We start from the raw sequence: 518,122 nt of genomic DNA on the forward strand, positions 1-518,122 counted from the left end.
ACCCATTTTCAGCCGATTAACCAAACTGCAGCAGGTCAGTGCTCCTGAACACATCAAGAAGGCGGCTCACCACCACCACCTTCTCCGGGGCAACTAGGGATGGGCAATAAATGCCGGCCTCGCCAGCGACGCCCACATCCCATCGACGAATTTTAAAAAAATCAAGGAGTAGCTTTTAATGCAATGAGAAAGTTGAAGAAACGATGGCGTTCTGTTGCGCTGGCCGATTGCGCTGGTTCAGCGATGATTTTACGTTTGCGATTTGAAAGAAAAAAAGAAACACCTACATTTCTATAGCGCCTTTCACGACCACCGGACGTCTCAAAGCGCTTTACAGCCAATGAAGTACTTTCTGAAGTGTAGTCACTGTTGTAATGTGGGAAACACGGCAGCCAATTTGCGCACAGCAAGCTCCCACAAACAGCAATGTGATAATGACATGTTTTGTTGGTTTGAGGGATAAATAGTAGCCCAGAACATCCCTGCTCTTCTTCGAAATAGTGCCGTGGGATCCACCTGAGAGGGGCAGACGGGGCCTCGGTTTAACGTCTCGTCCAAAAGACGGCACCTCCGGCAGTGCGGCGCTCCCTCAGCACTGCACTGGAGTGTCAGCCTAGCTTTATCTGCTCAAGTCTCTGGATTATGTGCTCAAGGCTCTTGGTGTGGGACTACGAACCCACGACCTTCTTAGATCAGAGAGAGTGAGAGTGCTGCCCACTGAGCCACGACTCACACAATCAACTTTTAGTGGAGTCCACTGTGAACCACAACCTTCTGACTCAGAGGCGAGTGTGCTGCCCACTGAGCCACGGCTGGCACTTCAAGTGTAACCGACCCAGCGTCATTACAACTTCCCGATCGCGCCCAAAGCGGAAACTCTGCCCCAGCACATTTAACATGTTATAGATTTTGCTAAATTCTTTAATGCCGCCGATTCACCAGGGGAGGGGAGCGGGGGTGGTGGGGGGGAAGGGGAAGGGAAAAGGAGACGTGAATTTTCTCTCTCTTTCCTTTCTAACATTGTGTATCGAGAGGGTTAAACAATCGTGCAACATCAATAAATCATGAAACTTATGAGTGTCTGCAGTACGATAGACTTTCCACTTTACGCGGCTTCATGCATCGGGAAACATCAGAGAGTGTTCCGGGAAATGTGATTGTGGTGCTCAGTCGCTCATTCCGTGTGTTTAATGGACGCTAACAGAAAGCTGTTAGCACGTGAAATACAATTGAAGTGACAGCACGGAGACAGGCCATTCGGCCCAACCAGCCCCTGCTCACCCTCCGCGCGAGACAATAGTTCTAATCACCTGTACCCCGCCCTGTTCCTGTATCCCCCTCATCTCTCCCGGCCCATTTAGGGTCAGGAACCTTGGTGCTAGACTCTGTGCTTCACAGTGGACTCTACTAAAAGTTGATTGTGTGAGTCGTGGCTCAGTGGGCAGCAATCTCGCTCTCTCTGATCTAAGAAAGTCGTGGGTTCGTAGTCCCACACCAAGAGCCTTGAGCACATAATCCAGGCTGACACTTCCAGTGCCGTACTGAGGGAGTGCTGCACAGTCGGAGGTGCCGACTTTCAGATAAGACATTAAACCGAGTGATAATCTTCCCTCTTGTAGTTCCCATTTGAAGAAGAGTAGGGGAGTTCTCCCCGGTGTCCTGGACAATATTAACCCCTCAACCAACAGCACTAAAAAACAGATGATCCGGTCATTATCACATGGATTTACAAAAGGTATCGTGCTTGACTAATCTACTGGAATTTTTTGAGGATGTAACTGGTAAAATAGATAAGGGAGAACCAGTGGATGTGGTGTATTTGGACTTTCAGAAGGCTTTCGATAAGGTCCCACATAAGAGATTAGCGTGCAAAATTAAGGCACATGGGATTGGGGGCCAGGTATTGACTTGGATAGAGAACTGGTTGGTGGACAGAAAGCAAAGAGTTGGAATAAACGGGTCGTTTTCCGAGTGGCAGGCAGTGACTAGTGGGGTACCGCAAGGCTCGTTCCTAGGACCCCAGCTGTTCACAATATATATTAATGATCTGGACGAGGGAATTGGATGTAATATCTCCAAATTTGCAGACGACACAAAGCTGGGTGGGAAGGTAAGCTGTGAGGAGGATGTCATGAAACTCCAGTACGATTTGGACAGATTGGGTGATTGGGCAGAAACATGGCAAATGCACTATAATGTGGATAAATGTGAGGTTATCCACTTTGGTGGCAAAAACAGGAAGGCAGATTATTATTTGAATGGCAATAGATTGGGAGAAGGGGAAGTGCAAAGAGACCTGGGTGTTCTTGTGCACCAGTCACTGAAGGTAAGCATGCAGGTGCAGCAGGCGGTTAAGAAGGCAAATGGTATGTTGGCCTTCGTAGCAAGAGGGTTCGAGTACAGGAACAAGGATGTCTTGCTGCAGTTGTACAGGGCCTTGGTGAGACCGCACCTTGAGTATTGTGTGCAGTTTTGGTCGCCTTACCTGAGGAAGGACGTTCTTGCCATGGAAGGAGTGCAGCGAAGATTCACCAGGCTGATACCTGGGATGGCAGGAATGACGTATGAGGAGAGATTGTGTCGATTGGGATTATACTCACTGGAGTTTAGAAGATTGAGAGGGGATCTCATCGAAACCTATAACATTCTGTCAGGCCTGGACAGACTAGATGCAGGAAGGATGTTTATGATGGCGGGGGAGTCCAGAACCAGGGGTCATAGTCTAAGGATAAGGGGTAAGCCATTTAGGACTGAAATGAGGAGGAATTTCTTCACCCAGAGAATGGTGAACCTGTGGAATTCTCTGACACAGAGGGCGGTGGAGGCCAGTTCATTAAATATATTCAAAAAAGAGTTGGATATATTTCTTAAGGCTAAAGGGATCAAGGGATATGGGGAGAAGGCAGGGACAGGGTACTGAATTTGGATGATCAGCCATGATCTCATTGAATGGCGGAGCAGGCTCGAAGGGCCGAATGGCCTACTCCTGCTCCTATCTTCTATGTTTCTATGTTTGCTGTTTGTGGGATCTTGCTGTGTGCAAATTGGCTGCCATGTTTCCCACATTACAACACTGACTACACTTCATTGGCTGTAAAGCGCTTTGAGAGGTCCTGGGGTCATGAAAGGCGCTATAGAAATGCAAAACACTCCTTTATTTGTTTTCTTTTTTTTTACTGTGCTTTCTCTGACCTCATCCCCCCCCTCCAGCGCCCCCCCACCCCAATTCCAGCCTCTCCCAATACTTGGATCAGATGGTCTTTCTGGAGTGGCGTTGTTTCTAGTGGGGGAGGGACAGGGATTTCCACCCCCTACCCTGACCCCGTTGTCAATCCCACCCGTTCTCCTGGCTTGAGCCTAATTCAGGATGCAGGGCCCGGCTTCAGGGGCAAACCCCACCACAGAGAGGGAGCCCGTCACCGCCAGCCAGTAACATGTGGCAGGAGCAGGGGCGAAGACAGGAGGATTCCAAGCACAGTTTTAACCAAAGGCCCTATGCATGAGCCTTTTCAATGGGTATGGGAGCGGGGGGCAGAAGAGAGGGGAGAGGTGGCCCATGTCAGGCCCTCTCCCTCCATCAGGGCCATCAACAGGGCTCCCCTGCCCCTGTCCCCCAACAAATACCGCACCTCCCCCCCCTCCCCCCGCCCATCCTCTGGGGCTCCCATGGGAAGGCGGGGAAATCGGCCTGTTTCCCACAGCCCACCCATCCCTCCCACCATCATTTCAAAGCAGTGGGTAATCAAGGATTGGATAACCTAGATCTCTGCTTCATGGAGTGGCGGGGGGGGGGGCGGGGGTGAGAGGGAGGAAAATTAGCAGCACTAGTTTCAATGGGAGGGGATCAGCAGTGCAAGGAATTACATCAAATATACAGCAGAGAAACAGGCCATTCGGCCCAGCTGGCCCGTGCTGGTGTTTATGCTCCACACGAGCCTCCTCCCACCCCTCTTCATCTCACCCTATCAGCATATCCTTCTATTCCTTTCTCCCTCATGTGTTTATCTAGCTTGCTCTTAAATGTATCTATATTAGCCGCCTCAACCACTCCCTGTGGTAGCGAGTTCCACATTCTCACCACTCTCTGGCTGAAGAAGTGTCTCCTGAATTCCCTGTTGGATTTATTAGGGACGATCTTGTATTACGGTCCTGCGCTCTGGATTCAGCAAGCCCTGCCACCTCTACTTCCTCTCCCCGCCTGCTTCTAAACCACCCCCGATTTCAGGCAATAAAACGGAGAAAAGTAAAGCCTTTGGTCTCACTCACTATTAAAGAAAAAAGTTAGTAATTTGTTAGAATCTGAAGTGACGGATTTTAGAAATTTTAGGATTTTTGGACTCTCGGGGAATCGAGGGATATGGGGATCAGGCGGGAAGGTGGAGTTGAGGTTGAAGATCGGCCATGATCTTAGTGAATGGCGGAGCAGGTTCAAGGGGCCGAATGGCCGACTCCTGCTCCTATTTCTTATGTTATGTCTCTAGTACTGTGCCTTTTGAAAAAAGCTCATTTTCAATTTATGCAACTGTTTGTAGAAAGCTCCCTTAAGCCTCCTTTAAAGATTCATTTTAATGCCAGTTACTGCGAGCTATATTTAAATACCCCCAAAGAGATGGAAAGTGGGTCTGTGAGGGGAGTCCCCTAGGACGATGGTCTTCGATAATTTAATGTGCCACGTGGGGCAGTGGGTTTAATTTATCGGAGAAAAGCCATCATTCCAGCTTGGTTTCATATAAGTAAAACCATTCTGAAAGTCTTGACTAAATAGGTTACATCAGCCTCTCCTGATGCACTCGGGGCGCGATTATCCCTTGCAGCTCTCCACTTACTGTTAATGGAAAACAGCATTTTTCTAAATTAGTTTTTTGCACTTTATACGTGCTCCTCAAAAGTGTGTATTCCTGATGGGAAAATAGGAACAGGAGGTGGCCATTTGGCCCCTCGAACCTGTACTGCCATTCAATGAGATCATGGATGATCTGTATCTTAACTCCATCCACCCGCCTTGGTTCCATAACCCTTAACACCCTTGCCTAACAAAAATCTATTAATCTCAGTTTTGAAATTTTCAATTGACCCCCAGCCACAACAGCTTTTTGGTGGGGGGAGTTCCAGATTTCCACCACCCTTTGTGTGAAGGAGTGCTTCCTGACATCGCCCCTGAACGGCCTGGCTCTAATTTTAAGGTTATGCCCCCTTGTTCTGGACTCCCCCCACCAGAGGAAATAGCTTCTCTCTCTCTACCCGATCAACTCCTTTAATCATCTTAAACACCTCAATTAGATCACCCCTTAATCCTCTATACTCAAAGGGAATACAAGCCCAGTCTGTGCAACCTGTCCTCAGAATTTAACCCTTTTAGCCCCGGTATCATTCTGGTCAATCTGCGCTGCTCCCCCCCCCCAAGGCCAGTGTATCCTTCCTGAGGTGCGGAGCCCAGAACTGAACGCAGTTCTTTTTATTGAAGGAAAAAAAGTTAAGAATTTGTTGGAGTCTGAAGTGACGGATTTTCGGGGGGGTTTTTTGTAAATGAAATCATTTTCTGTTTCTAATTCCTGTTCCCAAAGACACACAGCACTCTTCACACTCCTGAATTTGTGTTGAAATGTAAGAATAGCATTACATGTACTGACTGACATTAGAGAGAGCTGAGAGAACATTCAGTCCCGCACTACTTAATTATGTTACGCATGTCATCTCCAATCTTCTCTGTTCAAATGATCAGGGAACTGTACAGAGGATCCTCAGGAGAATCGCGTTAACAAACCTGAAACCATTCCATTTATTTTACCGCGCACCTCCTCCCCCTTGAATCAAGACGGAGGCTACCTGCAGCAATTCGGTTCCCATAAAAGAATGAAAGACTTGCATTTCTATAGCGCCTTTCACGACCACCGGACGTCCCAAAGCACTTTACAGCCAATGAAGTACTTTTTGGAGTGTAGTCACTGTTGCAATATAGGAAATGCAGCAGCCAATTTGTGCACAGCAAGCGCCCACAAACAGCAATGTGATAATGACCAGATAATATGTTCTTAGTGATGTTGGTTGAGGGACAAATATTGGCCCCAGGACACCGGGGAGAACTCCCCTGCTCTTCTTCAAAATAGTGCCGTGGGATCTTTAACGTCCACCTGAGAGAGCAGACGGGGCCTCAGTTTAGCGTCTCATTCAAAAGACGGCACCTCAGACAGTGCAGCGCTCCCTCAGCTCTACACTGGGATGTCAGCCGAGAGCTTTGTGCTCAAGTCCCCTGGAGTGAAATTTGAACCCAAAACCATTCTGAGTGTGCTCCCCACTGAGCCACGGTTGACACATGGGAATGGTTTAGCACACACCAAGTCTTTTTGGTGGTAACAACTTTTTTCTTTCATTCATTAGCAAGGCCGGCATTTATTGCCAAATCCTTAGATCACTCAAGCATGAACCACGCTGGAGTCAGACTCAGTAAGGACGGCAGGTTTCCTTCCCTGAAGGGCATCAGTTGAGTTTTTACAATCTGATAGCTTTACGGTCACTTTGACTGATACCAGATTTCTTTGCTTTAAAATTGATTTAAAATTCTCAGACTTTTTTTGATATATATAGATGACCTGGATATTGGAATACAGATTAAAATTTCTAAATTTGCCAATGACACCAAACTTGAGGGTGTGGCAAACAGTGAGGATGATACCAATCGACTGCAACAGGACATAGAAAGGCTAGCAGAATGGGCAGACAAGTGGCAGATGAAATTTAATACAGAGAAGTGTGAGGTGATGCATTTTGGCAGAAGGATCAGGGAGAGGCAATATACACTTAATGGCACAGTTTTAAAGAGTGTGCAGGGACAGAGGGACCTGGGAATTAATGTGCATCGGTCCCTGAAGGTGGCAGGACATATTGAGAGAGCGGTTAGCAAAGCATATGGGATCTTGGGCTTCATAAATAGAGGTATTGAGTACAAAAGGAGAGAAGTTATGCTGAACCTTTATAAAGCGCTGGTTAGGCCACAACTGGAGTATTGCATCCAGTTCTGGTCACCACACTTTAGGAAGGACGTGAAGGCACTTGAGAGGGTGCAGAGGAGATTTACCAGAATGGTTCCGGGGATGGGGCATCTTAGTTACAAGGACAGGTTGGAGAAGCTGGATTTGTTTTCATTAGAGCAATGGAGGTTGAGTTTGATAGAGGTGTACAAGATTATGATGGGTTAGAAACATAGAAACATAGAAGTAGGAGTAGGCCATTCGGCCATTCAATATGATCATGGCTGATCCTCTCTCTCAATACCATATTCCCGCTCTCTCCCCATACCCCTTGATGCCTTTTGTGTCTAGAAATCTATCGGTCTCCTTCTTAAATATATTCAATGACTTGGCCTCCACAGCCTTCTGTGGTAGAAAATTCTATAGGTTCACCACCCTCTGAGTGAAGAAATTTCTCCTCATCTCAGTCCTAAATGTCCTACCCCGTATCCTGAGACTGTGACCCCTCGTTCTAGACCCCCCCAGCCAAGGGAAAACATCCTCTCTGCATCCAGTCTGTCTAGCCCTGTCAGGATTTTATATGTTTCAATGAGATTCCCTCTCATTCTTCTAAACTCTAGTGAATACAGGCCTAGTCGACCCAATCTCTCCTCATACGACAGTCCTGCCATCCCAGGAATCAGTCTGGTGAACCTTCGCTGCACTCCCTCTATGGCAAGTATATCCTTTCTTAGGTAAGGAGACCAAAACTGCACGCAGGACTCCGAGTATACTTTAAAATAATCTGCATTAGAAAATGTTGATCAGTTTGGCTCATTTCGCAAACTCTGCTTCATCGCCTCCCCTCCGTTAAGATATATTTTTAGCAGGCATTATATAAAAGAGAGTTTTCAGATTCCAACGGTTTACTTCTCTGAAAAGATTTTCATGAGCCTCCACAGGCAGGAGAAAGCCCCAATTACATAAGAGAAGGTTTAAAACACCCTCTGCACCTCCAATGATGAATCTCAGAAAGTTAACTTGCAGGTACAGCGAGCAATTAGGAAAGCGAATGGCATGTTGGCCTTTATTACAAGCGGGGTGGAGTGTAAGAGTAAGGAAGTCTTGCTGCAATTATACAGGGCCCTGGTGAGACCACACCTGGAGTATTGTGCCCAGTTTTGGTCTCCTTACCTAAGGAAGGATATACTTGCCATAGAGGGAGTGTAACGAAGGCTCACCAGATTGATTCTTAGGATGAGAAGGCTGTCTTATGAGGAGAGATTGAGTAGGTTGGGCCTATGTTCTCTTCTGTTTAGAAGAATGAGAAGTGATCTCATTGAAATGTATTAAACTCTTAGAGGGCTTGACAGGTAGATGCTGAGAGGATGTTTCCCCTGGCTGGCGAGTCTAGAACTAGGAGTCATAGGGCTGGATTTTGTCAATGGAGGCGACTTGGAGGTGGGACTGCTGCTTGTCGTGTCAATGTCCCACCTCCAAGTCGCCTCCATTGACAAAATCCAGCCCTATGACTCCTCGCCTGAACAATCAGAGGGATTTCCCCTGATTGAGCTTGTTAAGCCCGCCCTGCGGGCTCAGCGGGCCAATTAGGGAGGAAATCGCTGACAGATCACGTCAACGTCTGACATGCTATCTGTCAAGACTTCTTGAAAGAAGAAATGACAGCGTTTGACAGCTCTGTGAAGCTCTGTGAAGCTGTCAAACACTGACATTCTCTTTAGTTTGATTAGTTTTTGTGGTGAGGGCTGAAAAAACATTGTAAAAAAGTAAATTTCAGATGTCTGATGGATCGGAGGGTCCATCAGCCATTACCTGAAATTGACAAGCAGGATGTCGGCTCTCCCGATCCAGCACGGCTAAAGCTATAGAAGTAAAAAAAAGGTAAGTGAACACCTTTTTAAACTTATCACTCACCTTGCATACTTACCACTCCACACTTGCACCCATCACTCACCTCTACACCTCACTTCCAGGTGCCTCCGACCGCTGCAGACCTCCTCCACGTCTCCTCCAACCCGGCGGGGTTCTCCGAGGTCGGGAAGCCTTCACCTGTGAAGGTAAAATGGCACTCATCCCTTTTTCTGCCTGTTAACTACCTGTTAATACAGGCAGTTAAAAGGATTAAATCCCTTTCCCGCCTCCAGGAGACGGGACCCGAAGCTGCACATCTTCCCGCCTCCTGGCAAAAGGGCACGGAGGCGGGATGGGGGCGGGTTTGCCATCCGATCCCAATTTCTCCGATTTTACGTGCTGTCCCGCCTCCATGCCCGCCTCCTCGGGGCTTGGAAAATCGAGCCCATAGTCTCAAGAAAAGGGGTCACAGTCTCAGAATAAAGGGGTCGGCCATTTAGGACTGAGATGAGGAGGAACTTCTTCACTCAGAGGGTGGTAAATCTTTGGAATTCTCTACCCCAGAGGTCTGTGGATGCTGAGTCATTGAGAATATTCAAGACAGATCGATAGATTTTTGAATATTAAGGGAATCAAAGGATATGGGGATCGGGCAGGAAGGTGGAGTTGAGGTCGATGATCAGCCATGATCTTATTGAATGGCGGAGCGGGCTCGAGGGGCCGAATGGCTGACTCCTGCTCCTAGTTCTTATGTTCTTATTCCACTTTAGTTTTAATTTTATTTTTGCTTGAGTTCATGTTGCCCAGAGTTATTTCTTTGCTCAGTCAGGTGTCACTGACGGGGTCGCCAACCCTCCCGGATTGTCCTGGAGTCTTCCGGAATTAAAGGTTAATCTCCCGGATGCTGCTGTGAGCAACACCCGGGAGAAAGATTGTGGGGACAGTTTCTTCCCGCGTTTTAGCTTCTGCTCGGACTGACAACAAAAAGCGGGGCCCAGAATGCAGTGCAGGATGGATAGAGTGGTTTGTGGCGCGCAGAGGATTATGGGTACTGTCACCGCCATTATTGACTGATTGATGCAAGGATTGGCGTGTCGGGGACCAATGGTGGGGGGCGGGGCGGTTGGAAGCGGGAGGCCATGTGATGAAATTTTCCGGAATACGGTCCAACCATAGAAACATAGAAACATAGAAGATAGGAGCAGGAGTCGGCCATTCGGCCCCTCGAGCCCGCTCCGCCATTCAATGCGATCATGGCTGATCATTCAAACTCAGTACCCTGTCCCTGCCTTCTCCCCATATCCCTTGATCCCTTTAGCCTTAAGAAATATATCCAACTCCTTCTTGAATATATTTAATGAATTGGCCTCTACTGCCTTCTGTGGTAGAGAATTCCACAGGTTCACCACTCTCTGGGTGAAGAAATTCCTCCTCATTTCTGTCCTAAATGGTTTACCCCTTATCCTTAGACTGTGACCCCTGGTTCTGGACTCCTGGGCCATCGGGAACATCCTTCCTGCATCCAGTCTGTCCAGTCCTGTAAGAATTTTATAAGTTTCAATGAGATCCCCTCTCATTCTTCTAAACTCCAGTGAGTACAAGCCCAATCGACCCAATCTCTCCTCATACGTCATTCCTGCCATCCCAGGTATCAGTCTGGTGAATCTTCGCTGCACTCCCTCCATGGCAAGAACATCCTTCCTCAGATAAGGCGACCAAAACATGCACACAATACTCAAGGTGTGGTCTCACCCTAGCCACTGGTCCTGAGGGGTACGCACGCACCTGAATCTAGGGCTGCATCCTGGTGCCCTCGAGTTGATCACTAGGAAGTGTGCGGGAGCAGTCCAAATGAAGACCGCTACGCCAGTTTCCAAACTCTACCGCATCTAAAGTTTGAGAACTATCTCCTTTCTATAATTTTTCTGTGTGCTCATAATTAGGGGATGAGCTAGATGTGGCTCAGTGGGCAGCACCCTCACCTCTGAGTCATCAAAGGTTGTGGGTTCAAGTCCCACTCCAGAGACTTGAGCACATAAAGCTAGGCTGACACTCCAGTGGAGTGCTGCACTGTCGGAGGTGCCGCCTTTGGAATGAGATGTTAAACCGAGGCCCCGTCTGCTCTCTCAGGCGGATGTAAAAGATCCCACGGCCACTATTTCAAAGAAGAGCCAGTGGACCTCGGGCCAATATTTATCCCTCGATCCACATCACTGAAAAAAAAGGTTACCCGGTCATTATCACATTGCTGTCTGTGGGATCTTGCTGTGCACAGATTGGCTGCCGTGTTTCCTACATTACAACAGTGACTTCAACAAGGACTTCATTGGCTGTAAAAGCGCTTTGGGGCGCCCTGAGCTTGTGAAAGGCGCCATAGAAATGCAAGTCTTTTTTTTAATTACTCACGCACCAATTTCACAGTCTTTCTCTAATCTTTGTTATCCAGCTACATAAAAGAGGTGGAAATATCTTTCCAACTTATAATTCGGTCCCCTTCCTTCACGAACGTCATTCAATAGCTAAACATTAAGCAGCTTCTATAGATAACTATATATAGAGGAGAGAATGTGACAGGGTTCTTGGCTGTGTATTTATATACGCAGAGCACTCCAAGTGAGGTAATAGCTGATAACTGAGAAATTCTGTTCAGCCACAAGAAATTTCAAATGTCAACACACATTTTGTCCTCTCAGCCCAGTATAAATAATCCCTGCAATTTGGAAACATAAGTAAAAGGTCATTTGCCCTATTCAGTCTGTTCAAGGCACATACCAGATACAAACCATCCGGTTATGGATTCAACCCAAATCTATATAAGATTCTGAGGGGAATAACTAATGGAAAAGAAAGAAAGACTTGCATTGACGTGTAGTCACTGTCATGAAGTAGGAAAGGCAGCAGCCAATTTGCGCACAGCAAGCTCCCACAAACAGCAATGCGATAATGACCAGATAATCTGTTTTCGTGATGTTGGTTGAGGGATAAATATTGTCCAGGACACCGGGGAGAAGTCCCCTGTTCTTCTTAGAAATAGCGCTGCAAGATCTTTTACATCCACCCGAGAGGGCAGACAGGGGCCTCGTTTTGACATCTCAGCCGAAAGACGGCACCTCTGACCATGCAGCACTCCCTCAGCGCTGTACTGGGAGTGTCAGTCTAGATTTTTGTGCTCAAGTCTCTGGGGTGAGTGGGACATGAACCCACGACCTTCTGCCTCAGCAGCACAGATGGTACCCACTGAGCCGCCACTGACACTAATGCGTTGACCCTGTGGAACTGAACTGTATAGACCAGGAAGGTACAGTACCAGGTTTGATCTGTGTTGGTCTCAATCTGGACGGCAATAAGGACAGCACAATTAGCCTTATTGTCCCTGGGCTAGGGAGGTAGGAAAATAAAATCAGACCGGCTTCGCCCCGCTGACCCCAATCCAGTGATGTTTGCTGCGTTTGAGGCCCTCAAGTGAGGATAAGACTGGTACGATAGCAAAATACTGCAGATGTTGGAAATCCTCAATAACAACAGAAAATGCTGGAAAAACTCAGCAGGTCAGGCAACATCCGTGGAGAGAAATTTGAGTTGACGTTTCGGGTCGAACCCTTCTTCAACCCGAAACGTCAACTCAAATTTCTCTCCACGGATGTTGCCTGACCTGCTGAATTTTTCCAGCATTTTCTGTTGTTATTGAGGATAAGACTGGGCTTCGCCGTGATGCACTACGTAGTTGAATAGCCTGCCAATATCTACTGTCTGGGCTCGTGCATGAAGAATGCTCTTCATCAAGGTACTGGAAGGCTGGTGCTGCCATGGGGGTAATGGGGGGGGGGGTGGCAGAAGTGGGGGGGGGTGTTTATACCCCAAACTAGTACCCCAGGAATCATCAATAGCTTGAAGAGGGCAGACAATTGAAGAGAGGCAATGGAGGAAATCAAGACAGAACATTCCATGTAAATTCTTGTTAAGTAAGTAAAATAAACTCACCTGAAGCTGATTTGTAGGATAGAGATTCTCAATAAAGCTATTAAACGCACGGGGCATCTCAACAATAGGTAAAGGCGCAGTGAGGCTGGCTCTCTTGGGCAGATCGACCGGACTCGCCCGCGTTCTCACCGCGGCCAGCAACTCCTCCTGGAAATGAAAATGCTGGAAATTTTCTCGCAGCCCAGTCGACATCTGAAAAGAGAGAAGACAAGTCGCGAGTCCTTGTCAGCTCCAGCTCTGCCTGAAGCATTCACTGGTCTAGCTCTCTGTCCAGGTGCTGACAGGTGTGAGGTGACGGGGCATCATTTTCTGATTCTAATTCCCTCAACGCTATTACCTAAGAGAGAAAGACCGAGGCACGGCTGACGGTTAGCGTGTAAAAGATCCCGCGGCACTATTTCGGAGAAGAGCAGGGGGCCGTTCTCCCCGGAGTCCTGGGGCCAATATTTACACCTCAATCAAGATCACTAAAATAAAGCAGACGATCTGGTCATTGTCACGTTGCTGCCTGTGGGAGTTTGCTGTGCGCATATTGGCTGCTGCCTTATCCTACATTACAACAGTGACTACACTTCAAAAAGTACTTCATTGGCTGTAAAGCGCTTTCGGACGTCCTGAGGTTGTGAAAGGCGTTGTACAAATGCAAATTCTTTCTCTCTTTTCTTCACATGTCTTAGACTGAGATTTTTTGACACTAAGGGACATGGGGATAGGGCTGGAAAGTGGAGTTGATGTGTAAGATCAGCCGTGATCTCATTGAATGGCTCGAGGGGCCCGACTGGCCTCCTCCTGCTCCTAGTTCTTATGTTCTTATGTGCAGTTATTACTATCGGCTGGGGTTCAAAGTGCAAAGAGTTTAGTTTAGGCTGTGGGTCTAAGCCAATGGTCCCAGTGCATAAGGCCACAGCACAGAACTGTACCCTGGGATGTTTTGCTACGTTAAAGGTGCTACATAAATGCAAGTTGTTGTTGTTGTCAAGGGTGAAGCTCCTTGTTGTTGGAGCCGACAGGAGGGAGTTTCCTTCTGCATACAACTCCTGCCGTACCCAGGGGCCCTACAGCTCTGCAACACGTCAAACCCAGGTTCTTAACTAAGCCCAGCCAGGCTCTGCGGTGTGAGAATGTCGTTTCTCCAGCAGGGTGAAGTGCAGGGGTCCAAATACATTTTTTTTTAATGTCCTCTTGCATCTGAACCCTTCCTGTTGTTACACTTATTTCTTGTACTGTCACATTTTCTGTGTCGCAGCCACTCTTCTGTCACACTATTCCTGTCACACTATTCCTGTCACGCTATTTCCATCATGTTTTCTGTTGATTTTCTCTTCAGTGCAGCATTACTTGCTCCCCAACATAGATGGCGCTCTTGCCTTTGAGACCTCCCAGGCGGCGCTGTGGGTCCAGGTTCAGGTCTTTCAAGCCTTCAATCTGTTGCTAACCTCACCCCCGCCCCACACCCCACCCTCCTCCACTGCTGTCCAGCCCTGCTGCTCTCGGCTTCCCCCCATCCTTTCTCAGCTGCTCCCCAGCCTCCTGCTGCCTTGGGGCTCAAGGGTCGGGGGGTGAGGCAAGGAAGAGGGGATCAGGACAGAGGAGCAAGAGGGAGGGGAAGACACAGGAAGTGAGCATTAAAAAAACAACCTGTCAATGCCAGGAAGATGGTTCTGGTGATTGAAGGTCAATCATCTCAGCTCCAGGACATCGCTGCAGGAGTTCCTCAGGGCAGTGTCCTAGGCCCAACCATCTTCAGCTGCTTCATCAATGACCTTCCCTCCATCATAAGGTCAGCAGTGGGGATGTTCGTAGATGACTGCACAGTGTTCAGTTCCATTTGCAACTCCTCAGGTAATGAAACAGCCCATGACCGCATGCAGCAAGACCTGGACAACATTCAGCCTTGGGCTGAAAAGTGGCAGGTAACATTCATGCCACACAAGTGCCAGGCAATGACTATCTCCAAAAAGCGAGCGTCTAACCACCGCCCCTTGACATTCAAAGGCATTACCATCACCAAATCCCTCACCATCAACATCCTGGGGGGGTCACCTTTGACCAGAAACTTAACTGGACCAGCCACATAAATACTGTGGCAACAAGAGCAGGTCAGAGGCTGGGTATTCTGCGGCGAGTGTCTCACCTCCTGACTCCCCAAAGCCATTCCACTATTTACAAGGCACAAGTCAGGAGTGTGATGGAATACTCTCCACTTGCCTGGATGAGTACAGCTCCAACAACACTCAAGAAGCTCGACACCATCCAGGACAAAGCAGCCCACTTGATTGGCACCCCATCCAACACCTTAAACATTCACTCCCTCCACCAACGGTGTACCGTGGCTGCAGTGTGTACCATCTACACGATGCACTGCAGCAACTCGCCAAGGCTCCTTCGGCAGCACCTCCCAAACCCGTGACCTCTATCAGCTAGAAGGACAAGGGCAGCAGGCGCAGGGGAACACCACCACCTCCAAGTTCCCCTCCAAGTCACGCACCATCCTGACTTCAATCTATATCGCCGATCCTTCATCATCGCTGGGTCAAAATCCTGGAACTCCCTCCCTAACAGCACTGTGGGAGTACCTTCACCACACGAACTACAGCGGTTCAAGAAAATGGCTCACCACCACCTTCTGAAGGGCAATTAGGGATGGGCAATAAATGCTGGCCTTGCCAGCAATACCCACTTCCCATGAACTAATAAAAAAAAATGCCAGGAATCCAGATTTTGGATCAGGCTGGTGGGGGGGAAGAGGGATGTGTGGTGTTGGGGAGAGCGGGGGAGTGGCTGTGAGGAGTGGGACAGGAGTGAGCTAGGGTGCAGGTGAACGTAGGCAGCGGAAGAGGGAAGGGGATGGAAGGGTGTGGGGTGTTGGGAAAGGGGAAGGCCAGGCGGTGTGCGTGAGAGGGTGGGGGAGCAGCAGGGACAGAAAAGGGAGTGAAGTGGGACGAGGCAGCAGGGAAATGAAGTGGAGTGGAGGCTACATGGAACGGTGGGAAGGGGAAGGAGAGGCATTGGGAGGAAGGGTAGGGCAGGACGCAGGGTGGGACTGGGCAGGCAGATGGGGCGTAAAGAGGTTAGAGCTTCAGCCATTTCCTGCTAGAGTCCAGTGATGTCCTGTCATCTTTCCCCATTATAAGTTCCTATTATCAGGGAACGAATGTTCTTACTTATAAAATGTATAATTTACAAAATATTACAAAGTGTTTAAAGCACAGAAGCAGGCCATTCGGCCCAACAGGTCCAATGTGGTGTTTCTGCTCCACTTGAACCTCCTCCGACCCCTCCATCTAATTCCCTCAACATTTCCTTCCATTATTGCTCAAGCCGATTATCAAGCCTATGGATTATCAAAATCCATGACAAGGCCTTGGACAACGTGGACCACTTTCCATACCTCAGGAGCCTACTGTCAACAAGGGCAGACGTCGATGACGAAGTCCAACACCGCCTTCAGTGTGCCAGTGCAGCCTTCGGTCGCCTGAGGAAGAGAGTGTTTGAAGACCAGGACCTCAAACCTGGCACCAAGCTCATGGTCTACAAGGGAGCAGTGATACCCGCCCTGCTGTATGCCTCAGAGATATGGACCATGTACAGCAGGCACTTCAAAGCACTGGAGAGGTACCACCAACGCTGCCTCCGCAAGATCCTGCAAATCCATTGGCAGGATAGGCGCACCAATGTCAGTGTTCTCGCTCAGGCCAACATCCCCAGCATCAAAGCTCTGACCACGCTCGATCAGCTCCGATGGACGGGTCACATCGTCCGCATGCCCGATACGAGACTCACAAAACAAGCGCTCTACTCGGAGCTCCGGCATGGCAAGAAAGCCCTAGCTGGGCAGAGGAAACGCTTCAAGGACACCCTGAAAGCCTCCTTGTAAAAGTGTAACATCCCCATCGACACCTGGGAATCCCTGGCCCCAAGACCGCACAAAGTGGAGGAGAAGCATCCGGGAAGGCGCCAAACACCTCGAGTCTCTTCGCCGGGAGCAAGCGGAAGCCTAGCACAGGCAGCGCAAGGAGCGCACGTCAACCCAAGCACCCCACCCACCCGCCCCTTCAACCACCGTCTGCCCCACCTGTGACAGAGACTGTAGGTCCCGCACTGGACTCATCAGTCACCTGAGAACTCATTTCTAATGTGGAAGCAAGTCATCCTCGGTTCCGAGGGACTGCCTAAAAAGAGAAGCAGATAGGGTTCAAAGGCATTTATTGGCTTTCTTGGAAATTAAGCATACAATGACAACTATTATTACCAAGAATCACACATATACTTAGAGTCACACTGACAAGACTTCACCGTGTCACAGGTTTCGAGCTCGAGAGGACCGGCTGGGAAAGGTATGTCGAATTGCGAAGTGTCCATTGAAACCCCCCCATCTTTTTGTACCTTTCTGTTTTAACTCTGCCTTCGTGAGCCACGTTACCTCATGCAATTAGCTGCAATAACTTTGGTTTTAACAAGAATCATTCCCCAAGCCTTCAGCTTGATTGCACAGTCAATCAAGTCACAACTGGAGACGATCACAGGGCACAATGGCCCTCTTCAGGGACGTTACACAGCTGTCCTTGGAGTTTGTGGCCTCTCCTTATCGGCTGCAACACTGACTGGCTGGAATTCCTTTTTGTCTAAACTATCCTTCTAATAGAAGCTTACTTAACAGGTAAAAGCTAAAAGTTAATATTTAAAAACGAACCGTTTCCCGACACTATGTCCACATTGATAATGGAAACTTTCTCTGTAAGCAGCCCCTCCACTGGCGGGTGAGTGTAACTGAAGCGTAATAATTTTACACCTCCGCTCCCAGGTCCCACAATCATGCGTGGCAAATATAAGGCAGTGAGAATAAGCTGAGCAGACAAGCAGACTGCTTGAGGGAGTGCCTGACAACTATAAACCCGAGTAGGTATCCGTGACAAGACCTCATTTTGTAACAGTTGCCCACCCTGTTGGACACAGGGTGTCTTCAGTGCAATGGGCTGAGAGGGCGCAGAATAATTGATACCAAGGATTTGTAAAATGTAATTCAGTCTCCATTTTGATGTCATACATTAGTTTTATATCAGGTGGACGTAAAAGATCCCAAGGCACTATTTCGAAGAAGAGTAGGGGAGTTATCCCTGGTGTCCTGGGGCCAATATTTATCCCTCAATCAACATCACTAAAAGCAGATTATGGCCCAGAAATTCGGGTCGGGGGCTTCCCGCGGGTGCAAGCCCCCGACCTACACTTACATATCGCGCTGACATTTGAAGACTGGGCCTGCGTGGATTTCCGGTCTGTGGCCCGGTTCAGCTCCCGGCGCGCTGTGCGTGCGTGATCCAGCGGCGTACTTAGTGCGATGAGCCGGCTGGGATCACGTGAGCACTGGGCAACCAATGGGAGTTTACAAAAGTCCATTCATTCGTTAGACATAAGACCTGTCAAACGCATGAAAAGTACGGGCGCCCAAAACACGACTTAAACTTTAAATAAAAGTTAAAAAAACATTCCAATAATTAAATTAACTATTAATAACTTTAAAAAACTATTTTAAACAATTATTCAAATTTCTGCCCAAATTATTTTTTCACGAAATCGGGTCCAAAAATACACTTACCTTACTGTAAATTCTTTAAAAATAATAAACCTGTGGGAAAAAAATTCTAACTTTAATTATTAGACCACTTACCTTATAAAACTAAGTCCTTATGTCTGCTTTTTTCATTCGTAAAAAGTGGAGGCCTTCATGCATGGACAAACCTGTCAAAAAAAAACGAAGTTCAACGCGTCCGCGCTGCCTGAAACGTCGCAAGGGAACCGCCTCTTAACCCCTTGGTTCAGAGGAGAGGAAATGCTGGTTTTCCGCGCATGCGCTGTGCATGCTGAAATCCGGCACTTCCAACGGGCCCACGCGTGAGTACCCCGTCCGTACTCACGCGTTGGGACCAGAATTACTGGGCCATTATCTGGTCATTATCACATTGCTGTTTGTGGGAGCTTGCTGTGTACAAATTGGCTGCTGCGTTTCCTACATTACAACAGTGACCACACTTCAAAAAGTACTTAATTGACTGTAAAGCGCTTTGAGATGTCCGGTGGTCATGAAAGGCGCTATATAAATGCAAGTCTTTCTTTATTTCTATATTCCATTATAAATTCCTATCTCCACATTTATAATGGAAACTGCTGAGTAAAGTTTTTTTAATTAGTTCTCGGGATGTGGGCATTGCTGGCAAGGCTGGCATTTATTACCCATCCCTCACTGCCCTCAAGAAGGATGGTGGTGGGCTTTCTCCTTGAGCTACTGCAGTCCATGTGGTCCCACAGTGCCGTTATCAAGGGAGTTCCAGGATCTTGACCCAGCGACGATGAAGGAACGGCCGATGTATTTCCAAGTCAGGATGACGTGTGACTTGGCAAGGAAGCTGGAGCTGATGATGTTCACACAATGTTGCCGCTGTTGTCCTTGTTAGGGGTAAAGGCCACGGGGCGCAAGGTACTGCTGAAGTAATCTTGGTGAGTTGCAGCAGATAGTACGTACTTCAGCCACAGTGCGTTGGTGACATCCATGTGCTCCTCGCGGCAACCTTTCCCCATTATAAATGCCAATGTCCACATTTATATTCCTCATCCCCTCCCTATCTCTCTAACCTCCTCCAGCCCTACAACCGTCTGAGATCTCTGCACTTCTCTAATTCTGGCCTCTTGCGCATTCTGAATTTCCATCACTCCACCACTGGCGGCCGTGCTATCAGCTGCCGAGGCCCTAAGCTCTGGAATTCCCTCCCTAAACCTCTCCGCCTCTCGACCTCGCTTTCCTCCTTTAAGACACCCCTTAAAACCGACCTCTTTGACCAAGCTTTTGGGCACCTGTCCTGATAGCTCATGTGGCTTGGTGTCAAATTTTGTCTGATAATGCTCCTGTGAAGCGTCTTGGGACATTTTAAGAGTGCTATATAAATGTAAGTTGTCCTGTAACAAGGATTAATTAAGAGGGGGAAAATAGAGTATGAGAGTAAACTTGCAGAGAACATAAAAACTGACTATAAAAGCTTCCATAGACATGTAAAGAGAAAAAGATTGGTGAAGTCAAGCGTAGGTCCCTTGCAGTCAGAATCAGGGGAATTTATAATGGGGAACAAAGAAATGGCTGACCAATTAAATACATACTTTGGTTCTGTCTTCACAAAGCAGGGCTCAAATAACCTCCCAGAGATGTCAGGGAACATAGGGTCTAATGAGAGGAAGGAACTAAATGAAATCAGTATTTGTAGGGAAATGGTGTTAGGGAAATTGATGGGATTGAAGGCCTATAAATCCACAGGGCCTGATAATCTACATCCTAGGGTACTTAAGGATGTGGCCCTAGAAATAGTAGATGCATTGCTGGTCATCTTCCAAAATTCTATAGACTCTGGAACAGTTCCCATGGATTGGAGGGTAGCTAATGTAGCCCCACTATTTAAAAAAGGTGGTAGAGAGAAAACGGGAAATTATAGACCAGTAAGCCTGACATCGGTAGTGGGGAAAATGCTAGAGTCCATTATAAAAGATGTAATAGCAGAGCACTTGGAAAACAGTGACAGGATCGGACAAAGTCAACATGGATTTACAAAAGGTAAATCGTGCTTGACTAACCTACTGGAATTTTTTGAGGATGTAACTGGTAGAATAGATAAGGGAGAACCAGTGGATGTGGTGTATTTGGACTTTCAGAAGGCTTTTGATAAGGTCCCGCATAAGAGATTAGCGTGTAAAGTTAAAGCACATGGGATTGGGGGTAAGGTATTGACTTGGATAGAGAACTGGTTGGCAGACAGGAAGCAAAGAGTTGGAATAAATGGGTCTTTTTCCGAGTGGCAGGCAGTGACTAGTGGGGTACCGCAGAGATTGGTGCTAGGACCCCAGCTATTCACAATATATATAAATGATCTATACGAGGGAACTGGATGTAATGGGGCAGAAATTCCTCCCCAAACGCGTGAGTACGGAAGGGGTACTCACGCGTCTGGCCGGAGGAAATGCCGGTTTTCAGCATGCACAGCGCATGCGCTGAAAACCGGCATTTCCTCTCCTCCAACCCAAGAGTTGAAGAGGCTAGCGCATGCGCTGTAGGGGGCAGCGCGTGCGTCTTGGATTTCCTCTGTTTTGGGGGATTTGCGCATGTGTAAAGGCCTCCGGTCTTTACGCTTGTAAAAAGCACACGTAAGTATTTATTTTTACAGGTAAGTGGTGTTTTAGTGTAATTTAGAATTTTTTTTCCCACAGGTTTATTATTTTAAAGAATCTACAATAAGGTAAGTTTAGTTTTAAACCGTTTTTATTAAAAAATTTATTTTTTTCAAAAAAAAGACTTATTGTTTAAATTATTTTTTTAAACTTATTTATACTTAATTTAATGATTGGGATGTTTTTTAAATTTTTATTTAAAGTTTAAATAGTGTTTTGGGCCCCCGTAGTTTTCATGAGTTTGACAGTTCTTACTCTCAAACTCATGAATGAACCTTCCCCTCCCCTGATTGGTTGTACAGTGCTCACCTGATCCTAGCCGGCACATCGCACTAACTACGCCGCTGGATCAGGTAAGCACTGCGCGCTAACATCTGAACCGGGCCTGTGACAGGAAATGCAAGCAGGCCCGGGCTTCAGATGTCAGCGCGCAGGGTGAGTGCAGATCGGGGGCTTGCACACGCGGGAAGCCCCCGACCTGAATTTTTGGCCCAATATCTCCAAGTTTGCAGATGACACAAAGCTGGGAGTGCGTGTGTGCTGTGAGGAGGATGCCGAGAAACTCCAGTATGATTTGGACAGGTTGGGTGATTGGGCAGATGCATGGCAGATGCAGTATAATGTGGATAAATGCAAGGTTATCCACTTTGGTGGCAAAAACAGGATGGCAGATTATTATCTGAATGGCAATAGATTGGGAGAAGGGGAAGTGCAACGAGACCCGGTGTCCTTGTGCACCAGTCACTGAAGGTAAGCATGCAGATGCAGCAGGTGGTTAAGAAGGCAAATGGTATGTTGGCCTTCATAGCAAGAGGATTCGAGTACAGGAGCAAGGATGTCTTGCTGCAGTTGTACAGGGCCTTGGTGAGACCACACCTTGAATATTGTGTGCAGTTTTGGTCACCTTATCTGAGGAAGGATGTTCTTGCCATGGAGGGAGTGCTGCGAAGATTCACCAGACTGATACCTGGGATGGCAGGAATGACGTATGAGGAGAGATTGGGTCGATTGGGCTTATATTTGCTGGAGTTTAGAAGAATGAGAGGGGATCTCATTGAAACATATAACATTTTAACAGGGCTAGACAGACTAGATGCAGGAAGGATGTTCCCGATGGCAGGGGAGTTCAGAACCAGGGGTCACAGTCTAAAGATGAGGGGTAAGCCATTTAGGACAGAGATGAGGAGGAATTTCTTCACCCAGAGAGTGGTGAACCTGTGGCATTCTCTACCACAAAAGGCAGTTGAGGCCAATTCATTAAATATATTCAAGAAGCAGTTAGATATATTTCTTGAGGCTAAAGGGATCAAGGGATATGGGGAGAAAGCAGGGGCAGGGTACTGAATTTGGATGATCAGCCATGATCTTATTAAATGGTGGAGCAGGCTCAAGGGGCCGAATGGCCTACTCCTGCTCCTATCTTCTATGTTTCTATGTTGTTGTTGTAGAGGTCACGGGGAGCGAGGTGCTGTTGACCTTGGTCAGTACCTGCAGATAGCACGCACTTCAGCTGCAGTGTGCTGGCGACGTCCGCGTGCTCCTCGCGGCAACCATTCCCCGTTTGAAATGCCAATGTCCACATTTATAATGGAAACTTGCTATGTAAACTAGTCACGCTGTAATGACAGCCTCTCAACAGTGGTGGTGCTGCAGAGCCTTCACTATGAGGGGAGCGGATCACAATCTGCCAAATTTGGCGGGGGAGGGGGGTTCCCATTATTCAGGTGGACAGAGCAATTTAGAATGGGGAAAAAATGATAGGAAGAGCCCAAGATATTTAATTTGCTAGTAATGAAGGACCTTCAGCAATAGGCTGATCTTGTTAGAACCCAGGTTAAAAATATGACAATTTGTGTTGTACGCATGGATGCACGAGTGGGTTTAATTTTTTTCTTAAAATATTAATCGATAATAGGAGCCGCAGCTATTTAAAAGCTGATTGCAGCCGATTTCTATAATTACTGCTCCTGAGCAAAGCTTCCCTGGGCGAGAGGATGATGGATCTGGGATGGAACCCACCATCAGCGCAGAGGGAAGAGAGTGAGGGTCTGAAAGGGGGAGAGGTCAACCCCCGCAAACCCGCAAACCCGAAGGCAGTCGGAGCAAATATTAGTGATGTGTGTTGGGGCCCCTCTCCTGAGGGGGGCTGCGGGGTGGATTGCCTGGTGGGTCTCCCCCCCTCAAGTCCCTGTTCACCCCCCTCTGGCCCAAGTGGAGAGTGCCGGCTGCTGGTGGATTGCGCTACACTGGCTCCGCTGGCTGGCTTGTTCCACCAGCCCCTCAGCCCCCTTTCCCCAGCCAGTCTGCTGCTCGCCTTTCTCTTATTATATATATATATACATATACAGTATATATCTCTCTCTCTCTTTCTCTCTTTGCCGTTTTTTAACTCCTGAATTTTCTTGCCTCGGTGAGTAATTTTACTGTCTGTGACGTTTTGATTTTTTTTTTAAAAAGACCAAGAACATTCCCTGCTTTTGGTCATTTTGTTAATGCATTTCCTTAACCAAAAAAAATATAGATAGATGGGGAGGGGAAGAAACAGTGTGTGTGTGTGTGTGTATATATAAAATAATAGTTTCTGTCTTGCACTTGTGATGCACCAGATACAAGTATGAATATATCTATACGTGTGTGTGTGTGTGTGAGAGAAAATAATTTTGGGATAATTAATATGCAATGTTAAGGGAAATATCATATTGCACATATTCCAGACCGTGTATGTGCAACTATCCAGATTTTTGATAGTTACACACACACAGCCTTGAATGTGTGCAATATCCCATTTTGATTTTTCCTTTTTTCTCTCTCTAATGTATTTTTAATTAGTTGTGTGTATATATATTCCCCCCCCCCCCCCAACCCTCTACAAATAATAATGTGCCAACTGGATGCAATTGTTTTGAACGACTTTTAACAAAATGCAATTTTATTGCTTAGGATCTTGCGATTTCTTTTTTTTGTGCCTTTTTTTAAACCCCCCCTTCAAAAAAAAAAGTTTGTCACTTTCTTTCTCGGTTGGTTGTGTTTTTGGCAGATGATTTCTCTCTTTTTTTTAAATGGAGTTGCTGTGGCTGACTGAGGGAGCGAGGGGTGTTGTGGAGATGGTGGTTCTATGGAGAGAGAGAGCGAGGGAGGTTTTTTTTTAAATTGTAGCAGTCTTGCTTGTTTTTAGCAATCAGCTGCTATCATATTTTCTACATATAACAAAGGCAACTGTAAAAAAAAAACTCCTGACTGGTACGTAGCATATTATTATTGCATTAAAAAAAAATTAAAATGTGATGCTACACATCTCTTAGATTTAAAAGTGGAAGTGGTGTGTATGAGGTGTCGACGGAGGTGTTCAAATGAATGGACAATAAGATTGCATTTTGCTATAGAGACAGCTTTGAAAGGTCATTCTTTCCTCCCGAGACTTTGAGGACAGTTACTCCCTGTCCCCCACTGAGAGCAGGAAGGCAATTTAAAAATGTTAGAGGAATTTTTAAAGGGGCACTGCTGCCCTTGTGTGGAAATATAAGTGGCAATTTTTTTCATTTTTCTCTTTACAAACACTGGACATATCTTGAAAATTGTACCGAAATGTGTTACTTAGTGCGGATATCAATGTGGCAAAGGTAACTCTTTTTTCCCCCCTCAAAAATACCAGGTTTGGCAGCGATTATCCAATAAGGTCATGTCCAAAGAGCATAGAACCTTTCCCCCAGGATGGGCATTTGGAAAACCATCCCCATAATTGGTTTTTGAAGGTGTATGAATCTCCACATACGGCTCAATGAGTGATGGGGTTGGTTCCTGCGTGTTGCCGTGGTCGTTGCTATGGGTGGGCCTGCTGGTTTGCTGTTGCCACAGGCAACCGGATTTAGGGCTGCATTCACACTACAACGATATGCTCCAGCGTGAAGCAGTTTAGTTTCGTGCGGACACTGCGGTTAGAGTGTGAATTCGAGCCTGTACCCACCCCCCACAGCCTCATCGGGGTCATAGAAACATAGAAACATAGAAGATAGGAGCAGGAGTAGACCATTTGGCCCCTCGATTCAATGCGATCATGGCTGATCATCCAAATTCAGTACCCGGTCCCTGCTTTCTCCCCATATCCCTTGATCCCTTTAGCCTTAAGAAATATATCCAACTCCTTCTTGAATATATTTAATGAATTGGCCTCTACTGCCTTCTGTGGTAGAGAATTCCACAGGTTCACCACTCTCTGGGTGAAGAAATTCCTCCTAATTTCTGTCCTAAATGGCCTACCCCTTATCCTTAGAATGTGACCCCTGGTTCTGGACTCCCCGACCATCGGGAACATCCTTCCTGCATCTAGTCTGTCCAGTCCTGTCAGAATTTTATAAGTTTCAATGAGATCCCCTCTCATTCTTCTAAACTCCAGCGAGTAAAAGCCCAATCGACCCAATCTCTCCTCACCTACCTGACACTGGAACCAACTGATTGAGACTTCCCGGAGAAGGTCGTCTCACTCCACTTCCCTTCGGACTCAGTTCGGGCCTGGGCAACCCCGATCGCGACTCCAGGTTCAGTGTCAGCCCGAAGCAGATTCAGCTTGGCATCGGTGCCGAGATTGTGGAGTGGGCGTGCTCCCGTGGTAACTTTCTCTGGGATGCTCCAAGGCCATTCTAGAGTGGGTAGTGTTGCCATTGCCAACCCTCCAGGATTTCCCCTGGACTCTACAGGAATTAAAGACTAGTCTCCTGGACACAGATGCAAGCTACCTGTCATAAATCTCATCATTCATCAAGAAACTACTCGTGAAATAATGCTGGATGGCCAGCTGGTGGCGCCGTCCAAGGAGTATAAGTACTCGGGCGTGGGCCCAGCTTGCCAGGGACATTTTGTAAGACAAGGAACTAGTGAAGTACAACTAGACCTCCATGTTCTGAAACAAGTTGATTAAAGCCTTATGCTCAAACCAAGTGCGTAGTGCGTTTTATTACGTCACTACCCCCAGGAGAAATAAATCATGGGGCAATTTATTCATTTGGTGTTCATTAATTATACGGGGGTGGGGGTGGAGATAAAAGGACTGTTTTGACTTTATAGTCAAGAGTCATCCAATTGGGTAATGAAGAGTCCATTCACTTTCCGATTGGCTGTGGGAAGGCGGGTCACCACGAGGATGGACATGTCGGGTGACCAATGGCGGGAGTGTGGGGGCGGGGCATTTGGAGGCAGGGGGTCATGTGATAAAACTCCAGGAATGCGGCCAACCAGAGTTGGCAACCCAACTTCCAGGGTTAGTGGTTGAGGCAGAAACTATTCAAGATTTGTTTGGGAGAGGTGGATGAAGGGAAAGGGGCTGAAGGGGTTTGGGAACAGGGTGGGTAGATGTGATTAGAACTATTTGTTTGCATGGAGGGGAAAGGCCGACATGGACAGGTTGGGCCGAATGGCCAGTGTCCATGTTGTAGCTTCTATATAGAAACATAGAAAAACATAGAGAAATAGGAGCAGGAGTCAGCCCTTCGGCCCTTCGGCCCTTCGAGCCTGCTCCACCATTCAATATGATCATGGCTGATCCTCTATCTCAATACCATATTCCCGCTCTCTCTCCCCCAAACCCCTTGATGCCTATATTTCTGTGATTGTGTTACCCGGACAGAGGAACATCTGGTAGGAATGGGTGACACTACCAATCCTGCTAACAATGGCCCCCTGACTAAAAGTTGTTTAATTTGAGAAAGCTAATTGTAGGACGAGACCCTTAACGTGCAGGACGCCATTAAGGTTGAAAGGAGTAGGTGAGAGAGTGAGGTAAATCAAAGAGTGGTGGTTCGGGGACACCAAGGTTAGGTTTTAAAAGCCTTGTAGAAGGAAGATGAGATGGGGGGGGAGGGTAGCAGCTCCCCAATTTGGAGCCTCTAAGAAAGAATGAGCTAGAGAAGAAGACAGTGTAATGAGCCTTTTTTGACTCAGCAGGGTGAAGATGCAGGGAGGAGGAAGACTGTGTAGACTTATAGGGGTCGATTTTCCCGCAGGTGCGGGGAATTGTCGGGTTCCCCGAATGCCGGGGTTCCCACACGAATCTAAATGGGTCTGCCACATCGATGCAATTTTCCCTCAATTGGCCAATTCTTTTCCAGCGTGTGGGAAGCCTTGCTAATTGACTATTTCCAGTCAGAAAGCCCCACAGTATGATGTCATCATTCGTGGTGCTTTCAAGGTCCATAGCAAGCACTGCATCCTCTGAAGGCTTCCAAACGAACCATACAGGATGGCAGAGGAGCCTGCAGCAGCTGTGGCCAGTGCCAGACCCCGAGCTGCCTCCAAATTCGACGAGGCTTCACTGCAGGCATTATTGGATGGGGTTAGGGCCCACAGGGAGGTCCTCTTCTCTAGGTCAGGGAGGAAGAGGCCTCCCACTGAGACCAAGGCTGCATGGATGCAGGTGTCAGCAGATGTCAACTCGCTGGGAGTCATCAGAAGAACCTTGGCATTACATCTCTAACTCCTTCCTTTACTCCCCCACAGTACCATCCAGAGCCCCCGTCCCCACTGTGGAGGAGGAAGAGGCTGTGCAGCCAGACTCCTCAGAGGAAGCTTCAACCTCTGAGAGCGCAGCGTCAGCAGAAGTAAGCGCACCCAGCACCAGCGCAGACATTCACACCTCGGGGGGACCTTCGGGACATAGAGTAGTGTTGTCACCTGGTGTTTCACAGCTCACAAGTGAGCATCAGCAGATTGTGGAGACAGGGACAGTAGTAGAGAGTCCTCGTCGGAGTGCGCAGGACTCTGCCAGCTCAGCTCAGCTGCATGTCGACCCTCTGCCTCTGGGTCCATCCGCAAGAGAAGAGGTAATGGATCTCCATGCACAGATGCAGGAGTCACTGGCAGGTTTTGTCTCCAGGGTCGCTGCGAGTGTGGAGCGAATGGAGGAGTCCATAGTGAAGATGAGCTGAGCCTTTGTGGAGTCATTGGCACATGAACGCATCACCATGGAAAGGATGGCAACCTCCATGGAGGAGATAAGTCGCCAGGGTATGGAAAACATGGTGAGTGTTCATAATAGAATGACATCTCTTGAGGAGCGATGGGCATCCATTGAACAGAGAAACCAGACCTTCATGGAAGTCCTTATGAGTAGGACTGCCAGTGCAGATACGGGTCCCCATGGCCCCCTAAAGCGCAGCAAGGTGCTCTCAAGCCACTTCCAAGCGCTGGCCCCTTCTGGCCTGTGCAGCTTCAGGTGAGTGAGCAGCAGCCTGGTGCTCCTGGTGCTCATCCTGCTGTTCCTGGTTCTGCTGCTGCCGCCTCTGCTGCTGGAGATCCTCTAATGGCATGAAGGGAAGGGAAAAAAGGCGTCCCATACTTCTGGTAGATGCCTCTGTTGAGGAAGCGCTGAGTGAGGGTGCCAAGAGGTGCTTCCCAGGAGCTCACATTGGAGATGTGTGTGAGGCTCCAACCTTCCACAGCTGTGCGTAAGCCTGGAACAAGTTGCCCCAAGCCTGAAATAACAAGGTCCTGCAACCTACAAATGTTGTCTAATTAAATCTCTTCTTTCCTGATTGAGCTGCAGCTGATAGTAAGCAAGCCGATATTGTTCACGCCAGGTTTCATCAGCGGGGTTCCCACCAGGCATGTTTAGCATGGGAAAAGGCTGAAAATAGCAAGGGCCCCTTAAAATGGCATTATAGGTACCAATTATTGGTGATTAGGCTGCCTAAAGACCAGTCCCGCCTGCTGCGGGTGGGACTGATTTGGGTCAGATTGAAACACCGAGGTGAAAGTCGGACGGGGGGGGTCGCGACCCCCTATTTTTGTGATTTCCCCCCCCCCCCCCCACACGCCTGAAAGCCCGCCTGACGGCTCCAGAAAAATCGGCCCCATAGTGTCAGCCTTGACTCAGTGGGCAGCACTCTCGCCTCTGAGTCAGGAGGTCGTGGGGTCAAGCCCCACTCCAGAGACTTGAGCACAAAATGCAGGCTGACACTCCCAGTGCAGTGCTGAGGGAGCGCTGCACTGTCAGAGGTGCCGTTTTTCAGATGAGATGTTAAACCGAGGCCCCGTCTGTCCTGTTAGATGGACACTAAAGATGCCAAGGCACTATTTCGAAGAAGAGCAGGGGAGTTCTCCTTGGTGTTCTGGCCAATATTTATCCTTCAACCAATATCACTAAAAAGCAGATTATCTGGTCATTTATCACATTGCGAATTGTGGGCGGTTGCTGTACGTAAATTGGCTGCCGCGTTTCCTACATTACAACAGTGAACATAAGAACATAAGAAATAGGATCAGGAGTAGGCCATACGTCCCCTTGAGCCTGCTTCGCCATTCAGCAAGAACATGGCTAAACTTCTACATCAACTCCACATTGTTCACTCCTGTTAAATGGGGCAGGCATGATAACTGGCCTGTTGCGGAAGATATGTCCCCATTTCCCACTATCCCACTCAATGCCACTCTGTACTGTCCAAATGGGCAAAACGTACATAAAGGGTAGAGTTAATGGAACGATCTCCTGGAATCCACCAGCAGCACCAACCGGGGAACGCACTTTTGTCAGTCCTTCTGGTGTCAACATAAGTGTGTTCGGGGGGGGCGGGGAATGGAATTCAGCGCCTGGGATGGTTTCTGTATAACTGACCAATCAGCTGATCTTCCCGCCTTGGGACTCCTGCAGTCTTTGGTTTCGAACGTGCCAGTTACAATGGGGCAGTAGAGCAGTATGACTGCCAGTTCTGGGTGGTTCCTTGGGAGCTGGTAACCTCAATTTCCTATTGGAGGTGAAGTTTTCCAGTTTATTAAGCTATCTCCATTTGTACTGATTTAAATGCACTGTAAGCAATGTTCCCTCTCATTTATCTTTCATGCGCGGGCCCTTTAAAGATGCGCGGCCACGAAGCGCGGTATCCGTTCCAGCGGCAGCAGCTGGTGACGGCCTGCGCGGGACCTCCCGATCGCTGCATGGCCGCGCACCTTAGGGGGAACATTGATTGTAAGTCAACTCGGCATCTAATGCAGTGACCCCCTGGAAAGAACTGTTTCTTAATGGCCTCTTTCCTCCATCTCCCGTGTAGCCACATTCCCAAATAGGATGGGTGCCTGGGGATAAATGCATGTTTCTCCAAAACCGAACAATAGTTGTTTTTCTGGTTTACAAAAACACTCAGTCCTTTAAAGGAGTTAACCGAATATTTTCCCTGTAAAGCCCTGATAAGAGTGCTGCTTCTTTAAGAGGCGAGCCCGTTATTACCTGGTGTCTTATTCAGCAGAACCTTACCTTTACTGACCTTTGAGGTTTAATATTCAATATCGGAAATGATGCAATTAGTCAGTCAGATATTAGTTAAAGAGGTGAAAGAATGTGTGCAGGTGCCCTTAAAAAAACAATGCATTTATATAGCGTTTTTAACATCAAAAAACATGCCAAGGGACTTCACAGGAGCATAATCAGACAAAATTTGACACAAAGCCACATATGAAGATATTAGGGCAGGTGACCAAAAGCTTGGTCAAAGAAGTAGGTTTGAAGGAGCGTCTTAAAGGAGGAGAGAGAGAGGTAGAGAGGCAAAGAGGATCAGGGAGGGAATTCTGGAGCTTAGGGCCTAGGCAGCTGAAGGCACAGCCGCCAATGGTGGGGCAACAGAAGTGGTGGATGGCCAAGAGGCCAGAGTTGGAGGAGCGCAGAGATCTCGGAGGGTTGTAGGGCTGCAGGAGGTTACAGAGATAGGGAGGCCATGGAGGGATTTGAACACCAGGATGAATATTTTAAACTTGAGATGTGCGGGGACCGGGAGCCAATGTAGGTCCGCGTGTAGAGGGGTGATGGGTGAAGGAGACTTGGTGCGAGTTAGGATAACGTACAGCAGAGTTTTGGATGAGCTGAAGTTTATGGAGGGCGGTAGGTGGGAGGCCAGCCAGAAGTGCGTTGGAATAGCGGAGGTAACAAAGGCATTTATGAAGATACCAACAGACGGTTGAGGCAGGTGCGGAGACGGGTGATATCTACAATTCACAATTCACAATTCAAATCGCTTTATCGGCATGACAAGTTACATCCTATGTTGCCAAAGCATCAAAATACATTTATGGTTTACCACATAAACGCAGTTCTATTCATACAGTACATAAACAGGTATATCCCTGAGTGTATAAATATACATTCGCATTGTTTATATACACTCTTTTCCTAGTTCACTGGTTGGCTCTCTGTTCATGGCAAGCTGTAACATAGCGTGCCGCCAGTGTTATACAGCTTCTCTCCTCTCCCAGTAGGAATGGGAGTTTTTGGTTGTCATTCAGTTATCTAACTAACAGAAAACAGAGAGTCGGGATAAATAGGTCATTTTCCAGTTGGTAAACGGTAACTAGTGGGGTGCCACAGGGATCAGTGCTGGGGCCTCAACTATTTACAATCTATATTAATGACTTGGATGAAGGGACCGAGTGCACTTTAGCCAAATTTGTGAAGTTGTGAAGAGGACACAAAGACCACACCTGGAGTACTGCGTACCGTTTTGGTCTCCTTATTTAAGGAGGGATATACTTGCATTGGAGGCAGTTCAGAGAAGGTTCATGAGGTTGATTCCTGAGATGAAGGGTTGACTTATGAAGAAAGGTTGAGCAGGTTGGGCCTATACTCATTGGAGTTTAGAAGAATGAGAGGTGATCTTATTGAAACATAAGATACTGAGGGGGCTCGACAAGGTAGATGCAGAGAAGATGTTTCCCCTCGTGGGGGAATCTAGAACTCGGGGGCACAGTTTCAGAATAAGGGGGCACCCTTTTAGAACTGAGATGAGGAGGAATTTCTTCTCTCAGAGGGTCGTAAATCTGTGAAATTCTCTGCCTCATAGAGCTGTGGAGGCTGGGTCATTGAATATATTTGTTGGAGATAGACAGATTTTTGAATGATAAGGGAGTCGAGGGTTACGGGGAGCGGGCAGAGAAGTGGAGCTGAGCCCAAGATCAGGTCAGCCATGATCTTATTGAATGGCGGAGCAGGCTCGAGGGGCTGAATGGCCGACTCCTGCTCCTATTTCTTATGTTCTAATGTTTTTATATCGCAGAGGTGGAAGTAGGCGTTCTTGGAGATGGAGAGGATCTGGAGCCAGAAGCTCAGCTCGGGGTCAAATAGGAATGCCGAGGCTGCATACAATCTGGCTCAGCCTCAGACAGTGGCCAGAGAGGGGGATGGAATCGATGGCTAGGGAATGGAGTTTGTGGCGGGGACTGAAGACAATGGCTTCGGTCGTCCCAATGGAGGATATCACGGCTCATCCGGGTCTGGCTGTCGGGCAAGCAGTCTGACAACAGCAGACTTAAAGGGGCCGCGGTGAAATCCAGATGTCTGAAGAGACTTTCACGGCTCGTCTGGTTTATGCGGTTGCCGTTGACAACCACATAGAAACATAGAAGATAGGAGCAGGAGTAGGCCATTCGGCCCCTCGAGCCTGCTTCGCCATTTAATGAGATCATGGCTGATCATCCAAATTCAGTACCCTGTCCCTGCTTTCTCCCCATATTCCTTAATCCCTTTAGCCTTAAGAAATATATCTAACTCCTTCTTGAATATGTTTAATGAACTGGCCTCCACCGCCCTCTGTGGCAGAGAATTCCACAGGTTCACCACTCTCTGGGTGAAGAAATTCCTCCTCATTTCTGTCCTAAATAGCCTACCCCTTATCCTTAGACTATGACCCCTGGTTCTGGGCTCCCCGGCCATCGGAAACATCCTTCCTGCATCTAGTCTGTCCAGGCCTGACAGAATTTTATAGGTTTCGATGAGATCCCCTCTCAATCTTCTAAACTCCAGTGAGTATAAGCCCAATCGACACAATCTCTCCTCATACGTCATTCCTGCCATCCCAGGTATCAGCCTGGTGAACCGCACCTTTGACGGCAGTGCCGTAAGGTAAATGTGGTTCTGCCGTTGCCAAACCCCAGGGCTGCAAGACCCATCTCAGCAGCACCTGTGTGGGGGGGGCGGGGGTGACTGCCTATTTAAAACATAAATATATTCTCTGGAGTTTAGCAGAATGAGAGGTGATCTGATTGAAACGAATAAAATTCTTAGAGTGCTTGACAGGGTAGATGCTGAGAGGTTGTTTCCCCTGGCTGGAGATTCTAGAACTAGGGGGCACAGTCTCAGGATAAGGGGTCGGCCATTTAGGACTGAGATGAGGAGGAATTTCTTCACTCAGAGGGTTGTGAATCTTTGGAATTCTCTGCCCCAGAGGGCTGTGGAGGCTCAGTCGTTGAGTATATTCAAGACAGAGATCGATAGATTTTTTGACACTAAAGGACTCAAGGGATATGGAGATCGAGCTGGAAAGTGGAGATGAGGTAGAAGATCAGCCATGATCTTATTGAATGGCGGAGCAGGCTCGAGGGGCCGCGTGGCCGACTCCTGCTCCATGTCCGTAAATGCCCGCCTGGAGGTGGCCTGAGCTTTGGCCAGCGATGTGGGTTCCCATTGCTGGCTATCACTGCCATTCCCCTAGCCAACAGGGGATGGTTTGACGGACAGAAATAAAGCTGCGAACGAAGGGTTTGAAAGCAGTGAGCGTGCGCGTGCTTACACATAAACAGTTGTTTGTTGCTGTGGAATCCTCAGTGTGGCATCCACAGCACTAACAGCCTCGGGCTATGTACATAACTGATTCTACTTGAAAGAGGCCTGCAATAATTAATCTCCAGCGTACTTTACTTGTGCCGGGTGCTGCATTCTGCAATGAGAGCTCAGACAAATGTGTTTTGTGGGGAACATATATAGAACAGGGTATTTTTAACTGCTCTCTTGGTTAGCCTTGATGAGAAGCTTAAGTTGCATTGCAACACCTCGATTTTAAACATCGCATCCTTGTTTTCAAATCCCTCCTCGTCCCTCCTCCCTAGCTCTGTAACCTCCTCCAGCCCCACAACCCTCCGAGATCTCTGCACTCCACCAATTTTGGCCTCTTGCACGTCCCTGATTTTCTTCGCCCCCCCATCATCGGCGACCTGGGCCCTGAGCTCTGGAATTCCCTCCCTAAACCACTCTGGCTCTCTATCTCGCTCTCCTCCTTTTAAGACCCTGCTTAAAAACTCCATCTTGTCCTAATACCTCCTCGTTGTCAAATTTTGTTCGATAGCGCTCCTGTGAAGCGCCTAGGGGGTGTTGTTGTTGTAATAATAGTGTCCTTTGATATGCACAAATCTTTATTACATAAGAAATAGGAGCAGGAGTAGGCCATACGGCCCCTCGGGCCTGCTCCGCCATTCAGTAGGATCATGGCTGATCCGAACCTAGACTCACGTCCACTTCCCTGCCCTCTCCCCGTAACCCCTAATTCCCTTATCAGCTAGGAAACTGTCTATCTCCGTTTTAAATTTATTTAATGTCGCAGCTTCCACAGCTCTCTGAGGTAGCAAATTCCATAGATTTACTACCCTCTGAGTGAAGAAGTTTCTCCTCATCTCAGTTTTGAAAGGGCAGCCCCTTATTCTAAGATTATGCCCCCTAGTTCTAGTCTCACCCATCAGTGGAAACATCCTCACCGCATCCACCCGATCAAGCCCCCTCACAATCTTATATGTTTCGATAAGATCGCCTCTCATTCTTCTGAATTCCAATGAGTAGAGGCCCAACCTACTCAACCTTTCCTCATAAGTCGACCCCCTCATCTCCGGAATCAACCGAGTGAACCTTCTCTGAACTGCCTCAAGAGCAAGTATATCTTTTCTTAAATATGGAAACCAAAGCTGTACGCAGTATTCCAGGTGTGGCCTCACCAGTGCCCTGTATAACTGAAGCAAGACTTCCCTGCTTTTATACTCCATCCCCCTTGCAATAAAAGCCAAGATTCCATTGGCCTTCCTGATCACCTGCTGCACCTGCATACTAACCTTCTGTGTTTCATGCCCCAGGACCCCCAGATCCCTTTGTACTGTAGCACTTTGCAGTTTCTCTCCATTTAGATAATAACTTGCTCTTTGATTTTTTCTGCCAAAGTGCATAACCTCACACTTTCCAACATTATATTCCATCTGCCAAACTTTTGCCCACTCACTTAGCCTGTCCATGTCCTTTTGCAGGTTTTTTATGTCCTCCTCACTCATCGCTTTCCCTCCCATCTTTCTTCCCTTTAACAAGATTGGCATTTGCCGCCATTACGCTGGAGTGTATCGAACCCGATTGAACGTATAAATCTGCGGATAAAAAGACGCTGTCGCTGTCTACCAGGGTTTTTTCCACGCTTGTGCGGGAATTTGATCATTTACACATGCAAAAAAATACTAGCGTCATCAATCACAGCCTCCAGCAGCTCATTGAACGACGCAGCTCATTAAACAATTGCTTTAATGATCCACCCTGAGCTGCTTCCTTTTATATTATGACAGACTATGATGGCGAGATGGAGCTGCTCTCCTTCAAGGGCCTGATGCGGGCTGGGCGCAGTTCTATGGGTATTGGGACCAGTAGAATAGTGGTTATGTTACTGGACTAGTAATCCTAAAGGTCTAGACTAATGATCCAAAGATATGAGTTTAAATCCCACCACGGCAGCTGGGGAATTTTAAAATCAGTTAATTAAATAAATCTGGAATAATTTTTTTTTTAAATAAGCTAGTGTCAGTAATGGTGACCATGAAACTATCGGATTGTTGTATAAACCCATCTGGTTCACTGATGCCCTTTAGGGAAGGAAATCTGCTGTCCTTACCCGGTCTGGCCGATATGTGACTCCAGACCCACAGCAATGTGGTTGGCTCTTAACTGCACCTCTGAACTGGCCCAGCGAGACACTCAGTTGTACCAAACCGCTACAAAAAACAGTGGTTCAAGAAACATAGAAACATAGAATAATAGAAGATAGGAGCAGGAGTAGGCCATTCGGCCCTTCGAGCCTGCTCCGCCATTCAACGAGATCATGGCTGATCATCCAAACCCTAGCACCCGGTCCCTACACCGACAGCCATCCCACCCAAGCCCTATCCCCGTAACCCCACGTATTTAATCCCCCCTAACACTAAGGGCCAATTTTTATCATGGCCAATCAACCTAACCCGCACATCTTTGGACTGTGGGAGGAAACCGGAGCACCCGGAGAAAACCCACGCAAACACGGGGAGAATGTGCAAACTCCACACAGACAGTCATCCGAGGCCGGATTTGAACCCGGGTCCCTGGCGCTGTGAGGCAACAGTGCTAACCACTATGCCACCGTGCTGCCCACCACCAGCTTCTCAAGGGCAATTAGGGATGGGCAATAAATGCCGGCCTTGCCGGCGACGCCCACAACCTGTGAACGAATTTTTAAAAAACTGGCTGCCCTCTGACCCTTGGCTACCCTCTGACCCTTGGCTACCTTGCTTAAATGACCATTCTTCATGTGTCACCCTAGCCATTGAGTATTTGGCAAGGAGCATTATAACTAAGGCTGACTCTCCTCTCGCTTGAGATGCACACACATGCACGTTCTGGCCAGGGCTCACTGGATAATGATCAGAAAGAGGAAGCCTGGGTGATTGTTCCCCTTATTCACACTGGGGGCACTGAGGCCAAGTGTCCCCCCCCCCCCCCCGGCTGAGATCACAAGATAGTTATGTAGGAACGGGAGGAGGCCATTCAGCCCCTCAAGCCTCTTCCACCACTCAATTAGATCATGACAGATCTGTGCCTCAACACCATCTACCCGCCTTGGTTCCGTAACCCTTAATACCCTTGCCTAACAAAAACCCACCCCCCCAGCCTCAACAGCTTTTTGGGGGGGAGAGTTCCAGATTTCCACTTACCCTTTGTGTGAAGAAGTGCTTCCTGACATCACCCCTCAACGGCCTGGCTCTAATTTTAAGGTTACGCCCCCTTATTCTGGACTCCCCACTACCAGAGGAAATAGCTTCTCTCCATCTATCCTATAAAATCCTTTAATCATCTTAAACACCTCAATTAGATCACCCTTTAATCTTCTATACTCGAGGGAATACAATTGCAGATGATCACTTAATGTTGGATCCTGTGCCCACTTTATATATACCTAAGTTAATATTTTTTAAAGTTTGTAAATTTGAATTCACCACTGTTTCCAGCTGCAGAGACTCCAAGGCTCCGCTGTCTGTCACATGGGCTGAGGAACAGGTGTAGTTCCTTGTGTTGAATCTGCTCCGTGCACCCTAACCCAGGCTGCAGGCCGTGCAGGATTATTACAAAGAGCGCAGCTCGCTCCTTCCAATCATTTTAAGGCTGGTTATTGCTGGTTAATTGACTGAGGTTGGATCGGATCCAGGTTAATAACCCAGAATCTACTCCAGGAAGGAAGCCTACTCGGCCCTGCCTTTCACCTTTATATAGGACCTCCCCAAAACACCTCACAACCAATGAATTACTTTTGAAGAGTAGTCACCGTTGTTATGTTGGCACATGCACCAGTCAATTCGCCCACAGCAAGGTCCCAGAAACAAAGAGCAATGAGATGAGTAATCTGTTTTAGTTGAGGGATGAATGTTGGCGAGGACAATTTCTTCAAATAGTGCAGTGAGATCTTTGACATCCACCTAAACAGGCCATTCGGCCCATCGTGTCCGTGCCGGCCTACAAAGAGCGATCCAGCCTAACCCCACTTTCCAGCTCTTGGTCCGTAGCCCCGCAGGTTACGGCACTTCAAGTGCATATCCAAGTACTTTTTAAATGTGATGAGGGTTTCTGCCTCTACCATTCTCTCAGGCAGTGAGTTCCAGACCCCCACCACCCTCTGGGTGAAAAAAGTTCTCCTCAACTCCCCTCTAATCCTTCTACTAATTACTTTAAATCTATGCCCCCTGGTTATTGACCTCTCTGCTAAATTCTGGCTTAACCTCTCTGCTCTTATATTCTATGCCTCGGCTAATAAAGGAAAGTATCCCGTATGTCTTCTTAACCACCTTATCTACCTGTCCTGAGACCTTCAGGGATCTGTGGACATGCACTCCAAGGCCCCTCTGTTCCTCTACACTTCTCAGTGTCCTACCATTTATTGTGTATTCCCTTGCCTTATTAGCCCTCCCCAAATGCATTACCTGACACTTCTCTGGGTGGAATTCCATTTGCCACTTTTGTATGCCAGATGAAATTATAAGTCAGCAATTGAATAATGTCAATTAAATTCTCATGCATGCCAATGAATCGACTTTATTGCTGAAAGCTCAGACTGGAATTCATTCTTTGAAGGGCATGAGCACTTATTTCATTCATATCTAAAACGCTGACACGTCCTACTCCATCGCCCATCCATGAAGAGCCTCCCCATGTGAGGAGCAGCCCCACTCATCAGCTGTAAGTTCACTCAGGTTAATGTTGCGAGCTGCCATCAGGGGTCAGGCCGGGTGAGGAGAGTCGGGTCAGGGTTGGATTACACATAGAATTTACAGGCCATTCGGCCCAATAGGTCCATGCCGGTGTTTATGCTCCACACGAGCCTCCTCCCACTCCTCTTCATCTCACCCCATCAACACATCCTTCTATTCGTTTCTCCTTCGTGTACCTGTCTAGCTTCCCATTAAATGGGGGATGGGGATGTGGGGAGGGAGAGGGATGGGGAGGTGGGACTGGGAAGGGGAGGAGGGGAAGGTGGGGGAGGGGAGGAGGGGGAGGGGAGGAGGGATTGGGAACGGGAGGAGGGGAGGTGGGGAGGGGAGGGGAGGAGGGACTGGGAACGGGATGTGTGGGGAGGGGAGGGGGAGCCGGAGGGGAGGAGGGGGAGGGGAGGTGGGATTGGGAACAGGGGGAGGTGGGGGAGGGGGAGGGGAGGTGGGATTGGGAACGGGAGGAGGGGGAGGTAGGGGAGGGGAGGGGAGGAGGGACTGGGAACGGGGTGTGGGGGAGGGGAGGGGGAGCCGGAGGGGAGGAGGGGGAGGGGAGGTGGGATTGGGAACGGGGAGGTGGGGGATGGGGACGGGGAGGGGAAGTGGGATTGGGAACGGGAGGAGGGGGAGGTAGGGGAGGGGAGGAGGGGGAGGTAGGGGAGGGGAGGTGGGGAGGGGAGGGAAGGGGAGGGAAGGTGGGGAGGGGGAGGGGAGGGGAGGTGGGGAGGGGAGGGGAGGTGGGGAGGGGAGGGGAGGTGGGGAGGGGAGGGGGAGGGGAAGGAAGGGGAGGGAAGGTGGGGAGGGGGAGGGGAGGTGGGGAGGGGTGGGGGAGGGGAAGGAAGGGGAGGGATGTGGGGAGGGGGAGGGGAGGTGGGGAGGGGGAGGGGAGGAGGGAGTGGCTAGTTTCCATCCCATTTATGTTACTTCAGAAATTCCGATGGGGTGAGGGGGGTGGGGGGTGGGGGGGAATGAGCTTTTCGCCACCCCCCAATGTCCAACTATGGAATCATGCCCAGGGGGGTCAATTCCTGGGATACCCCGAGTATCCCGATCCGTGGCCCCTCCTCAGGCTCAGCAGTTGGCAGCTTAACCTCTCGAGGAGCGGAGAGTTCTCCCCGGTGTCCTGGGGCCAATATTTACCCTTCAACCAACATCACTTTAAAAACAGATTATCCGCTCATTATCTCATTTCTGTTTGTGGGAGCTTGCTGTGTGCAAATTGGCTGCCACGTTTCCTACATTCCAACAGTGACCCCACTTGGAAAAAGTACTTAATTGGCTGTGAAGTGCTTTGGGACGTCCCGAGGTTGTGAAAGGCGCTATAGAAATGCAAGTTCTTTCTTAAGTTCTTGCCCCCTCCTCTTCTGAAGGCTGGGGACGTGCAAGGAGTGCCAGCTGCCCCTCCAGTATCTCGCCCAGTTGGTCATTGGTCCAGAGGGCAGCCCAACCCTGTCCTCACCCGCCAACCCCACGTATCACAGTTTCTCGCGGGGTGGGTGGGGGTTCACTCGACATTGAACAAGGGAGAGGGAGTCCTTGGATAGTGAGCAGTAAGGAGAGGACTGGCTGCTTATTATTCCCCCTCCTCATGGGTCTGACCTACTGCTGTCCTGGCAATGATCAGCGAACCCATCGCAGACTGGGGCGGAAGGCAGTGCCTGACTGTCAACGATCAATGTCAGTCGGCAATAGGGAAAGAGGCTCCTTCTGATATCACAAAGCAGGTGGCTGCACATAAAATGGTGAGAATCTTCACTGATTCTGAAATTAATTAAATTGCAGGACATAAATAACACGAAGATTGACTATAAAACGTTGCCGCTCGGGGTGTAGATGACATTAAGGGTGCAATGGTGCTAAAAGACTTTAGACATTAAAACACATTTAATCCTCCCACCTCTGCTCACGTGTGATCAATTCCTCATAAAACACCGATTGTTTATTATCATTTTAAATGGACAGAAAATCCATTTTTTTATGATTTAGTTAACAGGGCTCGGAGGCACAGCAAGCTAACGCATTGTATCTTCCCCACTGGCAATTGGAGTTGAATTCAACACATTCTCTCTTACTGCCTGACTGTCTCTGTCTGCCTCTCTTGCTCACTGTCTCTGTCTTTGACTCTCTCTTTATATCTGTGTGTGTATCGTTCCCTGTATATATCCTGTCGCTCTCGCTCATTCTGTCTCTTGCACACTGTCTCTCCCTGTCTCTGCCTCTCTCTTTGACCCTCTCTTTATGTCTGTGTGTGTGTCTTTCTCTCTATATATATATTCTCTGTTGTTCTCGCTCATTCTCTTTCTTGCTCACTCTGTCTCTCTGTCTCTCTCTGTCTCTTTCTGTCTCTTTGACTCTATGTCTGTCTGTGTGTGTGTCTCTCTCTGTCTTCGTCTCTCTGTCTCCTCCTCTTTGATTCTCTCTCACTTTATATCTGTGTGTATATATATATACATATTCTCTCTCACTCTCTCTGTCTCTTTGACTCTCACTTTATATCTGTGTGTGTTTCTCTCTCTCTCTATATATCTATTTGTTAACCTCTCTGTCACAATCTCTCACTTCCTCTCTCGCTCTATCTCTCACTCTCCCACTCCCTCTCTCGCTCACTTTCTCTCTCCCTCTCTCTCTGCTGACTGCTTTATGGCGAGTCCCAACCCAATTCCCAGTGGACCAACGCCTACAGCAGCAACGTTGCTCACAGACTGGTACTAAAAGTGGCAGCCGCCTAGGCAGAGGTCAGGGGTCAGGGGTCAGGGGCCTGGTTTGGGATCATGGAAGTGCCGGTGAGGCGCAGCAGAGAGTTGTTCTCCTGCTGTCGAACCCAAGGCCCATGGCTGGGACCCCCCCTCAGTTTGCTCTGCGCCTGCCCCCATGCTGGGGTACAAGAAGTGCTTCTGTTGTTCAAAGGAAAGGTTCAGACTGAGGTAGGGTCGCCCACTCTGGTTGGACGCGAGGTTTCATCACATGACCTCCCGCCTCGAACCGCCCCCCCCCCCACACACCCGTCATTGGTCCATCCTCCAGGCGCACTGCCTCCGCACGGCCAATTGGAAAGAGAACAGGCTCTTTGGCCCCGATATTTATGGGGAGGGAGTGGGATTGGTGGGTGGAGGAGAGAGAGCCTGTCAGGAGCCGGGAATTCTAGGAACGCTGCCGAATTTAGCGGCAGGACCTCATTATAATTTTTTTTTACTCCGAGAGGCCGACTGGCAGCTGTGCAGGAAAAGCCTGCGGTAGAAGGCCGCAACCAGGGACTGCTGAGGAGAGTCCTGAGCAATTGGAGAAGATCGGGGCTTTGGAGAGGGGGGGCGGGGTAGGTCTCTGAGTACAGCAGCGCGGAGGAAGGGAGAGTTCACGAGGGGAGAGAAGAAGGGGGAGAGAAGGGGGGGAGAGAAGGGGGGAAAGAAGAAGGGGGGAGAGAAGAAGGGGGGAGAGAAGAAGGGGGGGAGAGGAGAAGGGGGAGAGGAGAAGGGGAGAAGAAGGGGGAGAGAAGAAGGGGGGGATAAGAAGGGGGGAGGAGAAGGAGGAGGAGAAGGAGGAGAGAGAAGGGGGGAGAAGAAGAAGGGGGGAGAAGAAGGGGGGAGAGAAGGGGGGAGAAGAAGAAGGGGAGAGAAGAGGGGGGGAGAGAAGGGGGGAGAAGAAGAGGGGGGGAGAAGAAGAGGGGGGGAGAGACCGAGATCATGGGGAGGGTCGGCGAGGGAGAGAGAAGCCTGAAGATGGCGGCAGGAGGTTGGCTTGAGGGGCCGGGGTGGGTGGGGATGCAGTCCTGCTCCTCCTGGCCCACGAGCAGGGCTGGAAAAGCACTTACCCGCTGGATCCGGCAGCCCCCGCCTCCCTTCAGCTGCCAGGTTTCCCGAGCCCTGGGAAAATCGGCCCGCGGTTGTTAAATCCACACGGCTCCCAAAATCTGAGGCACGCAGCCTCATTAACATATTATAATCACTGACCCGCCTCTCCAGAGGGGTCGGATTATTTGTCTGATCCCATGGTTAACCCATGGTTAAACTGCGGGCTGATGGCGGGTTGGAGTCGGGTTTCACACATTTACCGATTTAACCCCCTCACTGTCGGGGGGTGTGGGGTTAAAATTCCCCCCTTGTTACCCAATTAGATTAATCTCAGCTGTTAGTGAAACAGCCTTTATTTCCCATCTCTAATATTTTTATTAACTAATAAATGAAAGTGAAGGAAATGAAGACGCCTCATTTTTAAAGAGCCCTCGATGATTTTTCTCCCCGGGTGTTACTCGCGGCAGCTTCCTGGAGATTAATCTTCAATTCCTGGAGATTCATGGTTCGGCCACAACTGGAGTATTGCGTCCAGTTCTGGTCATCACACTTTAGGAAGGATGTGAAGGCCCTTGAGAGGGTGCAGAGGAGATTTACCAGAATGGTTCCGGGGATGGGGGATCTTAGCTACAAGGACAGGTTGGAGAAGCTGGATTTGTTTTCATTAGAGCAAAGGAGGTTGAGGGGTGATTTAATAGAGGTGTACAAGATTATGACGGGTTTGGATAGGCTAGACGGGGAAAGGCTGTTCCCACTAGTCGATGGTACAGGGACTCGGGGACACAGATTTAAGGTTTTGGGCAAGAGATACAGGGGGGACGTGAGGAAAACTTTTTTACGCAGCGAGTGGTGAGGACCTGGAACTCGCTGCCGACGGAAGTGGTGGAAGCGGAGACACTCAATGTTTTCAAGAGGAGACTGGATAGGCACTTGAGGGAAATAAACTTGCAGGGCTACGGGGATAGAGCGGGGGAATGGGACTGACTGGATTGCTCTACAGAGAGCTGGCACGGACTCGATGGGCCGAATGGCCTCCTTCTGTGCCGTTATGACTCTCTGACTCCAGGCCAATCCTGGAGGGTTGCTGACCCCAGTTTGAGGGCCAGTGCTGTGTGACTGACGTGGCAATGAGAAAGCAGCAGCTGCCTCCTCTCACTCAGGGCCGGCTGACTCCTCACGACTGGGAGAGCGCTGATTACGTTAGACCGGCTGTGGCAGAATTTTGGATGTGAGGCAGGACCAAATATTTCCCCTCGCTCCGACACAAGCAGTTCTGTCCGGCCAACAGGGTGAATCAAGTTAACTTGGCAATATAAATTGTGCAGTTAAAAACTTAGGCGGAGGAATTGCGTTGCGCCCCGTTTGGAGAGGGGGCGATAACTTTTGTGGTAGCGCGAGGGACTCCGATGCAAACTTCCGGTTTAGCGCTCCAGGAAGGAAGCGGAGCGCTAAATCAAGCGCTGTCACTTCCCTTGGAGCGCTAATGCCGGCAAGAGGGGGCGATAGCGGCGCAGCGCTGCCCAATGTCACGGGCGGCGCTGCCGGAACGGAGGCTCCTTCCCTCCCTTAAAGGGAAAGGCCATCGCTGCCAGCTCTGAGTGGAATGGAGGTCCCTCGTCACCAACGGCAGCCGCGACCCGCCACGATACGCCACGATCAGCCCCGAGCACTCCCGCAGAGCGCAGGGCTGATCGATCGCGGCCGAGGAAAACGCTGAAAAATCAAAGTACCGCGTTCAGCAAGTTTTTTTCATCGTCCCCTTTAAATAGCGCTCCCCAAGCGCCCGGCCTCCCCGACAACAACGCCTCCTGCAGCTGTCGCTGTTTTCTCCCGGCGATGCTGCGTGGGGGGGGCGGAACCGGAGTTCGGGTCCGGGGCGCTCCTGGGGGCGATGCGCAGCGCGATGACATCACGGTCTCTGGGCACAGCAGATCGCGGCGCTGGGGGTTACCGCCGCCGCAAACCTCGACGGGAATTTCGCGGGCAGCGGTACTCCGGCCGCGTCCGGTCGCAAAGACCACAGCGCCCCCATTATCGCCACCCGGAGGCGCTAACAGGAGGCGCAAAGGACGCGAATTTCTAACCCTTTAGGATTTTAGGGTCTGGCAGAGGCTTTGCTTTGTGGTTTTTTAGTTCAGTGTGTCTTACTCAGGCGAATATGTTACATTAAGGTTAATTGTAGTCTTTATTGGCTGAGGGGTATCTCGGCCTCATTGAATTCAGACCCTGGCCAATGGGTTTGGAATGAAATACAACCTCTGCTGATTATTTATATAACAATGGAAAGACACCTGAGTGTTACTAGTGTCACGAATCTTGATTCTCCCCTCTTGTCCCAAGAGCAGCCAGATATGCTTTGGCCCCAGCCCAGCCCCCTCCAGCCCAGCCCAGCCCAGCCCCCTCCAGCCCAGCCCAGCCCAGCTCAGCCCAGCTCAGACCAGCCCAGCCCAGCCCAGTCCAGCTCAGTCCAGCATAGCTCAGCCCAGCTCAGTTCAGCCCAGTTCAGCCCAGCATACTTAGACACTTCTTTCTTCTTGGTGTGCTCTTGGTGTAGAGGGATCGAGGAATCTCGGCCGTTTTGGAATGATTTTGTGTCCCTTTTTGTCAGATTTGATATTTAATCTCAGCTGTCACTGGCATTTTGAGATTCATTGTTGATGTAACTTCCTTTTCATTCCCAATTATTGATATCTCACATAAGCATTATTTTATGAAAATCTTTAAATAAAAAAGTTAAAAAAAATATTTGTTAAAATCCCAATTCTTACCTGAAAGCTTATGGCGATCTTTAAGGGAGATTCAGGGCAAGTTTTTCTAATCGCTGCGCCTGGGCAAGTATTGGATTGAATTGACACAGCGCATCAAGAAACATCAGGCCTCGCCCCCCTCCCTATCTCTGTAGCCTCCTCCAGCCCCACAACCCTCCGAGATCTCTGCGCTCCTCCAATTCTGGCCTCTGATCCATCCCTGATTTTCATCGCTGCACCATTGGTGGCCGTGCCTACAGCTGTCTGGACCCTAAGCTCTGGAATTCCCTCCCTAAACCTCTCCGCCTCTCTCTCCTCCTTTAAGACTCTCCTTAAAACCGACCTCTTTGACCAAGCTTTTGGTCACCTGTCCTGCTATCTCCTTATGTGGCTCGGTGTCAAATTTTGTCTGACAAGGCTCTTGTGAAGCGCCTTGGAACGGTTTATTATGTTAAAGGCGCTCTATACATACAAGTTAGAAACATAGAAAAATAGGAGCAGGAGTCGGCCATTCGGCCCTTCGAGCCTGCTCCACCATTCAGTGTGATCATGGCTGATCCTCTATCTCAATACCATATTCCCGCTCTCTCCCCATACCCCTTGATGCCTTTTGTATCTATCTCCTTCTTAAATATATTCAGTGACTTGGCCTCCACAGCCTTCTGTGGTAGAGAATTCCACAGGTTCACCACCCTCTGAGTGAAGAAATTTCTCCTCATCTCAGTCCTAAATGTCCTACCCCGTATCCTGAGACTGTGAACCCTCGTTCTAGACCCCCCCAGTCAGGGGAAAACATCCTCCCTGCATCCAGTCTGTCTAGCCCTGTCAGAATTCTTCTAAACTCTAGTGAATACAGGCCTAGTCGACCCAATCTCTCCTCATACGACAGTCCTGCCATCCCAGGAATCAGTCTGGTGAACCTTTGCTGCACTCCCTCTATGGCAAGTATATCCTTTCTTAGGTAAGGAGACCAAAACTGCACACAGTACTCCAGGTGTGGTCTCACCAAGGCCCTGTACAACTGTAGTAAGACATCCTTGCTCCTGTACTCAAATCCTCTTGCAATGAAGGCCAACATACCATTTGCCCTCCTAACTGCTTGCTGCACCTGCGTGTTTGCTTTCAGTGACTGGTGCACAAGGACACCCGTTGAATGCAGAGACTTCCTAAAGGGAAATGTTTTTCCCGCTTGGAGTCGTTTGCTGTGGTGGTGGATTACTTAATCAGCGCTGTGTTTCAGTCAATGCAGAAAATAACTGCAAAAGCTTCGTGCTCTTGTAAAGGCTCACCTTGACACAACAACGTGTCTCCTTTGATGTGCTGACCCGACGCAGTCTCATCCCTTTACTTACCGGAGCTGTGGATGCTGAAGCAGGGGAGAAGTGTGTCGGGGGTTCAACCCGGCCGTTCTTAATGTTACTGTGAATCATCCTCCTCATCCAGGGCTTTCTCCGTCGTGCTGTGGAGAGAGGCTGTAGAAGCTCAAATCTGCTTTCCGTGGAGTAAAGGTGGGATTGATGAAGGGAGGATGACATGGTGGATTTATTGGTAGTGTTGCCAACAGTGGTTGGAGTTATTCCAGGAGTTATGACCTCACGCCTCCAACTGCCCCACCCCTCCCGAGATGAATCAGTCATTCATGAAAGAAAGACTTATGAAATAATACTGAGCGGTCTACGGGTGGCGCTGTCCAGGGAGAGTATAAATACTCGGGCACGGGCCCAGCTTGCGCAGGACATTCTTAACAGGAACTAGTGAAGGACACAACTAGACCTCCATGTTGTAAAACAGTTGATTAAAGCTTTGTTTAACGCTTAGACCAAGTGCCTAGTAGTTTTCTTATGCCACCCCCACCCTCAAGTCATTGGTTCCCTCCACCCTCTCGGCGCAAGGCCTTCCCTTGCCAATTGGATAGCAAACAGACTCATTGGCCCCGATAATAACAGGGAGGCGGGAGGTCTCATGGCCAGGAAACCCCAGCGGTTTCCCGGAGGTCCTGCCGAATTTAACGGCCGCAGCCAGCCAGATGGAAAGGCTGGATGTCGGGCGGGTAGGCCTGCTGCTCTAGGCCGCAGCCAGGGATCTGTCATCGGCAGAGGAGTGGACAGACTGCGGGGGTGTGGGGGGAAGGGGGGGCTTTACAGGGTGAGCTTGTTGGGCCCGGGGGGAAGCACTCCTGGCCCACAAGCAGTGCTGGAAAGGCACGTACCTGCTGGATCCGGCCCTTCACTCCTCCCCTCAGCTGCCAGGTTTCTATTAATAGGCACTCCATATAAACTAAACGCACGCTCTGGAATTCCCTCCCTAAACCTCTCCGCCTCTCTCTCCTTTAAGGTGCTCCTTAAAACCAACCTCTGTGGCCAAGTCACCTGTCCTAATATCTCCTTATGTGGCTCGGTGTCAAACCTTGTCCGACAGTGCTCCTGGGAATCTCGGCCTCCACGGGTTAATAATGAAAGTTAAGTTAAAATGAAAGCACGCAGCCTCCCTTGAAAGATTGTAAGTCACCGTCCTGCCTCCTGAGAGCGGTTAGTCGCCCTCCCCCGCACCACCTCCGTTAAAACCGGAAGTGGGCTGGCTGGGGTTCAGGTTTGCTGATTCTTTCATTTTTAACCCCCTCTCGCCTCCTCCCCCACCCTCCCTGGGGGGTTAAAATTACCCCCTTTGTTACCTGATTGGATGAATAGAACATAAGAACATAAGAAATAGGAGCAGGAGTCGACCATACGGCCCCTCGAGCCTGCTCCACCATTCATTAAGATCATGGCTGATCTTCTAAGGCGTCAAGGGGTATGGGGAGAGAGAGTGGGAATATGGTATTGAGATAGAGGATCAGCTATGATCATATTGAATGGCGGAGCAGCCTCGAAGGGCTGAATGGCCTACTCTTGCCCCTATTTTTCTATGTTTCTATGTTTCTACCTCAACTCCACTTTCCCGCCCAATGCCCATATCCCTCGATTCCCCTCGAGTCCAAAAATCTATCGATCTCCGCCTTGAATATACTCAAAGACTCAGCATCCACAGCCCTCTGGGGCAGAGAATTCCAAAGATTCACCACCCTCTGAGTGAAGAAATTCCTCCTCATCTCAGTCTTAAATGGCCGACCCCTTATCCTGAGACTGTGTCCCCTGGTTCTAGACTCTCCAGCCAGGGGGAAACAACCTCTCAGCATCTACCCTGTCAGTCCCCCCACTCAGAATCTTGTATGTTTCAATGAGATCACCTCTCATTCTTCTAAACTCCAGAGAGTATCGGCCCATTCTACACAATCTCTGCTCATAGGACAGCCCTCTCATCCCAGGAATCAATCTAGTGAACCTTCGTTGCACCGCCTCCAAGGCAAGTATATCCTTCCTTAGATAAGGAGACCAAAACTGCACAGAATCTAGACTGTTGGTCAAACAGCCTTTTCCCCATCTTATCACTACTGTAATAGACGAAGGTGTTCAAAAAAGAAATGAAAAAGCCTAAGATTTTGTATTGCCCCTGTGATTTCTCTCCCGGTGTTGCTCGGAGTGTCCTGGAAATTAATCTTCAATTCCTGGAGACTCCAGGCCAATCCTGGATGATTGGCGACCCTAATGTATCGGAAGGCAGCTTTCTACCAAACTAGGAAAGGGGACCCAGGAGACAAGATTATAAACTAGGGGAGCTCAGATTTTAAGATAAGTTAAGGGAGCATTTCCTCGCATTTCATTTCCTTCCAGTTACTTCTTGTGTCAATCACTGCGTGCAGTTGCATCCCAGGTCTCCTCCAGGTCCATTTTACAAGCAGTCTCTCGGGCAGCTTTCATGCTGTAGCTAGTTGCACTAATAATTCCAGACAGGCAGAACTCTGTTTGCGTTGCCCAGCTAGAATTGCAGGAGAAAGCTCTGTGCATGTGTGGTTGCACTCATCTGCAGATTTCCTCTCCCAGCTGTTAAAACCTGTAGCCTCCTCCAGTCCTACAAACCTCTCTCTCTCCCCGAACTCGCTGACTCTCGCGCAACTCCCCCTCCCTTCGTCCCACCATTGGCGGCCGTGCTTTCAGCCGCCTAGGCCCCATGCTCTGGAACTCCCTCCCTAAACCTTCCCGCCTCTCCACCTCCCTCTTTAAGACCCTCATTAACATCCGCCTCTTTGACCAACGCCTCGATTTTAAAATTCTCATCCTTGTTTTCAAACCCATCCATGGTCTCGCCCCTCCCTAGCTCTGTAATCTGCAGCCCCACAACCCCCCGAGATCTCTGCGCTGACGCAAGAAAACTACTAGGCACTTGGTCTAAGCGTTAAACAAAGCTTTAAGCAACTGTTTTACAACATGGAGGTCGAGTTGTGTCCTTCCCTAGTTCCTGTTAAGAATGTCCTGCGCAAGGTGGGCCCGTGCCCGAGTATTTATACTCTCCCTGGACAGCGCCACCCGTAGGCCGCTCAGTATCATTTCATAAGTCCTTCTTTCATGAATGACTGATTCATGTCATGTGCTACTCAAATGCTGGCCTCTTGAGCATCCCCCATTATAATCGCTCCACCATTGGTGGCCGTGCCTTCAGCTGCCTAGGCCCAAAGCTCTGGAATTCCCTGCCTAAGCCTCTCCTCCTCTCTACCTCTCTCTCTTCCTTTAAGATGCTCCTTAAAACCCACCTCTTTTCTGCCCTAATATTTCCTTATGTGGCTCGGTGTAAAATTTTGTTTTGATAACGCCCCTGTGAAGCACCTTGGGATGTTTTACTATGTTAAAGGCGCTGTATAAACACGTGTTGTTGTTGAGAGAGTGTGTGTACATGGGTGCGCGGTGTGCGTGCGCACGTGTTGTTATTTATCCCCCTAATCTCTCCTCCTTTGGCTCTGTGTCCATTCCCTCCTGCGGTCTCAGTGAAGGATCTCCAGACTCGCACACTAGAGTTACACTCCATGCCTGTCGAGTGCAAGTACTGTGATACTCAAGCCTCTAGAGATGTTCGCAATGCTTCTCTCAATTGTTAATATTGCTGTGAAGTGGAAATCATTTTGCTCATTGCTAAAGCTACAACACTGAGAGATGTATAAGAAATGGCTTACTGTCTGATAAGTGATCTTTCTCTTACCGCTAGATCCCAACCTCTCTCATTCTCTTCTATCTCTCCAGTGCGAGTCTTATTTACTTTCAAAATATCAACAGAAAATGCTGGAAAAACTCAGCAGGCCAGGTCAGTGTCCTGATGAAGGGTCTTCGACCTGAAACGTTAACTCTGTTTCTCTCTCCGCGGATGTTGCCTGGCCTGCTGAGTTTTTCCAGCATTTTCTGTTGTTATTTCGGATTTCCAGCATCCGCAGTATTTTGCTATCTTATTTTCTTTCTCTGTTTTATTGATTGTGTTATGGTGATTGTTCCTCCAACCCTTTCCCTCTCGCTTGCCCTTCCTAAATTGTAGAGATTCTATCCTCTGCACTCTTTGTTCTCCCAGCTTCCACACACTGCTCAAATCAAGGCTCGTTCCATTGTCTCTCTTATGTAACCAAACTGCGCACAGCAAGGTCCCAAAAAAGAGGAATGAGATCAAAGTTAATCTGTTTTTAGTGATGTTGGTTGAGGGATAAATATTGGCCAGGACACCGGGGATAACACCCCTGCTCTTCTTCGAAATAGAGCCATGGGATGTTTTACATCCACCTGAGAGGGCAGACGGGGCCTCGGTTTAACGTCTTATTTGAAAGACGGCACCTCTGACAGTGCAGCACTCCCTTGGATTTATTAGTGACTATTTTCTCTACGTCTACCCTATCAAACCCTTTTATAATCTTAAAGATCTCTATCAGGTCACCCCTCAGCCTTCTCTTTTCTAGAGAATGTGAGCAAGTGTCTTTCCCTCAGATCTCTCCCTGATGCCCAACCCCGCCCCTCCCTCCGTCCCATGGTCAGCTAAGACAAGACAGGAGCTGTTTCCCAGGCAGTACGTTGAGTGTTCCTCCCACCTCCTCAGACACCACAGCCTCCAGTTGCCATCTTCTGGCTCGGAGAGATGTGGAGAGGGGGAAGGGAGAGGAGGGGGAAGGGTGGAAGCCTCCTCCCGCTCTGTGGCACTGCGAGTTAGTGCTTTGACGCTCGGTACCACCGCAACGAGCCAAACTGTGCCTTTTAATGCCTGTATATTTTGGGCAGTGTACTGGTATTGAGCTTCGGTGCGGTGAGATACCAGTGTGCAAACGGCCCATGTATTTGCCTGAAATTCCTTTCCCCGCTAATTTAGCAGTGACCTGTCTAAAACAAAATGGGTTACCATCTTTTTTTTCTATTCATTCTGGGGATGTGGGCATCTCTGACAAGGCCATCATTTATTGCCCATCGCAAGTTGCCTTCGAAAAAGAAGGTAGTGGGCCTTCTTCTTGAACCGCTGCAGTCCGTGTGGTGACGGTGCTCCCACAGTGCTGTTAGGGAGGGAGTTCCAGGATTTTGACCCAGCGAGCATGAAGGAACAGAGATATATTTCCAAGTCAGGATGGTGTGTGTGACTTGGAGGTCCCGTGTAGGAACATAGGAACAGGAGGAGGCCATTCAGCCCCTCAAGCCTGTTCCGCCATTCAGTGAGATCATGGCTGATCTGTGACCTAACTTCATATACCCGCCTTTGGCCCATATCCCTTAATATCTTTGGTTAACAAAAATCTATCAATCTCCGATTTAAAATTAACAATTGATCCAGCATCAATTGCTGTTTGGGGAAGAGAGTTCCAAACTTCCGTCTCCCTTTGTGTGTAGAAGTGTTTCCTAATCTCACTCCTGAAAGGTCTGGCTCTAATTTTTAGACTATGCCCCCTAGTCCGAGACTCCCCAACCAGCGGAAATAGTTTCTCTCTATCTACCCTATCTGTTCCCTTTAATATCCTGAAAACTTCGATCAGATCACCCCTTAACCTTCTAAATTCCAGGGAATACAACCCTAGTTTGTGTAATCTCTCCTCGTAACTTAACCCTTGAAGTCTGGGTATCATTCTGGTAAAACTACGCTGCACTCCCTCCAAGGCCAATATATCCTTCCTAAGGTGTGGTGCCCAGAACTGCTCACAGTACTCCAGGTGTGGTCTAACCAGGGTTTTGTACAGCTGCAGCATAACTTCTACCCCCTTGTATTCTAGTCCTCTAGATATAAAGGCCAGCATCCCATTAGCCTTTTCGATTATTTTCTGTACCTGTCCCTGACATTTTAATGATCTATGGTGGAAAAATTCGGTTGCTTTGCGCCTCCCGTTAACGCCCTAACCAACTAGCAAACCAACTAGTGCCAGGGCGTGGCACTGCCAACGCCTCCCGCAAAATTCAGCGGGAGATTAGTGGCGGCGGTAACCGTTGGCACCCCGCGGCGCGCATGGTTGGCGATGATGTCATCGCCGTGCGCAGCGCTCCGCTTGCACCCCGGCCGTGGTCTTCAGTAGCACCCCCTGACTTACCGCCGGACGTTATGTCCGACAGGGTCAAGGGGACCTACCTGAGGCTGGGGCAGCGCAAATGAAAGGCGAGGTGCCGGGCGGCCACTTTTGTTGCTGGCTGCCTGCCAGCACCTGCCCCCGTTGCCGTCCCCGGCCTCCACTTCAGCCCCCCCCGCGGTGTGCCGGCTGCGCTCTCTGTGCCCGGCACTTCTCTTGAGCGCCGGGCTCTTTTGCAGCACTCCGATCCCCAGTGGCCCAGCTGGGCCCTGGATCACGCTGCACTAGGCCCCTCCCCAGTACATAGTGCTGCGATATTCCCTCGCAGAGCCCCTAGAGGGAGGCGGGATGCTTCCGGTAGCGCCCTCTTCCCCCTTGGGGCGCTACTAATGAATTTCAGCCACGGGGGTGCTAATTCTTTGGGGGGCTAAAAGTAGCGCCCCGGCGAAGGGGGCGCGACCCAATTTTTCCCCCATTTATGTACCTGGACCCCCAAGTCTCTTTGGACCTCCACTGTTTTTAGTTTTTCACCATTTAGAAAGTACCCTGTTTAATCCTTTTTAGATCCAAAGTGGATGACCTCACATTTGCCTACATTGAAATCCATTTGCCACAATTTTGCCCATTCACTTAATCTGTTGATATCACTGTAATTTTATGCTTCCATCTACACTGCCTACAATGCCGCCTATCTTTGTGTCATCGGCCCCTGTCCCTCTAGGTGGTGGTGGTCGTGGGTTTGACAGCAATCTATGAGCAATGTCAGACAAGTGTCCGTATCCAAGGTCCATCTGCGTGGCCAGGAGTGCCCCTTTAAGGACGGGAATTTGAAAACAGAGATATGTTTTCTCTGATCAAAGGATTTGGCCATCAGTGTATCTTCGACAGGCTTGTTAGCTGTAGAATAGCTGATGTAGCAACTCTACTGCAAACAATCTGCCAAAACAGCCGTCAGACACTTTGACAAATGAGACTCCCTACTGAATATTTTGTGTGTCTGAATTCTCTGCTCATTGAGGTGTAGAGTCGCTAATTGTGGTTGGCCAGGTTCCTGGAGGTGTCATCACATGACCTCCTGCCTCCAACCGCCCCGCCCGGTCAAACAGCCTCTTTTCCCCTGCTCCTCTTCGAATAGTGGCCCTGGGATCTTTTACGTCCACCTGAGTGGGCAGACGGGGGCCTCGGTTTAGCATCTCCTCCGAAAGACGGCACCCCCGACAGCGCGGCGCTCCCTCAGCACTGCACTGCGAGTGTCAGCCGAGATTTTGCTGCTCAAGTCTCCGGAGTGAGACTTGAACCCACGACCTTCTGACTCAGGCGAGCGAGAGAGAGCGAGAGAGAGCGCCACCCACTGAACCACGGCTGACATGTTGGAGGAACAAGGAAGGTGGGTTAACAGGGCAAGCCAACACTGTAGTATTGATGAAATGGAGGAGACAAAGAAGATTGTGACAGAAAGATAGATCGGAGGCTAGAGGTGAGAGAAGTGTTGCCTCTCGGGCAGCAGGCCTTTTCTTATTAGTAATCTGTCTTTAAGTAACGTCACAATTGAACTGACCTGGGCCTGTTGCCGTACTCTTATTGGACATTGAATTTCTGTCTGTTTATGAGATGGATCACCTCATGAAGCTGAACGTGTTGACTTGCTCAGTCTGGAGTCAAGAGCTCTTGTCAATAATGAGCTTTCCAGACATGTGTGGTGTGTACGCGCATGGCAACAGTAACCAAGTGCCGATGGTACTGGACTAGCAATTCCAGATGTCGGGAGTTCAAACCCCACTGTGGGCAAGATGTGAAATTTGAATTTGATAAATCTGGTCATTTTAGAGGCTGGCACTAGGATAATATGAGGGTGAAAAAGCCATCATAAAAAAAACCCTCAACTGGTTCACTAACCTTCTTCAGGGAAGGGAACCTGCCTCCCCCACCTGGTCTGGCCTACAGGTGACTCCAGTCCCAACCTACTTGGTTGAATATTAATAAAAGAAAGATTTGCATTTATATAGTGACTTTCATGATTACAGGACATCCAAAAGCGCTTTACAGCCAATGACGCACTTTTGAAGTGTAGTCACTGTTGTAATGAAGGAAACGCGGCAGCCAATTTGCGCACAGCAAGCTCTTGCAAACGGCAATGTGATAATGACTAGATAATCTGTTTTTAGTGACGTTGACTGAGGGATAAATATTGGCCCAGGACACTGGGGATAACTCACCTGCTCATCTTCGAAATAGTGCCGAGGGATCTTTTACGCCCGCCTGAGAGAGCAGACACGGCCTTGAGTTTAACGTCTCATTCGAAAGACGGCACCTCCGACAGTGCTGTGCTCCCTCAGCACCGCACTGGGAGTGTCGGCCTGGATTTTGTGCTCATGTCTCTGGAGTGGGGCTTGAACCCACGACCTCCTGACTCAGAGGCGAGGGCGCTACACGCTGAGTCATGGCTGACACCAGTTGTTGATTGATGACTCGGCATATTCAACAGGGGTTTGAATATGATAGCAAAATACTGCAGATGCTGGAAATCCGAAATAACAACAGAAAGTGCTGGAAAAACTCAGCAGGCCAGGCAACATCCGTGGAGAGAAATTAGAGTCAACGTTTCGGGTCTAACTCTTTTTCAAACCCTTTTTCTGTTGTTATTAGGGGTTTGAATATCTTGGTCCAATACCCAGGCCTCCTCATGATTCTAGTTTATTAGCCAGACTCTAGTTTATGGTGATGTAAGTAATATCTTCTCAGAGATGTGGGAAGGAATGTAATCCTGCTCTTCCTCTATTTCGTAGCCTGGAGTTATTGCTCAGTGAAGCCATTAGAAAATGGTAGTGTCACAGAGAGCAGGATTCTCAAACGACTGCTCATAACTCACGTCATAGAGTGAGCGTTTGAATCCCGTACAATTCCTTGTATGCTAGCTCGAGGGAGCACAGGGACCAAAGGCTCTCGCATCCTTTGCTGTGTTTCTGTCAGGATGGTGAGAAAGCACCAGATTGTTAGAGACTGGATTGAGTGAGCTGCCCCAGTGGCTCCTGGCTAAATGTGCTGCCCACTGTGCGACTCTGACCTGCAAACCTACAAGGGTCCCAGGCTCCCCCTCGGCTTTGTGCAAAAGTTGCCTCGGATTACGTGGAATTTGCAGCCCAAGGCTACTCAAAACAAAGTGATCGCTGGCATTGCTGATTGGTCGACACATCTTCTCTCATATCCCTCGTTCCCAACATGCGCAAATTGGCTGCCGCGTTTCCTACATTGCAACAGTGGCGACACATCAAAAAATTTGGGACGTCCTGAGGTTGTGAAAGGCACTACATAAATGCAAGTTCTTTCTTTACTGTCGTGCCCTTACCATTCTCAGCGCAGTGCGTAGAGGGATATAGATGAGGGGGATCGCATGCGAGTAGCGGAGTCTTCCCGATTTACCATTCGTTAATTTAAATGGGTGGAAAACTGGCCAGGCTTCCTTCCATAAGAACCTAAGAAATAGGAGCAGGAGTCGGCCATTCGGCCCCTCAAGCCTGCTCCGCTATTCAGTAAGATCATGACTGATCTTCTACCTCATCTCCACTTTCCTGCACTATCCCCCATATCCCTTGATTCCCTTAATATCCAAGATCGGATTCCAGATCCTCCACGCCTGATTTTCTGCTATGAGCATCGCCAGGGAGTCCTATTAGAAACAGGAGTCGGCCATTCGGCCCCTCGGGCCTGCTCTGCTGTTCTGTCAGATCGTGGCTGACCTTCACCTCGACAGCACTTTCCCGCCTTTGCTCCATATCCCTCGATACCTTTACCCAACAAAAATCAACAACAACAACTTGTATTTATATAGCGGCCTTTAACGTAGTAAAACAGCCCAAAGCGCAGCACTGGAGTGTTTTAAGACAAAAAATTTGACACCGATCCACATAAGGAGAAATTAGGGCAGGTGACCAAAAGCTTGGTCAAAGAGGTAGGTTTTAAGGAGCGTCTTAAAGGAGGAAACAGCGGTAGAGAGACGGAGAGGTTTAGGGAGGGAATTCCAGAGCTCAGGGCCTAGGCAACAGAAGGCAACAGAAATCTGTCGATCTCATCTTGGAAAGCTCCAACTGACCCCCAGCATCCACAGCCCCTTTGGGGGAGAGAGTTCCAGATTTTTACCGCCCTTTGTGTGAAAAAGCGCTTCCTGATTTCCCTCCTGAAAGGCCTGGCTCTCATTTTACGATTATCCCTGCTAGTCCTGGATTCACCCATAAGAGGCAATAGTTTATCTGTATCTACCCTATCGAATCCTTTTAACATTTTAAACACCTCGATTAGATCAGCCCTCAATCTTCTGTACCCAAGGGAATACAGGCCAAGTTTATGCCACCTGTACACCCAGACAGAGGAACTGGACAATTTCCCCTCGCTGTCTAAGCTCTCACATGAAGAACGGGCAATTGAACAAATCAAAGGGGGACCATTACCTGTGAAACTGTACCCCACCGGGGGTCAGTGCCTTTAGGAAAGGAAGGGAGGAAATTGGTGCGGGCAAAAAAAAAACACAAGTGAGATAGGAGGTAAGAATTGATATTGGATTGGGTTGGGCAGTGGGTTAGTACATCTATAGGATTTAGGCTTGGAGCCAGGAAATACTGAGTGGATGTAAATCTTTTCTCTTTGCTTACTGTAAGTGATATGGGGAAAGAACAGGGGGGGGGGAAGTGAGACTAACTGGATTGCTCTTCGAAAGAGCCGGCCAGACTCGATGGGCCGAAGGGCCTCCTTCTGTGCCGAGCTATTCTATGATTCTATGAAATGGCAGCTTGGCTCAGTTGCGTAGCAGCCTCGTCTCTGAGTGAGAAGGTCACGGGTTCCGATCCCAGTCCCATGACTCGAGCGCAAAATCTAGGCCAATTCTTCAGAGCAATCGGGAGGGAGGGCGGGAGTTCCACACGTTTTAGACGAGGTGTTGAATCAAGGCCACAGCTGCCTGATCAGGTGGATGTAAAAGATCCCACGGTCACTATTTTGAAAAGAGCAGGGGGAGTTCTCTCGACGTCCTGGCCAATATTTATCCCTCACCCGACATCACTAAAATAGATTAGTGGGTGATTTATCTCCCTGTTGTTTGTGGGAACTCGCTGTTCTTCTTTGAACAGTGACTACAGTTCGAAAGCGATTAATCGGCCGCGAAGCAGTTTGAGATGCCCTGGGGACGTGAAAAGTGCTATATAAATGCAAATTCTTTCTTACATGAAACGGGTTTACGGTAGTTAAAACCCATTCCCCAGAAAGCACAAGTCTGCAAAAGTTGCCTTAATTGGCACTAAATTGGTCTTCTGGTTCAAAGGAGTTGCCTGAAGAAGGGTTATGGTAGGACTGGTTGTGTTTCTGGACCAGTAACCCAGAGGCCTGGACGAGAGATCCAGAGAACATTGAGTTCAGTGTGACAATTTGAATTCAGATTATAAAATCTGGAAATCAAAAGCCGGCCTCAGTAAAAGTGACCGTGAAGCTGTTGGATTGCCGTAAAAAACCCAACTCATTCACTGATGCCCTTTAGGGAAGGAAACCTGCCACCCTGACCCGGCCTGGGCCTGTGGGTGACTCCAGCCCCACACTAACGAAAGAGCCGGCCAGACTCGATGGGCCGAATGGCCTCCTTCTGTGCCGTGCTATTCTATGATTCTATGAAGTGGCAGCTTGTTTCGGTTTGGTAGCAGTCTCGCCTTTGAGTGAGAAGGTCATGGGTTCCAATCTCAGTCCCATGACTCGAGCCCAAAATCTAGGCCGATTCTTCAGAGCAGTCGGGAGGGAGGGAGTTCACAGAATCACAGAAACCCCACAGTGCAGGTAGAGGCCATTTCGGCCCATCGAGCCTGCACCGACACATATCCCACCCGATCCCCGTAACCCCTACACCAACACATATCCCACCCTATCCCCGTAACCCCACGTATTTAATCCCCCTAACACTAAGGTCAATTTATCATAGCCAATCAACCTAACCCGCACATCTTTGGACTGTGGGAGGAAACCGGAGCACCCGGAGAAAACCCACGCAAACACGGGGAGAATGTGCAAACTCCACACAAACAGTCGCCCGAGGCCGGATTCGAACCCGGGTCCCTGGCACTGTGAGGCAACAGTGCTAACCACTATGCCACCGTGCTGCCTCTTGTTCCACATGTTTTAGACGAGGTGTTGAATCAAGGCCATATCCGGCACCAAGCTCAAACCCAGCACCAAGCTCATGGTCTACAGAGCAGTAGTGATACCCGCCCTGCTGTATGCCTCAGAGACATGGACCATGTACAACAGGCACCTCAAAGCACTGGAGAGGTACCACCAATGCTGCCTCCGCAAGATCCCGCAAATCCATTGGCAGGATAGGCGCACCGCGTCAGTGTTCTCACTCAGGCCAACATCCCCAGCATCGAAGCTTTGACCACGCTCTATCAGCTCCGATGGACGGGCCACATCGTCCGCATGCCCGATACGAGACTCCCAAAACCAGCGCTCTACGCGGAGCTCCGACACGGCAAGAGAGCCCCAGGTGGGCAGAGGAAGCACTTCAAGGACACCATCAAAGCCTCCTTCAAAAAGTGTAACATCCCCACTGATACCTGGGAATCACTGGCCCAAGACCACACAAAGTGGAGGAGAAGCATCCGGGAAGGCACCGAACACCTTGAGTCTCTTCGCCGGGAGCAAGTGGAAGCCAAATGCAAACAGCGCAAGGAGCGCACGTCAACCCAAGCACCCCACCCACCCGCCCCTTCAACCACCGTCTGCCCCACCTGTGACAGAGACTGTAGGTCCCGCATTGGACTCATCAGTCACCTGAGAACTCATTTTTAATGTGGAAGCAAGTCCTCCTTGGTTCCGAGGGACTGCCTAAGAAGAAGAAGAGCAATGTTGACTCTTAAGCGCCCTCTGAAGTGGCCCAGTTTGTATCAAACCGCTACCGGTGGTTCAAGAAGGCGGCCCACCACCACTTTCTCAAGGGCAACCAGGGCTGGGCAACAAATGTCGGCCTCGCCAGCGACCACATCCCGAGAATGAATTAAAAAAAAAAAAATTTTCACGGGGTTGCAGTAGGAATCCTCTTCTGAAATTTGTGCTGAAGGCAAATTGTCGGGGTACTGCCGAGGAAGCTTTTAATGTCCCAGTCCATGCAGTACCTGGCCTGGGAATGCTTGATGCTGCTAGCATTGGTGGACAGATTGGAAAAGTGTCCAATCCTTCAGCGCTGACATTCCTTACTTTGACGGGAACAAAGAGTAAGACGGCAGCGATTAATATCACTGCGTACCACCCAGCGATCGGGCTGGGGAGGGGCTCAAGAGTTACAACAAGCCCTGTGCACTTAAAGTATCGATGGGAAGATTTTATATAACTCTGTCTCTTTAATAGGGATATTGTAAATGTAAAATTGTCCTTAAAATTTACAACACCATAAATACGCAATTTCACAGAGAAATGCACACCATGTGCCGGTAAAACACTGGCTGCGAGGCTAGAACACGCACGGGCTCTCGAACCCGCCTATCAGCTGCAAATGAACGCTTGATCAGTTTGCAGTAATGATGTTATAAATTATTAATCCGTCAATTCTAATATTACCATGGATGAATCAGGCAAGCACGGACTGAGAGCTGGGATGGGCCTTGAGAGCAAACCTTGGTCTGAAAAATGCTGAGCCACAGGGGGAAGTATTGGGAGGGGTGATTAACAGCTTGGTCATAGAGGGAGGTTTTAAAAGAAAGAAAGAATTTGCCTTTATATAGCGCCTTTTACATTACATAGAATTACATTACATCGGATATACGGCACAGAAACAGGCCACTCGGCCCAACCAGTCCATGCCGGTGTTTATGCTCCACTCGAGCCTCCTCCCGTCTTTCCTCATCTAAATCTATCAGCGTAACCCTCTATTCCCTTCTCCCTCATCTGCTTGTTCAGCCTCCCCTTAAATGCATCTATACTATTCGCTTCAACCACTCCCTGTGGCAGCGAGTTCCACATTCTCACCACTCTCTGGGTAAAGAAGTTCCTTCTGAATTCCCTATTGGATTTCTTGGTGACTATCTTATATTGATGGCCTCTAGTTATGCTCTTCCCCCACACCTCAGGACGTCCCAAATCACTTTAAATACTAATGAAGTACTTTTGAGGTGTAGTCACTGTTGCAATGTATGAATTGAATACTTGTCAAAGTGTAGATACAGTATGGAGATCAAAGCTGGTGAAATGAAGAGTTACTTGGGATGAGAATAATGATTCTAAAAGTTGGTATAAAATCTCAAAAGCATCCTGTCAGTAAAAACTTTTTTCAGAATTTGACATTCAAATAGATTGTGATCTATCCCCAGTGGGATAATGGAAGCTTAATCCATTGGGAAACTACCTGAGTAAGAGAGAGAGTTCGACATACATGGCTTGGCATTTGGAACCCCCTTCAAATCAACCACACCATTCCCCTCGGGCATCAGCCAGCTGGGTTTTACAACACTGGGGAGAGCGGGAGGGAGATGGGAGAGGGGCGGGAGATGGGGGAGGGGAGGGAGATGGAGAGGGGCGGGAGGGGGAGAGGGGAGGGAGATGGAGAGGGGGGGAGGGGGAGAGGGGAGGGGGATGGAGAGGGGCGGGAGGGGGAGAGGGGAGGGAGATGGAGAGGGGAGGGAGGGGGAGAGGGGAGGGAGGGGGAGAGGGGCGGGAGGGGGAGAGGGGAGGGAGATGGAGAGGGGAGGGGGATGGGAGAGGGGAGGGAGGGGGAGAGGGGAGGGAGGGGGAGAGGGGAGGGAGATGGAGAGGGGAGGGAGATGGAGAGGGGAGGGAGGGGGAGAGGGGAGGGAGGGGGAGAGGGGAGGGCGATGGAGAGGGGAGGGAGGGGGAGAGGGGAGGGAGATGGAGAGGGGAGGGAGGGGGAGAGGGGAGGGAGATGGAGAGGGGAGGGAGATGAGAGGGAGGGAGGGGGAGAGGGAGAGGGGAGGGGAGGAGGGGGAGGGGAGGGAGGGGAGAGGGGAGGGAGATGGAGAGGGGAGGGAGAGGGGAGGGAGGGGGAGAGGGGAGGGAGATGGAGAGGGGAGGGAGGGGGAGAGGGGAGGGAGGGGGAGAGGGGCGGGAGATGGAGAGGGGAGGGAGATGGGGGGTGGGCGGGGAGTTGGAGGGAGATGGGGTGGAGTGAGGAGGGAGATAAAGTGGGTAGGGAGGGGGAGATGGGGATGGAGAGGGGGAGAGGGAGGAGGAACTGGAGGGAGATGGCGATGGAGGGAAGGGGGGAGGAGGTGAAGTGGGGATGAGGGGGCGATGGGGATGGAGGGAGAAGAGAGATGGGGGAATAGAGAGAGAGGGAGTTGGAGGGGAGTAGGTGATGGGGAATGGAGGGGGGAGTTGAAGATGGGAGGGGAGGGAGATGGGGGATGGAGAGAGGGGGAGTTGGAGGGTGATGGTTATGGGGGGGGAGTTGGAGGGAGATGGAGGATGGGAAGGGGGGAGTTGGGGGATGGGGGGATGGGAAGGGGAGAGGAGGGGGCAGTTGGAGGGAGATGGGGTGGGAGGAGTTGGAGGGAGTTGGGGAGGGGGGAGTTGGAGGGAGTTAGGGGGATGGGGAGGGGGATGGGGGGAGGGAGAGGAGGAGGAGTCTAGGTCCATCCCAGAAAGATGCTTCCCATTGGCCCACTTTATAAGGTGGTTGTGAATGGCGCTATATAAATGCAAGTCTTTCTTATCTTTTAAAAAATAAGTTTCAATTGTTTTTGCACCTTGGGGGTTCCAAATTCTGCTTTTAATTCCACTGGAATCGGCGACAAAATGAGACGGATCTAAACTTTGATTTTGTGTCTTGCCACCATTCTCGTCCAAGCGGAACCGTTTCCTCGGAATGACCTTGAGCTGAAGACTGTGCAGTGGAACCGCTTTAGCGAGCAGCAGCCTCTGGGGGACCGGATAGGCTGGAAGAGACAGATTGCCATTAGCTGTGAAGATGATGACCTTTATTTCGAGGGACTGGATGTTGGAACTCATGGCAATTAATGTCACACTGCTGCTATGGGAAGGGTGATGGCAAGTTCACAATCCCCGGCAAAAGACGTATCAAGTGTTTCGAAATCCGCGCATGCTGTTCTTTGCATTGTTTGTGAAAGAGCTGGTGTGGAGCTCCCCCAGTCTTCCAGCACAGGCAGTTCCCATAGGAACATAGGAACAGGAGGAGGCCATTCAGCCCCTCGAGCCTGCTCCGCCATTTAGGGAGATTGTGGCTGACCTGTGACCTAACTCTATATACCCGCCTTTGCCCCATATCCCTTTGGTTAACAGAAAGCTATCAATCTCCGATTTAAAATTAACAATTGACCTAACATCAATTGCTGTTTGTGGAAGAGAGTTCCAAACTTCTACCACCCTTTGTGTGTAGAAGTGTTTCCTGATTTCACTCCTGAAAGGTCTGGCTCTAATTTTTAGACTATGCCCCCTAGTCCTAGAATCCCCAACCAGTGGAACTAGTTTCTCTCTATCTACCCTATCTGTTCCCCTTAATATCTTGAAAACTTCGATCAGATCACCCCTTAACCTTCTAAATTCTAGGGAATACAACCCTAGTTTGTGTAATCGCTCCTCGTAACTTAGCCCCTGGAGTCCGGGTATCATTCTGGTAAACCTACGCTGCACTCCCTCCAAGGCCAATATATCCTTCCTAAGGTGTGGTGCCCAGAACTGCTCCCAGTGCTCCAGGTGTGGTCTAACCAGGGCTTTGTACAGCTGCAGCATAACTTCTACCCCCCTTGTACTCTAGTCCTCTAGATATAAAGGCCAGCATCCCATTAGCCTTTTTGATTATTTTCTGTACCTATTCATGACATTTTAATGATCTATGTACCTGGACCCCCACGTCTCTGTTTTTAGTTTTTCACCATTTAGAAAGTACCCTGTTCTATCCTTTTTAAGTCCAAATTGGATGACCTCACATTAGCCTACATTGAAATCCATTTCCAACAGTTTTGCCCATTCACTTAATCTGTCGATATCCCTTTGTGACTTTATGCTTCCATCTACACAGCCTGCAATTCCACCTATCTTTGTGTTATCGGCAAATTTGGATATATGGCTTTCTACGCCATCATCTAAGTCGTTAAGAAATATTGTGAATAGTTGAGGCCCCAACACAGATCCCTGCGGGACACCACTAGTCACATCCTGCCAATCTGAGTACCTACCCATTATCCCCACTCTCTGTCTCCTGCCGCTCAGCCAATTTCCTAACCAGGTCAATAATTTGCCCTCAATTCCATGAGCTTCAACCTTAGTTAACAGTCTCTTATGTGGGACTTTATCAAATGCCTTCTGGAAGTCCATATAAGTAACATCCATAGACATTCCCCTGTCCACTACTTTAGTCACCTCCTCAAAAAAATTAATCCGGTTTGTCAGGCATGACCTACCTTTCACAAATCCATGCGGACTCTCTCTGATCAGCTGAAAATTTTCAAGGTGTTCAGTCACCCTATCCTTAATTATAGACTCTAGCAATTTCCCGATAACAAATGTTAGGCTAACTGGTCTATAATTCCCTGGTTTCCCTCTCTCCATTATTGAATAGTGGAGTGAAATGTGCAATTTTCCAATCTAAAGGAATGGTTCCTCAATCGAGAGAACTTTGGAAGATTATAGTTCAGGCATCTGCAGTGTACTCACCGACTTCCTTTAAAACCCTGGGATGAAAACTATCTGGTCCTGGGGATTTGTCACTCTTTAGAGCCATTATTTTCTTCATTATTTTACTTACATTAATTTTACTGAGTCTCTGTCCCTGATTTAGTTTCCTTGGGATTTCTGGCATTCTATCCTCTTCCTCTACTGTAAATACTGACGTAAGTTAATTATTCAACATGTTTGCCATTTTCTTATTATCATTGATAATATCACCGCTTTCAGTTTTTAAGGGGCCAACATTGCTCCCGACTACCCTCTTTTTCCTAATATAATTGTAAAAAAAATTTGTGTTGATTTTGATATCCCTTGCACTTTCATACTCCCTTTTGTAGCTCTTACTATCTGTTTTGTGACACTTTGCTGTCCTTTGTATCTTCCCCATTTGCCAGGATCTGTGCTATTTTTTGCTTTTTTATATGCTTTTCCTTTTAGTTTTATGCTTTCCCTTACCTCTTTAGTCGTCCATGGCTGTTTTTTTTTGTCAAGTGGAGCTCTTGCCCCACAGGGGTATAAACTGGTTCTGTATCACCTTAAATTCTTTTTTGAACATCTCCCACTGATCTTCTGTCATTTTACCCATTAACAGATTTGCCCAGTTTACTGTGGACAGTCTCTGTCTCATCCTATCTAGAATCTTAGTCACTGTTTCGCGTTTCTCCCTTTCAAACACTACGTTGAACTCGATCATGTTATGATCGCTATTGGATAAATGTTCACGCACAGTTAGGCTGTTAACTAAATCTGGCTCATTATTCATTATTAAATTTAATATGGCTTGCCCCCTTGTTGCCTCGAGGACATATTGTTGTAGAAAACTATCCCGGACACTAGAAATTCACTACCATTCTGACAGGTGTTAGTCTGCTTATTGCAATCTATATGAAAGTAAAAGTCCCCCATTAAAGCCACGCTGCCTTTACTACACGCTTGTCTAATCTCTGCATTTATACAATCTAGCACTTCACAGCTGCTACAAGGGGGCCTATACACAACTCCCACTACAGTCTTAAATCCTTTCCTATTTCTTAATTCTACCCATAAACACTCCACTGCCTACTTACCTCTCATTATATCCTCTCTTATCATTGAAGTAATTTCATCCTTAATCACTAAGGCTGCCCCTCCCCCTCTGCCATTCTCCCTATCTTTCCTGTAGACCTTATAATCTGCTATATTTAGTTCCCAGTCCTGACCGTCTTCCCTGGTTTGATTCATGGGCTGTGCTGAATCAGGTAACCTCAAGCTGTGTTAGGGACCCGACAACTAGGAAACCTCAGTGTCCTTAGCCTAGGAAGGGGACACAAATTGCCCAGGGTAAACCCCTGATCGCTAGTCAACCATCATCAATAGAACAGCAACAGGTGCTGCTGAAACCCTCGTCCATGCTTTTGTTACCTTCAGGCCCGACTATTCCGACGCTCTCCCGGCCGGCCTCCCGTCTCCCACCCTCCGTTAACCTCAACTCATCCAAAACTCGGCTGCCCGTATCCTAATCACACCGAGTCCTCTTCACCCATCACCCCTGTGCTCACTGACCTACATCGGCTCCCAGTCCAGTAACGCCACAATTTTAAAATTCTCATCCTTGTTTTCAAACCCCTCCATGGCCTCGCCCCTCCCTATCTCTGTAACCTCCTCCAGCCCCACAACCCCTCCCGAGATCTCTGTGCTCCTCCAATTCTGACTTCTTGTGCATCCTAGACACATAGAAGATAGGAGCAGGAGTAGGCCATTTGGCCCCTCGAGCCTGCTCCGCCATTCAATGAGATCATGGCTGATCATCCAAATTCAGTACCCTGTCCCTGCTTTCTCCCCATATCCCTTGATTCCTTTAGCCTTAAGAAATATATCTAACTCCTTCTTTAATGGCCCTGAAATTAGGATCGGGGGCTTGCCGCGGGTGCAAGCCCCCGATCTGCACTCACCCTGCGCGCCGACATCTGAAGCCCGGGCCTGCTTGCATTTCCTGTCACAGGCCCGGTTCAGCTGTCGGCGCGCTGTGCTTACCTGATCCAGCGGCGTAGTTAGTGCGATGTGCCGGCTGGGATCAGGTGAGCACTGTGCAGCCAATCAGGGGAGGGAAACTCATTCATGAGTTTGAGAGTAAGAGCTGTCAAACTCATGAAAAGTATGGGCTGCCAAAACACTACTTTAACTTTAAATAAAATTTTTAAAAACATCCCACTGATTATAATAACTATAAATAAGTTTAAAAAAATGTTTTAAACAATTAATCAATTTTTTGAAAAAAATAAATTAAAAAAAAATAGGGTCTAAAACTAAACTTACCATCCTGTAAATTCTTTAAAAATAACAAACCTGTGGAAAAAAAAATTCTACATTGTACTAAAAGCCCACTTACCTGAAAAACTAAATACTTACGTCTTGTTTTTCCACGCGTAAAGACCGGAGGCCTTTACACGCGCGCAACTCTGAAAAAAAAAAGGAATTTCACTGCGCACGTGCTGCCTGTGCAGTCACGCGCGTTCTGCCTCTTAACCCCTTCGTTCAGAGGACAGGAAATGCTGGTTTTCCCTGCATGCACTGTGCATGCTGAAAACCGGCATTTCCTCCGGCCAGACGCGTGAGTACCCCGACCGTACTCACGTGTTTGGAACGGAATTACTGGGCCAACATATTTAATGAATTGGGCTCAACTGCCTTCTGTGGTAGAGAATTCCACAGGTTCACCACTCTCTGGGTGAAGAAATTCCTCCTCATCTCAGTCCTAAATGGCTTACCCCTTATCTTTAGACTATGACCCCTGGTTCTGGACTCCCCCGCCATCGGGAACATCCTTCCTGCATCTAGTCTGTCTAGTCCTGTTAGAATTTTATAAGTTTCAATGAGATCCCCTCTCATTCTTCTAAACTCCAGCGAGTACAAGCCCAATCGACCCAATCTCTCCTCATACGTCATTCCTGCCATCCCAGGTATCAGTCTGGTGAATCTTCGCTGAACTCCTTCCATGGCAAGAACATCCGTCCTCAGATAAGGCGACCAAAACTGCACACAATACTCAAGATGTGGTCTCACCAAGGCCCTGTACAACTGCAGCAAGACATCCTTGCTCCTGTACTCGAATCCTCCATCCTGATTTCTTTCTTTCAGTGGCGGCCGTGCCTTCAGCTGCCTGGGCCCTAAGCTCTGCAATTCCCTCCCCAAGCCTCTCCACCTCTCTCTCCTCCTTTCAAGACTCTTTAAATTTACCTCTATCTTTGACCAAGCTTTTGGTCACCTGTCCTAATATCTCCTTATGTGGCTCGGTGTCAATTTTTGTTTGCTAATCGCTCCTGTGAAGCATCTTGGGACGTTTTACTACATTAAAGGCACTATATAAATATACAAGTTGTTGTTGGGGCAACAGTCTATGGAGGTAAAAGGTTTGCCCTTGTACCATCATTATTTTGTATCTATCACACAATTATACATTGGCCCAGTAATTCCGGTCCCAATGCGTGAGTACGGACGGGGTACTCACGCGTGGGCCCATTGGAAGTGCCGGATTTCAGCATGCACAGCACATGCGCGGGAAACGGCATTTCCTCCAAGGGGTTCAGAGGTCCAACGCGTGCGCGCAGGACTCTGTGCGCACACGTTGAACTTCCTTCTTTTTGACAGGTTTGCCCGTGTGTAAGGGCCTCAACTTTTTAGAAATGAAAAAAGGAGACGTAAGGACTTGATTCTTTAAGGTAAGTGGTCTATTATTTAAAATTATAACATTTTTTCCACAGCTTTATTGTTTTTAAGGACTTTACAGTAAGGTAAGTTTATTTTTAGACCCGATTTCTTAAAAAATTATTTTTTTCAAAAATTTGATTAATTGTTTAAAATAGTTTTTTAAAGTTATTTATAGTTCATTTAATTAGTGGGATGTTTTTTAAAATGTTATTTAAAGTTTAAGTAGTGTTTTGGGCACCCGTAGTTTTCATGAGTTTGACAGTTCTTTCTATCAAACTCATGAATGAAGTTTTCCCTCCCCTGATTGGCTGCTCAGTGCTCACCTGATCCCAGCCAGCACATCGAACTAACTACGCCGCTGGATCAGGCAAGCACAGCGTGCCGACCGCTGAACCGGGCCAGTGACAGGAATTCCAAGCAGACCCAGGCTTCAGCTGTCGGCGCGCCGGGTAAGTGCACATCGGGGGCTTGCACGCGCGGAAAGCCCCCGAACCTAATTTCTGGGCCAATGTAAATGAGCCAGCAGCCCAGGTGTATTTGTGCTGAGGTGTGTGTGTTGTACTGTCAGCCAGGCCTAGGGGTCGCAATTGTGCCTATTGACTCAGAAGGTCATGGGTTCAAGCCCTAATTCAGGACTGGAACAAATGTTGAGAGAGTGCCGCACTGTCTAGAGGGGCCACCTTTTGGATCCTAGGCCCCATCTCAATGTTCGGCTGGATGTAGAATCATAGATTGTATTCCCTTGATTATAGAAGATTAAAGGGGGAGATGGTATTTGTTCAAACCATGTCTCTCCGGTAGCAAGACAGCATTGAGGGTGAGCAGCACCCCTTTAAAAGTTGCTAGTGCCGGATAACCGGCCTCCCCCTGGCCCACGCCTTGTGTAAAGGGATTGACCTCGCATTACAGCTTTACTTTGTCTCCTGGTGCCCACAACACCCCAAGAGCAGCAGCCCCACGGCCAGTGCACCAGGACCCTATTATCAGACCCAGGACCCTATTATCAGACCCAGGACCCTATTATCAGACCCAGGATCCTATTATCAGACCCAGGACCCTATTATCAGACCCAGGACCCTATTGTCAGACTCAGGATCCTATTATCAGACCCAGGGCCCTATTATCAGACCCAGAACCCTATTATCAGACCCAGGATCCTATTATCAGACTCAGGACCCTATTATCAGACCCAGGACCCTATTATCAGACCCAGGACCCTATTATCAGACCCAGGACCCTATTATCAGACTCAGGATCCTATTATCAGACCCAGGACCCTATTATCAGACCCAGGATCCTATTATCAGACCCAGGACCCTATTATCAGACCCAGGACCCTATTGTCAGACTCAGGATCCTATTATCAGACCCAGGGCCCTATTATCAGACCCAGAACCCTATTATCAGACCCAGGATCCTATTATCAGACTCAGGACCCTATTATCAGACCCAGGACCCTATTATCAGACTCAGGATCCTATTATCAGACCCAGGATCCTATTATCAGACCCAGGACCCTATTATCAGACTCAGGACCCTATTATCAGACTCGGGACCCTATTATCAGACTCAGGACCCTATTATCAGACCCAGGACGCTATTATCACCCAGGACCCTATTATCAGACCCAGGACCCTATTATCAGATCCAGGACCTTATTGTCACCCAGGACCCTATTATCAGACCCAGGACCCTATTATCAGACCCAGGACCCTATTATCAGACCCAGGACTCTATTATCAGACTCAGGGCCCTATTATCAGACCCAGGACCCTATTATCAGACCCAGGACCCTATTATCAGACCCAGGATCCTATTATCAGACCCAGGATCCTATTATCAGACCCAGGACCCTATTATCAGACCCAGTACTGTCTTCCTAAAGAACTTTAAGAGTAAATTCTGAGTAGATTCTGTCATTAGAAGAATGAGAGGTGATCTCATTGAAATGTATAAAATTCTGACAGGGTAGATGCTGAGAGGTTGTTTCCCCTGGCTGGAGAGTCTAAAAGTAGGGGTCACCGTCTCAGAATAAGGGTTCGGCCATATAAGACTGAGATGAGGAGGAATTTCTTCACTCAGAGGGTTGTGAAGCTTTGGAATTTTCTGCCCCAGAGGGCTGTGAATGCTGAGTCTTTGAATATATTCAAGGCTGAAATCGATAGATTTTTGGGCTCTAGGGGAATCAAGGGATATAGAGATCGGGCTGGAAAGTGGAGTTGAGGTCGATGATCAGCCATGCTCTTATTGAATGGCGGAGCAGGCTTGAGGGGCCGTATGGCCGACTCCTGCTCCTATTTCTTTTCTTATGCCCTTATCAGAGCTCCATGCGTTCATGTGCAGGTGCAGAAGATCGAATGTCAGGCGAGTGTCTGTTGCTATAGCAGCAGTCTTGTCATCATGCCAACCCCGTACCTGTTACAAGATGACAAAGAACCAAAGAAAAATCTGGGCTAACTCCAAGGTACAATGATGCCTAAACTCAACATTTGGAATAGTGTAGATAAGACCTGAATTCAGAGTGAACACACATTCAAGAAAATGAGACAAACAGAAGCAAAAACAAACTGCAAGCATCACAGATGAATTTGTCCATTGCTGTATTGTGTATGAGTGGATTCAGCTCTTTATTTGTTAAGGATATTTGCTGTTTTTTGGCTGCACTGATATGCCTCACAGAAGTAGAAAGACTTGCATATATATATCAACTTGTTCCATAGACTAGGCTTGCATCCCCTTGAGTATAGAAGATTAAGGGGTGATCTAATTGAGGTGTTTCAGATGATTAAAGGAGTTGATCGGGTAGATAGAGAGAGAGAAACTATTTCCTCTGGTGGGGGGAGTCCAGAACAAGGGGGCACAACCTTAAAATTAGAGCCAGGCCGTTCAGGGGCGATGTCAGGAAGCACCTCTTCACACAAAGGGGAGTGGAAATCTGGAACTCTTCCCCCCCCCAAAAAAGCTGTTGAGGCTGGGGGTCAATTGAGTATGTCAAAACTGAAATTGATAGATTTTTGTTGGGTGAGGGTGTTAAGGGTTATGGCACCAAGGCGGGTCAATGGAGTTAAGATACAGATCAGCCATGATCTCACTGAATAGCTGAACAAGCTCGAGGGGCTGAATGGTCTCCTCCTGCACCTATGTTCCCTATTGCATCTCTTAGAAAGTTCTCAAATGAATTCACAGGCAATGAATTAATATGAAGATCAGTGACTTTAATTATGTAAGCAAATGTGGCATCCAATTTCGCATCACAAAATCCCACAAGCATTAATCAGTTGAATGACCAGTTGGTAAAGGGCAGAATGTTGGCCAGAACACTGGGAGATCTCCGTGGCTCCTCTTTGAATAGTGTCATGGGATCTTAAGGTCCTTTTAAATAGTACAATGGTCTCGGTTTAACATCTCACGTGAAGAGTGGCCTTGCAGCGCTCCCTCACTGGAGTGTCGGCCTAGATTCTGTGCTCAAGTTCAGAAGTGGGGGCTGCAGCTGGTCAAAAAAATATATTTCTCTCCAGGAAAGAAATAAAGAACTTACATTTGCATAGCGCCTTTCACGACCTCAGGACGACCCAAAGAGCTTCACAGCCAATGAAGTACTTCTGAAGTGTCGTCAGTGTTGTAATTTAGGGAAATAACGTCCTCGCTTTTACATGTCCATCTGGTTTTCTACCCTCACAGCGTGGTCCACGTGAGCAGGACTAGTCAGTCTGTGACCACATTTTCTGTAGCTTCTCCTTTATGTTATCTCTGGGAGCGGGGGGGCGGGGGAGGGGGGGTGTGGAGAGTGGGACTAATTGGACGGCTCTTTCAAAGAGCCGGCACAGGCACGGTGGGCCAAAGGGCCTCCTTCTGTACTGTACAATTCTCTCTGATTCTAGGACGCCGAATTGAAGAATGGAAGATGATGGTCGTGGGTAAAATTTTGCCTCTAGCGCAAGGCTTTGCACCAAAGCAAGATGCTCCGGAGGCTGTAAATCTGAAATCTGTGCACGCTGGAGAGGGCTCAGTGGGAATTCAGGCATGTACCCGAGCCACAATCTGCAGTCGAAGCAGGCAATGCCCTCTGGTGGGAGCACGAGAGGCAAAGGTTTATCCTCGGGTGCCAGGAAGTTATGTTCTATGCAAGGTTGAAGACCTTTTGGCTGGTTTTCTTTGGGGAAAAGGAAGAAACCTCAAGGGCAACATATTTGAAGTTCTGAACATAGAGAATTGTCACGGGGATTGAGAAAGTTGCTCTGAGCCATTTGCTCAATGTGGCAAAGACTTCAAATAGCGAGGGGGCACAATTAAAACATTAGGAAGTTTGGAATAAGAAGAATAAAAATAGAGCTTTTTTTTCCCACGAGAAGTGATAGATGTGTGGAATAAGTTTCCAGCCAATGCCATTGACATTAAGATTCGACTTTGTTAGAACTTTAGGAGGAGCGGGTTGCATGTAGACAGCACTGTACTTGTATGCAGAGAATGCATCTCTCCTGATTTCTCCGATGTGAGGCTGGTTCGATATCTCCCACAATCAAAACGACCTGTCTCAGCTGCGCTATTGAGTCAGCTTGTGGCCTCCATTGCAACTTTGTCTCTTAAGTTGAAAGCCCAGATGTCTCACTTCAACTGGAGGCATTACAGTCCTCTTGCGACATGTTGCGTTCCCTGCTTGCCAACAGGAAATCTCATCACAGTCTGTCGTGGTTTTCCATAGGATCTTGCAGCACAGGAGAAGGCCCCCCCCCTCCCCCAATCAGCTAGGAGGACTGGGCTGTAGGATTGAGGACCCCTTCACAGTGGTTGGTAATTTTGTCCCATGCTGTGACAATCAGAAGTATGGTCCAAATGGGTTGTACTGGTCTGTATCAGATGAGTCTGCATCAGCGGCATGCTATATCTTGAAAGGGATGGAGTTGGAAGTTTTTGACAAAGAAAGAACGACTTGCATTTCTACAGGGCCTCTCACGTCCAGGACGGCCCAAAGCCCTTTACAGTCAATGAAGTACCTTTTGAAGTGTAGTCACTGTTGTAATGTAGGAAACGTGGCAGCCAATTTGCGCACAGCAAGCTCCCACAAACAGCAATATGATAATGACCAGATAATCTCTTTTTAGAAATAAAAAGAGAAAATGCTGGAAATACTCAGCAGGTCAGGCAGCATCAGTGGAGAGAGAGAAACAGAGTTAATGTTTCAGGTCGATCGTTGACCCTGTTTCTCTCTCCACAGATGCTGCCTGACCTGCTGAGTATTTCCAGCATTTTCTGTTTTTATTTCAGATTTCCAGCATCCGCAGTATTTTCTTTTGCATCTGTTTTTAGATATTGATTGAGGGATAAATATTGGCCCAGGACACCGGGGAGAACTCCCCTGCTCTTCTTCGAAATAGTGCCATGGGAACTTTTACGTCCATCTGAGAGAGCAGACGGGGCCTCGGTTTAACGTCTCATCCGAAAGACGGCACCTTCGACAGTGCAGTACTCCCTCAGCACTGCACTGGGAGTGTCAGCCTAGATTGATGTGCTTAAGTCCCTGGAGTGGGACTTGAACCCACAAGGGCAGCAGGCGCATGGGAACACCACCACCTCCAAGTTCCCCTCCAAGTCACACACCATCTTGACTTAGAAGTATATCGCTGATCCTTCATCGTCACTGGGTCAAAATCCTGGAACTCCCTCCCTAACAGCACTGTGGGAGTACCATCACCACACGGACTGCAGCGGTTCAAGAAGGCGGCTCACCACCACCTTCTCAAGGGCAATTAGGGATGGGCAATAAATGCTGGCCTTGCCAGCGACGCCCACATCCCATAAATGAATTAAAAAAAAACCATACCACTATAATTGGGTTGACTATCTGGTTATCGATGGCAGTGCCACGACTCTCAGCCAACAACAGCTCCCTGACATACAAAAGAAAGAACTTGCACAAATCGTTGAAGGTGGCAGGGCAGGTCAAGAAAGCAGTTAAAAAGGCTTACGGCATCCTGGGCTTCATATCGAGGTATAGAGTACAAAAGTGTGGAAGTTATGATGAACCTTTATAAACACTGGTTCGTCCTCAACTGGGGTATTGTGTCCAATTCTGGGCACCGCACTTTAGGAAGGATGTGAAGGCCTTGGAGAGGGTGGAGAAAAGATTCACGAGAATGATTCCAGGGATGAGGGACTTCAGTTACGTGGATAGACTGGAGAATCTGGGCTTGCTCTCCTTGGAGCAGAGAAGATTGAGAGGAGATTTGATAGAGGTGTTCAAAATTATGATGGGTCTGGACACAGGCAATAGAGGGAAACTGTTCCCATTGGCGGAAGGGTTGAGAGCCAGAGGACACAGATTTAAGGTGATTGGCTGAAGATCCAAAGGTGTGTAAGAAAAAACTTTTTTACGCAGCGAGTGGTTAAGATCTGGAACGCACTGCCTGAGCGGGTGGTGGAGGCAAACTCAATCTCATCTTTCAAAAGGGAATTGGATAAATATCTGAAGGAACAAAATTTGCAGGGCTATGGGGAAAGGGCGGGGGAGTGGGACTAGTTGAAGTGCTCCTGCAGAGAGCTGGCACGGGCTCGACGGGCCGAATGGGCTCCTTCTGTGCTGTAACCATTCTATGATTCTATGATTTATACAGTGCCTTTCACAACCTCAGGGCTGCGCTTTGCAGTCATATAAGTACTTTTGAAGTGTAGACACTGTTGTAATGTAGGACACACGGCAGACAATTTGCGCACAGCAAGCTACCACAGACAGCAATGTGATAATGCCCAGGTGATGTTGGTTGGAGGATAACCATTGGCCAGGACTCCGGGGAGAATTCCCCTGCTCTTGTTGGAAATTATGCTAAGGAATCTTTTACATCCACCTGAGAGAACAGACGGGGCCTCGGTTTAACGTCTCATCTGGAATGTGCGCAAATTGGCTGCTGTGTTTCCCGACATTGCAACAGTGACTACACTTTATAAAGTGCTGGTTAGGCCACAACTGGAGTATTGCATCCAGTTCTGGTCACCACACTTTAGGAAGGATGTGAAGGCCCTTTGAGATGGTGCAGAGGAGATTTACCAGAATGGTTCCGGGAATGGGGAATCTTAGCTACAAGAACAGGTTGGAGAAGCTGGATTTATTTTCATTAGAGCAAAGGAGGTTGAGGGGTGATTTGATCGAGGTGTACAAGATTATGACGGGTTTGGATAGGCTAGACGGGGAAAGGCTGTTCCCACTAGTTGATGGTACAAGGACTAGGGGACACAGATTTAAGGTTTTGGGCAAGAGATACAGGGGAGTGTGAGTATGCGAGTGGTGAGGACCTGGAATTCGCTGCCGACGGAAGTGGTGGAAGCGGAGACACTCGATGTGTTCAACGGGAGACTGGATAGGCACTTGAGGGAAATAAACTTGCAGGGCTACGGGAATAGAGCGGGGGAATGGGACTGACTGGATTGCTCTACAGAGATTCGATGGGCCGAATGGCCTCCTTCTCTGCCGTATGACTCTATGACTCTATGACTATGACTTTAAACGTACTTCATTTGCTGTAAAGCGCCTTGGTGCGTCCTGAGATCGTGAAAGGTGCTGTACAAACATCAGTCTTCCTTCTAGCTAAGATCCACCACTGTTGCAGCAGCAGGAAGCTCAGGGCCTACATCCCAGTATCAGTAAGTAGTTGGGTTGCCAACTGCGGTTGGACATATTCCTACAGGTTTCATCACATGACCTCCTGCCCGCAACTGCCCCGCCTCCACTCTCCCGCCATTGGCCGCCTGACCTGTCCATCCTCACGGTGCCCTGCCTTCCCCCGGCCAATCAGAGAGCGAATCGATTCTTCATTACCTGATTGTCAGTCAAACAATGTTTTTTCCCTCCCCCAATCCGATATTTTTACAACTAATAAATAAAGGTTTTACATTTTTTTTTAAAGAAACACAATTTTTTAATGCTCCTTTGATTTACCTTATCTGAGGAAGGATGTTCTTGCCATGGAGGGAGTTCAGCGAAGATTCACCAGGCTGATACCTGGGATGGCAGGAATGACGAATGAGGAGAGATTGGGTCGATTGGGCTTATACTCGCTGGAGTTTAGAAGAATGAGAGGGGATCTCATCGAAACTTATAAAATTCTAACAGGACTAGACAGACTAGATGCAGGAAGGATGTTCCTGATGGCGGGGGAGTCCAGAACCAGGGGTCACAGTCTAAGGATAAGGGGTAAGCCATTTAGGACAGAGATGAGGAGGAATTTCTTTACCCAGAGAGTGGTGAACCTGTGGAATTCTCTACCACAGAAGGCAGTGGAGGCCAATTCATTAAATATATTCAAGAAGGAGTTGGATATTGATATACCTTAAATAACTACAGAGACTGGTAGTTATAACTCAAACAGTTGGCTTTTATTAGCTTAGAACTGGACAGAACAGAACACACATGTTAGCCTACTGACCAGCTTCTCAGAACTACTAGGAGGCGGAGCCAGGGGCGAAGTAACAGTATCAGGACAATCAATGGCACAGCAGAGTGGTATACAGTACATCAGCATTCCTGGCCAACCAAGAAAACAGCAGGGTTACAATAGATTACAATAGGAAACTATACACAGGTAGAATAAGGTATATACTTATAAGACTTATTTCACCACATTCACCCCTCCTATAAGTTAAGTCTGACCAGGGGTTTTACAGTTCGTAGTGAGCGATGTAGCGTCGGCCGAGGAACCTCCTGGGGAACTTGCTCAGGTTCCTCCGCTGTCCTGGCGTCTGCTGGGTTTTCCAAAACGACGTTTTGTACGTCTTGTACCTCCGGGCATCCCGCCCCCACAGGCGGCGCATCACGGTGCTCCACACCCGCATCTTCGCTAGCAGCATCGCTCTCTCTGTCTTCTCCTGCCGGAGCCAGGTCCTTTATTGAAACAGTATCCTCACGTCCATCAGGGTATTGGATATATGCGTACTGAGGATTGGCGTGGAGGAGCTGTACTTCCTCCACTAGGGGATCAGTCTTATGACCTCTCACACGTTTTCGTAACAGTACAGTGCCCGGGGACATCAACCACCCGGGTAGTGAAATACCTGAGGAAGATTTCCTGGGGAAACCTAACATCCTCTCATGAGGAGTAGCATTTGTTGCGGTGCACAGCAGAGACCTTATGGAATGCAATACATCGGGGAGAACCTCCTGCCAGCGAGAGGTCGGTAGGCCTTTCGATTTTAAAGACAGGATGACTGCCTTCCACACTGTCGCATTCTCCCTCTCAACCTGCCCATTGCCCCGGGGGTTGTAGCTAGTGGTCCTACTAGTAGCAATCCCTTTTGATAGTAAGAACCGGCGTAACTCATCACTCATAAACGACGTCCCTCTGTCGCTATGGATATAGTTGGGCATACCGAACAGACAGAATAAGTTGCAGAGGCTTTTGATTACCGTAGCACTGGTCATGTCCGGGCAGGGAATGGCAAAGGGGAAACGAGAGTATTCGTCTATAACGTTGAGGAAATAGACATTACGATCAACCGATGGGCGAGGACCTTTGAAATCAAGGCTTAGGCGCTCGAATGGCCGAGTTGCCTTGATGAGGTGAGCTTGTTCGGGCCTGTAGAAGCGGGGTTTGCATTCCGCACAAACGCGGCAGGCTCTGGTCATCGTTTGGACCTCCTCGATGGAGTAGGGTAAGTTGCGAGACTTGATGAAGTGATTCAATCGGGTGATTCCTGGGTGGCAGAGTGCATCGTGGAGACTTTGGAGCTTGCCAGTACTAAGGCTGGCACATACCCCTCGAGATAGGGCATCGGGTGGCTCGTTGAGTGCTCCTGGCCTATACATAATATCGTAGTCGTAAGTGGACAGTTCTATCCGCCATCTTAGGATCTTGTCATTTTTTATCTTGCCTCTCTGCTTCATGTTAAACACGAAGGCCACAGACCACTGGTCAGTGAGGAGTGTGAAACGTTTGCCGGCGAGATAATGTCTCCAATGTCTGACCGCCTCGATAATTGCTTGTGCTTCCTTCTCAACGGAAGAATGCCTGACTTCAGGACCCTGTAGTGTACGGGAAAAGAAGGCTACCGGTCTCCCGGCCTGGTTGAGGGTTGCAGCCAACGCGAAATCAGAAGCATCGCTCTCTACCTGGAAGGGTATCCTCTCATCTACAGCGCATACCACGGCCTTTTCAATGTCCCGTTTGATGTTGGTGAATGCCTCCTGCGCTTCTACTGATAGAGGGAAAGACGTCGACTTGATAAGGGCTCGGGCTTTGTCCGAGTAGTTGGCCACCCACTGAGCATAATAAGAGAAGAATCCCAGACACCTTCTTAAGGCCTTAGGGTTATGTGGCAGTGGTAGTTCTTTAAGCGGGCGTAATCGTTCAGGGTCTGGCCCGATTACCCCATTCTCTACCACACAGCCGAGAATACACAGATGAGTAGTGTTGAAAGTACATTTGTGCTCGTTATAGGTCAGGTTTAGCTTTTGGGCAGTCTCTAGAAATTTAGCGAGATTCCGGTCATGCTCCTGTTGGTCGCGTCCACAGATAGTAACATTGTCCAGGTACGGAAATGTTGCCTCCAACGCATTCTCATCTACCATACGGTCCATTTCCCGTTGGAAAACGGAAACTCCATTCGTGACCCCGAAGGGTACCCTAAGGAATTGGTACAGGCGCCCATTTGCTTCAAAAGCCGTATAAGGACGGCCATCTACTTTTATGGGGAGCTGGTGATAGGCAGACTTTAAGTCAATAGTGGAAAACACACGATACTGGGCAATCTGGTTCACCATCTCGGAGATGCGAGGCAAGGGATAAGCGTCTAGTTGCGTATATATGTTGATGGTCTGGCTGTAGTCGACCATGAGCCGTTTCTTTTCGTTAGTTTTAACCACCACTACCTGAGCACGCCACGGGCTATTACTATTTTCGATGATACCCTCCCGCTGTAGCCTTCCTACTTCTTCTTTTATAAATTTTTTTATCTTCCGAACTGTACCGTCGACTTTTGGTCGCGATAGGTCTACAGTTTGGGGCGAGGTTCGCAAACAGAGATGGCGGGCTTATCTTTAAAGTGGAGAGGCCGCAAACTGTGAGCGGGGGCTGGGATCCGCCATATGCAAGTGTGACGCTCTCGTGGTGGCACTGGAAATCTAGGCCTAGAATTAGTTTCACGCAGAGCTGCGGCAACACAAGGAGTTTAAAATCTTTATACTCTGTGCCCTTAACAGTCAGTGTTACTTTACAGAAACCGCTTACCTCCGAAGTGAGGGACTTAGATGCCATCGCGACTTTGCTCCGGGTAGGGTACACCTTTAGTGAGTACGGTTTGATGAGGCTAGGGTGAATAAAACTCTCAGTACTCCCGCAATCGATTAAACACTTCGTCGGGTGTCCGTTTACCTTAACGTCCATCATAGACTTTGATAGTGGATGCGGTCTGGACTGGTCAACCGTGACTGAGGCTATCGTAGATCCGTAGGCGGCCGCTGAGACGGTATCAAATTCTGGGACCACGTGTAGGGTCGCGGAGACCGTATCAGGTACGGGATTCCCCTTACATACCTTGCTGAAATGTCCCCGTTTCTTGCACATGTCTTGAAACATGTGGCGTCTTTCGCAGGACATCGGTGTCTGGGGTGCTTGAGCTGGCCGCAGAAGTAGCATCTTGGTCCGCGGGACATCGCTGCAGTGGTGGGGCTGGGTGGAGACTCCCGTGGTGTAGGGCTGGTCTGAGGCCCAGGCGGAGAGGATGGCGCCTCCTCGCTCGGCGCGCACGAGGCTGAGAGGGCTGCATGGCCTGACGCATAGGTCTCGGAGTTCTTCTGCGCCACATCCAGCGATCGAGCTGTAGCCACGGCCGTCTTTAGATCCAGAGTGTCCCTTTCAAGCAACCTCTGCCTAATGTAATTCGATCGAAGGCCCGATATAAACGAATCGCGAACCGCTTCTTCCTGGTACAAAATGGCCGTCACGGCCTTGTAGTTGCAGTCCTTCACCAGGGCCTTTAGATTCTGTAGAAAATCATCCAGCGATTCCTCCGGTAGTTGCCTGCGGGTAGCCAAGAGATGCCTGGCATACACCTCGTTAACAGGCTCAGGTATTGGGCCTTGAGAGTCGTGAGTGCATCCTCGTAGGTAGGAGCGTCCTCGATTAGCGAGTAGGTCCGATGACTTAATAGGTTAGTCAGTAGGCCCAGTTTGTTGGCCTCATCATTGAGCGATGCAATGAAATGTTCGAAACACCGGAGCCAGTGTGTGAATTTCTTCGATGTGTCCGCCGAATGTGGATCACTGTCTAGACGCTCCGGCTTCAGGAGTCTGTCCATCCCTGGAAGTAGTAAGCTAATAAAATTGATATACCTTAAATAACTACAGAGACTGGTAGTTATAACTCAAACAGTTGGCTTTTATTAGCTTAGAACTGGACAGAACAGAACACACATGTTAGCCTACTGACCAGCTTCTCAGAACTACTAGGAGGCGGAGCCAGGGGCGAAGTAACAGTATCAGGACAATCAATGGCACAGCAGAGTGGTATACAGTACATCAGCATTCCTGGCCAACCAAGAAAACAGCAGGGTTACAATAGATTACAATAGGAAACTATACACAGGTAGAATAAGGTATATACTTATAAGACTTATTTCACCACAGATATATTTCTTAAGGCTAAAGGGATCAAGGGATAGAGGGAGAAGGCAGGGACAGGGTACTGAATTTGGATGATCAGCCATGCTCTCATTGAATGGCGGAGCAGACTCGAGGGGTCGAATGGCCGATTCCTGCTCCTATCTTCTATGTTTCTATGTTTCTATTTTTCTCCTGGGCGTTGCTGGCCGCAGTGTCCTGGAGATTAATTTTTAATTTCTGGAGACTCCAGGCCAATCCTGGAGGTTTGGCAACCCTAGAGAGTATCTTTAGGGCAAGAGGGTAGAATAATGCCCAAGGTTTAAGGGGCACTGGCAACTCATTGTTGGGCGAAAGATGACAGAAATAAAGGGAAACATTACAAACTAAATATCGAAGTGCATCCAACCAAAGCTTCTTGTTGCTGTGGTTAAGATCATTGATTAGTCAGTCAGCTTCTGTGATAGCGACATGGCTTGGCTTGTTAGAAGCAAGAGGTTGAAGGATTTCGTAAGAATTTCAATTTCTGGGTTCGACCCGATGCTAAGTGACCAGCCACAGACAAAGAGGATATTATTTTTTTTTTAAATTATCTTTTATTTAACAATTTCATGGACAGTTTACCAGACAAAGTGATCGGGCAACCTTATCTGGGGAGTGGAGCTCCAGGCCTCGGAGTGTGGTTCTCTGGTAATCTTCTTCTGCTTCTTCACCTCCTTAATGCCCCGCCCGCCTCCGCCCCGCCATGTGCTCCTACTTGGTGCTGGTTGTACACCTCATTGTACCAGTGTTAGCTGCGGCTCAGTGGGTCGCACGCTCGCCTCGGCATCAGAAGGTTGTGGGTTTAATTCCCCACTCCAGAGACTTGAACACATAATCCAGGCTGACATTCCTGTGCAGTACTGAGGGATTGTCGGAAGTGCCGTTTTTTGGATGAGATGTTATAACCTGCTCTCTCAGGTGGGCGTAAAAGGCACTATCTGCAGAAGAGCGGTGAAGTTCTCCCGGTGCCCTGGCCAATACTTATCCCGCAACCTAAACCTAAAACAGATGTTCTGGTCGGTTATTTTATTTCTGTTTGTGGGATCTTGCTGTGTGCAAGGACCACCGTGTTTCTTTCCATTACATCAAAGACTTCATTGACTGCAAAGAGCCTTGGGACGTATGAGGTTGTGAAAGACGCTATAGAAATGCAAGGGGGCAAAATTGAGTCGCGCTCCCTTTGGGATGCTAACTTTTTCGGGGCGCTAAAAGTAGCAACCCCGCTCCTGAAATTCACTGGTAGCACCCCAAGAGGGAGGCGGGGCACTACTGGAAGCACCCCGCCTCCCTCTTGGGCGCTGCGAGTGAATATCGCGGTGCTATGTGACGCAGCGCCACGCGCGCGGTACTGCAGGCCTCCCTTCCCCTATTAAAGGAGAGGAGCCTAGCGCAGCGTGACCCGGTACCCAGCTGGGCCACCAGGGACCAGAGTGCCGGGCTCACAGATTGCAGCCGGCACCCCGCGGGGGAGCTTTACAGGAGGCTGGGGACAGCAATGGGGGCGGGGGGGGGCAGGTGCTGGCAGGCAGCCAGCAACAAAAATGGCCGCCCAGCACCTCCCCTTTAATTTGCGCCGTCCCAGCCTCAGGTAGGCCCCCCTGACCCTGTCGGACATAGCGTCCGGCACTGCAGCAACTCGCCAAGGCTTCTTTGTCAGCGCCTCCCAAAACCCGTGACCTCTTCCACCTAGAAGGACAAGGGCAGCAGGCGCATGGAAACACCGCCACCTCCAAATTCCCCTCCAAGTCACACACCATCCTGACTTGGAAATATATCGGCCGATCCTTCATCGTCGCTGGGTCAAAATCCTGGAACTCCCTCCCTAACAGCACTGTGGGAGTACCTTCACCGCACGGACTGCAGCGGTTCGAGAAGGCGGCTCACCACCACCTTCTCGAGGGCAATTAGGGATGGGCAATAAATGCTGGCCTTGCCAGTGATGCCTACATCCCACGAATAAATATTTTTAAAAAGTTCACAGTCCTTTACAGGATATGTCAATGGCTGAATTTCCAAGCATTCTGATTTTGCTTTTTGAAAAGAAAGAAAGACTTGAATTTCTACAGCACCTTTCCCAACCTCAGGACATCACAAAGCGCTTTACAGTCAATGAAGTACTTTTGAAGTGTTGCCACTGTTGTAATGTAGAAATTATTCAATGTCTCTTTGTTCCAAGGCCTTTTGTATTCAACATCATTTCAATCCTCTCGTTTTTAATAGAGGAACGTTTTGTAACCTGGAAATCTGAGGAGCATTTTATGCAGATTAGCCGATACAATTAGTGAAGATCTCAGAGCCAATGTCAGACCAAGGCATTTGTTAGAATCCTCTCTCTCTGCTCCAATACCTTGCAAATAGGAACGTGAATAAATCTCCACTGCGCTTTACTCATCCAAAATACAAAACTGCTGCTGCCTTGGATGATCAAAACTGCTAATGAATTTGGATGATCAGCCATGATCTCATTAAATGGCGGAACAGGCTCGAGGGGCCGAATGGCCTACTCCTGCTCCTACCTTCTACAGGAAACTTTTTTTTATCCGGCACGGACGGGACCGACGTGGTGCCGGTTCATCAAAAATTCCGGATAACCGAACGCTATAGTAAAAGATACGGAGAGCTGACAGCTCCGTATAAAGCAACAAACCCTGTTGCTTAGCAACAAGTGTAGAACAATGGCCACAAGTTCCAAGCGTCTCTGTAGCTTAGCAACAGCTGCAGCCACACCCTTGCACAGCAACAGACGGAGGAAGGCAAATAGAATATGAAGTAAAACCTACTGCTGAATTTTGCCGGTTAACCGAGATTTCCGGTTATTCAGGTGCCGGTAAATCGAAAGTTTCCTGTATGTATTTATGTATCTATGCCTCAAACAAGTCTTAAGATTGCAACGAATGTTTGCCCCGCTTGTAAGAAATAAAGAACGAAATTGCATTTCTATTGCGCTTTTCACACCCTCAGGACTTTCCAAAGCGCTTCACAGCCCATAGAGTGCATTTGAAGTGTCGTCACTGTGGGTTTGTGGGAAAACGCAGCAGCCAATTTGAGCACAGCAAGATCCCTCAAACCGCCACGAGATAAATGAGGGGACAATCGGTTTTGGTGATGTTGTACTCCTCCAATTCCGGCCTCTTGGGTATTCCCAAATTCTTTCGCTCCGCCATTGGCGGCCGTGCCTTCAGCTGTCTAGACACTAAGCTCTGGAATTCCCTCCCTAAGCCTCTCCGCCTCTCTCACCGCCTTTTAAGACGCTCCTTAAAACCTAGCTCTTTGACCAAGCCTTTGGTGACCTGCCCTAATATCTCCTTATGTGGCTCAGTGTCAAATTCTGGCTGATTACACGCCTGTGAAGCACCCTGGGACATTTTACTACATTAAAGGCGCTATATAAATACAAGTTGTTGTTGGTAGTCTTGCAGTTGAAAACTGAGAGTGGGAAGACAGTTACAATCCAGTGGTAGCTCTCTCGTCTCTTGAATCAAAAGGTTGTGGGTTCAACACAGGAAAAGAGGGGGAGGGGAACAGACCATGCGGCCCATCAAGCCCACCCCTTGCAGACATGCATCAATGACCCAGTCTCCCCGGCCACGCAAAGCTTCTGGGAGGGCCAAAAAACCGCTGCGGTAAATTCAGGAAGAACTCTGAGAATTGTTTCTCTGAACCCTCGAGGGAATCAAGCAAAGATCACGGTAACCCAGAAATCCTTCCAATCCCAGCTCAGCCTGCGACTTATCCTTTTCAACTCGAAATGTCCTCCTAGAATCAGACAGCACTAAAGGAGGCCATTCGACCCATGGTGCTTGTGCTGGCTCTTGGAAAGAGTGATCCAATTCGTCCCGCTCCCCTGCCCTTTCCCCTCAGAGCCCTGCAATTTTTCATTTTCACGTATAGAGATCCAATTCCCTTTTATACTCAATATAAAGACTCAAATCTGACCACCGTTCTTCACTTAATACAGGAACCACCAAACACACATTGAGACGTCTCCAACGGAAAGGTTTCTAACAGCCTCTGCAGACCGCACCTGTGCCCAGACATTCGAGTGGGGATTTTCTTGCCAGTGGAGCATTGCCACCGGTGCTCCTGGGGTGAGTGGGGAGCGGGCGATTGAGTGACTTCAGCTTCTCCCTGGTCCCTGCTGAAAATGTTTCTGTGCGAGCTGTAATTCACTCCCGCTAGGTTGTTAATGGGAGCCTCGTTTATTATGCGTTGCTGCTGCGAACAACCGCCTTTAACGGACTTGAGCACATAATCCAGGCTAACGCTCTGGGAGCGGTACTGAGGGGAGTGCTGCACTGTCGGAGGTGCCGTCTTTCATTAAATCAAGGCCTCGTCTGCCCTCTCAGGTAGGTGTAAAAGGCACTATTTCAAAGAAGAGCAGGGGAGTTCTCCCCGGTGTCCTGGCCGAGTCAGTACAAAGAAGGTTCACTCGGTTAATCCCGGGGATGAGGGGATGGACATATGAGGAGAGGTTGAGTAGATTGGGACTCTACTCATTGGAGTTCAGAAGAATGAGAGGCGATCTTATTGAAACATATAAGATTGTGAAGGGGTTGGATCGGGTGGATGCGGGGAGGATGTTCCCGATGATGGGTGAAACTAGAACTAGGGGGCATAGTCTTAGAATAAGGGGCTGCTCTTTCAAAACTGAGATGAGGAGGAACTACTTCACTCAGAGGGTGGTAGGTCCATGGAATATGCTGCCCCAAAAAGCTGTAGAAGCTACATCATTACATAAATTTAAAACAGAAATAGACAGTTTCCTAGAAGTAAAGGGAATAAAGGGTTATGGGGAGCGGGCAGGAATTTGGACATGAGTCTAGGTTCGGATCGGTCATGGCCCTGTGGGTAGCGGAGCGGGCCCAGGGGCCGTGTAGCCTGATCCTGCTCCTATTTCGTGTGTCTAATTCTGTTAGATTCAGGAGATGGTTCTGTGATAGTAGATTGGCGGTTAGGATCAGATCAGCCATGATCTTATTGAATGGCGGAGCAGGCTCGAGGGGCCGATTGGCCTACTCCTGCTCCTATTTCTTATGTTCTTATGTTCTTATAGTTATCCCTCAACCATCATCACAAAACAGATGAACTGGCCATTTATCTCATTGCTGTTTGTGGGAGCTTGCTGTGCGCAAATTGGCTGTTGCTTTTCCCCACATTCCAACAGTGACTACACTTCCTAAGTACTTTCTGTACTTTTAGCCAGGCTTAAATGTTCTTGGTAACAGATTTTGCTTTTAATCTGGGAAAGTATCTTCTGATATAAGACAGCAGACGCTGAAACATGGATACTGAGGATGAAATTCTCCAGGCAGAGTGGGAGAGCGGAGCTTCTAAAATGCACCAAACACAATTTCTCTTCTTGCCTCGTTTCGTATTTATTTAACTTCTTCTCCATTGCGGAGGTGTTTCCCCCGTCTTGCTCTCTGTCACCTCCTCCCGGCCATTCTGCCCCACACCACCCCAAGACTGTTAGCGAGGGAAAATCCCCTCAACAGTGACTACATTTCAAAAGGCACTTCACTGGCTGTAAACCGCTTTGGGATGTCCCAAGGTGATGAAAGGTGCTCTATACATGGGCTTATGGGGGAAAAGCTGGGGTGTGGGCTAAATTGGAACGGCCCTTTCAAAGAGCCGCCACAGGCATGATGGGGTGAATGGCCTCCTTCTGTGCTGTAAGATTCTACGGTACAAGCGGAGTGAATATTGACACCACTGTCTCAGCCAATGAGGTGGAGGCGGGGCGGGGTGGGACTTTATGGGAGTCTCCGAACTCAGGACTGAAACTACAGCAAAGTCTCCCGATAAAGGCGGGGTTATTTCTCCAGCAAAATGCAGTGAGTGGAGGATAGTCACACAATACAAATGATGGGCGTAGAATCAATCCCAGTCTCTTATAGCAGTGCGGTCTGCAAGCGTGATTGACGGGGGAATTACACAATCATCTCGATTCTGGCCATCACTATATACAGCCCTGTGTAAATGCAAGTTCTTTCTTAGAAACATAGACATAGAAACATAGAAGATAGGAGCAGGAGTAGGCCACTCGGCCCCTCGAGCCTGCTCCGCCATTCAATGCGATCATGGCTGATCATCCAAATTCAGTACCCGATCCCTGCTTTCTTCTAACATAGGATGACCAAAACCCCCCGTTTCCCGGGGACAGTCCCTGGCTGAGGGACTGTGTCCCCGGGCAAATAGAACTCATCCCCGAAGTGCACCCCCGGGCAGTGAGTGTCCCCCCTGGGCAGTGAGTGTACCCCCTGGGCAGTGAGTGTCCCCCCTGGGCAGTGAGTGTCCCCCCTGGGCAGTGAGTGTACCCCCTGGGCAGTGAGTGTCCCCCCTGGGCAGTGAGTGTCCCCCCTGGGCAGTGAGTGTACCCCCTGGGCAGTGAGTGTCCCCCCTGGGCAGTGAGTGTCCCCCCTGGGCAGTGAGTGTACCCCCTGGGCAGTGAGTGTCCCCCCCGGGCAGTGAGTGTACCCCCTGGGCAGTGAGTGTCCCCCCTGGGCAGTGAGTGTCCCCCCTGGGCAGTAAGCGTACCCCCTGGGCAATGAGTGTCCCCCCTGGGCAGTGAGTGTACCCCCTGGGCAGTGAGTGTCCCCCCGGGCAGTGAGTGTACCCCCTGGGCAGTGAGTGTCCCCCCTGGGCAGTGAGTGTCCCCCCTGGGCAGTAAGCGTACCCCCTGGGCAATGAGTGTCCCCCCTGGGCAGTGAGTGTACCCCCTGGGCAGTGAGTGTCCCCCCTGGGCAGTGAGTGTCCCCCCTGGGCAGTGAGTGTACCCCCTGGGCAGTGAGTGTCCCCCCTGGGCAGTGAGTGTCCCCCCTGGGCAGTGAGTGTACCCCCTGGGCAGTGAGTGTCCCCCCGGGCAGTGAGTGTATCCCCTGGGCAGTGAGTGTCCCCCTGGGCAGTGAGTGTCCCCCCTGGGCAGTAAGCGTACCCCCTGGGCAGTGAGTGTACCCCCTGGGCAGTGAGTGTCCCCCCTGGGCAGTGAGTGTCCCCCCTGAGCAGTGAGTGTACCCCCTGGGCAGTGAGTGTCCCCCCTGGGCAGTGAGTGTCCCCCCCTGGGCAGTGAGTGTCCCCCCCTGGGCAGTGAGTGTCCCCCCCTGGGCAGTGAGTGTCTCCCTGGGCAGTGAGTGTACCCCCTGGGCAGTGAGTGTCTCCCTGGGCAGTGAGTGTACCCCCTGGGCAGTGAGTGTCTCCCCGGGCAGTGAGTGTCCCCCCCTGGGCAGTGAGTGTCCCCCTGAGCAGTGAGTGTCCCCCCTGGGCAGTGAGTGTCTCCCTGGGCAGTGAGTGCACCCCCTGGGCAGTGAGTGTCCCCCCTGGGCAGTGAGTGTCCCCTCCCATATCTATAGATATGTGAAAAAAAAAAGATTGGTGAAGTCAAGCGTAGGTCCCTTGCAGTCAGAATCAGGGGAATTTATAATGGGGAACTGATACGCTTATCAATTACTCCATAAAAGGCGATGAATTAGGAAAGTAATGAAAAGGTTTTTATTAATTAAAGAACAGAGCATGCCTCTCGTGGACGACTGGTTCCAAGAAGGAAGTGGGTTGCCGGGCAGCCACCTTTATACCAGGTCATGTAGGCGGAGCCAGCTGAGGCATGCATTGGTACACAGTGAGTAGCAAGAGGTAACAATGTGCAATAACGATAACAGTAGTGAACGACAGTGAAAACAATAACAGTGGTTTACCACATTCACCCCTTGTTTAAAATTGAGTCCGGCGGGGTGAAGTGTACTAAAGGTTCGTGTAGGTAAGTCTATCAGGAGGCCTTGTATGCCGTCCTGATCGTCGTAGCAGCGGCGGCAGTGGTGCAGTATCCAACGTCGAGTCTGGTGTCTGAGTGGTCGACGAAGGGTCCTGGGGCTCTGGCATGCCATCTACAGGGGTTGGGTTGGGAGAAGTGGTGGATAATAACGGTGGTGATTCAGGGGCGCCCGAGGGTGCGAGGTCTCGTATGGAGACCGTGTCCTCCCGCCCGTCTGGGTATGCCACGTAGGCATACTGGGGGTTGGCGTGTAGGAGGTTCACCCTCTCGACCAGGGGGTCCATTTTATGGGTCCTCACGTGCCTCCGCAGTAGGACGGGCCCAGGAGAAGTCAGCCATGTCGGTAGCGAGGTTCCCGATGTGGACTTCCTGGGGAAAACGAACATTTGTTCATGAGGGGTGGCATTAGTGGCAGTACAAAGCAGTGACCGGATGGAGTGGAGCACCGCAGGGAGGGCCTCCTGCCAGCGAGAAGTCAGAAGGCCCTTAGATTTTAAGGCTAAGAGGACGGCCTTCCAAACCGTCGCGTTCTCTCTTTCCACCTGGCCGTTCCCCCGGGGGTTGTAGCTGGTGGTCCTGCTCGTAGCAATACGTCTCGCGAGCAGGTACTGACGAAGTTCGTCGCTCATGAAAGATGAGCCCCGGTCGCTATGTATATAGCTAGGGAACCCGAACAAGGCGAAGAGGTCATTCAGACATTTGATGACCGTGGTACTGGTCATGTCTGGGCAAGGGATGGCAAACGGGAAACGGGAGTACTCATCAACAATGTTGAGGAAGTACACGTTGTGGTCAGAGGAAGGGAGGGGGCCCTTAAAGTCGATGCTCAAGCGTTCGAAGGGGTGAGTGGCCTTGATCAGGCTTGCTCTGTCTGGCCTATAAAAATGCGGTTTGCATTCGGCACAGATTTGGCAGTTCCTGGTCATAGTCCTGACCTCCTCGATGGAGTAGGGCAGATTGCGGGACTTAATGAAGTGGCAGAATCTGGTGATCCCGGGGTGGCAGAGGTCGTTGTGGAGGGTCCGCAGTCTATCAACTTGCGCGTTGGCGCATGTACCTCGTGATAGGGCATCTGGGGGCTCATTGAGTTTCCCGGGCCGGTACAAGATATCGTAATTGTAGGTGGAGAGTTCAATTCTCCACCTCAAGATCTTGTCGTCCTTGATTTTGCCCCTCTGCTTATTATTGAACATAAAAGCAACTGAACGCTGGTCAGTGAGAAGGGTAAATCGTTTTCCGGCCAGGTAATGCCTCCAGTGTCGCACCGCTTCCACAATAGCCTGGGCCTCCTTTTCGACAGAGGAGTGTCGAATCTCGGGGCCCTGGAGGGTCCTTGAGAAAAAGGCCACGGGTCTCCCCGCCTGGTTAAGGGTTGCAGCTAGGGCAAAGTCGGATGCATCGCTCTCCACTTGGAAAGGGATGGACTCATCCACTGTGTGCATTGTGGCCTTCGCAATATCACTCTTGATAAGAGTAAAGGCAGCACCTGCCTCTGATGTCAGGGGGAAGGAGGTGGACTTGATGAGGGGTCTGGCTTTGTCCGCGTAGTTGGGCACCCACTGAGCATAGTAAGAGAAAAACCCCAGGCATCTCTTCAGTGCTTTTAGGCAGTGGGGGAGGGGGAGCTCCATAAGGGGGCGCATTCTGTCGGGGTCGGGCCCGATGACTCCGTTCTCCACTACGCAGCCGAGGATGGCAAGGCGCTTGGTGCGAAACATACATTTCTCTTTATTGTATGTTAGATTCAGCCGCTGGGCCGTACGGAGGAATTTCGCTAGATTAACGTCGTGGTCCTGCTGGTCGAGGCCGCAGATGGTGACGTTATCCAGATAGGGAAAGGTGGCCTGCAGCGCGTTCTGGTCAACCATCCGGTCCCTCTCCCTTTGGAAGACCGAAACCCCGTTGGTGACGCCGAAGGGGACCCTAAGGAAGTGGTAGAGGCGGCCGTTTGCCTCGAAGGCAGTATACTGGCGGTCCTCATGGCGGATAGGGAGTTGGTGGTATGCTGACTTAAGGTCAATGGTGGAGAATACCCTGTATTGCGCGATCTGGTTGACCATATCAGATATGCGGGAAAGGGGGTATGTGTCCAGCTGGGTGTACCGGTTTATGGTTTGGCTGTAGTCGATGACCAGGCGGCGTTTATCGGCGGTCTTAACGACTACAACCTGGGCTCGCCATGGGCTGGTGCTCCCTTCGATAATGCCCTCCTTCAGGAGTCGCTCCACCTCAGCGCTAATAAAAGCTCTGTCCCCGGCGCTGTACCGCCTGCTCTTGGTAGCGATGGGTTTACAGTCGCGGGTGAGGTTAGCGAGCAAGGGAGGGGGGGGACTTTGAGTGTGGAAAGGCTGCAAGTGGTGCGCGGCGGGCGATTTAAAAGCTGTTGGTTGCAGACTGTGAGTGGGGGAAGGGGTCCACCGTATGCCAATGTGACACTTTTGAGGTGGCACTGAAAATCCAACCCTAGCAGAACGGCAGCGCAAAGACGGGGCAGGACAAGAAGTTTAAAATTTTTATATTCAGTGCCCCTAACCGAAAGGGTCACCACACAGTAGCCGCCGACGTCCGTTGAATGGGACTTGGACGCCATAGAAATCCGATGGCGCATTGGCAGGACCGTGAGGGAGTGGCTACGCACCGTGTCGGGGTGAATAAAACTCTCCGTGCTCCCGCTGTCAAACAGGCAAGTAGTGGCGCGGCCGTTTACCGTAATGTCCATCATGGACCTGGACAGATGATGAGGGAGGGCTTGATCCAGCGTAACGGAGGCCAGTGTATGGCTGAGTGAGCTGATATGGTCGTCCGACGAGACGGTGGTCGAGTCCGGAGACAGATTGGCGGTTGAGTGCGGCGGGCAAAATGGCAGCGGCCATGATTCTGATCCCCGCGCGGTCGGAGGTGCACAAAATGGCGGAGAAGATGGCTGCCCCCACGGTTCACACGCGGCGCTGCTGGCGTTCGCGGGTTTCCCTCTGCAGGCGTTGGCGTAATGGCCTTTCTTCCCGCAGCCAGAGCAGGTAGCGGTCTTCGCCGGGCAGCGTGCTCTAGGGTGTTTTAACTGGCCACAGAAATAGCATTTTTGGGCCTGGTTACGGGACGTCATTGCAGTAGTTGGTACCGGGGGCGGCGGTCCCAGTTGCTTTCGGGACATCGCTGCAGTAGTTGGTACCGGGGGCGGCGGTCCCATGTCCCAAGGTCGCGATGACCATGGCGCGGCCCCGTTACGTGCGTATGCTTCGAGGTTTCGGTGGGCCGCATCTAGCAATAGTGCGAGGGCTACGGCCGTCTTCAGGTCGAGCTCCTTGCTTTCGAGCAGTCTCTGCCGGGAGTAGTCGGACTAGAGGCCTTTAACGAAGGCATCACAGATAAGTCCCTCCGCGTGCACCGCAGCCGTTACCGCCTTACAGTCGCAGTCCCTGCAGAGTGTCTGTAACGCCCGTAAAAATGCATCTACCGATTCCCCCGGTTGCTGCCTGCGGGATCCCAGGAGGTGTCTGGCGTAAATCGTATTCACTGGGCGCTTGTATTGCCCTTTTAGTGGGTCGAGGGCCGCCGTGTACGTAGTAGCGTCCCGGATGAGTGTATATACTTGAGGGCTCACCTGGGCGGTCAGAACTTTTAATTTGTTCTCCTCCGATGTCACGGCGGAGGCTTCTAGGAAGGATTCAAAGCAGCTCAGCCAGTGTTCGAAATTGGTAGATGAACCCGCCGCTTGGGGGTCGAGGTCCAGGCATGCTGGCCTGAGGACTCGCAGCAACGCCTGCTGTTGTTGCTGCTCAGTTCTGGACATTTTACTTTTAGTTAATAAAATTGATACGCTTATCAATTACTCCATAAAAGGCGATGAATTAGGAAAGTAATGAAAAGGTTTTTATTAACTAAAGAACAGAGCATGCCTCTCGTGGACGACTGGTTCCAAGAAGGAAGTGGGTTGCCGGGCAGCCACCTTTATACCAGGTCATGTAGGCGGAGCCAGCTGAGGCATGCATTGGTACACAGTGAGTAGCAAGAGGTAACAATGTGCAATAACGATAACAGTAGTGAACGACAGTGAAAACAATAACAGTGGTTTACCACAGGAACAAAGAAATGGCAGACCATTTAAATACATACTTTGGTTCTGTCTTCACAAAGCAGGACACAAATAACCTCCCAGAGGTGTCGGGGAACATAGGGTCTAATGAGAGGGAGGAATTGAATGAAATCAGTATTTGTAGGGAAATGGTGTGAGGGAAATTGACAGGATTGAAGGCCGATAAATCCCCAGGGCCTGATAATCTACATCCGAGGGTAGTTAAGGAAGTGGCCCTAGAAATAGTAGATGCATTGCTGATCATCTTCCAAAATTCGATGGAATCTGGAACAGTACCCATGGATTGGAGGGTAGCTAATGTTACCCCACTATTTAAAAAAGGTGGTAGAGAGAAAATGGGGAATTATAGACCAGTAAGCCTGACATCGGTAGTGGGGAAAATGCTAGAGTCCATTATAAATGATGTAATAGCAAAGCACTTGGAAAACAGTGACAGGATCGGACAAAGTCACCATAGATTTACAAAAGGTAAATCATGCTTGACTAATCTACTGGAATTTTTTGAGGATGTAACTGGTAGAATAGATATGGGAGAACCAGTGGATGTGGTGGATTTGGACTTTCAGAAGGCTTTCGATAAGGTCCCGCATAAGAGATTGGTGTGCAAAGTTAAAGCACATGGGATTGGGGGTAAGGTACTGACTTGGATAGAGAACTGGTTGGCAGAGAGGAAGCAAAGAGTTGGAATAAACGGGTATTTTTCCGAGTGGCAGGCAGTGACTAGTGGGGTACTGCAGGGATTGGTGCTAGGACCCCAGCTATTCACAATATATATTAATGATCTAGATGAGGAAACTAGACGTAATATCTCCAAGTTTGCAGACGACACAAAGCTGGGTGGGCGTGTGTGCTGTGAGGAGGATGCAGAGAAACTCCAGTATGATTTGGACAGGTTGGGTGATTGGGCAGATGCATGGCAGATGCAGTATAATGTGGATAAATGCGAGGTTATCCACTTTGGTGGCAAAGACAGGAAAACAGATTATTATCTGAGCGGCAATAGATTGGGAGAAGGGGAAGTGCAACGAGACCTGGGTGTCCTTGTGCACCAGTCGCTGAAGGTAAGCATGCAGGTGCAGCAGGTGGTTAAGAAGGCAAATGGTATGTTGTCCTTCATAGCAAGAAGATTCGAGTACAGGAGCAAGGATGTCTTGCTGCAGTTGTACAGGGCCTTGGTGAGACCACACCTTGAGTATTGTGTGCAGTTTTGGTCACCTTATCTGAGGAAGGATGTTCTTGCCATGGAGGTAGTGCAGCGAAGATTCACCAGACTGATACCCGGGATGGCAGGAATGACGTATGAGGAGAGATTGGGTCGATTAGGCTTATATTTGCTAGAGTTTAGAAGAATGAGAGGGCATCTCATTGAAACTTATAAAATTCTAACAGGACTAAACAGACTAGATGCAGGAAGGCTATTCCCGATGGCGGGGGAGTCCAGAACCAGGGGTCACAGTCTAAGGTTAAGGAGTAAGCCATTTAGGACTGAGATGAGGTGGAATTTCTTCACCCAGAGAGTGGTGAACCTGTGGAATTCTCTACCACAGAAGGCCGTTGTGGCCAATTCATTTAATATATTCAAGAAGGAGTTAGATATATTTCTTAAGGCTAAAGGGATCAAGGGATATGGGGAGAAAGCAGGGACAGGGTACTGAGTTTGGATGATCAGCCATGATCTCATTAAATGGCGGAACAGGCTCGAGGGGCTGAATGGCCTACTCCTGCTCCTATCTTCTATGTTTCTGTGTTTCTATGTATTGTTGGCCGGCTGCAGTAATAGAAAATATAGAAGGAGCGCAGCAGCCTCGGGTCAGTCAGCAGAGGCTGGTGTGTCAGGCTGAGTGCTATAGTAATCTAGAAAGGACAGGGACATAAACATCTGCTATGTGACTAGAACAAGTGATTAGAGTCCAGATTAATTTGTATTTGGCGCAGCTGATTTATGCAGTGTTTAACAAGCTCGTGCTCAGGTGTTCTTTTTTAAGACGGCAAGCTGCTTATCCTGCTGTTCTCTGCAAGGACAGCTGTAGAAGATGAATCTGGAACTCCGATTGAATTTTGTTTTTCAACCTTCAAATCTCTGTTGGCCTCCTCCCCGCCCAACCAGAAAAAAAAATTACATTTCAAAACGCTGAACTTTCTAATCCCTCTTCTGCAATTATAATTCTTCTAATTCATTCCGACGTGCTTCTTCCTCCTTCCACAGAGAGTGTTGGCCCACATTGTTGTGAATATTAAAAGGATAAATCATTAAACCCTCTCACCGCGTCTCCCTTCAGTGATGGATGTAACGGGGAGACCAGACCTTGCGCGCCTGAGATTCTTCTTTCAGAGTATGGCAAGGCTCGCTTACTGTTCTTACAGTCCCCATCGCTAATAGTGGACGGGATGGTGTTAACGTGATTTGCCTGCTATACACGGTGAACAGTAAAACCAAAAAAAGCCAAGGAACCAACATTTTTTTTTAACTCAGGATTTTTTAAAAAAACATTTAGCAACCGGCCTCCCCTAATTGTTAGTGGGTGCATCCAGAATCTCGTCACTGAGTGAATCGTACTTTAACCAGGTGCAAACTGCTCTGCTTGAAGACCCGACCATGGCTAAAATCAGCAGAGGTTTTTTAAATGGGCTGCGTGTAGTGACACCACAAGTCCTGGCCCCAATGGAGCTGATTGGGTAATTCGCCCGTCAATCACGCCAGGAGACCGCACTGCTGTGAGTGACTGGGATTGATTTAATGCGCAGCATTTGTTTTGTGTGACTATCCTCCACTCACTGCAATTTGCTGGAGATGTAATCCCGCTTTTATCGGGAGACTTTGCTGTAGTTTGGGTTGTGAGCTCGGAGACTCTGTTTGCTGTAGTTCGGGTTGTGAGCTCGGAGACGGTTTGCAGTAGTTTGGGTTGTGAGCTTGGAGACGGTTTGCTGTAGTTCGGGTTGTGAGCTCGGAGACGGTTTGCTGTAGTTTGGGTTGTGAGCTCGGAGACGGTTTGCTGTAGTTTGGGTCGTGAGCTCGGAGACGGTTTGCTGTAGTTTGGGTTGTGAGCTCGGAGACTCTGTTTGCTGTAGTTCAGGTTGTGAGTTTGGAGACGGTTTGCTGTAGTTTGGGTTGTGAGCTCGGAGACGGTTTGCTGTAGTTTGGGTCATGAGCTCAGAGACTGTTTGCTGTAGTTTGGGTCGTGAGTTCGGAGACTCTGTTTGCTGTAGTTCGGGTTGTGAGCTCGGAGACTCTGTTTGCTGTAGTTCGGGTTGTGAGCTCGGAGGCGGTTTGCTGTAGTTCGGGTCGTGAGCTCGGAGACGGTTTGCTGTAGTTCAGGTTGTGAGCTCGGAGACGGTTTGCTGTAGTTTGGGTTGTGAGCTCAGAGACTCTGTTTGCTGTAGTTCAGGTTGTGAGCTCGGAGATGGTTTGCTGTAGTTCGGGTTATGAGCTCGGAGATGGTTTGCTGTAGTTCGGGTCGTGAGCTCGGAGACGGTTTGCTGTAGTTCGGGTTGTGAGCTCGGAGACGGTTTACTGTAGTTCGGGTCGGGAGTTCAGAGGCTGTTTGCTGCAGTTCGGGTTGTGAGCTCGGAGACGGTTTGCTGTAGTTTGGGTCGTGAGCTCGGAGACGATTTGCTGTAGTTCGGGTTGTGAGCTCGGAGACGGTTGCTGTAGTTCGGGTTGTGAGCTCGGAGACGGTTTGCTGTAGTTTGGGTTGTGAGCTCGGGGTCTGTTTGCTGTAGTTTGGGTCGTGAGCTCGGAGACGGTTTGCTGTATTTTGGGTTGTGAGCTCAGAGACGGTTTTCTGTAGTTCGGGTCGTGAGCTCGGAGACGGTTTGCTGTAGTTCGGGTCGTGAGCTCGGAGACTCTGTTTGCTGTAGTTCGGGTCGTGAGCTCGGAGACGGTTTGCAGTAGTTCGGGTCATGAGCTCGGAGACGGTTTGCTGTAGTTCGGGTTGTGAGCTCGGAGACGGTTTGCTGTAGTTCGGGTTGTGAGCTCGGAGACGGTTGCTGTAGTTTGGGTTGTGAGCTCGGAGACGGTTTGCTGTAGTTTGGGTCATGAGCTCGGAGACGGTTTGCTGTAGTTTGGGTTGTGAGCTCGGAGACTCTGAATGCTGTAGTTTGGGTCGTGAGCTCGAAGACGGTTTGCTGTAGTTCAGGTTGTGAGTTCGGAGACTCACGTAAATGAAAACTACAAGTCCCGCCTCCAACTCATTGGCTGACATAGTGGCGTCAATATTCACTCTGTTTTATACGGGTAAATGCAGGGTAAGAATTTACTGAACAGCCCGAAGTAGTCAGCACGCCTTTGTAATGGACTCCTATGGTGACGGTGAATAGTCGGCGCTATTTGCCCGATACAGACGGCAGCCTGTGGTCAGTGTGGAGGTTGCGAGTGTTGTGGACAGTCTAGGTGTTGCGGACAGTCTAGGTGTTGTGGACAGTCTAGGTGTTGCGGACAGTCTAGGTGTTGCGGACAGTCTAGGTGTTGTGGACAGTCTAGGTGTTGCGGACAGTCTAGGTGTTGTGGACTGTCTAGGTGCTGTGGACAGTCTAGGTGTTGTGGACAGTCTAGGTGTTGCGGACAGTCTAGGTGTTGTGGACAGTCTAGGTGTTGCGGACAGTCTAGGTGCTGTGGACAGTCTAGGTGTTGTGGACAGTCTAGGTGCTGTGGACAGTCTAGGTGCTGTGGACAGTCTAGGTGCTGTGGACAGTCTAGGTGCTGTGGACAGTCTAGGTGTTGTGGACAGTCTAGGTGCTGTGGACAGTCTAGGTGCTGTGGACAGTCTAGGTGCTGTGGACAGTCTAGGTGTTGTGGACTGTCTAGGTGTTGTGGACAGTCTAGGTGTTGTGGACAGTCTAGGTGCTGTGGACAGTCTAGGTGTTGTGGACAGTCTAGGTGTTGTGGACAGTCTAGGTGTTGTGGACAGTCTAGGTGTTGTGGACTGTCTAGGTGTTGTGGACAGTCTAGGTGCTGTGGACAGTCTAGGTGCTGTGGACAGTCTAGGTGTTGTGGACAGTCTAGGTGTTGTGGACAATCTAGGTGCTGTGGACAGTCTAGGTGCTGTGGACAGTCTAGGTGTTGTGGACTGTCTAGGTGTTGTGGACAGTCTAGGTGTTGTGGACAATCTAGGTGCTGTGGACAGTCTAGGTGTTGTGGACTGTCTAGGTGTTGTGGACAGTCTAGGTGTTGTGGACAGTCTAGGTGCTGTGGACTGTCTAGGTGTTGTGGACTGTCTAGGTGTTGCAGACAGTCTAGGTGTTGTGGACAGTCTAGGTGCTGTGGACAGTCTAGGTGCTGTGGACTGTCTAGGTGCTCTGGACAGTCTGGGTGTCGTGGACAGTCTAGGTGTTGTGGACAGTCTAGGTGTTGTGGACTGTCTAGGTGTTGCGGACAGTCTAGGTGTTGCAGACAGTCTAGGTGTTGCAGACAGTCTAGGTGTTGCAGACTGTCTAGGTGTTGTGGACAGTGTAGGTGTTGTGGACAGTGTAGGTGTTGTGGACAGTGTAGGTGTTGTGGACAGTCTAGGTGTTGTGGACTGTCTAGGTGTTGTGGACAGTGTAGGTGTTGTGGACAGTCTAGGTGTTGCAGACAGTCTAGGTGTTGCAGACTGTCTAGGTGTTGTGGACAGTGTAGGTGTTGTGGACTGTATACTGGGTTGTACGAAGAACTGCAGTCAGTATAATAAGCGACACAAGGAATTTATTACAATGAATCAACAGTTAACTGACACATTCTGACTGAGTCGAAATGACGCTTTGCAATATTAGTACCGAACCCTTCAATATGTCTGCATGAAATTCCTTTGACGCTATCTTAAATTTGGCATTTACTTTAAATGGCTTCATTGAAATTGAGGACAAAGGAATTTCAAATGAGCCTGTCGACGCATTTGTTGCTCCAGAGGATGATTTCGATCCGAATGGCAGATGAGGGTTTGCTTCAATTAAAGTCTTACAGCTCCATCAGGCTGCAGGAACGCCCATTTCCAGCTACAGATTCTTCATTGTTGTGCATTATACAGTAATGTCAACCCCACCAGCTCATAAACCATCAGACTAAATCTTCAAAATCAGGAGATTTGGTATAGAAATCATCAGCAGCTATTTTTTCCCGACCCAACCTGACCCGATCCCTCGCTGACCTTTGCTCCCAGAAAGGGAGGGCGTTCCATGACCTTTGCTCCTACAGGGAGGGCATTCCATGACCTTTGCTCCCAGACAGGGAAGGCATTCCACGACCTTTGCTCCCAGACAGGGAGGGCATTCCATGACCTTTGCTCCCAGACAGGGAGTGCATTCCACGACCTTTGCTCCCAGACAGGGAGGGCATTCCACGACCTTTGCTCCCAGACAGGGAGGGCATTCCACGACCTTTGCTCCCAGACAGGGAGGGCATTCCACGACCTTTGCCCCCAGACAGGGAGGGCATTTCGCCGTCACTAACCAATCACTGACACAAGAATATAAGAAATAGGCGCGTTGCTCATCTGAGCACAAAGTAAAAAATAATAAGGAATTGTGGATGCACAATTGTAATTTCCCCAAACAGGCACTCAGCCCTCTAGTTATAAATGGCCAATAATAATTACCAAGCTATTTTTTTTTTTGCTTGCTTGTTAACTTTGGATTGAGCCTCTTTGTTTCGTGGTGACTGCCCTCAGGCCATGATGGTGATGATGTTGTTGTAACATAAATGTGATTGTGCTGAAATATGTTAAAAGCGACTCGGAAGGAGATGCATTGATCCGATGTACATTAATACATTTGAATCTCACTCTCTCCCCCCCCCCTCGCCTGTTAAAAATAACATGCAGTTACACAGTACTGAGATGGCTGCCAATGAAATGCAACGGGCGCTTTCTCTCGCAGCCAATGTGTCAGCCAGTGGCCCAGTGTCTCGAGTCACCTCGAGTCTCTTCGCTGGGAGCAAGTGGAAGTCAAGCGCAGGCAGCGCAAGGAGCGCACGTCAACCCAAGCACCCCACCCACCCGCCCCTTCAACCACCGTCTGCCCCACCTGTGACAGAGAATGTAGGTTCCGCATTGGACTCATCAGTCACCTGAGAACTCATTTTTAATGTGGAAGCAAGTCATCCTCGGTTCCCGAGGGACTGCCTAAAAAGAAGAGGGTAGCACACTCGCCTCTGGGTCTGAAGGTTGTGGGTTCAAGTCCCAGAGACTTGAGCACAAAAATCTAGGCTGACGCTCCCAGTGCAGTGCTGAGGGAATGTTGCACTGCCGGAGGTATCGTCTTTTGGATGAGACATTAAACCGAGGGCCCGTCTGCCCTCTCAGGTGGATGTAAAAGATCCCAGGGCCATATTTTGAAGAAGAGTAGGGGAGTTATCCCCGGTGTCCTTGAAGGGATTATTACTAGTCCTAGCCCCTTTAGGGCTACCCCAGATCAGGCGTATTCCTCAGACGTTCACTCTCAACTAAAGTTTGAGGTAGCCGAATCCTAAAGAGGCTTAATTGGGCCTAAAGGTCCAGACTATCTCTCCCTAAAGGAAAGGAACAACCTGAAGATGTTACCATCCTCCAGATAGCACTTTTAATAAGTTTAGCTAGACTGTAACGTTCCGGATATTATGAGGGTCCATAAAACTCCCCCAGAATTCTGCAACTCCTCACCAAAGAGTGTACAGAGATTGAGTTCATGAGTTTGATACAGAAGTATTATGTGAGACAATTCTAAAAATATATAGATTTATTAAAGAACCGACATGTAATTACAGTAGGTGTTTCAATCGCAACATTAACAATTCCAAAAACAAAAAGCTTACAATTCTTATCAGATCTTACTCTCAAATCTTAACTTCGCTACAGTTTTATAGTCTTATTCAGAATATCCACCAAAATCAAATACAGTACCTTGATCCCCGAGCTACAAAGGGTTATAGACTTACAGAGCCTGCCTCTGAAACCGAGAATCGCTTTGCCCCTTTACAGCAAATCTATCCTCCCATTTGAAAGTTCAATATTTAAACCCTTTTCTCAGTGGTATTTCCTTTGAAGTTTTCTGCTGATGTAAGCTAATTATCTCTAGTCATTTTTCTGCTGACTTCTGCAATTCTTACAGTCACTTCAGCTGGTAGCATTAAGAATCATGGCCTAGAAATTCAGTACAGCCACTTTTGGGGCGGAAAAGTCGGGCGGCCGCTAAAGTTTGCGCCCGGCGCAAAGTCGAGGCCACTTCGCCGATATTCAGTAGCTTCGCCCTAAGAGTTTGCTCGAGCGCTAAAACTGGCGTTACACAACTATCTTTAGGTGCAAAGCCGGCGGTGCTGAGCTAAACCGCCGAGGCCGGGCGCAGCGCAGGTGCGGTCATTTCTTGATTGACAGCAGACACCCTGGCGCCGGCCAGCTCTTAAAGGGGGAAGGGTCGAGTTCGTCTGCTGCCACGCCCTGGACACTGCAGCCCTCCAGCTAGGCCTAAACACTGCTGCTGAACAGAAATAGCGCCGGGAAAGATGCAGAAGGCTCGTGAACGAGCGCAGCGCTTCACTGGCCATGATTTGAGGGTGCTGGTTAGGGCTTTGGAGAGGAGACGCAAACTCTTGTTCCCGGACAGTGGCAAGAAGCCTGCCACCAGCATCTACAGGAAAGCCTGGAGGGAGGTCGCCCACAGGGTCACATCCAACAGCGAGGTCCCCAGGAACGCTGTCCAATGCCGGAAAAAGTTCAATGACCTCACAAGGATTGTCAGGGTGAGTCCCCTTTCCAGTGTCCTCCTCATCCTTGCATGTGCACCTCACATTATGGGCAAAGGGACCTAAAAGCCCTAATGGCCAGCCCTCATCCAGCAGCTATGGGACTGGCATGAACATCAATTGCACATTCTGCACTTTACACACTGGCCAAGCTATTCGACCATGGGAGGCAGTGCACACAAGATCTGGGCACCACACTGGCCAAGCTATTCGACCATGGGAGGCAGTGCACACAAGATCAGGGCACCACACTAGCCAAGCTATTTGACCATGGGAGGCAGTGCACACAAGATCAGGGCACCACACTGGCCAAGCTATTCGACCATAGGAGGCAGTGCACACAAGATCAGGGCACCACACTGGCCAAGCTATTCGACCATGGGAGGCAGTGCACACAAGATCTGGGCACCACACTGGCCAAGCTATTCGACCATGGGAGGCAGTGCACACAAGATCTGGGCACCACACTGGCCAAGCTATTCGACCATGGGAGGCAGTGCACACAAGATCAGGGCACCACACTGGCCAAGCTATTCGACCATGGGAGGCAGTGCACACAAGATCAGGGCACCACACTGGCCAAGCTATTCGACCATGGGAGGCAGTGCACACAAGATCAGGGCACCACACTGGCCAAGCTATTCGACCATGGGAGGCAGTGCACACAAGATCAGGGCTCCACACTGGCCAAGCTATTCGACCATGGGAGGCAGTGCACACAAGATCAGGACACCACACTGGCCAAGCTATTCGACCATGGGAGGCAGTGCACACAAGATCAGGGCACCACACTAGCCAAGCTATTCGACCATGGGAGGCAGTGCACACAAGATCAGGGCACCACACTGTACTTAGAGGCCGTCCTTTCTCTTGCAGGCCAAGCTGGCACACAATCAGAAGAGCCGGACTGTGACCGGGGGAGGCCGTCCCCAGATCCAGCAGCTCAATGCCCTGGAAGAGCGCATGGGTAGCCTCATGGGTGCCCGGGTGATTGGCCCCGTTGCATCTGGAGATGCCGACCCTGTTCTGGGCACCAATGGTAAGGACATCACCTTTTGGACCTCTCTCATCCCACTTGCGCTTCAGATCCACATCCTTTGCCACTGTCCGACCAATGCGCTGAATGCCACCACTCATGCCTCCCTCGCTGACGCCCTCTCCTCACTCTAAAGCTACTCTTGTGCCTTCCTGCTTTCAGATGGTGAGGAGGAGGTCCCTGAAGCTGCCAGTGACAGCCCCTCGGAAGAGGAGGAGGAGGAGGAGGAAGAGGAAGAGGAAGGCGGCCCATCAGGGGAACCCTCAGCCGCGCCAGGGGATGCCAATGGAGGGGACACGTCTTCCCTGGAGGAGAGCCAGGGGGAAGTGTCGGAGGGGAGTGTAACTCCTGTGCCCAGTGGCGTGCAGCAACGCGGGAAGGGTCGGGCAGCTCGGCGGCCTTCTTCCCAGAGGGGGGAAGGGTCGCAGGGGAGTGTAGTTGCTGGGCCCAGTGGCATCCAGCAACGCGGGAAGGGTCGGGCAGCTCGGCGGCCTTCTCCCCAGAGGGAGAGTCCGGCCTCCAGTCCGGAGACGGTCCTCGCCAAGGAGGTGCGCCTCCTCGATCAAATGTCCGTGGACTTGGATCGCCGGCACACCGAGTTCATGGGGGTTGTGGCACGGTTGCCTGAGGCCATTGAGTCCCTGGCTCATAGTGTGGCCGATTTCGGCGCCTCACAGGCCAGGAGTTTCGAGCAATTCGAAGCAGCACACGCCGCGAGTCGGGCCGAATTCGGGGCAGCACAGGCCGCGAGTCGGGCCGAATTCGGGGCAGCACAGGCAGCGAGTTGGGCGGAATTCGGGGCAGCTCACGCAGCGAGTGGCCAGGTGATCAGTGGTGCCGTGCAGTCACTGGCTGGTCTGATGCGGGCACAGACCAGGGCAGTACGGGCACTCACTGCTGCCACACTCGCTGTGTCAGCCAGGCATCGCCAGGTCACCCACCGCGCAGCAGCAGCACAGCGGTCTGTCCTTCAGCAGATTGCTGCGCATGCTGCAGTGCTGGCCCGGGCGAGTGCCAGTGTCTCAGGCGAGCAGCGAGCGCCTGCCATCAGCCAGCTTGCCCCCATTCCTGCAGCCGCCACTGCCACTCCCCCAGTGGAGCTGCGACGAGCTGCTGGAGAGACTGCTGCTGCCCAGCCACAGCTGCAGCAGTCACCAGCCGGCCTCTCGAGGGCCAGAGCTCATCTAGGCCGACCCCCAAGGGCATCTGCCGTCACGCCATGTGCCCCTCAGGAGCCTTCCCCCAGCCTTGCAGCAGCCACTGGGCACACTTTGAGGAGGAGCAGCAGGGCGGCCAGGGGCCGCAAAAGGCTGGACAAGGAATCGCCCTTGCGGGCCACAAAGTAGAGGGTGTGGGCAAATGTGTTTTTATATGGGGATGGTTGTTTTGTTTATGGGGATGGTTGTTTTTGTAAGGCCGAGGATGAAGGCCATTTTTGTGGAAATGTTTTGTTATTCCTCCCCAGGTTGTGGGAGTGAGTCATGTGTGTGACTGTTTTTTGGGGGTGTTGTCTGTTTTTGGGTTTCATGTGGGAAGGGCCCTGAGTTTGTTCAATAAAGCATTTTATTTATTCAGCTTGTCCATGTTTGATGTTTGAAGTGGTTGTTGCCTTAACCGGCTGAGGGCTTGCAGAGCGGCTGCATTCAGGTCCCTTCATTGCCACAAGCCATTCCCTGACAGGGGGCCTGGAAGTGACGTTCAATAAGCCGCCGACGGGCGGCCCTTGGACCTTGTGCCTCCCTCCTGGGCTGGTACTCCTCCTCCTCCTCCTCCTCATGCTCCTCCTGCTCCTCCTCCTGAGGTGGTGCTCCAGCGTGAGGTGGCAGTGCCTGAGTCCTGCAGATAGCCAGGTTGTGCAGCATGCAGCAAACGACCACGACCTGGGAGACTCTCTCCGGCGAATACTGCAGAGATCCGCCGGAACGATCCAGGCAGCGGGACCGTTGCTTGAGGACGCCAATCGTTTGTTCTATGATGTTCCTAGTGGCTTGATGGCTTTTGTTGTATGCCTCCTCAGCAGGGGTCCTGGGCACGCGGAGCGGGGTCATGAGCCAGGTACACAAAGGATAGCCTTTGTCCCCGATAAGCCATCCTCGTGGGTGAGGCTATGCCTGGAACATGTCAGCCACAGTAGTCTGTCGCAGGATAAATGCATCGTGGCTGCTGCCTGGAAAGCGGGCATTGACAGCTGGGATGCGCTGCCTGTGGTCACACACCAGCTGTACATTGAGGGAATGGTAGCCCTTCCGGTTGCGGTAATCCTCGGCATTGTCGATAGGTGCCCGCAAAGCCACATGCGTGCAGTCAATGGCGCCCTGCACCATGGGGAAGTCCGCGATCCTTGCAAATCCGACTGCACGCTGCTGCTGCCTCTCCAGGGTCATGGGGAAGGAGATGAATTGGTGTCTCCTTCTGAAAAGGGCATTGGTCACCTGGCGGATGCAGCAATGCACGGCGAACTGGGATATGTTAGCAATGTCCCCAGCAGCGGATTGGAAGGAGCCGGTGGCATAGAAGTTCAGAGCCACCGTGACCTTCACTTCCACCGACAGAGACGTCCTGCACCTCAGCTGTGGACGCAGATCTCTGTGAAGCAGCTGGCAGATCTCTGCAACCACCTCCCTTCTGAAGCACAGCCTCCTAACACACTGCGCGGCAGGCATGGTGAGATAGGACACCTGCTGGCGGTATTTCCTGAGTGGGTAAGGCCTACGTTGCCGACGCCTGTTGCCCCCTCTGCGTCTAGCCAGGGCTGCCCCTCTCACACAGCGTCTGCGAGCCCTTCGCACATAATGCTGAAACTGAGGGTTGGCACCCCATGCAGCCCCTATAATATACTGGCAAACAATGACCTCACAATGAAGGCGAATTGCCAAGCTCTGGCCTGAAGCCAAAAATACCTCTCCTATGTTGGGCCAAAGCAGTAAGCTCTCTTCCTTGGTCTCTGTCCATAAATCCGTTGCACAAGAGTGATTGCTGCAAAATGGCTGGCCTTTACAGTTCAGGGTAAGTGCCCTTTAATTTGCGCTCCCCGCGGCCCGCATGGCCTCTGCTGCGTTCCATTTCACAGTTCTTAGGACCGCCACGCCCACATTGGGCGGGCGCGACTGAAGTTCCGGATTGGGGCGCACAAAGGGCGTTGCACGAGGAAATGATGTCATAATCTGCGCGCGCAGCTGAGCGCGCGCAAACACTTTGCGCCGGCGCTAAATGTCTACTGAAGTTGGGCGTAGGCGCAGATCGCGCTGCGCCCGGCCGCTAAGTGCCTAGCGCTCGAGATCTACTCCTCCTAAGGCACTAACGGCTGGCGCACGCAACTGAATTTCTAGGCCCATGTCTCTCCCCATGGTGTCTGAAGCTTACCATCAAAAACGGTGTAACAACAGGTGCATCTATTTGATGTCATTTTTACTTAAGGCAAATGCTTTTGCTTCTTTATGAAGTGTAATTTAGAACACCTGTACCATTATCTGCTCCCAAAGATTCAAACCGTCGGGAGCCTTTAACCTTCTGTTTCAATAAGGTTATTGATTCAGTGTCAACAACTTATCTTATCTCAATAGCCTGAATGCTGCTACAGCTTTAGATTGTTGAGGCTTCCAGATTTCCAGACCCAGTTTGTCATGTTTCAATAAGGCCAGAGTTCCTTCATCGAATGGTGTATTTTTCTGAATATTATTCCTTCACATCCTGGACAATATTTATCCTTCAATCAACATCACTAAAACAGATTATCTGGTCATTATCACATTGCTGTTTGTGGGAGCTTGCTGTGCACAAATTTGCTGCCATGTTTCTTACATTACAACAGTGACAACACTCCAAAAGTACTTCATTGGGTGTATAAGTGCTTTGATACGTCTGGTGGTCGTGAAAGGTGCTATAGAAATGTAAGTCTTTATCTCTCTCACACACACACTTTGCAACTCCTTTCCTCTCTCGCTTTCTCTCATTCCCACCTTCCAGATCACTTTAATGTGGTCCTGTTGCGTTTCTTATCCTCTCGCCCCTGATTCTTTTTGCAAACTGTATCTTGTGGGGTTTTTTTCTATTTATTTAACAAAAATCTTCCCTCCTTGCTTTTCTTTGTGGCAGTACGATCCCTTCCTGGTTATAGTGTTAATGATGTGCAAATAAAGAGTGCCGACGGTCGGATTGAGGGTGGGAGACTCGCTTTGGGAATGAGTATTTCAAGTTGTTCTAAACAAAAGAATTTATGTTTTAAGATTAATTTACAAGTAACACTCGTGAAGTGATGGGAGTACCGTCCTTTGTTAATGGCCAGCTTGTGCGACAACACCTCCATCCTGTTATTAGATCAGGATCAGCTTTTCCATTTCCTGTTCCAGTCAGATGGCGACTTTGAAGTCTCAAATTTAAAAACCACTGATCTGTTATTGGCGAATTGCTCTTTGATATGCAATCAGTGAAGAATGTTACCTCCAGAAAACATCGCGACCGTCCAATTCTCCGCTCTACAATCGGTGTATTTTTTCCCCGCGTTCGCACAAATCGCATTTTTTAGATTGGCTCCCGGTCTGCCAACACTTCGATTTTAAAATTCTCATCCTTGTTTTCAAATCCCTCCATGGCCTCGCCCCTCCCTATCTCTGTAATCTCCTCCAGTCCCGCAACCCTCCAAGATCTCTGTGCTCCTCTAATTCTGGCCTCTTGTGCATCCCTGATTATAATCGCTCAACCATTGGTGGCCGTGCCTTCAGCTGTCTGGGCCCTAAACTCTGGAATTCCCTCCCTAAGCCGCTCCGCATCTCTACCTCTCTCCTTTAAGATGCTCCTTAAAATTTACCTCTTTGACCAAGCTTTTGGTCACCTGTCCTAATATCTTCTTAAGTGGCTCGGTGTCAAATTTTGTTTTATAACACTTGACGTAAGAAAACTACTAGGCACTGGTCTAAGCATTAAACAAAGCTTTAATCAACTGTTTTACAACATGGAGGTCCAGTTGTGTCCTTCACTAGTTCCTGTTAAGAATGTCCCTGAGCAAGCTGGGCCCGTGCCCGAGTATTTATACTCTCCCTGGACAGCGCCGCCCGCAGGCCGTTCAGTATCATTTCATAAGTCTTTCTTTTATGAATGACTGATTTATGTCAACGCTCCTGTGAAACGACTTGGAACGTTTTACAACGTTAAAGGTGCTATATAAATACACGTTGTAAATACAGTCTTAAGGTATATCTTTTGGGATGATGTGGACTAAGTGAGCATCAACATCTGATGGAATTCAGTGTCCCTCAATAAGCGTAGGACACGAAGACCCCGATCTAAAACCCAGCGACCAGACCCGGGACATTTATGCCTCTATTGCTATAAAGCAAATTCTTTAAGGAAATCAAAATGTTAGCAGCCTTCATGCCTTGGTGGACAATGGGATAACAGTCAGGGCTAAAAGGGTTAAATTATGAGATCACGTTGCATTAACCCTGATGTAAGAAAACTACTAGGCACTTGGTCTAAGCATTAAACAAAGCTTTAATCAACTGTTTCACAACATGGAGGTCTAGTTGTGTCCTTCACTAGTTCCTGTTAAGAATGTCCTGCGCAAGCTGGGCCCGTGCCCGAGTATTTATACTCTCCATGGACAGCGCCACCCGTAGGCCACTCAGTATTATTTCAAGAGTCTTTCTTTCATGAATGACTGATTCATGTCAAACCTAATCTGCATTCCTTTGAGTTTGGATGTTTGAGGTAGAACCGATTGAGGGATTGGATAAGGTAGATAGAGAGAAACGATTTCTCCTGGTGGGGGACATAACCTTAAAATTAGAGCTAGGCCATTGGATACCAAAGGGTAGTGGAAATCTGGAACTCTCCCCCCCAAAAAGTTGAGGATGCTGTCAATTGAAATTCTCAAGACTGAGATTGATAGATTGTTGTTGGGTAAGGGTATCGAGGGATATGGATCAAAGGCGAGTAACTGGAGTTGAGGCGCAGATCAGCCGGAGCAGGATGGCCTCCTCCTGTTCCTGGATCTCTAGCACTTCCTTTCCTGGAGTTTCCTTCATGTCCACTGGATAATTTTGACACACCCCACCTATCGGAAATTACCCGGGAGTCGCCTGAATGCTGCACATATTAACATTTTAATCAGGCTGCTTGCCAATTTAAAAATAAAAAAATCCGGTGGGAGTCATTTTCTGAACAATCGCCAGCGGTCAGGAGACGTGACCAGGAAATTTCCCAGCGTGTACGGGTGCGGAGTAAGATTCCCTGCCCCGCCTCGGAAAATTAGTCACGACGTTTCCTAATTCATGAGCCAAAACCTACTTGATTCCTAGAGATCGGTTGTCTGTTCCACCATTTTATAAGCAGCAGCCGCCATTTTATACACTTCGAAGGAACAGCCTCCATTTTAAACACTCGCCATTTGACCTATATTTAGGTGTCTGGCCAGAACAAACTATACTATTTTGACAAAAAGGTTACATATTCAACCCGAACTTTGTAATTTAGTATTAGCTGAATTTCTAAGATAAAATCACTTGCAATTGAGATTTTTAAATATCTCTCAATGCATTTCAAAGAAGGAATCGCTGGTATGTGGAGAAACTGTGTCAGCGCTTTCTCACAAACAGCAATAACAACAATGGTAAATTAACCTGTGTTTTGGTGGTGTTGGTTAAGAGAAGCATTTCTATTAGGTCGTACAGTAAACTCTCTCTTAACCGGCAAAATTCAGGAGTAGGTTCAGGTAAGTTTTACTATATATTAGTGGCCATGTAACCGGGGTTCCTGGATCTTTGGCTGTGTAACCGGTGTTCCTGCACCTGTGGCCGTGCAACAGGGACTCCTGGATCTGTAGCCGTGTAACCGGGGTTCCTGCACCTGTGGCCGTGCAACAGGGACTCCTGGATCTGTGGCCGTGTAACTGGGACTCCTGCACAAGTGCCGTGTAACCGGGGCTCCTGCACCTGTGGCCGTGTACGGGGCTCTCGTACCTTGGTAAATATATCTCTCTGTAATCCGGACTTTTTGATCAACCGGCACCACGACGGTCCCGTCGGTGCCGAATAAAAAAGAGTTTCCTGTATTTACTGTTAGGTGCGTTCTACCATTGGCGGCCGTGCCTTCAGCTGCCTTGGCCCTGAGCTCTGAAATTCCCTCCCTAAACCTCTCTGCCTCTCTTGTCTCCTTTAAGATGCTCCTTAAAACCTACCTCTCTAACCAAACTTTTAATCACCTGTCCTAAGGTCCCTGTTGGGAGTGTCTTGGCCAACATTCCTCCCGAATCAATAACAACAGCAACACCTTGTATTTATCTAGCGTCTTTAACCTAGTAAAACGTCCCAAGGCGCTTCACAAAATTTGGTATGGAGCCACGCAAGGAGATCTCTAATGCCCATCTGAGTTGGAAGACAGGTTTAACGTCTCATCCAAAGTTTGTGACCTCCAACAATGCAGCACTCCCTCTGTATTGGACATCTCGATCTAGGCTACGTGTACAAGATCCAGACCCATAGCCCGCTCGTCTAGAGGTGACATTGCCACCAAGTGAGCCAAGGTGACACGTACTGATTTAGACTTGTCCTGGCACGAAAAAATTCTGAATTTGAACCCAGTTTGGATTCACTGAAGCATGAAGGTGTCCTTCTATAGAGTGGGACGCTCTGGTATTATCTCGCTCTGCTGATTCTGTGAGCAGTGTTATTTTTTTTTGCAGGTCTCCATAGCTCATGGTGTTTGTCATGAGGACACAACTCACTTAACAAATCACTGGGGCTCATTTCTAGAGGAATACAATTCAAAAACAGAGAAGTTAGGTTAAACTTGTATAGGACTTACTGTGCATCGTTCTGGTCTCCATATTACAAAAAGGATAGAAAGGGGGAAAAATTCAGTTGGTTTGCGCCTCCCGTTAGCGCCTTACGAGGGCGCTAATGGGGCGCAAAGAAACTAGCGCCCGTGCGTGGCGATGTTAGCGCTGCTCACGAAATTAACCAGACATTTTGTGGCGGCGGTAAACACTACCGCCACGATCTCCTGCGCCCACAGATCGTGACGTCAGTCGAGCGTGCAACGCCCCAGTAGCGCCCCGGACCGGATATTGAGTGGCGCCCCCTGCCTTACCGCCTGCCGCTAGCGACGACAGGTTGAGGGGAGCGTTTTGCAGTCGGGAAGGGACTGGGGGAGCGCTATTTAAAGGCGACTGCTTCCTGCCTTTTTTTGTTGGTGACATTTTTGCACCACGCATTCTGAGAGAGAGAGAGAGACTTCTGGAGAGATTCAACGCTGTGTGAAGGAGTTTTGGGTACTGAGCAGCACTTTGCAGGTTCATTTTGATTTGCCCTTCCTTGTATCGATTTAGAAGAGACTGTGGGGGCTGCACTCTGAGCTCTTTCCTGGACCTCTCCATTGTTCTTTCCAGCAGAATTGATGTACAGGTCTCTCCAGGCCGAGATTCAAGGCTGCAGGGTGTGGACGGAGAGCAAGGTCGACCCTCCCCTTTAAGAACTGGCCGGCGCCAGTGTGTCTGTGTTCCATTGCTGACTGACATCACATGAGCTTCGCCAGCGCTCTGAGGTAGCGCCTCGCTCCTCGGCCTTTGCGCCTTAAGACAGGTGTGAAGTGCCTGATTTAGCGCTCCAATCACCTCCAGGGGCGATAAAAGCCAAGTTTGCAGTCGAAGGCGATAATTAGCGCCAGGCGCTAATCTTTGCGCCCGGCTGATAATTGCGCTCCAAACGGGGTGATACCGAATTTCTCCCCCAATGTCACTAGCGAAGGAGCAAAAAAGATTCACGAGGATGATACCAGAAATGCGAGGTTCTATCCATCAGGAACGATGAACAGGCTGGGGCTGAGAGGTGACCTGACAGAGGACTTTAAAATCATGATAGGGTTTGATAGGATAGACATAGAGAAGATGTTTCCACTTGTGGGGGAGTCTAAAACCAGGGGCTATAAATATAAGAAAGACACTAATAAATCCACTAAGGAATTCAGTAGAAACACCTTTACTCAGAGAGTGGTTAGAATGTGGAACTCGCTACCACATGGCGCAGTTGAGGCGAATAGTTTGGATTTAAGGGGCGGTTGATAAGAGGAAGAAAGCAATAGAAGGTTATATTGATAGGGAGAGATGAAGTAGGGGTGGGAGGAGGCTCGTGTGGAGCATACACACCGGCACGGACCAGCTGGTCCGAATGGCCTGTTTCTGTGCTGTAGATATTATGTAATACTCTCAGGCAGTCTCGGCCTGGTGCTGGAGGTATCCAGACATATCTGAAGATGGATATCAAATTGCATGTATAAAATAGAAGCTGATTTTCCCCATTAGCTTCTGTGCCTTATGATATGTAACCACCTATAATCAAGGTTATTAAGATTTTCAAAAAATGTAGGGCTATGGGGAAAGAGCAGGGAAATTAGAGAAGCGTGCGATAAGAGCACAGCTGTCATCATGGGTGACTTTAATTTACATATTGATTGGACTACCCAAATTAGTAAAAATTCTGAGGAGGAGGAATTCCTGGAATGTTTTCGGGACGGTTATCTGGACCAATATGTCGAGGAGCCAACTCGAGATCAGGCCATTTTAGACTGGGTATTGTGCAATGAGAAGGGAATTATCAGCAATCTTCTTGTACGAGGCCCCTTGGGTCAGAGCCATCATAATATGATCGAGCTCTCAGTCGAGATGGAGAGTGAGGAAATTGAATCAGAGACTAAGGTCCAGAACTTAAATAAAGGGAATTACGAGGGTATGAGACGGGAATTGGGTAAGATTGATTGGGTGGTGTTTCTGGGGGGATTGACAGTGGATAGACAATGGCAAGCATTCAAAGATAGAATGGAAGAATTCCAGAACATGTTTATACCGGTTTGGCATAAAAATAAACCTAAAAAGGTGACTCAACCGTGGATAACGAGGGAAATTAGGGACAGCATAAAATAAAAAAAAAGGGCATATCAACTGGCAAAAAAAAGCACCAGACCGGAAGATTGGGGGCAGTACAGGATACAGCAAAAGAGGACAAAGGGATTAATCAGGAAGGGGAAAATAGAATACGAAAGTAAACTTGCAGCAAACATAAAGACAGACTGCAAAAGCTTTTATCGGTATATCAGGAGGAAAAGACTGGTAAAATCCCAAGTCGGTCCCTTGCAGTCCGATTCGGGAGAATATATAATGGAGAATAAGGAAATGGCAGACCAATTAAACTCATACTTTGGTTCTGTATTCACAAAGGAGGACACAAATAACCTCCCAGGAATATCGACAAACATAGGGACTAATGAGAGGGAGGAGCTGACAGAAATTAGTATCTCTAGGGATATGGTGTTGGGTAAGTTGAGGGGACTGAAGGCCGACAAATCCCCAGGGCCTGATAAACTACATCCTAGGGTACTTAAGGAGGTGGCCCTGGAGATAGCAGATGCTCTAAGGATCATCTTCCGGAACTCCATTGACTCGGGAACAGTACCCGTGGATTGGAGGGTAGCTAATGTTACCCCAATATTTAAAAAGGGGGGTAGAGAGAAAGCAGGGAATTATAGACCAGTAAGCCTTACATCGGTTGTGGGCAAAATGCTAGAGTCCATTATTAAGGATAAAATAGCGGAGCACTTGACAAATGGGGAAAGGATCGGACAGAGTCAACATGGATTTACAAAGGGTAAATCGTGTTTGACTAATCTGCTGGAATTTTTTGAGGAAGTAACTGGTAAAATAGATGGGGGAGAGCCAGTGGATGTGGTGTACCTTGACTTCCAGAAAGCCTTCGATAAGGTTCCACACAAAAGATTATCATGCAAAATTAAGGCTCATGGGATTGGGGGCAAAGTATTAACGTGGATAGAGAACTGGCTGGCGGATAGAAAACAGAGAGTTGGAATAAACGGCTCGTTTTCGGAGTGGCAGGCAGTGACCAGCGGGGTGCCGCAAGGATCTGTCCTGGGACCCCAACTGTTCACAATATATATAAATGATCTGGATCAGGGAATTGGATGTAATATTTCCAAATTCGCTGACGACACTAAACTAGGAGGAGGGGTGGGCTCTGATGAGGATGTCAGGAGGCTACAGTGCGATTTGGACAGGTTGGGGGAATGGGCGGATACGTGGCAGATGCACTATAATGTGGATAAATGCGAGGTTATCCACTTTGGGGGTAAAAACAGGAGGGTGGATTATTATCTAAATGGCAATAGATTGGGAGATGGGGAAGTGCAGAGGGACCTGGGTGTTCTTGTGCACCAGTCACTGAAGGAGAGCATGCAGGTGCAACAGGCGATTAAGAAGGCAAATGGTATGTTGGCCTTCATATCAAGGGGGTTCGAGTATAGGAATAGGGATACCTTACTACAGCTGTACAAGGTGCTGGTGAGACCGCATCTGGAGTATTGTGTACAGTTTTGGTCGCCCCATCTGTGGAAGGATGTTCTTGCCATGGAAAGAGTGCAGCGGCGATTCACCAGGCTGATACCTGGAATGGCGGGAATGACCTACGAGGAGAGATTGAATAGTTTGGGCTTGTACTCACTGGAGTTTAGAAGATTGAGAGGGGATCTCATCGAAACATATAAAATTATGGCAGGCCTGGACAGGCTGAATTCAGAGAGAATGTTTCCAATGGCAGGGGAGCACAGAACCAGGGGCCACAGTCTAAAAATAGCGGGCAAATCATTTAAAACAGAGATGAGGAAGAATTTCTTCACTCAAAGAGTGGTGAGCCTGTGGAATTCCCTGCCACAGAGGGCTGTGAAGGCTAATTCAATAAATATTTTCAAGAGAGAATTGGATATATTTCTGAAGGCTAAGGGGATTAAGGGTTACGGAGAAAAGGCGGGGACGGGGTACTGAACTGGTAAGATCAGCTATGATCTCAGACGAAGATCAGCCATGATCTCATTGAATGGCGGAGCAGGCTCGAAGGGCCGAATGGCCTACTCCTGTTCCTATCTCTATGTTTCTATGAAATGGGATTAATGGGAGAGCCCTTTCACAGAGCCGGCACAGGCACGATGGGCTGAATGGCCTCCTTCTGTTATTTTTGTTTCATAGAATCATAGAATAGTACAGCACAGAAGGGCACCATTCGGCCCATCGAGTCTGTGCCGGCTCTTTCGAAGAGCAATCCAGTTAGTCCCACTCCCCCGCTCTTTCCCCATATCCCTGCAATTTTTTCTTCTTCCAGTATTTATCCAATTCCCTTTTGAAGGCCACTATTGAATCTGTATCCAGCGCCCTATCAGGCAGGGCATTCCAAATCCTAACCACTCGTTGCGTAAAACGTTTTTTCTCAGGTCGCCTCTAGTTCTTTTGGCAATCACCTTAAATCTGGGCCCTCTGGTTATCGGCCCTTCAGCCATTGGAAACCGTTTCTCTTTATTTACTCTATCTAAGCCCTTCATGATTTTAAACTCCTCGATCAAATCTCCTCTTAGTCTTCTCTGCTCCATGGAGAACAACCCCAGCTTCTCTAGTCTATCCACATAACTGAAGTCCCTCATCCCTGGAACCATTCTAGTAAATCTTTTCTGCACCCTCTCTAAGGCCTTCACATCCTTCCTAAAGTGCGGTGCCCAGAATTGGACACAATACTCCAGCTGGGGCCGAACTAGCGTTTTATAAAGGTTTAGCATCATTTGTTTTCGCAAAATGTTTTAGTCTTATTCTTGTTACTAATAATCGATATCCCATGGTGTGGCACATGGGGAATTGAGATCAACTACAGTTGTCGGGTGAAGCAGAATTAGAGGCCAGGGAATAATTGAATGGGGGTGTGCAGATGGAATTCACCCTCATTGTAAAGTGGTACAGTCTGTTCTTATTTTTCGTTTGTCATTATAAGTTCCTATGGCTCCATTTATAATGAAAACTACCTGAGTAAACGTGTCAGTCTGTAATTACACCCTCTGCAGCCTCCCCACTGGTGGGAGGGTGTAATTACAGACTGACAAGTTTACATGGATAGCGACCATTATAAATGGGAAGTAGGAATTTATAATGAAAAAGTTGACAGGAAGTGCGGACAGACGTCAGGTTTTTAACGTATTAATAGATTGTTATGAGGAGAGGCTTGAGAGGGATTTTTTTTTCAAATTATGAAGAGATTTGAGAGGGTGAATAGGGAAACATAGACGATAGGAGCAGGAGTAGGCCATTCGGCCCCTCGAGCCTGCGCCGCCATTCAATGGGATCATGGCTGACCATCCAAACTCAGTACCCTGTCCCTGCTTTCTCCCCATATCCCTTGATCCCTTTAGCCTCAAGAAATATATCCAACTCCTTCTTGAATATATTTAATGAATTGGCCTCTACTGCCTTCTTTGGCAGAGAATTCCACAGGTTCACCACTCTCTGGGTGAAGAAATTCCTCCTCATCTCTGTCCTAAATGGCTTACCCCTTATCCTTAGACTGTGACCCCTGGTTCTGGACTCCCCGACCATCGGGAACATCCATCCCGCATCTAGTCTATCTAGTCCTGTTAGAATTTTATAAGTTTTGATGAGATCCCCTCATTCTTCTAAACTCCAGCGAGTACAAGCCCAATCGACCCAATCTCTCCTCATATGTCCTTCCTGCCATCCCAGGTATCAGCCTGGTGAATCTTCGCTGCACTCCTTCCATGGCAAGAACATCCTTCCTCAGATAAGGCGACCAAAACTGCACACAATACTCAAGATGTGGCCTCACCAAGGCCCTGTACAACTGTAGCAAGACATCCTTGTTCCTGTACTCAAACCCTCTCGCTACGAAGGCCAACATACCATTTGCCTTCTTAACCGCCTGCTGCACCTGCATGCTTACCTTCAGCGACTGGTGCACAAGGACGCCCAGGTCTCGTTGCACTTCCCCTTCTCCCAATCTATTGCCATTTAGATAATAATCTGCCTTCCTGTTTTTGACACCAAAGTGGATAACCTCGCATTTATCCACGTTATATTGCATCTGCCATGCTTCTGCCCAATCACCCAACCTGTCCAAATCATACTGGAGTTTCTTGGCATCCTCCTCACAGCACACACGCCCACCCAGCATTGTGTCATCTGCAAACTTGGAGATATTACATCTAGTTCCCTCGTCCAGATCATTAATATATATTGTGAATAGCTGGGGTCCAAGGACCGGTCCCTGCGGTACCCCACCAGTCACTGCCTGCCGCTCGGAAAAAGAGCCGTTTATTCCAACTCTTTGCTTTCTGTCTGCCAACCAGTTCTCTATCCAAGTCAATACCTTGCCCCCAATCCCATGTGCCTTAATTTTACACGCTAATCTCTTATGCGGGACCTTATCGAAAGCCTTTTGAAAATCCAAATACAGCACATCCACTGGTTCTCCCTTATCTATTTTACCAGTTACATCCTCAAAAAATTCCAGTAGATTAGTCAAGCACGATTTACCTTTTGTAAAGCCATGTTGACTTTGTCCGATCCGGTCACTTTTTTCCAAGTGCTCTGCTATTACATCTTTTATAATGGACTCCAGCATTTTCCCCACTACCAATGTCAGGCTTACCGGTCTGTAATTCCCCGTTTTCTCTCTACCACCCTTTTTGAACAGTGGGGTAACATTAGCTACCCGCCAATCCATGGGTACTGTTCCAGAGTCTATAGAATTTTGGAAGATGACCAGCAATGCATCTACTATTTCTAGGGCCACATCCTTAAGTACCCTAGGATGTAGATTATCAGGCCCTGGGGATTTATCGGCCTTCAATCCGGTCAATTTCCCGAACACCATTTCCCTACAAATACTGATTTCTATCAGTTCCTCCCTTTCATTAGACCCTATGTTCCCCGACATCTTTGGGAGGTTTGAGAAAAACGATTTCACCTGGTTGGGGATATTACATCTAGTTCCCTCGTCCAGATCATGGGAAACAAGGAAATGGTAGACCAACTAAATACATACTTTGGTTCTGTCTTCACAAAGGAGGACACAAATAGCCTCCCAGAGATGCCGGGGATGGCAGGAATGACGTATGAGGAGAGATTGTGTTGATTGGGCTTATACTCACTGGAGTTTAGAAGATTGAGAGGGGATCTCATCGAAACCTATAAAATTCTGTCAGGTCTGGACAGACTAGATGCAGGAAGGATGTTTCTGATGGCTGGGGAGTCCAGAACCAGGGGTCATAGTCTAAGGATAAGGGGTAAGCCATTTAGGACTGAAATGAGGAGGAATTTCTTCACCCAGAGAGTGGTGAACCTGTGGAATTCTCTGCCACAGAGGGCGGTGGAGGCCAGTTCATTAAATATATTCAAGAAAGAATTGGATATATTTCTTGAGGCTAAAGGGATCAAGGGATATGGGGAGAAAGCAGGGACAGGGTACTGAATTTGGATGATCAGCCATGATCTCATTGAATGGCGGAGCAGGCTCGAAGGGCCGAATGGCCGACTCCTGCTCCTATCTTCTATGTTTCTATATTTCTATGTTGGGTGTTTTTGATGAGAGGGCATCAACTTATGTTGTCACCAAGAGAGCAAGAAAACAGATCAGAATCGAATTCTTTCCGTAGGGAGTTGTTGGAGCGTGGAATGCTCCGCCACAGTTGAGGCGGATGCCATCGCATCTTTTACATGAAGAGTGGAAAATATTTGAAACAGGGGAGGATTGAGGGCAATGGGGAGAGCACGGTGCAATAGGATTAGCTTTCGAGTGCTCGAGCAAAGAGCCGGCTTCGACACGATAGGCCTCCTTCTGTACTGTAAAGAGGAACTTGCCTTTATTATAGCACCTTTCACAGCCTCAGGATGACCCAAAGCGCTTTACAATCAATGAAGTACACTAAAAGCAGATTATCCGGTCTTTATGACATTGCTGTTTGTGGGAGCTTGCTGTGCGCAAATTGGCTGCCGCGTTTCCTACATTACCACAGTGACTACACTACTCTTGGACTTAGTAATGGGGAATGAACCAGAGCAGATAAGAGAAGTAGAAGTAAGGGAACATCTAGGCAATAGTGACCATAATATAATACGCTTTAAGATAATAACTGAGAAGGACTTAAGTACAGGAAACTTTTGATTTACCAGCACCTAAATAACCGGAAATCTCGGTTAACCGGCAAAATTCAGGAGTAGGTTCAGGTAAGTTTTATTACTTGCCTTCCTCGATCTGTTGCTGTGCAAGGGTGTGGCTGCAGCTGTTGCTAAGCTACAGAGATGCTTGGAACTTGTGGCCACTGTTCTAAACCTGTTGCTAAGCAACAGGGTTTGTTGCTTTATACGGAGCTCTCAGCTCCGTATCTTTTACTATAGCTTTCGGTTATCCGGAATTGTTGATGAACCGGCACCATGTCGGTCCCGTTGGTGCCGGATAAAAAAAAGTTTCCTGTTTGATGAAGACCAGGGTAATAGATTGGAGAAAAGTTGATTTTGAGGGAATGAGAATAGAACTTGGGAAAATAAAATGGGCAACAATATTAGCAAACAATGACGTAGAACAGCAATGGGAAACATTTAAAACGGTATTTAACAAAGTCCAGGAAAAATATGTTCTGCCATTGGACCAAGACCTTGCTCTGTCAAGCCCGTGTGGTAGCTGGTGTGCAACGGCCACCCCACGTTAAAAGAATTCACGCACAGGCATCTTCCACCCTTTAAAATGAGGTTCGGGACCTGGAATGTCAGGACCCTCATGGACAACCCCAACAGTGACAGACCGGAACGCCGTACAGCTATCGTTACCCGGGAGCTCAGACGTTTCGACATAGACATCGCCGCCCTAAGCGAGACCCAGCGGACAGGGGAAGGCCAGCTCAAGGAGCAAGTCGGTGGCTACACCTTCTTCTGGAAAGGTAAGCCTGAAGAAGAATGCCGCCTCCATGGGGTAGGCTTCGCCATAAAAAATGAGCGAGTTGAACGTCTCAGAGACTCTTCTTGTGGAATAAACAAACGTCTCATGACTCTACGGCTCACCCTAGCCCAGAACCAGTGCGCTACGGTCATCAGTGCGTACGCCCAACACTGGAAGCCACAGACGAGACCAAAGAGGAATTCTACTCCAGCCTCGAACAATCCCTGTCCCGAGTCCCAACGGGCGACAAGCTGATCCTCCTTGGTGACTTCAACGCCAGAGTTGGAAAGGACACAGACCTCTGGGGAGGTGTGATCGGCAGAGAGGGGGTAGGGAAAGCCAACTCCAACGGTACCCTCCTCCTGACGAAATGCTTAGAACATGGCCTTGTCATAACCAGCACCTTGTTCCGTCAGAGAGAAAAGTACAAGGCTTCATGGCAACACCCTCGCTCCAAGCACTGGCATCTGCTGGACTACAAGCGAGGGACCGCAAGGACGCCCACATCACCCGCGCCATGACTGAAGCTGATGACTGCTGGACAGACCACCACCTAATCCGCTCTGTCATCTCCATCAACGTAGCCCCAAGGAATGTCGCAGGAAAATCAACGCTGGAGCACTCAAAGACCCCGCTAAGAAAGTCCTATTCAGCCTGCGCCTCACAAACAACCTGATGACTCCCAGTGATTCAGAGACACAGAGTGTCCACAGTGCCTGGTCTGCACTCAAGGTCTCCATAATCAGCAGCTGTGACGAGACGTTCGGTCACTCGACTAGGAAACACCAAGACTGGCTCGACGAGAACGACCAGGAGATCCAGGAGCTAATAAGCCGCAAGCGCAAGGCATTCCTGATCTGGAAACAGCAACACAACTCGAGAGCAAGAAAGCAGCTCTGCAGACGCCTGAAGGCCGAGGTCCTACAAAAAACTCGCGACCTAAAGGACAGATGATGGGTGGAGAAAGCGCAGGAGATCCAGCAGCCAGCCGACAACCACGACATGCGTAGATTCTTTAGCGCAGTCAAGACCACCTACGGCCCAAGCACCCAAGGTCCTACCCCACTGCGGGCCAAGAACAGAGAGGCACTCATCAAGGACAGAGAGGCAGTCAGTGCCTGCTGGAAGGAGCACTTTGAAGATCTCTTTAACCGAGACTCTGTCTTCGATGCGAGTGTCCTCAACTCCATCCCGCAGCATGCTACCTGGCACCACCTCAGCACAACTGCAGGAGGTTGAAAAGGCCATCCGACAATTGAAGAACAACAAGGAGCAGATGGAATCCCCGCCGAGGCGCTAAAACATGGCAGAGAAGCATTATTGGCGCGAATACACAAACTCATTTCTCTTATTTGGAAGGAGGCGAGCATGCCAGGGGATCTCAGAGATGCTGTAATCGTGACCATCTTCAAGAAAGGTGACAAGTCCAATTGTGGTAATTACAGAGGAGTCTCCCTGCTTTCTGCCACAGGGAAAGTCATCGCAAGAATCCTCCTCAATCGCCTTCTCCCAGTGGCTGAAGAGCTCCTCCCAGAGCTGCAATGCGGATTCCGCCCACTAAGGGGCACAATGGACATGATCTTCACTGCGCGTCATCTACAAGAGAAATGCAGGGAACAGCACCAACCACTGTACTTGGCCTTCTTTGACCTCACAAAGGCCTTCGACACCGTCAACCGTGAGGGATTATGGAGTGTCCTCCTCAAATTCGGCTGCCCTCAAAAGTTTGTCACCATCCTCCGCCTGCTTCACGACGACATGCAAGCCGTGATCCTGACCAACGGATCCACCACAGACCCAATTCACGTATGGACCAGGGTCAAGCAAGGCTGCGTCATTGCACCAACGCTCTTCTTGATCTTCCTGGCTGCAATGCTCCATCTCACCCTCAGTAAGCTCCCTGCTGGAGTGGAGCTAATCCACAGAACAAACGAGAAACTGTTCAACCTCCGTCGCCTCCAGTCCAGATCCAAGGTCGTCCCATCCTCTGTCGTCGAATTACAGTATGCAGACAACGCTTGTGTCTGCGCACACTCTGAGGCCGAACTCCAAACCATCGTCAACACCTTCACCGAAGTATACGAGAGCATGGGCCTTACACTAAACATCCGTAAGACAAAGGTCCTCTATCAACCTGCCCCCGCCGCACAGTACTGCTCCCCAATTATCAAATTCCATGACGAGGCCTTGGACAACGTGGATCACTTTCCATACCTCGGGAGCCTACTGTCAACAAGGGCAGACATCGATGAGTAAGTCCAACACTGCCTTCAGTGTGCCAGTGCAGCCTTCGGTCGCCTGAGGAAGAGAGTGTTTGAAGACCAAGATCTCAAACCCAGCACCAAGCTCATGGTCTACAGAGCGTAGTGATACCCGCCCTCCTGTATGCTTCAGAGACATGGACCATGTACAGCAGGCACTTCAAAGCACTGGAGAGGTACCACCAACGCTGCCTCTGCAAGATCCTGCAAATCCATTGGCAGGATAGGTGCACCAACATCAGTGTTCTCGCTCAGGCCAACTCTCAAAACAAGCGCTCTACTCGGAGCTCCGACACAGCAAGAGAGCCCCAGGTGGGCAGAGGAAACACTTCAAGGACACCCTCAAAGCCTCCTTGAAAAAGTGCAACATCCCCACCGACACCTGGGAATCCTTGGCCCAAGACCGCACAAAGTGGAGGAGAAGCATCCGGGAAGGCGCCGAACACCTCGAGTCTCTTCACCGGGAGCAAGCGGAAGCCAAGTGCAAACAGCGGAAGGAGCGCACGTCAACCCAAGCACCCCACCCACCTGCCCCTTCAACCACCGTCTGCCCCACCTGTGACAGAGACTGTAGGTCCCACATTGGGCTCATCAGTCACCTGAGAACTCATTTTTAATGTGGAAGCAAGTCATCCTCGGTTCCGAGGGACTGCCTAAGAAGATTCTGCTAAAAAAAAAACAAGAACTAGCTAAACACTAATGAGACACCATGGATGAATAAAGCCATAAGGGAAAATTGACGGTAAGGAAAGAGGCATACACCAAGTACATGGACAGCAGGGGAGAGCATCATAAGGGAGAATACGAAGAGATTAGGAGAGAAGTAAAAAAAAAAAACAATTAGGAAGGCAAAGAGGAACTACAAAATTAAATTATCAAGGAACATAAAACCAGATAGTAAAATATTTTACAGGCAAGTCAATAAAAAAAGGAAGGTCGGGATGGGAATAGGGCCACTAAGGGATGGAGAGGATAGTACCACAGGTGACGATAGAGAGATGGCAGAAATATTAAATGATTACTTTGCTTCAGTATTTACCAGGGAGATAGAACAGGTGGACATGACATCAGATGATGAGATTAGTAATGAGATAGCTGCACTTAAAATAAAAAGTGGAGATACATTAAATAAACTAATCAAACTCAAAGAGGATAAAACCCCTAGTCCTGATAGATTACATCCGCGCATTTTAAAAGAACCTAGCGAAGAAATAGCAGAGGCATCACTACAAATATTTAATAATTCATTAGAACAATGTGTAGTGCCAGAGGACTGGCGGATAGCTAACGTAATATCTATATTTAACAAAGGTGATAGAACATGCCCAGGGAACTATAGACCAGTCAGCTTAACATCGGTGGTAGGAAAAATAATGGAATTCCTATTAAAGGAGAAAATAGAAGAACATCTAGAAACCAAAAATATAATAATGAATAGTCAGCATGGATTTCAAAATGGAAAGTCTTGCTTGAATAACCTCATTGAATTATTTGAAGAGGTAACAGAGAGAGTAGACAAGGGTAATGCAGTGGATGTAATTTGTCTAGATTTTCAAAAGGCCTTCGATAAGGTACCACATAATAGACTAATGAATAAGGTCAGAGAATGCGGAGTCAGGGGACAAGTAGCAGAATGGATAGCTAGCTGGCTTCAAGACAGAAAGCAGAGAGTAGGGGTAAAGGGTAGCTATTCAGAGTGGCAGAAGGTGGGTAGCGGGGTTCCACAAGGATCAGTGCTGGGACCACTGCCGTTCACAATTTACATTAACGATTTAGACTTTGGAATCAAAAACACAATTTCTAAATTTGCAGATGACACTAAATTGGGGGAGATAGTCAATACTGAGGAGGACTGCAACCAATTACAGGAATACATTAATAAACTTGTAGAATGGGCATATAATTGACAAATGAATTTCAACACAGATAAATGTGAGATATTTCATTTTGGTAGGAAGAATAGGTAGGTCACTTATTACTGGGAGGGTGCGAGTCTGGGTGGGGTAGAGAAACATAGAAGATAGGAGCAGGAGTAGGCCATTCGGCCCTTCGAGCCTGCTCCGCCATTCAACGAGATCATGGCTGATCATCCAAACCCTAGCACTCGGTCCCTACACCGACAGCCATCCCACCCAAGCCCTATCCCCGTAACCCCGTAACCCCACGTATTTAATCCCCCCCTAACACTAAGGGCCAATTTTTATCATGGCCAATCAACCTAACCCGCACATCTTTGGACTGTGGGAGGAAACCGGAGCACCCGGAGGAAACCCACGCAAACACGGGGAGAATGTGCAAACTCCACACAGACAGTCACCCGAGGCCGGATTTGAACCCGGGTCCCTGGCGCTGTGAGGCAACAGTGCTAACCACTATGCCACTGTGCTGCCCAGGGAGCAAAGGGATCTCGGAGTACAAATACACAAATCACTAAAAGTAGCAATACTGGGCCATAAAAAAGCAAACCAAGCACTAGGGTTTATTTCTAGAGGGATAGCATTAAAAAGTAGAGAAGTTATGCTACACCTGTATCGAACCTTGGTTAGACCACACTTGGAGTATTGCGTACAGTTCTGGTCGCCATATTATAAAAAGGATATAGAGGCACTGGAGAGGGTTTTTTTTTAATTTGTTCATGGGATGTGGGCGTCGCTGGCAAGGCCAGCATTTATTGCTCATCCCTAATTGCCCTTGAGAACGTGATGGCGAGCCGCCTTCTTGAACCGCTGCAGTCCATGTGGTGAAAGTGCTCCCACAGTGCTGTTAGGTATGGAGTTCCAGGATTCTGACCCAGTGATGATGAAGGAATGGCAATATATTCCCAAGTCAGGATGGTGTGTGACTTGGAGGGGAACTTGGAGGTGGTGGTGTTCCCATGCGCCTGCTGCCCTTGTCCATCAAGGTGCTAGAGGTCACGGGTTTGGGAGGTGCTGCCGAAGAAGCCTTGGCGAGTTGTTGCAGTGCATCTTGTAGATGGTACACACTGCAGCCACGGTACGCCGGTGGTGGATGGGGTGCCAATCAAGTGGGCTGCTTTGTCCTGGATGGTGTCGAGCTTCTTGAGTGTTGTTGGAGCTGCACTCATCCAGGCAAGTGGAGAGTATTCCATCACACTCCTTAAATGTGCCCTGTAGATGGTGGAAAGGCTTTGGGGAGTCAGGAGGTGAGACATTCGCTGCAGAATACCTAGCCTCTGACCTGCTCTTGTTGCCACAGTATTTATGTGGCTGGTTCAGTTACGTTTCTGGTCAATGGTGACCCCCAGAATGTTGATGGTGTGGGATTTGGCAATGGTAATGCCGTTGAATGTCAAGGGGAGGTGGTTAGACTCTTGCCGATAAATCGCCAGGGCCTGATAATCTACATCCTAGGGTACTTAAGGAAGTGGCCCTAGAAATAGTAGATGCATTGCTGGTCATCTTCCACAATTCGATAGACTCTGGAACGGTACCCATGGATTGGAGGGTAGCTAATGTTACCCCACTATTCAAAAAAGGTGGTAGAGAGAAAACAGGGAATTATAGACCGGTAGGCCTGACATCGGTAGTGGGGAAAATGCTAGAGTCCATTATAAAAGATGTAACAGCAGAGCACTTGGAAAACAGTGACCGGATCAGACAAAGTCAACATGGATTTACAAAGGGTAAATCGTGCTTGACTAATCTACTGGAATTTTTTGAGGATGTAACTGGTAAAATAGTAAGGGAGAACCAGTGGATGTGGTGTATTTGGACTTTCAAAAGGCCTTCGATAAGGTCCCGCATAAGAGATTAGCATGTAAAATTAAGGCACATGGGATTGGGGGCAAGGTATTGACTTGGATAGAGAACTGGTTGGCAGACAGAAAGCAAAGAGTTGGAATAAACGGCTCTTTTTCCGAGTGGCAGGCAGTGACTAATGGGGTACCGCAGGGATCGGTCCTTGGACCCCAGCTATTCACAATATATATTAATGATGATCTAGACTGTTAGATCCGTGGTTCAGTGAATAAAGAATTACACGGATGCTGTACATAAACAAACAACAGGTCTTTACTGGAGGAGGGTCATCTCTAGACTGGAGTACAGAGGCAGGCGCACAGCTTATATACCGGTGTGGTTACTGCCGGTACTACAGTATACAGGAGCTGTAAAAAGTAGTTCTGACTTAAAGCACATACACTACAATTCCTCCCTTTTTAGATTAATAATACCCCCTTAATATTCAAATAACAATTACATTTTTACATCAACATTCAATAACAAAAAGTCCATTTATAGATTCAGTATTTGGGGCGGCTTCCTGACCCTTTCGGGATAGCGCCTTTCCGGAGGTTCTTGTTCTTGGTGCAGAGGCGATTCTGACCCCTTTTCATCGGGTAGTTCATCGGGTTCCACTGCTACTGGGTCTGAAGTAGATGCTACCGGTATGTCGGGTTCATCCCCAGGTACTCGAGACATGGGGTTGACGCCTTCCTGTGACGCTAAGATCTGATCGACGTGGCGTCTCACAATGTTCTCCCCGACATCCACTGTGTACATTAATGGCCCCTGCCTTGTACATATCGTTCCGGGTTGCCACTTCTCTGTTCGATAGTCACGGGCCAAGACTGGTTGCCCTACATTGAAGCTCCTTGTCGGCTTCTCGTTGATGTGCTGGAATTGTTTGTCCTCAACATTTCTTCACACATTTGGTCTGAGCAAGTCCAGACGAGATCTCAACCTTCGGTTAAAGAACATCATGGCCGGGGTCTGGTTGGTAACTGCATGTGTCGCGTTTCAGTAGGCTAATAAGAAATTGTCCATCTTAAGCTGTAGTGGAATTTCCTCATCGCACATGGCCTTTATCGCCTTCTTAAAGGTTTGTACGAACCTCTCAGCCAATCCATTGGTGGCTGGATGATACGGGGCGGATGTGTAATGCCTTACCCCATTCCTTTTCATGAATTTTTGGAACTCGTCGGACACAAACTGTGGTCCATTATCAGAGCAGATCTGCTCTGGCAAACCGTTTCTGGCAAATATGGTCCGTAAGACTGCAATCGTTTTCTCTGTAGTGGTTGAAGACATCTTTATCACCTCAGGCCACTTTGAATGAGCATCCACTGCTATTAAGAACATTGAGTCCATGAATGGACCAGCGAAATCAATGTGCACCCGTTGCCATGGAGAGGAGGGCCACTCCCATGGGTGTAGAGGGGCATGTGGTGGTGCATTTTGGACCTTCTGGCATCCTAAGCAGCTCTTAGTTAGGTCTTCAATTTGTTGATCGATTCCCGGCCACCACACATAAGCCCTAGCAAGTCTTTTCATTTTCACTCCCCCCAGATGACCTTCATGTAGCTCATTTAGCACTCTCTCCCTTAACTTGGGTGGAATCACCACTCTGGATCCACACATCACTGTCCCCTGGCATACTGACAGCTGTTCTCTTCTGGATGAGAATGCTGGCAACAGTGAGTCGCCATGTGTTGGCCATCCCCTCACTGTCAATTCATATACCCGTGACAGCATCGGATCATTGCGGGTCTCCTTCTCTATATCCGTGTTTGTTACTGGCAATCGTTCAATTATCGACGAATAAAATATCTCGATAGGGTCCACTGCTGGTGCTTCCTCCACCGTAGGCAGTGGCAGGCGCGATAGCCCATCAGCGTTCCCATGCTGTTTCGTGCCTTTATATTCTATTTTATATTGATTCGCCCCTAGGAGCAGGGACCATCTTTGTAACCGCTGTGCAGTCATTACTGGCACGCCCTTCTTAGGATTAAAGATGGAGACAAGTGGTTGGTGGTCAGTCAGCAAGGTGAACTTCTGCCCATGCAGATAATGGTTGAATTTTTTTACTCCCCATACTAGGCTAAGGGCCTCCCTGTCAATCTGGGCGTAGTTGCGCTCGGCTGAGGTTAGTGACCGAGACACAAAGGCCACTGGCCTCACCAACCCGTCTGGGAATTTGTGCGACAGCACCGCTCCAATGCCGTAGGGTGATGCATCACATGCCAAACGAATTGGTAGTGCTGGGTTGAAATGGGCCAACACCTCTTTTGATGTGATCAATTCTTTACACTTCTGGAAAGCTCGTCTACGTTCGTCATCCCACTTCCATGGTACCCCTGTTTGCAGTAGGGTGTTCAGCGGGTGTAGTACCGTAGACAAATTTGGTAAGAACTTGTGGTAATAGTTTACCAGCCCGAGGAACGACCTCAGTTGTGACACATTTTCCAGTGCTGGAGCCTTGACTACTGCCTCAATCTTGTCAGGGGACTTATGTAACCCCTCTTCATCGATGATGTGGCCGCAATACGAGATCTGTTTCTGAAAAAACTCGCACTTGTGGCGATTAGCTCGTAGCCCATATTCCTTTAATCTGGCGAGCACCTTCTCCAAGTTAGCGAGGTGATCACCGTCATTTTCGCCCGTGACCAAGATGTCGTCCAAATAACACTGGGTCCCTGGAATCCCTTGCAGGACCTGATCCATCGCCCTTTGCCAGATGGCCGGAGCCGAGGCTACTCCAAACACCAGCCGGTTGTATTGATAGAGACCTTTATGGGTGTTGATCGTAAGGTAATGTTTCGAAGCTTCTTCTACCTCCATTTGCAAGTACGCCTGGGCTAGATCAATTTTGGTGAAGCGTTTACCACCAAATAGCGAGGCGAAAATATCCTCAATTCGTGGAAGCGGATATTGCACCGTGTGAAGGACTGGGTTCACTGTCACCTTAAAATCCCCACAGATGCGGATCTTCTTTGGTTCCCCAGGCATATTACTCAACGACCTCTTCATTACAGGGACGATGGGTGTAGCCCACTCACTCCAGTCCACTTTGGACAGTACTCCTGAACGTTCCAACCCTTCCAGCTCTGCTTCAACCGCTGGTCTGATCGCATAAGGCACTGGTCTGGCCTTCAGAAACTTTGGGCTTGCATTATCCTCTATTTTAATTGTTGCTGTTATTCCTTTTAGTGTTCCTAGTCCCTCCTGGAACACTTCTTTTGCGTCAGTTAGCATTTTTGACAGTCGTCCAGGTGTGACGTCGTCATCCTTTTTGGCCTCCACCTTCAGTGCCTGTATGGAATGCCAATCTAAATGTATCTTCCGGATCCACTCACGTCCTAGCAGTGGTGGTCCTCCATTTGGCAATACATATATATCCATTTTAGGTATTTCCTGACCTTTATATGTCACTTTCACCCTTATTTTTCCTTTGGGGTAGACTTTTTGCCCCGTATACGTCTTCAAGACAATCTCTGTAGCTTTCAAGGGTATGTGTGAAAATAGCCGCTTGTAGTCTCTTTGATTTATGACTGTTAGAGCTGACCCTGTGTCCAATACCATTTCCACTTGGACTCCGTCTATCTTGAGTGTAACCCAGATAGTCTGGTGATCCTCTATTTCGGTTACATTATGTAGTTTCAGACAACCCAACTCCTTGCTTCCGGAGTCTGTGTCACTTTTTTGTTCGTCTGAACCACTGTCCATCACCTGGTGTACCTTTTTGTACTTCTCCTGTGGAGATTTCTTACTGTTGGTTTTCTTCCCAGACCTGCAGACTCTTGCTATGTGTCCTGCTTTCCCACACTGTCTGCACACTTGGTCCTTGAACCAACAATCTTTCTGGTCATGTGTTGTTCTGCCGCAGCAATAGCACTTCCCTGTTCCATAGGTCACTTTGTTGGTGCCGTATTCTTGCGGTCTCCGTTGTATCTCTGCAGCGCCCCTTGCGGCTGCTTCGTGTGATACTGCCATATTGAAAGCTTTGTCCAGCATAAGGTCCTTTTCTGATAGAAGCCGTTTCTGGGTTCCTTCACTTTGTAGCCCACACACAAACTTGTCCCTTAACGTGTCTGCTTGTCCCGCTCCAAACTGGCAGTATTTCGATAGCTTGCGCAGTTCCGTTAGGTACTCAGCATTGCTTTCGTCTTTGTGTTGGTTCCTTTTATGGAACTTAAATCGTTCTGCTATCAGCAGTGGTGTGGGGCTTAAGTGGTCCTGTAGGGTTTCTACTATGCTTCCAAAATCCTTGTTTACCGGCTTCTCTGGGGTTATTAGATTTCGCAGTACCCCATAAGTTTTTGCACCCATGGAGTTTAACAGAACCAGTGCTTTATTAGCATCTGGCACTTCATTCGCCCTGCAGTACACCTCAATACGTTCCACATATGTCGCCCAATCTTCGACTTCATTGTTGAACGTAGAGATACTGCCACTCTTCGGCATCCTTGGTTGTGCGTTAACTATCCCCAATGGCGCCTCCCCTTCTTCTCCGCTGGCACAAAATGGCGTCTCCTGCGCTTTCCTTCCTTCCCGCGCTCGACCGTCTTCTCCGCTGCGGCTTCGCAAAATGGCGTCTCCCGCGCTCTTCCTTCTTCTCCGCGGCTCAATAGCGCCTCCCGCGCTCTCCCTGCTTCTCCGCGGCTCAATGGCGTCTCCCCTTGCTTCGCCCCGCGGACCCTGATCAGCCCGTGATCCCTGGCTGTGCTCTGCGCGTTCTTCTCTTGATATTTGTCGACGCCGCTCAGTCTAGAACCCGGCTGTTTCTTACCCTCTCTCCGGTTTGCAGTATTTTTCCTCGACGCCACTCGGTGATCAATCCCCGGCTGCGCCCTGCTCTCTTCTCTCTGCCGTCGGTCGGCTCCAGCCGCCGCTGCTCGGGAAGGGTCTGCTCAGGACCTGTCGTCGGTCTCTTACTGCTCGTTGTGGCTGGGGAACCAAGCCCGGCTCTCCACAGCCTCCCCAGCGAAGTTGGATCTCTGCCTGACTGCTGGGCGGTTGCTTGCGGTCGACGCCCGTGTTCCTGGACTCGACTATTTTTTTGTTTCTTGTTTAATGTTGCAGGTTGATTCGCATCAACACTCATCGCCACTGTTAGATCCGTGGTTCAGTGGATAAAGAATTACACAGATGCTGTACATAAACAAACAACAGGTCTTTACTGGAGGAGGGTCATCTCTAGACTGGAGTACAGAGGCATGCGCACAGCTTATATACCGGTGTGGTTACTGCCGGTACTACAGTATACAGGAGCTGTAAAAAGTAGTTCTGACTTAAAGCACATACACTACATAGACGAGGGAACTAGATGTAATATCTCCAAGTTTGCAGACAACACAAAGCTGGGTGGGCGTGTGTGCTGTGAGGAGGATGCAGAGAAACCCCAGTACAATTTGGACAGGTTAGGCGATTGGTCAGATGCATGGCAGATGCAGTATAATGTGGATAAATGCGAGGTTATCCACGTTGGTGGCAAAAACAGGAAGGCAGATTATTATCTGAACGGCAATAGATTGGGAGAAGGGGAAGTGCAACGAGACCTGGGTGTCCTTGTGCACCAGTCGCTGAAGGTAAGCATGCAGGTGCAGCAGGCGGTTAAGAAGGCAAATGGTATGTTGGCCTTCGTAGCGAGAGGGTTTGAGTACAGGAGCAAGGATGTCTTGCTGCAGTTGTACAGGGCCTTGTTGAGACCACATCTTGAGTATTGTGTGCAGTTTTGGTTACCTTATCTGAGGAAGGATGTTCTTGCCATGGAGGGAGTGCAGCGAAGATGCACCAGACTGATACCTGGGATGGCAGGAATGACGTATGAAGAGAGATTGGGTCGATTAGGCTTATATTCGCTAGAGTTTAGAAGAATGAGAGGGGATCTCATTGAAACTTATAAAATTCTAACAGGACTTAGACGGACTAGATGCAGGAAGGATGTTCCCGATGGTTGGGGAGTCCAGAACCAGGGGGTCACAGTCTAAGGATAAGGGGTAAGCCATTTAGGACAGAGATGAGGAGGAATTTCTTCACCCAGAGAGTGGTGAACCTATGGAATTCTCTACCACAGAAGGCAGTTGAGGCCAATTCATTAAATATATTCAAGAAGGAGTTAGATATATTTCTTAAGGCTAAAGGGATCAAGGGATATGGGGAGAAAGCAGGGACAGGGTACTGAATTTGGATGATCAGCCATGATCGCATTGAATGGCGGAACAGGCTCGATGGGCCGAATGGCCTACTCCTGCTCCTATCTTCTATGTTTCTGTGTTTCTATGTATTGTTGGTCAGCTGCAGTAATAGAAAATATAGAAGGAGCGCAGCAGCCTCGGGTCAGTCAGCAGAGGCTGGTGTGTCAGGCTGAGTGCTATAGTAATCTAGAAAGGACAGGGACAGAAACATCTGCTATGTGACTAGAACAAGTGATTAGAGTCCAGATTAATTTGTATTTGGCGCAGCTGATTTATGCAGTGTTTAACAAGCTCATGCTCAAGGGATCAAGGGATATGGGGAGAAGGCAGGAACAGGGTACTGAATTTGGATGATCAGCCATGATCTCATTGAATGGCGGAGCAGGCTCGAGGGGCCGAATGGCCTACTCCTGCTCCTATCTTCTATGTTTCTATTTTTCTATGCTTGTTGGAGATAGTCATTGCCTGGCACTTGTGTGGCGTGAATGTTACCTGCCACTTATCAGCCCAAGCCTGAATGTCGTCCAGGTCTTGTTGCATGCGGGCATGGACTGCTTCATTATCTGAGGAGTTGCGAATGGCACTGAACACTGTGCAGTCATTAGCGCACCTCCCTATTTCTGACCTTACGTTGGAGGGAAGGTCATTGAAGCAGCTTACAAGGAGACATTAATAAACTTGCAGAATGGGCATGTAATTGGCAAATGAAATTCAACACAGATAAATGTGAGGTATTACATTTTGGTAAGAAGAATAGGGAGGTCACATATTACTTGGAAAATAAGAATCTAAATGGGGTAGAGGAACAAAGGGATCTGGGAGTACAATTACACAAATCACTAAAAGTATCGACACAGGTTAACAAGGCCATAAGAAAAGCAAACCAAGCACTAAGGTTTATTTCTAGAGGGATTGAATTGAAAAGTAGTGAAGTTATGCTAAACCTGTATTGAACCTTGGTTAGACCACATATAGGAGAGTATTGCATACAGTTCTGGTCGCCATATTATAAAACGGATATAGAGGCACTGGAGAGGGTGCAGAGAAGATTTACAAGGATGATACTACAAATGCGAGGGTATACCCATCAGGAAAAGAATAACAGGCTGGGTTTCCTTACCCTTGAAAAGAGAAGGCTGAGAGGTGACCTAATAGAGGTTTTTAAAATTCTGAAAGGTTTTGATAGAGTGGATACAAAGAGAGTGTTTCCCCTTGTGGGGAAGAGCAAAACTAGAGGCCATCAATATAAGATAGTCACCAAGAAATCAAATAGGGAATTCAGAAGAAACTTCTTTACTCAGAGAGTGGTGAGAATGTGGAACTCGCTACCACAGGGAGTCTGAAGCGAATAGTATCGATGCATTTAAGGGGCAGTTAGATAAGCATATGAGGGAGAAGGGAATAGAGGGTTACGCTGATAGGGTTAGATGAGGAAAGACGGGACGAGGCTCGAGTGGAGCATAAACACCGTCATGGACTGGTTGGGCCGAATGGCCTGTTTCTGTGCCGTATATCCGATGTAATCCTTTGTACTTCATTTGCAGTAAAGCGGTTGGGGACGACCTGAGGTCATGAAAGGTGCTACATAAATGCAAGCGCAAAACAAAAATCAGATTTTACCTCACGAAAAATGAGCAGATATTTAAAAATGGATGCTTAAAGCGTTAAAAATCTTCCTTCACTCAAAGTGAGTTTTTAAGGAATGCGGCGTAATACAGCTTAATTGGATTTGTAATTAAGATTTCATACTTGATCATTTTAAATTATAAATTATATGGCCTGTAGAGAGAGAGGAAAAAAAAAAGATAGGGTTCTTAATGAGTTGTTCTGTCTTACAATTGCTATGGGCTGGGTCAAGATAGCTGCCTGGGGACTTGTATACGAGATGGTTTCCACTTAACTCAGCAGAGTGCACACTCGGTGATCTATTGCTCCCATTAAACTCTAAACTAACACATGGTTAAAGAGCCTACAGTTAGCGTAGATGCATCAGCCCCGGGTTTAATTTATTATCGGCTGTTGGTCGTTTCAGAGTTGCCGAGCTGGTGCAGCAGTCCGGAGATGGGTTTTAGGTGTTTGGCGGTTCAGCTCTCCACATTGTAATTCATCCTTGTTCAAATGTTTAAGAGAGATGGCAACGGGCCATGGATGGTGAAAAGATGTCAATTAAAAAAAATGGAAGTATTTAATCTGGCGAGAGAGCCAATCTGTCTTATCCACGACTGCAGTCCGGGTCGACTCCACATCAGTGCGCACCCTGTAGGAAGTGGGTTTCTTATACTTGCTCTCTTCAAGAATGTATCCAATAATAATATATTATATATTTTAAGTATTTAAGAAGGCTGTAATATCGCATCGATGTAGATGGGGCGATGAGTCATTTTCGACACTGCAGGATTACACCATAACATCTTACAGTGCAGGTTTGGGGCCACAGGACCTGCGGCACGCCATTCGGCCCATTGAACCCGCCATTCGGCCCATCGAACCCATCATGCGGCCCAATAAACCTGCCATTTGGCCCATCGAACCCGCCATTTGGCCCTTCGAACCCGCTATTCGGCCCATCAAATGGCCTCCTTCTGCTGTATGATTCGATGAGTCCACCATTCCATCAATTCAGCCCATCGAGACACCGCTCGGCCCATCGAACCTGCAATTCTGTCCATCGAGAAATCACTCGGCCCATTGAGCCCAATCCATCATATTAGTTCTAGCTTTTTATTCGCAATTCCCTGCCCTTTCTCCACACCCTGGAGTACCCTTGCTTCCGAGTAAGTTTCTTTTAAACACCTCCATTGGCTTTGCGTCTATGACTATCCACGGCATCCATTCTTACTTCACATTTTCCATTGTGGGGTGGGGGAGGGGTTCATGTGTGCATCGCATCACATCGAGACGCCGCTCAGCCCATCATTACAGACGACCTCCCGCCTGAAACAGGCGAGTGCTCCGGCCACCCATCTCAGGACCCTACCTAAGATGGCGGTCGGAGGAACCGCCTGCGGCAGTGGGATCGGTGAGCGACGCGACGCCATTTTCAGGCCACTGCTGCCCCGTTTACCGCAGGTGGGTCGACTTAAAATCGGCTCCAAAGAATTTTTCGGAAGAGAAAACAGTTATTAGGTGTTAAGTCCGTGAATGATTGAGACACGGACCAGCAGGAGTGAAAACAAACAAGTCTTTACTGGTGGAAGTCAATAGTGAAACTAACAAACAGAGGCTCTCTAGCGCCTTTTATACAGGGGTGGTCACTGCCGGTACTGCAGTCTGAGACCAGTTATTCTCTTAAAGGTACATACACAACAATTCCTCCCCTTTTAGATAAACAGTACATAACATTCATTTAACAACTAAATGATAACGAATTACAATCACAATTACTGTTGCTAGATACATTGGTTAAGTTTAAGCAATTATAAGTTCAGTCTTTGAGGAGGCTTCCTTATTCTGTCTGTATGACGCCTCTTTGGGGTATCAGGTTCTTCTGGCAATGTTGCGTCGGGATCAATGTCTTTGTTTGGTTCATCTGCTTCCAATATTACCGGTTCTGCGGTAGCTGCAATTGGAACGTCAATTTCATTACCAGGTGTATCAGATCGTGGTGTGGAGTTGACGTTTTCCAGTGACTCTAGAATCTGGTCAGCATGGCGTCCACGGTATACATGAGAGGTCCTTGTCGTGTACAAATCGTTCCTGGCTGCCATTTCTCAGTGCGGTAGTCCCGGGCCAAAACTGGTTGACCTATCTTAAAACTCCTGGTCGGCCTTTCATTCATATTCTGAAACTGCCTGTTCTCCACATCTCTTCGGACGTTTGGCTTAACCAAATCCAAGCGGCATCGTAGTCTTCGATTGAAGAACATCATGGCTGGAGTTTGGCTGGTAACCGCATGTGTCGCATTCCGGTAGGCAAACAAGAAGTTGTCCACCTTGTGTTGTAGGGGTATATCTTCATTACACATTGCCTTGATAGCCTTCTTGAAAGTTTGGACAAACCTCTCGGCCAATCCATTAGTGGCTGGATGATATGGGGCAGATGTGTAACGCTTAACGCCATTGTTCTTTAAGAACCTCCGGAACTCTTCAGACACAAACTGTGGTCCATTGTCGGAGCAAATCTGTTCAGGCAGCCCATTCCTGGCGAATATGGTTCGCAAAACTGTGATAGTTTTTTCCGTGGCGGTTGAGGACATTTTTATTACCTCTGGCCACTTTGAATGTGCATCCACCGCAATTAAAAACATCGAGTCCATGAAGGGACCAGCAAAATCAATGTGCACCCGTTGCCATGGAGATGAGGGCCACTCCCATGGATGCAGAGGAGCTTGTGGTGGGGCGTTTTGGACCTTCTGGCATCCTGCACAGCTCTTGGTCATCTCTTCGATTTCTCTATCAATTCCCAGCCACCACACAAACGCTCTGGCTAAGTTCTTCATTTTTACCCCACCCAGATGACCCTCATGAAGCTCATTGAGTACTCTATCCGTCAACTTAGGTGGAATTACTACTCTGGATCCACACATCAAGGTCCCTCTGCACACTGACAGCTGTTCTCTTCTCGGTGAGAATGCTGGCAGCAGTGGTTCGCCACGTGCTGGCCATCCCTTCACCATTAAATCATAGACCCGTGATAGTGTCGGGTCATTCCGTGTTTCGTTTTCTATGTTTGCATTCGTCACAGGGAGACATTCGACTATGGTCGAGTGGAATAACTCCATTGGATCCACTGCAAGGTCTTCTTCTTCCACCATCGGCAACGGTAGGCGTGACAATCCATCAGCATTTCCATGCTGTTTAGTTCCTTTGTACTCAATGTTATATTGGTGTGCCCCTAGGAAAAGGGACCATCTCTGCAGCCGTTGTGCCGTCATTATCGGTACGCCCTTCTGAGGGTTGAAAATGGAGACAAGAGGTTGATGATCGGTTAGTAGAGTAAATTTTTGACCGTGCAGGTAGTGATTGAACTTCTTCAGCCCCCACACTAGGCTGAGGGCCTCTCTGTCAATCTGAGCGTAGTTACACTCGGCAGAAGTTAACGAGCGTGACGCAAAAGCTATCGGCCTCTCTAACCCATCAAGGAACTTATGTGACAGTACCGCCCCAATGCCGTAGGGAGACGCATCACACGCCAGTCTGATCGGCAGTGCTGGGTTGTAGTGAGCCAATACTTCCCTTGAAGTGATTAAGTCCTTACTCTTCTGAAAAGCACGCTTACAATCATCGCTCCATTTCCATGCTACCCCCGTTCGTAGCAGGGCGTTCAGTGGGTGCAAAATTGTCGACAAATTCGGCAAAAACTTATGATAGTAATTCACCAATCCGAGGAATGACCTCAGTTGCGACACATTTTCAGGCGCTGGGGCCTTAACAACTGCTTCAATTTTGTCAGGGGACTTATGTAACCCCTCTTCATCAATCACGTGGCCACAATACGATATCTGTTTCTTAAAAAATTCGCACTTGGGGCGGTTGGCTCGCAGCCCATGTTCCCGTAGTCTAGTGAGCACCTGTTCTAGGTTGTTAAGGTGTTCACTGTCATCTTCACCTGTTACAAGGATGTCGTCCAAGTAACACTGAGTCCCCGGAATCCCTTGCAGGACTTGTTCCATTGCTCTTTGCCATATCGCCGGAGCCGATGCTACTCCGAATACCAATCGATGATACTGGTAAAGACCTTTGTGAGTGTTTATCGTGAGATACTTCCTAGAGGACTCTTCAACCTCCATCTGCAAATATGCTTGTGCTAGGTCAATTTTTGTAAAACGCTTCCCTCCAGACAGTGAGGCGAAGATGTCTTCTATCCTCGGAAGAGGATATTGTACTGTGTGAAGGACTGGGTTCACCGTCACCTTGAAATCCCCACAGATGCGAATCTTCCTTGGCTCCCCGGACTTATTGCTTAACGTTTTCTTCATGACAGGAACGATGGGTGTCGCCCACTCGCTCCAGTCGACCTTAGACAACACGCCCGCCTTCTCCAGATTCTCCAGCTCTGCCTCGACGGCTGGGCGAATTGCATATGGTACCGGTCTTGCTTTGAAAAACTTGGGAACTGCATTCTCTTCTATTTTTATCGAGGCGGTTACGCCTTTAAGCGTGCCCAGTTCTTGTTGAAATACCTCTTTGGCGTTAGCTAAGATTGTTGACAATCATCCAGGAGTGACGTTTTCATCTTTTTTACCGTCCACCGTCATTGCCTGAATGGAATGCCAATCTAAGTTTATCTTCCTGATCCATTCCCGTCCCAATAACGGTGGTCCACCATTTGGCAGTATGTAGAGATACAATTTCCGTATTTTCTTGCCATTGTATTCGACAGGCACCCTTATTTTTCCTCTGGGGTATACTTTTTGCCCCGTATACGTCGTCAAGACGATGGATGTCTCTCTCAAGGGTATGTGTGAAAATAGCCGCACGTAGTCTCGTCGATTCATGACGGTTAGCGCTGATCCTGTATCCAATTCCATTTTAACTTGGGACCCTGCTATCGTGAGGGTGACCCAAATGGTTCGGTGATCCTCTTTTGCGATTACATTGTGAAGTTTGAGACAGCTTAGTCTCCTGTTCTCGGATTCACTATCGCTCATCTGGTCTTCGGAACTACTGTCCGTCATCTTTTGTACTTTCTTGTACGGTTCCTTAGTAGCCTTTTTGTTGTCGCTGGTCTTCTTCCCAGACCTGCAAACTCGTGCAATGTGTCCAATCTTCCCGCATTGTCTGCATATTTTGTCTTTGGACCAGCAGTCCTTCTGGTCATGGTTAGTTCTGCCGCAGCGATAACATTTTGCAAATCCCCGTGTCATTTCGTGGGTGCCGTATTCCTGTGGTTTTTGTTGAATTTCTGCAGCTCCCCTGGCTGCTGCTTCATACGATACTGCCACGCTGAAAGCCTTATCTAGCGTCAGCTCTTTTTCTGAGAGTAACTTCTTCTGTGTTCCTTCACTCAGGAGTCCACAGACAAATTTGTCCCGTAGGGTATCTGCCAGTCCTGCTCCGAACTGGCAGTGCTTTGATAGCTTGCGTAGTTCCGTAAGATACTCAGCATTGCTCTCATCTTTGTGCTGAGTTCTCCTGTGGAATTTAAATCTTTCTGCTATCAACAGCGGTGCAGGGTTTAAGTGTTCCTGTAGGACAGCAACAATTTCGTTAAAACTCTTCGCTTTCGGTTTGGCTGGAGTAATCAGGTCCCGCAATAGGCCGTACGTTCTAGCGCCCATTAAGTTTAGCAATATCGATGCCTTTTTCCCCTCCACTATATCGTTTGCCTCGAAATATACCTCGACTCTTTCCACATACGTGGTCCAGTCCTCTAATGTATTATCAAAAGCAGTGATACAGCCAGTCTTTGGCATCTTGCAAATCTAAAATGGCGCCTCCCGCGCTTTGCCTTCTTTCCCAATTTAACAAAATGGCGCCTCCTGCGCTTTGCCTTCTTCCCCGCTGTTGTTAGCGCTGCTTTCCACAGTTTCTTGCGCGTTAAATATTGATTCTTTTTCTTTTATTATTTTCCCGTCGTGGAGCGGACCCTCTGGGACACTTCCCTCCCTCTTCTTAGGTCTGAACGCTGCCCGGCTTCGAAGCACCGGCCGCGCCCTGTGTGCTCCACCCTCTCTCTCTCTCTTTGCTTCCCGACTCGCTGCCCGGCCCTGTTGCAGAGCCACCCGATCGAGGTCTAGCCCGCCGCAGCCCAGGAAGGATCAGTGCACTACCTGCCACCAGCCCGACTAGCTGGGAAACCACAGACTGGTGAACCGAACCTGGCTCTTGACAGTCTCTCCTGCAAGTTTTCAAACTGATGATTGACGGTCGACGCCCGTTTCTCGAGTTTCTTTGGACTCTTTTTTTTTTTCTTTCTTCTGGCTTCGACCTTCAACAACGTCGTCTGAGGTGCTGCCGAGTTGCAGGTAAGTTCGTTTCTTACTCGTCACCAGTGTTAAGTCCGTGAATAATTGAGACACGGACCAGCAGGAGTGAAAACAAACAAGTCTTTACTGGTGGAAGTCAATAGTGAAAACTAACAAACAGAGGCTCTCTAGCGCCTTTTATACAGGGGTGGTCACTGCCGGTACTGCAGTCCGAGACCAGTTATTCTCTTAAAGGTACATACACAACATTAGGCTTAACGAGTCCGTCCCTTTCTGGCACAATCCAACCCCACCTGACACCCACTCACCCCCACTCACTCCCACCCCCACCCCCACCCTCCCACCCCAGCCCCACCCTCCCACCTCACCCCCACCCCCACCCTCCCACCCCAACCCCACCCCACCCCAACCCCACCCCAACCCCACCCCACCCCAACCCCACCCCAACCCCACCCCCTCCCCAATCCCACCCCCACCCTAACCCCACCCCTACCCTCCCACCCCACCCACTCCCACCCTCACACCCCATCCCTACCCTCACACCCCATCCCCACCCTCCCACCCCACCCCCACTCCAATTCTCACCGTTTCCCTCGATCCCTTCACATCGAAGGCACGATGACAATCTGAAATCAGAACAAAATAAGGCTGGAATTATTGAATGGGCAAGTCAGCATCAGAGAGGGAGAGAATGTGAAGAGAGAGAGGTTAATGTCAGGGGTCAAACACTTCATCTGCAAAATTTCTTGAACCTATTTACATTCTCCGTGTCAACGTTATTCCCTGTAACTTATTCCATTACTTTTCATGGGCCATATTTTCCTCCTTCCATCTTTTGGATGAGATGTTAAACCGAGGCCCCTTCTGCTCTCTCAGGTGGATGTAAAAGATTCCACAGCCACTGTAGTGGCGCTCCGTAGTTTTCAATATGCAGCCACTGAGCTTTAGCTTTGAGGCTTTTAGCAACGAGTAGACGCGTGTCGAAATAAAACGTTCCAAAACGTAACTTTGTCTTTTAACTGTTTACTGTAATACATTTCAAACAGGATTTCAAAGTAAAACACGTTTAAACACGGTCAAAAACTGTATTGCTCCACAGCCATCAAAGCTTCTACCTTTCCTAGCCTCGTGGTGCTTGAACTGTAAAAATGGCTGGATATATCATGTGACAAGCTTAAGGACTACACCATTGGAGCAAGATTAAAGGGGGTCTCTCAGACTATACTATTGGAACAAGAAAAGAGGGGGTTTCTCAATACAATAAGTCAGTCAGGTAAATTAACTATATTATACTAGAATATGCATCAATAATAAACAAATGTACATACATACTGTACCATAATATTTAACCAATATTTTAAGGTATTTTCTTTCTTCTTTACACTTTCTTAAACTTTCATGACTCTTACATTCCGGCCCCTAATTGACTAGGCACATGAAGCATAGCAATTACTCAAATATTCTTAAGAGTCATAAACTAATGAGTTCAACATATTTACAATATAAATGTCCCCTTCCTTTTTTTTTTGTTCGGGAACCTTTCACGCTGCTTCTTGTAGCAGGCAGAGCTTTGTGATCGGTCTTTCCAGGGTACTGGTCTTGGTTTGCAGACAAACGTGACAAACAACGCCTCTGGAGTCTGGCATGGTCTTAATTATATTTCCCATCAACCAATAATTTCTGGGGGCTGAATCATCCACGATTAAGACGATGTCTCCGACAATGAAGTTCCTCTTTACTTTGGACCATTTTTGACGCTCCTGTAGCAGAGGTAAGTATTCTCTTGTCCATCTGGTCCAGAAAAGGTCTGACATATACTGAACTTGCCTCCACTTCCGACGTGCATACAGATCTTCCTTTTTGAAGACTCCCGGGGGCATGACTGGCTGTGTTTCCAACAACAACAGGTAGTTCGGGGTCAGGGCTTTGAGGTCATTGGGATCATCAGATGTCTTAGTTATCGGTCGGTCATTAATGATGGCTTCAACCTCACACAGAACAGTTTGAAGTCCCTCATCGTCAAGCATTTGCAGCTTCAGTACAGAATTGAGTAGTTTTTTTACGGTGCGTATCTGTCTTTCCCAGACACCTCCGTGGTGGGATGCAGCCGGTGGATTGAAGATCCACTTAATTCCTGTTTGCATCATGGCTTCCTGTATTTTGAGCTGATTCCAACCTTCAATAGCTTCCCGTAGTTCTCTCTGTGCTCCGACAAAATTAGTGCCATTATCAGAACGCATAATGGACACCTGTCCTCTTCCACAGACAAAGCGCCGCAGGGCGTTAATACAGGAATCAGTGTCAAGCGTGTGCGCCACCTCAATATGAACTGCTCTGATGGTCAAACAAGTGAAAAGCACACCATATCTCTTGACAAGGCTCCGTCCTCGCTTTACCTCGAAAGGCCCGAAATAGTCGACCCCAACGTTTGTAAATGGGGGCTTGTCTGGTAACAAACGGTCTTCAGGCAGGTCTGCCATTTTCTACTCCCCAGCTTTAGCGTGTAACCGTCTGTAAACAATGCATTCAGAGAGTATTTTTCTTATTACAGAATTAGCTCCTGGAATCCAGTATCTTGGTCTTAGCTTCGCAAGCACGTGGTTCCTCCCACTGTGTCCAATACTCTGGTGTATATGCTGAAGAATGAGATTAGCAACCCGGAGGTCCTTAGAAAGGATAGCAGGATGCTTGGCCTCCTCTGGCATAGCAGATTTGTTTAGTCACCCTCCCACCCTCAGTACTCCATCTTGGAGTGTAGGGTCCAGCTTGTAGATATGACTACCTTTCTTGATTGGAGTATTTCGCTGTAAAGCTTCGATTTCTTCTGGATATCTTTGTCTCTGACTGAAGCAAACTATCTCCATCTCAGTCTTGGCCAAATCCTCGACAGTCAGTGAATTCTTACCCAATGTGGTCTTGTGCTGGTGCATATACTGCTGTAGAAGCATTCTCTGCTTATCAGGGTTACTTTCAGACTGACTGATAGTGGCTCGATACCTTTTTCTCTTACCGCTTAGGTGTAGCAGCAACTCCTTCAGCTTTAGAAACCATGCAACTGCTTTCCTCAACTGGTGCCATCCTGAGAAATGATTAACAAGCTTGTTCACTGTGTCAAAGTTCTCTTTCGTAGTTATGAGATTTGCTGTGACTAATCTCTTGACTTCGACGTCGTCTTCAGCAATCTGACTTGGTATATCTGGTCTTTCTGGCCGTGATCTCTCTGTTTCCAGCAGATAACTTGGGCCTTGTATCCAAGTTTCACTCCTCATGAAGTTTTCAGCCTTCAATCCCCGTGAGGCTTGATCTGCTGGGTTTAATGAGGTGTTTACATACCTCCATTGAGATGGTTGTGTAGCTTCTCTAATGGATGAGATTCTGTTTGCTACGAAGGTCTTGAAGCGTATCTTCTCATTCTCTATATACTTCAGCACCGTCGTGCTATCCGTCCAGAAGACAGATTCTTCTAGTGGGAACTGTAACTCTTTCCGCATCACCTTGTCAACTTTAACTGCAACAACCGCTGCCGTCAGCTCCAGTCTCGGGATGGTGACCTGCTTCAGCAGAGCCACCCTGGATTTCCCCATGAGGAAGGAACAATGTTTCTGGCCCTGTTGATTTGTCAACAAGAGGTAAGTAGCCGTGCCATAGCCGTCCTCACTGGCGTCCGAGAAATGATGTAGTTGAGCCGTCTTTGTAACTCCAAAACTCACAGGCTTGATGCATCTGCTGACGTTGAAGCTAGAAAGTTGTTGCAAATCTGTCAACCATTTGAGCCATCTCTGAGCTTGACCTTCTGGGATATCTTCATCCCAGTCTCTCTTGTCTCTACACAGCTCTCGTAGGATCAGCTTCACCGGCAGAATGAGTGGTACCAGGAATCCAAGAGGGTCGTAGATGGAACTGACCACGGAGAGAATTCCTCGTCTTGTGGATGGTCTTTCGTTCACCATTATTCTGAAGTTGAACGTGTCTGACACAATGCACCATTGTACACCAAGAGCTCTCTCGATAGGAAGGACATCGTGGCTCAGATCCAGATCTTTGACTTCAGTGGCTCTTTCCTTTTCTGGGATAGAAGCTAGAACTGCTCTGCTGTTGCTTATCCACTTAGTCAGATGGAATCCTCCATTCGAACACAAAGTTCTAAGGTCTCTTGACAGTGCAATGGCATCGTCTTCTGTTGACACGGACTTCAGACAGTCATCAACGTAAAAGTTTCTGAAGATTGTCTCCACAGCCTCTGATGGTGCCTTGCCTTTGCCATCTTCTGCAGTCTTTCTGAAAGCGTAGCTTGCACAGCTGGGAGATGATGTGGCTCCGAACAAGTGTACGGCCATTCTACATTCCACCATAGCTTGACTAACATCGCCATCTGGCCACCAAAGGAAACGCAGAAGATCAGCATCTTCATCAGGGACTCTGACTTGGTAGAACATTGATTCTATATCTGACATCATGGCAACGAGCTCTTGTCTAAACCTCGTCAAGACACCAATGAGGGTGTTGGTAAGATCAGGACCTTGAAGCAGCTGGTCGTTCAGTGAAGTTCCTCTGAATGAAGTGGTGCAGTCAAACACTACACGGATCTTTTTCTTCTTTGGGTGATACACACCGTGATGAGGAATCTACCAGACCCTTCCATCTTCTCTGTTCAACTGTTCCTCGGGCACTTTTACAGCGTAGCCTTTCGCTATGATGTTTCTCATGAAGCCTTTGTAGTCCTCGTGAAAGTCGGGGTTCTTGTTCAGCTTTCTCTTTAGACTGATGGCGCGCTGCTCTGCTATGCAGCGATTGTTCGGCATCTTCGCGGTCTGTCTTCTCAGCGGCAAACCAATGTGATAGTGGCCACCAATGAACTGTGTAGACCTTGTCATCAAATCCATGAACTGATTGTCTTCTTGTGACATCTGTCTTTTCCTCACAGCTGCGTTCTGAGAAGTCTGCGTTGAACTGCTGTATCAACAGCTCTTCAATGCTTGCGATAGAGATGCGATTAACTGTGACATTTTGTCGTTCCTCCTTGTTCGACTTGTTGCCATCATCTCTCCTTACCAGTCCATTGACTACCCATCCAAGGGCTGTCCTGACGGCGTAGGGTCCGTCATCCTTGCTGTTTATCACCTGCCATGGCTCCATAGTTTTGTAGGCATTGGTTCCAATTAATAGGCCAATTTCTGCTTCAATGTATGGGAGACGCACCTTTCCCAGGTAAGGCCATCTCTCCACATCCTTCTGCAGGGCTAAGTTCCCTATTTTAACAGGAATCTCCCTTTGTGTGAAAACATTAGGCAGGTCTATGAAGTCCTTCTCTTCGAGTCCACACACTTCTAAGTCTGACAGGATGTAACTTTGCACTGACTTCTCATGACCCATGGTGCGTAATAGGATTTCTGTTCTTCTGCCTCTAACGTTCAGCTGTCGCATGAGTGTTTCTGTGCAGAACGTTGCTGAACTACCTGGATCCATGAAGGCGTAAGTCTCCACAAACTTCTCACTCCTCTTAGACTTGATCTTTACAGGTACGATGGCAAGAATACAATCACTGTCACCGGCCCCAGTGAATCCACAAGTCTCTTGTTCTAGTGACACCAGAGCACTTGAAACAACCTTCTCGTCTTTGTTGTTTACTTCACTCTTCTTAGAGACTTGTTCTTCTTTATGGATATGCAGCAGACTGGGATGTTTCCGAGTGCACTCTCTGCATGTTGTTCTTTGCTTACAGTTTCTACTCAGGTGCCCCTGAGAAAGACATCCAAAACATAGGCCATTGTACTTCAGAAATTCAATTCTGTCTTTATGTAGCTGTGCTTTGATGTCACTGCAGAAATCCAATGTGTGATTCTTCTGGCAGAATAAACATGGCTTCTGAAAGGCATTAGCAGGCGTCACTGTGCTGCTCTTTTTGGGAGATGAGTTCTGAGACTTTTCTTCTCCAGCTTGAGTGACAATAGTTGCAAAGCTGCTTCCCCTGGAACCACCTTTCCTGAGAGTCTTTGATTCAGCAGGCTTGGCTTTCACTCTTCCATCAGTAGTTGTGCTGACATCCTGGATGTTTCCAAACATAGAAACATAGAAGATAGGAGCAGGAGTAGGCCATTCGGCCCCTCGAGCCTGCTCCGCCATTCAATGGGTCCATAGCAACTTTAGCCTGTTTGTCTATGAAATTCACTAAGTCTGCAAACCTGGCTCTACCTTTCCATCTCTCCATTATCTCAAAGGCTGTTCCTCTCCATTGTTCTCTCATCCTGTAAGGAAGCTTAGAGATGATGATTCTCATAGTCGTAGGATTGTCCATCTCTTCCATGAATTCAACGTCCTCCATGGTGTTGCGACATCCTATGAGAAAAAGAACATATGTGTTCAATGCCTCCCCATCCTCCGATCTGATCTGTGGCCACTTAATAGCCTTTTCAATATATGCAGTGGCTATCTTCAGCTCGTTACCATAGTGCTCCTGAAGCAACTTCCTGGCTTCTATGTATCCCCGTTCCGGTCTCATGTGTTCACAGCTTCTGACCAGGTCTTGTGGTTTACCACTGGTGTACTGTTCCAGGTAGTACAACTTATCACTGCTGCTCTCTGTTTTGGAGTCAATGGCTTGTTCGAAGGATCTGATGAAGGGCTTATACTTGAGTGGGTCGCCTTGGAACACTGGTATGTCTCTTTGAGGGAGTCGAAACAGATTCTGTTGTTTTACAAGCATCTCTGTAATTTCGTTCTGACGCTGCATCACTCGGTATAGGCTTCTTTCTGTGTCTTCAGGCCTCTGGTGGTCATCAGCAGGGTCTAGTCTAGACCGTCTGGCGTCTGGGGCAGCACGTGCTCCTGTTAGTGGAGAGGCCTCTCTTCCATGCTGTAATGCCAGGAGATGGTCTTCGGACTCTCTTTTAACTCTTGAAGGTGCCCTGGATCCAACTCTGTGTGACACCATTGACTGGCAGTAGTCGTTCATGCCATCCTGTGAGCCTTCATAATCATCAAACACTCTCAACTTGGCATTTAAGACCGCAATAGCTGTTTTTAGCTCCAGCTGTTCCTTCTTAGCCTTCAGTTGGGCCTGCAGTTGGGCCTGTTGGGCATGTTGTTGGGCCTCTTCCCTTTCAAGAGCTTGCTTTTCCACTAAAGATGCTGCGCGTGCCATCAACGCTGCCCGTTCAACCTCTTCTCTCATGCGCTGCGACGAGCATGTGGTAGAAGCGACTGACCTGTGTCCAGTAACAGAGCTATCTTCTTTTCGATTTTTGCTCAGTCTGGCTGAAGTCTCTGAAATGCTATCATCTGGTCCGACTTCATCATCGTCGTCTTTATCTTTCTCTGCTGTATCAGCATCTTGACGAATCTTCAACATCCACTGTTCTGTGGCCTTGACATAATCCTTAATGTTAGATGATTTAAGATCAAACCAGTTGTGCTGATCAGCGTTTCCCTCATCTTCAGACAAAAGTGCTAATACATCTTCATTGAGTACAGTAAATTCTTCATACAACTTGGAGAAATCATAATGCATTATGTCTTCAACTTTCTCAATATTAGCATTATCTTCCATGAGACAATCAATTACCTTCATTTTTCCAGTTATCTGAGCTAATTTAGCCCTCCTTGCACCTATGCTTCTATGTAACTTCTCTTCCATTGCCTTTGGGGTGAGCTTTACTTCCCTCTTTTGGCCAACAATCCTTTGTACAGCCGGGGGAAGCCCCTCACGGCTCCATGAGGCGGCGGCCATTTTACCCACAGCTCTTATCTAGCTTCTGAATAGAATGAACAAGGCAAGTAACAGTCACTGTACCTTCGCTTTCTTATATTGCCGTCTGGCTCCGTGACCATTCCTGTATATACGTTCGCCGACAATTCCGTCCTTTCCTTCATAGAGAGCTAGTTTTTGACTAATATAGTGGCGCTCCGTAGTTTTCTATATGCAGCCACTGAGCTTTAGCTTTGAGGCTTTTAGCAACGAGTAGGCGCGTGTCGAAATAAAACATTCCAAAACATAACTTTGTCTTTTAACTGTTTACTGTAATACATTTCAAACAGGATTTCAAAGTAAAACATGTTTAAACACGGTCAAAAACTGTATTGCTCCACAGCCATCAAAGCTTCTACCTTTCCTAGCCTCGTGGTGCTTGAACTGTAAAAATGGCTGGATATATCATGTGACAAGCTTAAGGACTATACCATTGGAGCAAGAATAAAGGGGGTCTCTCAGACTATACTATTGGAACAAGAAAAGAGGGGGTTTCTCAATACAATAAGTCAGTCAGGTAAATTAACTATATTATACTAGAATATGCATCAATAATAAACAAATGTACATACATACTGTACCATAATATTTAACCAATATTTTAAGGTATTTTCTTTCTTCTTTACACTTTCTTAAACTTTCATGACTCTTACAGCCACTATTTGAAGAAGAGCAGGGGGAGTTCTCCCCGGTGTCCTGGCCAATACATATTCCTCAACTAAGACAGATTATCTGATCATTATCACATCATCTGTTTGTGGGAGCTTGCTGTGTGCAAATTGGCTGCCGCGTTTCCCACATTACAACAGTGACTGCACTTCAAGAAGGACTTCATTGGCTGTAAAGCGCTTTGGGATGTCCTGAGGTGGTGAAAGGCGCTGTATCCTTCCTTTACTCCAAAATGCACTTAGATCCTAACGGCTTCCAATGCCGCCAATCTCCGACCTTCCCGTGCTCATTCCCTGGGGAAAGGCCAGGCCATCCGCCTAGGAGTGGGGATGGGTTCGCAGCCCTGAGTGTTTCAGAGGGAGGGTGGGCTGTCTGCTGCTGACAGGTGAGCAAGTGCCGCTGGGATCCTTTCACTGATGTCAGCTGCCTCTGTCAGCTCTCTAAGCCGCAGTCACAAGCACATGCGAGGCGACAGAGAATGAGATTAGCAGCAGCAGGATAGGCTGATGGACGTAATCCCTCAGCACTTCATATAAATGTGAGTGCCGTGGTCGCTCTCTCTCTCTCTCGCTCACCCTCCCTTTCTCTTTTGGAAGATGGTCGCACAATCTAGATCGATTAGGAATATCTACAGGGGCTGTGGTCACACGGACCCATTAATCTTGTGTGCAGTTTTGGTCGCCATATTTGAGGAAGGATGTTCTTGCCATGGAGGGAGTGCAGCGAAGATTCACCAGGCTGACACCTGGGATGGTAGGAATGACGTATGAGGAAAGATTGGGTCGATTGGGCTTGTACTCGCTGGAGTTTAGAAGAGTGAGAGGGGATATCATTGAAACTTATAAAATTCTAACAGGACTGGACAGACTAGATGCTGGAAGGATGTTCCCGATGGCCGGGGAGTCCAGAACCAGGGGTCACAGTCTAAGGATAAGGGGTCGGCCATTTAGGACAGAAATGAGGAGGAATTTCTTCACCCAGAGAGTGGTGAACCTATGGAATTCTCTACCACAGAAGGCAGTAGAGGCCAATTCATTAAATATATTCAAGAAGGAGTTGGATATATTTCTTAAGGCTAAAGGGATCAAGGGATATGGGGAGAAAGCAGGGACCGGGTACTGAATTTGGATGATCAGCCATGATCTCATTGAATGGCGGAGCAGGCTTGAGGGGCCAAATGGCCTACTCCTGCTCCTATCTTCTATGTTTCTAATCTTGGCTCCTCAAGCAGTTTTTAGTGGTTATTTAGACTCTCTCTATCGTCCCCGGCCGAACGTGCACTGGAAGGCCTAGTGAGGAAGGGACTAGGGTTGGCTGTGATGCCAATCGAGCCTTGAAGGCATGAAGAATGCCTACATGGGCAAGGTGTCAGTGGGCTGTCGAGGGGGTGGGGAGGAGACCTAATGCAGCCCAGAAACCCATCCTGCCTGTCTCAGCCTACAGACTGGAGCTCAGTGGACAGGAAGTTCGGACGATGCAAGAGCTGGTTTAACATTGGGATTTGTTAGGATCGTAGAATCATAGAATGGTTACAGCACAGAAGGAGGCCATTCAGCCCATCGAGCTGGTGCCGGCTCTCTAAGAGCACTTCAGCTAGTCCCAGTCCCCTGCCCTTTCCCCGTGGCCCTGCAAATTTTATTGCTTCAGGTACTGATCCAATTCTCTTTTGAAAGCCACGATTGAGTCTGCCTCCACCACCCTTTCAGGCAGTGCATTCCAGATCCTAACCACTCGCTGCGTAAATTTTCTTCCTCATGTCGCCTTTGGTTCTTCTGCCAATCACCTTAAATCTGTGTCCTCTGGTTCTTGACCCTTCTGCCAATGGGAACAGTTTCTCTCTATCTACTATGTCTCGACCCCTTATGATTTTGAACACCTCTATCAAATCTCCTCTCACTCTTCTCTGCTCCAAGGTGAACAATCCCAGCTTCTCCAGTCTATCCACGTAACCGAAGTCTCTCATCCCTGGAATCATTCTTGTAAATCTTTTCTGCACCCTCTCTAAGGCCTTCACATCCTTCCTAAAGTGCGGTGCCCAGAATTGGACACAATATTCCAGTTGGGGCTGAACCAGTGTTTTTATAAAGGCTCATCATAACTTCCTTGCTTTTGTACTCTAAGGGTTGGATTTTGTCAATGGGGAGCTTTTGGAGGCGGGACTCCCACTTTTTGGGTTGTAGTCCTCCCTCCATCGACTTGTGGCCAACCCACGCTATTTTCCCTTGATTGACCTTGTTAAGCCCACTGAGCGGGCTCAGCAGGCCAATTAAGGGACACCTGGTTACTGGTGACGTCAGCGATTGACATTTCATCTGTCAAGAGCTTTTGACAGATGAAAAATCAGCGTTTCACAGCTCTGTGAAGCCGTCACACACTGACAATCTGTCTTCTAACTTGAGTCCTTCTACTCCGACTCAGTTAGAGAGCTTTCCAGACCAGAAAGCAGAGGCTGCAGCTTTTGACAGTTCAGCGGCCATTCTGCTTTCTGTGCCGGTGAGCTGAGGGACTCCCGAGAACTGAAGGAAGGAAGCCTGCAGGAGAAAGTAAAGGTAAGTAAAACTTATTGAAACACAGTACACTTACCTCACACACTTACCTCTGCACACATGCACCCATCACTCACCTGCACAATGGACATCTCGACCCCTCCAACCCCTGCAGACCGACGGTCCGCCTCGCTAACTTGGCGTGGTTCGGAGCCGTCGGACAGCCCACACTTCAGAGATAAAAATAGGGATTAGGCAAAAAACTGCCTGTTAACTACCTGTTAATAGGCAGTTAATTGGCACTGATCCCCTTCCCGCCTCGGGGAGGCGGCTCCCAGCACAGGTCGGGTACCCGCCTCCTGGGACATTGGCACGGAGGCGGGTTGGGGGCGGGATGGGTTCCTGCCCCCCGATTCTGCAATTTTTCCACCACTCCCGCATCCAAACCCGCCTCCTCGGGGCTTGGAAAATCGAGCCCTATACCTCTATTTATGAAGCCCAGGATCCCGTAAGCTTTATTAACCGCTTTCTCAACCTGTCCTGCCACCTTCAAAGATTTGTGTACATATACCCCCAGGTCTCTCTGTTCATGCACCCCCTTTAAAATTTTATCCTATAGTTTATGTTGCCTCTCCTCGTTCTTCCTACTGAAATGTATCACTTCGCACTTTTCTGTGTTAAATTTCATCTGCCACATGTCCGCCCATTCCACCAGCCTGTCTATGTCTTCTTGAAGTCTATCACTATCCTCCTCACTGTTCACTATACTTCCAAGTTTTGTGTCATCTACAAATTTTGAAATTGTGCCCTGTACACCCAAGTCCAAGTCATTAATATATCAAGAAAAGCAGTGGTCCTAGAACCGACCCCTGTGGAACCCCACTGTATACCTTCCTCCAGTCCGAAAAACAACCGTTCACCACTACTCTCTGTTTCCTGTCACTTAGCCAATTTTGTATCCATGCTGCCACTGTCCCTGTTATTCCATGGGCTTCAACTTTGCTGGCAAGCCTATTATGTGGCACTTTGTCGAACGCCTTTTGGAAATCCATGTACACCACGTCAACCGCATTGCCCTCATCAACTCTCTCTGTTACCTCATCATAAAACTCGATCAAGTTGGTTAAACACGATTTGCCTTTAACAAATCCGTGCTGGCTTTCCTTAATTAATCCACACTTGTCCAAGTGACACTTAATTTTGTCTCGGATTATCGTTTCTAAAAGCTTCCCCATGACCGAGGTTAAACTGACTGGCCTGTAGTTGCTGGGTTTATCTTTACACCCTTTTTTGAACAAGGGAGTAACATTTGCAATTCTCCAGTCCTCTGGCACCACCCCCGAATCCAAGGAGGATTGGAAGATTAGGGCCAGTCTCACTACGATTTCCTCCTTAACCTCCCTCAGCGTCCTAGGATCCATCCCAACCTGTCCTGGTGACTTATCTCATTTAAGTACAGCCAGCCTTTCTCGTACCTCCTCCTTATCAATTTTTATCCCATCCAGTATCTCAACTACCTCCTCTTTCACTATGATTTTGGCAGCATCTTTTTCCTTGGTAAAGACAGATGCAAAGTACTCATTTAGTACCTCAGCCATGCCCTCTGCCTCCATGCGTAGGTTTCCATTTTGGTCCCTAATCGGCCCCACCCCTCCTGTTACTACCCATTTACTATTTATATGCCTATAGAAGACTTCTGGATTTCGTTTTATGTTAGCTGCCAATCTTTTCTCAAATACACTCTCTTTGCCCCTCTTATTTCCTTTTTCACTTTCCCCTCTGAACTTTCTATATTGAGCCTGGCTCTCACTTGTATTCTCAACCTGACATCTGTCATATGCCTCCTTTTTCTGCTTCATCTTACTCTCTATCTCTTTCATCATCCAGGGAGCTCTGGCTTTGGTTGCCCTACCTTTCCCCCTCGTGGGAATGTACCTCGACTGTACCCGAACCATCTCCTCTTTAAAGGCAGCCCCCTGTTCGATTACAGTTTTGCCTGCCAATCTTTGATTCCAATTTACCCGGGCCGGGTCCATTCTCAACCCACTGAAATTGACTTTCCCCCAATTAAGTATTTTTACTCTAGATTGCTCCCTGTCCTTTTCCATAGCTAATCTAAACCTTATGATACTATGATCACTGTTCCCTAAATGTTCCCCTACTGTCACTTGCCCCACTTGACCCACCTCATTCCCCAGAACCAGAACCAGCAATGCCTCCTTCCTTGTTGGGCCGGAAACATACTGATCAAGAAAGTTCTGCTGAACACACTTCAGAAATTCTTCCCCCTCTCTGCCCTTTGCACTATTACTATCCCAGTCTATGTTAGGATAGTTGAAGTCCCCCATTATCATTACTCTGCAACATCCCTGCAAATTTGCTCCTCTATATCCTTCCCACTAGTTGGCGGCCTATAGAATACACCTAGTAGTGTAATGGCACCTCTATTGTTTTTTTAACTCTAACCAAATAGATTCTGTTGATGTAATTGGCTCCGTTTCCAATACATTCTTTCTCTGCTTTTCACTGCCCAGCTCTCCTGACACTGCTGGTGCCTTCTGCACTTTGATGCCAGACACGTTGGCACCTACAGATCAATAACATGCCCCCCAGCCCACCCCACATGCCCCAGTACACACTCTCTTTCTCTCTCTCTCTTCCTGTGCGCCAGACTCCAGTTCATGAGGTGTCTGTCGTACTTCAGGTTCTCCCCCCTGACTTTGCCCCATTGCTAATACAGAGAAAAACAAGAAAAATAACCGAGAGTAATCTACAATAGGCATTTATTATTTAAAGGGTGAGATTCTTGAGGGTTCAGCTCCTGAACAGACACTGGAGGCAGGCATCGAATTTAAATGGACTGACTCACTTTCCATTTACTCCCAACCTGTAAAATCCCTGATTTAAGCAGAGCCTTTCAATATTAAAAAAACCCTGATCCGAGACAGAGTGCTTCCGATGATTTGTAGTTAATGCTCTGTGTACAAAATATACTCTGCCCTCCCCCACCCCGCCAGTGTCCAGATAAAGACAGAGAGAAGACAACAACAACAACTTGCATTTATATGGTGCCTTTAATGTAGTAAAACGTCCCAAGGCGCTTCACAGGAGCAATTATCAAACAAAATTTGACACCGAGCCACATAAGGAGATATTAGGACTGGTGACCGAAAGCTTGGTTCAAAGAGGTAGGTTTTAAGGAGCGTCTTAAAGGAGGAGAGAGAGGTAGAGAGTTGGAGAGGTTTAGGGAGGGAATTTCGGAGCTCAGGGCCCAGGCAGCTGAAGACACGGCCGCCAATTGGTGGAGTGATTAAAATCAGGGATGGTCAAGAGGCCGGCAGCAGCCTGTGTGAGTGGGCGGTCTGATGAAGGGCTTAGCTACAGCCCTGGTGGAGCTGAGGGAGCAGGTTCCATACCCGCTGCGCTCAGCTGGTCACGGGGTGTGGAGCGAGGGCATCAAATTGGAAAATTGCAGCGACATTGCTGAACAAACCCTTTTTTATGCGTGAGATTTCTGTTTTCCCTTGAAGTTCCTGCCCTGGGTGCAGTTACTCTCACTAGTGTACGGATCCATTCCTCTGGAGCCTTCTCCCAAGTCACCATTCTTCCAGTGTGAGCTTTTGCAGTGACCTATTTGCCTTGGAATTCCCTCCCTAAACCTCTTCGCCTCTCCGCCTCTCTCTCCCCCTTTAACTCGTGCCTTAAAGCCTACCTCTTTGACCAAGCTTTCGGTCACATAGAAACATAGAAGCATAGAAGATAGGAGCAGGAGTAGGCCATTCGGCCCCTCGAGCCTGCTCCGCCATTCAATGAGACCATGGCTGATCATCCAAATTCAGTACCCGGTCCCTGCTTTCTCCCCATATCCCTTGATCCCTTTAGCCTTAAGAAATATATCTAACTCCTTCTTGAATATATTTGATGAATTGGCCTCTACTGCCTTCTGTGGTAGAGAATTCCACAGGTTCACCACTCTCTGGGTAAAGAAATTCCTCCTTGTCTCAGTCCTAAATGGCTTACCCCTTATCCTTAGACTGTGACCCCTGGTTCTGGACTCCCCGACCATCGGGAACATCCTTCCTGCATCTAGTCTGTCTAGTCCTGTTAGAATTTTATAAGTTTCAATGAGATCTGTCCTAATCACCTGTCCTAATATCTCTTTATGCCTGATAACCGCTCCTGTGAAGCGCCTTGGGACGGTTTTTACTAGGTAAAAGGCGCTATATAAATGCAAGTTGTTGTTGGTAGTATTGCAGTTGAAACTGGCCCTGGCTCTGGCCCTGATCCAATGTTCACTCACGTACACCTTCTCTCCGGCTGACCGCTTCCAGCCGAGGGGGTCAGGAACGAGAGGCCACAGATACAAGATCGAATGGAAGAGATTTAGAACAGAGGGCCGGAGAAACCTCGTCACACACAGAGAGATGTGAGGCTCTGGAATTCACGTCCAGCGTTAGTGGTTGAGGCAGAAGCATTGAAGATTAGACTGGAGAGGTGGATGAAGGGAAAGGGGCTGAAGGGATAGGGAAGCAAGGGTCGATAAACATAGAAACATAGAAGATAGGAGCAGGAGTAGGCCATTCGGCCCCTCGAGCCTGCTCCGCCATTCAATGAGATCATGGCTGATCATCCAAATTCAGTACCCTGTCCCTGCCTTCTCCCCATATCCCTTGATTAAATGGCGACTCTGGTTGGTTGGGCCAAGGGTTGCCAACCTTCCAGGAATGCCCTGGAGTCTCCGGGAATGAATGATTAATCTCCAGGACACGGCTAGGGGAGAAACGTCACAGGGGCATGAAAAAAAATGGAGTGTTTTTTTTTTGCATTTTGGTTTATTAGTTATAAAAAATATTGGAGATGGGGAGAAAGGGCTGTTTGACCGGGCGGGGCGGCTGGAGGTTTGGGGTCATGTGATGAAACTTCCAGGAATATGTCCAACCAAAGTTGGCAATGCTAGTTGGGTCGACTGTCCTGATCCGGTCTAGTATCTTCTGTGTAACTTCCAAGGGTCACTGGGAACCACAGTTGGTTTCCCTCCCCCTCACTCAGGGCCCCTGACACCAACATCTCTAGGAACATAGGAGCAGGAGTGAGCCATTCAGCCCCTCAAGCCTGTTCCACCCATTCAATCAGATCATGGCTGATCTGTATCTTAACTTCATTTACCCGCCTTGGTTCCATAACCCATAATATCCTTGCCCAACAAAAATCTATCAATCTGTCTCAAAGGCTGGAATTTTCCAGGGTGGTAGCGGGCGCGATCAGTGGTGGGTCGGGTGGGAAAGTTGTTATTTTTGACAACGGGTCAGAAACCCGCTGTCATCTCGCCCCCACGCGCCTTTCCCCCCGGCGCGTCTGTCATTGCAGAGCCGACCTGACTGGCAGCGGCGAGCGACCCAATTAAGATGATTAGCGGGTAGTTGACAGGCACTTAAGCGCCTTTTTTCACTTACCGTTTAAATTTCCATGCATGGCCATGGGATTCATGCAGCTCGGGAAGCACGTCTGTCAACCTGAGGCGGGAGTTCAATGGCCATTGCCCCAGCTGATTACTTGACAGCATCAAATGTACAGCAAAAGCTCCCACCTGACAGCTGATCACTTTCCTCAGGCAGAAGCTGTTGCTCAGTCCATTTCCAGCACAGATTCTGCAGGCTGCAAATCTTTCCAGCAGAGTCTCCATCCAGTGTCACCTCATTGGAAGAACTCTCTCACCATTCTGTACTTCACCTGTCATCTATTCTATCAGCATGGGTACCGTTTATACTGTCTCACCTTGGTCCTCAGAATCTCACCATGATCAGCCTCAACACCAGCAGCACCAGGCACACCAGCAGCACCAACAACAACACCAACCTTCTCCGCAATCACCTGATGCTGCACAGGACAGAGGGCATCAGCACCCGACTGCATTGCTGCCCGGGAGGCCAGGGATGGCCTCACCATGGCCAGATTAACTTCACTTGACACTGTACACCCTGGTTGTCACATGGTGCGCCAGGTTGGCACCACCCCACACCAACACCATAAAGGATCCCTACAATGCCCAAGCCAATCCTTTCACACTCATCAGCATTGCGGGGGGTACCGTTATGTCTCACCATACACTGCAACTCACTAAGCCACTTCCAATGGTGCACACAAATCTGTCCAAGACCGGAAAGTGTTGAAAATAAAGATTTTTATGTTTGACACCACATTAACAGAAACTTTACATAAACATTGGATAAAACACCCAAGTGGCTACCCTTGTGTATTGTTAGTTGGTATGATTGGACCAGGATAAGGGCGAGTGTGAAGGGTGGCTAGTGAGATGGGGATGTGATAATATAGATAGAGAGGGATGGGTGGAGGTGCAAGGTAAGTTGGTGTGAGTAAGGATGTGCAGGAGTAGGGTAGGGAAGGCAAAGTGATGGGGATGTGATGAGTGGCACAGCAGGATGAGATTGAGTGTGGCTTTGTACTAACGTTTCGTGATCTACTGAGATCATTGAAACTTTTGTGGCACTGCAGCCTGGTCCTCCTGACTATATCCCTGCTTGTGTCCTCCTGTGCAATCTGTAACCAGGGCAGGTCTCTTCCACCCATGGGAAGGGAAGAGGACCTCCCTGCGTGCTGTGACTCCCTCTATAAGCATATGAAGGGAGTCATGAGAGAGCCTGGGTGCAAGCCCTCTGCCTCTGTGCAGTCACTGTCAGTGTTGAAGTGCAATGACAGCACTATGTTAGATTAAACTTCAAATGTAAAGTGGCCATGGTCCCTTTAAGGATCCCGGCTGAAAACCCGTCACGAGTGACGTCACCAGACCCGTTCCATCTCATTGGGCCGGGTAATGCGCTGGGCGGGGCTTAATAGGCCCCATTAAGGTAAGTTCATTCTGTACAGCGGGATGGAGCCAGCAGCGGGGTCGCGACCCGCCAGGGACACCGCCCGCCCAGGTTGGCAAGATTCAGGCCAAAATCTTCAACTGATCCCCGGCTGCAATAGCTATTAGGGGAGAGAGTTCCAGATTTCCACTCCCCTTCGTGTGAAGAAGTGCTTCCTGACATCACCCCCTGAATGGCCTGGCTCTAATTTTAAAGTGTTGCAATCTTTGTCACTGGCTTGAGGTTAGAATGGCTGTCACAGCTCCTAGTCCATGATTATAAAAACATAGAAAAATAGGAGCAGGAGTCGGCCATTCGGCCCTTCGAGCCTGCTCCGCCATTCAGTGTGATCATGGCTGATCCTCTATCTCAATACCATATTCCCGCTCTCTCCCCCTACCCCTTGACGCCTTTTGTGTCTAGAAATCTATCTATCTCCTTCTTAAATATATTCAGTTACTTGGCCTCCACAGCCTTCTGTGGTAGAGAATTCCACAGGTTCACCACCCTCTGAGTGAAGAAATTTCTCCTTATCTCAGTCCTAAATGTCCTACCCCGTATCCTGAGACTGTGACCCCTCGTTCTAGACCCCCCCCAAGCCAGGGGAAACATCCTTCCTGCATCCAGTCTGTCCAGCCCTGTCAGAATTTTATACGTTTCAATGAGATCCCCTCTCATTATTCCTTGTAGCTTTGAAACCGCCTAAAACAGAGAGCGACTCGTATGCCATCTCTAACATCGAACCTAGCCTGTGTTTAATTGCGAATCTAGTGGTAGACTTTCACTCCCCGTAATGAAACAATGCGAAAGGTGGAATCTCTTCTGTCTATTAAATGGCCCTTACCTTTAAAGGAAGGCATGTGTTAAGGTTTGAATGGAGTAAAGCAGAGATCTTCAGAATTAACTCAACCTTAGGCTCACGCTGGGGTGTTTTTTAAACTGAAATCTCAATAAAATACATTTGTACATACTGTATATGTTGTATAAAGCCATTGATTGTACAGTTTGATTGTGCAGTGCTTGCAGGAAGAATATGCTGGTAGGTCTAGGCAGTAACGAGGGTCCAAGGATCTGAGGAAGCTTGTTTGGTCTCAGTTTCTCGGCATTACTTGGACACTAGGGCTAAAAACCCTTCCGGGATTGGCCTGGAGTCTCCAGGAATTAAACATTAATCTCCAGGACACTACGGCCAGCAACGCCCTGGAGAAAAATCATAGTGCGGCGTTGAAAAATTGTGTGCTTTAAAAAAAAATGTTTCTGATCACTTTTGTTGATTAATTATAAAAATATTGGAGATGGGGAGGGGGGCGGTGGGGGAAAAGGTGGTCATGTGATGAAGCCTCCAGGAATATGCCTGACCAGAGTTCGCGACACTGGTTAGACCTGGAGTGGGGGGGGCGGGGCGAAGGCTCCTGTGATGTGGGTCTGGGTGGGGGGTGGGTGGGGCCGTGAGCCTTCATGGTCGGTGGGTGGTTTGCCGTGCTGGGGGAGGGAGAGAGTTTGTGCTGAGTGAGCTCCCAACAACAAGCCCCAGGTGGTTCTATTCAGAATTGCTGCAACCCAGAATTCGGATATCCTGCCTGAGTAGGAAGAAAGACTTGCATTTCTATAGCGCCTTTCACGACCACCGGACGTCCCAAAGTGCTTTACAGCCAGTGAAGCACTTTTGAAGGGCAGTCACTGTTGTAAATGTGGGAAACGCGGCAGCCAATTTACACACAGCAAGCTCCCACAAACAGCGATGTGATAATGACCGGATCATCTGTTGGTTGAGGGATAAATATTGGCCGGGGCACCGGGGATAACTCCCCGGCTCTTCTTCGAAGTGGTGTGGAGATGCCGGTGTTGGACTGGGGTGGACAAATGTAAGAAGTCACACAACACCAGGTTGTAGTCCAACAGCTTTATTTGAAATCACAAGCTTTCGGAGCGCTGCTCCTTCGTCAGGTGAAGTGGAGAGATGCATAAAGACATTAGCTTATATAGTCAGAGAATAATGTCAGATGTTTACAGGTAATCTTTCTAACTGCCATTTATCACACCTCGGCAGAGAGATAATCACAGCAATCAAAGGTGTGAATGGTGTCCAAACAGGTCAGTCAGGAAAACATTACATCAAAGAACAATGAGGTGGGATCACAAGGGGTCAAATGTTGCAGGTGCTGGGGCCTGTATGAAAAACAAAAAAACAGACAAAAAACATTTTTTTTGCTGGAAATCACAGCAGGTCCGGCCACATCTGTGTAGAGAGAACAAGCCAACGACGACTCGAGCCTGGATGACCCTACATCAGGTGGGGTTACATGTAGCATGACATGAACCCAAGATCCCGGTTGAGGCCGTCCTCATGGGTATGGAACTTGGCTATCAGTTTCTGCTCGACGATTTTGCGTTGTCATGTGTCTCGAAGTAGCACCACGGGATCTTTTACATCCACCTGAGAGGGCAGACGGGGGCCTCGGTTTAACGTCTCATCCGAAAGATGGCACCACCGACAGTGCAGCACTCACTCAGCGCTGCACTGGGAGCGTCGGCCTAGATTTTTGTGCTCAAGTTTCACTGGAGTGGGGACTGTGTAACCACAACCTTCTGACTTGGAGGCGAGAGTGCTACCCACCGAGCCACGGCTGACACTGATTAGGAAACAATGTGAGGGGCGATGGAAGACCTTGAGTGCCTGCTGGTCGCCATTTTGTGTGGGCCGCCATTTTGTCTGGACCGCCATTTTGTCTGGACCGCCATTTTGTGTGAACAGCCACTGGTTCCAGTCCAGGTCATTGTAAGCAAGTCACTGCTACCTGGGCCCCTGGAAAAATATAAATATTTAGGTAAAATATCTGTTTTGATGAGTGATTACTGCAGGATTTTGTTTTCTTGCGTTTAATTGTGTTGCTAAATGGATGATTGATTGGTCTGCAGAGCGGGGACTTGCAAATGAGCTCTTACCGGCTGAGAGTCTCTGTTTCAGCTATAATCCTGACTCAAACACAAAAAAAAGTTCTTGATAAATGAAAGTATTTATCAGGGTTTGGCAGGCTGGTTTTTTTACATTTTTTTAAAATGCCGTTGGTTGTTTGACTTGATGCAGTGAGTATTGCTCTGTGGAGTGCGGGCAGCGAAAGAGTGCTTTTCTAGAGTTTGGTAAGTGTGAGAGCTCGGGCAAGTGGGGAGTGAGGGGCTGTTTTTGTCTTTCTTTTTAAAAACTTTATAAGTTGGTAAGTTCTTTCAAATAAAGGTGTGATCTTCACCTAAAATAGGGGCAGAGGGTCTTCTTAAATAATATTAATAAATTTAATTAATTACATAGAATGGGAGAGCAGGTGATGTGTTACTACTGCGAAATGTGGGAGCTGGTGGACACCATTGATGCTCACAGTGATTACATTTGCGATAAGTGTTTGCTGCTAGAGGAACTCCGGCTCCGTGTTGATGAGCTTGAGACCAAGCTTCAGACACTGCGACACATCAGGGAGGGGGAGTGTTACCTGGACTCTGTGTTTCAGGAGGTAGTCACACCAATTAGATTAATTAACTCAGATGTAGTCCGTGGTCAGGGACAGGATGGTGTGACTAGAAGTGAGGCAGGTAAGGGGATCCAGGAGGTAGTGTTGGAGGAGCCGCAGCCCTTGCTCTTGTCCAGCAGGTTTGAGGCTCTTACTTCCTGTGAGGATGGGAACAGGGACTGCGGGGAGGATGAGCAACCTGGCCACAGCACCGTGGAGCAGGGGGCCATTCAAGTGGGGGGAGTTAAAAGAAATGTTGTAGTGGTAGGGGATAGTATCGTTAGGTTCTTTGCAGCCAAGAGCGAGAGTCCCGAAGGCTGTGTTGCCTGCCCGGTGCCAGGGTTAAGGACATCTCCTCTGGGCTGGAGAGAAACTTAGAGTGGGAGGGGGAGGATCCAGTTGTTGTGGTCCATGTTGGTACCAACGACATAGATAGGACAAGGAAAGAGGTTCTGCTGAGGGAGTTTGAGCAGCTAGGGGCCAAATTAAAAAGCAGAACCACAAGGGTAATAATCTCTGGATTACTATCTGAGCCACGTGCAAATTTGGCTAGGGTAAATAAAATTAGAGAGTTAAATGCGTGGCTCAAAGACTGGTGTGGGAGAAATGGGTTTTGCTTCTTGGGACACTGGCATCAGTACTGGGACAGGAGAGAGCTGTTCCGTTGGGACAGACTTCACTTGGCCAGTGCTGGGACTAGAATCCTGGCAAATCGAATAACTAGGGCTGTAGAGAGGGCTTTAAACCAGTTAGTGGGGGGGAGGTTTTAAGAAAGCAAAAAATAAAAATGACAGCGGAGAAGGTAATAGAGCAAGGTAGCAGTGGGGGAATTAAAAACCAGAGCGTGTCAGGAAGGGACAGAATGTATGATGATAAAGGTAAAGTAGTAAATGGGGCAAAAACAGGAATAAATTGTCAGAAAACATATTTGAAAGTTCTTTATCTGAATGCAAGCAGCATTCGTAACAAAATAGACGAGTTGACGGTACAAATAACTACACATGGTTATGATCTGGTGACCATTCTGGAAATATGGCTGCAAGATGATCATGACTGGGAACTAAACATACAAGGGTATTTGACAATTAGGAAGGACAGACAGGAAGGAAAGGGAGGTGGGGTTGCTATGTTAATCAAGGATGGAATCACTGCAATAGTCAGAAATGATATTGGGTCAAAGGATCAGGATAGTGAAACAGTTTGGGTGGGGATAAGGAATAATAAGGGGAAAAATCACTAGTGGGCGTAGTTTATAGGCCTCCTAACAGTTGCAACTCTGTTGGTCGGAGTATAAATCAAGAAATAGTTGGGGCTTGTAATAAGGGAACAGCTATAATCATGGGGGATTTTAACTTTCATATTGACTGGACTAATCAAATTGGGCATGGCAGCCTTGAGGAAGAGTTCATAGAGTGTATTAGGGATGGGTTCCTTGAGCAGTATGTAACTGAACCAACCAGGGGGCAGGCAATCTTAGATCTGGTCCTGTGTAATGAGACAGGATTAATAAAAAATGTCCTAGTAAAGGATCCCCTTGGAATGAGTGACCATAATATGGTTGAATTCCAAATTCAGTTTGAGGGTGAGAGAGTTGGATCTCAAACCAGCATACTGAGCTTAAATAAAGGAGACTATGAAGGTATGAGAGTAGAATTGACTAAAGTGGACTGGGAAAACAGATTAAAGTGTAAGACGGTACAAGAGCAGTGGTCTACATTCAAGGAGATATTTCACATCTTTCAAGAAAAATATATTCCACTGAGGAAAAAGGGGAGTAAAAGAAAAGACAACCATCCGTGGCTTAGTAAAGTAATAAAGGATAGTATCCGACTGAAAACAAGGGCGTATAAAGTAGCCAAATCGAGTGGGAGGATAAAAGATTGGGAAGCATTTAAAAGCCAGCAAAGAATAACTAAAAGATTAATTAAGAAAGGGAAGATAGATTATGAAAGTAATCTAGCAAAAAATATAAAAACAGATAGCAAGAGTTTCTACAGCTATATAAAAAGAAAAAGGGTGGCTAAAGTGAACATTGGTCCCTTAGAGGATGAGACCGGGAAACTAGTGGTGGGGAACATGGAGATGGCAAAAATGCTGAACAAATATTTTGTATCCGTCTTTACAGTAGAGGACACTAAAAATATCCCAACACTGGACAAACAGGGGGCAATAGGGGGGGAGGAGCTAAACACAATTAAAATCACTAAGGAGGTGGTACTCGGTAAAATAATGGGACTTAAGGCGGATAAATCCCCCAGACCTGATGGCCTACATCCTAGGGTCTTGAGAGAAGTAGCGGTAGGGATTGTGGATGCATTGGTGATTATTTTCCAAAACTACCTGGACTCAGGAAAGGTCCCAGCAGATTGGAAAACTGCTAATGTAACACCCTTATTTAAGAAGGGAAGTAGACAAAAAGCTGGAAACTTTAGACCAGTTAGCCTAACATCTGTGGTTGGCAAAATGTTGGAGTCCATTATTAAGGAAACAGTAACAGAACATTTGGATAAACATAATTTAATAGGACAGAGTCAGCATGGTTTTATGAAGGGGAAGTCATGTTTGACAAATTTGCTCGAATTCTTTGAGGACGTAACATACAGGGTGGATAAAGGGGAACCAATGGATGTAGTGTATTTGGACTTCCAAAAGGCATTTGACAAGGTGCCACACAAAAGATTACTGATCAAGATAAGAAATCACGGGATTGGGGGTAATATACTGGCATGGGTGGAAGATTGGCTAACAGAAAACAAAGAGTTGGGATAAATGGTTCATTCTCGGGCTGGCAATCAGTGACTAGTGGTGTTCCGCAGGGGTCAGTGCTGGGACCCCAACTCTTTACAATCTATATTAATGATTTGGAGGAAGGGACCGAGTGCAACATATCCAAGTTTGCCGACGATACAAAGATGGGAGGGAAAGCAGTGAGTGAGGAGGACATAAAAAACCTGCAAAAGGACATGGACAGGCTAAGTGAGTGGGCAGAGGTTTGGCAGATGCAATATAATATTGGAAAGTGTGAGGTTATGCACTTTGGCAGAAAAATCAAAGAGCAAGTTATTATCTAAATGGAGCGAAACTGCAAAGTGCTACAGTACAAAGGGATCTGGGGGTCCTGGTGCATGAAACACAAAAAGTTAGTATGCAGGTGCAGCAGGTGATCAGGAAGGCCAATGGAATCTTGGCTTTTATTGCAAGGGGGATGGAGTATAAAAACAGGGAAGTCTTGCTTCAGTTATACAGGGTATTGGTGAGGCCACACCTGGAATACTGTGTGCAGTTTTGGTTTCCATATTTAAATGTAACCCCTTCACGGTTCTCTAGATATATGTGAGATGTGGTCTCTGTTGTAGACAGTATTCTATAGTCCAGTAAGGAGATCACTTAAGAAAAGAAATACTTGCTCTCGAGGCGGTTCAGAGAAGGTTCACTCCGTTGATTCCGGAGATGAGGGGGTTGACGTATGAGGAAAGGTTGAGTAGGTTGGGCCTCTACTCATTGGAGTTCAGAAGAATGAGAGGCGATCTTATCGAAACATATAAGATTGTGAGGGGGCTTGATCGGGTGGATGCGGTGAGGATGTTTCCACTGATGGGTGAGACTAGAACTAGGGGGCATAATCTTAGAATAAGGGGCTGCCCTTTCAAAACTGAGATGAGGAGAAACTTCTTCACTCAGAGGGTAGTAAATCTATGGAATTTGCTACCCCAGAGAGCTGTGGAAGCTGCGACATTAAATAAATTTAAAACGGAGATAGACAGTTTCCTAGCAGATAAGGGAATTAGGGGTTACGGGGAGAGGGCAGGGAAGTGGACGTGAGTCTAGATTCGGATCAGCCATGATTCTATTGAATGGCGGAGCAGGCCTGAGGGGCCATATGGCCTACTCCTGCTCCTACTTCTTATGTTCTTATGTTCTTATGCCCGATGAGTCCCCAAGACCTATGGGTCCAAGCCGCGCTCTAAGCCGTGATACTACGGGGCCGGACTGGCTGAGGCAGTTCTGCGTTGTCCCTATCTCTGTGACCTCCTCCAGCCCCACAACCCACCGAGACCTCCGCGCTCCTCTAATTCTGCCCTCTTGAGCATCCCCCCGATTTCCATTCCTCCACCATTGGCGGCCGTGCCTTCTGTTGCCTGGGCCCTAAGCTCTGGAATTCCCTGCCTAAACCTCTCCGCCGCTCTCCCTTCTCCTTTAAGACGCTCCTTAAAACCTACCTCTTTGACCAAGCTGGAGGCAGCGGACCTGAGAAGGAGCGAGAGCGGAGCCTGAGGATATAAAGAGCGCGGCAGAGCGAGGCCCGAGAGCTGAGGCAGCGGACCTGAGAGGGAGCGAGAGCGGAGCCTGAGGATATAAAGAGCGCGGCAGAGCGAGGCCCGAGAGCGGAGGCAGCGGACCTGAGAGGGAGCGAGAGTGGAGCCTGAGGATATAAAGAGCGCGGCAGAGCGAGGCCCGAGAGCGGAGGCAGCGGACCTGAGAGGGAGCGCGAGCGGAGCCTGAGGATATAAAGAGCGCGGCAGAGCGAGGCCCGAGAGCGGAGGCAGCGGACCTGAGAGGGAGCGAGTGTGGAGCCTGAGGATATAAAGAGCACGGCAGAGTGAGGCCCGAGAGCGGAGGCAGTGGACCTGAGAGGGAGCGAGTGTGGAGCCTGAGGATATAAAGAGCACGGCAGAGCGAAGCCCGAGAGCGGAGGCAGCGGACCCGAGAGGGAGCGAGAGCGGAGCCTGAGGATATAAAGAGCGCGGCAGAGCGAGGCCCGAGAGCGGAGGCAGCGGACCCGAGAGGGAGCGAGAGCAGAGCCTGAGGATATAAAGAGCGCGGCAGAGCGAGGCCCGAGAGCAGAGGCAGCGGACCTGAGAGGGTGCGAGGGCGGAGCCTGAGGATATAAAGAGCGCGGGAGAGCGAGGCCCGAGGGCAGAGGCAGCGGACCTGAGAGGGTGCGAGGGCGGAGCCTGAGGATATAAAGAGCACGGCAGAGCGAGGCCCGAGAGCGGAGGCAGCGGACCTGAGAGGGAGCGAGTGAGGAGCCTGAGGATATAAAGAGCGCGGCAGAGCGAGGCCCGAGAGCGGAGGCAGCGGACCTGAGAGGGAGCGAGTGTGGAGCCTGAGGATATAAAGAGCGCAGCAGAGCGAGGCCCGAGAGCGGGGACAGCGGCCCTGACAACAAAAACAAGGAGTGACGTCACAGGAAAGCAGGGAAGTGATTGGTTGGTCAATATTTCTCTCTTTATCTTGGGCATTGGTTTAAATTAAGAGCTGGGATTAAAAACTAAGGGCTAGATTTTCAGTATAGACAGTTTTGGGGCGCTAACCTTAGCGCCCGCCCGAAGTTAGCGCCCGCCCCAAAGTAGCGCCCCGTTGCCAGAAATTCAGTGGCTTCGCCCTAAGAGGTTGGTGGAGCGCTAAAAGAGGCGTTCCACGACTATCTTTAGGCGCTAAGCCGGCGGTGCAGAGCGCAACGCCCGATCTCGGGCGCAGCGCACGGCAGACACTCTGGTGCCACTGAGCTCTTAAAGGGGAAGGGTGCATGTGTTCTTTTCAAAAGCAGAGTGTGTGGGGGGGGGGGGGGGAGAAACGAGGAGGAGGAGGAGGAGGAGGAGGAGGAGGAGGAGGAGGAGGAGGAGGAGGAGGAGGTGGTGGTGGTGCCCGGAAACTTAAATACACCGTTCACAACAACACACTGGATCCTTCCACACAACACATGCAGACTGCCGTTTATAGTGCATGAGCAGTGCCCTTTAATTTGCGCTCCCCAGGGTGTGTTGCGTTCCATTTTACAAACGCTCTGGACGCCAGCCGCACAATGGGGCGGTCCGACTGAAGTTTGGATTCGGGGCGGCCAAAGGGCGTTGCACGAGGATGTGATGTCATTTTCTGCGCGCGCATCCGGGCGGCCGCTAAACTTTGCGCCGGCGCTAACGGGCAACTTAATTTGGGGCGGGGCGCAAACTGCGCTGCGCCCGGGCGCTACACGCATAGCGCCCGAAAATCACTTCTCTTAAGGCGCTAACTGCTGGCGCAAGCAACTGAAAATCTAGCCCTATACGTTCAACAAGAGGGAGCTGATTGGTGAGTGTCTGGTAAGTGTTTTTACTTGGCTTTCTTAAAGTTTTTAAGTTTATTCCAGCTAGGTTAGTAAATAGTCTGTTAATTAGATGTATGGCAGGGCAGCTCACACCCGTGGAATGCACATCCTGTGCCACGTGGGAAGTCCTGGACACCTCCCGTGGTCTGGATGACCACATGTGCGGGAAGTGTTGCCAGCTACAGCAGCTCAAGCACCGGGTTACGGAGCTTGAGTGGCAGCTGCAGTCACTGCTGTGCATCCGCGAGGCTGAGAGCTACGTGGATAGCATGTTTCGGGAGGTGGTCACCCCGCAGCTTAAGAGTGTGCAGGCAGAGAGGGAATGGGTGACCGTCAGATAGAAGAGGAGGACCAGGCAGGTGGTGCAGGAGTCTCCTGAGCCCATCTTGCTCACCAACCAGTATTCGGTGCTGAGTACTGGTGAGGGCGATGGTTCCTCAGGGGAGTGCAGCCAGAGCCACTCCACAGCACCATGGAAGGCTCAGCTGCACAGGCAGGGGGGAAGGGGAGAGGGAAAGCAATAGTGATAGGGGATTCAATAGTTAGGGGAGCAGACAGGTGTTTCTGCAGCCGCAGACGTGACTCCAGGATGGTATGTTGCCTCCTTGGTTCCAGGGTCAAGGATGTCACTGAACGGCTGCCGGGCATTCTGAGGGGGAGGGTGAACAGCCATATTGGTCCATATTGGTACCAATGACATAGGTAGGAAGAGGGATGAGGTCCTGCAGGCAGAGTTTAGGGAGCTAGGAAAGTGGTTAAAAAGCAGGACCTCAAAGGTAGTAATCTCCGGATTACTACCAGTGCCACGTGCTAGTGAGTACAGAAATAGGAAGGTAGGGCAGACGAATGCGTGGCTGGAGAGATGGTGTAAGAGGGAGGGCTTTAGATTCCTGAGGAATTGGAACCGTTTCTGGGGGAGGTGGGACCTCTACAAGCCAAACGGGTTGCACCTGAACGGGAACAGGACCACTACCCTCGCGGGAGGGTTTGCTAGTGCTGTTGGGGAGGGTTTAAACTAGCTTGGCAGGGGGATGGGAACCTAAGTATCGAGTCAATAGGGAGGGAAGAAAAACTGGAATTGGAAAACAAAAACGTAGAAAGTAAATTGGAAGGACAGAGGAACCAAGGGCTAGATAGTAGTCAACAACAAGGTTTGCCTGTACTAAATGGTATATACTTCAATGCAAGGAGTATAGCGAACAAGGCAGATGAGCTGAGGACACAGGTGGATGCTTGGGACTATGATATTATAGCTATTACAGAGAAGTGGCTGAAAGAGGGGCAGGTATGGCAGCTCAACATTCCTGGTTACAGGATTTTCAGACGGGATAGAGAGGGAAGTAAAAAGGGAGGAGAGGTCGCAGCATTGATTAAAGAAACTATTACAGATGTGAGGAGGGATGATATGTTGGAGGGATCATTAAACGAGGCCATATGAGTCGAACTGAAAAACAAAAAAAGGGGTGATCACACTGCTGGGAGTGTACTACAGACCCCCAAACAGTGAGAGGGAGATAGAAGAACAAATATCTAGACAAATTTCTGAGAAGTGTAAAAACTGTAGGGCAATAATAGTAGGGGATTTCAACTACCCCAATATTAACTGGGTTAAAATTAGTGTGAAGGGTATAGAGGGTGCGGAATTCCTAAAATGCATCCAGGAGAACTTTTTTAGCCAGTATGTAGCAAGCCCAACAAGGGAGGGGGTGGTTCTGGACTTAGTTTTAGGGAATGAAGCTGGGCAGGTCTTCTTCTTAGGCAGTCCCTCGGAACCGAGGATGACTTGCTTCCATATTAAAAATGAGATTGCAGGTGACTGATGAGTCCAATGCGGGACCTACAGTCTCTGTCACAGGTGGGGCAGACGGTGGTTGAAGGGGCGGGTGGGTGGGGTGCTTGGGTTGACGTGCGCCCCTTCAGCTGTTTGCGCTTGGCTTCCGCTTACTCCCGGCGAAGAGACTCGAGGTGTTCGCCGCCTTCCCGGATGCTTCTCCTCCACTTTGTGCGGTCTTGGGCCAGGGATTCCCAGGTGTCGGTGGGGATGTTATGCTTTTTCAAGGAGGCTTTGAGGGTGTCCTTGAAGCATTTCCTCTGGAAGGCTGTATGTCAGGTAAAAGGCGTATCAGTGGGGGAGCATTTTGGTGCTAGTGACCATAATTCTATTAGATTTAAGGTAATTATGGAAAAGGACAAGGATAGAACAGTAATAAAAATTCTAAATTGGGGAAAAGCAAATTTTGCTAAGCTCAGAGGGGATTTAGCCATAGTGGACTGGAAACAGCTACTTGAAGGTAAATCAATGTCAGAGCAGTGGGAGGCATTCAAGGAGGAGATCCGGAGGGTTCAGACCAAATATGTGCCCTTAAAGAAAAAAGGTGGGACTAACAAATCTAGAGCCCCCTGGATGTCTAGAGACATGCAGGGTAGGTTAAAGAAAAAAAGGGAGGCGTATGACAGATACCGCGGGCTAAATACTCCAGAATCTTTAGAGGAGTACAGAAAGTGCAGGGGTTCAATTAAAAAGGAAATTAGGAAAGCAAAGAGAGAGCATGAAAAATTCTTGTCAAGTAAAATCAAGGAAAACCCAAAGATGTTTTATAAATATATACTAGCTGGTGTACCCGGCATTGCCGAGGGAACTGAAGAACCCTCTGACATGTTTATAAAACTGTTTATAAAACTATTGGGATTGAAGAACTCTTCCTAAGCACCCAGGAGGTGGTTGTTTAACTTAGTTTTTTGTTAATGGGGATCGACAGTAGCCAAAAATTCAAGTTTTTACAGTTTTCCTTCTATGTCACTTTGGAGGTAGCAAACAGAATTATAATTTTGCAATGTTATCATTGACATTAATGTGTCATGATCATATAATGATTGTGCATTATTGTAAAAAGCAATAAAATTGTTGAAATTTTTAATGAGTGGACCACATTCCGCTTAAAAAAAGACTCAAACAATGATTATGATTTAAAAATGCAATTTTCCATAGCCAACCCAGGAGGAAATTGCATGGCTTCATTTTTTTAAGAGTTTACGAGATTAGGCATTTTTATTGAGAAAAAAATCCTTCGCCAAATGCGCCAACGATTTGAATAATACAGCGCTGATGGACAGGTATTGATGGCGGAGTATATTTTCTTTCTCTACGCCCTTCCGATCGTTAATTGGCAGCGCGCAAAATATAGTGGCATTGACGGAATTTTAATCTGAATAAAAAAAACAAATTGGCCTAGTCTCTTTCGTTTTTTTAAGAGTTTCCCAGAATCGGTATTTTTATTGAGAAAAAATTTCTTCACCAAATGCGCCAACTATTTGCATAATACAACGCTGATGGACAGGTATTGATGGCGGAGTATATTTTCTTTCTCTACGCCCTTCCCATCGTTACTTGGTAGTGCGTAAATTGTAGTGGCTTTGACGGAATTTTAATCTGAATAAAAATACCAAATTTGGTATAATCTGCATAAATTTTTTTTCGATTTTGCAAGCGTGTATCATTGCATAATTGAGGTGGATTAATGTTGCGCATTAACATGATAACAGCATTTTCTTTAAGTTTCAGTTTATGTATTGGAAGGCAGGGGTGCTATATTTTGTTCGGGTTTTACAGTTACCTGTTCTCCTTCCCTAATGATGGCATTATTGGAGAGCCCGTTGATATACAACATTTTCTGTTTTTCCTGAGGGTGTTAAAAGAAACAGATTCCTTGATGCACCAACTCTTGAACATGCCACGTACAACTGGCCATGTGAAAAACAGGGCATGAGTAAGTTGATGCCAGCAACCTTCAAAGTCTGCCCCTGTGCCTTGTTGATTGACATTGCAAAAGAAATTGTTACAGGAAACTGTCGCCTTTTAAATTGAAATGGCAAGTCATTTGGTATCATTGGAATTCGAGGAATTAGAACATCCTCACCTCTGGCGCAGCCTGATATGATGGTAGCCTCAATGAGATTTGGCATGAGCTTTTTGACTGCCAGTCTGGTTCCATTGCACAACTTTGGTGGATCAATGTTTCTTAAGAGCATGATGGGGGTGCCCTCCTTCAGTACCAGTTTCTGAGGAGGTGTTCCTGAAGGCTGCAATGAGTTGAGGAACTCAGTGGGGTAGTGTACCCCATCAGCACTGTCACAAACAGTATCAACACTTTTATAAATTCGCTCTTGGCCAGGGAGTTTTTGAAAAAGCAGCATGTTGATGTTGTTGACAATATCATTCTTGGGTGCAAGTATTGACCGTTTACACAGCCATTTGGGATCTTTGAAGTGATTGAGGAGGTCTGGATACACCTTTGAGATCAACTCATCAACTGTTCTGACTTGACTGCCACAGCCTGGAAGAATTGTGATTTGACCACTGCTGTCAATTGGCAACTTTCCATCTCCCAAATTTAGCAACGGTCGGGTAAAGGATCCTGCCATTTCATCACCATGCATATGAACACGCATGTTTGTGGTCAAATGGACTGTTTGCGCAGCTGGCCACAGATGCGATGCTTTGAGACATGCATTGAGTTCATCTGCTGGTGTTCCTCTGGGGACAACTGGCAGGATTTGGCGGAAATCACCTGCCAGCAACAGGGTGATGCCACCCATCAGCCTATTGTTGCCTCTCAGATCTTGAAGAGTTCTGTTGAGTGCTTCAAGTGTCCTCTTGTGGGCCATTGTACACTCATCCCACACAATGAGTCTACACTTTTGAAACAACTCAGCAGCACCAGTTCCTTTGCTAATGTTACACACTGGGTGTTCTTGTCTTGTCAGATCCAGAGGGAGAGCAAAGGTTGAGTGGGTAGTGCGACCTCCTTGGAGAAGAGTTGCAGCGATTCCTGATGAGGCAACAGCCAGTGCAATGCATCCCTTAGAGCGAACCATGGCCAGTAAAAGATTGATCAGGAATGTCTTTCCTGTTCCATCAGGTGCATCGAGGAAGATAATGCCACCAGCATTGTTTTCCACCAGATCCACAACCAACCTGTATGTCTGTTTCTGGTCTGGAACCAATTTAGGTTCAGTGACGGTGACAAAGGAGGTCAGTTCCTCAACATTGTAGGTGGTTTCCCTGAGTACCTCTCTGCTGAGACCTGGAGAAGTATTCCTACAGGGAGATGCAAGGTTCAACTCAGTCAGAGACTCGCCAGCCAATGCCAAAGTCTTCTCCTCCAAAAGGATCAATACCTGATTGTACATTGCATCAGTGAAGTTCAACTCCATTGTGGGGTTGGCTCTCCTGAGTTGGTGTAAGATGTCTTCTGTCAGGCTGTCTTTGTGATCTTCCCACAATATTAAGAGTAAGAGGATAACTAAAGAAAGGGTAGGGCCTATTAGAGATCATGCGGGTAATCTGTGTGTGGAGGCAGGAGACGTCAGTAGGGTTCTTAATGAATACTTTGCGTCTGTTTTCACAAAGGAGAGGGGCGAAGCAGACATTGCTGTCGGGGGGAGGAGTGTGAAATATTAGATGAAATAAACATAGTGAGAGTGGAAGTATTGAGGGGTTTAGCAGCTTTAAAAGTGGATAAATCCCCAGGCCCAGATGAAATGTATCCCAGGCTGTTAAGCGAAGCAAAAGAGGAAATAGCAAAGGTCCTGACCATCATTTTTCAATCCTCTCTGGCTTCAGGTGTGGTGCCGGGGGACTGGAGAACTGCTAATGTGGTACCCTTGTTTAAAAAGGGAGAAAAGGATAGACCAAGTAATTACAGGCCAGTCAGCCTAACCTCGGTGGTGGGAAAATTATTGGAAAGAATTCTGAAGGACTGGATATATCTTCATTTAGAAAGACACAGATTAATCAAGGATAGTCAGTACGGATTTGTTAAGGGAAGGTCGTGTCTGACAAACTTGATTGAATTTTTTGAGGAGGTAACAAGGAGGGTAGATGAGGGTAGTGCATTTGATGAAGTGTATATGGACTTTAGCAAGGCTTTTGATAAGGTTCCACATGGCAGACTGGTCACGAAGTTAAAAGCCCATGGGATCCAGGGCAAAGTGTCAAGTTGGATTCAAAACTGGCTCGGAGACAGGAAGCAGAGGGTAATGGTTGATGGATATTTTTGTGACTGGAAGGCTGTTTCCAGTGGGGTTCCGCAGGGCTCAGTACTGGGTCCCTTGCTTTTTGTGGTATATATCAATGATCTAGACTTGAATATAGGGGGTATGATTAAGAAGTTTGCAGATGATACTAAAATCGGCTGTGTGGTTGATACTGAAGAAAGAAGCTGTAGACTGCAGGAAGATATCAATAAATTGGTCAGGTGGGCAGAACAGTGGCAAATGGAATTCAATCCGGAGAAGTGTGAGGTAATGCATTTGGGGAGGGCTAACAAGGAAAGGGAATACACATTAAATGGTAGGACACTGAGTAGTGTAGAGGATCAAAGGGACCTTGGAGTGCAGGTCCACAGATCCCTGAAGGTAACAGGCCAAGTAGATAAGGTGGTTAAGAAGGCATACGGAATGCTTGCCTTTATTAGCTGTGGCATAGAATACAAGAGCAGGGGGGTTATGCTTCAACTGTATAAAACACTAGTTAGGCCCCAGCTAGAGTACTGCGTGCAGTTCTGGTCACCACATTACAGGAAAGATGTGATTGCACTAGAGAGGGTACAGAGGAGATTTACAAGGATGTTGCCGGGAGTAGAGAATCTTAGCTATGAGGAAAGACTGGATAGGCTGGGTCTGTTTTCCTTGAAATAGAGGAGGTTGAGGGGAGATCTTATTGAGTTGTATAAAATTATGAGGGGCCTAGATAAAGTGGATAGACAGGACCTATTTCCCTTAGCAGAGGGGTCAAAAACCAGGGGGCACAGATTTAAAGTAATTGGTGGAAGGTTTAATGGGGATTTAAGGGGAAATTTCTTCACCCAGAGGGTTGTGGGGGTCTGGAACTCACTGCCGGAAAGGGTGGGAGAGGCAGGAACCCTAACCACATTTAAAAAGTACTTGGATGTGCACTTGGGAGGCTGTAACCTGCAGGGCTACGGACCGAGAGCTGGGAAGTGGGATTAGGCTGGATGGCTCTTTGTTGGCCGGCGCGGACACGATGGGTCGAAATGGCCCCTATTATGTCCGTGTATAATTGAGACACAGACTGCAGGAGTTGATTATAACAAGTCTTTACTGAATGGAGACAACCTGGAAACTGAAACTACAGAAGCCTGCTAGGGCCTTTTATACAGGGGTGGTCACTGCCGGTACTGCAGTCTGAGACCAGTTATTCCCTTAAAGGTACATACACAACAATTCCTCCCCTTTTAGATAAACAGTACATAACATTCATTTAACAACTAAATAATAACTAATTACAATTACAATTACGGTTGCTAGATACATTGGTTGAAGTTAAGCAATTATAAGTTCAGTCTTTGAGGAGGCTTCCTGATTCTGTCTGGATAACGCCTCTTTGGGATACCAGGTTCTTCTGGCAAGGTTGCGTCGGGATCAATGTCGTTGTTTGGTTCGTCTGCTTCCAATATCACCGATTCTGCGGTAGATGCAATTGGTACTTCGGTTTCATCGTCAGGTGTAACAGATCGTGGTGTGGAGTTGACGTTTTCCAGTGACTCTAGAATCTGGTCAGCATGGTATCTTACAGTGCTCGCTCCAATGTCCACGGTATACATTAGAGGTCCTTGCCGTGTACAGATCGTTCCTGGCTGCCATTTCTCTGTGCGGTAGTCCCGGGCCAAAACTGGTTGACCTATCTTAAAACTCCTGGTCGGCCTTTCATTCATATTCTGAAACTGCCTGTTCTCCACATCTCTTCTGACGTTTGGCTTAACCAAATCCAAGCAGCATTGTAGTCTTCGATTGAAGAACATCATGGCTGGAGTTTGGTTGGTAACTGCATGTGTCGCATTCCGGTAGGCAAACAAGAAGTTATCCACCTTGTGTTGTAGGGGTATATCTTCATTACACATTGCCTTGATAGCCTTCTTGAATGTTTGAACAAACCTCTCAGCCAATCCATTAGTGGCTGGATGATATGGGGCGGATGTGTAATGCTTAACACCATTGTTCTTTAAGAACCTCCGGAACTCTTCAGACACAAACTGTGGTCCATTGTCAGAGAAGATCTGTTCAGGCAGCCCATTCCTGGCGAATATGGTTCGTAAGACTGTGATAGTTTTTTCTGTGGTGGTTGAGGACATTTTTATTACCTCTGGCCACTTTGAATGTGCATCCACCGCAATTAAAAACATCGAGTCCATAAAGGGACCAGCAAAATCAATGTGCACCCTTTGCCATGGAGATGAGGGCCACTCCCATGGATGTAGAGGGGCTTGTGGTGGGGCGTTTTGGACCTTCTGGCATCCTGTACAGCTCTTGGTCATCTCTTCAATTTCTCTATCGATTCCCGGCCACCACACAAACGCTCTGGCTAACTTCTTCATTTTTACCCCTCCCAGATGACCCTCATGAAGCTCATTGAGCACTTTATCCTTCAATTTGGGTGGAATTACTACTCTGGATCCACACATCAAGGTTCCTCTGCACACTGACAGCTGTTCTCTTCTCGGCGAGAATGCTGCCAGCAGTGGTTCGCCATGTGCTGGCCATCCCTTCACCGTTAAATCATAGACCCAGGAGAGTGTCGGGTCATTTCGTGTTTCTTTTTCTATGTTTGCATTCGTCACAGGGAGACATTCGACTATAGACGAGTGGAATAACTCCACTGGATCCACTGCCAGTTCTTCTTCCACCGTCGGCAACGGTAGGCGCGACAATCCATCAGCATTCCCATGCTGTTTAGTTCCTTTGTACTCGATGTCATATTGGTGTGCCCCTAGGAAAAGGGACCACCTCTGTAGCCGTTGTGCCGTCATTATCGGTACGCCCTTCTGAGGGTTGAAAATGGAGACGAGAGGTTGATGATCAGTTAGTAGAGTAAATTTCTGACCGTGCAGGTAGTGATTGAACTTCTTCACCCCCCACACCAGGCTGAGGGCCTCTCTGTCAATCTGGGCGTAGTTACGCTTGGCTGAAGTTAACGAGCGTGACGCAAAAGCTATCGGCCTCTCTGAACCATCAAGGAATTTATGTGACAGTACCGCCCCAATGCCATAGGGAGACGCATCACACGCCAGTCTTATCGATAGTGATGGGTTGTAGTGAGCCAATACTTCTCTTGAAGTGATTAGGTCCTTACTCTTCTGAAAGGCCCGCTTACATTCATCGCTCCATTTCCAAGCTACTCCCGTTCGTAGTAGGGCGTTCAGTGGATGCAGAATTGTGGACAAATTCGGCAAAAACTTATGGTAGTAATTCACCAATCCGAGGAATGACCTCAGTTGCGACACATTTTCAGGCACTGGAGCTTTAACTACCACTTCAATTTTGTCTGGGGACTTATGTAACCCCTCTTCAGCAATTACGTGGCCACAATACGATATCTGTTTCTTAAAAAACTCGCACTTGGGACGATTGGCTCGTAGCCCATGTTCACGTAGTCTAGTGAGCACCTGCTCTAGGTTGGCAAGGTGTTCACTGTCATCTTCACCTGTCACTAGGATGTCGTCCAAGTAACTGAGTCCCCGGAATCCCTTGCAGGACTTGTTCCATCGCTCTTTGCCATATCGCCGGAGCTGATGCTACTCCGAATACCAGTCGATTATACTGGTAAAGACCTTTGTGAGTGTTTATCGTGAGATACTTCCTAGAGGATTCTTCAACCTCCATCTGCAAATATGCTTGTGCTAGGTCAATTTTTGTAAAACGCTTCCCTCCAGATAGTGAGGCGAAGATATCTTCTGTCCTTGGAAGGGGATATTGTACTGTGTGAAGGACTGGGTTCTCCGTCACCTTGAAGTACCCACAGATGCGAACCTTCCTTGGCTCCTCAGACTTATTGTTTAACGTTTTCTTCATGACAGGAACGATGGGTGTCGCCCACTCGCTCCAGTCTACCTTAGATAACACACCTGCATTCTCCAGATTCTCCAGCTCTGCCTCGACGGCTGGGCGAATTGCATATGGTACCGGTCTTGCTTTGAAAAACTTGGGAATTGCATTCTCCTCTATTTTGGCGTCAGCTAAGATTGTTGACAATCGTCCAGGAGTGACGTCGTCATCTTTTTTACCAGCCACCGTCAGTGCCTGAATGGAGTGCCAGTCTAAACTTATCTTTCTGATCCATTCATGTCCCAATAACGGTGGTCCACCATCTTACAGAATGTAGAGATACAATTTCCGTATTTTCTTGCCGTTGTATTCGACAGGCACCCTTATTTTTCCTCTGGGGTATACCTTTTGCCCCGTATACGTCCTTAAGACAATGGATGTCTCTCTCAAGGGTATGTGTGAGAATAGCCGCTCGTAGTCTCGTCGATTCATGACGGTTAGAGCTGATCCTGTATCCGATTCCATTTTGACTTGGGACCCTGCTATCGTGAGGGTGACCCAAATGGTTCAGTGATCCTCTTTTGCGATTACGTTGTGAAGTTTGAGACAGCTTAGTCTCTTGTTCCTGGATTCACTATCGCTCATCTGGTCTTCGGAACTACTGTCCGTCATCTTTTGTACTTTCCTGTACGGTTCCTTAGTAGCCTTTTTGTTGTTGTTGGTCTTCTTCCCAGACTTGCAAACTCGTGCAATGTGTCCCATCTTTCCGCATTGCCTGCATATTTTGTCCTTGGACCAGCAGTCCTTCTGGTCATGGTTTGTTCTGCCGCAGCGATAACATTTTGCAAATCCCCGTGTCATTTCGTGGGTGCCGTATTCCTGTGGCTTTTGTTGTATTTCCGCAGCTCCCCTTGCTGCTGCTTCGTACGATACTGCCACGCTGAAAGCATTATCTAACGTCAGCTCTTTCTCTGAGAGTAAACTCTTCTGGGTTCCTTCACTCAGGAGTCCACAGACAAATTTGTCCCGTAAGGTATCTGCCAGTCCTGCTCCGAACTGGCAGTGCTTTGATAGCTTGCGTAGTTCCGTAAGGTAATCAGCATTTTTATGCTGATTTCTCCTGTGGAATTTAAATCTTTCTGCTATCAGCAGCGGTGTAGGATTTAGGTGTTCCTGTAGGATAGCAACAATTTCGTTAAAACTTTTCATCTTCGGTTTGGCTGGAGTAATCAGGTCCCACACTAGGCCGTATGTTCTTGCGCCCATTAAATTTAGCAATACCGATGCATTTTTCTCATCGGCTATTTCATTTGCCTTGCAATATACCTCGACTTTCCACATACGTGGTCCAGTCTTCTATTGCATTATCGAAGGCAGTGATATTGCCAGTCTTGGGCATCTTGAAAATTTAAGATGGCGCCTCCCATGCTTTGCCTTCGTCCCCGATGGATCAAAATGGCGCCTCCCGCGCTTTTCCTTCTTCCCCGCCGAGTTACGATGGCGCCTCCCGTACTTTCCCGCCACTGCCGCTGCTGCCAATGCTGTTGCTGGCGATTATATTTATTTTACTATCCTGTAATGGTGACGCCCTATGGTCTTCGCGCCTCCCCGATCGCTGCTGCCAACGCCGCTCTCCGCGGTATTTTTATTTTTCTATCGCGCTTCAATATTTGCTCCGTTAATTGAAGAACCGTTCCCGTCGTGGAGCGTACCCTCTGGGACACTTCCCTCCCTCTTCTTAGGTCCGAACGCTGCCCGGCTGCGAAGCACCGGCCGCGCCCTGTCTGCTCCACCCTCTCTCTCACTCTTTGCTTCCCGACTCGCTGCCCGGCCCCGTTGCAGAGCCACCCGATCGAGCTCTAGCCCGCCGCAGCCCAGGAAGGATCAGTGCACTACCTGCCACCAGCCCGATTAGCTGGGAAACCACAGACTGGACACCAAGCCTGGCTCTCGACAGTCTCTCCTGCACTTTTCAATTCGATGATTTGGAGGGCGGTTGCCCATGGTCGACGCCCGTTTCTCGAGTTTCTTTGGATTTTTTTTTTTCTTTCTTCTGGCTTCGACCTTCAATAACGTCGTCTGAGGTGCTGCTGAGTTGCAGGTAAGTTCGTTTCTTACTCGTCGCCAGTATTATGTCCGAGTATAATTGAGACACGGACTGCAGGAGTTGATTATAACAAGTCTTTACTGAATGGAGACAACCTGGAAACTGAAACTACAGAAGCCCGCTAGGGCCTTTTATACAGGGGTGGTCACTGCCGGTACTGCAGTCTGAGACCAGCTATTCCCTTAAAGGTACATACACAACAGCCCCCTTCCGTGCTGTCACTTTCTATGATTCTATGAAGCTTTTGGTCACCAGCCCTGATATCTCCTTATGTGACTCGGTGTCAAAGATTGTCTGAATACGCTCCCGTGAAACGCCTCGGGACGGTAAAGGCGCTGTATAAATGCAAGTTGTTGTTGTTGATGGAGGAGCCCTCTTCCCCCCGAGATCCCATCAGCCGGCACTGGCGATTCGGGCACTCATTCAGCGGGGAACTCTCTCGGTGGCCTGGCCTCCCTCAATCAGCGCCACCAACATCTTACAGTTTGTGGGATCCTGCTGTACACAAAGTGGCTCCCGGTTTGCCCCTATGACAGGGGCACTGCACTTCAAAGTAATTTCCGGTACATAATGAAATACAGGATGAGAAATTCGTCACGGGCAGCGGTGCAAGTCGGGCGCTGTGGGATGGGCCACCCGTTGTACACAATGGACCTGACCATCAGGCGCTGCGTACAACGGGCGGGCGTCCCGATACCGCCCGGTTCGCACCACCGCCCGTGACGAATCTCTCGGCCCTAGAATGTTTTTGAGAGGAGATATTCGTGCAATGTTGATCTAAGTCGTCCTTTTCTGTGTTGCTCTCTTTTATCCTGAACCCCCACCTCTGGGCTCATGGCAGTAACGTTTTTAATCGGGGCAGCACCTCTAGGGAAAGTGTTAGACAAGTCTTCTGCTTGGGGTGGGGGTGCGGACAAGTGCTGAAATTCCTATTTTGTCCTGATGGCAGCACATTCGGTAAGGCAATGAGGCATTTGCGGGGGGGGGGGGGGAGAAATTCAGTAATTATCGGCCGGGCACAAAGTTTAGCACCTGCCACTAATTATCGCCTCCGACTGCAAACTTGGCCTCCATCGCCCCCGGAGGTGATTGGAGCGCTAAATCAGGCGCTACACACCTCTCTTAAGGCACTAACGCCGGGGAGCGAGGCGCTACCTCAGAGCACTGGCGAAGCCCATGTGATGTCAGTCAGCAATGGAACACAGACACACTGGCACCGGCCAGTTCTTAAAGGGGAGGGTTGATCTTGCTCTCCATCCACACCCTGCTCATTGCAGCCTTGAATCTCGGCCTGGAGAGACCTGTAAATCAAATCTGCTGGAAAGAACAATGGAGAGGCCCAGGGAAAGAGCTCAGGGTGCAGCCCCCATGGTTTCTTCTAAATCGATGCAAGGAAGGGCAAATCAAAATGAACCTGCAAAGTGCTGCTCAGTACCCAAAACTCCTTCACACAGCATTGAATCTCTCCAGAAGTCTCTCTCTCTCTCTCAGAATGCGTGGTGTAAAAATGTCGCCGACAAAAAAAGGCAGGAAGCAGTCGCCTTTAAATAGCGCTCCCCCAGTCCCTTTCTGACAGCAAAACGCTCCCCTCAACCTGTCGTTACTAGCGACAGGCTGTAAGGCAGGGGGCGCCACTCAAAATCCGGTCCGGGGCGCTACCAGGGTGTTGCACGCTCGACTGATGTCACGCTCTGTGGGCGCAGGAGATCGTGGCGGTAGTGTTTAGCGCCGCCACAAAATGTCTGGTCAATTTCGCGAGCGGCGCAAACATCGCCACGCCCGGGCGCTAGTTTCTTTGCGCCCCGTTAGCGCCCTAAGGCGCAAAGCAACCGACTTTTTCCCCTTGTTCTATAAACAGGTGGAAAATAATCTCGGCAAATGCTTTCTCATGAACGTGGTGTCCCTTTAAGATCTTGAACTCGCTTGCAAAGTGTCGGCCGGGGCTCAGTGGGCAGCACTCTCGCCTCTGAGTCAGAAGGTCGTGGGTTCAAGTTCCCACTCCAGAGACTTGAGCACAAAATACAGGCTGACACTCCCAGTGCAGTGCTGAGGGGGTGCTACACTGTCGGAGGTGCCGTCTTTCGGACGTAAATGATCCCATAGCATTATATCCCCGGTGTCCTGGGCAATATTTATCTCTCAACTCGCACCACCAAGAACAGCTTAACTAGTCATTAACCTCATTTGTGGGAGCTTGCTGTGCACAAATTGGCTGCCGCGTTTCCCTACATTACAACAGTGACTACACTTCAAAAGTGCTTGATTGGCTGTAAAGAGCTTTGGGACGTCCTGTGATTTATAAATGTAAGTTCTTTCTTTCTGACTGTGTGCACTGTGATGGAAGAAAAGTGGCTTCATTCTGGATCCAGTGGGGATCTAAGCCCCGGACAAATCCCTGAATCAGTGCAGGATCAGCAAACCATTTGCTTTGTTCAGCCCTGCACGTTCCACAGAATAAATTTACAGTCTCCAATCTCTTTCTTTGCTGTGAATCCCTGCGATAAACTATGCTGCAGTCAGGGCCTGTAAGATATATGGCCATGTCTATAGATTGTAAATCACTGTTAGTCTGGGAATCCTAGATATTGAATGCAGCAGGATAAGAGCTGATTAATTTTGGAAGCTGAGGTGTTTCCTTTTAGTTTCAAAGCAAAAAAAAAAAGTTGCGCAGTCCAACTGAGTTTTGGAGGCGTCGGGTTTTTCTTTATCGAGAAACGATGGATCAAATTGCGCCAAGGTTAGTCACAAGTAGCAGAGGAGAGGAGGAGAAGGAGACGTTGCTGCCAACATTGGGTTTTAAAAGCCTCTAGGAGAAGGAAAAGCTGAGGGAGGGGAGGAGTCCCACATTCTCGAGGGGGTGGGAAAGATGAGGGAGGAAGGATGAAGAGCATTGTTGACCGCCATTTGCCATCTGGCACCCGATCCACTATCTTAAACATTCACTCCCTCCACCACCGGCGTACCGTGGCTGCAGTGTGTACCATCCACAAGATGCACTGCAGCAACTCGCCAAGACTTCTTCGGCAGCACCTCCCCAACCCGTGACCTCCTCCACCTAGAAGGACAAGGGTAGCAGGCGCATGGGAACAAGGCGGTTCGATGAGGGTAGTGCGTTTGATGTAGTCTATATGGATTTTAGCAAGGCTTTTGATAAGGTCCCGCATGGCAGACTGGTCACGAAAGTAAAAGCCCATGAGATCCAAGGCAAAGTGGCAAGTTGGATCCAAAATTGGCTCAGAGGCAGGAAACAAAGGGTAATGGTCGAAGGGTGTTTTTGTGACTGGACAGCTGTTTCCAGGGGTTCCGCAGGGATCAGTCCTGGGTCCCTTGCTTTTTGTGGTATATATCAATGATTTGGACTTGAATATAGGGGGTATGATTAAGAAGTTTGCAGATGATACAAAAATTGGCCGTGTGGTTGATAATGAAGAAGAAAGCTGCAGACTGCAGGAAGATATCAATGGACTGGTCAGGTGGGCAGAACAGTGGCAAATGGAATTCAATCCGGAGAAGTGTGAGGTAATGCATTTGGGGAGGGCTAACAAGGCAAGGGAATACACAATAAATGGTAGGACACTGAGAAATGTAGAGGATCAAAGGGACCTTGGAGTGCATGTCCACAGATCCCTGAAGGTAGCAGGACAGGTAGATAAGGTGGTTAAGAAGGCATACGGAATGCTTGCCTTTATTAACCGAGGCATAGAATATAAGAGCAGGGAGGTTATGCTTGAACTGTATAAAACACTAGTTAGGCTGCAGCTAGAGTACTGCGTGTAGTTCTGGTCACCACATTACAGGAAAGATGTGATTGCACTCGAGGGGGTGCAGAGGAGATTTACGAGGATGTTGTCTGGGCTGGGGAATTTTAGCTATGAGGAAAGATTGGATAGGCTGGGGTTGTTTTCTTTGGAACAGAGGAGGCTGAGGGGAGACCTAATTGAGGTGTATAAAATTAAGAGGGGCCTAGATAGAGTGGATAGGAAGGACCTATTTCCCTTAGCAGAGGGGTCAACAACCAGGGGGCACAGATTTAAACGAATTGGTCGGAGGTTTAGAGGGGATTTGAAGAGAATTTTTTTCACCCAGAGGGTGGTGGGGGTCTGGAACTCACTGCCTGAAAGGGTGGTAGAGACAGAGACCCTCGTCACATTTAAAAAGTACTTGGATATGCACTTGAAGTGCCGTAAGCTACAGGGCTACGGACCAAGTGCTGGAAAGTGGGATTAGGCTAGATCGCCCTTTGTCGGCCGGCACGGACAAGATGGGCCGAATGGCCTCCTTCTGTGTCGTAAATTTCTATGATTTTATAATTTCAGCTCCAAGTTCCCCTCCAAGTCACACACCATCCTAAGTTGGAAATATATCGGCCATTCCTTCATCGTCGCTGGGTCAAAATCCTGGAACTCCCTCCCTAACAGCACTGTGGGAGCACCTTCGCCACATGGACTGCAGCGGTTCAAGAAGGCGGCTCATCACCACCTTCTCAAGGGCAATTAGGGATGGGCAATAACTGCTGGGCCTTGCCAGCGACGCCCACATCCCATAAACAAATAAAAAGCAATCTTTGGAGTTCAGAAGGGGAAGGAGACTGAAGGTTCAGAAGGGAAGGCGCTGAGTATCACTCGCGTTCCCTTGTGGGGGAGTCCAAAACTAGGGGCGGACCGAAGGAGGATGGGCCTCAGGGAGAGAGCGGAGGGAAAGGCTCTTGCTCACCCTGTCGAGAAAGGAGAAGGCTGAGGGGTGACCTGACAGTGGTCTTTAAAAGAAAGACTTGCATTTCTATAACGCCTTTCACAACCACCGGATGTCTTAAAGTACTTTTGAAGTGGAGTCACTGTTGTAATGTGGGAAACGTAGCAGCCAATTTGTACACAGCAAGCTCCCACAATATGATAATGACCAGATAATCTGTTTTAGTGATGTTAATTGAGGGATAAATATTGGCCCCAGGACACCGGGGAGAACTCCCCTGCTCTTCTTTGAAATAGTGGCTGACGTAATAAAACTCACTACGCACTTGGTTTGAGTATAAAGCAAGGCTTTAATCAACTTGTTTCAGAACATGGAGGTCTAGTTGCACTTCACTAGTTCCTTGTCTTACAAAATGTCCCTGGTAAGCTGGGGCCAACGCCCGAGTAGTTACACTCCTTGGACGGCGCCACCAGCTGGCTGTCCAGCGTTATTTCACGAGTAGTTTCTTGATGAATGATGAGATTTATAATAGTGGCCATGGGATCTTTTACGTCCACCTGAGAGAGCAGACGGGGCCTCGGTTTAACGTTTCATCCGATAGACGGTACCTCCGACAGTGCAGCATTTCCTCAGCGCTGCACTGGAGTGTCAGCCTAGATTTATGTGCTAGATTTATGTGAACCATCACTCTTCTGACTCAGAGGCAAGTGTACTACCAACTGAGCCACAGCTGACACGATTTTAAGATTATAAAAGCATTTGATAGGGTCGACGTAAAGAAGATGTTTTCACCTGTGAGGGGGGAGACCAGAACTAGAGGCCATCAATATAAGATAGTCACCGATAAATCCAATAGGGAATTCAGGAGAAACTTCTTTACCCAGAGAGCGGTGAGAATGTGGAACTCACTACCACAGGGAGTGGTTGAGGCGAATCGCATTTAAGGGGAAGCTCGATAAGCACATGAGGGAGAAAGGAATAGAAGGATATGTTGATAGAGTGAGATGAAGAGGGGTGGGAGGAGGCTCGTGTGGAGCATAAACACCGGCACGGGCCAGTTGGGCCGAATAGCCTGTTTCTGTGCTGTAACACATTGACGAATTGCCTCATTGGCGCAGCAGCCAGGAGCTGGGGGTTGAATCGCATGGTGAGGTGCTGAGGGGACGACAATCAATAGCTTCCTCTCCTGATCGATCGGTGCAGGAAGGATCAGAGCCCAGCTGAAAGCTGAGAAGGAGCGCGACCTTTCAACTGCCTCCAGCGGTCAAACCGACAGCAGAGTTTAACTTGAGCTCTCCTGTTTATTCCCCTGCTCTGTCTCTCTAACATACGTCAAAGACTGAAACAGGAAATATTCTATACATTCGGCAGACCAGTTATTGATCGGGACAAGCACCGGGTCTGTGGTAAGGGACGCACTGAGTGAAGCAGTGATTAACAAGCAGTGTCCAAACCTCGCACTTTCTCCTTCCTCCATTGTGACCCTTGCTCTCCGGATGCTGTTGATTCTCTGCAGTGACTCGGCCAAGAGGCTCTTGACCAGGGCTTTCCACAATGAGCAGGTTAGGGTTTCCAACCCCCCCAGGATTGGCCTGGAATCTCCAGGAATTGAAGATTAACCCCCTGGACACCGCTGGGAGCAATGCCCGGGACAAAAATCACAGGAGCAATAAAAACATTGGCCTAGAAATTGAGTGGGGTTAGCGCCCAATTAGAGGCGCTAGAGGGCCTTGCGCTGGAATTATAGCCGCTTCGGAAATTGATTTGGGCCCTACCATCGGCGTTAGCCGGTAGCGCTGCGCCGGCACCAATGACGTCATCGGTGTGCGCAGCGTCCCGGTTGCTGTGGTAACGCGGCCGGACGCCGAAATTCAGTTGCGGCCGCCTCGCCCGTGGCAGCCGCAACCAACGATTTTTCAAAAGTTCCTTGCTGGACTTAGCGCCGGCGCATTAAGGTGACGCGGCGGCCGGCCGCTTTCCCGGCGGCCGCCTGCCCGCACCTCCCTCCCCGGACTCCTCCACCACCCCCCCGTGGCACAGATGTGTGTGGGCCTCGAGCCCGGCACTTCTCCGAGGTGCCGGGCTCATTTTTCGTGCGATTCCACCGGCCAGCGGTCGGCTGCAGGCAGCTCCTCCTTAACAGAAGGAGGAGGCCTGCAGTACCCCAGCCTGCCGCACCGCATCGGGTGCCGCAGCGGGGGATTAGCGCCGCAATCCTGCATTCAGCGCCCATTGCGAGGCGCTGACACCCTCCATTAGCGCCCGCAGCCGTCTGGGCGCGGCGCAGCTGAATTTTTGGCGGGCGCAGCGGCAATTAACGCTGGCGCTAAATTTCGGGCGCTACAGCCCTGGCGGAGGCAAACTCAATTTCTAGGCCATTATGTTTGTTTCTCATTTTGTTTGAAAACCTTTGTTTATTAGTTAGAAACATATTGGACAAGGCTTGTTTGACTGAGAGCCAAGAATCATCCAATCGGATGATGAAGTCTGTCCGCTTTTCGATTGGCTGTGGGAGGGCGGGGCACCGCGAGGATGGGCGTGTCGGGCGACCAATGGTGTGAGAGTGGGGGCAGGGCACCGCGAGGATGGGCGTGTTGAGCGACCAATGGCGCGAGTGTGGGGGCGGGGCACCGCGAGGATGGGCGTGTCGGGCGACCAATGGCAGGAGTGTGGGGGGCGGGGCACCGCGAGGATGGGCGTGTCGGGCGACCAATGGCGGGAGTGGGGGGCGGGGCGGCTGGAGGCAGGAGGTCATGTGATGAAGCCTCCAGGAATACGGCCAACCAGAGTTGGCAACACTCGGGGGAGCCCAGTGCTTCCCCCCAGTGTTTCACCGCAGTGTTTCCCCAATGTTTCCCCCAGTGTTTCCCCCCAGTGTTTCCCCCATGCTACACCCATGTTTCCCCCAGTGTTTCCCCCTGTGGTTCCCCCTGTGTTTCCCCCCAGTGTTTCCCCCCAGTGTTTCCCCCCCAGTGTTCCCCCCAGTGTTTCCTCCTAGTGTTTCCCCCCAGTGTTTCCCCCTGTGTTTCTCCCCAGTGTTCTCCCCAGTGTTCTCCCCAGTGTTTCCCCAGTGTTCCCCCAGTGTTTCCCCCTGTGTTTCCCCCCATTGTTCCCTCCTCTGTTTCCCTCCATTGTTCCCCCAGTGTTTCCCCCCAGTGTTTCCCCCAGTGTTTCCCCCCAGTGTTTCCTCCCAGTGTTCCCCCCAGTGTTTTCCCCAGTGTTTCCCCCAGTGTTCCCCACAGTGTTTCCTCCCAGTGTTCCCCCCCAGTGTTTCCCCCTGTGTTTCCCCCAGTGTTTCCCCCAGTGTTTCCCCCTGTGTTTCCACCCAGTGTTTCCCCAGTGTTTCCCCGTGTTTCCCCCCATTGTTCCCCCCATTGTTCCCCCCAGTGTTTCCCCCCAGTGTTTCCCCCTGTGTTTCCCCCAGTGTTTCCCCCCAGTGTTTCCCCCTGTGTTTCCACCCAGTGTTTCCACCCAGTGTTTCCCCAGTGTTTCCCCCTGTGTTTCCCCCCATTGTTCCCCCCATTGTTCCCCCCAGTGTTCCCCCCAGTGTTTCCCCCCAGTGTTTCCCCCAGTGTTCCTGCCAGTGTTTCCCCCCAGTGTTTCCCCCTGTGTTCCTCCCAGTGTTTCCCCCCAGTGTTTCCCCCTGTGTTACCCCCCAGTGTTTCCCCCTGTGTTTCCCCCCATTGTTCCCCCCTGTGTTTCCCCCCTGTGTTTCCCCCATTGTTTCCCCCCAGAGTTTACCCCAGTGTTTCCCCCCAGTGTTTCCCCCAGTGTTTCCCCCCAGTGTTCCCCCAGTGTTTCCCCCATTGTTCCCCCCATTGTTCCCCCCAGTGTTTCCCCCCAGTGTTTCCCCCAGTGTTTTCCCCCTGTGTTTCCCCCCATTGTTCCCCCCTGTGTTTCCCCCCTGTGTTTCCCCCCATTGTTCCCCCCAGTGTTTCCCCCCAGTGTTTCCCCCCAGTGTTTACCCCAGTGTTTACCCCAGTGTTTCCCCCCAGTGTTTCCCCCCAGTGTTTCCCTCAGTGTTTCCCCCCAGTGTTTCCCCCAGTGTTTCCCCAGTGTTTCCCCCCCGTGTTTCCCCAGTGTTTCCCCTGTGTTTCCCCCCATTGTTCCCCCCTGTGTTTACCCCCTGTGTTTCCCCCCTGTGTTTCCCCCCATTGTTCCCCCCAGTGTTTCCCCCAGTGTTTCCCCCAGTGTTCCCCCCCAGTGTTTCCCCCTGTGTTACCCCCCAGTGTTTCCCCCTGTGTTTCCCCCCATTGTTCCCCCCTGTGTTTCCCCCCTGTGTTTCCCCCCATTGTTCCCCCCAGTGTTTCCCCCCAGTGTTTCCCCCTGTGTTTCCCCCCATTGTTCCCCCCTGTGTTTCCCCCCTGTGTTTCCCCCCATTGTTCCCCCCAGTGTTTCCCCCCAGTGTTTCCCCCCAGTGTTTCCCCCTGTGTTTCCCCCCATTGTTCCCCCCTGTGTTTCCCCCCTGTGTTTCCCCCCATTGTTCCCCCCAGTGTTTACCCCCAGTGTTTACCCCAGTGTTTCCCCCCAGTGTTTCCCCCAGTGTTTCCCCCCAGTGTTCCCCCCAGTGTTTCCCCCCAGTGTTTCCCCCAGTGTTTCCCCAGTGTTTCCCCTGTGTTTCCCCCCATTGTTCCCCCCTGTGTTTCCCCCCTGTGGTTCCCCCCATTGTTCCCCCCAGTGTTTCCCCCCAGTGTTTCCCCCCAGTGTTTCCCCCAGTGTTTCCCCCAGTGTTCCCCCCCAGTGTTTCCCCCTGTGTTACCCCCCAGTGTTTCCCCCTGTGTTTCCCCCCATTGTTCCCCCCTGTGTTTCCCCCCTGTGTTTCCCCCCATTGTTCCCCCCAGTGTTTCCCCTCAGTGTTTCCCCCTAGTGTTTACCCCCAGTGTTTCCCCCTGTGTTTCCCCTATGTGTTTCCCCCTGTGTTTCCCCCCATTGTTCCCCCCCAGTGTTTCCCCCCAGTGTTTCCCCCTGTGTTTCCCCCCATTGTTCCCCCCTGTGTTTCCCCCCTGTGTTTCCCCCCATTGTTCCCCCCAGTGTTTACCCCCAGTGTTTACCCCAGTGTTTCCCCCAGTGTTTCCCCCCAGTGTTCCCCCCAGTGTTTCCCCCAGTGTTTCCCCCCAGTGTTTCCCCCAGTGTTTCCCCAGTGTTTCCCCCCGTGTTTCCCCAGTGTTTCCCCCAGTGTTCCCCCCCAGTATTTCCCCCCAGTGTTTCCCCCAGTGTTTCCCCAGTGTTTCCCCAGTGTTTCCCCAGTGTTTCCCCCGTGTTTCCCCCCAGTGTTTCCCCCCAGTGTTCCCCCCAGTGTTCCTCCCCAGTGTTTCCCCCGTGTTTCCCCCAGTGTTTCCCCCAGTGTTTCCCCCCAGTGTTTCCCCCCAGTGTTTCCCCCAGTGTTTCCCCCAGTTTCCCCCCAGTGTTTCCCCCAGTGTTTTCCCCTGTGTTTCCCCCAGTGTTTCCCTGGTGTTTCCCCAGTGTTTCCCCCAGTGTTTCCCCCAGTGTTTTCCCCAATGTTTCCCCCCCAGTGTTTCCCCCGTGTTTCCCCCCAGTGTTTCCCCAGTGTTTCCCCAGTGTTTCCCCCAATGTTTCCCCCCAGTGTTTCCCCCAGTGTTTCCCCCCAGGGTTTCCCCCAGTGTTTCCCCAGTGTTTCCCCCAATGTTTCCCCCAATGTTTCCCCCAATGTTTCCCCCCAGTGTTTCCCCCCAGTGTTTCCCCCAGTGTTTCCCCTGTGTTTCCCCTGTGTTCCCCCAAGTGTTTCCCCAGTGTTTCCCCCCAGTGTTTCCCCCCAGTGTTTCCCGTGTTTCCCCTGTGTTCCCCCAGTGTTCCCCCAGTGTTCCCCCCAGTGTTTCCCCAGTGTTTCCCCAGTGTTTACCCAGTGTTTCCCCCAGTGTTTCTCCCAGTGTTTTCCACAGTGTTTTTCCAGTGTTTCCCCAGTGTTTTCCCCAGTGTTTCCCCCAGTGTTTTCTCTGAAGTTTTCCCAGTGTTTCCCCCAGTGTTTCCCCAGTGTTTTCCCCAGTGTTTCCCCCAGTGTTTTCCCAATGTTTCCCCCTGTGTTTCCCCAGTGTTTCCCCCTTGTTTCCCCCTGTGTTTCCCCAGTGTTTCCCCAGTGTTTCTCCCAGTGTTTCCCCCAGTGTTTCCCCAGTGTTCACCCCAGTGTTTCCCCAGTGTTTCCCCAGTGTTTCCCCGAGTGTTTCCCCAGTGTTTCCCCCAGTGTTTCCCCCAGTTTCCCCAGTGTTTCCCCAGTGTTTCCCCAGTGTTTCCCCCAGTGTTTCCCCCAGTGTTTCCCCCAGTGTTTCCCCCCAGTGTTTCCCCCCAGTGTTCCCCCCAGTGTTTCCCCAGTGTTTCCCCAGTGTTTCCTCCAGCGTTTCCCCAGTGTTTCCCCAGTGTATTTCCCCCAGTGTATTTCCCCCAGTGTTTCCCCAGTGTTTCCCCCAGTGTTTCCCCAGTGTTTCCCCTGTGTTTCCCCAGTGTTTCCTCAGTGTTTCCCCAGTGTTTCTCCCAGTGTTTCCCCCAGTGTTTCCCCAGTGTTCACCCCAGTGTTTCCCCAGTGTTTCCCCATTATTTCACCCAGTGTTTCCCCAGTGTTTCCCCAGTGTTCCCCCAGTGTTTCCCCAGTGTTTCCCCCAGTGTTTCCCCAGTGTTTCCCCAGTGTCCCCCCCCCCAGTGTTTCCCCCCAGTGTTTCCCCAGTGTTTTCCCCCAGTGTTTTCCCCCAGTGTTTCCCCAGTGTTTCCCCCAGTGTTTCCCCCAGTGTTCCCCCCTGTGTTTCCCCTGTGTTTCCCCAGTGTTTCCCCCAGTGTTTCACCCAGTGTTTCCCCAGTGTTCCCCAGTGTTTCCCCCTGTGTTTCCCCTGTGTTTCCCCAGTGTTTCCCCAGTGTTCCCGTGTTTCCCCCTGTGTTTCCCCAGTGCTTCCCCAGTGTTTCCCCCGTGTTTCCCCCGTGTTTCCCCCAGTGTTCCCCCCAGTGTTTCCCCCAGTGTTCCCCCCAGTGTTTCCCCCCAGTGTTTCCCCCTGTGTTTCCCCCCAGTGTTTCCTCAGTGTTTCCCCCCATTGTTCCCCCCAGTGTTCCCCCCAGTGTTCCCCCCAGTGTTTCCCCCAGTGTTTCCCCCTGTGGTTCCCCCTGTGTTTCCCCCTGTGTTTCCCCCCAGTGTTTCCCCAGTGTTTCCCCCAGTGTTCCCCCCAGTGTTTCCCCTCAGTGTTTCCCCCAGTGTTCCCCCCAGTGTTCCCCCCAGTGTTTCCCCCAGTGTTCCCCCCAGTGTTCCCCCCAGTGTTTCCCCCTGTGTTTCCCCCATTGTTCCCCCCTCTGTTTCCCCCCAGTGTTTCCCCCCATTGTTTACCCCAGTGTTTCCCCCAGTGTTTCCTCCCAGTGTTTCCCCCAGTGTTTCCCCCCAGTGTCCCCCCAGTGTTTCCCCAGTGTTCCCCCCAGTGTTTCCCCCCAGTGTTGCCCCCAGTGTTTCCCCCCAGTGTTTCCCCCTTTGTTTCCACCCAGTGTTTCCCCAGTGTTTCCCCCTGTGTTTCCCCCTGTGTTTCCCCCTGTGTTTCCCCCCATTGTTCCCCCCAGTGTTTCCCCCCAGTGTTTCCCCCCATTGTTCCCCCCAGTGTTTTCCCCCATTGTTCCCCTCAGTGTTTCCCCCCAGTGTTTCCCCCAGTGTTTCCCCCCAGTGTTTCCCCCAGTGTTTCCCCCCATTGTTCCCCCCAGTGTTTTCCCCCATTGTTCCCCCCAGTGTTTCCCCCCAGTGTTTCCCCCAGTGTTTCCCCCCAGTGTTTCCCCCAGTGTTTCCCCCCAGTGTTTCCCCCCAGTGTTTCCCCCAGTGTTTCCCCCAGCGTTTCCCCCCAGCGTTTCCCCCAGTGGTTTCCCCCAGTGTTTCCCCAGAGTTTCCCCCCAGTGTTTCCCCCCAGTGTTTCCCCCCAGTGTTTCCCCCAGCGTTTCCCCCCAGTGTTTCCCCCAGTGGTTTCCCCCAGTGTTTCACCCTGTGTTTCCCCCGGTGTTTCCCCGGTGTTTCCCCCTGTGTTTCCCCCCATTGTTCCCCCCTGTGTTTCCCCCCATTGTTCCCCCCAATGTTCCCCCCCAGTGTTTACCCCCAGTGTTTCCCCCAGTGTTTCCCCCCAGTGGTTTCCCCCAGTGTTTCCCCCCAGTGTTTCCCCCCAGTGTTTCCCCCCAGTGTTTCCCCCAGTGCTTCCCCAGTGCTTCCCCAGTGTTTCCCCCAGTGTTTCCCCCAGTGTTCCCCCCAGTGTCTCCCCCCAGTGTTTCCCCAGTGTTTCCCCAGTGTTTCCCCAGTGTTTCCCCCCAGGGTTTCCCCCAGTGTTTCCCCCCGTCTTTCCCCCAGTGTTTCCTCCAGTGTTTTCACCAGTGTTTCCCCAGTGTTTCCCCCAGCGTTCCCCCCAGCGTTTCCCCCCAGCGTTTCCCCCCAGTGTTTCCCCCAGTGTTTCCCCCCAGTGTTTCCCCCCAGTGTTCCCCCCCAGTGTTTCCCCCCGTGTTTCCCCCCGTGTTCCCCCCTGTGTTTCCCCCCATTGTTCCCCCCAGTGTTTCCCCCAGTGTTTCCCCGGTGTTTCCCCAGTGTTTCCCCCAGTGTTTCCCCCAATGTTTCCCCCCAGTGTTTCCCCCCAGTGTTTCCCCCAGTGTTTCCCCCCAGTGTTTCCCCCAGTGTTTCCCCCAGTGTTTCCCCCCAGTGTTTCCCCCCAGTGTTTCCCCCCAGTGTTTCCCCCCATTGTTTCCCCTAGTGTTTCCCCAGTGTTTCCCCCAGTGTTTCCCCCCAGTGTTTCCCCCAGTGTTTCCCCTGTGTTTCCCGTTTCCCCTGTGTTCCCCCCAGTGTTCCCCCCAGTGTTTCCCCAGTGTTTCCCCCAGTGTTTCTCCCAGTGTTTCCCCCAGTGTTTTCTCCCACGTTTTCCCAGTGTTTCCCCCAGTGTTTCCCCCAGTGTTTCCACCAGTGTTTCCCCCAGTATTTTCTCCCATGTTTTCCCAGTGTTTCCCCCTGTGTTTCCCCAGTGTTTCCCCCTTGTTTCCCCCTGTGTTTCCCCAGTGTTTCCCCCTTGTTTTCCCCAGTGTTTTCCCCTGTGTTTCCCCAGTGTTCCCCAGTGTTTCCCCCTTGTTTTCCCCCTTGTTTTCCCCAGTGTTTTCCCCTGTGTTTTCCCCTGTGTTTCCCCAGTGTTTCCCCCCTGTGTTTCCCCCCTGTGTTTCCCCTGTGTTTCCCCAGTGTTTCTCCCAGTGTTCCCCAGTGTTTCCCCCTTGTTTTCCCCCTTGTTTTCCCCAGTGTTTTCCCCTGTGTTTTCCCCTGTGTTTCCCCAGTGTTTCCCCCCTGTGTTTCCCCCCTGTGTTTCCCCTGTGTTTCCCCAGTGTTTCTCCCAGTGTTCCCCAGTGTTTCCCCAGTGTTTCCCCCAGTGTTTCCCCAGTGTTTCCCCCACTGTCCCCAGTGTTTCCCCCAGTGTTTCCCCCAGTGTTTCCCCCAGTGTTTCCCCCCAGTGTTTCCCCTGTGTTTCCCCAATGTTTCCCCAGTGTTTCCCCCAGTGTTCCCCAGCGTTCCCCAGCGTTTCCCCAGTGTTTCCCCCAAAGTTTCCCCCAATGTTTCCCCCAGTGTTTCCCCCAGTGTTTCCCCCAGTGTTTCCCCAGTGTTTCCCCTGTGTTTCCCCAGTGTTTCCCCAGTGTTTCCCCAGTGTTTCCCCAGTGTTTCCCTCAATGTTTCCCCAGTGTTCCCCCTGTGTTTCCCCAGTGTTTCCCCCAGGGTTTCCCCAGTGTTCCCCAGTGTTTCCCCAGTGTTTCCCCAGTGTTTCCCCAGTGTTCCCCCTGTGTTTCCCCAGTGTTTCCCCAGTGTTTCCCCAGTGTTTCCCCAGTGTTCCCCCTGTGTTTCCCCAGTGTTTCCCCAGTGTTTCCCCAGTGTTCCCCCTGTGTTTCCCCAGTGTTTCCCCCCAGTGTTTCCCCCCAGTGTTTCCCCCCAGTGTTTCCCCCCAGTGTTTCCCCCAGTGCTTCCCCAGTGCTTCCCCAGTGTTTCCCCAGTGTTTCCCCAGTGTTTCCCCAGTGTTTCCCCCCAGTGTTTCCCCCCAGGGTTTCCCCCAGTGTTTCCCCAGTGTTTCCCCCCGTCTTTCCCCCAGTGTTTCCCCCGGTGTTTTCACCAGTGTTTCCCCAGTGTTTCCCCCAGCGTTCCCCCCAGTGTTTCCCCCCAGTGTTTCCCCAGTGTTTCCCCCCAGTGTTTCCCCCAGTGTTTCCCCCCATTGTTCCCCCCAGTGTTTCCCCAGTGTTTCCCCCCAGTGTTTCCCCCCAGTGTTTCCCCAGAGTTTCCCCCCAGTGTTTCCCCCCAGTGTTTCCCCCCAGTGTTTCCCCCAGCGTTTCCCCCCAGTGTTTCCCCCAGTGGTTTCCCCCAGTGTTTCACCCTGTGTTTCCCCCGGTGTTTCCCCGGTGTTTCCCCCTGTGTTTCCCCCCATTGTTCCCCCCTGTGTTTCCCCCCATTGTTCCCCCCAGTGTTCCCCCCCAGTGTTTCCCCCCAGTGGTTTCCCCCAGTGTTTCCCCAGTGTTTCCCCCCAGTGTTTCCCCCCAGTGTTTCCCCCAGTGCTTCCCCAGTGCTTCCCCAGTGTTTCCCCAGTGTTTCCCCCAGTGTTTCCCCCAGTGTTCCCCCCAGTGTCTCCCCCCAGTGTTTCCCCAGTGTTTCCCCCAGTGTTTCCCCCCAGGGTTTCCCCCAGTGTTTCCCCAGTGTTTCCCCCCGTCTTTCCCCCAGTGTTTCCCCCAGTGTTTTCACCAGTGTTTCCCCAGTGTTTCCCCCAGCGTTCCCCCCAGCGTTTCCCCCCAGCGTTTCCCCCAGTGTTTCCCCCCAGTGTTTCCCCCCAGTGTTTCCCCCCAGTGTTCCCCCCCAGTGTTCCCCCCCAGTGTTTCCCCCCGTGTTTCCCCCCGTGTTCCCCCCTGTGTTTCCCCCCATTGTTCCCCCCAGTGTTTCCCCCAGTGTTTCCCCGGTGTTTCCCCAGTGTTTCCCCAGTGTTTCCCCAGTGTTTCCCCCAGTGTTTCCCCCAATGTTTCCCCCCAGTGTTTCCCCCCAGTGTTTCCCCCAGTGTTTCCCCCAGTGTTTCCCCCAGTGTTTCCCCCACTGTTTCCCCCCAGTGTTTCCCCCCAGTGTTTCCCCCCATTGTTTCCCCTAGTGTTTCCCCAGTGTTTCCCCCAGTGTTTCCCCCCAGTGTTTCCCCAGTGTTTCCCCTGTGTTTCCCGTTTCCCCTGTGTTCCCCCCAGTGTTCCCCCCAGTGTTTCCCCCAGTGTTTCCCCCAGTGTTTCTCCCAGTGTTTTCTCCCACGTTTTCCCAGTGTTTCCCCCAGTGTTTCCACCAGTGTTTCCCCCAGTATTTTCTCCCATGTTTTCCCAGTGTTTCCCCCTGTGTTTCCCCAGTGTTTCCCCCTTGTTTCCCCCTGTGTTTCCCCAGTGTTTCCCCCTTGTTTTCCCCAGTGTTTTCCCCTGTGTTTCCCCAGTGTTCCCCAGTGTTTCCCCCTTGTTTTCCCCCTTGTTTTCCCCAGTGTTTTCCCCTGTGTTTTCCGCTGTGTTTTCCCCTGTGTTTCCCCAGTGTTTCCCCCCTGTGTTTCCCCCCTGTGTTTCCCCTGTGTTTCCCCAGTGTTTCTCCCAGTGTTCCCCAGTGTTTCCCCCTTGTTTTCCCCCTTGTTTTCCCCAGTGTTTTCCCCTGTGTTTTCCCCTGTGTTTCCCCAGTGTTTCCCCCCTGTGTTTCCCCCCTGTGTTTCCCCTGTGTTTCCCCAGTGTTTCTCCCAGTGTTCCCCAGTGTTACCCCAGTGTTTCCCCAGTGTTTCCCCAGTGTTTCCCCCAGCGTTTCCCCCAGTGTTTCCCCAGTGTTTCCCCCACTGTCCCCAGTGTTTCCCCCAGTGTTTCCCCCAGTGTTTCCCCCAGTGTTTCCCCCCAGTGTTTCCCGTGTTTCCCCAATGTTTCCCCAGTGTTTCCCCCAGTGTTCCCCAGCGTTCCCCAGTGTTTCCCCCAGTGTTTCCCCAAAGTTTCCCCCAATGTTTCCCCCAGTGTTTCCCCCAGTGTTTCCCCCAGTGTTTCCCCCAGTGTTTCCCCAGTGTTTCCCCTGTGTTTCCCCAGTGTTTCCCCAGTGTTTCCCCAGTGTTTCCCCAGTGTTTCCCTCAATGTTTCCCCAGTGTTCCCCCTGTGTTTCCCCAGTGTTTCCCCCAGGGTTTCCCCAGTGTTCCCCAGTGTTTCCCCAGTGTTTCCCCAGTGTTCCCCCTGTGTTTCCCCAGTGTTTCCCCAGTGTTTCCCCAGTGTTTCCCCCAGTGTTTCCCCAGTGTTTCCCCAGTGTTCCCCCTGTGTTTCCCCAGTGTTTCCCCAGTGTTTCCCCAGTGTTTCCCCAGTGTTCCCCCTGTGTTTCCCCAGTGTTTCCCCCCAGTGTTTCCCCCCAGTGTTTCCCCCCAGTGTTTCCCCCAGTGCTTCCCCAGTGCTTCCCCAGTGTTTCCCCAGTGTTTCCCCAGTGTTTCCCCAGTGTTTCCCCCCAGTGTTTCCCCCCAGGGTTTCCCCCAGTGTTTCCCCAGTGTTTCCCCCGTCTTTCCCCCAGTGTTTCCCCCAGTGTTTTCACCAGTGTTTCCCCAGTGTTTCCCCCAGCGTTCCCCCCAGTGTTTCCCCCCAGTGTTTCCCCCAGTGTTTCCCCAGTGTTTCCCCCCAGTGTTTCCCCCAGTGTTTCCCCCCAGTGTTTCCCCCCAGTGTTCCCCCCCAGTGTTTCCCCCCGTGTTCCCCCCTGTGTTCCCCCCTGTGTTTCCCCCCATTGTTCCCCCCAGTGTTTCCCCAGTGTTTCCCCAGTGTTTCCCCCAGTGTTTCCCCCAATGTTTCCCCCCAGTGTTTCCCCCCAGTGTTTCCCCCAGTGTTTCCCCCCAGTGTTTCCCCCAGTGTTTCCCCAGTGTTTCCCCCAGTGTTTCCCCCACTGTTTCCCCCCAGTGTTTCCCCCCAGTGTTTCCCCGAGTGTTTCCCCAGTGTTTCCCCCAGTGTTTCCCCCCAGTGTTTCCCCCAGTGTTTCCCCAGTGTTTCCCCTGTGTTTCCCGTTTCCCCTGTGTTCCCCCCAGTGTTCCCCCCAGTGTTCCCCCCAGTGTTTCCCCAGTGTTTCCCCCAGTGTTTCTCCCAGTGTTTCTCCCAGTGTTTTCTCCCACGTTTTCCCAGTGTTTCCCCCAGTGATTCCCCCAGTGTTTCCCCCAGTGTTTTCTCCCATGTTTTCCCAGTGTTTCCCCCTGTGTTTCCCCAGTGTTTCCCCCTTGTTTCCCCCTGTGTTTCCCCAGTGTTTCCCCCTTATTTTCCCCAGTGTTTTCCCCTGTGTTTCCCCAGTGTTCCCCAGTGTTTCCCCCTTGTTTTCCCCCTTGTTTTCCCCAGTGTTTTCCCCTGTGTTTTCCGCTGTGTTTTCCCCTGTGTTTCCCCCCTGTGTTTCCCCCCTGTGTTTCCCCTGTGTTTCCCCAGTGTTTCTCCCAGGGTTTCCCCCAGTGTTCCCCAGTGTTTCCCCAGTGTTCCCCAGTGTTTCCCCAGTGTTTCCCCCAGCGTTTCCCCCAGCGTTTCCCCAGTGTTTCCCCAGTGTTTCCCCCAGTGTTTCCCCCAGTGTTTCCCCCAGTATTTCCCCCAGTGTTTCCCCCAGTGTTTCCCCCCAGTGTTTCCCCTGTGTTTCCCCAATGTTTCCCCAGTGTTTCCCCCAGTGTTCCCCAGCGTTCCCCCGCGTTCCCCAGTGTTTCCCCAGTGTTTCCCCAGTGTTTCCCCCAGTGTTTCCCCCAATGTTTCCCCCAGTGGTTCCCCCAGTGTTTCCCCCAGTGTTTCCCCCAGTGTTTCCCCAGTGTTTCCCCTGTGTTTCCCCAGTGTTTCCCCAGTGTTTCCCCAGTGTTTCCCTCAATGTTTCCCCAGTGTTCCCCCTGTGTTTCCCCAGTGTTTCCCCCAGTGTTTCCCCAGTGTTTCCCCCAGGGTTTCCCCAGTGTTCCCCAGTGTTTCCCCAGTGTTCCCCCTGTGTTTCCCCAGTGTTTCCCCAGTGTTTCCCCAGTGTTTCCCCAGTGTTCCCCCTGTGTTTCCCCAGTGTTTCCCCAGTGTTTCCCCAGTGTTCCCCCTGTGTTTCCCCAGTGTTTCCCTAGTGTTTCCCCCCAGTGTTTCCCCTGTGTTTCCCCTGTGTTTCCCCAGTGTTTCCCCCAGTGTTTCCCCAGTGTTTCTCCAGTCTTCCCCCTGTGTTTCCCCAGTGTTTCCCCCAGTGTTCCCCAGTGTTTCCCCCAGTGTTTCCCCCAGTGTTTCCCCCAGTTTTTCCCCCTGTGTTTCCCCCTGTGTTTCCCCCTGTGTTTCCCCCTGTGTTTCCCCGGTGTTTCCCCAGTGTTTCCCCCAGTGTTTCCCCAGTGTTTCCCCCAATGTTTCCCCCCAGTGTTTCCCCCAGTGTTTCCCCCCAGTGTTTCCCCCCAGTGTTTCCCCCAGTGTTTCCCCAGTGTTTCCCCCACTGTGTCCCCCAGTGTTTCCCCCAGTGTTTCCCCCACTGTTTCCCCCAATGTTTCCCCCCAGTGTTTCCCCTAGTGTTCCCCCAGTGTTTCCCCCAGTGTTTCTCCCAGTGTTTCCCCCAGTGTTTTTGCAGTGTTTTCCCAGTGTTTTCCCATTGTTTTTCCAGTGTTTCCCCAGTGTTTTCCCCAGTGTTTCCCCCAGTGTTTTCTCCCACGTTTTCCCAGTGTTCCCCCCAGTGTTTCCCCCAGTGTTTCCCCCAGTGTTTTCTCCCATGTTTTCCCAGTGTTTCCCCCTGTGTTTCCCCAGTGTTTCCCCCTTGTTTCCCCCTGTGTTTCCCCAGTGTTTCCCCAGTGTTTCCCCAGTGTTCCCCAGTGTTTCCCCCCTGTGTTTCCCCAGTGTTTCTCCCAGTGTTTCCCCAGTGTTTCCCCAGTGTTCCCCGGTGTTTCCCCAGTGTTTCTCCCAGTGTTTCCCCCAGTGTTTCCCCAGTGTTTCCCCAGTGTTCCCCCCCATGTTTCCCCCGTGTTTCCCCAGTGTTTCCCCAGTGTTTCCCCAGTGTTTCCCCCAGTGTTTCCCCCAGTGTTTCCCCCAGTGTTTCCCCCAGTGTTTCACCAGTGTTTCCCCCAGTGTTTCCCCAGTGTTTCCCCCAGTGTTTCCCCAGTGTTTACCCCAGTGTTTCCCCAGTGTTTACCCCAGTGTTTCCCCAGTGTTTCCCCCCAGTATTTCCCCTGTGTTTCCCCTGTGTTTCCCCCCTGTGTTTCCCCAGTGTTTCTCCCAGTGTTTCCCCAGTGTTTCCCCAGTGTTCCCCAGTGTTTCCCCAGTGTTTCTCCCAGTGTTTCCCCCAGTGTTTCCCCAGTGTTTCCCCAGTGTTCCCCCCCATGTTTCCCCCGTGTTTCCCCAGTGTTTCCCCAGTGTTTCCCCAGTGTTTCCCCCAGTGTTTCCCCCAGTGTTTCCCCCAGTGTTTCACCAGTGTTTCCCCCAGTGTTTCCCCAGTGTTTCCCCCAGTGTTTCCCCAGTGTTTACCCCAGTGTTTCCCCAGTGTTTACCCCAGTGTTTCCCCAGTGTTTCCCCCCAGTATTTCCCCTGTGTTTCCCCTGTGTTTCCCCTGTTTCCCCAGTGTTTCCCCCAGTGTTCCCCAGTGTTTCCCCCGTGTTTCCCCAGTGTTTCCCCTGTGTTTCCCCTGTGTTTCCCCCAGTGTTTCCCCCAGTGTTTCACCAGTGTTTCCCCAGTGTTCCCCCTGTGTTCCCCCTGTGTTTCCCCAGTGTTTCCCTCAGTGATTCCCTCAATGTTTCCCCAGTGTTCCCCCTGTGTTTCCCCAGTGTTTCCCCAGTGTTTCCCCCAGTGTTTCCCCCAGTGTTCCCCAGTGTTCCCCAGTGTTCCCCCTGTGTTTCCCCAGTGTTTCCCTAGTGTTTCCCCCCAGTGTTTCCCCAGTGTTTCCCCAGTGTTTCCCCAGTGTTTCCCCCAGTGTTTCCCCAGTGTTTCCCCCAGTGTTCCCCAGTGTTTCCCCAGTGTTTCCCCTGTGTTTCCCCAGTCTTTCCCCTGTGTTTCCCCTGTGTTTCCCCAGTGTTTCCCCCAGTGTTTCCCCCAGTGTTTCACCCAGTGTTTCCCCAGTGTTCCCCCTGTGTTTCCCCAGTGTTTCCCTAGTGTTTCCCCCCAGTGTTTCCCCAGTGTTTCCCCAGTGTTTCCCCAGTGTTTCCCCCAGTGTTTCACCCAGTGTTTCCCCAGTGTTTCCCCCAGTGTTCCCCAGTGTTTCCCCAGTGTTTCCCCAGTGTTTCCCCAGTGTTTCCCCAGTGTTTCCCCCAGTGTTCCCCAGTGTTCCCCCTGTGTTTCCCCAGTGTTTCCCTAGTGTTTCCCCCAGTGTTTCCCCAGTGTTTCCCCAGTGTTTCCCCAGTGTTTCCCCCAGTGTTTCACCCAGTGTTTCCCCAGTGTTTCCCCCAGTGTTCCCCAGTGTTTCCCCAGTGTTTCCCCAGTTTTCCCCCTGTGTTTCCCCAGTCTTTCCCCTGTGTTTCCCCTGTGTTTCCCCCAGTGTTTCACCCAGTGTTCCCCAGTGTTTCCCCCAGTGTTTCCCCCAGTGTTTCACCCAGTGTTTCCCCAGTGTTTCCCCAGTGTTCCCCAGTGTTTCCCCAGTGTTTCCCCAGTGTTCCCCCTGTGTTTCCCCAGCGTTTCCCTAGTGTTTCCCCCCAGTGTTTCCCCAGTGTTTCCCCAGTGTTTCCCCCAGTGTTTCACCCAGTGTTTCCCCAGTGTTTCCCCAGTGTTCCCCAGTGTTTCCCCAGTGTTCCCCCAGTGTTTCACCCAGTGTTTCCCCAGTGTTTCACCCAGTGTTTCCCCAGTGTTTCCCCAGTGTTTCACCCAGTGTTTCCCCAGTGTTTCCCCAGTGTTCCCCCTGTGTTTCCCCAGTGTTTCCCCCAGTGTTTCCCCCGTGTTTCCCCAGTGTTTCCCCAGTGTTCCCCAGTGTTTCCCCCTGTGTTTTCCCAGTGTTTCCCCAGTGTGTAGTGTATGTAACTGTTCTACCTTTAAGAGAACTATTGCATGTAACCGTTCACCTTTAAGAGAACTATTTTAGGTGTGGCACTACTTTATCTTGGCTGCTGTATACTGTAATACCGACGGTGACCACACCGGTATATAAGTGCTGTGTCAGGATTTATTGGGCAGATTCGCCCTGACCTTCGAATAGTAAAGTCCTGTTAAAGTTACTCTTGTAGTCTGTGTATTAATTCGCCATAATACCTACAGACTTTACAGTGGCGACGAGTTCGATCTTACCCTGCGGCAACAATACTTCCGAAGCAGTTAACGAGCGTCGAGAAGAGGCACCCGCCCTCGTCGTTCTGCTGAGAGAAAACTCGAGTCTGCAGAGCAAGGAAGAAGGAAGAATTCAGACACGAAGCCTTCCATCAGCAACAGGCACTGATTGTCCCTTCTGCCACGGTGGTGAGTGAGCCGATCAGCACGAGAAGCAAGTCGGCCACGGTGACTGTGAGTAAAGGGAAAATAAAAAAAATAAACGGAGGATAAGGGCGGTGAACTCGACCACGGTCGGGGGAAAGGAGCCGGACAGAATTCGGGCCCAGAGGCGCTGAGACTGGGGCAGCGTGGAGCACGGAAGCCGCGGTACATGCGGGCTGGGAGACGCAACGGCATCGTGAGACAGCTAGACCGCGACCGGCGAAAAAGGCCGGGCAGCTACCGAGGCCACGAGGCGCTGCGACCGGGATCGTAAGGCGCGGGAAGATATAAAAATAAATAAACCGCGGGGAACTCAGCCGCAGCCGGGGAGGAAAGCGCCGGACTGTGAGAGGGCTGGGAGGCGCGATTGGAGTGAAAAAGGCCGGGCAGCGACCGAGGCCACGAAGCGCTGCGACCGGGATTGTAAGGCGCGGGAAGATATAAAAATAAATAAATCAGCGAGAACTCAGCCGCAGCCGGGGAGGAAAGCACCGGACTGCGAGAGGGCTGGGAGGCGCGATTGGAAGCCGCTGAGGGAGAGACAGAGCCTGAGCGAGCGGGAGAGACAGAGCCCGAGCGAGGGAGACTGAGCGAGATCCAGCCAGCGGCTGAAACTGTTCGCCGTCAATGTGTTGTACCCAGCGCCGGTTGCCCTGCCGAGAAAAGGGAACAACAGAGCCCGAGCGAGGGAGACTGAGCGAGATCCAGCCCAGCGGCTGAAACTGTTCGCCGTCAACGGGTTGTACCCAGCGCCGGTTGCCCTGCCGAGAAAAGGGAACAAGGAACGCACTGAAGCCGACGCGCAGGCTGCGAACCCCGAAAGCCAGTGGTCGTCGCCTGAGGGAAAAGCTTACCCCTCCCGCCAGGGGAAGAAATGCGGGAAGCCGCCAGTAGGCGGCGAAGACGACAGAAGCGGGAAACCGCCATTTTGAAAGTGGGCGGGGGAAGAAGACAAGCGCGGGAAACTGCCATTTTGAAAAAAAAAAGTTAAAGAAAAATTTCGTGTTTGTTTCGCAGAAAGATAGTGAGAGATAGTGAAGATGCCTAAGCATGGTAACATCAACAACTTCGATTCCGAGGTGGAAGATTGGGCCACGTACGTAGAACGTATCGAGATATATTGTGAGGCCAATAAGATAGCAGATGATGATAAAGCTCTCACATTATTAAACGCAATGGGGGCAAAGACATACGGGCTATTGAAGCATCTTCTATCACCAGCTAAACCGGCGGATCAGACTTTCGCTAATATTGTTGCTGTCCTGAAGGATCATTTGAACCCCACACCACTGATGTTGGTGGAACGATTCAAATTCTATGCGAGAACGCAACGGAAAGAGGAAAGCAACGCGGAATACTTGGTCGAACTGCGTAGACTAGCGAAATACTGCCAGTTTGGGGAAAATCTGACAGAGGCATTGAGAGACAAGTTCGTGTGCGGGTTGTCGAAGGAAGGAACACAAAAGCGTCTGCTAGAAGAGAACGATCTCACACTTGATAAGGCTGTCCTTATTGCAGCATCGCACGAAGCCGCAGCGAGAGGCACAGTGGAAATGCAGCTGAAGGCAGCGGTACTCAGTGTGGATCAAATTACTTCGGTTACATCGAAATGTTATCGTTGTGGGAAGACAACACACGACCAGAACCAATGCTGGTTTAAAAACCAGGAATGTAGAAAATGTGGCAAACTTGGTCACATAGCTAAGGTATGCCGGTCAGGAAAGAAGACCAACAACAACAAAAAAAAGTCACCGCAGGAAAAGTACAATAAGGTACACAAGGTGGCTGAGAAGAGTTCAGATGAACAGAATTCGGATTCAGACCCAACCGTTCAGGAACTGGGTAGTCTGAGAATTCACAATGTGAGTAAGGAAGCTGACCTGCAAACTATCTGGGTCATGCTAAAAATAGCCGGAGTCCAAGTGAAAATGGAATTGGACACAGGATCAGCCCTATCAGTCATAAATCGAAGGGATTACAACCGGCTATTCTCACACATACCCTTGAGAGATACCAAGATCGTATTGCAGACATACACGGGGCAGAAAGTATACCCCATGGGAAAGATAAAAGTCAAGGTGAGAGACAGGGGCAAAGAACACCAAGGAATGTATTTATATGTACTACCTGAGGGAGGTCCACCACTTCTGGGACGGGAGTGGATCTGGGAAATAAACATGGAATGGCACTATTTAAAAGCAATAATGAGTGAGAACTCGGTGAAGACAATCAGCTCAGACTCTGAAACGGATGACGATAAGACCAGCCCAGGTGCGAAAGACAAGTTTAAAATGGACTTGCTGACGAAGGTTGGAAAAACGAAGGAGTGCATAAATGCTTATGCTTCAGAGGAGAACAAAGTTTCAGAACAGAATTCCACTGAACAACAACAACATAGTTTGACAGAGAATTCTGAGTCTGTCCAGTTTACAGATATGCACAATTCTGAGGAACACCGGGCTCGAACTCAACTCCATTTCAAATTACAACAGCAATTAGAACAATTGAGTTGCCGTCTCGAACAAGAGATGAAAGCAATGAAAAAGTTCTGTGACACAGAGTGGGAGAACCTGGAAAGACAACAGAAACAGCTGATGGAGAAAAAGGAGCAGGAGCACACAAACCGTCGGGGCAAGGAGGCCAAGCGAATCAAAGCTGATTCGGTTTCAGAAGGTGCGTGCTTTAATCTCGTGGAGCAAGAGGTTCAGCAACTGAAAGCGCTTGTTAGCGGATTGCAGGCAGAAAAGACTGATTTGGTCGCCATGAACTCCGAGCTCCTACTGAAGTTGGGTGCAGCATCACCGGACGATTCAAGTGGGGAAATTCGAATGGTGGAGGCTGCGGATGATGGCGAAGTAGAAACAGCAAAGGAGCCCCAGGGCAAGGTTATAAACAGCCCTGCAGCTACTGGGAAACGTATGAGGTCAGAAGAGTTAACGGTCAGCCAACTCTTTCATATGCTGAAGGACAAGACTCTGAAATGGGAACAAATTGAACATGAGTTTAAATCTTCAAAGGAGAGGGGTTTGGAGTTAACGGTCAGCCAACTCCTTCATATGCTGAAGGACAAGACTCTGAAATGGGAACAAATTGAACAGGAGTTTAAATCTTCAAAGGAGAGGGGTTTGGAGCTCCCAAAAGTTATTGAAATAGCTGAGGTTGCAACACAGACTGAGAAGATGGCAGCAGAGCAACCCTTGGATGCCAAAAGTATGCTGACTCACGTCAATGTTGAACAACAGAAGGTTGAAACAGCTGCTGCAGTAGAGGGATTGAATAGTCCGATCAACCAATCTCCGAATGAAGTTGAAGTATTGAAATCACAAATGACGTCATTAGTAAAAGACTTGCAGGAAGCCCAGAAAAAGCTGGATGAAGCTGAACGCCTGAAGAAGTCTCTTCAGGAAAGATGTCTGGATTTGGAACAAAAGCTGGCTAATGTCCAGCTGGGTATGGAGGAAATAGAAGACCCTCTCACTGGCCTAGCTCAAGATGACACCGAATATTACCATGACCTGTTGGACGACATCGAATATTACGATGACCTGTTCTGCCCAGCTTGTGATGAAAACTCCCAAAGTGCAGAAACCATGAAGAATCACAAAAAGTCTAAGGAACATCGGGAGATGGTGGCGCTACTACGGAAAAAGGAGGACGAGAAGGAGGAACTGTGCATGCAGCTGGCAGCTGACAGTGGAGCCCAGAGAGTCTCCAAGAAGCAGAAAAGGAAAAGATGAAGCAGAAGATGATGATCATCTGGACCATCATCATCACTACTAGATCACGCACGGGGTCCCTTCGAACGGAGCCAAATCAGTTTGGAAGTAGAAAAACTTCCCAAGGTACTCAAGTTTTTACAAGCCAACAATGCTGGTTCAGAAGGACGGAAGTTCAAGCTGTTAAGTCCAGTGAAGGACTATTGTATGAGTCACTCCAGCAACGTGAACCGACTACACCACAGGGAACTGCTACACCACTGAGGTGTTGTCAGGACCGAGTCAAGAAGCACGGAAGGCGCATCCACCGAGATTGAATCTGTGAACTGTTTTCCGCAGAGACTGAATCTATGAACTGTTTCCCGCAGAGACTGAATCTGTGAACTGTTTCCGCAGAGACTACATCTGTGAACTGTTTTAACATGAAGTTGGATATATGTTATGATGTTATGTTTAATGGGGAATAAGTATGTTGTAAGCTAAAAAGGGAGGATTGTAGTGTATGTAACTGTTCTACCTTTAAGAGAACTATTGTATGTAACCATTCACCTTTAAGAGAACTATTTTAGGTGTGGCACTACTTTATCTTGGCTGCTGTATACTGTAATACCGACGGTGACCACACCGGTATATAAGTGCTGTGTCAGGATTTATTGGGCAGATTCGCCCTGACCTTCGAATAGTAAAGTCCTGTTAAAGTTACTCTTGTAGTCTGTGTATTAATTCGCCATAATACCTACAGACTTTACACAGTGTTTCCCCCGTGTTTTCCCCCGTGTTTCCCCCAGTGTTTCCCCTGTGTTTCCCCCGTGTTTCCCCCGTGTTTCCCCCAGTGTTTCCCCTGTGTTTCCCCTGTGTTTCCCCAGTGTTTCCCCCCAGTGTTTCCCCCCAGTGTTTCCTGCAATTATGTTTTTTAAATGATTTAAAATAAGAAACGAGTTGCGGATTGACTCGGTGTGGTGACTCAAGCCCAACCTTCACTAAATAATTACTGAAATGGAATTGAAATTGCTTGAAAGCAAAGCACAGATTGAATAATTACAGTGATTGAGAGACCGTGAGTTCCATTCAATGCGGGCTGAAGGCACTGGGCCTTCGGACAGGCAGAGACCACCATCTGGTGGTGTGAACCCAGTATTGCAGCAGATTTACACTAATTCCACTCCCTGCAGGAGAAAATAACAGCAAAAGCCCCTTCACCTCTCGTCATATCCTTCAACCCCTTCCCTCTGAACCAATGCGTCTAATTGGCCCTTGGCCCCTTCCCAATCCAGTGGCCTTTCCTGGTAAATGTATTTCCCCCCAGCGCACCAACGTCAGTGTTCTCGCTCAGGCCAACATCCCCAGCATCGAAGCTCTGACCACGCTCGATCAGCTCTGATGGACGGGTCACATCGTCCGCATTGCCGACACGAGACTCTCAAAACAAGCGCTCTACTCGGAGCTCCGACACGGCAAGAGAGCCCCAGGTGGGCAGAGGAAACACTTCAAGGACACCCTCAAAGCCTCCTTGAAAAAGTGCAACATCCCCACCGACACCTGGGAATCCCTGGCCCAAGACCGCACAAAGTGGAGGAGAAGCATCCGGGAAGGCGCCGAACACCTCGAGTCTCTTCGCCGGGAGCAAGTGGAAGCCAAATGCAAACAGCGCAAGGAGCGCACGTCAACCCAAGCACTCCACCCACCCGCCCCTTCAACCACAGTCTGCCCCACCTGTGACAGAGACTGTAGGTCCCGCATTGGACTCATCAGTCACCTGAGAACTCATTTTTAATGTGGAAGCAAGCCATCCTCAGTTCCTAAGAAGATTTCCCTTTGGGTATAAAGATTCCCACCACCTCAGGACGTCCCAAAGCGCTTCTCAGCCAATGAAGTACATTCTGAAGTGTGGTCACTGTTGCAATGTAGCAATATGAGAATTTGACTGAATTTTATGCACTGATTTGTATTTATTTTTTAAATTCTAGGCCATGAACATGTCAATCAAACTTCAGACCAGCAACATCACCAACAAGAATGACCCTCGGTCAATCAACTCTCGAGTCTTCATCGGAAACCTCAACACAGCGGTGGTGAAGAAGTCTGACGTGGAGACCATCTTTGGGCAGTATGGCAAGGTGGTGGGCTGCTCTGTTCACAAGGGCTATGCCTTCGTTCAGTACACAAACGAGAGGACGGCGCGCGTGGCGGTGGCCGGGGAGAATCGCCGCGTCCTTGCCGGACAGACACTCGGTGAGACCGGCGGGAGAGATTCGGCCGAGCGGCCAATAGGAAACCACGGGGGTGGGGGGGGGGGGCGGCGTTTAGAGCCCGGGGAATCGGAGCCGGTGCGGAATTCCTCATAACGCGTTCACTGACCCCGCCCCCTTACACCAGTCAGCGAGTGTGTCGCAGTTACACGCACGCGGCTAGATCTCGTCTGCGTGCGATTGTGTAAGACGGGTTGGTGTCCCGTTTTACAGCTCTCCCCAGTGGAAATAGAAAGAGAGAATGGGAAAGAGGGAGGGAGAAAGAAAGACAGACAGACAGACAGACAGATCGATCGATCAAATTAGTTCCACTCCCCCATTCTTTCCCCATAGTCCTACAAATGGTCCTGGAGGTTTATAACAGGAGCCAACAATACATTTGGAACTGTCAGCTTGAACTACTCGTATCAGCTGCAGTTGATGCAGTAACGCCAGCTCTTACTCGAGAAATTAGGTTTTCTTTAACAAACAACCCCTGCCCAAGATCTCGAACCCTGGCAGTCACTCACTCCATCGATCCATTGCCCTTTTGTATAAATAGTTCCGCCTTGATTCTTCATAAACTCCCAGTTTCCCAATCATCAAATGATTTTGCCGCAGTTTCTTTTTTACACCTCATCTAGAGCCATCTTTTGTTTCTTAACTTGTCCCATTACCATCTCCCTTTGCCTTGCGCCATCTCTTAATCTCTCCTGCCTTCCATCCTATCACAGACCTTCCCTTTTGTTCTTTCCTCCCCTCCCCCCTTTCCCTGCACCAGCACTTGCTTAAAAACCTGTTCGATCTCCAGCTTTTTCCAGTTCTGACGAAGGGTCATCGACCTGAAACGTTAACTCTGTTTCTCTCTCCACAGATGCTGCCTGACCTGCTGAGTATTGACAGCATTTTCTGTTTTTATTTCAGATTTCCAGCAGCTGCCGTATTTTGCTTTGGTGTTTCATTTTTAAACGCTTAGTTAATATCACGTGTGATAGACGGCACAGAAACCAGTCCGTGCCGGTGTTTATGCTCCACTCGAGCTTCCTCCCGTCTTTCCTCATCTAACTCTATCAACATAACCCTTCTCTTCCCTTCTCCCTCATGTGTTTATCCAGCTTCCCCTTAAATGCATCGAAACTATTCGCCTCAATCACTCTCTGTGGCAGCGAGTTCCACATTCTCACCACTCTCTGGGTAACATAGAAACATAGAAACATAGAAGCATAGAAGATAGGAGCAGGAGTAGGCCATTCGGCCCCTCGAGCCTGCTCCGCCATTCAATGCGATCATGGCTGATCATCCAAACTCAGTACCCTGTCCCTGCTTTCTCCCCATATCCCTTGATCCCTTTAGCCTTAAGAAATATATCTAACTCCTTCTTGACTATATTTAATGAATTGGCCTCTACTGCCTTCTGTGGTAGAGAATTCCACAGGTTCACCACTCTCTGGGTGAAGAGGTTTCTCCGGAATTCCCCATTGGATTTGATAGGAACAGTTTTTTTCCCGTATCAGTTTTACCAAATCTTCCTCACTTCATTCTTGCCAGCGTTTCTATTTGGGACGGACCAGCGAGAGCAGAGCCAACTTTTACTTAACTTTGACTCATGACCTCGCACTCGGAGAACCTGATGGCTTCTTGCTGTTAAGACTGGTGAAGAGACTGGAAAAGAGAGATTGATCCCTTTGTAATTGTTTCACGCACAGCAGCTCATGAACAGTAACTGGTTTTAAAACCAGGACATTGGCAACATGTTCATTGAGACCCCCGGGGCACACCTGCACCCTATTAGTTGTGACAATAGGACGCACCTGTAAGTTGTTACGATAGCAAAATACTGCGGATGCTGGAAATCTGAAATAACAACAGAAAACGCTGGAAAAACTCAGCAGGGCAGGTCGATGACCTTTCGTCAGAACTGGAAAAAAAGCAGGAAATGGAACAAGTTTAGGGGCTGGGAAAAGGGGGAGGGGATGAAAGAACAAAAGGGGTCAGTGATTGGATAGAAAGCAGGAGTGATTGAGAGACATTGAGAGACATTAAGAGATATTCAAGGCGAGAGGAGGTGGTAATGGGACAGGTTAAGGAACAAAGGATGGCTCTAGATGGGGTGTGAATTGCGCTGGCAGAGTGAAAGACAGCTGCCATGTGGGAGGGAAGAAAAAAGGGGCCAAACAAGAATGTGGATTAAAAAAAAGAAGAAAATATATATATGTGATAGGGGCCGAGGTTATGATCTGAAATTGTTGAATTCTATGAGTCCGGAAGGCTGTAAAGTGCCTAATCGGAAGATGAGGTGCTGTTCCTCAAGCTTACGCTGAGCTTCCGTGGAACAATACAAGAGGCCGCGGACAGTGAGGTCTGAGTGGGAATGGAGCGGAGAATTAAAGTGACAGGCGACCGGAAGCTCGGGGTCCCCCTTACGGACTGAACGGAGGTGTTCCACAAAGCGGTCACCCAATCTGCGTTTGGTCTCCTCGATGTAGAGGAGACCACATCGTGAGCAGCGAATACAGTATACTAAATTGCAAGAAGTACAAGTAAATCGCTGTTTCACCTGGAAGGGGTGTTTGGGGCCCTGGACAGTGGGAAGGGGGGAGGTATAAGGGCAGGTGTTGCATCTCCTGCGCTTGCACGGGAAGGTGCCAGGTGAAGGGGGTGGGGTGTTGGGGGTGATAGAGGAGTGGACTAGAGTGTCGCGGAGGGAATGGTTCCTACGGAATGCTGAAAGGGGAGGTGAGGGGAAGTGCGTTTGGTGGTGGGATCACGCTGGAGGTGGTGGAAATGGCGGAGGATGATCCGTTGAATGTGGAGGCTGGTGGGGTGAAAAGTGAGGACAAGGGGAACCCTATCGTGGTTCTGGGAAGGAGGGGCAGGGGTGAGGGCAGAAGCGCGGGAGATAGAACGGACGCGGTCGAGGGCCGTGTCAACCACAGTAGAGGGGAATCCTCGGTTGAGGAAAAAGGAAGACATGTCTGAAGCACTGGTGTGGGAGGTTGCATCGTCGGAGCAGATGCGGCGGAGACGGAGAAACTGGGAGAATGGAATAGAGTCCTTACAGGAGGCGGGGTGGAAGGAAGTGTAGTCTTGGTAGCTGTGGGAGTCAGTGGGCTTGTAGTGAATGTTGGTCAATAACCTATCCCCAGAGATGGAGATGGAGAAGTCGGGGAAGGGAAGGGAAGAGTCGGAGATGGACCATGTGAAGGTGAGGAAAGGGTGGAAATTGAAAGCAAAGTTAATGAAATTTTCTAGTTCAGGGCGAGAGCAGGAGACGGCACCGATACAGGTTAATCAGGTCTGTAGCTGCTAGTGGACAAATGGATTGAATGTTTAACTGTGCTAATGGGCTAGTTGAAACTTCGAAGAACATAAGGCTCCAATTTTGAGTTTTCAGTCAATAATTTCAGCACGTGTAGACCTTACAGTGGGTTTTCCAAGTGCTATTCTCACACACAAAAATATTGGACCAGAAGTTCCGGTCAGGACTGGTAGAGTTCGCCGTCATTTCGCCTTTGAAACTGACTGCAGCGTCAGGATTTAGCGCGAGCGCGGCCTAACGGGGAAATGCTGAAGTTGCGGTCAGTCATTCACTGCTCCGACACTGACTGAGCTGTGGATCGCCACCCCCCTGACACCCCCCCTCGCCACCCCCCCCCGAGCCGGCAATCAGTGAAATCTGTCAAATCAGCGAAACTGGCGAAAACTTTGGCTCTTCCCCAGGAACACCGCTGTTAAATTCCCCGTTAAAAGTTAGGCCCAAAGGGATCAGGTGTAATTGGGGTTTAAACAGCGCATTGACTGCTAAACAAAGGTTAACGGCCTGGAAAACTAATTTTAACTTTGTGCAGTGTAAAATTGGTCCATTTTTAATAAAACTGTAATTTTTTAAGAAACTTTAAAACAGCATCTTTTTTTTAAAGTTTGTCCATCTTTATTTCAGGTTTGCCTGTTCCCCGTGTGAGAGCCCCAATCTTTGTTTTGCGCTCTCTAACATTTTTAAAAAGTTAGAATTTTAAGCGCCTACCCACTTCCTGGTTCGCTGTCTGTGAGAATTCTGCCTTTTGATTGGCTACTTAGACAGCCTGTTGATGTCACAGCAGCTCGCGCTAGGGGATCCCCATTAACCCCCGTTGATTTGAATTGAATGTCGGAAAACGCAAAGTTCTCGACACAGAGATCGTGAGATCCTCATGTGAGGCTTACTTCGAGTCCAGTGGCGATCGCCTTCACTTTCCGCTGACTGCAAATTCCGGGCCATAATACCAAAATTATTTACCAAACTGATCACTATCTTTCTGCCAGCTTTGATTCTGCCAAGTAACTTTTTCTTTGTTTATTCTTGGGAACCCTCATCCACGCTCTCATTAAAACTTATAAAATTCTAACAGGACTAGACAGACTAGATGCAGGAAGGATGTTCCCGATGGCGGGGGAGTCCAGAACCAGGGGTCACAGTCTAAGGATAAGGGGTAAGCCATTTAGGACAGAGATGAGGAGGAATTTCTTCACCCAGAGAGTGGTGAACCTGTGGAATTCTCTACCACAGAAGGCAGTAGAGGCCAACTTATTAAATATATTCAAGAAGGAGTTGGATATATTTCTTAAGGCTAAAGGGATCAAGGGATATGGGGAGAAAGCAGGGACAGGGTACTGAATTTGGATGATCAGCCATGATCTCATTAAATGGCGGAGCAGGCTCGAGGGGCCGAATGGCCTACTCCTGCTCCTATCTTCTATGTTTCCATGCTCTCCGGGCCGGCCTCCCACTGTGCATCCTCTGTAAACTTGAGCTCATCCCATACTCTGCTGCCCCGTGTCCTAACTCGCACCGAGTCCCGTTCACCCATCACCCCCTGTGCTCACTGCCCCGTGTCCTAACTCGCACCGAGTCCCGTTCACCCATCACCCCCTGTGCTCACTGCCCCGTGTCCTAACTCGCACTGAGTCCCGTTCACCCATCACCCCCTGTGCTCACTGCCCCGTGTCCTAACTCGCACCGAGTCCCGTTCACCCATCACCCCCTGTGCTCACTGCCCCGTGTCCTAACTCACACCCAGTCCCGTTCACCCATCACCCCCTGTGCTCACTGCCCCGTGTCCTAACTCACACCCAGTCCCGTTCACCCATCACCCCCTGTGCTCACTGCCCCGTGTCCTAACTCACACCCAGTCCCGTTCACCCATCACCCCCTGTGCTCACTGCCCCGTGTCCTAACTCACACCCAGTCCCGTTCACCCATCACCCCCTGTGCTCACTGCCCCGTGTCCTAACTCACACCCAGTCCCGTTCACCCATCACCCCCCTGTGCTCACTGCCCCGTGTCCTAACTCGCACCGAGTCCCGTTCACCCATCACCCCTGTGCTCACTGCCCCGTGTCCTAACTTGCACCGAGTCCCGTTCACCCATCACCCCTGTGCTCACTGCCCCGTGTCCTAGCTCGCACCGAGTCCCGTTCACCCATCACCCCCTGTGCTCACTGCCCCGTGTCCTAACTCGCACCCAGTCCCGTTCACCCATCACCCCCCTGTGCTCACTGCCCCGTGTCCTAACTCGCACCCAGTCCCGTTCACCCATCACCCCCTATGCTCACTGCCCCGTGTCCTAACTCGCACCCAGTCCCGTTCACCCATCACCCCCTGTGCTCACTGCCCCATGTCCTAACTCACACCCAGTCCCGTTCACCCATCACCCCCTGTGCTCACTGCCCCGTGTCCTAACTCGCACCCAGTCCCGTTCACCCATCACCCCCTGTGCTCACTGTCCCGTGTCCTAACTCGCACCCAGTCCCGTTCACCCATCACCCCCTATGCTCACTGCCCCGTGTCCTAACTCACGCCCAGTCCCGTTCACCCATCGCCCCCTGTGCTCACTGCCCCGTGTCCTAACTCACACCCAGTCCCGTTCACCCATCACCCCTGTGCTCACTGCCCCGTGTCCTAACTCGCACCGAGTCCCGTTCACCCATCACCCCCTGTGCTCACTGCCCCGTGTCCTAACTCACACCCAGTCCCGTTCACCCATCACCCCCTGTGCTCGCTGCCCCGTGTCCTAACTCACACCCAGTCCCGTTCACCCATCACCCCCTGTGCTCACTGCCCCGTGCCCTAACTCGCACCAAGTCCCGTTCACCCATCACCCCCTGTGCTCACTGCCCCGTGTCCTAACTCGCACCAAGTCCCGTTCACCCATCACCCCCTGTGCTCACTGCCCCGTCTCCTAACTCGCACCCGGTCCCATTCACCCATCACCCCCTGTGCTCGCTGCCTGTGTCCTAACTCGCACCCAGTCCCGGTCACCCATCGCCCCTGTGCTCGCTGACCTACATTGGCTCTCGGTCCGGCAATGCCTCGATTTCAAAATTCTCATCCTTGTTTTGAAATCCCTCCATGGCCTCGCCTCCTCCCTATCTCTGTAACCTCCCCCAGCCCAACAACCAGTGTTCCTTGTAAGCTGCATGGTCGTGTGGCCGCACAGCGCTCCAGGGAACCCGCGCAGCCGTCTTCTCAAGACAAAAACCGCGGGTGCGTGGTATTTTGAATGGCCCCACGCAGCCCCTTAAAGGGAACATTGCCCACGACTCTCCGAGATCTCTGCGTTCCTCCAATTCAGGCCTCTTGAGCATCCCCCGATTTTAATCGCTCCACCATTGGCGGCCGTGCCTTCAGCTGCCTGGGCCCCGAGCTCCCTCCCTAAACCTCTCCACCTCTCTCTCCCCTCATTACAACCTCCCTCTTTGACTAAGCTTTGGTCACCTGCCCTAATATCTCCTTATGTGACTCGGTGTCAAATTTTGTTTGATAATCGCTCCAGTGAAGCGTCTTGGGATGTTTTACTGCATTAAAGGCGCTATGTAAATGCAAGTTGTTGTTGTTGATGTGGGTGTCACTGGCACGGCCCATCCTTAGTTACCCTGAGAAGATGATGGTGGGTATGATAAATCCATGTAGTGAGACAAGGAACTCGAAGAGGCGAGGTATTAGAATTAATACGGGTACTTTATTAAACGACTGCGAAACAACCAGGCAGGCCTGCATCCAGGCATTGCACCTTTGCTGGCCTTAACAGGAAGCAACCCCTGACCTTAACAGGAAGCAAACCCCTGACCTTAGCAACAGCATTGGCTACAGCACCACCTGGTGGATAACCTTAATCATAACATCCCAGACTACTATAGTAGGCTTCCCTCTTCAATCTGTGGTGGCGGTTTGATACAAGTGAGTGGCCACTTCAGAGTGCAGTTAAGAGTCACCCACGTTTGTGTGGGATTGGAGTCACAGGACGGGTAAGGACGGCGGGTTTCCTGCCCTAAACGACATTAGTAAACCAGTTGATTTTTTTTACAATAATTGTCAGCTGTGTCTCAGTGGGCAGCACACTCGCCTCTGAGTCAGAAGGTTGTGGATTCGAGTCCCACTCCAGGGACTTGAGCACAATGTCTAGGCTGACACTCCCCAGTGCAGTACTGAGGGAGCGCTGCACTGCCAGAGGTGCTCTCTTTCAGATGAGATGTTAAACCGAGGCCCCGTCTGCTCTCTCAGGTGGATGTAAAAGATTCCACGGCCACTGTTTGGAAGAAGAGCAGGGGAGTTATCCCCGGTGTCCTGGGGCCAATATTTATCCCTCAACCAACATAACAAAAACAGATTATCTGGTCATTATCGCATTGCTGTTTGTGGGAGCTTGCTGTGCGCAAATTGGCTGCCGCGTTTCCCACATTAAAGAACGAAAGGAAGACTTGCATTTATGTAGCGCCTTTCACGACCACCGGACGTCTCAAAGTGCTTTACAGCCAATGAAGTACTTTTGAAGCGGAGTCACTGTTGTACTGTGGGAATTGTAATCACAACACTGACTGCACTTTAAAAGTACTTCATTGGCTGTGAAGCGCTTTGGGACGTCCGGTGGTTGTGAAAGGCGCTATAGAAATGCTGAGTCTTCCTTTCGTTCAACAAAGGTCACTTTTACTGATACCAGCTTTTTATTAATACTTTCCATAATATTTTTGAAACTGAATTCACATTCTCCAGCTGGGATGGGAACTCACGTTCTCTGGATAACTAGTCCAGTAACCACAGCCCCACCACAGCCCACCTGGAGCAGTCACACCAGCCCCACTGACGGGGTCCCTTTAAACATCGCCTGACACCCGCCCCGAGAGTAACCATGTGACCGATTGAAGCAAGATTGCTCTTCGCTTCCCTGTCAAGTTCCATTCGCGCGCCCGAGGGAAGGCCGCGGAGCTTTAACAGATGGTCATGACACAGCCAGCTCATCCATTGAGTCGCTGAACCCGCCGGGCCGCGAAGGTCGTAGTTCAGGCCCCCTGATCTGTGCCGAGTCCGCTGGTGAAAGGAAACGACACAAAGCTGGGTGGGCGTATGTGCTGTGCAGAGGATGTCAAGAAACTCCAGGATGATTTGGACATGTTGGGTGATTGGGCAGAAACATGGCAGATGCAATATAACGTTGATAAATGAGAGGTTATCCACTTTGGTGGCAAAAACAGGAAGGCAGATTATTACCTAAATGGCAATAGATTGGGAGAAGGGGAAGTGCAACGAGACCTGGGTGTCCTTGTGCACCAGTCGCTGAAGGCAAGCATGCAGGTGCAGCAGGCGGTTAAGAAGGCAAATGGTATGTTGGCCTTCGTAGCGAGAGGGTTTGAGTACAGGAACAAGGATGTCTTGCTGCAGTTGTACAGGGCCTTGGTGAGACCACATCTTGAGTATTGTGTGCAGTTTTGGTCGCCTTATCTGAGGAAGGATGTTCTTGCCATGGAGGGAGTGCAGCGAAGATTCACCAGACTGATACCTGGGATGGCAGGAATGACGTATGAGGAGAGATTGGGTCGATTAGGCTTATATTCGCTAGAGTTTAGAAGAATGAGAGGGGATCTCATTGAAACTTATAAAATTCTAACAGGACTAGACAGACTAGATGCAGGAAGGATGTTCCCGATGGCGGGGGAGTCCAGAACCAGGGGTCACAGTCTAAGGATAAGGGGTAAGCCATTTAGGACAGAGATGAGGAGGGATTTCTTCACCCAGAGAGTGGTGAACCTGTGGAATTCTCTAGCACAGAAGGCAGTTGAGGCCAATTCATTAAATATAGTCAAGAAGGAGTTGGATATATTTCTTAAGGCTAAAGGGATCAAGGGATATGGGGAGAAAGCAGGGACAGGGTACTGAACTTGGATGATCAGTCATGATCGCATTAAATGGCAGAACCGGCTCGAGGGGCCGAATGGCCTACTTCTGCTCCTATCTTCTATGTTTCTATATTTACTGCCCTGATCGCAGCTAAAGAAAGAACTTGCGTTAACGAAGCGCCTTTCACGTCTCTAGAAACATCCGGAATACACTTCGCGGCCAATGAACCACCTTTGACCCGCAATCATTGTGGTCGTGTAAGCAAAGGCGACAGCCAATTGGCCGGCGAGGACAAGATCGGCTTGGTGTGATGCCCCCCCCCCCCCCCGGTTGTTGGATAGAGCTCACACACAAAGGCTGGCCACGTGGATGAAACATCCGTGGAACTTGAAGCTACCCCTTCAGGAAATAAAGGGTTAAAAAGGGGGAGCAATTGGAACTGGGGCGGAAACACACAAGACGACCTAAGAAAGGGGCTGATTAAGGTTTGGATCCATTTTATTTGTTGTGGTTTATTTTTTTATCCTCTCACAGATATTAACATGGCCGGAGAGCCCAAGCCCAACAGACCCCAAGGGGTTGAAGCGGCCGAGTTCGACATTGTACAGGTACGCTCCTCCGATTACAAATGATTTGAAAACAATTACATCTCCGCCGGCTGCATGTCCCCTTTAGTAATTTTGCAAATTGAGGAGAATAGTAAATTGGGGAGGATTACATAGTATTTACAGCCCAGAAACAGGCCATTCAGCCCATCAGGTCTATGCCGGTGTTTATGCTCCACACCAGCCTCCTCCCACCCCCTCTTCATCTCACCCTATCAGCATATCCTTCTATTCCTTTCTCCCTCATGTCTTTATCTAGCTTCCCCTTAAATGTATCTCTGCTATTCACCTCAACCACTCCCTGTGGTAGCGAGTTCCACATTCTCACCACTCTCTGGGTAAAGAAGTTTCTCCTGAATTCCCTATTGGATTTATTAGTGACTATCTTATATTTATGTCCCCCAATTCTCTACGTCTATCCTATCGAAACCCCTTCACAATTTTAAAGTCTTCTATCAGGTCACCCCTCAGCGTTTTCCTTTCTGGAGAAAAGAGCCCCAGCCTGTTTGCCCTAGACCTCTTCAGCAGTTGGTGATAGACCAGCGTGGGCGCTGCCCGCAGAACTGCCCAGCAACCCTTCCGCGCCGCGGAGGTTGGAAGATCACGAGGGAAGTACAGATGAGAGCGGCTCCATCTCTCCGGACCAATAAACCTGCAGCCTGCCTCCTCCCCCCATCTGCCCACCACAGCACCCAGCCAACCTCACCACTGCTCACCAAACCTCAACTGTCCTTTGTGAGAAGGAAACCCTCCCTTCAGTCCCAAATCTCTAACCAGTTTGAACCTCTTTCTCTCGTTCTACTTTCACGACACACTTTGAAGTAGTGCAATTTCCATGTGCACTTGTGGCAGTGATTGTCACACAGTTGAGTGTGAAAAGTCCAGTCACAAGTCGTGTCCTTGTTCACCATCACCATTGGTTGACACTTGTTGCTCACCACTCTATTTCCTTCTTGTGGGAGCGTGTGGTTTAAAATCCTTCGCTTTCCCAAGTTTGATTTTTCCCCTGGCCCTTGTGGCGATGCCCATTTCTGGGCTGAGAAGAGTGAACCTGTGACAACTCCTGTTGTGACCAGACCAGCCAGGAGAGGCACAAGAGTGTACGTGACGACACGGGCATCTCCGATAATGTTTCCCTCCCTCGCTGTGGGGAAGGAAACTTTCTCTGCTTACCACTAGCGAAAGGACTGAGATCAGGAACTCGGTGAAGCAAGTTGATTGAACTTGCCCCCCCCTTCCCCCCCCCCCCCCCCGTGTTCTCTGTGTGACCAGCTGGTAATTTCAGCCATGATCATGTTGGAGGGGAAAGCATGGCACATGGGCAAGTGGGTAAAGATAGAACATTGGGGCATGGATAGATGAAAGATTGGGGCATGGGCTGGTGGGAGGAGGTGGAACATTGGGGCACGGGCAGGTGGGTGAAGGTGGAACATTGGGGCATGGGCAGGTGGTGAAACAATGGGGCACGGGCAGGTGGGAGGAGTTGGGACATTGGGGCACGGGCTGGTGGGGAGAGGTGGAACATTGGGGCACGGGCAGGTGGTGGGACATTGTGGCACGGGCAGGTGGGAGGAGTTGGGACATTGGGGCACGGGCTGGTGGGGAGAGGTGGGACATTGGGGCACGGGCAGGTGGTGGGACATTGGGGCACGGGCCGGTGGGAGGAGTTGGGACATTGGGGCACGGGCTGGTGGGGAGAGGTGGGACATTGGGGCATGGGCAAGTGGTGGGACATTGGGGCATGGGCAGGTGGGGAGAGGTGGGACATTGGGGCATGGGCAGGTGGTGGGACATTGGGGCACGGACAGGTGGGGAGAGGTGGGACATTGGGGCACGGGCTGGTGGGAGGAGTTGGGACATTGGGGCACGGGCTGGTGGGAGGAGTTGGGACATTGGGGCACGGGCAAGTGGTGGGACATTGGGGCATGGGCAGGTAGGGAGAGGTGGGACATTGGGGCACGGGCAGGTGGGGAGAGTTGGGACATTGGAGCATGGGAAGGTGGGAGGAGGTGGGACATTGGGGCACGGGCAGGTGGGGAGAGGTGGGACATTGGGGCATGGGCTGGTGGGAGGAGTTGGGACATTGGGGCACGGGCAAGTGGTGGGGACATTGGGGCACGGGCAGGTGGGAGGAGTTGGGACATTGGGGCACGGGCAAGTGGTGGGACATTGGGGCACGGGCAGGTGGGGAGAGGTGGGACATTGGGACACAGGCAGGTGGGAGAGGTGGGACATTGGGGCACGGGCAGGTGGGAGAGGTGGTGCAGTGCGACTCTGTCAGCCTTGTGCCTACAATGCTGATAATTTTTGACTTGCACATTTGAGTCCCTATGATGTGATGTGAAATGTTCCTGTTTAACCTCAACTAAACATCAGCACTGTCGGGAACATTTACATCCTCGCTTCCACCAAACGTCATTAATATTTTCCCCTTTCTTTTCTCAAGCACCAGCTACGACTTTGATTACGATTACTTCAGAGATGATTTCTATGAAAGGTAACGACCGTGATTTTTTTTTCAATTCCCCTGGTGTTCGGGTCTGAGATTAGATTATGAAATATATCTGCCTTTCCTTGTAGTTAATGGGGAGTAACATACTTTGAATTCCTGTTACAAAGGTTTTTAGCATAATTTGAAAAGGTTCAACATGAGGGAAATGGCCCACAATTCAGCCTTCGCCTCACTCCATCTTCACACAGAAACATAGTCAGTAATCCAAATAAAAATCACACATCTGCTCATACTGGAATTACACCATGCTGGAGGGGGAGTGAGGAGAGAGGGAGAAGGAGTGAGGAGAGAGGGAGAAGGAGTGAGGAGAGGGAGTGAGGACAGGGGGAGAGAGAGTGAGGAGAGAGGGAGAGGGAGTGAGGAGAGGGAGAGGGAGAGAGAGTGAGGAGAGAGGGAGAGGGAGTGAGGAGAGGGAGAGGAGTGAGGAGAGAGGGAGAGGGAGTGAGGAGAGGGAGAGGAGTGAGGAGAGAGGGAGAGGAGTGAGGAGAGAGAGGGAGTGAGGAGAGAGGGAGAGGTAGTGAGGAGAGGGGAGGGAGAGGGAGAGAGGGAGAGGGAGTGAGGAGAGAGGGAGAGGGAGTGAGGAGAGGGAGAGGGAGTGAGGAGAGGGGGAGAGGAGTGAGGACAGAGGGAGAGGAGTGAGGACAGAGGGAGAGGAGTGAGGAGAGGGGGGAGAGGGAGTGAGGAGTGAGGAAAGGTGGAGAGGGAGTGAGGAGAGAGGGAGAGGAGTGAGGAGAGGGGGAGAGGCAGTGCGGGGAGAGGAGAGGGAGTGAGGAGAGAGGGAGAGGGAGTGAGGAGAGGGGGAGAGGGAGTGAGGAGAGAGGGAGGGAGTGAGGAGAGAGGGAGAGGGAGTGAGGAGAGGGGGAGAGGGAGTGAGGAGAGAGGGAGGGAGTGAGGAGAGAGGGAGAGGGAGAGAGGAGAGGGAGAGGGAGTGAGGAGAGAGGGAGAGGGAGTGAGGAGAGACGGAGGGAGTGAGGAGAGAGGGAGAGGGAGTGAGGAGAGGGAGAGGGAGTGAGGAGAGAGGGAGAGGGAGTGAGGAGAGGGAGAGGGAGTGAGGAGAGGGAGAGGGAGTGAGAGAGGAGGGAGAGGGAGTGAGGAGAGAGGGAGAGGGAGTGAGGAGAGAGGGAGAGGGAGTGAGGAGAGAGGGAGAGGGAGTGAGGAGAGGGAGTGAGGAGAAGGAGAGTGAGTGAGGAGAGGGGAGGGAGTGAGGAGAGAGAGAGAGGGAGTGAGGACAGAGGGAGAGGGAGTGAGGAGAGAGAGGGAGTGAGGAGAGAGGGAGAGGGAGTGAGGAGAGAGGGAGAGGGAGTGAGGAGAGAGGGAGAGGAGAGAGGGAGAGGGAGTGAGGAGAGAGGGAGAGGGAGTGAGGAGAGAGGGAGAGGGAGTGAGGAGAGAGAGGGAGTGAGGAGAGAGGGAGAGGGAGTGAGGGAGAGGGAGTGAGGAGAGAGGGGAGAGGGAGTGAGGAGAGAGGGAGAGGAGTGAGGGGAGAGGGAGAGGGAGTGAGGAGAGGGAGTGAGGAGAGAGGGAGAGGGAGTGAGGAGAGGGAGTGAGGAGAAGGAGAGTGAGTGAGGAGAGGGGAGGGAGTGAGGAGAGAGGGAGAGGGAGTGAGGAGAGGGGGAGAGGAGTGAGGGGAGGGGGAGAGGAGTGAGGGGAGAGGAGTGAGGAGAGAGGGGAGGGTGGAGTCCGATCACGACCATCCCTGACCCTCAGGAGTGCTGTGCAGCCTCGGGCTGGCAACTACGTTTTGAGGAATTCCAGGAGGTTTAATCACCTGATTTCCTGCTTCCAACTGCCCCGCCCCCACTCTCCCACCATTGGTTGCCCGACATGTCCATCCTCGCGGAGCCCCGCCTCCACGTCCAATCAGAAAGAGAGCAGAATCACTGTTACCCTGATTGGATGACTCTTGGTTGTTCGTCAAAGAATCCCCCCCACCCGCCCCAATTCTTGTATTTTTATAATTAATAATCAAATGTGTTCTCCTAAGTGTCAGTTGTGGCTCAGTGGGCGGCACTCTCGCCTACTGAGTCAGGAGGTTAGTGGGTTCAAGTCCCACTCCAGAGACTTGAGCACATAAAGTGAGGCTGACACTCCAGTGCGGTGCTGAGGGAGTGCTGCACTGTCGGAGGTGCCGTCTTTCGGATGAGACGTTAAACCGAGGCCCCGTCTGCTCTCTCAGATGGATGTAAAAGATACCATGGCACTATTTTGAAGAAGAGGCGGGGAGTTATCCCTGGTGTTCTGGCCAATATTTATCCCTCAATCAACATCACTAAAAAGCAGATTATCTGGTCATTATCACATTGCTGTTTGTGGGAGCTTGCTGTGCGTATATTGGCTGCCGCATTTACAACAGTGACTACACTTCAAAAGTACTTCATTGGCTGTGAAGCGCTTTTGTGATGTCGTGAAAGGCAAGTCTTTCTTTTTTCCTGGGTTTTGCTCACAGAGGATTTGAGTACAGGAGCAAGGATGTCTTACTACAGTTATACAGGGCCTTGGTGAGACCACACCTGGAGTAGTGTGCGCAGTTTTGGTCTCCTTACCTAAGAAAGGATATACTTGCCATAGAGGGAGTGCAGCGAAGGTTCACCAGACTGATTCCTGGGATGGCAGGACTGTCATATGAGGAGAGATTGGGTCGACTAGGCCTGTATTCACTAGAGTTTAGAAGAATGAGAGGGGATCTTATTGAAACGTATAAAATTCTGACAGGGCTGGACAGACTGGATGCAGGGAGGATGTTTCCCTTGGCTGGGGGGTCTAGAACAAGGGGTCACAGTCTCAGGATACAGGCTGAGACATTTAGGACTGAGATGAGGAGAAATTTCTTCACTTAGAGGGTGGTGAACCTGTGGAATTCTCTACCACAGACGACTGTGGAGGCCAAGTCACTGAATATATTTAAGGAGATAGATAGATTTCTAGACACAAAAGGCATCAAGGGGTATGGGGAGAGAGCGGGAGTTTTGAGATAGAGGATCAGCCATGATCATGTTGAATGGCGGAGCAGACTCGAAGGGCCGAATGGCCCACTCCTGCTCCTATTTTTCTATGTTTCTATGTTTCTAGCAGTGCTCCGGAGATTAATCTTCAATTCTCCGGGACCATCCTGGAGCGTTGGCACCCTACTGTAGCCGGGAGGAGTTTACATTTTCGGTAGAGGGCCGGTTGCTAGGGAAGCCTCAGCTCACTGCAGCCCAATCTCTGAGAGGGGCCCTAAAACAGGCGCTAGGCCTCTCATTACCATATTTAAAGGGACCCCGTATGTTTTAGGCGGCCGCCTCGGAATGCTGAAAGTCACCCGAGGCCGACATAGCGTTGGGACATTTATCGGGCAACTTGGGATGAATGGCATGAATTTGGTCATTTTGCCCCATTTTCCATTCAGGGTGATCAATGTCTACCCTATAAAAATAATTAAAGAAAAGACTTGCATTTATATAGCGCCTTTCATGACCTCAGGATACCCCAAACGATTTACAGCCAATGAAGTACTTTTTGAAGTGTAGTCACTGTTGTAATGTAGGAAACGCAGCAGCCAATTTGCGCACAGCAAGCTCCCACAAACAGCAATGTGATAATGACCAGGTCATCTGTCCTTAGTGATATTGGTTGATGGATAAATACTGGACAGAACAGCAGGGACAACTCCCCTGCTCCTCTTCAAACTAGTGCTGTGGGAACTTTTACACCCACTTGAGTGGGCAGGCAGGACTTCAGTTTAACGTTTCATCTGAAAGACGGCACCTCTGACAGTGCAGCACCTCCGACAGTGCAGCACCTCCGACAGTGCAGCACCTCCGACAGTGCAGCACTCCCTCAGTACTGCAGCACCTGGAGTGTCAGCCTGGATTTTGGGCTCAAGTCTCTGGAGTGGGGCTCGAACCCACAACCTTCTGACCCAGTGCTACCCACTGAGCCACGGCTGACTGTAAACTGGGGCCTGAATTACATTTGCATGCCGTGGTCCAGTTATTCGCTGGTCTCTCGCCCTCCTTCCCCTGAAGACTCCACTTTGACTTCCCATTGGTTTAGATGCACATTCACCCCTAGGATCTGGATTCAAATCCGGTCCAGACCGGTGACATGAAAGTCTCGTGTGTAAGACTGTAAGGAATTAATTAATGCATTCTCACTCGCATCACAGGCCCATGACATAAAGCTGCTCCGGGCTTGTCAATGATTGGTGCTAATTGGCTTTTTCATTCTAAGATGGCTGGCATGGGAAAGGGGAAAATGTTACACTGATGCAGAAGGGGGCGCTCTTCTACAATCCTGCTCCATCACCCTTTACCACCATCTTTATCACGGGCTCGACCCCACTCATCTAATCTCCTGAGGCAAAGCACTTCACAAATGTCCCCCTGATTCCCAAAGATAATCCAATAAATATGCTGCAATATTCACCTTATCATCGATGTCTAATGTCCTTTAGGGAAGGAAACATAGTAACATAGAAACATAGAAGATAGGAGCAGGAGTAGGCCATTCGGCCCCTCGAGCCTGCTCCGCCATTCAATGAGATCATGGCTGATCATCCAAATTCAGTACCCTGTCCCTGCTTTCTCCCCATACCCCGTGATCCCTTTAGCTTTAAGAAATATATCCAACTCCTTCTTGAATATATTTAATGTACTGGCCTCTACTGCCTTCTGTGGTAGAGAATTCCACGGGTTCAACACTCTCTGGGTGAAGAAATTACTCCTCATTTCAGTCCTAAATGGCTTACCCCTTATCCTTAGACTATGACCCCTGGTTCTGGACTCCCCGGCCATCGGAAACATCCTTCCTGCATCTAGTCTGTCCAGGCCTGACAGAATTTTATAGGTTTCGATGAGATCCCCTCTCAATCTTCTAAACTCCAGTGAGTATAAGCCCAATCGACACAATCTCTCCTCATACGTCATTCCTGCCATCCCAGGTATCAGCCTGGTGAATCTTCGCTGCACTCCTTCCATGGCAAGAACATCCTTCCTCAGATAAGGCGACCAAAACTGCACACAATACTCAAGGTGCGGTCTCACCAAGGCCCTGTACAACTGCAGCAAGACATCCTTGTTCCTGTACTCGAACCCTCTTGCTACGAAGGCCAACATACCATTTGCCTTCTTAACCACCTGCTGCACCTGCATGCTTACCTTCAGCGACTGGTGCACAAGAACACCCAGGTCTCTTTGCACTTCCCCTTCTCCCAATCTATTGCCATTCAAATAATAATCTGCCTTCCTGTTTTTGCCACCAAAGTGGATAACCTCACATTTATCCACATTATCGTGCATTTGCCATGTTTCTGCCCAATCACCCAACCTGTCCAAATCGTACTGGAGTTTCACAACATCCTCCTCACAGCACACACGCCCACCCAGCTTTGTGTCGTCTGCAAATTTGGAGATATTACATCCAATTCCCTCGTCCAGATCATTGATATATATTGTGAATAGCTGGGGTCCTAGGACCGATCCTTGCGGTACCCCACTAGTCACTGCCTGCCACTCGGAAAACGACCCGTTTATTCCAACTCTCTGCTTTCTATCCGCCAACCAGTTCTCTATCCAAGTCAATACCTTGCCCCCAATCCCATGTGCCTTAAGTTTGCCTGAAACCTGCCGCCGTTACCCGGTCTGGGCCTATATGTGACTGCAGTCCCACACCAACTGGGCCGGCTCAGTTGCACCAAACCACTTCTAAGTGGTTTCAAGAAGGCGGCTCACCACCACCTTCTCGGGGGCAACTAGGGGTGGCCTTGCCAGCGACGCCCACATCCCAAGAAAGAATATCTCTACTCTTCAACTTTGGTCTGCTGACCTTCAGAACAAACATTCCTGTCCCTCAACCCAACCATACTGTGTCCTATTTGATCATCCCCACCCCTGCCTATACCTGCAAACCCATTTTCAACTCACTTTGAGAGGATTAATGGACTCAGCCTTGCTGCTTTTGATGGGAGTCAGTCTGCCATAGCCTATTGCTCCGTGGGCCCGGGTGCAGGGGCAGGAGGCTTCCCCTCTCACCCTGTTCGATTTATGATTTAAAATGAGATATTTTAGGGGGTTGATTTCGGTGCTGATTTGCTTCACTCGGGTTTACAAAAGTCCAAGACTGGTAACGAGTACTATTGCTAGTTTGGATGCAATTCATTCCCCCGCCGTTTTACTCCATTCTCCTTTGTGTAGAAGGTCCTGAAAGTTTGGTTGGGATCCACCATCTTGATAAGCATCCGGTTGGAAGTCAAACAGATTGATCTCGTTAGGCCAAAGCTCCTGGGAAGACATCAAGATGATTATTATCAGGATTTTGAGAAAGTGGGTGTGAAATCTTCAGACACAACATAAAAAGCCCCTGAAGGTCACCTCAGGACTTTGGTGCTTCTATCTGTTTCCATTTAATATGAGTGAATATGTATCATGAAGTACAGAGCTTTATAAACGATTCTGCTGAAGATCTCTTCTTGTCAGTTTCTCTTTGATGGTGCTCCATTTTCTGTTTCTTACATTTTTTCCTCCCCTCTGTTGTGTATGTACCTTGTAATTAGTTATCATTTAGTTGTTAAATGAATGTTATGTACTGTTTATCTAAAAGGGGAGGAATTGTTGTGTATGTACCTTTAAGGGAATAACTGGTCTCAGACTGCAGTACCGGCAGTGACCACACCTGTATAAAAGGCGCTAGCGATCTTCTGTAGTTTCAGTTTCCCACTTGTCTCCATTCAGTAAAGACTTGTTTTGTTCAACTCCTGCTGTCCGTGTCTCAATCATACACGGACATAATACCCTCTTTTTTCTTAATCTTGCCGTTTCTTTCCCTTTGATAGTAAATTGCCCGATGGGTAAAGGCCCAGGATGTTGGGCCATTGAGCTGCACAGTTCGGGTAAAGGTCCCACTTCAGTCTCTCGGCTGTGCTGGGTTAGTTGAGCGCACTTCAGATGGCCTGATTGCCCCTGGGGGCGGGGGGCGGGGGGAGTGAGGAGAAAGAATTGGTTCATCCGTGACCGCCACCCATGGCCAAAAAGCCTACCGGCATCACTATCTTGGCCCCTGAACTGCTTGATGGCCATTTAAGAACACAGGAACAGGAGGAGGCCATTCAGTCCCTCGAGCCTATTCCGCCACTCAGTTAGATCATGGTTGATTTGTATCTTAACTTCACCCACCCGCCGTAACCCTTAATCCCCTTGCCTAACAAAAATCTGTCAATCTCAGTTTTGACATTTTCCATCGACTCCTACAACAGCTTTTTGGGGGAGAGAGTTCCAGATTTCCGCTACCCTTTGTGACATCACCCCTGAATGGCCTGCCTCTAATTTTAAAGTTATGATTCCTTGTTCTGGACTCCCCCCACCAGAGGAAATAGTTTTTCGCTCTCTATCCCATCAACTCCTTTAAACACCTCAATTAGATCACCCCCTAACCCTAGATACTCAATACTAGGGGAGGTGGAAACTTAGTTTACAAGAGTTGGGGATGTATGGAAAATTGGGAGGATGAATAGGTGACTTGAGGGAAGGGAGTAAACGTGGAAGAGTATTAGCATCTGGACTCTTTTGATTGATAAGTTTGTGATAAGTTTTATGTTTGTAATTTACTTCACCAACCCAGAACTTCCCAATCTGGCTAGTATTGCCAGAAGGGAGGGGGCGCAGAGCAGATTCACCTGAATGATACGGGGGATAAAGGGTTAAATTGTGAGGACAGGTTGCATAGACTAGCCTCGTATTCCCTCGAGTTTCGAGGGGTTGAGGGGTGATCTAACCGAGGTGATTAAAGGAGTCGATGAGGTAGATAGAGAGAAACCATTTCCTCTGGAGTCCAGAACAAGGGGCCTTAAAATTAGAGCCAGGCCGTTCAGGAGTGATGTCCGGAAGCACTTCTTCACACAAAGGGTGGTGGAAATCTGGAACTCTCTCCCCCAAAAAAGGCTGTGGATGCTGGGGGGACAATTGGAGCTTTCGAGACTGAGGTCGATAGATTTTTGTTGGGTGAGGGTAGCGAGGGATACGGAGCAAAGGCGGAGTGAATGGAGTCGAGGTGCAGATTAGCCGCGATCTGATTGAATGGTGGAACAGGCTCGAGGGGCTGAATGGCCTCCTCCTGTTCCTAATATTTGTAAAGGAGCAATAGGAGGGGAAGGACACTTTTAGCGGACAGTGGGCGGGGCCTACCCAATGGCTCCAGCGAGAGGCTTGAACCATTTTCACGGTCGAGCCTCATCTAAATATTGAAGGCAAGCTGCCAGCGCTCAGTGAGTGCGACCAGGAAGCTCGCCGCTGCGGGTTTCTCCTCCTCTCCCCTCTGGTTCTATTACCAATGATCTTAAATCTGTGTCCTCTGGTTACCGACCCTCCTGCCCCTGGAAACAGTTTCTCCCGATCGACTCGATCAAAACTGCAAATAAATCTGAACATCTCTATTAAATCTCCCCTTAACCTTCTCTGCTCTAAGGAGAACAACCCCAGCTTCGCCATTCCCCAGTGCCAGTCATGGCTCAATGGGGAGTTCTTCCTGGGCCAATATTTATCCCTCAACCAACATCACTAAAACAGATTATCTGGTTACTATGACATTGCTGTGTGTGGGACCTTGCTGTGCGCAGATTGGCTGCTGCGTTTCCCACATTACAACAGTGACTCCACTTCAAAAAGTACTTCATTGGCTGTAAAGTGTTTTGAGATGTCCTGAGGTTGTGAAAGGCGCTGTAAAAATGCATGTCTTTCTTTCTCTCCACATAACTCTATTCCCTCATCCCTGATACCATTCTAGTAAATCTCCTCTGCACCCTCTCCAGACCCTTCACATGTGTGTGACACAATACTCCAGCTGAGGCCGAACCAGTGTTTTATAAAGGTTTAGCTGTGCTTTTATACTCTATTCCTCTGTTTATAAAGCTCAGAATCCCGTATGCTTTTTTTTAAACAGCCTTTTCAACTTGTCCGGTCACCTTCAGAGACTTGTGTACCTACACCCCCAGGTCTCCCTGATCCTTCACCCTGTTTAGGATTGGACCCTTTAGTTTATATCGCCTCTCCTCATTCTTCCTACCAGAATCAATCACTTCACACTTCTCTGCGTTAAATTTCATCTGCCACGTGTCCGCCCATTCCACCAGCCTGTCTACGTCCTCCTGAAGCCTATCGCTCTCCTCCTCCAGATTTGTGCCGCGATTCTCTGGAGGACGCAGTGTTGCGTTACACCATTGGCGTCGGGCGGGACTTGCTGTGTGAATCCGAGCGGACCTCATTCTTCAGTTGCTCTCTCTCTCTCTCTCCTCCAGAATGCACGAGTATTCGAGTCGGCCCTCGCTGATTCCCAGGGCCATTCCGGTGAAACGTCCTCGAGTGATCGTACCCGTGCTACGCAGAGGGAAGTCTGGGATCCCCCTGAAATTAATGGCGCGCTCCACAGCCGTGGCAAAAAACGCCGCAAAATTAAAACGTGAGTGACAGAGAGACTACAGCCCAGACACAGGCCGCTCGGCCCGACAGGTGCATGCTGGTGTTTCTGCTCCACACGAGCCTCCTCCCGTCCCTCTTCATCTAAACACGGCATCAGTTTCCACATGTACGCTGCCGACACCCAGCTGTACCACACCACCACCTCTCCCGACCCCTCCTCCGTCTCTAAATTGTCAGACTGCTTGTCAGAGGATGAGCAGATATTTCCTCCAACTAAATACTGGGAAGACCGAAGCCATTGTCTTTGGTCCCCGCCACAAACTCCGTTCCCTAGCCGCCGACTCCATCCCTCTCCCTAACATCTGCCTGAGGCTGAACCACACTGTTCGCAACCTTGGTGTCATATTTGACCCTGAAATGAGCTTCCAACCACATATCCACAGCATAACTAAGACCGCCTACTTCCACCTCCGTAACATCGCCCGTCTCCGCCCTTGCCTCAGCTCATCCGTTGCTGAAACCCTCATCCATGCTTTTGTTACCTCTAGACTTGACTATTCCAACACACTCCTGGCTGGCCTCCCACATTCCACCCTACGTAAGCTTGAGGTCATCCAAAACTCTGCTGCCCGTGTCCTAACTCGCACCAAGTCCCGTTCGCCCATCACCCCCTGTGCTCGCTGACCTACACTGGCTCCCAGTCAGTTTCCTGTCTGCAACATGGACCATCCTTGGGCTCGATTGGTTGGTCTGTACAGTAAAGGGTTTAGGCAGCAAACTCCAATCTATTCTGACGCGTTCCAGCTCGGAACGACAGATGGAGAACGTTCCGCTTTCACAACTTAAAGGAGGCAAGAGGACAAATCGTCCCTCTCCGCGTTATACTGCGGGGATCAGACTGGGCAGCTGCTGCCTATGGCTCGGCGCATAACACAAAGGGAAGGTTTCTTACGTGATCACAGAGGGGTAGGCGGGGGGGGGGGGGTGGTGGGTGTGGAGGGGCAGGGAAGAGGCTTCTTATGCCTAATCTGAGTTGGGTTTAGCTGGTCAGACTTTGCTCAACTGGCATTAACCGTGGGCTGTTGCAAGCAAGCCATCCTTTCAACTGTGCAAGCATCCGAGGGAGACTCCATATCATTTGTGCGATGACTTTAGTGATAGGGAATAAGTAAAATGCAGTCATTTACGAGCAGTACAGAGGATTAAGCAAACCGGTATTCTCTACCCCCCCTGGGTAGAAACACAACTCCCTGCCTCCTCCTTCGATTCTCTACCACGAGCTCTATCTTTCTCCCGGTTTATATGTTCTGTCTCTTGCTGCCGTGTGGTTTGTTCTCCCTGTGGTCCAGGTTCAGTGGCTCCACCATCAGCTGCTTACAGCAGAGAAGGCTAAGAGGAGATTTGATAGAGGTTTAGATAAGAGTAAATAAGGAGAAACTGTCTCCAATGGCTGAGGGTCGCTAACCAGAGGACACAGATTTAAGGTGATTGGCAAAAGAACCAGAGGCGACATGAGGAAAAACTGTTTTAAGCAACGAGTGGTTAGGATCTGGAACGCGCTGCCTGATAGGGCGGTGGATACAGATTCAATAGTAGCCTTCAAAAGGGAATTGGGTAAATACTTGAAGGAGAAAAAATTGCAGGGATATGGGGAAAGAGCGGGGGAGTGGGACTGACAATGCGGAATGGTAGCGTAGCGGTTCTGTTACTGGGCTAGTAATCCAGAGGCCTGTATTAATGATCCGGAGATCGTGAGTTCAGAATCTTACCATGACAACTGGGGAATTTAAATTCAGTTAATTAAATAAATCTGGAATAAAAAGCTAGTATCAGTAATGGTGACCATGTATACTACCAGATTGTTGTATAAAACACTTCTGGTTCGCTAATGTCCTTTAGGGAAGGAAATCTACTGTCCTTACCCGGTCTGGCCTATAAATGACTCCAAACCCACAGCAATGTGGTCAACTCTTAACTGCCCCTCTACAGTTCAAGAAGGCGGCTCACCACCACCTTCTCAAGTGGCAATTAGGGATGGCAATAAATGCCGGCCTTGCCAGCGACACCCACATCCCGTGAACAAATATTTTTTTAAAAACTGGATTACTCTTTAAAAGAGCCGGCGCAGACTCGATGGGCCGAATGGCCTCCTTCTGTGCTGCACCATTCTCTGATTCTTGTTTTGTTCACTTTACTCAATTGCACGCAAACCCACTTAATTAATACACAAACTCGCCTGACGATTGTGTGGCGATCGTAATCTCACCATCTGCCCCGAATTCATCTGATCGGTAGCCTCGTGCTTTGGGCATCTCATCAGCACCTCGACCAATCCGGTTTCGGTATACGGTTACATCATCCGAAACTCACTCCAGCATCAGTATCACCCAAAACTTTTTAACCCCATGTTTGAATTCTACCACAAGAACATAAGACGTCGGAGCAGGAGTCGGCCATTTGACCCCTCGAGCATTCAATAAGATCATGGCTGATCTGATCTTGGCCTCAACTCCACTTCCCTGCCCATTCTCCATAGCCCTCGACTCCCCTGTAGCTCAAATATCTGTCTATCTCCGCCTTAAATATATTCAATGACCCAGCCTCCACAGCTCTCTAGGGAAGAGAATTCCAAAGATTTACGACCCTCTGAGAGAAGAAATTCCTCCTCATCTCTGTTTTAAAAGGGCGACCCTTTATTCTGAAACTGTGCCCCCGAGTTCTAGATTTCCCCACGAGGGGAAACATCCTCCCTGCATCTACCCTGTCGAGCCCCCTCAGAATCTTATATGCTTCAATAAGATCACCTCTCATTCTTCTAAACTCCAATGAGTATAGGCCCAACCTGCTCAACCTTTCTTTATAAGACAACCCCTTCATCTCTGGAATCAACCTCGTGAATCGTCTCTGAACTGCCTCCAATGCAAGTATATATCGTTCTGATTCATTACAACCAGGCCAAGTACCACCCAGTAATGGCTGCGCACCAAGTCCCTTTCGCCCATCACCCCTGTGCTCGCTGACCTACATTGGCTCTCGAACCAGCAACACCTCGATTATAAAATGCTCATCCTTGTTTTCAAACCCCACCATGGCCTTGCTCCCTCCCCATCTCCGTAACCTCCTCCAGCCCCACAACTCTCCGAGATCTCAGCGCTCCTCTAATTCTGGCCACTTGAGCATCCCCGATTTTAATCGCTCCACCATTGACGGCCATGTTTTCACTGGCCCTAAGCTGTAGAGTTTCCTCCCTAAACCTCTCCGACTCGCTACCTCTCTTCCTTCCTTTAAGACGCTCCTTAAAACCTACCTCTTTGACCAAGCATAGAAACATAGAAGATAGGAGCAGGAGTAGGCCATTCGGCCCCTCGAGCGTGTTCTGCCATTTAATGAGATCAAGGCTGATCATCCAAATTCAGTACCCTGTCCCTGCTTTCTCCCCATATCCCTTGATCCCTTTAGCCCTAAGAAATATATCTAACTCTTGAATAAATTTAATGAATTGGCCTCAACTGCCTTGTGTGGTAGAGAATTCCACAGGTTCACCACTCTCTGGGTGAAGAAATTCCTCCTCATCTCTGTCCTAAATGGCTTACCCCTTATCCTTAGACTGTGACCCCTGGTTCTGGACTCCCCCGCCATCCGCTTTTGATCATCTGTCCTAACATCTTCTTATGTGTCACATTTTGATTGATAATCGCCCCTGTGAAGCGCCTTGGGACGTTTTACTACATTAAAGGTGCAAGAGATTGAGTAAACTAGGCCTGTATTCTCTTGAATTCAGAAGAATGAGAGGGGATCTCATTGAAGCATACAAAATTATCACAGGGCTTGATAGGGTGGATGCTGGGAGAATGTGTCCCTTGGCTGGGGAGTCTAGAAATAGGGGCCACCACCTCAGGATAAAGGGTAGGCCATTCAGGACTGAGATGAGAAGAAATTTCTTCACACAGAGGGTGGTGAATCTTTGGAATTCTCTACCCCAGAGGGCTGTGGAGGCTCAGTCATTGGGTATATTCAAAACAGAAGTCGATAGATTTCTGACTAGTAAGGGCATCAAGGGATATGGCGATAGGGCCAGTGAATGGAGTTGAGGCAGAAGATCAGCCATGATCTCATTGAATGGCGGAGCAGGCTCGAAGGGCCGAATGGCCTCCTCCTGCTCCTATTTCTTATGTTCTTATATAAATGCAAGTTGCTGTTGTTGTTGGTTCAGTATGAGTGGAGACCAGAATATGGCCTCTAAATACTGGGTTGACAGCCAACAAAGGGCTTGTGTCTGGATGGAGTGACCATTGGCTCGGGGTAGTGTTCCCGCCTCTGAGTCAGGAGGGTTGGGTTCGAGCCCCACTCCACACAGCCCCGGTGAGTGGAGACTGGAGCACTCGCTCTGAATACTGGGTTCACGTCCAGTGGGGGCACTTGTGTCCGATGGGTGCGGGTGGCCCTCCCATCGTAAAGGGTTGGTGGGGGCTCTTTAGCCTTAGTTACAGACCACCTAAGAGAAGGCACTCTGCAGATAAACACCGCGAGGAAGGCAACGGAAAAGCAGCAAGTTCCCCAGTAAGTTGCCCAAGAATCTCGTGTGCCTGGCTTGAGTTGGGCACGGCCCTGAGGGCCGCCAACCCTCCAGAATTGACCTGGAGTCTCCAGGAATTGGGCTTAACCTCCAGGATGCTGGTGCGAGTAAACCAGGGAGAAAAATCATCGGTGCGTTAAAAAGAAATTGCGTGTCTTCGTTTCATGTTGGCTTTTTAGTTATAAAAATATTTGGAGATGGGGGTAAGGGGAAAGAGGCTGTTTGACTGAGAGTCAAGAATCATCCAATCAGGTAACGAAGAGTCTGTTCGTTTTCCGATTGGCCGGGGGGAAGTAGGGACGCCGCAAGGATGGGCGACCAATGGCGGGAGAGTGGGGGCGGGGCAGTTGGAGGCAGGCGGTCATGTGATGAATCCTCCAGGAATACGTCTAACCAGAGTTGGCAACACTCGGGCAGAGCATGATGGATGGACAGTAGGAGCGCTGTCAAACCAGCTTGTTGAAGGGCATCCAGCGCGGACCAGGAGATCCTCATAAAGGCACCTCACCGTTTTATGATGGGAGGAGGGTGGGGCCTTTGATTGGCGCAAGGTCCTGGGAGACCATAAAGAGAAAAAAACTGAGCGGCGGCGGAGGAGAGGGGGGAAATTATTTGGTAAAGCACAGTCAAGAATGTGTCCAGAACAGATAGCAGCAGGGTATTATAAATCTCATCAAAAAACTACTCCTGAAATAACGCTGGACGGCCAGCTGGTGGCGACGTCCAAGGAGTATAAATACTCGGGCCTGGGCCCCAGCTTGGCCAGGGACATTTTGTAAGACAAGGAACTAGTGAAATACAACTAGACTTCCATGTTCTGAAACAAGTTGATTAAAGCCTTGCTTTACGCTCAAACCAAGTGCGTAGTGAGTTTTATTACGTCACAGGGAAAACTATTCTAGTCTTCATTAGTTCCCATCTACGTGTTGGAGCAAAAAAAAATTAAACTGTAGAGCAGCAAAGCTGTAAAAAAAAACATTTGGAACAGCAAATTCTTTTGGTGGGAGTGGAGCGAGTTCCGTTGGTGGTCATCTCCTCAGGAGTTTACACTCAACCTCTGCCCCTCTCTGTCTTTACAGTCAAATCAAATGAACTGCAGCGGATTAAACTAGAGCTCACGCAGATTAAATCCAACATCGACTCCCTCCTCGGGAGGCTGGAGGAGATCGCAAGGGAGAAAGTGGGCCATACAGGTGAGCAAAACAAACGCAATCCCGGCCAGTGGCCGTTGTCCTTCCACCTCCGTGACCTGGCTTTGAACCCAGCCCGGGCTGATGGGATCCGCTCGACAGCAACTACAAGGGTCCAAATTAAGGTAGGATTGGGCAATTGTATTTCAACTCCCGTCCTGGGACTTGATCCCATAACCCAGGCTGACACTTCAGTGCAGTATTGTGGGGCAGATGAGTCCTTTACCCTTTAAACAGAGTCATAAATCTAAAGACAGTAATATGCCTGATAATTCTATTATCTATTATTCTATCATCTATTATTGACAAACCATTCATATTAAACACCCTAAAGACCCACACAGAGTCGCACATATTAGCCTCATGTCTGACACTTAAGTGTGTCGATTTTAATGAGGAATCGTGAAGATGGCTTCTCGAAGCCTGTTCGCAACATTGGGTCTCAAAGGAGCAAGGGGCCCCTTTCTAACGAAATAAAGACACTGTTTATACTTTATACCATTTTCTGTATGCTCTGCTTTCTGCTGGATGCAACACTACCTGATGTTTTATGACCATCCAGTTGTTCAAACTGATTGCCAAACAGAGTTAAGAGACGCCATGCCTTTTCACACCATTTCTATATTTACTGCGATCAGGGCAGTAAATATAGAAACATAGAAGATAGGAGCAGGAGTAGGCCATTGGGCCCCTCGAGCCTGCTCCGCCATTCAATGCGATCATGGCCAATCATCCAAGCTCAGTACCCGGTCCCTGCTTTCTCCCCATACCCCTTGATCCCTTTAGCCTTAAGAAATATATCCAACTCCTTCTTGAATATATTTAATGTATTGGCCTCTACTGCCTTCTGTGGTAGAGAATTCCATAGGTTCACCACTCTCTGGATGAAGAAATTCCACCTAATTTCTGTCCTAAAAGGCCTGCCCCTTATCCTTAGACTGTGACCCCTGGTTCTGGACTCCCTGACCATCGGGAACATCCTTCCTGCATCTAGTCTGCCCAGTCCTGTCAGAATTTTATAAGTTTCAATGAGATCCCCTCTCATTCTTCTAAACTCCAGCGAGTACAAGCCCAATTGTCCCAATCTCTCCTCATATGTCATTCCTGCCATCCCAGGTATCAGCCTGGTGAATCTTCACTGAACTCCTTCCATGGCAAGAACATCCTTCCTCAGATAAGGTGACCAAAACTGCACACAATACTCAAGATGTGGTCTCACCAAGGCCCTGTACAACTGCAGCAAGGCATCCTTGTTCCTGTACTCAAACCCTCTCGCTATGAAGGCCAACATACCATTTGCCTTCTTAACCGCCTGCTGCACCTGCATGCTTACCTTCAGCGACTGGTGCACAAGGACACCCAGGTCTCATTGCACTTCCCCTTCTCCCAATCTATTGCCATTCAGATAATAATCTGCCTTCCTGTTTTTGCCACCAAAGTGGATAACCTCACATTTATCCACGTTATATTGCATCTGCCATGCTTCTGCCCAATCACCCAACCTGTCCAAATCATCCTGTAGTTTCTCGGCATCCTCCTCACAGCACACACGCCCACCCAGCTTTGTGTCGTCTGCAAATTTGGAGATATTACATCTAGTTCCCTTGTCTAGATCATTAATATATATTGTGAATAGCTGGGATCCAAGGACCGATCCCTGCGGTATCCCACTAGTCACTGCCTGCCACTCGGAAAAAGAGCCGTTTTTCCCAACTCTTTGCTTTCTATCTGCCAGCCAGTTCTCTATCCAAGTCAATACCTTGCCCCCAATCCCATGTGCCTTAACTTTACACGCTAATCTCTTATGTGGGACCTTATCGAAAGCCTTCTGAAAGTCCAAATACACCACATCCACTGGTTCTCCCTTATCTATTTTACTAGTTACATCCTCAAAAAATTCCAGTAGATTAGTCAAGCACGATTTACCTTTTGTAAATCCATGTTGACTTTGTCCGATCCTGTCACTGTTTTCCAAGTGCTCTGCTATTACATCTTTTATAATGGACTCTAGCATTTTCCCCACTACCAATGTCAGGCTTACCGGTCTGTAATTCCCCATTTTCTCTCTACCACCTTTTTTGAATAGTGGGGTAACATTAGCTACCCTCCAATCCATGGGTACTGTTCCAGATTCCATCGAATGTTGGAAGATGATCAGCAATGCATCTACTATTTCTAGGGCCAATTCCTTAAGTACCCTAGAATGTAGATTATCAGGCCCTACCATTTCTTCCTCACAGAATCACAGAAACCCCACAGTGCAGATAGAGGCCATTTCGGCCCATCGAGCCTGCACCGACACATATCCCACCCGATCCCCGTAACCCCTACACAAACACATGTCCCACCCTATCCCTGTAACCCCACGTATTTAATCCCCCTAACACTAAGGGTCAATTTATCATAGCCAATCAACCTAACCCGCACATCTTTGGACTGTGGGAGGAAACCGGAGCACCCGGAGGAAACCCACGCAAACACAGGGAGAATGTGCAAACTCCACACAGACAGTCGCCTGAGGCCGGATTCGAACCCGGGTCTCTGGCGCTGTGAGGCAACAGTGCTAACCACTATGCCACCGTGCTTCCTACTTCCATACTTCCTACCATTTCTTTCCCCGAGCCATAGCTTTGTGGTAAACAAACTTTGATGTATCAGCAAACTCCTGCTCTTACACTTCTAAGATTGTGCTTTAAAAGCTTATGTGTTTCAATCTTAATAATTCCTTAAGCTCAATATTTCTCCACCTATCTTATTTCTTTATATGTGCCTATCTTTACCGTACAATATCCTCAGTCCTGAAATTCAACCTTCTCCAATGTAATCAGCATCATTGAGGGGAAAAGACAGGCTTTTCGAAAACACGATTTAAACCAATTCTGTCGACATTACTGTTCTGTCTTTGTTGGAAGTAAAAACATATCGATATTCTAACAATGAGACATAAAACCGAGGCCCCGTCTGCCGGTTCAGGTGGATGTAAAAGATCCCATGATACTCGTCAAAGAAGAACAAGCGAGTTCTCCCGGTGTCCTGGCCAGCACTCATCCTTCAACCAGCACCACCAGAACAGACTATCTGTTCATTCATCCCACTGACGTTTGTGAAATCTTGCTGTGCGCAAGTTAGCTGCCCGTGTTTGCCCACAAAACAGCAGTGATGACATGGGCTGTGATGACATGGGCTGTGATGACATGGGCTGTGATGCGTTTTGGGGGGGTCCTGAGGATAACCGCGCTGTATAAAAGCAAGTTCTCTCTTTTTGTTTTTAAAAGTTCCCTTTGATGGATCTATTCCACAGAGACAAGGAAGAAAGTAGACGAGGGTCGGACTGAGCTCTCCCACGGAGACTCCGCTTCAGAAACCGCAGAAACGGTCACGGAGGAGCCCTGCGAAGGAGAGGAAGTTGACGGCGACGAGCTAGAACAGGGCGAAGCAACGGAAGATAATGACTGTGAGGATGAAATGGTGAGGCCGGAAACTTGAGTAGCAGTTAGAATCTGAGGAATAATGGATCTTTCATTGACTAAAAATGGATTTGAAGGTTTCTGAGTTGTTTTGAAGTGCATTGACTGTTGTTATGTAGCCATACACTGTAAACCTGAGATATAAACCTCGCTTAGTTCAGTTTTATCGCTGTCACTATGGTCATTGCTCATATGAACTCCCCTCTCTTACACATCCTACGTTCCCAACACACCAGCTGAGGTGTTGGCTGTGGTTCAGTGGGCAACACCCTCGCCTCTGAGTCAGGAGGTTGTGGGTTCAAGTCCCACTCCAGAGACTTGAGCACTAAAATCAAGGTTGACACTCCCAGTGCAGTACTGGGGGAGCGCCGCACTGTCGGAGGGTCAGTACTGAGGGAGCGCTGCACTGTCAGAGGGGCAGTGCTGAGGAAGCGCCGCACTGTCGGAGGGTCAGTACTGAGGGAGTGCTGCACTGTCAGAGGGGCAGTGCTGAGGGAGCGCCGCACTGTCGGAGGGGCAGTACTGAGGGAGCGCCGCACTGTCGGAGGGGCAGTACTGAGGGAGCGCCGCACTGTCAGAGGGGCAGTACTGAGGGAGCGCCGCACTGTCGGAGGGGCAGTGCTGAGGGAGCGCCGCACTGTCGGAGGGGCAGTACTGGGGGAGCGCCGCACTGTCGGAGGGTCAGTACTGAGGGAGCGCTGCACTGTCGGAGAGTCAGTACTGAGGGAGCGCCGCACTGTCGGAGGGTCAGTACTGAGGGAGCGCTGCACTGTCAGAGGGGCAGTGCTGAGGAAGCGCCGCACTGTCGGAGGGTCAGTACTGAGGGAGTGCTGCACTGTCAGAGGGGCAGTGCTGAGGGAGCGCCGCACTGTCGGAGGGGCAGTACTGAGGGAGCGCCGCACTGTCGGAGGGGCAGTACTGAGGGAGCGCCGCACTGTCAGAGGGGCAGTACTGAGGGAGCGCCGCACTGTCGGAGGGGCAGTGCTGAGGGAGCGCCGCACTGTCGGAGGGGCAGTACTGGGGGAGCGCCGCACTGTCGGAGGGTCAGTACTGAGGGAGCGCTGCACTGTCGGAGAGTCAGTACTGAGGGAGCGCCGCACTGTCGGAGGGTCAGTACTGAGGGAGCGCCACACTGTCGGAGGGGCAGTACTGAGGGAGCGCCGCACTGTCGGAGGGGCGGTACTGAGGGAGCGCCGCACTGTCAGAGGGGCGGTACTGAGGGAGCGCCGCACTGTCAGAGGGGTGGTACTGAGGGAGCGCCGCACTGTCGGAGGGGCAGTACTGAGGGAGCGCCGCACTGTTGGAGGATCAGTACTGAGGGAACGGCGCACTGTCAGAGGGGCAGTACTGAGGGAGCGCCGCACTGTCAGAGGGGCAGTACTGAGGGAGCGCCGCACTGTCAGAGGGGCAGTACTGAGGGAGCGCCGCACTGTCGGAGGGGCAGTACAGAGGGAGCGCCGCACTGTCGGAGGGACAGTACTGAGGGAGCGCCGCACTGTCGGAGGGGCAGTACTGAGGGAGCGCTGCACTGTCAGAGGGGCAGTACTGAGGGAGCGCTGCACTGTCAGAGGGGCAGTACTGAGGGAGCGCCGCACTGTCAGAGGGGCAGTACTGAGGGAGCGCCGCACTGTTGGAGGATCAGTACTGAGGGAACGGCGCACTGTCGGAGGGGCAGTACTGAAGGAGCGCCGTACTGTCGGAGGGGCAGTGCTGAGGGAGCGCCGCACTGTCGGAGGGGCAGTACTGAGGGAGCGCCGCACTGTCGGAGGGGCAGTACTGAGGGAGCGCCGCACTGTCAGAGGGGCAGTACTGAGGGAGCGCCGCACTGTCGGAGGGGCAGTGCTGAGGGAGCGCCGCACTGTCGGAGGGGCAGTACTGGGGGAGCGCCGCACTGTCGGAGGGTCAGTACTGAGGGAGCGCTGCACTGTCGGAGAGTCAGTACTGAGGGAGCGCCGCACTGTCGGAGGGTCAGTACTGAGGGAGCGCTGCACTGTCAGAGGGGCAGTGCTGAGGAAGCGCCGCACTGTCGGAGGGTCAGTACTGAGGGAGTGCTGCACTGTCAGAGGGGCAGTGCTGAGGGAGCGCCGCACTGTCGGAGGGGCAGTACTGAGGGAGCGCCGCACTGTCGGAGGGGCAGTACTGAGGGAGCGCCGCACTGTCAGAGGGGCAGTACTGAGGGAGCGCCGCACTGTCGGAGGGGCAGTGCTGAGGGAGCGCCGCACTGTCGGAGGGGCAGTACTGGGGGAGCGCCGCACTGTCGGAGGGTCAGTACTGAGGGAGCGCTGCACTGTCGGAGAGTCAGTACTGAGGGAGCGCCGCACTGTCGGAGGGTCAGTACTGAGGGAGCGCCACACTGTCGGAGGGGCAGTACTGAGGGAGCGCCGCACTGTCGGAGGGGCGGTACTGAGGGAGCGCCGCACTGTCAGAGGGGCGGTACTGAGGGAGCGCCGCACTGTCAGAGGGGTGGTACTGAGGGAGCGCCGCACTGTCGGAGGGGCAGTACTGAGGGAGCGCCGCACTGTTGGAGGATCAGTACTGAGGGAACGGCGCACTGTCAGAGGGGCAGTACTGAGGGAGCGCCGCACTGTCAGAGGGGCAGTACTGAGGGAGCGCCGCACTGTCAGAGGGGCAGTACTGAGGGAGCGCCGCACTGTCGGAGGGGCAGTACAGAGGGAGCGCCGCACTGTCGGAGGGACAGTACTGAGGGAGCGCCGCACTGTCGGAGGGGCAGTACTGAGGGAGCGCTGCACTGTCAGAGGGGCAGTACTGAGGGAGCGCTGCACTGTCAGAGGGGCAGTACTGAGGGAGCGCCGCACTGTCAGAGGGGCAGTACTGAGGGAGCGCCGCACTGTTGGAGGATCAGTACTGAGGGAACGGCGCACTGTCGGAGGGGCAGTACTGAAGGAGCGCCGTACTGTCGGAGGGGCAGTGCTGAGGGAGCACCGCACTTTCAGAGGGGCAGTACTGAGGGAGCGCCGCACTGTCGGAGGGGCAGTACTGAGGGAGCGCCGCACTGTCGGAGGGGCAGTACTGAGGGAGCGCTGCACTGTCGGAGGGGCAGTAGCGAGGGAGTGCTGCATTGTCAGAGGGGCAGTACTGAGGGAGTGCTGCACTGTCGGAGGGGCAGTACTGAGGGAGTGCCGCACTGTCAGAGGGTCGTCTTTCAGATGAGACGTTAAACCGAGGCCCCATCTGCTCTCTCGGGTGGATGTAAAAGATCCCGCGGCACTATATCGAAGAAGAGCTGGGGAGTTCTCCCCGGTGTCCTGGTTCAATATTTATCCCTCAACCAACACCCACTAAAAAAACAGATTACATGAAACTCTTTGGTATCCGGCACCGACGGGACCGGGATGGTGCCAGTTGATCAAAAATTCAGGATGACGGAGAGGGTTATCTACCGAGGCTATTTTTAACAAATAAAAATTTAAAAAAGTCAAGAAATGTGCAGTATACAGTAATTGGGTACTCACCTACAGAACGTTGTGTTAAATGGATGGTGGAAGATGCTTGATTAAGTACAGTACTGCCAGTTGAGGGCAATGCAATGCAATGACTACCAGCAGCGTGGGAGACACACAGTAACCCCTGTAAAATGGCGGATCAGAAGAGACTGCCGGCAGCGCGGGAGAGTCAGACTCCTGTTATTGAGGTGTTCCGACTTCCGACAGCGCCAAAAAGCCGAGTAGTGGCAGTTTGGAGAACTACCCCCACTGACTAACTCGGCCACCGCAGGAGACTCGGACTCGGCAACATTGCCGGTTATTGAGGTGTTGTTTTCGGAGTGAGAATTTTGCCGGTTAATAGAGAGTTCCGGATATTTATGTGCCGTTTAAACGAGAGTTTCCTGTATCTGGTCATTTTATCTCATTGCTGTTCGTGGGAGCTTGCTGTGCGCAAATTGGCTGCCGAGTTCCCATATATTACAACAGTGACTTCATTGGTTGTGACGAGCTTTGGGACGCCCTGAGGTGGTGAAAGGCGCGCTAGAAATTCAAACTCTTTTCTTTACCTCTTTGGGATGCCCCAGAAATCAGTCGTGTGGTTCAAGGAGACCGTTTTCTCAGCCCACCCTCTTGCACTGCGCTGGGAGACCCTGGTCCATACCTGTTATGCCTCGCATTTAAGATCAGATAATTTAGCACAGAGATTTTAACTTCAAATGAAAGCCACAGAAAATAAGCCCCCACTACTGTATTAATAAAAACTTCGCCACAGAACTGCCTTCTCCTTTAACTCTAGATACCAAACTCCACCACCAGAGGGTGCAAGAGACAACACTCGCTGGGTTAGATTCTCGAGCGTTTAAAGATTAGAAAGAGCTTCAATAAAGTACCATTTTTATGCACCCTTTGTAGTTGTTGCAAAATCACAGAGGTAGGTGCAGTGTTGACCTGGACTTTTTTTTTAACAGCAACAGTTGCACATTATACAGCCCTGAAAATCCATATCTCGATGCCTGTCGCTTACATTTTAATAACTTGCTTAACTAACTTTTAAAAATAAAAATAAAAAGTTGGTCCATGATCAAGTTTAAAAGTAAAAATGGACCAAGATGCAATTCCTTCAATAAAGACAGAAAGTGCTGGAAGTGCACGGCCGGCCCATCACCATCTGGCAAGGTTGGAGTCAATTTTAATAGACCGGAGATCAGGCGCGGGTCTGTGCTCCGAGCCGGAATTCCTGCTGCACATTCCCGGTATTCCCGGGGCACTGCCAGGAACGTTAAGTCGTACAATTTTACCCATGTCATGTTTTGACAGTAAGTCCTGTCCTCGCTCTCCATTTTAAAGAAAGAAAGTAAGATAAAGCGAAAGAAAGAGAGAGAGAGAGAGAAATAGAAAGACTTGCATTTATATAGCGCCTTTCACGACCACCGGACGTCCCAACGCAATTTACAGCCAATGAAGTACTTTTTTGAAGTGCAGTCACTGCTGTAATGTAGGGAAATGCTGCAGCCAGTTTGCGCACAGCAAGCTCCCACAAACAGCAATGTGATAATGACCAGATCATCTGTTTTTAGTGATGTTGGTTGAGGGATAAATATTGGCCCCAGGACACCGGGGAGAACTCCCCCGCTCTTCTTCGAAATAGTGGCCGTGGGATCTTTTCCGTCCACCTGAGAGAGCAGACGGGACCTCGGTTTAACGTCTCATCTATCTCTGCTTTTCTCTGATTCTTTTTTTTGATCACTTTCTCCCTCCCTTGTGCCAATTGCATCGCCTCAGTCAGCTTGGCTCAGTCAGATGGTCGTGGGGTCGATCCCCGCTCCGGAGACTTCAGCACAAGATCTAGGCCAACACTCCAGTACAGTTCTGAGCGTGCGGAACTGTCAGAGGTTCCCTTCTGCCCTCTCAGGTGGCATTTAAAAAAAAAAAAAATCCCATGGTCCTATTTGAGGAAGATGAGGAAATTCTCCTGGTGCCTTGGCAAACATTCATCCCTCTAACAGCAGATTAATTAGTCATTTATCTCATCGCTGGAACCTTGATGTGTGCAATGTTTGACTAAAAAACTGCAGCGACGGGACTTCAGAATTACTTCCGTGGCTATAAAACACTTTGGTGATGTCCTGAGATTGTGAAAGTCACTGTATAGCTGCAAGCTCGTTCGTTCGTTCGTGCTTTCTCTCCTTCAGTCTCCCTTTCTCTTTCTTCTTTCTGCTTATTTTTTCCTTCTTTCCTTCTCTTTCTTGTTTCTTTCTTTCCTTTATTCTTTCCTCTTCCTTTCTTTCTCTTTCTGTCCATCTCTGCTACGTTTTCTTTCTGTCTGTACGGTTCACTGTTCCGTCTTTCGGATGAGACGTTAAACCGAGGCCCCGTCTGCTCTCTCAGGTGGACGTAAAAGATCCCATGGCGCTATTTCGAAGAAGAGCAGGGGAGTTCTCCCCGGTGTCCTGGGGCCAATATTTATCCCTCAACCAACATCACTAAAAACAGATTATCCGGTCATTATCTCATTGCTGTTTGTGGGAGCTTGCTGTGCGCAAATTGGCTGCTGCGTTTCCCACATTTACAACAGTGACCACACTTCAAAAGTACTTCATTGGCTGTAAAGCACTTTGAAACATTTGGTGGTCGTGAAAGGCGCTATAGAAATGCAAGATTTTCTTCTTTCTTTCCCCTCTCTGAAAACGAGGAAATCTTTCTGTAAATGAGAACAATGGTAAAATGATCATTAAGTTCAATAAAATCAAACCTTTTCCACACTGGAAAGATAAAGGGGATGAAACCTTTAAACTTCTTGTAACATACATGGAGGCACCTCTGATCCTCCAGAGCGTTTAGAAGAATTGAACTGAAAGGGAATTGTGAACGGCGCTGAAATATACAGCCGGTAAATCACTGAGAGCGTTCAATGTTCCAAGAATTAAAGATTCAGTAAAGTGACAGTGTTCTCTGAATGGGGGCAGAGTCTCTGCTTCAGGTGGGATTGGGAAATTGCGCCCAAAATTTCACTGTTTAAGTTACACACCCAGGCTGGGATTTCCTTACCCTGGTGGGTCCGGGGTGGGCGATGCCGGTGGAGGGTCCCGACTCCGCTGCTGGCTCCAGCCCACTCTGTGAAATGACTTTCCCTGGATGGGGCTTGCTAAGCCCCGCCCAGCGCATTTCCCAACCCAATTAGAGGAAGCGGGTCTGGTGACATCATTCATGACACGTCATTAGTCGGTTTCCTTACAGGGACCATGTCCACCTTGATTTTGACATTTGTGCTGTTAGTGTTCTACAGCATTGAGGTGCTGCAAACACTGACAAGCACGGCACAGCGGTGCACGGCTGCACCCAGGTTCTCCCATGACTCCCTCCATATGCTTATGGAGGGAGTCACAGCCCGCAGGGAGGTTCTCTTCCCTTGCCATGGGCGGAAGAGACCTCTGCAGGAGATCAACACAGCCTGGTTGCACATTGCAGAGGAGGGCACAAACAGGGAGGCTGTCAGGAGGACTTGGGTGCAGTGGCACAAATGTTTCAATGATCTCATTAGATCACGAAACGTTAGTACAAAGCCACACTCAACCTCATCCTGCTGTGCCTCTCATCACATCCCCAACACTCTGCCTTCCCTACCCTACTGTTGGTGTGGGGTGGTGCCAACCTGGCACATCATGTGGCAGCCAGGGTGTACAGCATCAAGTGAAGTAAATCTGGCCATGGTGAGGCCATCCCTGGCGTCCCAGGCAGCAATGTGGTCGGGTGCTGATGCCCTGTGTCCAGTGCAGCATCAGGTGACTGCAGAGAAGGTTGGTGTTGTTCTTGGTGCTACTGGTGTGCCTGGTGCTGCTGGTGTGCCTGGTGCTGCTGGTGTTGGTGCTGATCGTGGTCGGATTCTGAGGACCAAGGTGAGACAGTATAAAGGGCACCCATGTTGATGGAATAGATGGCAGGTGAAGTAGAGATGACAGAAGCATTCCGTCAATGGTGGGAGAGTTCTTCTAATGAGGTGAGAGTGGATGGAGAGTGGAAAGAGGAAAGCCTGCAGAATCTGTGCTGGAAATGGACTGAGAAACAGCTTGTGGCTGAGGAAAGTGATGACCTGTCAGGTGGGAGCTTTTACTGTACATTTGAAGCTGTCAAGTAATCAGCTGGAGCAATGGCCACTGAACTCCCGCCTCAGGTTCACAGACGTGGTTCCCGAACAGCGTGGTTCCCGTGGCCATGAAGTTGAAGTTAAAAAGTAAGTTTAAAAAGCCTGTTAAGGATCTGTTAAGTACATTATAATGAGTTTAACTGGGTCGCCCGCTCAGCGCTGACAGACCCGACGTTGGGAAAGGTGCTTTGCGATGGGTTGACAGCAGGTTCCCGACCCACTGTCAAGAAAACCCACTTTCCCACCCGACCTACCACTGATCCCGCCCGCTGACACCCCAGAAAATTCCTGCCCAAGTTTCCACTTAAAATTCATTTGCGTAATCACAGACGTAAAATCTTCCGCGAACCAGCGCTATTGGGCAGCGTAATAGGTTGTAAGTATTCCTTGATGTGCTTAGGAGCGGTGACCTGGAGCAGTTTTATTAATCTAGCAAAAATAAGCATTTTATTCAGAGTGTCCAGTCCTGCACCTGAGAGTAACCTGATTTAAAATCACTGAAAATTACTTAAACAAAACGATATGGAACCACTTAATAGTTTCATTGGTGAACACGAATCAGTTTCTAAGTAAAGTAAATACTTTGTTGATGTGGAAAATCTTTTAAAACGTTCCTCCTGCCCGTGAACACCTTCCCGAACCAGCGCAATCGGCAGAAATCTCGCAATTTCAACCTGGAGGGCGGGGCCAGTTTTGTGGGCGGGGCCTGATCCGGGCGAATTGAATCTTGAACCAGCGGAGAGTGAGCGCTTACAGGTGCAACTCACTCATGCTTAAAATTCTCCCGTCTCTCGCGTTGGTTCAGCGGATTGCGCCGGGCGGAGACGTGGCCCCAGAAACCTGCCACAGCTCTCAGTAATTGGTCAAAGCCCAGAATCAGTCATGTGCTTAGCAGCAACCACTGGATTTGCTAGAATGTGACACCCACAGTGGACGACCAATGAGTTTGCTTGAAAGGGACAGTCGGGCCGGAGATTTCCCGGTGCCGAGTGAGCGAGTTTGTGGGGGGCGGGCCGGCAGTTAAAATTGACGGAAATTGCTAGTGCGTCGGGAACCCGCTGACATCCCGGCGACTTCCGCATCTAACTCGGGCGCATTTCGAGGCGTGCCACGGACCTGATCGGGAGAGGCGGGCGACCTCATTGAGGTACTTAACTAACATAGAAACATAGAAGATAGGAGCAGGAGTAGGCCATTCGGCCCCTCGAGCCTGCTCCGCCATTCAATGAGATCATGGCTGATCATCCAAACTCAATACCCTGTCCCTGCTTTCTCCCCATATCCCTTGATCCCTTTAGCCTTAAGAAATATATCTAACTCCTTCTTGAATATATTTAATGAATTGGCCTCCACTGCCTTCTGTGGTAGAGAATTCCACAGGTTCGCCACTCTCTGGGTGAAGTAATTCCTCCTCATCTCTGTCCTAAATGGCTTACCCCTTATCCTTAGACTGTGATCCCTGGTTCTGGACTCCCTGGCCATCGGGAACATCCTTCCTGCATCTAGTCTGTCCAGTCCTGTCAGAATTTTATAAGTTTCAATAAGATCCCCTCTCATTCTTCTAAACTCCAGTGAGTATAAGCCCAATCGACCCAATCTCTCCTCATACGTCATTCCTGTCATCCCAGGTATCAGTCTGGTGAATCTTCGCTGCACTCCCTCCATGGCAAGAACATCCTTCCTCAGATAAGGTGACCAAAACTGCACACACTACTCAAGATGTGGTCTCACCAAGGCCCTGTACAACTGCAGCAAGACATCCTTGCTCCTGTACTCGAACCCTCTCGCTACAAAGGCCAACATACCATTTGCCTTCTTAACCGCCTGCTGCACCTGCATGCTTACCTTCAGCGACTGGTGCACAAGGACACCCAGGTCTCGTTGCACTTCCCCTTCTCCTAATCTATTGCCGTTCAGATAATAATCTGCCTTCCTGTTTTTGCCACCAAAGTGGATAACCTCGCATTTATCCACATTATACTGCATTTGCCATGCTTCTGCCCAATCACTCAACCTGTCCAAATTGTACTGGAATACTCGTTGAGAGGCCTTTAACTTCCTTTTACATATCAGGGCCTTGCTTTAACTTGTTGCGCACCTCGGGTACCTGTCCTGTGAAGGGGAGGTGGAAGCTCAGCAGCCATTGCGCAAGTCCATTACAGGAGACTTTGGTTTATCCGGAGGTTGTATGTCCGGAAACCTCGATCTACCGGCAGAAATCAGGAGCCGTTTTGTTAGGTTTTTTTTCTTCTCGTGGCTTTTTTTTCCAACAGTCAGGCTCTCGAAAGTCTCTCTGAAGCTGTTGCTAAGCGACAGAGACGCTTCCAAGGTACAGGCCAACTGTTTGAAGCTGTTGCTAAGCAACAGTGTTTGTTGTCAGATACGGCGATGACAACCTCCGTATGCTTCAACATTGACGCTGGTATGTCCGGCAGTTTTGATAGATCGGCAACAGCTTGGTCCCGTCGGTGCCGGATATAACAAAGTTTCCTGTAATTGAGAGCTGGAAAAACACATAAATACTCCCACATTACACCTGCTGCTTTGCCTGATGGAAAGCCGCTTGCTGACTCCATTTTGTGCGGAGATGTAGCTGTCAGCAGTTTGCAGGTTGTTCCTGGGAAACCACTCTCACCACATTGCTAGTCACTATCTCAACGTTGAGGGATCGGGCCTCTGATCTCCACTTGACCTGCCTTCTATTACATCAGCATGGGGGCCGCTTACGCCGTCTCACCTTGGACCAAGGTGAACCCCAACACCAACAACACCAGCCACACCAGCAGCAGCAGCCACAACACCAGCAGCAACCACAACTCCTTCTCCTCAACGACCTGATGCTGCACAGGAGAGAGGGGGTCCGCACAGGGCTGGGCCGCGCCGGAGGCGATGCCCCCAGCACAGTGTATACAGGCAGAGGATGAGCTTCCTGGACATGACTGAGTAGCGGTGCTTCAGGAGGCTCAGGCTATCGCGCCAGGTCACCGCAGATATTTGCTGCTTGCTGGGCCAAGACCTGCTGCCCAGAGGACCTGGTGGACACGCCCTACCAGTGGCTGTCAAAGTCACCACCGCCCTCAACTTCTTCACCTCAGGCTCCTTCCAGGGATCTGCAGCAGACATTTGCAGGATCTCGCAGTCGGCCACCCACAGATGCATCACCCAGGTGACCGATGTCATGTTTCACAAGTCAGCGAATTATATCAACTTTGCCACTGATGAAGCCAGTCTTACTGAGCGGGTACTCGACTTTCCAGCTCTGGCTGGCTTCCCACGGGTGCAGAGCATCATCAACTGCACACATGTGGTCGGCAAGGCACCCCCTCATCACCCAGGAGTGTTTGTGAACCGCAGGGGCTTCCACTCCCTCAATGTGCAGCTCGTCTGCAACCATAGGAAGATCATCACACATGTGTGCACCAGATTCTCTGGCAGCTGTCATGACTCTTTCGTCCTTCACCAGTCCAAACCCCCTCAGCTCTTCGCACCTCCAAACAGACTTACCGGCTGGCTGCTTGGAGACAAGGGCTATCAACACTGATGATGAGGGTGATTGATGATGAGGGTGATGACAACCTTGAGGAGGCCAAGTAATGAGGCCGAGGAGCACTATAATGACAGCCACATGTCCACTATATGTGTCATGGAGCAAGCAATCGGCATGCTGAAGATGCGCTTCAGATGCCTTGACAGATCTGGAGGAGCCCTTCAGTAGGCAGCAGCCAGGGTCTCCAGAATCATCGTCGTTTGCTGCGTGCTGCACAACATAGCGCAGCGGCGAGGATTGGAGCTGCAGGAGGAGCAAGACGCAGAGCGCACAGCCTCTTCGGAGGAGGAGGAGGAGGAGGAGGATGAACATGAGGACAAGGAGAAAGAACAGCTGCAACACGAGAAGGAGGAGGAGGAGGAACCTGAGGTGGGGATGGCACCAGCAGCGGCACACACTGCTGCCCGGGAGGCCCAGGATGGCCTCATCATGGCCTGATTCACTTAACTTGCTCCAATGCACCCATTTGGCTGCCAGATGCTGTACCAACTCCCCCCACCAACAACACCACAAATGAGTCCGACAATGACCAACCCATTCCTGTCACCCAAACCCCCATTGCGTGAGGCTAAGTAATGTCTCACCATTCACTCCAAGTGACAAGGCCACTTCCTAGGCAACAGGCAAAAATGGACAAGACCGGAAAGTTGTGCAAAGAAATTAATTTATCTGTGTCATAAAAATAACTGAAACTTAACACTAACAGTTGTTCATACACCCATGTGCATACCTTTGTGCATCTAGGATTGTGTCATTTTTCTTTTCTGAGTGCTTCTACGAGGTGCAACCCCTTTGGCTTCAGCAGAGGTAGAGGCCGGCTGCTCACTTCCCTGCTGCGACTGGTTAGGCACTTTTGGCAGATGTCCTCTGGGTTTTGGAGCCTGTAATGGCCCTGCCAAAGACTGCTCCCCCTGGGATTGTGTAGGGGCAGACTTGGCCATCGGGATCTGAGGAAGCTTGTGGGGCTCTGACTGAGGGGGAGGCAATGGGGGAGAAGTGGGAGAGCTTCAAGAAGAGCCTCCACTTCCATGTCCCCTCTCACCATCATCCCTCTCACGGGCCACCCACACTTCCCTGTGAGCAAGGAGCTAGAGAGCACATCAGTGGGGCAATGATCGCCCAAGTGTATGTTAATATCCCTCCTCGAGATGAGGTCTATGAGCATCTGCCATCTGTCGTCCACAGCAAGCATGTGTTCATGTGACTGGTGCATTTGCTGCTCCATGCAGGTGGTCGTCCTTTCCATGGAAGAGCACATCGTCACCATCGCTTGCGAGATGGTGGTGCTCATGTTGGAGATGGATTCCTCCATTCTCTGCACAGTTGCAGACATATCGCGGCTGCAAAATCTGCCAGAGCCTCAGGCAATTGTTGGTGCCCCTCCAAGATCACCCTGTTTCTCGATGGCCCCTGCGATTCAGCGTCTGCATGCAGCTCGGCAGAGCTTGGAGTGTCCTGCGCCCTCCGGCGAGGAGTCTCCACTGCTGTCCCTGTCTCCATCATCTGCTCTTGCTCACTTGTGATGTGTGAGACACCAGGTGATAACACTACTCTATCTCACACAGGACCTACCGAGGTGTGCGTATCTGGGCTGGTGCTGGCTGCGCTTGGGTCTGCTGATGCTGCACCCTCAGAGGCTGGAGGCCCCTCTGAGGAGTCGTCTTCCTCCTCTGCCTGGACAATGGGGGGGCGGGGGCAGTTGATGGACCTGTACAAGAGTAAAGAGATGAATTAGAAGTGTTACAATAATAATGGGTTACCATGATGCACATGATGACATTTCACTGGCTGCTGACATCAGTCACCATATGAGTGACTGTTGTTTGCCATGTGGCTGTATGAGATGTGATTCTGTCACCGGGTTGCTGGGATGTCCCCCTCTCTCTGTCTCCCACCACCAGCAGCTCTGCAACGCCAGAGATCTCCAGGGCCTCCTCCTCTGCTGGAGTTAAATCTGTGAAGACTGGGGGCCACCTTCGGTTCTCTGTCCCTCCCTGTTGTTGTGGGCTCTCTTCTCCTGCAAGGAGGGAAAGAAAAGGACTTTGAGTGAAAGTGATGGAATGAGTGTAAGGAATGGATGGGTTACATCTGTAGGGGGTGACTATGAAGGAGTGGCGTGACATTGCCAAATGGCCTCAATCTGTGGTGTTACTTGCTATGATTGCATTAGGATGAGGGTGAAAGTCAGTGGTGGTTAGTCAGATGGGGATGTGAGTAGGTGCATAGACCGAGAGGGATGGGTGGACCTGGAAGGTAGGTTGGTGTGAGGGATGATGTGCAGGGGTAGGCTTGGGAAGGTAGAGTAATGGGGTTGGGGTGACGGGCACATCAGGATGTAGGTGAGTGTGGCATTGCACTCACCTTTCCTGACCTCATGAGAGCATTGAACCTCTTGTGGCACTGGATCCAGGTCCTCCTCACCACATCCCTGCTGCTGACCTCCTCTGCGATGTCTAGCCATGCCCTCTTTGTCTCTTTTGCTGGGTTTTTTCTGCCATCCGCAGGTAAGAGGACCTCCCCACGTGCTCTTACTCCCTGGACCAGCACTTCCAGGGAGGCATCTGGGAATCTTGAGGCTGCCCTCTGCCTTTGCGTCTCCATCACCCACAGAATAGAAACATAGAAGATAGGAGCAGGAGTAGGCCATTCGGCCCCTCGAGCCTGCTCCGCCATTCGATGAGATCATGGCTGATCATCCAAACTCAGTACCCGGTCCCTGCCTTCTCTCCATATCCCTTGATCCCTTTAGCCTTAAGAAATATATCCAACTCCTTCTTGAATATATTTAATGAATTGACCTCTACTGCCTTCTGTGGTAGAGAATTCCACAGGTTCACCACTCTCTGGGTGAAGAAATTCCTCCTCATTTCTGACCTAAATGGCTTACCCCTTATCCTTAGACTGTGACCCCTGGTTCTGGACTCCCCCGCCATCGGGAACATCCTTCCTGCATCTAGTCTGTCCAGTCCTGTCAGAATTTTATAAGTTTCAATGAGATTCCCCTCTCATTCTTCTAAACTCCAGCGAGTATAAGCCTAATCGACCCAATCTCTCCTCACACGTCATTCCTGCCATCCCAGGTATCAGCCTGGTGAATCTTCTCTGAACTCCTTCCATGACAAGAACATCCTTCCTCAGATAAGGCGACCAAAACTGCACACAATACTCAAGATGTGGTCTCACCAAGGCCCTGTACAACTGCAGCAAGACATCCTTGTTTCTGTACTCAAACCCTCTCGCTACAAAGGCCAACATACCATTTGCCTTCTTAACCGCCTGCTGCACCTGCATGCTTACCTTCAGCGACTGGTGCACAAGGACACCCAGGTCTCGTTGCACTTCCCCTTCTCCCAATCTATTGCCATTCAGATAATAATCTGCCTTCCTGTTTTTGACATCAAAGTGGATAACCTCGCATTTATCCACGTTATATTGCATCTGTCATGCATCTGCCCAATCACCCAACCTGTCCAAATGATCCTGGAGTTTCTCGGCATCCTCCTCACAGCACACACACTCACCCAGCTTTGTGTTATTCAGCAAATCATAACTCTTGAAAGCACCTTGAACACTCGTACAGCAACCTTCAAATGGGACGTGTGCAAGGCTGCTTTAAACATCCGCCCTGAAAATGAGCCGTCGGTGACATCATCAGACCCACTCCATTTAATTGGGCCGGGAAACCCGCATGACACTTTAAATTGGTGCCATTGAGTTAAAGGTGCAGTGCAGAACGCGCTGTTCAAATCTCCGGGAATGTGACCCGCCACGCGGCCCTCGCGCTCCCGAACCGACTCCAAGGCAAAGATTCCGGCCTCAGTCTCATTAAAACTTATAAAATTCTAACAGGACTGGACAGACTAGATGCAGGGAGGATGTTCCCGATGGTCGGGGAGTCCAGAACCAGGGGTCACAGTCTAAGGATAAGGGGTAAGCCATTTAGGACTGAGATGAGGAGGAATTTCTTCACCCAGAGAGTGGTGAACCTGTGGAATTCTCTACCACAGAAGGCAGTTGAGGCCAATTCATTAAATATATTCAAGAAGGAGTTGGATATATTTCTTAAGGCTAAAGGGATCAAGGGATATGGGGAGAAACAGGGACAGGGTACTGAATTTGGATGATCAGCCATGATCTCATTGAATGGCGGGGCAGGCTCGAGGGGCCGAATGGCCGACTCCTGCTCCTATCTTCGATGTTTCAGTTTTCCAGCGGGTTAAAAAAAAAATGACGCGCTCAATTTGTTTGTTGTTAACGAACCCAAGGGACTGATGGGAGACCTGCCTGTGTTTTTTTTTACCATTCACCCTGAATTCCTGCCATTTATCCAAAATGCTTCAGGCCTTTACTTGTGGATCTGTGGCCAGGCCACAGGAGGACTGTACCTGCATTGAGAGAAGACGTCCCATCTCCTTAAATCCCTTTCAGAATCCCAGGCACAAGGCGTGTTTGCGTGTGTGGGAGATCTCACTTCAGGTGGACTGAACGAGAGCTGAGCAATCGCTTTTTCTTCTCGCCGCCTCCTCTAACACTGTTTGATCTCCTGCTCTCTGGCACATTGCAGTCATTTATCATATCGTGTCTGAAGAAAACATTTTGTCTGATGTGGAAATGCTTTCAATAGGCACCGTTGTGTTCAATCGGTATTGATCCAGAATGTGATAAAACGTGGAAAAAACACAATGCTTGCTGTATATGAATAAGAAACAGACAACTCGGACGTGGGGCGTAGATCCCACTGCGTGTGTTGATCACATTTTCCGGACAAGCATCCAAAACAGAAAAAGAAACAACTTGTTTATTAAACTCAGAACATTTTACAAAGTAATTACAGCACAGAAACAGGCCATTCAGCATTTATGCTCCACACGAGCCTCCTCCCGCCCCTCTTCATCTCACATTGCAGCACGCAGTTTGCACACAGCAAGGTTCCACACACAGCAATGTGATAATGACCAGATACTTTGAAGTAGTGATGTTGGTTGAGGGATAAATATTGGCCAGGACACCAGAGAGAACTTTCCTGCTCTTCTTCAAAATAGTGCCATGGGATCTTTTACATTCACCTGAGAGAGCCTTGGTTTAATGTCTCATCCGAAAGACGGCATCTCCAACAGTGCAGCACTCCCTCAGTGCCCCCCCTCCGACAATCCCTCAGTACTGCCCCTCCGACAATGCGGCACTCCCTCAGTACTGCCCCTCCGACAGTGCAGCGCCCCCTCTGTACTGCCCCTCCGGCACTCCCTCAGTACTGCCCCTCCGACAATCCCTCACTACTGCCCCTCCGACAATGCGGCACTCCCTCAGTACTGCCCCTCCGACAACCCCTCACTACTGCCCCTCCGACAATGCGGCACTCCCTCAGTACTGCCCCTCCGACAATTCGGCACTCCCTCAGTACTGCCCCTCCGACAGTGCGGCGCTCCCTCAGTCCTGACCCTCCAACAGTGCAACGCTCCCTCAGTATTACCCCTCCGACATTGTGGCACTCCCTCAGTACCACCCCTCCGACAGTCCCTCAGTACCGCCCCTCCAACACTCCCTCAGTACTGAGCCTCCAACAGTGCGGCGCTCCCTCAGTACTGCCCCTCCGACATTGCGGCACTCCCTCTATACTGACCCTCCGACAGTGCGACGCTCCCTTAGTACTGCCCCTCCGACAGTGCGGCGCTCCCTCAGTACTGACCCTCCGACAGTGCAACGCTCCCTCAGTACTACCCCTCCGACAGTGCCGCACTCCCTCTGTACTGCCCCTCCAACAGTGCCGCACCCCCTCAGTACTGCACTGGGATTGTCGGCCTGGATTATTTGCTCAAGTCTCTGGATTGGGATTTGAACCCACAACTTTCTGACTCAGAGGCGAGGGTGCTGCCCACTGAGCCACGGCCTGCATCTGTGTCAGTGCGGCATTCCCTCAGTAACACACTGGAGTAGCAGCTTAATTGAACCATGAAAATCCTGTTGTGGGAGGTTCCATAAACACAACGGTCTGACCCACAGCACCAGCAGCTGGGCCAGACACATGTTGAAATAACATCAGCATTCAGGACTGACGATTCCATACTCACCGAGGAGGTAAGAATTATGTTCAACACATCAACTTGTAATCTTGGCCGAACCTGTGTCCCAGGCCCTAATCCATCATTTTGCAGGTGTCAGGTGGAATACCATTACTAGGATAGAGTTGCTTAACCTCTGCGCCTGGCTTTTTATGTTTAATTTTATGCTGTATTCGGGCAGGCACATTAAGACATGAAACCAGTTGCCTGCACTGTGTTGTAATCAGGTAAACAGAATATCTGTTTGCGATTTCACTTTAACCATGTCTTATTGTCTGAATCTTAGCATGAATCCACTTCCATCTCATTTAATTTAAAACTACAATGATTTGGCCCTGATCCCTGAACTAAGCAATCCCTCTCCCCACCACAGGCACAGCCCCCGCCCCCCCCCCCCCCCCCCCGCACTCTCCCTCTCTCATCGGTATAACTGCGAAAGATCAGGTAAAAAATGTGCTAATTTTAGAAAAACCTCCAAAGGCTCACTTAAAGGCGGAGAAGAGAAAAAAGATAGAAGTTGCATTTTTGAATTGCCTTTCACACCCACAGGGGGGTCCTGCAGTGTCGCCACTGTTGTACTGTAGAAAAGGCGGCAGACAATTTGCGCACAGCAAGCTCCCACAAACAGGAATGTGATAATAGGCAGATAATCTGTTTTTAGGGATGTTGGTTGAGGGATAAATATTGACCCCAGGACACCGGAGAGAACTCCCCCCTGCTCTTCTTCAATTTTAGGGATGGGCAATAAATGGGTTTAAATCTCACCATGGCAGCTGGGGAATTTAAATTCAGTTAATTAAATAAATCTGGAATAAAAAGCTAGTATCAGTAATGCTGACCATGAAACTACCGGATTGTCGTAAAAACCCATCTGGTTCACTAATGTCCTTTAGGGAAGGAAATCTGCCGTCCTTACCCGGTCTGGCCGATATCTGACTCCAGACCCACAGCAATTTGGTCGACTCTTAACTGCCCTCTGAAATGGCCAAGCAAGACACTAAGGGCAACTACTGACCGAGCTGGCTAGCCTGGGCCTGTGGCAGGCTGTGAGAGAACCAACACATACGATTACATAGGATGCACAGCACAGAAAAAGGCCATTCGGCCCAACCAGTCCATGGCAGCGTTTATGCTCCAATTGAGCCTCCTCCCCTCTTTCCTCATTTAACTCTATCAGCATTAAGTGTGGTGTGGGAGGAAGGGGTTTCAGTTCATGGGGCACTGGCACCAGTACTGGGGAAAGAGGGAGCTGTTCTGTTGGGACGGGCTCCACTGAAACCGAGCTGGGACCGGTGTCCTAGTGAATCGAATAACTTGGGCAGTAGACAGGGCTTTAAACTAATGAAGAGGGTGAGGGGTGGGAGGATTCAGGAAAGTAAATTTGAAAGCAGCGAGGGAAATGTCAAGGCTCTAGAGCAGAGTAGAGTTTTGGGTAAAAGTAAGCAGAGTGGGTCAGGAAGGGACAGAGAGAGTAACAAAGGTAATAGTGCATCAGTGACTGAGGTGACATCAGGGAAAAATAGAAATATGTCAAAGCTAAAGGCACTATATCTGAATGCGCGAAGCATTCGCAACAAAATAGATGAATTAATAGCGCAGATAGAAATTAACAGGTTTGATTTAATGGCCATAATGGAGATGTGGTTGCAAAATGGCCAAGGTTGGGAACTAAATATTCCGGGGGGGGTGGGGGGAATTCAGTTGCTTTGCGCCTCCCGTTAGTGCCCTAAACAGGGTGCAAAGCAACTAGCGCCCGGGCGCAAAATTCAGCGGGAGGTTAGCGCCGGCGGTAACCTTTAAGAAGGGGAGGAAGGCCTGCAGTAGCGCGGCGCGACCTGCCGCAGCGCGTGGTGCTGTGGCACGTAGCGCCGCGATATTGACTCGCAGTGCCCCAAGAGGGACGTGGGGCGCTTCCAGTAGCCTCCTCCCTCTCGGGGCGCTACCTGGGAAAATCGGCCGCGGAGGTGCTAATTTCTTTGAGTAGGGCCCCGGCGAAGTTAGCGCCACAAAGGGGCCGCGACTCAATTTTTCCCCCCAGGATACTTAACTTTTAGAAGAGATAGGCAAAATGGAAAAGGAGGAGGGGTAGTCCTGAGAGTAAAGGATGGGATAAAAACAGTAGAGAGAAAGGATCTTAGCTCCGAAAATCAAGAAGTAGAATCAGTTTGGGTGGAGCTAAGAAACATCAAGGGGCAGAAAACATTGGTTGTTTATAAGCCCCCAAACAGTAGTTGTAATGTAGGGCAGAGTATAAATCAGGAAATTAGAGGCGCGTGTAACAAGGGTAATACAGTGATCATGGGGGACTTTAATCTACATATAGACTGGGCAAACCAAATTTGCAGTAATAGTGTGGAGGACGAATTCATGGAATGTATACAAGATAGTTTTCTGGATCAGTATGTTGAGGAACCAACTAGGGAACAGGCTATTTTAGATCTAGTATTGTGCAATGAGAAAGGGTTAATTAATAACCTTGTAGTAAAGGGGCCTTTAGGGAAGAGTGACCATAATATGATAGAATTTTATATTGAGTTTGAAAGTGATTTAGTTAAATCTGAAACTAGGGTCTTAAATTTAAACAAGGCAACTACGTAGGTATGAGGGGCGAGTTGGCTAAGGTAGATTGGGAAACTACATTAAAAGGTATGACGGTAGACAAGCAATGGCTAGCATTTCAATAATTAATACATAATTTACAACAAATATACATTCCTTTAAGGCACAAAAACTCCACAGGAAAAGTGGTCCAACCATGGCTAACAAGAGAAGTTAAAGATAGTATTAGATCAAAGGAAGAGGCTTTTAATGTTGCCAAAAAGAGTAGTAAGCCTGAGGATTGGGAGGATTTTAGAATTCAGCAAAGGAGGACCAAGAAATTGATGAAGAAAGGGAAAATAGAATATGAGAGTAAACTAGCGAGAGACATAAAAACAGACTGTAAAAGTTTCTATAGGTACGTAAAAAGGAAAAGATTAGTGAAAGTAAATGTGGGTCCCTTACAGGCTGAGACAGGAGAAATTATAATGGGGAATAAGGAAATGGCCGAGAAATTAAACAAATACTTTGTGTCTGTCTTCACGGAAGAAGATGCAAAAAACTTCTTGGAAATAGTGGAGAACCAAGGGTCTAGCGAGAATAAGGATCTGCAAGAAATTAGTATTAGTAAAAAAAGTAGTACTGGAGAAATTAATGGGACTGAAAGCCAATAAATCCCCTGGACCTGATGGCCTACATCCTAGGGTTTTGAAAGAGGTGGCTATAGAGAGAGTGGATGCATTGGTTGTCATTTTCCCACATTCCATAGATTCTAGAATGGTTCCCGCGGATTGGAAGGTAGCAAATGCAACCCCACTATTTAAGAAAGGAGGGAGAGAGAAAACGGGGAACTACAGACCAGTTAGCCTGACATCAGTAGTAGGGAAAATGCTAGAATCTATTATTAAGGATGTGGTAACAGGGCACTTAGAAAATAATAATAAGATTGGGCAGAGTCAACATGGATTTATGAAAGGGAAATCGTGTTTGACAAATCTGTTAGAGTTTTTTGAGGTTGTAACTAGCAGAATAAATAAGGGGGAACTAGTGGATGTGGTGTATTTGGATTTTCAGAAGGCATTTGATAAGGTGCCACACAAGAGGTTATTAAACAAAATTAGGGCTCATGGGATTGGGGGTAATATACTAGCATGGATTGAGAATTGGTTAACGGACAGAAAACAGACAGTAGGAATAAACGGGTCATTTTCGGGTTGGCAGGCTGTAACTAGTGGGGTACTGTAAGGATCAGTGCTTGGGCCTCAGCTATTCACAATCTACATCAATGATTTGGATGAGGGGACCAAATGTAATATATCCAAGTTTGCTGATGATACAAAGCTAGGTGGGAATGTAAGTTGTGAGGAGGATGCAAAGAGGCTTCAAGGGGATATAGACAGGCTAAGTTCTTCCCACTAGTAGCCCTGTAGTTGCCCAATATGCCACCAGTTAATTGTTGAACAAGAAATCATTACAAGCACTTAAACTCTTTATACTGGCAAAATTTAAAAAAATTACTCCGTGCTTTTTAATGATCTGGAATGTTGCTAAACAGCGGAAGCAGCATGCTATAGACAGAGCTAAGCGATCCCATAACTAACGGAGCAGATCAAAGCTCATGGTGGACCATTAAACAACTAACGGGAGGAGGAGGCTCCATGAATATCCCCATCCTCAATGATGGTGGAGCCCAGCACATGAGTGCAAAAGACAAGGCTGAAGTGTTTGCAACCATCTTCAGCCAGAAGTGCCGAGTGGATGATCCATATCGACCTCCTCCTGAGGTCCCCACCATCATAGAAGCCAGTCTTCAGCCAATTCGATTCACTCCCCGCAATATCAAGAAACGGCTGAGTGCACTGGATACAGCAAAGGCTACGGGCCCCGACAACATCCCGGCTATCGTGCTGAAGACTTGTGCTCCAGAACTAGCTGCGCCTCTAGCCAAACTGTTCCAGTACAGCTACAACACTGGTATCTACCCGACAATGTGGAAAATTACCCAGGTATGTCCTGTCCACAAAAAGCAGGACAACTCCAATCCAACAAATTACCGCCCCATCAGTCTACGCTCAATCATTAGCAAAGTGATGGAAGGTGTCATCGACAGCGCTATCAAGCGGCACTTACCAAAAACCTGCTCATCTGGTTTAATGTCGCGTCCGAAAGACGACACCTCCGACAGCACAGCACACCCTGGGAGTGCCAGCCTAGATTTTGTGCTCAAGTCTCTGGAGTAGGGCTTGAACGCATGACCTTCTGACCCAGAGGCAAGGGTGTGATCCACTGAGTCACCCTAGTAAAGTATAAGTGAAAATGTGCAGGACCCTGTCCCACGGTATATTGTGTCCCACAGTGTGAAACTGGCCCACATAAGGAAGATGCTCCACAATGCAAAAGCATCTCATCTTACTTTCTGCAGTCTGTATCTCTGGGTAACAGTTCCAAGTTAGCACTAACTCTGAGGGCAGGACTCCATTGTATATTAGCCTTCACTTAAACCTTGGCTGACATGTTGCAGCTTTGTTCTAATTAATGGAATAATCTAGGCATCTTCTGGTGATCACCTGGTTAATATGAACCTAAAACAAATGCAGATCAAGAAGGTGCCAATTTCGATCCTTGTTCTGTGCTGTCTTTTATTAGAAGGTAGAAAGGGCCTTGGTGAGACCACACTGGAGTACTGTGTACAGTTTTGGTCTCCTTACCTATGGAAGGATAGACTTGCCTTAGAGAGGGTACAACGAAGGTTCACTAGATTGATTCCTGGGTTGAGAGGATTGTCCTATGAGGAGAGATTGAGCAGACTAGGCCTATATTTTCTAGAATTTAGAAGAATGAGAGGTGATCTCATTCAAATATATAAAATTGTTAAGGGGCTTGACAGGGTAGATGCTGGGAGGATGTTTCCCCTGGCTAGGGAGTCTAGAACCAGGGGTCATAGTCTCAGGGTAAGGGGTCGGCCATTTAGGACTGAGATGAGGAGGAATTTCTTCACTCAGAGGGTTGTGAATCTTTGGAATTCTCTACCCCAGAGGGCTGTGGAGGCTCAGTCGTTGGGTATATTCAAGACCGAAATCAATAGATTTTTGGATACGAAGGGACTCAAGGGATATGGGGATAGGGCGGGAAGGAGGAGTTGAGGTTGAAGATCAGCCATGATCTTATTGAATGGTGGAGCAGGCTCGAAGGGCCGAATGGCCCACTCCTGCTCTCATTTCTTCTAGTCTTATGTTCTTATGTTGTGAGCCTTTGAGAAGGTATTGGCCCAGGAATTCGGGTCGGGGGCTTCCCCGCGGGTGCAAGCCTCCGACCTGCACTTACCTAGCGCGCCGGCCGTTGTGCTGTGGGCCCGCATGGAATTGCGATCCTGGGCCTGCTCCAACTGCCGGCACGCAGTGCTTGCGTATCCCGGGGCGCAGTTAGTTCGAAGCGTTCCCTAGGATCACGTGGGCCATGGAGAGCCAATGGTAGCAGGGAATCTGCATTCATAGATTTGACAGGAAAACCTGGCAAATCCATGAATACAGTTCAGCCCCAAAACATAACTAAAGCTTCAAATAAATTTTTAAAAAAACATCACATTTTTAAAATAACTATAAATTACATAAAATAACTATTTTAAACAATAATTTACATTTTTGAAAAGTTAATTACAGTTTCTAACAGGGCTAAAAATAAACTTACCTTTCTTTAAAGTATTTAAAAATAATAAACCTGTGGAAAAAATGTTTTAATTTTACTTAATTCACCACTTACCTTGTTAAAAGCAGGCCTTGCGACTGCTTTTTAAAAGTGTAACTCCTGGAGACTTACCCTCCTGGAGAAACCTGTAAAATAAATGCAAGTGCCAGGCGTACGCGCTGCCTCTCCGGCGCACGCGTTCGACCTGTGAACCCCTTACTTCAAGGGAACGGAAGTTCCGGTTTCCCGCGCATGCGCAGTGCATGCACGAAACCGGCACTTTCGTTGGGCCTACGCGTGAGTACCCAGCGCGTACTCACCCGTGGGGACCCGAAGTTCTGGCCCCATTGAATTGAATTAAAACAAAAACTGCTGGAAATACTCAGCAGGTCAGGCAGCACCTGTGCGGTTCTGATGAAGGGTCATCGACCTGAAACATTGACTCTGTTTCTCCCTCCACAGGTGCTGCCTGACCTGCTGAGTATTTCCAGCATTTTCTGTTTTTATTTCAGATTTTCAGCATCCGCAGTATTTTGCTTTTGTATTGATTTGAATAGCCTGTTAACAGATTTAAGTAAAGAGTTGTAATTGCTTTACACCGCACATGGTTAGATACGGCCTCACTCCCCTGCTTCCTGTAGGGAGCTCAGTTTTGTTCCAGTAATTTGACAAGATGTGTCATGTTAACTTTGAAGTCCCAGATAGACATTAGGAAGTCCCAACAGTCCCTCCGCATTGCCCAACATTCCTCCCTTAATCAACATCACTGATAAAGCTTTACCCTCAGGGGAGCGGGATTAATCGGATCGCTCCCTCGCAGAGCCAGGACAGGCTCGATGGTCCGAATGGCCTCCTCCTGTGCCGTATCATTCTACCATTCTCTGATCTCACCCGCGTTTGCGCGGTGATGCGAGTACATTTGTCTACATCACAAAAAGTCACTGCACTTGGAGACGTTTTGGAATGCTGCATAAAAGCAAAAATGTCTTTCTAGATGCAAACCCTATGTTCGCCTGTCACCTGAACTATCTCTTGCAAGATGGCTTCTGGAGGCTCTTAGAATGACCAGCGGGGTTGCAATGGTCTCTTCTATTCCTCAAAATATGTTCCCATCGACACCTCGGACATCTGCTTGAGTGGGCAGTCTGAGGCTGCAGCCTGGTATATTCTTCTCAGAAATCCACAGTTGACAAAGCGAGTTAAGAGGTGAAATAATTTTAGTTTAGAAAAATGTCACACAGGTACAAAATCGGTTTTGTATTCGTGACAACTTTTTCATTAAATTTGTCAACATGGTGCTTAATTCACCAGGACTTTTATCCATCCTCACGCCCCAGCCTGTTGCGTTCCACAGCTGACTCCTCTATGGTCCCTGGCCACTGTCTGAGGTTGAGCCAGACACTTCCCAAGCTCAGCCTACTTGACCCTGAGCTAAGCTTCAGACCCCATAACGTCCCCATCACCAAGACCGCCTTCTTTCACCTCAGTAATATCGCCTGTCTCCGCCCTTGCCTGAGCTCATCTGCTGATGAAACCCTCATCCATGCCTTTGTTACCTCCAGACGCGACAATTCCAACGCACTCCTGGCTGGCCTCCCACATTCCACCCTCTTTAAATTTGAGGTCATCCAAAACTCTGCTGCCCGTATCCTAACTCGCACCAAATCCCGTTCACCCATCACCCCTGTGCTCGTTGACCTACATTGGCTGGTTCAGCAACGCCTCAAATTTAAAATTTTCATCTTCGTGTTTAAGTCCCTCCATGGTCTTGCCCCTCCCTATATCTGTAACCCCCTCCAGCCCTACAACCCTCTGAGAACTATGCGTTCCCACAAATCTAGCCTCTTGAGCATCCTGACTTTATTTACGCTACCGTGCCTACAGCTGCCTAGGCCCTACGCTCTGGAATTCCCTCCCTAAATCTCTCTACCTCGCTCTCCTCCTTTAAGACGCCCCTTAAATCCCAGCTCTTTGACCCACGCTTTTGGTCATCTGCCCTAATATCTCCTTATCTGGTTTGGTATCAGATTTTGTTTGATAGCGTGGATAGACTGGAGAAGCTGGGGTTGTTTTCCTTAGAGCAGTGAAGGTTGAGAGGAGATTTGATAGAGCTGTTCAAAATCATGAGGGGTCTGGACAGAGTAGATAGAGAGAAACTGTTCCCATTGGCGGAAGGGTCGAGAACCAGAGGACACAGATTTAAAGTGATTGGCAGAAGAACCAAAGGCGACATGAGGAAAAACTTTTTTACGCAGCGAGTGTTTAGAATCTGGAATGCACTGCCTGAAAGGGTGGTGGAGGCAGATTCAATTACGGCTTTCAAAAGGGAATTGGATAAGTACCTGAAGGAAAAATATTTGTAGGGCTACGGGGAAAGGGCGGGGGGAGTGGGGCTAGCCAAGTGTTCTTGCAGAGAGTTGGCACGGGCTCGACGGGCCGAATGGCCTCCTTCTGTGCTGTAACCATTCTCTGATTCTAACGCCCTGTGAAGCGCCTTGGGACTTTTTACTATGTTAAAGGCGCTATATAAATGCAAGTTGTTGTTGTTGTTTCTTTCTTTCAAATACAAGTTGTTTTTGCTGTTGTTGAAACCCTGCAGCATTTAAAGAACTTCGCTCACCTACTGATTATCATAGGAACGTAGCAATCACTAGACGATAAAAGAATCGGGTCCATCTAGTTCGTCTTCTACCATCCTGGTCGTCGCCTGATCCAATGATAATGAAGTTGTTGACTAATCACAGCAATCAATCTCTATCAATGAGTCTACAACAGATCCAGACATGAGGCGAGGAAAACCCCCTGTGGTGGAGAGCTTTGGGAACCACAGGTCCAAACTTCCATAGCCTTCAAGTCCATTGTTCAACCTCTTATTTAAAGGCGTCCAATTGACACCTCGGTAACTGCTAATCCTGGGACTCTGTTCTAAAAGAGGGAGCAAAATCCTTTCTAATCTCCACTCTTGCTTGAGGCTTGTTAATCTCTGTAATTGTGCCCTCTAGCCCTATGCTGACGGTCTGTGCTCTCACCCTGATTGCTCAGAAGAGTGGAAGTGTTAATATATTTCCCTTCTCTGTTTACAGGAGACCAATCACAGAATAGAAACAGAGGCAACATTAGAATAGAAGGTATCTATTTTGCTTTCTCTTCTGAATTTTTTTTTGCTTAGTATGGCTTTGAATCCATCTTGCATTTCACAACCGTCCTCAATGAGTAACTTGCTACGTGGAGTTTTGTGAATTCGTCCAGTCAGTAACTAGCAATATAAGGCTGTGCACCTGGTAGCAGGTCCTTTGCAGCTCCCATACAGTCCCACCCAAACCTGCCACCTCCCCTCTCCCACTCCTATTCCTATGTTCCTATGGATCTACATAAATAAAGTTGAGAAGTGAGTATTGACACCACTGTGTCAGCCAATGAGTTGGAGATGGAGCGGGGCAGGACTTACGGCAAACAGAGTCTATTTTACTGCAAACAACGAACAGAGTCTATTTTACAGCAAACAATGAACAGAGTCTATTTTACAGCAAACAACGAACAGAGTCTATTTTACAGCAAACAACGAACAGAGTCTATTTTACAGCAAACAATGAACAGAGTCTATTTTACAGCAAATAACGAACAGAGTCTATTTTACAACAGAGTCTTTTTTGCAACAAAGTCTATTTTACAGCAAACAGAGTCTATTTAAACAGAATCTCTATGAACTACAGAAAACAGAACTCATGACCGAAGTCTCCTAATAAAAGCGCGATTATTTCTCCAGCAAAATGCAGTGAGCGGAGGATAGTTATACAGTACAAATGATGTGCATAAAATCAATCCCAGCCACTCACAGCAGTGTGGTCTCCAGGCGTGATTGACGGGGGAATTACCCAATCATCTCCATTCTGGCCGGGAATAGTGGTGTCGCTATACGCTGCCATAAAATTGTGTAGGTGAGCCGAATAATGGCCAATAAAACTTAATGCAGACAAGTATAGAGTATAGCACAAAGGGAGAAAAGATAGAGGGCCCACAGACTCCAAGAATAATGTTGAAATAACTACAGCTGAAGCCGAAAGAGACCTAGGAGTCAGTAGACTCGACATTCAACATGTCCAACCAGTGCAGAGCACCAATCAGCAAAGCCAATACAATGTTGAACTCCATCGCCAAAACAGTGGAGCACAGGTGAGAAGAGTTCTGGTGGTCCAAACACCAGAGAGATGTTCAAGTGCTGGGGGCAGTGTAGAGAAGCATCACGAGAATGATCTCCAGTGTTAGGGCTGTGAGTTATAAGAAAAGACGGGAGGGACTTGAGCTATTCAACTTGGGAAGGTGGAACCGAAAGGTGATCTTATTGCGGTACACCTGAAATAGATTGGAAAAGGGTAAATCGGAAATAATACTTCTAGTAGGTTTCAAGAGTAGCGCAAGCGACACAGGTTCAAACTAGGAAAAGGCAACTTTAGGGATCTCTGGGAGTGAGTGATTATTCAGGATCTCTGGGAGTGAGTCATTATTCAGGATCTCTGGGAGTGAGTCATTATTCAGGGTCTCTGGGAGTGAGTCATTATTCGGGATCTCTGGGAGTGAGTCATTATTCAGGATCTCTGGGAGTGAGTCATTATTCAGGATCTCTGGGAGTGAGTCATTATTCAGGGTCTCTGGGAGTGAGTCATTATTCAGGATCTCTGGGAGTGAGTCATTATTCAGGATCTCTGGGAGTGAGTCATTATTCAGGATCTCTGGGAGTGAGTCATTATTCAGGATCTCTGGGAGTGAGTCATTATTCAGGATCTCTGGGAGTGAGTCATTATTCAGGATCTCTGGGAGTGAGTCATTATTCAGGATCTCTGGGAGTGAGTCATTATTCAGGATCTCTGGGAGTGAGTCATTATTCAGGATCTCTGGGAGTGAGTCATTATTTTATCAGGATCTCTGGGAGTGAGTCATAATTTGATCAGGATCTCTGGGAGTGAGTCATTATTCAGGATCTCTGGGAGTGAGTCATAATTTGATCAGGATCTCTGGGAGTGAGTCATTATTCAGGATCTCTGGGAGTGAGTCATAATTTGATCAGGATCTCTGGGAGTGAGTCATTATTTGATCAGGATCTCTGGGAGTGAGTCATTATTTGATCAGGATCTCTGGGAGTGAGTCATAATTTGATCAGGATCTCTGGGAGTGAGTCATAATTTAATCAGGATCTCTGGGAGTGAGTCATTATTCAGGATCTCTGGGAGTGAGTCATTATTCAGGATCTCTGGGAGTGAGTCATTATTTGATCAGGATCTCTGGGAGTGAGTCATAATTTGATCAGGATCTCTGGGAGTGAGTCATTATTCAGGATCTCTGGGAGTGAGTCATTATTCAGGATCTCTGGGAGTGAGTCATTATTCAGGATCTCTGGGAGTGAGTCATTATTTGATCAGGATCTCTGGGAGTGAGTCATTATTTGATCAGGATCTCTGGGAGTGAGTCATTATTCAGGATCTCGGAGTGAGTCATTATTCAGGATCTCTGGGAGTGAGTCATTATTCAGGATCTCTGGGAGTGAGTCATTATTCAGGATCTCTGGGAGTGAGTCATTATTCAGGATCTCTGGGAGTGAGTCATTATTCAGGATCTCTGGGAGTGAGTCATTATTTGATCAGGATCTCTGGGAGTGAGTCATAATTTGATCAGGATCTCTGGGAGTGAGTCATTATTCAGGACCTCTGGGAGTGAGTCATTATTTGATCAGGATCTCTGGGAGTGAGTCATTATTTGATCAGGATCTCTGGGAGAGAGTCATTATTTGATCAGGATCTCTGGGAGTGAGTCATTATTCAGGATCTCTGGGAGTGAGTCATTATTTGATCAGGATCTCTGGGAGTGAGTCATTATTCAGGATCTCTGGGAGTGAGTCATTATTTGATCAGGATCTCTGGGAGTGAGTCATTATTCAGGATCTCTGGGAGTGAGTCACTATTCAGGATCTCTGGGAGTGTGTCATTATTTGATCAGGATCTCTGGGAGTGTGTCATTATTTGATCAGGATCTCTGGGAGTGAGTCACTATTCAGGATCTCTGGGAGTGAGTCATTACTCGATCAGGATCTCTGGGAGTGTGTCATTATTTGATCAGGATCTCTGGGAGTGTGTCATTATTTGATCAGGATCTCTGGGAGTGAGTCATTATTTGATCAGGATCTCTGGGAGTGAGTCATTATTCAGGATCTCTGGGAGTGAGTCATTATTCAGGATCTCTGGGAGTGAGTCATTACTCGATCAGGATCTCTGGGAGTGAGTCATTATTCAGGATCTCTGGGGGTGAGTCATTACTTGATCAGGATCTCTGGGAGTGAGTCATTACTCGATCAGGATCTCTGGGAGTGAGTCATTACTCGATCAGGATCTCTGGGAGTGAGTCATTACTCGATCAGGATCTCTGGGAGTGAGTCATTACTCGATCAGGATCTCTGGGAGTGAGTCATTACTCGATCAGGATCTCTGGGAGTGAGTCATTACTCGATCAGGATCTCTGGGAGTGAGTCATTACTCGATCAGGATCTCTGGGAGTGAGTCATTACTCGATCAGGATCTCTGGGAGTGAGCCATTATTTATGCTGCACACCTTGGGGTTAATATACAGGAATCCCTGAAAACACCCGCGGTTGGTAAAACCTCGGTTGGCAAATATAAGACCTTATGGGAAAAATGGGGTTAAGGGGAACGCGGCCGCATTTACACTCGTCAGAGCCTGTGTAAGTTGCTTGTTCTTTTAATAAACACAAATAAAATACACAATAATCTAACAAAACAATAAATGTTCAAATAACACAATAAAAATGATCAACTGGGCGGTTTCTTAAAGAATTCTGCGATGGATGGTTGACTCATTTTTTTCTGGATATCTTTCTGGACCTGCTTGTATGGTCTCATTAAATCCTCCAAACCTCACTTGAATTTTAAACTACGCTCCAAGAATGGGTCAATCTCCATAAAGAGGTCCGAGAGATTATTGGCAAGTAGCATTGCCTTGCTAAGGTTGGCACTTGTCATCTTCGACCTCTCTGCCTCAGTCCTCGTCCTCTGCCTCACTAGAATGCTGCATCAGCTCATCAGTGTCCTCCTCCGTCAACTCCTCGCCGTGCAAGTCAAGGAGCTCCTCGATGTCATCAGGCTGTATGTCGGCCAGCCCCTCGCCTCCCAAACGTCGCGGAACCATCACAATGCGCTGAACTTCATCGTCAACTGTAGGGAAGCCTCGGAAGTCATTCACTACCTCCTTCCAAAGTTTACCCCAGCAGGCGTTGATTGTCGTTCTCTTCAGTTCATCCATCGATTCTTTTATGTTGGTGATGCAGTCAGCGATGGTGTAATCCTTCCAACAAGTTTTCACCATCAGTGTTGCGTCATCCTCCATAGCCTCCATCATGCGGTAAAAGCTGCGTCGTATGTAGTATACCTTGAAGGTGGCTATCACACCGTGATCCATGGGTTGAAGGAGTGATGTCGTGTTGGGAGGCAGGAAGGTGACTTCAATATTAGGGTGGGCAAATTGGAGTGCCGGCGTGTGGCTGGGGGCATTGTCGAGGATGAGTAGGGCCTTGAAGGCCAGATTTTCTCTCGCAAGGTACCGCTCCACGTCATGCACAAAACAGTTATGAAACCAGTCCTTGAAGACTGCAGTAGTAACCCATGCCTTGCGGTTAGAACGCCAAAAGACAGGGAGATAGTTTTTGTTTTTGCCCTTCAGAGCGCGAGGATTCAGAGAGCGGTAGAGCAGCATCGTCTTCACTAAACAGTCTCCCTCGGCGTGAGCACAAAGGAGAAGGGTCACCCTATCCTTAGCCACCTTGAATCCCGAAGCATGCTTCTCAGCCTTCGCGATGAAAGCTCGGGAAGGCATCCGCTTCCAGAGGAGACCAGTCTCATCCGCATTAAATACCTGCTCCAGCAGGTAACCCTTCTCGGCGATCAACTTCTTCAGCTCCTCCGGGAACTTGGCAGCGGCCTCGTGATCGGCTGAGGCCGATTCCCCCACAACCTTGAGGTTAGTCAAGGCCAACCTCTTAAAATTTTCCAACCAGCCCTTACTCGCTTGAAACTTTACGTCATCTACACTTTCCCCGGCAGCCACAGTAAGATGCTTGGAGATACTAAGGGCCTTCTTACGTACCCATACGGAATTAACATTCGCTTTTTTCTGGTCCTGGCCTTCCAACCAGATATTTAATGCCTTCTCCATTTATTCAAGCTTATGGTCCCGTGGCATAAACGACACTTTAGCAGTTTTCGAAGAGCCGCCCGCAATACTAGCCCTTATCGACACCTCACTTTTTTTTATGGTTCTAATGGTGGACTCGTTAACCCCCATTAGTCATCCAACAGACGCTGTACTTTCACCACGGGCAAGTCTATTAATGACATCTAATTTCCTATCTAAGGTCGGTACATTCCTTGCCCTTTTCACTATTGATTTGCCTTTACCACTGAGATTACACTTAGAGGCCATGATGAAGGGCTAAAGGTTCACACACACACACAGTACAGGTACAGTATATCCACGAGTGGAGCGAGACCACGCCTGGTAGTAATTATGCTGAAAAGAGCGGCACGGATGAATGGAGTCTCCTGTTTGGAAGCGCGACCCGAGAAACTTGAAAATTAAAAACCGTGAATACGCAAAAGTCACCGCCGCGGTTGGTTGGCAAAAATTGTCGCAGAGAGGAAACCGCGTATACGTGAAATCCGTGTATGGCAAAACCGCGGTTGGGGCAGGATTCCTGTATTTAACAGCATGCCCAGTGATTTCACCTGTCCCAGTGTGTTCGGTGAACCTTTGGCCGATTAGACAGATTGCCTTGCGTGTTCGGGTCTGTCATTTCCCCTTTTATTTTACAGACTATAAACCAGTGGTGACCAGCAGGCTACAAGTAATGGGGAGACCGCATGAAACCATCTGAGGAGCTCGACATATAATTTATAGACAAACAACCGCAGGCCATTGTAACCTTCAGCTCCACCACACCAAGAGGACGAGGGGACATCTGTAAAACATTTGGGCATTTAATCCCGCGCCGCTGCAGAAATGATAAAACCTGCGTGGGCCTCAGAAGTTGCTGTGAGAAGCACCACTCGCCGTGAGCAAAACTGTTGTCCAATTGTCACAACAAGACCTTCTGGGATACGTGACAAGCATCAGATTGATAATTCATTACTTCCGTCTCCTTGACATGTACAAGTGCTGTCGCCGACCTCGGTCACACTTGAGAATATTACAAATCTGTATCACATATTTTGTAAAAAAATATATATATTCCCGCCCCCACCTCCAAGTTTTTTCCCCTTCTCTCCTGACTCAGGCTGGGATACCAGGCCCAACCATCTTGCCCATGAGGGGATGTTGGCAATGCTATTTAAGAACTTCACCCCGTCCTGACCCGGACGTTCTCTGCCAGGAAAGGTCCTGAGGATCCCTTGAACGGATCCCAGCAGCCCCCCCACCCCCCACCCCGCACTCTCCCCACCCTCATCGCCCGCTCAAGAACATTGAGACCATTTTGCTTGTTTTATTTATTTTTTCTAGTTTAAATCATTCCATGGCACCGCACCGCACCACCCCACCCCCCCACCCCCCCGATCCACATTCCTGCTCCCAGGAGGGCCGGTAGACGACCTGATGCTGGACATCTACCAACACACTCTGCCATCGGATCGCCAGCTCTGATTGGACGTGTTCCTGGAGGTTTCATCACATGACCTCCTGCCGCCACCCCCCGCCCTCCCCCCCATTGGTCGCCCGACACGCCCAGCCCCCGTGGCAGCAAACCTTCCCACAGCCAATCGGAAAGCCAACAGACTCTCCGTTACCCGACTGGAGGATTCTTGACTCTCAAGTCATTAACAGCCCCTTTTTGTTTTTCCCATCTCAAGTCTTTTTGTAACTGATAAACAGAAGTGTTCAAAGAAAATGAAAAAAAAAAGGGACAATTGATGATTTGTTTCTCCCGGGTGTTGCGGCCGGCTGCATCCTGGAGATTAATCTTCAATTGCTGGAGACTCCGGGCCAACCCTGGAGGGCTGGTGACCCCTACCACTCCAGTTGGCCAGGACAAAAACAGAGGCACTACTGGGGCAAGACACCACTGCCTGATATTTCCTTCCTTTCTGTCAAGAAACTCCGAGGCTTCAGCGAGTAGACAGAGCGGGGAGCCTCATCCTCTGCGATATGGAAAAAAGGTCTCAAAACCGCCCTCTCCAGACCGGTTTGTTTAACTGAACACCTTTAGCCTTTGACCTTTCAATCCCTGCCATTGTTATGAATAAGTTTATTGTCAATCTACAGTGAGTTGTGAATAGTATCATATTTCTTTTTTAAGCTAGCAATATTTCCTTTTACTTTGAAGTATTCTTCAGTGTTAAAAAAAAACAGGAAATTAAACAGTGATTGCTATAGCAACAACCCGAGGATTGCATTGATTCACAGGACAGAATACACTTGAGACAAACCATCAGGTTGGGCTCCCTCTGCTTCCACCAGTGGCTCTGGACTGTCCACTGGGCCTTAGAAAGGAGATGGAAACTCCAAGGGTGTGAGCTGTAAATGTAATTGACGCGATATTTCAATAGCTTGCTGCAGTCAATATTAGAGGCTAATTAGGCGGAATTTTCTTATTTCCCTCCCCCCCCACCGCCACATGCCCCCAAAAAAACAGCTTCATGAAGTTTGGGAGCCAGAGCTGTGAGTGTTGAAGGAGACATAACTGTAGATCATCGTGTGGGTGCAAACCATTATAAAATTCTAACAGCACTAGACAGACAAGATGCAGGAAGGATGTTCCCGATGGCAGGGGAGTCCAGAACCAGGGGTCACAGTCTAAGGATAAGGGGTAAGCCATTTAGGACAGAAATGAGGAGGAATTTCTTCACCCAGAGAGTGGTGAACCTGTGGAATTCTCTACCACACAAGGCAGTTGAGGCCAATTCATTAAATATATTCAAGAAGGAGTTAGATATATTTCTTAAGGCTAAAGGGATCAAGGGATATGGGGAGAAGGCAGGGACAGGGTACTGAATTTGGATGATCAGCCATGATCTCATTAAATGGCAGAACAGACTCGAGGGGCCGAATGGCCTACTCCTGCTCCTATCTTCTATGTTTCTATTCCCAGTAGTGAGCATGTGCAGGTGACGATGGGATACGAGGTGGAGGCTTGGTAACTGAAATGGACCATCAGAGTCTCGAAGCATCTGATGGTCCATTCCAGACACAGACTCCAGATGGCATGACAGCCCGGCTTAATGCCATCATTTGTATTTTTTTTAACAAATGGCGTCCAGCTCCACTGACGCTGTAATACGGAGCCCAAGCTCCCCGCCTATACCGATGGTGGCCAGCCGCCATCAAGGATTCCTGCTCGCTGATCTCCAACAAGAATGGCTCGGAGTTTATTGGAGAGTGTCGAGATGACAAGGAATGCTCCGGAGCTCTCTCCGCTTATCGAGTCATAGAATAGAACAGCATGGAAGGCGGCCATTCGGCCCATCGAGCATCTCGCAGTTTCATCGGAAAAAGGCGTGAGATGTGTAACTGTCTGTCTCAGCTCCTGGAACTCGACATTCGAACTTCTCCATACAAGAATCAGAATCAGCCGTCGCTTGTTGAACCTGCTGGGGTGACCTGGGGAGATCTCCAATTGGCCAAAATCTCAGTGCAACGCTGCAAATCAGGGTCACTTTGGTCCTCGCTTTCTTTGCCAGGGTCGATTTTTTTATCTGTTAGTTCCTTTTTCCTCCCGCTGTTTGTTAATCTCTCCACGCTTCTCACGTATGTCCCGTAGCCTTATTTAATTCAGCGCTGATACTGCAACGCCCCACAGATGGAGATGGAGCAGCTCAAACGTGGACGCTTGGGGAGAATGGAGACCGCTGCTAACACGTTAATAAATCTGCAGAATGGGCACATAAATGGCAAATTAATTTTAATACAGATAAGTGTGAGGTGGTGCATTTTGGTAGGAGGAATAAGGAGGCCAGATAGTCAATGGAAAATAAGAGTCTAAATGGGGTAGAGGAGCAGAGGGATCTGGGGGTACAGATACACCAATCACTCAAAGTAGCGACACTGGTTAATAAGGCCATAAAAAAACCAATGTGCACTGGGGTTTATTTCTAGGGGATAGAATTGAAAAGCAGATTATAAAAAAGATATAGGGCTGAATTTTCCTTGAGGAGGCGGGTAGGAGGCGGGACTACAACTTTTGGGGTTGTAGTCTCGCCTCCATCGAGTTCTAGCCAACCCACGCGATTTAGACTTGATTGACCTTGTTGAGCCCGCCCAGCGGGCTCAGCAGGGCAATTAAGGGCCACCCGGCAACAGGTGACGTCACAGACTGACATTTCATCTGTCAAGACCTTTTGACAGATGAAATATCAGTGTTTTACAGCTGTTTGAAGCTGTCAAACACTGACAATCTGTACTCCTGGTTAATTCCTTCCTCTCAGGATGATTTAGAGATCTCCCCAGAACAGAAAGCAGAGGCTACAGATTTTGACAGCTGGCAGCGATTCTGCTTTCTGTGCCAGTGAGATGAGGGACTCCTGAGACCTGAAGGAAGGAAGGCTGTAAAGGTAAGTAAAGATTAGTAGAACTTCTTTAAATATTTTACACAGACAAAACACACTTATCTCTGCACTCATGCACCCATCACTCACCTGAACACCGGACATCTCGACCTCTCCAAGCCCTTCATCCCGACGGCCCGCCTCGCTAACTTGGCGTGGTTTAGAGCCGTCGGGAATCCCACATTTCTATTAACAGGCAGTTAATTGGCACTAATCCCTTCCCGCCTCGGGGAGGCGGGTCCCAGTGCGGGGCGGGTACCCGCCTCCTTTGAAACTGGCATGGAGGCGGGTTGGGGGCGGGATGGGGTCGGGACCCCCGATTTCGGAATTTTAAAGCCCCACACGCCTCCAATCCCGACTCCACGGCCCAATGAAAATCCAGCCCATAGAGTCACTACAGAAGGTGCAAAAAGATTTACTAGGATGATGGCAGAACTGAGAGGTTATAAATATCAGGAAAGGATGAACGGGCTGGGGCTCTTTTCTCTAGAAAAGAGGTTGAGGGGGTGACCCAATAAAGGTCTTTAAAATTATGAATGGGTTTGATAGCTCCATTAATAACCCTTTGGGTGAAAAAGCTTCCTCTCACTTCATCACTAGCAATTTTTAAGTTGTACCCCCCCACCCCCCACTGATACTTTAACCCTTTCCCATACAGTGAATAATGTGCCTATTCTGAGAGAGGGACATGGACAGCTTTTAATTTTTTTCAACATATTTGCATCATAGGGATGAGTAATTCATTGTCAATTGACTTGGCCCCTTTAAGAAGGAAGTTTGATCACAACTGCACTTGTTTTTTGGATTATTATTTGTTCTCAGGAAATGGTTGACACCGGCAAGTCTGCCTTAATTGCCCATGTTGCTCCGAAACGTGATTTTAAAATTCTGATCCTCGTGTTCAGATCCCTCCATGGCCTCGCCGCTCCCTATCTGTTTTTCCAGATGTGCTGTCTTGCAACTGCTCACTTATCTCGCGTTGGGCCATCTCTTGACCTCGTTGCTTATCATTCTCTGTCTTTTGAGTTTCCAAGCTATCTTTATTTATATATTTCCCCTTTCCCCCCACATTTGCTCTCTGGCTAAAATGTTGAAGCAAAGCACGCTTTGAGCAATTTAAACCATATTGGCCCAGAAATTCGGGTCGGAGGCTTCCCGCGGGTGCAAGCCCCCGACCTGCACTTACCTAGCGCACCGGCCGTTGTGCTGTGGGCTCCCGTGGGATTCTGATCCTGGGCCTGCTCCAACTGCCGGCGCGCAGTGCTTGCGTATCCCAGGGGCGCAGTTAGTTCGATGCATCCCCTGGGATCACGTGGGCCATGGAGAGCCAATCGGAGCAGGGAATGCTTCATTCATAAGTTTGACAGGAAGGGCTGTCAAAGCTTATAAATACTACGGGCCTCAAAACATCGCTAAATCTTCAAATACATTTTTAAAAACATCACATTTTTAAAATAAACTATAAATTACATGAAATAACTATTTTAAACAATAATTTAAATTTTTGAAAAAAATACTTTTATTTTCTAACGGGGCTAAAAATAAACTTACCTTTCTTTAAAGTATTTAAAAATAATAAACCTGTGGAAAAAATGTTTTAATTTTAATTAATTCACCACTTACCTTGTAAAAAGCAGGCCTTGCGACTGCTTTTTATGTCTAACTTCTGGAGACTTACCCTCCCGGGAAAACCTGCAAAAAAACGTAAATTCGATGCGCACGCGCAGCCTCTCCCGCGCACGCGTTTGACTCTGAACCCCTTCATTCAGGGGAACGGAAGTGCCGGTTTCCCACGCATGTGCAGTGCATGCAGGAAACCGGCACTTCCATTGGGCTTACGGGTGTGTACCCCGTGCGTACTCACCCGTGGAGACCCGAAGTTCTGGGCCATTAAGATGGTCTAACATGATGACACCTCCAGGATTACATCCAACCAGAGTAGGCAACCTGCCTCTGGTCTCACATCCTTGGCCATAAAAAAAGCAAACCAAGCACTCGGGTTTATTTCTAGAGGTATAGAATTGAAAAGTAGGGAAGTTATGCTAAACTTGTATTGAACCTTGGTTAGACCACACTTGGAGTACTGTGTACAGTTCTGGTCGACATATTATAAAAAGGATATAGAGGCACTGGAGAGGGTACAGAGAAGATCTACAAGGATGTAACCAGAAATGCGAGGGTATACATATCAGGAAAGGATGAACAGGCTGGGTCTCTTTTCTCTTGAAAAAAGAAGGCTGAGGGGTGACCTAATAGAGGTCTTTAAAATTATGAAGGTTTTGATAGAGTGGATACAGAGAGAATGTTTACACTTGTGGGGAAGAGCATAACTAGAGGCCATCAATATAAGATAGTCACCAAGAAATCCAATAGGGAATTCAGGAGAAACTTCTTTACCCAGAGAGTGGTGAGAATGTGGAACTCGTTACCACAGGGAGTGGTTGAAGCGAACAGTATAGATGCATTTAAAGGGAGGCTGGACAAACACATGAGGGAGAAGGGAATAGAGGGTTATGCTGATAGAGTTAGATGAGGAAAGACGGGAGGAGGCTCGAGTGGAGCATAAACACCGGCATGGACTGGTTGGGCCGAATGGCCTGTTGCTGTGCCGTATATCCCGTGTAATCCGAAGAATGACCAGTTGGTGAGTTACTGGTCGGCGAGGAGAAAATCAAGTTACCAAACAATTGACCACAATCTTGAGGATTGTATTCCCTGAGGGACACGCAATACTGCCCCGGTGCACTGCGGGTTGCTAAAGGTTGTTCTGTGTGTCTCTACAACACAAAGCTCAAGAGCCTATTTGTCCATGATCTACAAACTATTCATGACGAACATGTGGGAAGAGACCTTGAGTTGCAGGGCAATAGAATATTAAAGTAAAGCTTTGAGAATGATCATACCTGTGTTTTATTTTCACCCACCCTGTGCTTTCTCAGTTTATACTGTGGATAATGAAAAGAAAGTCTTGCATTTGTATAGCGCCTGTTACGGCCTCAGGCCATCCCAAATCGTTTTACAGCCAATGAAGTACTTTTTGAAGTGTAGTCTCTGTTGTAAATGCATGAAACTCGGCAACCAATCTGCGCACAGCAAGATCCCACAAACAGCGATGTGATAATGACCAGATAATCTGTTTTTAGTGATGTTGGTTGAGGGATAAATATCGGCCAGGACGCCGAGGAGAACTCCCCCTGCTCCTCTTCGACATAGTGACATGGGATCTTTTACGCCCACCTGAGAGAGCAGACGGGGCCTCGGTTTAACGTCTCATCCGAAAGACGGCATCTCCGACAGTGCAGCACTCCCTCAGCTCTGCACTGGGAGTGTTAGCCTAGAATTTTGTGCTCAAGTCTCTGGAGTTGGACGAACCCACGACCTTCTGACGCCGAGGCAAGAGTGCTGCCCACTGAGCCATGGCTGACACTAAAGTTACTTAAGGAACATCTTTCGTGTTCCAGTCAACCATGCACAATTCTTACAATAGTAATTCCCAATATCTCCTTCTTTGGCTTGGTGTCAATTTTTGTCTGATGTGTGCTTCTCTGAAGCACCTTGGGGCATTTTCCTACATTATAGGTGCTATATAAATGCAAGTTGTTGTTGTCGTTCCTGGTTCCTGTGGAATACCAGTCATTCTGGTTGGCAAAGAGGTGGCACCGACACAATAGACTGACTGTCTGTGCTATAAATCTCTGTGGTTTTGTGGTTTTTCCCCTCATACTCTGACACAGTTCCTGTCATTGCTCTCCTGTAAGGGAGGAGAGCTAGCTGAATGTAAATGGATTTTAAGTGGGGATTTTAATCTTCTGCCAGATTGAGCTTTGGACAGTTCTTGAGGAAGGCGTAGGGACATCCTGGGGGTGGTGGGGGGCAGGATGATCTTTAGGAAACATAGAAATATAGAAAAATAGGAACAGGAGTCGGCTATTCGGCCCGTCGAGCCTGCTCCGCCATTCAATATGATCATGGCTGATCCCCTATCTCAATATCATATTCCCGCTCTCTCTCCATAACCCTTGATGCCTTTTGTGTCTAGAAATCTATCTATCTATCTCCTTTTTAAATATATTCAGTGACTTGGTCTCCACAGTCGTCTGTGGTAGAGAAATCCACAGGTTCACCACCTGCTGAGTGAAGAAATTTCTCCTCATCTCAGTCCTAAATGTCCTACCCCGTATCCTGAGACTGTGACCCCTCGTTCTAGACCCCCCAGCCAGGGGAAACATCCTCCCTGCATCCAGTCTGTCTAGCCCTGTCAGAATTTTATACGTTTCAATGAGATCCCCTCTCATTCTTCTAAACTCTAGTGAATACAGGCCTAGTCGACCCAATCTCTCCTCATACGACAGTCCTGCCATCCCAGGAATCAGTCTGGTGAACCTTCACTGCACTCCCTCTATGGCAAGTATATCCTTTCTTAGGTAAGGAGACCAAAACTGCACACAGTACTCCAGGTGTGGTCTCACCAAGGCCCTGTATAACTGTAGTAAGACATCCTTGCTCCTGTACTCAAATCCTCTTGCAATGAAGGCCAACATACCATTTGCCTTCCTAACTGCTTGCTGCACCTGCATGTTTGCTTTCAGTGACTGGTGTACAAGGACACCCAGGTCCCTTTGTACAGCAACATTTCCCAATCAATCACCATTTAAGTAATACTCTGCCTTTCTGTTTTTCCTACCGAAGTGGATAACTTCACAATTATCCATGTTATACTGCATCTGCCATGTATTTGCCCACTCACTCAACTTGTCTAAATCACCTTGAAGTCTCTTTGCATCCTCACAACTCACAATCCCACCTAGTTTCGTGTCATCGGCAAACTTGAGAATTTGGTTTCCTCATCCAAATCATTAATATATATTGTGAATAGCTGGGGCCCAAGCACTGATCCCTGCGGTACCCCACTAGTCACCGCCTGCCACCCTGAAAAAGACCCATTTATTCCTACTCTCTGTTTCCTGTCTGCTAACCAATTTTCAATCCATGCCAGTATATTACCCTCAATCCCATGTGCTTTAATTTTGCACACTAACCTCTTATGTGGGACTTTATCAAAGGCCTTCATAAAATCCAAATACACCACATCCACTGGTTCTCTCTTATCTATTCTACCAGTTACATCCTCAAAGAACTCCAGTAGGTTTGTCAAACACGATTTCCCTTTCATAAATCCATGTTGACTTTGTCTAATCCTGTTGATATTTTCTAACTGTCCTGTTATCACATCCTTTATAATAGACACTAGCATTTTCCCTACGACTGAGGTTAGGTTAACCGGTCTGTAGTTCCCTGTTTTCTCCTTTTTTAAATAGTGGGGTTACATTTGCCACCCTCCAATCTGCAGGAACTGTTCCATAATCATAATGAGCAGATAATCTATTTTTTAGTGATGTTGGTTGAGAGATAAATCTTGGCCAAGATACCGGGGAGTACTCCCCTGCTCTTCTTCAGAGAGTGTCACGGGATCCTTTATATCCACCTGAGAGGGCAGACGGAGCCTCAGTTTAATGTCTCATCTGAAAGAGGGCTCCTCCGACAGTGCAACGCTCCCTCAGTACTGCCCCTCTGACAGTGCAACGCTCCCTCAGTACTGCCCCTCTGACAGTGCAGCGCTCCCTCAGTACTGCCCCTCTGACAGTGCAACGCTCCCTCAGTACTGCCCCTCTGACAGTGCAGCGCTCCCTCAGTACTGCCCCTCTGACAGTGCAACGCTCCCTCAGTACTGACCCTCCGACAGTGCAACGCTCCCTCAGTACTGCCCCTCTGACAGTGCAACGCTCCCTCAGTACTGTCCCTCCGACAGTGCAACGCTCCCTCAGTACTGCCCCTCCGACAGTGCAGCGCTCCCTCAGTGCTGCCCCTCCGACAGTGCGGCGCTCCCTCAGTACTGCTCTCTGACAGAGCAGTGCTCCCTTAGTACTGCCTCTCCGACACTGTGGCGCTCCCTCAGTACTGCCCCTCCAACAGTGCAGCGCTCCCTCAGTACTGCCCTTCCAACAGTGCAGCGCTCCCTCAGTACTGCCCCTCCGACAGTGCAGCGCTCCCTCAGTACTGCCCCTCCGACAGTGCAGCATTCCCTCAGTACTGCCCCCCGACAGTGCAGCGCTCCCTCAGTACTGCCCCTCTGACAATGCAGCGCTCCCTCAGTACTGCCCCTCTGACAGTGCAGCACTCCCTCAGTACTGCCCCTCCGACAGTGCAGCGCTCCCTCAGTACTGCCCCTCTGACAGAGCAGTGCTCCCTTAGTACTGCCTCTCCGACACTGTGGCGCTCCATCAGTACTGCCCCTCCGACAGTGCAACGCTCCCTCAGTACTGCCCCTCCGACAGTGCAGCGCTCCCTCAGTACTGCCCCTCCGACAGTGCGGCGCTCCCTCAGTACTGCTCCTCTGACAGAGCAGTGCTCCCTTAGTACTGCCTCTCCGACACTGTGGCGCTCCCTCAGTACTGCCCCTCCAACAGTGCAGCGCTCCCTCAGTACTGCCCTTCCGACAGTGCAGCGCTCCCTCAGTACTGCCCCTCCGACAGTGCAGCGCTCCCTCAGTACTGCCCCTCCGACAGTGCAGCATTCCCTCAGTACTGCCCCCCGACAGTGCAGCGCTCCCTCAGTACTGCCCCCCGACAGTGCAGCGCTCCCTCAGTACTGCCCCTCTGACAGTGCAGCGCTCCCTCAGTACTGCCCCTCTGACAGTGCAGCACTCCCTCAGTACTGCCCCTCCGACAGTGCAGCGCTCCCTCAGTACTGCCCCTCCGACAGTGCGGCGCTCCCTCAGTACTGCCCCTCTGACAGAGCAGTGCTCCCTTAGTACTGCCCCTCTGACAGTGCAGCGCTCCCTCAGTACTGCCCCTCTGACAGTGCAACGCTCCCTCAGTACTGCCCCTCTGACAGTGCAACGCTCCCTCAGTACTGCCCCTCCGACAGTGCAACGCTCCCTCAGTACTGCCCCTCCGACAGTGCAGCGCTCCCTCAGTGCTGCCCCTCCGACAGTGCGGCGCTCCCTCAGTACTGCTCTCTGACAGAGCAGTGCTCCCTCAGTACTGCCCCTCCGACACTGTGGCGCTCCCTCAGTACTGCCCCTCCAACAGTGCAGCGCTCCCTCAGTACTGCCCTTCCGACAGTGCAGCGCTCCCTCAGTACTGCCCCTCCGACAGTGCAGCGCTCCCTCAGTACTGCCCCTCCGACAGTGCAGCATTCCCTCAGTACTGCCCCCCGACAGTGCAGCGCTCCCTCAGTACTGCCCCTCTGACAGTGCAGCGCTCCCTCAGTACTGCCCCTCCGACAGTGCAGCACTCCCTCAGTACTGCCCCTCCGACAGTGCAGCGCTCCCTCAGTACTGCCCCTCCGACAGTGCGGCGCTCCCTCAGTACTGCCCCTCTGACAGAGCAGTGCTCCCTTAGTACTGCCTCTCCGACACTGTGGCGCTCCATCAGTACTGCCCCTCTGACAGTGCAACGCTCCCTCAGTACTGCCCCTCCGACAGTGCAACGCTCCCTCAGTACTGCCCCTCCGACAGTGCAGCGCTCCCTCAGTACTGCCCCTCCGACAGTGCGGCGCTCCCTCAGTACTGCTCCTCTGACAGAGCAGTGCTCCCTTAGTACTGCCTCTCCGACACTGTGGCGCTCCCTCAGTACTGCCCCTCCAACAGTGCAGCGCTCCCTCAGTACTGCCCTTCCGACAGTGCAGCGCTCCCTCAGTACTGCCCCTCCGACAGTGCAGCGCTCCCTCAGTATTGCCCCTCCGACAGTGCAGCATTCCCTCAGTACTGCCCCCCGACAGTGCAGCGCTCCCTCAGTACTGCCCCTCCGACAGTGCGGCGCTCCCTCAGTACTGCCCCTCCGACAGTGCGGCGCTCCCTCAGTACTGCCCCTCCGACAGTGCGGCGCTCCCTCAGTACTGCCCCTCCGACAGTGCGGCACTCCCTCAGCACTGCCCCTCCGACAGTGCAGCGCTCCCTCAGCACTGCACTGGAGTGTCAGCCTGGATTATGTGTTCAAAGTCTCTGGAGCAGAGCTTGAACCTACAACCTTCTGACGTGGAGGTAAGAGGGCCACCAACCGAGCCACGGTTGACACTAGGGTGTGCTTAATGAGATTAGTCAGAGGTCAGTGCTCCAGGAAAACAAGTCTCTGCAAGCGAGTTCAGATGCACTAGGAGAATTGGCCAAACTCTGGCAAATGGTATTTAACCTAGATAAGCGCAGTGTTATGCATTTTGGCAGAAGCAACACCAAGTGCACCTGCACTTGACATGGAACACAACTGAGAGAGAAAAGGATCTTGGCGTTATACTATATAATTCTCTAAAGGTTCGTGACCAATGCTGAGAAGCCGTAGCCAAAGAACACAGGGCCTTGGGACTATTCAATATAAAACAAAGCACAGCATTTTGTCCTTGTACAAGATCTTGGCTAGATTGCATTTAGAATACTGCGCCCAGTTTATGTCTCCTCGTATACTGGTTGAGATAAAAGCTTTGGAAAAGGTTCAGTGGATGGCCACAGGATGATTCCTAGCTTAAACCATAGTTACTCAGGGAGGCTTAATACGCTGGGTCTATTCACTTTAGAGATGCATAGACTTGGGTTAAGAGACGATTTGATAGAGGTACATAAAATAGTAAAAGGATTAGATTGTTTTGCTATTGATAGATTATTGCAATTTGCTGGATTGGGGAAGACCAGGGGTCATTTTTTAAAATTTGTTTATGGGATGTGGGCGTCGCCTTATTGCCCATCCCTAGTTGCCCTTGAGAAGGTGGTGGTGAGCCGCCTTCTTGAACCGCTGCAGTCTGTATGGTGAAGGTGCTCTCACAGTGCTGTTAGGGAGGGAGTTCCAGGATTTTGACCCAGCGACGATGAAGGATCAGTGATATACTTCTAAGTCAGGATGGTGTGTGAGCTGGAGGGGAACTTGGAGGTGGTGGTGTTCCCTGCTGCCCTTGTCCTTCTAGGTGGAAGAGGTCGCGGGTTTGGGAGGAGCTGCCGAAGAAGCCTTGGTGAGTTGCTGCAGTGCATCTTGTAGATGGTACACACTGCAGACACGGTACACCGGTGGTGGAGGGAGTGAATGTTTAAGGTGGTGAATGGGGTGCCAATCAAGTGGGCTTCTTTGTGCTGGATGGTGTCGAGCTTCGAGTGTTATTGGAGCTGCACTCATCCAGGCAAGTGGAGAGTATGTGTATACATTACACAAGGGCCGGGCGAGGTTAGATGTTAGGTGGTTCTTCTTTTCACAGAGGATACTGGACCTTTGGAACAGGTTGCCGGCTCGTGTGGTGAGCAGTGACTGTCTGCAACCTTTCCCAATGATTGATTAGGTTTCAAGCCCCAATTCCTGCAGTGCCTACTCTCGCGCACGGCATGGCATGCTTTGGTTCCTCCAAAATTATTGTGATTTCTGTTGTGATTTTGGTAGCAACTCAGGTTAGAGAATGCCACTGGGAATTTTCAGGGGAGATACTGCCCAATCCCACAATCCACGTGAAATAGGACCTATTCATCGAATTCTGACTGCCGTCTTGCTTTCAAATCCTTGAGGACCGGTAGGTAGTGTATAATGTGTGCCTTGTGTCAGCTGTGGCTCAGTTAGTAGCACTCTTGCCTCTGATGTCAGAAGATTGTGGGTTCAAGTCCCACTCCAGAGACTCAAAAGCACACAAATCTAGGCAGACACTCCAGTGCTGTACGGAGGGAGTGCTGCACTGTCAAAGGTGCCGTCTTTCGGATGAGACGTTAAACCGAGGCCCTGTTTGCTTTCTCAGGTGGACATAAAAGATCCCATGACACTGTATCCCATGAAAAGGAGCAGGGTGGGTGTCCTGGCCAATATTTATCCCTTAATCAACATCACTAAAACAGATTAACCACTCATTATCACATTGCTGTTTGTGGGAGCAAATTAGCTGCTGTGTTTCCTACATTACAACAGTGACTACACTTCCAAAGTACTTCATTGGCTGTAAACCACTTTAGGATGTCCTGAGGTCATGAAAGGCGCTGTGGAAATGCAAGTCTTTCTTTAACCGGTGGATTCTGCACGCTACCTTTTGTATTATTTGTCTCCTTTACCATGACAAATATCTGTTTCAGTTGACCAGTTTCTCTCTGTAAGTGAATATACTGTTGATTTATACTGTAATATACAAGCTCACTTCAGAATACACACAGCCAGTGAGCATGTTTCACATTAAAATTCACCTGTCATTCCTGATCCCATCTACTTAACTGGTCCATTATCCTTTGAATATTGTCTCTAATTTGTCACATTGCTGATCCAACATCCAGTACTGGCTGAGCAGAAATTTCCTACAATTAAATATTGGGAAGTCTAAAGCCATTGTCTTCAGTCCCCGCCACAAAATCTGTTCCCTAGCCACCGACTCCATCCTTACCCTGACAACCATCTGAGGCTGGACCAGACTGCTCGCAATCGCGGTGACGTATTTGATCTCGAGATTAGTTTCCAATCACGTATCTGCTCCATCACCAAGACCTACTTCCACCTCCGTAATATCACCTGACTTCAGCCCTTCCTCAGCTCGTCCGCTGCTGAAACCCTCATCCATGACTTTGTTACCTCCAGACTTGACTATTCCAATGCTCTCCTGGCCGGTCTTTCATCTTCCACCCTCCATAAACTTGTGTGCATCCAAAACTCTGCTGCTCGCGTCCTAACTCGCACCAAATCCGTTCACCCATCACCCTTGTGCTCGCTGACCTACATCGGCTCCCGGTCCTGCAACGCCTCAATTTTAAAATTCTTATCCTTCTTTTCAAATCCCTCCACGGCCTCACCCCTCCCCATCTCTGTAACCTCCTCCAGCCTTCCAACTGTCGAGATCTCTGCACTCCTCCAATTCTGGCCTCTTGTCCATCCCCGATTTTAATTGCTCCACCAGTGGTGGCCGTGCCTTCAGATGCCAAGGTCCTAAGCTCTGGACCTCCTTCCAAACCTCTCCGCGCCTCTTATCGTTAATAAAACCTACCTCTTTAACTAAGCCTTTGGTCATCTGTCCTAGTATCTCCTTATGTTTGGCTTGGTGTCAAATTTTGTTTGATAATCACTCCTGTGATACGCCTTGGGACGGTTTTACTATATTAAGGGTATTATATAAATGCAAGTTGTTGCATACTATCAATCTCCCCTCATTTAGAACAAATTTCAGATCCAGTAAAACTGAAACTCTAACTTGTTCTGTGCTATAATGAAGCATTAACTGCACAGTATACCTGGGGTTGTGATGTGTGTTCTAAACCAGGAGGGTTGCACCACAGAACCCATCAGGTTCTTAGTGAGGAAAGAGGCAAAGTGCAGGTTCATATTATCCAGCTTCATAAATACAGGGCTTGCAACTGAGGCACAGGGGATCACTGAAAACACTTCCATTGTCACACTTCAAAATAGTGGGGAATCCCTTTGTCCATTTAATGACAAACCAGAGGGTTCGATGGTGCTTACCACCTGGAATTTGTCCACTCTAAATGAAAAATAATTTTACGTCATTTCATTCGTGCCGGTGCTATTCATGCCCGCAGCATCATTTTAAAGGGTCCACTGGTCTTCAGCACTCCACGAACTTCAAACAACCATTTCAAACAGTATAAACCTTATTTTCTCCATTATGAACCCTTCTTTCTATTATTGTAACACTCATTTTGGTAACCCTCCAGTGACCACTTTATAGCTCCCAATCCTCAAAAGGGTGTCCCATTTTATTTGTACCAAATGGCGGTGATAATACACCATTTATTCTCTATTTCCTCTCCCCAACAACACCTCCCCCCACACTATCTCTCCAATTTCCACTACTCGAAGCATTTAAAGAAGCTGGATATTTTCTTCACCAGTTTTGATGAAACCAACAATGTTTCCATCAGGAAGATGAGCGTCAGCTTGCACTGAGCCAATTATGCTCCCGGCAACCGATACAACGCACATTAGAGAAACGAGTCTTGATTTCCCCCCTCGCCGTCCCTCCCCCCTGACGCCCCCAAGAGTCTGCTGACTGGCTGGAGAGTTTGACCGTATTGGGACCCAGCGACCGTGGAGCTTTAAAGCAAGTGCGCGTGCTTTTCTTTCAGCAGACTCTCGAGATCTGAAAACTGGCCAAATTCAGCTCGTTTTTCCACCAGATAATTCACCATTAAGTCATATTTGTGTCAGGTGCCTGTTTAAAGGAGATGGCTGGGGGACTGGGGGAGTCTTCTAGCTTATCGGATATCCAATATTGTTCACAAGTGTCATGGTTTCAGAGTGTTTCCTGTGTAGGCAGACTCGTATTTGGCATTTCCTTGCTATCCTTCCTACACCCCCACCTCAATCTGCCAACAAAGCGTGCTGTGTTAATGTGAGAATTTTGTGGAGTTAGGGTGTGGCGGGTAAGAGAAAGGCAAATAACTATCTCAGCACGCAATTTAAAGGGGGGGGGGGGGGGGGGGGAAATCCACGCACCAATGATCAAATCCTTGTTGAGATCGAGTTATACAATGTCCAATTTCTTTTTAAGTGAAGCTTCCCAACCCCCAGTACGTAAAACCCAAACCAACCGCAAGCAAACATTTTCTTTCAACCAGTCAGGGATCCACTGGATTTAAAGAGAGCCAGGAAGCGAGCACTGAAATGGGGAGCTGTTTGGCCCCATTGGAGAGGAATGGGCCGGATAGGATTCGAGCCAATGTTATAGAGTCATAACGGCACACAAGGAGGCCATTCGGCTCATCGAGTCAATCTCGGCTCTCTCTAGAGCAATCCAGTCAGTCCCATTCCCCCGCTCTATCCCCGTAGTCCTGCAAGTTTATTTCCCTCAAGTGCCTATCCAGTCTCCCCTTGAAAACATTGAGTGTCTCCGCTTCCACCACTTCCGTCGGTAGAGAATTCCAGGTCACGTGCCCAGCTGATCTGCAGTTATGCCCAGCGGGTGCTTTTACGACGCGACAGTGGTTTCTGGAGAGCAGCGCCCGGCCCACCTCTCCCCCGCTACAATAAGTGAATCTTCACTGCAGCTCCAACGAGGCAAGTCGGCTCTTTTTTTTTGCATGTCGGCCGCAAGCGAATGGTGTGTTTGCTGCTGGCTGTGCTCTGAACACATTAGAAGTGGCTGGCGGTCATAGCCAGCTCGACGAGAGTAGGCGAGTTTCAGAATTTTTAGAAACACGCAGTGTCGAACGTTACCAGAAGCAGAGAATGACTGTGTTAACCACTACTTTATTACATCTTATTCTCGTACACTTTTACCGATTGGTGTACAGTCCAGAGCCTGTAATCAGGTCAACATACCATGTGTTTTTCTTTTCTTTTAAAACACTCCCCAAACTAATCCACGGCTGAATATGGATAAACCTTCATTACCGCTGCAAAAGCGGCATAGATTATGCTTCGTAACCCACCTCACCCTGGCATTTGAAAAGTTGTGACTTAGAAGGATGGAATTAATTTAAAAAAGTCAACAGTTTTAAATATTTCTTAGGGAATTTGTTTAATAAATTTCCGAACTTATTTAGCACAATTATGGCCAACTCCCCCGCCCCCTCCTCCCACCGCCCCCCCCCCCCACCCCCGGTTAAAAAATACAGCAGCCAGACAGCGAATTAACCAACAGCCAGGGTGAGGTTTAATCAACAATGGAAAATTATTCACTCTTAAACATTCAGTGGATCATTTCCACGCTCCAGGAAATCGAGCTGCACCTCCGGCAGCCTGCTGATCTTTCAACATATAAAAGGCAATTTTCTTTGTGCATTTATACGGTGACTGGACAGGATATGAACAGAGAGCAGTGCAACAGGAATGTTACAATGAACTCTGGGGCTTGGGAGGTTGTCATGGATCAATGCTCGCCATTCTCGCGGTTTTTTTCCCCCCCCGAGTCAGTAGCATTTTCTAAATTTATTTTTGATGCGCTTAAAACCCACCCCTTGTTTGGTAAAACAGTCCTATTACATCAATTCCCCCGCTTCCCGTTCTCTCCAGTGGTTAAGGTTCAGGCTAATGTGCTTTGGCACGGAGCTGTGCACGCTTGCCAGTGACGGCCTGGAAGCCAGTTTTAATGCTGGCCACAGAACAGCGTGAATGACAGGTCTCGCACTGCAAGAAATACAGCCGGGTGTCCTTCTGCAAGATGGTGTCCGGTGATCGGCAGGTATGGCAGGTTACGTACTCCTCTGTGTAAGGGGGGGTGGGGTGGAGAGGGAAGAGAACAAATACACAAATTTGAGTTACAACAAGCGGTTTCACAGCAAATCCAATACAATTTTAATCCTCATTTTTAATAAATAAAAAAATTCCAATTTTCAAAGATGCTGAAGTACGAAGGAAACACAAGAATAAGAGACTAGCGTGCAAAGTTAAAGCACATGGGATTGGGGGTAAGGTACTGACTTGGATAGAGAACTGGTTGGCAGACAGGAAGCAGAGTTGGAATAAACGGGTCTTTTTCCGAGTGGAAGGCAGTGACTAGTGGGGTACCGCAGGGATCGGTGCTAGGACCCCAGCTATTCACAATATATATTAATGATCTGGACAAAGGAACTAGATGTAATATCTCCAAGTTTGCAGACTGGGTGGGCGTGTGTGCTGTGAGGAGGATGCAGAGAAACTCCAGTATGATTTGGACAGGTTGGGTTATTGGGCAGATGCATTATAATGTGGATAAATGCGAGGTTATCCACTTTGGTGGCAAAAACAGGAAGGCAGATTATTATCTGAATGGCAATAGATTGGGAAAAGGGGAAGTGCAACGAGACCTGGGTGCCCTTGTGCACCAGTCGCTGAAGATAAACATGCAGGTGCAGCAGGCGGTTAAGGCAGCAAATGGTATGCTGGCCTTCATAGCAAGAGGATTCGAGTACAGGAGCAAGGATGTCTTGCTGCAGTTGTACAGAGCCTTGGTGAGACCACACCTTGAGTATTGTGTGCAGTTTTGGTCACCTTATCTGAGGAAGGATGTTCTTGCCATGGAAGGAGTGCAGCGAAGATTCACCAGACCGATACCTGTGATGGCAGGAATGACGTATGAAGGGAGATTGGGTCGATTAACATAGAAACATAGAAACTAGGAGGAGTAGGCCATTCGGCCCTTCGAGCCTGCCCCGCCATTCAACGAGATCATGGCTGATCATCCAAACCCTAGCACCCGGTCCCTACACCGACAGCCATCCCACCCAAGCCCTATCCCCGTAACCCCACATATTTAATCCCCACTAACACTAAAGGCCAATTTTTATCATGGCCAATCAACCTAACCTGCACATCTTTGGACTGTGGGAGGAAACCGGAGCACCCGGAGGAAACCCACGCAAACACGGGGAGAATGTGCAAACTCCACACAGACAGTCACCCGAGGCCGGATTTGAACCCGGGTCCCTGGCGCTGTGAGGCAACAGTGCTAACCACTATGCCACCGTGCTTATATTCTTAGGCTTATATTCGCTAGAGTTTAGAAGAATGAGAGGGGATCTCATTGAAACTTATAAAATTCTAACAGGACTAGACAGACTAGATGCAGAAAGGATGTTCCCGATGGCGGGGGAGTCCAGAACCAGGGGTCACAGTCTAAAGATAAGGGGTAAGCCATTTAGGACTGAGATGAGGAGGAATTTCTTCACCCAGAGAGTGGTGAACCTGTGGAATTCACTGCCACAGAAGACAGTTGAGGCCAATTCATTAAATATATTCAAGGAGTTAGATATATTTCTTAAGGCTAAGGGGATCAAGGGATATGGGGAGAAGGCAGGGACAGGGTACTGAATTTGGATGATCAGCCATGATCTCATTAAAGAGCGGCGGCGGACCTGCGGGAAACAAGGCGGCGGTGATAAAAACCAGCGGCGAGGCTCAGGTAGGTTTACCAATCTCAGAACTCAGAGGGAGAGAAGTAAAAAGTAATCGAAGTGTGACGTCACCAGAAAGCAGGTAAGTGATTGGTTGGTGAGTATTTCTCTCTTTTCTAAACTTTAACTCTGTGGTTTATAGTTTCTAAGCTCTCTGTGGTGCAGCGGGGACTGTTTGTAAACCAGGGCCCTTAAATATGTCATTTAACTGTAGTGTAATTGGTGGGATTGATTTTAATTTATTTTGAATTAATTAAAGGGTAAGTCATGACAGGAGAGCTCGGCCCCGTGGTATGCTCCTCCTGCGCTATGTGGGAACTCAGGGACAACCATGTGTGCAGGAAGTGTATCCAGCTGCAGCTACTGGCAGACTGCATTGCGGCGCTGGAGCTGCGATTGGATACATACTGGAGCATTCGCGAGGCTGAGGACGTCGCGGATATCACGTTTAAGCAGTTGGTCACACCGCAGGCAAAGGTTGCACAAGCAGAAAGGGAATGGGTGACCAACAGGCAGAGTAGTAGGCACAGGCAGGTAGTGCAGGAGTCCCGTGGCCACCCCCCTCTCAAACAGATACACCACTTTGGATACTGATGGGAGGGATGGCTTACCAGGGGAAGGCAGCAGCAGCCAACTTCCTGGCACCAGTGGTGGTTCTGCTGCACAGGACTGGAGGAAAAAGAGTGGGAGAGCTATAGTGATAGGGGATTCTATTGTAAGGGGAATAGATAGGCATTTCTGCGGCCGCAAAACGAGACTCCAGGGTGGTGTGTTGCCTCCCTGGTGCAAGGGTCAAGGATGTCTCAGAGCGGCTGCAGAACATTTTGGAAGGGGAGGGTGAACAGCCAGTTGTCGTGGTGCATATAGGTACCAACGATATAGGTAAAAACCGGGATGAGGTCCTAAAAGCTGAATATAGGGAGTTAGGAGGTAAATTTAAAAATAGGACCTCAGAAGGTAGTAATCTCAGGATTGCTACCAGTGCCACGCGCTAGTCAAAGTAGAAATAGAAGGATATTTCAGATGAATACGTGGCTAGAGGAATGGTGCAAGGGGGAGGGATTCACATTCCTGGGACATTGGAACCGGTTCTGGGGGAGGTGGGACCAGTACAAAACGGACGGTTTGCACCTGGGCAGGGCCGGGACCGATGTCCTAGGGGGAGTGTTTGCTAGTGCTCTGGGGGAGGGTTTAAACTAAAATGGCAGGGGGTTGGGAACGTGAGTGGGGAGACAGAGGAAAGGGAAACAAGGATAAAAGCAAAAGACAGGAAGGAGAAAAACAAAAGTGGCAGACAGAGAAATCAAGGGTTTAAATCAAACAGGGCTACAGTAAATCATAATTCTAAAAGATCTAAGAGCGTTAAAAAAACAAGCCTGAAGGCTTTGTGTCTTAATGTGAGGAGCATTCGTAATAAGGTGGATGAATTAGCTGTGCAAATAGAGGTAAACGAATATGATATGATTGGGATTACGGAAACATGGCTCCAGGGTGGCCAAGGCTGGGAACTCAACATCCAGGGGTATTCAATATTCAGGAAAGATAGGCAAAAAGGAAAAGGAGGTGGGGTAGCATTGCTGGTTAAAGAGGGGTTTAACACAATTGTAAGGAAGGATATTAGCTCTGATGATGTGGAATCTGTATGGGTAGAACTGAGAAATACCAAGGGGCAGCAAACGTTAGCGGGAGTGGTATATAGACCTCCAAACAGTAATGCGGAGGTCGGGGATGGCATTAAAAGGGAAATTAGAGAAGCGTGCAATAAGGGCACAGCAGTTATCATGGGTGACTTTAATCTACATATAGATTGGGCTAACCAAATTAGTAACAATACTGTGGAGGAGGAATTCCTGGAGTGTATATGGGATGGTTTCCTGGACCAATATGTCGAGGAACCAACTAGAGATCAGGCCATCTTAGACTGGGTATTGTGCAATGAGAAAGGATTAATTAGCAATCTTGTTGTGCGAGGCCCCTTGGGTCGGAGCGATCATAATATGATAGAAATCTTCATTAAGATGGAGAGTGAAGTAGTTGACTCAGAGACTAGGGTCCTGAATTTAAATGAAGGAAACTACGATGGTATGAGGCGCGAGCTGGGTAGGATTGATTGGGGAATGTCACTCAAAGGGCTGACGGTGGATAGGCAATGGCAAACATTCAAAGATCGCATGAATGAACCACAGAATTTGTTCATCCCAGTTTGGCATAAAAATAAAACAAAAAAGGTGACTCAACCGTGGCTAACAATGGAAATTAGAGATAGCATAAGATCCAAGGAGAGGACATATAAATTGGCCAGAAAAAGCAGTAAACCTGAGGATTGGGAGCAGTTTAGGATTCAACAAAGGAGGACAAAGGGATTAATTAGGAGGGGGAAAATAGAATATGAGAGTAAGCTTGCAGGGAACAAAATAACTGACTGTAAAAGCTTTTTTAGATATGTGAAGAGAAAAAGATTGGTGAAGTCAAGCGTAGGTCCCTTGCAGTCAGAATCAGGGGAATTTATAATGGGGAACAAAGAAATGGCAGACCAATTAAATACATACTTTGGTTCTGTCTTCACAAAGGAGGACACAAATAACCTCCCAGAGGTGTCGGGGAACAGAGGGTGACATCGGTAGTGGGGAAAATGCTAGAGTCCATTATAAAAGATGTAATAGCAGAGCACTTGGAAAGCAGTGACAGGATCGGACAAAGTCAACATGGATTTACAAAAGGTAAATTATGCTTGACTAATCTACTGGAATTTTTTGAGGATGTAACTGGTAAAATAGATAAGGGAGAACCAGTGGATGTGGTGTATTTGGACTTTCAGAAGGCTTTCGATAAGGTCCCGCATAAGAGATTAGCGTGCAAAATTAAGACACATGGGATTGGGGGCAAGGTATTGACTTGGATAGAGAACTGGTTGGCGGACAGAAAGCAAAGAGTTGGAATAAACGGGTCGTTTTCCGAGTGGCAGGCAGTGACTAGTGGGGCACCGCAAGGATCGGTCCTAGGACCCCAGCTGTTCACAATATATATTAATGATCTGGACGAGGGAATTGGATGTAATATCTCCAAATTTGCAGACGACACAAAGCTGGGTGGGAGGGTATGCTGTGAGGAGGATGTCATGAAACTCCAGTATGATTTGGACAGGTTAGGTGATTGGGCAGAAACATGGCAAATGCACTATAATGTGGATAAATGTGAGGTTATCCACTTTAGTGGCAAAAACAGGAAGGCAGATTATTATTTGAATGGCAATAGATTGGGAGAAGGGGAAATGCAAAGAGACCTGGGTGTTCTTGTGCACCAGTCGCTGAAGGTAAGCATGCAGGTGCAGCAGGCGGTTAAGAAGGCAAATGGTATGTTGGCCTTCGTAGCAAGAGGGTTCGAGTACAGGAACAAGGATGTCTTGCTACAGTTGTACAGGGCCTTGGTGAGACCGCACCTTGAGTATTGTGTGCAGTTTTGGTCGCCTTATCTGAGGAAGGACGTTCTTGCCATGGAAGGAGTGCAGCGAAGATTCACCAGGCTGATACCTAGGATGGCAGGAATGACGTATGAGGAGAGATTGTGTCGATTGGGCTTATATTCACTGGAGTTTAGAAGATTGAGAGGGGATCTCATCGAAACCTATAAAATTCTGTCAGGCCTGGACAGACTAGATGCTGGAAGGGTGTTCCCGATGGTCGGGGAGTCCAGAACCAGGGGTCATAGTCTAAGGATAAGGGGTAGGACATTTAGGACTGAAATGAGGAGGAATTTCTTCACCCAGAGAGTGGTGAACCTGTGGAATTCTCTGCCACAGAGGGCGGTGGAGGCCAGTTCATTAAATATATTCAAGAAAGAGTTGGATATATTTCTTAAGGCTAAAGGGATCAAGGGATATGGGGAGAAGGTACTGAATTTGGATGATCAGCCATGATCTCATTGAATGGCGGAGCAGGCTCGAAGGGCCGAATGGCCTACTCCTGCTCCTATCTTCCATGTTTCTATGTAATGAAAGGGAGGAACTGATAGAAATCAGTATTTGTAGGGAAATGTTGTTAGAGAAATTGACGGGATTGAAGGCCAATAAATCCCCAGGGCCTGATAATCTACATCGTAGGGTACTTAAGGAAGTGGCCCTAGAAATAGTAGAGGCACTGCTGGTCATCTTCCAAAATTCGATAGACTCTGGAACAGTACCCATGGATTGGAGGGTAGCTAATGTTACCCCACTATTCAAAAAAGGTGGGAGAGAGAAAACGGGGAATTACAGACCGGTAAGCCTGACATCGGTAGTGGGGAAAATGCTAGAGTCCATTATAAAAGATGTAATAGCAGAGCACTTGGAAAACAGTGACAGGATCAGGCAAAGTCAACATAGATTTACAAAAGGTAAATCATGCTTGACTAATCTACTGGAATTTTTTGAGGATGTAACTGGTAAAATAGATAAGGGAGAACCAGTGGATGCGGTGTATTTGGACTTTCAGAAGGCTTTCGATAAGGTCCCGCATAAGAGATTAGCGTGTAAAGTTAAAGCACATGGGATTGGGGGCAAGGTATTGACTTGGATAGAGAACTGGTTGGCAGACAGAAAGCAAAGAGTTGGAATAAACGGCTCTTTTTCCGAGTGGCAGGCAGTGACTAGTGGGGTACCGCAGGGATCGGTCCTAGGACCCCAGCTATTCACAATATATATTAATGATCTGGACGAGGGAACTAGATGTAATATCTCCAAGTTTGCAGACGACACAAAGCTGGGTGGGCGTGTGTGCGGTGAGGATGCAGAGAAACTCCAGTATGATTTGGACAGGTTGGGTGATTGGGCAGAAGCAGTATAACGTGGATAAATGTGAGGTTATCCACTTTGGTGTCAAAAACAGGAAGGCAGATTATCTGAACGGCAATAGATTGGGAGAAGGGGAAGTGCAACGAGACCTGGGTGTCCTTGTGCACCAGTCGCTGAAGGTAAGCATGCAGGTGCAGCAGGCGGTTAAGAAGGCAAATGGTATGTTGGCCTTCGTAGCGAGAGGGTTTGAGTACAGGAACAAGGATGTCTTGCTGCAGTTGTACAGGGCCTTGGTGAGACCACATCTTGAGTATTGTGTGCAGTTTTGGTCGCCTTATCTGAGGAAGGATGTTCTTGCCATGGAAGGAGTGCAGCAACGGTTCACCAGGCTGATACCTGGGATGGCTGGAATGACGTATGAGGAGAGATTGGGTCGATTGGGCTTGTACTCGCTGGCGTTTAGAAGAATGAGAGGGGATCTCATTGAAACTTATAAAATTCTAACAGGACTAGATGCAGGAAGGATGTTCCCGATGGTCGGGGAGTCCAGAACCAGGGGTCACAGTCTAAGGATAAGGGGTAAGCCATTTAGGACAGAGATGAGGAGGAATTTCTTCACCCAGAGAGTGGTGAATCTGTGGAATTCTCTACCACAGAAGGCAGTAGAGGCCAATTCATTAAATATATTCAAGAAGGAGTTGGATATATTTCTTAAGGCTAAAGGGATCAAGGGATAGGGGGAGAAGGCAGGGACAGGGTACTGAATTTGGATGATCAGCCATGATCTCATTAAATGGCGGAGCAGGCTCGAGGGGCTGAATGGCCTACTCCTATCTTCTATGTTAATATAGTGAATGCAATTAGAGGTACAATGGGGGCAAATAAAATATAACAATAAACGTTTGATTGTCCCAGGGTAACTGGCAGCGAGGCCAAAGTGACAGAAGCTGTTTAGAACGTAAGAAACAGGAGCAGGAGTAGGCCAATCGGCCCCTCAAGCCTGCTCCGCCATTCAATGAGATCATGGCTGATCCAATCTTGGCCTTAACACCACTTTTCCCGCTCTCTCCCCATACTCCTTGACTCCCTTGTAGTCCAAATGTCTGTCAAGCTCCGCCTTGAATATATTCAATGACTCCACCTCCACAACTCTCTGGGGTAGAGAATTCCACAGATTCACGACCCTCTGAGAAATTCCTCCTCATCTCCGTCTTAAATGGGCGACCCCTTATTCTGAAACTGTGCCCCCTAGTTCTAGATGCCCCCACAAGGGGAAACATCCTCTCCGCATCCACCCTCTCAACCCCCCTCAGAATCTTATATGTTTCAATAAGATCTCCTCTCATTTAGTTGCCCAATCTCTGATCGGGGATGCAAGGAAGCTGGAGGGAGAAAGTAAGTGATGAAATTAAAGGCAATTTTAAAACTAACTTAGAAATAATCCTTAAGTTGTAAAAAAAAAAAAAAAAGCTGCTGTTGGAACCAAAAACAGAAACTCCTGCATCTGTAACAAGGTCCCACCTTCCGACATTGCAACACTCCTTCAGTACTACACTGAGAGGGAGGAGAAAGAGGGGGAAACTTGGACCAGAAGGTGGGAGGGTGAGGGGGAAGTGAAAGAAGGGGCAGAATGAGAGGCAAGAGGAGAAGAGAGAGAAATTTATATAGAATTTTAACACTTATAGTTTATTGATACTAAAGTATAGCCACTTCTGGGTAATACTGAAATTCTGGTCGCTTTTACAAGCATCAGTGTTTCAGCTGAAATCGGAGCACAGAACTGGCTGTAGTGCCGTCAGCCAATGTGTTAAAGGAAGCGCGCAGTTCTGAAATTCTTTCAAAACCTAATTTTCCATTTACAATTTGGTCTTTAGTTTTGATGAGTTTAGTGAAGGTCCCCCAGAGCCTTATTTACATTCCTGCTGGTTCTTGCCCTGAGGTAATCCTGTTTCCCACCAACTGCTACTCCCGCTTATAATGAGGTACATCATCTGCCGCATACTCACTGATGTATCTCCTTAACACATTTTCTATTTGCTTTTGCTGAAACCTTCCTTTGATTACAAGCTGGTTGTTGCCATCAATGGATCCACTGTTAAAAGAAAAAAAGTGATCACATATAAAATACTTGCATTTAAACTCACCACATCAAAGGTCTCAAATGCTGCCGAAGCGCAGTGACTGTTGCGGAGGCAACTGCAGCAGCTATTCCAAGTCAGCAGTGAGATGCACGGCCAGTTCACCTCTTTCTGGCAAGGATTGGTTGAGGGATGGATGTTGAGAGAAATCACTAATGGGGGGGGGGCACGGCAAATTGTGAGCAGGACTTTAACAAACAGCAGCACAATGTAGATAGGCCAGCGGGTTGGCCAGGTAGGAGCAGATGCCGATTAATGCATTCATTAAGTTTGACTAGACAAATACTTGAAGGGAAATTTTAACAGGGCTGTGGGGAAAGAGCAGGGGAGTGGGATCAATTGGACAGATCTACCAAAGAGCTGGCAGAGGCACGATGGGCCGAATGGCCTCCTTCTGTGCTGTATCATTCTATGAATGCAGAATAGGGAAATGAAATGGAACTTAAAATGACTTTAAATGGAGTACAGTAGCAGTAGGACCTTGACCGAAGCACAAGTAAATAAAATCAAAAATAATTGCAACCTTTGGCTTTGTATCCGGAGCAGAGAGTACAAAAGCAATACGGCAATGTTGAAGCCTTTGTTAGACTGCAGTTGGAGCAGTGTGTGTAGCCTTGGGCATCTCATTATAAGAGGGATATAAAAACAAAGCGATCGATAGATTTTTGGATATTAAGGGAATCAAGGGATACGGGGATCGGGCGAGAAAGTGGAGTTGAGGTCGAAGGTAGGCCATGATCTTATTGAATGGCGGAGCAGGCTCGAGGGGCCGTCTCCGGCTCCTATTTCTTATGTCCTTACAATGGGAAAGGCAGTGTAGATTCACTAGGATGTTATGAAGAAAGATTTGAGAAGTTAGAGCTCTTTCACTAGAGTTGAAAATGTTAAAGAGGTGAGCTGATAAAGAGCCTTTTAAGATTAAGACAACTAGAGATGGATTGTTTCCACTGGACAGCAAGGTTGGTAATGAGGGCACAAATTTAAGGTAATCGCTAAGAATTAAAAGGGAGATTAGAAAAAGAGAATTCTTTACACATGCCTCCTCTGGAGACCGAGGGGTTATCTGCTGCTGATTTCATCTCCCTAGAGATGGTTAGAGAATTCTCTGCCACTGTTGGAAGCAGAGTCCACAAATTCTTTTAAAAGGGAACTCATTACCTGAGAAAGATTATTAAAGGGTATGGGAAGCCAGCAAGAGCTTGCGATTAGACGAGGTGGCTCGCTTGCAAAATGCCAGCACAGATGTGACGGACCAAATGGCCCCTTTTGTAACGTAGCATTCTATTACCCTTCTAGCCGTGCCAGGGGACACTCATTCGTCTGAACTGAGACATGGGCCTTCCGGGCAACTCTATTAACATTTGCCATGCTCCCGCAACACTGGGATGGAGGCTCCACCCTGATTATGTGCTCAAGTGCTGCTGTGAGGCTTTCTGATCCAGAGGTTAAGAGTGCTACCGAACAGAATGCAGAGAGAAGGAACTGCCCTTCTCCTCATCAGTGCCGGTTCCCTTTTGTTCTTTCATCCCCTCCCCTTTCCCAGCCCCTACACTTGCTTAAAAATCTGTTCCATTTCCTGCTTTTTTCCAGTTCTGATGAAAGGTCATCGACCTGAAACGTTAACTCTGTTTCTCTCTTCACAGATGCTGCCTGACCTGCTGAGTATCTCCAGCATTTTCTGTTTTTATTGGAGTAGGAAATACTTGGTGCACAATCGGTTTATAGAATTTACTAGCTGGGGAGCCCCGCGTTGCGAGGGCAATTTTGGGGCGCTTGGTCTCCCTGCCCGTGTGTGTCCCCTCTCCCTGTCAAGTCCTCTCCCTGTCCTATCCCTCCCTCCCCTCTCTCCCTCCCCTCCCCTCCTCTCCCTCCGTCCCTCCCCCACCCCCACACCTACCCTCCCCCACCCCCTCCCCTCCCCCACCCCTCCCCCTGCCTAGCGCCTGAGGTCCGGAGCGGAGGTCCCCCGCGTATCGCACGGCTGATGGACGGCCGCTGTGGGCGGGCGGGCGGCGCATGCGCGGTCAGCGCGAGCCCCCCGCGATTTACCGAGGCTCTCCCCCCCCCGCGATTTCCCGAGGCTCTCCCCACCCCCCCCGCGATTTCCCGAGGCCCCCCCCGCGATTTCCCGAGGCTCTCCCCCCCCGCGATTTCCCGAGGCTCTCCCCCCCCCCCCCCCTATTAAATTGTTATTTAATTCCCTAACACATCATTAAAATATTTACCTTAGTTCCCTAACACACAAAGTGTGGGGGAAAAAATTGTGAAAAATCAAGATGGCGGCCACTCACCTCGGTTCAGAAGGATAAGGCCCGCCCACACACGCACCGATTGGTCGACCGGTCAGGTCACCGAAGCGTAGGATTGGTCAATCGTCGAGTCACTCGACACTCAACTGTAGGAAGGAACCCGCCGTCCGATTGGTGGACCTCGACGTCACACGGTCGCTAATGAGATGCTAATGAGCGGAACGCTGAACGTTTTTGGGATACCGCGGGCGGGATTTTTGTCCGGCCGAAACATAAATACGCCTATGACCGGTCTGGAATCGTAAGCTTTCTTTTGAGGCGACGCGCGCGTCGGTACGCTCTGTAACTTTCAAACGTATAGAGAACGGACAGGCAGACATCGGGACAGACAGAAGAGCCGCTTTATATATATATATATATATAGATACAGCACAGAAACAGGCCATTCAGCCCAACAGGTCCATGCCAGTGTTAATGTTCCACAAGAGCCTCCTCCCAACTTACTGCATCTCACCCCATCAGATCTGTGATTCTGAAAATGTTTCCAGTAGCAGAAGGGTTGGTATCCAGAGAATACAGAATTAACGTCATTGGCAAAAGAAGTAGAGGGGAGGGGAGAATTTTTTTTTAAACAGCGAGTTGTGATCTGGAATGCGCTGCCTGAAAGGGCGGTGGAAGCACATTCAATAGTAACATTCAAAAGGGAATTGGATAAATACTTGAAGCAGAAAAATTTGCAGGCATACAAGTACAGGGCATAGAAGTGGGACCAATTGGAGAGCTCTGTCAAAGGGCTGGCACAGAGACAATAGGCCGAATGGCCTCCCTCTGTGCTGAAATCATTGAGATTCTCTATCTTTCTATTTGTTCTTGTTGTCATACCTTGCCTGTTTTGGAAGTGTCTACCTTTTCTCAAAACACGGATATTTTCTTGCTGTTGGCTTTCCACACTTGATCTGGAGGTGGAGGAGGGGAGGCTTTCAGCATCTTTCATCCAGCTAGAGGGGTTGCTGCTTTTAGCCAAGTCCAGAGTCCAGCAGGAGACTGATTGGGTGCAGGACAAGGGGTGGAGTCGTGGCTTCAATTCTGGATAGTTCTTTTGTTCCCGAAGCAGACTATTCGCAAACCTCCATGATAAATAGCGTCACATTATTGGTATCATTGCTTTATGGCAGCAGCTCCTCCACAACACCACTGGAGGCTTTTGCTGAATGAATGTTGGTGGCAAAAACAAGCACTGCAGCAAAAAGATTCCAGTCATTTACTGAAGTCCAACCAGAACAGCCCAGAAGTGACACATTATGGTGGTGGTGGATGGAGCCGTGGATTAGGACACACGCTTGTAGCGGTGATTACCACATGGTAAACTCCAGGTCTCGAACGGACACAGCATCAAGTAAATGGGGAGCAGGAATGCATTGGGTGAATGGCATGGGACACTACAGGCACTGGCAAAATAGCACAATTCAAAATGCTCATGGTGACTACTCAGCTGATTAGTATTACGTACCAGAAGTAAAAAAAGGTAAATATTTCAGAAAGTTGAAATATAGAAGCAACAACTCATTTATACAGAGCCTTTTAAAGAAAACACCCCCAAGGTGCTTCACAGACAAGGCACCCAGCCAGAAAGGATCACGTAGGTGAAGAGATGGGTTTGAGGTGTTTCTTCCTGGAGCAGAGAGAGACGAGGCAGTGGTTTAGGCAGGCCATTCCAGACAGCAGAGCGAGTCGCTCTGCCACCAAGTGCGGTGGCTGTACAAGAGGCCAGAGGAACAAAGTGCTCGTGGGAGATATAGGACTGGTGGAGGTTGTGGAGATAGAATGGGACAAAACCCAGAGAGAGGTTTAAAGACAAGGGCATGGGATTTCAATTTCAGGCATTGAGGACCCAATGTAGCTGAGTAAAGGCAGGTGTGATGGGTGCATGGGGCTGAGCACAGGACAGGATAAGTACAACAGATTTTTGGACAAGTTTTAGTTTATGGAGGGTGAAGGGAGGGAGCTCAGGAAGGATAGCATTGGAGTAGTAGTGGTGATGAAAGCATGGATGAGGATTTAAGCAGTGGAGAAGTGGAGGTGGGGGTAGAGGTAATCAACGTTGCGGAGACGAAAGCAGTCAAGTCTTACTGGGAGGGTGTGGGGTCGGATGCTCAGCTTAGGGTCAAAGCAGTTTTGTTTAGCCCAAGACAGTGGCCAGAGAGGGGGACGGAAACAGTGGCAAGGTGATGGCTTCAGTCTTCCCAATGTTGAGTTGGAGGAAGCTATGTCTCATCTAGGACAGACGTCGGACAAGCCGCGTTAGCACAGAGATAATCGAACACAAGGGAGGTCATGGAGAGATAGAGCTAGGCGCCATCAGCATACATGTGGAAGCTGATACTGCCACAAATAGGAATCTTGCTGGAATCCAGGTGGCCACTCTGCTTTGATGGTGTGGTCATGAAAATGTCTATCGCGCTGTTAAGATCTGTTACCAGACAGGAAGCACTGAAGTACTCTGGTGCAGCAGACTCCCCTGAGACAAGAGAAGCAGCAATTAACGGAAACTCTGAGCGTTAGCAAGATGTTTCTGGTCAATTGCATAGTTTATAAAAGAGACTCGCATTTTTACAGCGCCTTTTACGACCACTGGACGTCTCAAAGCACTTTACAGCCAATGAAGTACTTTTGAAGTGTAGTCACCATCGTAATGTAGGAAACACGGCAGCCAATTTGTGCACAGCAAGCTCCCACAAACAGCAATGTGATAATAACCAGATAATCTGTTTTTGTTATGTTGATTGAGGGATAAATATTGGCCAGGACACCGGGGAGAACACCCCTGCTCTTCTCTGAAATAGTGCCATGGGATCTTGTACGTCCACCTGAGAGAGTAGACAGGGCCTCTGTTTAACGCCTCATCCGAAAGACGGCACCTCCAACAGTGCAGCGCTCCCTCAGCACTGCACTGGAGTGTCAGCCTAGATTATGTGGCCAAGTCCCTGGGTGGGCGTGTGTGCTGTGAGGAGGATGCCGAGAAACTCCAGGATGATTTGGACAGGTTGGGTGATTGGGCAGATGCAGTATAATGTGGATAAATGTGAGGTTATCCACTTTGGTGGCAAAAACAGGAAGACAGATTATTATCTGAACGGCAATAGATTGGGAGAAGGGGAAATGCAACAGCGGCAGGCAGTGAGAGGCGGGACCTGAGGGAGACTCGGCGGCGGCGGCGATAAAAAGCGGCAGCGAGGCCAGGAGAGGCCTCAGAGCAGCGGCGGCAGGCAGCGAGAGGCGGGACCTGAGGGAGATTCGGCGGCAGCGAGGCCAGGAGAGGCATACCAAACTCCAGTCTGCGAGCTCGGTAGTTGCAGAGAGGTAAAAAGTAATCGGGGTGTGACGTCACCAGGGAGCAGGTAAGTGATTGGTTGGTGAGTATTTCTCTCTTTTCATTACAAGCTTGAATTCTGTGGTGTTAAATTTCTAGGGGCTCTGTTGTGGTGAGGACAGTTGGTAAATAAAGCGCCCTAGAGTATACCTGTAACTGGGGTATTGAATAAATTTTTTAGATTAATTAAAGGAGTAAGTCATGGCAGGAGAGCTCAGACCCGTGTTCTGCTCCTCCTGCTCTATGTGGGAAATCAGGGACGCTGCCAGTGTCCCTGGCGACCATGTGTGCGGGAAATGCATCCAGCTGCAGCTACTTGCAGACCGCATCGTGGCGCTCGAGCTGCGGGTGGATGAATTTTGGAGCATACGCGATGCTGAGAGGCTCGTGGATAGCACGTTTAGCGAGTTGTTCACGCCTCAGGGTAGGGCAGCACAGGGGGTGACCATCAGGCGGAGCAACAGAGGCAGGCAGGTAGTGCAGGGAACCCCTGCGGACATCCCCCTTTCAAACAAGTATACCGCTTTGGATACTGTTGAGGGGGATGACTCACCAGGGGAAGGCAGCAGCAGCCAACTTCCTGGCACTGGCGGTGCTCCTGCTGCCCAGGAAGGGGGGAAAAAGAGTGGGAGAGCAATAGTGGTAGGGGATTCTATAGTAAGGGGAACAGATAGGCGTTTCTGTGGCCGTAGACGTGAATCCAGGATGGTTTGTTGCCTCCCTGGTGCCAGGGTCAAGGATGTCACTGAGCGGCTGCAGGGCATTCTGGAGGGGGAGGGTGAACAGCCAGTGGTCGTGGTCCACATTGGTACCAACGACATAGGTAAAAAGAGGGATGAGGTCCTGCAGCAAGAATTTAGGGAGCTAGGTGAAGGATTAAAGAGCAGGACCTCAAGGGTTGTAATCTCTGGATTACTCCCGGTGCCACGTGCTAGTAAGTATAGGAATAGGAAGATAGAACAGATGAATGCGTGGCTAAAGGGATGGTGCAGGGGGGAGGGCTTTAGTTTCCTGGATCACTGGGTCTGCTTCTGGGAAAGGTGGGACTTGTACAAGTCGGACGGTTTACACCTGAACCAGAGGGGAACCAATATCCTTGCGGGGAGGTTTGCTAGCACTGCTGGGGGGGGGGGGTTTAAACTAACTTGGCAGGGGGATGGGGTACAGAGTGGAGCTATAGTAGGGGGTGATTTACAGCCAAATACAGAGGGAAAAACAAGTCAGCTGGGAAGGCAAAGCAAATATGTGAAGGCAAAAGAGAATATGGCAGGGCTGGAAGGCATTTATTTTAATGCAAGGAGTCTTGCAAATAAGGTGGATGAACTGAAGTTGTTGTTGAACACATGGGAGTACGATATTGTTGCTATCACGGAGACATGGTTGAGGGAGGGTCAGGACTGGCAGCTCAATATTCCGGGGTATAGAATCTTCAGGCGAGACAGAGGGGGGTGTAAAAGGGGAGGGGGTGTTGCAATATTAATTAAGGAGTCAATTACTGCTGTAAGGAGGGATGATATATTAGCGGGTTCCTCTAATGAGGCCATATGGGTAGAACTTAAAAACAAAAAGGGGGCAAGCACTTTGCTGGGAGTGTACTATAGGCCCCCAAACAGTCAGGGGGAGATAGAGGAACAGATATGTAGGCAAATCTCAGAAAAGTGCGAAAATAATAGGGTAATAATAGTGGGGGATTTCAACTTCCCCAATATAAATTGGGATAGTCAGAGTGTGAAAGGCTTAGAGGGTGCAGAATTCTTAAAGTGCATCCAGGAGAGCTTTTTGAGCCAACATGTAGAAAGTCCTACAAGAGAGGGGGCGGTACTGGACCTAATTCTGGGGAATGTAGCCGGGCAAGTGGTGGAAGTGTCAGTAGGAGAGCATTTTGGCGACAGTGACCACAATTCGGTGAGATTTAAGGTGGTCATGGAAAAAGACAAAGACGGCCCGGAAATAAGGGTTCTAAATTGGGGGAAGGCCGATTTTAATATAAGGCAGGATCTGGCCAAATTGGACTGGGAGCAGCTACTTCTAGGAAAATCCGCATCAAAACAGTGGGAGACTTTCAGAAGGGAAATAGAGAGAGTACAACGCCAACATGTTCCTGTAAAGGTCAAGGGTGGGACCAACAAGCAAAGGGAACCTTGGATGACAAGGGATATACAAAAATGCATTAGAAATAAAAGGGGGGCTTTTGGCAGTTACAAAAGACTAAAGACGGAAGAAGCCCTAGAGGAGTATAAAAAATGCAGGGGCATACTTAAAAAAGAAATTAGGAGGGCGAGGAGGGGCCATGAAATAACACTGGCGAGCAAAATAAAGGAAAATCCTAAGATGTTTTATAAGTATATTAAGGGCAAGAGGATAACCAGGGAAAGGGTAGGGCCCATTAGGGACCAAAGTGGCAATCTGTGTGTAGAGCCAGAGGATGTAGGCGGGGTTTTAAATGAATTTTTTGCATCTGTGTTCACTATGGAGAAAGACGATGCAGACATAGAAATCGGGCAAGGGGGCTGTGACATACTTGAACATATTAGCATCGAGAGGGAGGAGGTGCTAGCGGTTTTAGCAGGCCAAAAAGTGGATAAATCCCCAGGCCCGGACGAGATGTATCCCAGGTTGCTGTGGGAGGCAAAGGAGGAGATTGCAGGGGCTCTGACACAAATTTTCAGAACCTCTCTGGCCACAGGGGATGTACCAGAGGACTGGAGAACAGCTAACGTAGTACCATTATTCAAGAAGGGTAGCAGGGATAAACCAGGGAATTACAGGCCAGTGAGCCTAACATCTGTGGTAGGGAAATTATTGGAAAAAATTCTGAGGGACAAAATTAGTCTCCACTTGGAGAGGCAAGGATTAATCGGGGATAGTCAGCATGGCTTTGTCAAGGGTAAATCATGTCTGACAAATCTGATTGAATTTTTCGAGGGGGTGACTAGGGGGGTGGATGAGGGAAATGCTGTGGATGTGGTTTACATGGACTTCAGTAAAGCTTTTGACAAAGTCCCGCATAGGAGACTGGTCAAGAAGGTAAGAGCCCATGGGATCCAGGGTGCCTTGGCGCGTTGGATCCTAAACTGGCTGAGTGGCAGGAGGCAGAGGGTGATGGTCGAAGGTTGCTTTTGTGACTGGAAGCCTGTGTCCAGTGGGGTACCTCAGGGATCGGTGCTGGGTCCCTTGTTGTTTGTGATCTACATAAATGATTTGGATGAGAATGTAAAAGGTATGATCAGTAAGTTCGCAGATGACACGAAAATTGGTGGGGTGGTAAATTGTGAGGAGGAAAGCCTCAGGCTACAGGACGATATAAACGGGTTGGTCAGATGGGCGGAAAAGTGGCAAATGGAATTTAACCCTGAAAAGTGCGAGGTGATGCATTTTGGACGGACAAATAAGGCAAGGGAATACACAATGAGTGGTAGGACCCTAGGAAGTACAGAGGGTCAGAGGGACCTTGGTGTACATGTACATAGATCCCTGAAGGCAGCGGAACAGGTAGATAAGGTGGTTAAAAAGGCATATGGGATACTTGCCTTCATTAGCCGAGGCATAGAATATAAGAGCAGGGAGGTTATGATGGAGCTGTACAAAACGCTGGTGAGGCCACAGCTGGTGTACTGTGTGCAGTTCTGGTCGCCTCACTATAGGAAGGGTGTGATTGCTTTGGAGAGGTTGCAGAGAAGATTCACCAGGATGTTACCTGGGATGGAGCGCCTCAGCTATGAAGAGAGGCTGGACAGGCTGGGGTTGTTTTCCTTGGAGCAAAGAAGGCTGAGGGGGGACCTGATTGAGGTGTACAAAATGATGAGGGGCATAGATAGGGTAGATAAAGAGGAACTTTTCCCCTTAGTAGGGGGGTCAATAACAAGGGGGCATAGATTCAGGGTAAGGGGCAGGAGATTTAGAGGGGATTTGAGGAGGAACTTTTTCACCCAGAGGGTGGTTGGGATGTGGAACTCAATGCCTGAAAGGGTGGTAGAGGCAGGAACCCTCACAACATTCAAGAAGCATTTGGATGAGCACTTGAAATGCCATTGCATACAAGGCTATGGACCAAATGCTGGAAAATGGGATTAGACTGGACAGGGATGGATGGGCGGCGCAGACACGATGGGCCGAAGGGCCTCTTTCTGTGCTGTAAAACTCTATGACTCTATGAGACCTGGGTGTCCTTGTGCACCAGTCGCTGAAGGTAAGCATGCAGGTGCAGCAGGCAGTTAAGGCGGCAAATAGTATGTTGGACTTCATAGCAAGAGGATTTGAGTACAGGAACAAGGATGTCTTGCTGCAGTTGTACAGGGCCTTGGTGAGACCACACCTTGAGTATTGCGTGCAGTTTTGGTCGCCTTATCTGAGGAAGGATCTTCTTGCCATGGAGACTGTGCAGCGAAGATTCACCAGACTGATACCTGGGATGGCAGGAATGACGTATGAGGAGAGATTGGGTCGATTAGGCTTATATTCGCTAGAGTTTAGAAGAATGAGAGGGGATCTCATTGAAACTTATAAAATTCTAACAGGACTAGACGCAGGAAGGATGTTCCCGATGGCGGGGGAGTCCAGAACCAGGGGTCACAGTCTAAGGATAAGAGGTAAGCCATTTAGGACAGAAATGAGGAGGAATTTCTTCACCCAGAGAGTGGTGAACCTGTGGAATTCTCTGCCACACAGGGCAGTTGAGGCCAATTCATTAAATATATTCAAGAAGGAGTTGGATATATTTCTTGAGGCTAAAGGGATCAAGGGATATGGGGAGAAAGCAGGGACAGGGCACTGAGTTTGGATGATCAGCCATGATCTCCTTGAATGGTGGAGCAGGCTCAAGGGGCCGAATGGCCTACTCCTGCTCCTATCTTCTATGTTTCTATGTAACAGCTGTCGCACCGAGTGTGCCCAGTAGGGATCTGACTGATCTCCACTCAATGCATCCCTACAGCGGACACCACAAATTTTACTGATACATACAAGGTACTTGATATACCTATCAATTCCTCCAATAAAAGGCGAAGAGTTACGAAGGTGACTAAAGGTTTTTATTGACTAAATAACAGAGCCCACTCTCGTGGGTGATCCGATCCAAGCAGGAGGAATACCAGCCAGTCGCTCACCTTTATACCTGGCCTGGTGGGTGGAGCCAAGGCGGAGTCGGCAGTGGTCATCCCAGGTATAGCAGTGTGGCAAGAGGCGACCTCGTACCGTGATACAATAGTGGTCAGTGATACAGTTATAACGAACAGTGGTGAACAGTGCTAACTACTAACAGTGATACGATAGTGAACGTGGTTTACCACAGTACTTCAACACACAATTCTCTGATTTGTGTAAATAGGCACTATCAATTCATAGCGCGTTAACGACATACATAGAATGACGCATAGAATGATGCAGCTCAGAAGGCTGCCATTCAGCCCATCGTGCCTGTGATATATAAACAAGACGGTCTAAAAACGCAAAGCATTGGCCATCCTACATAAAGAGTCATGAACCACGAATGAGAACAGATTTGCTTGGGCAAAACTGTAGGAAAAGATTTTGTTTACTCAGCCAGCACTTTACAAAAGTATAAAATGGTGCCAACATCTGTATGTGACAACATTACGCTCAACAATACAAATTGTTTTTGCATGGAGGGGGGAGGCGGGGCAAGAGCGTAAGTAAAAAGGTTGCCATTCGAAACCAATGAGCATAAGCATTATAGCTTTGACTGTATATCCACGGGGCATAAATCCTGAAGCAGCCGTTGTACAGGCCAAGAGGACAAACCAGGTACGGTACTGTGGGCTATCGAGTCTCCGCCATGAAGTATTGAGTGTAGTGTTCAATTATATATGCACTGTCTACAATAAACTCCAAGATGCATCTCACAAGGAGAAAAAAGGTGTTGGGAGACAGAAAGTCAAGTCAAACGTGAAGATTAAGAGTGAAAGTAGTTCACATGCAGCAAGTACAGCAACGCCTGCTGGCTGAACATTGGTTCTCAATCAATTTCCACTTGTAAAAAAAAAAAGAAATTTGAGCAACAAAGACACTGAAATCGTGTCAAAATATAAATGTTGCTCATCTTGAAAAGAGCCACAAGATGAAAGTGCGATTTACGCTGGCAGGCTCTCTTAAGGGTTAGACTTTGTAGCTTTAACAGGACAGAGCTGCATTTTAGCAGCTGAACACACTTGGATAACCTAGTGCAACACTTCTGTCTTCATAAAATGGTGCACCATTACTTTGAGTAACGGGGCCCACTCGTATTGGATAAAACTGGCAGCCTTTGTATATCACTGTTAACCAAAGTTACAAGGGCTTATAATATTTAGAAGTTTTTTTTAAATGCGCAATCGTTAAATGGACCAATATTTGTAAATTTGTTCCAAGTTCAGAAATACTGTAGTATTAAATCGAGAGGCCATGCCAGTGTTTTCTAGGTAGTTCAAGGGGACACTAATAGCCCACTACACATTTTGTAATTAATTTTGTTTTCTCTGGTGAACCTAATTGCTCCATTTTCTCCCAAGGCCACATGTCCCCCCTGTGGATGAGAAGCTATTAATCTGAACTCAGGTGTCGGTTTAAAAAATAGAATTTACTGCAAAAGTTACTGAAATGAGGCTGTAAATATAGTAACAAGAGGAAAACAGCTTTTTTTTAAGCTTTGAAAACCCATCTTAAAAGATTTGCGTTTCCATAGCGTCTCATCACAGCTCAAAACACCTCATATCAAACGAGCTGCTTTCACAATCTGGCAACGAACATAAATAAGCAGGTCAAGCCACATGCAAGATCCCCCCAAGTGGCGATACAAATGAAACACGGCATTAATTGAGGGGCGAAGGTTGTCAGGGGTCAATAGCCTAAACAGAATAATTCTGTTCTCTCCACAGGCGCTGCCTGGCGTGCTGTTTTGTGTACCAGGAGGAGACGCTCCTCTTCCAACTGTGATGTGAGACGAGTCACCTGAACCACGGGAGCAGGCAGATTCTGCCTTCAGTTATTTCATCAGGACTCACACTAGCTGCTAGGATGTGTGCAAGGGGAGGCTGCTGACTCACCCCGCCTGCTCCCCGCCAAGTGAGGCATCTGCCCTTTAGCATTCCCCACAAAAGCATGACCGAGATCAGCTAATGCAGATATTGGAACCACCCCCACCGCAATAAACATGGTAACGTACATCAGTGCATCAATTTCTCCTTTTAAAAAATATGAAATCAAGATCCATCGCGGAACGGCGACAGACCAGAGGTAAACACGCCATGAAGGCTATGTCAACGGGCTCGATTGGTGAGAGGCTTCATTAAGATTTCAATTTTTCCTACAATGTTGAATTCAAATGTTTCAAAACTATTTAAAGATATTTCTTAAAACTCCCTCTTACCTTGTACCCAACTCAGCCAATAAAAATGCCAGAAGATGTTTAGGTTGACGATGTAACCTAGAGGCAGAGAAACAAAACAATTGCTTATAAGTCCTACGTCTTTTAATGCCAAAAACAAAGCTGCAAGTTACCGTTCCACATCCCCTAGGTGCTAAAACCATCGAGGTAATAATGTTCTATGAAGAGGGCCATTGAGTTCTTTGGGGCCTTATCATTGAACTGCAACATCTATTATAAAGATAATTAACATCCATTTCATGAACATTCCAGCTGGGATGAATTAATAAAACATTTGTGTGAACAGTTGCGCTGCTCCAGTAATTAATGCCAAATACATTAAAAAAAAACAGTATAGCATCCAAAAGCTTTTAAAACGGCTGTATGTTACAGGATATTATACACAATACCAGAATAGTTCAGCGGTTTCACCATTACCGGAACTATTTTTTTACATAGGATATACGGCACAGAAACAGGCCATTCGGCCCAACCAGTCCAGGCCGGTGTTTATGCTCCACTCGAGCCTCCTCCCGTCTTTCCTCATCTAAATCTATCGGCATAACCCTCTATTCCCTTCTCCCTCATATGCTTATCTAAAATCCCCCTTAAATGCATCTATACTATTCGCTTCGACCACTCCCTGTGGTAGCGAGTTCCACATTCTCACCACTCTCTGAGTAAAGAAGTTTCTTCTGAATTCCCTATTTGATTTCTTGGTGACTATCTTATATTGATGGCCTCCAGTTATGCTCGTCCCCACAAGTGGAAACAGTCTCTCTCTCTCTCTGTATCCACGCTATCAAAATCTTTCATGATTTTAAAGACCTCTATTCGGTCACCCCTCAGCCTTCTCATTTCGAGAAAAAAGAGATTCAGCCTGTTCATCCTTCCCTGATAGGTGTACCCCCACATTTCTGGTATCATCCTTGTAAATCTTCTCTGCACCCTCTCCAGTGCCTCTATATCCTTTTTATAATATGGCGACCAGAATTGCACACACTACTCCAAGTGTGGTCTAACCTGGGTTGGATACAGGTTTAGCATAACTTCACTACTTTTCAATTCTATCCCTCTAGAAATAAACCCTAGTGCTTGGTTTGCTTTTTTATGGCCTTGTTAACCTGTGTCGATACTTTGTGATTTGTGTATTTGTACTCCCAGATCCCTTTGTTCCTCTACCCCATTTAGATTCTTATTTTCCAAGCAATAGGTGACCCCTCCTATTTTTCTTACCAAAATGTAATACCTCACATTGATCTGTGTTGAATTTCATTTGCCAATTATATGTCCATTCTGCAAGTTTATTCATGTCTTCCTGTAATTTGTTGCAGTCCTCCTCAGTATTGACTACCCCCCCCAATTTGGTGTTGTCCGCAAATTTAGAAATTGCGTTTTTGATTCCGAAGTCTAAATCATTAATATAAATTGTGAACAACAGTGGTCCCAGCACTAATCCTTGTGGATCACCACGTCCCACCTTCTGCCACTGTGAATAGCTACCCTGTACCCCTACTCTCTGCTTTCTGTCCTGAAGCCAGCTAGCTACCCATTCTGCTACTTGTCCCGACTCCACATCCTCTGACCTTGTTCATCAGTCTATCAAAGGCCTTTTGAAAATCTAGATAAATTACATCGACTGCATTACCCTTGTCTACTCTCTGTTACCTCTTCAAAAAAATTCAATGAGGTTGGTCAAGCAAGACTTTCCCTTTTGAAAATCCATACTGACTATTTATTACTATGTTTTTGGTTTCTAGATGTTCTTGTATTTTTTCCTTTAGTAGGGATTCCATTATTTTTCCTACCACCAATGTTAAGCTGACTGGTCTATAATTCCCTGGACATGTTCTATCCCCCTTCTTAAATATAGGTATTACGTTAGCTATCCGCCAGCCCTCTGGGACCACACCTTTTTCTAACGAATTACTAAATGTGTGTAGTAATGCCTCTGCTATTTCTTCCCTAGATTCTTTTAAAATATAAGAGAACTTGAAAATGCTTTAATGTGTCACTCTAGGTCAGGACAACGTTTTATGTTAAATGAAATATCAGTACGATTCCTGTTATATTATATGGATGTTCTCCAGTGAAATGTACTTTCTACCTTTGTGGGGGGGGGTTTACATTTTCCAATTTTTGCTTCTCCTGAAGGTGCTGAATCTTTTTCATTCCAAGGACACCTCAGTACTTTGCCCAAGAGGGCGTACTTCATGTGTGGCCAGTCGGTGGGGTCAGGATTATTCAGCAGATCCCTAATGTCCACAGACACACACCATCCAACAGGAGTCCCTGGATTTCAACGTTTTGTTTATAAAAGTCAGTGAATTTCCGAGATGACCATCAAGAGAAATCAGGCCAGCTTTAGAATATTCACGGCAGATTCGGCGGGGGACAGAATAGACTGGCGTGGTTTTATGTCACTTAAACAGGAAACTCTCTTAACCAGCACCTAATAACCGGAAACCTCTCTTATCCGGCAACATTTCAGGAGTAGGTTAAGGTAAGTTTTACTATATATTAGTGGCCGTGTAACCAGGGTTCCTGGATCTGTGGCCGTGTAACCGGGGCTCCTGCACAAGTGCCGTGTAACCGGGGCTCCTGCACCTGTGGCCGTGCACGGGGCTCTCATACCTTGGTAATTATACCTCGCTTTAATCCGGACTTTTTGATCAACCGGCACCACGCCGGTCCCGTTGGTGCCGGATAAAAAAAAGTTTCCTGTACTGTACTTAGAAAAAAACCTTACTATAAAATCAACAGAAATATTGATGCAAGAGAGCAGTAAGAAGACAAAGGTTTCTGTAGCAGAACTTTAAAACAAAAAGATTGAATAGTTTAATATTCTCTGTACTTTCTCCATTTAATTGGTTTGGCAAGCAGTGTTCTTGTTTAAACAAGGGCAGATGATATCTTGGAAGGGCAGGAGCACAGGGGATCTGAATTAACAAACAGTTGATGCTGAATGTTCCCTGGGGTTATAACTGTATTATCATCAACAGTTCAGGCTTAACTCCTCCTAGCCAGACCCCCTCCGCTAAATCTACCTAAACAAAAATATTATTAAAAAAATTGACAGAAAAAGACATAAGATATTACAAAAGCAAAATACTGCGGATGCAGGAAATCTGAAATAAAAACAGAACTGGAAAAAGAGAGGCAACAGATTTTACGCAAGTGCAGGGGCATTTACATCTCACTTTTCCCCAGTTCTGACGAAAGATCATCGACCTGAAATGCTAACTGTTTCTCTCTCCACAGATGATGCCTGACCTGCTGAGTATTTCCAGCATTTTCTGCTTTCATAACACAAGATATTGCTTTGTAACCATTTACATTAAAAATAAAAATGGGGTCCTGATAGTGAGACTTGCATTTCTATGTAGCTACCATTCTGAGACTCAAAGACTTGCGTTTATGTAGCGCCTTTCACGACCTCTGGACGTCCCACGTCCTCCATTGGGGAGAAAGCAGGGACCGGGTACTGAATTTGGATGATCAGCCATGATCTCATTAAATGGCGGAGCAGGCTCGAGGGGCCGAATGGCCTACTCCTGCTCCTATCTTTTATGTTTCTTCTATGTTTCTAAAGAGCTTTACAGCCAATGAAGTGCTTCTGAAGTGGAGTCACTGCTGTAATGTAGGAAACACGGCAGCCAATCTGTGCACAGCAAGCTCCCACAAACAGCAATGAGATAATGACCCAGATCATTTGTTTTTAAAAAAGTGATGTTGGTTGAGGGATGGGTGCAGGCTCCAGCCAGACAGCATCTTGCTCGTACGGCCTTGCTCAGATTCCAATTTTCCTGCCAAAAGGTGGCCTTGCGCACACATGCTTATAGGCACGTACACAGGCTCGGGTCGGGGGAGGTGTGTCCATATTCTCAAAACATTGAGATTCGTTTTGGGTAAGCTGTAAACGTGTCCGGATGATCAAAAGTAATAGTATTTACAGCACAGAAACAGGTCATTCAGGCCAACAAGTCCATGCTGGTGTTCATGCTCCACGAGATAATCCTCAGATAATGAAGCAGTCCGTGCCCACATGCAACAAGACCTGGATGACGTTCAGGCTTGGGCTGATAAGCAGCAGGTAACATTCACACCACACATGTGCCAGGCAATGACTATCTCTAACAAGAGAGAGTCTAACCACCGCCCCACGACATTCAACGGCATTACCATCGCCAAATCCCCCACCATCAACATCCTGTGGGTCACCATTGACCAGAAACTTAACTGGACCAGCCACATAAATACTGTGGCAACAAGAACAGGTCAGAGGCTGGGTATGCTGCGGCGAGTGTCTCGCCTCCTGACTCCCCAAAGCCTTTCCACCACCTACAAGGCACAAGTCAGGAGTGTGATGGCAAGTGGAGAGTATTCCTGGATGAGTGCAGCTCCAACAACACTCAAGAAGCTCGACACCATCCAGGACAAAGCAGCCCACTTGATTGGCACCCCATCCACCACCTTAAGCATTCACTCCCTCCACCACCGGCGCACCGTGGCTGCAGTGTGTACCATCTACAGGATGCACTGCAGCAACTCGCCAAGGCTTCTTCGGCAGCACCTCCCAAACCTGCGACCTCTTCCACCTAGAAGGACAAGGGCAGCAGGTGCATGGGAACACCACCACCTCCAAGTTCCCCTCCAAGTCACACACCATCCTGACCTGGAAATATATCGCCGATCCTTCATTGTTGTTGGGTCAAAATCCTGGAACTCCCTCCCTAACAGCACTGTGGGAGCACCTTCACCACACGGACTGCAGCGGTTCAAGAAGGCGGCTCACCACCACCTTCTCAAGGGTAATTAGGGATGGGCAATAAATGCTGGCCTTGCCAGTGACGCCCACATCCCAGGAACAAATTAAAAAAAACAAGGCTCCACAACCACTTCCCGAGCATGGTTTAAAACTGGTTTCACCTCACACTGGAGACATACTCATTTGTTAACTGTCACCCCCCAGGTGACTTTGGAAGCTATACTGCGTGCGAATTGACTGTTGACTAAACTTCATTGGCGGCAGGGCTCTTTGGGACGCGCTGAGTCTGCGAAAGCTGCGGTGTAAGTCTAATGGCAAGTCCCTTCTTTCTTTCTGAATTTTAACAATAAAAGCTTCCCCCACACCAATCTGCGACGGCGGATAAAATTTGGCAGCGCTACCCGAATTCCAACGTTAATAAACTCTTAGGAATTGTAATAAGTAAAAATTGGACATTTTAAGAAAATAAAGTGTTGCAACTGACACCTGGTAATATGTCTGAGGCAGCGATTCAACGCAGAGATTCTGCTCATGTTTAAAAACAGCTCCAGCTGCAGGATAGCGGTTTACGAGACACGCTCTGTTAAATTACTATTGTATAAACTGCAAGTTTTCACTTTCCGTATAGGCACCGTGCGGAACATTCTAGAACCATTACATATTTCTGCGCAAACCTGTCCTGCCATCATCTTTTATTAGCTACAAAATCAAAGCGGAGAGTCAGCAGATGAAGACAGGAGCCCTTACAGCATCAAAGCATTAAATGAAAAAGGCAGATGAAGATAGGACTCTGTATGGCATCAAAGCAGAAAAGGGAATGCGGGGGGGGGGGGGGGGGAGAGACAGGACTCTGAACAGCAACAGGGTGGAGTGCACAAGTCGGAGAACAGCCAGTTAGTTAACAGGCAGTTTTTTGCCTAATCCCTATTTTTATTCCTGAAGTGTGGGATTCCCGACGGCTCCAAACCACGCCAAGTTAGCGAGGCGGACTGTCGGGCTGAAGGACTTGGAGGGTTTGAGATGTCTGGTGTTCAGGTGAGTGATGGGTGCATGAGTGCAGAGGTAAGTGTGTTTGGTATGTGTAAAGTGTTTAAAGAAGTTTTACTTACCTTTACTTACTAATGCAGGCTTCCTTCCTTCAGGTCTCAGGAGTCCCTCATCTCACCGGCTCAGAAAGCAGAATGGCCGCGAGCTGTCAAAAAATCTGCAGCTTCTGCTTTCTGTTCTGGAGAGATCTCTAAATCAGCCTGAGAGGAAGGAATTAACTTAGAGTACAGATTGTCAGTGTTTCACAGCTTCAAAGAGCTGTCAAACGCTGATATTTCATCTGTCAAAAGCTCTTGACAGATGAAATGTCAATCTGTGACATCACCTGTTGCCAGGTGGCCCTTAATTGGCCTGCTGAGCCCGCTGGTCAATCAAGGGAAGATCGAGTGGGTTGGCCACAACTCAATGGAGACGGGACTACAACCCCAAAAGTGGGAGTCCCGCCTCCTACTCGCCTCCATTGATAAAATCCAGCCCACAATGTCTGGCACCACGCACAAGGTGTGGTCAAGGTACCTGCTGCCCTCCTGTGGAAAGGCACCACAGGAAAAGTCAGCACCCACAGGACAGGAAGGGAAAATAGAGCAACTGTTGGAGAAAGAGGTTTCTGGCAACAAAAGTTTGCTATATAACATCTGATGCCATTTTCACAAAATCTCCAGGACCTGATGCTTTCCACCCTAGGGTATTAAAACAGGCAGGGAAATTGTAGATGCGTTAGTTATAACTTTCCAAAGCTGTTTTTCTGTGGATCTTCATAACGTATTCTCTATAGACATCAAATTAAAACTTGCTCACTGATCAAAAGCAGACTTCAGTTTTGGGTCGATATTGGTGACCAGATTGAAAGGGGAATTGATTGTGAAGAATCGATCTCTGGAAATCGACAGTGAAACACAGCTCTAAGAAGAGGAGGTAATGCTGGGAACTTACAGTTTGCAGATGTCTGTGAAATTCACAAATGACGTCTTCTTGGTTCCTACTCTGACCACCTGAGGTGGTTTCATAACAAACTTTCGCTTCTCTCCCGCCACCATGTCAGGATTTTTCTCTCGCATTATATTAAATACACGAGCCAGCAGCTAAAGAATAGAAAAGGGGAGATTTAATATTAATACCATTAGTATGTTCCGAGCAGGACTTGCAGACACATGCACACAAGATACATAAACAACTGGCCAGAAATGCCAAAGCTACAGGGGACTTATGAGAAGTGCGCATTGAGCGGTTATACCAATAAATCACACTGGGGTGTACGGAAGGCCCGCTGTGTAAATGGAAGTTTGTATCTTTCCAATAATGGATTGAGCTGTAGATTTAGATTTCTCCAACTCCTGACTTTCCTTCATTGCAGGGAAGCCATAACTTTTTTTTATTTTACTAGCTGATCTCCCGTGGCATTGCAGCATGGGTAGTCAAGATAACTGTAGTCTTCAGGGGAAGTTGGGTAGCCAATTCTGATTGGATGCAAATCTGGAGGTTACATTACATGACCTCTGGCCGCCAACCGCCCCACACAGTCAAACAGCCTTCCCCACTCGCTCCCCCACCTTTACAACAAATAAATATGTTTAAAGAAAGTGAACAGACAACAATGGCCCAGAAATTCGGGTCTCCACGGGTGAGTACGCACGGGGTACTCACCTGTAGGCCCGATGGAAGTGCCGGTTTCCTGCATGCACTGCGCATGCGCGGGAAACCAGCACTTCTGTTCCTCTGAACGAAGAGGTTCAGAGGTTGAACGCGTGCGCGGGGGAGGCTGCGCGTGCGCATCGAACTTCGTGGTTTTTTTTTTGTTGCAGGTTTTCCCGGGAGGGTAAGCCTGTAGAATTTAGAAATATAAAAAACAGGCGTAAGGCCTGCTTTTTACAAGGTAAGTGGTGAATTAATTAAAACATTTTTCCCCCACAGGTTTATTATTTTTAAATACTTTAAAGCAAGGCAAGTTGATTTTTTAAAATAACAGAAAATGCTGGAAAAACTCAGCAGGTCAGGCAACATCCGTGGAGAGAAATTTGAGTTGACGTTTCGGGTTGGACCCTTCTTCAAAACTGGAAAGAAAAGAAACTAGATCGGAGGCAGGGCTGCGATCAGACAAAAGAATAAAAGAAACAAAAGAAGTAAAAGAGATTAGAAGCTAGACGAGATGGTAATAGGCTGGGATTAGGTGTAAAGTGTACTGGCAGGGCAAGAGATAGCTGCCAGGTGTGAGAGAGAAACAAAAGGAAAGGGGGGGGGGGGGGAAAGGAGTGGAACAATTACAAGAGAAAATGAAATGGGGGCCGAGCTTATGATCTGAAATTGTTGAACTCGATATTGAGTCCGGAAGGCTGCAGACTGCCTAATCGGAAGATGAGGTGCTGTTCCTCGAGTTTACGTTGAGCTTCCGTGGAACAATACAAGAGGCCAAGGACGGTGAGGTCCGAGTGGGAATGGAGCGGTGAATTAAAATGACAGGCGACCGGAAGCTCGGGGTCACCCTTACGGACTGAACGGAGGTGTTCCGCAAAGCGGTCACCCAATCTGCGTTTGGTCTCCCCAATGTAGAGGAGACCGCATCGTGAGCAGCGAATACAGTATACTAGATTGCGAGAAGTACAAGTAAATCGCTGTTTCACCTGGAAGGGGTGTTTGGGGCCCTGGACAGTGGGAAGGGGGGAGGTATAGGGGCAGGTGTTACATCTCCTCTGCTTGCACGGGAAGGTGCCAGGCGAAGAGGAAGGGCTGTTTGGGGTGATAGAGGAGTGGACTAGGGTGTCTCGGAGGGAGCGGTCCCTGCGTAATGCTGAAAGGGGAGGGGAGGGGAAGATACGTTTGGTGGTGGGATCACTTTGGAGGTAGCGGAAATGCCGGAGGATGATCCGTTGAATGTGGAGGCTGGTGGGGTGAAAGGTGAGGACAAGGGGAACCCTATCGTGGTTCCGGGAGGGAGGGGCAGGGGTGAGGGCAGAAGTGCGGGAGATAGAACTGACACGGTCGAGGGCAGTGTCAACCACAGTAGAGGGTAATCCTCGGTTGCGGAAAAAGGAAGACATGTCTGAAGCACTGGTGTGGAAGGTGGCGTCGTCGGAGCAGATACGGCGGAGGCGGAGAAACTGGGAGAATGGAATAGAGTCCTTACAGGAAGCGGGGTGGGAGGAAGTGTAGTCCAGGTAGCTGTGGGAGTCAGTGGGCTTGTAGTAAATATTGGTCGATAACCTATCCCCAGAGATGGAGACGGAGAAGTCGAGGACTTCCCACTGTCCAGGGCCCCAAACACCCCTTCCAGGTGAAACAGCGATTTACTTGTACTTCTCGCAATCTAGTATACTGTATTCGCTGCTCACGATGCGGTCTTCTCCCCGACCCGAATTTCTGGGCCAATTTCTTTGACGTCCCTATGATTTTTCTCCCTGGTTTGCTGGCAGCAGTGTCCAGGAGATTCATCCTCGATTCCTGGAGACTCCAGGGCAATCTTTGAGTGTTGGCAACCCAAGATGAAGGGGGGGAGGGGGTTAGAGGGTGGGGAAATAATTGGACCACAGTGTGGAGACATAATTCAGTCCCCAATTTATAGGCGTCACTCAGGAATGTGTGCCAGTCAGACAGAAAACCACGTCACACACGGTGAGTGTGGAAACTCGCAGGTGTTGTGCTGTTAACAAGTCTTTTTCTTTTGACTAAATTTACCAGACAACTGCTGCAACAATTGCTGAAGAGAATAAAGTTTTTTTTTTTACATTTCTGAAGGACAGAAGCAAGAGTGTAACAGCAAGGTATCTTTATCTACCATAGCAAGAGCAGATGACAAACAGAAAACTGCTGGACTGGTTCATTGTGTGGTGAAGAGACGTAATGGTGGTAATAATGTGCATTTTTCTGTATATGTTCATAGCTATGCACATGTATCATAAGGGCATAAAGTAGGACACAATCCCTACTGACTAAAATTGAGGCAATATTTCATTCATGTGCCAGGAGCACTGCTCACCCTTATTTTTAGGAACAAAACATGCCTTCCCCTAAGAGCAAAGCAGTCACAAGACTGGACGGTGTGGTGGATTCGATACTTATACCTCTGTAACGTGGTTTCAAATCCAGCCCGGACCAATGGGCAGAAGGTAGGCAACAGCACAAAACTGACCCCAATTGGCAATTGTTAATGGAAAGAGAGAAATGTCACAGCGGTGCCGATATTGGCGCCGAGGTGCATTATTGGAAAATAATGGCTAACAACACAGAATTGGGCAGTACAGGTCTTTGTATATACAGGTAGGCTACCTTTTATCCGAACTTCCGAAAACCGAAACCCTCTAAAAACCGAAGGTTTTTTCGTTCAGCGTTAAGTCGTGCGCACGACATGACCAGAGTGGCGCACGACCCCGGCCCCCGCCGCCGACCCCCCCGCGGACCCCGACCCCCACCGCCGACCCCCCCGCCCCGCCCCCGACAAATTTCCCAGTCTTATAAAATACCTTCCGAAATCCGAAATTTTCCGAAAACCGAAACACGGCTGGTCCCGAGGTTTTCGGATAAAGGATAGTCTACCTGTACTGTACGATGCCTGATTTAAAGGGACAGCGACCAGATCAAAACAAGACAGAACTGTACCATATCTGCCACAAATGTCAAGTAAATGCAAATGATGAAATTCTGTGGTATGCCAGAGGTGACGGCGAGCACAGGAGGACAAACGAGTTGGTGGGATGTGATGTTTTAGTGAGACAGATAGGAGGTAGGACCAGGAAAGAACAGCGTCATGGAGATGGACTGTACTGGGGAGGGCAGGAAGGTCAGTAGTGGAGGGGGTTGAGAAGGGACGGTGAGCCATAGCTTCAGCCACAAAAGATGTCACTGGATACTTTGACCAGTGTGGTTTCAGTGATGTGAGCATGGCGAAAGCCTGTCTGGAGGATTACAAACAAGGAGTCGTCAGGGTGGGGGGGGGGGGGGGGGGGGGAAGAGATGGTTGCTGCCATTATTTTGATGGAATAAATATCTTTACTTGATACATTCATCGCTGAATAGCTTAACACAAGTACAACCGTGTAGTGCAGTCTCGGGACTTGAATGGGAGACTGCTTGAACATACGAGGTGATGCAGGGGCCATGTTTTCTGCAGCAGCAGAGGGAAGCAAAGGAAAACCAAAGCCAAGAGTAAAAACCCCATCATCTCAACAGTATCTGTAAGGGACCTTTGCTGGAGAAATACTCCTTTCCACTCTTCATTCCACCAATTACAGGAGTTCGAGGTGGGCAAAGAGACAAAGGGAGAGAGGAGAGAGAAGAAAACGAGAGCGAGCGAGCACGCATCAACGCGTACATGAGCGATTTGAATATTTACCTCCTCGTAAGTATAGTCTCGTTCTGATCCTGCCCAGGCTGGGCCACTCTGAGAGGAGAAAGTGATACCATCATCCCTTTTGCTTTCATCATCATCATCAAGTACTGCAGAAATGAATCATATTAGGAAGGACTAGATGCAGCTACATATACACACACACATAGATAAATATGCACATATATCTGACCAAGTTTGTGTGAAACGTGAGAAATGTGCTAGCCTGCAAAATGATGGGAAGGAGTGTTTGCGCTTCCAGTTGTTCCCCTTATGCTCACAATTTCATTGAGGAGATCCCACTGCAGATTCCCCCATACTTATGGGCAAAGGCATCAAAGTACAGGAAACTTTGCGATATCCGGCACCGACGTGATGCCGATTTATGAAAACTTCCGGACAGACCAGCGCTAATGTTGAAGGATACGGAGATCTGACAACAAACACTGTTGCTTAGCAACAGCTTGTAAACAGTCGGCCCGTACCTTGGAAGCGTCTCTGTAGCTTAGCAACAGCTTCAGAGAGGCTTTCCAGAGACTGACTGTTTAAAAAAAAAAAAAAAATGCTAGAAGAAAAAAAACCTAACAAAACGGCTGCTGATTTCTGCCATTAGATCGAGGTTTCCGGACATACAACCTCCGGATAAACCAAAGTTTCCTGTATGCTGCTATATTTTAGTCTGTAAATATATTTTGTGGGGCACCTGTGCAGATTTTTTTTTTTTATATATGCAACTGTTAAACTAGTAAATTCCGTTTGAAACTACTTTTCCACATATGATTTGACACACTAGGCGGGATATTGCTGCTCCCATTTCAGTAATGTCATAGTAAAAGCCAGCTTTCATACAGATCTGGGGTCAATCCCCATCTGTGCTAAGCTAGGTAATCAGCGCTCAGGCAACAGTGGAAAGCGAGTTAGAAAGAAAGACTTGCATTTCTATAGCGCCTTTCATGACCACCGGATGTCTCAAAGCGCTTTACAGCCAATGAAGTACTTTTGAAGTGGAGTCACTGTTGTAATGTGAGAAATGAGTAATGAGTTAGCCTCAACATCCCTGGGTTACAGGAGGAGAGAATTTAAAAAAAGTGAGGCACATTTCGTCCGCCCGATTGCTAAGAGTTAGATGAAGTAGGCTCATGTGGAGCATAAACACCGGCATAGACCTATTGGGCCGAATGGCCCGTTCCTGTGTTGTAACATTCTATGTAATGCCATGTATGTGTGTGGATATTAAGCAGGAAGGCAGTCAACTCCGGCTGTGATGTCCTTCACGGTCAATGTAATTTGCTGGCAGCCACCGTCAGAGAGTGGTCACCTGGACAAGGTCCGGCCAGTGCCTGCGGACCGGTATGCAGCAAAAGTTCTGCCTTCGGGAGGAAAGGGAGAGGAAACCAAAAAGGGAACATTACTAGATTCCCAATAGTTGAAGCAATAAACTCGCTTTTGGCTTGGCATTTCAGGGCGCCGGTGCGCTTCAAACCACATGTGGAGCTGCAGCTTCAAACAAAACTTACTGCGGCAACGGGAATGTGAAAAATCTGTAGAGTAGCCCAGCAAAATAAATTACAAGCAACAATTTTAAATCTGTTACTCCCATCCTCAATATCCCCAAATAAGTTGATGTGTTTCAGTTCCGTCCTATATCCCTCAAAGTTATCATTAAGCGGGTCTACCCTTAGAAGTCTCGATGGATACCCTTGAGGGCTTTTATCCTGAAAAAAGAGAGAGATGACAGCTGCATTGATTGACTTTGATCTCCAAAATCTGGTTCCATAAATACAGGAATACAGAGATCATTACTACCTGTAACTCTACACGGGTTTTGGCAGCACTAAATAAAATGGTTTGGCAATGCCATTAAAAATTCAGAAAATAAAAGCAAACTGATCGGACATTTCTATTTTCTCCCCAGTCTCCCCTACACCTAGACTATCACCAGTGCTGCACATGCTAAGTTTAGAGTGTCAGTGCCCCGGAGATACCCCCCTCCCTCTTCCACCTCCACTCCAAGGCACCCGGACTATGTTTGCGCTTACCCACTGCGCTCCCTACTTCACTCCAATCCAGCGCACTCGTACCTCACCCATTGCCCTCCACCAGTGTGGGGGAAACCACAGATGGTCAGCTTCTGCTAATGAAATACTCACTGCCATCGGTCATCATTTCGTTGAATTCCCCGTCCTCGAAGGTTACAGCTTTTGGTTTCTTCTTCTTCATCATGCTCATGTCAAAGGCATCATCGTCAGCCTCTCCCTGCTCGGTCACTTCACTTTCAATCTTCAACTCCTAACAAAGACAAAGTAAGAGACACACTATTATACTATTGTAGAGAAAACCCACACCGGTTAAAACAGCTTTTTACCTAAGTTTAAAAAAAAAAAGAATCATAACCGTGCTCAGTTTATGAGGATAAAAATATTTGAGAAACACCTGTGAGCAATATGAGTCTGTTGTGCAGCGGCCATGCACACAACCAGAACACTACATTCAAAAGGCACAGCATTATGATCGTGAGCAACACAGGACACGCTCCGCTCTCCCAAACCGCTGGGAGCAGATGTGGTGCCAGAAATGGCCAGTCTTTTCTCCACGAGGAGGGAAGAGACACTGGATGGCAACCCACCCTGCACTAAGATCCTCCTACTAGTTGGTACATTCGGAGGACTGGGCGCGCAATCCTGCTGCCCACCCTCTGGCTCTTGGAATGGTATGAGGGAGACAAAGAAGGAAGAATATAATGTACAGAGCAAAAAAAAAAGAAAACGGTGCGAATCAAGTCAGGTATGGCACAAGTTGGACGCAGAGTAAAGCTCTCACTGATCTGTCCAAACCTCAACCTCAGAAAAGAACCCTAACATTGTGAAATGTCCACATCTCACTAGCACTCTTATTGCTTGGAGAAAGTTGGACGATTGCCACCGTGGACTTGCAATCCCTATCAACTCATTTCATGCATGGCCCTTACGAGGCCAGTTAGGTACGGGTGAGGAAGACCATTTGGTCTCAGCCTAGCTCACGTCCACCCAGAAAAAAAACCTTCAGCCCTTTCAACACAGCACTCAACTGCTTTCGAAATGATTTGTGTATTGCCTTCGCTACCCTACCCAGATGTCCATTCCATCTGTTGATCACACTTTATGAAGAACTCCCATACATCAACTCTTAAATATGCCAATCTAAAACCTGTGCCCCTTTGCCCTACTGTTATGAATTAAATTTGAGTAAATGTTCTGAATTTACCTTTAACCCCTCATAAATCTACAGTCTCCTCTAAGCCACTTCTTTCTCTACCTGAAAGGCCCAGCTTTCACCAATCATTCCGATAATTAATCTACTCAGTTACTGACTAGTGATTAGCCCTACATCGCCTGTCGACACCCTCTTCAAGGCCATGGACACACATTGTTTGGATGAGTACAGATCCAACAACACAAGAAGCTCAACATTATCCAGGACAAACCAGCCCACTCGATCGGCACCCTATCCACCACCAGCGCACCGTGGCTGCAGTGTGTACCATCTACAGGATGCACTGCAGCAACTCGCCAAGGCTTCTTTGACAGCGCCTCCCAAACCCACGACCTCTACCACCTAGAAGGACAAGGGCAGCAGGTGCATGGAAACACCACCACCTCCAAGTACCCCTCCAAGTCACACACCATCCTGACTTGGAAGTATATCGCCATGTCAAAATCCTGGAACTCCCTCCCTAACAGCACTGTGGGAGTACCTTCACCACACGGACTGTAACGGTTCAAGAAGGCGGTTCACCACCACTGTCTCAAGGGGCAATTAGGGATGGGCAATAAATGCTGGCCTTGCCAGCGACGCCCACATCCCAGAACGAATAAAAAAAATGAAGCAGAACAATTCAGGTTTTGAAGTGACCTATCCTATAACACATGTAAGTTATACCATCTAATTTTGACCCATTTCATTGGAAGAGCAAAGGGCACATGACAATCCCAGTTTTATTGGGGCAGTCACATTGAAGTGAAACACAAAACGTGATAGAGGATTGTTTTATCCCACAACATTCATCTAGTTCCCTGCATTCATTTTTATCATTTCACCAAGAAGGTTAAAGATTTTCAAATGGACATGGCTGCTCGGGAGAGATTGTGCCAGCGTGCAGCGTGAAATTACACAAATTTCTTTCTCCCCCCTCTGCCAGAATCAACTCACGGAGAATCCCTTCTATTTAATCACCTGTAAAATTCCCTTGCATGTGGAATTTCCCGATTAAAGGGGGGGGGGCCTTTATCTCAGCAACAGAAGTGAACAATCTGCCGATGAAACACCAACCGTTTCAAGTAGCAAAATGTCTAATCTCAGTCATTGGAAATCCCCTTTAATAAGCCTTCTAAAACATTGGTGGAACTGATCTGTAATTAGTTCAGATATCTGTATATATGCCCATCTACATCAGTGATGTTTGTCCTCTGCCTCAAACTGGGAAATCCCAAGCAGTCTGGGACCCGCTCCTGAAGGCTCACTTGACATACTCCACTCCCCCACCCCAAACTAGCTCCTGTGGGGAGGAGGAGGATCAATTAACTGTGACCCACCCATTGAATCAGCTGGACCATCACTAGGCAGAACCCCCTCGTTTCCCAACCTACCTAGATCCTAACCTGCGACCAATGGGGTACCACAGGGATCGGTCCTTGGACCCCAGCTATTCACAATATATATTAATGATCTAGACAAGGGAACTAGATGTAATATCTCCAAATTTGCAGACGACACAAAGCTGGGTGGGCGTGTGTGCTGTGAGGAGGATGCCGAGAAACTCCAGGATGATTTGGATAGGTTGGGTGATTGGGCAAAAGCATGGCAGATGCAATATAACGTGGATAAATGTGAGGTTATCCACTTGGTGGCAAAAACAGGAAGGCAGATTATTATCTGAATGGCAATAGATTGGGAGAAGGGGAAGTGCAACGAGGCCTGGGCGTCCTTGTGCACCAGTCGCTGAAGGTAAGCATGCAGGTGCAGCAGGCGGTTAAGAAGGCAAATGGTATGTTGGCCTTCGTTGCGAGAGGGTTTGAGTACAGGAACAAGGATATCTTGCTGCAGTTGTACAGGGCCTTGGTGAGACCACATCTTGAGTATTGTGTGCAGTTTTGGTCGCCTTATCTGAGGAAGGATGTTCTTGCCATGGAAGGAGTTCAGCGAAGATTCACCAGGCTGATACCTGGGATGGCAGGAATGACGTATGAGGAGAGATTGGGTCGATTGGGCTTATACTCGCTGGAGTTTAGAAGAATGAGAGGGGATCTGATTGAAACTTATAAAATTCTGACAGGACTGGACAGACTAGATGCAGGAAGGATGTTCCCGATGGTCGGGGAGTCCAGAACCAGGGGTCACAGTCTAAGGATAAGGGGTCGGCCATTTAGGACAGAAATGAGGAGGAATTTCTTCACCCAGAGAGTGGTGAACCTGTGGAATTCTCTACCACAGAAGGCAGTAGAGGCCAATTCATTAAATATATTCAAGAAGGAGTTGGATATATTTCTTAAGGCTAAAGGGATCAAGGGGTATGGGGAGAAAGCAGGGACAGGGTACTGAAATTGGATGATCAGCCATGATCGCACTGAATGGCGGAGCAGATTCGAGGGGCCGAATGGCCTACTCCTGCTCCTATCTTCTACGTTTCTATGTAACCCCCAAAAACCAGGAACAAATTACTTCAAGCCTTCGACTAGGATTGCTCACAACGCATACACGACCATGGCAAGAAACGGCAAATCGTCATTTGCTCTTCATGGCAAGCGCCATGCAATCAAAACATACGATGGCTTCATAAAATAAACTGCAAATGTCAATTCTCAAAAATACAGCAAAGAAACCTTCAGTAGGTGGAAAATGAAGCCGTTCGTACCATACATTCATAGAATTTTAAAGCACAGGAGGCCGCCATTTGGCCCATTGTACCTAAGCCGGCTTTCTGAAAGAGGTATCTGCTTGGTTCCATTGCTCTGCTTTCTTTCCCCCCTACCATAACTTTTCTCTTTCAAATATTTATCTAATTCCCTTTGGGAAGCTATTATGAATTCAGCTCCATTTCCGGTAGGGCACTCCATGTCCGAACAACTATAACCTCTCCCTTCATTCCTTTGGCGTAAATTTATGCCCTCCAGTTACCAATTCACCAACCAGTGGAAATAGTTTTCCCCGATTTACTTGATCAACCCCTCTCAGAATTTGTGGACACCTCTATTAGATCCCCTCTTAACTTGCTTTGCCCTAATGAAAAGAGGCCCAGTTTACCGAGTCTCTCCTCATAACTAAAGCCTCTCCTCTTGGTTATTGTCTCAGTGAATCTCTTCTGCATCCTTTCCATAGTCTAGACATCTTTCCTAAAGAAAGGCACCCAAATCAGAATAAAATTTCACTTTCAAAAAAGAGAAAACTGAACACGATCAAGTCCATTTTTGAATGGATATTCTCTTTCCCCCACCACCTCACCCCCAAAAAATATGATGTAGCCAAGAGAACAGGTGAAATTTCAGTCTGCAACTGACCACGAGGAGGCCAATCTGCTAGCTTTCCATCCCTCCCTGTGGAAAGCCCCTCACTATACTCATTACCACTGTCGTCCAAATGGAGTAACCTCCAAGTGGATAACAACAGGCGAAAAACCAATTTCCATCATTCTATCCCTTTCTCCAAGGGTACCCAATGACTGCACCCAAAGCTTTTTATTTTTAAATTCATTCATGGGATGTGGGCATCACTGGCAAGGCCAGCATTTATTGCCCATCCCCAATTGCCCTAGAGAAGGTGGTGGTGAGCCGCCTTCTTGAACCGCTGCAGTCCGTGTGGTGAAGGTGCTCCCACAGTGCTGTTAGGTATGGAGTTCCAGAACTTTGACCCAACAACGATGAAGCAACGGCGATATATTTCCAGGTCACGATGGTGTGTGACTTGGAGGAGAAATTGGAGGTGGTGGTGTTCCCATGCGCCTGCTGCCCTTGTCCTTTTAGATGGTGGAAGTCGTGGGTTTGGGAGGGGCTGTCAAAGAAGCCTTGGCGAGTTGCTGCAGTGCATCTTGTAGATGGTACACACTGCAGCCACAGTGCGCCGGTGGTGGATGGGGTGCCAATCAAGCGGGCTGCTTTGTCCTGGATGGTGTCGAGCTTCTCCAGTGTTGTTGGAGCTGCACTCATCCAGGCAAGTGGAGAGTATTCCATCACGCTCCTGACTTGTGCCTTGTAGATGGTGGAAAGGCTTTGGGGAGTCAGGAGGCAAGACACTCGCCGCAGAATACCCAGCCACAGTATTTAAGTGCCTGGTCCAGTTAAATTTCTGGTCAATATTGACCCCCCAGGATGTTGAGGGATTCGGCGATGGTAATGCCGTTGAATATCTACACTTCAACGAAAACAGTATTTACTTTTTTTCTGCAGGTTTATTTATTTATTTTTTTAAATCGGTGATTCCATATCTACATGAAGTACTAAAATAATCCCCCTCACACAAATTTGTATTGAGTATTATATTACATAGGATATATGGCACAGAAACAGGCCATTCGGCCCAACAAGTCCATGCCAGTGTTTATGCTCCACTCGAGCCTCCTCCATCTAACCCTGTCAGCATAACCCTCTATTCCCTTCTCCCTCATATGCTTATCTAATCGCCCCTTAAATGCATCTAAACTATTCGCTTCAACCACTCCCTGTGGTAGCGAGTTCCACATTCTCACCACTCTCTAGGTAAAGTTTCTTCTGAATTCCCTATTTGATTTCTCAGTGACTATTTTATATTGATGGCCTCTAGTTTTGCTCTTCCCCACAAGTGGAAACATTCTCTCTGTATCAACTCGTTCAAAACCTATCACAATTTTAAAGATCTCTATTACGTCACCCCTCAGCCTTCTCATTTCAAGAGAAAAGAGACCCAGCCTGTTCATCCTTTCCGGATAGGTGTACACTCGCATTTCTGGTATCATCCTTGTAAATCTTCTCTGCACCCTCTCCAGTGCCTCCACATCCTTTTTATAATATGGCGACCAGAATTGCACACACTACTCCAAGTGTGGTCTAACCTGGGTTGGATACAAGTTTAGCATAACTTCACTACTTTTCAATTCTATCCCTCTGTAAATAAACCCTAGTGCTTGGTTTGCCTTTTTTATGGCCTTGTTAACCTGTGGCGATACTTTGTGATTTGTGTATTTGTACTCCCAGATCCCTTTGTTCCTCTACCCCACCTAGACTCGCACCCTCCAAGTGATAAGTGACCTCCCTATTTTTCTTACCAAAATGTAATACCTCACATTGATCTGTGTTGAATTTCATTTGCCAATTATATGCCCATTCTGCAAGTTTATTCATGTCTTCCTGTAATTTGTTGTAGTCCTCCTCAGTATTGACTATCCCCCGCAATTTGGTGTTGTCCGCAAATTTAGAAATTGTGTTTTTGATTCCAAGGTCTAAATCGTTAATATAAATTGTGAACAGTGGTCCCAGCACTGATCCTTGTGGAACACCACGTCCCACCTTCTGCCACTCTGAATAGCTACCCTTTACCCCCACTCTCTCCTTTCTGTCTTGAAGCCAGCTAGCTATCCATTCTGTTATTTGTCCCGACTCCACATTCCCCGACCTTGTTCATCAGTCTATCAAAGGCCTTTTGAAAATCTAGATAAATTACATCGACTACATTACCCTTGTCTACTCTCTGTTACCTCTTCAAAAAAATTCAATGAGGTTGGTCAAGCAAGACTTTCCCTTTTGAAATCCATGCTGACTATTCATTATTATATTTTTTGTTTCTAGATGTTCTTCTATTTTCTCCTTTAGTAGGGATTCCATTATTTTTCCTACCACTGACGTTAAGCTGACTGGTCTATAATTCCCTGAACATGTTCTATCCCCCTTCTTAAATATAGGTATTACGTTAGCTATCCGCCAGCCCTCTGGGACCACATCTTTTTCGAATGAATTACTAAATATGTGTAGTAATGCCTCTGCTATTTCTTCCCTAGATTCTTTTAAAATAAGAACTTTAAAATGCTTCAATGTGTCACTCTGGGTCAGGACAATGTTATATGTTAAATGAAATATTAGTACGGATTCCTGTTATAATATGTGGATGTTCTCCAGTGAAATGTACTTTCTACCTTTGTGGTGGGGGTGGGGGTTTACATTTTCCAATTTTTGCTTCTCTTGAAGGTGCTGAATCTTTTTCGTTCCGAGAACATCGCAGTACTTTGCCCAAGAGGGCGTACTTCATGTGTGACCAGAACTTCGGGTCCCCACGGGTGAGTACGCGCTGGGTACTCACGCGTAGGCCCAACGAAAGTGCCGGTTTCGCGCATGCACTGCGCATGCGCGGGAAACCGGAACTTCCATTCCCTTGAAGGGGTTCAGAGGTCGAACACGTGCGCCGGTGAGGCAGCGCGTACGCCTGGAACTTCCGTTTATTTTGCAGGTTTTTCCAGGAGGGTAAGTCTTCAGCAGCTACGCTTCTAAAAAGCAGTTGCAAGGCCTGCTTTTAACAAGGTAAGTGGTGAATTAAGTAAAATTATAACATTTTTTCCACAGGTTTATTATTTTTAAATACTTTAAAGAAAGGTAAGTTTATTTTTAGCCCCGTTAGAAACTGTAATTAATTTTTTCAAAAATTTAAATTATTGTTTAAAATAGTTATTTTATGTAATTTATATTTATTTTAAAAATATGATTTAAAAAAAATTATTTGAAGTTTTAGTTATGTTTTGGGGCTGAATTGTATTAATAGATTTGACAGGTCTTCCTGTCAAATCTATGAATACAGATTCCCTGCTACCATTGGCTCTCCATGGCCCACGTGATCCCAGGGGACGCTTCGAACTAACTGCGCCCCTGGGATACGCAAGCACTGCGTGCCGGCAGTTGGAGCAGGCCCAGGATCGGAATCCCACGCGGGCCCACAGCTCAACGGCCGGCGCGCTAGGTAAGTGCAGGTCGGGGGCTTGTACCTGCGGGAAGCCCCCGACCCGAATTTCTGGGCCAAGGTGCGACAGTCAGTGGGGTCAGGATTATTCAGCAGATCCCTAATGACCACAGACACACACCATCCAACAGGAGTCCCCGACTCTCTCTTGATTCCACCCCCCCTCCCCGTAGCTAAAAGGCAGAGTCGATTGTAGTGCCCCACTGCTGCGATAAGCCAACCCAGGCTGAAGCAGGGTTCAAGCCTAGCTCAGTTGCTCACGCGGCCAGATTATTTATTTACTCTTTTACTTCATTATACACAAAATATCAGGGTAGGAAGCTAGAAGGACAAGGGCAGTAGGCGCACGGGAACACCCCCACCTCCAAGGTCCCGTCCAAGTCGCACACCATCCTGGCTTGGAAATCCAGCGACGATGAAGGAATGGCGATGTGTCAAAATCCCAGAACTCCCTACCATGTTCTCTTTAGGCTGTGCAACACTCTGAAGGTCCCGCGCAGCCGGGTTTTAAATGGCAAAACCGCGCATGCATGGTATCCTGAATGGGCCCTGTAGCCCGTTAAAGGGGCCACATGGCCCCCCGAAAAATTACAGGAACATTGGCTCCCTACCTAGCAGCACCGTGGGAGTACCTTTTTACCTTCACCATGTGGACTGCAGCGGTTCAAGGCGGCAGCTCACCACCATCTTCGCAAGGGCAATTGGGATGGACCATAAATGCTGGTCTTGCCAGAGACGCCCACATCTCGTGAATAAATACATTGTTTAAGAAAGCAAGTATTTCCCCCAGCCCCCTTGGAAATAAGGTATCCACCTGTAAACACACTGCAACTTGTACGTAGGGCTGGCAGCTGAAAAATGACATTAGGAGGTATCGATCTTTGGTTTACAAAGTAGAAGGGTTGGAAAGGACTTTCACGAAGCCCAAATGGTGAACTCATTGAGCCCCTCGTGTACCCTTAAAACTAACCTTTACACCATCATCAATATCAAAGGCTTTCTTGGGCTTTTTCTTCTTCTTCTTCTGATTGAAGAAGTCCAAGTCATCTAAATCATCTGTCGTATCTATGATTAAAGAAAGAAAAAAATTTGTAATAGTTTGTACCCGTCACCCTCTATAAACACCCTCACTGTAAATCGGTGATCCGAATCTTGGTTTCTTCACCCAACAAAGCACATAAGTAAGCGGTAATTCATGCTCCAAACAGAAACTGTGGCAGAATAAATATCTAATGATCAAACATTTCTCAGCAGATGAACACGATTGCCCAACAGCAGCTTGTCCACACAAATAAAAACAGAAAATGGTGGAAATACTCAGCAGGGCCGGCAGCATCTGTGGAGAGAGAGAAACAGAGTTAACGGTTCAGGTCGATGGACCTTTCGTCAGAACGTCAAGAAGTTAGAGATGTAACAGTTTTTAAGCAAGTTCAGAGGCGGGGAAAGGGAGGAGGAAAGGACAATAGGGCAGGTTGAGTTTTACACGATACCTGATCAAACACAAGAGAAACAGAAAGCAATGAAGGAGAGAGAGAGAGATATCTTTATAGGGGACTCACTTTACATTTGAAGCAGATCTGCCCAAGGCTCCCCCATCACCCCATGGGATACCTGGGTGTGGGCCATGTAGCCTCTGGGACCAGATATAAAGTTTCAATCCACATTGCTGATCTGGCTATATTGTGACATTCTGATAGAGGACTGATTTACTAATAAGGGAACATAGCTAAGAATTGCTCAGCTAACCTCCAGGCCCACAAAATTCAAATAGGACAAACCAGCGAGCAAGGAATCCAAGTACAAACAGGACTGAGTTGCCAGGGCTCAAGAGCAGTGGTTTGGACACTCCTGATATAAAGCACATATTATAGATCTTGGCCATTGGTCTGGGGAAAATACTCGACTCACCCACCCGCCCCCACCAAAGTTTCAAAATTTGACCCGTAACATAATTATGCAATCCTGTGTGATTTATGCTTTGTTTTTAAAAAAATTAATTTTCTAAACCAATCCATATCTGATATTGCTACCCTTCACCTTAAATGAAAACCTACCACAGTCTAGAATTATGGAGTCAACTACAGATTGGGTCCTTTAGCTACGCCCTGCGTTTCCGCTGATGTTCAACACTTGCGAGACATGGCTTTGAAGAGATGCTAACTTCTAGGATTCACCAGATATTAGAAATGCCTTCTTTACTCAGCGATGAATGATCAGCCAGGCAGAGAAGTGGAGACAAAAGCAGTGGGGTTGTTCAAGGTACAGCTGGCTGACACACTGGGTGAGTTAGGATACCAGGCGGGTGAGCTAACACTTTCTTATTTTCTTAGTTATGCTATTACCACTCTTCTAGCAGTGTCAATAGATACTCTTAGGATTTAAAGAAGAAACTAGGTGAGCTGGTACAACACATTGACTCTTTAGGAAGGCATTTACAAACAAAGATGTGTTTAAAGGAATTATTGTGTGGCTGCATAGTGTTTTCCCAAAAGCCTGGTGCTCGATGGGACCATGTGGTTTTACAGACTATCCTCATTAATCCCTGCCCGTGAAGTCATTAATGAAATAACATTTCTCCATTTGACATGGACACGCATCGCACAACCAGAAAAGCACGGGGTTTATTAAGATTAAACCAATCGTGGGATGTTTGACCAGAAGTCAAAAAGGTTTCTGCATTTACGTTTCCCAGCACGGATATGAGAGTTCCTGGGAGCAACTTCTTCTGCTGTCATTATATTGCAGCACTTTGCAAAACTACTGCACCCAAACAAAGCGAGACTCAACACATGATGCAAGATTCCAGCAGCCCGCTGAAAGCCAATAAAAGGCCAGAAACTTGAGATGTGTGTGCGTGATCTTTGAACAGCTGTACTTGCAGTAACTTCAGTGCTGCTACCAGTGCTCTGAATGCAGCCCGTTCTGTAAATGGGGCAATTTCATAGCACCAGCCCCATCGCACTACGGAACTGCTTTCACTAGGTGTCACAATAAGAGCCAGTCTGGGCAACACTTTTCTTAAGGCTAAAGGGATCAAGGGATATGGGGAGAAAGCAGGGACAGGGTACTGAATTTGGATGATCAGCCATGATCTCATTAAATGGCGGAGCGGGCTCGAGGGGCCGAATGGCCAACTCCTGCTCCTATCTTCTGTTTCTATGCAACACCTGCTATACTTTTCCTTAAACCCATGTGACAACCTGGGGCTCTGGTTGGGCATCAAGCTGACTGAACCAAGCAATTCGGTAATTAAAAAGTCTGTGCGCACCATTCAAAGCTCAGCATGATTTCTTCTAATGTTAAATGGAGCAATGTCAGGGGGCTCCCAGGTTAGAACCTGAGGCTATTACAGGAAACTTTCGTTTAACCGGAGGTTAAATGTCCGGAAAGCTCTATCTACCGGCAAAATTCAGGAGCCGTTTCCTATAAGTTTTTTTACTTCTCGTTGCTTTTTTTCCCCCCCAGTCGTGACTCCCAAGCGTCTAGCTGAAGCTGTTGCTTAGCTAGAGACGCTTTTAAGCTGCGGCTGACTGTTTTGAAGTTGTTCAACAGGTTTGTTGTTTCACACGGAGCTGAGAAGCTCCGTATGTTTTAACATTAGCGCTGGTTTATACGGCAGTTTTGATGGGACGGCACCAACTCGGTCCTGTCAGTGCCGGATACCAGAAAGTTTCCTGTATTTGACGAGATACTGCTCCACCACTACAGATTTAGAGAATTGGACTGCTGGACATATACAGGGTGAATGGGGTCAGATAAAGCTGTGCAAGTACTTTTGTTACTCCACCACATTGCTTCATGCAATATTTAAATAGAACCACACAAAAAGTGAATGCAGAAAATACTGCTGGTCAGACAGTTTGGCTTTCATCTCAAATCTCTAGGAAGCACCCAGCCTTTCAAAAGGTCAGTAAGGTCAGTCCGGTAACAAAGCATATTGTATCTCACCACTGTTCTAATAAACCCTACACTTGTTTTCCTCACTATTCAGTCTCAGAACAGAAACAAAATTCCATGGGCATGAAAGGGGATTTCACTAACCTGATAACTAATGGATTGCAGATTACAGCTCAAAGAAACTGCAGTGAACGGCTCTTCTACATCAAAAAAAAGCTATGAAATCTACAACAGATTCTGAAGGAATGAAAGATATGTTGCAAGAATGAGGAGTTCGAGCCCGGCTGTTTTGAATTGAAAAATAGAGGCTCTTAATATCCTCTTGAAGCCATAATTACGCCATGCTTGATTTTTTTTTGAACAGCCTCTTCTAGTGTAACCACCTGCCCCTCAAAACAAATCAGATCTGTGTACCAATGTGGCTGCGTTATCTGTCCACAGCTCCATCCTCTGCATGGCAACAATCACAGCAGCGCATCAGGGGACAACACTGGAAGTGCCATGGGGTTCTTTCTTGCGGTGAGAGCGCAAAAGTTGGACGGCGCGTTGCCGCACACTGCTCGTTTCTCTCCCCCACCACTTCCCGCACAGTGAGAAGACTCCGTCTTTTAAAGCATTTTATATGAATTCAACATACGGTGCCTCCCGCATGTGCTCTAATTAGTGGTCCGAGCCCAGTAGCTGCAGTACAGGTTCCAACAGGAGGGTGCCTCGTTTACGCTGGCTGGCTCCGTCTCAAACCCTCCTGCCCAGGGGGCAGCTTGGCGCAGACATGCTTGTAAGCGCGAGTGGAGTTCTATCCCAGGCCATTAAAGCTGAAATATTTGGAGAGGAAGGGCTGGAGGGCCAATATTTTCAGTACATTTAAATAGTTGGGGGGGGGGCGAGTGGAAAAAGTGGTCCAGGGGGTCCAAGGGACCCGATGATGACTTTATAGAATCGGTTGTGTCAATAGTAGCTGCCCCCCTTCAGGAGTCTCACACCGCTCCTCGATACTCAGACTGGACCCCAGCTCTGGAGCTTTAGTGAAACCTCAGCACTGACACAAAGCAAGGTTAAATCTGCAGTAAATAGACACTCTTTAAAAAAAAAAAAGACTCAAAATTCAAATCAGTTTTGCTCTTCTCTAGCGTCCAGTTAGTGTAAGAGTTAGAAATCACAAACTGAATTCCAGTTACATTTTTTAAATAGAATTTTGAATACTAGGTTAAAAGGAATCAACATACCTTTCTTCTTGTTGTCCTCTTCGTCTACCTCCGGAATCTTCTCCTCCACGCTCTCGGGTATTATTGCTTCCTTAGGCTCGGTCACTGGCATCTCCTCTGCCTGCTGTTCGGTGCCATCTTCTTCCAACATGAAAGGCTTCTTCTTTTTCTTCTTCTTCTTGGTCATAGTGGGATCAAAAATCATCTGTTCGAGCAAGATAAACGGGCATTGGATCATTCAGGGCCTCAGGTACAGTGGTGAGCAAATTTAAAAATTAGATGGTCCCCATTCTCCGGAATTCACTTTTATAAGAAATAAATTAAATTAAGCTCGAGTTACAAAGCGAATGCTGTGCTCCTGCAAAAGATCCTGGCTATTTTGTACTTAAGCCGAGAATTTTTTTCTTAAATGTCTATTTAAACATAAATTCAACCAATGCCTAATTGGAGGAGGACTAATTTCAGCGAACTGAGGAGGGATCTGGACTGGTTAAACTGGAGTCAAAGACTGGCAGGCTGAAATGTAATGGAGCACTGGGCAGCCTTTAAAGAGGAGATGGTTCGGGTACAGTCTAGATGTATTCCTACAAGGGGGAAAGGGAGGGCAACCAAAGCCAGAGCTCCCTGGATGACAAAGGAGTGAGGGAGTAGGGTGAAGTAGAAAAAGGGGGTATATGATAGATGTCAGCTTGATAATACAAGGGAGAATCAGGATGAATATAAAAAGTACAGAGAAGTGAAAAAGGAAATAAAAGGGGCAAAGAGACAGTACAAAATTGGATTGGCAGCTAACATAATAGGGAATCCAAAGGGCTTCTATAGGCATACTAACAGTAAAAAGGGTCGTCAGAGGAGCAGTGGGCCGATTAGGGACCAAAATGGAGAACTGTTGGTGGAGGCAGAGGTAATGAGTACTTTGCATCGGTGTTTACTAAGAGGACTTTGCCAAAGCTATGGTAAACAAGGAGGTTGCTGGGATACTGGACGAAATACAAATGGATAAAGAGGTACTAGAAAGGCTGGCAGTACTTAGAGTGGCTAAGTCACCCGGTCTGGATGGGATACATTCTAGGTTGCTGAGGAAAGTAAGGGTAGAAATTGCGGCGGTGCTGGCCACAACCTTCCCATCCTCCTTAGATACAGGGGCGGTGCCAAAGGACTGGAGGATTGCAAATGTTACACCCTTGTTCAAAAAAAGGGGAAAAGGATAAACCCAGCCATTACAGACCAGTCGGTTTAACCTCAGTGGTGGGGAAGCTTTTAGAAACAATAATCCAGGAGAAAATTAGCAGCCACTTGGACAAGCATGGACTAATAAAGGAGAGCCAGCACGGGTTTGTTAAGGGCAAATCGTGTTTGACTAATTTGATTGAGTTTTTTGATGAGGTAACAGAGGGTGGACGAGGGCAGTGCAGCCGATGTTGTGTAAATGGACTTTCAAAAGGCAATTGATAAAGTACCACATATTAGGCTTGTTTGCAAAATTGATGGGGCAGTAGCAGCATGGATACAAAATTGGTTAAGGGTTAGAAAACAGAGTTGTGGTGAATGGCTGTTTTTTCAGACTGGAAGGAGTTGCCCAAGGTTCAGTACTAGGACCACTGCTGTTTTTGATATACATTAATGACTTGGACTTGGGGGTATAGGGCACAATTTTGAAATTTGCAGAGTACACAAAATTTGGAAGTGTAGTGAACAGTGAGGAAGACAGCAATAGACTTCAAGAAGATATAGACAGGCTAGCAGAATGGGCGGACACATGGCAGATGTTCAAAGGGACCTGGGTGTCCTTGTACATGAGTCACTGAAAGTGAATGTGCAGGTGCAGCAAGCCATTAGGAAGGCAAATGGTATGCTGGCCTTCATTACAAGAGGATTTGAGTACAGGAGTAAAGAAGTCTTACTCCAATTATATAGTGCCTTGGTGAGACCACACCTGGAGTACGGTGTACAATTTTGGTCTCCTTACCTAAGGAAGGATATACTTGCCATAGAGGGAGTGCAACAAAGGTTCACGAGATTGATTCCTGGGATGGCGGGACTATCGTATGAGAAGAGATTGAGTAAACTAGGCCTGTATTCTCTTGAATTCAGAAGAATGAGAGGGGTCCTCATTGAAGCATACAAAATTATTACAGGGCTTGATAGGGTGGATGCTGGGAGAATGTTTCCCTTGGCTGGGGAGTCTAGAACCAGGGACCACAGCCTCAGGATAAAGGGTAGGCCATTCAGGACTGAGATGAGAAGAAATTTCTTTACACAGAGGGTGGTGAATCTTTGGAATTCTCTACCCCAGAGGGCTGTGGAGGCTCAGTCATTGGGTATATTCAAAACAGAAGTCGATAAGATTCCTGACTAGTAAGGGCATCAAGGGATATGGTGATAGGGCCGGTGAATGGAGTTGAGGTGGAAGATCAGCCATGATCTCATTGAATGGCGGAGCAGGCTCGAAGGGCCGAATGGCTGACTCCTGCTCCTATTTCTTATGTTCTTAATGCAGAGAAGTGTGAGGTAATACATTTTGGTAGGAAGAATGAGGAGAGACAGTACATGCTAAATGGTACAATGTTAAAGGGGGTACAAGGAGACAGAGACCCAGGGGTATTTGTGCACAAATCTATGAAGCTGGCAGGACAGGTTAACAAAGCAGTTACGGGATCCTGGGCTTTATAAATAGAGGCAGAGTACACAAGCCAGGAGGTTATGCTAAGCCTATATAAAACACTAGTTCGGCCCAGCTGGAGTATTGTGTCCAATTCTGGGTACCACACTTTGGGAAGGGTGTGAAGGCTTTGGAGAGGGTACAGAAAAGGTTTACTAGAAAGGTTCCAGGGATGAGGGATTACAGTTATGTGGATAGACTAGAGAAGCTGGGGTTGTTCTCCTTGGAGCAGAGAAGGTAAGAGGAGTTTTAATAGAATCATGAAGGGTTTAGATAAGAGTAACTAAAGAGAAACCGTCTCCAATGGCTGAAGGGTCGATAACCAGAGGGCCCAGATTTAAGGCGATTGGCAAAAGAACCAGAGGCGACGGGAGGAAAATCTTTTTTACGCAGCGAGTGGTTAGGATTTGGAATGCACTGCCTGATAGGGCGGTGGATACAGATTCAATAGTAGCCTTCAAAAGTGAATTGGGTAAATACTTGAAGGAGAAAAAATTGCAGGGATATGGGGAAAGAGTGGGACTAACTGGATTGCTCTTCGAAAAAGCTGGCACAGACTCGATGGGCCGAATGGCCTCCTTCTGTGCTGCACTATTCGAAGATTCTATGATCAGTGCAGCAGATGGTAGCTATCCCTCAATCCCCTATGTACTGTGTTAAGGACTATGGTGCAAAGACTTCTACCAATGTTAGAACTATTACAAAAATAGTCCATCATTTTATGCCATTCCTTGCTCTCAGCCTCAAACCAGCACCTTTCCTGGAGCACTAAGCTACCTCACACAGCAACACTGCTCAACGGCCCTCAAACTGCATCAGCGGGAGACAGCGGGGTGGAAAACAAACGAGAGAGAGAGTGGGAAGCAATGGAGAGTCCAGCACAAAACTGATCCGCACAACTAATTGCAAATGCAAAAAGAGTCAACACAAATGGATTTTGCGAGCACTGTTCAAGCATTATATAGCGCATGATCACAACATGAAAATAGAAGATGTCCTAAGGGAAGCAGGAAAGGGAATATAACCCTGTAAGGAAGGACCATTCAATTTTTTTTTTTATTTTTTTTAAATCTCTTGAAAAAATCCTGCTTTTTTTTAACTAGGTAAAGTAAGGCAGCATAATTTGCGTGTTTTGTGACACCGTTCTTATCCAATATATTGCTCCCAGTGGAGCACTGGCATTTTCATAGAACGATCAGAACTGATGTTTGAGCACACCCTAAAAGGAGCAGAATTCTCAGTTTAAGTGCATCATAAAATTTGAAGACCCTGATGAGAGATCTTTAACAGCAGCACAGCATGCAGTTTGTAATTGTTTTTTAAATGAAACAGCCTGCAATGCTTCACAAACCCCTTCGACTTCTTTTAGGATGCTCCACATAAATTAGGCAGTGGGACTCCCCATGTTTGAGCTCCCTGTGATGGCTTATTTTGGCTTTCAGAAAACTTTTGACGAGGTCCTACATGGAAAACTGATAAAACTTCAAAACTACGGGTGTACAGGGTACATTCTGGGACTGGATAAGAAGATGGATTAAAACAAAATAGGAAACAGAGTGATGGGGGGGGGGGGGGAAAAGAGAGTCGAGTACAGGAAACTTTCGATTAACCGGCCCCTAAATAACCGGAACGCTCTATCCACCGGCAAAATTCAGGAGTCGGTTCAAGTAACTTTTATAACTTTTTTTACTCCATTTGTTGCTGTGCAAGGGTGTAGCTGAAGCTGTTGCTAAGCTAGAGACGCTTGCAACTTGTGCCGATTGTTTTGAAGCTGTTACAGGGTTTGTTGCTTTATACGGAGCTCTGAGCTCCGTATCTTTTACTATAGCGCTCGGTTATCCGGAGTTGTTGATGAACCGGCACCACGTCGGTCCCGTCCGTGCTGGATACCAGAAAGTTTCCTGTACCACACAGTGCTTGGGCACCCCAGCTTCTTATCCACATAGACGCCCTAAATACAGAAATTATTTGCATAAGAACATAAGAAATAGGAGCAGGAGTAGGCCAATCGGCCCCTCGAGCCTGCTCCGCCATTCAATAAGATCATGGCTGATCTGATCCTAACCGCCAATCTACTATCACAGAACCATCTCCTGAATCTAACAGAATTAGACACACGAAATAGGAGCAGGATCAGGCTACACGGCCCCTGGGCCCGCTCCGCTACCCACAGGGCCATGACCGATCCGAACCTAGACTCATGTCCAAATTCCTGCCCGCTCCCCGTAACCCTTAATTCCCTTTACTTCTAGGAAACTGTCTATTTCTGTTTTAAATTTATGTAATGATGTAGCTTCTACAGCTTTTTGGGGCAGCATATTCCATGGGCCTACCACCCTGAGTGAAGTAGTTCCTCCTCATCTCAGTTTTGAAAGAGCAGCCCCTTATTCTAAGACTTTGCCCCCTAGTTCTAGTTTCACCCATCATCAGGAACATCCTCCCCGCATCCACCCAATCCAACCCCTTCACAATCTTATATGTTTCAATAAGATCGCCTCTCATTCTTCTGAACTCCAATGAGTAGAGTCCCAATCTACTCAACCTCTCCTCATATGTAAGCTTGTTAAATTGGCAGACAATGTTGAGAGAGAGATGGAAGGTGCAGGAGGATTTAAGCTGTTTATACTGTGAGATCTGTGCTAGCACCCAACATGTGGCAGTCGTGCAGCTGGCTGGATTGTGCAAGATTCATCCAGGACAAAGCAGCCCACTTGATTAGCACCCCATCCACTGGCTTAAACATCCACTCCCTGTACCACCGGCACACCGTGGCCGCACTACATACCATCTACAGGAGGCACTGCAGCTACTCGCCAAGGTTTCTTTGGCAACATCTCTCCAAGCCACGGCTACCACTCCCCAGAAGGACAAGGATAGAAGGTGCATGGGAACACTGTCACATCCAATTTCCCCTTCAAGTCACACACCACCCCAACGTGGACATATAGCACCACTCCATCGTCGCTGGGTCAAAATCCCGGAGCTCCCTAGATAATAGCTGATCATCTTCCAACATTCGATGGAATCTGGAACAGTACCCATTGATTGGAGGGTAGCTAATGTTACCCCACTATTCAAAAAAGGTGGTAGAGAGAAAACGGGGAATTACAGACCGGTAAGCCTGACATCGGTAGTGGGGAAAATGCTAGAGTCCATTATAAAAGATGTAATAGCAGAGCACATGGAAAACAGTGACAGGATCAGACAAAGTCAACATAGATTTACAAAAGGTAAATCGTGCTTGACTAATCGACTGGAATTTTTTGAGGATGTAACTGGTAAAATAGATAAGGGAGAACCAGTGGATGTGGTGTATTTGGACTTTCAGAAGGCTTTCAATAAGGTCCCGCATAAGAGATTAGCGTGTAAAGTTAAGACACATGGGACTGGGGGCAAGGTATTGACTTGGATAGAGAACTGGTTGGCAGACAGAAAGCAAAGAGTTGGAATAAACGGGTCTTTTTCCGAGTGGCAGGCAGTGACTAGTGGGGTACCGCAGGGATCGGTCCTTGGACCCCAGCTATTCACATTATATATTAATGATCTAGACAAGGGAATTAGATGCAATATCTCCAAATTGCAGATGACACAAAGCTGGGTGGGCGTGTGTGCTGTGAGAAGAATGCCGAGAAACTCCAGGATGATTTGGACAGGTTGGGTGATTGGGCAGACGCATGGCAGATGCAATATAACGTGGATAAATGTGAGGTTATTCACTTTGGTGGCAAAAACAGGAAGGCAGATTATCTGAATGGTAATAGATTGGGAGAAGGGGAAGTGCAACGAGACCTGGGTGTCCTTGTGCACCAGTCGCTGAAGGTAAGCATGTAGGTGCAGCAGGCGGTTAAGAAGGCAAATGGTATGTTGGCCTTCGTAGCGAGAGGGTTTGAGTACAGGAACAAGGATGTCTTGCTGCAGTTGTACAGGGCCTTGGTGAGACCACATCTTGAGTATTGTGTGCAGTTTTGGTCGCCTTATCTGAGGAAGGATGTTCTTGCCATGGAAGGAGTTCAACGAAGATTCACCAGGCTGATACCTGGGATGGCAGGAATGACACGAGGAGAGATTGGGTCGATTGGGCTTGTACTCGCTGGAGTTTAGAAGAATGAGAGGGGATCTGATTGAAACTTATAAAATTCTGACAGGACTGGACAGACCAGATGCAGGAAGGATGTTCCCGATGGTCGGGGAGTCCAGAACCAGGGGTCACAGTTGAAGGATAAGGGGTAGGCCATTTAGGACAGAAATGAGGAGGAATTTCTTCACCCACAGAAGGCAGTAGAGGCCAATTCATTAAATATATTCAAGAAGGAGTTGGATATATTTCTTAAGGCTAAAGGGATCAAGGGGTATGGGGAGAAAGCAGGGACCGGGTACTGAATTTGGATGATCAGCCATGATCGCATTGAATGGCGGAGCAGGCTCGAGGGGCCGAATGGCCTACTCCTGCTCCTATCTTCTATGTTTCTATGTTTTCTAATAGCATTGTTGGAGTACCTTCACCACAAGGACCTGCAGGAGCTCAAGGCGGCGGCTCACCACCACCTACTCAAGGGAAACTAGGGATGGGCAATAAATACCTTGCCAGCGACACCCACATCCCGAGAATTAATTTTAAATAAAAGTGAATTTTTGTGGATTTGCTACGGCTAGAAGCCATGAACAAACATTTACCACCAGGTCGTCTTGGCTGCTGACCTGGGTGATTCTTGGCAAACCGAGCAAGACCCACACGCTGGGATCCGACACCACCAGAATGGGTGGGAGAGCAGCATTAGGGCAGTGTGTGTAATTGGGCAGACAAGGGACAAATGAAGTTTAATACTGGCAAATGTAAAGTCAGAGAGTCATAACTGCACAGGAGGAGGCCATTCGGCCCATTGAGTCTGTGCCGGCTCTCTGTAGAGCAAACCAGTCAGTCCCACTCCCCTGCTCTATCCCCATAGCCCTGCAAGTTTATTTCCCTCAAGTGCCTATCCAGTCTCCCCTTGAAAACACTGAGCAGCGAATTCCAGGTTATCACCACTTGCTGCATGAAAGTTTTCCCTCACATCCCCCCTGTATCTCTTGCCCAAAACCTTAAATCTGTGACCCCTAGTCCTTGTACCATCAACTGGTAACATAGAAGTTAGGAGCAGGAGTAGGCCATTCGGCCCCTCGAGCCTGCTCTGCCATTCAATGAGATCATGGCTGATCATCCAAATTCAGTACCCTGTCCCTGCCTTCTCCCCATATCCCTTGATCCCTTTAGCCTTAAGAAATATATATAGTGGGAACAGCCTTTCCCCGTCTAGCCTATCCACACCCGTCATAATCTTGTACACCTCGATCAAATCACCACTCAACCTCCATTGCTCTAATGAAAACAAATCCAGCTTCTCCAACCTGACCTTGTAGCTAAGATTCCCCCATCCCCGGAACCGTTCTGGTAAATCTCCTCTGCACCCTCTCAAGTGCCTTCACATCCTTCCTAAAGTGTGGTGACCAGAACTGAACGCAATACTCCAGTTGTGGCCTAACCAGCGCTTTATAAAGGTTCAGCATAGCTTCTCTCCTTTTGTACTCAATACCTCTATTTATGAAGCCCAAGATCCCATATGCTTTGCTAACCACTCTCTCAATATGTCCCGACACCTTCAGGGACCTATGCACATTAACTCCCAGGTCCCTCTGTCCCTGCACACTCTTCAAAACTGCACCATTGAGTGTATATTGCCTCTCCCTGTTCCTTCTGCCAAAATGCATCACCTTATACTTCTCTATATTAAATTCCATCTGCCACTTGTCTGCCCATTCTGCTAGCCTTTCTATGCCCTGTTGCAGTATTGCGTATTGGGAGGAAAGACGAAGATAGTTATACAATGATGGGAGCAGAGACTTTAAAAAGGGACCCAACAGTAGATTTGTCACTTTGCAGTGAGAAGATAATGTGGAAAAGGAATTTAAATAAAAAAATAGAAGGTGGAGATTGATGGCCAGATCAGTATAAATCCACGAAGTTACGGTGAGACTTTATAATGCATTGGTCAGATTAAGTACTGTGTAAAGTTTTGGACATCATACTCCAAATGGACATGCATGCATTGGCAATGGTGCAGATAAAAGCAACAAGGATCTCAAGTGTCAAATGACTGGCTATGAAGAAAGATTAGAGGTACTTCAGCTCTACAGTTTAATGGGGAGGTTAATGGGAGAGGTATATAAAGTATTAAACTGAAGAGAGAAACCAACCCAAGAGCCCCGAGGTCAAGAGGACATAAATTTCAATTTATGAAAAAATAAACTTAAAGCACGAGCAGATCTCTCCCGGTATTCCTCACCATGAGTCAGCCAATAACAGTAATGGTATCATTTGATAATCTAATAATATAAAAGATAAACAAAATGTGCTGCAAATACACAGGTCAGTCAGCAAGAGAAAAGTGAAGCCAAGCCCCAGACTGCCCCGCCACAATGATGCCAGGCCAAAGGATTCTCTCCACGCACACCCCCATGCTGCCAATCTCCAGCATGCCCCCCCTGCAGTATTGACAAAGCTCAGTCCAGCTAAAATCCTATTAACCCCCCCCCCCCCACTCCACTAAATACCAGGTATCGAACTCCCAATCGGTACATCTTACATACTATCTTATGAATTCTCAGCTTTGAAACTGGTTAGGGAGAACAGTTTCCAGTGGCAGAATGGTTGGTAGCCAGAGGACACAGGTCTAAGGTGATTGGCAAAAGAACCAGAGGAGACATGGGGAAACTTTTTATTGTAAACACAGCGAGTTGTGATCTGGAATGCGCTGCCTGAGAGGGTGGTTGAAGCAGGTTCAATAGTAACTTTCAAAAGGGAATTGGAGAAATACTTGAAGGGAAAAAATGTATCGGGCTCTGGGGAAAGAGCAGGGGAGTGGGACTAATTGGAGAGCTCTTTCAAAGAGCCGGCACAGGCACGATGGACTGAACGGCCTCCTTCAGTGTCTATGATTCGATCTAACCCCCAATCGGTACATCTGCCATACTATTCTCAACTTTGAAACTGGTTAGGGGGGGAAAGTTAAAAGTGTGGAAGGACTGGGGAAAAGTTCCTGGAGTCTTGGAGGACTGGGAGTATTGAGGTGTGTCTTTGGGTGAAGAAGCCTTGGGTCTGGAAGAACTAAGGAGTGGGCTTTTGGTTCAGGAGTATTGGGGAGGCTCTGTAAATGCTAATTGCTTTGAAGTGCAATGACTGTTATACAGGCAAATGCAACTTGCGCACAGGAAAATCCCCAAAAACGCAACGATATGAATGAGCTGGGAATCTGTTTTTGGTGGTAGTTGAGGGGGAGTGTTGTCTAGGGTTCTCAACCTTTTTGCTTTCGAGGCCCCCCTTCAGTGTTATAGAAATTCCACGGACCCCCTGTAACACAACACAAGTATTTTTTCCTGTATAAAAATGAGTTCTACAGGAAACTTTCGTTTAACCGGAGGTTAAAAGTCTGGAAAGCTCTATTTACCGGCAAAATTCAGGAGCCCTTTTCTATAAGTTTTTTTTACTTCTCGTTGCCTTTTTTTCCCCCCAAGTCAGGCTCTGCAAGGTCTGTAGCTAAGCAACAGCTTCAGCTAGAGACCAGCTGCAGCCAACTGTTAGGGTTTGTTGATTCTCACGGAGCTGAAAAGCTCTGTATGTTTTAACATTGCCGCTGGTTTATACGGCAGTTTTGATCTAACGGCACCAGCTCGGTCCCGTCAGTGCCGGATACCAGAGAGCTTCCTGTACTAATTAAGCACATATTTTCTTAATTATTTTTGTTTTACTTACTTAATGTGAAACTTGCTACTTGTTACTGAGAACTAAAAATCATGATAACGCCTTCAGCTATTTTTAAAATTCAGGCTGAAGACGCTGAAGGAGAGAGTCACACCGGATCCCGATTATTACGGCCTTGCCGCAGGCCCAGACTGGAAAATCTCTTTCTTTCTGCCCCCTTCCCCCCCCCCCTCCAAGGCCACGTGGTGAGCCACTCTCTCCATTCATGGCTCCCCCTCCCCGTCTCAACCACCAGGAAAAAAAACGGTCTCTTTTCAAAGAGCGAGCGGCTTCCAACCAACACAAGAGGGCTCCGCGCGAGGGGAACGAAAAGAGTAGAAAGGAAGGCACGCACTACTTCGGTCCACACAACACCGGACTAACTCGCGGATTACCCCGCCTACAACTCAGCTTTTAATCCCCTGAAAAGAGAAGTTATAACTCCCACTATTTTATTTAATAGTTAAAAGCGGTGAGTGGTTTATGAACGTGAAAGTGAATAGGGCTGGATTTTAAAAAAATTACCAAGATAAATACTGCTGTAAAAGTTAGTGACACGCAAAGGGACTTGTCTAACCTGACAAATGGTGCCCAACAGCAAGAACCTGAATTGACTGCGCATCTAGTCTTTGTATCGCGGAGACTATTCCACTCATCTCAATATACAGGGGAGACTTCTGATGTTTATGCCATAAACATCAGTCGACTCCTCTGTATATTGATGGGACAATCCAACTGGCGGACCCCCTGAAATCGCAGACCCCCAGTTGAGAACCCCTGGTCTAGGGAACATAGGAACAGGCCATTTAGCCCCTCGAGCCTGTTCCGCCATTCAGTGAGATCATGGCGGATGTGCGACCTAACTCCACATACCCGCCTTTGGCTCACATCCCTTAATACCTTAGGTTAACAAAAATGTATCAATCTCCGATTTAAAATGAACAATTGATTTAGCATCAATTGCTGTTTGCGGAAGTTCCAAACTTCTACCATCCTTTGTGTGTAGAAGTGTTTCCTCATTTCACTCCTGAAAGGCCTGGCTCGAATCCTAAACTCCCCAACCAGCTGAAATAGTTTCTCTCTATCTACCCTATCTGTTCCTGTTAATAACTTGAAAACTTCGATCAAATCACCCCTTATCCTTCTAAATTCTAGAGAATACAACCCTAGTTTGTTTAATCTCTCCTCATAATTTAACCCCAAGAGTCTGGGTATCATTCTGGTAAATGTACATTTGCACTCCCTCCAAGGCCTGCGAACTCCCTGCTCTTCGACTAGTGCCATGGCATCTTAAATCAACCTGAACCAATGGAACAAGCAGAGATGGGCCTCAGTTTAACAGAGCTTCCAAAGGATGGGAGCACCAACAGTTCAGCACTCCCTCAGTACTGCACTGAAGGGTCAGCCTGGATCATGTGCTCACGCTCTTGGTGAAGGTTGAACCCACAACCATCTGACTCGGAGGCAAGCGTGCTACCAAGTGAGCCAAAATAACATTAGGATCGATCATCAGGCACAACTGTGATGCCCCCATTAACCAAATAGTGTGCCAGAGCTCAAGCGTCAAGGCTCACAGCTGAAGAATGGGCACTAGAGTGAGTTAGCAGAGGATCACCGTCGCTGCTCTCCACACTAAAATGAACTGGCTGAAATTTACAGCGCGGAATGCCCGAGTGCATTACTCCATTGGTACCTCTGCTGCCTGCGGACTACGTTAAATTTAAACACAACTGAAAACCTCCTTAAGCTTGAAATTTTCCATTAGAATACAAACTAAGGCAACAATCATCATGAAAAAAAAAAAGATTTTCTGAATTTGCGACAATTTTGTCTATTTTTAAAATGTTGAAATGCTTGCGCACTAGTTATTTGTTTTGTTTGATGAGCTGAAGGAAGGAATTGCGGCAAATTAAAAAACACTAAAGGGAAGCTAATAATGCAATATGCATCAACAACTAGCATTTATATAGCGCCTTTAACGTACTAAAGCTTCCCAAGGTGCTTCACAGGAGCCTTATCAAACAAAGTTTGACACCAAGACGAAGGAAGAGATATTAGGATGGATGACCAAAACCTTGGGTCAGTGAAATAGGTAGGTTTTAAGGAGTGTCTTAAAGGAGAGAGCTGGAGGGGCAGGAGAGGTTTAGGGAGGGAAGTCCAGAGCTTAAGCATGGACAGCTGAAGGCACTGCTACCAACAGTGAGGCGAAAGAAAAGGCACAAGAGGGCAATGTTGGAGAAACAGAGTTCTCAGGGGTTTGTGGGGCTGGAGGCGGTTACAGAGATAGGGAGAGGCGAGGCCATGGAGGGATTTGAAAACAAGGATGAGAATTTTAAAATTGAGGCGTTACTTAACCGGGAGCCAATGTAGGTCAGTGAGCACAGGGGGTGATGTGCGAACAGGACTTGGTGCGAGTTAGGACACATGGCAGTTTTGGATGTCCTCAAGGTTAGAGGGTAGAACGTGGGAGGTCGGTCAGGAGTGCATGCTCAATAAACTTCAGGAGCCTGCATTTGGATAAGGCGCTGGCCGCAATTTGAAATCCGACTGCTGATATCAAAGACATATCTTTGAGAGTCAAGCCTTTTCACCTCAAACCAATCCCAATCTTTCTGAACTGGGAAAGTAAGCAGAGGTAAATCTGAAAAGTAATTCTGAGTCTCTCACTGTTTCAGGACAATGCAACCAATAAAGAACAAGAACATGGCAAATGGAATATAATGCGGAGAAATGTGAAGTTATCCACTTTGGTAGGAAAAATAGAAAAGCAGAGTATTTTTTTTAAATGGTGAGAGATTGGGAAATGTTGGTGTTCAGAGGGACCTGGGTGTCCTTGTACATGAATCACTGAAAGTTACCATGCAGGTACAGCAAGCAATTAGGAAGAGCAAATGGTATGTTGGCCTTTATTGCAAGAAGGATTTGAGTATAACAGTAACAACTTCTTACTGCAATTATATAGGGCCCTGGTGAGACCACACCTGGAGTATTGTGCACAGTTTTGGTCTCCTTACCTAAGGAAGGATATACTTGCCGTAGAGGGAGTGCAAGGAAGGTTCACCAGATTGATTTTTGGGATGGGGGGATTGTCCTATGAGGAGAGATCGAGTAGACTTGGCCTATATTCTCTAGAGTTTAGAAGAATGAGAGGTGATCTCATTGAAACATACAAAATTCTTACAGGGCTTGACAGGGTAGATGCAGGGAGGATGTTTCCCCTGGCTGGGGAGTCTAGAACCAGGGGTCAGTCTCAGAATAAGGGGTCGGCCATTTAGGACTGAGATGAGGAGAAATGTCTTCACTCCGAGGGTGGTGAATCTTTGGAATTCTTTACCCCAGAGTGCTGTGGAGGCTCAGTCGTTGAGTATATTCAAGACAGAGATCGATAGATTTTTGGATATTAAGGGAATCAAGGGATATGGGGATAGGGCAGGAGATCAGCCATGATCTGATTGAATGGCGGAGCAGGCTTGAGGGGCCGAATGGCCGACTCCTGCTCCTATTTCTTATGACGCCAAGATTTCGAGGTATAGCGGATTTACACAGCCAAGTTCATCCCCAACTGTTGCGAGTGCTAAATTCCGCAAACACGGGTTTGTCAGTCTCACAGTTATCGACTACTGGTCATTACAGGAACAAGTGAAGCCAAAGAGCCCCCATGATTGTCTCTATCAACAATCCTACACTAGCACAGTCATCATAGGCGTTGGCTCTGGCTCAGTGGTAGCACGCTTGCCTCGGAGTCTGGAAGGTTGCAAGTTCAAGCCCCACTTCAGAGACTCGAGTGCCTGATGCAGGCTGTCACTTTAGCACAGTACTGAGGGAGTGCTGCACTGTAGGAGCAGTCTTTCAGATCAGATGTGAAACTGATGCCCTGTTTGCACCTCTCAATTTAGATGTAAAAGATCCCAAACCACTATTCAAAGAGCAGGAGAGTTCTCAGTGTCCTGACTCATAATGAACCCTCAACCAACATCACTAACAATGACCTGCATTCATATAGCGCCATTAATGTAGTTAAACGTCCCCAGGCACTTCACAGGAGTGTACCGAGCCACATAAGGAGTTATTAGGGCAGATGACCAAAAGCTTGGTCAGAGGTGTAGGGTTTACGGATCGTGTTAAAGGAAGAGAGGTGGAGGGGTTTAAGGGAGGGAATTTCAGAGCGCAGGGCCTAGGCAGATGAAAGTATGGCCACCAGTGGTGGAACAATTAAAATAGGGGGATGAGCAGGAAGCCAGAATTGGAGGAGCTCAGAGGGTTGTAGGGCTCAAGGAGGTTACAGAGATAGGAAGGGGCGAGCCCATGGAAGGATTTGAAAATAAGGATGAGAATTTTAAATTGGAGCTGTTGCCAGGCCAGGAGCCAATGATGAGTGAACAGGACGTGGTGCGAGTTAGGATACGGGCAGCAGAGTTTTGGATGAGCTTTAGTTTATCGAGGGTGGAAGATGGGAGGCCGGCCCGGAGTGCGTTGGAATAGTCGAGTCTCGAGGTAACAAAGGCAGGGATGAGCAGAGGCAGGAGCGGAGTTGGGCAATGGTAGAGGCGGAAGTGGTCTTGGTGATTAAACGGATTCATGTTTGTGGGACCTTACTGTGCGCAAACCGGCTGCTGCATTTCCCTACATTACAACAGTAACCACACTTCAAAAATACTTCACATTTTAGATAATCCCGAGGATGTGAAAGGTGTAAGTTTTCTCTTTCTTGTTACAAAATAGATCTGCATATACTTCGATCATATCAGTGTGAAAAGATAGACACTTTCTAGATGTTTCATTTTCTCCTTTTCTACAGTATTTACACTGCAGAAAAAAGGAGAAAATTGAAGTGCATAAGAAACAAAGTAATGGCTCCCGTGGCATCCAAAGCAGGTGGAATCGGGTCTGTGCCGAGTTAGCCAATTCAATCCGAGGCATCATTTCAAGTGCTACAATTGGCTAAGGGGAGGAAGAACATGATACAGAATGCTTAATTCTGCTGGAAAATTATATATTTTTAAAAATTGGTTCCCAGGACGTGGACAACACAGGCAGGGTGACATTTACGGCCCAATCTCAGAGTTCAACAACAACTTGCAGTTATATAGTGCCCTTAACACAGTAAAATGTCCCAAGGTGCTTCAAAGGAGACAAGAAAATGACCCTGAGCCACATAAGGAGATATCAGGACAGGTGACCGAAAGCTTGGTCAAAGAGGTAGGTTTTAAGGAGCGTCTTAAAAGGAGGAGAGGTGGAAGTGTGTCAGGAGGAAATTGCTCCAAAAAGGTGGAGGTGGGATGCCTTCTTGGAGAAATTGGGAGTTCAGAGGGCAGTGAAAACCACAGCAGGTTCCCTTCCCTCAAGGGCTTTTAGGATAACCCAGCATCTTTTATGGTTGCTTTTATTTCCAGCCCATCAGGTTTATTGAATTTAAATTCCAGAGTTTGCCCACAGTAGGATTTGAACTCAAACTCTGGGCCCTCCAAGTCCAGGGCCACTACCAGCCATTATGGCAGGAATGACGTATGAGGAGAGATTGGGTTGATTGGGCTTATACTCGCTGGAGTTTAGAAGAATGAGAGGGGATCTGATTGAAACTTTTAAAATTCTGACAGGACTGGACAGACTGGATGCAGGAAGGATGTTCCCGATGGTCGGGGGAGTCCAGAACCAGGGGTCACAGTCTAAGGATAAGGGGTAAGCCATTTAGGACAGAGATGAGGAGGAATTTCTTCACCCAGAGAGTGGTGAACTTGTGGAATTCTCTACCACAGAAAGCAGTAGAGGCCAATATATTCAAGGAGTTAGATACATTTCTTAAGGCTAAAAGGAATATGGGGAGAAGGCAGGGACAGGGTACTGAGTTTGGATGATCAGCCATGATCTCATTGAATGGCGGAGCAAGCTCGAGGGGCCGAATGGCCTACTCCTGCTCCTATCTTCTATGTTTCTATTAGGGCGAGGAGAGGCCCAGGCCCAACTGTGATGCCTACTGTGGTAGGATAGCCCGAGGTGGTGAAAGGGGCTGTAGAAATGCAAGTTTTTCCTTTCGTTTCAGCCGCTGAGCGAGGTGAAGTTCGGTTTCAGCCTCTGAAACCGAAAACCCCAGCAAAAAAAAGCACTGATGTCAGGGGAGGGGAGGCCAAAAAACAGTAAGTTAAAGAAAGCAAAATGTGGTAAAAGCGTTAGAAATACAGCGAGTGTGTGAGAGAGTGCGTGTGTGTGTGTGTGTGTGTGTGAGAGCAGCGGGCCAGCTAGGCCTCAGGCCTCCCCCCCCTGCGCCCGGCCGCCGGCTCGCACACGCAACAAATGCAGCCCGAGGCCTTGTCTCCATTCAACGGAGGAAAAGAAATGCAGAAACTCGTCAATAGCAGCACGCCCCGCCTAAAATAAAAACCGACCTCATCTCCAGACATGGCGGCTCGTCGGTCTTCGGCTCGTGGTGGACCAGGCTTTGATTATTTTTTTGCTGTCTGTGTGTGTGAGTGAGATTGGCTTTAGCCGCTCACCCGCCCGCTCGCCTCCTGTCACGGCCAGAGAATGCGCCGCGGGCCCGCGCCCGCACACGTCGCGGGCCAGCTCCCGCCCCCTCCGGCCCTCACCATTGGCCAGCCGCCCGCCGCTCCCTCCGCTCTGGTTGGTCGCCCTCGCCTGCCTGTCAAAGATGCGTCATCGCCGGCGGCAGCGGGCGCGCGCGCTCTTGCGCCCCCTTGCATCACCTCGCCTGGAGGGCACTGCGCATGCGCCCCCACTCCCGGCTCCGGCTTCCCCCCACAGGCCGCCTCCGCGCCCCGCCGCGCAGGCGCGCTCTGCCCCGTTGGCTCTCGGTTGTTGTAGTCTTTACCGGAGTGTGTGACGTGAATCAGCAGCAGCAACAACAACAACAACAACAACTTGTGATAGGAACAGAAAATGTTGGCAATACTCAGTGGGGTCAGGCAGCATCTGTGGAGAGAGAAAGGGAGACAGCGTTGCAGGCCGATGACCCTTTGTCATTTTGCGCTATTGATATCATAGACATTTGCGGCACGGAAGAAGACCATTTCGGCCCATCGTGTCCGCGCCGGCCGACAAAGAGCTATCCAGCCTAATCTCACTTTCCAGCTCTTGGTCCGTAGCCCTGTGAGTTACGGCACTTCAAGTGCACATCCAAGCACTTTTTAAATGCGATGAGGGTCTCTGCCTCTACCACCCTTTCAGGCAGTGAGTTCCAGACCCGCACCATCCTCTGGGTGAGGAAATTTCTCCTCAAATCCTCTCTAAACCTCCGACCAATTACCTTAAATCTATTCCCCCTGGTTGTTGACCCCTCTGCTAAGGGAAATAGGTCCTCCCCATCCACTCTATCTAGGCCCCTCATAATTTTATACACCTCAATTAGGTCTCCCCTCAGCCTCCTCTGTTCCAAAGAAAACAACCCCAGCCTATCCAATCTTTCCTCGAAGCTAACATTCCCCAGCCCAGGCAACATCCTGGTAAATCTCCTCTCTACCCTCTCTAGTGCAATCACATCCTTCCTGTAATGTGGTGACCAGAACTGCACGCAGTACTCTAGCTGAGGCCTAACTAGTGTTTTATACAGTTCAAGCATAACCTCCCTGCTCTTATATTCTATGCCTCAGCTAATAAAGGCAAGTACTCCGTGTGCCTTCTTAACCACCTTATCTACCTGTCCTGCTACCTTCAGGGATCTGTGGACATGCACTCCAAGGTCCCTTTGTTCCTCTACACTTCTCAGTGTCCTACCATTTAATGTGTATTCCCTTGCCTTGTTAGCCCTCCCCAAATGCATTACCTCACATTTCTCCGGATTGAATTCCATTTGCCACTGTTCTGCCTACCTGACCAGTTCATTGATATCTTCCTGCAGTCTACAGCTTTCTTCTTCATTATCAACCACACAGCCGATTTTAGTATCATCTGCAAACTTCTTAATCATACCCCCTTACATTGAAGTCCAAATCATTGATTTATACCACAGAAAGCAAGGGACCGAGTACTGAGCCCTGCGGAACCCCACTGGAAACAGCCTTCCAGTCACAAAAATACCCATCGACCATCACCCTTTGCTTCCTGCCTCTGAGCCAATTTTGGATCCAACTTGTTACTTTGCCCTAGATCCCATGGGCTTTTACTTTCGTGACCATGTGGGACCTTATCAAAAGCCTTGCTAAAATCCATATACAATACATCAAACGCACTGCCCTCATCGGCCCCCCTTGTTACCTCCTCAAAAAATTCAATCAAGTTTGTCAGACACGACCTTCCCTTGACAAATCCGTGCTGACTGTCCTTGATTAATCTGTGTCTTTCTAAATGAAGATTTATCCTGTCCCTCAGAACTTTTTCCAATAATATTCCCACCACCAAAGTTAGGCTGACTGGCCTGTAATTACTCAGTCTATCCCTTTCTCCCTTTTTAAACAAAGGTACAACGTTAGCAGTCCTCCAGTCCTCCGGCACCTCACCTGTAGCCAGAGAGGATTGGAAAATGATGGTCAGAGCCGCTGCTATTTCCTCTTTTGCTTCTCTTAACAGCCTGGGATACATTTCATCCGGGCCTGGGGATTTATCCACTTTCAAAGCTGCTAAGCCCCTTAATACTTCCTCTCTCACTATGTTTATTTCATGTAATATTTCACACTCCTCCCCACTGATAGCAATGTCTGCATTGCCCCTCTCTGTTGTGAAAACAGACACAGAGTATTCATTAAGAACCATACCCACATCTTCCGCCTCCACACACTGATTATCCTCATGATCTCTAATAGGCCCAACTCTTTCTTTAATTATCCTCTTGCTCTTAATGTATTTATAAAACATCTTTGATTTTTCCTTGATTTTACTTGCCAAATTTATTTCGTGCTCTCTCTTTGCTTTCCTAATTTCCTTTTTAATTTCACCCCTGCACTTTCTATACTCCTCTAGAGTTTCTGCAGTATTGAGTCCTCGATATCTGTCATAAGCTTCCCTTTTTTTCTTTATCCTACCCTGTATGCCCCTTGATATCCAGGGAACTCTAGATTTGTTAATCCCACCCTTTTTCTTTAAGAGAACATACTTGCTCTGAACCCTCACTATCTCCTCCTTGAATGCCTCCCACTGCTCTGACACTGATTTACCTTCAAGTAGCTGTTTCCAGTCCACTTTGGGTAAATCCCTTCTCAGCTTAGCAAAATTAGCTATTCCCCAATTGAGAACTTTTATTCCTGGTCTATCCTTGTCCTTTTCCATAATTACCCTAAATCTAACTGAATTACGATCACCAAAATGCTCTCCCACTGATACCCTTTCCATCTGCCCAACTTCATTCCCTAAAACTAAGTCCAGAACCACCCCCTCCCTTGTTGGGCTTGTTACATACTGGCTAAAAAAGTTCTCCTGAATGCATTTTAGGAATTCTGGACCCTCTATACCTTTCACACTAATATTTGTAGGAATTAACAGCGGGGTTGGGGTTATTGTCTCTGGCCAGTCAGAAGCCTCTGAGCTGCTCCAGGGATCCCCGTGCGGTTTCGAAGCACTCCCCTATTCCTGGTTCTGACCGCCGGACTTATTCGGTAGTGATGTAGACAGAAAACGTGACTCGTGGTTGGGTGCAAAACAGACCAGCATTTATTGAAACAAAAAGGAAACAAATTGAAAATAAACGATACAGCACACTTATGCTGAAATACAGCACTTCACTTAACACAGTACACTTCTTGTCCACTAAAGCACTCGTTTACTTAATAGAACACTGTTGCTTAAATGCAGCACTTTACTTCTTAGTACAACACTGTTACTTAGATACAGCACCTTTTAAATACAGCTACTTAGTGTCCACTGAAGCACCTTTTCTGCTTAGTGCAACACCCTTTTAATAGCACTTTCAATACAGAACTCTTAGTGTTCACTACAGCACTTCTCTGCTAGTGCAACACTGTTACTTAAATAGCACTCTTGATACAGAACTCTTAGGGGGAGAAATTCGGTTCGTTTGCACCTGCCATTAGCGCCCTAAGAGCGCGCTAATGGGGCACAAAGCAACTAGCGCCCGGGCGCGGCGATGTTTGCACTGTTCGCGAAATTGACTAGAGTTTTTGCGGCGGTGCAAAAGTTTACGGCCCCGATCTCCTGCGCCCGCAGATCGTGACGTCAGTCGAACGTGCAACGCCCTGGTGGCGCCCCGGACCAGATATTGAGTGGCGCCCCCCCTCCTTTCCGCCTGGCGCAAGCAACGACAGGGAGAGTGGAATGTTTCCCATTCGGTGAGGGGCTGGGGGGATGCTATTTAAAGGCACACTCTTCCTGGCTTTTTCTGTGGTAGACATTTTTGCACCACTCATTCTGACAGAGAGAGACTCTGAGAGAGAGAGAGAGAGAAACTTCTGCATAGAGTCAATGTTGTGTGAGGTAGTCTTGGCTACTGAGCATCACTTTGCAGGTACTTTTGGATTTGACCTTCATTACTTCGATTGCCAAGAGACTCTGGGGGCTGCACTGATTCGGGCATCATCCTGCGCCTGCAGATTCGGAGGCAACAGAGATGCAGAGAGAGAGTGGCAATCATGGCCAGATGAAGGAGGGCCAACAGGCCTCTGCACAGGAGACCTTACCCTCCCAGGGTATTCCGGGAACAATTCTCCTACATTCATTTGTCTAAGGAGCAGTGTTTGCGCAGGCTGCACTTCAGCAAGGAGGTGGTCACTGAGCTCTGCCACCTGCTGCAGCCAGATCTGCAGCCTCAACTGAGGAGCAGGACGTCTCTATCGGTGGCAGTGAAGATAACAGTGGCTTTGAATTTTTATGCCACCGGCTCCTTTCAAGCAGCTGCTGGGGACATCGCCAATATCTCCCAGTTCACGGTCCATTGCTATATCCGTCAGGTCACAAATGCCCTCTATAAAAGGAGACACCAGTACATCTCTTTCAAACAACATGAATGCGCATTGGGCTTTGCGAGGATAGCGGGTTTCCCCATGGTGCAGGGCGCCATTGACTGCACGCATGTGGCATTGCGGGCACCGCATGAGAATGCAGAGGTTTTCCGAAACCGAAATGGGTTCCACTCCTTAAACGTCCAGTTGGTCTGTGACCACAGACAGCTGATACTCGCTGTCAATGCCCGTTATCCTGGTAGCAGCCACGATGCTTTCATCCTGCACCAGACTGGTGTGCCAGAACTTTTCCAGGCACCGCATCACCCAAGTGGTTGGCTCCTCAGGGACAAGGGTTATCCACTCTGCACCTGGCTGATGACACCGCTCCATAACACCAACAGCACTGCTGAGCTGCGGTACAATGAGAGCCATCTCGCCACCAGGAACGTCATTGAACAGACGATCGGCATGCTCAAGCAACTGTTCTGCTGTCTGGACCACTCAGGAGGAGCCCTGCAGTACTCGCCTGAGCGAGTCTCCCTCTTCATAGTTGTATGCTGCATTCTTCATAACCTGGCAATCCTCAGGACCCAGCCAATGCCACCAGGCCTTGGAGCACCACCGGAAGAGGAAGAGGAGGAGGAATAGGAGGAGGAAGAGGATGATCAGCAGCAGCACCAAGGCGGGAGGGAGGCCCACAATGTTGAAACTGCAAGGGCCGTCCGTCAACGGCTGATAACAAGCCGCTTCTAGGCCCCTACTGAGGAAATGGCTTCTGGCATGGAGAACAACATGATGGAAAGCAACCCGCAACCTCAAAGCCGGCCAAGGCAGCAATGATTGCAAAGGCCAAACATGTACATTTTCAATACAAAATCTTTTATATTTTACAAACTCTGTGTGTGTCATTTCTTCATGACAAACTAATAGAAACAAACACAAAAAATCATTAATTACCATAACTGGTTCTCACAACCTGGAGATAATGCCCAAAACACTAAACAAAAGTTTGAACACGAACCTCGGCCTTTAATAAAATATTGACCAACATTTTGTCATAACTCCTACTTTTTGCCCTTCAAGGGTGATCTCCTTCCCTTGCGCACTTCCCCCCTTCCCACCCTACTGCTCCTCTGTAATGGGGCCCCAGTGGCTGCAGCAAGGCTGGTGGAAGGCTGCTGATTGTCAGAACCTGAGACTGCAGATGCCCTTAAAGGACGGCCTCGACCAGCTCTGGGCCTGGAGGCCCCGACTGCAGACTGCACCAACTCTGCATGGGCGGCAGCAGTCCGGGCTACAGACGGTGGCAAGTGCAATGGGGAAGTGACAGTGGTGGCAGCAGGAATGATGTCATCTTGAGAGAGGACAGCAACTCCCTGTTCGACCGACACACTGGCACTCCCACGGGGCAGCACCTCAGCATCCGGAGCAATCTGCTGGAGCACAGATTGCTGGCCTGCTGCGGCGCGGTGAGAGCCCCGGGGAAATGTGTCCGAACCAGCGAGGATGGCAGCAGTCAGTGCTCGCGTGGCCTCAATCTGAGTCTGCATGAGGACAGTCAGAGATTGGATCACGGCAGCCAGTGACTGAATTGCAGCACTAAGCATTTGCGTGGCATCTGCCTGTGCTACTGCGAAGTGCTCCACACTTCTTGCCAGTGATTCAATGGATTTGGGCACCCTTCCCACTGCATCCATGAGCTGAGTGTGCATGTCCACCGCCTGGGTGTTCATTTCAGCGATGAGCCGCTCCTCCTCTGCGTCCAGTGCAGCAGGACTTGCTGGCCTACTCTCCCTTCGGGGAGAAGACCCCCGAGCTTCCCTAGCCACATCACGTTGCTGCAGCCCGCTGGGTCCTGGAGCTTCACCCTCATCAGACCCTTCCCCCCCTGCTCCCCTCCAGGGAAGGCGTGGTCCCAGTGTGGGCATGGGCTTCCTCGGGAGAGGGTAGCTCTGAGGCTCCGGCTTCCTCTTCGCCTGCGGCTTCGCTCCCACTGGCAGCTTCGGGGCCCGTCTCCTCAGCTGGTTAATCTCCATCTGAAAGCAGGGAGGTACAAGAGTGGCTTTAGTGTGAGGACAGGGGGGCAGTAAGGCAGGAAGGAGTGCAGCGATTTAGTAAGTTGGATTGAAAGTGTCAAAGGCTGGTGTTGTGAGGGACAAGTGGAATGAGAGAGGAGAGAAAGCTGATGACCTTACCATTACTGTCCCGAATGGGGTCGGCCTCTCCAGGGGCGACGGGACCGATCACCCGGCTTGCCACAATCCTGTGGACGCGCGCCTCAAGATCGCTGAGGGGTTGCAGCTGAGGCCGCCCTCCACCCATCCGTTGCTGCTGACTCCTGTTATGAGATAGCTTGACCTGCAAGAAAAGGACGGCGTCTGAGTAAATATGCAGCCAGGGTCTTGCCTGATGTGCCTCCCATAGTTGAATAGCCCTTAATGTATGCAGCCATGGTCTTGCCTGATGTGCCTCCCATAGTTGAATATCCCTTACTGTATGCAAAGTGTGGAATGTGTGTTTCATGAGAGGGCCATAGGTGTTGGGCATTGGGGTTTTAAGACACTCTGGCCATAGAGTGAGGTTAAGATGGAGGGATGGAGAGGTATTGATAAAAAGCCACTCACCCTGACGACCCGAGTGAGGTCGGTGATCTTTTTGCAACATTGAGTATGGGTCCTGGGCACCATGCTCCTGGAGGAGACGCTCTGAGCCACCTCCCTCCACACTCTTCTGTAGTCGTGCGGCAAAGGCCTCCTGCCACTCTCAGGGTAGAGTATAGATCTTCTGCGCTCCACCGCACCAACCAGAGCCTCCAAGGCCCGCTCGCTGAAGTGCTGAGCTCGTTCTCTCACCCTCTCCATAGTCCTTGGCTGGAAAATGTAGGCACAGGTCTCTCCAGGTCAAGATTCAAGGCTCCAATGAGCAGGGTGTGGCTGGAGAGCAAGATCGACCCTCCCCTTTAAGAACTGGCTGGCGCCAGTGTGTCTGTGTTCCATCGCTAACTGACATCACCTGCGCTGCGCCCGTGTTCATAGTCATAGAGTCATGGAGTTATACAGCACAGATAGAGGCCCTTCGGCCCATCGTGTCCGCGCCGGCCATCACGCCCTGTCTAATCTAATCCCATATTCCAGCATTTGGTCCGTAGCCTTGTATGCTATGGCATTTCAAGTGCTCATCCAAATGCGTCTTGAATGTTGTGAGGGTTCCAGCCTCCACAACCCTTCCGGGCAGTGAGTTCCAGACTCCAACCACCCTCTGGGTGAAAAAGTTCTTTCTCAAATCCCCTCTAAACCTCCCGCCCTTTACCTTGAATCTGTGCCCCCGAGTTATTGACCCTTCTACTAAGGGAAAAAGCTCCTTAGTATCCACCCTATCTATGCCCCTCATAATTTTGTACACCTCAATCATGTCCCCCCTCAGCCTCCTCTGCTCCAAGGAAAACAAACCCAATCTGCCCAGTCGCTCTTCATAGCTGAAGCGTTCCAGCCCTGGTAGCATCCTGGTGAATCTCCTCTGCACCCTCTCCAAAGCTATCACATCCTTCCTGTAGTGTGGCGACCAGAACTGCACACAGTATTCCAGCTGTGGCCTAACCAGTGTTTTATACAGCTCCATCATAACCTCCTTGCTCTTATATTCTATGCCTCGGCTAATGAAGGCAAGTATCCCATATGCCTTTTTTACCACCTTATCCACCTGTTCCGCCGCCTTCAGGGATCTGTGTACTTGCACACCCAGATCCCTCTGACCCTCCATCTTGCCTAGGGTCTTACCATTCATTGTGTATTCCCTTGCCTTGTTAGTCCCCCCAAAGTGCATCACCTCGCACTTTTCCGGGTTAAATTCCATTTGCCACTGTTCTGCCCATCTGACCAACCCATCGATATCGTCCTGCAGACTGAGACTACCCTCCTTGCTATTTACCACCCTACCAATTTTTGTATCATCCGCGAACTTACTGATCATACCTTTTACATTCATATCCAAGTCATTAATATAGACCACAAACAGCAAGGGACCCAGCACCGATCCCTGTGGTACCCCACTGGCCACAGGCTTCCAGTCACAAAAACAACCTTCGACCATCACCCTCTGCCTTCTGCCACTAAGCCAGTTTTGTATCCAATGTTCTGAGGTAGCGCCTCGCTCCTCAGCCTTTGTGCCTTAAGACAGGTGTGAAGCACCTGATTTAGCGCTCCAATCACCTCCAGGGGCAATAAAAGCCAAGTTTGCAGTCGGAGGTGATAATTAGCGCCAGGCGCTAAACTTTGCGCCCGGCCGATAATTGCGCCCCAAACGGGGCGATACCGAATTTCTCCCCCTATAGCTTTCGAAGGAAAGGGCTAGAGGAGATAAGGGAAGAAACTCCTCAAGATGTTGTAAGGCCGTGATTGGTCAAGTGCAGAAAGCACATGTAATGGTTATGAGAAGACTCCGGTCAGGTGGGAGATCACAGGAGGGTTGAGCTTTTTTCCATAGTTTAGACAAAGAACTCGACATGCCATAGGGAACCTTGTTTTAAGGGAACCTCTATAGGTTAAATGATCCTCTCCATATCCTACCTCAGGCCCACCCCTAAAAAGAGAATAAAAGGAAGACCTGGAGAACCCTTAGCTCAGACCGTGGAGCGGGGGGCTCCCAAGAGTGAAATCGGTGGTTTAACACTCTTCCAAGGGTGGACCCATGCTGACCCTAGTCTAACACTCTTGGGTAGTTCAGAGAGACACATGAGACAAGAAGGAGACTGAATAAGGAGAGTTGTTCGTGCGCGCCAGCCATCTGTCTGATCGGGACCGGTACCAGCTGTTTGTCACGGTCATATGTTTTTGCTGTATAACTGGTGTGTTATATTCCATCCTAAACTCCGATTAAACACAATTTACCCACCATATTGGTTTGCACTCGCTCCTGATTATGTGAAAGACCAGAGAGATACGTTAATCTCGACAAATTGGTGAGCCAGCCAGGAGTTCAAAAGGGTTGTTGTGCTCGACACGAGTTGAGGACGGGTTCGGTCTATAAAGATGCTAGGCATTATTATTGGGTTGTAAAACAAAAATGAAATGGCGGATGCGTATTTTAGAGACAAAGTCGCGAACAGTCTCTCGGATAAGTTAGGGGCCCTGGGGGCCATAACGGTAATCGGAATAGTACAGGGTGACAAGAAGAGCGAGAAGAGTTACAGTGAGATTTGGGGAGAGATAGCATCGCAGGTGGGTGCGAAGAAATGGAAAGTTAAGGAAGTCAGAAATAGGCTGGCTTACGCGGCCCACTTGTGTGCTGTTCGCTTGGGAGGCGAAGTTGTACCTCTGCACAACTTGAAAAAGACTTACAGGACTGGCAAGGCCAACACGTCACAGCCTGTTCCCTTCTCCGTCAAGAGCAAGCCTTGGCAGATGAAGCACGACTTGCCTCAAGACGCCACCACCAGGTGTACGAGGATAACAAGGCTTTAAAAATCAAAAATGAATCCCTGATCTCACAACTTGAGGACGCCAGGGGGGCCTTGAGAGAATTACTCGAGAAACCTCCTCTGGTGAGCACCGACCATACTCACTGCGAATTAAAAATTATGGAATTGAAGGGAAAGCTGAGGAGGCAAACAGCTGCTGTTGCGGCCATTAGTCGCCTTAAACCAGGGAATCCCAGTATTAACTGGGATGATCTAACAAGAAAAGCCCAGTGCAATAATAACTCCTTTTGCCAAAATAGTCCCTCACCCTCTACGCCTCCGCCTTCCTATCCAGGACAAACTGCCCCGGTAGAAACCAAGCATGTTAATATCGTCACTACTACCACCTGATATGGTGACCCTACACCCTTGGATGATGAATTCGATAATGATACCTCTTCTGTAGCCTACAACCTGCCCCCAAATGAGGAAATAACTACTACCACCAGTAGAAGTTTGACCCCAGCAGACTAGCCGAAGAATTGGGGCCAATAAGCTGGGGGATGAACCCAGTCTGTTAAGTCTGTGTGTCCCAGTTATGCTTACTATAAATCACTGGACACAGACCACAAGAATAACTTTTAACAGGTCTTTACTATTCGGAGGTCAGGGCTGAACTGCCCAGCAAATCCCTACACAACGTTTATATACCGGTGTGGTCACCACCGGTATTACAGTATACAGCATCCAAGAGAAAGTAGTACATCTCTTAAGGTAGTTCTCTTAAGGTGGAACAGGTTACATACACCACAATCCTCCCTTTTTAGCTTAACAGTTATATCCCCATTTAACATAACATAATAACATATATATATATACAACTTCATGCAAAACAGTTCAAAGATTCAGTCTCTGAGGAGGCCTCCTGATTCGAGTTGGATAACGCCTTTCAGGGGTCTCTGATTCTCGTTGCTGGGGTGACTCATCTAGTTGATCTCTTATGGATTGGACATCATCCTCAGGTACATTCACTTCTGAGGTAGATGCTTCAGGTTCACTAACTTCTTCCACAGTTGTCTCTGCCGTAACCCTGGGTTCGACCCTTGTTCTTGATTCTACCAGTTGGTCAGCATGACGCCGTATTACATTTTCACCAATATCTACCGTGTACATCAGGGGTCCTTGTCTGGCCCGAATTGTTCCAGATTGCCATTTCTCGTTTTTATAGTCCCGGGCTAACACTGGTTGTCCTATTTCGAAACTCCGAGTGGTCTTGTTATTTATATGCTGGAACTGTTTGTTTTCGACTTCCCTCCGCACATTTGGTTTTAACAAGTCCAACCTGGACCGCAACCTCCTGTTATAGAACATCATGGCAGGACTTTGGTTTGTCACTGCATGAGTGGCGTTTCGATATGCCAGTAGGAATTTGTCCACCTTGTGTTGTAGTGGAATCTGATCTTCGCTCATGGCCTTTATTGCTTTTTTGAACGTTTGTACAAATCTCTCGGCCAACCCGTTTGTAGCCGGATGATATGGGGCAGAGGTATAATGTTTCACCCCATTCTTCTTCATGAATTTCTGGAATTCTTCTGACACGAACTGCGGTCCGTTGTCTGAACATATTTGTTCTGGCAATCCATTTCTTGCAAATATCGTTCTTAGCACTGCGATCGTCTTTTCCGAGGTAGTGGTAGTCATCTTAATCACTTCTGGCCATTTAGAATGTGCGTCCACCGCAATTAAAAACATGGAGTCCATGAATGGACCAGCAAAGTCAATATGTACACGTTGCCATGGGTTGAAGGCCATTCCCATGGATGCAGCGGTGCAATCGGAGGTGCATTTTGCACTTTTTGGCACCCTGAGCAGCTTTTCGTCAGATCCTCTATCTGTTGGTCGATACCCGGCCACCACACATAAGCCCTAGCAAGGCTTTTCATCTTGACTCCCCCCAGATGACCTTCATGCAGTTCCTTTAGAACTCTCTCTCTTAACTTAGGAGGAATAATCACCCTTGTTCCATACATCAATGTTCCTTGACAGACGGACAGCTGTTCTCGTCTTGCTGAGAATGCCGGTAACAGTGGATCACCATGTGCTGGCCATCCCTTCACTGTCACTTCGTAGACCCGGGACAGTGTCGGGTCATTCCTGGTTTCTCTTTCAATACTTGCATTGGTGACTGGTAAACATTCGATGATGGTCGAGTGAAATAACTCAACAGGGTCAACCGTCGGTGCCTCCTCCTCTGTAGGTAGTGGCAGGCGCGACAGCCCATCAGCATTACCATGCTGCTTTGTACCTTTGAATTCAATCTGATATTGATGTGCCCCTAGGAAAAGGGACCATCTCTGGCGTCTCTGTGCTGTCATCACCGAAACACCCTTCTTAGGGTTAAAAATGGATACCAACGGCTGGTGGTCTGTCAGAAGCGTAAACTTTTGGCCCTGCAGGTAATGATTAAACTTCTTTACTCCCCACACAAGGCTGAGAGCCTCCCTATCTATCTGAGCATAGTTGCGCTCAGCGGAGGTCAATGATCTGGATGCGAACGCAACTGGCCTCTCCAGGCCATTTGGCAACTTGTGTGAGAGTACTGCCCCAATACCATATGGAGAAGCATCACAAGCCAAACGAATAGGCAGCGTTGGGTTGAAGTGAGCCAACACTTCCTCTGAGATGATCAATGCCTTGCTTTTGTGAAAGGCCCTCTTACAGTCCTCGCTCCACTTCCATGGTACTCCCTTCTGCAAAAGAGCATTCAGCGGGTGCAGCACCGTGGATAAATTTGGCAGAAACTTATGGTAATAGTTAATCAACCCTAGGAATGACCTCAACTGGGATACATTATCCGGAGCGGGAGCCTTCACAACAGCTTCGATCTTGTCAAGAGACTTATGAAGCCCCTCCTGGTCAATGACATGACCACAGTACGAGATCCGCTTCTGAAAGAACTCACATTTCTGGCGATTAACTCGAAGTCCATATTCTTTCAATCTGGTGAGCACCAGTTCCAAATTTGCAAGGTGTTCCTCGTCATCATCTCCTGTAATCAGAATATCGTCCAGGTAACATTGTGTGCCTGGAATTCCCTGTAATACCTGCTCCATGGCCCTCTGCCAAATTGCTGGAGCCGATGCCACTTCAAAAACCAGTCTATTATACCGGTACAAGCCTCTATGCGTGTTGATCGTGAGATACTGGCGTGACTCTTCCTCAACTTCCATCTGTAAGTACGCCTGCGCCAGGTCTATCTTGGTGAAGTGTTTCCCGCCAGACAACGAAGCGAAGATATCCTCAATCCGCGGAAGCGGATACTGCACCGTGTGAAGCACCGGATTAACAGTGATCTTGAAATCTCCACAGATGCGAACCTTCCCCGGTTCCCCCGGCTTGTTGCTCGATGAACGCTTCATGACGGGAACAATGGGCGTGGCCCACTCACTCCAGTCTACCTTAGACAGTACTCCTGAACGTTCTAGCCCTTCCAGCTCAGCTTCCACAGCAGGTCGTATCGCATAAGGTACCGGTCTGGCTTTGAAAAATTTCGGGTTTGCATGTTCTTCAACCTTGATGTTTGCCGTAATTCCTCTCAGTGTTCCCAGTCCCTGTTGGAACACCTCTTTAGCATCGTCCAATATTCTGGACAATCGTTTAGGTTTGACATCTTTTTTACCGGAATCTACCGTTAGTGCTTTTAAGGAATGCCAGTCCATATTTATTTTCCTAATCCACTCCCGTCCCAGTAGTGGTGGACCTCCCTCAGGTAGCACATATAAGTCCATTCCTCGGCTTTCTTTGCCCTTGTGGACCACCTTTACCTCTATCTTCCCGATGGGGTATACTCTTTGCCCCGTGTATGTTTTCAATACAATCTCCGTATCCCGTAGGGGAATATGTGGGAATAACCTTTTGTAATCTTTCTTATTCATGACCGTCAATGCCGATCCAGTGTCCAATTCCATCTTCACTTGGACTCCTGCTATCTGAAGTGTGACCCAGATTGTTTGGAGGTCTTCTTCATTACCAACATTGTGTACTCTTAGACTACCCAGTTCATTACTGCTGGAGTCTGAATTTGACTTCTGTTCGTTCGAACTGTTCTCTGTCACCTTGTGTACCTTTCTGTACTTTTCCTGCGGTGACTTTTTGTCGCTGGTCTTCTTTCCTGACCGGCATACTTTAGCTATGTGACCAAGCCTGCCACATTTTCTGCATTCCTGATTTTTGAACCAGCACTGGTTCTGATCGTGCGTTGTCTTTCCACAACGATAACATTTTACTGTACCCAAGACCATTTGATTGGTGCTGAATTCCGGTGACCATAGCTGCATTTCCGCAGTGCCTCTCGCTGCGGCTTCGTGCGATGCTGCAATAGTGACAGCTTTATCAAGCGTAAGATCATTCTCCTCAAGCAGTCGCTTTTGTGTTCCTTCTTTTAACAATCCACACACAAATTTATCTCTCAGCGCATCTGCTAGTCCTGTTCCAAACTGACAGTACTTTGATAGCTTACGCAGTTCAATTAAAAATTCAGCGTTGCTTTCGTCTTTCAGCTGCGTTCTTCTGTAAAATTTAAATCGTTCCGCTATCATCAGCGGCGTGGGGTTTAAATGATTTTTCAGGACAGTAACAATATTCGCGAAAGTCTGATCCACCGGTTTATCTGGTGATAGAAGGTGCTTCAATAGCCCGTATGTCTTCGCACCCATTGAGCTTAATAAGGTTAGTGCTTTCTCATCATCTGGTACCTTATTTGCTTTACAATAAACTTCCATGCGTTCTACATACATGGTCCAATCTTCGATATCGCTATCAAAGGTATTAATGTTCCCATGTTTAGGCATCCTTGCAAGTTTTTTAATTTTTCTTTTTCTCAAAATAGCGGCTTCCCGCGCTTGTCTTCTTCCCCCGCCTACTAAAATGGCAGCTTCCCACGCTTGGCGGTCTTTCCCGCGCTCGTCTTCTTCCCCCGCCAACTACAATGGCGGATTCCCGCGTTTGCCTTCTTCCCCCGCTGGCTGCAATGGCGATTGCCGTGCTGCTGCCGTTCTCGCCTCCCCAGCGGTTCTCAATTCCCCGACGCTGCTTTTACTCCCCCGCGGTTCCCGTGGGCATTCACGCTTCCCCTGCTGTTGTGCCTCTCAGCCCCGCATGCAGCCCAGTCCTTTACACCGGCTGCGTTTGAGTTCTCCGTGGCTCTCGTGCCTTAAGCTGCCCCAGTCGCTGCGCCTCTCAGCCTCGATTGCAGCCCGGCCCTTTTCACCGGCCGTGGTCGAGTTCTCCGCCCTTTTTCCTCCGTTTTCCCTCCCCCACTCCACAGTCAACGCGGCCGACTTTCTGCTCGTGTCGCTGATCGGCTTACCCACCACCGTGGTAGAAGGGATGATCACTGCCTGTCGCTGATGGAGGGCTTCGTGGTCAGAATTTTTCTTTTTAACCCGGGTCCTCGATGCCTCCCGTGCGATGGTGCTCAGCAGGATGATGAGGGCGGATGCCTCTTCTCGACGCCCGTTCTGAGGACGAAGCTGCCTTGGATGTAAAACTGCCGCAGGGTAAGATCGGACTCGTCGCCACTGTTAAGTCTGTGTGTCCCAGTTATGCTTACTATAAATCACTGGACACAGACCACAAGAATAACTTTTAACAGGTCTTTACTATTCGGAGGTCAGGGCTGAACTGCCCAGCAAATCCCTACACAACGTTTATATACCGGTGTGGTCACCACCGGTATTACAGTATACAGCATCCAAGAGAAAGTAGTACATCTCTTAAGGTAGTTCTCTTAAGGTGGAACAGGTTACATACACCACAAAGTCGTCCCAACAAGTGATTGGGGTGCATTCCATCGCTGTCACCCCAAGTTAGAGTGGACAGACTTAAAACAAGTTCTGTTGGCATGCAGCTCACGGGAACTCAAGTTACCACTCTCATGGGAAATCTATGATAAAACAAGGGTTGGTGGAATGTCATGGCTGCAGTTTGTTCCCGTTTGGGCATGGACTCAGTTAATTTCACCCGTGTGGCTGGGGACACCCCTCAACCTCCTTTGCTCTAATGAAAACGAATCCAGCTTCTCCAACCTGTCCTTGTAGCTAAGATCCCCCATCCCTGGAACCATTCTGGTAAATCTGGTAAAGCAGCGGCAGCGACAAGAGGGTAAAGAGTGGCCCGAGAGCGGACCTGAATTAAAGCAGCAGCAGTGGTGAGAGGATAAAGAGCGGCCTGAGAGCGGACCTGAATTAAAGCAACGGCAGCGGCGAGAGGATAAAGAGCGACCCGAGAACAGACCTGAATTAACGCAGCGGCAGCGGCGAGGATAAAGGGCGGCCCGAGAGCGGACCTGAATTAACGCAGCGGCAGTGGAGAGAGGATAAAGAGCGGCCCGAGAGCGGACCTGAATTAAAGCAACGGCAGTGGTGAGAGGATAAAGGGCGGCCCGAGAGCGGACCTGAATTAACGCAGCGGCAGCGGCGAGGATAAAGGGCGGCCCGAGAGCGGACCTGAATTAAAGCAGCGGCAGCGGCGAGAGGATAAAGAGCGGCCCAAGAGTGGAGCTGAATTAAAGCAGCGGCAGCGGTGAGAGGATAAAGAGCGACCCGAGAACAGACCTGAATTAAAGCAGCAGCGAGAGGATAAAGAGCGGCCCAAGAACAGACCTGAATTAAAGCAGCAGCAGTGGAGAGAGGATAAAGAGTGGCCCGAGAGCAGACCTGAATTAAAGCAGCGGCAGCGACGAGAGGATAAAGAGCGGCCCGAGAGTGAACCTGAATTAAAGCAGCGGCAGCGACGAGGGGATAAAGAGCAGCCCGAGAGTGGAGCTGAATTAAAGCAGCGGCAGCGACGAGGGGATAAAGAGCAGCCCGAGAGTGGAGCTGAATTAAAGCAGCGGCAGCGACGAGGGGATAAAGAGCAGCCCGAGAGTGGAGCTGAATTAAAGCAGCGGCAGCGACGAGAGGATAAAGAGCGGCCCGAGAGCGGACCTGAATTAAAGCAGTGGCAGCGGCGAGAGGATAAAGAGCGGCCCGAGAGCGGACCTGAATTAAAGCAGCGGCAGCGGCGAGAGGATAAAGAGCAACCCGAGAGCGGACCTGAATTAAAGCAGCGGCAGCGGCGAGAGGATAAATAGCGGCCCGAGAGCGGACCTGAATTAAAGCAGCGGCAGCGGCGAGAGGATAAAGAGCAACCCGAGAGCGGACCTGAATTAAAGCAGCGGCAGCGGCGAGAGGATAAATAGCGGCCCGAGAGCGGACCTGAATTAAAGCAGCGGCAGCGGCGAGAGGATAAATAGCGGCCCGAGAGCGGACCTGAATTAAAGCAGTGGCAACGGCGAGAGGATAATGAGCGGCCCGAGAGCGGAGCTGAATTAAAGCAGCGGCAGCGCCAAGAGGATAAAGAGCGGCCCGAGAGCGGAGCTGAATTAAAGTGCGGCAGCGTGAGGCTCCGATTCAAAAACAACATCAAAGAGTGACGTCACAGGAGAGCAGGTAGGTGATTGGTTGGTGAGTATTACAGCTCTTTTTTACTCTCTAAGTTAGGGAAGTGGGTTAAATTAAGAGCTGAGAAACTGTAACTTGCAAGTACTTATTAAATTAATAACTTAAACTAAATAAAATAATCAAACAATAAACCTAAAATATCGATTGAATAAAATCTTTAACTAATTAATTAACAAATTAAACAATGTTAGAGATGGCAGGGGAGGTGGTGTGTCGTAACTGCAGCATGTGGGAGTTTGTGGAGATTAGAAATAGAAACATAGAAACATAGAAGATAGGAGCAGGAGTAGGCCATTCGGCCCTTCGAGCCTGCTCCGCCATTCAATGAGATCATGGCTGATCATCCAAACCCTAGCACCCGGTCCCTACACCGACAGCCATCCCACCCAAGCCCTATCCCCGTAACCCCGTAACCCCACGTATTTAATCCCCCCTAACACTAAGGGCCAATTTTTTTTATCATGGCCAATCAACCTAACCCGCACATCTTTGGACTGTGGGAGGAAACCGGAGCACCCGGAGGAAACCCACACAAACACGGGGAGAATGTGCAAACTCCACACAGACAGTCACCCGAGGCCGGATTTGAACCCGGGTTCCTGGCGCTGTGAGGCAACAGTGCTAACCACTATGCCACCGTGCACCGAGATCCCGAGCAACCACATCTGCAGTAAATGTCTGCAACTCGAGGAACTTCGGCTCAGAGTTGTTGAGCTGGAGTACGAGCTGCAGACATTGCGATACATCAGGGAGGGGGAGAGTTACCTGGACACTTTGCTCCAGGAGGCAGTCACACCCTTTAGGTTAAGTAGTACTTCAGAGTTCATCAGTGGTCAGGGACAGGAGGCTGTGACTGCCTGTCAGGAAGGTATGGGAACCCAGGGTATAGTGATGGAGGAACCTCAGCCCTAGACCTTGTCCAACAGGTACGAGGTACTTTCTACCTGTATGGATGAGGAAAAGGACTGCAGGGAGGATGGGCAAACTGACCATGGCACTGTGGTACAGGGGCCATCCAAGTGGGGGGAGAAGGAAGGAATGTGGTAGTAGTAGGGGACAGTATAGTCAGGGGGATAGATACTGTTCTCTGCAGTCATGAAAGAGTTGCCTGCCTGGTGCCAGGGTTAAGGATATCTCCTCGTGGCTGGAGAAGAACTTGGAGTGGGAGGGGGACGATCCAGTTGTTGTGGTCCATGTAGGAATCAACGACATAGGTAGAACTAAGAATGAGGTTCTGCTGAGGGAGTTTGAGGAGATAGGGTCTAAATTAATAGATCAGATCAGATCAGATCAGATTAGATTTCAGATCAGATCAGAAGATTTATTTGCCATATGTAACAAGTACAATGGAATGCTTGTTCCCTGCAGGGACGCGTCAGCTCTACATACAGCGCCGCATTCAAAGTCAATACAATGGCTTAATAAGTGGAACCACAAGGGTAATAATCTCTGGATTACTACCTGAGCCACGCGCAAATTGGCATAGGGTCAAGCAGATCAGAGAGTTAAATGCATGGCTTGGAAGATTAGGAAGTAGAATCAGTATGGGTGGAGATAAGGAATAACAAGGGGCAGAAAACACTGGTAGGATTAGTATATAGGCCCCCTAACAGTAGCTATACCGTTGGACAGAATATTAATCAAGAAATAGTAAGAGCTTGCAACAAAGGTAATGCAATAATTTTGGGGGACTTTAATCTTCATGTAGACTGGACAAATCAAATTGGCAAAGGTAGTCTGGAGGATGAGTTCATGGAATGCATTCGGGACAGTTTCCTAAAACAATATATCATGGAACCAACCAGGGAACAGGTTATTTTAGATCTTGTATTGTGTAATGAGACAGGGTTAATTAGCAATCTCATAGTAAAGGATCCTCTGGGGCAGAGTGATCATAATATGATAGAATTTCACGTAAATTTTGAGAGTGACTTGCCTAATTCTGAAACTAGAGTCTTAAACTTAAATAAAACCAATTACATAGGTATGAGGGGCGAGTTGGCTAAGGTAGATTGGAATAATAGGTTAAAAGGTATGGCGGTAGATAAGCAGTGGCTAGCATTTAAAGAAATATTTCATAATTCTCAACAAAAATACATTCCATTGAGAAACAAAAACTCCATGGGAAAAGTGATCCAACCGTGGCTAACTAAAGTTAAGGATAGCATTAGATTGAAAGAAGAAGCTTATAATGTTGCAAAGAATAATAGTAAGCCTGAGGATTGGGAGAGTTTCAGAAACCAGCAAAGGTTGACCAAAAAATTGATAAAAAGGGAAAAAGTAGAATATGAGAGAAAACTAGCAAGAAATATAAAAGCAGATTGTAAGAGCTTCTACAGGTATGTAAAATGGAAGAGAGTAGCAAAAGTAAACTTTGGTCCCTTAGAGGCTGAGACAGGAAAAATTATTATGGGAAATAAGAAAATGGCAAAAACGTTAAACAAATATTTTGTATCTGTCTTCACAGTAGAAGACACAAAAAGCATACTAAAAATGATGGGGAACCAAGGGTCTAATGAAGGTGAGGAATGTAACATAATTAATATAAGTAGAGAAACAGTACCAGAGAAGCTAATGGGACTAAAAGCCGACAAATCCCCTGGACCTGACGGCCTACATCCTAGGGTTCCAAAAGAGGTGGCTGAAGAGATAGTGGATGCATTGGTTTTGATCTTCCAAAATTACCTAGATTCTAGAATGGTCCCAGCGGATTGGAAGGTCACAATTGTAACACCGCTATTCAAGAAAGGAGGAGAGAAAAAACAGGGAACGACAGGCCAGTTAGCCTGACATCAGGCGTCAGGAAAATGCTGGAATCCATTGTTAAGGAAGTGGTATCAGGGCACTTAGAAAATCATAACATGATTAGGCAGAGTCAACATGGTTTTATGAAAGGGAAATCGTGTTTGACAAATTTATTAGAGTTTTTTGAGGATGTAACTAGCAGGGTAGATAAAGGGGAACCAGTGGATGTAGTATATTTGGATTTCCAAAAGGCATTTGATAAGGTGCCACATAAAAGGTTATTACACAAGATTAGGGCTCACGGGGTTGGGGGTAATATAGTAGCATGGATAGAGGATTGGTTAACGGACAGAAAACAGAGAGTAGGGATAAACAGATCTTTTTCAGGTTGGCAGGCTGTAACTAATGGGGTGCCGCAAAGATCAGTGCTTGGGCCTCAGCTATCTACAATCTACTAATGACCTAGATGAAGGGACCGAGTGTAATGTATCCAAGTTTGGTGATGATACAAAGCTCGGTGGGACATTAAGCTGTGAGGAGAACACAAAGGGGGAAAAATTTGATTGCTTTGCGGCTCCCGGTAGCGCCCCGAACCGGATATTGAGTGGCGCCCCCTGTCTTACCACCTGCCGCTAGCAACTACAGGTTGAGGGGAGCGTTTTGCAGTCGGGAAGGGACTGGGGGAGCACTATTTAAAGGCGACCACTTCCTGCCTTTTTTTGTCGGTGACATTTTTGCACCACGCATTCTGAGAGAGAGAGAGACTTCTGGAGAGATTCAACGCTGTGTGAAGGAGTTTTGGGTACTGAGCAGCACTTTGCAGGTTCATTTTGATTTGACCTTGCATCGATTTAGAAGAGACTGTGGGGGCTGCACTCTGAGCTCTTTCCCTGGACCTCTCCATTGTTCTTTCCAACAGATTTGATGTACAGGTCTCTCCAGGCCGAGATTCAAGGCTGCAATGAACAGGGTTTGGATGGAGAGCAAGAGCGACCCTCCCCTTTAAGAACTGGCCGGCGCCAGTGTGTCTGTGTTCCATTGCTGACTGACATCACATGAGCTTCGCCAGCGCTCTGAGGTAGCGCCTCGCTCCTCGGCGTTAGCGCCTTAAGAGAGGTGTGTAGCGCCTGATTTAGCGCTCCAATCACCTCCAGGGGCGATAAAAGCCAAGTTTGCAGTCGGAGGCGATAATTAGCGCCAGGCGCTAAACTTTGCGCCAGGCCGATAATTGCGCCACAAATGGGGCGATACCGAATTTCTCCCCCAAAGAGTCTGCAATGGGATATAGATAGACTGAGTGAGTGGGCAGTAAGGTGGCAGATGGAGTATAATGTAAGGAAATGTGAGGTTATTCACTTTGGTAGGAAGAATAGAAAAACAGAATCGTTTTTAAATTGTGAGAAACTTTCAAACGTTTCGGCTGCTTCTTGTAGCGGAGATGCGCTCCCAGACTCACAGTCCCAGTGATGGTCAGAGGCCTCCACGGTGACCACATCTTCCCCTGTCTGGTACGGGGAGGGACGGACGACCCTTTGTCCGGGCCACTGAGAATGGAGGCCGCCGGCATGTTATGCTTGTGGATTCCGGTTCTGCTGTGACTATTTTACATGACCCCACTCCCTTTTCCCATTCTGGCACCGCCCTAAGCCTTTCCGGCTTTAACGCTTCTACTCAGTTAGTTAATCAGGGATTGAACTCCACAGTCTTGTCCATCGATGGGAATTCCGTCGATGTCCCCTCTCCTGTATATATGGCCACCCATGACCAGAAAGGTATCCTCGGAAGCGACGCACTGAATAAACACTGTGCTGTCCTCAACTACGCTACTAATTGTCTTTGGTGGCACTTTAATGAGGGAACCACCAACACCTATTTTGGATGCCCATTCAGTATATGTGATTAAAAAACCCGAGGGCTTCACCCTTTCTGGGACTGAAGACCCTGTGGTCAATACACTCATTCATAAATTTTCAGAGGTTTTTGCTAAGTCCAAACATGATTGTGATAGGATGTCGGGAGATGAGAAGATTAATGGACCCTCCCACCCTCCTGTTAAGCAGTATTCCATTCCGGCTGAGAGTAAACCTTATGTTCGGTCTACTATCGATTCATTGTTAAAGCAGGGTGTTATCCACACTGGCATTTTTACCACTAGTTCTCCAACCTGGCTGGTTAAGAAACCAGACTATAGCTGGCTTCTAACGATTGATTATCGCAAGCTTAATTCGGTAACCCCAGCTTGCGCCCCTGTTGTTCAGGAGACCCCCACTCTCCTGTCCCAGATTCCACCAGGTAGCTGCTACTTCTCCACCTTTGACACTTCAAACGGGTTCTGGAGTATTCCTGTTCGGGCAGAGGATCAGTATAAGTTTGCCTTCACCTTTGAAGATCAAAGTTATACATGGACAAGGCTTTCACAACGCTCCGACTATATTCCACAAATGGATGGTTCAGGCACTGAAACCTTTCTCGAGACCCGACTGTTTGCTGCAGTATGTCGACGACCTTTTGCTTGCTACACCTGACAAACAGACTCATATTGAACGAATGGAAGAGTTACTAGACCTTTTTCTGAAGGCTGGACTAAAAATTAATCCAAAGAAGGCACAATTGTTACAACCAGAAGTGTCATTTTATGGGGTTACTGTGGTCCCCCAGGGATGGCAGGAATGACGTATGAAGAGAGATTGGGTCGACTGGGCTTATACTCGCTGGAGTTTAGAAGAATGAGAGGGGATCTCATTGAAACTTATAAAATTCTAACAGGACTAGACAGACTAGATGCAGGAAGGATGGTCCCGATGGCCGGGACCAGGGGTCACAGTCTAAGGATAAGGGGTAAGCCTTTTAGGACAGAAATGTGGAGGAATTTCTTCACCCAGAGAGTGGTGAACCTGTGGAATTCTCTACCACAGAAGGCAGTAGAGGCCAATACATTAAATATATTCAAGAAGGAGTTGGATATATTTCTTAAGGCTAAAGGGATCAAGTGGATGGGGAGAAAGCAGGGACCAGGTACTGAACTTGGATGATCAGCCATGATCTCATTAAATGGCGGAGCAGGCTCAAGGGGCCGAATGGCCTACTCCTGCTCCTATCTTCTATGTTTCTGTTTACTCAAATGTGGAGCTGGGAGGAGGAGGAGAGTTACTCCCGATCTCACTTTAAAAGAATGGGGGCCACTTCCCCCCCATCCCTCCTGGCTACCGGCCACCTCCCCCCGCCACCCAGCTACCACTCTCCAAGGCCCGATCTCTTCCCTCACCCTTGGACACTGACTGCAACCCCCGCAGCCCAATCGCCCACCCTTCCACACTTACCTGAGGGCCACTGTAATGTTAGCAGCGGCCCGATCTTCAGTGATGATTCGCCAGCAATTCTGCCCAGTTCGCTGACTCCATTGAAATAAGGTCCGAGGCCCAATATCGTGGGTGCCTCGGGCATCACCAATCAGGCGCAGGGACTATATCCTGCACCCCACATGCCCAACGACGGGCACGCCTGAATTTCTAGACTCTGCAGTTAGAAGCTGTGCCCCTACTACTCTTTCAGTGTCATTAATTTTTTTCACATGTCATATTCTGGGCCATTTTTGAGCTGTTAGCTTTTTGGGGGGCCGTGTCAGTATTTTAAATTTGTTAGTTAGCTCTTGCTAGCTTTCGAGGTTGGTATGACACTCTATATTTATACAGCAAGCAAACAAGCTGTGGTCGTAGAATCATACAATCATAGACATTTTCAACACAGAATGAGGCCATCCTGTGCCATGTGGGAAGTCCTGGACACCTCCCATGACCTGGACGACCACATGTGTGTTATGTTCATTAATAACTAGACATTCTTATTATGAACAGCTAGCTTCTAGCTAGTCATTTATTCAGTACACGTTCTCTAGGTACAGCATCTGTAGAGATTCAGCATGTGTACTTCTGTGTGCAGGCAGCCATCTTGACTACTGCCTTGTGGGTAGCCTAGTGCATCGTGGGTAGTGTAGTCTTAAACACATACAACTAAATATACAGCTCTATACAGCTCTACGGCTCCATCTAGTGTACCACTCTAGAATGACATGTTATTGATCATTACATCCCGCTTTCTTTGAGGTTAACAAAATCAATATCAATCAACTTTCAAGAAAAACGATAAAGATGATGTCGTTAACACTTTTGTTAGTGCTCTATAAACATAAACATTTTCACAACAGTCAATACATTTTCAATATAGTTTTTCTTTGTACTCAAAGATTAAGTCTATCAGGCTTTTTTACTACATGTGTGGATCTTCTCAGCACGGGTAAGTCTGATGTGTTTTCATGAGATTGTTCTGGTGATGAATGACATGTCTCACATTTGCCTATCATGTTCTCAATGTCCTTATTTATGCCAGGCCAAAAAACAGTGTCTCTTGCTCTCCTTTTGCATTTTTCAATTCCGAGGTGTCCCTCATGAATCCTTTTGAGCATGTCTTGACGTAGAGCCTGTGGAATGACTATTCTGTTCTGTTTTAGTAATAGTCCACTTACGACACTCAACTCTGACCTTATGTGACAGTATTTTGGACAGGAACCTTTTGGCCAACCATGATGAATGTTCTCTATTACTGTTTGTAACACTGGGGGCCAGAAATTCAGTGGGCTTTGCGCCCAGTTACCGCCCAAAGAGGGCTTCTGCGCAAGTGTAAGAGGGTGCGCTGATATTCAGCGCTGCGGTAATGGCGGCGGTAGCCGGTAGCGCTGCGCCGACACTGGTGACGTCATCGGTGTGCGCAGTGCCCCGGTTCCGCCCCGCTTCCGGCCCAAACCCCATATTTAGTTGCGGCCGCCTCTTCTGCAGCGGCCGCAAACAGCGATTGAAAAACGGGGCCGTACTGCTGCGCTACTGGGGCGCTTTAAGGTGGAGGTGCGGCCGGCCACTTTTTCGGCGGCCGCCTGCCCGCACCTCCTTCCCCGGCCTCCTCCACCCCGCCCCGCGGCATTGCCGGCTGCTTTCCGCGAGCCCGGCACTTCTCCGTGGTGCCGGGCTCATTTGCCGGCACAATCCAGCGGCGATCTTGCTGTTGCAGGCACCTCCACCTTAAGAGAAGGAGGAGGCCTGCAGTACCGCAGCTTGCCGCACCGCATCGGGTGGCGCAGCGGGGCCTACAGCGCAGAAATTCAGTTTCAGCGCCCCAAGCGGGGGCGGGCACACCCTGGAATAGCGCCCGGTTCCGACTTGGGGCGCAAAAGCCGAATATCTGACGGGCGCACCTGGCTCCGCGCGCAGCACTAACTTTTGGGCGTAAGCCTGCTGGCGGGCCTTAACTGAATTTCTAGGCCTGTATCTTTTACTGTTTCTTCTGCTATTTGCTTTGATTTTGTGTCTGACACGGGCAGCGCAGCAGTGACCATACTCACATGAACATCCACGTCTTCTTCAGTAGAGCTCACTTGACTCATTGTGGATGCTCGGGATAGTGCATCTGCTAACACTATGTATTTGCCTGGTGTGTAGATCAGTTCAAAGTCATATCTTTGCAGCTTCATCATGAGTCGTTGAATCGTTGGAGACATCTCATTCAGATTTTTTTTTATGATGGCAACCAGTGGGCTGTGGTCTGTCTCAACTGTGAAGGTGGGAAGTCCATATATGTAGCCATGGAACTTTTCTAATCCAACTACCAAGCCTAGACATTCCTTTTCAATCTGGGCGTATCGACACTCAGTATCAGTCATAGACCTGGAGGCATAGGCAACAGGCTTCCAATCTTCACCCTCTGCTTGTAGCAAGACCGCGCCTAGGCCATCCTTTGATGCATCCGTTGACACTTTGATTCTCTTTGTTGGGTCAAAGAAGGTGAGTACAGGTGTGGTTGTCAGCACTGTTTTGAGATTCATCCACTCTTGTTCATGTCTTTCTGTCCATGCGAACTCATTTGTTTTATGTAGCAGGTCTCGCAGACAGGTTGTCTTGGCTGACAAGTTAGGAATGAACTTTCCAATGAAGTTTATCATCCCCATGATGCGTAGCACTCCTTTTTAGTCAGTGGGTCGGGACATGTTGAGTATGGTGTTTACTTTTTCCATATCTGGCTCTATTCCTTTACCAGATAGATTATCTCCTAGGAAAGTAACTTCCTGGACGCCAAACTGACACTTGGCTTTGTTGAGCTTCAGTCCATTCCGGCGTATGCTCTGTAGCACTTTAGTCAGTCTCTCATTGTGTTCTTTCAGTGTGGAGCCCCAGATGATGATGTCATCAACATAGACCCGAACTCCTTCCAGACCTTCAATTATGTGTTCCATCGCTCTATGAAAGATTTCAGATGCAGATATTATCCCGAAAGGCATTCTGAGGAAACAATACCTGCCAAATGGTGTGTTGAAGGTACAGTATTTGGTGCTCTCTTCATCCAGTTTTAGTTGCCAAAATCCTTGTGAGGCATCGAGCTTTGTAAAGTATCTGGCACCTGACATTTCACTGGTGATTTCTTCTCGCTTGGGAATCTGGTAGTGTTCACGTTTTATGTTTGCATTTAAGTCCTTTGGATCCATGCATATTCTTAGATCATTGTTCTTTTTCTTTACACATACCATGGAGTTAACCCAGTCTGTTGGCTCTTCGACTTTCCTGATGACTCCTAGTGTGGTCATTCTGTCCACTTCTTTCTTGAGCCGGTCACGCAGGGGTGCTGGAACTCTTCGTGGAGCATGTACCACTGGCTGAGCATTCTCCTTTAGCTGGATCTTGTAAGTGAATGGTAGAACTCCAAATCCTTTGAACACATCCTGGAAATTATTTACTACAGAATCCATTGAGTCATCTAGTCTGTTTATGGCACAGTTTATACGGTATACTCTCTTGACCAGTTCTAAGTCCTCACAAGCTTTGTCACCCAGTAGTGAATCAAGTCCTTCAGCCACAACAGAAAACATGAGATGATGCACTTTGTCTTTGACTGTCACTTTAAGTCTGCATACACCTAAGCTATCTATTTTCTATCCATTATAGTCCTTCAGTAGTACTGACTGTTTCTGTATTTTGGGCTTTTCTTTCATGTTTTTAATGTCACTCATACTGATTAAGTTTGCTTTTGCCCCAGTGTCCAGTTTCAATGTAACTAATGCTCCATTTATCTGCAGTGGGATCATCCATTTGTCCTCTTTTACTGCATTAATTTTATGTTCAGCATTGTCCATTCCTAAGGGCTGCACATTTTCTGTATCATTTTTGACATTGTCACATGACACCATTCGTACAAAAAATGTCTCACTTAAATCAGTGTCCTCAATCATATTGACTTGTTGCCCTTTCTTTGTTGTTACTTTTGAAAAGCATTGTTTGGCAAAGTGATTCTTTCCATGACATTTTGTGCACATTTTTCCAAACACTGGGCATTGTCTTAACTGGTGTTTGTAACCACAGCGTTTACAATTAAAATTTCCTTCCTCCGATTGCTTTTCATTTCTGTTCTGCCCATGTTTCTTCCCCTTGTAGGACACAGCACCGACAGCAGCACTTACTACAATCGCATCATTATTGATTTCACTGAAAGTGTTCGCGTGCTGTCGAGCTAGCTCACTGGCTTGGCATATTTTCACAGCATTTTCCAATGTCAATTCGGTTTCTCTCAACAGACGTTCCCTGACCTTTTTATCATGAATACCAAACACAATTTGGTCACGAATCATGGATGCTTTCAGCTCAGAGAAATTACATGTCTGTGCTTTCAGTTTCAGATCAGTCACAAAGCTATCAAAAGTCTCATTTTGCCGCTGTGTCCTTGAACGGAACACGTATCTTTCATAGGTCTCATTCTTTTTGGGAGAACAATGTGTATCAAATTTCTTTAGCACATCGTCTAATTTGTTTCTGTTCTCCTCTGGATTAAATACAAATGTATTAAATACCTCTATCGCATGTGGGCCTGCAACCGTGAGTAGCAACGCTATTTTCCTTGCATCTGGCTTCGTACCAAACCCGATGGCAGCAATATAGAGTTCGAATTGTTGTTTGAAAGTCCGCCAATTGTAGTTGACATTTCCCGTGAGATTCAAAAACTCCGGTGGCTTCAAATTCTCCATGTCGTGTTTCACAATTTTGAGCAGATCTTCACCAATCCTGGTAACATGTTGTGTTCATTAATAACTAGACATTCTTATTATGAACAGCTAGCTTCTAGCTAGTCATTTATTCAGTACACGTTCTCTAGGTACAGCATCTGTAGAGATTCAGCATGTGTACTTCTGTGTGCAGGCAGCCATCTTGACTACTGCCTTGTGGGTAGCCTAGTGCATCATGGGTAGTGTAGTCCTAAACACATACAACTAAATATACAGCTCTATACAGCTCTACGGCTCCATCTAGTGTACCACTCTAGAATGACATGTTATTGATCATTACAATGTGCAGGAAGTGTCGCCAGCTACAGCAGCTCGAGCTCCGGGTTTCGGAGCTTGAGCGGCGGCTGCAGTCACTGTGGTGCATCCGCAAAGCTGAGAACTTCGTGGACAGCACGTTTCTAGAGTTGGCCACCCTGCAGGCAGAGAGGGAATGGGTGACCATCAGACAGAAGGGGAAGACCAGGTAGGTAGTGCAGGAATCCCCTGAGTGCATCTCGCTCTCCAACCAATATTCTGTTCTGAGTACTGGTGGGGGCGATGGTTCCTCTGGGGAGTGCAACCCGAGCCAAGTCCACGGCACCATGGGTGGCTCAGCTGCACAGGGGGGGAGGAAGAAGAATGGAAGAGCAATAGTGTTAGGGGATTCGATAGTTTGGGGAATAGACAGGCGTTACTGCGGCCGCAGTCATGACTCCAGGATGGTATGTTGCCTCCCTGGTGCCAGGGTCAAGGATGTCACCGAGCGGCTGCAGTGTATTCTGGGGGGAAGAGGGTGAACAGCCAGATTATTCCTGGTGCCATGTGCTAGTGAGTACAGGAATAGGAGGATAGAGCAGATGAATGTGTGGCTGGAGAGATGGTGCAGGAGGGAGGGCTTTAGATTCCTGAGGCATTGGGACTGTTTTTTGGGGGAGCCAGGACCAATATCCTCACGGGGGGATTTGCGAGTGCTGTTGGTGGGGGGTTTAAACTAGCTTGGCAGGGGGATGGGAACCTGAGAATAGATTCAGGAGGGAGCGAAGCAAAGCTGAAATTAGAAAGCAGAAAAGTAGAAAGTGAATTTAGAAGACAGAGGAAGCAAGGGCTAGAAAATAGACAACAAGGGAGTTTGGCAGTGCTAAATGGTATAAACTTCAATGCAAGGAGTCTAGGGAATAAGGGAGATGAGCTGAGAGCACAGATAGACACATGGGAGTATGATATTATAGCTATTACTGAGACATGGCTGAAAGAAGGGCAGGTATGGCAGCTCAACATTCCTAGTTACAGGGTTTTCAGACGGGATAGAGAGGGAGGTAAAAATGGAGGGGGGGGGTCGCAGTATTGATTAAAGAAACAATTACAGCTATGAGGAGGAATGATATGTTGGAGGGATCATCAAATGAGGCCATATGGGTTGAATTGAAGAACAAAAAAAGGGGCGATCACACTGCTGGGAGTGTACTACAGACCCCCAAACAGTCAGAGGGAGATAGAGGAGCAAATATGCTGGCAAATTTCTGAGAAGTGCAAAAACTATAGGGCAGTAATAGTAGGAGATTTCAACTACCCTAATATAAACTGAGATAATATGTAAGGATTTCGCAATAATTTTGAAATTTCCTACAGTTCTGAAGATTGACTTTTGATTAAAGAATACCTGGGTAATATACCTTTAAAAATCCAAGGATCAAAATGGCCGTCAGACCTCGTGGCAGAAGACAAAAAGGACTTGAAAAGGCAGCCTGTTGTGTCTGTGAAAAAGGGGTAATCAAAGATGGCTGCCTGACCTCATGGCAGGACACAGACTGTGTGCATATAAAAAGGGAAGATCAAAGATGGCTGACTAAACTGCCAATCAAAGGCAGTTCAGGGAGTTTCCCTCCCTGCAGAGACAATCGATGTTTGTTTACAGAAACTGCTACACAATGTTTACACAAAGGATTAACCACTTGAGACTGCGGTTTCAGTTTGACCACAGGACAATGACTTTTGTTTACACTAACCTCCAAGGCTGTTTACTCAAGCAATTAAGGAAATAGACATGCTTTTTTTTCCAAACCAAGACAGCTCTATTCAAACCCAGTACGATGAATGGGAATACATTCAAACGCATCACGATGAATGGGAATACATTTACAAAACCAACACGATAAATGGGTAATTCATCCAAAACCCATCTCAGTTAATGGGGACATCGGATCCCTTTTGTTTAGCCCAGATGCACCCGGATTTGGGCGGGAAGGTTTCAGCCCCAAATGGGGTATAAGATAGCTTCTGAGGAAGTGATCTCTCTCTCTGCAGTCTCACCTCCGTGCCCCATCTACAACTGAGGAGCCCGCCCAAGGGAGTGGAACACCAGCAGTTACTTTTCAAACACTGGGGTGTCTCCATTTTCAGGGTGGTGAAGATCAAAGACCGCAAGGGCACGGAGCAGGCATTTTCATTGGTGAGCATACCTTTTCTGGCCCATTACAAGGCAACTTAGAATAGGTATTAAGGGGTGGGAATTAAGGGGAATCTTGTTAAAACTGTAATTTTAGTCGATTTTCCCTCGTTGTGTCCGTTTTTCTCCTCCCCTATTTAAGTAAGACAGTGTTGCACTAGCAGAAAAGTGCTGTAGTGAACACTAAGAGTTCTGTATTAAAAGTGCTATTAAAAGGGTGTTGCACTAAGCAGTGAAGTGCTGTAGTGAACACTAAGAGTTCTGTGTTAAAAGTATTATTTAAGTAAGACAGTGTTGCACTAGCAGAGAAGTGCTGTAGTGAATACTAAGGCCCCGATTTTTGGCTTGTGTGGGAAATGGTCGGGTTTCCCCGAATGTGGGGTTTCTGACACACCTAAAAAAGTGTCAGCCAGTTCCACGCAATTTTCCCTCAAGTGGCCAATTAATTCCCAGCATGTGGGAAGCCTTGCTAATTGTCCAATTCGAGTCAGAAATCCCCACAGTATGATGTCATCATTCGTGGTGCTTTCAAGGTCCATAGCAAGCACTGCATCCTCTGAAGGCTTCCAAACGAACCATACAGGATGGCAGAGGAGCCTGCAGCAGCTGTGGCCAGTGCCAGACCCCGAGCTGCCTCCAAATTCGACGAGGCTTCACTGCAGGCATTATTGGATGGGGTTAGGGCCCACAGGGAGGTCCTCTTCCCTAGGTCAGGGAGGAAGAGGCCTCCCACTGAGACCAAGGCTGCATGGATGCAGGTGTCAGCAGATGTCAACTCGCTGGGAGTCATCAGAAGAACCTTGGCATTACATCTCTAACTCCTTCCTTTACTCCCCCACAGTACCATCCAGAGCCCCCATCCTCACTGTGGAGGAGGAAGAGATTGTGCAGCCAGACTCCTCAGAGGAAGCTCCAACCTCTGAGGGCGCAGCGTCAGCAGAAGTAAGCGCACCCAGTACCAGCGCAGACACTCACACCTCGGGGGGACCTTCGGGACATAGAGTAGTGTTGTCACCTGGTGTTTCACAGCTCACAAGTGAGCCTCAGCAGATTCTGGAGACAGGAACAGCAGTGGAAAGTCCTCGTTGGAGGGCGCAGGACTCTGCCAGCTCAGCTCAGCTGTGCTGCATGTCGACCCTCTGCCTCTGGGTCCATCCGCAAGAGAAGAGGTGATGGATCTCCATGCACAGATGCAGGAGTCTCTGGCAGGTTTTGTCTCCAGGGTCACTGCGAGTGTGGAGCGAATGGAGGAGTCCATAGCGACCATGAGCAGAGAATTTGTGGAGTCATTGGCGCATGAACGCATCACCATGGAAAAGTTGGCAACCTCCATGGAGGAGATAACTCACCAGGGTACGGAAAACATGGTGAGTGCTCATAAGAGAATGACATCTCTTGAGGACCGTTGACCATCTGTTGAACAGAGAAACCAAATCTTCATGGAAGTCCTTCTGAGTAGGACTGTCAGTGCAGAAACGGGTCCCCATGGCCCCCTAAAGCGCAGCAAGGTGCTCTCAAGCCACTTCCAAGCGCTGGCCCCTTCTGGCCTGTGCAGCTTCAGGTGAGTGAGCAGCATCCTGGTGCTCCTGTTGCTGATCCTGCTGTTCCTGGTTCTGCGGCTGCTGCCTCTGCTGCTGGAGATCCTCTAATGGCAAGAAGGGAAGGAAAAAAAGGCATCCCATGCTTCTCATAGATGCCTCCGCTGAGGAAGCGCTGAGTGAGGGTGGCGAGAGGGGCTTCCCAGGAGATCACATTGGAGAAGTGTGTGAGGCTCCAACCTTCCACAGCTGTGCCTAAGCCTTGAAGAAGTAGCCCCAAACCTGCAACAACAAGGTCCTTCAACATACAAGTGCTGTCCCTTTTAATCGCAGCTTCTCCGATTGACCTGCAGCTGCAAGCAAGCAAGCCAACTGTTTTAACGCCAGGTCTCATCAGCGGGGTTCCCCGCAGGCGTGTTTCACGTGGGGAAAGCCCCAAATTCGCAACGGCCCCGGAAAATCTACTTCAACAAGGTAATAATTGGTCATTAGTGTTCCAACGACCAGTCCCGCCAGCGGCGGCCGGGACTGAAGCGGGTCGCAGAGAACGGCGGTCTGAAAGTCGGATGGGGCGGGGAATCAGGTGGGGGGTCGCGACCCGCTTTTTCTGCGATTTTCGGCCCCCGGCCGCCTGGAAAGCCGCCCGATGGCTGGCAGAAAATTGACCCCTTTGTCTCAAACTCAGTACAAGTTTTCCAGGAAACCGAAACTTCCGCAGTTCCAGTAAAACACAACGTATACATTAACCCTTTACTTGTCTCAAGCTCTAATACAATCATTTAAACACAACATTATTCATGTCACAATTTCATTCGCATAACCATGTATATTTTAGGTACCTAGATACCCCTAATTTCTAATAGTGTCCTAGACCCAACAATCTTCAGCTGCTTCATCAATGACCTTCCCTCTATTGTGATCAGAAATGGGGATGTTTGCTGACAATTGCAGTGTTCAGTTCCATTCGCAACTCCACAGATAATGAAGCAGTCCATGCCCACATGCAGCAGGACCTGGACAACATTCAGGCTTGGGCTGATAAGTGGCAAGTAACATTCATGCCACACAAGTGCCAGGCAATGACCATCTCCAACAAGACATTCAGTGGCATTACCAATGTCAAATCCGCCACCATCAACATTCTGGGGTCACCAATGCCCAGAAACGCAACTGGACCAGCCACGTAAATACTGTGGCTACAAGAGCAGGTCACAGGCTGGGGATTCTGTGGCAAGTGACTCACTTCCTGACTCTCCAAAGCCTTTGCAACATCCACAAGGCACAAGTCAGGAGTGTGATGGAATAATCTCCTCTAGCCTGGATGATTGCAGCTCCAACAACACTCAAGAAGCTCGACACCATCCAGGCCAAAGCAGTAATCATGGACTTAAAAGATTCTCAGCTCTCCTTTTGCCATTATCCATCTTGTAGATATTCTTGCTAAGTATCATTTTCCATGAGCTTTCAGTCATTCCAATTTCATTGTTAACTCAAAAGAAACTCAACCCTGAATTTTAGAAATCCAAATTCTGTATTCCTCTTCTTTAATTTCAATCCCTCTGATTGGTACCAGTGTGTTTCACTCTATATTGTTTCATTAAAAAGTCAGTTTCGCTATGGAGTATATGTCAATGCCTTGATTAAGAGTTGTCTCGTGCTCCTGAGCCACATTAACCATTTCACGTTGTGCTGTTGTCAAGTGACTGAGCATGTCTGAGACCCGTCCTTCAGCGCATCTTCACCATGCATTTCTGCATGCTAGTTGCCTCATGTGCAACACATCACATTTGCGCACACATTATCCCAATATCATACCACACTTGACATCAGATTCAAGCCCTGGGCTATTAAATTATCTGATCAAAAGTTTGGGGGACTTTTCTCATCTCTTCCTGTATAGTCCCAATGTTGGGTAATGACCAGGTTATCAAATTTATTTTTCTCATTGTACAATATAGGCAAAGACGCATCTACAGACGTAACCCAAGATTATTGTTAACCTTACCACTTCTCAACCTTAATCACCACCAGCCCCTGGTGACCCCTCATGGGCTTATTTAAGGTTTTAATCTTATTACCATCATACCTCAATTCATTTGCTCCTCTAGCGTAAGTTTCACCTTGGTTAATATTGCACATCTCCACGAGAAACCTATCAATGAATAATTCTCATGCCCAGGTGATTTATGTTACTCGGGGATTTATGCAATCACACATCTTTTCCTAACCCCTGTTTGGGTTCCTGAAATTCACCCATAATCACCTAGGAAAATGATTGTTAGAAAAATTTCCATTTAGTGGTGTAATTTTCCCTTGTTCCTATCTTATATCCCAAATCACTTCCACTGATCCAATTTTACACATCCCGTGTCATGCTCCTCCTGTGCCATGTGGGAAATCAGGGACACTGTCCCTGACAACTATGTGTGCAGGAAGTGTGTCCAGCTGCAGCTCCTAGCGGACCGCATGGCGGCGCTGGAGCTGCGAATGGACTCACTCTGGAGCATACGCGATGCTGAGGATGTTGTGGATAGCACATTCAGTGAGTTGGTCACACCGCAGGTAAAGGCTAGCTCAGACAGTAAATGGGTGACCAAAAGGCAGGGTAAAGGCAGGAAGGTAGTGCAGGAGTCACCTGCGGTCATCTCCCTCCAAAACAGGTTTACCGTTTTGGGTACTGTTGGGGGAAATGACTTATCAGGGGAAGGCACCAGCAGCCAGGTTCAGGGCACCATGACTGGCTCTGCTGCACAGAAGGGCGGGAAAAAGAGGGATAGGGCTATAGTGATAGGGGATTCAATTGTAAGGGGGATAGATAGGAGTTTCTGTGGCCGAGACCGAGACTCCAAGATGGTATGTTGCCTCCCTGGTGCAAGGGTCAAGGATGTCTCGGAGCGGGTGCAGAGCATTCTGAAGGGGGAGGGGGATCAGCCAGTTGTCGTGGTACATGTAGGTACCAACGATGTAGGTAAAAAGAGGGAGGAGGTCCTACAAGCTGAATTTAGGGAGTTAGGAGCTAAATTGAAAAGTGGGACCTCAAAGGTAGTAATCTCTGGATTGCTACCAGTGCCACGAGCTAATAAGTTTAGAGAGAGTAAGATAGATAAGCTAAATACGTGGCTTGAGCAGTGGTGCAAGGGAGAGGGATTTAAATTCTTGAGGCATTGGAACCAGTTCTTGGGGAGGAGTGACCTGTACCAAGGGGACGGTCTACACCTGAACTGTGAGGGAGCCGATGTCCTCGGGGTAATATTTTCTAGGGCGGTTCGGGAGGATTTAAACTAATTTGGCAGGGGGATGGGAACCTAGGTAGTGGAAAAGAGGGAAGTCATATGAAGTCAGAAATAGATGGTAGAAAGGTGAGAAGCAATAAGCAAAGGAGAGAAACACAAAGGGCCAAACTAATTCATAATGAGAGTGTGAAAAAAGCAAGCCTGAAGGCTTTGTATCTTAATGCTAGAAGCATTAGGAACAAGGTGGATGAATTAGTTGTGGAAATAGAGGTAAACAAGTATGATTTGATTGGGATTACAGAAACGTGGCTGCAGGGTGGGCAAGGCTGGGAACTTAACATCCAGGGATATACAATATTTAGGAAGGATCGGCAAAAAGGTAGGGGAGGTGGGGTAGCATTGCTGGTAAAGGAGGGGATTAATGCAATGGAAAGGAAGGATATTAACTCGGATGAAACGGAATCTGTATGGGTAGAAATGAGAAATAGCAAGGGGAGGAAAACGTTAGTGGGTGTGATATATAGGCCTCCAAATAGTAATATGGAGGTGAGGGAAGGCATAAAAAGGGAAATTAGAGAAGCGTGCGATAAGAGCACAGCTGTCATCATGGGTGACTTTAATTTACATATTGATTGGACTACCCAAATTAGTAAAAATTCTGAGGAGGAGGAATTCCTGGAATGTTTTCGGGACGGTTATCTGGACCAATATGTCGAGGAGCCGACTCGAGATCAGGCCATTTTAGACTGGGTATTGTGCAATGAGAAGGGACTTATCAGCAATCTTCTTGTACGAGGCCCCTTGGGTCAGAGCGATCATAATATGATCGAGCTCTCAGTCGAGATGGAGAGTGGGGAAATTGAATCAGAGACTAAGGTCCAGAACTTAAATAAAGGGAATTATGAGGGTATGAGACGGGAATTGGGTAAGATTGATTGGGTGGTGTTTCTGGGGGGATTGACAGTGGATAGACAATGGCAAGCATTCAAAGATAGAATGGAAGAATTCCAGAACATGTTTATACCGGTTTGGCATAAAAATAAACCTAAAAAGGTGACTCAACCGTGGATAACGAGGGAAATTAGGGACAGCATAAAATTAAAAAAAAGGGCATATCAACTGGCAAAAAAAAGCACCAGACCGGAAGATTGGGGGCAGTACAGGATACAGCAAAAAGAGGACAAAGGGATTAATCAGGAAGGGGAAAATAGAATACGAAAGTAAACTTGCAGCAAACATAAAGACAGACTGCAAAAGCTTTTATCGGTATATCAGGAGGAAAAGACTGGTAAAATCCCAAGTCGGTCCCTTGCAGTCCGATTCGGGAGAATATATAATGGAGAATAAGGAAATGGCAGACCAATTAAACTCATACTTTGGTTCTGTATTCACAAAGGAGGACACAAATAACCTCCCAGGAATATCGGCAAACATAGGGACTAATGAGAGGGAGGAGCTGACAGAAATTAGTATCTCTAGGGATATGGTGTTGGGTAAGTTGAGGGGACTGAAGGCCGACAAATCCCCGGGGCCTGATAAACTACATCCTAGGGTACTTAAGGAGGTGGCCCTGGAGATAGCAGATGCTCTAAGGATCATCTTCCGGAACTCCATTGACTCGGGAACAGTACCCGTGGATTGGAGGGTAGCTAATGTTACCCCAATATTTAAAAAGGGGGGTAGAGAGAAAGCAGGGAATTATAGACCAGTAAGCCTTACATCGGTTGTGGGCAAAATGCTAGAGTCCATTATTAAGGATAAAATAGCGGAGCACTTGACAAATGGGGAAAGGATCGGACAGAGTCAACATGGATTTACAAAGGGTAAATCGTGTTTGACTAATCTGCTGGAATTTTTTGAGGAAGTAACTGGTAAAATAGATGGGGGAGAGCCAGTGGATGTGGTGTACCTTGACTTCCAGAAAGCCTTCGATAAGGTTCCACACAAAAGATTATCATGCAAAATTAAGGCTCATGGGATTGGGGGCAAAGTATTAACGTGGATAGAGAACTGGCTGGCGGATAGAAAACAGAGAGTTGGAATAAACGGCTCGTTTTCGGAGTGGCAGGCAGTGACCAGCGGGGTGCCGCAAGGATCTGTCCTGGGACCCCAGCTGTTCACAATATATATAAATGATCTGGATCAGGGAATTGGGATGCAATATTTCCAAATTCGCTGACGACACTAAACTAGGAGGAGGGGTGGGCTCTGATGAGGATGTCAGGAGGCTACAGTGCGATTTGGACAGGTTGGGGGAATGGGCGGATACGTGGCAGATGCACTATAATGTGGATAAATGCGAGGTTATCCACTTTGGGGGTAAAAACAGGAGGGTAGATTATTATCTAAATGGCAATAGATTGGGAGATGGGGAAGTGCAGAGGGACCTGGGTGTTCTTGTGCACCAGTCACTGAAGGAGAGCATGCAGGTGCAACAGGCGATTAAGAAGGCAAATGGTATGTTGGCCTTCATATCAAGGGGGTTCGAGTATAGGAATAGGGATACCTTACTACAGCTGTACAAGGTGCTGGTGAGACCGCATCTGGAGTATTGTGTACAGTTTTGGTCGCCCCATCTGCGGAAGGATGTTCTTGCCATGGAAAGAGTGCAACGGCGATTCACCAGGCTGATACCTGGAATGGCGGGAATGACCTACGAAGAGAGATTAAATAGTTTGGGCTTGTACTCACTGGAGTTTAGAAGATTGAGAGGGGATCTCATCGAAACATATAAAATTATGGCAGGCCTGGACAGGCTGAATTCAGAGAGAATGTTTCCAATGGCCGGGGAGCACAGAACCAGGGGCCACAGTCTAAAAATAGCGGGCAAATCATTTAAAACAGAGATGAGGAAGAATTTCTTCACTCAAAGAGTGGTGAGCCTGTGGAATTCCCTGCCACAGAGGGCTGTGAAGGCTAATTCAATAAATATTTTCAAGAGAGAATTGGATATATTTCTGAAGGCTAAGGGGATTAAGGGTTACGGAGAAAAGGCGGGGACGGGGTACTGAACTGGTAAGATCAGCTATGATCTCAGACGAAGATCAGCCATGATCTCATTGAATGGCGGAGCAGGCTCGAAGGGCCGAATGGCCTACTCCTGTTCCTATCTCTATGTTTCTATGTTTCTATTACCATTTCATCTCATGCATGATTCCTGGAGGAACTTTACCATCCATTACCATATGACCATTAAAATTTAATAAAGTTCCAAAATCAATCCAAGTTATTAACACATTTTTGTTCATTTACTTCAATTCTTATTGCACCTTTTATTTCTCAAAATGTTATTTCTCATTCTATCATTTCAAAATCCCAATCCCCTAAAACACTTTCTACCTGAATACACAATTTTGAGCAGGACCCACTTAGACTGGACATTTTCAAAAATAAAATTTGATTATCCCCTTAAGCTTCAGATAAATTTCCTGCTTGAACAACAGCTCTTACTAATTTATCTGATCAATTTTAATTTCACAAACAAATTATGCCAAGGCTTGGTGGTTTTACACCCGTAAGCCCAACGGAAGTGCCGGTTTCCTGCATGCATTGCGCATGCGTGGGAAACCGGAACTTCCATTCCCCTGAAAGAAGGGGTTCAGAGATGGAACGTGTGCGCAGGAGAGGCAGCGCGTGAGCATTGAACTTACGTTTTTTTTGCGGGTTTTCCCGGGAGGGTAAGTCTCCAGAAGTTAGACAGTAAAAAGCAGTCGCAAGGCCTGCTTTTTACAAGGTAAGTGGTGAATTGATTAAAATTAAAACATTTTTTCCACAGGTTTATTATTTTTAAATACTTTAAAGAAAGGTAAGTTTATTTTTAGCCCTGTTAGAAAATAAAATTATTTTTTTCAAAAGTTTAAATTATTGTTTAAAATAGTTATTTCATGTAATTTATAGTTTATTTAAAAAATGTGATTTAAAAAAAAATTTATTTGAAGATTTAGTGATGTTTTGGGGCTCGTAGTATTTATAAGTTTGACAGGCCCCCCTGTCAAACTTATGAATGAAGCATTCCCTGCTCCGATTGGCTCTCCATGGCCCACGTGATCCCAGGGGAACGCATCGAACTAACTGCGCCCCTGGGATACGCAAGCACTGCGCGCCGGCAGCTGGAGGAGACCCAGGATTGGAATTCCACGGGGGGCCCACAGCTCAACGGCCGGCGCGCAAGGTAAGTGCAGGTCGGGGGATGACACCCGCGGGAAGCCCCCGGCCCGAATTTCTGGGCCAGTATCTTTCCTGCTTGAGCAATCTGTGTTGGAAGATAACAGACAACTCCGAATAGGTTAAATCTGAGCATGTAAAAGGCAAAGTCTTGTCTAATTTTGTCACCACACTGCGACATGCAAGATCCATCGATGTCTGCAGATAAGAACTTAAATTCTGACCTACCACTGGAGCTCCTACTGCACTTTTCCAGCAAAGCTTGATCTGTAACACTTTGAAGTCATATTTATGTCGAAGAACCACTCTTGGTAATCTTGCTCCATCAACACATATAGTCCTCTGCTTAAAAGAAAAAAAAACCCAGAAAATCCATTGTGGCTTTTCTTGTGAACCCAGAAGCTATGGGGAAAGAGCAGGGCACTGGGACTAATTGGAGAGCTCTTTCAAAGAGCCATTACAGGCATGATGGGCCGAATGGCCTCATTCTGTGCTGTATGAGTCTAAGTATCATTCAGTTTAAAACCACAAGTAAAAATTATTTATAGGAATTAAGATTATATCAAAGCAAAAGAAAACAGCAAGAAACGAATGTTACAAATATTGTAAAAATAGACAGTGAATATCCGCCCCATTACCAAGACCGCCTACTTCCACCTCGTAACATCGCCCAACTCCCCTCTGCCTCAGCACATCTGCTGCTGAAACCCTCATCCATGTCTTTGTTACCTCTAGACTCGCCTATTCCAACGCTCCCCTGGCCGCCCTCCCATCTTCCACCCTCCATAAATTTGAGCTCACCCAAAACTCTGCTGCCCGTGTCCTAACTCGCACCAAGTCCCGTTCGCCCATCACCCCTGTGCTCGCTGACCTACATTAGCTCTCGGTCTGACAACGTCGTGATTTAAAAATTCTCATCCTTGTTTTCAAATCCCTCCGTGACCTCTCCCCCGCTCCCCATCTCTGTAACCCCCTCCAGCCCTACAACCCTCCGAGTTCTCTGGGCTCCTCCAATTCCGGCCTCTTGGCCATCCCCGATTTCTAATCGCTCCACCATTGGTGGTCGAGCCTTCAGCTGCCTGGGCCCTAAGCTCTGGAATTCCCTCCCTAAATCTCTCTACCTCTCTCCTCCTTTAAGATGCCCCTTAAAAAAACTACCTGCCACCTGCCCCAATATCTCCTTACGTGGCTCGGTGTCAAATTCTGTGTGGTGCCCCTTGGGACGTTTTACTACGTTAAAGGCACTGTATAAATGCAAGTTGTTGTTGCTGTTGCAGTATGTACATTAGCCTAAGAGGCCTCGAAGCGTAGGGCTGTCAATCCAGCCAGATCAAAGACACAGTGGAATATCTTGAGCAATGAATCGTTTGATGTATAATGATTCTTACCTTGCCGAGACCTCGCACATCCAATTAATACTTTGTCTTGGCATAACTGGGTTAGCCCTGGGACACATTCTTCACATTCTCCACATTCTGATTGATCTACAAATCAGAGCACCCAACCTGCAGTCTGTAGGACAAAGCTTATTTCATGCTTATTAGAGAGAATGATTATTTTTGCAAGCTTACATTAATATCCACAAATAAAATATCCACTGCCCTTCACAGGCTCCATAATTTGGGTCGCTAAAGTTCAAAGGCTCCTTCAACTCAAAGACAACTCAACCTTAGCTTTCCCTCCATGTATAAAGCAATAGATACAGTCCAGGAAATTTATAACGTGATTTCTGCTCCCATTGTTCTCAGGCTATGGTTGACACCAGAATGGCAATCCGTGGAGTTCAGAAAATATTTCTTACGATTCTGCATGTGAAATCGAACTGGAACCCACAAGGTATGCGTGAATCTGGAAACCATGGTCACCTCCAGTCCAGATCCAAGGTCGTCCCACCCTCTGTCGTCGAATTACAGTATGCAGACGATGCTCACTCGGAGGTCGAACTCCAAACCATCGTCAACACCATCACTGAAGCGTACGAGAGCATGGGCCTTACACTAAACATCCGTAAGACAAAGGTCCTCTACCAACCTGCCCTTGCCACACAGTACTGCTCCCTGATTATCAAAATCCACGACAAGGCCTTGGACAATGTGGACCACTTTCCATACCTCGGGAGCCTACTGTCAACAAGGGCAGACGTCGATGATGAAGTCCAACACCGCCTTCAGTGTGCCAGTGCAGCCTTCGGTCGCCTGAGGAAGAGAGTGTTTGAAGACCAGGACCTCAAACCCAGCACCAAGCTCATGGTCTACAGAGCAGTAGTGATACCCGCCCTCCTGTATGCTTCAGAGACATGGACCATGTACAGCAGGCACCTCAAAGCACTGGAGAGGTACCACCAACGTTGCCTCCGCAAAATCCATTGGCAGGATAGGCGCACCAACGTCAACGTTCTCACTCAGGCCAACATCCCCAGCATCGAAGCTTTGACCCTGCTCGATCAGCTCCGTTGGACGGGCCACATCGTCGGCATGCCCGATACAAGACTCCCAGAACAAATGCTCTACTACTTGAAGCTCCGACATGGCAAGAGAGCCCCAGGTGGGCAGAGGAATCGCTTCAAGGACACCCTCAAAGCCGCCTTGAAAAAGTGCAACATCCCCATCGACACCTGGGAATCCCTGGCCCAAGACCGCACAAAGTGGAGGAGAAGCATGCGGGAAGGCGCCAAACACCTCGGGCCTCTTCGCCGGGAGCAAGCGGAAGCCAAGCGCAAACAGCGGAAGGAGCGCACGTCAACCCAAGCACCCCACCCACCCCACCCTTCAACCACCGTCTGCCCCACCTGTGACAGAGACTGTAGGTCCCGCATTGGACTCATCAGTCACCTGAGAACTCATTTTTAATGTGGAAGCAATTCATCCTCGGTTCCGAGGGACTGCCTAAGAGAAGAAGAAGGAAACCATAAGCTGATTAGTTCAGCAGGATTTTAGCAGTTTAGAATCCCCCAGTCCAAAAAAAATCCCCCCCAACCCCCCGCAGCATTCATCATTAGTGTTATTAGACAGAATCTCTATAATTCTAATTTATAAAACCCTCAAGGGAGAATTTCAATCACGCAGCTTCAGTACTTGCAACAAATTAACCAAAGCTTAACAGCACTGGAAGATGTGAGTGTGGGATGTACCTGGACTGGGAGTTTGGAACAATTATTAAAATATTAAATAGATTATATGCTTAGTAATGTTACAAGAAGTGTCAGCCGTGGCTCAGTGGGAAGCACTCTTGCCTGAGTCATGAAGGTTGTGGGTTCGAGCCCCACTCCAGGGACTTGAGCACACAATCCAGGCTGGCACTCCCTGCGCAGTACTGAGGGAGCGCTGCACTGTCGGAGGGGCAGTACTGAGGGAGCGCCGCACTGTCGGAGGGGCAGTACTGAGGGAGTGCTGCACTATTGGAGGGGCAGTATTGAGGGAGCGCCGCACTGTCGGAGGGGCAGTACTGAGGGAGTGCTGCACTGTCGGAGGGGCAGTACTGAGGGACCGCTGCACTGTCGGAGGGACAGTACTGAGGGAGCGCCGCACTGTTGGAGGGGCAGTACTGAGGGACCGCTGCACTGTCGGAGGGGCAGTACTGAGGGAGCGCCGCACTGTCGGAGGGGCAGTGCTGAGGGAGCGCCGCACTGTCGGAGGGGCAGTACTGAGGGAGCGCCGCACTGTCGGAGGGGCAGTACTGAGGGACCGCTGCACTGTCGGAGGGGCAGTATTGAGGGAGCGCCGCACTGTCGGAGGGGCAGTACTGAGGGAGTGCTGCACTGTCGGAGGGGCAGTACTGAGGGAGCGCTGCACTGTCGGAGGGGCAGTACTGAGGGAGTGCCGCACTGTCGGAGGGACAGTACTGAGGGAGCGCCGCACTGTCGGAGGGGCAGTACTGAGGGACCGCTGCACTATTGGAGGGGCAGTATTGAGGGAGCGCTGCACTGTCGGAGGGGCAGTACTGAGGGAGCGCCGCACTGTCGGAGGGGCAGTACTGAGGGAGTGCTGCACTGTCGGAGGGGCAGTACTGTGGGAGCGCCGCACTGTCGGAGGGGCAGTACTGAGGGAACGCCACACTGTCGGAGGGGCAGTACTGAGGGAGTGCTGCACTGTCGGAGGGGCAGTACTGAGGGACCGCTGCACTGTCGGAGGGACAGTACTGAGGGAGCGCCGCACTGTCGGAGGGGCAGTACTGAGGGACCGCTGCACTGTCGGAGGGGCAGTACTGAGGGAGCGCCGCACTGTCGGAGGGGCAGTACTGTGGGAGCGCCGCACTGTCGGAGGGGCAGTACTGAGGGAGCGCCACACTGTCGGAGGGGCAGTACTGAGGGAGTGCTGCACTGTCGGAGGGGCAGTACTGAGGGACCGCTGCACTGTCGGAGGGACAGTACTGAGGGAGCGCCGCACTGTCGGAGGGGCAGTACTGAGGGACCGCTGCACTGTCGGAGGGGCAGTACTGAGGGAGCGCCGCACTGTCGGAGGGGCAGTACTGAGGGAGTGCCGCACTGTCGGAGGGACAGTACTAAGGGAGCGCCGCACTGTCGGAGGGGCAGTACTGAGGGACCGCTGCACTATTGGAGGGGCAGTATTGAGGGAGCGCTGCACTGTCGGAGGGGCAGTACTGAGGGAGCGCCGCACTGTCGGAGGGGCAGTACTGAGGGAGTGCTGCACTGTCGGAGGGGCAGTACTGTGGGAGCGCCGCACTGTCGGAGGGGCAGTACTGAGGGAGCGCCACACTGTCGGAGGGGCAGTACTGAGGGAGTGCTGCACTGTCGGAGGGGCAGTACTGAGGGAGCACCACACTGTCGGAGGGGCAGTGCTGAGGGAGTGCTGCACTGTCGGAGGGGCAGTACTGAGGGACTGCCGCACTGTCGGAGGGGCAGTACTGAGGGAGCGCCGCACTGTCGGAGGGGCAGTACTGAGGGAGCACCACACTGTCGGAGGGGCAGTGCTGAGGGAGTGCTGCACTGTCGGAGGGGCAGTGCTGAGGGAGCGCTGCACTGTCGGAGGTGCAGTACTGAGGGAGCGCTGCACTGTCGGAGGGGCAGTGCTGAGGGAGTGCTGCACTGTCAGAGGGGCAGTGGCTGAGGGAGTGCTGCACCGTTGGAGGGTCAGTACTGAGGGAGTGCTGCACTGTCGGAGGGGGCAGTACTGAGGGAGCGCTGCACTGTCGGAGGGGCAGTGCTGAGGGAGTGCTGCACTGTCGGAGGGGCAGTACTGAGGGAGCGCTGCACTGTCAGAGGTGCCGTCTTTCGGATGAGACGTTAAACCGAGGGCCCCGTCTGCCCTCTCAGGTGGACATAAAAGATCCCACGGCCACTATTTCAAAAAGGGCAGGGGAGTTATCCCGAAATTCTGGCCAACATTTATCAGTCAACCAACACCTGTCACAGATGATCTGGTCATCTCCTATCTTGTCTAGGATCTTGGAAATACTCAGCAGGTCAGGCAGCACCTGCAAAGAGAGAAACAGAGTATCATCGACCTGAAACGTTAACTCTGTTTCTCTCTCCACATATGCTGCCTGACCTGCTGGAGTGTTTCCAGCATTTTCTGTTTTTATTTCAGATTTCCGGCATCCGCAGTATTTTTGCTTTTGTCTGGGATCTTGCTGTGCTGCGAACTGGCTGCCATGTTCAATACATCACAACAGTGACTGCTCTTCAAAAAGCACTTGATTGGCTGCAAGGCGTTTTTGAGCCGTCCTGAGCTCATGCTGCAGAAATTGAAGTTTGTTCTTTTTAGGGCAGTCAAGTGGAGAGGCTCGGGGAGATTGACCTTTCCTGCTACTGTCCAGGGTTGCGCTCATTGAAAGGTCAGTAGGCTCGAGGCCTACGTTGTTCGCCACCTGGCGATCCTACATTAGGTAATGCCCACAGCTAAGCATACATCGTGTGACAGAGTGTTTACAGCACAGAAACAGGTCTCGCCTTCAGCCGGTGTTTAAGCTTCACCGGAGCCTCCTTCCACCCCACGTCATCTCACCCTGTTGGCATATCCTTCTATTCCTCTCTCCCTCATGTTCTTACCCAGCTTCCCCCATAAGTGCATCTCTGCTATTCACCTCAACTGTGCGTGCTTTGGAGAGGGCATTAAAAGGAGCGGTGACATCCAAAATACTAGATTGTGCATCAATTACATAGACACATAGAAGATAGGAGCAGGAGTAGGCCATTCGGCCCCTTGAGCCTGTTCTGCCATTTAATGCAATCATGGCTGATCATCCAAATTCAGTACCCTGTCCCGGCTTTCTCCCCATATCCCTTGATCCCTTTAGCCTTAAGAAATATATCCAACTCCTTCTTGAATATATTTAAAGAATTGACCTCAACTGCCCTGTGTGGTAGAGAATTCCACAGGTTCACCACTCTCTGGGTGAAGAAATTCCTCCTCATCTCAGTCCTAAATAGCTTACCCCTCATCTTTAGACTGTGAACCCTGGTTCTGGACTCCCCCGCCATCGGGAACATCCTTCCTGCATCTAGTCTGTCTAGTCCTGTTAGAATTTTATAAGTTTCAATGAGATCCCCTCTCATTCTTCTAAGCTCCAGCGAGTACAAGCTTAATCGACCCAATCTCTCCTCATACGTCACTCCTGCCATCCCAGGTATCAGTCTTGTAGTGTATGTGCTTTGAAGAAGGAACTATATTCTGCAGCCCCTGTACACTGCAGTACCAGTAGTGACCACCCCTGTATATAAGCCTGTGCAGTAACTTTGTATAGTAGTTCCAGTTTTGTCTCCATTCAGTAAACACCTGTTATAACCAACTTCTGCAGTCCGTGTCTCAATTACACACGGACATTACATTGGCGATGAACAGATCCGAACTTACCTACAGTTCTGCACCACCTCACGGGGATCCATCCCTGAAGCGAAGTTATTAGAGGTCGAAGCCAGAAGGAAGAAATCCAAAAAGAAAAAAAAACAAACAGAAGAAACGGGCGTCGACCGTGGGCAACCGCCCTCTGATTCATCGAATTCGAAGATTTGCAGGAGAGGCTGTCGAGAGCTGGGCTTGGTTCTCCAGTCTATGGTGTTCCAGCTAATCGGGCTGGTGGCAGGTAGTACACTGATCCTTCCTGGGCTGCGGCGGGCTAGAGCTCGATCGGGTGGCTTTTCAACGGGGCCGAGCAGCGTTGTCGGGAAGAGGAGAGAGAGAGAGAGGCTGGAGAACACAGGGCGCGGCCGGTGCTACGAAGCCGGGCAGCGTACAGACCCGAGAAGAGCGAGGAAAGTGTCCCATAGGGTCTGCTCTGACGACGGGAACAGTAATTAAAATAAAATAAAAGAAATTAGAAGCACAGAAAGCCGCGAGGAGCTGCAGTTTGCCACGGGGACCGCGGAGAGCGGCGTTGGCAGCAGCGCGGGGGGAAGCGCGCGAAGACCATAGGGCGTCGCCATCAAGGGATAAAAACGCCAGCAACAGCGTTGGCAGCGGAAAAGACAGAAAGCGCGGGAGGCGCCATCTTAATCCAGCGGGGAAGAAGGAAAAGCGCGGGAGGCGCCATTTTGTTCAATTGGGGAAGAAGGCAAAGCGCGGTAGGCGCCATCTTAGATCTCCAAGATGCCGAAGACTGGCAATATCACTGCCTTCGATAATGAAATAGAAGACTGGACCACGTATGTGGAAAGAGTCGAAGTATATTGCAAGGCAAATGAAGTAGCCGATGAGAAAAAGGCATCGGTACTACTAAACTTAATGGGCGCAAGAACGTACGGCCTATTGCGGAGCCTGATCACTCCAGTCAAACCGATGGAGTAGAGTTTTAACGAAATTGTTGATATCCTACAGGAACACCTGAATCCTACACTGCTGCTGATAGCAGAAAGATTTAAATTCCACAAGAGAAATCAGCATAAAGATGAGAGCAATGCTGATTACCTTACAGAACTACACAAGCTATCAAAGCACTGCCAGTTCGGAGCAGGACTGGCAGATACCCTACGGGACAAATTTGTCTGTGGACTCCTGAGTGAAGGAACCCAGAAGAGGTTACTCTCAGAGAAAGAGCTGACGCTAGATAAGGCTTTCAGCGTGGCAGTATCATACGAAGCAGCAGCAAGGGGAGCTGCGGAAATACAGCAAAAGCCACAGGAATACGGCACCCATGAAATGACACGGGGATTTGAAAAAAGTTATTGCTGCGGCAGAACAACCCATGACCAGAAGGACTGCTGGTTCAAGGACAAAACATGCAGGCAATGCAGAAAGATGGGACACATTGCACGAGTTTGCAGGTCCGGGAAGAAGACTAACGACAACAAAAAGACTACTAAGGAAAAGTACAGGAAAGTACAAAAGATGACGGACAGTAGTTCCGAAGACCAGAAGAGCGATAGTGAATCCGGGAACAAGAGACTAAGCTGTCTCAAACTACACAACGTAATCGCAAAAGAGGATCACCGAACCATTTGGGTCACCCTCACGATAGCAGGGTCCCAAGTCAAAATGGAATTGGATACAGGATCAGCCCTGACCGTCATGAATCGACGAGACTATGAGCGGCTATTCTCACACATACCCTTGAAAGACACATCCATTGTCTTGAAGACATATACGGGGCAGAAAGTATACCCCAGAGGGAAAATAAGGGTGCCTGTCGAATACAACGGCAAGGAAATACAGAAATTGTATCTGTACATACTGCAAGATGGTGGACCACCGTTATTGGGACGTGAATGGATCAGAAAGATAAGTTTAGACTGGCACTCCATTCAGGCACTGACTGTGGCTGGTAAAAAGGATGACGACGTCACACCTGGACGATTGTCAAAAATCTTAGCTAACGCTAAAGAGGTATTTCAACAAGGACTGGGAACTCTTAAAGGCATAACCGCCTCGATAAAAATAGAAGAGAATGCAATTCCCAAGTGTTTCAAAGCAAGACCGGTACCGTATGCAATTTGCCCAACCGTCGAGGCAGAACTGGAGAATCTGGAGAATGCAGGCGTGTTATCTAAGGTAGACTGGAGCGAGTGGGCGACACCCATCGTTCCTGTCATGAAGAAAACGTTAAACAATAAGTCTGAGGGGCCAAGGAAGGTTCGCATCTGTGGGGACTTCAAGATGACTGTGAACCCAGTCCTTCACACAGTACAGTATCCTCTTCCGAGGATAGAAGATATTTTCGCCTCACTATCTGGAGGGAAACGTTTTACAAAAATTGACCTAGCGCAAGCATATTTGCAGATGGAGGTTGAAGAATCCTCTAGGAAATATCTCACGATAAACACTCACAAAGGTCTTTACCAGTATAATCGACTGGTATTCGGAGTAGCATCAGCTCCGGCTATATGGCAAAGAGCAATGGAACAAGTCCTGCAAGGGATTCCGGGGACTCAGTGTTACTTGGACGACATCCGAGTGACAGGTGAAAATGACAGTGAACACCTTGCCAACCTAGAGCAGGTGCTCACTAGACTAAGAGAACATGGGCTATGAGCCAATCGCCCCAAGTGCGAGTTTTTTAAGAAACAAATATCGTATTGTGGCCACGTGATTGATGAAGAGGGGTTACATAAGTCCCCTGACAAAATTGAAGCGGTAGTTAAGGCTCCAGCGCCTGAAAATGTGTCGCAACTGAGGTCATTCCTCGGATTGGTGAATTACTACCATAAGTTTTTGCCGAATTTCTCCACAATTCTGCACCCACTGAATGCCCTGCTACAAACTGGAGTGGCATGGAAATGGAGCGATGAATGTAAGCGGGCCTTTCAGAAGTGTAAAGGCCTGATCACTTCAAGAGAAGTATTGGTTCACTACAACCCATCACTACCGGTAAGACTGGTGTGTGATGCGTCTCCCTACGGCGTTGGAGCGGTACTGTCACATAAATTCCTTGATGGTTCAGAGAGGCCGATAGCTTTTGCGTCACGCTCGTTAACTTCAGCCGAGCGTAACTACGCCCAGATTGACAGAGAGGCCCTCAGCCTGGTGTGGGGGGTGAAGAAGTTCAATCACTACCTGCACGGACAGAAATTTACTCTACTAACTGATCATCAACCTCTTGTCTCCATTTTCAACCCTAAGAAGGGCTCCCGATAATGACAGCATAACGGCTACAGAGGTGGTCCCTTTTCCTAGGGGCACACCAATATGACATAGAGTACAAAGGAACTAAACAGCATGGGAATGCTGATGGATTGTCGCGCCTACCGTTGCCGACGGCGGAAGAAGCACCTGCAGTGGATCCTGTGGAGATATTCCACTCAACCATAGTCGAATGTCTACCTGTGATGAATGCAAACATAGAAAAGGAAACACGAAATGACCCGACACTCTCCAGGGTCTATGATTTAATGGTGTAGGGATGGCCAGCACATGGCGAACCACTGTTGCCAGCATTCTCGCCGAGAAGAGAACAGCTGTCAGTGTGCCGAGGAACCTTGATGTGTGGATCCAGAGTAGTAATTCCACCCAAATTGAAGGATAGAGTGCTCAATGAGCTTCATGAGGGTCATCTGGGAGGGGTAAAAATGAAGAACTTAGCCAGAGTGTTTGTGTGGTGGCCGGGAATCGATAGAGAAATCGAAGAGATGACCAAGAGCTGTACAGGATGCCAGAAGGTCCAAAACGGCCCACCACAAGCCCCTCTACATCCATGGGAGTGGCCCTCATCTCCATGGCAAAGGGTACACATTGATTTTGCTGGTCCATTTATGGACTCGATGTTTTTAATTGCGGTGGATGCACATTCAAAGTGGCCAGAGGTAATAAAAATGTCCTCAACCACCACAGAAAAAACTATCACAGTCTTACGAACCATATTCGCCAGAAATGGGCTGCCTGAACAGATTTGATCTGACAATGGACCACAGTTTGTGTCTGAAGAGTTCCGGAGGTTCTTAAAGAACAATGGTGTTAAGCATTACACATCCGCCCCATATCATCCAGCCACCAATGGATTGGCTGAGAGGTTCGTTCAAACATTCAAGAAGGCTATCAAGGCAATGTGTAATGAAGACATACCCCTACAACACAAGGTGGATAACTTCTTGTTTGCCTACCGGAATGCGACACATGCGGTTACCAACCAAACTCCAGCCATGATGTTCTTCAATCGAAGACTAAGATGCTGCTTGGATTTGGTTAAGCCAAACATCAGAAGAGATGTGGAAAACAGGCAGTTTCAGAATATGAATGAAAGGCCAACCAGGAGTTTCAAGATAGGTCAACCAGTTTTGGCCCGGGACTACCGCACAGAGAAATGGCAGCCAGGAGCGATCTGCACACGGCAAGGACCTCTAATGTATACCGTGGACGTTGGAGAGAGCATTGTAAGACGCCATGCTGACCAGATCCTAGAGTCACTGGAAAACGTCAAATCTACACCACGATCCTATACACCTGGTGATGAAACCAAAGTACCAATTGCATCTACCTCAGAATCGGTGATATTGGAAGCAGACGAACCAAACAACGACGTTGATCCCGAATCAACTTTGCCAGAAGAACCTGATACCCCAAAGAGGTGTTATCCGGACAGAATCAGGAAGCCTCCTCAAAGACTGAATTTATAATTGATTAACTTCAGCTAATGTATATAGCAACTGTAATTGTAAAGATGTTATTTAATTATTAATCGGATGTTATGTACTGTTTAGCTAAAAGGGGAGGAATTGTAGTGTATGTACTTTGAAGAAGGAACTATATTCTGCAGCCCCTGTATACTGCAGTACCAGTAGTGACCACCCCTGTATATAAGCCTGTGTAGTAACTTTGTATAGTAGTTCCAGTTTTGTCTCCATTCAGTAAACACCTGTTATAACCAACTTCTGCAGTCCGTGTCTCAATTACACACGGACATTACAAGTCTGGTGAAGCTTCGCTGCACTCCTTCCATGTCAAGAACATCCTTCCTCAGATAAGGCGACCAAAACTGCACACTGCACGCTGACTGACGTCACAACCTGACTAATTTCCATATCGGAGTGAGCACAAGCAACGGCAGCACTGCCGATCTTTCTACCTGTGGCAGCGAGTCCCACATTCTGACCACTCTCTCTGGGTAAAGATATTTCTCCTGAATTCCCTACTGGATTTATTGGTGAATGGCCCAGAAATTCGGGTCGGAGGCTTCCCGCGGGTGCAAGCCCCCGACCTGCACTTACCTTGCGCGCCGGCCGTTGTGCTGTGGGCCCACGTGGGATTCCGATCCTGGGCCTCCTCCAACTGCCGGCACGCAGTGCTTGCGTATCCCAGGGGCGCAGTTAGTTCGATGTGTCCCCTGGGATCACGTGGGCCATGGAGAGCCAATGGTAGCAGGGAATGCTTCATTCATAAGTTTGACAGGAAGGGCTGTCAAAACTTATAAATACTACGGGCCCCAAAACATCACTAAATCTTCAAATACATTTTTTTTAAAACATCACATTTTTAAAATAAACTATAAATTACATGAAATAACTATTTTAAACAATAATTTAAATTTTTGAAAACATTTTTTATTTTCTAACGGGGCTAAAAATAAACTTACCTTTCTTTAAAGTATTTAAAAATAATAAACCTGTGGAAAAATGTTTTAATTTTAATTAATTCACTACTTACCTTGTAAAAAGCAGGCCTTGCGACTGCTTTTTATATGTGTAAATTCTGGAGACTTACCCTCCCAGGAAAACCTGCAAAAAAAACGTAAGTTCGATGCGCACGCGCTGCCTCTCCCACGCACGCGTTCGACTTCTGAACCCCTTCTTTCAGGGGAAGGGAAGAATACCAGGCCAAGATAGAGCGCCTGGTGGACCAGTTTAGTGAGGGCAAAAGCCACACGAGGTACGAGTTAGAGTACCTGAAGTGCCTAGTTACAGAGGCCAAGAGTAATGAGATGAGGGTGCGGGAGGAGAACGCCCGCCTCATACAAGAAGTAAGAGAGCAGGAGGAAAAGGTTAGGGAGGTAAAGGCAGCGTATAAGCTGGCCTGCGGCCAAGGGTTTGAGGAAGCAGATCATGGCCCCTGTAGGGAAGAGATAGAAAGCTTGAATATGGCTTTAAAGAGGGCAAAGGGGATGATATGTCTTATCAGCCCGAAGACAGGTCAGTCGGATTTTACCGGCAACCCAAATAGAACCGTCCCACAGGCAACACCCAGAACGAAGTTGGTTAGGGAACCAGAGGTCCCACGACCGCCACCCACAGCTCCGAGCTTTCAGGAGCTCTGACAGTGAGGGGGGGTGGAGGATGAGGTGGTAGAGGAAGCACAGCAGGCCCCGCTAGATAGGCCGGGACCAGGACCAGTGTACCCCCTCCGACAACGGATGTACGGTCCGCCCGTTGATGAAGATGCCCCAGGGGCCATCCAGAATCAGTTTGTGGTGCCGTATGGCACCCACCAGCTCAGGGACATGGTTAGCCACATCCCCAAGCTCACTAAAAAGGGAGACCCCTCACTGCACTTCAGGGAGATAGAACAAGCAGCTTGTGTTAATGACTGCGATGACGCAGAGTAAGCAAAAATGCTGCTGTTTTCCCTGGGAGGTGATCTCCTCCAGGCACTATCAGGCGAGTGCAAAAGGGGGCAGAAGGATTATGAGGATCTGAGGAATGAGATATTGGAGGCCATGGGACTCAATGATGGTAGTCCGTTCGCCCGGGTAGAAAGAACGGTGCAGCTCCCAGGGGAGTCCCCGCAGGCGTTCGCAGACAGGCTGTGGCCAGTCTACCGGAGCGCATGCCCGGGAATGCCAGGGCGGGCAGCACTGAACCCAGTCCAGTTGACTCACTGGCTCCGTTGTCTTATGACAAACAGCCTACCCCAGATCCAAGCCCAGGCCGCGGCTTGGTTTGGCCCCCGAAACCCCCAGGCCACCGAAGAAGCGGTGATCCGTTGGTTCACAGTAGCCTTTAGAAACATGAGGTGTATCGAGGTGCCCCAATCCAAGGGAAAAGTCCATGAGGTTAAACCTGGGAGCCAGAGGAAGAAAGAGTGGCACCAGGAGGGGAACCGTCCCTCCCAGGCTAGGTTAAATTGTTATGGGTGCGGGAAAGACGGTCACTGGAGAAAAGACTGTAAGAATCCCTGGAAAGATAACAAGGGAAAGGATCCCACAGCCCCAGCCCAAAAGGCAGGGCCAGATATCCCTCCCGCTGCGATCGAGTCATTTTTACAGTCCCTACGGTCTCTTCTGACTGGCCAGGGGAGAGTAGCAGCCACCACCGGTGCTTTGACCCCGTCTGCCCCATCCCACTCCCAGCAATGACTAGAGCCAGCGCAACCTGTCGACCTGTGTCCCCGCGAAAATGCTGAGGGGAGCAGGCCCTATGATAAGATGAGGGTGAAGACGGTGCAGGGGAGATATTCGGTGGACACTGGAGCTTCCAGCATGGTGGTCCATGCGGAAGATCTGACCAATTCACCCCGGTCTAACAACGTCCCATTTAGCTTAATGGGACCCACAGGGAACGAGCAGGCTGAGGAAAGGTCTAAACTTTTGGCCATAGGTTTAGGATCCCTCCATACCATATGGGAGGGTAACCACAAGACCAACAAGGTGGCCAAGCAGGGGGACAGGGAAGGAGAGTTCTGGGACCCCTGTAGAGCAGGTCCGGTTGCAGCAATCCAGGACAAGGGAGGCACACAGGGGATAGTTTTGGCCCCGGACCAAAAGCAGGTCCAAGCCCAAGATTCCGCCTTTAAGGCCGCCCTGGTAAGGGGAAAGAATTTAGAACAGGGTTACTGGCAGGCTGCTAGTTATATTAAACAATGCAAATTGTTTAAGCCGGAGGCTGGGAAACAGGCAGCTGGGATTGAACCTGAGATTAGAAATCCTCAGCCTGCAGCGCGTACACTCACACAGACTGCACACGCAGGCGCAGTCGCGTGCGTGAAGGGAGAAGTTCCCCAGCACTTGGCCCGAGCAATTCCCCCTCTCTTATGGGACTCCGGGGAGGAGCCTGAACCAGGTTTTAGACCTGAAGGGGAAGACTCTCAGCCACCGGCAGCCAGTGGCAAGGGATTGCCCGTCCCCAGCCCAGGTTTGGGAAGGGAGGGACCCGAGAGAGAAGGTCCCCAGCCAGCAAGGACTGTGACCCGAGCTAAGGGTCTGCTCGCCAGGGTAGCCCCACCAGCGACACTCTCTAGGAGGTCTCTTCGGGTACCCCAGCCCAAGAAAGTATGGTCACCCACTTTCCAGTGGAATAGGGCGGCCTCCCGAGTCAGGGGGAAGCCAAAAGACAGAAGTCCCCAACCAGCAGCCATAAGCTGCGAGGGGCCAGAAGTTGGGATCAGTCCAGATTCGCTGCAGGCAGTAGTCTGCAACAGTCTAAACAGGGATTAGGCTGGTCACCCGGAGATGGGCGGCGCCTGTATATAGCTTTGTTCAAGTAATATGTATAGAGGATTAAGTTAGAATGTGTTAATTTAAATTTTATATTGCAATTCGGTAGTGTTAAGTATTAGAGTATAAGTTTTAAGTATGGTACCGTTCCAGAGTGTTGTCTATGTGAGTCGAGGTCATGGGAGCCGATCACATTCCCCCGAGCCAGGTAACCTGGCTAGATGTTTTTTAAAGTCTTTTTCAGAGTTTCGGAACGTGCAGAGGACCATCGTGTCTTTGGACGCTCGGAGAAGGGAGCACCCCTAGCCCACGAAGGGAGGGGTCTGCAGGAGGCAGATGCCCATGAGGGGAGCTGGGCAGGATGACTGGGATCCAAGGCAACCCAGTATTCTAGTGAGATCGGTTTCACGTATGGGGAGGCCTCCCTCCAGTGCCCGAGGATACGAACCGTCACCCCAAGAAAAGATGTTTCAGGAATTCTGTAAATTTGACTTTTCGGAGGTCAATAAGGCCAAATTGTAACTAATCATGGGTGATGGCAGACGCTATCCGTGAGAAGAAATTTAAATGTTCTATTCAGTTTCACACACTAGCACACATTGATTGACGTGTAGAATGTGTAACAATACTTGGCACATTATTGTTCACAGCAATTAAACTGTTATTGGATATCCAGATTAAGATTAAGAGTTTACAAAAGGCTTGTTAATTATTTTATATTTGTATTATGTACTGGTCCCAACTCCAAAGGAAATAATGTGTGAATTTAGTTCCTAACTGTGAGATTGTACTACTTGTTTAGAGTCAATTGAACAAATTGCATATGCCTGTGGATTGTTGTGTTTGTAGATTGTGGAAGTTTGAAATACATTTATGGCTGAAGAATGGTGCTATTTATTAAAGTGTCAGGCAATTGCATTACAATAAAAAAGGGAAACTCATTTCTTCGGTTTGTATTTTTAACTGATATGTTCTCATTAAAGATGTTATATCGTGTTAAAACTATGTCACAAGTGGTGCAGGGGTATTGAACCCCCTCCATGCTTGAATTATTGTAACTAATCATGTTTTTCTATTGATAGATGCCTACCGTGCACTGCGACACTCTCTGAGGAAGAGGGATAGAGGTGTTAAGGGATCAGAGATAGATATAGATAAGTATAAGGGAAGGTTGTTTGTGGGGGGTCAGAAATTCTTGCTCACCTTTAAACAGGATACTGCAAGCAAGTTTTAGTATCCCAGGGGGGACTGTAAGGTTTGCAAAATTTCAGAAAATTTCGACAGCCCCCGAAGATTATTTGATTAAAGAAAACCTGGTTGGAATGTACCTTAAAAACCCAGGGCATCAAAGATGGCTGCCAGGCCTCGTGGCAAAAGAGAAAGACAGCCTGTCTGAATATCTCACATCACTGGCTGACACAGGATTTGAAAAAAATACCGGCTTCTGAAGTACTTGAGGTACTTAAACTGTCAATCAACTGCAGTTTAGGAAGTTCAACATCGAACAAAGGATTGTTTGTTTACAAGCTCTCAACAGTGTTGACTCAAGGGATTAAGCACTTGAAGCTGTCAATCAATTGCAGTGGGACTGCAACCGCAGGACAATGGATTGTTTACAAAACACTTGAGTACTGTTTACTGAACACTTAAGGATTTGTTTGTCCAGCACTTGAGAAATCAATGGGACATTTTAAACTGAGCACAAACCAGTTAAATGAATGGGAAATGCATTCAAACCCATTACAGTCAATGGGGACAGATTGGTCCCTTTTGTGTGACTCAAATACGTCCAGATTTGGACGCAAAGATAGGGCTCCCAAATGGGGTATAAAGATAGCCCCTCAGGAAGCCATTCTCTCTCTCTCTGCCGCCTCACCTCCAGTGCCCTGCTTACCAGAGGAACAGCTCAGCAGCCCGCCCAAAGAAGTGGAATACCAGCAGTTACTTTTGAATTACTGGGGTATCTCTACTTCGGGGCAGTGAAGAATTCAAGGCAGGTCGCGGGGCATGGAGCAGGCATTTACTGGCGAGCATAGACTTTCTGGCCCATTACAAGGCAACCTAGATAGGTATAAGGGGTGGGAATTATAGAGGAATTTTGTTAAATTGTCATTTTTAGTCAATTTTCCCTCGATGTGTCCGTTTTCTCTCCTCCCCGTTAAGTAAAAGTGTGCAAGTGTGCTGTATTCATAATTATTTTCACTGTATAGCAATTTATTCTTTATTTTTAATAAACGTTGGTCTTCTTTGCACCCAACCACGAGTCTTGTTTTGTCTATATCGCTACTGAAATAAGTCCGGCGGTCAGAACCAGAAAGGGAAGCGATTTGAAACTGCACGAGGCCTGGAGCAGCTCAGATATGCCTGACTGGCCAGACAATAACCCCAAAACCAAATACCACCCCCCACCCCCTTTCTACAGGCCTCTGAGAACATCACTTGCTCCCATTCTCTAGTTGCAGTCCCCCTTGGGCTGCCGCTTGACACGGCGATGGAACAGAGGCAGAAAAGGGGAAAAAACTGTTTGCATAGGGAGGACGAGGAGGAAGAGGAGGAGGAGGAAGAGGAAGAGGAAAAAGCAGAAGAGGAGGAAGCAGAAGAGGAGGAAGTAGAAGAGAAGAAGCGGAAGGAAGGAGGCAACCCAGCCAGACCCTTTCTGGCCAGGATATACGGGATCAAATCATCCACCTGCGGTACCAGTGAACACAACCCCAATTCCCCTTTCAACATTTATCCCACACCTTACCTTCCCTCTGTTACTGACCATCACAGTGTCCTTTTGGTCACAACGCTGAAATAAAAGCCAACATAAAGCAAACTTTCAAATCTAACTTTATCCATATATACATCCAATATTGCATCAAAAAATCAACTAATCACCCTGGTGCATTCCTTTAGTGACTGTCTTGCATATGCCTTTGCCTATCCTAGTGCTGCCATGTAGTGCTACCCCAGTGGCTGCAGCATGGCTGGTGGAAGGCTGCTGACTTTCAGTGGGGGAGACTGCAGATGCCCTTGCAGGATTAGAATCTTCTTCTTCTTCTTCTTCTTCTTCCTCTTCCTCATCCTCCTCCTCTTCCTCCTCCTCCTCTTCCTCTTCCTCTTCCTCCTCTTCCTCTTCCTCTTCTTCTTTTTCCTTTTTTCCTCCTCCTCCCACAGGCTGGATTTCTTGGGTGTCTGAAATGAGGAAGGTACAAGGGTAGGATTTTGGTGAGGGGAGGGGGTAAAGCAAAAAGTGCATGCTTACACAATGTGCAGCTTGTAAATCAGAAGATGTGTGGGATGAGGAGGATGTGGGATGTGAGAAAGAGGATAACGTATGAGGATACCGGCATCTTTCAGCCCCACCTCTGGCCAAGGGCTCAGCCATGCCCCTGCCAAGAATGGCCAGCACTGTCTACTCCAAGTGTGCCTCATGTTTGGTAGAGATTGTTGGTAGGTGAGTGATGGGGGTGCCATGCATTGAGCAGTGTGTGAAGCTTGTGGTGCAGTTGGTCGGAGATGGCTTTTGAAGTTGCACTCACTGACCTTGACCACTCATCTGAGGTCATGAAACTTCTTTGGGCACTGGAACCAGGTCCTGGGGACGACACTGTCTGCAGTGACTGTCTCGACGATCTGGTCCCACATCCTTCTTTCTGGAGGGCCTCCCGGCCCCCTGTGAGCAAAGGACCTCTCTTCAAGTGTTCACTCCTTGAACAAAGATCGAGTGCATCCAAGACCCTTTTCCCTGGCCTGTTGAGCCATTTGGGTTACTGCTGAAGCACTTTTAACCTTTTTGGATCAGCAGAAGGCAGCTCACCTTTAAGAGGTGCAGACTGCCTTTAAGAGGCGCGGGCTAGCTTTAAGTAAAGCTAGCCTCGCTCGAACCTCGGGAACTTCGGCCCCCTGCAGAGCGCACAGCCCGTCGGCAGCGCATTCAGCGCTCAGCTGTGCGCTACAATCATTATAATTAGCACAAAGTTGACGTGCTGTCTGTGCTCCTTGATCGGGCATGGGCATATTGTGCTTTGGTGATGCCTGCGCCTGTTTTTCAGCAGTATGGACTTTCACCCCAACAGCGATTAAAATGACACTGAAAAAGGAGACTTAAGATAAATATCAGGTTCATAATTCAGTAGAGAACCAAGCTGAATACAAAAAGTGCAGAGGAGAACTGAAAAAGGAAATAAGGGGAGCAAAGAGAATAGGTTAGCGGATAATGGCCCACAAATTCGGGTCTCCACGGGTGAGTACGCATGGGGAACACACCCGTAGGCCCAATGGAAGTGCCGGTTTCGTGCATGCACTGCGCATGCGCGGGAAACCGGCACTTCCGTTCCCCTGAAAGAAGGGGTTCAGAGGTGGAACACGTGCGCCGGAGAGGCAGCGCGTGCGCATCGAACTTACGTTTTTTTTGCAGGTTTTCCCGGGAGGGTAAGTCTCCAGAAGTTACACATATAAAAAGCAGGCGCAAGGCCTGCTTTTAACAAGGTAAGTGGTGAATTAATTAAAATTAAAACATTTTTTCCACAGGTTTATTATTTTTAAATACTTTAAAGAAAGGTAAGTTTAATTTTAGCCCCGTTAGAAAATGTAATTAATTCTTTCAAAAATTTAAATTATTGTTTAAAATAGTTATTTTATATAATTTATAATAGTTATTTTAAAAATGTGATTTAAAAAAAAAATTATTTGAAGTTTTAGTGATGTGTTGGGGTTTATAGTGTTTATAGGTTTGACAGCTCTTCCTGTCAAACTTATGAATGAAGCATTCCCTGCTACCATTGGCTCTCCATGGCCCACGTGATCCCAGGGGACGCATCGAACTAACTGTGCCCGTGGGATACGCAAGTACTGCGCGCCGGCAGTTGGAGGAGGCCCAGGATTGGAATTCCACGGGGGCCCACAGCTCAATGGCCGGAGCGCTAGGTAAGTGCAGGTCGGGGGCTTGCATCCGCGGGAAGCCCCCAACCCGAATTTCTGGGCCAATATAAAAGGGAACCCAAAAGTCTTTTATAAACATATAAATATTAAAAGGGTAGTGAAAGGAAGGGTGGGGCCGATTAGGGACCAAAAATGAGATCTTCTTGTGGAGCAAGAGGGCATGGCGGAGGTACTAATGAGTGCTTTGCATCAGTCTTCACTAGAGAAGAGGATGCCTTCAATGTGACAGTAAAGGAGGAGGTAGTAAAGAAATTGGATAGGATAAAATCAGATAAAGAGGAGGTACTTAAAAGGTTGGCAGCACTCAAAATAGAAAAGTTACCCGGTCCGGGTGGAATGCATCCGAGGTAGGTGAGCGAAGGATGGTGAAAAATGCAGAGGCCACAATCTTCCAATCCTCATTAGAAACAGGGGGTGGTGCCAGAGGACTGGAGGATTGTAAATGTTACACCATTGTTCAAAAAGGGGAAGAGGGATAAACCCGGCAATTACAGGCCAGTCAGCCTCGGGTTGGAAGTGAGGAAACTTTTTGAGACAATAATCCGGGAAAAAATTTATTGGCATTTGGAAAAATATGAGCTAATAAATGAAAGCCAGCACGGGTTTGTAAAAGGCAAATCGTGTTTGACTAACTTGATTGAGTTCTTTGATGAAGTCATGGAGAGGGTTGATGAGGGTAGTGCGTTTGATGTTGGACTTTCGTATGGACTTTCAAAAGGCATTTGATAAAGCACCACATAATAGATTTGTTAGCAAAATTGAAGCCCATGGGATAAAAGGGGCAGTGGCTGCTTGGATACAAAATTGCCTAAGGGACAGAAAGCAGAGAGCAGTGGTGAACGGTTGTTTTTCAGACTGGTTTCCACCAGGGATCAGTTTTGGGAGCAATGCTCCCCATGAGCTGCGCTTTGTTGTGCGCCGCCTGTTTATTGTAATGCGCGGTTCCCTTAAATTTCTGCGCATGCGTGGCATTTACAATGGAAAAGCTGGTGAGTGGCCTGCGCGGGACCTTTTCCATTACTGCGTGGCTGCGCTTAGAGGGAACATTGGTTAGGACCACTGCTCTTTTTGATGTATATTAATGACCGGGACCTGGATATACAGGGAATTCGCAGACGACATGAAACTCAGAAAGTTAGTGAAAGTGAGAAGAATAGTAACAGACTTCAGAAGTGCATTGACAGAGTGATGAAATGGGCAGACACATGGCAGATGAAATTTAACGCGGAGAAGTGCGAAGCGATTAATTTTGGTAGGAAAAATGACAAGAGGCAATATAAACTAAATGGTACAATTTTAAATTGGGTCCATTAGGTCCTGATTCCCCAAAGCCTTTCCACCATCTACAAGGCACAAGTAAGGGGTGTGATGGAATACTCTCCACTTGCCTGGATGAGTGCAGCTCCAACAACACTCAAGAAGCTCGACACCATCCAGGACAAAGCAGCCCGCTTGATTGGCACCCCATCCACCACCTTAAACATTCACTCCCTCCACCACCGGCATACCGTGGCTGCACTGTGTACCATCTACAAGATGCACTGCAGCAACTCGCCAAGGCTTCTTTGGCAGCACCTTCCAAACCCGCGACCTCTTCCACCTAGAAGGACAAGGGCAGCAGGCGCATGGGAACACCACCACCTCCAAGTTCTCCTTCAAGTCACACACCATCCTGATTTGGAAATATATCGCCGATCCTTCATCGTTGCTGGGTCAAAATCCTGGAACTCCCTCCCTAACAGCACTGTGGGAGTACCTTCACCACACAGACTGCAGCGGTTCAAGAAGGCGGCTCACCACCACCTTCTCAAGGGCGATTAGGGATGGGCAATAAATGCTGGCCTTGCCAGCAACGCCCACATCCCATGAACAAATTAAAAAAAAACCCAGAGAGACCTGGGGGTTGTATGTACACAAATCTTTGAAGGTGGCAATAAGTTTAGAAGGCTGTTAAGAAGGGATGCAGAATCCTTGGGGGAGAAATTGGGTATCGGTCATTTTGGGACGCTAATATTGGCCGGGCGCAAAATTTAGCGCCTGGCGCAAATTATCACCTGCAACCAGGAAATTCGTCTCCAGCGCCCCTGGAGGTGATTGGAGCACTAAATCAAGCGCTACACACCTCTCTTAGGGTGCTAACGTCAGGGAACGGGGCGCTACCTCCAAGCGCTACTCAAGCTCAGGGGATGTCAATGACCTTGTACTCAGACAGACTGGCGCCTTCCAGTTCTTAAAGGGAAGGGTCCATCATGCTACACAGCCTCACCCTGATCATTGCTGCATTTGACCTGGGCCTGTAAGGAGGTGCAAATCTTCAACAATGATTATCATGGCTACTCAAGTGGCCCAGGGAGAGAGCTCGCCGGTTTAGCGACCAGGCATTGGTGGCTCTGGTTGGCGCTGTGGAATGCCGACGGGCAGTGCTGTTTCCAGAGACTGGCAGGAGGCCATTGCCCCGGGAGTTTACAAGGGTCTGGAGGGAGGTGGCCCGGTCCAAAGGACGCACACCCAGTGCCGCAAGAAATTCAACGACCTCACTCGGGTGGTCAGGGTGAGTAGCTGCATGAACTACCTCTACATCCTGTAGTGTATGTACCTTTAAGAGAGAACTACTTTTACAGCTCCTGTATACTGTAGTACCGGCAGTGACCACACCTGTATATAAGCCTTGAGCATGCCTCTGTACCCCAGTCTTGAGACTACCCTACTCCAGTAAATACCTGTTGATTGTTAAGTTACAGCATCCGTGTGGTTATTGAAAAACATCATACTCTCCGAATCACGGATCTAACAGTGGCGACGAGTGTCGATTCGAATCTACCTGCAACTCTGCATTTCCCTTTGAGGATTCGCTCCGGGAGGGCGGTGGAAGAAAGTCGAGGCCAGAAACACGGGCGTTGACCACGAGCAACCGCCCAGTCGTCCGGCAGAGAGTGAACATTGCAGGGGAGGCTGTGGAGAGCCGGGCTTGAGTCCCCAGCCACGACGATCAGCAATAGGCTGACAACAGGTACAGCACAGACCCTTCCCGGACAGCGGCGGCTGGAGCCGACCGACGGCGGAGAGAAAGCCGAGCAGCGTCAATGGGGTAAGACAGAGGGTGAAGCGCACAGGGTGCAGCCGGGGGTTGAAAACCGAGCGGCGTCGAGGAAAAACAAAACGGAGAGAGAGAGGGTAAAGCAACAGCCGGGTTCAGGACCGAGCGGCAGTAACGGGAAAGGCGCACAAAAAAAAAAAGAACGCGCAGAGCACAGCCAGGGCTCAAGGGCTGAACAGTGTCCGCGGGGAGAAGAAGGGAGAGCGCGTGAGACACCATTGAGCCGCGGAGAAGAAGGAAGAGCGCGGGAGACGCCATTTTTAGAAGCCGCAGCGGAGAAGAAGGGCGAGCGCGGGAAGGAAGGAAAGCGCGGGAGACGCCATCTTGTGCCAGCGGAGAAGAAGGGGAAGCAAGGGAGATGCCATTTTTGACAGTTAAATCACACCCAGGGATGCAGAAGAGTGGCAGTATCTCTACGTTCGACAATGAAGTCGAAGATTGGGCGACATATGTGGAACGTATTGAGGTGTACTGCAGGGCAAATGAAGTGCCAGATGCTAGGAAAGCACTGGTTTTGTTAAATTCCATGGGTGCAAAAACTTATGGGTTACTGCGAAACCTAATAACCCCAGAGAAGCCTGTGAACAAGAATTTCGAAAGCATAGTAGAAATCCTACAGGACCACTTAAACCCCACACCGCTGCTGATAGCAGAATGATTTAAGTTCCATAAAAGGAACCAACACAAAGATGAAAGCAATGCTGAGTACCTAACGGAACTGCGCAAGCTATCGAAACACTGCCAGTTTGGAGCGGGACTAGCAGATACGTTAAGGGACAAGTTTGTGTGTGGGCTGCAAAGTGAAGGAACCCAGAAATGGCTTCTATCAGAAAAGGATCTTATGCTGGACAAGGCTTTCAGTATGGCAGTATCACACGAAGCAGCCGCAAGGGGCACTGCAGAGATACAACGGAGACCGCAAGAATATGGCACCAATGAAATGTCCTATGGAACAGGGAAGTGCTATCGCTGCGGCAGAACAACACATGACCAGAAGGATTGTTGGTTCAAGGACCAAGTGTGCAGACAGTGTGGAAAAGCAGGACACATAGCAAGAGTCTGCAGGTCTGGGAAGAAAACCAACAGTAAGAAATCTCCACAGGAGAAGTACAAAAAGGTACACCAGGTGATGGACAGTAGTTCAGACGAACAGAAAAGTGATACAGACTCCGGAAGCAAGGAGCTGGGTTGTCTGAAACTACATAAGGTAACCAAAATGGAGGATCACCAGACTATCTGGGTTACACTCAAGATAGACGGAGTCCAAGTGAAAATGGAATTGGACACAGGATCAGCCCTAACAGTCATAAACCAAAGGGACTACAAGCGGCTATTTTCACATATACCCTTGAAAGCTACAGAGATTGTCTTGAAGACGTACACGGGGCAAAAAGTCTACCCCAAAGGAAAAATAAGGGTGAAAGTGATATATAAAGGCCAGGAAATACCTAAAATGGATACATATGTATTGCCAGATGGAGGACCACCACTGCTAGGACGTGAATGGATCCGGAAGATACAATTAGATTGGCATTCCATACAGGCACTGAAGGTTGAGGCCAAAAAGGATGACGACGTCACACCTGGACGACTGTCAAAAATGCTAACTGACGCAAAAGAAGTGTTCCAGGAGGGACTCGGAACACTAAAAGGCATAACAGCAACGATTAAAATAGAGGAAAATGCAAGCCCAAAGTTTCTTAAGGCCAGACCAGTGCCTTATGCGATCAGACCAGCTGTTGAAGCAGAGCTGGAAGTGTTGGAATGTTCAGGAGTACTGTCCAAAGTAGATTGGATCGAGTGGGCTACACCCATCGTTCCTGTAATGAAGAGGTCGTTGAGTAATACGCCTGGGGAACCAAAGAAGGTCCGCATCTGTGCGGATTTTAAGGTGACAGTGAACCCAGTCCTTCACACGGTACAATATCCACTTCCACAAATTGAGGATATTTTTGCCTCGCTATCTGGAGGTAAACGCTTCACCAAAATCGATCTAGCCCAGGCGTACTTGCAAATGGAGGTAGAAGAAGCCTCGAAACAATACCTTACGATTAACACTCATAAAGGTCTTTATCAATACAACCGGCTGGTGTTCGGGGTAGCATCGGCTCCGGCTTTTTGGCAAAGGGCGATGGATCAAGTCCTGCAAGGGATTCCAGGGACCCAGTGTTATTTGGACGACATCCTGGCCACGGGCGAAAATGACAGTGATCACCTCGCCAACTTGGAGAAGTTGCTCACCAGATTAAAGGAATATGGGCTACGAGCTAATCGCCACAAGTGTGAGTTTTTCCAGAAGCAGATCTCGTATTGTGGCCACGTCATCGATGAAGAGGGGTTACATAAGTCCCCTGAAAAGATTGAGGCAGTAGTCAAGGCTCCAGCACCGGAAAATGGGTCACAACTGAGGTCGTTCCTTGGGCTGGTAAACTACTACCATAAGTTCTTACCAAATTTGTCCACGGTATTACACCCGCTGAACACCCTACTGCAAACAGGGGTACCATGGAAGTTGAATGACGAACGTAGACGAGCTTTCCAGAAGTGTAAAGAATTGATCACATCAAAAGAGGTGTTGGCCCATTTCAACCCAGCACTACCAATTCGTTTGGCATGTGATGTATCACCCTATGGTATTGGAGCGGTGCTGTCGCACAAATTCCCAGACGGGTTGGAGAGGCCAGTAGCCTTTGCGTCTCGGTCACTAACCTCAGCCGAGCGCAACTACGCCCAGATCGAGAGGGAGGCCCTCAGCCTAGTATGGGGAGTAAAAAATTCAACCACTATCTGCATGGGCAGAAGTTCACCTTGCTGACTGACCACCAACCACTTGTCTCCATCTTTAATCCTAAGAAGGGCATTCCAGTAATGACGGCACAACGGTTAACGGTTACAAAGATGGTCCCTGTTTCTAGGGGCGAATCAATATGAAATAGAATATAAAGGCACGAAACAGCATGGAAACGCTGATGGGCTATCGCGCCTGCCACTGCCTACTGTGGAGGAAGTACCAGCAGTGGACCCTATCGAGATATTTTATTCGTCAATAATTGAACGATTGCCAGTAACGAACGCGGATGTAGAGAAGGAGACCCACAATGATCCGACGCTGTCTCGGATATATGATTTGACGGTGAGGGGATGGCCAACACATGGCGACTCACTGTTGCCAGCATTCTCATCCAGAAGAGAACAGCTGTCAGTATGCCAGAGGACAGTGATGTGTGGATCCAGAGTGGTGATTCCACCCAAGTTAAGGGAGAGAGTGCTAAATGAGCTACATGAAGGTCATCTGGGGGGAGTGAAAATGAAAAGCCTTGCTAGGGCTTATGTGTGGTGGCCAGGAATCGATCAACAAATCGAAGACCTAACCAAGAGCTGCTCAGGATGCCAGAGGTCCAAAATGCACCACCACATGCCCCTCTACACCCATGGGAGTGGCCCTCCTCTCCATGGCAACGGGTGCATATTGATTTTGCTGGTCCATTCATGGACTCAATGTTCTTAATAGCAGCGGATGCTCATTCGAAGTGGCCTGAGGTGATAAAAATGTCCTCAACCACTACAGAGAAAACGATTGCAGTCCTACGGACCATATTTGCCAGAAACGGCTTGCCAGAGCAGATTTGCTCTGATAATGGACCACAGTTTGTGTCCGAAGAGTTTCGAAAATTTATGAGATGGAATGGGGTAAGGCATTACACATCCGCCCCATATCATCCAGCCACAAATGGATTGGCTGAGAGATTCGTACAAACCTTTAAGAAGGCGATAAAGGCCATGTGCGATGATGAAATTCCACTACAGCATAAGGTGGACAATTTCTTATTAGCCTACCGAAACGCGACACATGCAGTTACCAACCAGACCCCGGCCATGATGTTCTTTGACCGAAGGTTGCGATCTCGTCTGGTCTTGCTTAGACCAAATGTGCGAAGAAATGTTGAGGATAAACAATTCCAGCACATCAATGAGAAGCCGACAAGGAGCTTCAATGTAGGACAACCAGTCTTGGCCCGTGACTACCGAACATAGAAATGGCAACCCAGAATGATATGCACACGGCAGGGGCCATTAATGTACACAGTGGATGTTGGGGAGAACATTGTGAGACGCCACGTTGATCAGGTCTTAGCATCACAGGAACGAGTCAACCCCATGTCTTGCGTACCTGGGGATGAACCCAACATACCGGTAGCATCTACCTCCGAACCAGTAGCAGTGGAACCCGATGAACTAACCGATGAAAAGGGGCCAGAATCGCCTCCGCACCAAGAACAAGAACCTCAGGAAAGGCGCTATCCCGAAAGGATCAGGAAGCCGCCCCAAAGACTGAATCTATAAATGGACTATTGTTGTTTAATGTACATGTTAAAGTGTTAATTGTTATTTGAATATTATGGGTACTACTAATCTAAAAGGGGAGGAATTGTAGTGTATGTACCTTTAAGAGAGAACTACTTTTACAGCTCCTGTATACTGTAGTACCGGCAGTGACCACACCTGTATATAAGCCTTGAGCATGCCTCTGTACCCCAGTCTTGAGACTACCCTACTCCAGTAAATACCTGTTGATTGTTAAGTTACAGCATCTGTGTGGTTATTGAAAAACATCATACTCTCCGAATCACGGATCTAACACATCCCACCATCTCAACCTCACTTTGTGCACAGATGGTGTAAAGTCCCAAATCCCCAACACTCGGTATGTTCATCATCTCTCTCTCCTCTCTCATACCACTTCTCTCTCGTAACATCAGCCTTTCCCACTTTCCATCTAACTATACTGTCTCCATTCCATGCTCCCTTCCTGCCCCCTCCCTCATGTTAAACCCACTCTTGTATCTTCCTGCTTTCAGACAGTGAGCCATCATCTGACCAGCCTGTCCCTCAGCCTCCCAGTGGCAGTGATGTGGGCGAGGAGGAGGAACACGAAGCCAGCGCCTCACCTCCCGTTTCTCCCGAGGGCGAGGCATCCGATACTGGGGCCACATGTTCACTGGAGGGGAGCAGGGGATTTGGATCTGAAGTGGGTGAAGCTCTGGGACCCAGCGGGCTGCAGCATCACCATGGGGGAAGGGAAGCTCGGGGACCAGAGGGTGAGTACGTGCATGAGTTCTGCTGCACAGGACTTGGATGAGGACCTCGATATCGCAGCGATGAATACTCAGGCGATGAGCATGCACACTGAGCTCATGGGTGCAATGGCAAGGGTGCCCGACAGCATGGACGCACTGGCTAGGAGAGTGGAGGAGTCTACCGCCAGCACAGCTGTCAGCTGCGCGCAAACCCTTGAACCCATCCTTGCCTCGTTGCAGAGGATGGTTGAATTGCAGAGAGACCGTGGGGACCCAGAGCCCATGCCACGTGTAATGGGTGAGGTGGCAGCAGCTATTGCAGCACAGACCGAGGCAACGCAACGGCTTAGTGCTGGAATCGAATAATTGGTTGGTGCCATCCAGTCTCAGACTTCTCTCATGCAGTCTCAGATTGATGCCACGCAAGCGCTGACTGCTGCCATCCTCGCTGGGTCACCCACTGTCCACCAGGGATCTCACGGTGCCACAGCAGGCCAGCAATCTGTGCTCGAGCAGATTGCTCCGGATGCTGAGGTTCTGCCCCGGGGGAGTGGCAGTGTGTCGGTCGAGCAGGAAGGTGCTGTCCTCTCTCAGGATGACAGCATTCCTGCTCCCACCACTGTCACTCCGTCATTGCACTTGCCACAGCCTGCAACACAGCCAGCCCAGACTGCTGCCACCCATGCAGCGTTGGTGCAGTCTGCAGCCGGGCCCTCCAGGCCCAGAGCTGGTCGAGGGCGTCCTGCAAGGCCATCTGCAGTCTCTGGATCTGACATTCAGCAGCCTTCCGCCAGCCTTGCTGCAGCCTCTGGGGCCACATTACAGAGGAGCAGTAAGGGGTGAAGGGGGGAAGTGCAAAGGGGAGGGAAATCATTCGCGAAGGGCAAATAAGTAAAATTTCTCTAACATATGGGGGCAATGTTTGTACCAAAGTTGGATGTAAATATATTGTTCACTCTGTTAAGACTTATTTCGATGTGGTAAGAACCAGTTTTGTTTGTTAATGAATTATTTGTTATTGGTTGTGCTTAAGACATAGTTGGTCAGGAAAATATTTTTTTTATTGAAACATTACAAATCTCCTCATGTTACTCATTGGAGCCTTGCCCAGTAATAGGGGCTGCGGGACAGCTGTAATGATGTGCTTGTTGATCCCAAAAGCCATCTTCTCCGTCATTTATCAGAAGCGGTGTCTTATGAGGCGTTCACGAACTGCCCTTGCAGAAGCAACATTGAGCGCTTCCCTCCCATGTTGTTGCTGCTCATCCTCCTCTTCATCCTCCTCCTCCTCGTCCTCCTCATCCTCCTCATCATCCTCCTTCTCCTCGTCCTCATCATCCTCCTCCTCCTCGTCCTCCTCCTCCTCCTCTTCATCCTCATCCTCCTCCTCCTCTTCACCTCCTCCTCCTCCTCTTCACCTCCTCTTCCTCCTCCTCCTCTTCACCTCCTCCTCCTCCTCCTCTTCATCCTCCTCCTCCTCTTCATCCTCCTCATCCTCCTCTTCACCTCCTCCTCCTCCTCTTCATTCTCCTCATCCTCCTCCTCCTCCTCTTCATCCTCCTCGTCCTCCTCATTCTCCTCTTCCTCCTCCTCCTCCTCCTCCTCCTCCTCCTCTTCATCCTCCTCCTCTTTGTCCTCCTCTTCCTCCTCTTCATCCTCGTCCTCCTCCTCTTCTTCATCCTCATCCTCCTCTTCCTCGTCATCCTCCTCCTCCTCGTCCTCCTCCTCCTCCTCTTCATCCTCCTCCTCTTTGTCCTCCTCTTCCTCCTCTTCATCCTCATCCTCCTCCTCCTCTTCATCCTCCTCCTCCTCATCCTCCTCCTCCTCCTCCTCCTCCTCCTCTTCATTCTCCTCCTCCATCCTCCTCCTCCGCCTCTTCATCCTCCTCCTCCGTCTCCTCCTGCTCCTCTCCCTCTTCCTCCTCCTGAGGTGGTCCACCAATCCCTGGTGGCAATGGCTGGGTCCTCAGAACTGCGAGGTTGTGAAGCATGCAGCACAAAACAATGAAAACCATTACTCGATCAGAGGAGTACTGCAGGGTTCTTCCAGAGCAGTCAAGACACTGGTACCGTTGCTTCAGCACACCGATTGTCGCTCAATCAGATTCCGAGTGGCGCTATGGCTCGCATTGTAGGTGAGCTCAGCAAGAGTGTTGGGGTTAAGGAGCGGTGTCATCAACCAGGTGCAGAATGGATAACCCTTGTCCCCGAGGAGCCAGTAGTTGATGCGGTGGTTGCAACAGGTCTGAGACACCAGTCTGGCACAGGATGACTGCATCGTGGCTGATGCCAGGATAGCGGGCATTGATGGCGAGGATGCAGAGTATTGTGGTCTATTCTGGGCACCACCCTTTAGGAAGGATATCAAGGCCTTAGAGAGGGTGCAGAGGAGATTTGCCAGAATGGTACCCGGAATGAAAGACTTCAGTTATGTGGAGAGACTAGAAAAACTGGGGTTGCTCTCCTTAGAGCAGAGGAGGTTAAGGGTAGATTTGATAGAGGTGTTCAAAATCATGAAGGGTTTGATTGAGTAAAAAAGGAGAAACTGTTTCCAGTGGCAGGAGGGTCGGTAACCAAAGGACACAGATTTAAGGTAATTGGCAAAAGAACCAGAGGGGAGATGAGGAAACATTTTTTTACGCAGCGAGTTGTTGTGATCTGGAACGCGCTGCCTGAAAGGGCGGTGGAAGCAGATTCAATAGTAACTTTCAAAAGGGAATTGGATAAATACGAAGGGGAGAAACTTGAGGACTTTGGGGAAAGAGCAGGGGGGAGTGGGACTAATTGGGGAGCTCTTTCAAAGAGCCGGCACAGGCACGATGGGCCGAATGGCCTCCTCCTGTGCTGTATCATTCTATGATTCCATGATTTATGACCCCTAATTTTGGACTCCCCACAAGTGGAAACATCTTCTCTACATCTACCCTATCGAACCCCTTCATAATTTGAAAGAGTTCTATAAGGTTACGTCTCAGCTTTCTCTTTTCTAGCGAAAAGAGTCCCAGCTTACTCAGTCTTTCTGGATAATTATCACCTCTCAGTTCTGGTATCATCCTGATCAATCTTTTTTGCACCTTCTCAGTGCCTCTATGCCCTATTATGGAGACCGGAGCCGAGCACAGTGCTCCAAGTGAGCTCTAACCAAGGATCGATATAAGTTTAACATAACTTCTCTGCTTTTCAACTCTCTTCCTCTAGAAATGAACACGTACATGTGTATTCACACAGACAAGTAAAGCACGTTAAATACTTTAGATTGTAAAACACAAATAACCGGGCACATGAACAGATAAATCAAAATAAATACATGTCAGGGCTGTGTGTGTGCACACGCACAGCAAAATAGAAAAATTAGTGGTGAAAATAGGCAGTAATACCTCCTCCACACTGATCCTGAACACGGGAGCTCCCCAGGGTTGTGTGCTCAGCCCCCTTCTGTACTCCCTGTTTACTCACGATTGCGTGGCTACGCACAACTCCAACTCCATCATCAAGTTTGCTGATGACACTACCGTTGTAGGCCTGATCACAGATGGCGACGAGACAGGCTACAGGGAGGAGGTAAGAGCACTAGCAGAATGGTGCAAGTACAACAACCTCTCCCTCAACATCAGCAAAACAAAGGAGATGACCATGGACTACAGGAAGCGGCAGGGGGAGGGACACACCCCAATCTACATCGAAGGGGCTGAGGTGGAGAGGGTTAGCAGCTTCCAATTCCTGGGTGTATTCATTACGGAGGACTTAATGTGGTCCAATCACATCGACGTCGTAACCAAAAAGGCATGCCAATGCCTGTTCTTCCTCAGGAGACTGAAGAAATTTGGAATGGCCCCCCAGATTCTCACCAACTTCTACCGGTGCACCATCGAGAGTATCCTGTCCGGCTGCATCACTACCTGGTATGGCAACTGCACCGCCACAGACCGCAAGGCTCTACAGATGGTGGTGAAAGCTGCACAACATACTATAGGAATTAAACTACCTGCTGTGCAGGATATCTACCCCGAGAGGTGCCGGGGGAAGGTCCTGAGAATCATCAAACACGCGAGCCACCCCAGCCACAACCTCTTCGCCCTGCTCCCGTCCGGTAAGAGATATCGAAGCATACGGTCTCGTACCAGCAGGTTTCGAAACAGCTTCTACCCCCAGGCCATAAGACTCATGAACGTATAATTTATTATTATTTATTACTGTTGTTTTATTTATTATTACTGTATCCTATTAGTATTTTTATCATTGCTATGCCATATTTATTCCAATGTTGGGAGGACTCATAAAAATCAATATTTCATTGTGAAGTACGATCGTTTGCTGCATATATGACAAATAAATTGAATTGAATTGAATTGAAATTACATGTGTTGGACACGGGGGCTGGTAAATTCGATAGCCCCCAAAAACGGGCATGGGGGGTCACGATGCACGATTAACCTGCGCCTGTTGATTCCGATGCAGGCAGCATGCCAACTTCGCACTGCCTGCTCTTTTAAATGGCTTTAACATCCAGCCAGCGCTAACCGCACTGCTTGTTGGCTGCATGCATCAGCAGGGGGGGCCAATATCGTGAGAGGCTCGTACCAGTTAAAGCTAGCCTGCACTGCTTAAAGGTAGCCTGCACTGCTTAAAGGTAGCCTGCACTGCTTAAAGGTAGCCTGCGCTGCTTAAAGGTAGCCTGCGCTGCTTAAAGGTAGCCTGCGCTGCTTAAAGGTAGCCTGCACTGCTTAAAGCTAGCCTGCACTGCTTAAAGGTAGCCTGCGCCTCTTTTGGGCTGCAGCAGGTTGATGAGATCCTGACCTGGGAAAGAGTCACAGAGTCATAGAGTTATACAGCACAGAAAGAGGCCCTTCAGCCCATCGTGTCCGCGCCGGCCATCAAGCCCTGTCTATTCTAATCCCATTTTCCAGCACTTGGTCCGTAGCCTTGTATGCTGTGGCATTTCAAGTGCTCATCTAAATGCTCCTTGAATGTTGTGAGGGTTCCTGCCTCTACCATCCTTTCAGGCAGTGAGTTCCAGATTCCAACCACCCTCTGGGTGAAAAAGTTTTTCCTCAAATCCCCTCTAAACCTCCTGCCCCTTACCTTGAAACGATGTCCCCTGGTTTTTGACCCCTCTACTAAGGGGAAAAGTTCCTTTCTATCTACCCTATTATCGGAAGGGTCACTGTTGAGGCCATGGCCAGCAGCGGGGCTGAATCCATTGAAGATAACGGTATCCTCATACCTAATCTTCCTTCTCACATCCCACTTCCTCATCCCACTATCTCTTCTGACTTACAAGCAGCAGATGGTGTAAACATGTGCCTCTTACTCCCCCCGTCCTCTCACCACAGCCTTACTCTTGTGCCTTTTCCCTTTCAGACACCCAAGAAGTGCAACCTGGCCAAGCAGTGGAGGAACATTCTGCCAGTGCCCTTACTGTTGCCCGTCAGCCAGCCAGCCTGGACTGCTGCTGCCCATGCTGAGACGGAGCAGTCCGCAGCCAGGCCTTCTCAGCCCAGAGGTGCTCAAGGTCATCTTCCAAGGCCATCTGCAGTCTCCTCCACTGAAAGTCAGCAGCCTTCCACCAGCCATGCTGCAACCACTGGGGTAGCACCACGTAGGAGCACTAGGACAGGCAAAGACACACGGAAGACAGGCACGAAGGGAATGCACAAGGGTGATTAATTGACCTTTTTGTACAATATGGCTTGATTTCATTTATAAATTTGGTTTGTAATGTTTATTTTGTGTTGGCTTTTATTTTTGCATTGTGGCCAAGCGGACGTTGTGATGGTCAATAACAGAGGGAAGGTGTGGAACTGTTGGTGAATGGGGAATTGGCGTTGCGGTTACTCATATCACACTCAGATGTGTTCATCACGGACAGCCCGGGTAGAAAGAGGCTGTCTAGGTTGCATTCTCCCTTCCTCTTCCTCCTCCTCCTCCTCATGCTCCTCAGCTGGTCGCAGTATAGCTGGTGACATAGGCTGTGCCCTCATGATGGCGAGGTTGTGCAGCGTGCCGCAGCCCACCATGAATCTTGACACCTGCTCCGCCGAGTACTGCAGAGTGGTCTGGGCAGCAGGAGTGTTGTTTCAGCACGCCAATGGTGTGGGAGCATGACTTGCATTGTATGCATGCTGCGCAGGTGTGTGTGGGCTACGTACCGGAGTCAACAGCCATGTCATCAGCGGATAGCCCTTGTCGCTTAGTAGCCACCCTTTGGTTTGCCGTGGTGACTGAAATACAGATGGCACAGCTGACTGCCACAGAATGAAGGCATCATGACTGCTGCCAGGATACCGGGCGCTCAGCTGCATGATTCACTGCCTATGGCTGCACACCAGCTGCACGTTGAGGGAGTGGAATCCCTTTCGGTTCGGGTATATGGCAGAGTTGACATGCGGCACCCTCAAAGTGATGTGCGTGCAGTCAATGGCACCCTGCACCATGGGGAAGCCTGCACTCTTTGTGAAGCTGCGTGCTCGCTCCGCCTGCTGCTCTCTGGCAAGAGAGAATGAAATGTAGTCAACTCTTGGAATAGAGAGCCTCGGCGACCTCCTTTATGCGACAGTGGATGGCAAACTGCAAGATGTTGCAAATATCTCCAGCTCCAGCCTGGAAGGAAACAGACGCATCTCCACAGTCACCTTCACAGCCACTGGTAATGCGATCCTCGCCCTGCTCTGCGGTTGCAGTTGTGACTGCTGCAGGTGGCAGATTTCAGTGAGGCCGTCCTTACTGAAGCGCGGTCATCTCACACATTGTTCCTCGCTGAGGTTCAGGTAGGAGAATTGCTCCCTGAACACCCTGGGTGGATGTGGCCTCCTGCTGAGAGCCTTTCTCCCACTCCTCCTCCTCCTCTCTATTCCAGCAACTTGTCCTTCTCTGCGTACTCTCTGTTCTTTCTCCAGGTTATGTTGTGTTCCAAGGGGACTGCCTACTAGTGCACCTATGTCTGGCAGCAAGTGGTTTGTGCAGAAGCCTTGAAATCAGGAAGAAGTCCTTCAGCACCTGCCACACCACTCCTTGTAGACTTTAGCATCTTTAAATAACTACAGAAAGCACCAAAACACTTGTAGAATTGTAGCAACAGCCAGTAGAACTCAATCAGCAACTAACCTGTAAGTAGGCGATGATCCCTGACATGAATCAGTCATTCATGAAAGAAAGACTTATGAAATAATACTGAGCGGCCTGCAGATGGCGCTGTCCAGGGAGAGTATAAATACTCGGGCACGGGCCCAGCTTGCGCAGGACATTCTTAACAGGAACTAGTGAAGGACACAACTAGACCTCTATGTTGTAAAACAGTTGATTAAAGCTTTGTTTAACACTTAGACCAAGTGCCTAGTAGTTTTCTTACGTCAATCCCTTTAAATAGCGATGGGGGGGGGTCCTTCCTGCTGCGGAACGCTTATCCAGTTGTGCGAGGTTAAGAGAGGGCATCAGCTGGAGCGTTGAGTTCCGAAATGACATGATCTGCCTGCTCTGCATATATTAGACGGACGTTCACTCCGCGCTCACTAACACCCTCACCAATATGGCGTCCAGTGCGTTTTGCCCCACAAGTGCGTGGATGCGCCATGGACGCCATCTTGGAACCAAAACGGGGTTCGTAGCGTTGAAAAAAACAGGTGCTACCGATTGAATTTTGCGTCTGGGGTCTCTCAAGGACACCATTCAGGAACGCACACAAAAAAAATCAAATGAAGTACATGTGGAAGAGCTGGATCCAAACACACACACAATGTCTGAGCGCACACACGCACACATGAATCATGAAGCAGAGTATTCTAAGTGGGCCAGAGGCAAAGTGAGAGACAGAGAGAGAGACCCACACGCCCAGAGAAATATACATACACACACACACACACACGGACAAAATAGCAGACATCGGGAGAGACACATACAAAGAGAGAGAGACACACACATGTGGACAAACACAAGGAGAAACACAGAGGGACGAACAAATAGACAGATGAGAGAGCGAGAAAGAGACAGAGAGAAACACACAAAGACAGAGAAATAGACAGGAGACAGAGAGAGAGAGAGAAACAGAGAGAGAGAAACAAATAAAGTGAGGGACAAACATGGAGAGAGAGTTACATAGAGACACACGCAGACAGAGAAAAACAGACACTCAGACACAGAAGATAGCAAATTGGCAGGCCGGTTTACATCTCACACCATTTTTATCTCCATTGATGTCAATGATGTAAAACTAGCACCCGCTTACACTACCGCACAGTCACCCTTCGTGTCCGATTGGGTGACAGAGAGTGCAAAGGTCTCACTAATGTCTATGCCAAACTGAGACATGGGGTGCTGAGACCCGACTCCTGTTTTTGCTGTAATCAACTCAGTCAATTAGCTATAATAACAACAGAAAATGCTGGAAAAACCCAGCAGGCCAGGCAACATCCTTGGAGAGAGAAATAGAGTCAACGTTTCAGGTCGAAACCCTTCGTCAGGACTGAGAAAAACACAGGAAATGAAACCGATTAAAAGGCCAGTTTGGGGGCTGGGAAATGGGGATGAGAGAACAAAAGAGAAGTGAAGAGACATTAAGAGGTATTCAAAACCAGACGAGATGGTGAGAGGACTAGTGGAGACAAAAGACGGCTCTAGATTAGGTGTGAAATGCGCTGGCAGAATGGGAGACAGCTGCCATGTGGGAGAGAAACAAAGGGGGAAGGGCCAAAACAAAGGTGTGGATAAAAAATATATAAAAATGTAATAGGGGCCGAGGTTATGATCTGAAATTGTTGAACTCGATATTGAGTCCGGAAGGCTGTAAAGTGCCTAATCGGAAGATGAGGTGCTGTTCCTCGAGCTTACGCTGAGCTTCCGTGGAACAACGCAAGAGGCCAAGGACGGTGAGGTCCGAGTGGGAGTGGAGTGGTGAATTAAAGTGACAGGCGACCGGAAGCTCGGGGTCACCCTTATGGACTGAACGGAGGTGTTCCGCAAAGCGGTCACCCGATCTGCGTTTGGTCGCCCCAATGTAGAGGAGACCACATCGTCAGCAGCGAATACAGTATACTAGATTGCAAGAAGTACAATTAAATCGCTGCTTCACCTGGAAGGGGTGTTTGGGGCCCTGGACAGTGGGAAGGGGGGAGGTATATGGGCAGGTGTTGCATCTCCTACGCTTGCACGGGAAGGTGCCGGGCGAAGGGGAAGGGGTGCTGGGGGTGATAGAGGAGTGGACTAGGGTGTCTCGGAGGGAGCGGTCCCTTTGGAATGCTGAAATGGAAGGTGAGGGGAAGATGCGTTTGGTGGTGGGATCACGTTGGAGATGGCGGAAATGGCGGAGGATGATCCGTTGAATGTGGAGGCTGGTGGGGTGAAAAGTGAGGACAAGGGGAACCCTATCGTGGTTCCGGGAGGGAGGGGCAGGGGTGAGAGCAGAAGTGCGGGAGATAGAACGGACATGGTCGAGGGCCGTGTCAACCACGGTAGAGGGGAATCCTCGGTTGAGGAAAAAGGAAGACATGTCGGAAGCACTGGTTTGGAAGGTGGCATCGTCGGAGCAGATGTGGCGGAGACAGAGAAACTGGGAGAATGGAATAGAGTCCTTACAGGAGGCGGGGTGGGAGGAAGTGTAGTCCAGGTAGCTGTGGGAGTCAGTGGGCTTGTAGTGAATATTGGTCAATAACCTATCTCCAGAGATGGAGATGGAGAAGTAGAAGAAGGGAGGGAAGAGTCGGAAATGGACCATGTGAAGGTGAGGGAAGGGTGGAAATTGGAGGCAAAGTGAATGAAATTGTCTAGTTCAGGGCGAGAGCAGAAAACAGCACCGATACAGTCATCAATGTACCGGAAAAAGAGGTGAGGGAGGGGACCCAAGTAGGACTGGAACAAAGAGTGTTCCACATATCCCACGAAAAGGCAGGCATAGCTAGAACCCATGCGGGTACCCATAGCAACACCTTTAATTTGGAGGAAATGAGTGGAGTCAAAGGAGAAGTTGTTCAAGTTCAGCCAGGCGGAGGAGGGTGGTGGTGGATGGGGACTGGTTGGGCCTCTGTTCAAAGAAGAAGCGGAGCGCCCTCAGGCCATCCTGGTGGGGGATGGAGGTGTAGAGGGATTGTATGTCCATCGTGAAAAGGAGGCGGTTGGGGCCAGGAGACTGGAAACTGTTAAAGTGGCAGAGGGCGTCAGAAGAGTCGCGGATGTAGATGGGAAGAGACTGGACAAGGGGAGAAAAGAGAGAGTCGAGATAGGAAGAGATAAATTCCGTGGGGCAAGATCAGGCTGTCAATTAGCTTCCTGCTGGCGAGCAGTGACAGTAACAGTTATCATTCACTAAAGATAAACACGTGTGGCCGGCAGTCTATCATCACCAAGTGCCAGGTCAGTAATCTGCCTTACACAGTGGGTCAAACTGCAGTTATGGTGTTGGTGCCAGTGTTGGCATGAATTTCCAAACAGGCACTGCCAGTCGCTGCAGGAACCACTGTCCAGTCTGATCACTGGTGTTCATAAACTACTGTCACAGAAATGTCATTGTAAAAATGGCGGCAGTCAATCGCCAGGAACAGCAGGCGACAGGCACACGTGTCAGCCGCGGCTCACTTTAGTAGCGCTCTCGGTTCTGAGTCAGAAGGTCGTGGGTTAAATCCCCACTCCACAGACTTGAGCCCACAATCCAGACTGACACTTCCGGTGCAGTACTGAGGGAGCGCTGCACTGTCGGAGGGGCAGTACTGAGGGAGCGCTGCACTGTCGGAGAGTCAGTACTGAGGGAGTACTGCACTGTCGGAGGGTCAGTACTGAGGGAGTGCTGCACTGTCGGAGGGGCAGTACTGAGGGAGCGCCGCACTGTCGGAGGGGCAGTACTGAGGGAGTGCTGCACTGTCGGAGGGGCAGTACTGAGGGAGTGCTGCACTGTCGGAGGGGCAGTACTGAGGGAGCGCTGCACTGTCGGAGTGGCAGTACTGAGGGAGCGCTGCACTGTCGGAGGGTCAGTACAGAGGGAGTGCCGCACTGTTGGAGGGGCAGTACTGAGGGAGCGCCGCACTGTCGGAGGGGCAGTACTGAGGGAGCGCCGCACTGTCGGAGGGGCAGTACTGAGGGAGCGCCGCACTGTCGGAGGGGCAGTACTGAGGGAGCACCGCACTGTCGGAGGGGCAGTACTGAGGGAGCACCGCACTGTCGGAGGGGCGGTACTGAGTGAGCGCCGCACTGTCGGAGGTGCAGTACTGAGGGAGCGCCACACTGTCGGAGGGGCAGTGCTGAGGGAGCGCCGCACTGTCGGAGGGGCAGTGCTGAGGGAGCGCCTCACTGTCGGAGGGGCAGTACTGAGGGAGCACTGCACTGTCGGAGGTGTCGTCTTTCGGATGAGACGTTAAACCGAGGCCCCACCTGCCCAGTGGATGTAAAAGATCCCAGGGCACTGTTGAAAGAAGAGCAGGGGAGTTCGCTCCAGTGTCCTGGGCAATATTTATCCCTCAACCAATGTCACTAAAAACAGATTATCTGGTAATTATCACATTGCTGTTTGTGGGAGCTTGCTGTGCACAAATTGGCTGCTGCGTTTCCTACATTACAACAGTGACTACACTTCAAAAGTACTTCATTGGCTGTAAAGCGCTTTGGGACGTCCTGAGGTTGTGAAAGGCGCTATAGAAATGCAAGTCTCTCTTTTGTTCTTTAAACACTACCTGTTTGACCCTGTCCTAATGTCTCCTTCTTTGGTTTGGTGCCAATTTCTTGTCTGATAATCACTCCTGCGAAGCGCCTTGGGATGTTTTACTATGTTAAAGATGCTATATAAATGCAAGTTGATGTTCTAGTGAAATTTTACTGTTTGCAAGCTCTGTGACCAGAATAATATATTTTCTTGCCATCTTTCTCCCTCCTTCCCGGAGGGAACGGTTCTGGAGGTGCCGATCACCCAACGGTGGCTTGCCAAAATGACCTGTCTTTATGCGTCAGCCTTGACGGGTGAGTGGCAGCAAGCTATTAAACCGTGGCAGGCATCACTGCCCACCCTGTTTCTGCCCTCAGCTGCCATCTATAGAAGTGCATGTGCTGCAGCCGGTCGCTGATCAGGAGTTGGGACTGAAATGTAATTGTGGGCACCCCAGCGTGGGCCTACCTGAGATCATAGAAGCATAGAAGATAGGAGCAGGAGTAGGCCATTCGGCCCCTCGAGCCTGTTCCGCCATTTAATGAGATCATGGCTGATCATCCAAATTCAGTACCCTGTGACATGAATCTTGCCATTTATGTAGAAATTACTTATGAAATACACTGGGCGGCCTGCTGGTGGCGCTATCCAGGGAGAGTATAAATACTCGGGCACGGGCCCAGCTTGCTCAGGACATTTTGTAAACAGGAACTAGTGAAGGACAACTGGACTTCCATGTTGTGAAACAGTTGATTAAAGCCTTGTTTAATACTCTGACCAAGTGACTAGTAGTTTTCTTACGTCACCCTGACCCTGCTTTCTCCCCATATCCCCTGATCCCTTTAGCCTTAAGAAATATATCTAATTCCTTCTTGAATATATTTAATGAATTGATCAGTGAGGGCCTGGTCCTGGTCCCTTTCCTGGTCTCTATGACACAGCCTAAACCAGCAGAACCCTCGGCAGAGAATTAAACAGTTGGGAAAACGACGTTTGAAAAGGATTAGGTGCTCAAATCTCTGGAAGTGAAGAGATGTGTTTCCAACACCAAGGGTTGATAGCACACAAAGTGCCACAATGGGCTCTGCATGACTTCACACCCAGATTAAATTATACCACAAATTCTGCGCTGAAACCGATTCTTTCGTACTCTGTTCAGTCTCACACCATTGCCAAGACCCTGTATCAATATCAAACTGGTCTCTGAACAGCTCTGAACACTCCAGTGCAGTGCTGAGGGAGTGCTGCACTGCCGGAGGTGTTGTCTTTCGGATGAGACATTAAACCGAGGCCCCGCCTGCTCTCTCAGATGCACGTAAAAGATCCCACAGCACTATTTCAAAGAAGAGCAGGGGAGTTATCCCCAGTGTCCTGGGCCAATATTTATCCCTCAATCAACATCACTAAAACAGATAATCTGGTCATTATCACATTGCTGTTTGTGGGAGCTTGCTGTGCACAAATTGGTTGCCACATTTCCTACATTACAACAGTGACTACACTTCCGAAAGTACTTCATTGGCTGTAAAGCGCTTTGGGATGCCCGGTGGTCATGAAAGGCGCTATATAAATGCAAGTCTTTCTTTCTTTAGCTCTTTACCGAGATTGACTTTTAAACAGTAACAGTGAATGACTGCAGATTTAAGGTTGAACTACTTTAAGTATTTACCAAAGTCCTAGACCCTGTCAGCTATCTCCGAAGGGTATATAATGCTGAACAATACAGAAATCCAACAGAAATACACAGCAGAACATAAGAACATAAGAATTAGAAGCAGGAGTAGGCCATACAGCCCCCCGAGCCTGCTCTGCCATTCAATAAGAACATGGCTGATCTTCGACCTCAACTCTACCTTCTCGCCTGATCCCCATATCCCTTGAATCCCCTAGAGTCCAAGGGGAAAAAATTCATCCCCTTTGCGCCTCCCGTTAGCGCCAGTAGATGCCGCTAATGGGGCACCAGACCAGTATTGCCAGGGCGTGGACTTGCTATGAGCACACCTGGTTCAGTCCTCCGGCCCCTTCTCCTTGTTTTGCTTCTGCTTGCTGAGGCAGCTGCACAGCCAGCAATGCTGAGAATGAGGTTCTGCCACATCAATGAACCTCCCCTTTAAGTAGTGAAAAAGCCTGTGTCAATGATGAGTTGCCATTAGACTGCACCCGATATTGGTCCACCCTTTAAGTGTAATGCCAATGTGCTTGGGTTTTAAGGCTTGGTTTAGGACGCCAATCATTTTATTGAGCAGTGAGCACAAATTTTTCATGCAGTCTAAAGCATTTGCGCCTGGCGCTAATTCTACAACTTTTCTACTGACACCGCCCATTCCTTGGCTATAACGAATTTCTAGCCCTTGCAAAAATCTATTCATGTGTTAAATATACTCAACTGTTCAGCATTCACAGCCCTCTGGGGTAGAGAAATACAAAGATTCACCACCCTATGAGTGAAGAAATTCCTCCTCATCTCAGTCCTAAATAGCCGACCCCTTATCCTGAGACTATGCCCCCTAGTTCTAGGCTCTCCAGCCAGGGGAAACAGCCTCTCAGCATCTACCCTGTCAAATCCCCCCAGAATCTTGTGTTTCAGTGAGATCACCTCTGAGAATGAGAATTCCATAATCCAATTTGAAATGTTATCATTTTCAATGTGAATAATCTCGTATCATAGAGTTAAAAAATAATTCTTTACGGATGTTTCACATATATTCATCATAAAGGGGGCATAATATCATCATTTATATCCCGTTGAGGATTGACAGGAAAATAACCAGCCCACGACACCCATTCCCTAATTCAGCTGCACTCAATTAAGCCCGGCTTTCTGCCAATCTGCACCGTCACCACCACCTCCCCCCACCCCCAACTTTCCGATTGTATCACGCGATGCGCTTCTGGAGACCAGAAGGATTTGTTTGTGTGCTCGGATCACGCACGATCTTAAAGTTGTTTTTTTTTTGCTAGTAGGTGGTTTGTGGGATACGAGGGGGGAAAAAAATTGTTTCGACAGGAAAAAAAAATGCATGTTAAAAAATCCAGACATTTTGCAGAAAATGCTCCCCTTTAGGGTCTTTTCGTTATTTAACTGGGTAATGAACGCAAATCAGCTCGCCAGTTATATTCCACAACATGTACATTTAAGTAAACGGCAGATGTTGTGCAGAAATTGCCTGAGTCTTAATTCTGGAAGTCCGTTCGTCTAAGACATTGTGGCGTTTAACCATTTGCTTGCTGACCATCCATAAGTCTCTTCCCCGCATCATAAAGATTAGGGAAAATATAATTTCACCAACAGTACACCATTTCTAACTGTTACACCGTAACAGTACCCAAGGCCCTTCCCCACTGCGCGCCAAGAACGGAGAGGTACTCATCAAGGACAGGGAGGCAGTCAGTGCCCGCTGGAAGGAGCACTTTGAAGATCTCCTTAACCACGACTCTGTCTTCGACACGAGTGTCCTCAACTCCATCCCACAGCATGCTACCCGCCACCATCTCAGCACAACCTCAGCCCGGCATGAGGTTGAAAAGGCCATCCGACAACTGAAGAACAACACGGCCTCAGAAGCAGATGGAATCCCCGCCGAGGCACTAAAGCATGGCGGAGGCACTACTGGTGTGATTTCATGAACTCATTTCTCTTATCTGGAAGGAGGAGAGCATGCCAGGGGATCTCAGAGACGCCGTAATTGTGACCATCTTCAAGAAAGGTGACAAGTCCGATTGCGGTAATTACAGAGGAGTTTCCCTGCTATCTGCCACAGGGAAAGTCATTGCAAGAATCCTCCTCAATCGCCTTCTCCCAGTGGCCAAAGAGCTCCTCCCAGAGTCGCAATGCGGATTCCGCCCACTAAGGGGCACAATGGACATGATCTTCACCGCACGTCAATTACAAGAGAAATGCAGGGAACAGCACCAACCGCTGTACATGGCCTTCTTTGATCTCACAAAGGCCTTCGACACTGTCAACCGTGAGGGATTATGGAGTGTCCTCCTCAAATTCGGCTGCCCTCAAAAGTTTGTCACTATCCTCCGCCTGCTTCACGATGACATGCAAGCCGTGATCCTGACCAACGGTTCCACTACAGACCCAATTCACGTACGAACCGGGGTCAAGCAAGGCTGTTTCATCGCACCAACGCTCTTCTCAATCTTCCTTGCTGCAATGCTCCATCTCACCCTCAGTAAGCTCCCCGCTGGAATGGAGCTAATTTACAGAACAAACGGGAAACTGTTCAACCTCTGTCGCCTCCAGTCCCGATCCAAGGTCGTCCCATCCTCTGTCGTCGAATTACAGTATGCAGACGATGCTTGCGTCTGCGCTCACTCGGAGGTCGAACTCCAAACCATCATAAACACCTTCACTGAAGCATACGAGAGCATGGGCCTTACACTAAACATCCGTGAGACAAAGGTCCTCTACCAACCTGCCCCCGCCACACAGTGCTGCCCCCCCGATTATCAAAATCCACGACAAGGCCTTGGACAATGTGGACCACTTTCCATACCTCGGGAGCCTACTGTCAACAAGGGCAGACGTCGACGACAAAGTCCAACACCGCCTTCAGTGTGCCAGTGCAGCCTTCGGTCGCCTGAGGAAGAGAGTGTTTGAAGACCAGGACCTCAAACCCGGCACTAAGCTCATGGTCTACAGGGCAGCAGTGATACCTGCCCTGCTGTATGCCTCAGAGACATGGACCATGTACAGCAGGCACCTCAAAGCACTGGAGAGGTACCACCAACACTGCCTCCGCAAGATCCTGCAAATCCATTGGCAGGATAGGCGCACCAACGTCAGTGTTCTTGCTCAGGCCAACATCCCCAGCATCGAAGCTCTGACCACGCTCAATCAGCTCCGATGGACGGGTCACATTGTCCGCATGCCCAATACAAGACTCCCAAAACAAGCGCTCTACTCGGAGCTCCGGCACGGCAAGAGAGCCCCAGGTGGGCAGAGGAAACGCCTCAAGGACACCCTCAAAGCCTCCTTGAAAAAGTGCAACATCCCCACCGACACCTGGGAATCCCTGGCCCAAGACCGCACAAAGTGGAGGAGACCTTTGCCGGGAGCAAGCGGAAGCCAAGCGCAAACAGCGCAAGGAGCGCACGTCAACCCAAGCACCCCACCCACCCGCCCCTTCAACCACCGTCTGCCCCACCTGTGACAGAGACTGTAGGTCCCGCATTGGACTAATCAGCCACCTGCGAGCTCATTTTTAATGTGGAAGCAAGTCATCCTCAGTTCCGAGGGACTGCCTAAGAAGAAGAAGAAGACTGTTTCTTAAGCTGGGTCTGTCGTGTTCCGAATGTATTTTTTGTCACATAAGTAACAGCCCAAATGATTAAAGTTATCCACAGTTCCAACACCAAAAAAAAGCCTGGAATGATATCTCTCCTTTACTGAATGTTAATAAACCTTATTTTTTTTAATGCGTTCATGCTGACAGTTCAAGTCGTATAAATCAGCAGTCATTTAAACAAACCAAGTCTCCCAAATTTTTTGTAATAGATTGATGGAGAATGATACTTGCCCTTTCGCTGGAAACATTTTGTTTTGTAACAGACCATAAATAGTTGTAAGAAATCCCCGGTGCCACTTGCCCGTTTGTTGCAGTTTGATGTATCCTTTTCTGCCGAATTGGAGTTAATGTTCAGTCTCTATGGATTGTGCTACAAGGTGCAAGGGTCATAAGTTGCAGATGGAAAGTAAGAAAGCCGAGAGAATTAAAACCTTTTTAGTTTTAAACGATATGATCTTCAGGAATTAGTTAGTTAAAAGTGGCTTCAAGTACCTCCTGAGAGATTTGAAAATTCCACAGCATTTTTATCAGTTAACTCAGCGACTGAGTTTTGACCCCCCCCAAAAAAATACCTTCAGCTCAAAGGTTTCTCCCCATCGAAATCTTAGGTAAAGAATTTTTGAACAACGAGCTTCGAAATCTTTAGGATAAAATTCCATGGGGATTGGTGCCGAATTTGTTATCCATGTTTTTGGGTTTTTTGTATCACGCGATGCGTTTCTGGAGACCAGAAGGATTTGTTTTTGTGCTCAGATCACGCGCGGTCTTAAAGTTGGTTGTTTTTGCTGGTAGGTGGTTTGTGGGATGCGAGGAAAGAAATTGTTTGGGAGAATCTTTTCTTCATCACCCGAGTGTCCTTTTCATCTCAATGCGCGAGCGAACAAACTATATTTTGTACGACACCTTTTATCATCCCCATTGCCAGTAAATAAGCAAAAAGGTAAGTGTCGGGCTGTGGCGTCGCCACATTGGGGAAACACTGTGTGTATGTAGATAAACCTGTATAATCCCCTTTTAACTGCTGTATTCCCCTCCCCCCGCAAGACAGTTGCAAGCTGAGAGGAATAAGGCATGTTCAGACTTGCCTGCTGCTGAGAGAAGGAAAACCAATCAGGTTCCAGCAGGTGACCAATCCGTGAGTCATCACAGGCTCGCGGGCTTTACGAATTCAGTACTGTATTGTGAGAGTTGGAGTAAAGACCTATTTCTTGTAGCTCGCTGTGTTGCCTATTTCTTTACGCGGGAGACGGTAGTCTCCCACAGGGCAAACTTTTTCAGCAAGCCTGGGCCCTTTTAAATCTAACCAATTTCAACAGTGCTGTTTTTCAACAGTCACTATAGTAACAGGAGGAGGCTGGTCAGCCCCTCGATCGCGGCTGATCTGCGCCTCAACTCTAGTTACCCGCCTTTGCTCCGTATCCCTCGATACCCTGATCCACCAAAAATCTATCAATCTCAGTCTCGAAAGCTCCAATTGATCCCCAGCGTCCACAGCCTTTTGGAGAGCGAGTTCTAGATTTCCACTGCCCTTTGTGTGAAGAAGTGCTTCCTGATTTCCTTCCTAAACAGCCTGGCTCTAATTTTATGATTGTGCCCCCTTGTTCGGAATTCCCCCATCAGAGGAAATAGTTTTGTTGTATCTACCCTATTGAATCCTTTTAACATTTTAAATACCTCAACCTTCTACACTCAAGGGACTACAAGCCAAGCTTCTGCAACCTGTCTTCATAATTGAAGCCTGCAAGCCCCAAGTGTATCATTCTGGTGAGTCTGCGCTGTGACCTCCCCCCACCCCCACCCCCACCACCCACCGATGGTGGGCTGATTCTCTCATTTGATGGCAGAAGGAAGATTTTCACATTCGCACTTCACCGTCAACCTTCTTTTCCACTCTGGCAGTAGTGGGAAAAGGTTCGGTCCCACATTCGCAATGCATCTCTGTGGGAAGGGGCTGCGGATATGACCAGACAATTCCTCATGGTGCGTGGGGCGCAAAGGAAATGAGGAAGAAAATTCAGGAAAGCCCACTCTGACAGGCTCTTTAGCACATTACTGGCAGGGATCAGGGGCTTTCAGTGTGTGCTTCACTTGGTGTGTGTACTCGGATGAACAGGAGGCACTGGCTTTATTCCCTTTCCCTCCTGAAGGCACCAGCGAGCTCGGGACACTCTCTTGTACCTCCTCTCCACCACAAGTAGCCACTCCTTGAATGAGACTGTGTTTTAACGCGATACTGAGTGTTGGGAAGCAATTTGGCATGAAGCGCATTGTAACAAAGCCCGACCCTGTCCCCGTTGGATGCCTACACACAATTAGAAGCGGTAAATTGACAAGAAAGACAGAACTTGCACCTATCATGACCTCGGGACGTCCTAAAGCTCTTTACAGCCAGTAAGGTACTTTTTTGAAATGTCGTCACTGCTGTAATGTAGGAAACGCACCAGCCAATGTGATAATGACCAGGTAATCTGTTTTGGTGATATTGGTTGAGGGATAAATGTTAGCCAGGACACCGGGGAGAACTCCCCTGCTCGTCTTCGAAATAGTGCCAAGGGATCTTTTACGCCCACCTGAGCGAGCAGACAGGGCCTCGATTTAGTGTTTCAACCGAAAGACGGCACCTCCGACAGTGCAGTACTCCCTCAGCACTGCACTGGGAGTGTCAGCCTGGATTTTGTGCTCAAGGCTCTAAAGTGGGACTTGAACCCCACGACCTTCTTACTCGAGAGCGCTACTCACTGAGCTATGACTGACACAGTTATTTTGTTCTTCAACAATAACTTGAACATCTTTGCAATCCACGGAAATGTTGTGGGCCCTCAAAGCCTCCACATTTTCCTGTTTTTTTTTGTTTTTTCTGAAACCCGATTTAAGATAAATGTTTTTTGTTCCTTGTGTTTACCCAAAATAGGGGACAGGTTGTGCTGCCAAAAATGATCTTCCTTGGAACAAGTATAATATATATATATAAAAAAACTATTAAGCTGTGGGTTTCTGCACTGCAGTTTGCAAACAGCAGAATTTAGAAGGCTGACTATTTGCCAAATATTCCAACAGATTGACGGCTGCCATTTTTTACTGTGGTTCCAAACCCACCCCCAGCTTGTCCCTGCTCCCCAGTCAGTGCTCAGAACCAGAGAAACATGACAGGATTACTGTCGAGCTTATCATTTTGGCTGATCTGGAGGCAGAGAACAGGGACTAACCGTGTTGCAAAATGATCCCCACACACAAAATGATATTGTTTGATCGACATAAAATATCTCCTGGTGGTACGATACGCTCATATTTTTAAAAGTTAATTTTTTTTTTAATGCCTTTTCTTCACTATTCCTTGCTTAAACAGTGAGTGCTCATTTGGGGATTTACTTCGGGGGGGGTGGGGGCGAAACTGGTTGAGCAGATAAGTAGGCTGGGAGAGAGAAGGGAGCTGAATTCACAGGTATTCCCGCCACCCTGATGGGTTAATGACTGAAGGTAATTTAGCTTCTGTGAACTGTCAGGCTCCTGGTTGGCCCTAGGTTAATGACTTAATCTGGACTGTCTGGGCAGTTCCTCGGCTCCCACCAGCCTCAATATCACCATGGTTCATCAAACAACGAGTGAAAGGGCGTCCTGATCTAAATGATCCCGCTAACATTTAAGGGGTGAGACGCCACTTTTAATCAGGAACAGGAGAATGCCTATGTTTTTCCCTCTGTAATTTACAAGCAGCTAACAAAATCATATTCTCAGAAATCGCGTGCTCCAGACCTACACATTCCTGGAATTGACAAGAAACACTGGCGCTCTGTTTTTTGTTATAAGATGAAGTTCACCGCCAAACTGCACAAAGCCCACTGAAGATTTCACCAGAGATTTGAAAAGACAGTTCTGTAAAGAGCAGCTTGTAAGAAGCTGTAGTTGCTGTGCAACGTATCCGACCATTTTTACAAAGTGCTGCGGATTTCACTGAACGGAAGCATGCAAACTGGATTATCACAGTTTACCGCTCTTTCAGCAGCACTTCAAAACTGTGCAGTACGGTCAAACTCTATAAATGTGGCTTTAAATAACAAAAGAAAATCCGCCGGTTTTGAATCTGCAATGAACGCTGAAAATGCTGGAGTTACAGAGTAGGTCTGTCAGATAATCTCCGACCGCACTGACCACACGTCACACTGTCAGATAGTCCCCGACTGCACTGACCACACGTCACACTGTCAGATAGTCCCCGACCTCACTGACCACACGTCACACTGTCAGATAGTCCCCGACCTCACTGACCACACGTCACACTGTCAGATAGTCCCCGACCTCACTGACCACACGTCACACTGTCAGATAGTCTCCGACTGCACTGACCACACGTCACACTGTCAGATAGTCTCCGACCTCACTGACCACACGTCACACTGTCAGATAGTCTCCGACCTCACTGACCACACGTCACACTGTCAGATAGTCTCCGACCTCACTGACCACACGTCACACTGTCAGATAGTCTCCGACCTCACTGACCACACGTCACACTGTCAGATAGTCTCCGACCTCACTGACCACACGTCACACTGTCAGATAGTCTCCGACCTCACTGACCACACGTCACACTGTCAGATAGTCTCCGACTGCACTGACCACACGTCACACTGTCAGATAGTCTCCGACCTCACTGACCACACGTCACGCTGTCAGATAGTCTCCGACCTCACTGACCACACGTCACACTGTCAGATAGTGCTCGACCTCACTGACCACACGACACACTGTCAGATAGTCCCCGACTGCACTGACCACACGTCACACTGCCAGATAGTCTCCGACCTCACTGACCACACGTCACACTGTCAGATAGACTCCGACCTCACTGACCACACGTCACACTGTCAGATAGTCCCCGACTGCACTGACCACACGTCACACTGTCAGATAGTCTCCGACCTCACTGACCACACGTCACACTGTCAGATAGTCCCCGACCTCACTGACCACACGTCACACTGTCAGATAGTCTCCGACCTCACTGACCACACGTCACACTGTCAGATAGTCCCCGACCTCACTGACCACACGTCACACTGTCAGATAGTCTCCGACCTCACTGACCACAAGTCACACTGTCAGATAGTCCCCGACCTCACTGACCACACGTCACACTGTCAGATAGTCTCCGACCTCACTGACCACACGTCACACTGTCAGATAGCGCTCGACCTCACTGACCACACGACACACTGTCAGATAGTCCCCGACCTCACTGACCACACGTCACACTGTCAGATAGTGCTCGACCTCACTGACCACACGTCACACTGTCAGATAGTCCCCGACTGCACTGACCACACGTCACACTGTCAGCTAGTCTCCGACCTCACTGACCACACGTCACACTGTCAGATAGACTCCGACCTCACTGACCACACGTCACACTGTCAGATAGTCCCCGACCTCACTGACCACACGTCACACTGTCAGATAGTCTCCGACCTCACTGACCACACGTCACACTGCCAGATAGTCTCCGACCTCACTGACCACACGTCACACTGTCAGATAGTCCCCGACCTCACTGACCACACGTCACACTGTCAGATAGTCTCCGACTGCACTGACCACACGTCACACTGTCAGCTAGTCTCCGACCTCACTGACCACACGTCACACTGTCAGATAGACTCCGACCTCACTGACCACACGTCACACTGTCAGATAGACTCCGACCTCACTGACCACACGTCACACTGTCAGATAGTCCCCGACTGCACTGACCACACGTCACACTGTCAGATAGTCTCCGACCTCACTGACCACACGTCACACTGTCAGATAGTCTCCGACCTCACTGACCACACGTCACACTGTCAGCTAGTCTCCGACCTCACTGACCACACGTCACACTGTCAGATAGACTCCGACCTCACTGACCACACGTCACACTGTCAGATAGTCCCCGACCTCACTGACCACACGTCACACTGTCAGATAGTCTCCGACCTCACTGACCACACATCACACTGTCAGATAGTCTCCGACCTCACTGACCACACGTCACACTGTCAGATAGTGCTCGACCGCACTGACCACACGTCACACTGTCAGATAGTCCCCGACCTCACTGACCACACGTCACACTGTCAGATAGTCTCCGGCCTCACTGACCACACGTCACACTGTCAGATAGTCTCCGGCCTCACTGACCACACGTCACACTGTCAGATAGTCTCCGACCTCACTGACCACACGTCACACTGTCAGATAGTCCCCGACTGCACTGACCACACGTCACACTGTCAGATAGTCCCCGACTGCACTGACCACACGTCACACTGTCAGATAGTCTCCGACCGCACTGACCACACGTCACACTGTCAGATAGTCCCCGACTGCACTGACCACACGTCACACTGTCAGATAGTCCCCGACCGCACTGACCACACGTCACACTGTCAGATAGTGCTCGACCTCACTGACCACACGTCACACTGTCAGATAGTCCCCGACTGCACTGACCACACGTCACACGGTCAGATAGTCTCCAACCTCACTGACCACACATCACACTGTCAGATAGTCCCCGACCTCACTGACCACACGTCACACTGTCAGATAGTCCCCGACTGCACTGACCACACGTCACACTGTCAGATAGTCTCCGACCTCACTGACCACACGTCACACTGTCAGATAGTCTCCGACCTCACTGACCACACGTCACACTGTCAGATAGTCCCCGACTGCACTGACCACACGTCACACTGTCAGATAGTCTCCGACCTCACTGACCACACGTCACACTGTCAGATAGTCCCCGACCTCACTGACCACACGTCACACTGTCAGATAGTCTCCGACCTCACTGACCACACGTCACACTGTCAGATAGTCTCCGACCTCACTGACCACACGTCACACTGTCAGATAGTCTCCGACCTCACTGACCACACATCACACTGTCAGATAGTCTCCGACCTCACTGACCACACGTCACACTGTCAGATAGTCCCCGACCTCACTGACCACACGTCACACTGTCAGATAGTCTCCGACCTCACTGACCACACGTCACACTGTCAGATAGCCTCCGACCTCACTGACCACACATCACACTGTCAGATAGTCTCCGACCTCACTGACCACACGTCACACTGTCAGATAGTCTCCGACCTCACTGACCACACGTCACACTGTCAGATAGTCTCCGACCTCACTGACCACACGTCACACTGTCAGATAGTCTCCGACCTCACTGACCACACGTCACACTGTCAGATAGTCTCCGACTGCACTGACCACACGTCACACTGTCAGATAGTCTCCGACCTCACTGACCACACGTCACGCTGTCAGATAGTCTCCGACCTCACTGACCACACGTCACACTGTCAGATAGTGCTCGACCTCACTGACCACACGACACACTGTCAGATAGTCCCCGACTGCACTGACCACACGTCACACTGCCAGATAGTCTCCGACCTCACTGACCACACGTCACACTGTCAGATAGTCTCCGACCTCACTGACCACACGTCACACTGTCAGATAGTCCCCGACCTCACTGACCACACGTCACACTGTCAGATAGTCTCCGACCTCACTGACCACACGTCACACTGTCAGATAGTCCCCGACCTCACTGACCACACGTCACACTGTCAGATAGTCTCCGACCTCACTGACCACAAGTCACACTGTCAGATAGTCCCCGACCTCACTGACCACACGTCACACTGTCAGATAGTCTCCGACCTCACTGACCACACGTCACACTGTCAGATAGCGCTCGACCTCACTGACCACACGACACACTGTCAGATAGTCCCCGACCTCACTGACCACACGTCACACTGTCAGATAGTGCTCGACCTCACTGACCACACGTCACACTGTCAGCTAGTCTCCGACCTCACTGACCACACGTCACACTGTCAGATAGACTCCGACCTCACTGACCACACGTCACACTGTCAGATAGTCCCCGACCTCACTGACCACACGTCACACTGTCAGATAGTCTCCGACCTCACTGACCACACGTCACACTGCCAGATAGTCTCCGACCTCACTGACCACACGTCACACTGTCAGATAGTCCCCGACCTCACTGACCACACGTCACACTGTCAGATAGTCTCCGACTGCACTGACCACACGTCACACTGTCAGCTAGTCTCCGACCTCACTGACCACACGTCACACTGTCAGATAGACTCCGACCTCACTGACCACACGTCACACTGTCAGATAGACTCCGACCTCACTGACCACACGTCACACTGTCAGATAGTCCCCGACTGCACTGACCACACGTCACACTGTCAGATAGTCTCCGACCTCACTGACCACACGTCACACTGTCAGATAGTCTCCGACCTCACTGACCACACGTCACACTGTCAGATAGTCTCCGACCTCACTGACCACACATCACACTGTCAGATAGTCCCCGACTGCACTGACCACACGTCACACTGTCAGATAGTCCCCGACCTCACTGACCACACGTCACACTGTCAGATAGACTCCGACCTCACTGACCACACGTCACACTGTCAGATAGTCTCCGACCTCACTGACCACACGTCACACTGTCAGATAGACTCCGACCTCACTGACCACACGTCACACTGTCAGATAGTCCCCGACTGCACTGACCACACGTCACACTGTCAGATAGTCTCCGACCTCACTGACCACACGTCACACTGTCAGATAGACTCCGACCTCACTGACCACACGTCACACTGTCAGATAGTCCCCGACCTCACTGACCACACGTCACACTGTCAGATAGTCTCCGACCTCACTGACCACACATCACACTGTCAGATAGTCTCCGACCTCACTGACCACACGTCACACTGTCAGATAGTGCTCGACCGCACTGACCACACGTCACACTGTCAGATAGTCCCCGACCTCACTGACCACACGTCACACTGTCAGATAGTCTCCGGCCTCACTGACCACACGTCACACTGTCAGATAGTCTCCGGCCTCACTGACCACACGTCACACTGTCAGATAGTCTCCGACCTCACTGACCACACGTCACACTGTCAGATAGTCCCCGACTGCACTGACCACACGTCACACTGTCAGATAGTCCCCGACTGCACTGACCACACGTCACACTGTCAGATAGTCTCCGACCGCACTGACCACACGTCACACTGTCAGATAGTCCCCGACCGCACTGACCACACGTCACACTGTCAGATAGTGCTCGACCTCACTGACCACACGTCACACTGTCAGATAGTCCCCGACTGCACTGACCACACGTCACACGGTCAGATAGTCTCCAACCTCACTGACCACACATCACACTGTCAGATAGTCCCCGACCTCACTGACCACACGTCACACTGTCAGATAGTCTCCGACCTCACTGACCACACGTCACACTGTCAGATAGTCTCCGACCTCACTGACCACACGTCACACTGTCAGATAGTCCCCGACTGCACTGACCACACGTCACACTGTCAGATAGTCTCCGACCTCACTGACCACACGTCACACTGTCAGATAGTCCCCGACCTCACTGACCACACGTCACACTGTCAGATAGTCTCCGACCTCACTGACCACACGTCACACTGTCAGATAGTCTCCGACCTCACTGACCACACGTCACACTGTCAGATAGTCTCCGACCTCACTGACCACACATCACACTGTCAGATAGTCTCCGACCTCACTGACCACACGTCACACTGTCAGATAGTCCCCGACCTCACTGACCACACGTCACACTGTCAGATAGTCTCCGACCTCACTGACCACACGTCACACTGTCAGATAGCCTCCGACCTCACTGACCACACATCACACTGTCAGATAGTCTCCGACCTCACTGACCACACGTCACACTGTCAGATAGTCTCCGACCTCACTGACCACACGTCACACTGTCAGATAGTCCCCGACTGCACTGACCACACGTCACACTGTCAGATAGTCTCCGACCTCACTGACCACACGTCACACTGTCAGATAGTCTCCGGCCTCACTGACCACACGTCACACTGTCAGATAGTCTCCGACCTCACTGACCACACGTCACACTGTCAGATAGTCTCCGGCCTCACTGACCACACGTCACACTGTCAGATAGTCTCCGACCTCACTGACCACACGTCACACTGTCAGATAGTCTCCGACCTCACTGACCACACGTCACACTGTCAGATAGTCTCCGACCTCACTGACCACACGTCACACTGTCAGATAGTCCCCGACCTCACTGACCACACGTCACACTGTCAGATAGTCTCCGACCTCACTGACCACACGTCACACTGTCAGATAGTCCCCGACTGCACTGACCACACGTCACACTGTCAGATAGTCTCCGACCTCACTGACCACACGTCACACTGTCAGATAGTCCCCGACTGCACTGACCACACGTCACACTGTCAGATAGTCTCCGACCTCACTGACCACACGTCACACTGTCAGATAGTCCCCGACCTCACTGACCACACGTCACACTGTCAGATAGTCTCCGACCTCACTGACCACACGTCACACTGTCAGATAGTCTCCGACCTCACTGACCACACGTCACACTGTCAGATAGTCTCCGACCTCACTGACCACACGTCACACTGTCAGATAGTCTCCGACCTCACTGACCACACGTCACACTGTCAGATAGTCTCCGACCTCACTGACCACACATCACACTGTCAGATAGTCTCCGACCTCACTGACCACACATCACACTGTCAGATAGTCTCCGACCTCACTGACCACAAGTCACACTGTCAGATAGTCTCCGACCTCACTGACCACACGTCACACTGTCAGATAGTCAGCGAACTCACTGACCACACATCAAACTGTCAGATAGTCTCCGACCGCACTGCCTACACAAGGTGAGTGTGGTGCAATGTGTTTGGGTGAAGTGTGTCAGTGAGTGCGGTGCAATGTGTTTGGGTGATGTGTGTCAGTGAGTGTGGTGCAATGTGTTTGGGTGAAGTGTGTCAGTGAGTGTGGTGCAATGTATTTGGATGTTGTGTGTGTCAGTGAGTGTGGTGCAATTTGTTTGGGTGAAGTGTGTCAGTGAGTGTGGTGCAATGTGTTTGGGTGAAGTGTGTCAGTGAGTGTGGTGCAATGTGTTTGGGTGAAGTGTGTCAGTGAGTGTGGTGCAATGTGTTTGGGTGAAGTCTGTCAGTGAGTGCGGTGCAATGTGTTTGGGTGAAGTGTGTCAGTGAGTGTGGTGCAATGTGTTTGGGTGAAGTGTGTCAGTGAGTGTGGTGCAGTGTGTTTGGGTGAAGTGTGTCAGTGAGTGTGGTGCAATGTGTTTGGGTGAAGTGTGTCAGTGAGTGTGGTGCAATGTGTTTGGGTGATGTGTGTCAGTGAGTGTGGTGCAATGTGTTTGGGTGAAGTGTGTCAGTGAGTGGTGCAATGTGTTTGGGTGAAGTGTGTCAGTGAGTGTGGTGCAATGTGTTTGGGTGAAGTGTGTCAGTGAGTGTGGTGCAATGTGTTTGGGTGAAGTGTGTCAGTGAGTGTGGTGCAATGTGTTTGGGTGATGTGTGTCTGAGTGTGGTGCAATGTGTTTGGGTGAAGTGTGTCAGTGAGTGTGGTGCAATGTGTTTGGGTGAAGTATGTCAGTGAGTGTGGTGCAATGTGTTTGGGTGAAGTGTGTCAGTGAGTGTGGTGCGATGTGTTTGGGTGATGTGGCTGTCATGGTTGAATAGCTGACAGTGTGTTCAAGCTGTGAGATGTGGGTTTGAGGTTTACAGCGGTGGTAAGTGTGTGAGGGTGAGGTGAAACTAGTAATGTGAGGTATAAGTCATGTTTGGTGGAGGTTGTTGGTAGGTGAGTGATGGGGTTGTGGTGCATTGTGTGAGGCTCGTGGAGCATATGGTAGGAGATGGCTTTTGAAGAATCATTCACTGACCTTGACCACTCGTCTGAGGTCATTAAACTTCTTTGGGCACCAGAGCCACACCCTGGGGGAGTGGCGACACATGCTGGCAGTGACCACCTTGGCGATCGGGTGCCACCACCTTATTACAGTGTTTCTGGAGTGCCTCCTGGACCCTCTGTGGATAGAGGAACTCTCTTTGAGTGTTCACCCCCTGCACAAAGGCCTCAAGTGCTGCATCCGAGTCCCTGGATGCTCTTTCCCTGGCCTGTTGAACCACTTTAGTTTGTGCTGAAGCAGTTTTAATATTTTTGATCACCAGAAGGCAGCTCACCTTTAAGAGGTGCAGACTGCCTTTAAGAGGCGCAGGCTAGCTTTAAGTAATGTGTCTCCTTATATCGAATTACACTATTTTCAGCACAGAAACAGGCCATTTGACCCAACAGGTCCATGCCGGTGTTTATGCTCCACACGAGCCTCCTCCCACCCCCCTCTTCATCTAATCCCAATAACATATCCTTCTATTCAATTCTCCCTTGTGTTTATCTAGCTTTCTCGTAAATTAATCTATGCTCGTTGCCTCAAATACTCCCTGTGGTAGCAAGTTCCACATTTTAACCACTCTCTGGGTAAAGAAGTTTCTCCTGAATTCCCTATTGGATTTATTAGTGACTATATTTATGGCCCCTAGCTCTGGCCTCCCCCACAAGTGGAAAAATCTATGTCTAACTAACTAACCTTTTCATAATCTTAAAGACCTCTATCAGGTCACCCCTCAGTCTTCCCTTTTCTGGAGAAAAGAGCCCCAGACTGTTCAATCTTTCCTGATGGGTAGAACCTCTCAGATCTGGGATCATTCTGGTAAATTTTATTGCACCTTCTCCAGTGCCTCTATAACCTTTATATAATATGGAGACTAGAGCTGTTTCCCGGTACTCCAAGTTTGGTCTAACCAAGGTCCTATAGAACTGTTCCCGGTACTCCAAGTGTGGTCTACCCAAGGTCCTATAGAACTGTTCCCGGTACTCCAAGTGTGGTCTACCCAAGGTCCTATAGAACTGTTCCCGGTACTCCAAGTGTGGTCTACCCAAGGTCCCATAGAACTGTTCCCGGTACTCCAAGTGTGGTCTACCCAAGGTCCCATAGAACTGTTCCCGGTACTCCAAGTGTGGTCTACCCAAGGTCCTATAGAACTGTTCCCGGTACTCCAAGTGTGGTCTAACCAAGGTCCTATAGAACTGTTCCCGGTACTCCAAGTGTGGTCTACCCAAGGTCCCATAGAACTGTTCCCGGTACTCCAAGTGTGGTCTACCCAAGGTCCCATAGAACTGTTCCCGGTACTCCAAGTGTGGTCTACCCAAGGTCCTATAGAACTGTTCCCGGTACTCCAAGTGTGGTCTACCCAAGGTCCTATAGAACTGTTCCCGGTACTCCAAGTGTGGTCTAACCAAGGTCCTATAGAACTGTTCCCGGTACTCCAAGTGTGGTCTAACCAAGGTCCCATAGAACTGTTCCTGGTACTCCAAGTGTGGTCTACCCAAGGTCCCATAGAACTGTTCCCGGTACTCCAAGTGTGGTCTACCCAAGGTCCTATAGAACTGTTCCCGGTACTCCAAGTGTGGTCTACCCAAGGTCCTATAGAACTGTTCCCGGTACTCCAAGTGTGGTCTAACCAAGGCCCTATAGAACTGTTCCCGGTACTCCAAGTGTGGTCTACCCAAGGTCCTATAGAACTGTTCCCGGTACTCCAAGTGTGGTCTAACCAAGGTCCTATAGAACTGTTCCCGGTACTCCAAGTGTGGTCTACCCAAGGTCCTATAGAACTGTTCCCGGTACTCCAAGTGTGGTTTAACCAAGGTCCTATAGAACTGTTCCCGGTACTCCAAGTGTGGTCTAACCAAGGTCCTATAGAACTGTTCCCGGTACTCCAAGTGTGGTCTAACCAAGGTCCTATAGAACTGTTCCCGGTACTCCAAGTGTGGTCTACCCAAGGACCTATAGAACTGTTCCCGGTACTCCAAGTGTGGTCTAACCAAGGTCCTATAGAACTGTTCCCGGTACTCCAAGTGTGGTCTAACCAAGGTCCTATAGAAGTTGAACATAACTGCTCTGTTTTTCAATTCTATTCCTCTAGAAATAGACCCTAGTGCTTTTCCAATCATAAAATAATACAGCACAGGAGGCCATTTGGCCCATCGAACCTGTGCTGGCTCTTTGAAAGAGCGATCCAATTAGTCCCACTCCTTTCCTATAGCCCAGCAAATTATTCCTTTTCAAGTGTTTATCCAATTCCCTTTTTAAAGTTATTATTGAGTCTGCCTCTACCGCCCTTTCAGTCAGTGCATTCCAGATTATAACAACTCGCAGCATATTTATTTTCCTCATCTCCCCTCTGGTTCTTTTGCCAATGACCTTAAATCTGTTTCCACTGGTTACAGACCCTTCTGCCACTGGATACAGTTTCTCCTTATTTACTCAAACCCTTCAATATTTTGAACACCTCTATCAAATCTCTACCCCAAGGAGAACAATCCCAGTTTCTCCAGTCTCCACAAAACTGAAGTCTTTCATCCCTGGGACCATTCTGGTAAATCTCCTCTGCACTCTCTCCAAGGGCTTTATATCTTTCCTAAAGTGTGGTGCCCAGAATTGGCCACAATACTCCAGCTGGGGCCTAATCAGTGTTTTATAAAGTTTGTTTTTGTACTCTATGCCTCTATTTATAAACCCAAGGATCCCATATATCTTTTAAACAACCTTCTCAACTTGTCCGGCCACCTCAAAGACTTGTTTATGTGAACCCCCAGGTCTCTCTGTTCCTGCGCCCTCTTTAAATTTGTACCATTTAGTTTATATTGCCTCTCATAAGTTTTCCTACCAAAATAAACCACTTCACACTTCTCTGTGTTAAATTTCATCTGACATGTGTCTGCCCATTTCACCAGTCCGTCTGTGTCGTCCTTAAGTCTGTTACTATCCTCCTCATTGTTTACTGCATTTCTGAGTTTCGTGTCATCTGCAAGCTTTGAAATTGTGTCCTGTACACCCAAGTCCAGGTCATTAATATATATCAGGAAGAGCAGTGGTCCAAATACCGACCCCTGGGAAACATCACTGCACAACTCCCTCCAGCCTTAAAAACAACCGTTCACTACTACTCTCTGCTTTCTGTCCCTTAGACAGTTTTGTATCCATGCTGCCACTGCCCCTTTAATTCTGTGGTCTTCAATTTTGCTAACGTCTATTATGTGGTACTTTGTCAAACGCCTTTTGAAATTCCACATACACTACATCAAACACACTACCCTCATCAATCCACTCCGTTACTTCATCAAAGAACTCGATCTAATTAGTCGAACACGATTTGCCTTTAACAAATCCATGCTGACTTTTATTTATTAACTTGTGGTGGAGCCACTAAGGGACTCCGATCAGTTGTATATAATTCCCTTTAATAATATGTTAGCTACAGCCTAAGTCTGTATCTTTGTTTTCACTGTTTACATGTACAGAGCGCGATCACTTTAATAGCGCGGGTAAACGCGATGACGTCACGCCGTTCATCACGTGATCCCCCACCGGCGGGAAAAATGTGATGACGTCATGACGTCAGCCATGGGACCGCCCAAGCAGTCCTCGTGGAGCCTCCGAACTGACTAGACCTATATTCGATGTTCTCCTGTAGTTATCCGTTAAACTCTGTTTGTTTTCATGAAACCTCGTTTATTTGATCGCCTGAGTGGACCTCAGTCTTTTGGATAGGAACTAGACATTCCTACAAACTCACACTTTTCCAAAGGCCAATTAATTTTGTCCCGGATTATTATCTCTATAAGTTTCCCCACCACTAACATTAGGCTGACTGGCCTGTAATTGCCGGGTTTATCCCTCTCCCTGTTTTTAAACAGGGGTGTAACGTTTACAATCCTCCAGCCCTCTGGCACCACCCCCATATCCAAGGAGGATTGGAAGATTGTGGCCAGAGTCTCTGAAATTTCCACCCTACTTCGCTCAGCTACCTAGGCTGCATTCCACTTCACTGCAATCAGATTGTGGGTACAGTAGCGTGGTGGTAATATTGCTGGGCTTGTAATCCAGAGGCCTGGACTAATGATCCAGAGACTTGAATTCAAATCCCACCACGGCAACTGGGGAATTTAATTTTGGTTAATTTATATGTACATACGAATTAGGAGCAGGAGTAGGCCACTCGGCCCCTCGAGCCTGCTCCACCATTCAATAAGATCATGGCTGATCTGATTACTCCACATTTCTGCCTACCCCTGAATTTAATAAATTTAATAATTAAAAAAATCTGGAATAAAATCAGCATCAGTAATGGTGACCATGAAACTATCGATTGTTGTAAAAACCCATCTGGTTCACTAATGTCCTTTAGGGAAGAAAATCTGCCGTCCTTACCGAGTCATAGGGTCATAGAGTTATACAACACAGAAAGAGGCCCTTCGGCCCATCGTGTCTGCGCCGGCCATCAAGCCCTGTCTAATCTAATCCCATTTTCCAGCATTTGGTCCGTAGCCTTGTATGCTATGGCGTTTCAAGTGCTCACCTAAATGCTTCTTGAATGTTGTGAGAGTTCCTGCCTCTACCACCCTTTCAGGTAGTGAGTTCCAGATTCCAACCACCCTTTGGGTGAAAAAGTTTTTCCTTAAATCCCCTCTAAACCTCCTGCCCCTTACCTTGAAACTATGCCCCCTGGTTATTGACCCCTCTACTAAGGGGAAAAGTTCCTTTCTATTTACCCTATCTATGCCCCTCATAATTTTGTACACCTCAATCAGGTCCCCCCTCAGCCTTCTCTGCTCTAAGGAAAACAACCCCAGCCTGTCCAGTCTCTCTGCATAGCTGAAGCGCTCTAGCCCAGGTAACAACCTGGTGAATCTCCTCTGCACCCTCTCCAATGCAATCACATCCCTCCTTTATATTGTGGCGACCAGAACTGCACACAGTATTCCAGCTGTGGCCTAACTAGCATTTTGTACAGCTCCATCATAACCTCCCTGCTCTTATATTCTATGCCTCGGCTAATGAAAGCAAGTATAAGAACATAAGAACATAAGAAATAGGAGCAGGAGTAGGCCAATCGGCCCCTCGAGCCTGCTCCACCATTCAATAAGATCATGGCTGATCTGATCCTAACCTCAAATCTTCTATCACTCTGCATCCCCCCGAACCCATGTGATCTCCCGGGAGAGGCAAAAAACCAGATAAAGACCCAATGGCCAATTTGGGAGAAAAAAATCTGGGAAATTCCTCTCCGACCCATCTAGGCGATCGAAATTCTTCCAGGAGATCACTCTGTCCCTATATTTTCTACAGTACTTACCTTCTGTAAAGGCGATCTCCACCCCAGCCAGGAACAGGAATAAAACCATCTCCTGAAACCTAACAGAATTAGAACACAGTAGGAGCAGAACAAGGCTACACGGCCCCTGGGCCCACTCCACTACCCACAGGGCCATGACCATTCCGAACCTAGACTCATGTCCAATTTCCTGCCCGCTCCCCGTAACCCTTAATTCCCTTTACTTCTAGGAAACTATCTATTTCTGTTTTAAATTTATTTAATGATGTAGCTTCCACAGCTTTCTGGGGCAGCAAATTCCACAAACCTACCACCCTCTGAGTGAAGAAGTTTCTCCTCATCTCAGTTTTGAATGAGCAGCCCCTTATTTTAAGATTATGCCCCCTAGTTCTAGTTTCACCCATCATTGGGAACATCCTCACCGCATCCACCCGATCAAGCCCCTTCACAATCTTATATGTTTCAATAAGATCGCCTCTCATTCTTCTGAACTCCAATGAGTAGAGTCCCAATCTACTCAACCTCTCCTCATATGACCACCCCCTCATCCCCGGGATTAACCGAGTGAACCTTCTTTGTACTGACTCGAGAGCAAGTATGTCTTTTCTTAAGTATGGACACCAAAACTGTATGCAGTATTCCAGGTGCGGCCTCACCAATACCTTGTACAACTGCAGCAATACCTCCCTGTTTTTATATTCCAACCCCCTAGCAATAAAAGCCAACATTCCATTGGCCTTCTTAATCACTTGCTGCACCTGCATACTAACTTTTTGAGTTTCGTGCACCAGGACCCCCAGATCCCTTTGTACTACAGTACTTTCCAGTTTCTTGCCATTAAGATAATAACTTGCTCTATGATTTTTCCTGCCAAAGTGCATAACCTCACGCTTTCCAGTATTGTATTCCATCTGCCAAATCTCTGCCCACTTACTTAGCCTGTCTATGTCCCTTTGCAGGTTTTTTATGTTCTCCTCACTCACTACTTTCCATCCCATCTTTGTATCATCTGCAAACTTTGATATGTTACACTCGGTCCCCTCCTCCAAATCATTAATATAGATTGTAAAGAGTTGGGGACCCAGCACTGACCCCTGCGGAACACCACTAGTTACTGGTTGCCAATCTGAGAACGAACCATTTATCCCAACTCTCTGCTTTCTGTTAGAGAGCCAATCCTCCACCCACGCCAGAATATTACCCCCAATCCCGTGATTTTTTATCTTGAGCAATAATCTTTTGTGTGGCACCTTGTCAAATGCCTTTTGGAAGTCTAAATACACTACGTCCACTGGTTCCCCTTTATCCACCCTGTATGTTACTTCCTCAAAGAACTCAAGCAAATTTGTTAAACATGACTTCCCCTTCATGAAACCATGCTGAGTTTGCCCTATTAAATTATGTTTATCCAAATGTCCCGTTACTGTCTCCTTAATAATGGACTCTAACATTTTACCAACCACAGATGTTAGGCTAACAGGTCTATAGTTTCCAGCCTTCTGCCTACTACCCTTTTTAAATAAGGGTGTTACATTAGCAGTTTTCCAATCTGCCGGGACCTTTGCTGAGTCCAGTGAGTTTTGGAAAATTATTACCAATGCATCCACAATCCCTACCGCTACTTCCCTCAAGACCCTAGGATGCAAGCCATCAGGTCCAGGGGATTTATCCGCCTTGAGTCCCATTATTTTACCAAGTACCACTTCCTTAGTGATTTTAATTGTATTTAGTTCCTCCCCCCCTAGAGCCCCCTGTTTGTCCAGTGTTGGGATATTCTTAGTGTCCTCTACTGTAAAGACTGATACAAAATAATTGTTCAGTGTTTTTGCCATCTCCATGTTTCCCACCATTAATTTCCCGGTCTCATCCTCTAAGGGACCAACATTTACTTTAGCCACCCTTTTTCTTTTTATATAACTATAGAAACTTTTACTGTCTGTTTTTATATTTTTTGCTAATTTACTTTCATAATCTATCTTCCCTTTCTTAATCAATCTTTTTGTTATTTTTTGCTGTCTTTTAAAGACTTCCCAATCTTCCATCCTCCCACTAGATTTGGCTACCTTATATGCCCTTGTTTTTAGTTGGATACTATCCTTAATTACTTTACTTAGCCACGGATGGCTATCTTTTCTTTTACACCCTTTTTTCCTCAGTGGAATATATTTTTTTTGGAAGTTGTAAAATAACTCCTTAAATGTACACCACTGGTCATGTACCGTCTTACCCTTTAATCTATTTTCCCAGTCCACTCTAATTAATTCCGCTCTCATACCTTCATAGTCTCCTTTATTCAAGCTCAGCACGTTTGTTTGAGATCCAACCTTCTCACCCTCTAATTGAATATGGAATTCAACCATGTTATGGTCACTCATTCCAAGGGGATCCTTTACTAGGACATTTTTAATTAATCCCGTCTCATTACACAGGACCAGATCTAAGGTTGCTTGCCCCCTGGTCGGTTCAGTTACATACTGCTCAAGAAACCCATCCCTAATACACTCAATGAACTCTTCCTCAAGGCTGCTCTGCCCAATTTGATTTGTCCAGTTAATATGATAATTAAAATCCCCCATAATTATAGCTGTTCCCTTATTACAAGCCTCAACTATTTCCTGATTAATACTCCGTCCAACAGAGTTGCAACTGTTCGGAGGCCTATAGACTACACCCACTAGTGTTTTTTTCCCCTTATTATTCCTTACCTCCACCCAAACTGTTTCACTATCCTGCTCCTTTGACCCAATATCATTTCTCTGTATTATAGTGATTCCTTCCTTTATTAACATAGCCACCCCACCTCCTCTCCCTTCCTGCCTGTCCTTCCTGATTGTTAAATAACCTGGTATGTTTAATTCCCAGTCATGGTCACCCTGCAGCCATGTTTCTGTAATGGCCACAAGATCATACCCATATGTCATTATTTGTGCCGTTAACTCATTCATTTTGTTACGAATGCTACGTGCATTCAGATAAAGAACTTTCAAATATGTTTCCCATGTATCCCATATGCCTTTTTAACCACCTTATCTACCTGTCCTGCTGCCTTCAGGGATCTATGTACATGCACACCAAGGTCCCTCTGATCCTCTGTCCTTCCTAGGGTCCTACCATTCATTGTGTATTCCCTTACATTGTTAGTCCTCCCAAAATGCATCACCTCACACTTTTCAGGGTTAAATTCCATTTGCCACTGATTAAGAGAGAGAAAAAGAGAGACATAAAGAAAAAGTGAAACAAAAAAACTGCAACAACAATTAAAAGTGCCTTAGAAGACTCCGTTTCAGCAAGGAGACCTCGAGCCTCAGATCAGGTCGACCACCGCCCTCTCAGTGGCAGTCAAGGTCACCGTCGCCCTCAATTTCTTCGCCAGTGGATCCTTCCAGTCTGCAGCAGGAGACATAGCTAACGGCCCAGAAATTCGGGTCTCCACGGGTGAGTACACACGGGGTACTCACCCGTAAGCCCAATGGAAGTGCCGGTTTCCTGCATGCACTGCGCATGCGTGGGAAACCGGCACTTCCGTTCCCCTGAAAGCAGGGGTTCAGAGGTCGAACGCTGCGCGGGAGAGGCTGTGCGTGCGCATTGAACTTACGTTTTTTTTGCAGGTTTCTCCGGGAGGGTAAGTCTGCAGAAGTTAGACATATAAAAAGCAGGCGTAAGGCCTGCTTTTTACAAGGTAAGTGGTGAATTAAGTAAAATTAAATCATTTTTTCCACAGGTTTATTATTTTTAAATACTTTAAAGAAAGTTAAGTTTATTTTTAGCCCCTTTAGAAAATAAAATTATTTTTTTCAAAAATTTAAATTATTGTTTAAATAGTTATTTCATGTAATTTATAGTTTATTTAAAAATGTGATGTTTTAAAAAAATTTATTTGAAGATTTAGTGATGTTATGGGGCCCGTAATATTTCTAACTTTTGACAGGTCTTCCTGTCAGACTTATGAATGGAGCATTCCCTGCTCCGGTTGGCTCCCCATGGCCCACGTGATCCCAGGGGACGCATCGAACTAACTGCACCCCTGGGATACACAAGCACTGCGCACCGGCAGCTGGAGCAGGCCCAGGATCGGAATTCCACGGGGGCCCACAGCACAACGGCCGGCGCGCTAGGTAAGTGCAGGTCGGGGGCTTGCACCCGCGGGAAGCCCCCGACCCGAATTTCTGGGCCAACATCTCGCAGTTTGCCATCCATTGCTGCATCCGGGAGGTCACAGAGGCTCTCTACAGTAGGAGAAGGGATTACATTTCCTTCCCCATCACCAGAGAGAAGCAGGACGAACGTGCATGTGGCTTTACCAGGATAGCGGGCTTCCCCATGGTGCAGGGCACCATTGACTGCACCCACGTGGCTTTGCGGACACTGCATAACTATCCTGAGATTTTCCGTAACCGCAAAGGCTACCACTCACTTAATGTCCAGTTGGTGTGCGACCACAGACAGCGAATCCTCAATGTCAATGCCCACAATCCTGGCAGCAGCCATGATGCCTTCATCCTGCACCACACCGGTGTGCCAGCACTCTTCAAGCCACCACATCAAGCCCACGGCTGGCTGGTCGGAGACAAGGACTATCCGCTCTCCACCTGGCTCATGACTCCCCTCCGCAACCCCAACACTCCTGCCCAGCACTCATATAATGAGAGCCATGCTGCCACCAGGAACATCATTGAGCAGACCATCGAGGTGCTCAAGCAATGGTTCCACTGTCTTGACCGCTCGGGAGACACCCTCCAGTACTCGGCTGAGCGGGTGTCCCATTTCGTGGTAGTCTGCTGCATGCTCCACAACTTGGCCATCATGAGGGCCCAGCCCTTGCCAGCAGTGATTGCGGGACCACCTCAGGAGGAGGAAGAGGGAGAGGAGGAGGAGGAGGAGGAGGGAGAGGAGGAGGAGGAGGAGGAGGACGATGAGTAGGACAAGGAGGAGGAGGAGGAGGAACAGTAGCGAGGGAGGAGGCAGCCACTCAATCGGCCTTCCAGAAGGGCGGTCCGTGACCGCCTCATCAGACTGCGGTTCCAGTGAATTAAACCCCAGCTTCCCTGTTGCTCACCGCATCCCCATCATTCCAGCCCTGTCGCAGGCCATATCACAGCGCAAAGTTGAAATGAGAGATAGTACAAAATTATCCGAAGTGAATTAATAAATTTATCAATAATTAGTGAACACATCTTTACAACAACAATATTAACTATTCACCCTTGTGCAATCCCTTAGTGCCCCTCATTACTGTGCCTTTGCCTACTCTAGTGCTCCTACGAAGTGTTGCCCCAGTGGCTGCAGCAGGGCTGGTGGAAGGCTGCTGAGTGTCCGTGCGGGAGACTTCAGATGGCCTTGCAGGATGCCTTCGACCAGCTCTGGGCCTGGAAGGCCTGGCTGTACACTGCACCACCTCAGCATGGGCGGCAGCAGTCTGGGGTGGCTGGATGACAGGCAGCGACAAGGACAATGGCAGAGTGCCAGTGATGGGAGCAGGAATGCTGTCATCCTGAGAGAGGACAGCAGCTTCCTGCTCCACTGACCCACTGCCACTCCCCTGGGGCAGCACCTCAGCATCCCTACCAATCTGTTGGAGCACAGATTGCTGGCCTGCTGCGACACCGTGAAAGCCCCGGTGGACAGTGGTAGACCCAGCCACGATGGCAGCAGTCAGAGCTTGCGTGGCATCAAGCTGAGACTGCATGAGAGCAGTCTGAGACTCGATGGCACCAAGCATAGACTGCATTACAGCACTAAGATATTGCATCGCTTCCGCCTGTGCTGCAATGGAAGCTGCCAGATCACCCATCACACGCGGTTTGGGTCACCACAGTCTCTCTGGGAGTCTACCATCCTTCATAAACTGCAAATGATGGGCTCCATGGTGTGTGCAGAGCTCTGTGCAATGTTGATGGGGGACTCCTCCACGCTCCTTACCATTGCCGACAGGCTCTCAGACACCTTTGCCATTGCACCTATCATTTTCGTGTGCATGCCCATCACCCTTCTTCTAAATGCCTCCCTGATGGGCCTTCAATAACCACAAAACTAGAAGTTATAGACTTAAACAAGTTGGCTTTTAATCACTAAGATCAGAGCTAACATCTCAACACGCCGACTGGTTCACAGGAATGAGTCATACAGATCCTGGGATCTTTATGTAAGAGAAGTCAGGGGCGGAGCCAAGAGCCAAGACCTGGAACCTCCCAGGTTAGTCAGGAAAGAGGAAGTGAAACTATACACAGTGGGGGAGGGTAATATACATGAGTGCAAAACGAATACAGGATCAAGACAAACAGATTTCATTACATTCACCCCTTCTATAGATTTAGTCCATCGGGGTGATGTTTCTTAAAAGTTGGTATAAGTGAGTCTGTCAGGAGGTTTTGCAGTTCTCAGTGATCGGCGCAAAGCCGGTTGGGGTGCCTCTAGGGGAGTGGATTCTGGTTCCTCCGCTGTCCGGGCCTCTGCAGTGTCTTCCAGGTTATCTGCAGTGTCCTCCAGGTTAAAGTTGGGTATTGATACCTCTGGGCGTCCTGTCTCTTTGTAGTGTAGGTCTTCATCGAGTAGTCTCCCATCGTTCTCTCCGCTCCCCGAGGGAGCGAGGTCTTTTATGGAAACAGTGTCCTCTCGCCCGTCAGAGTATTCGATATAGGCGTACTGAGGGTTTGCATGGAGGAGCTGTACCCTTTCCACAAGGGGGTCCGTTTTATGGCCTCTCACGTGCTTCCGCAATAGTACTGTCCCCGGAGACGTCAGCCACGCGGGTAGAGATATGCCCGAGGTGGATTTCCGGGGGAAAACGAACATCTTTTCGTGAGGGGTAGCGTTAGTGGCAGTACATAACAGAGACCTTATGGAGTGGAGCACGTCTGGGAGGACTTCCTGCCAGCGGGAGGTCGGAAGGCCTTTTGACTTTAAGGCTAACGTGACAGCCTTCCAAACAGTAGCATTCTCCCTTTCCACTTGCCCATTACCCCGGGGGTTGTAGCTAGTGGTTCTGCTAGTGGCTATCCCCTTCGAGAGCAAGAACTGGCGCAGCTCGTCACTCATGAATGACGTCCCCCTATCGCTGTGTATGTAGTTCGGCATGCCAAACATGCAGAATAGATTACAGAGACACTTGATGACCGTGACACTGGTCATGTCTGGGCAGGGAATGGCGAAGGGGAAGCGGGAATATTCATCAATGATATTGAGGAAGTATACGTTACGGTCGGCAGAGGGGAGGGGTCCCTTGAAGTCCAGACTTAGGCGCTCGAATGGCCGTGTGGCTTTGATAAGGTGTGCACGGTCAGGCCTGTAGAAATGAGGCTTGCATTCCGCACAGATGCGGCAGGCTCTGGTCATTGCCCTGACCTCCTCGATGGAGTGGGGCAGATTGCGGGACTTTATAAAATGGCATAGTCGGGTGACCCCTGGGGGACAGAGGTCGTTGTGGAGACCCTGTAATTTGTCCGTATGAATGCTGGCACACATTCCCCGTGATAGGGCATCTGGGGGTTCATTAAGGGCTCCCGGCCTGTACATAATATCATAGTCGAACGTGGATAGTTCGATCATCCACCTGAGTATTTTTCATTCTTGATTTTCCCCCTTTGTTTGTTATTAAACATGAAAGCCACCGACCGCTGGTCGGTGAGCAGGGTGAACTTCTGTGTGGGGACTCCGGCGGCGTAGAGCTGGTCTGAGACCTGGATGGGGAAGATGGCTGATTCCAAGATGGCAGCCCCCTCGGCGCGCACGAGGCGGTGAGGGCCGCATGGCCGGAAGAATAAGAGTCAGAGTTTTTCTGGGCCACGTCCAGTGATCGCGCAGTGGCCACTGCCTTTTTTAAGTCCAGGACCTCCTTCTCCAGCAGTCTCTGCCGGATATAATTCGATTTGAGGCCCGTGATGAAGGAATCGCGGACCAATTCGTCAGAGTACGCGTTGGCCGTCACGGCCTTGCAGTTACAGTCCCGGACCAGGTCCTTTAGGCCCTGTAAGAAATCGTCCATTGATTCTTCTGGTCGCTGCCTGCGTGTAGCCAGCAGATGTCTGGCGTACACTTCGTTTACCGGCCTCTGGTATTGGGCCTTCAGGATAGTGATGGCCTCCGTGTAAGAGGTGGCGTCCCGGATGAACGAATAAATCCGATGACTTACGCGAGTAGTCAGTAGACTCAGTTTATCTACCTCGCTAGCGGATGAGGCCCCTGTGAAGAGTTCGAAGCATTTGAGCCAGTGTCCAAATTGATTTGATGCTTCAGCAGAATGTGGATCCAAGTCCAGACGCTTTGGTTTTAGGAGTCGATCCATCCTAGTATTCTTTAGTGATTAAAATTGATGGGCCTTCAATAACCACAAAACTAGAAGTTATAGACTTAAACAAGTTGGCTTTTAATTACTAAGATCAGAGCTAACATCTCAACACGCCGACTGGTTCACAGGAATGAGTCATACAGATCCTGGGATCTTTATGTAAGAGAAGTCAGGGGTGGAGCCGAGAGCCAAGACCTGGAACCTCCCAGGTTAGTCGGGAAAGAGGAAGTGAAACTATACACAGTGGGGGAGGGTAATATACATGAGTGCAAAATGAATACAAGATCAAGACAAACAGATTTCATTACACTCCCCATCGAGGTCCTCATCTGAGTCCTGTGCAGCAGAACTCACGCACGATCTCACCCTCTGGGGAGCTGGCCCCCGAGCTATTATTTCCCCCTGGCCTTGCTGCAGCCCGCTCGTTCCCGGTGCATCACCCTGTGCAGATCCCGCTACTATACTAGCCTCTAAAGAACGCGTAGTGCCAGTATCTGAGCTGGTGCCTGCGGGTGAGACATGCAGTGACGCGGTGTGTTCTTTCTCCTCCTCTTCTCCCACCTGGCTCTCTACGGTGCCCTCAGGGACAGGCTGTTCAGGTGCTTGCTCATTATCTGAAAGCATAAAGGCACAAGAGTCAGGTTAAGGTGAGGGGAGGGGGGCAGGAGGGAGAAAGGCATGCATACAGCATGATTAGCTGGAAAGTGGGAAAGGCTTGTGGGGTGAGGGGGAAGTGGGATGTGAGAAGGAGTACGGATGGACATACCATTGTTGTCCCCAAGGGGGTCAATGTCGCCTGTGGCCACAGCGCCCACCACCTGGCGCCCAATGATTTGCAGCGCTCTTTCCTCCAGTGCAGACAGTGGTTGGGTGTCGGCTTGCCCCCGCCTGTGCACTCCTGCTCCCTCCTGTTGTGAGCCACCTTGGCCTGCAAGAAACATAAACATAGAAACATAGAAGATAGGAGCAGGAGTAGGCCATTTGGCCCCTCGAGCCTGCTCCGCCATTCGATGAGATCATGGCTGATCATCCAAACTCAGTACCCCGTACCTGCCTTCTCCCCATATCCCTTGATACCTTTAGCTCTAAGAAATATATCTAACTCCTTCTTGAATATATTTAAAGACTTGGCCTCAACCGCCTTCTGTGGTAGAGAATTCCACAGGTTCACCACTCTCTGGGTGAAGAAATTCTTCCTCATCTCTGTCCTAAATGGCTTACCCCTTATCCTTAGACTATGACCCCTGGTTCTGGACTCTCCGACCATCAGGAACATTCTACCTGCATCTAGTTTGTCCAGACCTGTCAGAATTTTATAAGTTTCGATGAGATCCCCTCTCATTCTTCTAAACTCCAGCGAGTATAAGCCCAATCGACCCAATCTCTCCTCATACGTCATTCCTGCCATCCCAGGGATCAGCCTTGTGAATCTTCGCTGAACTCCTTCCATGGCAAGAACATCCTTCCTCAGATAAGGCGACCAAAACTGCACACAGTACTCAAGGTGTGGTCTCACCAAGGCCCTGTACAACTGCAGCAGGACATCCTTGCTCCTGTACGCAAACCCTTTCACTTTGAAGGCCAACATACCATTTTGTTCTTCACCGCCTGCTGCACCTGCATGCTTACCTTCAGCGACTGGTGCACAAGGACACCCAGGTCTCGCTGCACTTTCCCTTCTCCCAATCTATTGCCATTCAGATAGTAGTCTGCCTTTCTGTTTTTGACACCAAAGTGGATAACCTCGCATTTATCCACGTTATATTGCATCTGCCACGTTTCTGCCCAATCACCCAACCTGTCCAAATCATCCTGGAGTTTCTCGGTATCCTTCTCGCAGCTTTGTGTCGTCTGCAAACTTGGAGATATTACATCTAGTTCCCTTATCTAGATCATTAATGTATATTGTGAATAGCTGGGGTGCAAGGACCGATCCCTGCGGTACCCCACTAGTCACTGCCTGCCACTCGGGAAAAGACCCGTTAATTCCTACTCTCTGCTTTCTGTCCGCCAACCAGTTCTCTATCCAAGTCAATACCTTGCCCCCAATCCCATGTGCTTTAACTTTACACGCTAATCTCTTATGCGGGACCTTATCGAAAGCCTTTTGAAAGTCCAAATACACCACATCTACTGGTTGTCCCTTATCTATTTTCCCAGTTACATCCTCAAAAAATTCCAGTAGGTTAGTCAAGCACGATTTACCTTTTGTAAATCCATGTTGACTTTGTCCGATCCTGTCACTGTTTTCCAAGTGCTCAGCTATTACATCCTTTATAATGGACTCTAGCATTTTCCCCACTACCGATGTCAGGCTTACCGGTCTGTAATTCCCCGCTTTCTCTCTACCACCCTTTTTGAATAGTGGGGTAACATTAGCTACCCTCCAATCCATGGGTACAGTTCCAGATTCCAGCGAATGTTGGAAGATGATCAGCAATGCATCTACTATTTCTAGGGCCACCTCCTTAAGTACCCTAGGATGTAGATTATCAGGCCCTGGGGATTTATCGGCCTTCAATCCCGTCATTTTCCCTAACACCATTTCCCTACAAATACTGATTTCTTTCAGTTCCTCCCTCTCATCAGACCCTATGTTCTCCAACATCTCTGGGAGGTTATTTCTGTCCTCCTTTGTGAAGACAGAACCAAAATATGCATTTAATTGGTCAGCCATTTCTTTGTTCCCCATTATAATTTCCCCTGCTTCTGACTGCAAGGGACCTACACTTGATTTCACTAATCTTTTTCTCTTCACATATCTATAAAAGCTCTTACAGTCAGTTTTTATGTTCCCTGAAAGCTTACTTTCATATTCTATTTTCCCTTTCTTAATTAATCCCTTTGTCCTCCTTTGTTGAATCCTAAACTGCTCCCAATCCTCAGGGTTACCGCTTTTTCTGGCCAATTTATATGCCCTCTCCTTGGATCTTATGCTATCCCTAATTTCCCTTGTTAGCCACGGTTGAGTCACCCTTTTTGTTTTATTCTTATCCCAAACTGGGATGAACAACTTCTGTAGTTCATCCATGCTGTCTTTGAATGTTTGCCATTGCCTATCCACCATCAACCCTTTGAGTGACATTCCCCAATCAATCCTACCCAATTCGCGCCTCATACCATCGTAGTTTCCTTTATTTAAATTCAGGACCCTAGTCTCCGAGTCAACTACTTCACTCTGCATCCTAATGAAGAATTCTATCATATTATGATCGCTCTGACCCAAGGGGTCTCGTACAACAAGATTGCTAATTAATCCTCTCTCATTACATAATACCCAATCTAAGATGGCCTGATCTCTGGTTGGTTCCTCGACGTATTGTTCCAGAAAACCATCCCGTAAACATTCTAGGAATTCCTCCTCCACAGTATTTTTATTAATTTGGTTAGCCCAATCTATATGTAAATTAAAGTCACCCATGATGACTGCTGTGCCCTTACTGCATGCTTCTCTAATTTCCCTTTTAATGCCATCCCCAACCTCCGTATTACTGTTTGGAGGTCTATATACCACTCCCACTAACATTTTCTGCCCCATGATATTTTTCAGTTCTACCCATACAGATTCCGCATCATCAGAGTTAATATCCTTCCTTTCAATTGTGTTAATCCCCTCTTTAACCAGCAATGCTACACCACCTCCCTTTCTTTTTTGCCTATCCTTCCTAAATATTGACTACCCCTGGATGTTGAGTTCCCAGCCTTGGCCACCCTGGAGCCATGTTTCTGTAATCCCAATCAAATCATATTCGTTTACCTCTATTTGCGCAGCTAATTAATCTACCTTCAAATCAATCAAATCAAATCAACTTTTATTGTCATTGTTAGTGCACAAGTGCAGTACAATGAAATGTAGGCTTGTGGCTCCCGAGAGTGTACATTTAGATTAAGACATTTAAACATTCAACATACATTTGGCTTGTAATACATTAACATAAACATAACCATAATAAAGTGCATTGGCAGATGTGCAGGCTTTAGAGTTTATTTGTGGAGTTCAGTAGGATGACAGCCCTGGGAAAGAAGCTGTTCCTAAATCTGCTCGTACGGGTGCGAATGCATCTGTAGCGTCTCCCAGATGGCAGGAGGGCGAACAGAATGTGGCTGGGGTGGGTAGGGTCTTTGATGATGGACCGTGACCTCCATAAACAGCGTTTCTGGTATATGTGCTCTATGGTCGGTAGCCAGGTGCCGGTAATGCGTTGGGCAGTTTTGACTACCCGCTGCAGGGCTTTCCAGTCATAGTAGCTACAGCTGCCATACCATACTGTGATAGAGTTTGTCAGGATGCTCTCTATTGTGCAGCGGTAAAAGCTAGAGAGGATCAGGGGTGACAGGTTACATCCCTTCAGCCTCCATAGGAAATATAGGCGCTGCTGGGCCTTCTTCACCAGAGAGGAGGTATTGAGGGACCAGGAGAGGTCTTCCGTGATGTGGACTCCGAGGAACTTAAAGCTGTCCACCCTTGCATTAAGACACAAAGCCTTCAGGCTTGTTTTTTTAACACTCTCAGCCCTATATGAATTATTATTTACCATGTTTGATTTAAACCGTTGAGTTCTTTGCCTTCTAATTTTGTTTTTCTCCTTCCTGTCTTTTGCTTTTTTCCTTGTTTCCCTTTCCTCTGTCTCCCTGTTCAGGTTCCCAACCCCCTGCCACTTTAGTTTAAACCCTCCCAACAGCACTAGCAAACACTCCCCCTAGGACATCGGTCCCGGCCCTGCCCAGGTGCAAACCGTCCCGTTTGTACTGGTCCCACCTCTCCCAGAACCGGTTCCAATGTCCAAGGAATTTGAATCCCTCCCCCTTGCACCATTCCTCTAGCCACGTATTCATTTGAAATATCCTCCTATTTCTACTCTGACTAGCACGTGGCACTGGTAGCAATCCTGAGATTACTACCTTTGAGGTCCTATTTTTTAATTTACCTCCTAACTCCCTATATTCTGCTTTTAGGACCTCATCCCGTTTTTTACCAATATCGTTGGTGCCTATGTGCACCACGACAACTGGCTGTTCGCCCTCCCCCTCCAAAATGTTCTGCAGCCGCTCTGAGACATCCTTGACCCTTACACCAGGGAGGCAACATACCATCCTGGAGTCTTGATTGCGGCCGCAAAAACGCCTATCTATTCCCCTTACAATTGAGTCCCCTATCACTATAGCTCTTCCACTCTTTTTCCTCCCAGCCTGTGCAGCAGAGCCACCCATGGTGCCAGGATGAGTCATCCCCCCCAACAGTATTCAAAGTGGTATATCTGTTTGAGAGGGGGATGGCCACAGGGGATTCCTGCACTACCTGCCTGCGCCTCTTACTCTGCCTGCTGGTCACCCATTCCCTTCCTGCCTGTACACCCTTTACCTGCGGTGTGACCAACTCACTAAATGTGATGTTCACGACGTCCTCAGCATCGTGAATGCTCCAAAATGAATCCATCCGCAGCTCCAGTGCCGCAATGCGGTCTGTCAGTAGCTGCAGCTGGACACACTTCCCGCACACATGGTCGTCAGGGACGCAGGAAGCGTCCCTGATTTCCCACATAGAGCAGGAGGAGCACACTACGGGGCTGGGCTATCCTGCCATGACTTACCCTTTAATTAATTAATTAAAATTAAATGAATCCCACCAATTTCACTTCAATTAAATGATATACGCAAAGGCCCTTGCTTAACAGTAGTCCCCGCTACACAACAGAGACCTTAGAAACCACAAAATTTAAGTTTAGAAAAATTTAGAAAGAAAGAAAATACTCACCAACCAATCACTTACCTGCTTCTTGGTGACATCACACTTCGATTACTTTTTGCTTCCCTCTCCCGGAACCTGGATTGGTAAGCTCCTTAAATACCGCCGCCGCCTCTGGTGCTCCCTCGCAGGTCCGCCGCCTCTCCGCTCTCTCGGGGCTCTGGGCCTCGCTGCTCACCGCCTCGGGGCTGCTCCTTAAATACCGCTGCTGCCTCTGGTGCTCCCTCGCAGGTCCGCCGCCTCTCCGCTCTCTCGGGGCTCTGGGCCTCGCTGCTCGCCGCTTCGGAGTTGCTCCTTAAATACCGCCACCGTCTCTGGTGCTCCCTCGCAGGTCCGCCGCCTCTCTGTTCTCTCGGGGCTCTGGGCCTCACTGCTCGCCGCCTCGGGGCTGCTCCTTAAATACCGCCGCCGCCTCTGGTGCTCCCTCGCAGGTCCGCTGCCTCTCCGCTCTCTCGGGGCTCTGGTGTGTGAGTGAGTGTGGAGCAATGTGTCTGGGTGTTGTGCCTGTCATAGTTGAATAGCTGTCATTGCATGCAAGGTGTGAGATGTGGGTGTGAGTGTTGGTAGGTAGAGATTGTTGGTGGGTGAGTGCTGGGGGTGTGGTGCTTTGGCCAGTGTGTGCAGACTGTGGTTCAGATGGTGGTTCAGATGATGGTATGTAGCATCTGTTGAAGCATTGACTCACCTTGACCACCCGAGTGAGGTTGTTAAATTTCTTCCTGCACTGTGTGTGGGTCCTGGGGACCACAGTGCTGCCCGAGACCTGATGGGCAGCCTCCCTCCACATGGTGCGGAAGATTTGCAGCGAGGGCTTCCTGCCACTTGCCGGGTAGAGCACCGCCCTCCGTCTCTCCACAGCGGACACCAACTCCTTCAATGCTTGGTCCAAAAATCTGTGGGTTCTCTCCCTGGGGCGTGGATCTGCCATCATGAAACCTGCTTGAGTCATCCACTCCTTGGGTTTGGCCTACTCCTGCTTGCTGACACAGGTTCATAACCAGTGGAGGAGACGCATCCGGGAAGGCGACGAACACCTCGAGTCTCTTCGCCGGAAGCAAGCAGAAGCCAAGCGCAAACAGTGGAAGGAGCGCACATCAACCCAAGAAACCCGCCTGCCCTTCAACCACCGTCTGCCCCACCTTTGACAGAGACTGCAGGTCCCACATTGGACTCATCAGTCACCTGAGAACTCATTTTTAATGTGGAAGCAAGTCATCCTCGGTTCCGAGGGACTGCCTAAGAAGAAGATAGCCAGCAATGCTGAGAATGAGGTCCTGCAGCATCAATGAACCTCCCCTTTAAGACCTGGAAAGAGCCAGTGACAATGATGACTTGCGATTCGACTGCACCTGAAATTGCTTAGTGCTTTGAGTGTAACGCCACTGAGCTAGTCCGTTAGTGTTTGATTTAGTGCTCCCATCCTTTCTTTGAGCGATGACACTGAATTTTACGTGCAGCGAGATTCATTAGCGCCTGGCGCTAAATCTCAAACTTTTCCAAAGTTAGCGCCCACTCCTGGGCTATAATGAATTTCTCGTCCAGAAAGTCACATGCTGGAGGTATGCATGGTCCCACTGAGCGAGCGGAGCACTGAAGCAGAAATTTTGACCCTTTCATTCTCACATATGATTCAATTCAGTGAGGCAGGTGGTTTAACCATACATCTAACTCCTTGCAACACCTGCTGTTTATATCATCTTGCATGGCTGAGGCTGGAGACTATTCATCAATTCTAATAACGACTGCCAGTTTGCAAGCAGCACTATTCTGCTTTTCAGTGTGATGTGGTCCTCTCATGTAGGGTGTAATGGATTACAATTGTCTTGATGTTGCTCATCCACACATTGTAATGAATTGTTTGCAGTTTCCTCCACATCCTGTGTTAACATGTCGTAAATCTTCAGATTTCACTGAATAGTTCCCATTCAAATAAATATTTTCTATTGTATTAATATTTTCCAGATCCATGCGCTGCCCAACCGCAAGTCCTCAGTTTGAATCCCTCCAATCTAATCCCGCCAGTCCATTGTCCAGAACCAGGGGTCACAGTCTAAGGATAAGGGGTAAGCCATTTAGGACTGAGATGAGGAGGAATTTCTTCACCCAGAGAGTGGTGAACCTGTGGAATTCTCTGCCAAAGAAGGCAGTAGAGGCCAATTCATTAAATATATTCAAGAAAGAGTTGGATATATTTCTTAAGGCTAAAGGGATCAAGGGATATGGAGAGAAAGCAGGGACAGGGTACTGAGTTTGGATGATCAGCCATGATCGCTTTGAATGGTGGAGCAGGCTCGAGGGGCCGAATGGCCTACTCCTGCTCCTATCTTCTATGTTTCTATGTTTCTATGTCCATCACTCCTATTGAAATGCCCCCAACCAAAACCCCGAATGACAATCTCTGTGACCGTGGTGCATACTCTCTTTTCACCTTCCTTGACATCGCTGCAGCCTTTGGCAGGGCCCTCCTTCAATGCTTCTCCTCCATTGTCCAGCTCTGTGGGACTGCCTTTGCTTGGATCCACTGTTACTTACCCCACCAGAGTCTGAGCTTCATCTCCTACCTCTGGAGTCCCCCAAGGATCCATCCTTGGCCCCCTCCACTTCCTCGGCTGCATGCTGCCCCTTGGTGACATCATCCACAGACACAGTATGTTGATGACATCCAGCTCTAGCTACCCACCACCTCTCTCCACCCCTTTGCCACCTCTCTCCACCCCTTCACCACCTCTCTCCACCCCTTCACCGCCTCTCTCCACCCCTTTGCCACCTCTCTCCACCCCTTCACCACCTCTCTCCACCCCTTCACCACCTCTCTCCACCCCTTCGCCAGCTCTCTCCACCCCTTCACCACCTCTCTCCACCCCTTCACCACCTCTAAGTTGTCAAAACTGCTTGTTGAGTTTCCAGTCTTGGATGAACCTTAACTTATAGAATCATAGAATGGTTACAGCACAGGAGACCATTCGGCCCGTCGAGCCCATGCCGGCTCTCTGCAAGAGCACTCCAACTAGTCCCACTCCCCGCCCTTTCCCCGTAGCCCTGTAAAATGTTTCCCTTCAGATACTTATCCAACTCCCTTTTGAAAGCCACGATTGAATCTGCCTCCACCACCCTTTCAGGCAGTGCATTCCAGATCCTAACCACTCGCTGCGTAAAAACGTTTTTCCTCATGTCGCCTTTGGTTCTTCTGCCAATCACCTTAAATCTGTGTCCTCTGGTTCTCGACCCTTCCGCCAATGGGAACAGTTTCTCTCTATCTACTCGGTCCAGACCCCTCATGATTTTGAACACCTCCATCAAATCTCCTCTCAATCTTCTCTGCTCTAAGGAGAACAATCCAAGCTTCTCCAGTCTATCCACGTAACTGAAGTCCCTCATCCCTGGAATCATTCTCGTAAATCTTTTCTGCACCCTCTCTAAGGCCTTCACATCCTTCCTAAAGTGCGGTGCCCAGAATTGGACACAATACTCCAGTTGTGGATGAACCAGTGTTTTGTAAAGGTTCATCATAACATCCTTGCTTTTGTACTCTATACCTCTATTCATGAAGCCTAGGATCCCGTAAGCTTTTTTCACCACTTTCTCAACCTGCCCTGCCACCTTCAACGATTTGTGCACATATACCCTCAAGTCTCTCTGTTCATGCACCCCCTTTAGGATTGTACCCTTTAGTTTATATATTTCCTCTCTTCGTTCTTTCTACCAATATGTATCACTTCGCACTTTTCTGCGTTAAATTTCATCTGCCACGTGTCCGCCCATTCCACCAGCCTGTCTGTCTTCTTGAAGCCTATCACTCTCCTCCTCACTGTTCACTTTACTTCCAAATTTTGAGTCATCTGCAAATTTTGAAATTGTGCCCTGTACACTCATGTCCAAGTCATTCATATATATCAAGAAAAGCAGTGGTCCTAGTACCGACCCCTGGGGAACACCACTGTATACCTTCCTCCAGTCCGAAAAACAACCGTTCACCACTACTCTCTGTTTCCTGTCACTTAGCCAATTTCGTATCCATCCTCCTTAACCTCCACCAGCATCCTAGGATGCATCCCATCCAATCCTAGTGACTTATCTCATTTAAGTACAGCCAGCCTTTCTAGTACCTCCTCTTTATCAATTTTTATCCCATCCAGTATCTCAACTACCTCCTCTTTCACTATGACTTTGGCAGCATCTTCTTCCTTGGTGAAAACAGATGCAAAGTACTCATTTAGTACCTCAGCCATGCCCTCTGCCTCCATGCGTAAGTCTCCTTTTTGGTCCCTAATCGGCCCCACCCCTCCTCTTACTACCTGTTTATTATTTATATGCCTATAGAAGACTTTTGAATTCCCTTTAATATTAGCTGCCAATCTATTCTCATACTCTCTCTTTGCCCCTCTTATTTTCTTTTTCACTTCCCCTCTGAACTTTCTATATTCAGCCTGGTTCTCACTTGTATTCTCAACCTGACATCTGTCATACGCCCCCTTTTTCTGCTTCATCTTACTCTCTATCTCTTTTGGCATCGCGGGAGCTCTGGCTTTGGTTGCCCTACCTTTCCCCCTCGTGGGAATGTACCTCGACTACACCCGAACCATCTACTCTTTAAAGGCAGCCCCCTGTTCGATTACAGTTTTGCCTGCCAATCTTTGATTCCAATTTACCCGGGCCAGATCCATTCTCAACCCACTGAAATTGAATTTCCCCCAATTAAGTACTTTTACTCTAGATTGCTGCCTGTCCTTTTCCATAGCTAATCTAAACCTTATGATACTGTGATCACTGTTTCCTAACTGTTCCCCTGGTTAAAACTTCCTCTGGTTAAACACAAAGCTGGGTGGGCGTGTGTGCTGTGAGGAGGATGCCGAGAAACTCCAGTATGATTTGGACAGGTTGGGTGATTGGGCAGAAGCATGGCAGATGCAATATAACGTGGATAAATGCGAGGTTATCCACTTTGGTGTCAAAAACAGGAAGGCAGATTATTATCTGAATGGCAATAGATTGGGAGAAGTGGAAGTGCAACGAGACCTGGGTGTCCTTGTGCACCAGTCGCTGAAGGTAAGCATGCAGGTGCAGCAGGCGGCTAAGAAGGCAAATGGTACGTTGGCCTTCGTAGCGAGAGGGTTCGAGTACAGGAACAAGGATGTCTTGCTGCAGTTGTACAGGGCTTTGGTGAGACCACACCTTGAGTATTGTGTGCAGTTTTGGTCGCCTTATCTGAGGAAGGATGTTCTTGCAATGGAGGGTGTTAGATCCGTGATTCTGAGAGTATGATGTTTTTCAATAACCACACGGATGCTGTAACTTAACAATCAACAGGTGTTTACTGGAGGAGGGTAATCTCAAGACTGGGGTACAGAGGCATGCTCAAGGCTTATATACAGGTGTGGTCACTGCCGGTACTACAGTATACAGGAGCTGTAAAAGTAGTTCTCTCTTAAAGGTACATACACTACAATTCCTCCCATTTTAGATTAGTAGTACCCATAATATTCAAATAACAATTAACACTTTAACATGTACATTAAACAACAATAGTCCATTTATAGGTTCAGTCTTTGGGGCAGCTTCCTGATCCTTTCGGGATAGCGCCTTTCCTGAGGTTCTTGTTCTTGGTGCGGAGGCGATTCTGGCCCCTTTTCATCGGTTAGTTCATCGGGTTCCACTGCTACTGGTTCGGAGGTAGATGCTACCGGTATGTCTGGTTCATCCCCAGGTACTCGAGACATGGGGTTGACTCGTTCCTGTGATGCTAAGATCTGATCAACGTGGCATCTCACAATGTTCTCCCCGACATCCACTGTGTACATTAATGGCCCCTGCCTTGTGCATATCGTTCCGGGTTGCCATTTCTCTGTTCGGTAGTCACGGGCCAAGATTGGTTGTCCTACGTTGAAGCTCCTTGTCGGCTTCTCATTGATGTGCTGGAATTGTTTGTCCTCAACATCTCAACATTTCTTCGCACATTTGGTCTCAGCAAGTCCAGACGAGATCTCAACCTTCGGTTAAAGAACATCATGGCCGGGGTCTGGTTGGTAACTGCATGTGTCGCGTTTCGGTAGGCTAATAAGAAATTGTCCACCTTCTGCTGTAGTGGAATTTCATCGTCGCACATGGCCTTTATCGCCTTCTTAAAGGTTTGTACGAACCTCTCAGTCAATCCATTTGTGGCTGGATGATACGGGGCGGATGTGTAATGCCTTACCCCATTCCTTCTCATAAATTTTCGAAACTCTTCGGACACAAACTGTGGTCCATTATCAGAGCAAATCTGCACTGGCAAGCCGTTCCTGGCAAATATGGTCCGTAGGACTGCAATCGTTTTCTCTGTACTGGTTGAGGACATTTTTATCACCTCAGGCCACTTCGAATGAGCATCCACTGCTATTAAGAACATTGAGTCCATGAATGGACCAGCGAAATCAATATGCACCCGTTGCCATGGAGAGGAGGGCCACTCCCATGGGTGTAGAGGGGCATGTGGTGGTGCATTTTGGACCTTCTGGCATCCTGAGCAGCTCTTGGTTAGGTCTTCGATTTGTTGATCGATTCCCGGCCACCTCACATAAGCCCTAGCAAGGCTTTTCATTTTCACTCCCCCCAGATGGTCTTCATGTAGCTCATTTAGCACTCTCTCCCTTAACTTGGGTGGAATCACCACTCTGGATCCACACATCACTGTCCCCTGGCATACTGACAGCTGTTCTCTTCTGGATGAGAATGCTGGCAACAGTGAGTCACCATGTGTTGGCCATCCCCTCATCATCAAATCATATACCCAAGACAGCGTCGGATCATTGCAGGTCTCCTCTATATCCGCGTTCATTACTGGCAATCGTTCAATTATTGATGAATAAAATATCTCAATAGGGTCCACTGCTGGTGCTTCCTCCACAGTAGGCAGTGGCAGGCGCGATAGCCCAGCAGCATTTCCATGCTGTTTCGTGCCTTTATATTCTATTTCATATTGATTCGCCCCTAGAAACAGGGACCATCTTTGTAACCGTTGTGCAGTCATCACTGGAATGCCCTTCTTAGGATTAAAGATGGAGACAAGTGGTTGGTGGTCAGTCAGCAAGGTGAACTTCTGCCCATGCAGATAGTGGTTGAATTTTTTTACTCCCCATACTAGGCTGAGGGCCTCCCTGTCAATCTGGGCGTAGTTGCGCTCGGCTGAGGTTAGTGACCGAGACGCAAAGGCTACTGGCCTCTCCAACCCGTCTGGGAATTTGTGCGACAGCACCGCTCCAATACCATAGGGTGATGCATCACATGCCAAACGAATTGGTAGTGCTAGGTTGAAATGGGCCAACACCTCTTTAGATGTGATCAATTCTTTACACTTCTGGAAAGCTCATCTACGTTCGTCATTCCACTTCCATGGTACCCCTGTTTGCAGTAGGGTGTTCAGTGGGTGTAAAACCGTGGACAAATTTGGTGAGAACTTGTGGTAGTAGTTTACCAGCCCGAGGAACGACCTCAGTTGTGACACATTTTCCGGTGCTGGAGCCTTGAATACTGCCTCAATCTTTTCAGGGGACTTATGTAACCCCTCTTCATCGATGACGTGGCCACAATACGAGATCTGCTTCTGGAAAAACTCGCACTTGTGGCGATTAGCTCGTAGCCCATATTCCTTTAATCTGGTGAGCAACTTCTCCAAGTTGGCGAGGTGATCACTGTCATTTTCGCCCGTGACCAGGATGTCGTCCAAATAACACTGGGTCCCTGGAATCCCTTGCAGGACTTGATCCATCGCCCTTTGCCAAATAGCCGGAGCCGATGCTGCCCCGAACACCAGCCGGTTGTATTGATAGAGACCTGTATGAGTGTTAATCGTAAGGTATTGTTTCGAGACTTCTTCTACCTCCATTTGCAAGTACGCCTGGGCTAGATCAATTTTGGTGAAGCGTTTACCTCCAGATAGCGAGGCGAAAATATCCTCAATTCGTGGAAGCGGATATTGTACGTGTGAAGGACTGGGTTCACTGTCACCTTAAAATCCGCACAGATGCGGGCCTTCTTTGGTTCCCCAGGCGTATTACTCAACGACCTCTTCATTACAGGAACGATGGGTGTAGCCCACTCGATCCAGTCTACTTTGGACAGTACTCCTGAACGTTCCAACCCTTCCAGCTCTGCTTCGACAGCTGGTCTGATCGCATAAGGCACTGGTCTGGCCTTCAGAAACTTTGGGCTTGCATTTTCCTCTATTTTAATCGTTGCTGTTATGCCTTTTAGTGTTCCGAGTCCCTCCTGGAACACTTCTTTTGCGTCAGTTAGCATTTTTGACAGTCGTCCAGGTGTGATGTCGTCATCCTTTTTGGCCTCAACCTTCAGTGCCTGTATGGAATGCCAATCAAATTGTATCTTCCGGATCCATTCATGTCCTAGCAGTGGTGGTCCTCCATCTGGCAATAAATATATGTCCATTTTAGGTATTTCCTGGCCTTTATATATCACTTTCACCCGTATTTTTCCTTTGGGGTAGACTTTTTGCCCCATGTACGTCTTCAAGACAATCTCTGTAGCTTTCAAGGGTATATGTGAAAATAGCCGCTTGTAGTCCCTTTGGTTTATGACTGTTAGGGCTGATCCTGTGTCTAATTCCATTTTCACTTGGACTCCGTCTATCTTGAGTGTAACACAGATAGTCTGGTGATCCTCCATTTTGGTTACCTTATGTAGTTTCAGACAACCCAGCTCCTTGCTTCCGGAGTCTGTGTCCCTTTTCTGTCCGTCTGAACTACTGTCCATCACCTTGTGTACCTTTTTGTACTTCTCCTGTGGAGATTTCTTACTGTTGGCTTTCTTCCCAGACCTGCAGACTCTTGCTATGTGTCCTGCTTTTCCACACTGTCTGCACACTTGGTCCTTGAACCAACAATCCTTCTGGTCATGTGTTGTTCTGCCGCAGCGATAGCACTTCCCTGTTCCATAGGACATTTCATTGGTGCCATATTCTTGCGGTCTCCGTTGCATCTCTGCAGCGCCCCTTGCGGCTGCTTCGTGTGATACTGCCATACTGAAAGCCTTGTCCAGCGTAAGGTCCTTTTCTGATAGAAGCCGTTTCTGGGTTCCTTCACTTTGTAGCCCACACACAAACTTGTCCCTTAACGTATCTGCTAGTCCCGCTCCAAACTGGCAGTGTTTCGATAGCTTGCGCAGTTCCGTTAGATACTCAGCATTGCTTTCGTCTTTGTGTTGGTTCCTTTTATGGAACTTAAATCGTTCTGCTATCAGCAGCGGTGTGGGGTTTAAGTGGTCCTGTAGGATTTCTACTATACTTTCAAGATTCTTGTTTACCGGCTTCTCTGGGGTTATTAGTTTTCGCAGTAACCCATAAGTTTTTGCACCCATGGAATTTAACAGAACCAGTGCTTTATTAGCATCTGGCACTTCATTCACCCTGCAGTACACCTCAATACGTTCCACATATGTCACCCAATCTTCGACTTCATTGTCGAACGTAGAGATACTGCCACTCTTCGGCATCCTTGGGTGTGAGTTAACTGTCACAAATGGCGCCTCCCGCGCCTCCCCTTCTTCTCCACTGGCAGAAAATGGCGTCTCCCGCGCTTTCCTTCCTTCCCGCGTTCGCCCTTCTTCTCCGCTGCGGCTTCTAAAAATGGCGTCTCCCGCGCTCTTCCTTCTTCTCCGCAGCTCAATGGCGTCTCCCGCGCTCTCCCTTCTGCTCCCCGCGGACACTGTTCAGCCCTTGAGCCCTGGCTGTGCTCTGCGCATTCTTTTTTTTTGTGCGCCTTTCCCATTTCCGCCGCTCGGTCCTGAACCCGGCTGTTGCTTTACCCTCTCTCTCTCCGTTTTGTTTTTCCTCGACGCCGCTCGGTTTTCAACCCCCGGCTGCGCCCTGTGCGCTTCACCCTCTGTCTTACCCCGTCGACGCTGCTCGGCTTTCTCTCCGCCGTCGGTCGGCTCCAGCCGCCGCTGTCCGGGAAGGGTCTGCACTGTACCTGTCGTCAGTCTATTGCTGATCGTCGTGGCTGGGGAACCAAGCCCAGCTCTCCACAGCCTCCCCTGCGATGTTCACTCTCTGCCGGACGACTGGGCGGTTGCTCGTGGTCGACGCCCGTGTTTCTGGCCTCGACTTTCTTCCACCGCCCTCCCGGAGCGAATCCTCGAAGGGAAATGCAGAGTTGCAGGTAGATTCGAATCGACACTCGTCGCCACTGTTAGATCCATGATTCTGAGAGTATGATGTTTTTCTATAACCACACGGATGCTGTAACTTAACAATCAACAGGTGTTTACTGGAGGAGGGTAGTCTCAAGACTGGGGTACAGAGGCATGCGCAAGGCTTATATACAGGTGTGGTCACTGCCAGTACTACAGTATACAGGAGCTGTAAAAGTAGTTCTCTCCTAAAGGTACATACACTACAGAAAGAGTTCAGCGAAGATTCACCAGGCTGATACCTGGGATGGCAGGAATGACATATGAGGAGAGAGTGGGTCGATTGGGCTTATGCTCGTTGGAGTTTAGAAGAATGAGAGTGGATAAGAACATAATAAAATAAGAAATAGGAGCAGGAGTAGGCCATTCGGCCCTTCGAGCCTGCTCCGCCATTCAATGAGATCATGGCTGATCATCCAAATTCAGTACCCTGTCCCTGCTTTCTCCCCATATCCCTTGATCCCTTTAGCCTTAAGAAATTGTATGCGTGCTGAGCAGGAGTGCTGGGGTTACGGAGGGGTGTCATCAACCAGGTGGCGAGTGGATAACCCTTGTCTCCAAGCAGCGAGCCGCGAGCTTCATGTGGTGGGTGGAACAGTGCTGGGACTCCGGTCTGTCCCAGGGTGAATTGTGGCTGCTGCCAGGATAGCGGGCATTGATGGCGAGGATGAGCTGTCTGTGGTTGCAACTGAACGTTCAGTGAGTGGTAGAGTGGTTACGGAACATCTCTGCATTGTGATGAGGTGCCCGCAATGCCACGTGGGTGCAGTCAATGGCGCCCTGAACCATGGGGAAGGCCGCTATCCTTGCAAAGCCACATGAGTGTTCATCCTGTTTCTCCCTGGTCATGGGGAATGAGATGTACTCCCTTCTCCTTCTGTAGAGAGCCTCTGTCACCTCCCGGATACAGCAATGGACGGTGAACTGCGAAATGTTTGCAATATCCCCTGTTGAAGCCTGGAAAGAGCCGCTGGTGTTGAAACTGAGAGCGACTGTGACCTTCACTGCCACTGAGAGAGACGTCCTGGTCCTGAGCTGAGGCTGGAGCTCTGGCTGCAGGAGGTGGCAGAGCTCTGTGACCACCTCCTTGCTGAAGCAGAGCCTTCTAATGCGCTGCTCCTCTGAGAGATGAATATAGGAGAACTGCTCCCGGAATACCCTGGGAGAGGAAGGTCTCCTGCTGGGAGCCCTGTTGGCCCTCCTCCCTCTGGCCATGTTTTCCAATCTTTCTCTCTGCCTCCACTGCCTCTGACAGTGACGCTGGAGGGCGAGGTCCCGTGCCAGTACAGCCCCATTAAATGATGGAAATGGTGCAGTATCAAATGTAACACAAATTAAACGATCAATTTTTCTCAGGAGCGAAGCTCGTTCAAGTAGGAAAAGCTCAAATCAGTCAAAAGGCCCGTCTGCTTCTGTCAAACTGACAAGGCAGCATTGTTTGCCGGCTAAAATAAAACCCAGAAGTTCGCGCCTTTAACTAGTGCTCCCCCAACGCTCAGCAGACTGCAAGCCGCCTCCTCTACCTCTCGTTACTAACGGCAGGCGCTGAGGCAGGGGGCCAGAGCGAATTTCCGGTCCGGGGCGCTACCGGGGCGATGACGTCATGATCTCCGGCCACAGGTGGGCGTGGCGATAGTGGTTAGCGCCGCCGCAAACCGCCAGGTGAATTTCACCAGCGGCGCTAACATCGCCGCGCCCGGGCGGGAAGTTGCTAGCGCCCCCCGGAGGCGCTAAGGTACCGAATTTCTAGCCCGTATTTAAGGGCATGGAGGGACTTGCTGGTTACAGAGGAGACAGTATTCATTGGTCTAGCTTCACAAGCTGGATGCAATATTTTTATGAAGAATTTGTATCTCCTGTATAATTTGTAATATTTGTATGGTACGTGTGCCAAGGGACACACAGAAAGCAACAGTTTGAAAGAAAGGAAGTGATTCTTAAGATAAGACAAGATAACACATTTGTAAAATAAGAACGAGATCCATGCTTCAAAACGACAGGAAGGCAAATTACAAAATGTGTCTTAGAAAATCATTGCAGATGGAGGTTAAAAAACAGGCCAAAAATAACATTAGGCAGGATAGTGATCATGCTGCAGGCCTCTGGTTAATGAGCAGGGCCGTACATGGAGCCAGGCAGGAAGCAGCCTTAGCTTCTCATGGAAGTGCCTTCTGGTTCTATACAGCACTGAACCAAATTCAGAAAGGTCAGCCAAATCCACTGATCACATCTCTTCCCTTCCAGGAAGATCTGGGAAGGAAAGAAAGAATCTGTTTTTGTTATGTTGGTTGAGGGATAAATATTGGCCAGTACACCGGGGATAACTCCCCTGCTCTCTTCTTCAAAAATAGTGCCATGGGATCTTTTATGTCCACCTGAGAGAGCAGACGGGGCCTCGGTTTAACGTCTCATCCGAAAGACGGCACCTCCAGCAGTGCGGCACTCCCTCAGTACTGCACTGGGAGTGTCAGCCTAGCTTTATGTGCTCAAGTCTCTGGAGTGGGACTTGAACCCACAACTTTCTGACTCAGAGGCGAGGGTGAGACCCACTGAGCCACTGGGGACAATTACCACACCTCTCCCCTTCCAGGAAGATCTGGGAAGCTCATTATAAATGTTGGGGAGGGGGTTGGATTAGTCCACGATGTGCAAAAAGAACCAATTTAGGGGCGAAACGTCCTGCATGCCAAAGGGTGCCTGGGATATGACCAACCAACGCTGCCTGTGATTTTTTTGGGGGTGCGTGGCCCATTCAAATCTCCGCGCATGTGCGCTTTTTCAATTGGAAAGCCGACAAGTGGCCTGCGCAGGACCTCCAGAGCACAGTGCAGCCACGCTGCTTAACAAGGACATTGTGGCCAACCCATATTGGGTCAGGCACTATTCAGGCAACCCGGTGGCCACCTAAAACAGGCGTTAGGCTCAATGAATATGTTAATGAGGGGCCTAAGGTCTGTCATGGGATCTTTCCATCAAATTTGTCGGCGCGTATTGTCCAGGACACCGGGGAGAACTCCCCATGCTCTTCTTCAAAATAGTGCCTGTGGGATCTTTTATGTCCACCTGAGAGAGCAGATGGGGCCTCGGTTTAACGTCTCATCCGAAAGATGGCACCTCCGACAGTGCAGCACTCCCTCAGTACTGCACTGGGAGTGTCAGCCTGGATTATGTGCTCAAGTCTCTGGAGTGGGACTTGAACCCCCACCTTCTGACTCAGAGGCAAGTGTGCTACCCACTTTTTTTTAATATACTTTACTGAACATTAAGAACATTTACAACATCGTGATCATTACATTGTATGATACAAATCAATTCCACCGCTCTGCACAGCCATTCCGCCACCACATTTTAACATCAAAACCTGAAGTTTAATTTGTCACCTGTAACATATATTAATCGATTGTACTTTAAAAATTGGTTGTAAAATACTATCCTTAAATTCCTTTCTGTATAAAACATCCACAGAGCCTTATAATGATCTTTTAGCTTATATTTAAAATACTCTTTTAGATTGATTCTCCTCCCCTTAAAAAACAGCGCAGTCCTTCTTTGCACAATCACGAATCTAGCCAAACTGAACATTAAATTAATTGCCGCTCCGCTAGACTCTGGCAGACTTTCCTGCAATCCCCATCTCAAAATTGAGTCCCACGGGATTCCCATTCTCGCTCTTTGGTCCCCACCCAGCAAAAAAGCTTCACACAACTGTCGAACATAGTACTTAAAGTCATTTAACTGCGGACATAACACCAGTAAATGGGACAGAGTCTCATCCTGTGTCCCACACATTGGGCAAGTTGCCGCCTCCACTCGTCCAATCTTGCACAAGACCGTCATGGTAAAAATCCGGTTATGAGCCAATTTGAAATTCAGTTCAATCCATTCTGGGCATTTAAAATTCGCCCACACTCCCTTCCAAATCCTGTTGAAGTCCAGCTGTGGGTATATACTCTGCCAAAACTCCTGACCAGCAGGTGTCTTGAATCTCCATTCTCTGAATACCTCATAGAAATCTCGAGTATTACAGTTGTCAAATTGGACTAACTCTCCCCCCTTCTCCAGTATAAAGCTTGGAAAAGCAGGACGCATTTTACTTCCTTTGGAGATTTCCGCATTTATTTCTTCCATCCAATCCTGTGGCATTGCCCTCACAATCTTCTCATACATGATTCCTATTGCTTTTCCTTCTACCTCCTGATCCTCCTCCCACACCATGTCCCTCACTATCGCTTCCGGCAACCAACCTGGAATCACCTCGTATAATACATCTTTCACAGATATAATCCCAGCTTTTATAAAAGCTTGATTAAATAAAACCTCTCCTTCGATGTTGACCCACCTGTTCAAAAATAAGGGCTGTTCTAAAAATTCCTCAGCCCCCTTGGGCATAAACTGCACACTCTTTAAAAATTGGGCCCAAGTCTCTACAACCCCCTTATAAAACCTAGGGGGAAGTTTAATCGATTTCAAAAACATATTATTGTATTCCATATACAATATCCCCTGCCCTCCTATCCCACTTCGTTTTAAAAAATGCTCAAAACAACTCTTCCAAAAACTTGTATTTGACTTCTGAAGAACTCTCTTCACCCATTTGATTCTAAAGGATTTCTTCTTCAAGTCAATATCTGGGAAATTGAGTCCTCCCTGATTTCTCCGTCCAATGATGGTATTGTAAGCCACCAAGACTGGTTTCCCTTCCCATAAAAACCTCACACAAGCCTCTCGGATGGACTTTTCCGCCCACTCAGGAATATCCTCCACCGTCAATAAGTACCATAACTTAGATAGCAGGAGAGCAGACACCACTGTCGCTCTTCCTTGCACTTTCAACCACCTTCTTTCCCATCTTCCCAAATTTTTTTAATTTTCATAACCTTCGGTTCCCAATTTAATCGATCCACTTCATCCCTGTCTTTCTTGCACCCCATATGCACCCCCAGAACTTCCAAAACCTCCACCACCTTAAAGGGACATTCCCCCAACCATTCCCCCCTACCCCTCCCTGCAACCAGGCATTGGGACTTACTATAATTCACTCTGGCACCTGAAGCTCTACAATATTCCTCCACTACATCCATAGCTTTCCTCACTGACTCCCCATTTCTCAATGTTAAGGTTGTGTCATCTGCATATTGGTGTATCACCGACACCAGCCCAGAACTGGGTACCACAATACCAACTACACCTTGGTTCTTTCGCATCATGTAACCTAATGGTTCTGCTACCAATGTGTACAACAATGGGGACAGGGGACAACCCTGTCTCACTGATCTCTGTATCGGAAAATACTTGGATAAAAAACCATTACATTTAACACAGTTAAATATGTTTGAATAAAAAATCCTTATCCACTGAATGAAATTTTCCTTGAAACCAAATGCTTCCAAAACCTTCAATAAAAACTCATGAGAGACCCTATCAAAGGCTTTCTCTTGATCTATCTTTAATACATAAGCCTCCCTCCCACTCTCTTCCATGAGCTCTATCGTATCTCGGATTGAGACCACAGAGTCTACGATGTCCCGGCCTATGACTCCATAGGACTGAGAGGGCCAAACTATCTCCGGTAACACCTCCTTCAAACGATTTGCCATAACCCTCGCCAAGATCTTATAATCCACATTTAATAATGTGATGGGCCTCCAATTCTTCAGATCCCGTCTATCCCCTTTATTTTTATATAAGCTAAGCTTATGATACCTCTCCTCATAGATGGGGCCAGGCTTCCCTCAATTTTAATTTCCTTAAAAACTTCTAAAAGCAACGGACTTAAAATCTCGAAAAATTCTTTATAAAATTCTGCACTTAGTCCATCGGACCCTGGGCTTTCCCCCCCCTTCATTCCACTTATTGCTACTTTTATTTCCGCTAATCCTACTTCTTTGTCACTCATGCTTCTGTCATTCTCCTTTAAACCCTCTTCAGTAAAAGCAGTAACCTTCTCCATCGCCAAATTGGAAATGTCTTCTTTTGTATATAACTCTTGATAAAAGCTGCTAGCCGCCTCTAAAATCTCCCCACTTTCATGAATGATCTTCTCCCCAACCTTCAACTCTTCAATTAATGATAATCTCTGTCGCAGCTTCTCTTGCTCTAGAAAATATCGAGTGCATCTTTCGCCCTCCAATGCATCTCAAACCTTTGCACGGAGAATGGCCCCCTTGCATTTTTCAGCTTGCAATAATTCCCACTCTTCCTTTAGCACCCGGAACTTAGTCTCAGCTCCCTTATCCCCTCCGTCAACTGCTTTACAGACATCCGTAAACCTTTTGTTTATATTCTCTTCTCGATGCCGGTTAGCTGCCGCCCTCTTTTTCCCATAACGTACCGAAAAAACATTTACCTCATATTTGAAATTGTCCCACCAAACTCTTCTTTCTTTCAAGAACAAAGGTTCCTTCCAAGCATTCTTTATTATATTTATAATCCCTTCTTTATAAGCAATTTCTTTCAGGTATTGATTGTTTAAAATCCACACCCCTGAACCGATCTTAACTCTGCTGTTCCTAATTCTAAGAACCAAAGCCGAGTGATCACTAAAAAATACTTTTTTATAATAAATCTCCATCACCTCCGAACTTAACGCTTCCCGCATTAACACAAAATCTATTCAGCTCTGTTTTAAAACATCACCCACCCAACCTGCTCTGGAGAATTGAAAAAGGGTTCACCCGAAACGTCGACTCTAATTTCTCTCCACGGATATTGCCTGGCCTGCTGAGCTTTTCCAGCATTTTCTGTTGTTGCTCTGGAGAACTCCCCTTTTATGGGGTTCCGGTCCCTCCATAAGTCTCTCAAATTTAAATTTGCCACCATTTTTACAATCATCCCTCTGGAGTTATCATCCTTAAAGGTCATCTGGGCTGAAATGTCCATCCGAGATAAAAATACATTAAAATCCCCCGCTATACAAGGATTTTCCACCTCTGCCGCTTCAGTGAATAACCCCCGAAAAAACTCGCGACGCTTGCAATGGTCGTTCGGTGCATAGATATTAAAGAGATCGCAATTAAATCCCTCCATTTTTACCCTTACCCTTAAAAATCTCCCCTCAGTGTCCTTGTCCACCAAGGCAACGTTCTCTTTTATGGACGGACTGACCAAAACAGCCACCCCTCCACGGTTATTGTTTGCACAACTTGCAAACACCTCTCCCTTCCAAACCTTCTGAACTCTTTCTAGGATATCCTCATCCCAAAAGGTTTCTTGCAGACACAATGGCCCCGATTTTCTGCCAGCCGTCGGGCAGGTTTTCAGGCGGGCGGGGGCCGAAATTCGCAGAAATAGGGGTCGCAACCCCTCCACCGCCTGATTCCCCGCCCCGTCCGACTTTCGGACCGCCGTTTTTCCGCGACCCGAATCAGTCCCGCCTGCCGCTGGCGGGACTGGCCGTCAGGACCCTAATCACAAATTATTGGCATGTTTAATGCCATTTTAAGGGGCCCTTGCTATTTTCAAGGGTTCCCCATGCTAAACACGCCTGCGGGGAACCCCGCTGATGAGACCTGGCGTGAAGCTTGCCGGCTTGCTTGCTCTCAGCTGCAGGTCAATCGGAGAAGCTGCGATTTAAAGGGACAGCACTTGTATGTTGAAGGACCTTGTTGCTGAAGGCTTGGGGCTACTTCTTCAAGGCTTAGGCACAGCTGTGGAAGGTTGGAGCCTCACACACTTCTCCAATGAGATCTCCTGGGAAGCCCCTCTCGCCACCCTCATTCAGCGCTTCCTCAGCGGAGGCATCTACCAGAAGCATGGGATGCCTTTTTTTCCTTCCCTTCTTGCCATTAGAGGATCTCCAGCAGCAGAGGCGGCAGCAGCAGAACCAGAAACAGCAGGATGAGCACCAGGAGCACCAGGCTGCTGCTCACTCACCTGAAGCTGCACAGGCAAGAGGGGGCCAGCGCTTGGAAGTGGCTTGAGAGCACCTTGCTGTGCTTTAGGGGGCCATGGGGACCCGTATCTGCACTGGCAGTCCTACTCAGAAGGACTTCCACGAAGGTCTGGTTTCTCTGTTCAATAGATGGCCAACGCTCCTCAAGAGATGTCATTCTCTTATGAGTACTCACCATGTTTTCCGTACCCTGGCGAGTTATCTCCTCCATGGAGGTTGCCAACTTTTCCATGGTGATGCGTACATGCGCCAATGACTCCACAAAGGCTCTGCTCATGGTCGCTATGGACTCCTCCATTCGCTCCGCACTCGCAGTGACCCTGGAGACAAAACCTGCCAGAGACTCTTGCATCTGTGCATGGAGATCCATCACCTCTTCTCTTGCGGACCGAGCCAGAGGGAGAGGGTCGACATGCAGCGCAGCTGAGCTGAGCTGGCAGAGTCCTGCGCCCTCCGATGAGGACTCTCCACTGCTGTCCCTGTCTCCAGAATCTGCTGAGGCTCACTTGTGAGCTGTGAAACACCAGGTGACAACACTACTCTATGACCCGAAGGTCCCCCCGAGGTGTGAGTGTCTGCGCTGGTGCTGGGTGCGCTTACTTCTGCTGATGCTGCGCCCTCAGAGGTTGGAGCTTCCTCTGAGGAGTCTGGCTGCACAGCCTCTTCCTCCTCCACAGTGGGGATGGGGGCTCTGGATGGTCCTGTGGGGGAGTAGAGGAAGGAGTTAAAGATGTGATGCCAAGGTTACATGCACATTCGAGTTGACATCTGCTGACACCTGCATCCATGCAGCCTTGGTCTCAGTGGGAGGCCTTTTCCTGCCTGACCTAGGGAACAGGACCTCCCTGTGGGCCCTAACCCCATCCAATAATGCCTGCAGTGAAGCTTCGTCGAATTTGGAGGCAGCTCGGAGTCTGGCACTGGCCACAGCTGCTGCAGGCTCCTCTGCCATCCTGTATGGTTCATTTGGAAGCCAACAGAGGAAGCAATGCTTGCTGTGGACCTTGAAAGCACCACGAATGATGACATCATACTGTGGGGCTTTCTGACTAGAAATGGACAATTAGCAAGGCTGCCCACACACTGGAAATTAATTGGCCACTTGGGGGAAAATTGCGTGCAGCTGGCTGACACATTTTTTTGTGGGTCAGAAACCCCACATTCGGGGAATCCGACCATTTCCCACACAATCCACAAAATCGGGCCCAATAAGTCCGAACTTTTAAAACCCTGCAACAACTGCTGCAATTTCTTCTCACCCCTCAGTCCGTTCACATTAATCGAGACCAATGTAATCATGGCTCCAAAGAAGGGAAGTATGCCTGATAATCTCCCCACCATTTAATCTCTGGCTCTTCCCTCCTCTCATGCTCCTTTTCAACTTTTCAAGCAGCTGTTGCTTTTTCCTGCAGCCTCCGACTCTTTTTCACCTCCTGTTTAAACTTTCCCTGCTGTTTCAGCCTCTTCCTTACATTAAGTTTGGACCCAGGAGCTGCCCTATCTCCCTCTTTCTGCCCCTCACTAACCTTTCCCTTTCCACATGATGCCACCCCACCCCCGACTTCCATGTCTCTGTCCCCCTCTAATTCCTCACACTCAGGCTCTTCTGCAACCCCCTGTGCCTGCTCCCCGTCAGATACATAATCCTGCTCCCCGTCAGATACTTCATCTCCCATATAGGGTCTTCCTGCTATCGCAGTTTCTCCCACTGTGCCGCTCCCTTCGACCACATCTCCACCTCTGACCCTTGCCCCCTGTTCCCTCACTCCATGGGACAATGGCGCACCTAAATTGTTCCCCTCTGACGTCTCTATCTCGCCAATCCCATCCTGCTGTCCCTTTAAGGCTCCTGCCTCTTGCACCCTCTCCCCGTCCTGCCCCCTCCCACTCACCAAGATATCCGACTCCCCACCTCTCCCTGGAGCACCCACATCCACCACACACCCCGCTCCCGCCTCCTCTCCCCCCGCAGACACCAGACTCCCCAGGGGGAGCCAAACCGCACTAAGGCTCAAGTCTGCACTCGACCCTCGCTGCCCGCTGCTGTCTTTGTTCCCCTACACAGCACTCAGCATGTTTTCCGCCATCTCCATCCCGATCTCTGCTCCGCCATCCTCTGCCTCTTCCTGTGCTCCTTTCTCCTTCATTTTACCGGCTGTGGCCTCCGACTGCACCGCTCCTCCGGCCATTCCACTCTCATCTCCTGCTTCTTCTCCCATCTCCTCATCACTCATATCGCTCCCTTCTGCCACACACTCACAGCGGGTGGGGCCTTTGCGACACACCCCACAGCTCTCCGCCTTGCAGCTCCGAGCAATGTGTCCCGACTCACCGCAATTGTAACAATACAGGTCTGGACAGTTTCTTACGAGATGGTCATGTCCAAGACAATAATAGCACACCTTACTTGGTTATCATGCAGCACACGAAAGTACTGCACTCCTTCCAGTGTCTCGAACTTCATACTGTACGGCAATGACCTCACCCCCTCTGGGAGCTGCACCTTTACATACCGGTGTTGTGTCAGTACCTTTTTGCCTAGACACAATTAGAACTCAGAACTCAGAGATTCAAACATAAAGTGCTTTATTCGAAGGGAAAGGGAAGTTCTGGAGAGTTCCGAACAAAGAGAGCTAAACTTAACCAAGAGAACACCCAACCATTTATCTCCCGTGACAGCGCCACCACAGGTGGGAGGAGAACACACAATACATAACATATTCCTCCCCTCTTAAATGAAAGGTCCACATTATTCCTCAACAGGTAAGTTACTTTCAATGCACTCAACTAACCAAGGGTAGAGGTAGACTGCCTCAAACCCTGACTTTACCCTGGGGTTTATTCTGCCCCAGTCTTGTGGGTAAGTCACTAAGCCTACAGATCCAAGCGTCTTGGAGGCTGCCGCGCTCTGACAGGATACCGGTGGTCATCGCTGGCTTCCACAGCAGTAGGCATTGACACAGGCCTAGATGGAGAAGGTGCCTGTTGATGTGCCTCAATGAATCCGAGACTCAACGTTAACGGAGCAAAGCAAGGCTTTTGTTAACTCAGAAAGTAATACACATTGGAGAAGTGTCTCTCATCCAGAGATCTGCTGTACTCAATGTGAGACACGCTGGGCCTGCTTAAGTGGGGGCCAGGTATGGGCGGAGCCCTACACACAATACAATACAGATAAGGAAATGAAACTGAAACTAAGCTAAACCCAGAGAATACAGTGCCTGATGAATGGCATATTTCATCACACCTGTGTCAGTCGAAAGTCAGGAGTTTGCACAGGTGGAACAGTCTCTTTGACTTCCTGTGTTGGAGAAGAGCACTGTGGCAAAGGATGCTGGTTTGCGGTATCATCTAGAAACAGTTCAGGCCAACCAGCCGATGGAGCCTCTGTGGCTGTCTCTGCTCCTAGCAACAGTTGATCTGTGTGTCTTCTCCAGACAACGTCCTCAGCAGTCTCAACCATGTAAGACACAGGGTCTCGTCTGCGCGATCACCATGGCAGGAACCCATTTCGGTCCAGTGTTGTAGTTTCGATCTAGGACGTGCTCTCCCGGATGAAACCGTCTCTCCTTGGCTCTTTTCTCTCTCTTTTCAACTTGAGCTTGTTGTTGACGATGGACAACCTGCTCTGCCCTTGGAGGTTTGAGTAAGTCAAAACTTGTCCGCAACTGCCTCTTCATCATGAACGAAGCGGGGGAAGTTTTGGTTGTGGCATGTGGCTCGTTCCTGTAGGACAACAGGAAGCTGTTCAGACGTTGGTGGATTGAGCCCTGACCTTGCGATGCCTTCAAGGCGTGCTTCAAAGTTTGCACGAACCTTTCTGCCTGGCCGTTAGTAGAGGGACGATAGGGCGCAGACCTGATGTGTTGGACACCATTCACATGCAGGAAGGTTGCAAACTCCTGTGATAAAAATTGTGGACTGTTGTCACTTACGAGTTGTTCTGGTGAGCCATAACGGCTGAACATCTCACCAAGTTTCTCAATTGTTTTCTCTGCCGTGGTAGACCTCATCATAGCGACCTCCGGCCACTTGCTACGAGCGTCCACAACCACCATTAACATCTCTTTGAAAGGACCGGCGAAGTCCACATGTACTCGCTGCCACACTTCTGCAGGCCAATCCCAGGGGTGTAGGGTTGCCAGCTATGGAATATTCCGGACCCTTTGACATGGGGAACATGTTTTGGCTTTCTCCTCAATATTCCCATTGAGACCTGGCCACCGGAAGTAGCTTCTTGCCATTTCCTTCATCCGAACCATCCCACTGTTGCAGTATAGGTTCCCTCAGAGGTGGCGGAATGATGACACGGCGTCCCCAAAGAAGACAACCTGCCTGGACAGAGAGCTCATTTCTTTTTGAAACGTAAGGTTTCAAACTAGGAAAATCTCCTATAGCTCTCCCTCGAATGACATCGTCCATTACCTCAGACAGGACTGGATCGTTGCGGGTGTACCTTCGCACCTGAACTGCAGTGACAGGTGCTCCCTCCACTTGTCTAAAGTAGAAGATGTCTATCTGACAAGGCTCTGTGGGAGTAACAGGCAAGGGTAGCCTCAAGAGACCGTCTGCATTGCCGTGCAAGTCTGATTTGCGATATTTGATGTCGTATGTGTGTCCTGACAACAGTAAAGCCCACCTTTGCATCCTGCTTGCAGCGAGAGACGGAATTCCGGTGTGGGGCCCGAAGATTGAAGTCAATGGACGGTGGTCCGTCAGGAGTGTGAACCTTCTCTCAAACAGGTACTGATGAAATTTTCCAATTCCAAAAACGATTCCCAAGGCCTCGCGCTCAATCTGCGCATAGTTACTCTCGGCCTTGTTCAAGGTGCGTGATGCGAAGGCGATAGGTTTCTCTTCACCCGAAGGCATGATGTGGGATATGACTGCTCCCATACCATATGGTGATGCATCACATGCTAGCTGCACGGGTAGCTTTGGGTCGAAGTGTGTCAGGACCTCCGATTTCAGCAATGCTTTCTTTACTTGGGCGAAAGCTTCGTTGCACAGTTCAGTCCATTTCCATGTTTTGCCTTGACATAGCAACTGATGTAACGGCTTCAGCAATGTTGCTAAGTCTGGAATAAACTTCCCATAGTAGTTAAGTAGCCCCAGAAATTAACATAACTGGCTCACATTCTGGGGTGCTGGGGCCTCCACGATCGCCTTGACCTTTGATGGCGCCTTATGCAGGCCAGTAGCGTTAATCACATGCCCCAGGTACTCAACTGAAGACTGAAAGAATTCACATTTGTCTTTACGAACTCTGAGTCCGTACTGTTTCAGTCGTTGTAGTGTCGCATCCAAGTTCAGAAGATGATCCTCCTCATTTGTCCCAGTGACAAGGATGTCGTCCAGGTAGCACTGGACTCCTGGCAGTCCACTCAAAATCTGATCCATTGCTCTTTAGAATAGAGCAGGGGCCGACGTAATTCCAAACGGAAGGCGGCAGTACCTGTATAGCCCCTTATGTGTCACAATTGTCAGCAGCTCCTTTGCTTTGTCATCGACATGCATTTGTAGATAAGCCTGGCATAAGTCTATTTTGCTGAACTTTTGCCCTCCGGCCAGGCCCGTAAAAAGGTCATCAATGAGGGGAAGAGGGTACTGTTCCGCAGACAGCACCGGGTTAATAGTCACTTTAAAATCCCCGCAGATTCGAACAGATCCATCCTTTTTCAGGACAGGAACAATGGGTGTGGCCCATTTGCTCACGCTCACAGGCTCCAGGACTCCATTCTCGACTAAGGCCTCCAAGTTAGCCTCAACTTTTGGCCTAATTGCATAGGGTACAGGTCGGGCTTTGTGAAACTTCGGCTTGCTGTCAGGTTTAATGTCCAGTCTCACGCTGATCTTTTTCATGCTCCCAAGTTCCCCATTGAAGAGTTCTGCATGTTTGTTTAACACTGCAGTCAGACCTGACTCCCCTTTTGACATCATGCGGACTGCAGGCCAGTCCAGTATGATTTTCTCTAGCCACGCACGTCCCAGTAGCGATGGGTAATTTCCCTTTACCACATATAGTGGCAGTTTTGCAGTCTGTCCGTTCAATTTAACTGTCACCTCAATGGCGCCTCTCATGGCCGCAGGTTCGCCGGTATACGTCTTCAGCACAATGTTTGTTGGCTGAAGGGTAAGATACTTTAGCATTTTGTTGTAGACAGTGTCTGAAACAAGGGACACAGCCGTGCCTGTGTCCACCTCCATCCGCACTGATTGTCCCTCCACCAGTGGTGACACCCAGTAGCCATTTGAATCACCTGCAACCGTCAGTATGTGCACCTCTTCCTCCTCAGAGGTGTCGCTCCCCTCTGTTTTGCTTGTTCCATCATACTGCACTGAATGAACACTCTTTTTCCTCTCTTGTCCAAATACAGACATTTTGCTTCCATGCTTCCCAGCTCTGTCTGTTCTTTTTTTACCTCTACAGGCGCGTTCAATGTGACCCTTTTTGCCACAATTTCGGCATTCCAGCTCCGTACACCAGCAGTCATTAGCGTGATGACCCATTTCCCCACAACGGTAACATGTGCCGTTCCGCGCACCTTTAGGCTCAGACGACACCTTGTGAACGCTCCCTGTTGAACTCAACTGGTGAGCCTCCTTTTCCGCCATCTCCATGGAGACACTAACTTCAATGGCCTTTTCAAGAATAAGGTTATCCTCAGTAAGAAGGCGCTTCTGTGTGGCTGCACTTTGCAGACCACACACAAGTCTGTCTCTAATGGTGTCATTCAGCACCTCCTTGAACTGGCAGTGTTCCGACAACCTCTTTAAAGCAGCAATAAACATCGTCACTGATTCCCCCTCCTCTTGATTCCGTTTGTGAAATCTAAATCTCTCAGCAATAACCAGAGGTTTTGGTGAAAAATGTGCTCCAAGAATTTCCACTAGTTGCTTATATGTTTTAGTTCCTGGCTTATCTGGCTGCACAAGGCTGCGAAGTAAATGGAATGTCTTCGGCCCAATTACACTCAAAAAGGTAGGCACGACCTTTTCGTTTGCCACCACATTCGTCAAGACAAAATAGTCAAAACGTTCCGTATAAGCGCTCCATTGCTCCACATTTTCATCAAAATCACCGATGTTTCCTAATATAGTAGCCATCTCACGTTTCAAATTTAAATTTCTGTTTACTCACTGCACCCGTAACGTACGCAGATTCATACGCTCCTCGTCGCCACTTTGTTGTGTCGGTACCTTTTTGCCTAGACACAATTAGAACTCAGAACTCAGAGATTCAAACATGAAGTGCTTTATTCGAAGGGAAAGGGAAGTTCTGGAGAGTTCCGAACAAAGACAGCTAAACTTAACCAAGAGAACACCCAACCATTTATCTCCTGTGACAGCGCCACCACAGGTGGGAGGAGAACACACAATACATAACAGCCGGGTTCCGTCTGCTACCCGTGTTCCCGGATAATACCTCCTCTTTATTGCAGAACAGATTTTAATATCCCACGACTCCAACTTTTTGCTCAGCACTTCGTCTTCAATGTAAACTGGCAAGTTTAAAAATGAAACCACCACCTCCTCTGAATATAGCAGAGTCACCTCCAAGAATTTCTCACCAACTTTCAGACTGAGTAACAGTCTTTCCACCTCCTCACAGCCACTGACCGTCACCTCGAATCCCACATTCGGCTTTGGTCGGCAGGCAAAGCAGCTTCCCTCGCCACAGTCCTCATGAACCGCCTGGATTATATCCCAAGCTCGATTCTTCTTATCCTCACACTGCACCACCACCGTGTTTTCTTTACCAAACCTCCTGGGGTCCCGGCCCAAATCTTTGGGCCTTTTGTTTCCCTTTCCCACCACAGTTTCTTCCCTAATTAAATTCCTCTCGGGAACATTGTCCTCTGAGGGGCCCGGCACTCCGGACCCCTCAGCAGCCATCTGGCTGTTTTTGTGGACCAAAAAGGCCCTAAAACCTGAAAACAAAACCCCAAAACCCACCACCTACTTTTTACAAAACTCCCTCCAACTCCCTGCTGCAATCAGGCAACCAGTAACACCTGCTCACTCCTAGCCCCTCCCACCTAGAGAGTGCGACCCACTGAGCCACAGCTGACACTCTCATGATTATTTTTCCCTATGCTGAGTGTGGGGGAGGGTGTCTCCCAATACTTTTCCCTGAATTTCTCTTATGTTGAAAGTAAGAAGAGCATGGAAATGCAATAATTGACACAGAGACACATTAGTAGGGATGTTGCACGGTGGGGGCTGGGTGGGGTGGGGGGTGCGGGTGAGGGCCAGGTGCGGTGGGGGGTGCGGGTGGGGGGTGCGGGTGGGGGGTGCAGGTGGCAGTGGGGATGACATTTAAATGCTTGTGTGTTGTTCTCAGTCTATAGTACATAATGCATTGGCAATGCCATATGGGTTGAGGGTCAGAATGCCTGACACCCGCAGACAGTACCACCTTTTTGTTGATTAAGGACAATAGAGACCAAAAAAAAATGGACAGCAAGAATGGGTGGCACTACATCAAGTAAAGAATTACCCGGAGCATTGTATTGTTTTCAAACGGCCTCCTCCTTGGTGTCCATTCTAAATGGGCACATAGCATCAGGAGCCTTGTAAAGCAACCCCCACCCCCAAAACAACACCATAGCGCTCCCTCAGTAATGCGGTGCTGGGCTGTACCACGAGAGGTGAGCAATATAAAAGTAGGAAGTACTCATGCAATTATACAGGGTCTAATTATATAGATCAGTCCGCACCAAATACCACCACATCTTTAAACTCCCTAATGTTTTTGAATATGTCGTCATTGCCTCCCAATTCCATGCGTGTCTCTGTCTCAAAGCTCCCTGTTCAGATCCCTCTGGTACTCCTTCTGCCTTATTCACAGCGCCAAAATGGCACAAACAACGCCCTGTGTGACTGTGTAGCCCACTGGGCACTGAATTAGCTTCAGGTGCTGGTTCCTGCTAATGTGTGTGTGTGTGGGGGGGGGGGTGGGGGGGGCAGAGTCCAAAGTACCACAACACTTCGAACACCCCACAACACATCATCAGCCCCAGAGGGCCACTGGGCAAGAGAACCGCGGGCAGAGACGAGGAATATCAGACAAGGTGCCAGATATTGTTTGCTATACAGTGACTTTTGCCGCAAAGTTTGCGTGGGATCATAGAAAAAAACTTTATAGCACCATTCATGAGCTCCCAAAGCTTTTTACAGCCAATCAAGTATTTCTGAAGGGTAGTCACTGTTGTAGGGTCCCACAAACAGCAATTGGATAAATGACCAGATAATCTGTTTTAGTGGTTTTGGTTGAAGGATAAATGTCAGCCAGGACACCGGGGAACTGACCTATATAATTAGACCCTGTTTAATTGCATGAGTGCCTCCTGCTTTTATATTCCTCACCTCTTGTGATAAAGCCCAGCATCTCATTACTGAGGGAGTGCTGCACTGTCGGAGGTGCCATCTGTTGGATGAGACGTTAAACCGAGGCCCCGTCTGCTCTCTCAGGTGGATGTAAAAGATTCCATGGCCACTATTAAAAGAAGAGCAGGGGAGTTCTCCCCGGTGTCCTGGCCAATATTTATCCCTTAACCGACATCACTAAAAGAAACAGATTATCTGGTCATTATCACATTGCTGTTTGTGGGCTCTTGCTGTGTGCAAGTTGGCTGCCGCGTTTCCTACATTACAACAGTGACTACACTTCAAAAGTACTTCATTGGCTGTAAAGTGCTTTGGATGTCCTGAGGTTGTGAAAGGCGCTATAGAAATGCAAGTCTCTCTTTCATTCTCATCAGCCACTCAACACTCAAGAAGCTCGACACCATCCAGAAAAAAGCAGCCCGTTTGATTGGCACCCCATCCACCACCTTAAACATTCACTCCCTCCATCACCAGCGTACCGTGGCTGCAGTGTGTACCATCTACAAGATGCACTGCAGCAACTCGCCAAGGCTCCTTCGGCAGCACCTCCCAAACTCACGACCTCTTCCACCTAGAAGGACAAGGACAGCAGGCACATGGGAACACCACCACCTCCAAGTTCCCCTCCAAGTCACACACCATCCTGACTGGGAAATATATCGGCCGTTCCTTCATCATCGCTGGGTCAAAATCCTGGAACTCCCTCCCTAACAGCACTGTGGGAGTACCTTCACCACACGGACTGCAGCAGTTCAAGAAGGCAGCTCACCACCACCTTCTCAAGGGCAACTAGGGATGGGCAATAAATGCCGGCCTTGCCAGCGACTCCCACATCCCACAAACAAATTTAAAAAGTGCCTTTTTGATGGTGTATGTGTGAAGACATGATTCCATGTGACTGTGATCCAGCCCACAGTCAAATAGCTTGCAGCCGGTCACTGTCTAGCGTCAGACATGAAAAATAATCACTTGGGTGTAACTACTGGCGAACCGTGCCCATGGAAGTGTAAACCACTGAGGGTCTGCCCTTTCAAGAGTGAGAGGAAGAGCATTTTTTAAAAGATATGTCATGTATTTATCAGTAGTTCATTGCCAAAAAATAAATCTTTAATATACAAAATATCCCAAGGCACTTTACAGAGTAACAGTAAGAACAACAGGGAGAGAGCTTAGGAGTGGTAACTGAAGGCTTGGGAGGAAAGATGAGTTTTGAGAAGATTTTAAGGGAGAACAGAGAAGTGGCGAGGCAGAGGGGTTAGGGAAGGAGTGCCAGAGAGCAGGGGCTAGCTGGCTGAAAGCTCTTCCACCAGGGGCGGGTTGAAAGTGGGGGGTGGGGCAGGGGGTTCAGGAAGCTAAAGGCTGTCTAATCTGCGGAAATAATATTTCAGTGAATGAGTGGTCAATCTATGGAACAGGTTCCCGGGGGAGACAATGGAAGCAGTTAGTAATGATTCATTCAAACGCAAATTACGGAGAATTCTTTCAGAAAATAACATTTTGGGACGCAGTATCTGAATAATTTGAGGCCTGATGTGCTTCATCTTTTGCACTCACGTGCTGAGCTCCACCATCATGAGGATGGGGATATTCATGGAGCCTCCTCCTCCCGTTAGTTGTTTAATGGTCCACCATCATTCATGACTGGATGTGGCGAGACTGCAGAGCTTTGATCTGATCCGTTGATTGTGGAATTGCTTAGCCCGGTCTATAGCATGCTGCTTCTGCTTTTTAGCATGCATGTAGTCCTGTGTTGCAGCTTCCCCAGGTTCGCACCTCATTTTTAGGTACGCCTGGTGCTGCTCCTGGAATGTTCTTCTACACTCCTTATTGAACCAGGGTTGTTCCCCTGGCTTGATGGTAATGGTAGAGTGAGGGATATGCCGGGCCATGAGGTTACCGATTGGGAGCATGGGCACCAGTTGGCTCAAGGCACGGCCACCAATGATGGGCCGACAGGAAGGGCGGGACGCACAAGGGTACAGAGTCGGAAGAACAGAGAGCTTGGTGGGGTGGGGTGGCAGTTGTAATGCTGGAGGAGGTTACAGAGACAGGAAGGGGTGAAGCCAAGGAGAGTGGGATTTAAACACAAGACAGATGTCCACACACCTCCACTGTAAGCCACATGTGATTTCATACTGGAGCCCCGCCGATCAGCAGCTGCCTCCTTCACATTTTTCCACAGACTGCACGCATATAATTTTAAAAGTGCGTTGAGGCAGTGGCATATCTCAAGAGTTCAGGTGTTATTTTTGCCTGATCTGGTACGATGGCAACTTCACTCATTTAACAGTGAGAAACGAAAAAGCATGAATAATGATTGCCATCTGGATTTGTCTCAGTTTTACGAGCCTGTAAAGATAAAGGCCCAGAAAGTCGGGTCCCAATGCGTGAGTACGCACAGGGTACTCACGCGTAGGCCCAACGGAAGTGCCGGTTTCGTACATGCACCGTGCATGCACGGGAAACCGGTACTTCCGTTCCCCTGAAAGAAGGGTTCAGAAGTCGCACGCGTGTGCAGGAGAGGCTGCGCGTGCGCATTGAACTTCCGTTTTTTTTGCAGGTTTTCCCGGGAGGGTAAGTCTCCAGCAGTTACACTTCTAAAAAGCAGTCGCAAGGCCTGCTTTTAACAAGGTAAGTGGTGAATTATTTAAAATTAAAACATTTTTTCCACAGGTTTATTATTTTTAAATACTTTAAAGAAAGGTAAGTTTATTTTTAGCCCCGTTAGAAAATGTAATTAATTTTTTCAAAAATTTAAATTATTGTTTAAAATACAGTAGCTATTTCATGTAATTTATAGTTTATTTTAAAAATGTGATTTTTAAAAAATTTATTCAGTGCACTTTTTTTTTCTTCAAGTTGTGATCTGTTGATCCTCGTCGCCAATATGCGATATCCGAGTGGTAAGGTCAGAAACTGAGAGAAGCGAGATCTTAGGAACAAAACCCAACTGTTTAATTATACGGTGTAGCAGAGAAACATCTCTTACAGGCTGCAGGCAAAACACACAATTCTAACTGCACGATGGCAAGATGGAGGATTCACCTCTGAGTCATACCCATAATGCAATGCCACATTACCATATAAACTGGTGTACCAGGACATTGACTACATGACCCATTACCTTAAATACTGGTGAATATGAACACTTAATCTTTGGCTCCATCTGGTGGATAACTTAAACATTACATCCCAGATTACAATAAAAACAGAAAATGCTGGAAATACTCAGCAGGTCAAGCAGCATCTGTGGAGAGAGAAACAGAGTTAACGTTTCAGGTCGATGTGTCAGAACTGGACGATATTAGAGATGTAACAGGTTTTAGCAAGTGCAGAGGCAGGAGAGGGAGAAAGTGGGAGAAGGAGAGGAAAGAACAAAAGGGAAGGCCTGTGATAGGGTGGAAGGCAGGAGTGCTTAAATGACAAAAGGGATGATGGTGGAAGGCAAAAAGTGGTGGTAATGGGGCAAGTAAAGAAACAAAAGATGGGTCTAGAGGAGCTGTAAATGGCAACAGCAGAACCATTACCAGCAACTGCAGTCTGAAAAAATGGGAGCAGTGATTATGATCTGATAGATACTAGTAACTTCCCCACAATAGACATATACTGACAGTTCTGTTGTTACATGGTTTCTCTCTCCCACCCTTCTTAAATAGTGGAGAGACATTTGCAATCCAACCGCACAATTCCCGAAATCAAGGCAGCTTTGTAAGATTATTACTAACGCATCTGCAAGTTTCTCACCTACTTCCTTTAATACCTTGCTGTGGAAACCATCATGTCCCGGAGATTTGTCTATCTTAAGTCTCATTATTTTCTCCATTATCATTTTTAACTTAGATTAGAGCCAATCTAAAAGGGGGCATAATCTTAGAATAAGGGGCTGCCCTTTCAAAACTGAAATGAGGAGAAACTTCTTCACTCAGAGGGTAGTAAATCTATGGAATTTGCTACCCCAGAGAGCTGTGGAAGCTGCAACATTAAATAAATTTAAAATGGAGACAGACAGTTTCCTAGCTGTTAAGGGAATTAGGGGTTACGGGGAGCAGGCAGGGAAGTGGACGTGAGTCTAGGTTCAGATCAGCCATGATCCTATTGAATGGCGGAGCAGGCCCGAGGGGCCGTATGGCCTACTCCTGCTCCTACTTCTTATGTTCTTATGTTCTTGTGTAATAAGTTCCTCGCCTTCATTTATTTTTAGGTTCCCTTGTATTTTGTCCTCTTCCTCTACTGTAAAGTACTCATTTAACATGCCAGCCATTCCGTTATTGTCGATTGCGGTATCTGCTGCCTCTGTCTTTAATGGGTTGATAATTTGGATTCCAACTCAACGACTGAGTCAGCGTGACTCAAGGCAGAGACATTACCCACAAGTGTGGTCACTCGGGACAGTCTCACTGTCCACAAATTCCCACATTCTCCAGTCCTGACACGCTGCTTGTGCTGCCATTTTCTATTCCGTGTTTATTTCTTTATTGTTTATATAGCAGTTATTTGTTTATCTCTCGTGCCAACTGATTTGCCTTTCATTTTAAATTAGTTTCTTCCAGCGCTCAGTTTAGTAAATTTATTCAATTAGGTCCATTTACTTATTTAAAGTTGATAGCTTGGTTTTTACCCTTGCCTCTTATATTTTATTTTAAGTCAACTCGCCCCTTAATCAACCATAACCAACTACTGTATATCATTAAAATTAGAGTGTGATAATAAATTAAACACTTAGCTTAAATTCCTCAGGAACTGCCACTTCTCCTGCTGTATTGACTATGACATCCCTTTTTCAAAAGATTTCCTTCGTTAGTTTAACCTTGCCCGCTATGCTTCACTGCTTTAAATAAGGTCTGGGCACTTCTTTTCCCGTGAGAGTAGCAGCATATTTTTTCACTTGTCAGCAAATGTAGTGCCCTGCGATTTGCTTTTTGTCCTAATCCCATCCAATATTTAGAGAATGAAAAAATATTGTAGGAGTACTGTATTACCATCATTCAAGGATCCCACCTATCAAAGAAGCAGTAAAACATTATCAAAGGACAGATCGTGGAAACCACGACGATACATAGAAGGCAACACTTCAGGAAACAATATATTAAAACATCCAGAGCATACCCTTCAGGAAACATAGGTGACCTTCTTTGAGGTGGATGGAGATTCTGTAATAAACAAGGCCCCCTAGAAACAGATGGAGAGGACCAGGTCCTGGCATATCTGGGTCCCATCTCATTCTCAGTCTTTCCACCAGTCTTGCCAGACTTATGGCAGGAGGGCTGTGGATTTTTGGACCTCCATATTTAGAGAATGAAAAAATATTGTATGCGTACTGTATTACCATCATTCAAGGATCCCAATTGTCAGGGGGACCAAGTTTCAAGGTACGTTTTCTTGAAGAGTTATGGGAACGGTTAGTAAGGGAGGGTTAAAGACGTAGAGAAAACTGCTGAGCACCAATGAGCAGGTTTCCCTTATCATGCTTCCTTATCCTTGCCTTTGCAAGGCTGTCTCGTTGTTTGTTTTTGGTATCAGCTTGCGATGAGATCAACCACGAACTAGATCATCTGCTTCTAACATATCTTCCTATGCAAACTGTCTTTACAATCTTTGCTTCTGTCCTGTCTCTCCTGAACTGTCAGGTATTGTCAGAAGTATATTCCTGATGATCTACCTAGCTCTGCTAAATAGATTGCTAGTGGCCAGAGGTCTTTGGGGCACGGGGGGGGGGGGGGGAGTGGGTGGGTGTGTTGGTGTGTGCCGACCTACACATTTTCCCAAATTAGGCAAGTGTAGTGAAACAAGAAGGAGTAGGCTATGTATAAGGATATATAAAGATGAGGTTTGTTAGAAAAGTTAAGCACCTTAAAGTACCTGGACTAGAGGCAAGAACCGGCGTTGACACGATGGGCCAAATGGCCTCCTTCTGTGTCGTAAATTTCTATGATTCTATGATTTGGAGGGACGGATTACCCAATGAGCTGTTTTCTTGTAGATGCATAGACGTATGTATTGTCTGCCTACTTATTGTAATTAATATCTGAAATAAAGAAACCAAAGTCTGGTGATTATCTGAAATGTTAAGACGGTATCTTACACCAATTGGATTTGTTAATGTTGAACAAATTCAAGAGCAAAACTGCGCTCTCCCTTTCTCCCGCCATTGGAAGAGGGCCCAGAACAATAAGCTTTCTCTTTTTTAATTGACTAGTGCCATGGGATCCTTTACATCCACCTCAGAGAGCAGACGGGGCCTCGGTTTAATGTCTCATCCGAAAGATGGCACCTCCGACAGTGCAGCACTCCCTCAGTACTGCACCGGGAGCGTCAACTTAGATATGTGCTCAAGTCTCTGGTGTGGGACTTGAACCCACTGGTAATTGTAATGAGTCTAATCGCTGAACGTAAAAGTTCTCCGATTATAATCGCTCCACCATTGGCGGCCGTGCCGTCAGCTGCCCAGGCCCTAAACAATTCCCAAACCTCTCTGCCTCTCCACCTCTCACTCCTCCTTTAAGATGCTCCTTAAAATCTACTGTCCTAATATCTCCTTATGTGGCTTGGTGTCAAATTTTTGCTTGATAACATAAGAACATAAGAAATAGGAGCAGGAATAGGCCACTTGGCCCCTCGAGCCTGCTCTGCCATTCAATAAGATCATGGCTGATCTTGGGCTCAAAACCACTTCCCCGCCCGCTTCCCATAACCCTTCACTCCCTTATCTTGCAAAAATCTGTCTATCTCCACCTTAAATGTATTTAATGACCCAGCCTCCACAGCTCTCTGGGGCAGAGAATTCCACAGATTTACGACCCTCTGAGAGAAGAAGTTGCTCCTCATCTCAGTTCTAAAAGGGCGACCCTTTATTCTGAAACTGTGCCCCCGAGTTCTAGATTTCCCCACGAGGGGAAACATCCTCTCTGCATCTACCCTGTCGAGCCCCCTCAGTATCTTACATGTTTCAATAAGATCACCTCTCATTCTTCTAAACTCCAATGAACATAGGCCCAACCTGCTCAACCTTTCTTCATATGTCAACCCCCTAACATTCTTGTGAAGCGCCTTGGGACGTTTTATTACATTAAACGCGCTATATAAATGCAGGTTGTTGTTGTTGTTCAGTTCTCTAAACCGATATGTGTAGCGGTGATGCTGTGTTACCAATTGTTCCTGCTACTATCTGATTCCTTTAACAGGACTGTTACCATCTCCACCGTGCGAACCTTGCCTTGTAGTAAGCTTAAGGCAACAAACACAAATAGGCCACAGCTGGCAAAACAAAACTAAATGGAAATTCTCAATTAATTGTAAATAAACAGCAGGTCCAAAAATATCCTTTTCTGAGCCAAGCACACCGGAATCATCCTGAAGTAAAAAAATAAAAATGGCCTTAGGCATGTAGATAGAGTTTTCAAATGCTATGCCAACAGAGCGGACACAAAACCACATTTGTTAAAAAAAATTAGATTCAGAGAAAAGAAAATTTATCTCCAGGAAGTGAGGAATTTTAGTCAAAACAGACCCTGACGAGTTCATTAACATCCTGAACACTGGCAGTCTTCACAACAGAGGATGTCCATCACATTCCAATAGGGCGATGAATACTACTTTACACTTTACAATAAGGCGATGAATACTACTTTACACTTTACAATAAGGCGATGAATACTACTTTACACTTTACAATAAGGCGATGAACACTACTTTACACTTTACAATAAGGCGATGAACACTACTTTACACTTTACAATAAGGCGATGAATACTACTTTACACTTTACAATAAGGCGATGAACACTACTTTACACTTTACAATAAGGTGATGAATACTACTTTACACTTTACAATAAGGCGATGAATACTACTTTACACTTTACAATAAGGCGATGAACACTACTTTACACTTTACAATAAGGCGATGAATACTACTTTACATTTTACAATAAGGCGATGAACACTACTTTACACTTTACAATAAGGCGATGAATACTACTTTACATTTTACAATAAGGCGATGAACACTACTTTACACTTTACAATAAGGCGATGAACACTACTTTACACTTTACAATAAGGCGATGAACACTACTTTACACTTTACAATAAGGCGATGAACACTACTTTACACTTTACAATAAGGCGATGAATACTACTTTACACTTTACAATAAGGCGATGAATACTACTTTACACTTTACAATAAGGCGATGAATACTACTTTACACTTTACAATAAGGCGATGAACACTACTTTACACTTTACAATAAGGCGATGAACACTACTTTACACTTTACAATAAGGCGATGAGTGTGAGTCAGCAGAGAGTGCTGTGAGTTTGGGTAAGTGTGAGAGTTCTTAAATTGTTATTTCTCTTTAAATCATTCTTGATAAGATTGCTTAAGCAGTTTAAGTAAAGGGGAAAAGTTAAATATTTGGGATTCTGTTGGTTTAAGAAGAGTAAAACAAGGTTACACTGCAGTAGGAGTAAATTGGCACAGCAGGCAGTGGAAACCAGTTTCCCAACCAATCAGCAGGGGTGACTCATTTGGCTGTAAACAAACAAACAGTATAAAAAGACCAGGCTAGTGCGAGCAAGCACTGAGTGCGAGTCAGCAGAGAGTGCTGTGAGTTTGGGTAAGTGTGTGAGTTAGGGTAAGTGGGGTGTTAGGTGCTCTTTTCAAACTTTAACTCTGTGGGTTGTAGTTAATAAGGCCTTTCTGGTGCAGAGTGACTGTTGGTAAACCATTTAACTGGTGTAATTAGAGGGACTGATTTAAATTAAATCCAATTCATTAAAGGGGATACTAGCATCTATAATCGGGCAGAGGGTGTCCATAACTAACAATAAAACATTTAATTAATTACATAGAATGGAGCAGGTGATGTGTTAGTGTTGCGAGATGTGGGAGCCGGTGAACCCCATTGAGGCTCACGGTGATTACGTCTGTGACAAGTGTCTGCTGCTACAGGAACTCCAGCTCCGTGTTGATGAGCTGGAGCCTGAGCTTCAGACACTGCGACACATCAGGGAGGGGGAGAAGTACCTGTACTCTGTGTATCAGGAGGTGATCACACCTATGAAGTTAATTAATTCAGATGTAGCCCATGGTCAGGGACAGGACGGTGTGACTACAAGTGAGGCAGGTACGGGATCCAGGAGGTAGAGCTGGAGGAGCCGCAGCCCTTGCTCTTGTCCAGCAGGTTCGAGGTTCTTACTCCCTGTGGGGACGGGAGCAGGGACTGCAGGGAGGATGAGCAACCTGGCCACAGCACCGTGGAACAGGGGACCATTCAAGAGGGGGGAGTAACTAGAAATGTTGTAATGGTAGGGGATAGTATTATTAGGGGGATAGATAGAGTTCTCTGCAGCCGAGAGCGAGAGTCCCGAAGGCTGTGTTGCCTAGCCGGTGCCAGGGTTAAGGACATCTCCTCTGGGCTGGAAAGAAACTTGCAGTGGGAGGGGGTGGATCCAGTTGTCGTGGTCCATGTTGGTACAAACGACGTAGATAGGACTAGGAAGCCGGTTCTGTTAAAGGAGTATGAACAGCTAGGGGTCAAAAAAAAAACAGAACCTCAAGGTTAATAATCTCTGGATTATTACCTGAGCCACGAGCGAATTTGGCTAGGACAAATAAAATTAGAGAGTTAAATGCGTGGCTCAAAGACTGGTGTGGGAGAAATGGGTTTTGCTTCCTGGGACACTGGCACCAGTACTGGGGCAGAGGGAGCTGTTCCATTGGGAAGGGCTTCAATTGGCCAGTGCTGGGACCAGAGTCCTGGCGGATCATATAACTAGGGCTGTAGAGAGGGCTTTAAACTAACTAGTGGGGGGGAGGTTCCTAGAGAGCAAATAATAAAAATGACAACAGAGAAGGTCATAGACTTAGGTAGCAGTGGGGAAATTAAAAACCAGAGCGTGTCAGGAAGGGGCAGAAGGTATGGAGTAAAAGGTAAAGTAATAAAAAGGGCAAAAGCAGGAACTAAGTGTCACAAAACATCTTTGAAAGTTCTCTATCTGAATGCACATAGCATTCGTAACAAAATAGATGAGTTAATGGCACAAATAACTACATATGGGTATGATCTTGTGGCCATTACAGAAACATGGCTGCAGGGTGACAATGCCTGGGAATTAAACATACCAGGTTATTTAACGATCAGGAAGGACAGGCAGGAAGGAAGGGGAGGTGGGGTGGCTATGTTAATAAAGGAAGGAATCACTGTAATACAGAGAAATGATATTGGGTCAAAAGATCAGGATAATGAAACAGTTTGGGTGGAGGTAAGGAATAATAAGGGGAAAAAAACACGAGTGGGCATAGTCTATAGGCCTCCGAACAGTTGCAATTATGTTGGACGGAGTATCAATCAGGAAATACTTGGGGCTTGTAATAAGGGAACATCTATAATTATGGGGGATTTTAACTATCATATTAATTGGACAAATCAAATTGGGCAGGGCTGCCTTGAGGATGAGTTCATTGAGTGTATTAGGGATGGGTTTCTTGAGCAGTATGTAACTGAACCGACCAGGGGGCAAGCAACCTTAGATCTGGTCCTGTGTAACGAGATGGGATTAATTAAAAATGTCCTAGTAAAGGATCCCCTTGGAATGAGTGACCATAACATGGTTGAATTCCATATTCAATTAGAGGGTGAGAAGGTTGGATCTCAAATAAGTGTGCTAAGCTTGAATAAAGGAGACTATGAAGGTATGAGAGCAGAATTGAGTAGAGTGGATTGGGAAAATAGATTAAAGGGTAAGACGATACATGATCAGTGGTGTACATTTAAGGAGTTATTTTACAACTTCCAAAAAATATATATTCCACTGAGAAGAAAAGGGTGTAAAAGAAAAGGCAGCCATCCGTGGCTAAGTAAAGAAATTAAGAACATAAGAACATAAGAAATAGGAGCAGGGGTAGGCCAATCGGCCCCTCGAGCCTACTCCGCCATTCAATAAGATCATGGCTGATCTGATCCTAACCGCCAATCCACTATCACAGAACCATCTCCTGAATCTAACAGAATTAGACACACAAAATAGGAGCAGGATCAGGCTACACGGCCCCTGGGCCTGCTCCGCTACCCACAGGGCCATGACCGATCCGAACCTAGACTTATGTCCAAATTCCTGCCCGCTCCCCGTAACCTTTAATTCCCTTTACTTCTAAGAAACTGTCTATTTCTGTTTTAAATTTATGTAATGATGTAGCTTCTACAGCTTTTTGGGGCAGCATATTCCATGGACCTACCACCTTCTGAGTAAATAGTTCCTCCTCATCTCAGTTTTGAAAGAGCAGCCCCTTATTCTAAGACTATGCCCCCTAGTTCTAGTTTCACCCATCATCGGGAACATCCTCCCCGCATCCACCCGATCCAACCCCTTCACAATCTTATATGTTTCAATAAGATCGCCTCTCATTCTTCTGAACTCCAATGAGTAGAGTCCCAATCTACTCAACCTCTCCTCATATGTCCATCCTCTCATCCCCGGGATTAATCGAGTGAACCTTCTTTGTACTGACTCGAGAGCAAGTATGTCCTTTCTTAAGTATGGACACCAAAACTGTACGCAGTATTCCAGGTGCGGTCTCACCAATACCTTGTACAACTGAAGCAATACCTCCCTATTTTTATATTCTATCCCCCTAGCAATGAAAGCCAACATTCCATTGGCCATCTTAATCACTTGCTGCACCTGCATACTAACCTTTTGAGTTTCCTGCACCAGGACCCCCAGATCCCTTTGTACTTCAGTACTTTCCAGTTTCTTGCCATTAAGATAATAACTTGCTCTACGATTTTTCCTGCCAAAGTGCATAACCTCACACTTTCCAGTATTGTATTCCATCTGCCAAATCTCTGCCCACTTACTTAGCCTGTCGATGTCCCCTTGCAGGTTTTTTATGTCCTCCTCACTCACTACTTTCCCTCCCATCTTAGTATCATTTGCAAACTTTGATATGTTACACTCGGTCCCCTCCTCCAAATCGTTAATATAGATTGTAAAGAGTTGGGGACCCAGCACTGACCCCTGCGGAACACCACTAGTTACTGATTGCCTGTCTGAGAATGAACCACTTATCCCAACTCTCTGCCTTCTGTTAGATAGCCAATCCTCTATCCATGCCAGAATATTACCCCCAATCCCGTGATTTTTTATCTTAAGCAATAATCTTTTGTGTGGCACCTTGTCAAATGCCTTTTGGAAGTCTAAATACACTACGTCCACTGGTTCCCCTTTATCCACCCTATACGTTACTTCCTCAAAGAACTCCAGCAAATTTGTCAAACATGACTTCCCCTTCATAAAACCATGCTGACTTTGTCCTATTAAATTATGATTATCCAAATGTCCTGTTACTGTCTCCTTAATAATGGACTCCAAAATTTTACCTACCACAGATGTTAGGCTAACCGGTCTATAGTTTCCAGCCTTCTATCTACTGCCCTTTTTAAATAAGGGTGTTACATTAGCAGTTTTCCAGTCTGCCGGGACCTTTGCCGAGTCCAGGGAGTTTTGGAAAATTATTACCAATGCATCCACAATCCCTACCGCCACTTCCCTCAAGACCCTAGGATGTAAGCCATCAGGCCCAGGTGATTTATCCGCCTTGAGTCCCATTATTTTACCGAGTACCACTTCCTTAGTGATTTTGATCGTGTTTAGCTCCTCCCCCCCTTTAGCCCCCTGTTTGTCCAGTGTTGGGATATTCTTAGTGTCTTCTACTGTAAAGACTGATGTAAAATATTCATTCAGTGTTTTTGCCATCTCCATATTTCCCACCATTAATTTCCCGGTCTCATCCTCTAAGGGACCAACATTTACTTTAGCCACCCTTTTTCTTTTTATATAACTATAAAAACTCTTACTATCTGTTTTTATAGTTTTTGCTAACTTACTTTCATAATCTATCTTCCCTTTCTTAATCAATCTTTTTGTTATTTTTTGCTGTCTTTTAAAGTTTTCCCAATCCTCTATCCTCCCACTAGATTTGGCTACCTTATATGCCCTTGTTTTTAGTCGAATACTATCTTTAATTTCTTTACTTAGCCACGGATGGCTGTCTTTTCTTTCACACCCTTTTCTTCTCAGTGGAATATATTTTTTTTGGAAGTTGTAAAATAACTCCTTAAATGTACACCACTGATCATGTATCGTCTTACCCTTTAATCTATTTTCCCAATCCACTCTACTCAATTCCGCTCTCATACCTTCATAGTCTCCTTTATTCAAGCTTAGCACGCTTGTTTGAGATCCAACCTTCTCACCCTCTAATTGAATATGGAATTCAACCATGTTATGGTCACTCATTCCAAGGGGATCCTTTACTAGGACATTTTTAATTAATCCCATCTCGTTACACAGGACCAGATCTAAGGTTGCTTGCCCCCTGGTCGGTTCAGTTACATACTGCTCAAGAAACCCATCCCTAATACACTCAATGAACTCATCCTCAAGGCAGCCCTGCCCAATTTGATTTGTCCAATTAATATGATAGTTAAAATCCCCCATAATTATAGATGTTCCCTTATTACAAGCCTCAACTATTTCCTGATTGATACTCCGTCCAACAGAAGTTGCCACTGTTCGGAGGCCTATAGACTACGCCCACTTGTGTTTTTTTCCCCTTATTATTCCTTACCTCCACCCAAACTGTTTCATTATCCTGATCTTTTGACCCAATATCATTTCTCTGTATTACAGTGATTCCTTCCTTTATTAACATAGCCACCCCACCTCCCCTTCCTTCCTGCCTGTCCTTCCTGATCGTTAAATAACCTGGTATGTTTAATTCCCAGGCATTGTCACCCTGCAGCCATGTTTCTGTAATGGCCACAAGATCATACCCATATGTAGTTATTTGTGCCATTAACTCGTCTATTTTGTTACGAATGCTACGTGCATTCAGATAGAGAACTTTCAAAGATGTTTTGTGACACTTAGTTCCTGCTTTTGCCCTTTTTATTACTTTACCTTTTACTCCATACCTTCTGCCCCTTCCTGACACGCTCTGGTTTTTAATTTCCCCACCGCTACCTAAGTCTATAACCTTCTCAGTTGTCATTTTTATTATTTGCTCTCTAGGAACCTCCCCCCCACTAGTTAGTTTAAAGCCCTCTCTACAGCCCTAGTTATATGATCCGCCAGGACTCTAGTCCCAGCACTGGCCAAGTGAAGCCCATCCCAACGGAACAGCTCCCTCCTGCCCCAGTACTGGTGCCAGTGTCCCAGGAAGCAAAACCCATTTCTCCCACACCAGTCTTTGAGCCACGCATTTAACTCTCTAATTTTATTTGTCCTAGCCAAATACGCTCATGGCTCAGGTAATAATCCATTATTACCCTTGTGGTTCTGCTTTTTAATTTGGCCCCTAGCTGCTCAAACTCCCTCAGCAGAACCTCCTTCCTTGTCCTATCTATGTCGTTGGTACCGTTTAAGGATAGTATTCGACTAAAAACAAGGGCATATAAGGTAGCCAAATCTAGTGGGAGGATAGAGGATTGGGAAAACTTTAAAAGACAGCAAAAAATAACAAAAAGATTGATTAAGAAAGGGAAGATAGATTATGAAAGTAAGTTAGCAAAAAATATAAAAACAGATAGTAAGAGTTTTTATAGTTATATAAAAAGTAAAAGGGTGGCTAAAGTAAATGTTGGTCCCTTAGAGGGTGAGACCAGGAAATTAATGGTGGGAAATATGGAGATGGCAAAAACACTGAATGAATATTTTACATCAGTCTTTACAGTAGAAGACACTAAGAATATCCCAACACTGGACAAACAGGGGGCTATGGGGGGGAGGAGCTAAACACGATCAAAATCACTAAGGAAGTGGTACTCAGTAAAATGATGGGACTCAAGGCAGATAAATCACCTGGACCTGATGGCTTACATCCTAGGGTCTTGAGGGAAGTGGCGGTAGGGATTGTGGATGCATTGGTAATAATTTTCCAAAACTCCCTGGACTCAGCAAAGGTCCCGGCAGACTGGAAAACTGCTAATGTAACACCCTTATTTAAAAAGGGCAGTAGACAGAAGGCTGGAAACTATAGACCGGTTAGCCTAACATCTGTGGTAGGTAAAATTTTGGAGTCCATTATTAAGGAGACAGTAACAGGGCATTTGGATAATCATAATTTAATAGGACAAAGTCAGCATGGTTTTATGAAGGGGAAGTCATGTTTGACAAATGTGCTGGAGTTCTTTGAGGAAGTAACATATAGGGTGGATAAAGGGGAACCAGTGGACGTAGTGTATTTAGACTTCCAAAAGGCATTTGACAAGGTGCCACACAAAAGATTATTGCTTAAGATAAAAAATCACGGGATTGGGGGTAATATTCTGGCAAGGATAGAGGATTGGCTATCTAACAGAAGGCAGAGAGTTGGGATAAATGATTCATTCTCGGACTGGCAATCAGTAACTAGTGGTGTTCCACAGGGGTCAGTGCTGGGTCCCCAACTCTTTACAATCTATATTAATGATTTGGAGGAGGGGACCGAGTGTAACATATCAAAGTTTGCAGATGATACTAAGATGGGAGGGAAAGTAGTGAGTGAGGAGGACATAAAAAACCTGCAAGGGGACATAGACAGGCTAAGAAAGTGGGCAGAGATTTGGCAGATGGAATACAATACTGGAAAGTGTGAGGTTATGCACTTTGGCAGGAAAAATCGTAGAGCAAGCTATTATCTTAATGGCAAGAAACTGGAAAGTACTGAAGTACAAAGGTATCTGGGGGTCCTGGTGCACGAAACTCAAAAGGGTAGTATGCAGGTGCAGCAAGTGATTAAGAAGGCCAATGGGATGTTGGCTTCCATTGCTATGGGGATAGAATATAAAAATAGGGAGGTATTGCTTCAGTTGTACAAGGTATTGGTGAGACCACACCTGGAATACTGCATACAGTTTTGGTGTCCATACTTAAGAAAAGACATACTTGCTCTCGAGTCAGTACAAAGAAGGTTCACTCGGTTAATCCCGGGGATGAGGGGATGGGCATATGAGGAGAGGTTGAGTAGATTGGGACTCTACTCATTGGAGTTCAGAAGAATGAGAGGCGAACTTATTGAAACATATAAGATTGTGAAGGGGTTGGATTGGGTGGATGCGGGGAGGATGTTCCCGATGATGGGTGAAACTAGAACTAGGGGGCATAGTCTTAGAATAAGGGGCTGCTCTTTCAAAACTGAGATGAGGAGGAACTACTTCACTCAGAGGGTGGTAGGCCCATGGAATATGCTGCCCCAAAAAGCTGTAGAAGCTACATCATTACATAAATTTAAAACAGAAATAGACAGTTTCCTAGAAGTAAAGGGAATTAAGGGTTACGGGGAGCGGGCAGGAATTTGGACATGAGTCTAGGTTCGGATCGGACATGGCCCTGTGGGTAGCGGAGCGGGCCCAGGGGCCGTGTAGCCTGATCCTGCTCCTATTTCGTGTGTCTAATTCTGTTAGATTCAGTAGTTGGTTCTGTGATAGTAGATTGGCGGTTAGGATCAGATCAGCCATGATCTTATTAAATGGCGGAGCAGGCTCGAGGGGCCGATTGGCCTACTCCTGCTCCTATTTCTTATGTTCCTTTGAACACTACTTTACACTTTACAACAAGGCGATGAACACTACTTTACAATAAGGCGATGAATACTACTTTACACTTTACAATAAGGCGATGAATACTACTTTACACTTTACAATAAGGCGATGAACACTACTTTACACTTTACAATAAGGCGATGAATACTACTTTACACTTTACAATAAGGCGATGAACACTACTTTACACTTTACAACAAGGTGATGAACACTACTTTACACTTTACAATAAGGCGATGATTACTACTTTACACTTTACAATAGGACGATGAATACTACTTTACACTTTACAATAAGGCGATGAATACTACTTTACACTTTACAATAAGGCGATGAATACTACTTTACACTTTACAATAAGGCGATGAATACTACTTTACACTTTACAATAAGGCGATGAATACTACTTTACACTTTACAATAAGGCGATGAATACTACTTTACACTTTACAATAAGGCGATGAACACTACTTTACACTTTACAATAAGGCGATGAACACTACTTTACACTTTACAATAAGGCGATGAACACTACTTTACACTTTACAATAAGGCGATGAATACTACTTTACACTTTACAATAAGGTGATGAATACTACTTTACACTTTACAATAAGGCGATGAATACTCCTTTACACTTTACAATAAGGCGATGAATACTACTTTACATTTTACAATAAGGCGATGAATACTACTTTACACTTTACAATAAGGTGATGAATACTACTTTACACTTTACAATAAGGCGATGAATACTACTTTACACTTTACAATAAGGTGATGAATACTACTTTACACTTTACAATAAGGCGATGAACACTACTTTACACTTTACAATAAGGTGATGAATACTACTTTACACTTTACAACAAGGCGATGAATACTACTTTACACTTTACAATAAGGCGATGAATACTACTTTACACTTTACAATAAGGCGATGAATACTACTTTACACTTTATAATTAGGTGATGAATACTACTTTACACTTTACAATAAGGTGATGAACACTACTTTACACTTTATAATTAGGTGATGAACACTACTTTACACTTTACAATAAGGCGATGAATACTACTTTACACTTTACAATAAGGTGATGAATACTTCTTTACACTTTACAATAAGGCGATGAATACTACTTTACACTTTACAATAAGGTGATGAACACTTCTTTACAATTTACAATAAGGCGATGAACACTACTTTACACTTTACAATAAGGTGATGAATACTTCTTTACACTTTACAATAAGGTGATGAATACTTCTTTACAATTTACAATAAAGCGATGAACACTACTTTACACTTTACAATAAAGCGATGAATACTACTTTACACTTTACAATAAGGTGATGAATACTTCTTTACACTTTACAATAAGGTGATGAATACTACTTTACACTTTACAATAAGGCGATGAATACTTCTTTACACTTTACAATAAGGCGATGAACACTACTTTACACTTTACAATAAGGCGATGAATACTTCTTTACACTTTACAATAAGGCGATGAATACTACTTTACACTTTACAATAAGGCGACGAATACTACTTTACACTTTACAATAAGGTGATGAATACTTCTTTACACTTTACAATAAGGCGATGAATACTTCTTTACACTTTACAATAAGGCGATGAATACTACTTTACACTTTACAATAAGGCGACGAATACTACTTTACACTTTACAATAAGGTGATGAATACTACTTTACACTTTACAATAAGGCGATGAATACTACTTTACACTTTACAATAAGGCGATGAATACTACTCTACACTTTACAATAAGGCGATGAATACTACTTTACACTTTACAATAAGGCGATGAATACTACTTTACACTTTACAATAAGGTGATGAATACTTCTTTACACTTTACAATAAGGCGATGAACACTACTTTACACTTTACAATAAGGCGATGAATACTTCTTTACACTTTACAATAAGGTGATGAATATTACTTTACACTTTACAATAAGGCGATGAACACTACTTTACACTTTACAATAGGACGATGAATACTACTTTACACTTTATAATAAGGTGATGAATACTACTTTACACTTTATAATAAGGTGATGAATACTACTTTACACTTTACAATAAGGCGATGAATACTACTTTACACTTTACAATAAGGCGATGAACACTACTTTACACTTTACAATAAGGCGATGAATACTACTTTACACTTTACAATAAGGCGATGAACACTACTTTACACTTTACAATAAGGCGATGAATACTACTTTACACTTTACAATAAGGTGATGAATACTACTTTACACTTTATAATAAGGTGATGAATACTACTTTACACTTTACAATAAGGCGATGAATACTACTTTACACTTTACAATAAGGTGATGAATACTACTTTACACTTTACAATAAGGTGATGAATACTACTTTACACTTTACAATAAGGCGATGAATACTACTTTACACTTTACAATAAGGCGATGAACACTACTTTACACTTTACAATAAGGCGATGAACACTACTTTACACTTTACAATAAGGTGATGAATACTACTTTACACTTTATAATAAGGTGATGAATACTACTTTACACTTTACAATAAGGCGATGAATACTACTTTACACTTTACAATAAGGTGATGAATACTACTTTACACTTTACAATAAGGTGATGAATACTACTTTACACTTTACAATAAGGTGATGAACACTACTTTACACTTTACAATAAGGCGATGAACACTACTTTACACTTTATAATAAGGTGATGAATACTACTTTACACTTTATAATAAGGTGATGAATACTACTTTACACTTTACAATAAGGCGATGAATACTACTTTACACTTTACAATAAGGCGATGAACACTACTTTACACTTTACAATAAGGCGATGAATACTACTTTACACTTTACAATAAGGCGATGAATACTACTTTACACTTTACAATAAGGCGATGAACACTACTTTACACTTTATAATAAGGTGATGAATACTACTTTACACTTTATAATAAGGTGATGAATACTACTTTACACTTTACAATAAGGCGATGAATACTACTTTACACTTTACAATAAGGTGATGAATACTACTTTACACTTTACAATAAGGCGATGAATACTACTTTACACTTTACAATAAGGCGATGAATACTACTTTACACTTTACAATAAGGTGATGAATACTACTTTACACTTTACAATAAGGTGATGAATACTACTTTACACTTTACAATAAGGTGATGAATACTACTTTACACTTTACAATAAGGCGATGAATACTACTTTACACTTTACAATAAGGCGATGAATACTACTTTACACTTTACAATAAGGCGATGAATACTACTTTACACTTTACAATAAGGTGATGAATACTACTTTACACTTTATAATAGGGTGATGAACACTACTTTACACTTTACAATAAGGCGATGAATACTACTTTACACTTTACAATAAGGTGATGAATACTACTTTACACTTTACAATAAGGCGATGAATACTACTTTACACTTTACAATAAGGCGATGAATACTACTTTACACTTTACAATAAGTTCAATAAATACCACATTACACTTTACAATAAATAACTCATTACACTGTAGAATAATTGCAATAAATACCACATTAAACTTTACAATAATTGCAATAAATACCACATTAAACTTTACAATTAGTACAATAAATACTACATTACACTATACAATAAATGGAATAAATACCTCTTTACACTTTACAATAAGTACAATAAATACCACATTACACTTTACAATAATTGCAATAAATACATTAAACTTTACAATAAGTGCAATAAATACTACATTGCACTATACAATAAATGGAATAAATACCTCTTTACACTTTACAATAAGTACAATAAATACCACATTACACTTTACAATTAGTGGAATAAATTCCACATTACACTTTACAATAAGTGCAATATATACAGGAAACTCTTTATTATCCGGCACCAACGGGACCGGCGTCGTGCCGGTTTATCAAAAAGACCGGATTACAGAGAGGTATAGTTAAAAGGTACGAGAGCTCCGTACACAGCAACAAATCCAGGCTTCCCTGTTGCTTAGCAACATGTGCAGGCACTCCAGCCACAGACCAAGCGTCCCTGTTGCTTAGCAACAAGTGCACAAACTCCAGTTACACAGCCACAGATCCAGGAACTGCCACTAATATGAAGTAAAACTTACCTGAACCTACTCCTGAATTTTGTCGGTTAACAGAGATTTCCGGTTATTTAGGTGCCGATAAATCGAGAGTTTCCTGTACCACATTACACTTTACAATAAGTACAATAAATATCACATTAAACTTTACAATGAGTGCAAATAATATATTACACTTTACAATATGTACAATAAATACTACATTACACTTTACAATAAGTACAATAAATACCACATTACACTTTACAATAAGTACAATAAATACCACATTACACTTTACAATAAGTACAATAAATACCACATTACACTTTACAATAAGTACAATAAATACTACATTACACTTTACAATAAGTACAATAAATACTACATTACACTTTACAATAAGTACAATAAATACCACATTACACTTTACAATATGTACAATAAATACCAGATTACACTTTACAATAAGTACAATAAATATCACATTACACTTTACAATAAGTACAATAAATACCACATTACACTTTACAATATGTACAATAAATACTACATTACACTTTACAATACGTACAATAAATACCACATTACACTTTACAATAAGTACAATAAATACCACATTACACTTTACAATATGTACAATAAATACCACATTACACTTTACAATACGTACAATAAATACCACATTACACTTTACAATAATGGCAATAAATACCTTGAGTATTGTGTGCAGTTTTGGTCACATTATCTGAGGAAGGATGTTCTTGCCATGGAGAGAGTGCAGCGAAGATTCACCAGTCTGATACCTGGGATGGCAGGAATGACGTTTGAGGAGAGATTGGGTCGATTAGGCTTATATTTGCTAGAGTTTAGAAGAATGAGAGGGGATCTCATTGAAACTTATAAAATTCTAATAGGACTAGACAGACTAGATGCAGGAAGGATGTTCCTGATGCTGGGGGAGTCCAGAACCAGGGGTCACCATCTAAGGAAAAGGGGTAAGCCATTTAGGACTGAGATGAGGAGGAATTTCTTCACCCAGAGAGCGGTGAACCTGTGGAATTCTCTACTACAGAAGGCAGTAGAGGCCAATTCATTAAATATATTCAAGAAGGAGTTAGGTATATTTCTTAAGGCCAAATGGATCAAGGGATATGGGGAGAAAGCAGGGACAGGGTACTGAATTTGGATGATCAGCCATGATCACATTAAATGGTGGAACAGGCTCGAGGGGCCGAATGGCCTACTCCTGCTCCTATCTTCTATGTATCTATGTAGATACCACATTACACTTTACAATAAGTACAATAAAGACCACATTACACTTTACAATAATTGCATATATGCTTCATTACACTTTACAATAATTACAATAAATACTACATTACACTTCACAAGAGGGCAATAAATACCCCCATTACATATTATACATTATACTAGTTACAACGAATACTAGATTACAATCCATACTAACACTACAGCCAGCAATCTTCACCTTGTTGCCATTTCAGATTTTTTACGAGTTCCTTGACCTAAATATAACATCCTCCCGTGTCAATCAATATACTTCACCGGATACATTTAAAATGCACTGTTAGGAGATCAAGGTGTTAAAGGATTATTTTTGAATAACATTCGTTTAATGAACTTTCCTTCTTTCAAAATGTTATGAACTTTTTGTGTTAATGTTTTTAATGTTATTCACAATTAAAGTTTAACCTGACCATCCCACTTTTCCCTTCCTTTCAGTGTTTAACGAATCTGCAAATAGTGGCTGGATTTAAAAAACATTCTCGATCTTTAACACCTCAAATAAATTCAATCTTTCCCCCCAAAATCTTAAATATTAACATTGGTGTTCTTAGTGTACCCGATACTGGCTATTTTTTTCTCTCAAAGTCATCTGATTAAATGTTTTTCGAACAAATATAGTTACAAATAAAAACAATGTATTGAAATTGATAACTTCAGCCAAACTTTTAAAGTCGGCAAAGGTGATTTCAAATTGAATCTAATGCAGTTTTCTAACCCGTTTTTCTAATTTATTAAAACCGTTTTATCAATGTGAATATCTTTTTAGATTTAAAACCCCGCGTTGTTTTCGTTTGTAAGGACTTCAATCGTGAATTAATTTAGTAATTCTTAATACAGAAAAACAATAGAGAGACAGAAATAAACATGTCTGTGGTTTACAGGGCTGTTTAATATGTGACGGAGTTCAGATTCAGTCCGGTTCTCATCCCGTCTCGGAAACGGCCACCCTGAGACTAAACATGGGGAAATGAATTTAAAAAGAACATTAAACTTAAAAATCATATATATTTTGTTTCTAAAATACTGCACGGGAAGTTT

The 518,122-nt window shown here is 48.3% G+C and overlaps 3 protein-coding genes across 3 annotated transcripts in view; 1 reads left to right on the forward strand and 2 right to left on the reverse strand.

The window, feature by feature from the left end:
• Positions 1-13,245, reverse strand: part of LOC147108904 (uncharacterized) — a 299,334-nt gene extending 286,089 nt beyond the window's left edge. The window contains exon 1 of the mRNA XM_086006057.1: positions 12,801-13,245. Within this exon, the coding sequence (XP_085862183.1) occupies positions 12,801-12,992 (192 nt within the window). The 5' untranslated portion in view covers positions 12,993-13,245. The remainder of the gene's footprint in view (positions 1-12,800) is intronic.
• Positions 13,246-23,238: 9,993 nt separating this feature from the next.
• raly (RALY heterogeneous nuclear ribonucleoprotein) lies at positions 23,239-270,629 on the forward strand. The gene is given in 10 exon segments (XM_086005855.1): positions 23,239-23,418; positions 205,631-205,895; positions 215,576-215,610; positions 215,612-215,649; positions 218,093-218,143; positions 227,424-227,584; positions 233,200-233,313; positions 236,612-236,778; positions 263,279-263,323; positions 269,069-270,629. Coding segments are annotated over 8 exon segments (870 nt in total). The 5' UTR covers positions 23,239-23,418; positions 205,631-205,633; the 3' UTR covers positions 263,321-263,323; positions 269,069-270,629.
• Positions 270,630-285,983: 15,354 nt separating this feature from the next.
• Positions 285,984-351,661, reverse strand: eif2s2 (eukaryotic translation initiation factor 2, subunit 2 beta). Its single transcript, XM_086005856.1, has 9 exons — positions 351,513-351,661; positions 334,715-334,898; positions 330,562-330,656; positions 321,791-321,929; positions 319,647-319,750; positions 315,257-315,405; positions 308,512-308,568; positions 295,398-295,483; positions 285,984-286,955 (listed from the first exon to the last, which is right to left on the reverse strand). Exons 1-9 carry the CDS (start codon positions 351,525-351,527, stop codon positions 286,780-286,782), a joined length of 1,005 nt encoding a protein of 334 aa, XP_085861982.1. The 5' UTR covers positions 351,528-351,661; the 3' UTR covers positions 285,984-286,779.
• Between the last annotated feature and the right edge of the window lie 166,461 nt (positions 351,662-518,122).

This window comes from Somniosus microcephalus, chromosome 13 (assembly GCF_052327205.1).
Source record: "Somniosus microcephalus isolate GS21.2 chromosome 13, FLI_Smic_1.0, whole genome shotgun sequence".
Lineage (NCBI taxonomy): Eukaryota > Metazoa > Chordata > Chondrichthyes > Squaliformes > Somniosidae > Somniosus > Somniosus microcephalus.

What these genes read in the sequence shown, in the direction of transcription:
- eif2s2 (XM_086005856.1), bottom strand. An exon ending in CGAAATGATGACCGATGGCA is followed by an intron (nt 319,751 to 321,790) that starts GTGAGTATTTCA and finishes TCATTTCTGCAG; the next exon opens with TACTTGATGATGATGATGAA. An exon ending in TGTGTTAAGGAGATACATCA is followed by an intron (nt 286,956 to 295,397) that starts GTGAGTATGCGG and finishes CCCCTTACACAG; the next exon opens with AGGAGTACGTAACCTGCCAT.